Source organism: Leptonotus elevatus, chromosome 1 (genome assembly GCF_054856555.1).
Source record: "Leptonotus elevatus isolate MCC_2025b chromosome 1, RoL_Lele_1.0, whole genome shotgun sequence".
NCBI lineage: Eukaryota > Metazoa > Chordata > Actinopteri > Syngnathiformes > Syngnathidae > Leptonotus > Leptonotus elevatus.
The window spans coordinates 29093176-29657655 of NC_141239.1; the positions used below are offsets into that span (position 1 = coordinate 29093176).

The 564480-nt window shown below is 42.2% G+C and overlaps 40 protein-coding genes, 2 long non-coding RNA genes, 1 other non-coding gene and 3 pseudogenes across 89 annotated transcripts; 19 read left to right on the plus strand and 27 right to left on the minus strand.

Annotated features, from left to right (window-relative positions):
- The first annotated feature begins 40861 nt into the window (after positions 1-40861).
- Positions 40862-61736, plus strand: stx1b (syntaxin 1B). Its single transcript, XM_086089911.1, has 10 exons — positions 40862-41284; positions 48573-48647; positions 48920-49019; positions 52400-52474; positions 52548-52621; positions 52918-53026; positions 53128-53201; positions 53761-53898; positions 53973-54083; positions 56951-61736. The coding sequence occupies exons 1-10, from the start codon at positions 41255-41257 to the stop codon at positions 57029-57031; spliced, it is 867 nt and encodes a 288-aa protein (XP_085946037.1). The 5' UTR covers positions 40862-41254; the 3' UTR covers positions 57032-61736.
- A 2386-nt stretch (positions 61737-64122) lies between these two features.
- On the minus strand, positions 64123-78838 carry LOC147181550 (zinc finger protein 646). Of its 3 annotated transcripts, XM_086089938.1 has the most exons (5): positions 78432-78838; positions 71954-74642; positions 66453-67562; positions 66274-66368; positions 65786-65934 (listed from the first exon to the last, which is right to left on the minus strand). In XM_086089938.1, the coding sequence occupies exons 2-4, from the start codon at positions 74470-74472 to the stop codon at positions 66290-66292; spliced, it is 3708 nt and encodes a 1235-aa protein (XP_085946064.1). In that variant the 5' UTR covers positions 74473-74642; positions 78432-78838; the 3' UTR covers positions 65786-65934; positions 66274-66289. The 3 variants fall into 3 exon arrangements, with proteins under 3 accessions (XP_085946048.1, XP_085946056.1, XP_085946064.1); XM_086089922.1 differs by lacking the exon at positions 66274-66368 and having other exon boundaries at positions 64123-65934; positions 78432-78836; XM_086089930.1 differs by lacking the exons at positions 66274-66368; positions 78432-78838 and adding an exon at positions 77840-78397 and having other exon boundaries at positions 64123-65934.
- thoc6 (THO complex 6) lies at positions 78236-84518 on the plus strand. Its single transcript, XM_086090015.1, has 13 exons — positions 78236-79113; positions 79902-79993; positions 80061-80125; positions 80207-80310; positions 80399-80436; positions 80522-80570; positions 81437-81508; positions 81581-81683; positions 82762-82811; positions 82902-82964; positions 83356-83466; positions 83545-83673; positions 84294-84518. The coding sequence occupies exons 1-13, from the start codon at positions 79099-79101 to the stop codon at positions 84372-84374; spliced, it is 972 nt and encodes a 323-aa protein (XP_085946141.1). The 5' UTR covers positions 78236-79098; the 3' UTR covers positions 84375-84518.
- Positions 84519-84891: 373 nt separating this feature from the next.
- Positions 84892-97208, minus strand: LOC147181552 (mediator of RNA polymerase II transcription subunit 15-like). 5 transcript variants are annotated; one of them, XM_086090000.1, is made up of 18 exons: positions 96411-96986; positions 95567-95654; positions 93982-94033; positions 93885-93908; positions 93687-93812; positions 92391-92596; positions 92189-92311; positions 90971-91129; positions 90804-90851; positions 90645-90731; positions 90475-90572; positions 90262-90389; positions 89975-90038; positions 86900-86966; positions 86702-86820; positions 86285-86451; positions 86111-86209; positions 84892-85965 (listed from the first exon to the last, which is right to left on the minus strand). In XM_086090000.1, the coding sequence occupies exons 1-18, from the start codon at positions 96476-96478 to the stop codon at positions 85829-85831; spliced, it is 1860 nt and encodes a 619-aa protein (XP_085946126.1). In that variant the 5' UTR covers positions 96479-96986; the 3' UTR covers positions 84892-85828. The 5 variants fall into 5 exon arrangements, with proteins under 5 accessions (XP_085946126.1, XP_085946107.1, XP_085946116.1 ...); XM_086089981.1 differs by having other exon boundaries at positions 90475-90581; XM_086089990.1 differs by lacking the exon at positions 96411-96986 and adding an exon at positions 96993-97208 and having other exon boundaries at positions 90475-90581; positions 90645-90851.
- Positions 97209-97750: 542 nt separating this feature from the next.
- med15 (mediator complex subunit 15) lies at positions 97751-112581 on the minus strand. The gene is made up of 18 exons (XM_086089950.1): positions 112367-112581; positions 109516-109603; positions 106872-106923; positions 106774-106797; positions 106543-106701; positions 103117-103274; positions 102767-103051; positions 102079-102168; positions 101911-102006; positions 101729-101847; positions 101517-101644; positions 101327-101461; positions 101176-101239; positions 99376-99442; positions 99124-99281; positions 98279-98445; positions 98105-98203; positions 97751-97959 (listed from the first exon to the last, which is right to left on the minus strand). The coding sequence occupies exons 1-18, from the start codon at positions 112432-112434 to the stop codon at positions 97823-97825; spliced, it is 2094 nt and encodes a 697-aa protein (XP_085946076.1). The 5' UTR covers positions 112435-112581; the 3' UTR covers positions 97751-97822.
- Positions 112582-115736: 3155 nt separating this feature from the next.
- LOC147181554 (properdin-like) lies at positions 115737-126943 on the minus strand. Its single transcript, XM_086090051.1, has 12 exons — positions 126753-126943; positions 123665-123803; positions 123429-123592; positions 123160-123324; positions 121649-121849; positions 121351-121518; positions 121167-121295; positions 117473-117535; positions 117231-117404; positions 116309-116524; positions 116112-116223; positions 115737-115956 (listed from the first exon to the last, which is right to left on the minus strand). Exons 1-12 carry the CDS (start codon positions 126820-126822, stop codon positions 115815-115817), a joined length of 1743 nt encoding a protein of 580 aa, XP_085946177.1. The 5' UTR covers positions 126823-126943; the 3' UTR covers positions 115737-115814.
- Positions 126944-126960: 17 nt separating this feature from the next.
- LOC147181555 (suppressor of cytokine signaling 7-like) lies at positions 126961-133494 on the minus strand. Of its 2 annotated transcripts, XM_086090029.1 has the most exons (10): positions 131926-133494; positions 131815-131855; positions 131466-131564; positions 130200-130337; positions 129613-129755; positions 129362-129530; positions 129165-129293; positions 128538-128673; positions 128343-128454; positions 126961-127378 (listed from the first exon to the last, which is right to left on the minus strand). In XM_086090029.1, exons 1-9 carry the CDS (start codon positions 133224-133226, stop codon positions 128364-128366), a joined length of 2247 nt encoding a protein of 748 aa, XP_085946155.1. In that variant the 5' UTR covers positions 133227-133494; the 3' UTR covers positions 126961-127378; positions 128343-128363. The 2 variants fall into 2 exon arrangements, with proteins under 2 accessions (XP_085946155.1, XP_085946165.1); XM_086090039.1 differs by lacking the exon at positions 131466-131564 and having other exon boundaries at positions 131926-133493.
- Positions 133495-135923: 2429 nt separating this feature from the next.
- sh2b1 (SH2B adaptor protein 1) lies at positions 135924-144640 on the minus strand. 3 transcript variants are annotated; one of them, XM_086092534.1, is made up of 10 exons: positions 144377-144640; positions 141618-143515; positions 141443-141544; positions 141273-141364; positions 140676-140752; positions 140437-140592; positions 139782-139993; positions 138383-138557; positions 138155-138245; positions 137339-137513 (listed from the first exon to the last, which is right to left on the minus strand). In XM_086092534.1, the coding sequence occupies exons 2-10, from the start codon at positions 143271-143273 to the stop codon at positions 137492-137494; spliced, it is 2583 nt and encodes an 860-aa protein (XP_085948660.1). In that variant the 5' UTR covers positions 143274-143515; positions 144377-144640; the 3' UTR covers positions 137339-137491. The 3 variants fall into 3 exon arrangements, with proteins under 3 accessions (XP_085948651.1, XP_085948643.1, XP_085948660.1); XM_086092525.1 differs by lacking the exon at positions 138155-138245 and having other exon boundaries at positions 135924-137513; positions 140676-140749; XM_086092517.1 differs by lacking the exon at positions 138155-138245 and having other exon boundaries at positions 135924-137513.
- A 2190-nt stretch (positions 144641-146830) lies between these two features.
- mfsd11 (major facilitator superfamily domain containing 11) lies at positions 146831-155477 on the plus strand. Its single transcript, XM_086057562.1, has 11 exons — positions 146831-147077; positions 148674-148797; positions 148916-148971; positions 150142-150426; positions 150511-150569; positions 150633-150801; positions 152723-152766; positions 152959-153024; positions 153097-153400; positions 154842-154977; positions 155100-155477. Exons 2-11 carry the CDS (start codon positions 148702-148704, stop codon positions 155262-155264), a joined length of 1380 nt encoding a protein of 459 aa, XP_085913688.1. The 5' UTR covers positions 146831-147077; positions 148674-148701; the 3' UTR covers positions 155265-155477.
- Positions 155478-156671: 1194 nt separating this feature from the next.
- Positions 156672-161404, plus strand: LOC147181558 (uncharacterized). Of its 2 annotated transcripts, XM_086084901.1 has the most exons (10): positions 156672-156887; positions 157087-157167; positions 157240-157375; positions 157457-157542; positions 158744-158908; positions 159219-159329; positions 159712-159780; positions 159887-160002; positions 160952-161023; positions 161113-161404. In XM_086084901.1, the coding sequence occupies exons 1-10, from the start codon at positions 156672-156674 to the stop codon at positions 161318-161320; spliced, it is 1260 nt and encodes a 419-aa protein (XP_085941027.1). In that variant the 3' UTR covers positions 161321-161404. The 2 variants fall into 2 exon arrangements, with proteins under 2 accessions (XP_085941027.1, XP_085941035.1); XM_086084909.1 differs by lacking the exons at positions 160952-161023; positions 161113-161404 and adding an exon at positions 160679-160785.
- Positions 161405-166514: 5110 nt separating this feature from the next.
- On the plus strand, positions 166515-171306 carry LOC147181559 (polyserase-2-like; annotated as a pseudogene). The gene is made up of 10 exons (XR_015096838.1): positions 166515-166577; positions 167496-167516; positions 167687-167852; positions 168126-168388; positions 168783-168931; positions 169315-169642; positions 170155-170344; positions 170421-170674; positions 170781-170878; positions 170959-171306. The product of XR_015096838.1 is annotated as a polyserase-2-like (transcript).
- A 4178-nt stretch (positions 171307-175484) lies between these two features.
- Positions 175485-181712, plus strand: foxj1a (forkhead box J1a). Its single transcript, XM_086090075.1, has 3 exons — positions 175485-175602; positions 178290-178892; positions 179967-181712. Exons 2-3 carry the CDS (start codon positions 178341-178343, stop codon positions 180723-180725), a joined length of 1311 nt encoding a protein of 436 aa, XP_085946201.1. The 5' UTR covers positions 175485-175602; positions 178290-178340; the 3' UTR covers positions 180726-181712.
- Positions 181713-188319: 6607 nt separating this feature from the next.
- On the plus strand, positions 188320-201333 carry amdhd2 (amidohydrolase domain containing 2). 2 transcript variants are annotated; one of them, XM_086077287.1, is made up of 12 exons: positions 188323-188448; positions 188972-189063; positions 190011-190113; positions 190191-190327; positions 190406-190545; positions 190644-190698; positions 190772-191079; positions 193267-193411; positions 193642-193749; positions 199155-199223; positions 199294-199395; positions 200421-201333. In XM_086077287.1, exons 3-12 carry the CDS (start codon positions 190043-190045, stop codon positions 200507-200509), a joined length of 1224 nt encoding a protein of 407 aa, XP_085933413.1. In that variant the 5' UTR covers positions 188323-188448; positions 188972-189063; positions 190011-190042; the 3' UTR covers positions 200510-201333. The 2 variants fall into 2 exon arrangements, with proteins under 2 accessions (XP_085933412.1, XP_085933413.1); XM_086077286.1 differs by lacking the exon at positions 190011-190113 and having other exon boundaries at positions 188320-188448; positions 200421-201332.
- Positions 201334-201376: 43 nt separating this feature from the next.
- On the minus strand, positions 201377-205596 carry LOC147181562 (ceramide synthase-like). 3 transcript variants are annotated; one of them, XM_086079487.1, is made up of 6 exons: positions 205410-205596; positions 204741-204827; positions 204068-204203; positions 203901-203996; positions 203310-203419; positions 201377-202155 (listed from the first exon to the last, which is right to left on the minus strand). In XM_086079487.1, exons 1-6 carry the CDS (start codon positions 205526-205528, stop codon positions 202002-202004), a joined length of 702 nt encoding a protein of 233 aa, XP_085935613.1. In that variant the 5' UTR covers positions 205529-205596; the 3' UTR covers positions 201377-202001. The 3 variants fall into 3 exon arrangements, with proteins under 3 accessions (XP_085935613.1, XP_085935604.1, XP_085935623.1); XM_086079478.1 differs by having other exon boundaries at positions 204068-204290; XM_086079497.1 differs by lacking the exon at positions 201377-202155 and having other exon boundaries at positions 203306-203419; positions 204068-204290.
- An 862-nt stretch (positions 205597-206458) lies between these two features.
- nlk1 (nemo-like kinase, type 1) lies at positions 206459-217666 on the minus strand. Of its 2 annotated transcripts, none has more exons than XM_086090096.1 (12): positions 217036-217666; positions 216096-216514; positions 213695-213824; positions 213566-213621; positions 211588-211694; positions 211438-211523; positions 210843-211052; positions 210670-210771; positions 210478-210564; positions 210217-210415; positions 209981-210074; positions 206459-209061 (listed from the first exon to the last, which is right to left on the minus strand). In XM_086090096.1, the coding sequence occupies exons 2-12, from the start codon at positions 216404-216406 to the stop codon at positions 209013-209015; spliced, it is 1431 nt and encodes a 476-aa protein (XP_085946222.1). In that variant the 5' UTR covers positions 216407-216514; positions 217036-217666; the 3' UTR covers positions 206459-209012. The 2 variants fall into 2 exon arrangements, with proteins under 2 accessions (XP_085946222.1, XP_085946212.1); XM_086090086.1 differs by having other exon boundaries at positions 217285-217665.
- A 110-nt stretch (positions 217667-217776) lies between these two features.
- maza (MYC-associated zinc finger protein a (purine-binding transcription factor)) lies at positions 217777-229267 on the minus strand. Its single transcript, XM_086090108.1, has 7 exons — positions 228131-229267; positions 226842-226992; positions 226295-226659; positions 224185-224465; positions 224001-224064; positions 223762-223933; positions 217777-221201 (listed from the first exon to the last, which is right to left on the minus strand). The coding sequence occupies exons 1-7, from the start codon at positions 228161-228163 to the stop codon at positions 220894-220896; spliced, it is 1374 nt and encodes a 457-aa protein (XP_085946234.1). The 5' UTR covers positions 228164-229267; the 3' UTR covers positions 217777-220893.
- A 1788-nt stretch (positions 229268-231055) lies between these two features.
- cdipt (CDP-diacylglycerol--inositol 3-phosphatidyltransferase (phosphatidylinositol synthase)) lies at positions 231056-237354 on the minus strand. The gene is made up of 6 exons (XM_086090141.1): positions 237182-237354; positions 235763-235897; positions 234570-234723; positions 234403-234484; positions 234120-234201; positions 231056-232029 (listed from the first exon to the last, which is right to left on the minus strand). Exons 1-6 carry the CDS (start codon positions 237222-237224, stop codon positions 231884-231886), a joined length of 642 nt encoding a protein of 213 aa, XP_085946267.1. The 5' UTR covers positions 237225-237354; the 3' UTR covers positions 231056-231883.
- Positions 237355-238519: 1165 nt separating this feature from the next.
- taok2a (TAO kinase 2a) lies at positions 238520-260635 on the minus strand. 2 transcript variants are annotated; one of them, XM_086090127.1, is made up of 20 exons: positions 260181-260635; positions 253841-253981; positions 251910-251981; positions 251727-251828; positions 251265-251310; positions 251069-251165; positions 250273-250386; positions 250091-250182; positions 249636-249729; positions 249475-249556; positions 247598-247768; positions 247155-247364; positions 246664-246792; positions 244726-244962; positions 244488-244616; positions 244209-244412; positions 243794-244033; positions 242549-242761; positions 242251-242433; positions 238520-241379 (listed from the first exon to the last, which is right to left on the minus strand). In XM_086090127.1, the coding sequence occupies exons 2-20, from the start codon at positions 253970-253972 to the stop codon at positions 240483-240485; spliced, it is 3444 nt and encodes a 1147-aa protein (XP_085946253.1). In that variant the 5' UTR covers positions 253973-253981; positions 260181-260635; the 3' UTR covers positions 238520-240482. The 2 variants fall into 2 exon arrangements, with proteins under 2 accessions (XP_085946253.1, XP_085946245.1); XM_086090119.1 differs by having other exon boundaries at positions 242540-242761.
- Positions 260636-278265: 17630 nt separating this feature from the next.
- Positions 278266-281999, plus strand: srsf2b (serine and arginine rich splicing factor 2b). 3 transcript variants are annotated; one of them, XR_015096556.1, is made up of 5 exons: positions 278266-278921; positions 279935-280217; positions 280678-280726; positions 280988-281068; positions 281181-281999. XR_015096556.1 is itself a non-coding variant. In XM_086090153.1 (3 exons), the coding sequence occupies exons 1-2, from the start codon at positions 278509-278511 to the stop codon at positions 280200-280202; spliced, it is 681 nt and encodes a 226-aa protein (XP_085946279.1). In that variant the 5' UTR covers positions 278266-278508; the 3' UTR covers positions 280203-280217; positions 280678-281160. The 3 variants fall into 3 exon arrangements, 1 of the variants encoding a protein (XP_085946279.1); XR_015096555.1 differs by having other exon boundaries at positions 280678-281068; XM_086090153.1 differs by lacking the exon at positions 281181-281999 and having other exon boundaries at positions 280678-281160.
- Positions 282000-283117: 1118 nt separating this feature from the next.
- eif1 (eukaryotic translation initiation factor 1) lies at positions 283118-285235 on the plus strand. The gene is made up of 4 exons (XM_086090172.1): positions 283118-283361; positions 284081-284244; positions 284629-284730; positions 284797-285235. The coding sequence occupies exons 1-4, from the start codon at positions 283331-283333 to the stop codon at positions 284839-284841; spliced, it is 342 nt and encodes a 113-aa protein (XP_085946298.1). The 5' UTR covers positions 283118-283330; the 3' UTR covers positions 284842-285235.
- A 1389-nt stretch (positions 285236-286624) lies between these two features.
- Positions 286625-291416, plus strand: LOC147181569 (uncharacterized). Its single transcript, XM_086090212.1, has 5 exons — positions 286625-287077; positions 287945-287985; positions 288994-289104; positions 289189-289326; positions 291020-291416. Exons 2-5 carry the CDS (start codon positions 287980-287982, stop codon positions 291104-291106), a joined length of 342 nt encoding a protein of 113 aa, XP_085946338.1. The 5' UTR covers positions 286625-287077; positions 287945-287979; the 3' UTR covers positions 291107-291416.
- Positions 291342-302861, minus strand: LOC147181570 (polyserase-2-like). Of its 2 annotated transcripts, none has more exons than XM_086090201.1 (10): positions 302731-302861; positions 300177-300197; positions 299685-299847; positions 298219-298481; positions 297854-298002; positions 297359-297638; positions 295800-295971; positions 294135-294388; positions 293642-293736; positions 291342-293506 (listed from the first exon to the last, which is right to left on the minus strand). In XM_086090201.1, the coding sequence occupies exons 1-10, from the start codon at positions 302780-302782 to the stop codon at positions 293219-293221; spliced, it is 1737 nt and encodes a 578-aa protein (XP_085946327.1). In that variant the 5' UTR covers positions 302783-302861; the 3' UTR covers positions 291342-293218. The 2 variants fall into 2 exon arrangements, with proteins under 2 accessions (XP_085946327.1, XP_085946321.1); XM_086090195.1 differs by having other exon boundaries at positions 295800-295974.
- Positions 294196-299873, plus strand: LOC147181571 (uncharacterized). Its single transcript, XR_015096567.1, has 3 exons — positions 294196-294445; positions 296648-296737; positions 299317-299873. It is a non-coding gene; the product is annotated as an uncharacterized LOC147181571 (long non-coding RNA).
- Positions 302862-305700: 2839 nt separating the features above from the next.
- arl6ip1 (ARL6 interacting reticulophagy regulator 1) lies at positions 305701-308632 on the minus strand. Its single transcript, XM_086087257.1, has 6 exons — positions 308435-308632; positions 307602-307735; positions 307101-307220; positions 306595-306712; positions 306438-306522; positions 305701-306142 (listed from the first exon to the last, which is right to left on the minus strand). Exons 1-6 carry the CDS (start codon positions 308468-308470, stop codon positions 306024-306026), a joined length of 612 nt encoding a protein of 203 aa, XP_085943383.1. The 5' UTR covers positions 308471-308632; the 3' UTR covers positions 305701-306023.
- Positions 308633-309518: 886 nt separating this feature from the next.
- srrm2 (serine/arginine repetitive matrix 2) lies at positions 309519-324390 on the plus strand. The gene is made up of 13 exons (XM_086090241.1): positions 309519-309709; positions 310243-310497; positions 311721-311819; positions 312589-312771; positions 314115-314198; positions 315676-315738; positions 315813-315842; positions 316150-316266; positions 316354-316483; positions 319297-320816; positions 321763-323052; positions 323130-323192; positions 323612-324390. Exons 2-13 carry the CDS (start codon positions 310250-310252, stop codon positions 323727-323729), a joined length of 3945 nt encoding a protein of 1314 aa, XP_085946367.1. The 5' UTR covers positions 309519-309709; positions 310243-310249; the 3' UTR covers positions 323730-324390.
- A 37-nt stretch (positions 324391-324427) lies between these two features.
- Positions 324428-329751, plus strand: LOC147181574 (ras-related protein Rab-35). 6 transcript variants are annotated; one of them, XM_086090305.1, is made up of 8 exons: positions 324428-324682; positions 326181-326396; positions 327298-327438; positions 327515-327565; positions 327763-327886; positions 327955-328079; positions 328195-328319; positions 328563-329751. In XM_086090305.1, the coding sequence occupies exons 3-8, from the start codon at positions 327384-327386 to the stop codon at positions 328710-328712; spliced, it is 630 nt and encodes a 209-aa protein (XP_085946431.1). In that variant the 5' UTR covers positions 324428-324682; positions 326181-326396; positions 327298-327383; the 3' UTR covers positions 328713-329751. The 6 variants fall into 6 exon arrangements, with proteins under 6 accessions (XP_085946431.1, XP_085946430.1, XP_085946435.1 ...); XM_086090304.1 differs by having other exon boundaries at positions 324428-324591; XM_086090309.1 differs by having other exon boundaries at positions 324428-324591; positions 326181-326387.
- anapc2 (anaphase promoting complex subunit 2) lies at positions 329563-337748 on the minus strand. The gene is made up of 14 exons (XM_086090277.1): positions 337496-337748; positions 336812-337061; positions 336319-336652; positions 334995-335127; positions 333455-333653; positions 333271-333390; positions 333063-333180; positions 332799-332980; positions 332564-332705; positions 332428-332503; positions 331905-332132; positions 330934-331066; positions 330443-330693; positions 329563-330308 (listed from the first exon to the last, which is right to left on the minus strand). The coding sequence occupies exons 1-14, from the start codon at positions 337586-337588 to the stop codon at positions 330099-330101; spliced, it is 2469 nt and encodes an 822-aa protein (XP_085946403.1). The 5' UTR covers positions 337589-337748; the 3' UTR covers positions 329563-330098.
- Positions 337749-344741: 6993 nt separating this feature from the next.
- Positions 344742-348727, plus strand: rnf25 (ring finger protein 25). 2 transcript variants are annotated; one of them, XM_086090298.1, is made up of 10 exons: positions 344742-344803; positions 345167-345238; positions 345313-345409; positions 345490-345557; positions 345805-345874; positions 345956-346027; positions 346117-346257; positions 347192-347281; positions 347350-347487; positions 347608-348727. In XM_086090298.1, the coding sequence occupies exons 1-10, from the start codon at positions 344784-344786 to the stop codon at positions 348112-348114; spliced, it is 1275 nt and encodes a 424-aa protein (XP_085946424.1). In that variant the 5' UTR covers positions 344742-344783; the 3' UTR covers positions 348115-348727. The 2 variants fall into 2 exon arrangements, with proteins under 2 accessions (XP_085946424.1, XP_085946416.1); XM_086090290.1 differs by having other exon boundaries at positions 345805-346027.
- On the minus strand, positions 346954-349658 carry LOC147181577 (uncharacterized). The gene is made up of 3 exons (XR_015096607.1): positions 347564-349658; positions 347346-347469; positions 346954-347276 (listed from the first exon to the last, which is right to left on the minus strand). It is a non-coding gene; the product is annotated as an uncharacterized LOC147181577 (long non-coding RNA).
- On the plus strand, positions 349188-357437 carry kat8 (K(lysine) acetyltransferase 8). Its single transcript, XM_086090303.1, has 11 exons — positions 349188-349448; positions 351171-351245; positions 351311-351492; positions 351588-351641; positions 351720-351884; positions 352000-352089; positions 352168-352308; positions 353735-353828; positions 353897-354047; positions 357064-357218; positions 357295-357437. Exons 1-11 carry the CDS (start codon positions 349199-349201, stop codon positions 357357-357359), a joined length of 1422 nt encoding a protein of 473 aa, XP_085946429.1. The 5' UTR covers positions 349188-349198; the 3' UTR covers positions 357360-357437.
- Positions 357438-358218: 781 nt separating this feature from the next.
- LOC147181579 (xylosyltransferase 1-like) lies at positions 358219-384981 on the minus strand. 2 transcript variants are annotated; one of them, XM_086090255.1, is made up of 11 exons: positions 384491-384981; positions 372080-372488; positions 368797-368975; positions 368510-368712; positions 366013-366093; positions 365731-365947; positions 365230-365406; positions 363950-364218; positions 361735-361930; positions 361339-361675; positions 358219-359518 (listed from the first exon to the last, which is right to left on the minus strand). In XM_086090255.1, exons 1-11 carry the CDS (start codon positions 384767-384769, stop codon positions 359190-359192), a joined length of 2676 nt encoding a protein of 891 aa, XP_085946381.1. In that variant the 5' UTR covers positions 384770-384981; the 3' UTR covers positions 358219-359189. The 2 variants fall into 2 exon arrangements, with proteins under 2 accessions (XP_085946381.1, XP_085946390.1); XM_086090264.1 differs by having other exon boundaries at positions 368800-368975; positions 384491-384980.
- Positions 384982-386564: 1583 nt separating this feature from the next.
- LOC147181580 (uncharacterized) lies at positions 386565-390372 on the minus strand. The gene is made up of 4 exons (XM_086082171.1): positions 390257-390372; positions 389110-389388; positions 387598-387830; positions 386565-386641 (listed from the first exon to the last, which is right to left on the minus strand). The coding sequence occupies exons 2-3, from the start codon at positions 389353-389355 to the stop codon at positions 387600-387602; spliced, it is 477 nt and encodes a 158-aa protein (XP_085938297.1). The 5' UTR covers positions 389356-389388; positions 390257-390372; the 3' UTR covers positions 386565-386641; positions 387598-387599.
- Positions 390373-391298: 926 nt separating this feature from the next.
- Positions 391299-400908, minus strand: LOC147181581 (uncharacterized). 2 transcript variants are annotated; one of them, XM_086066774.1, is made up of 6 exons: positions 400608-400908; positions 398708-398832; positions 397192-397293; positions 395440-395658; positions 394965-395369; positions 391299-392916 (listed from the first exon to the last, which is right to left on the minus strand). In XM_086066774.1, exons 1-6 carry the CDS (start codon positions 400768-400770, stop codon positions 391867-391869), a joined length of 2064 nt encoding a protein of 687 aa, XP_085922900.1. In that variant the 5' UTR covers positions 400771-400908; the 3' UTR covers positions 391299-391866. The 2 variants fall into 2 exon arrangements, with proteins under 2 accessions (XP_085922900.1, XP_085922899.1); XM_086066773.1 differs by having other exon boundaries at positions 397192-397296.
- A 1375-nt stretch (positions 400909-402283) lies between these two features.
- On the minus strand, positions 402284-418880 carry LOC147181582 (somatostatin receptor type 5-like). 10 transcript variants are annotated; one of them, XM_086090315.1, is made up of 5 exons: positions 418580-418879; positions 417981-418018; positions 412616-412784; positions 404666-405364; positions 402284-403613 (listed from the first exon to the last, which is right to left on the minus strand). In XM_086090315.1, the coding sequence occupies exons 4-5, from the start codon at positions 405341-405343 to the stop codon at positions 402954-402956; spliced, it is 1338 nt and encodes a 445-aa protein (XP_085946441.1). In that variant the 5' UTR covers positions 405344-405364; positions 412616-412784; positions 417981-418018; positions 418580-418879; the 3' UTR covers positions 402284-402953. The 10 variants fall into 10 exon arrangements, with proteins under 10 accessions (XP_085946441.1, XP_085946438.1, XP_085946440.1 ...); XM_086090312.1 differs by having other exon boundaries at positions 412616-412870; XM_086090314.1 differs by having other exon boundaries at positions 418756-418875.
- A 973-nt stretch (positions 418881-419853) lies between these two features.
- Positions 419854-426003, minus strand: LOC147181583 (growth factor receptor-bound protein 2-like). Its single transcript, XM_086079690.1, has 7 exons — positions 425763-426003; positions 424785-424894; positions 424627-424718; positions 424429-424548; positions 423156-423339; positions 421724-421831; positions 419854-420150 (listed from the first exon to the last, which is right to left on the minus strand). The coding sequence occupies exons 2-7, from the start codon at positions 424860-424862 to the stop codon at positions 419962-419964; spliced, it is 771 nt and encodes a 256-aa protein (XP_085935816.1). The 5' UTR covers positions 424863-424894; positions 425763-426003; the 3' UTR covers positions 419854-419961.
- An 857-nt stretch (positions 426004-426860) lies between these two features.
- LOC147181584 (ras-associating and dilute domain-containing protein-like) lies at positions 426861-449482 on the minus strand. Of its 3 annotated transcripts, none has more exons than XM_086093199.1 (17): positions 449044-449482; positions 445572-445892; positions 444711-444946; positions 443118-443452; positions 441394-441714; positions 439623-439943; positions 439477-439514; positions 439183-439334; positions 439002-439117; positions 435903-436122; positions 434327-434499; positions 433396-433540; positions 432092-432264; positions 430850-431093; positions 427569-427678; positions 427347-427486; positions 426861-427100 (listed from the first exon to the last, which is right to left on the minus strand). In XM_086093199.1, the coding sequence occupies exons 1-17, from the start codon at positions 449163-449165 to the stop codon at positions 426995-426997; spliced, it is 3273 nt and encodes a 1090-aa protein (XP_085949325.1). In that variant the 5' UTR covers positions 449166-449482; the 3' UTR covers positions 426861-426994. The 3 variants fall into 3 exon arrangements, with proteins under 3 accessions (XP_085949325.1, XP_085949317.1, XP_085949333.1); XM_086093191.1 differs by having other exon boundaries at positions 432092-432267; XM_086093207.1 differs by lacking the exon at positions 449044-449482 and adding an exon at positions 448091-448305 and having other exon boundaries at positions 432092-432267.
- A 1548-nt stretch (positions 449483-451030) lies between these two features.
- trnag-ccc (transfer RNA glycine (anticodon CCC)) lies at positions 451031-451101 on the plus strand. Its single transcript has one exon. It is a non-coding gene; the product is annotated as a tRNA-Gly (tRNA).
- Positions 451102-451950: 849 nt separating this feature from the next.
- Positions 451951-457213, minus strand: LOC147181586 (uncharacterized). 3 transcript variants are annotated; one of them, XM_086066605.1, is made up of 8 exons: positions 457124-457213; positions 456859-456997; positions 453268-455012; positions 453066-453159; positions 452861-452949; positions 452490-452625; positions 452309-452407; positions 451951-452221 (listed from the first exon to the last, which is right to left on the minus strand). In XM_086066605.1, the coding sequence occupies exons 3-6, from the start codon at positions 455008-455010 to the stop codon at positions 452587-452589; spliced, it is 1965 nt and encodes a 654-aa protein (XP_085922731.1). In that variant the 5' UTR covers positions 455011-455012; positions 456859-456997; positions 457124-457213; the 3' UTR covers positions 451951-452221; positions 452309-452407; positions 452490-452586. The 3 variants fall into 3 exon arrangements, with proteins under 3 accessions (XP_085922731.1, XP_085922864.1, XP_085921976.1); XM_086066738.1 differs by lacking the exon at positions 456859-456997 and having other exon boundaries at positions 457124-457194; XM_086065850.1 differs by having other exon boundaries at positions 456859-457191.
- An 835-nt stretch (positions 457214-458048) lies between these two features.
- On the minus strand, positions 458049-477432 carry LOC147181587 (uncharacterized). 5 transcript variants are annotated; one of them, XM_086090325.1, is made up of 22 exons: positions 477336-477432; positions 475456-475585; positions 474016-474110; positions 469664-469741; positions 469516-469581; positions 469108-469259; positions 468837-468921; positions 468574-468733; positions 468395-468491; positions 468163-468280; positions 467414-467470; positions 466415-466483; positions 466225-466314; positions 466034-466137; positions 464955-465432; positions 463393-463491; positions 461584-463314; positions 460516-460663; positions 460028-460145; positions 459797-459956; positions 458611-458691; positions 458049-458437 (listed from the first exon to the last, which is right to left on the minus strand). In XM_086090325.1, the coding sequence occupies exons 6-22, from the start codon at positions 469227-469229 to the stop codon at positions 458324-458326; spliced, it is 3831 nt and encodes a 1276-aa protein (XP_085946451.1). In that variant the 5' UTR covers positions 469230-469259; positions 469516-469581; positions 469664-469741; positions 474016-474110; positions 475456-475585; positions 477336-477432; the 3' UTR covers positions 458049-458323. The 5 variants fall into 5 exon arrangements, with proteins under 5 accessions (XP_085946451.1, XP_085946449.1, XP_085946447.1 ...); XM_086090323.1 differs by lacking the exon at positions 477336-477432 and adding an exon at positions 476013-476196; XM_086090321.1 differs by lacking the exons at positions 474016-474110; positions 475456-475585; positions 477336-477432 and adding an exon at positions 471748-472190.
- Positions 477433-480948: 3516 nt separating this feature from the next.
- On the minus strand, positions 480949-483062 carry nog1 (noggin 1). Its single transcript, XM_086082184.1, has one exon. The coding sequence runs from the start codon at positions 483050-483052 to the stop codon at positions 482378-482380; it is 675 nt and encodes a 224-aa protein (XP_085938310.1). The 5' UTR covers positions 483053-483062; the 3' UTR covers positions 480949-482377.
- Positions 483063-514184: 31122 nt separating this feature from the next.
- pctp (phosphatidylcholine transfer protein) lies at positions 514185-519933 on the minus strand. Its single transcript, XM_086079774.1, has 6 exons — positions 519553-519933; positions 517955-518072; positions 515705-515784; positions 515442-515613; positions 514711-514778; positions 514185-514555 (listed from the first exon to the last, which is right to left on the minus strand). The coding sequence occupies exons 1-6, from the start codon at positions 519682-519684 to the stop codon at positions 514481-514483; spliced, it is 645 nt and encodes a 214-aa protein (XP_085935900.1). The 5' UTR covers positions 519685-519933; the 3' UTR covers positions 514185-514480.
- A 1677-nt stretch (positions 519934-521610) lies between these two features.
- On the plus strand, positions 521611-528058 carry tmem100a (transmembrane protein 100a). The gene is made up of 2 exons (XM_086095840.1): positions 521611-521759; positions 524447-528058. The coding sequence occupies exon 2, from the start codon at positions 524481-524483 to the stop codon at positions 524913-524915; it is 435 nt and encodes a 144-aa protein (XP_085951966.1). The 5' UTR covers positions 521611-521759; positions 524447-524480; the 3' UTR covers positions 524916-528058.
- A 3694-nt stretch (positions 528059-531752) lies between these two features.
- LOC147181591 (small nucleolar RNA U3) lies at positions 531753-531850 on the minus strand (annotated as a pseudogene).
- A 2266-nt stretch (positions 531851-534116) lies between these two features.
- LOC147181592 (small integral membrane protein 36 pseudogene) lies at positions 534117-534716 on the plus strand (annotated as a pseudogene).
- An 86-nt stretch (positions 534717-534802) lies between these two features.
- Positions 534803-544242, plus strand: mmd (monocyte to macrophage differentiation-associated). 3 transcript variants are annotated; one of them, XM_086090328.1, is made up of 8 exons: positions 534803-534951; positions 538615-538657; positions 539967-540048; positions 541012-541172; positions 541427-541501; positions 541601-541702; positions 541787-541856; positions 542876-544242. In XM_086090328.1, the coding sequence occupies exons 1-8, from the start codon at positions 534885-534887 to the stop codon at positions 543077-543079; spliced, it is 804 nt and encodes a 267-aa protein (XP_085946454.1). In that variant the 5' UTR covers positions 534803-534884; the 3' UTR covers positions 543080-544242. The 3 variants fall into 3 exon arrangements, with proteins under 3 accessions (XP_085946454.1, XP_085946457.1, XP_085946456.1); XM_086090331.1 differs by having other exon boundaries at positions 534846-534951; positions 540996-541172; XM_086090330.1 differs by having other exon boundaries at positions 534877-534982; positions 540996-541172.
- A 1949-nt stretch (positions 544243-546191) lies between these two features.
- Positions 546192-556520, minus strand: hlfa (HLF transcription factor, PAR bZIP family member a). Its single transcript, XM_086090332.1, has 4 exons — positions 556143-556520; positions 552600-552950; positions 548242-548447; positions 546192-548103 (listed from the first exon to the last, which is right to left on the minus strand). The coding sequence occupies exons 1-4, from the start codon at positions 556249-556251 to the stop codon at positions 547888-547890; spliced, it is 882 nt and encodes a 293-aa protein (XP_085946458.1). The 5' UTR covers positions 556252-556520; the 3' UTR covers positions 546192-547887.
- Positions 556521-564480: the final 7960 nt, after the last annotated feature.

The window sequence follows — 564480 nt, forward strand, 5'->3', positions numbered from 1 at the left end:
TCAAACTAGGGTAAGGGTTTCATATTAGGGTTTAAAACTAGGGCTAAGGTTTAAAATTAGGGTTTCAAACTAGGGCTAGGGTTTCAAATTAGGGTTTGAAACTAGAGATAGGGTTTCAAATTAGGGTTTAAAACTAGGGCTTGGGTTTCAAATTAGGGTTTTAAACTAGGGCTAGGGTTTCAAATTAGGGTTTCAAACTAGGGTTATAGTTTCATATTAGGGTTTTAAACTAGGGCTAGGGTTTCAAATAAGGGTTTAAAACTAGGGCTAGGGTCTCAAATTAGGGTTTAAAACTAGGGCTAGGGTTTCATATTAGGGTTTCAAACTAGGGCTAAGGTTTAAAATTAGGGTTTCAAAATAGGGCTAGGGTTTCAAATTAGGGTTTAAAAAATGGGCTAGAGTTTCATATTAAATTAACAAACTCGGGCTAGGGTTTAAAATTAGGGTTTCAAACTAGGGTAAGGATTCCAAAATTGGGTTTCAAACAAGGGCTAGGGTCTCAAATTAGGGTTTCAAACTAGGGCTAGGGTTTTAAATTAGGCTTTAAAACTTGGGCTAGGTTTCAAATTAGGGTTTTAAACTAGGGCTAGGGTTTCATATTAGGGTTTAAAACTAGGGCTAGGGTTTCAAATTAGGGTTTTAAAATAGGGCTAGGGTTTCATATTAGAGTTTAAAACTAGGGCTAGGGTTTCAAATAAGGGTTTAAAACTAGGGCAAGAGTCTCAAATTAGGGTTTCAAACGAGGGCTAGGGTTTCAAACAAGGGCTAAGGTTTAAAATTAGGGTTTCAAAATAGGGCTAGGTTTTCAAATTAGGGTTTCAAACTAGGGCTAAGGTTTCAAATTAGGGTTTCAAACTCGGACTAGGGTTTCATATTAAGGTAACAAACTAGGGCTAGGGTTTCAAATTAGGGTTTCAAACTAGGGCTAGGGTTTCATATTAGGGTTTTAAACTAGGGCTAGGGTTTCAAATAAGGGTTTTAAACTAGGGCTAGGGTTTCAAATTAGGGTTCCAAACTAGGGTTAGAGTTCCAAATTAGGGTTTAAAACTAGGGCTAGGGTTTCATATCAAGGTAAAAAAAACTAGGGCTAGGGTTTCAAATAAGGGTTTAAAACTTGGGCGAGGGTTTCAAATTAGGGTTTTAAACTAGGTCAAGGGTTTCATATTAGGGTTTAAAACTAGGGCTAGGGTCTCAAATTAAAGTTTCAAACTAGGGCTAAGGTTTAAAATTAGGGTTTCAAACTAGGGCTAGGGTTTCAAATTAGGGTTTGAAACTAGAGATAGGGTTTCAAATTAGGGTTTAAAACTAGGGCTTGGGTTTCAAATTAGGGTTTTAAACTAGGGCTAGGGTTTCAAATTAGGGTTTCAAACTAGGGTTATAGTTTCATATTAGGGTTTTAAACTAGGGCTAGGGTTTCAAATAAGGGTTTAAAACTAGGGCTAGGGTCTCAAATTAGGGTTTAAAACTAGGGCTAGGGTTTCATATTAGGGTTTCAAACTAGGGCTAAGGTTTAAAATTAGGGTTTCAAAATAGGGCTAGGGTTTCAAATTAGGGTTTAAAAAATGGGCTAGAGTTTCATATTAAATTAACAAACTCGGGCTAGGGTTTAAAATTAGGGTTTCAAACTAGGGTAAGGATTCCAAAATTGGGTTTCAAACAAGGGCTAGGGTCTCAAATTAGGGTTTCAAACTAGGGCTAGGGTTTTAAATTAGGCTTTAAAACTTGGGCTAGGTTTCAAATTAGGGTTTTAAACTAGGGCTAGGGTTTCAAATTAGGGTTTTAAAATAGGGCTAGGGTTTCATATTAGAGTTTAAAACTAGGGCTAGGGTTTCAAATAAGGGTTTAAAACTAGGGCAAGAGTCTCAAATTAGGGTTTCAAACGAGGGCTAGGGTTTCAAACAAGGGCTAAGGTTTAAAATTAGGGTTTCAAAATAGGGCTAGGTTTTCAAATTAGGGTTTCAAACTAGGGCTAAGGTTTCAAATTAGGGTTTCAAACTCGGACTAGGGTTTCATATTAAGGTAACAAACTAGGGCTAGGGTTTCAAATTAGGGTTTCAAATTTGGGCTAGGTTTCAAATTAGGGTTTTAAACTAGGGCTAGGGTTTCATATTAGGGTTTAAAACTAGGGCTAGGGTTTCAAATTAGGGTTTTAAAATAGGGCTAGGGTTTCATATTAGAGTTTAAAACTAGGGCTAGGGTTTCAAATAAGGGTTTAAAACTAGGGCAAGAGTCTCAAATTAGGGTTTCAAACGAGGGCTAGGGTTTCAAACAAGGGCTAAGGTTTAAAATTAGGGTTTCAAAATAGGGCTAGGTTTTCAAATTAGGGTTTCAAACTAGGGCTAAGGTTTCAAATTAGGGTTTCAAACTCGGACTAGGGTTTCATATTAAGGTAACAAACTAGGGCTAGGGTTTCAAATTAGGGTTTCAAACTAGGGCTAGGGTTTCATATTAGGGTTTTAAACTAGGGCTAGGGTTTCAAATAAGGGTTTTAAACTAGGGCTAGGGTTTCAAATTAGGGTTCCAAACTAGGGTTAGAGTTCCAAATTAGGGTTTAAAACTAGGGCTAGGGTTTCATATCAAGGTAAAAAAAACTAGGGCTAGGGTTTCAAATAAGGGTTTAAAACTTGGGCGAGGGTTTCAAATTAGGGTTTTAAACTAGGTCAAGGGTTTCATATTAGGGTTTAAAACTAGGGCTAGGGTCTCAAATTAAAGTTTCAAACTAGGGCTAAGGTTTAAAATTAGGGTTTCAAACTAGGGCTAGGGTTTCAAATTAGGGTTTGAAACTAGAGATAGGGTTTCAAATTAGGGTTTAAAACTAGGGCTTGGGTTTCAAATTAGGGTTTTAAACTAGGGCTAGGGTTTCAAATTAGGGTTTCAAACTAGGGTTATAGTTTCATATTAGGGTTTTAAACTAGGGCTAGGGTTTCAAATAAGGGTTTAAAACTAGGGCTAGGGTCTCAAATTAGGGTTTAAAACTAGGGCTAGGGTTTCATATTAGGGTTTCAAACTAGGGCTAAGGTTTAAAATTAGGGTTTCAAAATAGGGCTAGGGTTTCAAATTAGGGTTTAAAAAATGGGCTAGAGTTTCATATTAAATTAACAAACTCGGGCTAGGGTTTAAAATTAGGGTTTCAAACTAGGGTAAGGATTCCAAAATTGGGTTTCAAACAAGGGCTAGGGTCTCAAATTAGGGTTTCAAACTAGGGCTAGGGTTTTAAATTAGGCTTTAAAACTTGGGCTAGGTTTCAAATTAGGGTTTTAAACTAGGGCTAGGGTTTCATATTAGGGTTTAAAACTAGGGCTAGGGTTTCAAATTAGGGTTTTAAAATAGGGCTAGGGTTTCATATTAGAGTTTAAAACTAGGGCTAGGGTTTCAAATAAGGGTTTAAAACTAGGGCAAGAGTCTCAAATTAGGGTTTCAAACGAGGGCTAGGGTTTCAAACAAGGGCTAAGGTTTAAAATTAGGGTTTCAAAATAGGGCTAGGTTTTCAAATTAGGGTTTCAAACTAGGGCTAAGGTTTCAAATTAGGGTTTCAAACTCGGACTAGGGTTTCATATTAAGGTAACAAACTAGGGCTAGGGTTTCAAATTAGGGTTTCAAACTAGGGCTAGGGTTTCATATTAGGGTTTTAAACTAGGGCTAGGGTTTCAAATAAGGGTTTTAAACTAGGGCTAGGGTTTCAAATTAGGGTTCCAAACTAGGGTTAGAGTTCCAAATTAGGGTTTAAAACTAGGGCTAGGGTTTCATATCAAGGTAAAAAAAACTAGGGCTAGGGTTTCAAATAAGGGTTTAAAACTTGGGCGAGGGTTTCAAATTAGGGTTTTAAACTAGGTCAAGGGTTTCATATTAGGGTTTAAAACTAGGGCTAGGGTCTCAAATTAAAGTTTCAAACTAGGGCTAGGGTTTCATATTAGGGTTTCAAACTAGGGCTAAGGTTTAAAATGAGGGTTTTAAACTAGGGCTAGGGTTTCAAATTAGGGTTAGAAACTAGGGATAGGGTTTCAAATTAGGTTTTAAAACTAAGGCTCGGGTTTCAAATATGGGTTTTAAACTAGGGCTAGGGTTTCAAATTAGGGTTTTAAACAAGGGCTAAGGTTTCAAATTTGGGTTTAAAACTAGGGCTAGGGTTTCAAATTAGGGTTTTAATCTAGGGCTAGTGTTTCAAATTAGGGTTTCAAACTAGGGTTAGGGTTTCTTATTAGGGTTTAAAACTAGAGCTAAGGTTTAAAATTAGGGTTTCAAACTCGGGCTACGGTTTCAAATTAGGGTTTCAAACTAGGGTTAGGGTTCCAAATTAGGGTTTCAAACTAGGGCTTGGGTTTCATATTAGGATTTAAAATTAGGGCTAGGGTTTCAAATTAGGGTTTTAAACTAGGGCTAGGGTTTCAAATTAGGGTTTAAAACTAGGGCTAGGGTTTCATATAAGGGTTTCAAACTAGGGCGAGGGTTTCAAGTTAGGGTTTTAAACTAGGGCTAGGGTTTCATATAAGGGTTTAAAACTACGGCTAAGGTTTCAAATTAGGGTTTAAAACTAGGGCTAGGGTCTCAAATTAGGGTTTCAAACTAGGGGTAGGGTTTCATATTAGGGTTTTAAACTAGGAATAGGGTTTCAAATTAGGGTTTAAAACTAGGGCTAGGGTTTCATATTAAAGTAACAAACTAGGGCTAGGGTTTCAAACTAGGGTTAGGGTTCCAAATTAGGGTTTCAAACAAGGGCTAGGGTCTCAAATTAGGGTTTCAAACTAGGGCTAGGGTTTCATATTAGGGTTTAAAACTAGGGTTAATGTTTAAAATTAGGGTTTCAAATTAGGGTTTCAAACTAGGGTTAAGATTCCAAATTAGGGTTTCAAACAAGGGCTAGGGTCTCAAATTATGGTTTTAAACAAGGGCTAGGGTTTCAAATTAGGGTTTTAAACTAAGGCTAGGGTTTCATATTAGGGTTTAAAACTAGGGCTAGGGTTTCAAATAAGGGTTTTAAACTAGGGCTAGGGTTTCAAATTAGGGTTTTAAACTAGGGCTAGGGTTTCAAATTAGGGTTTCAAACTAGGGGTAGGGTTTCAAATTAGGGTTTAAAACTAGGGTTTCAAACTAGGGTTAGGGTTCCAAATTAGGGTTTCAAATTAGGGCTAGGGTTTCATATTAGGGTTTAAAACTAGGGCTAGGGTCTCAAATTAGGGTTTCAAACTAGGGCTAAGGTTTCATATTAGTGTTGTAAATTAGGGATAGGGTTTCAAATTGGGGTTTTAAACGTGGGCTAAGGTTTCAAATAAGGGTTTTAAACTAGGGCTACGGTTTCAAATTAGGGTTTAAAACTAGGGTTAGGGTTTCATATTAAAGTTTCAAACTAGGGCACAATTTTAAAATTAGGGTTTCAAACTAGGGCTAGGTTTACATATTAGGGTTTCAAACTAGGGCTAGGGTTTCAAATTAGGGTTTTAATCTAGGGCTAGTGTTTCAAATTAGGGTTTCAAACTAGGGTTAGGGTTTCTTATTAGGGTTTAAAACTAGAGCTAAGGTTTAAAATTAGGGTTTCAAACTCGGGCTACGGTTTCAAATTAGGGTTTCAAACTAGGGTTAGGGTTCCAAATTAGGGTTTCAAACTAGGGCTTGGGTTTCATATTAGGATTTAAAACTAGGGCTAGGGTTTCAAATTAGGGTTTTAAACTAGGGCTAGGGTTTCAAATTAGGGTTTAAAACTAGGGCTAGGGTTTCATATAAGGGTTTCAAACTAGGGCGAGGGTTTCAAGTTAGGGTTTTAAACTAGGGCTAGGGTTTCATATAAGGGTTTAAAACTACGGCTAAGGTTTCAAATTAGGGTTTAAAACTAGGGCTAGGGTCTCAAATTAGGGTTTCAAACTAGGGCTAGGGTTTCATATTAGGGTTTTAAACTAGGGCTAGGGTTTCAAATTAGGTTTTAAAACTAGGGCTAGGGTTTCATATTAAAGTAACAAACTAGGGCTAGGGTTTCAAATTAGGGTTTTAAACTAGGGCTAGGGTTTCAAATTAGGTTTTAAAACTAGGGCTAGGGTTTCATATTAAAGTAACAAACTAGGGCTAGGGTTTCAAATTAGGGTTTCAAACTAGGGTTAGGGTTCCAAATTAGGGTTTCAAACAAGGGCTAGGGTCTCAAATTAGGGTTTCAAACTAGGGTAAGGGTTTCATATTAAAGTAACAAACTAGGGCTAGGGTTTCATATTAGGGTTTAAAACTAGGGCTAAGGTTTAAAATTAGGGTTTAAAACTAGGGCTAGGGTTTCAAATTAGGGTTTCAAACTAGGGTAAGGGTTTCATATTAGGGTTTAAAACTAGGGCTAAGGTTTAAAATTAGGGTTTCAAACTAGGGCTAGGGTTTCAAATTAGGGTTTGAAACTAGAGATAGGGTTTCAAATTAGGGTTTAAAACTAGGGCTTGGGTTTCAAATTAGGGTTTTAAACTAGGGCTAGGGTTTCGAATTAGGGTTTCAAACTAGGGTTATAGTTTCATATTAGGGTTTTAAACTAGGGCTAGGGTTTCAAATAAGGGTTTAAAACTAGGGCTAGGGTCTCAAATTAGGGTTTAAAACTAGGGCTAGGGTTTCATATTAGGGTTTCAAACTAGGGCTAAGGTTTAAAATTAGGGTTTCAAAATAGGGCTAGGGTTTCAAATTAGGGTTTAAAAAATGGGCTAGAGTTTCATATTAAATTAACAAACTCGGGCTAGGGTTTAAAATTAGGGTTTCAAACTAGGGTAAGGATTCCAAAATTGGGTTTCAAACAAGGGCTAGGGTCTCAAATTAGGGTTTCAAACTAGGGCTAGGGTTTTAAATTAGGCTTTAAAACTTGGGCTAGGTTTCAAATTAGGGTTTTAAACTAGGGCTAGGGTTTCATATTAGGGTTTAAAACTAGGGCTAGGGTTTCAAATTAGGGTTTTAAAATAGGGCTAGGGTTTCATATTAGAGTTTAAAACTAGGGCTAGGGTTTCAAATAAGGGTTTAAAACTAGGGCAAGAGTCTCAAATTAGGGTTTCAAACGAGGGCTAGGGTTTCAAACAAGGGCTAAGGTTTAAAATTAGGGTTTCAAAATAGGGCTAGGTTTTCAAATTAGGGTTTCAAACTAGGGCTAAGGTTTCAAATTAGGGTTTCAAACTCGGACTAGGGTTTCATATTAAGGTAACAAACTAGGGCTAGGGTTTCAAATTAGGGTTTCAAACTAGGGCTAGGGTTTCATATTAGGGTTTTAAACTAGGGCTAGGGTTTCAAATAAGGGTTTTAAACTAGGGCTAGGGTTTCAAATTAGGGTTCCAAACTAGGGTTAGAGTTCCAAATTAGGGTTTAAAACTAGGGCTAGGGTTTCATATCAAGGTAAAAAAAACTAGGGCTAGGGTTTCAAATAAGGGTTTAAAACTTGGGCGAGGGTTTCAAATTAGGGTTTTAAACTAGGTCAAGGGTTTCATATTAGGGTTTAAAACTAGGGCTAGGGTCTCAACTTAAAGTTTCAAACTAGGGCTAGGGTTTCATATTAGGGTTTCAAACTAGGGCTAAGGTTTAAAATGAGGGTTTCAAACTAGGGCTAGGGTTTCAAATTAGGGTTAGAAACTAGGGATAGTGTTTCAAATTAGGTTTTAAAACTAAGGCTCGGGTTTCAAATATGGGTTTTAAACTAGGGCTAGGGTTTCAAATTAGGGTTTTAAACAAGGGCTAAGGTTTCAAATTTGGGTTTAAAACTAGGGCTAGGGTTTCAAATTAGGGTTTTAATCTAGGGCTAGTGTTTCAAATTAGGGTTTCAAACTAGGGTTAGGGTTTCTTATTAGGGTTTAAAACTAGAGCTAAGGTTTAAAATTAGGGTTTCAAACTCGGGCTACGGTTTCAAATTAGGGTTTCAAACTAGGGCTAGGGTTTCATATAAGGGTTTCAAACTAGGGCGAGGGTTTCAAGTTAGGGTTTTAAACTAGGGCTAGGGTTTCATATAAGGGTTTAAAACTACGGCTAAGGTTTCAAATTAGGGTTTAAAACTAGGGCTAGGGTCTCAAATTAGGGTTTCAAACTAGGGGTAGGGTTTCATATTAGGGTTTTAAACTAGGAATAGGGTTTCAAATTAGGGTTTAAAACTAGGGCTAGGGTTTCATATTAAAGTAACAAACTAGGGCTAGGGTTTCAAACTAGGGTTAGGGTTCCAAATTAGGGTTTCAAACAAGGGCTAGGGTCTCAAATTAGGGTTTCAAACTAGGGCTAGGGTTTCATATTAGGGTTTCAAACTAGGGTTAATGTTTAAAAATAGGGTTTCAAATTAGGGTTTCAAACTAGGGTTAAGATTCCAAATTAGGGTTTCAAACAAGGGCTAGGGTCTCAAATTATGGTTTTAAACAAGGGCTAGGGTTTCAAATTAGGGTTTTAAACTAAGGCTAGGGTTTCATATTAGGGTTTAAAACTAGGGCTAGGGTTTCAAATAAGGGTTTTAAACTAGGGCTAGGGTTTCAAATTAGGGTTTTAAACTAGGGCTAGGGTTTCAAATTAGGGTTTCAAACTAGGGGTAGGGTTTCAAATTAGGGTTTAAAACTAGGGTTTCAAACTAGGGTTAGGGTTCCAAATTAGGGTTTCAAATTAGGGCTAGGGTTTCATATTAGGGTTTAAAACTAGGGCTAGGGTCTCAAATTAGGGTTTCAAACTAGGGCTAAGGTTTCATATTAGTGTTGTAAATTAGGGATAGGGTTTCAAATTGGGGTTTTAAACGTGGGCTAAGGTTTCAAATAAGGGTTTTAAACTAGGGCTACGGTTTCAAATTAGGGTTTAAAACTAGGGTTAGGGTTTCATATTAAAGTTTCAAACTAGGGCACAATTTTAAAATTAGGGTTTCAAACTAGGGCTAGGTTTACATATTAGGGTTTCAAACTAGGGTTAGGGTTTCAAATTAAGGTTTTAAACTAGGGCTAGGGTTTCAAATAAGCGTTTCAAACTAGGGCTAGGGTTTCAAACTAGGGTTTTAAACTAGGGCTAGGGTCTCATATTAGGGTTTCAAACTAGGGCTAGAGTTTCAAATTAGGGTTTTAATCTAGGGCTAGGGTTTCAAATTAGGGTTTCAAACTAGGGTTAGGGTTTCTTATTAGTGTTTAAAACTAGAGCTAAGGTTTAAAATTAGGGTTTCAAACTCGGGCTACGGTTTCAATTTAGGGTTTCAAACTAGGGTTAAGGTTCCAAATTAGGGTTTCAAACTAGGGCTTGGGTTTCATATTAGGATTTAAAACTAGGGCTAGGGTTTCAAATTAGGGTTTTAAACTAGGTTTAGGGTTTCAAATTAGGGTTTAAAACTAGGGCTAGGGTTTCATATAAGGGTTTAAAACTAGGGCGAGGGTTTCAAGTTAGGGTTTTAAACTAGGGCTAGGGTTTCATATAAGGGTTTAAAACTACGGCTAAGGTTTCAAATTAGGGTTTAAAACTAGGGCTAGGTTCTCAAATTAGGGTTTCAAACTAGGCCTGGGTTTCAAATTAGGGTTTTAAACTAGGGCTAGGGTTTCAAATTAGGGTTTAAAACTAGGGCTAGGGTTTCATATTAAAGTAACAAACTAGGGCTAGGGTTTCAAACTAGGGTTAGGGTTCCAAATTAGGGTTTCAAACAAGGGCTAGGGTCTCAAATTAGGGTTTCAAACTAGGGCTAGGGTTTCATATTAGGGTTTCAAACTAGGGTTAATGTTTAAAATTAGGGTTTCAAACAAGGGCTAGGGTCTCAAATTAGGGTTTTAAACAAGGGCTAGGGTTTCAAATTAGGGTTTTAAACTAAGGCTAGGGTTTCATATTAGGGTTTAAAACTAGGGCTAGGGTTTCAAATAAGGGTTTTAAACTAGGGCTAGGGTTTCAAATTAGGGTTTTAAACTAGGGCTAAGGTTTCAAATTAGGGTTTCAAACTAGGGCTAGGGTTTCAAATTAGGGTTTAAAACTAGGGTTTCAAACTAGAGTTAGGGTTCCAAATTAGAGTTTCAAATTAGGGCTAGGGTTTCATATTAGGGTTTAAAACTAGGGCTAGGGTCTCAAATTAGGGTTTCAAACTAGGGCTAGGGTTTCATATTAGTGTTGTAAATTAGGGATAGGGTTTCAAATTAGGGTTTAAAACTAGGGCTAGGGTTTCAAATTAGGGTTACAAACTAGGGTTAGGGTTTCATATTAGAGTTTCAAACTAGGGCAAAATTTTAAAATTAGGGTTTCAAACTAGGGCTAGGGTTACAAATTAGGGTTTCAAACTAGGGTTTCAAACTAGGGTTAGGGTTCCAAATTAAGGTTTTAAACTAGGGCTAGGGTTTCAAATAAGCGTTTCAAACTAGGGCTAGGGTTTCAAACTAGGGTTTTAAACTAGGGCTAGGGTCTCATATAAGGGTTTAAAACTAGGGCGAGGGTTTCAAGTTAGGGTTTTAAACTAGGGCTAGGGTTTCATATAAGGGTTTAAAACTACGGCTAAGGTTTCAAATTAGGGTTTAAAACTAGGGCTAGGTTCTCAAATTAGGGTTTCAAACTAGGGCTAGGGTTTCATATTAGGGTTTTAAACTAGGGCTAGGGTTTCAAATTAGGGTTTAAAACTAGGGCTAGGGTTTCATATTAAAGTAACAAACTAGGGCTAGGGTTTCAAACTAGGGTTAGGGTTCCAAATTAGGGTTTCAAACTAGGGTTAATGTTTAAAATTAGGGTTTCAAACGAGGGCTAGGGTCTCAAATTAGGGTTTTAAACAAGGGCTAGGGTTTCAAATTAGGGTTTTAAACTAAGGCTAGGGTTTCATATTAGGGTTTAAAACTAGGGCTAGGGTTTCAAATAAGGGTTTTAAACTAGGGCTAGGGTTTCAAATTAGGGTTTTAAACTAGGGCTAAGGTTTCAAATTAGGGTTTCAAACTAGGGGTAGGGTTTCAAATTAGGGTTTAAAACTAGGGTTTCAAACTAGAGTTAGGGTTCCAAATTAGAGTTTCAAATTAGGGCTAGGGTTTCATATTAGGGTTTAAAACTAGGGCTAGGGTCTCAAATTAGGGTTTCAAACTAGGGCTAGGGTTTCATATTAGTGTTGTAAATTAGGGATAGGGTTTCAAATTAGGGTTTAAAACTAGCGCTAGGGTTTCAAATTAGGGTAACAAACTAGGGTTAGGGTTTCATATTAGAGTTTCAAACTAGGGCAAAATTTTAAAATTAGGGTTTCAAACTAGGGCTAGGGTTACAAATTAGGGTTTCAAACTAGGGTTTCAAACTAGGGTTAGGGTTCCAAATTAAGGTTTTAAACTAGGGCTAGGGTTTCAAATAAGCGTTTCAAACTAGGGCTAGGGTTTCAAACTAGGGTTTTAAACTAGGGCTAGGGTCTCATATTAGGGTTTCAAACTAGAGCTAGGGTTTCAAATTAGGGTTTAAAACTAGGGCTAGGGTTTCAAATTAGGGTTTGAAACTAGGAATAGGGTTTCAAATTAGGGTTTAAAACTAAGGCTCGGGTTTCAAATATGGGTTTTAAACTAGGGCTAGAGTTTCAAATTAGGGTTTTAAACAAGGGATAAGGTTTCAAATTTGGGTTTAAAACTAGGGCTAGGGTTTCAAATTAGGGTTTTAAACTAGGGCTAGGGTTTCAAATTAGGGTTTCAAACTAGGGTTAGGGTTTCATATTAGAGTTTCAAACTAAAGCTAAGGTTTAAAATTAGGGTTTCAAACTTGGGCTACGGTTTCAAATTAGGGTTTCAAACTAGGGTTTCAAACAAGGGTTTCAAACTAGGGTTAGGGTTCCAAATTAGGGTTTCAAACTAGGGCTAGGGTTTCATATTAGGATTTAAAACTAGGGCTAGGGTTTCAAATTATGGTTTTAAACTAGGGCGAGGGTTTCAAATTAGGGTTTTAAATTAGGGCTAGGGTTTCATATAAGGGTTTAAAACTACGGCTAAGGTTTCAAATTAGGGTTTAAAACTAGGGCTAGGGTCTCAAATTAGGGTTTCAAACTAGGGCTAGGGTTTCATATTAGGGTTTTAAACTAGGGCTATGGTTTAAAATTAGGGTTTCAAATTCGGGCTAGCGTTTCAAATTAGGGTTTCAAACTAGGACTAAGGTTTCATATTAAGGTAACAAACTAGGGCTAGGGTTTCAAATTAGGGTTTCAAACAAGGGCACGGGTCTCAAATTAGGGTTTCAAACTAGGGCTTGGGTTTCATATTAGGGTTTTAAACTAGGGCTAGGGTTTCAATTTCGAGTTTCAAACTAGGGCTAGAGTTTCAAATTAAGGTTTAAAAGTAGGGTAAGGGTTTCAAATTTGGGTTTAAAACTAGGGCTAGGGTTTCAAATAAGGGTTTAAAACTTGGGCTAGGGTTTCAAATAAGGGTATTAAACTAGGGCTAGGGTTTCAAATTAGGGTTTTAAACTAGGGCTAGGGTTTCATATTAGGGTTTCAAACTAGGGCTGTGGTTTAAAATTAGGGTTTCAAACTAGGGCTAGGGTCTCAAATTAGGGTTTAAAACTAGGGCTAGGGTTTCAAATTAGGGTTTCAAACTAGGGCTATGGTTTAAAATTAGGGTTTTAAACTTGGGCTAGGGTTTCAAATAAGGGTTTAAAACTTCGGGTTAGGGTTTCAAATTAGGGTTTAAAACTAGGGCTAGGGTCTCAATTTAGGGTTTAAAACTAGGGCAAGTGTTTCATATTAGGGTTTCGTTCTTGGGCTAGGGTTTCAAATTAGGGTTTAAAACTAGGGCTAGGGTTTCAAATTAGGGTTTCAAACTAGGGCTAAGATTTCAAATTAGGGTTTTAAACTACGGGTAGGGTTTCATAGTAGGGTTTAAAACTCGGGCTCGGGTTTCAAATTAGGGTTTAAAACTAGGGCTATGGTCTCAAATTAGGGTTTAAAATTAGGGCAAGGGTTTCATATTAGCGTTTCAAACTAGGGCTATGGTTTAAAATTAGGGTTTCAAACTAGGGCTAGGCTTTCAAATTAGGGTTTCAAACTAGGACTAGGGTTTCATATTAAGGTAACAAACTAGGGCTAGGGTTTCAAATTAGGGATTAAAACGAGGGCTAGGGTTTCATATTAAGGTAACAAACTAGGGCAAGTGTTTCATATTAGGGTTTCGTTCTTGGGCTAAGGTTTCAATTTCGGGTTTCAAACTAGGGCTAGGGTTTCAAATTAGGGTTTCAAATTAGGGTTTCAAATTAGGGCTAAGATTTCAAATTAGGGTTTTAAACTAGGGCTAGGGTTTCAAATTAGGGTTTCGAACTCGGGCTAGGGTTTGATATTAGGGATTAAAAGTAGGGTAAGGGTTTCAAATTTGGGTTTAAAACTAGGGCTAGGGTTTCAAATAAGGGTTTAAAACTTGGGCTAGGGTTTCAAATTAGGGTTTTAAACTAGGGCTAGGGTTTCAAATTAGGTTTTAAAACGAGGGCAAGGGTCTCGAATTAGGATTTAAAACTAGGGCTAGGGTTTCAAATTAGGGTTTTAAACTACTGCTTCGGTTTCATATTAGGGTTTAAAACTCGGGCTAGGGTTTACAATTAGGGTTTAAAACTAGGTCTAGGGTCTCAAATTAGGGTTTAAAACTAGGGCAAGGGTTTCATATTAGGGTTTCAAACTAGGGCTATGGTTTAAAATTAGGGTTTCAAACTAGGGCTAGGGTTTCAAATTAGGATTTCAAACTAGGGCTATGGTTTAAAATTAGGGTTTTGAACTTGGGCTAGGGTTTCAAATTAGGGTTTAAAACTAGGGCTAGGGTTTCAAATTAGGTTTTCAAACTAGGGCTTAGATTTCAAATTAGGGTTTTAAACTACGGGTAGGGTTTCATAGAAGGGTTTAAAACTCGGGCTCGGGTTTCAAATTAGGGTTTTAAACTAGGTCTAGGGTTTCATATTAAGGTAACAAACTAGGGCTAAGGTTTCATATAAGGGTTTAAAACTAGGGCTAAGGTTTCAATTTCGGGTTTCAAACTAGGGCTAGAGTTTCAAATTAGGGTTTCAAATTAGGGCTAAGATTTCAAATTAGGGATTTAAACTAGGGCTAGGGTTTCAAATAAGGTTTCAAACTCGGGCTAGGGTTTCATATTAGGGTTTAAAAGTAGGGTAAGGGTTTCAAATTTGGGTTTAAAACTAGGGCTAGGGTTTCAAATAAGGGTTTAAAACTTGGGCTCGGGTTTCAAATTAGGGTTTTAAACTAGGGCTAGGGTTTCAAATTGGGTTTTAAAACGAGGGCAAGGGTCTCAAATTAGGGTTTAAAACTAGGGCTAGGGTTTCAAATTAGGGTTTCAAACTAGGGCTAAGATTTCAAATTAGGGTTTTAAACTACTGCTAGGGTTTCATATTAGGGTTTAAAACTAGGGCTAAGATTTCAAATTAGGGTTTTAAACTACTGCTAGGGTTTCATATTAGGGTTTAAAACTCGGGCTAGGGTTTCAAATTAGGGTTTAAAACTAGGGCTAGGGTCTCAAATTAGGGTTTAAAACTAGGGCAAGGGTTTCATATTAGGGTTTCAAACTAGGGCTATGGTTTAAAATTAGGGTTTCAAACTAGGGCTATGGTTTAAAATTAGGGTTTCGAACTTGGGCTAGGGTTTCAAATTAGGGTTTCAAACTAGGGTTAAGATTTTAAATTAGGTTTTTAAACTACGGCTAAGTTTTCAAATTAGGGTTTTAAACTACTGCTAGGGTTTTATATTAGGGTTTAAAACTAGGGCTAGGGTTTCAAATTAGGGTTTCAAACTAGGGCCAAATATTTCAAATTAGGGTTTTAAACTACGGGTAGGGTTTCATAGTAGGGTTTAAAACTCGGGCTCGGGTTTCAAATTAGGGTTTAAAACTAGGGCTAGGGTCTCAAATTAGGGTTTAAAACTAGGGCAAGGGTTTCATATTAGCGTTTCAAACTAGGGCTATGGTTTAAAATTAAGGTAACAAACTAGGGCTAGGGATTCAAATTAGGGTTTAAAACTAGGGGTTGGGTTTCAAATTAGGGTTTCAAACTAGGGCTAAGATTTCAAATTAGGGTTTCAAACTACGGCTAGGGTTTCGTATTAGGGTTTAAAACTAGGGCTTGGGTCTAATATTAGGGTTTAAAACTAGGGCAAGGGTTTCATATTAGGGTTTCAAACTAGGAATATGGTTTAAAATTAGGGTTTCAAACTCGGGCTAGGGTTTCAAATTAGGGTTTCAAACTAGGACTAGGGTTTTATATTAGGGTTTTAAACTCGGGCTAGGGTTTCATATTAAGGTCACAAACTAGGGCTAAGATTTCATATAAGGGTTTAAAACTAGGGCTAAGATTTCAAATTAGGGTTTTAAACTAGGGCTAGGGTTTCATATTAAGGTTTAAAACTAGGGCTAGGGTTTCATATTAGGGTTTCAAACTAGGGCTATGGTTTAAAATTAGGGTTTCAAACTAGGGCTAGGGTTTCAAATTAGGTTTTTAAACTAGGGTGAGGGTCTCAAATTAGGGTTTAAAACTAGGGCTTGGGTTTCAAATTAGGGTTTCAAACTAGGGCTAAGATTTCAAATTAGGGTTTTAAACTAGGGCTAGGGTTCCAAATAAGGGTTTCAAACTCTGGCTAGGGTTTCATATTAGGGTTTAAAACTAGGGCTAGGGTTTCAAATTAGGGTTTTAAACTAGGGCTAGGGTTTCAAAAAAACGTTTCAAACTTGGGCTAGGGTTTCAAATTAGGGTTTTAAACTAGGGCTAGGGTTTCAAATAAGGGTTTCAAACTCGGATTAGGTTTTCAAATTAGGGTTTTAAACTAGGGCTAGGTTCTCAAATTAGGGTTTCAAACTAGGGCTAGGTTCTCAAATTAGGGTTTCAAACTATGGCTAGGGTTTCATATTAGGGTTTTAAACTCGGGCTAGGGTTTCAAATTAGGGTTTTAAACTAGGGCTAGGGTCTCAAATTAGGGTTTCAAACTATGGCTAGGGTTTCATATTAGGGTTTTAAACTCGGGCTAGGGTTTCAAATTAGGATTTTAAACTAAGGCTAAGGTTTCAAATTAGGGTTTTAAACTAGGGCTAGGGTTTCATATTAAAGTAACAAACTAGGGCTAGGGTTTCAAATTAGGGTTTTAAACTAAGGCTAAGGTTTCAAATAAGGGTTTTAATTTAGGGTAGGGTTTCATATTAAAGTAACAAACTAGGGTTAGGATTTCAAATTAGGGTTTCAAATTAGGGTTAGGGTTCCAAATGAGGGTTTTAAACAAGGGCTAGGGTTTCAAATTAGGGTTTCAATTTAGGGCTATGGTTTAAAATTAGGGTTTCAAACTTTGGCTAAGGTTTCAAATTAGGTTTTAAAACTAGGGCTAAGATTTCAAATTAGGGTTTTAAACTACTGCTAGGGTTTCATATTAGGGTTTAAAACTCGGGCTAGGGTGTCAAATTAGGGTTTAAAACTAAAGCTAGGGTCTCAAATTAGGGTTTAAAACTAGGGCAAGGGTTTCATATTAGGGTTTCAAACTAGGGCTATGGTTTAAAATTAGGGTTTCAAACGGGCTAGGGTTTCAAATTAGGGTTTCAAACTAGGGCTAAGATTTCAAATTAGGGTTTCAAACTACGGCTAGGGTTTCATATTAGGGTTTAACACTAGGGCTAGGGTCTAAAATTAGGGTTTAAAACTAGGGCAAGGGTTTCATATTAGGGTTTCAAACTAGGGCTATGGTTTAAAATTAGGGTTTCAAACTAGGGCTATGGTTTAAAATTAGGGTTTTAAACTTGGGCTAAGGTTTCAAATTAGGGTTTTTAACTAGGGCTAGGGTTTCAAATTAAAGTAACAAACTAGGGCTAGGGTTTCAAATTAGGGTTTCAAACTAGGGTTAGGGTTCCAAATTAGGGTTTAAAACTAGGGCTAGGGTTTCAAATTAGGGTTTGAAACTAGGGCTAAGGTTTCAAAATAGGGCTAGGGTTTCAAATTAGGGTTTCAAACGAGGGCAAGGGTTTTATATTAGGGTTTAAAACTAGGGCTAGGGTTTCAAATTAGGGTTTCAAACTTGGGCTAGGGTTTAATATTAGGGTTTAAAAGTAGGGTAAGGGTTTCAAATTTAGGTTTAAAACTAGGGCTAGGGTTTCAAACAAGGGTTTAAAACTAGGGCTAGGGTTCCAAATTAGGGTTTAAAATGAGGGCAAGGGTCTCAAATTAGGGTTTCAAACTAGGGCTGTGGTTTAAAATTAGGGTTTCAAACTAGGGCTAGGGTCTCAAATTAGGTTTTAAAACCTAGGGCTAGGGTTTCAAATTAGGGTTTCAAACTAGGGCTATGGTTTAAAATTAGGGTTTCAAACTAGGGCTAGGGTTTCAAATTAGGGTTTCAAACTAGGACTAGGGTTTCATATTAAGGTAACAAACTAGGGCTAGGGTTTCAAATTAGGGTTTAAAACTAGGGCTAGGGTTTCAAATTAGGATTTAAAACTAGGGCTAGGATCTAAAATTAGGGTTTAAAACTAGGGCAAGGGTTTCATATTAGGGTTTCAAACTAGGGCTATGGTTTAAAATTAGAGTTTCAAACACGGGCTAGGGTTTCAAATTAGGGTTTCAAACTAGGACTAGGTTTTCATATTAAGGTAACAAACTAGGGCTAGGGTTTCAAATTAGGGTTTCAAACAAGGGCACGGGTCTCAAATTAGGGTTTCAAACTAGGGCTAGGGTTTCATATTAGGGTTTTAATCTAGGGCTAGGGTTTCAATTTCCGGTTTCAAACTAGGGCTAGGGTTTCAAATTTGGATTTAAAACTAGGGCTAGGGTTTCAAATAAGGGTTTAAAACTAGGGCTAGGGTTTCATATTAGGGTTTCAAACTAGGTCTGTGGTTTAAAATTCGGGTTTTAAACTAGGGCTAGGGTCTCAAATTAGGATTTAAAACTAGGGCTAGGGTTTCAAATTAGGGTTTCAAACTAGGGCTGTGGTTTAAAATTAGGGTTTCAAACTTGGGCTAAGGTTTCAAATTAGGGTTTTAAACTACGGGTAGGGTTTCATAGTAGGGTTTAAAACTAGGGCTAGGGTCTCAAATTAGGGTTTAAAACTAGGGCAAGGGTTTCATATTAGCGTTTCAAACTCGGGCTATGGTTTAAAATTAGGGTTTCAAACAAGGGCTAGGGTTTCAAATTAGGGTTTCAAACTAGGACTAGGGTTTCATATTAAGGTAACAAACTAGGGCTAGGGTCTCAAATTAGGGTTTCAAACTATGGCTAGGGTTTCATATTAGGGTTTTAAACTCGGGCTAGGGTTTCAAATTAGGGTTTTAAACTAAGGCTAAGGTTTCAAATTAGGGTTTTAAACTAGGGCTAGGGTTTCATATTAAAGTAACAAACTAGGGCTAGGGTTTCAAATTAGGGTTTTAAACTAAGGCTAAGGTTTCAAATTAGGGTTTTAAACTAGGGCTAGGGTTTCATATTAAAGTAACAAACTAGGGCAAGGGTTTCAAATTAGGGTTTCAAACTAGGGTTAGGGTTCCAAATAAGGGTTTTAAACTAGGGCTAGGGTTTCAAATTAGGGTTTCAAACTAGGGCTATGGTTTAAAATTAGGGTTTCAAACTTGGGCTAAGGTTTCAAATTAGGGTTTAAAACTAGGGCTAGGGTTTCAAATTAGGGTTTTAAACTAAGGCTAAGGTTTCAAATTAGGGTTTTTAACTAGGGCTAGGGTTTCATATTAAAGTAACAAACTAGGGCTAGGGTTTCAAATTAGGGTTTTAAACTAAGGCTAAGGTTTCAAATTAGGGTTTTAAACTAGGGCTAGGGTTTCATATTAAAGTAACAAACTAGGGCTAGGGTGTCAAATTAGGGTTTAAAACTAGGGCTAGGGTCTCAAATTAGGGTTTAAAACTAGGGCAAGGGTTTCATATTAGGGTTTCAAACTAGGGCTATGGTTTAAAATTAGGGTTTCAAACGGGCTAGGGTTTCAAATTAGGGTTTCAAACTAGGGCTTAGATTTCAAATTAAGGGTTTCAAACTACGGCTAGGGTTTCATATTAGGGTTTAAAACTAGGGCTAGGGTCTAAAATTAGGGTTTAAAACTAGGGCAAGGGTTTCATATTAGGGTTTCAAACTAGGGCTATGGTTTAAAATTAGGGTTTCAAACTAGGGCTATGGTTTAAAATTAAGGTTTCAAACTCGGGCTAGGGTTTCAAATTAGGGTTTTAAACTAGAGCTAGGGTTTCATATTAAGGTAACAAACTAGGGCTAGGGTTTCATATTAGGGTTTTAAACTTGGGCTAAGGTTTCAAATTAGGGTTTTTAACTAGGGCTAGGGTTTCAAATTAAAGTAACAAAGTAGGGCTAGGGTTTCAAATTAGGGTTTCAAACTAGTGTTAGGGTTCCAAATTAGGGTTTAAAACTAGGGCTAGGGTTTCAAATTAGGGTTTGAAACTAGGGCTAGGGTTTCAAATTAGGGTTTCAAACTAAGGCTAGGGTTCCAAATTAGGGTTTCAAACTAGGGCTAAGGTTTCAAAATAGGGCTAGGGTTTCAAATTAGGGTTTCAAACGAGGGCAAGGGTTTTATATTAGGGTTTAAAACTAGGGCTAGGGTTTCAAATTAGGGTTTCAAATTTGGGCTAGGGTTTCATATTAGGGTTTAAAAGTAGGGTAAGGGTTTCAAATTTAGGTTTAAAACTAGGGCTAGGGTTTCAAATAAGGGTTTAAAACTAGGGCTAGGGTTCCAATTTAGGGTTTAAAATGAGGGCAAGGGTCTCAAATTAGGGTTTCAAACTAGGGCTGTGGTTTAAAATTACGGTTTCAAACTAGGGCTATGGTTTAAAATTAGGGTTTCAAACTTGGGCTAGGGTTTCAAATTAGGGTTTAAAACTATGGCTAGGGTTCCAAATTAGGGTTTAAAATGAGGGCAAGGGTCTTAAATTAGGTTTTAAAACCTAGAGCTAGGGTTTCAAATTAGGGTTTCAAACTAGGGCTATGGTTTAAAATTAGGGTTTCAAACTTGGGCTAGGGTTTCAAATTAGGGTTTAAAACTAGGGCTAGGGTTTCAAATTAGAGTTTCAAACTAGGGCTAAGATTTCAAATTAGGGTTTAAAACTACTGCTAGGGTTTCATATCAGGGTTTAAAACTAGGGCTAGTGTTTCAAATTAGGGTTTTATACTAGGGCTATGGTTTAAAATTAAAGTTTCGAACTTGGGCTAGGGTTTCAAATTAGGGTTTAAAACTAGGGCTAGGGTTTCAAATTAGGGTTTCAAACTAGGGCTAAGATTTCAAATTAGGGTTTTAAACTACGGGTAGGGTTTCATAATAGGGTTTAAAACTCGGTCTCGGGTTTCAAATTAGGGTTTAAAACTAGGGCTAGGGTCTCAAATTAGGGTTTAAAACTAGGGCAAGGGTTTCATATTAAGTTTACAAACTAGGGCTAGGGTTTCAAATTAGGGTTTCAAATTAGGGTTTCAAACTAGGGCTATGGTTTAAAATTAGGGTTTCAAACTAGGGCTAGGGTTTTCATACTAGGACTAGGGTTTCATATTAAGGTAACAAACTAGGGCTAGGGTTTCAAATTAGGGTTTAAAACTAGGGCTAGGGTTTCAAATTAGGGTTTTAAAGTAGGGCTAAGATTTCAAATTAGGGTTTTAAACTACGGCTAGGGTTTCATATTAGGGTTTAAAACTCGGGCTACGGTTTCAAATTAGGATTTCAAACACGGGCTAGGGTTTCAAATTAGGGTTTCAAACTAGGGCTAGGGTTTCATATTAGGGTTTTAAACTAGGGCTAGGGTTTCAATTTCCGTTTTCAAACTAGGGCTAGAGTTTCAAATTAGGGTTTCAAATTAGGGCTAAGATTTCAAATTAGGGTTTTAAACTAGGGCTAGGGTTTCAAATTAGGGTTTCAAACTCGGGCTAGGGTTTCAAATTTGGGTTTAAAACTAGGGCTAGGGTTTCAAATAAGGGTTTAAAACTAGGGCTAGGGTTTCAAATAAGGGTTTAAAACTAGGGCTAGGGTTTCATATTAGGGTTTCAAACTAGGGCTGTGGTTTAAAATTAGGGTTTCAAACTAGGGCTAAGATTTCAAATTAGGGTTTCAAACTACGGCTAGGGTTTCACATTAGGGTTTAAAACTAGGTCTAGGGTCTAAAATTAGGGTTTAAAACTAGGGCAAGGGTTTCATATTAGGGTTTCAAACTAGGGCTATGGTTCAAAATTAGGGTTTTAAACTTGGGCTAAGGTTTCAAATTAGGGTTTTTAACTAGGCCTAGGGTTTCAAATTAAAGTAACAAACTAGGGCTAGGATTTCAAATTAGGGTTTCAAACTAGGGTTAGGGTTCCAAATTAGGGTTTAAAACTAGGGCTAGGGTTTCAAATTAGGGTTTGAAACTAGGGCTAGGGTTTCAAATTAGGGTTTAAAACTAAGGCTAGGGTTCCAAATTAGGGTTTCAAACTAGGGCTAAGGTTTCAAACTAGGGCTGTGGTTTAAAATTAGGGTTTCAAACTTGGGCTAGGGTTTCAAATTAGGGTTTAAAACTAGGGCTAGGGTTTCAAATTAGGGTTTCAAACTAGGGCTAGGGTTTCAAATTAGGGTTTCAAACTAGGGCTAAGATTTCAAATTAGGGTTTTAAACTACTGCTGGGGTTTCATATTAGGGTTTAAAACTCGGGCTAGGGTTTCAAATTAGGGTTTTAAACTAGGGCTAGTGTTTCAAATTAGGGTTTCAAACTTGGGCTAGGTTTTCAAATTAGGGTTTAAAACTAGGGCTAGGGTTTCAAATTAGGGTTTCAAACTAGGGCTAAGATTTCAAATTAGGGTTTTAAACTACTGCTGGGGTTTCATATTAGGGTTTAAAACTCGGGCTAGGGTTTCAAATTAGGGTTTTAAACTAGGGCTAGTGTTTCAAATTAGGGTTTTAAATTAGGGCTATGGTTTAAAATTAAAGTTTCGAACTTGGGCTAGGGTTTCAAATTAGGGTTTAAAACTAGGGCTAGGGTTTCAAATTAGGGTTTCAAACTAGGGCTAAGATTTCAAATTAGGGTTTTAAACTACGGGTAGGGTTTCATAGTAGGGTTTAAAACTAGGGCTAGGGTCTCAAATTAGGGTTTAAAACTAGGGCAAGGGTTTCATAATAGCGTTTCAAACTCGGGCTATGGTTTAAAATTAGGGTTTCAAACTAGGGCTAGGGTTTCAAATTAGGGTTTCAAACTAGGACTAGGGTTTCATATTAAGGTAACAAACTAGGGCTAGGGTTTCAAATTAGGGTTTCAAACTAGGACTAGGGTTTCATATTAAGGTAACAAACTAGGGCTAGGGTTTCAAATTAGGGTTTAAAACTAGGGCTAGGGTTTCAAATTAGGGTTTCAAACTAGGGCTAAGATTTAAAATTGGGGTTTAAAACTAGGGCTAGGGTTCCAAATTAGGGTTTAAAATGAGGGCAAGGGTCTCAAAATAGGTTTTAAAACCTAGGGCTAGGGTTTCAAATTAGGGTTTCAAACTAGGGCTATGGTTTAAAATTAGGGTTTCAAACTAGGGCTAGGGTTTCAAATTAGGGTTTAAAACTAGGGCTAGGGTTTCAAATTAGAGTTTCAAACTAGGGCTAAGATTTCAAATTAGGGTTTTAAACTACTGCTAGGGTTTCATATCAGGGTTTGAAACTAGGGCTAGTGTTTCAAATTAGGGTTTTATACTAGGGCTATGGTTTAAAATGAAAGTTTCGAACTTGGGCTAGGGTTTCAAATTAGGGTTTAAAACTAGGGCTAGGGTTTCAAATTAGGGTTTCAAACTAGGGCTAAGATTTCAAATTAGGGTTTTAAACTACGGGTAGGGTTTCATAATAGGGTTTAAAACTCGGTCTCGGGTTTCAAATTAGGGTTTAAAACTAGGGCTAGGGTCTCAAATTAGGGTTTAAAACTAGGGCAAGGGTTTCATATTAAGTTTACAAACTAGGGCTAGGGTTTCAAATTAGGGTTTCAAACTAGGGCTATGGTTTAAAATTAGGGTTTCAAACTAGGGCTAGGGTTTCAAACTAGGACTAGGGTTTCATATTAAGGTAACAAACTAGGGCTAGGGTTTCAAATTAGGGTTTAAAACTAGGGCTAGGGTTTCAAATTAGGGTTTCAAAGTAGGGCTAAGATTTCAAATTAGGGTTTTAAACTACGGCTAGGGTTTCATATTAGGGTTTAAAACTCGGGCTACGGTTTCAAATTAGGATTTCAAACACGGGCTAGGGTTCCAAATTAGGGTTTAAAACTAGGGCTAGGGTTTCAAATTAGGGTTCGAAACTAGGGCTAGGGTTTCAAATTAGGGTTTAAAACTAAGGCTAGGGTTCCAAATTAGGGTTTCAAACTAGGGCTAAGGTTTCAAACTAGGGCTGTGGTTTAAAATTAGGGTTTCAAACTTGGGCTAGGGTTTCAAATTAGGGTTTAAAACTAGGGCTAGGGTTTCAAATTAGGGTTTCAAACTAGGGCTAGGGTTTCAAATTAGGGTTTCAAACTAGGGCTAAGATTTCGAATTAGGGTTTTAAACTACCGCTGGGGTTTCATATTAGGGTTTAAAACTCGGGCTAAGGTTTCAAATAAGGGTTTTAAACTAGGGCTAGTGTTTCAAATTAGGGTTTCAAACTTGGGCTAGGTTTTCAAATTAGGGTTTAAAACTAGGGCTAGGGTTTCAAATTAGGGTTTCAAACTAGGGCTAAGATTTCAAATTAGGGTTTTAAACTACTGCTGGGGTTTCATATTAGGGTTTAAAACTCGGGCTAGGGTTTCAAATTAGGGTTTAAAACTAGGGCTAGGGTTTCAAATTAGGGTTTCAAACTAGGGCTATGGTTTAAAATTAAAGTTTCGAACTTGGGCTAGGGTTTCAAACTAGGGCTAGGGTTTCAAATTAGGGTTTCAAACTAGGACCAGGGTTTCATATTAAGGTAACAAACTAGGGCTAGGGTTTCAAATTAGGGTTTCAAACTAGGACTAGGGTTTCATATTAAGGTAACAAACTAGGGCTAGGGTTTCAAATTAGGGTTTAAAACTAGGGCTAGGGTTTCAAATTAGGGTTTCAAACTAGGGCTAAGATTTCAAATTAGGGTTTAAAACTAGGGCTAGGGTTCCAAATTAGGGTTTAAAATGAGGGCAAGGGTCTCAAATTAGGTTTTAAAACCTAGGGCTAGGGTTTCAAATTAGGGTTTTAAACTAGGGCTAGTGTTTCAAATTAGGGTTTCAAACTTGGGCTAGGTTTTCAAATTAGGGTTTAAAACTAGGGCTAGGGTTTCAAATTAGGGTTTCAAACTAGGGATAAGATTTCAAATTAGGGTTTTAAACTACTGCTGGGGTTTCATATTAGGGTTTAAAACTCGGGCTAGGGTTTCAAATTAGGGTTTTAAACTAGGGCTAGTGTTTCAAATTAGGGTTTTAAACTAGGGCTATGGTTTAAAATTAAAGTTTCGAACTTGGGCTAGGGTTTCAAACTAGGGCTAGGGTTTCAAATTAGGGTTTCAAACTAGGACTAGGTTTTCATATTAAGGTAACAAACTAGGGCTATAGTTTAAAATTAGGGTTTAAAATTAGAGTTTTAAAGGTTTCATATTAGTGTTAAAACTCGGGCTAAGGTTTCAAATTAGGATTTAAAACTAGTGCTAGGATCTAAAATTAGGGTTTAAAACTAGGGCAAGGGTTTCATATTAGGGTTTCAAACTAGGGCTATAGTTTAAAATTAGAGTTTCAAACTCGGGCTAGGGTTTCAAATTAGTGTTTCAAACTAGGACTAGGTTTTCATATTAAGGTAACAAACTAGGGCTATTGTTTCAAATTAGGGTTTCAAACAAGGGCACGGGTCTCAAATTAGGGTTTCAAACTAGGGCTAGGGTTTCATATTAGGGTTTTAAACTAGGGCTAGGGTTTCAATTTCGGGTTTCAAACTAGGGCTAGAGTTTCAAATTAGGGTTTCAAATTAGGGTTAAGATTTCAAATTAGTGTTTCAAACTCGGGCTAGGGTTTCAAATTTGGGTATAAAACTAGGGCTAGGGTTTCAAATACGGGTTTAAAACTTGGGCTAGGGTTTCAAATTAGGGTTTTAAACTAGGGCTAGGGTCTCAAATTAGGATTTAAAACTAGGGCTAGGGTTTCATATTAGGGTTTCAAACTAGGGCTTTGGTTTAAAATTTGGGGTTTCAATTTGGGGCTAGGGTCTCAAATTAGGGTTTAAAACTAGGGCTAGGGTTTCATATTAGGGTTTCAAACTAGGGCTATGGTTTAAAATTAGGGTTTCAAACTTGGGCTAGGGTTTCAAATTAGCGTTTAAAACTAGGGCTAGGGTTTCAAATTAGGGTTTCAAACTAGGGCTAAGATTTCAAATTAGGGTTTTAAACTACTGCTAGGGTTTCATATTAGGGTTTAAAACTCGGGCTAGGGTTTCATATTAGGGTTTCAAACTAGGGCTAGGGTTCCAAATTAGGGTTTCAAACTAGGGTTTCAAACTAGGGCTATGGTTTAAAATTAGGGTTTCGAACTTGGGCTAGGGTTTCAAATTAGGGTTTCAAACTAGGGCTAAGATTTCAAATTAGGGTTTTAAACTACTGCTAGGGTTTCATATTAGGGTTTAAAACTCGGGCTAGGGTTTCATATTAGGGTTTCAAACTAGGGCTAGGGTTTCAAATTAGGGTTTCAAACTAGCGTTTCAAACTAGGGCTATGGTTTAAAATTAGGGTTTCAAACTAGGGCTAGGGTTTCAAATTAGGGTTTCAAAATAGGACTAGGGTTTCATATTAAGGTAACAAACTAGGGCTAGGGTTTCAAATTAGGGTTTAAAACTAGGGCTAGGGTTTCAAATTAGGGTTTAAAACTAGGGCTAAGATTTCAAATTAGGGTTTCAAACTACGGCTAGGGTTTCGTATTAGGGTTTAAAACTATGGCTAGGGTCTAAAATTAGGGTTTAAAACTAGGGCAAGGGTTTCATATTAGGGTTTCAAACTAGGGCTATGGTTTCAAATTAGGGTTTCAAACTAGGACTAGGGTTTTATATTAAGGTAACAAACTAAGGCTAGGGTTTCAAATTAGGGTTTCAAACAAGGGCTAGGGTCTCAAATTAGGGTTTAAAACTAGGGCTAGGGTTTTATATTAGGGTTTTAAACTCGGGCTAGGGTTTCATATTAAGGTCACAAACTAGGGCTAAGGTTTCAATTTCGGGTTTAAAACTAGGGCTAGGGTTTCAAATTAGGGTTTCAAACTAGGGCTATGGTTTAAAATTAGGGTTTAAAACTAGGGCTAGGCTTTCAAATTAGGGTTTTAAACAAGGGCTAGGGTCTCAAATTAGGGTTTCAAACTAAGGCTAGGGTTTCAAATAAGGGTTTTAAACTAGGGCGAGGGTTCCAAATTAGGGTTTCAAACTAGGGCTAAGGTTTCAAAATAGGGCTAGGGTTTCAATTTACGGTTTCAAACGAGGGCAAGGGTTTCATATTAGGGTTTAAAACTAGGGCTAGGGTTTCATATTAAGGTAACAAACTCGGGCTCGGGTTTCAAATTAGGGTTTCAAACTCGGGCTAGGGTTTCAAATTAGGGTTTAAAACTAGGGCTAGGTTTTCAAATAAGGGTTTAAAACTTGGGCTAAGGTTTCAAATTAGGGTTTTAAACTAGGGCTAGGGTTTCATATTAGGGTTTAAAACTAGGGCAAGGGTTTCATATTAGGGTTTCAAACTCGGGCGAGGGTTTCATTTTAGGGTTTAAAAGTAGGGTTAGGGTTTCAAATTAGGGTTTAAAACTAGGGCTAGGGTTTCAAATAAGGGTTTAAAACTTGGGCTAGGGTTTCAAATTAGGGTTTTAAACTAGGGCTAGGATTTCATATTAGGGTTTAAAACTAGGGCTAGGGTTTCAAATAAGGGTTTTCAAACTAGGGCTAGGGTTTCAAATTAGGGTTTTAAACTAGGGCTAGTGTTTCAAATTAGGGTTTCAAACTTGGGCTAGGTTTTCAAATTAGGGTTTAAAACTAGGGCTAGGGTTTCAAATTAGGGTTTCAAACTAGGGCTAAGATTTCAAATTAGGGTTTTAAACTACTGCTGGGGTTTCATATTAGGGTTTAAAACTCGGGCTAGGGTTTCAAATTAGGGTTTTAAACTAGGGCTAGTGTTTCAAATTAGGGTTTTAAACTAGGGCTATGGTTTAAAATTAAAGTTTCGAACTTGGGCTAGGGTTTCAAACTAGGGCTAGGGTTTCAAATTAGGGTTTCAAACTAGGACTAGGTTTTCATATTAAGGTAACAAACTAGGGCTATAGTTTAAAATTAGGGTTTAAAATTAGAGTTTTAAAGGTTTCATATTAGTGTTAAAACTCGGGCTAAGGTTTCAAATTAGGATTTAAAACTAGTGCTAGGATCTAAAATTAGGGTTTAAAACTAGGGCAAGGGTTTCATGTTAGGGTTTCAAACTAGGGCTATAGTTTAAAATTAGAGTTTCAAACTCGGGCTAGGGTTTCAAATTAGTGTTTCAAACTAGGACTAGGTTTTCATATTAAGGTAACAAACTAGGGCTATTGTTTCAAATTAGGGTTTCAAACAAGGGCACGGGTCTCAAATTAGGGTTTTAAACTAGGGCTAGGGTTTCAATTTCGGGTTTCAAACTAGGGCTAGAGTTTCAAATTAGGGTTTCAAATTAGGGTTAAGATTTCAAATTAGTGTTTCAAACTCGGGCTAGGGTTTCAAATTTGGGTATAAAACTAGGGCTAGGGTTTCAAATACGGGTTTAAAACTTGGGCTAGGGTTTCAAATTAGGGTTTAAAACTAGGGCTAGGGTCTCAAATTAGGATTTAAAACTAGGGCTAGGGTTTCATATTAGGGTTTCAAACTAGGGCTTTGGTTTAAAATTTGGGGTTTCAATTTGGGGCTAGGGTCTCAAATTAGGGTTTAAAACTAGGGCTAGGGTTTCATATTAGGTTTTCAAACTAGGGCTATGGTTTAAAATTAGGGTTTCAAACTTGGGCTAGGGTTTCAAATTAGCGTTTAAAACTAGGGCTGGGGTTTCAAATTAGGGTTTCAAACTAGGGCTAAGATTTCAAATTAGGGTTTTAAACTACTGCTAGGGTTTCATATTAGGGTTTAAAACTCGGGCTAGGGTTTCATATTAGGGTTTCAAACTAGGGCTAGGGTTCCAAATTAGGGTTTCAAACTAGGGTTTCAAACTAGGGCTATGGTTTAAAATTAGGGTTTCGAACTTGGGCTAGGGTTTCAAATTAGGGTTTCAAACTAGGGCTAAGATTTCAAATTAGGGTTTTAAACTACTGCTAGGGTTTCATATTAGGGTTTAAAACTCGGGCTAGGGTTTCATATTAGGGTTTCAAACTAGGGCTAGGGTTTCAAATTAGGGTTTCAAACTAGCGTTTCAAACTAGGGCTATGGTTTAAAATTAGGGTTTCAAACTAGGGCTAGGGTTTCAAATTAGGGTTTCAAAATAGGACTAGGGTTTCATATTAAGGTAACAAACTAGGGCTAGGGTTTCAAATTAGGGTTTAAAACTAGGGCTAGGGTTTCAAATTAGGGTTTAAAACTAGGGCTAAGATTTCAAATTAGGGTTTCAAACTACGGCTAGGGTTTCGTATTAGGGTTTAAAACTATGGCTAGGGTCTAAAATTAGGGTTTAAAACTAGGGCAAGGGTTTCATATTAGGGTTTAAAACTCGGGCTGGGGTTTCAAATTAGGGTTTTAAACTAAGGCTAAGGTTTCAAATTAGGGTTTTAAACTAGGGCTAGGGTTTCATATTAAAGTAACAAACTAGGGCTAGGGTTTCAAATTAGGTTTCAAACTAGGGTTAGGGTTCCAAATAAGGGTTTAAAACTAGGGCTAAGGTTTCAAATTAGGGTTTATAACTAGGGCTAGGGTCTCAAATTAGGGTTTCAAACTATGGCTAGGGTTTCATATTAGGGTTTTAAACTCGGGCTAGGGTTTCAAATTAGGGTTTTAAACTAGGGCTAGGGTCTCAAATTAGGGTTTCAAACTATGGCTAGGGTTTCATATTAGGGTTTAAAACTCGGGCTGGGGTTTCAAATTAGGGTTTTAAACTAAGGCTAAGGTTTCAAATTAGGGTTTTAAACTAGGGCTAGGGTTTCATATTAAAGTAACAAACTAGGGCTAGGGTTTCAAATTAGGTTTCAAACTAGGGTTAGGGTTCCAAATAAGGGTTTTAAACTAGGGCTAGGGTCTCAAATTAGGGATTCAAACTAGGGTTAGGCTTCCAAATTAGGGTTTCGAACAAGGGCTAGGGTTTTATTTTAGGGTTTTAAACTAGGGCTAGGGTTTCAATTTAGGGTTTTAAACTAGGGCGAAGATTTCATATTAGGGTTTAAAAGTCGGGTTAGGGTTTCAAATTAGAGTTTAAAACTAGGGCTAGGGTTTCATATTAAAGTAACAAACTAGGGCTAGGGTTTCAAATTAGGTTTTTAAACTAAGTTTAAGGTTTCAAATTAGGGTTTTAAACTAGGGCTAGGGTTTCATATTAAAGTAACAAACTAGGGCTAGGGTTTCAAATTAGGTTTCAAACTAGGGTTAGGTTTCCAAATAAGGGTTTTAAACTAGGGCTAGGGTCTCAAATTAGGGATTCAAACTAGGGTTAGGCTTCCAAATTAGGGTTTCGAACAAGGGCTAGGGTTTTATTTTAGGGTTTTCAACTAGGGCTAGGGTTTCAATTTAGGGTTTTAAACTAGGGCGAGGATTTCATATTAGGGTTTAAAAGTCGGGTTAGGGTTTCAAATTAGAGTTTAAAACTAGGGCTAGGGTTTCATATTAAAGTAACAAACTAGGGCTAGGGTTTCAAATTAGGGTTTCAAACTAGGGTTAGTGTTCCAAAATAATGTTTCAAACAAGGGCTAGGGTCTTAAATTAGGGTTTCAAACTTGGGCTAGGGCTAGGGTTTCAAATTAGGGTTTCAAACTCGGGCGAGGGTTTCATATTAGGATTTAAAACTAGTGTTAGGGTTTCAAATTAGGGTTTTAACTAGGGCTTGGGTTTCATATTAGGGTTTTAAACTAGGGCTAGGGTTTCAAATTAGGGTTTAAAACTAGGGCTAAGGTTTCAAATTAGGGTTTAAAACTAGGGCTAGGGTCTCAAATTAGGGTTTCAAACTATGGCTAGGGTTTCATATTAGGGTTTTAAACTCGGGCTAGGGTTTCAAATTAGGGTTTTAAACTAGGGCTAGGGTCTCAAATTAGGGTTTCAAACTATGGCTAGGGTTTCATATTAGGGTTTAAAACTCGGGCTGGGGTTTCAAATTAGGGTTTTAAACTAAGGCTAAGGTTTCAAATTAGGGTTTTAAACTAGGGCTAGGGTTTCATATTAAAGTAACAAACTAGGGCTAGGGTTTCAAATTAGGTTTCAAACTAGGGTTAGGGTTCCAAATAAGGGTTTTAAACTAGGGCTAGGGTCTCAAATTAGGGATTCAAACTAGGGTTAGGCTTCCAAATTAGGGTTTCGAACAAGGGCTAGGGTTTTATTTTAGGGTTTTAAACTAGGGCTAGGGTTTCAATTTAGGGTTTTAAACTAGGGCGAGGATTTCATATTAGGGTTTAAAAGTCGGGTTAGGGTTTCAAATTAGAGTTTAAAACTAGGGCTAGGGTTTCATATTAAAGTAACAAACTAGGGCTAGGGTTTCAAATTAGGGTTTTAAACTAAGGCTAAGGTTTCAAATTAGGGTTTTAAACTAGGGCTAGGTTTTCATATTAAAGTAACAAACTAGGGCTAGGGTTTCAAATTAGGTTTCAAACTAGGGTTAGGGTTCCAAATAAGGGTTTTAAACTAGGGCTAGGGTCTCAAATTAGGGATTCAAACTAGGGTTAGGCTTCCAAATTAGGGTTTCGAACAAGGGCTAGGGTTTTATTTTAGGGTTTTCAACTAGGGCTAGGGTTTCAATTTAGGGTTTTAAACTAGGGCGAGGATTTCATATTAGGGTTTAAAAGTCGGGTTAGGGTTTCAAATTAGAGTTTAAAACTAGGGCTAGGGTTTCATATTAAAGTAACAAACTAGGGCTAGGGTTTCAAATTAGGGTTTCAAACTAGGGTTAGTGTTCCAAAATAATGTTTCAAACAAGGGCTAGGGTCTTAAATTAGGGTTTCAAACTTGGGCTAGGGCTAGGGTTTCAAATTAGGGTTTCAAACTCGGGCGAGGGTTTCATATTAGGATTTAAAACTAGTGTAAGGGTTTCAAATTAGGGTTTTAACTAGGGCTTGGGTTTCATATTAGGGTTTTAAACTAGGGCTAGGGTTTCAAATTAGGGTTTAAAACTAGGGCTAGGGTCTCAAATTTGGGTTTAAAACTAGGGCTAGGGTTTCAAATTAGGGCTTGGGTTTCAAATTAGGGTTTCAAACTAGGGCAAGGGTTTCAAATTAGGGTTTCATACTAGGGCTAAGGTTACAAATTAGGGTTTCAAACTAGGGCTAGTGTCCCAAATTAGGGTTTCAAACTCGGGCTAGTGTCTCAAATTAGGGTTTCAAACTAGGGCTAGATTTTCATATTAGGGGTTTAAACAAGGGCTAGGGTTTCAAATAAGGGTTTTCAAACTCGGGCTCGGGTTCCAAATTTGGGTTTTAAACTAGAACTAGGGTTTCAAATTAGGGTTTCATACTAGGGCTAAGGTTACAAATTAGGGTTTCAAACTAGGGCTAGTGTCCCAAATTAGGGTTTCAAACTCGGGCTAGTGTCTCAAATTACGGTTTCAAACTAGGGCTAGGGTCTCAAATTAGGGTTTCAAACTATGGCTAGGGTTTCATATTAGGGTTTTAAACTCGGGCTAGGGTTTCAAATTAGGGTTTTAAACTAGGGCTAGGGTCTCAAATTAGGGTTTCAAACTATGGCTAGGGTTTCATATTAGGGTTTAAAACTCGGGCTGGGGTTTCAAATTAGGGTTTTAAACTACGGCTAAGGTTTCAAATTAGGGTTTTAAACTAGGGCTAGGGTTTCATATTAAAGTAACAAACTAGGGCTAGGGTTTCAAATTAGGTTTCAAACTAGGGTTAGGGTTCCAAATAAGGGTTTTAAACTAGGGCTAGGGTCTCAAATTAGGGATTCAAACTAGGGTTAGGCTTCCAAATTATGGTTTCGAACAAGGGCTAGGGTTTTATTTTAGGGTTTTAAACTAGGGCTAGGGTTTCAATTTAGGGTTTTAAACTAGGGCGAGGATTTCATATTAGGGTTTAAAAGTCGGGTTAGGATTTCAAATTAGAGTTTAAAACTAGGGCTAGGGTTTCATATTAAAGTAACAAACTAGGGCTAGGGTTTCAAATTAGGGTTTCAAACTAGGGTTAGTGTTCCAAAATAATGTTTCAAACAAGGGCTAGGGTCTTAAATTAGGGTTTTAAACTAGGGCTAGGGTTTCAAATTAGGGTTTTAAACTAGGGCAAGGGTTTCAAATTAGGGTTTCATACTAGGGCTAAGGTTACAAATTAGGGTTTCAAACTAGGGCTGGTGTCCCAAATTAGGGTTTCAAACTCGGGCTAGTGTCTCAAATTAGGGTTTCAAACTAGGGCTAGAGTTTCATATTAGGGGTTTAAACAAGGGCTAGGGTTTCAAATAAGGGTTTTCAAACTCGGGCTCGGGTTCCAAATTTGGGTTTTAAACTAGAACTAGGGTTTCAAATTAGGGTTTCATACTAGGGCTAAGGTTACAAATTAGGGTTTCAAACTAGGGCTAGTGTCCCAAATTAGGGTTTCAAACTCGGGCTAGTGTCTCAAATTAGGGTTTCAAACTAGGGCTAGGGTCTCAAATTAGGGTTTCAAACTAGGGCTAGGGTCTCAAATATTGTTTCAAACTATGGCTAGGGTTTCATATTAGGGTTTTAAACTCGGGCTAGGGTTTCAAATTAGGGTTTTAAACTAGGGCTAGGGTCTCAAATTAGGGTTTCAAACTATGGCTAGGGTTTCATATTAGGGTTTAAAACTCGGGCTGGGGTTTCAAATTAGGGTTTTAAACTAAGGCTAAGGTTTCAAATTAGGGTTTTAAACTAGGGCTAGGGTTTCATATTAAAGTAACAAACTAGGGCTAGGGTTTCAAATTAGGTTTCAAACTAGGGTTAGGGTTCCAAATAAGGGTTTTAAACTAGGGCTAGGGTCTCAAATTAGGGATTCAAACTAGGGTTAGGCTTCCAAATTATGGTTTCGAACAAGGGCTAGGGTTTTATTTTAGGGTTTTAAACTAGGGCTAGGGTTTCAATTTAGGGTTTTAAACTAGGGCGAGGATTTCATATTAGGGTTTAAAAGTCGGGTTAGGGTTTCAAATTAGAGTTTAAAACTAGGGCTAGGGTTTCATATTAAAGTAACAAACTAGGGCTAGGGTTTCAAATTAGGGTTTCAAACTAGGGTTAGTGTTCCAAAATAATGTTTCAAACAAGGGCTAGGGTCTTAAATTAGGGTTTTAAACTAGGGCTAGGGTTTCAAATTAGGGTTTTAAACTAGGGCAAGGGTTTCAAATTAGGGTTTAATACTAGGGCTAAGGTTACAAATTAGGGTTTCAAACTAGGGCTAGTGTCCCAAATTAGGGTTTCAAACTCGGGCTAGTGTCTCAAATTAGGGTTTCAAACTAGGGCTAGAGTTTCATATTAGGGGTTTAAACAAGGGCTAGGGTTTCAAATAAGGGTTTTCAAACTCGGGCTCGGGTTCCAACTTTGGGTTTTAAACTAGAACTAGGGTTTCAAATTAGGGTTTCATACTAGGGCTAAGGTTACAAATTAGGGTTTCAAACTAGGGCTAGTGTCCCAAATTAGGGTTTCAAACTCGGGCTAGTGTCTCAAATTAGGGTTTCAAACTAGGGCTAGGGTCTCAAATTAGGGTTTCAAACTATGGCTAGGGTTTCATATAAGGGTTTTAAACTCGGGCTAGGGTTTCAAATTAGGGTTTTAAACTAGGGCTAGGGTCTCAAATTAGGGTTTCAAACTATGGCTAGGGTTTCATATTAGGGTTTAAAACTAGGGCTGGGGTTTCAAATTAGGGTTTTAAACTAAGGCTAAGGTTTCAAATTAGGGTTTTAAACTAGGGCTAGGGTTTCATATTAAAGTAACAAACTAGGGCTAGGGTTTCAAATTAGGTTTCAAACTAGGGTTAGGGTTCCAAATAAGGGTTTTAAACTAGGGCTAGGGTCTCAAATTAGGGATTCAAACTAGGGTTAGGCTTCCAAATTATGGTTTCGAACAAGGGCTAGGGTTTTATTTTAGGGTTTTAAACTAGGGCTAGGGTTTCAATTTAGGGTTTTAAACTAGGGCGAGGATTTCATATTAGGGTTTAAAAGTCGGGTTAGGGTTTCAAATTAGAGTTTAAAACTAGGGCTAGGGTTTCATATTAAAGTAACAAACTAGGGCTAGGGTTTCAAATTAGGGTTTCAAACTAGGGTTAGTGTTCCAAAATAATGTTTCAAACAAGGGCTAGGGTCTTAAATTAGGGTTTTAAACTAGGGCTAGGGTTTCAAATTAGGGTTTTAAACTAGGGCAAGGGTTTCAAATTAGGGTTTCATACTAGGGCTAAGGTTACAAATTAGGGTTTCAAACTAGGGCTAGTGTCCCAAATTAGGGTTTCAAACTCGGGCTAGTGTCTCAAATTAGGGTTTCAAACTAGGGCTAGAGTTTCATATTAGGGGTTTAAACAAGGGCTAGGGTTTCAAATAAGGGTTTTCAAACTCGGGCTCGGGTTCCAAATTTGGGTTTTAAACTAGAACTAGGGTTTCATATTAGGGTTTAAAAGTAGGGTTAGGGTTTCAAATTAGAGTTTAAAACTAGGGCTAGGGTTTTATATTAAAGTAACAAACTAGGACTAGGGTTTAAAATTAGGGTTTCAAACTAGGGTTAGAGTTCCAAATTAGTGTTTCAAACAAGGGCTAGTGTCTTAAATTAGGGTTTCAAACTAGGGCTAGGGCTAGGGTTTCAAATTAGGGTTTCAAACTAGGGCTAGGGTTTCATATTAGGATTTAAAACTAGTGGTAGGGTTTCAAATTAGGGTTTAAAACTTGGGCTAGGGTTTCAAATAAGGGTTTTCAAACTCGGGCTCGGGTTCCAAATTTGGGTTTTAAACTAGGGCTAGGGTTTCATATTAGGGTTTAAAAGTAGGGTTAGGGTTTCAAATTAGAGTTTAAAACTAGGGCTAGGGTTTCATATTAAAGTAACAAACTAGGGCTAGGGTTTAAAATTAGGGTTTCAAACTAGGGTTAGGGTTCCAAATTAGTGTTTCAAACAAGGGCTAGGGTCTTAAATTAGGGTTTCAAACTAGGGCTAGGGCTAGGGTTTCAAATTAGGGTTTCAAACTAGGGCTAGGGTTTCATATTAGGATTTAAAACTAGTGCTAGGGTTTCAAATTAGGGTTTAAAACTTGGGCTAGGGTTTCAAATTAGGGTTTTAAACTAGGGCTTGGGTTTCATACTAGGGTTTAAAACTAGGACGAGGGTTTAATATTAAGGTAACAAACTAGAGCTAGGCTTTCAAATTAGGTTTCAAACTAGTGTTAGGGTTCCAAATTAGGGTTTCAAACAAGGGCTAGGGTCTCAAATTAGGGTTTCAAACTAGGACTAGGGTTTCATATTAGGGTTTTAAACTAGGGCTAGGGTTTCAAATTAGGGTTTCAATCTAGGGTTAGAGTTCCAAATTAGGGTCTCAAATAAGGGCTTGGGTTTCAAATTAGAGTTTGAAACTAGGGCTCGGGTTTCATATAAGGTTTTAAAACTAGGGCTAAGATTTCAAATTAGGTTTTCAAACTAGGGTTATGGTTCCAAATTAGGTTTTCAAACTAGGGCTAATGTTTCAAATTAGGGTTTCAAACTAGGGCTAGGGTTTCAAAATTAGGGTTTCAAACTTGGACGAGGGTTTCATATTAGGGTTTAAAACTAGGGCTAGGGTCTCAAATTTGGGTTTTAAACTAGGGCTAGGGTTTAATATTAGGGTTTAAAAGTAGGGTTAGGGTTTCAAATTAGAGTTTTAAACTAGGGCTAGGGTTTCATATTAAAGTAACAAACTCGGGCTAGGGTTTCAAATTTGGGTTTCAAACTAGGGTTAGGGTTCCAAATTAGGGTTTCAAACCAGGGCTAGGGTCTTAAATTAGGGTTTCAAACTAGGGCTAGGGCTAAGGTTTCAAATTAGGGTTTCAAACTAGGGCTAGGGTTTTATATTAGGATTTTAAACTAGTGCTAGGGTTTCAAATTAGGGTTTAAAACTAGGGCTTGAATTTAAATTAGGGTTTAAAACTAGGGCTGGGGTTTCAAATTAGGGTTTAAAACGAGGGCTCGGGTCTCAAATAAGGGTTTCAAACTAGGGCTAGGGTTTCAAACTAGGGCTAAGGTTTAGAATTAGAGTTTCAAACTAGGGTTAGGGTTCCTAATTAGGGTTTCAAAAAAGGGCTAGGGCTAAAGTTTCAAATTAGGGTTTCAAACTAGGGCTAGGGTTTCATATTAGGATTTAAAACTAGTGCTAATATTTCAAATTAGGGTTTAAAACTAGGGCTTGAATTTAAATTAGGGTTTAAAACTAGGGCTGGGGTTTCAAATTAGGGTTTAAAACGAGGGCTCGGGTCTCAAATAAGGGTTTCAAACTAGGGCTAGGGTTTCAAACTAGGGCTAAGGTTTAGAATTAGAGTTTCAAACTAGGGTTAGGGTTCCAAATTAGGGTTTCAAACAAAGGCTAGGGTCTCATATTAGGGTTTCAAACTAGGAGTAGGGTTTCAAATTAGGTTTTCAAACTCGGGCTAGGGTTTCAAATTAGGGTTTTAAACTAGGGCTAGGGTTTCATATTAGGGTTACAAACTAGGGCTAAGATTTCAAATTAGGGTTTTAAACTAGGGCTAGGTTTTCATATTAGGGTTTAAATCTCGGGCTAGGGTTTCAAATTAGGGTTTAAAACTAGGGCTAGGGTCTCAAATTAGGGTTTAAAACTAGGGCTAGGGTTTCATATTAGGGTTTCAAACTAGGGTTATGTTTTAAAATTAGGGTTTTAAACTAGGGCTAGGGTTTCAAATTAGATTTTAAAACTAGGGCTAGGGTCTCAAATAAGGGTTTAAAACTAGGGTTAGGGTTTAAAATTAGGGTTTCAAACTAGGGCTAGGGTTTCAAATTAGGGTTTCAAACAAGGGCTAGGGTCTCAAATTAGGGTTTCAAACTAGGACTAGGGTTTCATATTAATGTAACAAACTAGGGCTAGGGTTTCAAATTAGGGTTTTAAACCAGGGCTAGGGTTTCAAATAAGGGGTTTCAAACTAGGGCTAAGGTTTCAAATTAGGGTTTCAAACTAGGACTAGGGTTTAAAATTAGGGTTTTAAAGTAGGGTTAGGGTTTCAAATTAGAGTTTAAAACTAGGGCTAGGGTTTCATATAAGGTTTTAAAGCTTGGGCTAGGGTTTCAAATTAGGGTTTCAACCTAGGGCTAGGGTTTCATAAAAGGGTTTAAAACTAGGGCTAAGGTTTCAAATTAGGGTTTCAAACTAGGGCTAGTGTCTCAAATTAGGGTTTCAAACTAGGGCTAGAGTTTCATATTAGGGGTTTAAACCAGGGCTAGGGTTTCAAATAAGGGTTTTCAAACTAGGGCTAGGGTTCCAAATTTGGGTTTTAAACTTGGGCTTAAAATTAGGGTTTCATATTAGGATTTAAAAGTAGGGTTAGGGTTTCAAATTAGAGTTTAAAACTAGGGCTAGGGTTTCATATTAAAGTAACAAACTAGGGCTAGGGTTTCAAATTAGGGTTTCAAACTAGGGTTAGGGTTTCAAATTAGGGTTTCAAACCAGGGCTAGGGTCTTAAATTAGGGTTTCAAACGAGGACTAAGGTTTCAAATTAGGATTTAAAACTAGGGCTAGGGTTTCAAAATTAGGGTTTCAAACTTGGACTAGGGTTTCATATTACGGTTTAAAACTAGGGCTAGGGTTTCAAACTAGGGCTGGGGTTCAAAATTAGGGTTTCAAACTAGGGCTGAGATTTCAAATTAGGGTTTTAAATTAGGTCTTGGGTTTCAAATTAGGGTTTCAAACTAGGGCAAGGGTTTCAAATTAGGGTTTCAAACTAGGGCTAGTGTCCCAAATTAGGGTTTCAAACTAGGGCTTGGGTTTCAAATTAAGGTTTTAAACTAGGGCTAGGGTTTCATATTAGGGTTTAAAACTCGGGCTAGGGTTTCAAATTAGGGTTTAAAACTTGGGCTAGGGTCTCAAATTAGGGTTTAAAACTAGGGCTAGGGTTTCATATTATGGTTTCAAACTAGGGCTATGGTTTAAAATTAGGGTTTTAAACTAGGGCTAGGGTTTCAAATTCGATTTTAAAACTAGGGCTAGGGTCTCAAATTAGGGTTTAAAACTAGGGCTAGGGTTTCAAATTAGGGTTTCAAACTAGGGCTATGGTTTAAAATTAGGGTTTCAAACTAGGGCTACGGTTTCAAATTAGGGTTTCAAACAAGGGCTAGGGTCTCAAATTAGGGTTTCAAACTAGGGCTAGGATTTCATATTAGGGTTTTAAACTAGGGATAGGGTTTCAAATTAGGGTTTTAAACCAGGGCTAGGGTTTCAAATAAGGGGTTTCAAACTAGGGCTAGGGTTTCAAATTAGGGTTTCAAACTAGGGCTAGGGTTTAAAATTAGGGTTTTAAACTAGAGCTAGGTTTTCAAATAAGCGTTCCAAACTAGGGCTAGGGTTTCAAATTAGGGTTTCAAACTAGGGTTAGGGTTCCAAATTAGGGTTTCAAACCAGGGTTAGGGTCTTAAATTAGGGTTTCAAACGAGGACTAAGGTTTCAAATTAGGGTTTAAAACTAGGGCTAGGGTTTCAAAATTAGGGTTTCAAACTTGGGCTAGGGTTTTAAATTAGGGTTTTAAACTAGGGCTAGGGTTTTATATTAGGGTTTCAAACGAGGGCTAAGATTTCAAATTAGGGTTTGAAACTAGGGCTAGGGTTTTAAATTAGGGTTTTAAATTAGGGTTTTGAATTAGGGTTTTAAATTAGGGTTTTAAATTAGGGTTTGGGTTTCAAATTAGGGTTTCAAACTAGGGCTAGTGTCCCAAATTAGGGTTTCAAACTAGGGCTAGGGTTTCAAATTAGGGTTTAAAACTAGGACTAGGGTTTCAAATAAGGGGTTTCAAATTAGGGCTAGGGTTTCAAATTAGGGTTTTAAACTAGGGCTAGGGTTTGATATAAGGTTTTAAAGCTAGGGCTAGGGTTTCAAATTAGGGTTTCAAACTAGGGCTAGGGTTTCTAAAAGGGTTTAAAACTAGGGCTAAGGTTTCAAATTAGGGTTTCAAACCAGGGCTAGTGTCTCAAATTAGGGTTTCAAACTCGGGCTTGAGTTTCCTTTTAGGGGTTTAAACCAGGGCTCGGGTTTCAAATAAGGGTTTTCAAACTAGGGCTAGGGTCCAAATTTGGGTTTTAAACTAGGGCTAGGGTTTCTTATTAGGGTTTAAAAGTAGGGTAGGGTTTCAAATTAGAGTTTAAATCTAGGTCTAGGGTTTCATATTAAAGTAACAAACTAGGGCTAGGGTTTAAAATTAGGGTTTCAAACCAGGGTTAGGGTTCCAAATTAGGGTTTCAAACAAGGGCTAGGGTCTCATATTAGGGTTTTAAACTAGGGCTAGGGTCTCAAATTAGGGTTTTAAACTAGGGCTAGGGTTTCAAATTAGGGTTTAAATCTAGGTCTAGGGTTTCATATTAAAGTAACAAACTAGGGCTAGGGTTTAAAATTAGGGTTTCAAACTAGGGTTAGGGTTCCAAATTAGGGTTTCAAACAAGGGCTAGGGTCTCATATTAGGGTTTTAAACTAGGGCTAGGGTTTCAAATTAGGGTTTCAAACTTGGGCTCGTGTCTCAAATTAGGGTTTCAAACTAGGGCTTGAGTTTCATATTAGGGTTTTAAACTAGGGCTAGGGTTTTCAAATAAGGGTTTTCAAACTCGGGCTCGAGTTTCATATTAGGGTTTTAAACTAGGGCTAGGGTTTCAAATAATGGTTTTAAACTAGAGCTAGGTTTTCAAATAAGCGTTCCAAACTAGGGCTAGGGTTTCAAATTAGGGTTTCAAACTAGGGTTAGGGTTCCAAATTAGGGTTTCAAACCAGGGCTAGGGTCTTAAATTAGGGTTTCAAACGAGGACTAAGGTTTCAAATTAGGGTTTAAAACTAGGGCTAGGGTTTCAAAATTAGGGTTTCAAACTTGGGCTAGGGTTTTAAATTAGGGTTTTAAACTAGGGCTAGGGTTTTATATTAGGGTTTTAAACTAGGGCTAGGGTCTCAAATTAGGGTTTCAAACTAGGGTTCGGCTTCCAAATTAGGGTTTCAAACAAGGGCTAGGGTTTTATATTAGGGTTTAAAACTCGGGCTAGGGTTTCAAATTAGGGTGTAAAATTCAGGCTAGGGTTTTATATTAAGGTAACAAACTCGGGTTCGGGTTCAAAATTAGGGTTTTAAACTATTTTTAGCGTTTCAAATTAGGGTTTCAAACTAGGGCTAGGGTTTCAAATTAGGGTTTCAAACTAAGGCTAGGGTTTCATATTAGGGTTTAAAACTAGGGCTAGGGTATTTCAAATTAGGCTTTAAAACTAGGACTAGGGTTTCTTATTAAGACCTTAATTATTTATTTATTTTTACAGTATTGCAGCAGCGCAGCTTCGTAGCTCATAACTTTGATTTAAAACACACCAAACATGACCTGAACCAGAATGCAGTGCTTCATTTTGCTCTGTTAAATGTAGAAGTCAAATATTTCATTGTTCGCGTTCAAACTTTAAATTATCACAATATAATATGAATTTTATCAAGTTAAGTAACATGACACCCCATCCCCTCCTCGCGTGACAGCAACATACTACAATAGACATGTCAATAAATAAACAACTTGACATTTGATTATTTTTTATTTTATTTTAATGTTATACATTATTTCACTTAATTATGCAACTGGAACTAAGTCAAGGCAGCGGAGTATCGGCGTGTGCGGACACACCTGAAAAGTTCCCCTTACCGCCGCGCGGGGGCGGCGTTGCTGTCGGGCCAGGGGGGAGTGTAGGCGCATGCGCAGTGGACACCTCCCCTCCGCATCCCTCGCCCCTCCCCCTCTTTTTCTGCAGCATCAGTACCACTTTCTCTTCTTCCTCTCTCTCTCTCTCTCCTCCTCCTCTCCTCTCCTCGTCGCCCCTCCCCCACTCGCTCGTCCCGCTGCTGCGTTGCGGGCCACACTGTGACCGCACCGAGGAGGAAGAGGAGGACGAGGAGGAAGAGGACCGCCGGGGGGGCAGCTGCGTTCCAAACCACACGAGGGGAGCCGCCAAAAAAGAACAAGCGGAAGAATAAGACGTTTCTCTCTTCCTCTTGCCATCCTCTTCATCAGCGCCTCATTGGTAAGGGGGAATTTTGCGGCGGGAAAACGACGACAGAGACCACCCCCCTTCCTGCCGGACGAGCCGTATAATACTGTTCATCTTCGAGAAGTCCCCGGACCAGCCGCGTACGTGGTCGTCGAGCAGCCATGAAGGATCGTACGGCGGAACTGCGGAGCGTAAGCTGACATTTTCTCCATCTTCCTCATCTTCCTCCTCGTGCGGCCTTCGTGCGTGCGCGCGCGCGTGTACATGCAAAGGGATGAGGACGTGCCGCCGTCACGTGATTGATAGTCCCCCGCGTGTGCGTGAGCGAGGCGCGTCCGCGGCGTTGGTCGGAACGTGACATTTTGCCATTTTTCGCGGGCTTCGACGCAGAGGCCTCAGGCGCGCGCACGAGGCCAAAGAGATGGGCTCCTCGTGCGCGCGCGCGATGACCTGCTGGAGGAGAAGAAAATGCAGACATTTTTTTAACCAGCGCCCCTCCGACAGACCCCTCCTCCCCCTCCCAGACCTCCAAGCCACGTCAGTGGGTCATGGTGGCCTTGGGGGAGGTCTCATTATACCAGCCTCACCCATTTTAGGAGCCGCCACGCGCACGCAAGCTTCCTTCTTTCCACCATTGAACAGCTGATGCTTCCTGCGGGCGGGGGGAGGGGGGTACACTCTGCAGCACCTATAAACTATCCATCCATCCATCCATTCATCCAGCCTTCTATCTATCTATCTATCTATCTATCTATCTATCTATCTATCTATCTATCTATCTATCTATCTATCTATCTATCTATCTATCTATCTATCTATCTATCTATCTATCTATCTATCTACCTATCTATCTATCTATCTATCTGACGCACAGGTGTCAAAATGAAGGCCCAGGGCCGGCATGGAGCCCCCCGCATCATTTTAATGTGGTCCGCTAAAGCAAATCATGTTTGTTGACTTCACGTTTCTTGCGAAATTCTGGACCAAAAATGCAAATCAAGCCACTGAAGAAGGGTCGCCGTTCGTAAAGCGGCTGAGATGTTCAATATCACATGATAAATTGATCACAATAAATGTTATAACATGAAATTGAGCATGTTTTAACAACGATCTAAAACATCTGCGCTTCACTTAAGAGTGCTAAAAAAATGGAGTTAGCCCACTCTAGTACTTAGTTATGGAGTGTTGTTTTTTTAAGGGGCTACTGCTGAAAATAACAGCAAAATTGTTGTCACATTTTAGCTTCAATCAATGTTTAAAAAAATGGTGCGTTTTGTTTTGTGTGTGATGCTTTGCACATTTACGTCCTTATTTTTCAACATAAATAGTAAATACAGATATGAAATGTTACACCCAAATGTTATCCAGTATACTGTATGTAAATGTAAATACATATGTAAATAGGTGATTTTCATATCATTTGATCAATAATGTTAAATACAAATTCCACAAAATTTGCTAAAAAAAATCACTTTATTAAACTAATATGAGGAGTATTTGAATTATTTGTGACCATTTAAACGGTCAGAACTTTTTCAAAGAAATACAGTTGTTCTCATGTTTATGTTCTGATATTGTTACATAATTTCAATGCCAAAATGTTTTTAGCGTTCTGTGTGCCAAATGAAGTCTGATTATTTGCAAGATGTTTTCTGAAGATGGGATGTATAGGATATTTCTCCTATTTCTCAAATGCATCGTAAGAGTTCTTTTTTTGCGTTTTTCCTAAATGGTCCGTTTTTGTCCCTCTGCTATTGGAGGGAGCCTGATGATGTTTTGCAATGCACCAGAGGGCACTGTGAACTGAAGTGTCAGAATGTGGCCGCCATTTTTGCAAACGTTGGCATTATTTCTGAGCTATGTCTGAATTTGTGAGCGTGTCCAAACAATTCTTTGTCTTTACCGTTGTTACGAATGTGGAAAGTGTAATGGGCTCAGAGAGGTTTTGGGATCATTTACACACTTGTAGCCGCAACGTTTGACAAGCAACACATGGAAATTTTACATGTATTTCTTTTGGTATTGCCAATACGTTTGTCTAGAAGAAGTAAAGTCACAACAGCTGTTTGAGAATTGTAGTTTATTACACAACACTTAGTGAACATTTTCATTTATCTTGCACTCAATAAAAACTCCATGTTCCAAAAAACTAATGACAAAACAAAAACAAAGTAATTAAAATTAAGTGGGAAGAAAAAAAGAAAAAGAAATACAAACTAAGTATAATGAAAAATCCCAAACTATTAAAACCATGCTTGACATACGACTTGAATTTGTCCCGTGACCATGCTTGCATCTCAAATCATATTTCCCTATTGAAATGCATCACCACCCCTCGCCCCCAATAAAACAAAAATTGTTTTTTCATAAGAAATGTGTACTCAGCAGGATTGCACTATATGAAAACACCCAGTAACAACATTTAACCTGCAAACACACTGATCTGTATATATGAATGCTTAGCTGATAGGCCAAGACTTTTGATGCCGCGAGGCCGCCATATTGCTCCTCCCAAGAAACGCTTCTCGGCATATGATCCTATACATTTACAGTACTGAAATTGGAGAACATTTGAGACAATACTTAGGCGAATCAGAATGATTTATAATGTTTTGAATTTGTTCAACATAAACAAGAGGACTTCAGATATTTTAAAACTTGCCTTAAATACATGTATAAATTATATGCTTAATGGTGTTTACAGGAGGAAACTTGTATATTTTTTATTAAAGAATTATACCTGTAATTCAACAAAAGATGCCTTTGCCAAATCTAATATTCTAGTCTAATGAACTGAACGCTAAAAGAAAAAGGGTGTGTTCAAAGCAGCACATACCAGCCACTTGTTTAAAAAAAAAGTGACCACCCCACCAAACACCACCTCCCCACCCCTGCCCCCCAGCCCTTATACTAAGAGCCTACAAGCTGTATATGTCTAATCTGTACGTGTACGTATAACTTATACAGTAGTCTGCTCGTGAGATGGGAGGGGTAAAATGGCCGCCCTGTGGCTTCAACGGCTTGCATGGGTGTGTATGGGCTATCTAGTAATATATACAGATCAGTGTGCAAACACCACTGTACTTACATCCTTCTTCTGTGGTGTTTATTGGCATGGTTAGACTGTTAGCAAAGCATCTTACTGGCGCAATTGTGCCACCAACTGGTATTGTCCTTCCATTGCAAGGAATCTAATGTGAATAATTAAAAAAACAAAAAGCGAATGAAACAGCGGATTGGGTAAAAAATATGCATATAGCGGGATAAGATCAATCTGTGAATCAGTAAATTCATGCCTTGCAGTGGGTCAGTCTGTAGTTTTTGTAGTTTGCTGTTCTTGTTTGAGCAAGCTAATGAGATGCTAGCAAGCTAATTAAGCTAATGTTGACATAAGGCTGTGGTACATATGATCACGCAAGAACACAAATTATAATTTGAGATGTACAATACCATTTTTTTCAGACCGCTTCTAGTACAAGTATTCACACTTGTACTAATTGATACCACTAGTACTTTTTTATCCATAAATAATATTGCTACTACTACTACTACTACTACTATCACAACATAACCTTTGACCTTTTGAGGTGAAGCACAAGGCGGGAAATGATATCATATTGCTTAACGTCTCTGATGTTATCATCTTCCTGATTGACTTCAAAGATGATTGACAACAAAATAAAAGAGAAAATCTGAAACTTTTAAAAATATTTTTGTGCGTGTGAATGTGTGTGCATGTCTATGTATGGATTTTTTTTGGTATGTGCATGTGTGTGTACATTCGCATGTCTGAATTGTGTTTGTGTGTGTGTGTGTCTTTTTGCGTGTGCGTGCGCAAATTAGCATATGCGTTTAACGCTAATCAATATGTGTGTATGATGTGTGTGTGTGTGTGTGTGTGTGTGTGTGTGCATATACCTGTGTGTGTGTGGGGGTGTGCACGCGTAGTGTGTGTATGTTTCTAATCCATGTTTGTGCGGACGTGTGTTTTTGTGCATCAATTTCTTTCCTTAACCCGTGTATGCGTGCGTGTATGTGTCTCTAACCCTAACCCGTGTGTGTGCACGTCCACGGGTGTGTGTGTATGTTTAACCCTAGCCCTTTAAGTGAGCGCACGTGTGTGTGTGATAATGTGTGAATGTGCGCCATCCAGTCATGGAGTGAAGGGCAGCCATGGATGGCAGCGAGGTCATTTTCACATGAGGCCGGATTCACCGCTCACTTCCTGTGTGTGTTTGCTGACGTCACGCACACATGTCTCGCTGTGATGTCACACTGATTCCGTCTGTGCATACACACACATACACATACACGTTAGTGTTCTTTGAAGAGAGCGCAACCCTGTGGATGGTGCCTTGGGACAACATAATCATGATCATGGGATCAGAGGTCAAGGGTTAGAGGTCAACACTAATGTTGCATTTCCGCTGTATGTTTTTCAAGATGGCGGCCAAAGGCATAGCTAGCGCTGAGTGGCTACAGTAACCCCACCTGGCTGGTTACACACACACACACACACGCACGCACTCACTAAACACACGTAGGCCCATGTTGTTGTCCATTTGTGCTCAAAGGCCACATTTGATTTTGAAAACAGTCAGCTGAAAAGGGGAAATGTGAATGATGGTATAAAAATGACAATGATTCAATATCATTTTAAAATTGTTTTACAATGGTATCTCAAATTAGCAGTGCCCAAATTCTCAATTTTTCCCAGCTAGTGGTCGAGTTATGAGTTTTTGTGGTTGTATGAGGCAGTACTAGTCAAATCATGATTAATATTGTGTTGGTGGAATAGCAATTCAACAGATTAATTCATCAGTATTCATTAAACCGAAGTGGTGACCATGTTGTGCAACAGCGCCCTCTGTTGGTAATCGAAATTAACATCACAACTTGACTGTCAAGCGTGGAACACCGCATCAAGTTAGCGGACTTGCAATAACAAACTTTTGTGGTGGATGACATGACGTTTTGAACAAAATTTTAGCAAGTTCAGGTTCAAAACACAAAACATGCCATCACTTGTCAGGTTTCCATCCAAATGTTTCGAAATTTGTATGCGAATTTCGTGAAAATGCGCAAAACGGACATGCGACTTATGCCCGTTTCCATCCGCTCATCTTTTGCGAATATGCGCCGCGAGATGACTTTGTAGTGACGGAACTTTGGGACAACGGGGAGTTCCAGGTGGGAATGTTGGTTTTGACGGACTGAACGGAAGTAGTTTGCCTTGTTGGCTTCCCTCCCGCATGTAAATGAAGTGTGTCGTTACGTTGAGAGCTGATGTTAATAAAGCCATCTAAAATTGCATTAATGTTTTTTTTTCTTTAATTGATTATAAAACGAATCATGTTTCGTCATCTCCCCAAACACATCTTACTTTATCATCCACTATTTATTGTGACTACAAACGTGCGTGTGACGTAGTATCGGTTAAAACGTGCGACGTATATCCGCTCTTGTAGTCGCTAATTCGCAAAACCTGTTTCCATCGGCAAAATGCGCATTTTCCTTTTTTCGATACGCTTTAAAAAACACTCCCTCCAAGCGTAAAAACCTTTTTATGAATTTTGGGCCAATTTTTGAATTTCTGGCGTTTCCATTCAGTTTCTCTTTCGCAATTCTTGAAAATTCAAATAAAAATAGGTGAATGAAAACCCACCCACTGACTGGTCCATACCTCTTAAAGGCACACACTCAACACACAAAGAGTTTCATTAGTTTCAACATCAATCCATCCATACACACATCTTCTTTCGCTTGTCCGGGTTTGGATAGCGGTGGAAGCAATGTAAACAGAGAAGTCTAAACTTCCTTCTCCCCAGCCACTTCACCAGCTCTTCTGGGGGAATCCCAAAGTGTTTCCAGGCTAACCGAGAGAAATAGTCTATCCAGCATGCTCTAGGTCGTCAACAGCGGGATGTGCCTTGAACACCTCACCAGGGAGGTATCCTAAGCAGATGCCCGAGCCACTTCATCTCGCTCCTCTTGAAGCAGAGGAAACACACTTATCTGGGATCTTGTTATTTCATTCACGACACAGAACTCGTGACCGTAGGTGTGGGTAGCAACGTAGATTGACCATAATTTCTTTACCATAACAGACCAATGCAGACGCAGCACCGATCCTCCATCTCATGCTCAATTCTTCCATGACAAGACCCGAAGATACTTGATGCTTGGGTGAAATGTATTTGAACAAATGTTAAAATTGCTCAGATTATTTGTTTATTTATAATTTAAAAAACTACTTAATGAGATAGAGGAACACAAATTAATAACGGCCAAAAAAAAGGTCAAATCAATGCAACAAATATCCATCCATCCATTTTCGTGACTGCTTATTCCTCACAAGGGTCGCGGGGGTGCTGGAGCCAATCCCAGCTGGCTTCGGGCAGTAGGCGGGGTCCACCCTGAACCGGGTGCCAGCCAATCCAGGTGCCAGATTAAAGTAAAGGAGAGCCTCTTAAAAAAAAACACATAAAATGTGTTTGGAAAAAGTGTTACAATTACTCATATTTTTTGTTTATTTATAATAATAAAAAATTAACTACTTAATGAGATAGAGGAATACAAATTAATTAACGGCCCAAAAAAAGGTCAAATCATTTCAACAAATATTAAAATTAATAAATTCTTGGTGTGCCGTATTAAAGTATAGAGAGCCCCTGCAGTCCGTACTTCTACCCCCCCCCCCCCCCCCCCAGGTTGTAGGAAGGAAGAAAGTGAAAAGTGGAGAAGCGTTGCTTTGATGAGGAGGAGCAGACATTTTGTAGCAGTGCCCCCTCCCGCCGCCGCCCGCCCCCCTTCTGTAAATGCAGCTGACTCCTTCCGAGCGTTCTGCCTTCCTTCCCCTCCCCCACATCCAACCATTCTTTCCCTCCCCCACTTTCACTCTCTGACCCCTGCTACACGCCCTCTCTCCCTCCCCCACTCGCTTCACATCGTACAGTACACACCAGAACACACTTATTTGCACTGCGCCGTGTGTGCATGCACGTGTGTTTGTGCCGTGTGCGTGTATATCGCGCGTATTAACATGAGGGTATGCACACAGGAAGTTTACACAGTCACCATGGTAACTGTCACTGCCCGCATCTGCTTCCAGATGCTTTTATTGTGAAGGGCATTCTGGACCTTCACATCATGTCTTTGGGTGTGTGTGGGTGCGTGCGTGCGTGTGTGCGTGCGTGCGTGCGTGCGCTTATCAGCTGGGCCAGACTTGCTGCCCATGTTTGTCGCGGGGGCGTGGCTTACAGGATGTCATTTGGTTTCTCTTCTGTGATTTGTCAAAAATTGTTGGACTCAAAATGGGAAGGTGCCACCCTCGATTTCGCTCCGTGCGCCCGATTGCGATGCTGTCAAGTCATGTGACCTCGTCATCTGTGTTGTTGTACAGGTTGTTGTACAGGTTGTGTGTTTGTCTGTCTGCTAATGTTGTGTGCCGTAGTTTGACATTGTGTGTTTGTACTGCAGGCTAAAGACAGTGATGATGATGAGGAGGTGGTGCAGGTGGATCGAGACCACTTCATGGACGAGTTCTTTGAGCAGGTGCAACGCGCAACACAAACACACACACACCAATATACACAACACAATCGCACGTCAACATGCACTGACACACGTAGACACAACACAAAAACAAGACTCAAACACACACACATACAACACTGCCACACACACGCATAGATACACCCACCCACATGCTTACCCTGCCAATATGCCAGTCAGGCGTAAACACCAACATTCTGTTTGTGGAGACGCCATGTGTCATCCCAGTTGGTGTGTTGTGACAGGAAGTGTGTGTACGTTTGCTCATGCAGGTGGAGGAGATACGCGGCTGCATCGAGAAGTTGTCCGAGGACGTGGAGCAGGTGAAGAAGCAGCACAGCGCCATCTTGGCTGCGCCCAACCCTGACGAAAGTAAGCTAATGCTAATCTTCGTTAGCATGACGTCGTGGCGGTCCGTGGGTTTAAGATAGTTTGTGTTAATTAGCGTTAGTGTTACTTCCCGGGTAAACAACACGACCTCCAGAATCGCCGCTCAAATCTCGACTTATTTTCTGAGACGAGAAACAAAATGTCCGCCGTATGGAGCAACGTGATACTGGTCATCTGGAATGCGTTGACCATCCCTCACTCGTTCGCCACTGTATTGTGATTTTGTAGCCCGAGATAGTTTGTCAAAAGTCCACTAAATGGTGAGTAGGGAGTGTTCAGTTGTTTCAGCACTAGCGGCTGCGTAAGTAAGTACGTTTTATTTGTACAGCACTTTTCACAGGCACAAAGCGATTTACAGGGTTAAAAAACACACTCACACACAAGTGGTCAACTTCTGCCACGCAGGGCGCTGCCAGGTCTACTCGGAGCAAATCAGGGTTCAGTATCTTGCTCAAGGTCACCAGGAGTGAAGATCGAACCCACAACCTCATGGATGGGAGACGACCACGCTACCACTGAGCCATGCCGCCCCATTCTCAATATTGTTTTTACATTCTCTTCTTCACGGAAATTCACATGTATAGTGAGGGAACACTGCACTGTATTTCCAAGCACGCATGTGAGGAACCAGTCGGGCAGGTGGAACCAACGGGGTACTGACAGCGCTCTCCGGTCTGGCGCATTAGGTCTTAAACCGATCTTTGTGTTTGTAGCTGTGTAGACTGAGACGCATCCTGTCCAAATCAGATATGAAACTACTTCCCGAATGTGGTTTCAATCAGTCCCACAAAAATGGTCTTTCAGACTACAGAAGAGCCATCCAGCTTCAATCTAGATAGGCTAAAAATACGATTTTGGCTGGCAGTCTCAACAAGGCCATTATATTAAAAAATGACTATTGATGAAGAATTATTCAATTTATTATTTCAGCTTCCCCAATTCCGGTCCTGGAGGGCCGGAGTTCTGCAGGTTTGAGATGTTTCCGCCTACAAATACACCTAATACTAAAGATCAGGATCATTATCAGGCCTGCTGATTATATGAATCAGGTGTGCTAGTGGGCAGAAACACCTAAAACCTGCAGGACTCCGGCCCTCCAGGATCGGAATTGGGGAACCCTGTTTTAGAGTCAGCTATGTCGTTCACTCTTTCTAAATTATACAGTAGAACCTTGGAGTTTGAACGTCTCGGAACTCGTACAAATCGGACTTCAACCAAAAAATCGGAGAGAAAAAAGGCCTCGGAGTTTGACCTCGGTTTCTGAGTTTTTACACCCAAGCAAAGCCGAACGCACCTTGAACAGGTAGCCGAGTGAATTTGAGCAATGCTGAATGCTCACGTTGCGGTCATTGAGACGAAGCGCTGCTCATTTCTAGTTAGAGCGTGAACACTCCCGGAGGTGCTCCATACTCGCGAGTGCATTTTGATTTTTCTACGACAATTTTCTTCGCCATGGGCCCAAAGAAAGACAACAATGCCAGTGGCAGCAAAGAAAAACATACAGTGCTACGAACCCTAGTGGAATTAGGAAGGAGATTATCGCGCCGTTGTAACTACCGTGACTGACTACTTCCGTAAATACTGGCACGAGGACTCCCCTTAGCTGTTCAACAACGTGCCTGACGTTAAGAGCGCATGCAAGGACCCCATAGTAGTCTAACAATATGCCCAATGTAAAATACACCATTAACGCAACGTAGCATTTTGTATCCACTGATGCCAACACACCACAACAAAAAAGGTGAGGTAATTTTTTATTGGGTAAATACTGTATCGGGTGTACATGCAAAAAACATAAATAGAAATTAAAATAGGAATTTTCTGTTTTTGGAGCTTGGGAACGGATTAATTGCATTTACATTATTTTCTATGAGAAAAAATGTTTCGGAAGTTGAACAATTCGGACTTTGAACACTTCACAGGAACGAATTATGTTCAAAGTCCGAGGTACCACTGTATATTTATTAGGCACATTAATTTCTTCCTTTTTTTAAGTCAATAAAGGTTTTTATTTTTATTTTTTACTAGTTTCCGCATTCGCTGCCGTCTTCCTCAGAGAGCGGCATTATCATAAATGATACCTTACATCTCAAGAGCAAGTAAGCGTGTGCTGACTCCATGACGCAAGACGGCCTTACGATGCCGCTTCTTCACACCTTCCAAGTCGCACTCTTTGGTTACGTGCGTAAAGTGTTCGGCACAAGCGTGGGCCAAGTGCCTCTCCAACGTCTCTCCCCGACCCCTTTAAGAGCTGCAGCCTACTTGCCCTCCACTCTCGAGGCAGGGAACAGGTGGCAGCGCAGTACACGTTAATTGGACCTTAAATTATTGGGGGTGTTAAAGGGAATTTGCATTCATTTCGACGGCCCTACAATATATGCATTTTAATATGGTGGACTATATAGTTGACTCCTGAGTCGGCGTTGATGTGCATGTGTTCATGTGGTCAATGATGATTGATTTTTTTTTCTCCCATGATTCCTTGTTTCTCAAACCCTCCCTTGCTTCCTGTCAGCCATGTTTGCGTTTGCATGTTGCATGATGATCTCGGCAGTCGTCTGCGTCCTGTGCATCCAGTCACTTAAGCGCACGTGAGTTTGTCTGTTCAAACTGCGCCCCCTCACTAACATGACCTTTGAACCCCTTCCAAAAACCTTTGAGCAATGCATGATGGTAAAGGTTTGGCTGAGGAGACCTATCATCTTCACACACACACGCACACACCCACGCACACACCGTTGTCTTTGTATCATCGTGGGGACATCTCCTTGACATGATGCATTTCCTAGTCACTTATCCTAACCCCAACCATCAAAAATGATTGCCTATCCCCATTCCTTACCCTAACCTCAACCATAACCCAATTCAAACCTAAACGCTAAAACCAAGTCTTGACCCTCAAAAAGAGGTCTGAACTTATGGGGACCACCAAAATGTCCCTAAAATTTTAAGTCGGTCCCCACCATGATAGTTAAACCTGGAAAAACACGCGTGTATGGGCCCCACAATGTAGCAAAGACAAAGGCACACACACACACACACACACACACACACACACACACACACACACACACACACAAACGTTTGTCTTACAATCTTAGTGGGGACATTACATTGACATAATGCATTTCCTCACCCTAACCTTAACCATCACAACTTATTGCCTAACCCTAACTGGACTTGTGGGCCCACCAAAATGTCCCCACAAGGAAAAGTCGGTCTCCACAATGGTAGTTAAACCGGGAATACGGGAGCCAAAATGTAGCAAAAACAAAAACACACACACACGTTAGAATGTTGCTGTAGCTCCATGGGAGTGCTGACAGGAACTGATCCACAGGATGTTGTCATGTGACCTGCAGAGACCAAACAGGAGTTGGAGGATCTGACGGCCGACATCAAGAAGACCGCCAATAAAGTTCGTTCAAAATTAAAAGGTAAGCTCTGGCCAAGTAGTGAGGCACTTTTTGTGTTTTCACAATAAAAGAACCGCTGCATGTCTCCCTGCAGCGATTGAGCAAAGCATCGAGCAGGAAGAAGGTCTCAACAGATCCTCGGCGGACCTCAGGATCCGCAAGACGCAGGTGAGCCAGTAGTGAGTGGCCAGGGATAGCAAGGCCTTCTCAGGCCATTGAATGATATGGAACTTACTGGACTCTTGCGGTTAGAATACGTTAAGCCTGAGTTGCTGTGGGAAAACCTCAACTGCTTACAAGCGCACATCCTTTTGTAATACAAAAGAACCAAGACGATGTATAACCGAGACATTAAGATGTTGATTAAGTTAAGTACCCCACACCAAATGTAGCAACTGTAGCAAATGCACGGCCACCTCTGAATCACTGTTAAACGTGATGTTGTTTTCGATGTGGTCCCACAGCACTCGACGCTGTCCCGCAAGTTTGTGGAAGTTATGACCGAGTACAACACCACGCAGTCCAAATACAGAGACCGCTGCAAGGACCGCATCCAGAGGCAGCTGGAGATCAGTATGTGGCACACATCACACACAAGGACAAACAACTTATTGTGTTTGTGCTAACCCCTGTCTGTTCTGTGTGTGTGTGCGCGTGTGTGTGTGTGCGTGTAGCCGGAAGAACCACTACCAACGAGGAGCTGGAAGACATGTTGGAGAGTGGCAAGCTGGCCATCTTCACCGATGATGTAAGCACCGCACCTGAGCTAGCCAACATGGCCGCCGGCCAACATGGCCGCTAGCCAACACGGCCAGTCTGGCGGGTGCGCTGACACATCAAGTGAATACGGCCTCTGTCACATGACCTCTGTCTCATGATGCTGCCGCACGAGCTTCTAATTTGAAGGGGAAACTTGGTGTTGTCCCGCCCCCTTCATCTTAGCAGCTCTCGAAGGCCGGGTCAGGTCTGTCAATTACTTGTTACGGCCTGAGGTAAAAGGTCACTGTCACTGACTTGCTGCAGCCCGGGGGTCATTGTAAACTTATCAATGACGTGTTCTGCACCATCCATGACATGTAACCGACCTATCAATGACTTGTTACGGAGCTGTCAAAGACTTGTTAGCACCTGCCGTCAAAGGTAGCCGCGAACTACCTGTTCTGTAATTTTCATAACTTATTACAGACCTGTCAATGACTTGTTACAAAACTGTCACTGACTTGCCACGGACCCGCCAATGACTTGATGTCACAGACGTGCCAGTCACTTGTGAATGAGCTGTTCCCGACCTGTCAATGACTTGCCAGATCAAGATGGATTCCCAGATGACCAAACAGGCCCTGAACGAGATCGAGACCCGGCACACCGAGATCATCAAGTTGGAGAACAGCATCCGAGAGCTTCACGACATGTTTGTGGACATGGCCATGCTGGTGGAGAGTCAGGTACACAGTATGCGCCACATCCTAGTAGTGCCCCTGGGGCAATCAGTAGCTCACCCATGCTGTGCTGGTTTTAGGGCGAGATGATCGACAGAATCGAGTACAATGTGGAGCACTCCGTGGACTACGTGGAGCGAGCAGTGTCTGACACCAAGAAGGCCGTCAAGTACCAGAGCCAAGCCCGCAAGGTAAAGCGCAACTGCAACTAAGACTAGAACCACAACTAAAACCACAATTAGAATCCCAACTGGAACTGCAACCACAGCAAGAACCTTGCTCCCCAACCCTGAATCACAGCCAAAACAATTCCAACCTCAGCAAGAACTAAAACCGGAACTCCAATTTGAACCCTAATCAAAACTACAACTGAAACTAAAACCAAACCAGCAATAACAGCAAGAACCAGAACTAATGTGTAGTAGAAGGTTTTATGCAGGTGCAGAATGGAATATGGACACCCTTTATAATGGACCCCCACTCCCTATAGAACAGGGGTATATAACGCTGGTCCTCGAGAACTGCTCTCTTGCCTATTTTAGATGTCTCCCTCCTCCAACACACCTAATTCACATGTTCATCAATGAACTCTGTAGATGCCTAATAACGATGTGTGTTGGAGGAAGGAAACAGGCAGGACAGTGGCTCTCGAGGGCCGGAGTTCCCTTGCTATAGAATATGGACCACCCACCAAAATATGCAGACAATGAAATAAGTGAACATGCTTGATTATGGTTCAGCCTCCCTTGTAAGGTCTATTCAGGGGTTCTGGAGAGGGGGGTCCGCCGGGAAGTCGAATCTCAGATTCAGGAGGAGCAGTGTATTATAAGATCGCAGGTACAAGTCGCTGAAATGAGCTCCTTCGCAGGGTGTCCGGGCACCTCCATTAGAGATACGCGGAAAAGTTTGGTGACCCGGGAGTGGCTGAGAGTACAGCCGCTGTTTGTTGGAGAGGGGAGAATGCCCCGGGAACGATCATGGAAAGCGGTACAGGATATCTCTGTTGGCTGGTGGTGGAATGCCTCGAACCAGAGGTTTCAAATTCAGGTCCAGAAAGTAAAAACCCTGCCACAGTTTGGCAGGTACTTCTACTCAGCCGGCATGTAAACAAGTTCCCTGGGAGCTAGTTTGATTCGTTTGAAGTGCCTGTTGAGTAGAAGCACATGTAGCGAATGCAGGTTTTTACTTTGTAGACCTGGAATTGACACCTCTGCTCTGGACTGACGTAGCTGGACAAAGTTGATGCAGAGAGGGAAATCTGAGCTTCTCTGCTTAAATCGCTGCTTCGACAACCTGAGTGGAAGCAATTGGATGATAAGGGTTAAGGTTTGGGAAAGGTTCCGGTCAGAGATATTATTGGAACTATGACAGCCATGAACTAATTGATGTTTGAGTTATTTTCCTAACTGTAACATTACATACCATAACAGTACTAACCCAAATCCAATGAAGTTTGTCCGTTGTGTTAAACATAGATAAAAACACTACAAAGACAAGATATTTAATGTTCAAACTATAAACTTTATTGTTTTTAGCAAATAATCGGTTAATTAATACAATCAATTAACTTCGATTTTTTCCCCCAAAAACTGTGACCAGGTCATGTTTACCATTGTGTTACATCACCTTTTCTTTTAACAACATTCAATATACGTTTGGGAACTGAAGACACTAATTGTTGAAGTTTTTTAGGGGGAATTCTTTCCCATTCTTGCGCCGTTGTCGTATTTTACGCTCCATAATGTGCTGGCACACATTTTCAATAGGAGACAGGTCTGGACTGCAGGCAGGTGAGTCTAGTATCCGCAGCCTTTTACTACAAAGCCACATTGTTGAAACACGTGCAGAAGGTGGTTTGGCAATGTCTTGCTGAAATAAGCAGCGGGGTCTATGAAAAAGACGTTACTTGGATGGCAACATACAATATGTTTCTCCAAAACCTGTAAAGTGTATGTACCTATCGGCATTAATAGTGCCTTCACGGATGTGTAAGTTACCCATGCCATTGGCGCTAACACAGACCCATACCTAAGATGTTAGCTTTTCAACTTTGCGTCCATAACAGTCCGGATGGTTCTTTTCCTCTTTGGCCCGGAGGACACGACGTCCACAAGTTCCAAAAACAATTTGAAATGTGGACTCGTCAGACCACAGAACACTTTTCCACTTTTCCATCAGTCCATCTTAAATGAGCTCGGGCCCAGAGAAGCCGGCGGCGTTTCTGGGTGTTGTTTATAAGTGGCTTTTTCTTTGCAAAGTAATGTTTTAAGTTGTAGTTATGGATGTACTCTATTTACTGACATTGGTTTTCTGAAGCGTTCCTGAGCCTGTGTGGTGATATTCGTTGTTGATGCAGTGCTGCCTAAGGGATCAAAGGTCACAGGCATTCAATGTTGGTTTTGGGCCTTGCCGCTTACATGCAGTGATTTCTCCAGATTCTCTCAACCTTTTGATGATATTATGGACCGTAGATGAAGAAATCCCTAAATTCCTTGCAATTGTACGTTGAGGAACATTGTCCTTAAACTGTTCAACTATTTTCTCATGCACTTGTTCACAAAGAGGTGAACCTTGCCCCATCTTTGCTTTTGAATGACTGAGCAATTCAGGGAAGCTCCTTACCACTTACCACCACTTACCTGTGGGGTGTTCCAAACAGGTGTTTGATGAGCATTCCTAACTTGTCTTTTTTGCCACCTGTCCCAGCTTTTTGGGAACGTGTTGCATCCATAAAATTCAATGTTAATGATTATTTGCTTAAAACAAAGTTGATCAGTTTGAACATTACATATCTTGTAGTGAATTCAATCAAATATAAGTTCATGATTTGCAAATTAAGATATTCTGTTTTTATTTACTTCATTGGAATTGGGTTTGTATGTTTCAACGGGTCCGTATTCCACTGTGGAAAATGGGTCCCAAGGTCCATGTTCAATGGGTTCCAGTTACTTGGGATTAGGCCCGGTATCAGTACTCGCCCATACCTAGAGATGACCATGACCCCGTGACCTTGATCCAAGTGTAGTTCCGCGTGTGACGCTTGCGTGTCCTCCCTCAGAAAAAGATCATGATCATCATCTGCTGCGTGATCCTGGGCGTGGTCCTGGCGTCCACCATCGGTGGGACTTTGGGCTTCTGAGTTTCCGGGACGCCCGTCGCCGTGACGACGTTTGTCGCCGTGACGACGGCCATCGCCGCCGTGACGACGCCCGTCGCCGTGACGACCGCCTACGGCAGACGGACGGGAGCCGGAGAAGAAAAAGCCCAAAAACTTGAACCACAAATGCAAGAAGATAACCAATCAGCAAACGGGACACACTTGGGGTGGGCCGAGGTCCCAAATTCCCACCAAAAGCAACACCCTCAAATACACCACGCTGTCCGTGTAAAGCGCGTAAACCAGCTCGCACGCCGCCCATATTTTACTTTGCTTCTTTCTTCTTTGGAGCGTCGCTTTAATTTTTTTTACGGGACGGTGATGGCGACAGCAACGATGGGCATCGCCTGGCGAGGAAAGTCCACAGGTGCCATCCCGCACAATTAGTCCGCTACCCTGCCCCCATGCCTCCGCCGCCCCTTGGCCCCCGACAAACATGCACAATGGCTGTGTTCTGAATCCCTCCCTATTCACTATACAGCGCCCTTTATCATGTTGGCCACTTTGTTGCGCTGTTTAGCAAGCATTTTTGTCGTTTGACATTTATAGATTTTTTTTCTGAACCTATCCTCCGATATTCACTGAAAAACTCACACTCAGGCCAAAAAGAGTAACAGTATTGCCTTGACGCCATTTGCTGGCATCTTGATTACTGAAGTGAGTTGAGGAGCTTTATTTTGATTTTTTTTTTAAATAGTCCTTTGCCGCCATCTTTTGGCATCTATAGGCATTTGCAATACAGTATAAAATTACATTAAATAATTAATGTATAAATTGTGGTGTGAAATTATATTTAATGTAAGTATAGCATAATTTATTTTTTGTTTCTTATTTATTTAGAAAGCTGATGATCTAAAGTATATCATCAGTAGATCATCGGGAATCCTTCCCTACACCCAGATCACTACAAAGGGATTTGTAGTGGACATTTTAGGAACTACTATCTCGGTCCATAATATCCAAATCCTGATATTGTGGAGGAGGGAATGAGTGAAGGATTCCCAACACAGCCAAAGCGTCCCGGGTCCTTCCTGATTCTGAGACCACACCTCATTGGTCACTCATGTCAGTCTACATTCCGCCCACTTTTACTCGATTGATTGGATCATAATCCGGTGGTGTGTGAAAGGAGAAGGGGGGGCCACGGGGGGTCATTTGAAATTGGCAGGTTTCCACGGCAACACACCAAGCAAAGGGTGCGGAGGAGGGAGGGGCCTCAGGTGGGGTGGATTCAGGGGTGGGGTGGTCAATCTATGCAGTTTAGATTACAAGCGTGACCGGCCCCGCCCCCTGACCACAGGCCCGCCCACCTAAGTCTTGCGGCCATGTTTTGTGGCGCTTGGTGCTCCTTTTACATGACTGCCTCCCGTCACTTTCTGTTGACGTCACTTCCTGTTGACATCGCCCGAGCCGTCTTTGTCGCCGCCTTCGAGGCTTGTGCATTTGTGGTCGTCGACAAAATTGCCCACAAGGCTAGGGCCTTAGCTTTGTCTTAGCTTTAGCTTAGCTTCAGCTACTTGACAAAAGATTCCCGACGGTGGAGAGACAGAAAAAAAAACACGATGTTTCGCAGCAGGCAACTGATTTCCTTCTTCAGTTGTTAGAAGATAGTAGAATGAACTAAGATGAACCCACATCAGAGAGTTAAGGTCACTTTGCCCCATAGTGCAACTATCTGAAAACATGTTTACATAGTTAACTTACTTTTAAGGGAAATATCATGTTTGCGGCCTTTATTATGTTTTTTCTTATTTGGTCCTAAACGACGGTAACGTGTTTGAATTCAAAACATACAAGCGTTGCACTATTAGCTTTGTTAGCGCATGTCTAATTGTTGTTGTCCTGTGACGCTAAGGCCTGCTTTCCGCCACTAGCGAGGCTAACAAACAGTGTAACGCCGAAAACGGCACTCGGCGTTCAAGCAATAACGTCAGCTAGCGACTGCTCACTCGTTGCGTCAGCATTAGCATTGCTAGCACTAAGCGCGGCGGCTCAGACGCTAACAGGAAGTGGGAGCCAGCGGCTTTGTTCAGTTACTGCGTGTTGTGTAGTCTTTAGCGCTGTTAGCTGTGTGACGTGTTGTGGCAAACAAAACAAAACAAAGCGTTTGTAGCGTGTGTTTTTTTCATTCCCGAAACCAAAACCGACTTGCGTGTGCACCAAAGTTTTACCGTGTTGTGTTGAAACCAAACCGCGCCTCTTCGTTCGCTCGCTCGCCTCCTGTCGGCCAGTCAAGTTGCTCCTTTTCCACAGCCGTCAGTCAAGTTGGACACACAGGGACGTACGTCTTGGACGGGTTTGTGTGCGCCGCCATCATCGTCCCTCGACAAAACGCAAACATGGCGGCACGAAGGAAGTAGAAGACGTGTCTGAGTGTTTGGAATCGATCACTCACTCATTCCTGACTCCTGAATCACTAGAAAGAGATTAGGACATTTTAGGAACTATCGAGGTCCCCTAAACAAAATTGCGTTCAGTATATAGTGATTTGGGAGTCAGGAATGAATGAATGATCTCGAACGTAGTCGCTGTGTTCAGAACCATTCACTCATTCCTTAGAAATTATCGAGGTCAGTGGTCTCAAACTCAATTTATGCGCAGAAATAGAGTCTGGTGTGTCTGGGGCGCAGGTTTTGAAAAAGACATGACTGGGACTTGGGTGACAGAATATCTTTTCCTTCCACATAGTGTGTCATTTCACTACTATGTTTCGCAGAAAGCTGTCATAATCCTGAGCTATGGTAGCCCATACGTGATTATATAAAAAAAATATATATCCCAAAAAGACCCTGGGCAATAACACGGCAAAAAAGTTAGGGGCCACACTAACATGTCAAGTAGGGGGCCTCAAATATCTCCAAGTTTGAGACCCCTGATCAGGGTCCACGGGATAAAAATCTTCATCTAGTAATCAGGAGTCGGGAATGAGTGAATGATGCATGACGACACAGCGACTGTGTTCGGATTTATTCACTTATTCCATACTCGTGATTCACTACACAGGGATTTTCAATGGATATTTTAGGATGTATCGAGGTCCGCTATATCAAAGTCTCAATAGGGAGTCGTCAGGAATAAGTGAAGATTTCTGTAAACACAGCCGCAATGTTGTTCTTTGTATTTTTGGAAGGATGACAGCGTGGATCAGGACATCCCTGCCCCCTCTAACCCACCCACCCCGACCCTCCATGTTGCCGCTCCTCCAAAGGTGAAAATATAAGAAGTGAAAAATAAAAGAAATAATAATAACATTGAAAAAAAGCATGCAAAGCGTTGTGGAGTTTTGCATGGTGATGTTTTTCGTATCCCGACCTGCCGCCATGTTGCGCACTTTACCGCTCATCGGCTCTGTCTTTGTTAGCACGTTAGCACGTCAGCCGGCTTTTTTTCACATTTCCCGTGGTGCCCCCCCCCCATGCTGGTGGAGCGACAGGAAGCACAACGACGACGGTGACGCTCGCTTTTTCCCCCTCTGACGAAAACAAACGAAAAGGTGTGAGTGATCGCTCCAAAGACCGGCCTGGCGTTAGCCGTTAGCATGCCGACAATTTAGCGCGGCGGCGTCCTCCATGTTTGTAGTCCCGACAATGACGACGACGACGCTCTCTGTCTTCCTGAAAGCATTCCCCAAACTAAAACTCCTCCTGGTCCGGTCGCCGTGATAATGTGATGTTCGCCATCGATCCGACGCTCCGCCCACATCTTTGTGCTCCAACCCCCTCCGAGTCAGTATTCATTTGTATTAGTGGGAGGAGTCACGAGAAGGACTTTGACTTTGTTGTTGTCGTTGTTGTTGTTCTGATCGCATTGGAGACGAGAATGTGTAATTATTGTAAATAACCACAAAAAGATGACCTGCATGTTTATCTAGAAAATTCCAGACAAAGTTGACGGCGTGCCGGAGCGTCCGGTCCTCTTTAGCCGCCAGGCCGCCATCTTGGCGTCCTGGGGGGGCAGGCGGGACGTTGTGTCCTCTTTAGCCGTCTTCTTGGCGTCCCAAAGCGCCCAGCGGCTCCTCGGCCGAAAGTGCTTCCTCCGTTTTGGCGACATTGTCTCTTGAATTCTCGGCGCACATTCCGCCAAAGGACTACCGTCCAGCCCGGGGGCCTCCTGGGACCCCTTCACCCCAGGCCCCTCCCCATACGGGTCCCGCCCCCAGGGCCCCACCCCTTCGGCCCCCCGCAGGCAGGCCGACCTGGACAAAGTGCAATATTATTTTGGCGGCGTCAAGGCTCGGGACTAAAGAGGACAGACAGCAGGACTTCCGCTCCGCTTGCTCAACTTTGATGGGAAATGCAACTTGTGTGTTTCTTTTAGTGTGTGTTTGTGTGTGCGTAGTGTAATGTAAAAGCCATCCGTCCCGCCCTCCAAAACCACTTATGACCCCCGTCCCTCGATTGGCAACAGCTCCCCTGACCAGCCCCCTCCCTCCCTCCCTCGTGCTGCTGTTGGCTGTTTTGTTTTCGTTGGTGTGACGTGCCAGTATAACCCCCCTGAGCCCCCCCAAACAGTCGCTCTCTCGCCCCCCGTCCCCCTCCCCGCCTCTCTCCATGGATCTTTAAGATGACAACTCTATGCAGATGCGTCTTTTCTAAATGTGTCCAACATTTTAAGTTCCAACAAAAAAAAATCAAACCCTGACAGAAATATTGAAACATGAAGAAATAAAGAAGGATTGTTCAGTGTTCATACGCCTACTTCCTGTTTCCGTGTGTGTGTGTGAATGGACAGGCATGCTTATGTATGTGATGGGAATGAAGCGTGCAAATGGACAGACCATGGTTACATGATGAGTGTGAATGGCCGGACGGATGTTTGGATACAAAAAAGATGATTTAAAAAATTGTGCATTCACATGTGCCATCTAAAAATTGTCCAAGTAAATGGATAAACTTTACAAAACTATAGGTTAAATGTATCGCACTTGAAACTGTCCCTATCAAGACATGCTCAAAATGTTGTACAGCTATTTATTTCTACCATATTTAAATTACTGTTCAGAAATTTGTGGCAACACATATCCTACAAATTTGCAGAAGATAATAACAACTCAAAAGAAGACAGCCAGAATCATGTCTAAGACTGGCAAGTATGAGAACAGAACTCCATTATTTAAGAAAAAGAGACTAAAATTTCTGGATGTTGTTGAATTTAAAATATCTCTCTCATGCATAATTTTTTTTCATATGAATGCCAGAGAATATTCAGCAATGCCTTCAAATTAAGATTTGCAAATTATTTTACCAGGCAAGTTAATCAGTTCCAGAAAGTGCATGTGAGAACAACATTAAAGAGGAAGTCAATACCAAAAAGGTTTTCTTTTTTTACAATAATATGTTCTATGCAGCCCCAGTGGTCTAAATATGGTATTTTGTTTAATAGTGCGTTAGAGGAATAAGAGTTAAGCAGCAAAATCCAGCTGCTTTTATTCAACTAATTATTTAATTTATTATTCAACTGCTATTTTTCCACTTGCTGTCGACTGAAGACGACATCAATGTTGCTCAGGTCTCAGGTAACAACCAATCACAGCTCATCTTAAAAAAAACAGGTGAGCTGTGATGACCTGAGCAACATTGATGTCATCTTCAGTCGACAGCAAGTGGCAAAATGGCCGCCCACTGAGATGGATAAAAATGACTGGATTCTGCTTCATAACTCTTATTCCACAAATGTAATATTATTCAGAATGTCATGTTTGGACTAGTGTGGTCACATATAACATATTATTGTCACGAAATGTTTAAGGTTGACTTCCACATGTGGCATTCCCATCAAAGGTACCAAATTGTGGGATGAACTAGCGTCGAAACGTCAGATATTAAATCACACTCACTTTATAAAACTGAAAATAAATTAACAGCGTGTAGAAATTTGTGCCATCTAGTGGTGAACTAATAGAATGTAACGAGTTCAAAGCGTGTGCAGTTTGAAGCATGCGTCCTATGGTGCTTTAGAGAGACCACATTTCGCAAGACTAACCCCAAATACTATGTTTGTCACCTTTGGGTATCCGTAGCATTAAGAAGGCGCAGAAATGTGTCAGCCATCTGTAACGTGAGGCGCGACTAAGATATAATTAATATAATTAGCAATTTCATTAACCTAGGATAATATATAATTAATATAATTAGCAATTTCATTAACCTAGGATAATATACAAAAAATGTACGTTGATTTGATAGAACATAATTTGTTTTTTTGGTATATTATTAATTTATTATTATTATTAATTTGCATTTTTTAAATCTCGCAGTGTATGATGGCTGAAATAACATTTCTTCTTCTTCAAACTACTTTATCACGTCCAAATATTTTAAACCGGTACGCAAAACATATTGAACTTCAATATTTGTTGGTTGATTTGTGGATTATGTTTCATGGTGTGATGTCATTTTAGATTCCATTTAAAACGTTTTACTGACTTACCTTTACTTGTAGAGGAATTCTGCCATCCATACTATTCTGTAAATCTTTTACAGGAAGTGCCAGTGAAGAAAGTCTTCATTGGATCAGTCCCTTTGAATGTTGGGAGTCCTCTTTCCTCACTTTTTGTAGCTGCGCAGTAAGCCTAACTAACTTTGTGCCCTCCGGTAACAACAGTCCGGACCAAAAATGCTTCAGCCAAGAAGATAATTTGTCCTTAATTCATCTTACTCTATTTGTGAAGTCAGCCTTTAGTCTGACAATGTCAAGTAACAACCTGTAGAGCAGCTAGCCAGCTGGCTGGCTGTGGAGAAGAACCTGCGTGCTCTCCTGCGCCCCCTTCAGGTTGGATGCTCTCACGCTTCATTTGCCGAGGCGGTGTCTTAAAATATGGCTTGGAACGGACAGACGGATGTCAGAATGTGTTAATGTGTTAATGTGTTAATGGACAGAGATTTAAAGGATGTGAGTGGATGCTTAGATGTGTGCAAACAGTCAATGTTGACATGCTGTGTGTCAATGTACAAAATGTTTAAATACGTGCATGGATAGATGTCTGAATGTGCCAGAATGGATTAACAGTTTATAATGGACAGACAGAATATTTGATGGTTTGTATGTCGTTTGAATATGGTGAGTGAGCAAACTGTTTGTGGAAGTCTTTTAATGCGTGTAAATGAAGTTTACAGTCGAGTTTGATGTCAAAACACGAAATACAAAATACAAAGTGACATGCGTAGACCGATCATACAAGTGTAAAAAGAAGCACAGTCAATATTAAAACAATAACATTAAGGACGAGTGTTCCAAGGAGGTGAGTCTCTCCACATCTTTCATTTTGTAATTCCACTTGCTGTTCGCCTTCCTCTTTTAATCAGACATCAGACATTTTTCCACAGTTGTCCACAGGACGTCGATCCTAACGCGTGTGCTCGTGACGCGAGTGAATGGACGACGTGCGTTTGACGCGGTTTTTTTTCAGTCTTCAGCAGTTTCAAGTTAACAAATTATCAAAAGACATTAGAAAAGTCACGTGACTTCAAAACTAAACGTACAAAGCCAAACGCGCTCGTTAACATCATGACGCAAACTAGCACCGTAGCGTCCAGTCAATAAATACGGCTAAAGCTACGCTAGAAGATACAAAGGTCCCTTTTAAACGGGGGGCCAGGAAGGTTATGGGTCATCACAGCTCTAAAGACATTTACAAACTAGCGCTGCTGCTACTACACACACGTACACGCGTACACATACGTGCTGTTAACACGCTAACTATTCTACACAATCAGGAGGCGGACCTTCCAGACAGACACGCCCATTGCCCGCTTACACATCGGCCAATCCTGCTTGTGGTTGACAACGATGTTGTCCACTGTCCAATCGCAGAGGCTATAAGTGTTGGGGGCGGGGAATATCCAAAGTCAAAGTCCCACCCCCTCAAAGGCCATGCCCCTACTTGCCTTAACTTAGCTCCGCCCATCTGTCACTCAAGTCTCAATTGGGCGTGTCCAAGAAGTGAGGCGGTCGTGGCCGCGGGTGCGTTAGCGTGCGGTCACACGTCCAGTTTGTCTCTCCCACAAATATGAACCGCACTAAGCCCCGTTCAAATGAAGGTGCCGCTCGACATAGCCCCGAAGTTGGGCGGTAGGCCGGCAGCCCTGCGGGGCGTCGTCGCAGAGTTGCCGGCCCAGTGAACCTTCATGTGGTGCCTGAGGTTGGACTTCGAGGAGAAGCGTTTGTCGCACTGCGAGCACGTAAAGGGTTTTTCTTTTGTGTGCATGCGGCGGTGGCAGATGAGCTGCGTGGACACACGGAAGGACTTCCCACACTCGGGGCACTGGTAGCGTTTGGGCTCGGTGTGGATGCGCCGGTGGTTCTTGAGGGACATCAGGTTGGGGAACTGTTTGTGGCACGAGTTGCAGAAGAAGCTCCCGGTCTTGTGACTGTTCTTGTGGTTTACCAGGGAGCTGGCGTGGCGGTAGGAGCGGCCGCACTGGTCGCACACGTAGGCTTTGGCCGCCGCTTGCCGTCCGCGGGCCCGGGCCGCGCCGTCCATGCCTTGCTCTTGCATCAAGGTGAGGTCCAGGCCCGAGCCCCAGGCCGGCCGGTGGCGGTGGGGCGGGGGCCGCTGTGGCGCCTGGCCGTGGCTGATCTCCATGTGCAGTCGGAAGCTGGCCTGCGTGGGGAAGGCACGGCGGCACGAGGAGCAAGTCAGCTCCCGCTGCTTCTGGTGGACCCGCCGGTGGTTGTAGAGCTGCGAGGCAACCCGGAAGCTCTTGCCGCAGTCGTGGCAGCGGTGGCGCCGCATCTCCGAGTGGATGCGGCGGTGGTTCTTGAGGGCCAGGAGGTTGGAGTAGGTCTTGAGGCACACGGCGCAGTGGTAGACGCCGAGCGTATGTGTGTTCTTGTGGTTGAGGAGGGAGCTGGCGTGTCGGTAAGAGCGTCCGCACTGGTCACACCTGCATACAGACGCAACGTTAGACACTCGGCAGAACTCTCCGGAAGTGCACATCACATCAAACCTACAGTCCTACATCGGTATTAACATTAGTTTTACAGTATATGATCTGCAATCCGGCTTAGCCAGCAAGAGCTCCTAGCGGCCAAAACAGGGGCTGGACAAGGCGGACCGGCCAAACGGCGCAGTCCCCATCCGCGCCCCCTTTCTAATCTTGTCTACAAGTGGGCCGGTCTCAAGCAAGCACGCACACAAGGACGCACACAAGGACACACACACAACAACAGCAGCACAAAGACAAGAGTGGATGCTAACTGAAAGCAAACGGGGGTGACTTAACTGGTCTCTCCACTAATTCAATTTGTCCAAACTTCAGAAAAATCCGAATTCCGGCACGCGAATGGTCCCAAGGAAGCCGGATTGGAGATCATATACCTGGAATAGACATGTGCAGAGCTAAATTCATCTTCACTATTTGGACAAGTTCCAAGAATGACAAACAAAGTGAGGATAACTCACGTGTACCGACACTCGTCGCCCTCTCCCGTGGCTCCGGCCGTCTTCCTCCTGACATCCATGCCTACCTGGTTGTCACCGCAGCGGTGTCGGGCCAGGCCAGACCTCCCCTGGAAACTCTTGCCGCAGGTGGGGCAGCCAAAGGGCGTGGCGCCCTCCTCGTGGACCTTCTGGTGGTTGCGCAGGAAGCGGGCCAGGCGGAAGGCTTTGCCGCACGTGTGACAGATGTGCTTCTTGCGTTGCGTGTGGATGCGCATGTGGTTGCGCAGTGCCATGTAGTTGGTGTAAGGCTTGTCGCAGAAGTTGCAGCGGAAATCGCCCGTCTTGTGCGTGTGCTTGTGGTTGAGCAGAGAGCTGGCGTGCTTGTAGGCGCAGCTGCACAAGTCGCAGGCGTAAGGCCTCTCGTCCGAGTCCAGGTCCACCGAGCTCCTCTCCATGCTGATGTTGGCCGAGCTGCCGGCCGACGACGAGGACGGAAGGTGCTGGGCGGGGCAGTCGTGCGCCGCTAGCTGCTCGGCTGACGAGAAGCCCTCGCAGCAGCCGTCGCACTCGAAGTCCATCTGGGCGCCCGGACCCTGCGGGCCCTTGCACAGGCCCGCCGTGGTGTGCGTGGCCAGCTGCCTCTGGGTACGGAACCCCTTGCCACACTCCTGGCAGTTGTGCTTCTTCTGGGCGAAGTGGAGGCGGAGGTGGTTCTTCATGGCCAGCCTGTTGGGGTACGTGGAGTTGCACACATTGCAGTGGTACTCGCCGATTTTGTGGAGGTTCTTGTGATTGGCCAAGCTGCCCGCGTGCCGGTACGTCTTGCCGCACTCCTCGCAGGCAAAAGGCCTCCGCCCGCTCTCGGCCGGGTCGAACTTCTGAGGCCTGGACGTCCCGGCGGATGAGTAGGGCTTTTTGAAGCCCTGCTGAGCGTATTTGACACCCATGGCGGGGCCCTTTGACGACTCCCCTCGCATGCTCTGCATCTGAGAGGGGCCGGGCTGCTGGTATCGCGAGCCGTTGGGTCCGGTCCGGATCAGACCTTTGGCGCGGTGTTCCTCATGGAGACGCAGGTGGTTAATCAGCTGTTTTTGGATCTTGAAGGCCTTTCCACATTCTTCACACTTGTGCCTGCAGTTGGATGGGACACATGTCAATGTTGTCCTCCTTTCACATGCATATGCATCCATCACAAGCACACCTTTGTTAAGAGTATGAAAACCTAGATTTTTGTTTATTGTATTAGAACAGATTTAAAATGTTGGATTAATCGTGAGTTAACTAGTGAAGTCATGCAATTAATTACTATTAAAAATTGTAATTGCCTGACGCCCTAATTTTTAATAATCTTTTCTTTAAAAAAAAAAAGATTAAAAATTTGAAAGAAAAAAATATATATACATGTTTTTTTTTTATAGATTAAACATTAGGGGCAGCAGGCGATTACAATTTGTAATTGTAAATATTCGCATGACTAGTTAACTCACGATTAATAGCAAATTTTATGTTTTTTTGTTCTAAATGTAAAAAAAAAAATTCTAGGCTTTCATACTCTTGTTGACAAAAATGGATTTTTTTTTTTTTAAACTCATAGAAATATTATATATTATTTTTTTACCTCTATTTCTGTCAATGGCAGTGAATGAGTTAAGATGAATTCATTTCTGTCAATACCGTAAAATCCCGTGAATAACAAACACCCATCCGTCCATGTACAGTACACTGCCCCAAAATCATCCTTAAAATGTTTTTTTTTTCTTGCGGATAATACGGCCCACCGATTTGATGGTATCCTTTATTAACAGAATGATTAATATGAATTCACACGGATTCAAAACTTACCAACAAAGTGTAAATGTTTTTAAATCCAGGTTAAAAACTGTTATTTTCCCATACCTATGATTAAGGTATTTCAAAGTATTTTTAAAGGGTTAGTGTGTGGAAATGTTTTTTTTCAATGTTCATTGCATTAAAAAAACAAACACTTAATTGAATAATATGAACAAATTAAAAAACACGTTCCATCATATCAACGTACCCAGTAATCGCTAATTATACTACACTGGTTGGGCCTCACCTTAGATGGCTGACATGTTTCACTGCCATCTGTCTGCTCCAGATACTCGAAGGAGAAGAACTTTGCAAAGGTAGTAATTGTTGGTAAAAAAAGTGCGGTCTCTCTGAGGCATCGTATTGCGCGTACTTCAAAATGCACGCGCTTCGAACCTGGGTCGTACAAATTGTACACAATGTCCTTTTAAATCATGTTTTCGAAAATCTTGTACTTACACAGTAAGGTCATTTAGTAATCTTAGTAAGCTATTTAATTACTTTCGCTTTTCTCTCTAACTCTGGAAATGTCTTTGAATGTTGTACTTTTAATTACATGACATGAAGCATTATTGAGCTACAAGTTAGTACCCCCAGGTACTACCTTTGCCTGCAAGATGAGTTCTCACGGGATTTGTGAGGTCACAAACCTCCAAGAATCTATCTTGTACAGAACCCACTCATTTTTACCGATCCGAACGACCAAGCAAAATTGGGTTTGGGGTGCGGGATACGCGACTGACAAAAACAAGTGCCGAGGCAGTGGGAAACAAACAAACCCAACATGGACCAATGCTTGGACGCTGCAATTAATTCTGTCCTCACAGAATTACTTAGTTTCCTTGTTGAAGGAGGAAGAGCAAGAGGCGCTTCATGCATTTTTAGCTGGTAAATTGTGCTTTTTTCTTCTTTTTTTACCTACGACAACAACGCCATTTCCTCCCGTGGCCATGATTGGTCAAAACAATAGTTTGGTAGATATGCACAAGTTGCCGCATTGTCCAATCAGCTACCGAATGTCCCGCCTTTCCCAAGCAGATCACACTGGAGAAGTCCCAGAACGATATTGTGGAGAACTCGTTTTAGTGATTCCCATTATGAATCTGGCTCTTGCCAGGTGACCTACATACTACTACTGCCAACTGGTAAACTATGCTTCTGATATAGGATATGCTACTGGTAAATTACTTAACTATGTAAAGTAATTGTTTTATTTCTTATTAAGACCCCTGAATAATAACCCCCGCCCAACCTCAATTTGGGATCTTTTTTTTTTCTTAAATGGGGAGGGGATGAGTGTTATTCATGGGATATTATAGTATATTAGTCTGTTTTTACCCAAATTTATGATTATTTGCAGAGGTGGGCGTGTCAATGAATTTTGAGCGTCCGTCATTTGGCAATCGTCAACAGTCGGGACACCCTTCCGTCATCATCATGAATCCATCAATATTTCAAATCAAACCACATTGTAATCATCAATCCGTCATTCGTCGGTTGCTTAACCAAAATTAATCCGTCAGTGTTTCTGTCATTCAAAGTGGGCATCCGTCAATGTGTCGTCATTCGTTAATCTGTCAGCAAAATGGGATGTCCGTCATTGACGGATTGATGATTACATTGACGGACAACAAAATGGTTTCCCGTCATTGACGGACTTTCTGTCAACATTGACAGAATGCCCACCTTTGTTTATTTGTAAACTCAACTTCAGCATAGCTGTGGGCGGTGGCGGCTGAAACTAATGGCTGACAATGTTTTCAAATGTCATTTCACAAGTGGTGAGTTCCGGCTATTGTCTTTGCGGGGATTCAAAATATGAATTGTCGTTGCTTGATGTGGTGACGTCACAAAGTTAAAGGGATACTTGATTCATTGAGCCATTTTCAGTAGTAAAAAGTTAATATTTTGTCCAGAATTAATTTGATAACTTCATTATTTTTCATGTACAGTGTACTTTTCACGGCCTCGCTGTTTTGCTGATTTTTTTTTTCTCCCTAATGTACCTATTTTATAAAATGTATTAAGATTTGAACATTGAAAATGTAAATGCTCAATGAGAAAAGTGTATTAACTGTGTGGTGATAACAAATTTATAACAAATGTAAAACGTAACGCTAACTTACTTTGCGTATTTTCATTTATTGCGGGTATTTTTTGGAACCTAACCCCAGGGGAAAATGAGGGAACACTGACAATTAATACCCTTAAAAACAAATTTGTCCACTTGCTGTCGACTGAACATGACATCGCGCGTGCTAACGACCAATCAAGGCCCACCTGTTTTCTGGATTTGGTCAGCAAACTGAGCCATTATTGGTCGTTACCTGTTTCTTGAGCATAAGTGATTATCATCTTCAGTCGACAGCAAATGGGAAAATGAGTTATTAAAGGTATCAATTGATCAAGAAAAATAAAGAAGTTATCACATTAATTATAGACAAAATATTATCTTCTTACTGCTTAAAATGGCTCAATGAGTCAAGCCCATCAGACGCACAGACGCTTTCACATACAGTATGGATGAAAAATCAAATTCCGGGATTAAACCAGTGAGACTTAGCTGCCGGCTGGCCTACCGCCAAATGTACATACATTTTGCCTTATACGGCAACATTAAACTGTATTTACAATTTCATATGAATGATGTAACATGCATGAATCAGTGCGATAATGACTGAGCCAGCGCTCATTATTCAGAATGAAATCTCATTCATTTGGCCACCTCTCCGAGTTACCAGCTCATCATCCTCACTCTATATTCACAGTTAACACGTTAATTTTGACAGCCCTAGTTTATATTAGTGCTTAGAGTGCATTATTAGTGCGTTTTGACCCAAATGTATATGTTTTCTTGTTAATTTCGGCATGGTTGACAGGGTTTTTTTTCTTTTGAATTGAATCTTTCAAAAAGTTTATGTACGTTTATAAGTTTTGTATTAAAGCATGAAGTGCAATATTAGTGTGCATTTACCAAATGTATACGTTTAATTGCTAACTGAAGCTGTGTGGTATGATGATTTTCTCCATTACAGTATTTCATGTGTCTATTTAGTTTACACATTTATCTGCTTCTGTTATTCAGTGCATTAATTTATTTTTTGTATATTTTCTGCTGCATGCAGGAGTGTGCTATACTCTTCATTGCAGCTTCAGTGCCATGCTTAACATTTGAACTTTTATTATTTTGCAGTTAAATCTTTATCAAACAGAGACTAATATGAAGGAGCTGTCAGTTTTATGTTGCACTTTTGTTTGACTCCTAATTTTTTGTTTTATTTCGGACTTAAGTTATATTGCAGAGTGAATGTTCTGCCTTTTTGTCAGAACTAAACGAAAGGTATTTCTTTAAAATTAATTGTCATTCGTTTAATAGAACTTTTATGTATCAAAAAATTGGTGGTATCAATTATTTGGTATCAGTATCGGCGAGTACTCAAGAGCTGAATACTATTATTGGTATTGGTCTGAATAAAAGTGGCATCTAACATTTCTACTTATTTGGAGATTTTAGGCTTAGCAAATACCAATACTTAATCTTAATCATGTGTAAAAACAATTAAGATTCTTAAAAGATTGATTTAAGACAATTTCATGCCAATTAAGGCCTTTTTTGAGAGTTGGACTGACCAACCCATGAACTACTGAAATTCCTGGTTGCGATAGGTGGAAAAGTAAAACTGCAGTTGTACCTTTTGAGGTCAAAGTGAGTCCTCTGGTGGTTCTTGAGGGCCAGCAGGTTGTAGTAACGTTTCTGACACACCAGGCAGCGAAACACGCCAGTCTTGTGGGACTTTTTATGGTTGAGGAGGGAGCACGGGTGTCTGTAGCCTCGGCCGCACTGGTCACACTTGTGGGGTTTGTCACTTTGGTCCACCATCGGCCGCCGCCCATTCCCAGCTACGTCACGACTTCCGCCCGCAACTCCGCCGCCAATGCCCTCACCTCCGGACATCTCTTTGGCTCCATTGAGGCCCTGCTTACTCAACGAGCCGGCCCGATTCTTACCGGGACACAGGTGGGTGATGAGGTGATGACGGTCAGCAAAGAACATGCCGCAGTCCACGCAAATGTGGCTGCGCCCGTCCATTTTGTCGCTGCTGTTGGCCGAAGCACCTCCGATGCCCTGTTGTTGGCCGTCTGCTCTCTGGGGACCGTGGACTAGTTGGTGATTTAGAAGGTCTTGCTTCCTGGCGAAGCTTTGGCCACACGTGGAGCAGATCATCCTCCAGTCCTGCTGCAGGCTGGATGGTCCGGGACCGGAGGGATTATTGGCATGACTTCGCAGATGGCTGCGCAGGGCTCGGAGGCTGGCGTAATGGTTCCCGCACACGGAGCACTGGTAGATTTCTCCGTCGTCCTCATCCTTGTCGGCGTTTCCCATCCTCTTACCTCCGGTCTGGGAGTACTGTCGCTGACCACTCCCCTCCTTCAGACTGCTGGAGGGTATGGAGCTGCTACTGGAGTTGTGGTAGTTCATGTTGCCTATAAACCCGTTGGACATGTTACTCTGCTGCTGCGGCGGCGGTTGACCACGGCGAGGGCACATGTGCGACTTGATACCAGACACGTCGGCGTACATCTCGCCGCAGTCTGCGCACACGTGGCGGTCGGCCTGCCGGTGGGCAGAGCCTCCGTCGAAACGGTCGTGGAACTCGAGCGAGTCCAAAGCGCTGCTGTGACCGCCATCCGGTACAAAGTGGGCAGGGTCTGTGAGGTTTCCCGGCAGCGAGATAGGCGTGGTGGCGCCGCTGCTCTCCTGCACATAGCTCTGCTGAGAGTCCAGCGTCAGCGGCTCTGGAGATAACCAGTCGTTGCCGTCGCCCAGAGGCTGGTTGGAGGAGCGCGCCTTGTGGCTTCGCAGGTGGCTGTGTAGCGCTGCTAGGTGAGGGTACTGCTTACAGCAGATGGTGCACTGATAGTGGCCCGTCTGATGACAGCGCTTGTGGTTGACCAGGCTGCCCGCGTGCCGGTAGCTCTTGCCGCACTCACCACACTTGAAGCGACGCTCGCCGTCATCCGGAGAAGCGGCCTGGGCCACACGGCTGCCCGATGAAGATGACACCGAACCCTGTGAACCGGAGCTTAATGTTTCTGAGTTGAGTAAGGAGCTGTCCTGGCCGTGGGAGGCGGGGTGGGGGTCATGGGTCAGGTAGTGTACTTTGAGGGTCTCCAGGTCAGGATGTCCCGCTCCACAGTATGCACACGTATATATGGGATTGTTCACAGGAGGGCCCATTATGGGGTCGTACGGACCCCTTTTGTCACCGGGCAAAGGCGGCAGGGGTAAAGGGTCCCCAAGAGCTGGAGTGTATGCCGGAGATCGAACCGCACTGAGATTGTGAGGCATGATGCCAGGAAAGGTCCGGGACAGTCCAAGGGACGGCGAGGTGGTGTTGTGTAGGAGAATGTGCTCCTGGAAGTCGGCCTTGTTGGGAAGCGCAATCTGGCACAGGTGGCAGAAGCAGGAGTTGGCGTTGTCGCTCTGGGTGGCCTGAGAGCCACCACCTCCACCGCGCTCAGACTGGTGGAGGCCGCTGCCGCTACTGCTGCTCACCATGGACGCTGCGGGGCTCTTGAACTTGGAGTGAGTTCTCTCGTGGCTGTTGAGGGCGGCCAGGTTGCTAAACTGTTTGAAGCACACAGAGCACTTGAAGCTTCCTTGCTGGTGACACTTCTTGTGGTTGACCAAGCTACCGTGGTGCCGGTAGGTTCTGTCGCACTGGTCACACTTGAACGGTCGGTCCCAGGCGTCGTCCGGCTCAGGGGAACTTTTGGCGCCTTCGTGGCCCTGCAGGGCGCTGTTGTTCAAATGAGGACGCCCGAAGCCGTCCGAGAGATCCTGGCCAAGGGTGTAGTCCCTTTCGTGAGGACCTCCTTCCTCGGGCACCTCCTCGCTCTCTTCTTCGGCCTGAGCGCTACTTGGGGACAAGGTGTGTATGCGAAGGTGATTTTTGAGGGCAACCGCGTTGGGCAGGGTGCGGGTGCAAACGGGACACTGGAAAGAACCCACTTCGTGAGACTTCTTATGGTTGGCCAAACTTGCTGCGTGCTTGTAAATTCGTCCACACTGTTCACACTCAAAACGTCCACTTTCTCCTTGCTGGTAATGTGCTTTCATATGTTCTAGAAGACTTGGAGTACTGGGGCAGACCATATCACATTCTTTACAGGGGAAACCCTTGGCACGACTCATATCATGCATTGCCATAGTACTCTGGCGCCAGGTTCAGGTGGGAGTCGCCACGGTGCGACTGTCGGTGACCATTGGGGCACATGGGCGGGGCTTTCGCTTGGGAGGGTCTTTGCTCGTCAGTCGGCCATCTTTTGCCCAATGGCCAATCGGGCCACGCCCCTGTCAGGTGGCCTGTGGAGGCGTTACTACGGAGACAAGAAGGTGGGGAAAGGTTGGTGTTATAATGTGTATTTTTAATCAACTCTGGGAGAAATAATGATAAGCGTTTCACTCGTGCTGTGACATTCTCGCGTCTGAGATGGAAAAAAAGCTTTACCCGTCAATCTCTTCACCTCAAATAAAGTCTGCCTCGTTATCTACACTGTAATTTCAAACAATGTGCCGGCAAATGATCCAATAATCGTTTTGGTGGATTTGATCAGGGCGCATGCAGACTGATTTGGCACTCTGTGGACGTGTGTGGTGGATGTCACTGTATTTCATTCATAAATATGACAAGACCATGGGACAATCCCTCTTAATCATTGCAGACGTCAAATCATTGAATGAACAATTAACATTATCATCTTAATATTTTAATAGCACCCCACTGATTGCACATCACAAGTGGTGGTGGTGGTCACACATGGACTCAGGATCTGAGGGGCAAGGCGACCTAATTGCCCCCGTCACATGCGCAGTCAACTACATCATTTGCAGGGGGGGATCTTACAGTTTACCTGTATAAACGCACATTGTGCACGGCACTCTCATCTTTCAGAACCCAGCGAGTCAATTTACTTCCGCAATGTCAAGCATGCGTGCGCTTCCACAACCCTAATTTTAATAGGAAAGTGGGGATTGCCACTTCAACTGGCAGGAATTTGGCTATGTTCCATCCCACAACAGTACAAACGGACTCTCACACCCAAATCTACCTGTGCGAAGTCTAGGAAAATACCAAAACAAAGAAAACTCCACCCATGCGCACAGGCAAGACTGCGTTTTGTGCTAGACTTGCGCTGACATATGCTGCCATCCAAGAAATGTCGTTTTCAGGGATGTCCTTGCTTATTTCAGCAAGACAATGACAAACTATATTTTGCATGTGTTAAAACAGTGTGGCTTCACAGTAAAAAAATAAAAATAAAAAATGTTAAACAACGGAAACCCCATACTGTTAAGAAACTTAAGTTGTATTTAAAATCAGTGAAGATTGGGAAATAATTCCACCAACAAAACATCAACAATTAGTGCCGTCAGTTCCCTAACGCATACTGAGTGTTGTTAAAAAGAAAGGTGACGTAACAGTGGTAAACATGCCCCAGTCCAGTCCCAGCTTTTTTGGAATGTGTTTCTGGCATCCATTTCAAATTAAGCAAATGCAAATGCAAATGCAAAAAAAAAAAAAACATTCATTAGTTTAAACATTAAATTAGCGTGTCTTTGCAGTGTATTAATTGAATATAGGTAGAAAAGGAATTGCAAATAATTGTATTATGTTATAGATGTTTCACACAAAGTGTCAACTTCATTGGAATTGGGGTTGGTAAGAAAAGACTATGTGCCGAGAATTCCTCCCTATCCATTGTATTGTTCACTATGTAGCAAGTTGGCCATTTTGTTACTGGAATCACTGAACACTAACTCATTACGCCTGTAACACACCATGATTTGTGCTGAATATTGAACATTTAAAAAAATTAACAGCATGGCTGCTGCTACCGAGGGCTTTCGGTTTCCTTCCGCAACATTAAATGCTTCCATTCTGCACCAAGTGGGGGGCTCAGAGGGCAGGGAGCCCCAGCAGCAACCCCGGTGGGTCCCTCATAACTGATCAGTTAAGAGTGCCCCGATCGTGTGTGAGCGTGTCACTCCACCGGATTGATGCACATTACTGCGACGTACGTATGAAGCGTCGATGGTCATGTTGTGCAATTCACATTAGTTCTCACATCTGCTCACTGTTATCAGTGCACGAGTCGCTAATCAGACTTTGGGTATTTCAGCTGGCTTGTGATGTCCCTGGCTCAGCCCAGGACCTTAGCTAGTCAAAGCCACTACTCCCAAATCACTAAGAGACATTGACATTTTAGTAAACTACCTATGGCAGGGGTGGGTAAGCTGGGCCCTCAGGAGTCCTGCAGGTTTTGGAGGTTTCCCTTTTGCAACACAAGCTGATTCCAATCAACAAGATCGTTATCAGGCTTATGCAGAGCTTGCTGATGAGCTGATCATATACCAGCTGTGTTGGAGAAGGGAAACATCCAAAATCTGCAGGCCTTCGGCCCTCGAGGACCGTGTTTTCCCACCACTGACCTCGGGCTACGATTACATTGTAAGGTATGATACTAAATTACAATTTTTGTTAGTCATAGTCTGAAGAATTTGTTTTGGCTTGCCAGGACATTTCTGGGCGGAGACTCAATGTTTTCCGTCCAGCTAAGCCGCAGAAACTAGCTACTATCAGTGGCATATGCAAATTTCACTGTGCGAACGCCCGCTCCTGATTGGTGGACTGTTTCCGTGGATGTGTTCGGAGTTTGAGTCCTGTGTCTTGTCTACATATGCAAACTCTGCTGCGCGAACGGCTACTCCCGATTGGTGGGCTGGTTTCACGCTGGTTCCTGGTAGGCTGCTGTTCTCAGCTTCCTCGAGCATCAGTTTTGAATGTTGTTTACAAACGGCAACGGGAAAATGTCGGACCATATCTTTAAATTTGATATTTTTATATAGTTGTTGTCATTACAAAAAATATGTGTACAGAATGTCCCTGTGAAGTGAGACGCAAAACACGTCAGAAGGCGGTATGCATTGACAGAAATAAACATGACCCCTCAATTAGGTCTCAGTCCTGACACATTTGTGGTAATTCAGAGAATTTTGTGCTTACACAGCCGATAAAAAAAAAGAAAAGAAAAGTGAATCATTTTATGCCATCTTTTCTCCTGTTTTCTACTCCTTCATCTTTTCTGTGCCTGTCACTTCTGTCAAACAATTATGTTGCCTTTTGATGAGGTGTAGATTTGGATGAGCCCGATTGAGCATCAGACTGGTAACCTAACCGATTTATATCCACATACGGAATGGGTGGATTTGGAAAAAGATATATAAATGCAATTCGGAATTGCCCTGCAGTATACACATAGCCCAAGTCCTTCCTATAAAAAAAAATAGTTTTAAAAAATGAGTGAATACTCTGAACAAATGTATGTCTTATATCTCCATTTGTGTTTCTATGGCAACATTTTAAGAAATAAACGCGTTTATTTTGCATGCACGTGTTGTTTACGTGAAAAGTTGCCAAACGCTTTCTTTGACTGACGTGCTGGCGCAATGAAGGGGAAAGATGGAGATGATGATGATGGAGAGGAAAAGCGGGCCGCGGGGGGCCCCGCCTGACCTTGGCCCAACTCCAGCACGCATCTGTCGGACAATGCCGAGCATCTTCCCCGCTGCACGTCTCTCACATTTACGAAGCTCTGTTCGCCGCCCCCCGCCTCCATCATCAGCACAAACGAGTCCGCTGACGGTTCGGTTCCGTCCACACAAAAATGAAAACAGCTCTTGAGCAGCGAGCCGCCACCTTCCACCCCGCACGCCACACACGACCATGGGCCAAAAGAGCCTACTGGCGACCACAGGGGCGGTGAAGAACATACTTGACTTTAATGAAAAACGCCATTGTGCGCGTCAATTACAACAGCCCGAAAACGTTAGCTCACCGGCTAGCTCATTTACACCTGGCCAGTTAGCTCCGCTCGACAGGAAGCAAACAGACACCACGATGCTCACTCTCCAAATGTACACACACGCAAGACGAGAACTTTTATCCGCAATCGATTTATTGTGAGCAGAGCAGCCTCGTCCGGCCGGCATCCGTGTTAGCTCTTCCGCTAGCCGCCGAGCTATCCCCGCAGCTACACAAAGATGTCGACCCTCCGTGCGCGGCCCCCATTGAGGGGGGGAATAGCTGCTTTCCCAGCCAAACTTACCCCTCCGCCGGCCTTCGCGTCCCGCTAAGTCGAGCAAGCTGCGTCGGCGTGCAGATGCAAACGCGAAACGTTGCGCAGTCAGCGACGAACCATGCTTTATTTGTTTGGCATCTGATGCTTTTCTTTCCCACGTTCGACTTTTGCCTCTTGGCCGCCCGCCGCCGCTACGACGACGACGACGACCAGGAGGACGACGACACACTTCCTGCCGCGCACCGCGTCATCATGCGCGCGGCACGACGACGGCGAACTCGAAAAGACGACAAACAAACCATGCCAATTGACCGTTTGTTGTTTATAAGCGACGCAATTTCATTTTCATTTTCCACTGTAGCGGAAGAGGCCGAGCCGACCCGAACGGTGCCGAGCCGGGCCGAGTGGGAAAAAGAGCAGCGCCATGTTGGCTTCGTGACCCGAAGAATGTCTTTGTATTTGTTCTCATTTAAGACTTTTTGCTGTTATTGTTGTTATGTTGCTTAGGTTACAAATTAAAACCAATACCCCCGTTCAACACCACACACTCTTAACTGTACCATCTGCCATCAAGACAAAACGACGAGCATGTTGCACCTCTGACTACATATCCCAGAATGCAACGTAATGTGACGTCATATCAGCGCGTTTCCGTAGCGGATCAAATCGCGCCGTCCGAGCACGCAACTCAACAATGGGGCCCGTCGAGGTAAACTTCATTTCTGCTTTTTCAAAACATCAACGGGCATTTACTTTCATGCTCATATGTCAAGGTTTGTGCATCCGACTGGCTTATGTAACTTCATCAGGGCCGACTGTAGGCTTAAGGTACTGGGCTCCCAGCAAGGCATGCTCTAGTTCACTGTTTGTATACATTTTATATTTATGAAAGAGAAGTATGACACTTTTGGGGAAGGTACTTATTTGTTGGCGTTTATGCTGCAACACACAAAACCTGAAATTGAATTATTAGTGAATTCATTGAACGCTAATAAATACATCCTCTGCTGCTACTCTGTGTTCTACTAAGAGTTAGAATGTTAATGACATGCAGTCAGTCAATGATTTTTTTCCATAGCCGCACCATGGTTGTGATATAACACATGCACAAGGTGGGCCCTTTTCTCATTCCTATTCAAACAGGGACGATATTGCTGTCTCAGACCACCTGAAACGTTTCTGAGCAACAAAACACGTCGGCTGACTCCTACCAAACAGTGAACTAACCTTAAGCACAACAAAAATGAGGAATGACAATTACTGTGTTAGTATTACTAAGTGGTAGAAGTTAAGAAAAGTCTCAGGAAAATGCCATTTCCAGCCAGCCTAGGCTGGCACGCATTTCACAGTTATGCATGCTGGGAGAACAGGCATGTCAAAAAAAATCTATGCAGAAATGGGAGAATATGGCCTGGTGACATAACGTGTAAACACATAACATGTGATATGGTGTTCAAGACTTCATAACATGTTAATGAACATGTGACGTGTCCACAGCTGCTGCACATGTCCGTGTTCTCTCAAAGTTTTTCACCGTGTGGACGCTTCTTGGCGGCGGGAAACAACTATGGGGAGATCGCCATCTTCAGGTGAGCGCAGTGAGGATGATGACGAGGGTGATGAGGATGATGATGATAACGAAGGCTGTTCTTTCAGTTTGTGCGCAGCTCTGAGCCCCGATGCATCGGAGGCAGGTCGGAAGCCCGTGTTAACCTTTCCAGGTGAGCAATGTTGACTCCATCTTGGTTGCGGCAAATGTCTGCCACCTGTCCATCTGACTGACTGCATGCCTTGCGTCTCAGCTCATGACGGTCCCGTGTTCTGTTTGGACTCGTTTGGCGGCCAACTGCTGAGCGCCGGGGACGGGTCGGTCAGCGCCTGGAATTGGGCCGAGCTTATTAAGAAGGTAGCGCGAGCACTGCGAGGCGACGGCAGAATCGCCGCAGAGTTGCAATGTGTGACTCACTGTTGTGCTTTCTTGTTTTTGCCTTCAGAATGTCAAAGCTGTGTGGACAAGGAGACCGGAATACAAGTCAGTATCGGTCCGGTGCACAGCCGGCCAATGGTGAACTTTCAGCAAGTCGTGTGACGCGCCTTTTATCTCTATCTTTATTCAGAACCAGCATGGAGATCCCTGAGATCAACGCCATGGCCGTCAACCCCAGAGTGAGTATGGAAAAGCCGTTTTGAGCATTTATTCCATACCCTTGACATATATTGAGGACCAAAACTGCCCAAATTAAAAATAAATTAATGAATACAAGTAAAAATATAATAATAAAATTAATATACCGGTAAATGGAAATAAAAACAACTATATATAAAACTAAATAAAAAAAATAAAATAAAAAAAGCCCCAGCGACTTCCTTGTTCACTGACCCGCTCACTGGATCATTGAAAGGCAGTTTGCAACAGCGGAGCCCAACCCAAGACATGCTTAAGACCGCCCCCTCATTTGAATAACATTTCAACCTGTCAGAGCATCTGCAGCATGCAATAAATAAATGTGAGAGCAGAGCGTTTTTATTGATTGATTGATATTTAATTATATTTTTGTATTTATTACAACATTTATTTTTATTCATTGAATCTCGTTTTTTTTGTTTGTTTTTTACTTTTATTTATTTAGGGATATATATATATATATATATATATATATATATTGTTGTTTTTATTTCCATTGCCATTTCGTATTAAATTTTTGAATTATATTTTTATATAAATTTTTGCTTTTATTTATTTAGTCATTTATTTTACATTTTGGTAGTTTTGGTCCTCCATAGACATATACTAGTACACTCTTTGTCCTCACTAGTAAGACAATTCAGTGCACCATTGGAACGACTGTCTTACTAGTATTGCTTTTCCACTACTGTAAATCAGTAGTACAACCTTGGCATACTATTAGGAACAAAATGCAGTCACCTTGTTCACAACCACTTATTCCCTACTCACTACAAAGGAATTTGTTGTAGACTCTCTAGGAACCATCTTGGGCCACTAAAAAAAAACGTGTGTGTGTTGGTGTCAGGATAACAGCGTGGTGTTTGGCGGCGGTGACAACAACATTCACGTCCTGGACCTGGAGCACGGCGTCTTCAAGGTGGGTCAGAGCGAGCGCGCGAACATCGCTAGTTGGCGGCCATTGTTAACGTTTGCCCGTCTCCATCCTCAGTCCGTCTTCCGGGGACACTCGGACTACGTCCACTGTCTGAGTGTGAGGGAGCGCGAGGGTGAGGTTCTGTCGGGCAGCGAGGACGGCGCCGTCAGGATGTGGGGTGAGGGCCGGAGGACATTTTAGACACCGAGGACATCTTCGCAAGTGTTTTCCACATTTCAAAATTGCCACATTTCTCACATTAACTCATTCACTCCCAGCCATTTTCACTGAAGCAACCCCCTTCACTCCCAGCTGTTTTGACTGATTTTGCAAGTCCCACAGAATATTGTGTTCTATTGCTATAAAAACATTTTGGAATTTTAGAATAAAGCTAAGTTTCATCATTATTCACAAATCTGTTTAAAACACGAGGGAAAAGAGCTTTGGCATAACTACCATTGCTTTAACCCCAGGATTACACCGCATGCGTGTGCGTTGCGTCTTGACTGCGTGCTCCAGACATGTCAATTTTATGGACAAAACTCACCGGCTGCGCACAGCTGCGGTCCGGCAGAGAGTTGTTTTTTCATAAAACATTAAAAACGTATAAATACGTTCTATTTTATATTTATTTATACGTTAAAAAAAACAAAAACTTTTATGCGAGAGCATACAGAAGGCTTTGAAGCAGCCTCTAAAATGCAGAGAACGGGTGAAGCAATGGTAGTTATTACACAAACGGCCAGCAGGTGGCAGCAGAGTATAAGAGATCAACCAAGGCCATGTTGCAAACAAGCTCATTTACCTACAGTTCTAAACAGATTTGTGAATAATTATGAAATTTAGCTATATTCTAATGCTATTTCTGCAAAACGGAAATAGATAGAAATATTTTTTTTTCCTGATGAAAAAAGAGACTCTAATCTTTCTTTTGGTAGATTCTATGTTTTTATAGCAATAGAACACAATATTTTGTTGGCCTTGCAAAAATTGTCAAAATCCAGTAAAACAGCCGGAGTGAAGTGGGTTGCTTCAGTAAAAATGTCTGGTAGTGAATGAGTTAAAAAATGTATAAATATGTTTTTGGGACCACGGCACGGCAAATGAGTTAAAAATAATTCCAAATTTTTCAAGTTCCAAACATTTCTCCACACTTCTCACAATTCCCTCTCCCCAGTCTTCTAGCATTAGCTTTTAGCATTTAGCATTAGCACAACTGGCATATAGTGATGGTCTAGTCTTGTTGTTGTGTGCAGACAGCAGGACATCTCAGTGCGTTCACTGCGTGGAGGTGCACAAGTACCAAGTAAGACGCCGTCATCACGTGACTGCAGTTAGCTATTACCATGCCTATATATTTTTTTTTTTAGCCCCTCATGTCTTCATGTTTTGTCAGAAATGTGCACGCCCTCAGTTTGGCAAGTGGATCAGCTGTTTGACCACCGACTCGGATTGGATGGTAAGACAACAAAAATGACAGTAGTGAACCTCCTCTGTCTGTGGCAAAGGCAAATAACCGGCAGCCAATTGTGACATTCTGCCAGTCAGATATTGTTTATAATGGCTGAACTTTACACCAAGTAACATCTCAAAAAAATGTTTTACGTCAAGAACACCAGGAGTTGGTGGCAAAGCGTTATTCTGTGTCCTTAATAAAGTTCTAATCTCACTTCAATATTGTTGCTTGACATTTAGATTTCACAAGATGGCGCCAAAGTAATGTCTTCTTGTTCAGACAATGATATAAAAAAAAAAAAGCCAGAATAGGCAAATTTATATATATATGGTAGGGTTCACTGTACTTGCAACAGCATCCTTTGGTCGTGTTCATGATTGTGGTGTCGGTGCAGCTGTGCGGCGGCGGTCCGTCCCTTTCCTTGTGGCACCTTCGCTCTCTGACACCGACGTCAGTCTTCGCTCTGAGCGGCTGCCAGAGACGAGCCAGCTTCTACCAGGACATGGTGAGCAAAAAAGAGCCTCCGCCTAACTCAGTCGCGCTGGCTTCATCTTTCACGCCTGTCCGTCCTATCCCAACGCAGATTCTGGCAGTGGGCCAAGGTTCCACAGTGTCCCACTGCCTGCTGGGAGGGCAGGTCAAGGCTCAGATCCCGTGCACGCCCAACAACATCAACAGCCTGGAGCTCAACACCAACAGCACTGAAAACCAGGTACATGCAATCTTGTGGTGTTTTGTGTCAGAAGCAGGAATGACAAGCGATAAGCTCATCATTAGGTTCCGAGGAATCGTTTGTTTGCTTGCCTGTCGATTTTGCAACAATTTCTTGATTACCATTTTGCTAGTTTGACAGGTTTTAAAAAGTCAAGATTTTAAGTACTGGTAAAACTTTCCGTCATCTCTATTTGTTTTTCTTTTTCGAGGGGACTCAAAAGCAGGCATAGCGCCACTGCAAAAGGATGATTGGCTGCTTGCAGAAATGATAAAACAAGCCACCCATTTGAAGATAATTGGAAAGGCAAGCTGCACCTCCCCAGGCCCTCTTTCTCGGCTGAGCAGAGGGGGGAGGGGTGAGCAGTTGCATACAGGCGGAGTCGATTAATTTGTATTGTCCTAAGAAAATGGTGCCAGCAGGTACTAGTTTGAGCAGCTTACGAGTCTGTTCTAAAATCAGCTCACCTGTGATGGGACACTGAATTACTAAGAATTAAAAATGAAGAATGTTCATTCTTTTTTTTCTTTCAACTTTAACAGTACACATTTCTTAATGAACTAAAATATTCTATATTTTAGTCTTTTTGTCTGTCACGTCATTCATGTTGTGCGTTTCAGGTGTTGACGGTGGCTGGAAGCAGCCAGTTCGTGGATGTGTTCACCAACGTGTCCTACAGAGCCTTCTCACTACACTTTTGATACATGTCAACTTGTTTTTATTTTTATCATGTGAATAAAATGTCATCGTTTGTGTATGGAAGAGGAATGTGATCTTGTGACATGATGAAAAATGGTTTTATTGATCTTAAAGAAAAGAGGTTGCCCATTTTAGCTGGAGATGTGCGGGGGAAGCTTTGTGAACCTTTTGAGGCTTTCTTTCATATTGTGCCGAAAAAGGATCTGGTGCTTCAGTGAAAGCAACATGTGGGACATCTAGTGGACGAAAGAAGTAAATGCAACATGTCATTGAAGTGTGAAACAATCACTCACACTTATCTTTCATTAAGGGTCTCATTTAATTAATAATTAATACCAAGCATGGTGAAATTTAATGATTTATATTGCTTGTAACTGTTGCCTCATTATTACTGAGTAGATCTGGTGCTTTTTTAATATTTTTATTTCAGTGAACGGCGCGTATTTTCAAAGCTGCAAAATTAGAGTGAAGAGACGCATAAAATCTTCTATAAATAATTCCATGGCCTGCGTCAACATACACACGTCAATCATATTTATTTATGAAAAAACTTTTGATAGCACAGACTTTTGTAAATACATGCTCTGTATCTGATTGATTTAGACTTTTATTAACTCATTCACTGCCATTGACAGCTATAGACGTCAAAAGTTCATTTGAACTATTTCTATTAGTTTATCATTTTTCCCACTTTTGTTAAGAGTATGAAAACCTAGAATATTTTTATTGTATTAGAACAGATATAAAATTTGTGATTAACTAGGTGAGGTAACTAGTGAAGGCATGCGATTAATTACGATTAAAAAAAAAATCGCCTAACGCCTTTAATTTTTAATCATCTTTTCTTTAGGAAAAAAAGATGTTAAAAAATTCTTACAAATTTTTTTTTTTTTAATTAGGGGCGTCAGGCAAAAAATTTTTTATCGTAATTAATCGCATGACTTCACTAGTTAACTCACGATTAATCACAATTTTTATAAATGTACATTTTCATACTCTTAACAAAAGTGGGGGGGGGGAATTAAACTAATAGAAATAGTTCAAATGAATTTGTGATGTTTATAGCTGTCAATGGCAGTGAATGAATTAATATTATACATTTAATATATGCAGCTTTGAATAGAGAATCCCAAAAATTTCCCTCTCACTATGATCTCGTGGTGGGGTGAAGCGAACCCACGCCTCCTGTACCTAAGGGAAGTGACGGTACCACTTCACCACCCAGAGGAGGCCAACCAGCATTGAACTTAACGGGACCTTCTGTCAAAGGACCGCATAAATTCCAGCTCGTGATTTCGCGGGCCACCAAAAGCGTTTCGGGTCATCGGTCACGTGTTACTTGCAGAATGATACAAGCTCCGAAGGAGTGTGATTCAGGAAGTTCGACGCTCGCTTTGTGGTACCGGTTTCATTTGAACATCACTAATTTGAGCTGTTGCTAGTTGCATTGGTGACATCACGCGCAGGACAAACACGCCTGGCGGACACTCTGCGCCCACGTGTGCAGAACCTCAGTCAGCGAGTGCTTGTCAGGAAGCTGCAGCAGCTTGGACGCCAGGGTCCTGTGCACCGCCTGCAGGAAGTGGTTGGCACCTGCACACACAAGTCGGCACACAGGCGCATGTTCTTATCGTGGACCGAGATCATTTTGGAGAGTCGGGAATGACGGATGTTTCGGAATCAGTCGCCATTCCCGACTCCCCAATCAGCGGTGCCTTGAGATGCCAGTCTTGCTCACCATACTGGTCGGCGTGGTCGGCCCAGTAAGGACTTTGGTCCGGATAGTCTGCGGGAACGCTGAGCTGCAACGGAGGAACACTCGGAAGGTTTTTGTCCTCTGTGGCAAAAAGGAGGTCAGAGGTGAGCGAGAGTGGGGATGGAGGTAAACACGGCGGGCGTCTTCGTGCCTCACCCAGTTTGCACACGAGGTGCACGGCGCCGTTGTTGCTGCAGTGGGCCGGGTCCAGGTGCACCAGGAACTTGATGTCCAGCCGGGCCACCTCCCCCTGCAGGATGTTGGGGACCGTCTGACGCTCGTCCTCCTCCTGCTTCCTCTTCCACAACGAAACCGACGGGCCGCTGAGGGGGACGCCACAAAAAGTTCCCCATGGGGTTCATGCACCGCCACAACTTGGCCATGGTCATGTTCGATGTTGTGTTCTGTGCGCAGCATGCATCGGTCATGTGACACCTATGCGGCCTTATGAAAGAGTTGACTGGAGGAGTCACAGAAAGCCATACGAGTGGAAATCCTATAGGGAATCTGTATGGTTCAAGTAGAAAAAGCCGCCCTTTTTCAAGTTGTGTCCCGTGCTCATACACAACTTACGTAATGGGCGGTCCGTGAATGGCAGCCATGGCGGGGCCGAAGGTGCGGTGTAGCGAGTGGTTAAAGACGGGAGACCGAAGGTTGGCCATGATGGCGTCCAGTAGTGGCTGACACAAATACTGCACATATACACACACACACGCATGCACAGGCTGAAAATGACATGGGGGTGATGATGTGATAGGGGGCGTGTCTTACCACGGCCATGTCGTTCTTCACCTTCTCTAATGCAATCTCACACTTCTGCATCGTCTTCAGAGGGCACCTGAAGATCAGGAAACTTAAGAACGTTGTCGCCAAGGTAACATTTACCAGCTGTGTGCCACTATGGTGACAAGCACAACGAAGCTGTCAGCTATCATCGTGACTGACATGGACCACCAGGGTATCGGCAAGATGACATCACCTTGATGACTACAGAATCAGGGAATAGCAGGCTGTTGCCATGGTGACAGGGTACTAGATGTCTTCAAGTAGACGGCTGTTGGCTTTGTAACATGGGCCAGTGGACCGTCACCATGGTAACATCCCAACATGTACTAGCTGTTGGGATGGTCATATAGACTTGTGTGTTGTCATGGTAACACCATCGAGCCAACCGTCACCATGGCAGCATGACCTAGGAGGCTGCTGTTACCGGGGTAACAGGAACGAGCTAACAATCACCTTGGCTGTTGCCATGGGGATTATGAGCAAGCTGACTGTCACCATGGCAACATGGACTAGCAAGGTGTCGCCGTAGTAACGTGTGACGTGATGTAGGGCTGGGCAATAATGAGAACAATGATAATCACAATTATTTTTGATATCATATATTAAAATCCCGATTAATAACTACGATTATTCATTGATTTCAAAAGCTAGTATTTATCAACGACCAAAACATGAACTTTTCTAAATATATCTCGAAATAACCAAAAAGTAAATTGGTAACAAATTAAAATAATAATATATTAAAATAATAACCATAAAAAAATATAAGCATTTACAGAAAATGGATGGAAATAAAGCGATAAATAAAAATAAATACCTGCTGTTCCTGCCTTGGTCTCTTTACGGCATGCGATGTATGCATCGAGATACTCAACTCAACTCACATTAAGCTACAAGATTAAAAGAACGTTGTCCCTGAACTTTATTAATATACATACATACTGGTACATAGCATTCAATAATAAATGTGTTTTTTATTTTACGGTAGAGGTCAATCAAGGTAATGATAACGCTTGCTGATTACCTTGCGCCTTCCAATAATCGATTCATTTGAATGATCTGGTGGGTTTCAAAACAGCACGGTTTATGTTTAAAGTAAATAATAATATGATCCATTACTGTGTTCAGAGCCTTTTCCAACACAGAGTTAGCAATTATGAACTGAGACGAACATTAATCTTTAGGAAAACAAAAAGCAGAACAAATGTTTACAATCATTGGAAAAGTATGGTAAAATGTATTTCACTATATATGTACGTTAGTTATAGAACAGTAATGGTTGTAGATATGTGAAGAGATGTATGTATTATATTGTAGGGACGTGGTATAAATATGGTGTGTATTAACTCATTCACTGCCATTGACGGCTATAGACGTCAAAAATTAATTTGAACTATTTCTATTAGTTTAACATTTTTTTCCACTTTTGTTAACAAGAGTATGAAAACCTTGAATGTTTTTATTTTATTAGAACAGATATAAAATGTGTGATTAATCGTGAGGTAACTAGTGAAAGGCATGCGAATAGTTACGATTAAAAATTGCAATCGCCTGACAGCCCTAATTTTTAATAATCTTTTCTTAAAAAAAAAAAAAAAGAGATAAACTTTTTTTTTTCTATTTTCTTTAAAAATAATAATTTTTTAAATTAGGGGCGTCAGGCAAGATTAGACCATAAAAGCCTTTGGCTTCAGTCTACACCTTTTGGTCTTTCTTGTTTTATTTATTTTATAGGTGGATTTCCTGTTTTGACGGCCAAATAAACGAATCAGGAAGAATATACTGTATGCCTTTGATAATTGTTATATTTTATGTGTTATTACAGAGCTTGTGTGTGAATATTTTTGTTATTTGAAGGACTATCACACATTTTCTATTAGCTTACTAATGGGGTTTTTACAGTAACAGTGACTGTGGTGTTTGTAAAAGTATGTCATGTATTTAAATATATAATGTGTACTAGATTTTTTGTTGTGTGTTTACTAGTAATACAGTAAACGCCAACTGGGGTGTCATGAAATTGTTTTAGGGTCATTGGAGGACTTTTGGGCTTCAACATTTTTGAAAAATAAACCCCCCACTTTTCTGATTTTCATCAATAATAGGTAAGAAACTATCAAAGTTTTTTTTTTTTTATCATAACCTTGTTAATGTAGTAACTCTCTAATCACAACAACAGGGTTGCAAGTAACGGGTGCAAATCCGGACGAATGTTAGCCTTCTCTCAGGAGTACAAGCTAGCTGTTGCTGCCAAGATCACAAACTTTCTCATATAAATAAAGGGGGGGGGAGTCTTACTCTGATCATATGCATAACTAGGTTGAATGAGGTTGATTTAGACATGCCATCAATTGTCATAAAAATATGAAAAATAGAAGACAGGAAGGACGTACCTTTGTTCTACCAATTCTTTTGGAAAACTTTGATGATGTCAAATTCAGCGTTTCATTCATTGATTTCTTCCTCTTCTACCATGCTTAAAAAGGTGATTGCAACAGGGTTGCGTGCATGTTGTGGGGCACACGTGCCATCGATAATAATTAATATTTGAAATATTATGTTTACTGTTTTTAAAAACAAATGTTTACACAGTTACAAAAAGCAACAATGAAACAAAAAAAATAATTTTAACTTTTAGTTGAGAATCCATTTGGTCAATAGGCGGGGTGGAAAAAAAGAAAAATTGCATTTCAGAGGGTATTCCAGACTTATTTGGCATTTTCAAGCATTCTTTTCTCATAGTTTTTTTTATTTTTTACATTTGGTCTCAGCATAGTAAATTTACTCTGAAACTGCATGTTTTAATATTTTGTATGTGGATTATTTGAAGTTTGGTGGGTGGGACGTACAATGTCCTCCAATTCTGGAATGACCCTTAAAGCATACTCAAAGTGGGAGGACAGAATAACACGGGTGCATTTTAGGGTGCTTTCAAAATGTAGGAAATTACAAACACACACACGGCCGTTCAGCGCATGAAACATTTTTCTTCGATACCAAAATCAAAGTCCCCATTACATTTCGATGAACTTCCCAGCCCTAACGTGGTGTGAGTTTCACCTGGTGTTGGGGTCCGAGAGGATGTTGAGGAGACTCTTCATCTTGCTGAGGTCCTTCTTTCGCTCTGACGACGACAATAACAAAAGGGCAATGCTCGCACACAGGAAGTGAATTAACACTGAAGCTCCACGCACACCCGGGTTCCGGGTTTTTACTATCATTGTGGAGACCACATTTTGTCCAGTCCTCACAAGTCAAGACCTCGTTTTGAGGGTCAAGATTTGATTTAATATGCAAATATGCGTTATGTCAATGGGATGTCCCCACTAGGATATTTGCGAGCGTACCTGGAGTGCTAAGCGAGCCGGGCGACGGCACCCCATTGTTCTGGGGTGTCTTGGTGGTAGCCGGACTCTGTGGCGGCTGAGGGGACGGGCTGAGCTGGAAACCCCCCAGAGAGGGCGCGGGACCCGAGCTGCGACAGGAAGTGACCAAGAATGACGCCATGAAGAGGAAGTCAGGACGCAAACGGGAAAGGCATCGAGGACGCGTGCTCGTACCTGGCCGAGTTGGGTGGCTGAGGAGAGGGCTGGTGGGGTGGCAGCATGGACTGTGAGGTCTGGATCTGCATGGGCGAGGGCGACGACATCATCGCATGCTGGTGCACCTGCCAGGATAAACCCACTAGTATATTGACAGACCCTAAAAGTTCGCAGGTTAGAGGTCATACCTGTTGAACCATGTTGTGGGGTGGGATGGACGGAGCCAAAGAGGGTCGGGGCATCCGAGCCGGGATCTGCATGTTGGGACGCACCAGCTGGGCGGAAGAGGACACCTGATGGAAGGCAATGGTTCCATGTCCGATTCCCACGGGAAGGCCGCTACTCACCTGTCCTGACCCGGCGGCCATCTGCGTCTGAACGGCCGCCGCCCGGGCCTGCACACGCATATTCAAGTAGGCATGGTGAGGGAGGCTTAGGGACGGGCTCGGGGACAGAGAAAGTGTTTTGGGACACGGCGTGCTGCTTGTGGCTTGGGGACGGGGCGCATTCTGACCTGGAAGGCCTGCTGCATCTTGAGCTGGTGCTGCTGCTGACTCAGCAAGTTGATGGGGACGTGCTGGGCGGGGGTCATCTGTCCAGCCAGAGACTGTGGCACCATGGCGGCCTGCTGCTGCTGCTGCAGGAGTGGCTGCATCGGGCCCGGCCAGGTTTTCTGCAGGTATCAGCAAATCAAATTTATTGCTTTGTAATGCCATTTAAAACAAACTTAATGCCCACGACCTGTTTTATGTTATGTATAAAACTGTATTATTTGAAAGTATTGGTACTCAGTGGCCGATACTAATCAGGAACCAGAAATTACAATAGAAAATTGATGTCAATTTCATGCTATTTTAATGAAAAATTCTGGATTGGTATGCCTGACATGATAACACATTTTTCAAGGAGGTACATTTTCCAGGAAACACAATAAACGACAGTATTGTTCGTTTCTATTTTAATGCTTCTGGGCAGACGTAATGAAAGTGCATCCTTTTTAAGTGCAATTGACTTTCAATTATATATATAAAATACTTTTTTTTTTATTCTGGCGCCCCAGCTGCCAGAAAAGTAGCCTTTTTTTTTTTTTTACGATAAAGTAATTTTCTACGTAGCCCCTAAAGTGACATGGGAGAATTATTTTTGTTGTTAGGACGAGAAACATTTAAAATTTTTTCCTCCCATGTCACTTTAGGGGCTCCATAATTTTCTGTTGTTTAACAGTATTTTTCCCCAGCTGCCGGAAAATGACCAGAGTTGTTTTTGTTTTTTAACGATTTGTTCAATTCACAAAGAAATTGAATATGATGAATATTATGTTATTGACTTGCAGGCAAAAGTGGCAAATCCAGGTTTAGAAAGTAAAAACCCAGCCACAGTTTGTTTTTAGCCCCTGATGCTACCTGGCTAGCTAGCTCCTTAGCGGGTTAACAAGCACCATGGGAGCTAGCTAGGGAGCTAGCTAGCTAGAACTTGGGGATAAAGCCAAACTGTGGCAGGGTTTTTACTTTCTGGACTTGGATTTGCCACCTCTGCTTGCATGTTTAACATATAGCGATTTCAAGCGAGCTGGTACGCTGGTGCCGCTATCAGTTGCGGCACCATGTTTTTCCATCAATTGTATTTAATTTTTCAATGGCTCTGGAAATTATGTTCAATGCCTTTTTTAATGGCATTGAAGGCCTTCATTTTCATAAAATTCATTTAATGACTTTTAATGCTTTTCAACGACCAGCGGAAACCCTGCCGGTTGTGCCTGCTGCTGGACCATGTGCTGAATGGATTGTGCCTGCGCCTGCTGCTGCTGCTGCAGCTGTAACTGCACCATCTGCTGCTCCATCCTGGACTGATGCATCTGCACACAGGAAGTGGTGGTGGCGGCTGAAAGGTGGCTAAGGACGAGCACCTGGATGTGGTTGCGGTTGTGCTAGTACCTGGTTCTGCTGCTGCTGCTGCTGCTGCTGCTGCTGCTGCTGCTGCTGCTGCTGCTGCTGCTGCTGCTGCTGCTGCTGCTGCTGCTGCTGCTGCTGCTGCTGCTGTTGCTGGGCTCTCATCTGCTGCTGAACCTGGAGTTGCTGCTGCTGGAACTGCAAGTTGTGTTGCTGTTGCTGCTGCATGGACAACTGGGCCGGAGTCCCCACTGAGGACCAAGAACAGGAGGAGAGGGAATGAGGGGTGCACGGAAGAAGCGGAGACATGAAATTGGTGTTGTAGTGGGTGCTCTTCAGTGAACTTTCGTTGTATTTTGACTATAGATTGTAACAATTTTGACCCGGGGCTGTGTTACGTTCTCAATGGTTGACTCCTCTGCCGCGTTTATTTAGGCTACGTTATTTAATCTGAATGACACATGGCACTTTTGAGAAGAAATGGGACACGGAAAAATCACATACAGCATAAAATTTAAGACACATATATCAAAATGCAAGACTTTTTAAGGTATTATTTGAATTTTTTTTTAGATTGAAAGCTTTTTAAGACTCTTTAAGACCTTGCAGGTACCCTGCGCATAAATGTCAATACATAGATCCTTCCCTCTTAGTGGAGTCAATTGGAGCCAAACACATGGCTTGCTCTATTGCATCTATGGTCCACGCTAGCTAGGTAGCGTAGCAAGTATGCAGGCTAAAATATGCCATCAAGACCGTCTTGCCACAAGGACTATTCATTCCGGTTTTATAAAACAAGGTGTGCAATAACCGTTCCAGATTCTACCATTGGCCACAATGCAATGCGAGATACTAAAAATGTGTTTAATAAAGCACTACATAAGTCCTCTCCATTTACTATTTAGGTCAAATTTGATTTATTTTCCAGGAAACACATCATATCAAGTTACGATGCCAACCAGAATTCATTTGCTGATGAAGGGACGATAAGCCAATGGTCATTTTAGGACAGAGTCCAGGCCCTAATTCTACTTATGGATAACTACTGGTCACTTATTTTCCCTCTATTTTTGTTTAATGAGCTGTCATTTTTCTGTACTAGGCACCAATGGTACACTTCTATTATGTAAAGACTCCCTGTACTCGCGTGTCCCGTCCTAAACCTTCTTGTCATTTTATTGTTACTTGTTCCGCAATACTTGAGTGGCTCATACTAATGATGTTGCATGTATGTGTGAACAGCCAACTCATTACAACCCAACCCCCCCCCCCCCCCCCCCCCCGGTTACAAAGTACTCTAACCCCTTCATGCAAAGCCCTTGAGCACACACGCACACTCACAGAGTTGCTGGCCAATCTGCATGGGCCCCATGACCCCCACAGGGACACCGGGAGGGCAGGGCCCCATACCCATAGCGCCCGGGCCCCCTTCGACGCCCGTCAGGTTAGTCAGGGCATTGATGGGATCTAGTGGAGACCGCACACAAGCGCGTTACATGCGTCGCCCGCGTGCACCGGCGCGGGCGCACGTGCACTCACTTGGACTTCCCAGGGTCTTCTTGTCTGTTAAAGAGAAACATGGTAGGGTCATGAGTCACGGGGGGACGGGCAAGCGAACGAACCAACGGACACTCACGGATGTCGCGGTAGTGGATAATGAGCCTGGCCACCAGGGACAGGTACTCCTCCTGCAAACACACGCCACACAACTTGGTCATTTTTCCATAAGATACCATCGACCGACCCAGTTATGACCCTGAACGTAATTAGGTGTCATATGGAAAATGGACCCGAGATCCATGTTCAACAGTGGAATGTAAACCCCACGTAGGTTTACATTCAATGCAAATCATTTCACAGACTATGAAAACCATTAGTAACATTAACTCATTCACTGCCATTTAACGTCAAAAATAAATTTTTACTGGGCTGGCAAGTGAATGAGTTAATAAAGTACTTTTTAATACATAACCACAATTTTGTCACTGTTGGGACAGAAACCGTGCATGTCCAAAATCCAAATATGTTCAATATAATATTTTTTCATACATCATTACATTGATCCATCCCCAATTTATGTTATTTTTTACAAATTATTACCTAGGGCTGCATTCATTTGTCAATTATTTTTTCATTTAATTTATGAATCAGATTTAAAAATACAATTTCGATCCCTTTATTTGAAAAGTTTAAAAATATTTTACTTTTATTAACTCATTAACTGCCATTGACGGCTATAGACGTAAAAAAATCATTTTAACTATTGCTATTAGTTTCACTTTTTTTCCCACTTTTGTTAACAAGAGTATGAAAACCTAGGAAAAAAATATTGTACATTTAGAACAGATATAACATTTGTGATTAATCGTGAGTTAACTATTGAAGTCATGCGATTAATTACAATTTAAAAAATGCAATCGTCTGACGCCCCTAATTTTTTAATAATATTTTTTTCTTTTTAATTAGGGGCATCAGGCGATTAACATTTTTAATTGTAATTAATCACATGACTTCACTAGTTAACTCAAGAGTAATCACACATTTTATATCTATTCTAAATGTACAAAAAAAAAATTATAGGTTTTCATACTCTTGTTAACAAAAGTGGGAAAAATGTGAAACTAATAGAAAAAGTTCAAATGAATTTTTGACGTTTATAGCCGTCAATGGCAGTGCATGAGTTAATATTCTAATGTAATTCTTTTAAATGGGCAATGCAGAAAATTCACAAGCATAAATTGATGATTCAGTTCCTGGTTTGGTCCTTGATCCTTGGTCCTGACATTAGGGATGTCACGATAACGGCAGTATGGTGATATCGCGATAGCCACAATATCGTCGTTGTCATGTTGTGGCAGTTCCAGCATCCTCTGGTGGTTAGTTTATTAGTTAGTAAGTTAGTTAGAGTTCTTGTGTCGGAGGCGTAGAGCCAAGCAGGTTCACCAGGGCTTTCTAACGGGGGCGGTCCGGCTTCCCCCCACGTCAATCCTACAGCCTGCAGGTCAACCCGTATGACATCCTTCCAGCGGGTACGGGGCCTGCCTTGCGGTATTGTCCATCCCGCCGAAGCGGGGTCGAACGACAAAAGTGGCCTCCGGCCTCGTAGTTCCTCATTGCTGGTATGACGTAACCATCTCACATTCAGGATGACTCGGAGGGCTTTCAGTGCATATTTTAGGAGGAGGATCCATTTCAGATCTTCCAACATCATCCAGACTCACTCTAGACTTGGCTTTGACGAAAACGTGGTTCTCCATGTCCGTGCTGGACTTGTTGTGTCCGCTTCCCGCCTTTCTCATGGCCTCCTCACTGCAAAGTGCAAACAACACAATTAAAAAGTTTCACATTCATTTACAGTCACACCCCCAGAAAGGCCTAGGTCAAGGGTTCGAGTTTGAGCTTTGAATTGTTTTAATTATTTTTTTCTGCAATGACAACAGCCTATATGCTCTGAGGGTTATGGTTAGGAATGAATATGGTAATGAAATTACTGTAATGTGATGGTTATGATTAGGTTAGACTGCTAGTTTATTTTCAGTGGCAAAACAAAATGATAACTTTGCTTATAGACATAGAAGAGGGTGACGCAGGGCAGGAACCACGCCAAGTGCCTGAGAGCCGTTCACGGCAAAATAGCACTTGCAGGAGAGTTGCCGGTCACGGCAAAATATCCACTGCCAAAATAAAACGGAACAGAGCTGTATTTCAATCCGTGACTTTTAATGCGAGCGCTCGACCACTAGATCACTAGCTGCTACACATTCACTGTCGCAGATTTTGTACTTGTATGCATTTTCCCGAGATTCACGGCAAAACAACACTAGTTGGCGAGTTACCGGTCACGACAAAAATAACAACTGAGTTCAAAATAACATTCATGAACCACGTCGGGTTCCCTTTTGACCTTTTCCGTTTTGTTACTTTACAACTTGTGTCGCCTCTACTTGCTCGTTGTAAAAAAAAGAAGAAGAAAAAAAGCCGGTTCGTTAGTTTTTCGCTGAGCTATCAAGCCAAATCTAAGGCAACCTGAAAAACAGACAACGAGAGCGAGCGATCAAATCTCACATCTGAGCGACGACTTTTTGCCTGAACTGAGGACATCTCCAGTCGTTGTCGGATCCCGTTACCTCCATGGCGACGGCGGATCGGAACAAGTTAAAAACACGTTTGAGTTGCGAACTTGGAAGGGAGTCGGTTGACAAACGTGCGGTGTCTTTATTGACAACACAAGCTTTCAAGTACAGTATTTAACGGCTCGACAAATACTTGTTGTAATGGTGATTTTAATAGCTCCTTCTTCGATCTTTATGAAAATTGGAAAGAATCAATGAAAATTCACCAGAAGGCAGTCAAATATGCTAGAGCAGCATTTTATTCTAATGTAATTTTAGAACATCGGTCTAATCCTAGAATTTCATTCAAAGTTTGAAATTCCATTACTAATCTTCCAGTTTGTCATTTTAACTATTTTACTGCCACACATTATCCAGAAAAATGACCCCGACAGTGCCAGGCGATTTTGAGCATTTTAACTCATCTTAACATCATCAAACAGAATATTGTGTGCTGTGGCTACATAAACATGGAGGGTACCACATGAAAGATCGCGTTCCATTCTTTCGTTTAAAAAAAAAAGTATGTTTCTACCTTATTCCGTTCTTTAGTAATCACAATAATTTGAAAATAGGTCATTTGAGTGACAGAGTGAAAATTGAAAAGATAAGGAGAATACAAGCTTTTTGTAAAAGGATACATTTTCTGCACATCAGTAACTTTGACACGAATATTTATTGTTTAGTGACATTCTGTGAATTTGATCTAATGTTGTAACGCTTTGATCATTCACATCATCCTTGAAAATGTTCTATTTCATCAGATTCGTTATATGCCATTATAATTTCATACGACGGGGAGCCCATTAAAAAGAGATAAAATGCTGCCATCTGCTGGCCATAGTTAGTGGGTGTTTGTGATTTCACAAGCCCATTAAAAAAAAATATATATTACGTTTTTGGCAGCATTTATTTGGATTTTAGTATAAGTCATTAAACGTTTTTGGCGGTTAGTTAATGATCCATCTACTGAATTATGTGATTTGTTTTTATCCTTTTTCTTACCTCTAAAGTTAAGAGACATCAGGCTAGGAATCACCATCACGTTTTGAGTCCGTGTCCGTTTCATTTGTATCAGAGCTGACTTTGTGCAGTTTAGATCCTATTCCCACCAAATTTCTCAAGGAGGCTCTGAATACTCTGGGTCCCGTTATTTTATCCATCATTAACAGCTCATTAATCAAAGGTGTGTAGTCCCTTCTCACTTCACTTTTGATACATTTGAACTTATTTTTGTAATCATGTGAATAAAACGTCATCGTGTGTGTGTAAGAGAAATGTGGTCTTCTGACATGATGTAAAATTGTTTTATTGATCTTAAAGAAAGAGTTTGCCATTTAGCTGTTGCTAGTTGCATTGGTGACATCACGCGCAGGACAAACACGCCTGGCGGACACTCTGCGCCCACGTGTGCAGAACCTCAGTCAGCGAGTGCTTGTCAGGAAGCTGCAGCAGCTTGGACGCCAGGGTCCTGTGCACCGCCTGCAGGAAGTGGTTGGCACCTGCACACACAAGTCGGCACACAGGCGCATGTTCTTATCGTGGACCGAGATCATTTTGGAGAGTCGGGAATGACGGATGTTTCGGAATCAGTCGCCATTCCCGACTCCCCAATCAGCGGTACCTTGAGATGCCAGTCTTGCTCACCATACTGGTCGGCGTGGTCGGCCCAGTAAGGACTTTGGTCCGGATAGTCTGCGGGAACGCTGAGCTGCAACGGAGGAACACTCGGAAGGTTTTTGTCCTCTGTGGCAAAAAGGAGGTCAGAGGTGAGCGAGAGTGGGGATGGAGGTAAACACGGCGGGCGTCTTCGTGCCTCACCCAGTTTGCACACGAGGTGCACGGCGCCGTTGTTGCTGCAGTGGGCCGGGTCCAGGTGCACCAGGAACTTGATGTCCAGCCGGGCCACCTCCCCCTGCAGGATGTTGGGGACCGTCTGACGCTCGTCCTCCTCCTGCTTCCTCTTCCACAACGAAACCGACGGGCCGCTGAGGGGGACGCCACAAAAAGTTCCCCATGGGGTTCATGCACCGCCACAACTTGGATGGAATTTACTGTTTGCATTTACAAGGCAGGGGGGACAACTGCACCCTTTTTTCTGAAAAGGTCCCACTGGAGTGTGGAAAGGTGTGATGAGTCACTTGAGTTTGTCAAGATTTCCAGATGGATGTGGAAATTTATGTCCATTTAAAATCATTTCTCGATCTTCAAAAATTATGTACTGGTAATTATTTATTAATTATTACACCAACAGTCAGGCATAAATAGATGCAGTGTGATGTAAATGAAAAATCTGACTCATAATAATGCTGAAACGGCACTTGTTTTTCTCAAGACATTTCAGATTGTGATCTGTGTTGAGATGATCAAAGCAGACTGCACACAATATGACCAAAAGTGTTAAATGCCTGATTTCCTATCTTTATGTGTGGGGTCTGTCACAGATTAACAATCACTTAACATCTGAAAGATCCTTATGCGTGTACCAGGCCTTAGAGTGTTGCAACAATTAGACTGGTGGATTCACAGAAAGGCATACAAGTGGAAATCTTTTTGATATTTTTATGGCTCTAGTGCATTTTAGGTTCATCCCAAAGCCCAAAATTAGATTTTTTGGGGGAGACGTGTAAAAACAGGCGTCCCTTTTGTGCACACGCACAACTTACGTGATGGGTGGGCCGTGAATGGCGGCCATGGCGGGGGCGAAGGTGCGGTGTAGCGAGTGGTTAAATACGGGAGAGCGAAGGTTGGCCATGACAGCGTCCAGTAGAGGCTGGCACAAATACTGCTGCTTGGTCGTCAGAGGTGGTGGCGGTGGCGTGGGCTAACCCAAAGAACGCACGCACACACACACAAGCATGAAGATGACATTGGGGAGGACCAAGGGGTTATGATGTAAGAGTTGGTAAGTGTCTTACCACGGCCATGTCATTCTTCAACTTCTCCAAAGCAATCTCACACTTCTGCAGCGTCTTCAGGGGACACCTGAAGATTAGCAAAACTTAAGGACTGTCGCCATGGTAACATTTACACGTGGACCACCAGGGTGTCGGCAAGATATGGGGACTAGCAGGCCGTTGCAATGGTGACATGGTACTAGCTGTCCCCATGATAGCATCACCTCAGTAAAGTAGAAGCTTTGTAACATGAGCCAGTTGACTGTCACCATGGTAACGTGCCATACCAGGGTCATATAAACTGACTGTTGTCATGGCAACATTATTTAGCAGGCTGTCGTCAGGGTAATAAGCAGTCGGTGACTCACCATAGTGAGACAAATTAGGAAGCTGTCGCCATGACAACAGACTAGGAGTCTGCTGCCATGGTAACAGACTCGCCGACTGTCTCAATGGTAACATACTAGCAGTTGCCATGGTGATTAGTGAGCTGACTGTCACCATGGCAACATGGACAAGCAGGTGTCGCTGTCGTTGTGTGACGTGGTGTAGGGCTGGGCAATTATCAAGAAATAATCATGATTATTTTTTATCGATACTTCAATCATGATTAAAGTGTCATCTCGGCTCAACTGACTCAACTAATTAGATGCAGAGTTTCTTGACAAATCCAAGTCATTCTCGCAGAGTCAATACATCCATCCATGACTAGCGACAAGCGTTTGCTGACAAACGAGATGAGACAGGAGGAGGTGCTGTCTTGTATGTAAGTATTCTCCCGCTGTATGAAAACCAGAAGCCGGGTCAGGTTATATCCTTTGCGTTTAAATAAAAAATAATAAAGAAATAATCAAGTCTGGATGACAGACTTACATCCATGGGCAAGCGATCTGGCGTCTCACTCAAAAGTTAGTAATGGGTGCGAGTGACGGCTTGTCAACGTGTTGACGTCACTTCCGCCCCAGCTTTCCAACGGTGTCGTCTATCCACGACTTTTCGTTCCGGAAGCAGAGGGCCGACAAATGCCCAGATTTTACCCGCGGTACGCTCCAGCGGCCATGGGATGCTTGGCCGGCGCTTTATTATCCAAACACCGCCTACTTTATCATATCGGACCTCTTTTAACCAAACAACCGCCACACGACAAATGTAGCTCCCACACTAACTATATATCAACTTGCATCTTTCACGATTGTGCAGTCGTGTCACACACCGCCCGCTGGGACCGATCCATTATGTTTGCAAATCCAGCTCTGAACAGTCCTTCGGGAAATGCTGCCGGTACACGTCCTTCAAAAATATATTTCATCCACTGTCTTCTCAAAGACTCGGACGAAAGAAGCAACCACTTGTTCCTGATCGTTGTTTTGCCATTGCTCTCCTCGGAGCCAGCTTCTCGAATTTCTGTGGGCGTGACAAACCTTTACCAGAGGCGTTGCCACTAACCCAAGGAGGCGGGGTCGAGGACACTTCCGTGACTTAGTGACATCAAACGGTCACAGAAGTTTAATCTGCCCATTTGAAGCACACAATTTAGATAGTTGGATTGTAGACAGTCCGGCGATGCATATTATTGATAGAAAACCCCACTAAAGTGCATTTTTATGATATGGGACCTTTAAAGCATGCTCAGGGAGAACAACATAACACTTGCTGTAAGCAACACGGGTGCATTTAGGGTGCTTTCACAATGTAGGAACTTGCAAACACACGCTGTGCCGTTCAGCACATTAAACGTTTTTTTGGCGAATACAATGCCAAAATCGAAGTCTCCATTAAATGTTGATTAACTGCCCAGCCCTAATGTGGTGTGAGTTTCACCTGGTGTTGGGGTCCGTGAGGATGTTGAGGAGACTCTTCATCTTGCTGAGGTCCTTCTTTCGCTCTGACGACGATAACAACAAGTCAATGCTCATGCACAGGAAGCGCATTAACATTTAAGCCCCCCGGCCGCACCCTCATTCCCCCCCACCTTCATTCTTGTCAATCTTGTTGATCATGCGGCGAAGAGGCTCAATGTATTTGGAAAGTTGTTTGAGTTTTTCCATGTACTGCTGGTCCTCCTGGGACGCCGCCCCCGCAGGACTCATGACAGAGTTTGGGTTTCCTGTTGGGAGGGCACATGCTCACATGATTTTCACATTGTGTATGTGTGTGCGTACCTGGAGTGCTAAGCGGGCCAGGCGAGGGCACCCCATAGTTCTGGGGTGTCCTGGCGGTAGACGGACTCTGTGACGGCTGAGGGGACGGGCTGGGCTGGAAACCCCCTGGAGATGGCGTGGGACCCGAGCTGTGACAGGAAGTGACCAAGGGTGAGGCCACAGACACGAAATTGGAACACAGATAGGAAATGAGCAAGGACACGTGCTCGTACCTGGCCGAGTTAGGCTGCGAGGTGGGAGGCTGAGGAGAGGGCTGGGGGGGCGGAGGCATGGACTGGGGGGTCTGGACCTGCACAGGCGAGGGCGACGACATCATTGCATGCTGCTGCACCTGCCAGGACAAACCCACTGGAATATTAACAGGCCCTGAAAGGTCACGGGTTAGAGGTCATACCTGTTGAGTCACGGCGGCAGCGTTGGGGGGTGGGATGGATGGGGTGAGTGGGGGCCGGGGCAGCCGAGCCGGGATCTGCATGCTGGGACGCACCAGCTGGATGGAAGAGGACACTTGATTGAAGGCAATGGTTCCTTGTCTGATTTCCACGCAAGGGCTGCGACTCACCTGTCCTGACGCGGCAGCCATCTGTGCCTGAACGGCCGCCGCCTGCTGCTGCTGCTGCTGCTGCTGCTGCTGCTGCAACGCCGCCCGAGCCTGGACACATTCAATTAGGCATGGTGAGGGGGACTCGGAAATGAAGGCAATGCTTGGGGATGGGTCTCAGGTAGGGGACTTGGGGACAGATGAAGTGTTTGGGGACACGGCGTGCTGCTGTAGCTTGGGGATGGGGCTCAAGTTACAAGGCGACGCTTGGGGATGGGTCTTTAATAGGGCTTGAGGAAAGGTCTCAGTTAGGGGTGGCTTGGGACTGTGCTCAGGTAAAAAGCTCAGAGATTGGGGCTTTAGTACACAGCATGTTGCTGAGGCTTGGGTGGGAGACTTTTGCACGGGTGCGTTACTTGGGCCAAAGTCAGGGTTAGGCTTGGGGTGTCGGTGGCGGTGATGCTTGGGGACGGTGGCCAGTTAGGGAGGATGATATTTGGGACAGAGCTGGGGAAGGGTCTCAGTTATAAAGCTTGGGATAGGTGATGGCATTTGGGGACTGCGCAAAGGTAAGGGGCTTGGACATGGAGCCTGTGGTGATGGGGCTTTGGGTAGGGGTTTGTGGAAACAAGATTTGGGGACACAGCATGCTATTGAGACTTCTGTCGGGGGTTCATGTAAGGGGCTTGGGGACGGGGCGCATTCTGACCTGGAAGGCCTGCTGCATCTTGAGCTGGTGCTGCTGCTGACTCAGTGAGTTGATGGGGACGTGCTGGGCGGGGGTCATCTGTCCAGCCAGAGACTGTGGCACCATGGCGGCCTGCTGCTGCTGCTGCAGGAGTGGCTGCATGGGGCCCGGCTGCGCCTGCTGCTGGACCATGTGCTGAATGGACTGTGCCTGTGCCTGTGCCTGTGCCTGCGCCTGCGCGTGCTGTTGCTGCAGCTGTAACTGGACCATCTGCTGCTGCTGCTGCTGCATCCTGGACTGATGAATCTGCACACAGGAAGTGGCAGCGGCTGAAAGGTGACAAAGAACGGGTAACCTGGTTGTGGTAGTACCTGGTTCTGCTGCTGCTGGTTTTGCTGCTGCTGATTCTGGTGCATCTGCTGCTGCTGCTGGGCTCGCATCTGAACCTGGAACTGCTGTTGCTGTAACTGCTGAAACTGCAAGTTCTGCTGCTGTTGCTGCTGCATGGACAACTGGGTCGGACCGCCCACTAAGGACCAGCAACAGGAGGGGGAATGAGAGGCGTAGTGTCTCAGACCTCTAAGGGCGCACCAATTTTGGGTGAGAGTTAAGGGCGAGAATCTCCTCTGAGTGGCCGTGGTCCAGATATTCCTGTACTTTTTTTTTTTAATTGACTGTAAATGAAATATATCCGTCTGTAAGCATGCGTGTTTGTGTGTACTTTTGAAAATACACGTTTTGCAGTGAGAGAGGTGAGTGGCCTGGCCAGCCCAGAAGCTTACGAGCGGAAAATGCCACAGATAACTAGTTCAGGTGTCAAATCAACTGCAAGTGGCCAAAGAGAAAGCAGCCCTCTCTCTGCATCACTTTTGAAATTGTAATTCATGATTTTATTAGGCAACTGTACTTTATGTTGGGGTCAGCCAGATGTCACTGGCCGGGCTGCAGCTCTTCAGAACGCTGAAAAGCTTTTGTTCAATTTATCCACGAATCCCCGAGATACACAGTGATTATTGACACATTACTGCCCTGGTTGAGCGCAGCCGGACAACCCTGTGCTCTTCCGCTGCAGCCCTTGGCTCGTACGTGGCCAAAGCAGAAGACTAACGGAATGGACCCATCCCGGGACTTTTCCTGAACTTCCAAATGGCTAACACGCTCCTGTAGCGCACTAGCCACTCTTAAGAGACTTGCACGCTGCAAGAACCAAGACAAGGGCAGGCAAAATTCTCTAAGACCCTTTGCATCCTGGTCACCACCTCTTCTAGCTCCTTCCCTCAGGTAGGCACCATTGAAGTATGCAGACAAAAAACAGCAGGCATTTCCAAGAGCTTTTTCCCTATTGCCATTAACTCACTAAATACAGTAGTTGACTGGCAATTCCACAACATCTTTTGGGCTTGATGTTCTTTTGAAAGGTTTGACGATTTTGCAAATCCCTGTGTATTGCAATATTGTTTATTGTAGTTTCAGCTCTCTACAAATTTGTGGAACTGTTGTTGATTAATATTCCAGACCTCAGGACACGTCTAATGCTTGTTCTGCTCAAGAATCTATGCATCATTGCATATTTGTCCAATCATAATTATTGCACTAGCGGTCACTTTAAATCAGGTGTCTCAAACTCAACTTATGTGGGGGCAGGTCTGCTCCACATCAAGAATTCCACCCCAAAAAAAAGTTCAAGAAGCTCCCAGCACTTTGCATTCTTGAGTAATGATGTTTGATTTTTTTGGAGCGCCACAACTTTCTCTGTGCATTTAATACATGTCGCATTGGCCCAATGTTTATAAAACAAACAAACAAACAAAACAAAAAAGCAGTCTGTCTCCTGTTTTTGTTTTAAATATTGGCTGTACTCGTCACGAAACTCTCTCTTCACACCAGGTGTTGAAAAACACATGACTGGGTCTGGGTGACAGAATAGATTTTCTTTCTACTTAGTGTTACTTCAGAATTACATTTCACCGAAATCTGTCATAAGCCTGAACTATGGTAGCCCATGAGTGATAAAATAAACAAACACAAAACACCCAGGCAAAAAAGGCGGGGGCCGCACTAACATTACACTTTTATGGCAGCGAGTTTGAGACCCCTGGTTTAACTTGTGCGACGATTCTCAACATTATCTTCCATTATGTAAAGACTCTCTGTACTTGTGTCCCGTCCTAAATTTTCTTTTCATTTTATTGTTACTTGTTCTGCAAAACTTGAGTGGCTCATACTACCCAAAACAAATTCCTTGCGTTTCTCTACTAGTACTAGTCAAAAAAAAATTTGTTTTAATCTACTGACAGATTCATCTCACTCCAGTTCTTTAGTTGCTCTACAGTAATCTAAATTAAAATGCTTCACTTGAATTTGACGAAGGCTGCGTGTGTTACTGAAATAATGAAACTTGTGATGACAAATAAGTATAAGTAAAATAAGTATTTGACTTTGTTAAAGACCAATAATGTTAGGCAAGAATGTACATAAACAGTCTAAATAACAATATCAATCAAATCTGTCTGACATGATGTGAGGCAATGACAGCCGTCTATTTGAAATAAAACAGTGTTGTACTCCTTTCGGTTCCTGTAGTGGGGTTCTCTTTATGCTTAGACCTCTCCCCCCGGGCATCACATTATAGACACTTAATGTATTTTTAATCATATTTAGTTCTCATTTGTATAAATACTTGAAGGTATTCATACCCTGGTTAGGGGTAATTCAACTTATGAGTCTAAATTGGCTTAATGCCCACAAAATCCAAAATAATGTGGCAATTGTTATATTTTCAGAGGTTGAAATTGACATGAGTAGAAATGTGCATGTAAAATTTGGTGACAATTTAAAGCATTTTGGGGTTTTCCTTTTTTTGTAAATGTGCATGTTCTCATAAGTTTACATGCCCCAAGTTTACTGTATGTCCCACTTTGTCCACTAATAAAATCCGTGTTATTTAATGAAAAACAAATTTTCCGTCACCTGGCCTCTGAGACGACGCGTGAACAAAGCTTTTTTTAAGGGGCCCGTAAACTGCGCCCATGTTTGGACTTCCTGGATCGTGTGTCGTCGTGTCACCTGCAGCGTCTCGTCACCGGTGAGTGTGTGTGTGTGTCTCTCAAAGTATGCGTCAAAGAACAGTAATACACCCTCGATTGCTCTAATGAAACTGAAAAGGCGGTGGAAATGGTCCTGTTGGTATATTTAACTGGAGTAGAAAAAGAACGAAAGTCGAAATGTAATGCGTGCGTGATGCGCGCTCACATCTTATGGACCACGATGACATTGTCCCATATTATTTTTATTTCACCAATCACCACGCTATGCGAATGCTTCTTTTGTTTTTATTTTTATCTTTGTTCTCTACTGCGCTTAAGAAAGACGGACTGGGCCCATCTGTGCCAGCACGAAAGACTGACGAGTAAAGACAATTGATGCCCAATATTTCCAGTACGCTACATTTAAATTTGGCTTGTAAACCTATTGCCAGATCAGATTAACATTTTTACATTCTTTTGTCACAAGATGAGAGTCGTCTTAATGCTGCACATTAACGCCTGTAACGGCCGAGCTCTAGTTGCTACATATTTTGCCAATAATGATGATTCGGATGTTTTTCAGGTCTGAAGCACTGCTGCCATTGTTTGATGTTGCATGTAGGTGTGAATTGACTTGCAACCCAATCTCCCCTCAAAGTAATCTAACCTAACCTTACCTAACCTAACCTAGCATCGTCATGTAAAACCCACTTGAGGTCACGTGACTCCGCATGCGAGCGAGCACGCAGCGCGGCGAGCAAACACACTCACAGGGTTGCGGGTTTCCACCCGACATGGCATGCTGGCCTATCTGCATGGACGCCATGGCCCCCATGCCCCCCACGGGGGCACCGGCGGGGCGGGGCCCCATGCCGATGGCGCCCGGGCCCCCTCCGACGCCCGTCAGGTTAGTCAGGGCATTGATGGGATCTAATGGAGACAACACACAAGCGCGTTACATGCGCCACTCACGTGCACCAGCACGGGCGCACGTGCACTCACCCGGACCTCCCAGGGCCTTTTTGTCTGTCAAAGAGAAACATGGTAGGGTCATGGGTCAAGGGGCGACGGGACGGGCAAGCGAACGAACGGTCACTCACGGATGTCGCGGTAGTGGATAATGAGCCTGGCCACCAGGGACAGGTACTCCTCCTGCAAACACACGCCACACAACTTGGTCACTTCTCGCCAAGATGCCGCCCACCGACCCAAACGTTAACAGTGTCGTATGGAAAATGGACCTGAGATCCATGTTCTACAGTGGAATGTGAACCCCGCGGCTGTTTTGCATACAATGCAATTCATTTTATGGATTTGACTATGAAATCGACTAAACCATTAGTCCTTTTTACTTTTTAATTAATAAACCAAAATTTCGTCACGTTGGGCAAATATGTTCAATGTATGGTAATATTTCACAAATTAAAACCAACCTTATGTTTTATTTTTATATATTACTACAAAGGGCTGCAACTAACAATTATTTTAATAATTGATTCATCTGTCAAACGATTTAATTTCCATCCCTATCAAAAAACAGTGCATTATTTCAAATAGAATGTGCAGGAAAATCACAAACACAATTGATAACGATTCAGTTTCTGGTTTGGTGCATAACATCCATCAGAAACTTCCAAAGAAAAAGTCCTATTTGGATGAAACACAAACCTAATCAAGTCTGCTTTTCTGGAGGACGACAGAAATATGAGAATATTTACTGTTGGCAGACTGACATCAGAGGATTAGTTCTGAAATCAAGGAAAACTATTTGTTGAAATATTGGTAAGTTATGTAGAAAATATATGAACCATTAAGTCTGTTACTTTTTTTCTTTTCTTTTTTTTGTACTTAATTCATACAGTATTCCATAAATGTAATATTAATCAAAATGCCGTGTTTAAACACATGGGGCGCACAGAACTTATTACTGTTAAGAATTGTTTTCGTCTATGCGTGCCCTGTGATTGACTGGCGACCAGTTCAGGGTGTACCCCGACGGTGTGGTGTGGTGGGGCAGATTGGATGGATGGATTCCCCCTTTAAGAGTGAAGGCAATTTGCCATTTTTATTCAGATTGTAGTTAGCAAGGATTTGTTCATTTAAATCTTGTGGTGGGCCTCGAGTTTGACGTGTGTGCTCTAAAACGTTTGAAAAGCGTTTTTGGGAAGATTACGTAAATTTCAATTGCCAATATTCATTTTTGAAACAAGGATTCTGCCCGACAGCGACAATTTAAAGGTGAGCATCCTTTTAACAGTGATAAATAAAGAAATAAAGGGTGCACAATTTGAACTGGTTGTTCCTGTTTAAAGGATCTTTGTGCAGTTTGTCACTTTTTTACTCGTGTGTAGCATCTGTGTCATGCTCGTTCATGGTGCGCGTGCGAGTACGTGCACGATCTTAAAGTGACAGCCACAGTTGACAAATGAAGCCATGACTTCAAATGAGGCAAGAAAAACTCCGCCCCTCCCCTCCCCAAAGATACTGTGGAGTGTGAGGGTCCGCACACTACTATAAAGGGACGGTAAAAGCTGATAGGTGCAGTCAGAGTAAAAAAGTCAGGGCTCTTTGTACTCAGCTGGGCATTGGTGGAGCATGCATGATGTAGAAAAAGTTTTAATATTACCTTTTTAAACTGCACAATGCACCTTTAAGAGTTTACCTACAATAAAGCTGTATCTGTTGCGTTTTGTTGTCTATTCATTCATATTTTAATTAACATTTCACTGCATATTTTAGGAGGAGGATCCATTTTAGGGGTCTATTTCCCAAAGCAGGTTTAGTGAGAACCCTGAGTCAAGAAACCCTGACATGTGGGAAACTCTGCGTCTTCCGTTTCAAAAAGGGAGGTAACTGGTACCAGAGAAAAAGAGTTAACTTTAGCCCGTTTCATAAAAAGAGCTCATTTAAGCTCTCAGTCAGTTACCGTGGTAACATGTTCCATGATCCTAACCTGGTCGTAGCAGGTTTTTCACAATGAACCTCGAGGTTTTATCAGTCCCTGCCTCCTTTCAGCCACATTTCCTCATTCATAAAGTCCGCTGCAGCAAGTTTTTAGCGTTAAGTCCAAGTAAGTCTGAAGGTGCCTTATTATTGCGCAGGGAAGTAAATATTCGTCGCAAGCAGCCGTAGTCATATGCGCTCACGTCACAGCATATATTGTGTTGCGCTCCGTTTTTTTTTCTTATAACCGTTTGAATAATGTTTTTATATTTCATCTTAAGTCAAGTGCGCTTCTCCCCCGCATGATTGCACTTAAATGAAATGAATTGATGAGCTACAATTCAACAGGTTTCCCCTGTAATGATATTGTGATTACAAAGGACGACATTCAAATTTACGCATTGACCCGAGCAGCAACGTTCTCCCACGCCGCCTTCCTCTACGGGGAGCCGCTGCGGTGTTGCACTTTTTTTTCTAAAGATGTGTTCAAATTCGCCATATGATCGCATTAAGATTTCCAGTGAGAGGGGAAGCAGAGGGCGCCGCCACACTCTGCTTCCCCATTGCCATGGTGACTCAACGAATCAGGTCTGCATTGATGTGGTCTTTTTAGTGTAGCGGCAACTCCAGGTCAAACTACTCTGCGTTGATAAAACTACCTCAAAGCAGCTGTCCTGGAACCAAAAACGCAGAGGTTCCTCTCTCAGTGTATGTCAACTCGCTGTTCAGGGTTAGTCTCTGTGTTTGTTAAAAATACTTTGTGAAATGGACTCCAGATGTTCCAGCATCATCCCAACTCACTCTGGACTTGGCTTTGACGTAAACGTGGTTCTCCATGTCCGTGCCGGACTTATTGTGTCCGCTTCCCGCCTTTCTCATGGCCTCCTCGCTGCAAAGTGCAAACACAACACGATTAACATTATTTCACATTTTCACATTAATTCTTTCTATCCGGCATTCCACACAATCTTGTGCTGACAAACTCTCACCCCAGCACACTACACGGTGCATGCCATGACAAAATACATACCCATAAAAACATAGTATTCAACATTGGTAACTTTCAATGGGATCTGGCATCTGCTGATCTAACCATCAGAGGCATAGTAGGCCTGAGAGTGATCTTTTTTTTTTCCGCGAATTTTTTGTTGTGGACTATTTAAATAAAAAATAAAAAAAAGACCCCCCCCCCTCACTTTTATTTTTGGGCTGCGTCACGCAATGTTGCAAAAGATGACGGTTGCTCACAGTCAGCTGTGTCTAAAATTTCACCAAAAGGCTTACATTCAAAACAATACACTTTTAGTACAGTAACCAATCACGCAACTTTTTTTCTCCATTGGACAGTAACCGAAAACAGCATGCTTTGGGAAAAACACCTTTTATCGGTAGTCTTATCTGATCTTGGTTATGACCAAGCAGGACATTTCTGTGGGCCATTGTCAACTAGGTACTTTCTCAACAAATTCTCCATTTCGTGTGGTGAAGGCCATTTAGATGGATCTTCTGAGTAAGATCTTGTCCCAGTCCTCTCCTCCACGCCTCTCTGTTCCTCTCCCTCATCTGCACCTTTTCTGTTCCAGTTCCTCTTCAGCAAAATCTGGATCTGTTTCTCTCCCTCCTCTGCACCTTTCTGCTCCACATTCTCCTCTGTGATGATCGACTTGCCATGTCTGATGTCTGCCTGCACTAATTTTCCCCAAAAGACACACAGTAAAAGGGTTGGTCAGCAGAAATTCAAACCATACTGAGCATCGAGGTGATGTGTCCTCTCCTCACTAGTTTAAAGGTGTATTCAAGGACCTTTTGTCGCTGCGTCTTCCGAGTGGATCATCTTAACGATTAGTTCTGTCAATCAATCTGCCGTAACGACGTTGTGCGTGCTCGTTCCTAGCTGCGCATGCGCACTTTGAGTGTTTGTAGCATGTAGCCGCTGAGATTTGGACTCAACCATTCATCGTTGTAGTTCCACCGATCTCACCACATACTTTGAAAATGGCTGAGAGCCGCAAAAGGACACCTGTCTATGAAGCGAGGCCAGCTACAGAGACTGATGAAGATGATGATGAAGATGAGCCCGCACAATTTTTAAAAAAGTGACAAACTTGACTTTTACTTTGAGAAGATCCTTGAATACACCTTATTCCTACCTGATGTCATCACTGGTCTCTATAGCAGATGCCGACCTCGTGTCTGTCTCCTTAACCCCTTGCTTGTGTCCTTTATATTTATTTTATTTATATTGTTATATGGCCAAACAAGAAATAGCTTTGAATAAATTACACATCTTGCTAATGCAGTTTTTTTAATTCAAATATTTAGAAATTAATCACTTTGTATCAAGTGGCTGTTCCTAAACTTGCACCTATCATTAGACAAACCTGTCACCTTTCCCTCTGCTCTTTCTCTCCATCCTCTCACCTAAATGACATTAACTTTGTGTTAAGGAGGTTTCAAAAATAAAACCGTCAAACCACATACAAAAAAACATAACATTTTAATATTAAATGACATCCTTAATGAAGATCTTTTTTTCTTCTTTTTTTTTTACAAATAAGTTACTGACTGGACATTTAAGAAATTGGAACTTGCGTCCCCTTTCACCGACAGGTCACATTGGTGCTATAAAAATGGCTATACTTCCTTTTTTTTGTTTCCAAACATTCCAAACAGTATCCCATATACTTTGTTTTCTGCCATCTGCGAATTTGTTCTTTTCGAAATTGAATTCTCGCACGATTCACGGCAAAATAACACTAGGTGGCAAGTTGACAGTCATGGCAAAATTACCACATTTGCAGTACAAATTCTGCAACGGTGAACGTGAACCAGCTGGTGCCTTAGTAAGCACTGCCTCAAAAGTGCTAGGTCACAGGTTCAAATACCACTCTGCGCTTTTGTTTTTTTAAACTATGTTTAGCTTTTTTTTTTGTAGCTTGTTGGGAGTTGTAAACAAGGCATTTTCTTTCACGTGTTATTGAAGAATAAGCGAAGTGCGCATCTCGAGCCACACGGGCTGTATTATGGGTGAGTTAATTTTTCCGGCTACCAAACTACTCAAAACAAGCAGAAAGCAACGAAGGAAGTTGTGATTTGGACCATTTCAAGTTCAACCACTGGAAAGTGGAAAGTTTATGTTTTTTATTTAGCCTATTTTAGAAGAGACGAAAGTTTATGTTTTTTTTATTTAGCCTATTTCAGAAGAGACGAAAGTTTATGTTTTTTTTATTTAGCCTATTTTAGAAGAGACGAGAAGGACTAGCATTTCTTCATTGAGGGGGTCAAGGAGCTGGAAGCATGTTGGAAAAGGCAGGCTGCGGTGCATCCCGTGACCCTGCCTCAAAACACCTCTGAGCGTGATGCTCTGCCACATGGAGTGCATGGGGATCACATATCATTATGAAATATCTTTATTTATTTATTTTCACGGTAAAAGTTGCCGGTCAAAGCAAAATATACATTGCCAAATAATAGTAATAAATCAAGTTGAGTTCTCTTTTAACCTTTTCCGTTTTTAACGTTGTAACTTGTGTAACTATTACTTGCTCGTTGTAGAAATCACATGGTTCGTTTGTTTTTCGCTAAAATAATAAGCCAAAGCTAAAGTAAGCTAGGGGGGCACAGAGCGATTGAGCAAGGGATCAAATCTCACATCTGAGCGACGACTTTCTGCCTGAACTGAGGACTTCTCCAGTCGCTGTCGGGTCCCGGAACCTCCATGGCGACAGCGGATCGGAAAAATTAGTTACTAAAACACGCCTGAGACGCGAACTGTTAAAATTGAGGGAGAAAAAGGCAAAGCAAAAACAAGACCAGCAGCTTCTTGACGTCCTCCTTTTTCCCGTCTCTTTTTTTCTTCTATTCTGCGCCACAGTGTTTTGCGCACGTGACTGCCATCTGTTGGACGCGCCTTTCATTGCAACAGTCGTTTCTCAATTTGTGTTTTTGTCATAGACTAACCCTAACCCTTACACAACCTCTGGCAAAATTTTAGAATCACCAGTCTCCGATGACGTTCATTCAGTTGTTTAACTTTGTAAGGGAAGAAAAGCAGATCATACTCATGACACAAAACTAAAGCAGAGAGAAAAAATATGGAACCGCTCAATTCTGAGGAAAATAATTATGGAATCATCCTGAAAAAAATATTTTCCCCAAACTAACACCTGCATCAGATTAGTTCTGTTTGTTAGTCTGCAGTTAAACAGGCGTGATCGCACCTGGTAGTGCTTTTGCCCCAAGTGGATCCACTGAAACAAAGGAGGGGATTATCAAATTGTATAAAGAAGGTAAATCACGCAAAGTTGCAGAAGATGTTGTCTGTTCAAAGTCAGCTGTGTCTAAAATCTGGACAAAGTTAAATGCAAGCATACTGATAAGACGAAGTGTCAAGACAGAAATCTTATGTAAGTAATATGTCTTGAAAACAGGAAATGCACACAGCAAAACAACTGAGGAACAAATGGGACCAAACTGGAATCAACGTCTGTGACCAAAGAAACAGTCTAAAGGAAAATGATTTACTTTCAGAAATGCCAAACGAAAGCCACCACTAAAACAAAAACAGAAAAAAAGAGGTTACAATGGGCAAAGAAATAGCAATGGTGGACTGTGGTGTGTGTGATGCTGGAACTTTAGTTTGGTGCTGCTGTTCCATTGTTCCAATGGGATTTACTCTGTTTGGAATTTCGGACATGTGCATATTAATAATAAAAACGAGCCGTCATTTGAGATCAACCCACTGTCGTTCGCTGAACCAATGAGGTTGATCTTTAGCCCTCCCAAATCCTCCAGAGCCCACCCTCTTCTTCTACGAGTACAAATCACGGAGCTCTACAAGTACGAATCAGTTTTGCACCATCTGTAGCGATAGATTTGGTGCAAAAGTCACGTGACTGGACAGCAGCAGAAAAAACACTTGTGACTCCTAGCGGCGACTTCTTTGACTACAAGTTGTCATTTCTACAGGTACAAATCACAACTTTTACAGATACAAATGTGCTTTTTTTGTACAGGTAAAAAAAATAATTGTAAAGGTACAAATTATGACTTTTACAGGTACAAATTTGTTGTTACAGATACAAAAACATTTTTACAGATACAAAAATTTTTTTTACAGATACATTTTTTTTTACAGGTACACATTTTTTTACAGGTACAAATCACGACTTTTACAGATACAAATTTCTCCTTTTTTCTACAGGTACAATTTTTTTTTACAAGTTACTTTTGCACCATATTTACCTCCATAGTCAAGTGACTGGACAGCAGCAGAAAAAACACTTATGACTCCTACTGGCGACTTCTTTGACTACAAGTTGTCATTTATACAGGTACAAATCACGATAATTACAGATACAAATTTACACTTTTTTCTACAGGTACAATTTTTTTGTACAGGTACAAATCACGACTTTTACAGGTACAATTTTTATTTATTTATTACAGATACAAGTTTTTTATTTTACAGTTACAAATCACGACTTTTACAGATACAAATTTATACTTTTTGCTACAGGTACTTTTTTTTTTTTTACAGGTATAAGTTACTTTTGCACCATATTTACCTCCATACATTGTGATCCACTTTTTTTTCCTCTACAAACTTTTCCTGAGACTGGTGATTCCATTATTTTTGCCAGGGTTTGTATATGAAGGGACTAACATTGCCGCTTACTCGCCGTAGCAATAAGTGAAGCCATCTTACGTTGCCACTCGCTAAGCATGCTCAACTTTAATATATTGAGTTCTCCGCATTGTTTTGACGTAACTTATTTTCTGTCTCTATGGCAAAATTCCACAGTGTGTGGCATACAGTTGCACCTTAAATCCAGTTTCATTGGTCATTTTTTTCTTATCAGGTATACCTCCGAGTGTTACTCAAAGATTCATCTCGTGTTGTCTGAATCATGATCGAAATGAAAGCAAAGCCCATTAGGAAAAAGATGACCCTCACCTCTGTGAGGCAAGATAGCGAGATGATATACTCTAGTCTGAATAGTCGATGCAAAACGTTCTTTGAGAGGCTCTCCTTCCTACAAACAGGGATCCTGGCGTAAAACCGGCATTAATACGTGTTTTCAGGAAAAAGCAAACAAATTGTAATTTTCAGTAAGTGGCAATGTAAGATGGCTGCCCTCTGGCTTTCCGCCACTAGGGCCCAATAGTTAGTCCATTCATATAAATCAGTGGTTCTTGTTCGTTCTTATGTAATCTCGTGAAACGTCATCAGTCCTCGAGGCATACCCAGATGGTGTAGGATGCATTTGGTGGAGTCTTGTTAAGGCTTGGCGAGGAAATTTATCCCAAGATGCATTACATGCTGCTATCATGGAAATACGCCAGAGTCATTGGAGGAGTTAACACTTAACAAGTACACAGCCGCTGCACTTTATAAAAGATGCTCATATTCTTAGGAAGATTATGCCTTAGTTGCAAGGCTCATGCTAGCAGCATGGTGAGCTATTGGTTAGCCCTTCTGCCTCACAGTTCTGAGGTTATAGGTTTGCATCTGGGCTTGAGTGGAGTGAGCGTGTTGTCCTCGTGTTCATGCTCATGTAAGTTGTTTGTTAGATAAACTAATTGAAATGGTAAATGACTATAATCTAAATTAAATCCATGCGCACACAAGTGACGCAGATTGGCTCCAGAGTTCAAAGTGTGTGTTAGTTAGCAAATGTAAACATCATATTGATTACTTATCTTCTTCATGTGCACACACACACTTTTTACTCTTCTTGTGAAGAAGAAAATTGTATTGCTTGCATATCATTTTGTTGTGTTTGCGTGTGTTGGAATATTCCGCAGTGTGGCACCGCGCCACCTCCTTGTTTTTGTTGTGCAAATGCAGCATTTCTTCGTTTTGGCCAACAATGTTTTTGACGCCGTGGACGTGTACGCTTATCATGATGCGTGGTTTTGTTTCATTCTAGTAAAGTAATTCTGTAGACTTCCAGTTCCTTTGTTGCTCTCCAGTTTTTGCTGTCCAGCTACGCCGTCCATGGCCGATCAACCACCGCGCGTTAGTGTGTAGCGGAAGCAGGTATCAAACCCGCAAACCACAATTTTATTGAGAACACATACACACATTATCATCATCGTCATGCTTCTTGTGGGACGCAGGCCGGAACATTGACACAAGGCTGTAACTCCATTTTGGCGAACCCTGGTGGCGTGTCCCCGCAATCCATCACCGGCGTCCCAACAAAGACGGCCGGCTCGGCCAAACGACCGATGGTGGGGCTGACACACACAAACACAGGGATGTGTAGACATGCACAGACAAAAATCCCAGAAACAACCATGCATACAGATTCACATACGTGAACACACACACAATTGTCAAATTTGTGCGGATGGTTGGAGGATAGGTCATGTGACCACACGCATGTTCTTACCGATATTGACTGTAGTCTGGTGAACATTTCCTCATCCGGATGCGCTGATGCTTTTTTCCACACACTATCTTACACAGAGACCATGGCTCCCAGCCCTCCCAGTTGCCCTGGACTGACGCGCGCGTGCACACACACGCAGACAAAAACCAACTGAGCTGCTGTGAGCTGATTTACATATGGTGTGTGTGTTTACCCACCGTAGCAGTTGCTGACGTCGTAACATCCTCTGTACTGGCTAAGGCCGGTGTCGCTTCCTCCGCAGATGACGCCGTCGTGCGCCTGATGCAAACATCTGCGCTCTCGAGTTTGACTTCCACCAATCTGCTTGCAGCGGATGTCGCGGTTCCTGCCACTGTGCGTGAACGGATAAGTGCAACTGCCCCACGCCGACCACTTGGACCACACGCCGTCCACTGAGGGACACGCGCGCACTTGGTTTATTTCAAGACACGGTGGCGCCTTGAGATACCAGTCACCTGACTTGCAAATTTTTCCAGATGCGAGCTGCCAATGGGACGATTTCATACTTTGACGACATGCTTGTGTATTTAAAACAAGCACGTAGCTTTGCCAAAGTCCACTACTTTCATGCTAACAAACAACGCATAACACCGTTGACATGCTAATGATTAGCATCGATGGTTTTACAGTATATAAGCAATGTAAATTTGAAAACAGTGGAGCAAAACATTTAGATGGATAACATTACTCACACATAGTGGTGCTACAATTAATTGATTAATCCACAACTAATCAATTATCCTATTGATCGTCAAATATTTTGCTAATCAATGAATCGTTTAGAGACCCTGACTTTGAAACTGTCCCTTTGGAATTTCAGCCTCTCAACACTAAATATTATACTACATGAGAGAAGATTGAGTCGCTTTGTGGTCCCCCCCCAAATAAGACATTCGCAAGCATTTGTTTTTACTTTAGAAAACAAAATTATCAAGATTTTTACTGACATGCTATACGGACCAAATATCCTGGAATGGATTAATGGCATTTGCATTCATTTCAATAGTGGTAAGGTGATTTGAGATAAGAGCATGGTCAACTGGTATCTCAAGGCACAGGTGGACAGTGAGGACACATGAAGACCTGGCGAGGACGCACCCGGACAGTGTTTCTTGGTATTGCAAAAGCGTGTCCGCCGGTGGTCACCGTCGCACGGCCGGCCACCATGTTTGGGCTTGGGGCTGTCACAGCTCCTGCGCGACAACTCAACTCCGACGCCGCAGGTTACAGGACAAGCCGAGAAGGCTGACCAGGGCCCCCAGGCGCCGTCCACTGCCGACAAACGAACAGACATCAACCCGGTGGACACGGTGCGGTAGGGGCCAGGGTTGCGGTCGTACCGGCGCAATGGGGCAGATTGATGCAAGCCTCCGTGGAGTTGTTGGTGCCGGAGCAATCTTTACCTGTAAAAACAACCGAAGACGCCGTCACATGCGCTGAGCCACATTTACAACCAAATTACAAATTACACTGCTATCTGGATTCACCCCAAATTACAAACCGTTAATTGTTCTGGTTTTTTTTGTTTAAATATGTGTAGTGACCAAATTTGGGGTGAAGTAAAAGGGAAAATGAGCAATTAAGACAGGGGTGTCCAAAGTCCAGCCCAGGGGCCATTTGCAGCCCAATGTATGCTTTTTAGTGGTCTACCCACAGATGTGAAAAAAATATATATATTAGGGGTGTCAGGCGATCAAAATTTTTCGTCGTAATCAATTGCATGACTTCAATAGTTAACTCATGATTAATCACAAATCTGTTCTAAAGGTACAATAAAATGAGTGCTGTCAGAGTTAAAGCGTTTAAAAATGATCGCATTAATCATGTATTAATGCAGATTAACCACACTATTAATTTTGACCATAAAGTATCCTTTAGCTTGACAGCGGATGGTTACGTTAAAGGTAGCACAGGTTGTGTTTGAGCAAAAAACATAACTACATGCATAAAAGTAAAGCATTTAAAAAAAAAAAATCATATCAAACTGGAGTCATTTTTTATTTTATTTTTAATTATGCAAATAATTAACTGATTAGAAAAAGAGGTAGATGAGAATGTGTGCAGTGGATCACATTTTTTTTAAGATGTCCTGATAACATTAAATGTCGAAAAAAATTAACACATAACATGAGCTCTTCAAATTTGGCGGGCAAAAAATGTTGATTAAAAAAAAGCCTTTTTAAATAGGTGATTAATCGAGATTAATCAAAATTCTGAAATCATTTGACAGCTCTAAATAAAATGTACAATATTTTTTTGTTTTCATAACGTTTTCATACTTGACATAAAAATGTTATTAATACTAATTACTAATAGAAATATGGATGCATCTTTTTGTCATTAATACAGTAATTTCATATTAATTAAGTCTTACAATTAAAAATATGTACTGTGAAAAAAATGAGTGTGATATTGATTTGTGTTGAGGTGATTTTTCTGCCACTAGATGGCCTAATTGCATTTGTAAGATGTTGGTGACAGCTCAGTGCATTTTCTTTATATTAAGAGCTATCTAATCTTTAACATGAAGTAAGAAATTCTGCACATTTTTAAAATTGTAAAATACTTGACCTCAGTCTCCACAAAATATATGTATTATTATTAAATGTATTACGTCGTACTTTACGGCTGCTACCTGCAGCACCCACGAAAAAGTAAATATGAAGGAAGATATTGTAGAGTTTAAGAAATAATCAGGCCAAGCAGCTCACTAGCCGCTATCACGCCAAAACTACAACAACAAGCTAAGCTTATGAAAAGTCTCATGTTGCCTTCACGGCCTCTCCGGGCCAGGGGAAACGACAGAACCCGCAAACCACACACAAGGATTGTTACAATGTTGTGGAGCCTCGCGTCCTCGTACCAACGTCAAGTCATTGATGTACTATTCATGCATGCACATAGTGATTTGTGCAACGAGAAAGTGTATTTTACATGTGACATATCGTGCTTGACAACAAAACTAAAGTTAGCGCTTATGCTAATATTATGTCATCATTTAGTTAGCTGTTTACTAGCAGCTCTGGCCTCTCCATTGATTTTGATTGTGGGAATTGCGCACGTTTTCAAGTTTAACCTCCCGGCCAATCCACTTTGGTACTGGCCAAGGTTAACCGGGCAGTCCTCTGAAAAATTACGATTACAGACAAACAGCTGCTGGGTGGCCTGTTGTTCAGGTTGCTGTGTCAAAGCGCCACTTTTTCGGTTACGTTTGCCAGGCGTCCCGCCTGACTTCGAAAATGAGCAGAGCTCCAGCCAGGGAGGCCGGCGCCTCGGCCAAGGTGGCCACCTTCATAGCACCTCTTTGCCAGATACGCTTGTCGGGCGTCGTGCGGGCTGCTTTGAGAAAGTGTGTTTAGTCTGCAGAGGCGGTACGGGGGTAGGTTCTCACTTTTGTACGTAGATAAGTGAGGACCCAGTCCTTTACTTGGGTTGGGACTTGGGAGGGGCTGGTGCTTGGAGAGCAAGAATGAGCAGGAAGACTCATACATGGGCGAATGGAGTCAGTGAGGAAATAGCATTTTAACCCATTAAGTGCCTGGCAAAACATGCCTCCAAAACATATGGGTGACTTTAGAATCACCCCCGATAGCCTGAAGTTTTCCTGCAAATTCAACAATATTGTCCATGCCTCCTAAAAAATTGATGGCTCAGCTTCTGAACCAGGTAGAGTGAGTTAACACAGTGAATGAGTGACTGAGTTAACACAGTGAGCAAGTGAATGACTGAGTTAAGACTGTGAGTGAGTGAGTGAGTGAGTGAGTGAGTGAGTGAGTGAGTGAGTGAGTGAGTGAGTGAGTGAGTGAGTGAGTGAGTGAGTGAGTGAGTGAGTGAATAAGCTAACACAGTGAGTGAGTGAGTTAATAAAGTGAGTGGGCAAATGAGTGAATGTGTTACACAATGAGTGAGTGAGTGAGTGAATGAATAAGCTAACGTAGTGAGTGAGGGAGTGAGTGAAGTTAACACAATGAGTGAGTGAGTTAACACAATTAGTGAGTGAGTGAGTTAGTTAGTTAACACAGTGAGTGAGCGAGCGAGTGAATGTGTTACACAGTGAGTGAGTGAATAAGCTAACAGAGTGAGTGAGCGAGCGAGTGAATGAGTTACAGTGAGTGAGTGAGTGTGTGAGTGAAGACAGCTAGTGAAGTTAATGAGTGAACAGGAAAGTGAGTGAGTGAGTGAGTGAGTGAGTGAGTGAGTGAGTTAACACAGTGAGTGAGTGACTGACTGACTGAGTGAGGGAGGGAGTTAACACAGTGAGTGAGTGAGTGAGTGAGTGAGTGAGTGAATGACTGAGTTTAGACTGTGAGTGAGTGAGTGAGTGAGTAAATAAGCCAACACAGTGAGAGTGAGTTAATACATTGAGTGAGCGAGTGAGCGAGTGAGTGAGTAAATAAGCCAACACAGTGAGAGTGAGTTAATACATTGAGTGAGCGAGTGAGTGAATGCGTTACACAATGAGTGAGTGAGTGAGTGAGTGAATAAGCTAACACAGTGAGTGAGTGAGTTAACACAGCGAGTGAGTGAGTTAATACAGTGAGTGGGCAAATGAGTGAATGCATTACACAATGAGTGAGTGAGTGAGTGAGTGAGTGAGTGAGTGAGTGAGTGAGTGAGTGAGTGAAGTTAACACAATGAGTGAGTGAGTAAACACAATTAGTGAGTGAGTGAGTTAGTTAACACTGAGTGAGCGAGTGAGTGAATGTGTTACACAGTGAGTGAGTGAGTGAATAAGCTAAAACAGTGAGTGAGCAAGCGAGTGAATGAGTTACAGTGAGTGAGTGAGTGAGTGAAGACAGCTAGTGAAGTTAGTGAGTGAACAGGAAAGTGAGTGAGTGAGTGAGTGAGTGAGTAAATAAACTAACAGTGAGTGAGTGAGTTAATACATTGAGTGAGCGAGTGAGGGAATGCGTAACACAATGAGTGAGTGAGTGAGTGAGTGAGTGAATAAGCTAACACAGTGAGTGAGCGAGTGAGTGAACAGGAAAGTGAGTGAGTGAGTGAGTGAGAGACTGTTTTCTTGGTGATATTCACCTGCGGGGAAGAGTGAAGGTGAGGGGCTAGAGCAGGAGCGCTTTCGAGTCCTGACGGGAGCTCCGCTTTCCGGGATGCAGGAAGCCGAACACTCGGTCCAGTGGGACCAACCGGACCAGTTGCCGTCACCTGTCAATCACACTCACGTCAGTGTGTGTACGCATGCGCGTGTGCGTGTGCTTACCGGCGCAAACGATGTCACAAATGCTGGCGAGCACGTTTGATCCCACACAGTGTCGTCCACCATATTTGGGCGCCGGCTGATTGCACTGCCTCTTGGATAATGCAAGTCCCTCCCCACACTGGGCGGAGCAACGGCTCAGCGGTGACCACTCCCCCCAGTTGCCATCCACTAAGAAGCACATCACAAAGGGGGGAGCTTACCTCAGAGAACAAACTCAAATTCAAACCCGGAACCTTGAACCTGCAAGCCCGACATGATCCACTTGTTCACCGTGTGTGAAATTGTGCCGCCAACCTACCTGAACAATTTGGGATGTCGGTGCAGCTCTGTAGCTGAGTGTCGTCGCCAAGGCAAGCATCGCCAGGTGGTGTCGTGTCCTTGGAGGGGACGGGGTGCGAACAGGAGCGATGGCGTTGTTTGGACGGCAGCGGCGCGTCGTCGAGCACGCACTCGTGAGAACACGACGACCATGATGACCATGATGTCCACCCGCCATGCACTGCGCACACACGAACACATATGAACATATGCAGTGATGGGCAAAAGTCTTGATTGGATGTGCTGCTTTAGCAATGTCATCATGATGATATGGCAAGGCTCAACTACTCCCTACTTATTGGTTTCATTATACCCATATTTAGAGAAAACGTGTGGTTTTTTTCTTTATTTTGGGGGGGGGGGGGGGTGACTGCAACTGCTCTCGCATTATAATATATATATTTTTTAAATAACCCCATAAGCGCATGCCAGGTAAATCCATATTGCACAAGCTTTTATAGGTCAAATTTAAAAACAAAACGTGAAAATATGTCAAAAAACTAGAAAAATCGTTTTTTTTGTTTTTTTAAATCAGTGTCTATAATACATTTAGGAACACATAAAGCCATTCTGATTCAAATTTGCTGTTGGCCAGTATAATGAGGTAGATGCCACGGACTTCCGACTTCTACACATTGGCGCCGTTTCCGGCCACTACTGGCCGCGTTCCAACACTCGCGCCCTCACCCCTGCGCCCCCCCCAACCGGCGTCTCAGCTCTCTGAAATGCTTTGGACAACTGAGACAGACACACTACACACTCGCACCCGTCGACGGGAACGTGCAACCCAGGGGCACAAAAGCGCAAGCACAAGTAACGGGACGCGGCCCACCCGTCGCAAACCGGAACCGGAAACTAAGTTGATGTGAGCACCCGGAAATCTGAAGTCCCGCCTCCTTTGTGGCATATACCCCATTGATGGTCATTAAAATTGCCAAGGAAAAAAATAATAATTTTGAAACAAAATTGCGAATAAGTGTCTGATCAGGTAAAAAAAAAAATAGGGGGAAAATACCAAAAATAAGAAGGTTCTGTGAATAACGATGATGATGACGAAGATGCAAAATATATATAGCAAAATAACCAGTGTTAGATTAACACTGCAAGTGTAAAATCTAACACTAGAAAAGTGTTTATATGTGTCCACGCTAATGAGTGTAAATCTGACACTTTTCCAAGTGTTACTTTTTTCACACTTAACCAGTATTACTCCAACACTGTATAGTGTTAAAAATATACACTGGTAAACACTGGATAGTGTTGAAAGTACTCTACACTAGTGTCAGTGTCAAAAATTGGAAAGTTTCTCCTTCACCGGAAATGAGGGTGTGGTCAATTTAACACTCAAGGTAGTGCTAGTCTGGTTGCATCCAACATCCACCTCAACACTCAAGAACTCTGACAGTGTAAATTTTTTATCATAAGAGTGTTAAAATAACACTGCTTACTGCACAATTGATCGAACGCTGGACCGATTTGCTGTGTACTCACCTGGACACTTGCCGGTGGCGTCGCACAGCATCTGCATCTCGGGTTCGCCCGCGCAGGTTGACATGCACTCGGGAGGGGCGGAGCAAACCCTTGCCCGCTTCCTGACACCGACCCCTCCGCATGTCAGGGAGCAAGGCGACCACGGAAGCCACGGGCTCCACCCCTCTGATGCACACAAAATTGGATGAGCTCTTGTCCCGCCTACTAAGTTGGATGGGCCATGTCCGATGTTTATGTATGAACAACTGTGCATGCGTGTGTGCGTTTACCAGCGCAGCATGTGCCGTTGCAATGTTTGGTCTCCAGTGCATGTTGCATGTCGTGGCACTCTGATTCGCCGATGCCGAAGCACTTCCTCCTCCTCTGGGTGACGCCATACCCGCACTGGGTGGTACACGGTGACCATAGCGTCCAGCTTGACCACGCCGGAGGACTGACACACAAGAACAAGCTGCATCATGACATCACTGTGCGTGTGCGTGTGCGTGTGCGTGTGCGTACTGACCCACAGGACTGACAGGTTCCATTTTTTCCGAGGAAAGCATAGTGAGGGTTGAGACAGCAGTCCTCTTCATTAATGTCGCCCAGCGCTTCGTCACAACTGCCTGATGACCGCTCGAAGCGTGCGAAACACATCTCACCCTCTACACAAGCATGCACACACACGCACACACAATCAAAACATACAACCATGCATGTGAGTCATCATTATGAACAATTAAAAACACACAAACTGTAAGAACACTCAGCATTACGCGTTGGAATTAGAGGTTTACCGATTTTTGGCAGAAGAAAATACAGATTACCGATTAATCTTCCGATTATTTATTTTGATGCATAAAATTATCTCCTCAATTCCTTTTCAATGGGTGTCACTTACACACAAACTTTCGCTATTAAGATTATCTGCTTTGAATGACAAGTCCATAGTATGACCTTATCAATGAATTTTAATGAAGTATACAAGGTTATTGTATTAATTTGTGTGTCATTAACATTAGCCTTTTCTTTTATATATTTTTATCTTGTGTTATTTTCACAAGTCTTTGGACTTGTGCCAATGTGGGACCTTGAGGATTGTATTTGGAGCCATGTCATGTGGGAATGTGTGTTGAGACAAAAAAAAAAATCCTCCCTTCGCTTTTAGCATTAGATCTAGACTAGCGATGTTTTAAAAACATATACATTTATATATATATATATATATATATATATATATATATATATTATCAGCAAGACTTCCAGAAAACATTGTGGGTGAACACAATCCACCGTGCCAGCTGCCGTTGCCAGATGAAACTCCACAGTACGTAGAAGAAGCCATTTCTAAAGCAGACCAAGAAGTGCAGACGTTTCTCGGGGCCAAAATGGAGTGTGGCAAAGTGGAAACCTGTTTTGTGGTCAGACCAATCACAATTGGAAGTTCTTTGTGGAAAACTGGAGCACTATATCATATTGACGAAAGACGACAAGGACAAGCCAAGTTGTTATCAGCACTCTGCATCTGTGATGTTATAGTGCGAGTGGCATGGGCAGCTTCCACATCTGGAAAGGCATCGTCAATGCAGAAAGGTATATTCAGATTGGAGAACATCTGCTCCCATCCAGGCTTCATCACTTTCAGAGAAGATCTTGCATTTCTCACCACATGCAGCAGCAATTGCAACACCATGGTTGCCTGTTCTCTATGTTCTATTCTGAATAAAATATAAAAATTTGGCACTTTCACATAATTGCATTTAGTTTTTCATCACAATTTATTTAGTCTTTTTTGGAATTGGGTTTGTATATACATATATGTTTCTACGATCCAGCCTAGAAGTGGAAGGCCTTCTAAAAATATCAGCAAGACCCACAAGACAAATGATAATTCTGGTGAAAGCCAACCCGTGCTCACAAAAAGAGGATCAAAGCTGCCCATCTCAACTTGGCCAGCGAGTACCCGGACAAACCTGAAGCTTTTTGGAAGTCCCTTCTGTGGACATATGAGTCCAAAATGGAACTGTTTGGTCACAACTAAAACAGTCATGTTTGGTGAAAAGTCAACACTGCATACCAGCAAAAGTACTTTCTCCCTAAAGTGAAGCAGGTTGGTGAGAACGTTAAGTTCTGGGCTGGCTTTTCATCCTCAACTCCACATAGTCCAGTTAATCATGAATTCAGAGGAATATTGTGAAATCCTGGAACAAAACCTGAACCCGCCTTTGTGAAGTTACAGCCTGGTAGAAGATGGATTATGCAACATGACAATAATCCAAAGCATTCCAGCAATACAACCAAGGCATGTCTGAAAACAACAAAATTCATGTTCTAAGGAGGTGCAATGTCTGATTAAGTGAGAGATTCACATACTTTTGCACCCATGAAATCTGAATTTTTCTTAAAACAACTTTTGCTCAATAATGAATGACATTATCATTTATTTTTTTTTGGTCAAGTCCGTTATTTTCAACGTCAGCATTGTAGATTTGGGTATGACTAAACATTTCATAAGGTTATTTTAACATTTTACACAAATGGTCTAACGTGACACTCTAAGCTCAGTGGCCACTTCCGTCTGAGAACGTCCTGTTTGAAGTTGAAGCATCACGATGGCAAGGTAGTGTTGATCTATTGTTAGGTGTCGTCTTGGTCTCATGATGTCAAAATGTGAACAGCATGATGAGGACGACCGTTTAAACATCAGCTCTAATTGAACCAGGACATTTATTGGTCAGTTCAAGGATCAAACACCTGTTGTGAATTTTGCCGTTAAAACTCCTTGCTAGAGAACAGCAACTAGAGCAAAAAGTACTGAAACATTTAACAGTTGGACATGTGCATTCTAAAGCTTAGAGAAGGTCGCATTAAGTTAACCTGTGAAGGTTTGAATGCAGTTTAGGCTCGGCCTGAAATTTCACCCAAAAGCTAAATATCTCTAACTTTTTGTTAAATAATGTATATATATATATATTTTTTTTTAACTTGTCTTCATTAGAGTGGTGGCTTATTGAAAGCTCACTTGTGACTCAACTTTTTGGCTTGCAACACTAGGCAAAAAAAAAGAAGAAAAAAAGTGGAGCAAGGGACAGCTCGTAACAAAATTCTGGATTTTATAAAAAGCGAACATGGGTGAGAGTTTGTAACAGAGGTACAAATTGGAGATGGAATATTGTTAGATGTCAATGATTGAATAGACTCTCATGATGTCAGAATTTTGAAGACGTGAGAGTCAATCATTTTTTGGGGTAATTATTCTTACAGCATATTAATCAACATGACCCATTTACAAATTTGCATGTCTGGATTTTTTTGGAAAGCTCCCCCTCAGTTAATTTTTTTACCTAAGCCCACATTCTTTTTCTTTACCTGATGCCGTTGCTTTTTTTTTTAATATATATATATATATTTTTTAATGCAAACCTTATTTGCTGTCTTTTCTGGACCCGACAACCTTTTATTTTATTTGTTTAAAACATTTTCCCCAATGCAAAAGCATCATGGCATACATTTGTTTTTCAAGGGACCATTGTTTTTGAAATTATTTTTAAGGCATGACTCCGAAATTTGAACCCCCTCACTCCTCCAAGAAGGTGCGCGTGTGCAAAACTCACGTGCATGCTCCACGTAGACAAGGGTGATGAAGATAACAAGGACGGCGAGCAGCTTGTTGATGTTTTTCATTGCGTTTCTGAAATTAAACCTGAAAAAGTTTTTGCACTTACTTCATCTTAGCTGCGCTGTTTGCACCCCCGTTACACATTAACCTGACCTTCGACCCTTTGACTGACACGCTCTTTAACACACAAACAGACAGCAGGAGGCCCGCCCACATTTATTGACAGTTCACAATTATGACATCATGGAGGCGTGTCCCAGCACAAGTCACGTGACATCATCAATGTTCGGGCCCCGCCGACTTCCTGGATGTCACTCACCAGGATGGACGTGGCTCGGGATTCGTTTACATGCGAAAGCATCAATGTCCTTCTCTGCATCCTGTAAACAACTTTTTTTCATTTCCAAGGTTCCAGGAGGCTACACAGTTAGCGTCTTTGTCAAAACCTGGCGGCGACAGCAACGGAAGCCGAGGAGTTGTTCTTTCTTTACCTCCCGCTGACCTCAGCAGCCAATCACAGAGCTCAGAGGAAGGTCACCCAAACATGCCCAAATACAGGACGTAGCGAGGGAGCTGATTGGTTGTCCAGCTTCAAGTTCATCCTGCGATGTCCCAAAAAAGCTACAAAAAAATAAAAACAAAAGAAAATTAATAACTTAAAAGGTTTAATTTTACATGATTTTTTTTCTTTTTTAAAGTGCCCTGCTTGTTTGTGTCAAAGCGTTACCTGTTTGCCTTTTTGCGCCCAAACAGTTTTGCTATGCAATAAGCGAGTTTGGCTCCCTCTGTTGTTGTTTTTTTTGTATTGTTGTTGAAAAACTTGTAGATTGAATAATCTCTTTTTAACAAGAAATTTGCACATGCACAAACATCGAAAAGCCCTTTCAGGTTTGCTCTTGATGTAGTTGAATTAAGTCCACATTTGTTTTTTTAACCTGGATGGGCAAAGCTTCCACAAAAAGGTATTTTTCTCCTTCTTGAATCCTCACTTATCTCCTGATAAAAATGTTAAAAATAATAATGGCAGGATAGCATATAGTTTGTGAATGCAGAGGCGCTGCTTATAGTACCTCGTTTGCAATTTAGTCTTTACTCCTTTTTTGCTTTTTTTGTCAGGTGGCTGCACACTCTAATTAAATGATGATGCAACACACAAGCAGGCGGCATTTTTGGTTGGCTTTGGCTGCAGGTGGATCATTCAAGTTTGGCTTAAATTTCAAGAATATGAGGACGACTCAAATAGACATTGACAATTCCATTTGGAAGTAAGCTTCAAACAAGCGTCTTATAATAGTTTTTGTTACATGCAGAAATAAAATTTTGTGTTCCGATTTAAATAAATGCAAAGCACTATATAGTTTTTATACATACAAGTTAAAAAAAAAAGAGGAAAAAAAACAATATATGGAATGCTATTCTCACTTTAGATGTCAAACAGGTTTTGTGACTCCCAGTGGGGGTTTTTTCCCCATCAAAGGTTCTGAGTATTTCAGGCTGCCGACACCTGGTTCAGGCGGAACGTCAACATTGTGGTGTGTATGAGAATGCTAAAAAGAAACAACGGCCTTTGATGGGTTGTACTCACGTTGGTCGGCGTGCCACTTCGCTACGTTTGTGTGTCGCCGGTCTCCTTGGTGGGGCTGACCTCCTCCTCAGGGTCGTAGTAGTAAAACTTGCGCAGGTAGGCGATCAGCGGCCTGCAAACAGGAAGAGACAAGGGCTCAGCAAAAGCTCCGGCGCCGCACAATGACGAACGTGGCGGAGGTGGGCTTAGCCTGACGTGGGCAGCGGCAGCTCCTGGATGTGGTCCACGCGAACCAGCTGGCGGATGCAGAAGCGGCACAGGTGCTGCAGCGACTTGATGCTGCTCAGGCGGGACACGGGATGCAGAAGCTGCACTGGCGTGGGCGGCAGACCTGACAATGAGAAAAGTGCAGCGTGTAGAGGTGGGGTGGGGCACGCCGTGCGTGGACGTCAAGTATTAAGAGAAACCCCGCCTTTGCTAGGATACGTAAGCGCATCTGCCATATTGGATGTGGCAGATTTGCCCGTAAACTTACTTCAGAAAGCCACAACCAATCTGGACTTGTTTTGTTAAGTTCGACCCGTCTAGTTTAAATAAAAATTGTCCAAATTCTCAGAATTTCAGCAGTAAAGCAGACGAAACATCTTTGTGTTGAATACAATAAGACATTTGCATCTAGTTATATTTTTGCTGACTTTCTGATGGTCGTTATGGAAGAAACAAAAGGAGGCAAACTACAATTTTAAAAAAAATCGGATTCATTAATAATCTGAAAAAAAATATCACCAGATTAATCAATTATCAAACTAATTGTTAGTTGCAGTTCTAGTGGTGACGTTCACATATTTATATTTTATTTCGACAGGACGGGCGGCAGCCTACCCGGGACTCGCGAGCGCAGGAAGTAGAGGAACTTCCCGTTCTTGGAGTGCATGATGGCCCGCTCGATGAACTCCACCACCGAATGGCAGCGGTCCTCAAACTTGGGGTGACACCACAGACTGAAGGTCCCTAAGGAGGCACAGGCCAGATGTTACAGGGCAACCGTCATAGCGGCGACAGCCGCGGGCGTGCGTTACCTCGGTAGTGCTCCATGCGTGTGTGGTGCGTGACGCCCTGCGACCTGAAGCTCAGACTGAGGATGTAGCGAGGGTCTGAGCTGTCCCGCACCAGGAAGGAGCCGTCCGCTTTGCCCTTCAGCTTCATCTCGGCATCCTCCCACGTCATGGGACCCCAGTACCAGCCGCACTGCACAGTGAGCACACGCACAGTGAGCTCACGCAAAAATGTCTCACCGCCGGCATCACACGTGATCGCCCGCCCGCCTGACCTTTTCCAGCTCTCGGAGGCTGCTGGCGAAGTTGCCGGCGTCGGGACGTTTGAGTGGGCGGCGGGGCACCGGACGGGATGCCGGCGGGTGCGGGGCATCGAGCCGTAGTGGGACGGGCCTGGGCAGCCCCCGCAGGAACGAGTCTGATGAGAGACGGCAGCATGGTCAGCACCCAAGGCAGCTAGTAACTAGTCTTTTTAGAATCTATTATCATATTGAATATTCCACCCAATAATCAAGTCAACACACCTCCAAATTAAAATAATATTTATTTATTTATTTTTACTTCTAAGGTTGAAATTCGGTTAAAGTGAATGAATTAAAGTATGTATTACTTATCTTTTGTATACCAGCATTATCAGACACCAACAATAGAGCTTCAAGGCAAAAAATTTCAACTTATTTTGGTAGTCATCTTATGAGGTATTTAGATTTTTTTCCCTCCCAAAACCTGTTATTAACCATCTACTTACTACATTACAATTACTTAAGTAAATGTGTGCATACTTTTTGTACTTGTTAGAGTACTTTAATACAACAGGTCCAACAACTAATTGATGATCAAATCAAGTGGGGAACTGACGCACCGTTGAGACTCAGGCTGTGCTGGATGGTGCTCAGGGAGGGGGGCGCACCAATGGGACGGGGGGGCAGGGATTGCATCGACGCCCCGCCGACGCATTCGGACAACGGAATCCGTGGCAGGAGGGGACCACCCAAATCATCTGAGAGAGAGAGAGAGAGAGAGAGAGAGAGAGAGAGAGAGAGAGAGAGAGAGAGAGAGAGAGAGAGAGAGAGAGAGAGAGAGAGAGAGAGAGAGAGAGAGAGAGAGAGAGAGAGAGAGAGAGAGAGAGAGAGAGAGCAAGAGAGAGAGAGAGAGAGATCACAAGATGTCAGGAAGTAACATGGGCTCAACCAATTAATCAGTTGGTCGACTGTATCGGCCAATATCAGCCCTTGTAAAAAAAAATCATCATAATCCGCAAGTTTTACCAATTAAACCTAGATATATTCCTACTTTCTCATGAAATAATAAATGCTGTTCATGATGAGTCAGAATGTCCTTGCACCGTTTGTCCACTAGACAGAGCTCTGACTGTACAGCTTTCGGGTTCATGCGCAAATACAGCCAACATTTACAACAACAGTGGAATATAATGTTCCTTAGTATGATTTTTCTTTGACCGCGCACTGAGACAGAAACAAGTGCAGATGGAGAATGGCATCTGCTTAAATCCGCCGCATTAAAAATACAACGTTTTGGGGATGCATCATTTGACTGTGGAGTGTGACTGTGACGTTTTTTGTAAGCAAACTTTGTTTACCAGATTACATTTTATAGATCAAATGCAACTCTGTCAAAGATTACATGTTTTGATGTGAGAAAGAAAACTCAGCTTTTTATTTTGAAGTCATGACTTCACGGCAAAGAAAAGGATGGAGAAGAAAAGTGATTTAACATTAAAGGGCGTAACTCATGTTTTGACAGTAACGTCACTTCTTATGTTGCTTATATAATACTACTTACATTTGTGGACGAAGTTCATGTTTTTTATTTTTGTACTAGAAAATGACTCTGGGTTGTAAAGTTAAACAAAATCTAAAGCACGTACTCATGTAAAACAGTCAAATGTTCTGCCTGTAATTCATGTTTACTGTTGCAAGCATTAATGGAACAAAAAAGAAGCTGTGTTAAATTCATCAGCCATTTGGAATTTTTTTCCTGCCAAATATAGCCTAAAAAATCCATAATAGTCAGGCACTAGAAGCAACACCAAGAAATAAAACAAAGAAGAAGAGGAAGGGTAGCAGTGGAACAGGTAGCAGAAATTAGCAGGAAGAGGAAATTGTACCGAGCAGACTGAGGCTCCGTCTGGGTGGAGGTGGAGGAGTCGGAGGGTGGAGACAGTTCCTCCGAGAGATCTCCACATCCACCAGAGAGACTGTCTCCCCTTCACACAGAGATAGAGAAGACAGGAAGTGACATCACCGCTATGAAAGTTTAGCACTCAAATAGAAAAGAATGTGGGTTCCAGGTGGCGGAGTGGTACCGTCACTTGCATACAATGCAGGTTGGCGTGGGTTCGCTTCCCCGCCTGGGAGACCATGTTTGTATGTGTGCATGTTTGTGTGAGTGAGTGCAAAAATAAATAAAATTAAATAGAAAAGAATGCTACATATTAGCATGTCAGGTGTGCTCACCAGTGAAGGGCGGCGTGCACGTCAGCGTGGGTGTCTGCAGCCTGACAAACAGGGAGTGATCCGTTAGCACGTCACAACGGCAGCCATCCCACTCAACCTTTGACCACATACCTGCCACCATCCTCCATGTTGCTGCAAGTGGACCCCCATAACCTGGCGGACCCCCATACATCCACCAGACTCCCCCCTGACGAGGTGGACGAGGCGAGGGATGGCCTCTTGTCCAAAAGGCCCCCTGCGCCCCCGCACGAGCTCTTGGTTCGGAACAGTTTACTTAGACGCACCTTCAGGGACCCTCCTTTCCTGGACTTGCCTCTGGGTGTCCTGTCCCCGCCTGGCAGGTCCCCTTCCAGGACCACCAGAGGGGAGGCAGAGCGGCCCCCCGCGGCCAAGCCCAGTTTGGGGGTGGTGGCCCGGCTCTGGGGTTGGGAGCGGGACTGGTGTTGCGGGCGACGCCGCAGTTCAGGGGGCGAGGACGGCGAGCCAGCGGGGGATGACTGAAGACCGCTGGCAGTCGGGAGGGAGCCGGCAGTCCACGTCTGATGGGTGCATACCCCCGCCTCCCCTGCCAGTCTGTGGACCTGCTGCATCAGCCCGCTGAGGGTTCCGCTGGAGAACACAGGCCCAACCCTCCTACAAGGCCCCAACTCCCCAACATCTCCACCTGCATCCAAGCCTTCCAAAACCAGCAGGGCGTCACTGGTCTCGCTCGGATCCTCGCCTGGTGCCATCCCCCCGGTGGCCAAAAGACAGGAGCACTGAGGTGCAGGGGCCGCCACACTTTCATTGCCTTCCCCCACTCCCACCTGTTCAGGTCTCGGGTTCAGAGCCAGGACCAGCTCCTCGTCACCCGTACCACAGCTCTTCCCCAAACTCAGTTGGGGCCACTGCGCCAGCGGGTGGCAGAGGACCGATCCAGAAGGATCAGGTCGGTTCTCCTCAGAAGACGGGACACAGCGAACGTCCCGCTCCTCTGCGCCCCCGGCAGGACCAGAACCCAACTCCGACGAGTCCACCCACCGTGTATCCTTCCCGTCCAAAGGGGGTTGCTCCAAGCCAAAGTCCAACATCCGGTTCCGGAACACCATCAACTGTGCCCTCGAGCCAGGCGCCCCCGAACCAGTATAGTCCAAGTCGTCTTCCTCCTCTGATCTCGGGGGGACCTCCGGCAACAGCAGCCGGCCTTCTAGCTCGCCTTTGCCGGGTAGAGGCGAGCTGTAGTGCGGCGACGCCGAGCCGAGGAGGCCTGGCGGGGACTCGCCGGAGTCCACATCGAAGCCGCCGTGAGCCAGGCCGGCTTTGCCGGATGTGACGAGTTCAGGCTGCCGGTCCAGGTGCTCCAGGTGATCGTACTCGGCCGCCGAGACAAGGAGGCGCATCAACACGAAGTCAGGAGACATTTCGTCGTTCATCGTCACGGGCTAACGTTAGCTTAGCTTATTTGAGTTTAGAGAAGAGCTGCGGGAGCCGAGACGGCTTCGACGGCGCTTGGCGGCCGCCTGGTGGGGCGGCGAGCCCACATGTCCGCCCGACCCGCGACCTCCAACAAGAACAAGCAGACGGAAGAAGACGAGGAAGGGGGAGGACGCGGGCTAGGCTAGCCGTTAGCAGTTAGCCTCCTCCGTCCACCGACACAACATGGAAGGGAGTCAGTGTACGCGTGCGCAGCAGTTGCGTCAATCATCGATCATGTACGCATCAGGGCGCGCGCACACGTTATTTGCGGCGCACTTCGATGGTGGCAAAATGATCCAAAACCTTTTTTTTTTTAATCAATAGCAGATATAGCACAGAAGCCACTTTAATGATTTAACCATCCGTGTGACATTATTTAAAAAAATAAAATCTAACACACAAACAAAAATACACGATTTTACACGGTGAAAACAAACAGTGTATTGTATTGCTGTTGCCTGTGCCGTGGCTAGCATACAAACCAGGCAGATTGTTACAGTATTCAATCATTCATCACATTTTTAAATAAAAAAGAATCCTCACAAATCAAGAAACGATCCAAAGTACAATGCTTTTTAATAAACTGAGAGCTAACTTTCACCGAGAAACGCCGCCATTTTGACTTGTGACGTAAAATCGGAATTGGCCATTGCATCATTGACATAAGAATTAAGCAGATTATAAATCGATTAATTCATACGTTTTTATCCATCTCAGAGAGTCGCCATTTGGGCCAATACCACCCTCTGCTGTTGATTGGATTTAATGTCAACGTGCCCTCAGGTTCGCATTGCCAACATCACGTGATCAACCCCCCTAAAAAAACAAAACAGGTGAGCTCTGACTATATAGGGGTGTACATCTTTCCACAAAAGACGATTTGACACGTTATTTTTTTCAAGGACTGGGATCGATTTGAAAGTGCGACGATTCGATTAGTGGTATTACGAATCGATTTGATATGGTATGGCTCTGTTCGAGAGGGTATGTTGTCGTTTGAATGAACTTGTTACTGTAAATGTTCCATTTTCTATTTTAGGATATAGCTCTCCAATAAAAGACTATTTGATACACATCTCAATATATGTCAAATTGGAATGATTAGATTCAGTTTGATTCGATGTACTTATATCTTTTAAATAAAAATATATTTTTTCTCTTTCCACACGGTTTTTGTCACTACCCTAATATATATATATATATGTGTGTGTGTATATATATAGAGAGAGAGGGGGGGGGTGTTGTTTAGATCTAACTAATCTATAATCGCAGTACCCATAAATCTGTCTTTTCTACTGCATATCTATCTTCTCTACTGAAACAAGACATGCATGTGCACCAAATTGTGCAGGCCTCACTTATGTATTTCCTCCTAGTGTCATTGTTGAAATTTGCTGCAATGATGGCCACACAGGACGCGCACCTTGACAAGCACCACACAAAGGCAGCATGATAGAAAATTAACCAGTACTGACTGTGGGAGGAGCGTCCCCCCATACAACAAAACTGCACCTTTCAGAGTGGCCTTTTATGGGCAGTCTAAGGCACACCTGTGCACTAATCATGGTGTCTAGTCAGCATCTTGATATGGCACACCTGTGAGGTGGGATGGATTATCTCGGCAAAAGAGAAGTGCTCACTATCACAATTTTAGACAGGTTTGTGAACAATATTTGAGAGAAATTGTACGTATGTGGTAAAAGTTTTAGATCTTTGAGTTCATCTAATAAAAAATGGGAGCAAAAACAAAGGTGTTGCGTTTATATTTTTGTTGAGTATTTAAACCAATGTTGGCAGATTTTTAGCATTTTGAAAAGTACGAACTCGTAATTTCGATTTGTGTATTCCATTGGGCTCATCTAGAATAGGAATTTTACTGTGAAAACATTACCTTTATTTTTTTGTCTTCAAAGAAAGTGTGGTTATATAGTGAACCATGCGTGGTTGATGGCAACCTTGCACCCTCTAGTCTCAAATGTGCAAAACCAGCTGTAAAAACTGTGAAGAGGTGGACTGATGAAGCAAAGCTGGCACTACAGGAATTCCTGGACTGTACAGACTGTGGTGTGCTTGAAACTTCAGATGGCAACCTGGATGAATATACCGACACTATAACATCATACATAAGTTTTTGTGAGGACGTGTTTTATGATAAAAGCTACCGTTCATTCAACAATAACGCGCCATGTTTCACAACCAACTCAGCAAAGCCAAATGGTAATGGTGGTAATGGGGTAGATGACACGGACTTCCGACTGCTGGGTTTTACACCCCAGCGCCGTTTCCGGCCACTGCTGGCCGCGTTCCAACACTCGCAACCCGACCCCAGCGCCCCCGAACCGCGCGCTCCAGCTCATCGGCGGGAGGGTGTCTCGGCAGTAAGCACGGCCTGCCACAGGGAGCTACGAAGACAGTTCTACACAACAGTCATTGAATCAGTCCCGAGTTCCTCCATTGCATTCTGGTTTGGTGCTACCACCATAACCTCATTTGTTTTTACATACTTGGCCAATAAAGATGATTCTGATTCTATTGTCCATCTGTTGCTAAACAGAAATGTTTGTTAATGTATCACAAAGTGTTTTCCCTCCTCCTCAGACCACTTGATGTGCAACTATTGTGCTCAAGTGTGAACAAAATCAAGACACAAAGAGTGTTAACATTTCACTATATTTATATTATAATCATTAAATTCATTGTAGTACCTGAAACTAACGAGCAGGGGCGCACAGCCGCCACCGCCCTCGACACGCAGTCCCAGCGACGACAAGGAGAAGAGGAGAAAGGCACAGAGAGTTGTGAGAAAGACCAAAAACACAATGAACAGAAAAATCATGACTGGATATCAAAGAAAATGAGAAGAATCAAAAGAACGAACAAACAAGCAAAAGAAGCACTAAAGTCAGCAGAGATGAGACAGAAAAGGCACGAGTAGTAAAGTTTTTTCTGAATGGATGATGAGGCGGATGAAAGGAGACACACATCTGTCTCCCCCCAAAACGAAAAACACACAGACATTTGAGACAAAATCAGAAATCAATACTATTCTTGCCAGCATGAAAGGACAGCGACAAGACGGACGATTCACTGAGACACTGAGATCGAAAAAACAAAAAACACCACGACCAACCCAAAAGTGCCTGATGATGTGATGACATCATCGGCTGGGCTTAAACGCATCAGTTAAGTATGAGCTCTCACACGCAAAGTCACACACTCATTAACACACAGTGGCGAAGCCAGAACGTGGCTAATGGGTGGGCCTGGACAAATCAGGATGGGCCTGAATCATCTACCATTATTTATTCTAATAACATAAACGGCAACTGTTGGCCGTACTGATAAATAACAGCAGCTGCAACTGCGAGACGAAGGTAGCAATACGAGCAACAACTCTCTAACGTACGGCTCACTCTCTCCAACCTGCTGCGCTACTCTGCAGTACTCCCTCTCTCGCCGCGAGTACCGCGATGTGTTCACAAACACTTGGAAACAAGACAGCAAAATGAAATATGCGCTAACAGCATGGTAAATGGTGAATGAACTGAGCTTATAAAGCGGTTTCTAACACAAGACAACGCAACCTAGTTTGTTACAATATAACATTTTTTCCCCCCATGAATCACACTGGGTGGGCAGTCTGTCAAGCTGGGTGGGCCTGTGTGCATGGCTCCGCCCCTGAGTGTCACACTCACTCATACGTAGCCTCTCAGTCTCACACAAGCCCTAACATTCAGTCACACACAACACATAGCAAGTCAATGGCACACACTGACTCACACACGCGCAGGCTTGTATGAGGTGTTGGTGAAGGTTAGGCGGCGGTCATGTGAGGTACTCGTGTACGCTGAGCCGAAAGTAGCGTGGCGCTCGTTAGTGTCGTAAGCTGCTCTCGGCATGCGTCCGTCTCGTCTTGCTCGTTTAGTGTTACGACTTCCTGTAACAGGAAGCTCCTCCTCAGAAGAAGGAGTACTGGTTGTCCACGGCCCGGGGCGCCCGGGCGGCCTCAAGCTCATCTCCTTCCGCCACCGCTGCCGCCTCTAGTTGGCGCAGTGGAGCGTCCCGGTCGTCCCAGTCCTCCGCCGCGCCACCACTTCCCGCCCCGCTGCTGCCACTTCCTGCCACTGCCGTTGTCACCTCTGGCTCCATCTCTCGTCCTCTCTCCTGGGGCGGGGTCGGGGGCGGCGGGCGTCCCGGTGGCATTGGGGGCGGCTGGGGGGGGCTACGGGGTCTGCTGGTCAAGTCTGCGAAAAAACAAAGACGGCGGGGAATGAGACCAAAAAGTGTGAATGCAGTGGGAGAGCTAGCAAGAGGAAGTGAGGTCGGGAGCGAAGGAGGAGTCATGGAGGCTGTGGTTGTTATGGAAACAGTCAACTCTCACACTGAATGTTTCTACTTCATGTTTGGACCACAAGAAGTACAGATTGCTTCCTATATGGACATCCGTGCCACTTGGTGGCAGTAGCGGGCGTCTACGAGGGCTTCTTAACACGCTGCAGGAAGAGTTTCGCCATTTTTAGTGTCACACAATCCAGCCAATCACGGACAAGGGATGTGGACGCACAAAGCGTTGATGCTAACACGCACGCACACACTTAAGACACACCCTCATGCTTGCATGTGCACATTTTCCTCTCATGCACTCACTCACTCACTCACTCAGTCACACTCACTCTCATGCACGCACGCAAGCACTCATTTTCACACAACACATCCATGCACTCATTCATTCACTCACTCACTCTCACATAACACATGCACTCACTTAATCATTTTCATAACACATGCATTCACTCACTCACTAATTTTCATTAAACACACTCACGCACTCACTTTCATTAAACACATCCATGCACTCACTCATTCACTCACTCGAGTCACTTACACACAGTCAGAGATGGGGGTTGATGGAGAGTCGGGATGGCGCGTGGTGATGACATCACAGACGGTAGGCCGACTGCCCGCCCTGTCCCGGCCTGCAAGGACGAGTGACGGACAAACACAAGATGTCAGAAGTGGGTGGGGCGGAGGGAGGCGGCCATCAGTCCGCCGTGCGGCAAAAGCCCGGGGGCAGGAGAAACGCTGGTCAAGAGCGGGCTGGTCTGGCTCATACCCGGCTGGCGGACGGCAGCGGCGCCCACGAAGCTGATGAGCGTGACATCGGAGGCGCCGCCCGACTCCAGCGGGATGGGGTGCACCCGAAAGTGCTCCAGCATGTCGAAGATGGACTGGAACCAAAGGTGCTGCACACGGCACTGCCCGTCCTCGTTCAGCGACAGACGCAGGTGCTGTCGAAAGGGACAACAAAGGGACCAACATCAATTTGATCAATTCAAATGTGTTTGTGCCTGTGTGTTAGTAAACGTGTGTGGTATGTGAGAGAGACAGAGACAGAGACAGAGACAGAGACAGAGACAGAGAGTGTGTGTGAGTACAGTAAGTAAGTGTTTCCCAAACAGGGTTATGCCTTAGGATATGTGGGCATATTGCAAGGGGTACGTGTAAGCATTTAATAATTCGTTGTCACAGCAAGTAAATTAATAACCACAAAAATGCTGTCTGTCTTTTTTTGTGGGGAAGTCTAAGCAGCAGAATGAGCTGACTCCTTTAACAGGGAAGAAGACCTTTTTGCTCTGCTAATGTGCATTGTCCTAAAAAAAAAATTGTGCCAACAAGACAACACGAGTAGCCCATTGGTCCATTCTAAAAATAGCTCACCAGTGATGGGACACTGTGACGTACCAAGAAGAATTAGAACAGAAGAAGCATGTGAACATTTATCTCTATTTATTTAAACTTATCTTGGTACATGTTTTTTTTTCTCTTCCAAAAATATTCTAGATTTTGTTCAAAAAGCAGTTAGGAATATTAATGAGTGAATGCATAAATGTAATAGATTGTGATCAATGGGGAAAACAATGTCTTTATTCACCCCAAAAAAAAAGAAAAAAAAAAGATCATTTTAGTGCTGTAATATAAATAATATTAAGTGATTTGTTCTTGATTTAAACTCCTATTTAAAGGGGATTCAAAGGAGCTTCAGTTTTTGTGGTAACTGTTATAAGAGCTATATAAAGGCAGATTTATTCTTTATTCTGATTAGTATTTTTTAATGTATATTACTCTGCTCATTTAATTTCAAGGCAACATGTTTGTTTTAACTTTGAGTTAAAAAGAATGCCTAAGAATTAAATGTTAAATTAAGGAAACAAAATAAAATGAGGCTCATTTAATAATCAGTTGTGTTGCATTCTACTTTTGGAGAATCATCAACATGCATCAGTGAGGGGGTACTCGGGGTATGACAAAACTGTTTTGGGGGTACACGAGCAAACAAAAGAGTGAGCGTGAGTGTGTGTGTGTGTGTGTGTGTGTGTGTGTGTGTGGGGGTGTGTGTGTGTGTGTGTGTGTGTGTGTGTGTAACAGTAAAGAGCAGTCGCTTGCTTGGATTTGAAGCTTGGTGTTGCGTCACAAAAATGTAGGTAGGCTATTTTGTGGACGGAGGCACTGACCTTGGCCTTCCCCTGGAAGTTGAAGGTGAGAACGTATTCCCCGCGCCGGGTCTCACTCTGGCGTACCAGAAAGACGCCGTGGCTGGCCGGCCCGCCTGCCAGCACCAACTGGGCCGCTTTGAGGCGCGATAAGGTGCCGTGGAACCACTGACACTCGCTGAGCGGGTGCTCCGGAGCCTCGCCAACCGTTGCCTCAGAGAACAGGAAGGAGCCTGCATGGGAGGACCCACAACATGGTGACTTCAGCACAGCTGAACGCTTCTTGAAGCTTGGAAATACAGTGTTGGGTGCTCCCTGACTTTTTGCTGGTGATACGTTCCAGGGAGTCGTACGTGGTTAAGTGTTTATTTTAGTTTTCTTTACCACGGTGAATTTCCCTAATTGTGTAAAAGAATATACTTTTTGGTTGCAATTTTTTACATGCTACTCCAGGTAAAAAACGTCTAGAACCTTCACTGCTTGTCACACTTAATACATTTAACTTTTAGCCTGCAGAAGGTAGAATAAATAGAGATGCTGATGAAGTTTTTCTTTTTAATTTTAAAATGGCTTACTTTAACCAGAAACCGGGCTACACGTCACATATGAAAATGTGAATCCGCAATATCTGAAGCACAAAGTAGCAAGGGAACACTGTACGCCACATTCGCATCACCTGTTGCATCCGGCGTCTCCGCAAACGGCGTACCCAGGCTAGCCCCGCCCCCTCCGAGAACACGTGGATCGGGTTCGTCCAGAGGGGCTCGTGGCGGCAATTCGGGCGGAAGAGACTCCAGCAGAGGGGAGGATCCCGTCACGCCGCCGTAGCACACTGCGGGGGCATGAGAGAGGAAGCGGCGTCAGGCGAAAGACGAGTGCTGCCATGTTGCGGTGTGTGCATTTGACCATGCTTACCTTGCGAAAGACGGTCCACAATCTCTGACGTGCCGCTGATGTCCAGCGGGCCGCCACCCTCAGGATCTTCCTGCCTGCTGCAGGTGACGCACGTGTTACGAGGCATGCCACGCAAGGTTATTTTAGTTAACTGAAACTAACAAAATAAGTCAAACTAAAATTCAAAAACCAACAAAATAAAATAAAAACAAAAATGCTTAAAAAACAAACAAACTGCATTTTACATTTACAAAGCTAAGTGCGTTACTTTTTTCATTTTACAATGGTATTCATTACATCTTGCACACAAGTAATACACTTTTCTTTTCTTTTTTTAAATCAAAACTAATACTAAAACTAACTAAAACTAAACTAAAACTATTTTGAAATAACTAAAATTAAAAACTAACAGAGCGGACCTGAAAACTAATTAAAAAAAGTAAACTAAAAACTAATTATAATGAAAATTCCAAAACTACAATAACCCTGACGCCACGTCACGCCATGTGTCATATTAGTGCGTCACAGATGCCACATGCCGGATGCCGAACTGTCACATCCCAAGTTATGTGGCACATGCCGCATGCCACACGTTCCTAGCCAGGTGAACTTCCTTACCTGAGACAGATGCCGTTGCGGATGTCACTGAGCCACGCCCTCATCTGGACAGCGTCCCGTGTCTCGATCACGTACTGGACGGCGCCTTCCAGCTGACAAACGAGCACGGATGAGCGCAAAGACGCAGGTGCTATAGAAAACGTCCACCGGCTCGTGTGTCAGCATCTCACCTGCAGCAGAAAGCTGTTCTCCTTGTCGGGAACTTCCAGCGCCGTTGTGCTCCTTACGTCCACAATGGCGCCACATGCCACTGTCCGTCGCGGTTTGGACGCCTGACCGCACCAATAACGGACGCAAACATCATCATTATTTTAAGCGTTACGCTCGTCACCATCATCATCATACCTTGGGTGGAATGAAGAATTCCAAGTAGTACTCATCGCCTCGCTCGCCTTCACGTTCCCTGTCTCGGAGGACCAGGCGACACTTGTGCCAGCGTCCACCCCTCCAGGGCACGTTTCCGGCACCGACCGCGGCCGCCACGGGAGCCGTGGCCACGTGTGCCGCCGCGTTGTTGTCATGGCCGTGATGAGGGAGAGCAAAGGAGAAACCTGGGAAGCCATGACCTCCGCTCAGCTCATCGTTGGATGAACTGACACTCACCCCACCTTCCCGAACTAGCCGTCCCACCTTCCTGGGCGGCGCCACGGCAGCAGCGGCGCTGCTAGGTGGCAGCACAGAGGCGGCGGCGCTCGGGGTGAGGACGGGGGGTGGGGATCGCGTCAGTCTCAGTTTTTCCAGACGGTGGCTCCACTTGTCCTTCTCGCCGCCTTCGCCGTTGCTCCGACGACGGTCCCGAGCAGCGTCGGAAAATGAAAGAGAGGTGGCGCTGCTGGATGATGATGGGGGCAGAGAGGATGAAGAGGAGTGGGGCAGGGATAGGGGCATGGATAGAGACACGGGCATGGAGGAGGTGGGTGTCGGAGGCTGGGTGGTGGCGTTCCGGTTCGGGGCGGCGTCCTGCATGCCCACGGTGTAGCTGTAGCTGGCGGGCAGCGGGCTCGGCACCGAGTCGCTGGACGAACTCCGCCAGTGCAGGATGCCTCGCACGCTCCCACGCACGCTTCGCCCCACGCTGCGCAGCGAGAAGCGCTTCTTCACTTTGTTTTTAGAGACGGATCCAGGGCCGCCTCCTTTGCAGCCGGGCGGGGGCGTGTTCGGCACGTGGGAGGCATCAGGTGAGTCCACTTCGCCGCTCTCCACTTCCCGCTCGTCCAGCTCCGCCTCCTCCCCCACGGACGCAGCCCCCGGCCAGCTGTCTTCCTCTTCCTCAGCGGGTGCGTCCCCATTCCCACTGGCTGTCGCGCCGCCCCTGTCGTCCCGCCTACCGTTGTTACCACCCACGGAGGAGCAGCAGGATGACGACGAAGACGGCGGCAGGACCTGTCCGTGGGCGTAGGGGTCTTGAAATCTGTCACCGCTGCGGCCGTCCAGCAGGAGGCGCGTGGGTGCCTGTTTGGAGGCAGGTCGCCCCATGTTAGCGGTGGAGCAGGGCGGAACAGTTCCCCCGGATACCGACAAGGGGGACACAGCTTCTTCTTCTAGGGAGGTGGCGTCCGACTGGGGAGCCCAGCTCACCAGTTCCTCCCTGCCAGAGGGGCCGCCGGGTGGCGGCACACCCTCCAGTTCGCTCTGGAAGTGGCGGACAAAGCGATCCGTGAAGCGGCGGCAGAAGGCGGCGGCCGAGTCGGACGAATAGTGCGGGTTCTCCAGGAGAAAAGCCCGGAAGTGGCGCGCAAAGTCACCAGCAGCCACGCGAGCATGAAGATCGCAAAATTCAGTCCAGCTGAGGCAGGGCGAGGGCGAGGGCGTGGGCGTGTCAGACAGCGAGGACGGGTGTGCCGGGGGCGGTGGGCTAATCAGAGGTGGGAGGGGCGGTGGCCGGGGCGACAGGGGCAACAGAGAGGGCGATGGTGGGGATGGTGATGGGGAGGGCGACGGGGGTAAGGGAGAGGAGTTTGTGGCCCGAGGGCTGGGAGGAGTTAAAAGCGAGCCGTTCATCCTCCTGCCGACAATGCCAGATCAGATGGGTCCTGACTTGTAAGACCGACAGACGAAGAAAACTCCGTACGTCCGATCGTTTACAGTTGAGTGCCGAGTCTGGCACTCAAGGGCCGTGATGCATAATGGGAGCCCACGATGTGTGGCTACATGATCCCGACAGCGTCCATGGTTCCTCGGAGCGGTCAGGTGGCAGCAGCGGTCAGGCAGCAACAGTGTGGCAACACATGGGAGGCCACATCCTGATGCACAAACATACAAACATGCATGAACAACATCAACTATTAACAACTTTTAAGTACAGTATCATATTTATTATCATCCTACTGTATATTCTGTTGCTTCCAACACTAACTGAATGAATTTCATATACTAGAAATGCTTCGTAACAGAAATATATTGCACCAATTATAACAATAATAAACTGCAATAATCATTATATGGCTTTATTTGATGCATTTATATTTACATTTGCACATTATATAATACTTCACACTATGAGACCTTGATGATTATTTTATGTTAAACATTTCAATTTAGTACTAATTTAATATGAATTAAGTTGGCCAAAAATCGATGTATTTTTTATTTGAAAGTCAATTTCTTAATATTTGTCACAGGAAAACGATATTTATTTCACTGGAATTGTCTTCTTCTTTTTTTATTATCTAACAATGCTGTTGTTATGTAAATAGCATACACACATACCTTAAATATAGAAAGTAAGTTTTGAATGATTTTTACACATAATGTAAATATAAGCAGTACATTTTTTATTTATAGTTTTTTGTTGTTGTTTTTTTAGCCATGCAGCTACGTGTAACATTGAGGTAAATACGCTCTGACTTTAGCTCGCTCACGCTAGCAACGCGGGTGTTGCTCACTCAACGAAACAAAAAATACTAAAAAAAAAAAAAAAAACATCGCTCAAATGCACCATGTGTCCCAATAAACGAGAATACGTTTGTCCGAGAGTCACGTTTTAAGCCATCGCTTAGCATTTCAAAATGTATTGTGGAGCTACGCTAGGCCGTTAGCTCCACGGCTAGCTGCTAGCAGCGGCTATTAATAAACCTGAGATGAGCAGCATCAACCTACGGTACCTGCAAATCACAGCCGCGCTCAGGCGTCTGTCAACGGGGCCAAGCCCGAACGAGACATGACGAGCACGGAGGAGCGGGGCGCATAGCGGCGCGATGGCACCCATGGGGAAAGCTTCTTCTCCTCCTCCTCCTACTCCTCCTCCTCTTTCTTCTTGTTCTTGCTATTCTTGTTGTTGCTCAGATTTCCAGGGACAGCAGCAGCAACTCGCGACAGGCAAGATGCTAGCTAACAGGCTAGCCTGTCTGTCTAGGCTGTTTGCTCGCTTCGACAAACTCTCACGAGACTCGGCGAGATTGGAACGTCACACGCACACATTGCTGGACGATATTTTTTTCACAGTTCACACTTTCAAATACAAAACAATGAATACAAAACTCAACAAAACAAATACAAGTTCACTTCCAAAGGGTTATACAAGAGTTGACAATAAGACAAATGTTTTCATATCGCTCAGATTTGATACTTATAAAGGGTTTCAAATATAACTCAAATTATATTAGAAAAACATTGAAGATGGGGGTGATTTAAAAAGTATTTGTTTATGAAGAAATAATTTGGCTAAACACAAAATTTAATTATAGCACAGTTCTTTGTTCTTGTGTTCAAGAAAAGTTCCAAATGTTACAATGTCTCTTGATATACGTAGGTCGATTTCCAAAATGTCCACGTCTTGCACACGCTTCCAAAACACTTGAGTTTTAGTACATTCAAAAAATATGTGGTCTATTGTCTCTACACCATTCTCACAGAAAGCACATGCATTATCATCTATTTTAAATATTTTTCTTCTTCTTCTTTTTTTTAGCAAATCTTTAGCAGCAAGTGTGTCCCTTTCACTTTTGGTGGAATAGGAAGTTTTAAATAAAGTGGTCTTAGCTTTGTAATAGCAGTTTTGTCATATTTATTTCCTATGTTATTGTTGTTGCTTTTACCAGGGAAAATAGTTTCAGTACGACACTGTCTAATGAATTTGTTTGTACATTTTTTTGTCAGTGAGACAAATCCCTTGAATATTAATGGTACCCAATTGTGTGTTGACACGTTGACTATATTTTTTTGTGAGAAAAACAAATTTCTTAGGCAGTGCTTTCGCCAATCGTCAATCAAATTCAAATCTAGGACAATAGAAACTATATTTGCCATAAAATTGCTCAGAACTCAGCATAGTACCATCTGTGTTTATCAAATGTACAGTAGATTCTATATATTCTTATTCATTCAATCTTTATACAACAATGTCTTGTTTCTACATAGTTTTTACCTGTTGTTCCACATTATATTTGAGTGTGGTGAGTAATTGTATACATAGTACAAGAGTTTCCAATACAATAATACCTGCTTATTGAACTCTGATAATTTAAGTGGTAATTTGTTTATTGTAAAATCACACACGTCATATTTTTAGCCCACCTATTTTGTTAAATATAAAGTTTGTGACACAGTACCAAATAGCGTTAGGGTTGTTAAACCAATTAATTTTGAGTGTTCCATTAAGACAATCAAAATTTATAACCTTCTTCACCATCTTGTATTTCTTTAACCATTTGACCTTTTCTAAGATAGTGAGGCCTGTTCCTCTGAATAAAATTAAAATTTATGGTATTAATTGTTTTAATTACTTTGTTTGAAACAGCTGTGGTACAACTTGGGTATATTATTCTTGATAGACTTTCCATTTTTGTTAAGTAAATACGCCCTAAAATGGAGATATCCCTCTGAAGCCAAATATTTCATTTGGATTTGCACTCTTTAAGTTTGTTTTCAAAGTGCGTAGTAAAATTGCACAACGCTGGACGATGGATGGGCAGACACCACGGACAACAATGCCGCTTATCGCCCAAAGATATCTATTAGTAAATTGAATCGCAGTCATAGTTTGCTTCCTTACCATCTTTGAAAGACTTGAATACGGACTATCAGACGTTATGTGAAGAGGTCTCAAATTATTTATGTTTTTCATGTGAGACTGGATACTGAAGTTGGCTTGTCGAAGTGTAAAATGCCTTGCTGTTCTTTTATTATGCTTTTCGTTGTTTGTAAAACAAACGTTGTCTCCAATCGAGAGTTTGTAAATTGTTTTGTGTAAAAAAAAAGAAAAGAAAAAAAAAGATATACTGTATATGAGTGAAGCCACTAGCGGCCATTTTACTTTGGCACTCTGATAAATGAAAACATGTGAAGCTTTTTCATATGCGTGTGCATTTACTTTTTTTGTTTTACCTAAACAAACATGAATATCGAAACATTTCTAGTTGAACAGTCGCGTGATCATGACAAACATTTTAACCCGGAAGCGGAAACATAGGGCGTGTCTTTACTGCGGTGGGGAGGGGTGGGGGCATCAACAACAAATCTACATATCAAATGGATGAGCTACAGTATGACATTTCCAGTCATCCCTGCTTTTTGTACATCTAGCATTTGATGCTTAGCGTTTAGCTTGTGACGTTGTGGGTCAGCTGACGTCTTCTTAAATCACATGATTTCAGATTTTCGGGTTCGTCTTCTGCTTGTTTAGGATTGTGAGAGGACGACAACTTTGTAGAAAGTCGGCTTCTATCGTCATGGTGGATTTTTTGGGTCCATACAAAGAAGCTCGATGACAAGTGCTAAGATCTAGGTATCAACCTGAGCTTAGCCTAGTTTACCCTGTCTCTTCAAGAGGCAAATAAGAAAGCGACAAGAACTGCCGCCTCCTGCGTAAGTGGACAAACACATATTTAATTTACCTTTATACGTTTAATTAATCAAAATTCACGTTTGCGGCTCATTTTACCACCAATTGTATTAAGTATTTGCAAGGATGGGAAATGTATTTAAGATTACAGTAGAACCTCAAATTACAAATTGAATTTGTTCCGTGAGCCTGTTGTAACATGAAACGTTAATAAATCAAGCCGTCAAGGTAATGTTTCCCATCGAAATGAATACAATGCAATTTTCCATCTATCAAAATCCAGCTCCAAAATTAAGTTATACTTACATTTTTAAGGGACAGTCACAGTATGTAGATTTTTATATTTTAATGTTCTTTCGTTTTAATAAACGAAATGGATATTTTTGCCGTGACCGGCAACCCACCACCTTGCACCATTTTTGCAGTGAATCGCGCGAAAATTAAAATTAAAAATTCTGCGCGAGTGCATGTGAAAACATGTGAAGACTACGTGGCGGTCCTACTACCATTTCTTGACATTTATCTAGTTAAAGTTATCTTAAAAGTAAATAGTAATTAGTACATATGCAACAAACAAATTGTACAATTTGATGTGCACAAAATCAACATACAAAACATAAAATAATAATAATCGTAATAAAAACATCACGAACCAGACAAAATTTGAGTGTTGACATTCTCCATTCTCATTCATAGCAATTGGTGCGCGAATGTGAATGTAACATATTTGGGGGTGGGACGGATGAATGGCTTTTCAATTCATTTCAATGGACAAAATACATTTGATATGTGGGTACATTGAGCTAGGACAGGGATAGGCAAGTTCAGTCCTAGAGAGCCGCAGTCCTGCATGTTTTTGGTGTCTCCTGCCTACAACCCAGGTGTTTCAAATCATCAGCTCATCATTACGTTCTGAGGGAGCCTCTCAGTTGTGTTCGAGGAGAGAGACATAAAAAAAACATGCAGGACTGTGGCTCTCTAGGACCGAACTTGCCTACCCCTGAAGTTAGGGCTGGGCAATAAATCGGATTAATTCGATACATCGTCATTTTAAAAATCGAATCGTTGAAAATTTGCTCAATCGTGACATTGAATTTTGTCTTGTGGATTATTAAAAGCTGTTGTTCTTATGTTCTGTTATATTCAAATGTTTTTGTGAGTTGTCATTTTGCACATGTGGCAGAATGCTGGATGGGTGGTTTACAAGACATGTTTACAATAGCTACCAACTACAAGAACAAACGATGAATGTTACATTTATGTTAAAACTCATTTAGAATTAGTATACATTATTGTTGTCTGAACATTTTTGCACAGGAATTATTTTTGAATAAATGAAATCTTTAAATAAATGTTTGTTGGGTTTATTAGATTAAAATCGATCAAAATCGTAATAGTCCTAAATGACTGCAAAGATTTTATTTTTTGCCCATATCGCCCAGCCCTACCTGAGCTAGGAGCTTGGAATTAAACTCGAAAGTCAATGTATGTTGATAATTGTTAATCCTTTTGACCGATACATTTTGCAGACCAGACGTGTTACTAAGACACCTGAAGACTTTTACATTGTGAAAAAAATATCCCATTGTACCCTGAGCATCCTCTCGCCTCTTCATCAGATGTTGTGACGTCAACACATGCTTCCAAATGGGTCCTGACGGCAAGAAGATGATGAACGTCATCGTCCTGGGCGTGGCCTTCATGTTCATCTTCACCGCCTTCCAGACGTGCGGCAACATCGAGGTAGGCCAGCTGTGCGTCAGCCACATGTCACTCCACACAACATGCTCCACGTCATGCCGTGACACTCTCTGCATCACTCTGGGCGCGCGTGAACGCTGACATGTCTTGGTTTGTGCAGCAAACGGTCATCAAGAGCTTCAACAGCACCACCTTCCACGCCAGCGGATACACGAGGTAAAACCCCACAAATCTATATATACACATATATATGCTGTGGATATTAAAAGTCTATACACACCTGTTTAAATAGCTGTTTTTCCACCAACAAGCTCAGGATCTCTGAGTTCTGGGTAAAGGAAGTTCTTGGTTGTAAAAGTTCCGCAGGGAAACACAAATTATAAATTCCCTCACAGTGTCTTAGAGTTCTCTGTAATTAATTCAATAGAGTTTGATGACGTATGAGTTTGATGAGCTCAGCCAATATACCCCCCCCCCCCCCCCCACCGTCAGCCTTGGTCAGTGCATATGGAGGACCAAAATTCCAAATAAATAAATGACTAAATATAAAAACAAATGACTAAAAGTGAAAAACGGATATAAAAAATATAATTCAAAAATTAAATCCCCAAAAATAAATATAAATGGAAATAAAAAATATTATATATATATATATATACAAATATAATTAAATATAACACTCTGCCCTCACATTTATTTATTTCATGCTGCAGACGCTCTGCTAGGACGAAACGTTATTTATTGATTGATATTTAATTCTATTTATATGTTTATTTTTGTATTTATTTTGACATTTATTTTGACATTTATTTTGACATTTATTTTGACATTTATTTTGACATTTATTTTTAGATACATTTTTATTTTTTGAATCTCGTTTTTTATTTTTGTACTTATTTTTATTTTTATTTATTTATTTATTTGTGCATATGTGTATTTTTTTGTTATTTTTTTTCAATTTATATTTATTTATTTAGTAATTTTTGAAAATTATGTTTTGTATCCGTTTTTATTTTCACTTTTAGTCATTTATTTAGTCATTTATTTAAAATTTTGGCAGTTTTGGTCCTCCATAAGTGCAGCCCGTCCCCTCAAAGTTCCAGCTTGGCTCAAGACCCTGCTGCTAAGATAGTACTCGGATGTCCCCTGGGGAATTTAATTGAAAAACGCGCAAACTGAATACTTTTCAAGGTAAATTGAAAAGTTCTCCAAAAGTTCCGGCGGTGGAAAAGCCCCTAATGTCAGGTTTTTGTGACATAAACAACATGAAGAACAATGACTCATGATTAAAAGCGCAACATCGCAAGGGAAGCACAGTCAGGCTGGAACATAAAATATGTTAAAAATGAAACGGATGCACACTGTGTGTTTCTGTGCGTGGCGCAGCATGGCGGTGATCTACGGCGTGTTCTCGGCGTCCAATCTGCTGGCGCCGTCGGTGGTGGCGGTGGCGGGCGCGCAGCTGTCCATGTTCTTCAGCGGGCTGCTATATAGCGCTTACATCGCCGTCTTCGTGTACCCGTACACGTGGAGCTTCTACACCGCGTCCGTGCTGGTGGGCCTGGGCGCCGCCGTGCTGTGGACGGCGCAGGGCAACGTGCTGGCGCTCAACTCGGACCCGCGCACCATCGGCAGGAACAGCGGCGTCTTCTGGGCACTTCTGCAGTTCAGGTGATGCTCGTGTCGTGTGTGTGTGTGTGTGTGTGAATTTGGACACGCATGTGTTTGGTTAGTAAGATACATGTACGTTTGCAGTTTACTGTTTGGAAACCTGTTCATCTTCTTCGCCTGGCGCGGACACGAGCATATCACGGGTAGGAAGCAGCTGGCCGCGCACGTGTGTACAAGTGTTGAACTCTGCTTGTGTGCATGCGCAGACAAGGACCGGCAGACGGTGTTCATCTCCCTGACGGTCATCAGCCTGGTGGGCTGCTTCCTCTTCTTCCTCATCCGGAAGCCCGACAACGAAGTGGAAGCCGAAGCCGCTCCTGGCGACCAATCAGAGGCCCTGCTGCTGCCCTCCGACTCGGGCGACAGTGCACTCGGGTACCCGTCGACATGAGGAGGAGGCGGAGGATGTTGACAAAGTGCTTTTAATATCTTATGGTTGCCATGGTGACCTGGCCCTGCCTATTGACTCTCTAATGCCCCTCATGTTGTGCAGTCACTATGGTGACGCAGGGTAGCGAATGTAAAGGATCACTCGCAGTTTTTTTTTTCCGTGCCTAATGCCAAAAGTAAAAATTTGGTTTCTTGTGCCTATTTTAGTAGTTTAAAGCCGAAATACACTGCAAACTTTAACCCCTAATCAGTTACATATCATTTCAAACTCATTTTACGTTATTGCCCCGAGAGGGACTGTGTATAGGAATTAGTGCCATCTAGTGGTGAACTAATCAAATGTAGCAATTTTGAAGCATGTGTACTACGGTGCCTCAGAGAGACCAGATTTCACAAGGCTACCACCAATTACTACCAGTTATCATTTGGAGCGAGCAGCCTGGCAAGCAGGAGTAGCGTGAGTGGCGAGCAAGAGTGGCTAACGAGAGCGGCTAGCGGGGAAAGTTAGCAAAAGCTAGCAAGAGCACAGCAGAGGGAGACAACGGCTAGCCTGGCAAGCCACACCCACTTTCTTCAAAAAGAAAGTTGGTCTGGACAGGCGGCCATAGACAGCGATAGAAAGCGATTCGGCTTCGTCTGAAAACAGGACGGCCCAATCAAATTCGTCTATGCGTAACGTCACTCTTCAAGTTTTTCCTGCAACGACATCATTCACTACTGTCTCTTTTCAGCTAGTAGCCATGTTGGATTTTGATTCCGTCCCTGCAAAAAAAAACAAAAAACCGTCACGTCCAGCTCTTCGCTCATTGGTTCATTCCACTGTCTGTTGGCTCAGGTTTGCCCCGCCTCAGAAATGCGGTTGACTAGCGAGTGAGTCTGGATTTCCAGGCTAGACAACGGCGGGAGCGCGAATCGCGGCTCTCAGCGATGACCAGATGCAGACCCCAGCTGTGGAACGTAAGCAGCAGTCGACCCATTTGGTCCGACACTTGCTGTAAACACCACCAGATGCTAACTATGTTCGCAAACTTCTCATCCTTCGGGTATCCGTAGCAGAAAGATAGCGGCGAAAAATGTCAGTCTCCTGTATTAGCGATTACTAGAGCTACGATTATATAAAATTGCTGTGATAGAATTATTATTTTTTACATATTATTGAAATGAACTCATTCACTGCCATTGACGGCTAAAAACGTCAAAAATACATTTGAACTATTTCTATTAGTTTAACATTTTTTACCTCTTTTGTTAACAAGAGTATGAAAAGCTGGATTTTTTTTATTGTACATTTAGAACAGATATCAAATTTGTGATTAATCGTGAGTTAACTAGTAAAGTCATGCGATTAATTACGATTAAAATTTGAATCACCTGACGCCCCAAATTTTAAATATTTTCTTCTTCTTTTTTTTTTATTTTTTTTATTCATTTGCTGCCATTGACGGCTATAGCCGTGGAAAATTAATTTTAACTAATTTCTATTAGCTTAACATTTTTTTCCATTTTTGTTAACGAGTATGAAAACCTATCATTTTTTTTCATTGTACATTTAGAACAGATATACAATTTGCGATTAATCTTGAGTTAACTAGTGAAGTCATACGTTTAATTACAATGAAAAATTTTAATTGCCTGGTGCCCCTAATTTTTATTTTATTTTTTATGAATTTATGGCAGTGAATGAGTTAATAGTGTTTTTTTTGTTGTTGTAATTATTAGTTCACTACTAGATGGCAACAAACAATAGACTGTCCCTTTAAGATCGGCTTACAGAAGATTTGATCATCAAAATGGTACATGGAGAATGAATGGACAAAAATGAGCAAATTGGAGATTTTGTGTTAGTACATAACGTTTTCTCAGCTTCTTGTCTTTTTTTCCCCTTCTGAATTTGTGTCCTTGGCAGCTCGCCTCTCTCGCACGTCTGTTCGCAAGCCCTGGATGCTTTTGGTACGTGCGCACACTTCAGCCAACACAGACAAACATCAAAGCATGTAGCAGTGTGATTGCTTGCCTCCATGGCTGTTCACTTTTTGCATTTTTGTTCAAATGTTCCTTATACCAGCGATTATTATCTATAGCGCAGAATTTTGCCGTGGTTATCTGTGTGTGACAGTGTTGTGATGTCACTCTGCTCCACAGTGCGGGCATGCAAGATGTTTGTGACCAAGGAGATGCTGCTGCTCAGCCTGTCCATCGCGTACACAGGTGACTCGCTACTTCCTGTCACGTGACGCACACGCCCTGAGATCACCCTTGTCACGGCATGTGTGTCAACAGGCGTGGAGCTGACGTTCTACAGCGGCGTGTACGGCACGTGCATCGGCGCCATGACGGGCCTGGGGCCGGACGGCAAGAGCTTGATAGGGCTGTCGGGCATCTGCGTGGGCCTGGGCGAGATCCTGGGCGGGGGCACGTTCGGCGCGCTCAACAAGGGCGGCGGCCGCCTGGGCCGCAATCCCGTCGTGCTGCTGGGGCTGCTCGCGCACTACGTCGCCTTCTACCTCATCTTCATCAACATCGCTGACGACGCTCCGCTGGCGCCTGAGGGGGGAACCGAACTCATCGCATTCATACGGCCCAGGTTGATACCAAATCAAAATGGTGCACTTTGACGGTATTACAATTGCCGCTCTCGGAGGCATTCTTTTGAAATGTTTGGATGAATTAACACGCCTCATAGATTAATAGGGATTATAGATGTAGAAAGAAACTAAAACAAAACATTTGAATGTCTAAATTAATCAACATGTACAACAGTAGTTTATTCTCAGAAAATGAACGTGCTAAATTTCTGCATCAGTACAGACTCTGTGGCATTTACAGTAACACTTAAAAAAACTAAAATTACATTTTTATGCCGATTACATTTCAAATTGGCATGCTGACAAAGTTGCAGTCAGTTTTTTTTCCACAGTTGTCACAATTGAGAGGTGTGTTCAGATTCCAATAGGTCAGTACTACCAATATCGGCAAACAGAAAGCTAACATCGTAAGAATTAAGAGGATATTCTCTTAAAGGGATACTTGACTCCTTGAGCCATTTTCAGCAGTAAAAAAAAAAAAAAGTTAATTTTGTCCAGAATTAATTTGATAACTTCATTATTTTTCATTTACAATGAATACCTTTAAAAACACATTTTTCCACTCGCTGTCGACTGAAGATGATGTCACCTGTGATGAGGAAATCGGTCTGTTTTCTGGGTTTGGTCAGCAAATGGAGCCATGATTGTTCGTTCTTCCTCAGCACAGGTGATGTCTGTCATGTCATCTTCAGTTGACAGCAAGTGGCAACATTAGTAATTCAATTATTAAATTAAATTAATTATGAGAATATTTTTTTTAAAGGTATTGATTGTTCATGAAAAATAATAGTTATTACATTAATTATAGACAAAATATTATCTTTTTACTGTTGAAAATGGTTCAATGAGTCAAGTATCCCTTTAAACTTGTAACCTTGGGCATACCAAACTTTTTTTTTAAGGTTTCAAAGTTTGTAACTATTCCATCTTTGTGTGTGTGTGTGGGGGGGGGGGGGGTTTACATCCATACACGTCATACACCAACAACAAAAAAAGGGAACGGGGGTGTGATATTTATTTAAAAAAAACTAGTAGCTTTTCACTCACAAATTGTAATTAAACTCTCCTTGTAAAATTTTCTTAGAATTTCTGAGTTAAAACACTGTTAGTTTTTTTTTCCCAAGTAAATTTCACTTCCAATTTTTTTACAGTGTATTTTTTTTTAAGAAAATGGAGATCCTATAGCTCAAAAACTTTATGTGATAGAATTTTTTTTATTTGGGATTCTACACCCAAAAATGTTGTTAAAAACAGCTGTCGCACCTCATTCAACAAAAATTTTGTTCGCCATTCTAATAAATATTTGACCCAGTTAGGGTTTGCATGTTGCCATCGACAGCCATTCCACTTTCTCATGTGTTGCCCATAAATTGGATGCCAATATATGATGCCATGAGTTCACCAATAAGTGGCCACTGACTTTGTGCACGTGTGTGTCAGTGTGGGCGTGGCCTTGCTGTGCAGCTTCCTGTTGGGCTTGGGCGACAGCTGCTTCAACACGCAGCTGCTCAGCATCATCGGCTTCACCTTCCGCGACAACAGCGCCCCCGCCTTCGCCGTCTTCAAGTTCATACAGGTGAGAACTGCTCTCTCAGTTCTCATTAGAGGTGGCAAAATTAATTGTTTCATTAAACTTAGCGTTATAAGTGGTGCTTGGGAAAATGTGTCAAGTGTCACCTTGTTGCGTTTCCTCCTCAGTCCATCCTGGCGGCGTTGGCCTTCTTCTACAGCAACTTCCTCCTGCTACACTGGCAGCTCCTCATCATGGTCGTGCTGGGATTCGCCGGCTCGCTCACCTTCTTTGTTGCTGAGTGGCGGGTGCAGGCCGGCGCGGTGGAGGACTCCCGCTATGACACCATCTGATGAGGAGGATGATCCTGCTACACACATTTCCACCGCCACCAAATCTGCACGTTCACTTTATAGACACACCGAGGCATGATGGGAAATGCCGCTGGTTGCTGGATGAAGTTGATTTTATTTTTGTAACAAAAAAGAAACCTTCCGGAATGTTGAAGTTCAAAGAAGAAGGGAAAGCGGAGACAAAGGTTTAAATAAACATTACACGAGCAATAATTTGGAGTGTTTGAGACCTGTTTTGCATTCAAATGCCCGTAGACATTCAATTGCATTATCGCTGCTGCATTTCATCACCGAGCCACCGACATGTAGTCTTCACCCCCTATCAGCATGGCTAGACACACTCTAAAATCAGTTGGGTCAAAAATAACCCAATTATAGATCAAAATTGGACCGATCCACTTTATAGGTCCCAACTTTCTGGGTTGTTTCATACAAAATGACCCCATTTTTGGACCCAAGTAAAGGATGAGTTGTTTTACGCTGAAAGACCCATTTCTTGACTCAAAGTTGGTTCAAATTGACCCAAGTAGAGGATTGGTCCATTTCTGACCCATAATTGGGTTATTTTTGACCCAACTGTTTTTAGAGTGCACTACCCTAAATAATTCTAATTGCTGATAGGTGCCTCAAGATGGCACAAAGCACTACTTTTGTCCAAGTGAAGTTCCTGAAGTCACTTAAAAATTCTAACCCTAAAAGAATTAAGGAGCAATCAATTTGTGAACGCCAAACCACGAAGATGAACATAGATTCCCAGACACAAAACCGTTTTCATAGAAAGCAGCAACTAATGGCATGCTGCAATTTTTAGACTTTGACTAAAGTATAATTCACTCCAGTTTTGATCAAACACATTTCATTGCAATGAAATTCATGTAATTACAATACGATACACTCACGTTATGATAGAAGAAAAGGCTACAGAATGAATCAGTGAAATGTACAAAAATGAAATAACAAAAACTTCTTCTTTTTTTGGCTCAGTCTTTGACTGAAGAACTTTGAGTGTTGATTTTCTTATGCAAGCGATTGATAGATATATTTTGTGGAAAATGTAGGCCTTAAAAAGCTGCAATGACTGCATTTACAGGATTCCTAATAACGTTTTTCTTTTCTTGCATGCTTATTTTATCCAATGTTATTTTTTGGTGCGTGATTTTAGTTCACATTTTAACTTGATACAATGATATAACTTAATTAATATGTTTTTAATGTCTCGCGTTATTGATGGCAGAAACCCGAAAGTCCATTTTCCAAAAACAAAATGGCTTGGAAATTGAAGAGCGTCATTCAAGCAGATCCACGTTCCGATGTGGTTTGCGGTCCTTGGACTGTTGCCTAGCGACGCCGGACGCGAATGCCATCTCCCGGCAACGAACGCGCACACAACGTTGTTGGTATTGAACGATGAGGCGGGAGGACGACAACGACGTGACCTTCTCGGAACTGCTGGATTTGAGTTTCGGCGGCCCCCGCGTGGGCGCATTGGACCTGGGTTACCTGCGTCGGCTGCTGCTGGCGCTGCTCAACCGCTTGGGCATTCGGGACGTCAGCGCCGCCGAGCGGGCTTGCGGGTCGGAGCTTCTGGAACGCGTCCGGGCCTGCGAGGACGGACTGGAAGAGGTTGGACGTCCGCTTCGGCTGAGGGTTCTTGATTCTGGTCAGCTAGACAGTGTGTGTGTGGGGGGGGGGGGGGGGGGGGGGGCGTGCGCGCGCGCGTAAATAACACAGGTCATAATAAAGAAAAGAATGCCATATAGCCTATAGCTCATGAGGAATGTTTAGCTAACAACTTTCTTTAATTGCTTGTGTTCCCCGTCAGGCGCTGCGACTCGCGCAGGACGTCCAGGAGCAGATGTCGGCCATAAAGCTCCGTGCCGAGGAGCTTCACCTCCGCCAGCAGGTCTGTTACCATTTTCCCGAAATCCTGATTGCGGTTTCCTTCGTTAAATACTCTTTTGTCGGCCGTCCTCAGGGTTTCGAGTCCGCCTCGTGGCTGGACGAGTTGAAGGACGCGGGCGTTCGGCTGCGCGTTCGCGTGGACTCACTGGAGGCTGCAAAGGCGGACGGGGAGCAGATGGACGATCTGCGGCGACTCATCGGCGACACGGGTGCGGTTCCCGTGCACGCACAGCTTTCCTCACGCACGAGTTGACCTGAATTCGCTCATGTTCTTATTAATATTCGTTCAGACCGACGCGAGGCGTGCAGACGTCTGGACGAATGCGTGAGGCTCCACGAGGACGCCATCGAGCGACTCACTAAGCAATGTTGTCAGGTGAGCGACGCCAGGTGTGCAGGGTTATTATTTGTTTTGGAACTTTCATTTTAGTTTTGATTTTGTTTTGAGTTTTGTTTTTGAAATTGTGTTAATTTTAATCAATTTTCAGGGTGGTTCTGTAGTTTTTATTAGTTTTAGTTTAAAAATGCTTAGTTTTAGTTTAGTTTTAGTTTAGTTTTAGTTTAGTTTTAGTTTAGTTTTAGTTTAGTTTTAGTTTAGTTTTAGTTTAGTTTTAGTTTTAGTTTAGTTTTAGTTTAGTTTTAGTTTTAGTTTTAGTTAGTTTCAGTATTGGTTTTAGTTTTATATTGTGTACAATATTTTAAAAACACCATTGTAAAATTGGAAAAGTAACACATTTTTTACTTAATGTTATTTCGGCTGAGTTAAATAGAAAAGTCAAGCATATAGGAGTGTTGCAATCACATGATTCCGGCGGCGCAAAAAATTCAACTGGGGGTCAGGAAGTACACCCATTGAAAATGATGGAAAGAGACTATGCAAAAGCGTTGGGTGAGCCTGGACGTAGCTGATACGCTCTAAAAATAGTAAAATATCTCGGATATGATGCTTACACTCTGAGGAAAAGAGATTTTTCTGAACTCGTGTTGGATTTGCCTGGTGTGGAGGCAATCGACATCATGAACGACCTCGTCCTCCAGACATCGTACTACACCGCTAGCCAATTGAAGGCGTATATTTTTTCTTGATTAGACCGGTTGGTACAGCCAAAAACAGCACAAAACTTTGGCATTTTCTCAGCTTTTTCCTATATGGACAAATTACTTCCTGCCCCCCATCTGGGGTTGGGCCGCTTGTCGTGACGTCACATGACACCCACCTATTGGAGCAACATCATCTGAAGGTGTTTTATATCGGATACTGATAGATGACGTCACTTCTGCGTAACACACCTTCAAACGTCCTTATTCCGGTTTCTTTTCAAATACATTAAATTAATTACCAACTAAAATGAAGGACATTTTCATTATAATTATATTAGTTTCAGTTAGTTTTGTAAACATAAAATGTAGTTTCAGTTAGTTTTCGTTTTTTAAAAAGCATTTTAGTTTTTATTTTATTTCGTTAACAATTAATTTTTTTAATTTTAGTTTCAGTTTTTTCGTTATCTTAAATAACCTTAGATGACATCAACGTTTTTAAGTGAGTTTTTCTAAAGTGTCTGTCTGACCTCATGCAGCTGGACGACCTCCAAGCGGCATTGGACCGCATGATGCCATCTTTGACCTCCGAACCCTCTGACCGCAGAGGTCGCAGCCCGGACGACCTGGGCGGGAAGTTGAGTCTCCTGCTGGAGTGCAAGTTGGCAGATGGCGTGCGGCGGCAGTTGGAGGAAGACGCCAAGGTCAACGAAACAAACGCACCCAACGATGGGATGCGTGTTAGGATGTCATTGATTGTGTGTGCGCACGTTTGTGGTTTGGCATTTGTGTGTGAGCTAGCTGCCATGCGTCAAAATTCACTCAGTTAGATTCCGAGATATTACGAGACATTGGAGGAGATGGTTCAGTACGTAGGATACACATGGACGTGTGTGTGCCTGGGTGCAGTGCGTGAACATAAATAGGCTATATATAAATACTGTATATGGGCTATATATAAATATATGAATGTGTGCGTTGTATGCATGCATGCATTTGTGTGCTGGCATGCAGCTGACTGGCGGGCAGACATCCATCTTGAAACTTCAAAGTGAGTGTGACAAACTCCAAGAGGCCATCAGGCGTCTCAGTGATGACAACAAACACAAACACATCCACATCCTGGTAAACAAAACACACACACACACACATACACACACATACACAAACTGTATTAAAACCAAGTATGCACTGTTATAAGAACACTAATCAAATGATCTAAACATGCTGAAACACTTTCACATGCAAGACACACACCGTTATTAACATGCTCCATGCTTCTATGACATCATGACCATTATTATACAAGTATTAACATACTATAGACACTGTTACACTATATTGCTAACATATTGAAGTATTCACACGGTTATAAATATAAGACACTCCTTAACCCCATCGTTAACATACTGCATGTCTATTACGCCATTATTGTTATTACACAATTATTACACTGTTATAAAGCCACCCGGAGTTTTGAGAAGACAGTTTAATGGGATTTCCATAGCAACTGCTGAGGACCTCCGAGGAGCTGCAGGAGCACAAGGTCGACAAACGCTCGCTTCACGCCGAAGTTGTAAGATTCTTGTGTCGGAATGCATCGCATACCTCCGATATACCGATGATGCGTGATGGAGGTGTGTGCGTGTGTGTCTGCGTGTGCATTTGTGTATGTGTCATAGAAGAAGCAGCTCGACGAAGCTCAGCAAAAGAACCTCCAGTGGAGCCGCGAAAAGCTGCGCAGTCCAAAAGATTCTCAGCAAGATGTTGGGGATGCCACCGCTGCTGGGATCAGGAAGTAAGTTGACACGTAGTCCACTAATGAAGAAACCTGTTGTAGTGATTGGGAAGTTCAGGATGAATGAATGATTCACTCATAAATAAAATGTTCAAACTATAATGTGTTTATAGAAGTTCATGATGAATAATAATTAACTAGTAAATAATAACCATGTAGTGTGTGAGCAGTAGTGGAATAGTTTCTAATTAACTGTGTATTAAAAATAATAGTAATGTGTAATAGAGGTGTAATAGAGTAGCTTGTTAATGATCTCTTGTATGTTTATAACCATGTATAATTTGAAAGTGTAGTATGTTTATAACAGTAATAACAGTGCAGTGTGTTACAAATAGTGTAATAGCTTCTAGAATGTTTATAATCATGTAATAACAATAAAAATAGTGTAATAGAGGCATGGATCGCGTTAATGTGTAAAAGAGTATCAGGAATGAGTGAATGATTCCAAATGCAGCCATTACTTTGGGAAATTATTCATTTATTCCCAACTCGCAAATCGCTACAACAGGATTTTTCTGGGTTCACTATGTAAATTAGTTAGCAGGTAATCACTTTGGTTGATTTGGATTGCCCATAAATAACTACTACATAAACATCTGGGGAGCATAAGGGAATGAGTGAATGAATTAGTGTTCATAACATCACTTCCTGTTGTTGCTTGTGTGCATGTGCACAGACAGCTGCTGGAAACACATCATTGTTTGTCATGTGACCGTCACGTTATTAGACATCTTCACACAGCGTGAGTCCTTCTGAGAACACAGACACACTCACACAGGCACAGTGGCCTACCCAGACACATGCACACCTGCTGTCAATCCTCTTGTGTGTGTGTGTGTGTGTGTGTGTGTGTGTGTGTGTGTGTGTGTGTGTGTGTGTGTGTGTGTGTGTGTGTGTGTGTGTGTGTGTGTGTGTGTGTGTGTGTGTGTGTGTGTGTGTGTGTATGCAGTAAAAGTGTGTCAGGGGTGTGGCCTAACAGCAGCACTGGCAGCAGGCCTTTGACGGATTTGACACAATTCAGGTGAGGAACTTCAAGTTCAAATTCAAGTTGAAAGTCGTGCATTGCAATGTGCTGCAGCAGGAGGAGGTCACGTAGAGTGTCGCTTGCAGGTACCCCCCGGTATCCCGCAGCTGCGGCGGAGGGCACACCGTGACCTCGACCCCCCAGCGCCGCCTCAGTGGGTGGAGGCCCCACAGCCAGACAGTGGGGGGCGCCGCTGGGCCGGTAGGACTGCTGCCACACACACACACGCACACGCACTCGCACACACTTTTGTGTCAAGTTTGTTTTACTATCTTTGTGGGGCCATCTCAATGACATGATGCATTTCCTAGCAACTTCCCCTAAGCCCAACCATTAAAAATGATTGCCTACCCCCAACCCTTACCTGAACCTCAACCATAACCCAATTCAAACCTAAACTCTAAAACCAAATCTGGACCCTCAAACACAGGGCTTGAGTTGTGAGGACCGGCCAAAATGTCCTCACTTTCACAAAAATTTCCTCAATCTGTTGTGCAATGAGATAAACATCCATACATATTAGTGAACCAATACGCATGTGTACGCGTTCCATGGGCCTTAGTTTTTGCATACTTGCCGAAAATAAAGTCACTCAGAATTGGAACAATAGTACGGGGAAATACCTGAAATAGTGTTCATTCTTCTTGGAATTCTTGGAAGTCATCAACTTCCTGCTGCAGTGACTCAGCTCGGATGAGTCAAATGTGGTCTAGATTCCTTCCATAGTATCAGCATCGTACACCTCACACAGGACAGCTGATATCGCTTTTGGGTGCCAGATGTTGAAAAGTCAAATGGAGCCCCTCACCCTACCAAATATAAAAAATTTTCATCGCCTGATTGTTTTTGTCTACGGCGGGCGATATTTGAATGACAATGTGTGAAGGTCAACTCATTTGAACAAGTCGAGTGCATGTCGGAGCGTTCACTCATAACATGCACACTTCAAATGCCCTCCAAATGATGGTGCCTGATTCACATTATCTGCATATCGGGAGCGGCAACCCTGACCACACAGAGAGTCAACGTTCAGAGTAATTCCCCATTTGTGACTCCTAATCACTAATCACTCGACGGCCATTTTGAATATTGCGGAGTGGACCATAAAGTTGACAAGCGTGCTGAAACGGTGAATCAGATCCTCCGGTATTGGATCTCTCTAGAGGGATTTTGAGTGGATTTTTTTTTTTTAGGAACTATCTCAATCCACTCTATGAAAACCCTTTTGTTGTTGTCGTTTCAGTGAGTTTGTCGCTGCCCGAATGACCAGTGATGTCGTGACCCCACCACAGTTGCATCATGTAAATAAATCTCCTTCCTCTCCGGTGTTTTTGTTCCTCATGTGAACGTTTACAATGCGAATAAAGTTGAAAGTTTGCCTTCCTGCTGGCTTTTCTTGGGAGTCAAATCCAGTGATGTAGCACTGACAGCCTACCTTTGTTACTACTGTAAGGGTGTCACCAATTTACAATAATACAATACTAAAAGGAGCAAAAAATTAACACAACTGGAAACAAAAACACTGTAATTATATGACACTCTATCTGTAGAAAAATAACACATTAAAGAGACATAACAGTCACAAGTGTTACTAGTAACGACAACAAAGCATGATGGGAAAGGGTTTTGTTTGATTTTGGGTGTTTGTCTAGCATTTTGCTATGTGTTCCTTGTCTCTTCGCTCCTCTCGTTATGCGCAACCACGTCCACTTGTGTGTCAACCAATCAGTGCCCTCAGCCACTTGTGTCTTGCCCAGGTGTGTCTTGTCCTGTGTTTGTTCAGTCTGTGTTGGTGCATTGTTTTTGTTGTTGTGTTTTGTCCCGCCACATCTTCAAGCCACGTCACATCCAGTCACTGTAAGTCACGACGACGTGTCCTGTCATGTCGTGTCGTGTCCCGTCCGTCACACTGACCAGCCCAGTCAAGCCACGCTATCTAGCCACGTCATGACAAGCCCAGTCCAGTTGCATCCTGTCCACGCTCGTCTAGTCTTGGTTGTCTTCTCACCTCTTCTGTGTTTCATTAAAGTTTCACGTATTACACTTGATTCCTGTCCCACTATCCCTCAACCTCTCACGTCACCCATGACACCTGCGATTGCCGTTGTTTTCTTCAAGTTGGTGTCAGTCAGCCAAGTTGTGCACCAGAAGTAATGTGATTTCAAAATAAGAGTACAAATAGGAAGTGCAGTGTTCGTCATCTTGCAAGCACATTCAATTGGGGGCACACATTGGACCATGCTTTATGGACTTCTGACGTGCACGTCCCATATCGTTGACCTCAGCTGGCTCCTTCCCACTGTCACTGCGTAGGTGAGTTTTGATATCACCAGTTTTATTCAACAAGAGACCATCTGACCTCTTAAGTGACTGCAAACTTCCCTCATGTTTTAAATAAGTGTCCTCATCCCATTTTACCTGCCCTGTGTTGTTTTTTAGTCCATTATTTTAACTGCATAACTGCAAGTTTGGACCTGGTTGCACCACCGAGAACTAAAAAGTTATCAACATAAACAATGGATGAAAGCTGAGAAGTAAAGAAACTGAAAAGGGTTTGCATGCCAACAAAACAAAGATTGGGAAAAAAATAAAACCAATGAAAATGATCAAACATTCTGTAACCAACAAGAACTTTACACCCATGTTGTGAGACAGTCAAGAAACAAATACTGAAGAAGAGCAATTTAGAATTCTGTATCAGAAGTACTATTTTTAAGCAGAATTTTAGGGGAAAAATCGTTTTTAATCAACTCAACGACTTTTTAGCCAACTTTAACACTTCCGAATCAGTCAAGTTTGAGGGACAGACTGCTCTGGTTAAGATTTGAAATCATTTTAGGTGTAATCATGACTGCCATAAATTAACGGTGTTAATACCGCTTTTGATACAGTCGATCCCGCCATTCATTTCAAGCAACTAAAAATACCTGGTGCTGTATACAAATGTTTGGATCCTACCCCACTGAGAGACATCTTATGGTAAGTTTAGATACTTGCTCCTTGAAGGTCTCTAAAGTAACATGTGGCGTGCCTCAAGGTTCAATTTTAGGCCCTTTATTGTTCAATTTGCTCCCTCTATACTGATGACACGCAGTTGTACTTCTCTGTGTCTCCTGATGATGCCAGTCCAATGGATTCTCTATCTCTTTTTTAAAACGATATCCTGGACATCAAGTTGTGTATGGCGGAGAACGTTCGTCATCACAACCAGGACAAGAATGAAGTTTTAATTATTTCATTATTTCTTACCTATAGCGTTGTGTTTGGGCCGAGTTAAATGAGAAAGCAGGCGAGGCGAGCCATTAGAGACATAAGACACGCACGCAAAATTGTCGCCCAAGAATGACGTCATCTGAAGGTGCTCTTCTATTGGCTGCTGCTAGATGACATCACTTCTGCGTGACACACTTTCAAACGTCTTTATTCCGGTTAATATCTAAGGTAGAGCAAATCTGCGGTGCTTTTTGTGGCTGTGATAGGAAGGCTTTGGAACATTTGTTTTTTGAATGTGTGTACACCAAGATATTTTGGGAAGCATTTTAGCGCTGGATTTTGGAGGACAATGATTCACTAACACTGGATTTCTAGAATATTAAGTTTGGGATTGTAAAACAAGAAATACAAGTAATAAAAGGAAATGATTAGACTTTTTAAAAAAAAAAATTGTGTTTTAATTTTCTTGTGTCTTGTTTGACAGCACCGTTATGGTTTGTGTGCTCAGTTTGAATTGGATGTCGGAGTTTGAATTAATAAAAAAAGAAAAAAAATCAGTTTAATGTAAAAAAAGATATACTTACAAATCACATTCAAAATCATCCCCAAAGGCTAATGCACTAAATTAATTACCAAAGACTGAAACAAAATTATTTTTTTGCTATAATTATAGTTAGTTTTAGTTAGTTTTGTAAACAGAAAATGTAGTTTCAGTTAGTTTTTGTTTTTTTAAAAAGCACTTTCATTTTTCATTGTCAAGGCAGAGACATTGTACACTACTGGGTAATCAAGATGATGTCACACTATTGTCAAGATAAAATTTTCTTATCGTACTTCTGTTTGTGTTGTAAACTGGTCCGACTGGTTTGGTGGCACTGCTGATAACGCTAATGCTGCTTACACGGCTTTATGGAAAGCCATAATTGTTATTCCCAGAAAGAAAGAAAGAAACAAGGAAATAAATAAAGATGAATTGTTCTACAATGATGAGAAATATTCTGCAGAGCAACCAATTTCAAACACTGACCATATTGGCTGCTTTACAATCCCTCATATTGTCTATAATGTACTCTTGGCAATTATTTTACAAATGTTCCTGTAGCATTATTAGCTTCGACGTATTAACTTAGATTAAGCCTACACACAACATTGGGATCTTCAATCTTTATTTCTTCTTCTTTGAACAATCCGTTCAGGCTTGCGGTTGCCCTAATTCTGCAGCTGTCAATCAATCAGTGGTTGGAAATTGTCAGGTGTGACAGCCAGAACCATGACGAGTGCTGAAACAGTTTTTCCTGTGATGACTTCGACCGGATTCTCAAAAATGACAAGCCGTGGAATTCCCCATTGTTCTTGCATGCACCACATAATCAATTGTCGTATAATGAGATATAATTAGATGATATCATAAGTACACTATATAATAATAACCATTATTATTGTTATTATTATTATTCTTATTCTTATTATTATTGTTATTATTACTTTTATTATCCATCCATTTTCTTAACCGCTCAACCTCACAAGGGTCGTGGGGGTGCTGGAGCCTATCCTTCGGGCAGTAGGTGGGGTACATCCAGAACCGGTTGCCAGCCAATCCAGGATTATTATTTTTATTATTATTATTATTATTATTACTATTATTATTGTTATGGGTGCTTATGCGATGTAGAAATAGATTTGAGATTCCAATATTTATTGTCATTGTCACAAAAACAACAAAATTGTGTTTGTAGGCTCCGGAATCTGGAATAACAATCATATTTGCACAAACAATCAAATAAAACAGTTTAAACATCGTTAAAATGTATAACTCTAAAAGTGAACATTTAGCCAGACATTCAGCCATGTGCACACACACACACACACACACACACACACACACACACACACACACCCTTGTGTGCCTACCTCTATGTGTGTGTTTGTGTGTGTGCGAAACCATGATGCTGATGAGAAGGTGCCGCCCCTGCTCAACATTGATATTGACACGATGTTGTCAAGTTGGGGAATTTGGGCCAAGAATGTTTTTGTGATCACGTTCACAAAAACAATGGTGTTCACATTCTCGTTCAGTGGAGCAGCGTGGTCATCCTGCCAGTAAACAAAGAAGAATTCATTCGTTAGCTTTGGGGGAAAACACAAACGATCTCATCAAAGTTCTGTGGGCGTGGCAAGCAGGCACCTGCGGCAGGTGAAGGGGGTGTGTCCTTGTGTGTCTTGGCATGTCTTGTGCAGGTATATATTGGCGCGTGCAAGGGCTGTCAGGCATCCTTTTGCTTCCTGACCATGGATGTCTCGACGCTGCCATTGTTTTTACTCCTTCTGCTGCTCTCAGGTAATGTCTCTTTTTCTTTTGCTAAGAAAAAAAACTACACTTTTCCATTTTGTCAATAACAAACTGAAATCATTTAGACGGGAATCGTGCCTATTTGTGATTTGTTGCTTTACATATTTGTGGATTTTTGGGGTAGAGAACCCATTCCTCAGTTATTTGCATACTCGCCGTTTTTTCAGAGCTCAGAATCTGCCTGCAGCATCATCAAATCCAGCAGAATCGCATTACACCACCTGCTCCACAACTTAGACCTGCTTTTAGCCGGTCTAATGTTTGAACTACTTTCCGACAACCAAATCGTCAGGTGCTCTGGGGGCACGTGATAAAAAAAATATCCTGGGTCCGTTGGAACGCCCAGAATGGCGTGGCACACTCTGCTAAATTTCCAAACACAAAAGTCAAGATGTGTTGATTGTGTGACATCATCTTGACTTTTTATGAGCTTTATTTTCATTCATATTCTCTTTCTTCTCTTTCTCCACATTAGCATTTAGCTTTAATGTACACAAAGAAGGAAGGAAAATTTTAACAAGGAAAACATTCGGGGCATTCCAATGTAAATGATCTTTTCTTTTTCTTTTTTGCTAGGTTAGAAATGACACAGGTGTCTCCCAAAATTAATAGAATGTTGCACAAGAGGCATCACTGTGGGAAAATATATTTCAGCAGCTTTTATATACATTTGAACTCCTCTTGATGAGTTGGAAAGAGCAGTGAAAGAGAGAAAGAGCATACGTCAGGTTGATTGGAAAGGAAATTAAAATCTGCAGGATGACCATAAATATAGTATAGGGATAAGGAAAAAAAATAGGCAACGGCTTCTTTTTTTAATTTTTTTTACTTGAGTTATCAATGGCACAATTTACCCCACTGAATTCTGACTAATGGCACAACTTGTCCTGTCTTTTTCATCTTCAGAGTATCGAGCACAACAAGATGGTGAGTCGCAGCCTTCCTTCTCTCCTGCCTGCTCCTATAAACAATAATTACACATTTATTTATTCTTCTGATAATTTCTTAAATTGTCTAAATGTAAATGTATGTAATTAAAAAGATGAGTAACTCAAGTGAAGACTGTGATTGACGTTAGCGTGTTTGCGCGTGTTCAGTGTGCGGGCAGGCTCCTCTCAACAGCCGCATCGTCGGGGGGGAGGCGGCCCCCGAGGGTGCGTGGCCCTGGATGGTCAGCCTGCACAGATTGGGGGGACACTTCTGCGGGGGGTCGCTCATCAACAATGAGTGGGTGTTGTCAGCAGCACACTGCTTTTTCGGCAGGTGAGATACACGCATTTACGATGTGATGAAAAAAAAGGAAGAACACTGAGTTTTGAATGAAAGCCATTTGACAACAATTGTTTGGCGAGATCCAATAAATAGGATTTTTTTATGTGCTTTTCATGGGTTTCAATTGGCCCAAAGTACCATTTGATGCTAATAACAAAACAATTATAACAAACAAATTCATCTCAAACACAAAACAACCAATAGCAATAAAACAATACACAACAGGAATAAGAAAAGTCATGGTGTGTACGTGTGTGTGCGCAGCTCCAGCTCTGTGACGGCGTTTTTAGGTCGTCAGAGCCAGCAGGGTTCTAACCCTAATTCGGTGCGCCGCAGCATCCAGCGAATCATCATCCATCCTGCCTACAACGGGAGGTCTAATGACAACGACATGGCCCTGTTGCGGCTTTCCTCGCCCGTGACCTTCAACAACTTCATCCGGCCCGTCTGCCTGGCGGCCACCCCGAGCACCTTCTTTGCCGGAACCGACAGCTGGGTCACCGGCTGGGGAAACATCGGCTCCAATGGTCAGTTGACACTCGGAGTGACTATCGATTTCTTGTTCGTTTTGTAAAAATTATTATTCTGTAAACTGTGAAAACAAATCGTTTGGTGACTTTCTGTCGTTGTCAGCAAAAGCAGAGAATAAGAAGTCTGTGCAATGTAAACACTCACAAACATGGCAGTGAAGCAAAGAAACACTGATGACAGTTTTTCGACTACAAAAATGACTTGACATACAAACATTATAGGGCCACGTTCACAAATAGGTTCACTCTGAGACTCGGTTCCGAAATTGATGGCATTTGGGCTCTCAAAACCCTTCGTGTGGGCATCTGCCAGGTTCCATCCACTGTCCTCCATATGCTCAGCTGTGTTAGTGACGTTTGTTCGTGGTATTGTTTGCGTGTGTGTCTGCAGATCCTCTGCCATCTCCTCAGAACCTGATGGAAGTGCAAGTTCCCGTGGTAGGAAATCGCCAGTGCGGTTGTGACTACATCGTACCGGGAAGAATCACAGAGAACATGATTTGTGCTGGTCTAAGAGAAGGAGGAAAAGACTCCTGCCAGGTGAGGTCAAAACAAGTTCATTTGCAGAGGTGGCAAATCCGAGTCCAGAAAGTAAAAACCCTGCCACAGTTTGGCTTTAGCCCCTAGCTAGCTCCCATGGTGCTCGTTTACCCGCTAGGAAGCTTGCTAGCTAGGTAGCATCATGGGTTAAAGCCAAACTGTGGCAGGGTTTTTACTTTCAGGTGCTAGCTAGATAGCTCCCTAACTAGCTCCCGTGGTGCTTGTTTACCTGCTAGGGAGCTAGCTAGCATTAGGGGCTAAGGCCAAACTGTGTTTTTACTTTCTTAACCTGGATTTGCCACCTCTTTTCATTTGTAAGTATGGGCTAGCTCCAATAATACACAAGGAAATCCCAATTTACAAGAAAACACGGTGTTCCACAGGGTGATTCTGGCGGTCCTATGGTGACCAAACAAGGCTCCGTGTGGGTCCAGAGTGGGGTGGTGAGCTTCGGAATAGGTTGCGCCCTGCCTCAGTTTCCAGGCGTCTACGCAAAGGTATCTCGGTACCAAGACTGGATCAGCAGCAACATAGAGAGCAACAACCTACCGGGCTTCGTCACCTTCAGGTCCGTAGGCACCAACTCAGACCTGGAGGTTAGCTGTCTCGCTGTGCCACCCCTCATTGGTGGCACGGCGCCCACCACCGCCATGCCTACGACTACCATTGCTACCACCACGCCCACACGTGAGTAGTTTGACAAACATTTAAATGTTTAAAAACATTACATAAATTTTTACAATACTTTGTATGTGCACCCATTAGTGTTATATAAGATAACCCCAAAACATCTTTTTGACAATAATATGCAGCCCCACTAGTCTAAATATGGTATTCTGGTTGATATTGTGTTAGTGGAAAATGAGTTAAGCATCTCAGGGGGTGGCCATTTTGCCACTTGCTGTCGACTGTTTTCTGCTGAAGCTGAGCTGTGATTGGTTGTTACCTGAAACCTGAGCAACTGTGATGTCATCAAACTAGTGATGGTGCAAATAACATATTATTGTAAAAAAAAAATGTTTGGGTTGACGTCCTCTTTAAAGTTAGCTGGAAAATAGTTGTTAACGCGTCTTTGGGACTGCTAAATCATGGAAGTGTACTGCTGCCACACCTGAAGTTCAGTATGACGTTGATAAGTTTGACAAAACCAAAACGAAGGAATTCCTTCCGATTCAGGTTATCATGTCTTAGCTGTAGACCAATAAAAAAAATTATCCTGTGACGCTTGCCTTCCTTAGGGGTGTTGTGCGGGCGTGCCCCGTTGAACCCGCGCCTGTCAGGCAACGGGTCGGCGACGGCCGCGCCGGGCATCTGGCCCTGGATGGCGAGTCTGCACCGGAATGGGAGTCACGTATGCGGCGGCACGCTGGTGGCTGAGGACACCGTGCTGAGCGCCGCACAATGCTTTGCGCAGTAAGGCGTCAAGTCAGCTCATGCACACATTTCGTGAGCCTCACGGCCCGTTGCTTATTGGCCTTGTCATGCGCAGGTCCAGCACGCCGTCCGATTGGACGGTGTTCCTGGGTCGCTCCAGGCAGAACGGCACCAACAGCTTTGAGATGGCGGTGAGCGTTATCAACATCACAACCAGCACGCTGTCCGGTCCAAATGTGGCCGTCCTGCGTCTGGCGTCCCGGCCGGCGCTATCCAATTTCATCCAGCCCATCTGCATGGACAGTGGGCAGACCTTCGCCACGGGGTCCACATGCTGGGCCGCCGGATGGAGCGCGGGCCAAGGAGGAGGTACGTGCACTACTCTAAAGAACGCACGTTAACTTCATTGGGTGTCTTCCTGACGTCACCGCTTGGCATTTTCACATCGTCGTCTTGGTTCCGTCTGTCTCCGTAGAGGATCAGGCCTTGCAGGAGTTCCAGACGTCGCTGGTGGACTGTGGTAATGCGTCGTCCGCTGACAGCATTTGTATGGAACCTTTGGCACTGGACCAGGTGACTTTCACCACTTTACCTTTCACATGGGGGCCGGCTTCATCTTGTGACTTCCTGTTTTGTAACTTGCGTCCCTGCAGGAAGATATGGGCGGTCCGTTGATGTGTCAGCTGGGCGAGTCCTGGTACCAGGCGGCGGTGCTGAGGGCCAACAGCAGCGGCAACGCCAGCCAAGAGCTACGACAGAACCAACTTACGGTTTTGTCCAGACTCCGAAGCTTCAACGACTTCCTGATGCAGGTTGTGGGGGACTTTTTGTCCCCCAACACCGATGCCCCCCCCAACACCGATGCACTCCCCTCCAATGACATTGCCGAAGCTGCTGATATTGACGACTCCGCCAGTTCGCCTGCGCCGTCCCTCCTCAGCTACCTCAGTCGGTTCTCGGTACTCGCCGTGGTGCTGCACGCCGTTGTCATGATGTTGTGACACGCCTACTAGAACTGATGAACTTTATTTGGAGGGAGGCACTTGAAACGATGGCTGGTGTGCGCCGACTTAGATGGATTGGTCTATTTTGAAAGCATCCACATCTCGTGTCATAAAAGGGTGTGCAGAATATAACAAATTATATTCATAGGTGTAAAAACCTCAGGACACTTGGAAGGAAGGAAGCAAGCAAGCGGAAGTGCCAAAGACGCACGATTTACTGAGAATTGACGGCGTGTGGAAATCCTGCAATGTGCACTTTTCCCGAGAGGCGTCACGGAAATCAGTGAAAAAGATGAAGCACACTACAAAACAGCTTATGTAACAGAATTAAAAATGTACTTTTTGCTACTTTCATAAATCATTTCATGGTTGTTCTGAGTATTTGCGAATTTAATCTCAATGAGTTATTGTATTTTATTCTAAGCTGTGAAAGCAGTTACCACTAAGTGTCAGACAGGCCACCCGGTCTTCAAATCACGACTACTTTTCTCTGGACTTCAACACATAGTAAGATATCTTGTATAGCATTTACAATATAGCAAACTGGCTTTAACTTGTTTACTTTATTTATTATTTTTATCCATGTCTTTTTATCTTATTTTCCTATTTTTATGTACAGCACTTTGGCTTTGCCTGTTCATTTCTTAAATGTGCTATAAAAATAAAGTGGATTGATTGATTGATTGACAATTCATGTCCTGTAATGTCTTCTGCAGGAGTGAATTGATTCCGAAAACCAGGAAATTGAAGCATTTTCGTCGAACTCTGTCTACACTCGCATTACGCTAGTATTTCGGGGTTGGTAAAATGCTATCTGCTCACCATTTTTGCTTTGTTTTAAATCTCTTCTACACATCCATACCTGAAGAAATAAAGATTAAATAAAAATATATTGCATTCTTCTTACTCAATGCATTTTACGACATCAATCAGGAAAAAAACTAAAGGGGTAAACCTAGCTCGATCTGTGGTCTGCAACCTTTCTTGCGCCGTCGACCGGCTCTACTACCACATTTATAGTAGAGCACAAAAAATAAACCATACTTGCCATTATGCCATGACGTTGTTGTCCCTGTCATGTGCGTTTTTTACAACTAAGTGAATTAATTGTGAGTGTGACTTTCTGCTTCAAATATTAGCAAGTTAGAAAAACTTTCCGCCGTCTTGGACTGTAGGATACCGTTCTCTCCAAACTTGTGTTTGCTAGGTGACTTAACAACAACTGACTTACCACATAAACAATTTCAATCTACACTTGTAGCCCTTACTATCGCAAAAAAAACCCAATTCTTGTTAACTGGAAAAATAAACAAACTCTGAATATCGACCAATGGTCTAACCTCCTCATAAATCACATTTTAATGGAAAAAATATCTGCCTCAAATAAAAACCAAATGTCAAAATTTAAAGAAACATGGTCTACGTATATAGAATTTTTTAACCTAAACCTGGTTACTTAATTCTGCCTGTTAGCGAGAGCCACCGCAGCGTGATAACTTGCATTGATGTTTCTGTATTTGGCAATTTGTAACTAATGGTTGTGTTTATATAGTCAGGAACCCGGCTGCTGCCAGCGGGATCGAGCGGATTCGCCTCCGATGGGCACTAAGGGTTGATATTCGGATTCACGGCATGCCAGTGGGTTAATTCTGTTGGTGCTGTCCCCCCCTGGCTGGGCGTGGGCGGGCCTGCAGTGCCCCGTCCTGCTGCGTTGGGCCGGGGGCGCGGGCCGTGTTGGGGTGGGGGGCGCTCCTGCTCCTGGGTTTGCTCTCCGGCCGGTGGCCCTGGCGGGGCCCGGGGGTCGTTTTTTGGCGCTGCCGCGGCCTGGGGGGCCCTGAGGTGTTGCGCTTGCTCTGCAGGGGTCGACGGCTCCCCTCTTTGGTGGAGATTTTCATGCATGCCAGATCCACCACACCAGCATCTATCGAAACTCAGACACAATCTGCTTCTTCCTCAGGTCATTGAATCGGTGGAGGCTGGTGTCTGTGGATCTCACTCGGCTTCGTCTGTCCTTCATTCCTTTCCTCAGTCTCGCCTTCGGTCTCTTGAGGTCTCCCTGATTTTTTTGGGGGGGGATTTGTTGGAATTTAGATATTTCTGGGGTTGGGGAAGAATTCTGGTGGGTGGCCCGGTGGGTGGTGTCTGGTCGGTGCTGGATTTCACCTTCCTTGGTTTTCTTTGGTCCCCTCGGGTCTCCTGACGGCGGTGTTCGGTTTAGGTGAACGGTATGGGATTTTTCCTAATAGGTTTTTGGTGAGCTAACAAATACACGCACGCACGCACATACACATACTCACCCACATACAAAAAAAAATAAAAAAATAAAATATATATATATATATATATATATATATATATATATATTTTAAAAAAATAATATATATTTTTTTAAAAGAGCAATGATGATGACATTACCGAATGAACAATACTGAGCTCTTTTTAAAAAGAAAAAGAAAAAAAAAGAAAATAAAAAAATATATATATATATTAGCAAGTGCAGCTAACACTAACAGCAAGGAGAACGCCATCTTGAGAGGAAGGCGAAACCAGACACCAAATTTAACAGCATGTAAATACATTTTATTTGTCTGTAGTGAACAAACAATCAAGCAAACGTTGAGTGCCTGGAGGGAGTCACATTACTCACACCTACAGACTGACACGACTGCATCCTTAAATCTTTTACCTTCTTACTACAGTACATAGATTTGGCAAAATAATTCATTTGGGGCCTGAAGGAAATGAATAGTGACTTGGGGCTTTTACGAACTCTCTCGAAAAGGAACGAATGCTCTTAAGGGGAGAAAATAACAGAAAAAAAAATAGACTTAAAATCTAAAAAAAAAAACACTAAAAATAAAAAAAATATGAAAAACAGACATCAGAAATACTGCAATACAAATACTCAATAAAACAGAAAAAAACATATTTGGAAAAATTGTAAGAAATTTCCCTGAAAAACAGGAAAAAAATATGACAAATGACAAAAACACATTATTCAAGAAAACACTCTTTACGTTATCAATTTCATGTTAAAACGTGAACTTTAAAGTGATACTGAACTTTTTATTTCTGTGGCAGCAATACGCGTTCGTATTAAATAATTAGTTGAAATAATGTAAAATTAATGGGGGGGGTTTTGCTTCATCCCTTTCGTCGGCATCTTTTTTTTAAAAAACTAATGCAGTTTTACATACATTCAAAAGTATCGTATTGCAAAGAGTACAATAGGAATCATAACATACAATGTAAGCTACAACGAAACTATTAACATTCAAGCACATTTAAACTCTTTCAAGGGTCACAGCAAAAGTTTCACTGTACGTTAACTTTTCTTATTTTTAACAAGAGATTCTACATAAACATATAATTGTACATAATTAATAATGTACACAAATGAACTAGGAGGTGTAAGGTGTTTTAAAAGCGAATTCTCAAACGAGCAATCAAACAAAAGTTGGGCTGTACTGCCCCCTTTTGTTCAGTAATGACCATTACATCTCAATATCAGCGGACAATGTACGGTATAAAAAATACAGCCAACAATTAAAGCATATTCCCGCTGTAATTGTTTTTATGTTAATTACAACACAGCACAGCATAGATAGCGCGACGTCACACGGAAGAATACGTCGTTTTAAGTTATCGTCAAGGTGGGTGATTTAATTTGACCACCAAAATACCGAATACACGTTTCAAGCAACATTTTCATCTTAAAAAAGAAAGAAAAGAATGTCAGTCTCGTGGAACTATAAAGTGGACTTCTTGTGGTGGAAGTTGAAAGTTACAACGTGTGAAGGAATGTACGTTGGAAAGACAAACAAAAAGGTTCAACTGACTGAATAGGACGCTCACAAAGAAACGGATCATCGATAGATAGATAGATAGATAGATAGATAGATAGATAGATAGATAGATAGATAGATAGATAGATAGATAGATAGATAGATAGATAGATAGATAGATAGATAGATAGATAGATAGATAGATAGATAGATAGATAGATAGATAGATGGATAGAGAGATAGTAAGCGTGCCGCGTTCGTGTGTCTCCACGGTAACGGGCGGCCAATGGGCGTGCAGCAGATTGTTTACAAGGGGGCGCGACCGCCGTTGCTTGGGTTACGTGTTCAGGTATTAAAGTGGGGCTGCGAGCTGCGCGTCGTCTTCGTTTCCTTGCGTGGCTCTTTGGTTGCCCTCGCGCACGCATGCACGTACGCTCACGTACACGCACGTACACGCAGGCAGGAGGCGCGCGCGCAATTCACACGGAGGAGAGACTCTGGACTGTAGGTAAGATCACATTTTTATTCTTTTTTTATATCGTTTCATCATTTTGATTATGTTTTATTGTGTTGGTGACTCGATGTGAAAAAGTGCAAATATTTGTTGTGTTACAGAATTTTCGACACATTTAATAAGTTTAATATATGAATATAATTTAACATGACTTCAAAGTTCCAATTGAATTGAAAACCATGTGCGCGACATTTATTTGTTGTAAGCGAGGCGTCTATACGCGCGCAGGTGTGAAGAGAAACTGACTGTGTTCAAATGAGTCCTCACGCTCTCATTCACACGTTCTCACTCTTCCTCTCTCACTTCTCATGTTCTCACTTCGTCACTCCCTCACTTTATTTCGCTTAACTGACACATTCAGTCTTGCTCACATTTTCTCTCACTTAAATATGTTAGTCGACTCACGCATTCACTCATTCCTAATCAACCTTGTTCCGTTTAAATTACTATTCTCTCACTCAGTTACGTTCTCCTTCACTCAACCACTTTGCTGTTCACTCACTAACTTCACTAGCTGTCTTCACTAACTCACTCACTGACTCACTGTGTTAACTCATTCACTCACTCACTCACTCACTGTTAACTCACTCACTCGCTCTGTTAGCTTATTCACTCACTCACTCATAGCTTTAACACAATCATTCACTCACTCACTGTGTCAACTCAGTCACTTACTCACTTACTCACTTACTCACTTACTCACTTACTCACTTACTCACTTACTCACTTACTCACTCATTCACTCACTCACTCACTCACTCACTCACAGTTTTAACTCAGTCATTCACTCACTCACTGTGTGAACTCACTCACTCATTCACTGTGTTAACTTGGTCATTCACTCACTCACTCACTGTTAACTCACTCACTCACTCATTGTGTTAACTCACTCACTGTGTTTACTCACTCACTCACTCAGTAATTCAGTCATTCAGTCAGTCACTCACTCATTGTGTTAACTCACTCACTGTGTTAACTCACTCACTTACTCACTCACTCACTCAATCAGTAATTCAGTCATTCAGTCAGTCAGTCACTTACTCACTCTCTCACTCATTCACTCACTCACTCACTCATTGTGTTAACTCATTCACTCACTCACTGGTTCCTCACTCACTCACTGTGTTTACTCACTCACTCACTGTGTTAACTCACTCACTCGCTCTGTTAGCTTATTCCCTCACTCACTCACTCACTCATAGCTTTAACACAATCATTCACGCACTCACTTTGTCAACTCAGTCACTTACTCACTTACTCACTCTTTCACTCATTCACTCACTCACTCACTCATTCACTCACTCACTGTGTTAACTCATTAACTCACTTGCTCACTCACTGCGTTAACTCACTCACTGTGTTAGCTTATTCACTCACTCACAGTTTTAACTCAGTCATTCACTCACTCACTGTGTGAACTCACTCACTCATTCACTGTGTTAACTTGGTCATTCACTCACTTACTCACTGTTAACTCACTCACTCATTGTGTTAACTCACTCACTCACTCAGTAATTCAGTCATTCAGTCAGTCACTCACTTATTGTGTTAACTCACTCACTGTGTTAACTCACTCACTTACTCACTCACTCACTCAATCAGTAATTCAGTAATTCAGTCAGTCAGTCAATCAGTCACTCACCCTCTCACTCATTCACTCACTCACTCACTCACCGGTTACTCACTCACTCACTGGTTACTCACTCACTCACTGTGTTTACTCACTCACTCACTCACTGTGTTAACTCACTCACTCACTTGTATTAACTCAGTCAGTCAGTCAGTCACTCACTCACAGTCTTAACTCAGTCATTCACTCGCTCACTGTGTTAACTCACTCACTCACTGTGTTAACTCATTTACTCACTCGTTGTGTTAGTCACTTACTCACTCACTCGTTGTGTTAACTCACTCACTTACGCACTCACTAACTTCACTAGCTGTCTTCACTCACTCACTCTTAACTCAGTCATTCACTTACTCACTGTGTTAACTCAGTCACTCACTCACTTACTCACTCACTCACTGTGTTAGCTTATTCACTCACTCACTCACTCATTCACTCACTAACTAACTCACTCACAGTCTTAACTCAGTCATCACTTACTCACTGTGTGAACACACTCACTCACTCATTCACTGTGTTAACTCATTTACGCCCTTGTTGTGTTAGTCACTAACTCACTTACTGCGTTAACTCACTCATTTACTCCCTCACTTAACTTTACTAGCTGTCTTCACTCAATCACTCTTAACTCAGTCATTCACTCACTCATTGTGTTAACTCAGTCACTCACTCACTTACTTACTCACTCATTCATTCACTCACTCACTCACTCACTCACTGTGTTAACTTATTCACTCACTCACTCACAGTCTTAACTCAGTCATTCACTCACTCACTCATTTACTCACTAGTTGTGTTAACTCACTCATTTACTCACTCACTCACTCACTCACTCACTCACTCGCTCGCTCGCTCACTCACTCACTCACTCATTCACTCACTTACTTACTCATTGTGTTAATTCCCTCCCTCGCTCCCTCCCTCCCTTCCTCCCTCACTCACTCACTCACTCACTCACTCACTCACTCACTCACTCACTCACTCATTCACTCACTCACTGTGTTTGCTCATTCATATGCTAACTCACTCACTTGACCATGTCGTACGTTTGCAGTCGAGTTGAGGCTGGCAAAGGTGAAGACGAGTGGCGATCGTCACGGTGCTGATGAGCATGGAGTCGTGCTACCAGGTGGGTCCTGAGGAGTCCGAGGGGCTGGAGGAAGTTCTGGTGGCGGTGGCGGCCCAAGCGGAGGCGGGCGCAGAGGCAGGCGCGGATGCGGGCGCGACCTGGGCCGGTGCCACTTTGGACGACAGCCTGACCAGCCTGCAGTGGTTGCAGGACTTCTCCATCGCGGGGGGCGGCGTCCCTCCTGGTCGGCCGCCACCCCCCCACCGCTGCCATCCTCTGGGCTGGGAGGCACCCGCCTCCCCGTTGGCGGGCGACCCGGCCTCGGCGGGCCCGCCGCTCACACCCGGAAAACCCACAGCGGCCGCCTACAGCCGCCTGCTGCCGCTGCCCGCCATCGTGGCACGCGGGCATTGCCCGGATGAGGTCGACTACAAGACGGACGCAGGCGTCAAGCCGCCATACTCGTATGCGCACCTCATCTGCATGGCCATGAAGCACAGCAAACACAGCAAGATGACGCTTGCCGGGATTTACAAGTGGATAACTGACAACTTCTGCTACTTCAAACACGCAGAGCCCACCTGGCAGGTATGCAAAATGGCTGACCCATGAAGGCAAACGCGAAGATGGCACACACAAGTTTGTGGTACTAACTTTGTGGGGCCATCCCATTGACATAATGCATTTCCTATGCCCCTTATCCTTTTTTTTTGGGGGTTTTCCGGAGAGCTCAGTTCATTCGGTAATTTTACCGATGTCATCATCATTGCTCTCTTTTTTTTTCTTTTTTTTAAATATATTTTTTTAATAAATTTTTATTTTGTATGTGCATGTGCGTGCGTGTGAGTGTGTATGTATTAGTTCATCTAAAACCTATAAAAAAAAAACATACGTTCACCTAAATCGAACACTTCAGAGTCGTGAGGCCTATGCCCCCTTATCCTAACCCCAACCATCACAAATGATTGCCTAACCACAACCCTTACCCTAACCTCAACCATAACTCAATTTAAACATAAAATCAAGTCTTGACCCTCAAAAAGAGGTAAAGTTGCGGGGCCCTCCAAAATGGCTCCACAAGGACAAGTGGGCCACACTGTAAGATCACATCGATATTGTCCAGCTTGAGTAAGCACAAGCGTGTAGAAGTGACTTTGATGGGTTTGGCTCTTTTCAACAAAAAGTTTAATTTGCCACATAAATGATTGATGAAGCCGTTAGCTTGTTTTTGTAGCGCCACCATGGGGCAAATAATATTTAACAAAGGTCAGTAGCTCCATTTAGACTGGTGAGGGAGGAGGGACATGGTGGGGAAAGGGGGGCAGCTTCGGAGCATGAATACTAATTGGGTGGAGTTCATACTTCCTGCTTTACTGCACTAGCTCACTTAGCATGATGAGGCTATTACAATATTTTGGGAGGATTTTGTTTAATGGACCTAGATTGTTTAGAAAATATGCATTCAAATCTACTTTGGGAAGAAGCGTTCACTCACTTCTGACTCCCCAAAAAGTGAATGAACACTCATTCTCAACTATTAATTTTTATATAGTGGCTTGTATAGTTGAATGGAGAATGAAGAACATCATTAAGTCCATTTGTTTGCCTTTTTTGTAGCTGTGACGCTAAGCTAAGCTAAGGGTCTGCCGTGTGTCATTACAGAACTCGATCCGCCACAACCTGTCGCTCAACAAGTGCTTCATCAAAGTTCCTCGACAGAAGGACGAACCGGGCAAGGGAGGCTTCTGGAAGATTGATCCGCAGTACGCCGAGCGCCTCTTGAGCGGCGCCTACAAGAAGCGTCGCATGCCACCCGTCAGGATCAACCCGGCGCTGCAGAGCCGGCTGGGGATCGCCGTGCCGCCCCCCTCGGGGAGTCCTGCGTGCACCCTGCGCGCCGACGACCAGTCCCAGCGGCTCCTGCGGGAGTTTGAGGAGGCCACGGAGCAGAGCTGGGACCCTCGCCTGGCTGAGGGCACCATGCTGGGGTCCTGGCCCGCGCCACGTGGCGGTGCCAAGAGAAAGTCAGGCCGCAGGAGCGGCGGAGGGAAGACCCCCCGCCGCTCTGGATCCCCGCTGCTCCCCGTGGACGAACAGAAAGAGAGCGGCCCCCTCAAGGGCGACTTCGACTGGGATGCTCTGCTGGACTCTGCGCTCAGCGGCGAGCTCTGCCTGGACGCCGGCGACCCCCTAGGCCCCGTCATCCAAGAGGAAGAGCTGAGCGTGCGGGCCGGAACACCCGCAGGGGATGCGGACGTACTGGCCGAGTCGCAAAAATCCTTCCTGGGCTCGGCCTTCCTGGAGAGCCCCTGGCCGGAGGATGAGGCGGATCCGGAGCGCGGCGACTTCCTTTGTGGTGCCGGCGTCAACTTGGAGCAACTGTTTGACCTTGCCGAACCCTCCGGGGAGTCCCTGCTTTGAGGTCGCCTGGACACCGCGCTTCAAACTTTTGAGACTCACGGGACTTCCTGTTTACATCACATGATTGACAGTTGACATTTCAACATTCCTTTTCCATGCCGCTTCGGTGAGTGAGCTGGAGCTCAACACCATCTCCATCGTTCTATGAATCCATCCATCCATCCGTCCATCCGTCCATCCGTCCATCCATCCATACATCCATACATACATAATACATACATTCAAAAACCATTGCATCCAATAAGCTATCATCCAAAAATCCTTCCATTCGTCAACAGTCCTTTGAACAATCCATCTGTCCATCCATCCAACAATACTTTCATCCATCCAGCCATCCAACAACCCATCCATTGTCCAACCAACAATGGCTGGGTTGTTGGATGCCTAGACGGGTATATCCAAAAATCAATGTATCCCTCCATCTACACCTCCAACATCCCATCTGATTTTGGATTAAAGGCTGGGTACACCCTGGACTGGTCGCCAGCCAATCGCCATTAGCATATTAGCTTCATTAAAGATGAAGAACTTATCCATGTGATTGTGAGTGGGAATCTGCGACAAGTTCTTCATCTTCAATGAAGCTAACATGCTAACGGAAGGAAGCTGAATTACCAGAGCCCAGATTCGTACCCTGAACCTCAAAACGGTGAGGCCGATGCGTTAACTACTTCACATTTGTTCACAAGTCATCAAATTCTTGTCTGACTGTGATCAACTTCAAAGACAGTAAAAATCATACACCAACATACTTGCTTTGGCTCCGCCTCCTCAGGCTGAACAAATATCACGTTATTTGTTAGCATTGCCAAATGATGCATTTGTCTACTTTGTGGACTTTTAAAGACAAGATCAGTCAAAGCGATGACATTAGGTCATTAAAACATTACATGACCCGTGAATAAGAACGCGAGCAGAAAGGACGGAGGAGCAGAAGCCACACGACTGTGTTTGTTCCTGTGACATTATTATGACATCACATCTCGTGATTGGCGCTTTTCTTTTTTATGTTACTTTTTTTCAACAATAAAAATGTATTTTACTCTTTTTGCTTGTTGTCTCGGTCACAAACACATCCCTGTGTGTGTATCCTTGCTGATATGTGAAAAACACTTACCTCCATTTTTTTTTCATTTTTACGTTTTTGGGATGAAACAGAATGCAGACGTCCCAAAAACGGAAAAATTAATGACAAAAATGGAGATAAGTGTTTTTCACACCGCAGCGACGATATATACGTGGTTCAGCACCCGCAGACTTGCATATCTGCAAGCTTACAAATATGAAATATTTGTCCCACCCATAATTTCCACCAATAATTGTGGAAAGGATGTATTGAATGTTTATCAGCATATTTTTTGGAACAATTGTTTGCACTCCCCAATGCATTTCAATTGATGTCAATTAAATGCAGATTTTTACTATTCGTGGGCCAACCCGATCCCCCTGTACACACAAACACACGCATTCCTTCACACTACATATATACAACACATTCACATTACACACATGCACTCACAGTGTATACACAGTGACACACACACACACACACAGCAGCTACTAGTGCTTGTGGTACTGATGGTGGGCCTCGGGGGGGTCTTTGTCTTGCATGTCTTTTGTGTGTTACAAGCGTCCATATATCAGCAGCTGAGACCCCCCTGGATCGGACCCCCCAGATGGGTCATGTGCTCCCTCATCAAGGTTACGGGTGGTGTCATGTGACACGTGATAGACATCCAACACGCTGCATTGGGCATCATTCCATGCTCGGGATTTCACTGGTGGACCTCGATACTTCCTAAAATATCAACTCAAAAACGTGTTATAGTGATCACGGAGTCAGGAATGTGTGAAGGATTTGGAACGCACAACATTCCCTACTCCTCAATCACTATGTTGGGATTTCAGTCTCGCGGAATATATAGTTGACTTTAGGCTGAAATGATTCACTGAAAACCATGATTGGTCGCAACTATGATCATATTTTCAGTGAACATCAAGTGGTAAAATGGCCGCCCCCTGAGATGGATAAAAAATGGGTGGATTTTGCTGCCTAACTCATATTCCATAAACGCAATATTAATCAGAATGCCATGTTTAGTGTTAATTTTTTATCAGACATTTTTAAATTTGGTCTCAGTTTTAGTCCAGTTTCAATTCATATATATATATATATATTGTCAGCTGCTAATGTTGAACATTTTCAATCTAAAACTATTTCACATAAAAAAATTTCCCTGATCTTTTTGATGGAAAAACAACTTCACACACATTTAAAAATCAATAAGTGGCCACTATGGCTCCATGCTACGAGCTAGTAGGTTAGCCAGCATTAGTTAGCATAACTGTAAGAATGTTATAGCTGTTGGATTAATGTCACGTTATAACTATCATTTTTCTTCTCGTCTGTCCCATGTGTTTGTGGATGTGGCACTCGCTAGAGATTTCAGATTTAAAAGGGTGTGTGTCCGTCACATGACAGCGTTACAGGGACAGATTAGCATAGACAAGATTTTACAAAATCGTTTCAGTTTCATCTTGTTTTTGTTAAAAAGCTAAAATGTCAATGGATTTTAGTCCAGTTTATTGAGTGAAATACATTTTTGTCTCGTCTTCATTAGTCGACAAAAATGTATAATGATTTAGTCCCAGTTATTGTTTATTAATGAGGGTTTTAGTCTAGTTTTTTGTCTGGTGAAAAATAAGTGTTGACGAAAAAAACAATTTTTTAGTTTGCGTAAATGAAATTAAAATAGTGTCGGCACATACAACATATTATTGTAATATGGTTTGGGTAAGCCACAGGTGCTTCTACTCAACCGGCAGGTAAACGAGCTCGAGTAGAAGCACCTGTGGCTAAATCCAAACTGTTTCACCATTTTTACTTTCTGGACCTGGATTCCCCAATTGATTGTAAATGTAAAAACATTTTGGAGTTGGCTTTTTCCCTTTAACGTGATTAGTGCCTCCTCGCAAATTATTTTTAATTAATAATGATACCATTTTGACAAATGAAAGGAACATTTCAGAAGTGTGTATCAAACTGGTCACCCTTCGCATTAATCAGTTCCTAAGAAGACGCTGTCAATTTCAAAAAGGTTGGTGACCCTGGACCTAAACGCTACATAGGAATTTTCAGCAGCCATTTTAGGAACTATCTAGGTCCACTACATTTGGGCAAACCTCTACTCACGCCACATTCCAACAACACTCCCAAATAGCTGTCTCACTACATCGTCCACTTGCCAACACAGCCCCCGTCCGCCCACCCCAACGCGTCCGTAGTAACCTGAGTGGCGTAAGACGAGCTCGCCGCTGAAACGCTAACCCTTGACACGCCAACATGGCCGCCAGTCGAGTTTCTAATGTTTATCCTGGCAACCATGTGAACGCGGGTCACGTGAGCGTGGCGGCTGACCAATGGGGGATGAGCACGCCGGCCAGTCATAATAGATGAGGAGTGTGGTGAGTAATCAGATTACCAGCACACAAGCAGACACCGACAAAAAGACGTTTTGTCCCGGGAAGGCCTGTTGCCGCGGCAATGGCTGGTAGCATTGTCACCGGGAGGCGGGGGCCTCGGATTTACGACGCGGCTGCTGTGAAAGTTTGCAAACTGAAGCCTGCAAGCACATGCACTTTAGTCACGCACGCACACACACAAACACATACACGCACCATTTGTTGTGGTGATGATGTCATATGTTGTCATGAAAAATGCGAGGGATGTTGAGGTGGGTCATGTAAATGTGCGCATGCATGTGAAGCCACAGTGTGTGTATATCCCACCAATTCACCTAGCTGCTGAGTGCAAGGAAAGGGGATATTTCAACGGGCTGCTAACACTCTAGCATGCTAACAGGAGTAATATGTGAAGCCCCGCCCCCTTGACAGGTCAATCATTACATCAGCCCGCTGAAGTTATTTCATTACGTATTAAAAGGTCGCCATGTTGCCTCGAGGAAACGTCCTGGTCTGTTTCCTGCTTGCCATCGGCTCGCTCCCATGATTCTGGCACGATAAAAAATGGCCGCCATGTGACATCACAAATCAGCCAGCTGTCAGCCAACTTGCCCTGGCACTGCCTGATAACAACACGCGCGCGCACACGCACACACGCGTAACATTGGGCTCTAGGTTGCGTGTGTTTGTGTAAACCAACAATAGCCCGCACAAGATGGACAACACAACAAGGTCAAAGCCAAATAACACACACCCAAACACGAGTAGAAGATGTCGGACACAATATGGCAGAAACAAGATGACATCATGACCACCATCATCGAAATCATCATATTGAATGCACAAATAACCCACAGGCACATGCATAGTACATACAGACAAACACACACACATTGATACACAGACAAAAACACACACTGACACACACTCACACGCACGCACACACTCACACACACAGACATACAGTAAATAGCTGCACGCAGAAACAAACATTCATATAAAGACACCCACAAAAAAAACACACACACACACTTATTAACCATGAGGAATGCGAAAAGCAGGACATGAGCAGTGGGCGGGGTTGTGGGACTGGGACGGATGGACGTTTCTGGTCAAGTCCTGCCCACCCATGACCAGAACCCTCCAAAGCTTCCAGAATTTTCTGGAAGAATTCCTGAAGGTTGGAAGTTTGAAAGGAACATCAAATCAAATCCAAATAAAATAAATCAACTTTTTTTATATATATAGGTGTGTTTGTTTTGTGAATTGTGACGACGTGTGTTTTTGTGTGTGTTTTATGTGTGTATAAGATCAATGTCCTCCATGCCCCAGCGATGCACAACCTTTGACCTCTGACTCACTCAGGCTGCCAGCAGACAAGGTAACAGAGGTCGTGAAATCTGCCATGTTTGGATGTTTTTCCTCAGAAATACAAACGATATACATTTTATATAATGTAAACTATACAAAATCTATAAATCCATGTATGTATACGTAATGCATACAATGTGTAGACTGTGTATACATCGTGCACAATGTGTACATTATACACATCCTACAACTTATATACATTGTATGCATTTACAGTCGATTGTACTGTATGTGTCCTATACATGCTATGGTATAAATACTATGCATTCATCCATGTTCTTCACAAGCATTCATATACAGATTATATGTGCTATATGTTTTACAGTTCTAGTTACTTTCATGTACTACGGCCTATATGACCTATACGTTCTGTATGTTTTATACTGTATATGCTACACATGCTAATCATTCTGTATGGTCTATATGTAATAGAATTTACTCTGAAAGAGTTAGACATATTTAGTCCATATATTATATACATTATTGATTATATACATGATACTGTATATGTGTTCTAGGCGCGATCCGCTCTATATCTTTTATGTTTGCTGTATGTTTAATCTATATGTCATTCTAATTTTGCTGGTTACTAGATATTCTGTATATATATTCTACGTATTTTCTATCCATTCTATGATACTGTATATATGCTTTGCATGCTACAATATATGTGCTATACATTCCATATGTGCTGTATGCGCTCTTTGTCCTAAATGAGCTATATCTGCTAGAAATACTACAACAAGTACTACTACAACCACTTCTACTACTACTACTACTATATTATGTTTTAAAGATGCATTCTATATGAGCTATGCATTTTCTAGGCGGTGTCATATGTACTATAAGTTGTGACATGTCAAAGTGGCTGACTGACACGTCGTCCGAGCGACGTCTCATGCTAGGCCTCGCCGTGCGTTTTGCAAGTCAACAAGCAGACTACAAAAAAGCACCGTTCATTTAGCGCATGCCTCCCGGCAGCAGATTAGCTGATCGGGTCAACGGGACCCCGAGGGGCCGCCGGAGAGCCGGGCCGAGGTTAAGCGGGCCGTGAATGGCCGACACAAAAGAGGATGCGTCTGACGTCAGCGCCCACAAAGGAGTCAATGAAAAAACCTAAAATATTGCGCTTGTCTAACGTGTCACATTTACACTCACAGTGAGCCCACCTCTTGCCTCTCCCCCTTGCCCCTCCTCATCCCCCGCATGGGTGGCCACCAGCAGTCCGTGGCTTCTTGGGGTCTCCATGGCGATGAGTAGCACTAGTGAAGGTATCCGTCTTACTGGAAACCAACTTTATTGTTGACTTTCAGGAACGCCTGACGGGGGGTGTCTGTGTGTCTTTTGGGGGGTGAGGGGGGTTGTTGGGCTGAAGGGAAGGGGGGGGGGTGCCAGGAGAACATCCTCATCTGTCCTGCTACATCCATGCTACCTACGTCGCTAATGCTAACAAAGTAGATGAGATTCTCGAAAGATGGTAATTTCAGAACTTTGTCTATATCCTTAAGGCCCGTGCACTAGTTTGCTCTTTGTACTCTAATGAGTCTAGAACAAATGTCTTTCTATTGATGCTTGTTCCTTACTCACGTTTGTATGCTACCACCTTTAGTTTCGATATTGAGCTTTTTTGAGCATTTATTCAATATCCACGTTCTAGTTATATGCTCACTAATTAGGCAATTGAACACACTGGAAGAACAATTGTGTATTGCTAGTAATGTTTTTTCCACTACTAGTGCCACTTTTGGTCCACTAGTTAGTACGTTGATATTGAAGTATATCCAGCTTAATGTCTATGTAGTAGGCCGATTTCACTCTTTGTTCACACTAGCAAAGTGCATTAATAGAGTAACTGTGCTTTTATTACTAATGGTTTTTCCACTACTAATAACACTTTTGGCCTACAAGTACGACAAGCTTCATTCAATATTGAAGCTTTGTTCAATATCCTTGATATCCACTTTAAGGTCCATACATAAGCCCACACTTTGCCCTCACTAAGACAATTTTGTGTACTAGTGGTAGAACAACTGAATCTTATTAGTAATGTTTATTCCAGCACGCACGAGTGCAACTTTTGGCCTACATGTACACCATTAAACCTTGCTACTGGACTAGTAGGCATGTGTCATGCACTAGTAGCATCCTGGTTAAAAATATGGACTAAATGGTCAAAAGACTTCCCATAACAGATACCACATCTTACTGACTGTTAACTTCAGTGGTCTTTAGTAGTTCTTCTGTTTTATTCATTTTACCTTTTGTTTATCCACGAAGATATGAATAAAAACGTAAAAATAAAATAAATATGAATGTAAAGGGTAGAGTTTTTTCATGATACGTCAGGAAAACACTTTGCAACTTTTTCAAAATTGCCAAATGCAAACAGTATTTCGTGGAAAAAGTGGATATGTTGATAAATCTCTCAAAAACTCATGGAATATTCTCGTCTCGACATGTTCGAACGTGTTCAAACGTTCTGGCGCCCTCTCCTGCTAAAGTGTGGGAGTACAATTTAAGCCCTCACCCACATTAACACACGCTCACGCTCACACGCACAAACACACGCACACGCACACGTACGTACGCGCGCAAAAAAAAATATTTTAAATGTTAAGAATTTTTTACTTTTGCTTCTACATCCGTAAAATTACTTGTCAACATTCATTTCTAATCCCACAAAGTAAAAAATAATTGTAGTTAATATTGTTTTTGTCAGCTGACTGGTCACGTGACTGCATCCGTTTCCGACTCACGTGACTCACTTCGTGTACACTGCAGAGAAGCAAAGAGCGAGCGCTGTAAAAACTGCTTTTATTTTATTTATTTTATTTCATTTAGTCGGCTTTTGGCTGCCTGGGGACACAAAAGAAGTGCGGAAGTCGATAGGGTAAGGCGTCAAAGGCTTTGGGGAAGGCAGTCGAACCTTTTTGCTCTTATTTATCAGACAAAAGTTGACTTTTTATCATAAAAAGTACGTTGTTTTTTGGTTCGTTTTGTGCTACCGTCGATCTAACGACACTTGAAGAAACAGTCCCACAAATCGATTCTTCGTCTCCTTTTCACGTATTTAAAGGATAACAAGCACTAAAATATCGCCATTGAAGAGGCGCTTTTGTCTTGTGGTTTTTCTGTTGCTTTCGTTAGACTTTGGGGGGGGGGGTGCGCGTGCGTGTGGAATGCAATGCACGAAGAAGAGCACCAGGGTGCAAAGTCTCTGATAAGATCGTTGCTTATGAGTCCTGACAGCAAAGACTCAAACACTCACATTACACGAGTCACAATTTTCAGGGGGTGAAATAACCAGATGTGTTATTTAGTTACAAAAGTCCCAACGATATTTGAAAATGTCTCGGAAAAGTCCAAAGTTGACAGAGATGTGAAAGGAGGACAAGATGATTTTTTCCCCCCAGACTTCCGAGATGCCGTCCAACAAATCGGTGTCGGAGGCGCCCATCACTCAGCTGCTCAACTGCAGGATCCTCAGGGACCACCAGCTGCAGAGGTGACCGGCAAACGCCACTCAACGAAAATCTTTGCATGCAACATCTGTCCCCTAAACTTGGATGTTGAACCCTCCTGGGATTTTTGCGCTACTATTTTTACTCTGAATTTTGGAGGCACAACAATATGTGTGCATTTTCTGCATGGTCAATTGGAAAAATCATTTTATTATTTTTAATTAATTATTACTGAAGCGTATTGCATTCACTTGGGGGAAAAAAGTCCTGTTTTTCTGACTAATTTTTTGGGGGACCTTTGTTTTTTTTCTCTGTTTTTTTTTAGTATTTTTTTCTGTTTAAAAAAAATCCTCTGTTTTTCTGAGTAATTTTCCCCTGTTTTATAAAATAATAATTTTTCTTTTTTTCGGAATATATGTTATTCTGAATTTTAAAAAAAAAAGGGTTTTCCCTCAGAGATTAGAGAAAAAAACACATATATAGTATACACATTAATTCTTTTATTGAGAGCTAGTAAGTAAACATGACCATCTTATTGCATATGGAGATATGCGGGAAAGTGTCCGCTTCCGCTATTAGCGAGTCTGCAACAAGTCACTTGGAGTTCAGAGGTAAAAAAAATAATAATAATCCAAAAACACAACACCAGCTCTATTTTTCGGAATAATAATTTTTTTCCGTTTTTTTTTTTATATTTTTTTCCCGTTTGTCGGAGTAATTTTTCCTCCTGTTTTTCTGAAGAATTTTTTTCAGCCAGTTTTTTTATTCCGAAAAAAAAATACTCCAAAACACAAAACTCCCCCCAAAAATTAGTCAGAAAAACAGCTGGGGTTTTTTCAAGTGAATGCAATACGCTTCCGTAAATTATTATATATATATATATATTTTTTTTTTAATAAAGGGATTAAGGGAATGTTTTTTTTTAGTCAGAGTTGTCAATTAACAAAAAATTATTTTTAAATTAGATTATTTAAGTAATTGTTCTGTTTAGAGTCAACTTGTCACACACGTTTGAGTCAAGAAATGCTCACAGCTGATCACGTGATCCGCCTGAAATATGTCGCCATCATATCATCGCCCAGCCCTGACAAAAGGTTATGTTGAAAGGTTGTAGGGCGTTATCGGCTCACCCCAATGCTTTACATCACCAACTTGGTTTTTTTGTGTACAGGGATGACCTGTGGGTGCGCGAAGGGAAGATCCTGGATCCGGAGAAGCTCTTCTTTGACGAACAGGCCTACGCCGACAAGCAGCTGGACTGCGGCGGCGCCATCGTGGCGCCGGGATTCATCGACGTGCAGATCAACGGTGGCGTCCACGTGTCTCGCCGTTTGTCTTCATATGTGCGCATGTGACTGATGGCGGCGGCGTGTGCTCACTCCGCAGGAGGTTACGGCGTGGACTTCTCTCGGGACTCTGACGACATCGGCGCTGGTATCTCTTTGGTGGCCCGGAAGCTTCTGGAACACGGCGTCACGTCCTTCTGCCCCACGCTGGTCACGTCGCCGCCGCACGTCTACCACAAGGTCCGCCCATCACCTCGCGATAGCGCGTGGTGATGACGCCACCCCCTCACAGCGGTCCTGTCCGTTATAATGACCCCTGACCCCCATATGTCTTTCAGGTCCTGCCTCAAATCAAAGTCCAGGATGGCGGTCATCACGGCGCAGGTGTCCTTGGTGAGTTCATCTTTTATTTTGCCGGCGCCAGGAAGTGTGACCCAAATCTTCTTTTTTTGTTTTTTTTGTGGAGGGGTCCACCTGGAAGGTCCCTTCATCAGCGCCGAGAAGAAGGGCGCGCACCCCGAGCGCTTCCTGCGCACCTTCTTGGACGGCGACGCGGCGATGGCGGACCTGCTGGAGGTCTACGGCGGGCTGGACAACGTCGCCGTGGTGACTCTGGCTCCCGAGCTGGAGGGCAGCCGATTGGTGGTGAGCGAGCTGTGCCGGAGGGGCGTGACCGTCTCGCTGGGACATTCGGTGGCCAATCTGTCGCAAGCCGAGGAGGCCGTCTGCCACGGCGCCTCCTTCATCACGCACCTCTTCAACGCCATGCTGCCCGTACGTCCCCGAAACACTACATGTACATTTTGATATCGTGCACCAAGATCGTTACGAAACTGAAAATCCTAATTTGGGGAATTCTTGCTTCCTAATCACTAGATCGGGATTTATAGTCAGTATACAGGGGTGCCTTGAGATATGAGAACATAAGAATAGTACTTTGCCAATTTTTTACACCCTCAAAAATACTTGGCTCTTCAAGAACCCAAAAATTCAATAATGCATCAGTCCAAAGTTTTAATTAAAAAAATAATAATTCCCTAAAAATATACAATATTTCCAATTTTTGTTGTTAAAATTTTGCATAGGTTAAACAATAACATTGCATTCTAATATAGGAAAATGAAAAACGATCCTTCAACAATGCTTCGGTTCAAATGTATTGGGCAAAAAGTTCAAATATTCATCAAAATAAATGTTTGAAAAGACACATTTCAAAATGATGACATGTAAATGTGTTAAGTTTTAAAGTTAAACACAACGGAAGCGTATTAAACAACTGGACTCGATTCATGCAAAGTTGAAGGCAGTGTTAGCATTTTGCACTGCAGTCTATAAAAGTGTACTTCATCAAAACTAGGGGTGTCAAAATTAATGCATTGGAAAGAAACTTGGAAATCCTGTACTAAGAGAATTCCAGTCGCAACGCAGCAGACACGTCCACGTCAAAATTTTGCAGCAATAAATTTAACAATAATGCACATATTTGTGGAGACTGGGGTCAAATTGGATTTAATTTTTTTTGCATAATTTCACAAGTTACTTCGTGTTAAAGATCAGATAGCTCGTAATATGCAAAGAAAAATGCACTCATCACCAATGCCTTACAAATGCAATTATGCCATCTAGTGGCAGAAAAATGACCTCAACACAAATCAATATCACACTTGTTTTTTTACAGTACAGTACATCTTTTTAATTTTAACTCAATGTCATGAATTATTATGAAATTACTGTAACAATGACTAAAAGATGACGACATATTTCTATTAGTTTAGCATTTCTACAAGAGTATGAAAAGGTAGAAAACATTTTTTATTGTACATTTAGAACAGTTATAAAATTTGTGAGTTAACTATTGAAGTCATGCAATTAATTAAGATTTAAAAAAATCATCGCCTGACAGCTCTAATCAAAACATACATGAATGACATCAGTGAATGGAACGTAAAATTAAACATTCTTTGCGTCAGTTCAGTGGACATTGTGCTGCTTCTTCTGGCCACCTGGGGGCGGTACAATACAGACATGGATACTGAAAATGGAGACATCTCAGCTCCTCAGTAATCTGCACTAATGACAGTCGTTCTTTGCAGAGGATAAAGAATATATCGTTAGCCTAAACGCATAATTGGCAATGTCATTGTCACAATATGAAAAAAAATACTAGTGTGCGTGCAAAGTATTTTTTTTTACTTTGTGTGGATTGTTAGTCATACAGGTTATAGTAACCTGAAAAGGATGAATTGAGGCAACCAGATTGTTGTTTTTTCTAGTTTACAAAGATGATTATAAATGATAAATTACGCAATTTATCTAACAGTATAGGCCTACCTGTGACTATTAGATTGTCTGTCTACATGTGTTGCCGCACCATTTATGTTCACGTCCATTGCTTAAAGGTAATATTAAAGCTTTTTCTACATCATGTATGCTCTACCAATGCCCAGATGAGTACAAAGAGCCCTGACTGTTTTAATCTGACTGCATCTATCAGCTTTTATCTTCCCTTTATAGTAGAGTGTGCGGACCCGGACACATGGTGCAGTTACGCTTTGGGCCAGAGGTGGCAGTCACGGGTAAAAAAAAGTGGCAGCATGGGTGCAAGTTTTGTTAGCCTGTCTATGGCATTTCCCATGATCCGTTAGCATGATGCTAGTCATGGGTCACGTGTTTGAAGTTGAGTTTTAACCTTAAGCCTCGTCACGCCTCTTTTTGGAGAAGTGTCGTTCGCTGGCGGTATCTCAAGCCAAAACAAAAAAGCTCCTACCATGAAAAACTCGGCTCACTCGTACCTCAAGGCACCACTACACTCTACTGTTAATATTTTGGGTGAAACGCAGGTGGATACAGTATGAAGAGGTTTTAAGTGGTGCAAAAGCAACTGCTGGAGAAAAAAAAAAAAGTTTGCGCGCGAGCGTCCAAGCACGTATCTCACCAACTTCCTGCGGCGTTGCGGTCCAGTTCCACCATCGGGACCCGGGCATCGTGGGCCTGCTGACCAGCGAGCACATCCCGGCGGGACGGACCATTTACTACGGGATGATCGCCGACGGGATCCACACGAACCCCGCCGCCCTGCGCATCGCCCACCGCGCTCACCCGGCAGGTCGGCGTGCCTCCCCTACCGACACGCTCGCACTCACAAAGATCCATTTTGATGCTCACACGCGTGTGCACATCACATGACATTGCTCATTTTACATCCAAATTTGATCCTTCCTATCAATCAGTATTGTAGTTATGGATTTGTATGCCATCCTATTCTCCACGTTCCTGAAATGAGCAAAACGAAGACGAAAGTAAATGAGTTGCCGTCGTGTGTGTGTGTGTGTGTAGGTTTGGTGCTGGTGACGGACGCCATCGCCGCCATGGGCCTCTCGCCGGGCCGCCACACGCTGGGCCAGCAGGAAGTCAAGATCTGCGGCCTGCACGTCTACGTGGCCGGTGAGATCCCAAAACAACATCCCCACATGATTTGCTGCTCCTTTTTTTTATTCCATAAATAAGTAGGATATTTATCAAATTCATATCACACATTTGTTTTTTCATTTTATGATAGACGATGTCACACTTTTTATTGTCAAGTTGAATGTTACAAGGTTTAGGGCAATTTTTGTTGTACAAAAAAACTGATATCAAATTAAAATTTTCAGTAATTTTTTTTTTTTTTTTTTTTTTTTTTTATAGAGCTCAGTATTATTGTTCATTCGGAAATGTCATCATCATTGCTCTTTTTTTTTTTTTTTTTTTTTAATATATATATATATATATATATATATATATATTATTTTTTTTTTGTGTGTGTGTGTGTGGGTGAGTATGTGTATGTGCGTGCGTGCGTGCGTGTATTTGTTAGCTCACCAGAAAACCTATTAGAAAAAATCTCATACCGTTCACCTAAACCGAACACCAGGAGACCCGAGGGGACCGAACAAAAAACCAAGGAAGGTGAAATCCAGCACCGACCAGACACCCCCCACCAGAACTCCTCCCCAGCCCAAGAAACATCCAGACCCCAACAAATCCAAAAAACATAAAATCAGGGAGGCCTCAAGAGACCAAAGGAGAGACCGAGAAAAGGAAGGAAGGACAGACGAAGCCGCGTGAGATCCGCAGACACCAGCCTCCACCGATTCAATAACCTGAGGAGGAAACAGATTGTGTCTGAGTTTCGGTAGATGCTGGTGTGGTGGATCTGGCATGCATGAAAATCTCCACCAAAGAGGGGAGCCGTCGACCCCCGCCGGAACAGAGCAAGCGCAACACCTCAGGGCCCCCCAGGCCGCGGCAGCGCCAAAGGACGACCCCCGGGCCCCGCCAGGGCCACCGGCCGGAGAGCAAACCCAGGAGCAGGAGCGCCCCCCGCCCCAACACGGCCCGCGCCCCCGACCCAACGCAGCAGGACGGGGCACTGCAGGCCCGCCAGGCACCCCACCGGCCCACGACCCCCCGCTCCCCATCCACCCCCGCCACCCACCCCAGCACCCCCCCACCCCGCAACCCCCCCCCCCCCACCGCCCCCCCCAACAAAGCCGCCCCCCCCCCGACCAACCGGCAGCCCCCCAGCCCCCGGGGACCACCCGCACCCAGGCACCGGCGCCGAAGAGGGGCCGGACAGCGGAGCGGAGAGGGCAGCCGCGCCCACCCCACCCCCCGCCGTGTGGAAGGACGGAACACCGGGGGCAGAAGGGGGAGATGGGGGCACCGGAGGGCGGCCGACACCCCCGAACCCCAGGCCCAGCGGGGGAAGGCCCCGGTCGTCACCCCAGCGTTCTTTGTGAAAATTAACCCCTGTTACTGAGTCCGCCAGCTCGCGGACTGGCGAACTCTACCCCTAAACCGTGAATGTGACCCCACCCAGTGTATATACAAGTGTGTGTGTGTGGTGCATTAATATTAGGAGCAGGTGAACCGGAGCCGATGGAAATGATATTCCCACGCTCCGATCCACCCGCCACCCAAGCATGTTGCTGGTGCATTAAAAAAAATAGATAGGGCGGGGGGGGGGGGGGGGTGGCGACACGGACAGGGGACCGCAGCACTGCTCTATACTGCGGCCCCCAACCGATGGCACCCCCACAAGCCCCCCCCCCCACCCACAAGTTGTGTGGTGTATTAAAATTGGAGGGGAGTTGTAGGGTGAAGACGGTGTTTCCACCCTACCCCACCCCCCAAAGTGTGTTATGTGCCCTATATGTCTATAAAAGTGTATTGTGCAAACCTAGTGTAGTGAGTTAAGAGGAGTGACCAGCGGGGCCCTCCCCAACCAGGCGGGGGCAGGAGGCGCACCGGCCCACCAAGCCCCCACCCACCCCACCAGGACCCCGTCGGGCATATGGGACCCGTCCGGCGGGGCGATAGGGCTCGCCCCCCGGATACTGGGTCCCGCCCGAGGTGTCAGGACGCCCACCGGAGCGGGGCGGGCACGACACCAAACCCCAGCCACCCCCGCCGGCCCCCATAGCACCGAGACCCGGGCCATGGATGGAGCCCCCGGCCCAGGGGAGGGGAAGGAAGGCGTACCGGGGAAGGGGAAGGGAGGAGGGAAGGGGACGACAAGAAGGGCAGGGGGCAGCGGCAGGGACGCAAGGAGAGGGGGAGAGGAGGAGGAAGGGTGACGAGGGAGAGGGGACAGGGAGGCGGAGGACGGGCGGGGAGAGGCGAGGAGGGAGAGGCAGCAAGGGGGAGGAAGGGGGAGGGGAGAGGGAACCACCGGGCACCCCGGCGGCCCACAGGCCCCGAACCGCGTCGCCGGGCCCAGAGCGACGGACCGCGCCGGAATGGCGCCGCCCCCGACACCAGGGAAAGCCCCGCAACGCAGCACCCCCCAAGAGACCCAGGGAACGGCCAAGACGCAGCCGCCACCCAGCAGCCAACAGAGGGGCAGACCCGCCCACTCCCCGCCAGGGGGGACAGCACCCACAGAATTAACCCACTGGCATGCCGTGAATCCGAATATCAACCCCTGGTGCCCATCGGAGGTGAATCCGCTCGATCCCGCTGGCAGCAGCCGGGTTCCTGACTATAGAAACACAACCATTAGTTACAAATTGCCAAATACAGAAACATCAATGTCAGTTATCACGCTGCGGTGGCTCTCGCTAACAGGCAGAATTAAGTAACCAGGTTTATGTTAAAAAATTCTATATACGTAGACCATGTTTCTTTAAATTTTGACATTTGGTTTTTATTTGAGGCAGATATTTTTTCCATTAAAATATGATTTATGAGGAGGTTAGACCATTGGTCGATATTCAAAGTTTGTTTATTTTTCCAGTTAACAAGAATTGTTTTTTTTGCGATAGTAAGGGCTACAAGTATAGATTGAAATTGTTTATGTGGTAAGTCAATTGTTGTTAAGTCACCTAGCAAACACAAGTTTGGAGAGAACGGTATCCTACAGTCCAAGACAGCGGAAAGTTTTTCTAAGACTTTAGTCCAGAAACACATAACCGGAGTACATAACCATAAAGCATGAAAATAAGTGTCTGTAGTGTTTTGTAAACACTGGAGACAAATGTCGGAGTCTGAGAGTCCCATTTTCTTCATCATATATTGAGTAATGTATGTTCTGTGAATAATTTTATATTGGATAAGTTGTAAATTTGTGTGTTTTGTCATTTTAAAAACATTTTCACAAACTTGAATCCAAAAGACAGATTCCGGAGCTATAGACAAGTCTGTTTCCCATTTTGAGATGGGTAAAGACGTTTTATCAGTATATGAAAGTAACTTATATATTTTTGAGAGTTTTTTTGTTGTTGTCGAAGAAAGCTTGGTAATATCTTTAGCTAAAACAGGCGGTTGGAGCGTACCCTGGAGTGTTGGAATTTGTTTCTTTATCATACTTTTAACTTGCAAATAATGTAAAAAGTTTCCGTTTTTTATTTTATATTTTTGGAGCAAGGATGTATATGATATAAACATATTATCTGAGAAGAGATGGTGGAGATGTGTAATTCCTTTCTGCTCCCACACATTCAAATAAAACGATTGGTTGTTAATTTGAAAGTCGGGGTTATGCCATAGGGGAGAAAGCCCGCTGGGCTCCACTTGGGCTTTTTGTCATTTCTAGTGCCTTCCACCAGGCAGTCAGGGTGGCGGAAATCATTGGATTTTTAAAGCAGTTATGTCGCTTAATCGATGTTGTAATAAAGAGTAAATCTAGGAGTCTGAGGTTATTACAATCCTTCTGTTCTAGTTCCAGCCAACAGTTAGTATCTCTATTGGGTTGTGCCCATAAAATAATATATTGTAGCTGGTTGGCTATATAATAGTGCATAAAATTTGGTGCCTCTAGACCTCCTTTGGATTTATTTTTCTGAAGAGTAGATAGACTAATCTTTGCTTTTTTTTTTTTTCAGTAAAATTTTGTAACGGCTGAGTCCAACAACTGGAACCAGTTAGCCGTAGGTTTAAATGGAATCATTGAGAAAAAATAGTTTATTTTGGGTAAAACTTTCATTTTAATAGTGGCTATTCGTCCTATTAGAGAAATAGGAAGATTATTCCAGCGCTCCAAGTCACTATAAATGCTATCCAGAAGTGGAGTGAAATTTAAATTAACTAAATCAGTTAATTTAGGTGAGATTTTTATGCCTAAGTATTTTAAATTACCTATAGGAAATGAGTAGTATGGGTCCTGGCTTGCAGGGTTCCATGAATTTTCTGTAATAGGTAGAAGTGTTGATTTTGTCCAGTTAATAGAATAGTCTGATAACTGTGAGAATTTAGTTATTAAGTTAAATACTTCCCCTAACGAAATAGCAGGCTTTTCTAAATAAAGTAAAATATCATCGGCATATAGATTAATTTTATGTTCTGTTACCCCAGAGTGAATTCCTTGAATCATTCTTTCCTGGCGTATGGCTAATGCAAGCGGTTCAATAAATATTGCAAATAATAAAGGCGACAGTGGGCATCCCTGTCTTGTGCCTCTCTGTAGAGTAAAACTCTTAGATATAATCCCATTAGTAGTAACAGTAGCTTTAGGAGAATCATATAATACTGACACCCAGTGAATAAATGACTTCCCAAAGCCAAATTTATTTAAAACAGCAAAGAGGAAGGACCAGTTAACTTTATCAAAAGCTTTTTCTGCATCCAATGATATAATAACTGCCTTTTTATCATGCCGCTGTGACATACTAATAAGGTTAAAGAGCCTTCTAATATTATTAGTAGAGTGACGCTCTTTAATAAAGCCTGTTTGGTCGCTATGAATGATTGTCGGGATTACTGTTTCTAATCTAGATGTAAAAGCCTTAGTGATAATTTTAATATCAGTGTTAATTAGTGAAATCGGAAATTTTCAGTTAATTAACTCATTCACTGCCATTGACAGCTATAGACTTTAAAAATATATATTTTAACTATTTCTATTTAACATTTTTTTTTCCATTTTTGTTAACAAGAGTATGAATTGTTTTTGTACATTTAGAACAGATATAAAATTTGTGATTAATCGGGAGTTAACTAGTGAAGTCATGCGATTAATTACCTTTACAAATTTGAATTGCCTGATGCCCCTCATTTTTAATTATCTGTTCTTCTTTAAAAAAAAAACATTCTTTGTTTAATTTTTAATAATCTTTTTAATCGCATGACTTCACTAGTTAACTCACGATTAATCACAAATGTTATATCTGTTCTAAGACAATAAAAAAAAATCTAGGTTTTCATACTCTTGTTAACAAAAGTGGGAAACAATTTGAAACTAGAAATAGTTCAAATGAATTTTTGACATCTATAGCCGTCAATGGCAGTGAATGAGTTAAAGTATTGAATGTCGAATTTGATTATTGGGATTGACGACATTCCAATTGATTTTTTGATTTTTTGTCTTGCAGGCACGCAGACGCTGAGCGGCAGCATCGCCACCATGGACATGTGCGTGAGACACTTCCGACACGCCACAGGTCAGCAAGCACGCGGGAAGGAGGGAAGGATGTAGGAAGGAGGGAAGGTGACAAGTTGTGTGGTGTGCAGGCTGCCGCGTGGAAGAAGCCCTGGAAGCGGCGTCGCTGCATCCGGCGCAACTTTTGGGAATCAGCCAGCACAAAGGAACGCTAGACTTCGGATCGCACGCAGGTCACTTTGATTTTGCATCCGTTTTGATGGCCTCGTTGTTTTATTCTTAGCCGATAGTCAAAAAAAAACAACCAAAAGTGAAATATAAAATCTAAACATACATACATGCACACTACAGTAGTGCATATTGCTAATCTCCACATATATAGCTAAAACAAATACCTATACACATCCATCAATAGACAAATCAATAGATAGTAGGGATGCAACGATAACCAAATATTATCACAATATGAACCTCACGATACGATAATTATCACGATATTGTGGTGGTGTTGGCAATATATATATATTTATATATATATATATCAACCTCTGAGTTTTCTGCTACATCCCTGCCACTGTGCCAATATGGTCGGCGCCCTCCGCCATCTTGAATCACTTTGTAAACAATGCACAGCGAATGTTACTATTGGCTCAGCAGCGTAAAGTATCATAGTCGATGTAGTTCATAATGCTGTGCTTGAATGAAGGAGGGGAAAAGTAGCATTTTTTGATGGAGATGTGGTGCTTTAAATATCGTAGCACGACGACGATATTGTGGCAATTTTAATATTGCGATATCACGATATTGGGGTTATTGTTGCATCCTTAATAGATAGATCAATAAATTGATCACAAGATATGTCATATACTGGATCTATCACCAGGGGTGTGTAGACTTTTTATATCCACTGTGTGTCAAAAGAAAAATGATTCGTAATGGAGCTCAATGTAAACCGATACAGCAACAAATGAGTATACAATTGATATTGGTCATTAGAAAAGATCAATAGAATGATAAATTGATTTTGATCAATAGATTGAGTTAATGTTTTCTTGATTTATTAATTTTCTTTAGATCGATGACTCAATATTGTATAGATTTTTTTTTACACTGATGATATTTTATCAATTTATTTTTTATAGCTGACTTGATGTTACGCGTGTATATTTTTTTATTGATTGATGAGTTGATGTTTGGTGAAAGTTTTTTTTTTTTGATAGATGACTCAAATGTTTTATCTTCTTTCTTTTTTTTGCAGACTTTGTGTTGCTTGATGACGAACTGAACGTGAAGGCAACATTCATTTCCGGACAGGAAGTGTGGAGGAAAACCACCGAAGAACAATGACAAACAACTTTTATATTTTATTTTGGAATTTCTTCCTTTCAAGTCCCATCATCATTTGTTTTTTTGACTCATACTTGTTAATTGTCCATCAAATCCTTCAAGTGTACATCCTGGTCACACCATTTCCTGTCATACCTTTCAAAGTTGAACTCGCCCTCTCGACGCGCAACCCACGGATTTGCATATGAATAGACTGTCAATGCCGCTTACTCGCCGTCGGGAGAAGTGAGACCACCGGAAGTGCCTTGGCAGCCATCTTGTACCAATACGTCTGGAAGAAACACTTCATGCACATTTCATCGCTAAGAATTCAATTTTTAAGTTTCACCTGTCTGCATGATCTGTCCCAGGGAGGCAAGTTGTGTCTGCAGTTTGTCAATGTCAATTTTATTTGTATAGCACATTTCATATGGCAAGCATAAACTCAATGTGCTTCAACATAAAAAGCAAGATGTCAGTACATTCAAAGTAATGCTAAACCCACAAAAAATACAGTAAGCCAACAGCTAATTAACTCATTCACTGCCATTGACGGCCATAGACGTCAAAAATTCATTTGGACTATTTCTATTAGTTTCATTTCCCCCCCACTTTTGTTAACAAGAGTATGAAAACCTAGGAAAAAAATGATTGTACATTTAGAACAGATATAAAATGTGTGATTAATCGGGAGTTAACTAGTGAAGTCATGTGATTAATTAGGAAATACAAAAAAAAAAGATTAGAAATTTTAATAGTAATTAATCACATGGCTTCAATAGTTAACTCGCGATTAATCATAAGTTTTGTATCTATTCTAAATGTACAATAAAAAAATTCTAGGTTTTCATACTCTTGTTAACAAAAGTGTGTGTGTGGGGGGGGGGGGGGGGGGCGCCTGAGATCTTATGATAAAACAGACACGCAAATGCCAAGATTGCTTGCAGGTGCAGAATGAGCGCATCAATTTACCTCCTCGAAAATTGATTGCTGCAAAGCTCAGGGGTGGCCTTACTGTTCCAATTATGTTTTCAATCATGTACAGAACCATGAACGATGACACGAAAGCAAAGCCCATCAGGGAAGAAAATAGCAAATTAATTATATTTGCACAACAATAAGAGTAAATGTTGTGTGCTTGTTTATTGAACATTTAAACAACAGAAAATATTGTTCTAGAAAGTAAAAATAAAAGTTCACCAAAAACCGTTTTAATGTTTTGTATATATTTGATTAATCTGTAACTATAATGTAAATATAACCTCATTATTACTTAATAAACCCTTAATGGTTGATGCGAACAGTTTGTTCTTTTGAGGAGCTCCCCTTCTTACATAGATCCCGGCGTAAATCACGCACTGATAACTATTTTCAATGAAAACTGCATTGAAATAGTAAGAGTGGCAGCGTAAGGTGGCGCAACACCCACAGAGCCGTCGATAGATACCGACAGCTCTGGCAACGCCCAGAGCAGGAACAGGAAGTTCCCTTTTCCCTGATGGGAAGCGCATCTTCATCGCGGCGTGTCACTTCCAGCGAGAACACGACGCGCGCGCCGGCACATGAGCGCGAACCAGTAGATCTGCAGGGGCCACAGAAGCCCCGCCCCCAAGGTGCACTGCCACGGGGCGCCCAGGACCGCCCGGTGAACGGGGATGGACGCGTGTCTGGGAGACAAAATGGGAGGCGCCACATTGTCACATGATGCGTTCAAGATCACTCTTGATTTTTGCAATTTGTATTTTTCTAACATCACGATATAAAAACAAACACTAGTGACATCATTAAATTGAATGTCAAAAATTCAATAGATTTTGTCAGTGAGTGTGTGCGCATTCGTGTCTGTTTCTTTGAGTGTGTCTGTGTGTTCATGTGGTTTGTCCGTCATGCTTAATGACTCAATAAAATGCAGACAACAAAAATCTACCTGAGTGTTGTCTGTTGTCATGTATTGTTGCATCATGTTCAAATATTTGTTGCTAAAACTTTTTTTTTAATCCATGACACCATTCCACACTGTCTATGACGTTTTGCAATGTTCGCTAGCATTAAGTTAAGCAGACTTTTTTTTAAAAGGTTGAACTTGGCTGAACAAACCACTGAAGTCAGGTCGCTTGTAGGGGTGGGAATCTTTGAATGTCTCACGATTCGATTCGATTCCAATTTTTGGGTGTGCGATTCGATTCATAATCGATTTCCGATTAAAAAGATTTATTTTTAATTAAAAATGATTTGATTGACTGATTTTTGCTTCAATTTATAGATGTTCAAGGAATCGTAATGATCTACTCCAGTCTGACTCGCTAATGCTAATTAGCGCGCTACTTGCGGCACTTTTATCACTCAAAAGAACGGCTCCACGCCACAAAAAAAAACTTTTATTGGAATAACTTGATTGTGACTTTTTCCTTCTACTCTCTAATGTGGCTACAGCTTAACAGTGTATCAGACCGCGTGGAACCACACTGCCCCTCAGTGGCCAAATCGGGTACAACATGAACAGCGCTCCCAATAAAGGGACACATAAACAAAGGGAAGACAGTATAAAATTATTTAAATAAAATCGATTTGGGGACATTTAAAATAGATTCTGAATCGTGCTAAATGAGAATCGATTTTTTGGCACACCCCTAGTTGCTTGTACCTCAAGGTGCCACTCTTGTGATTGGCTTAAGAATCTTTCAGTCATTCCTGAGTGCGTGACCATGGGATTTTGAGGAACTATCTAAGCCCGCTATATCAAAACGGCCATGTCGACATTAAGGAGGACACGCCCAGGGGTGATGGCGACACTTGATTGGTTGTGTGTTGATGACATCACCTGCTATAGGCCAGGTACAAATACGGGAAGAGCGCCACGCGGCAACCGAAGAAGACGAAGAGCGTGACTGCGCCGTTCACTTTGAACGCCAGCGTGTCGGCGCACTTCAACTGGAAACGTCACAAGAACAACAAGAGGGAGGCTGTCAATCATTTTCACCACTGACACACACACACACACACACACACACACACACACACACACACACACACACACACACACACACACACACACACACACACACGTTTGTTTTACTATCTTTGTGGGGCCATCTCATTGATATAATGCATTTCCTAGCCCCTCCCGCAACCATCAAAAATTATTGCCTACCCCTATTCCTTACCCTAATCTCAACCATAACCCAATTCAAACCAATTCAAAGTCTTGACCCTCAAAAAGAGGTCTAAACTTGTGGGGCCCAGAAAAATGGCCCCACATGGACGGGTGGGCCCCACAACTCTGTGTAATCCCAGAATGTTGGCCCCACTATGTAACTAAAACAAGACCACACACACACACACACACACACACACACACACACACACACACACACACACACACACACACACACACACACACACACACACTTACCTGTATGAGCCCTTTGGCAAAACACACAAACGGTGTGCTTAGCTCAGCAAGAAACAAAACACCCTGGAAGTAGTCGCCTTTGCCCCGCCTCCACACCTGACACACACACACACGCAGCTGATGAAGTCACAGCAAAGAGGGCGGGACTTGAGCGTTTCCACGGTTACCAGCGAGGCGGGCAAGCAGAAGAGGACCATGAAGACGTGATGCAACACCATCAAACTCTCTCGCCGCAAGAAGCCCATGACGGCCGCCGACAGCGCCCGCGCATCGCCGTCGCCCTCGTGACCCTTGATCCCGCGCCTGTGCCAGTCACACAGGAACATGGCGTATACATCGTAGACAAAGTAGGGTGCGGCAAAAGTGATGTAGGCGTCCGTCAGCCAGTGCCTGAGGAACCACATTTGAGTTTGGAATTACCATAAGGTCCATGCTAATTCATGTTAGCCTGGCTATGGAGTTTTGAATCATATGTTAGCGTTAAGCTAATGTCTGTTGACAAAATAAGTTGACTTGGTTGAACATTTTGTGGTTTAAATAAAGAAATTGTCGTATTTTCTTCTGGTTTTACAGTCAACTTTAACTGGGAATAAACATTTTCAGACAAACTGATTGGTCGCCAGCAATTGTCAGGCCACATGCTGACAATCTACTAGTGCTGTTTTGGTTTTCACATGAAAGTTGATCATCCTGCAAACTCCACTCAGGATTCAGATTCGAAACCGAACCTTTTGACTACGAGGCAGTCATGCCATCCATTATTCCTCTTCTGCAAAACAAACGTTCCCGATTTGTATGTGAGGTCAAAGGTGAACCAACCTCACACTGCTCCATCCTCACCTGTCATCCATGACGTCGTGCCGGCACGCCGAGGCGATGACGCATCCCGCCGCCGCTGCCATGACAGCCTGGACGGACGACACGGCGCTGAGGACAAAAAGAGCGTGTGTGACGTCAGCATCGATGTCTGACGGGCCGGAAAGTAACCAGCGCTGGACCGGCCCTCTGGCACACGGGGCAGTTGCCCGGTGGGCCAGCATCTTTTGGGGTACTATTTAATTCTTTTATTACCGTAATTGTTTCAACCCGAGAGTCCTGTTGTAGTGATTCAGAAGTCTGGAATGATTCAGAACAGTTACTGCGTTAATTTAGGAATCACTTGTTTCCCGTTTGTACACGAGTTGTGAAGGGACTTTCAAATCAGGTAAAGTGGCAAACTCTTAAACTGAAAATGCTTATGTGATAATTGGGGAATTGTGAATTAAATCATTCACTCATTCTTGACTCCCCAATGGGGCATATGCGACCCCTTCCAACTTAAATTCATATTTGCATATCATATACTGTAGTTGATTCTAAAGTAGGGCTGAAACAATGAATTAACTTCTTCTTAAACACTAGCTATATATTCAAAACACATCGTGGGATAAATTGAGGACACTATATTGGATTATCTGTATTTAAGAATGTGAGTACTTTTGCCACCCGTGTGCGTGTGTGCGTTCTGACCGTGCTGCCACGACGGTGGCGTCGGCCTGGCTCCGTCCCATCTGGATCCTCAAAAAACGACTGCACAGTAGGAAAAGTCCGGGGAAGAAAAGCACGCCGGCGAACATGAGGGTCAACATGTCTGCATATTTGTGTGTTTGTATAATGTACACGTGTGTGTGCGTGTATGGGATCAGGTGAGGCCGGCTTAGGATGGCCACCTGTCATGACCACAGGAACGGGGGGGGAGGGGAAGGCAGTCTGACTCGGCCAATCAGAAAGCTTCCTTGTGAGAAATCAGTGCCTCATTTGCACATATTTGCATGAAGCAACTCAAGCCAGCCAATCAGCTTTCAGCTTGATGTGAAGTTTTGGTGTTGTTTCTTGGCTTGAACCTTGAAGCCTGTCCCGTCGAGGGTCAAATGAAGCCACGGTGGCCCTCATTTTCCTCTTGGTAGTACTGTATTGTGGCCCCTGGTGTCCTCTTGTAATACAGTACGAGGAAAATGAGGGCCACCGGACCCCAAAACAAAGAGCTGACAGCAAGCATCAAATGGACATTAGTATTTAGTTACACATAATATACGGCTTTTGGAAATAGCAACATGCCATGTATCAAATTGAAGCTTGGACACTTGCGGAGCTGAATGTGGAAGTAACAAAGAAAAAAGACTTGCATTTCTCAAGTGGAAGGCTACCAAACAAGGCAGGGGTCAAAAGGAAATTTCACAAAACTCGAAAAATACTGATGCTTGTAACAGATGATCAATTGGCGGTTGTTATTGCAATTGTTTCTGTTTATTAGTCTTTTTATTGTTGACAATATGTGAATTAAATTTTGCATTTTATTTTAATTTTGTACCTTATTTGTCTGAACATCGAGAAATGCAAGGTATACAGTAGGCCTACATCTTTGTTACTTCCACATTTATCTTGACGAATTTCCAAGCTTTAATTTGATATATGGCATATTACCATTTAAAAAAAGAAACATATTATTCGTAACTGAAGAACCAGGTTTTTTTTCCCTGTTTTTTGGTTGCGGTAATAAAGAATAAAAGCCGTTGTTCCAGTGTCATTTTTATTGATCATCACTCTCTACGTTAACTTCAAGTATTTGTCAAAACAAGAAAAACAAGTCAGCTAAAACACTTTTTCAAACATGAGCATCATATTGAATCAACACCAGCAAAACCCGGCTAATCGCTAAACAACCATTGAGAGCCGAGGGAGTCGACCGACCGACCGTTCAGCAAAGTCCAAAAAGTTCCACGTTATTCCTCGGTGAGTCGCTTTCCTTTCTGTCAACAAACCAATGCTAACCGGCTAACAATACACAAAATAATGACTTCAAAAGTACGCAGCCACAGACATGATTGGGGGCAAATTAATTAAATTTGGGCCACAAAATGTATACATGTACACAATATGCTAATATGTGACCACGACATGTGGCCACAAATGTAAGTGTAAGAATGTGATGAACAAGAATGTCGCGTCGACAAATGGAGCCTCGTATTGCTAAATGAGGATTTCAAGCATACATTATACATATTTTGTGGCCATGAATTAGCATACTGTGGCCACAAAATGTGTAATTTATAGCCACAAATGACTAAGTGCTGTGCACATTCTACACATTTTGTGGCCACAAATTAAAAAAAAATTCTAGCGCGTTATTTTAATTTGACAGCTACAAATTAGTATTTTTTATTTCAAGCGCAATTTATACATATTTTGTGGCCACAAATTTTCATCAAACGTTTTTATGACGTTTCAACCTTCGAACATGATTCATGTTCAGTTCCTTTTTTTGTTGAGAATTTATTGATTACAGAATCCAATATGTTCTTCGTCCCTTATTTCCTAATCAACTTAATACTTGTAGTAATCTATTTTGTGTATACAAGATGCTGTATTTCATGGCCACAATTTAGCATTTCATGCACGTTATATTTATATTGGCCACAATTATTTTTCTTTTACCCCCGTCATGTCTGGTGCTCGTCAAAGAGGAGCTATTGTCCATCATCTTTTCTAGTTTTTTTTTTTTTTTAACTGGCATGTTTATCACATTTGGAACGGAATCCATTTTGTTACATAGTATTATACATGTGGTTCCTAATGAATGGACTTTTTGGCCGGGCCGGATTGGAGGGGTGGGGGTCGGGGTGGCGGGTGGGGTGACTCCAGTGGTTTGTTTATATCAAAGAGGAAGTGAAAACACTTGTGATAACCTTTAATAATCTTCCCCTTGCGTCAGCGCGGTTCAAAGTTCAAGCGAATCAGTGGGTGCACAATAAAAAAAATGTGTGCACAGGAAAGTCGCACGCCGGCCAATAGGATGTGGTAGGGGGTTAGACTCAAGCAAACAGGAAGTGAGGAGCGACAGGAAAGTGACATGTTGGCACTAGTTGGGTGTGCGTGCGGGCGGGCGGGCATTTGAACTTCCTGAGATCCCAGAAGATTCCTGGCAAAAGTTCCTGCAGTGGCGAAGGGACCGCGGAAGCAGCGACTTCACGAGTGTGTTCGAACGCGCCGCCTCTGCCGCCGAACCATTTGCATCTCTCTTAAAAAAAATAATAATAATAACTTGATGGAAAACTTCCTTCAGCATCTTTCTAAGCTGCTCAAGTCCATGCTGAGAAGCAGACGGAAGATTCCGAAACGATCCGGAAGTTCCTAATGCTTCCGTCCCTGTGGCGACATCACAACAGGAACAAGAGCCAGGCTGGCATTTGCTTGCATGTGGAAAGACGCTTGAGTATTTATTTCACGTCATTGCTAGCTTGCTTAAGTCATTGACCGCCATAGACAAAAATACTCCGTTTTCAACAGAGATGAGATATTTAAAATGTAGTATTATGTGCACATTACTCACAAGTCTTGTGCCCCCAAAAAGAGAATATTGCGCCAAAAACGGCTTCTATATCAAAGCTTAATGTTGTACTAGGCCAAAAGAGGCACTAGTAGTGGAAAGAAAAGTAACAGTACTAGTAAGACATTTGTTTACGTACTAGTAGGTAGACATCAATAACATAAACGCTCAAGCGGCTTTTCATACTGGAAGGGAGTGAGGAGAGAGGAGAAACCAGCGACGACACGCGTTGGGGAAGGAGGAATGGCGCTGAAGTGGCGGGTGTGGGCGGGCAGGGCGTCATGTTCGGGCGCCATCACGGTGGCCCATCCTTACGCAATAACTTAACAACACGCACACAAACTCACACGCTTCTCGTGTGAAACACATATCACAGTTCCTGTCCTAAAAACAAAAGACGAGAGGAATGAAGGTCAAAAGATATCCCATGCTCTGCTGCCGAGTGTGAAGAGGGCGAGGAGTGTGTGGACACCAGGAGTGGGCGCTACACGACACTCTGCTACATGGAGCACGTGGAATGCTAAAGCCAACAAAAATCTACATTTCTACTCACTAAACTTTTTTGTCCTTTTCAGCAGTAGAAGCTTTTTTTCTCTTCTTCTTTTCTTTCTGTCATCAGCACCTGCAGTGCCGCCACAGTGGGCAGAGCCTGTCGCCGCCACTGGCTTTTGTTCACGTGCGGGAAAAGTGGACATCAAGGTTGGTTGAGGCGGCGAGGAGGAGGAGAACGAGGAAGGAAAGGACGCTCATCTCTCCTCCTTGCGGGACACCTTGGATGAGTGCCAGGCTGTGGACCTGAGGACAACAAGACTGCAGGTTAGACAGGTAACTGCTGCTAATTACAGCTAATGATTGCTAATAACATCACTCGCTAATTACCACCAGTAACCCTAACTCCAGCTACAGATGGCGACAAATAATCAGTAATTATTTTTGGATAATCGTTAGAGAGATCTTGTTTACGTTTAAAACTGTCCAAATTATTTTAGTCTTTCAACAGTAAATATTAGTGGTGTTCCGATACCGTTTTTTGGCCCCCGATACAGATTCCGATATCCAGTTTTGCAGTATCGTCCGATGCCGGTACCGTACCGAAACCTGGGTTGTTTTGTTTCCAACATGAAAAAGCTGCCCTGCCATTGGTTCAGAGCATTCAAGGGCCAATAGGATATCTTGGCTCGGCATGCAGTGAACACGTCACACATCAGTGAATGTCATGTATAAGCAAGACACAAGATGCTGCATCCAAAGTCCTAAATTAGCGTTGTAAATAATGGTATCGGCATGTTCCTTGTTAGTACTTGCCAATGCCACTGTTTATATGCAGTATCGGGGCCTCTCCCGATACCGGTATCGGAACAACACTAGTAAATATTATCAGGTTTCTCTAGTCCTCCATGAAAGCAGACTGATTCTCTTTAATAATACATTTGCATTTACTTAAAAAAAAAGAACAGCCCTACATTTTTGCCGATTTTCTGATGGATATTACGGACCAAAGCTGTAACTGAATCTTAATATGTTTTCTGCCCTGTCAATTAAAAATAATGCTTTTGAAGAAACAGATGAAAATTCAATAGTTTTTTAATCGAATGATCGGCAAAATAATCCACAGATTAATCAATGATGAAAATAATTGTTAGTTGCAGCCCTGAGAGCGAGTGCGTGGCTCATTGGTGTGGTGATGATGATGATGCATGGGGGCGGAACTGACCTGATGAAGGTCTTGAAGGCGGCGCTCTGAGGGTTGATGCACAACGGGACTCGCTTGCCTTGCTGGTGCTCCGTGATGAAGCGATGGATCAGCTCTGAGAAGGAGAAGGAACAAAACCTCTCAGAAAATCTTTTTGGACTTTTTCAAAGCAGCTGCCCCAAAAAGCCAAACTTTTTTTTTTTTAACACATTCAATGAAAGATGTGACTCATACGTCACCCACAGGTAATCAATTACCTTTGCCCTGCCACACGGACAGCAGGCTGTTCTCATAGCTGTGGCTGAAGGGCCGGTCGGCGGCCGGCTCGAAGTCTCGGGTGTAGACGCGCCCGCTGGGCACCGAGTAGCAGCATTGGCACATGCACGTGTGGTAGCGCAGGCGGCCCTCGTCCAGGTACGGGTGCGACAGCGCGTCGCCGCCTGAGATGCGCTTGGCCTGCGGGGAGATGGTCGTTCAACGCGGGCCCACGCGCACGCGGCAGACGCTGCTGAACTCACCGGGTCGAAAACCAGCATGCGGCACAGCAGGTGCACCGCCTCGTGGGTGGCGCCGTCCGATAACATGTACAACACCGACAGCGACGGCTGAAAACGCAGATGCGCCAACACACAAGCCCACAACGCACAGTTGTCAGCTACTTGCCGATCAGTAATAACCATGACGCTCGGCAAAAGTGAAAGGCGACGTACGGGTTTGTGCGGCCCACGCAGGATGTGAGCCCGGGCGCCCTCGCAGGCTGACGCCAGGGCGGACAGCGGCGGCGTTCCAAGCAGATCTGTGATCAGGTCCAGCTGAAGAGCCGCAAACAACAAGCGCACGTTAGGCTTTCAAGTGACACACTTTTAAGCTTAATGTCGCTGACCTGCTGGATGGGACTCTGCGCCTGGAAGAGGATGCGGCGGCCCAGCAGCTCGGCAAAGATGCAGCCCACCGACCACACGTCGATGGCAGAGCCGTAATGGCGGCAGCCCATCAGCACCTCGGGCGCGCGATAGTATTGCGTCACCACCTCTTGGGTCATGTGACGTGATGGGTCTGGTTCTTCCACGCGCGCCAGCCCAAAATCGCAAATCTGAACAGAACAAAGGAAAAGGAGTCACGTTTTGAGTAAAAAGTGTCATGGGCATTGGATTGGTCGTACCTTGACTTGGGATGTGGCAAATTTTTCTCTAATGTGGGCTTGTGAAGCCCTTTGAGACCCAATTGTTGATTAAAGGCAATACAAGAACACCACCATTTTTTTCCCAACATAGTTTTAATAATGAAAAGCAACATAAGGTTGATTTTTAACTTTATTCTGGTGCCAGGGAATTATTTTCAAGTAAGACAGTAGTGCATATATTGGCAATTATAAATATTTTTTGAATGTGAAAATAATGTAAATATGGCTGCGCTTTCTCCTTGAATGAGGGCAAGCAAACTGAGCGAGCTCAAGAAATCAAAGTGGACATACAGACCTTGAGCAGGCAGTTGCTGTTGACCAGAAGGTTCCCGGGTTTGATGTCGCGGTGCAGAATCCCGGCAGAGTGGAGATACTTGAGGCCTGTGCACACAAGCCTCGAGTCAGCAAGACCCCTCAACAACAGGGGGCGCTAGTGGGCGCTCACCTCGCAGGATCTGGTAGAGGAAGACCTTGATGTGGTCAGTGGTGAGCGGCTGAGGGGACACGATGACCTTGTGAAGGTCGCTCTGCATCAACTCCGTGATCACGTAGCTGCACTTTCTGTCAAGGGCCACTGCTCGCAAATGGAGTCCATTCATATACATACTTATTTTCCCACACATATTTATCCTGATGTTTATTATGATTTGTTCATTTTGGACACTTTTCCTAATTACTCCTAAGTTAAATAAAATTCAAAGTACTGCAGTTGAAATGCTTAGTAATGAAGTCAAAATGATTGGTAATGATTGGGGGTTAATTTTGGTTTGGAAACATAAACATTCAAGATGAACTTTAAGAAACAAAAAGTTCAAATTGGACATCATCCGAGATTTTAAGCCTTTAAAAGTTTTGGGAGTTTGACCTCTCAACAAATGAAATCAGCCTCCACTTTTGAGTATCACATTCAGCTTAAAATTCATTTTCTGAGGCATCATCAGACAAAGTTTTATTTTATATTTTTGCTGTTGCTCCTTGTGATATTTTCTTGTTTGTATGAGGTCACATTACCTAAGTGGGAAATTTGGCTTAATCATTTTGTGTCACTTAAGATGATTTATTTCATAAATGCATTTGGTCACATAATGAAAATAAAACAGTTTTAATAATTCAACACAGCCCCCCCCAACGCAATACATAAGGAACACAACACTATACATACTTACTGTACAGTATTTACAAGTCACTCCAAAATGCTGAGTGCATTTTGGGGTGGAGAGTGTCGCGATAATTATTCATCTTCAAGTTTCATAGCTCATATTTGATTTTAATTTCATCCCACTTAAAAAGAGCATAAAGTGAACATTTGTGGTGATATTCTGCAACCCAGGCAGACAATTCATTTGTGATGCGTCGAGGAAGAGGCGTGTCATCTTTCATAGACGCCGTCTCATGACATCGACAACATCGAGAAGTGATCAGAACATGGCATTATTTACAATACACTATTACATTAGCCTACATTATTGCATACACGATTGCAATATTTCATTTCACAACTTCATCCCCGACTCGCTGTCACTCTCCTCTGGTGGGAGCAGCTTGCATGAGCTTCACCCTCGTTTTAGTGTGACATGTTTTAGTGCATGAACACATTACATTAAATTCATAGTAGAAATAGACTCATTAAAGAACGACATCTGAACTGAAGATTATTTCTGTTTGCAAACATTTGCCGCGGCGTCCGGACCGATGATGACATTTGCTTCTGCTATAAAGTTGGATACGTTTTTTATGACGTGTGTCTTCTGTTCATTTTCGTGCTTAAGGGTCACACATTATGGTGCATTTAGACTTTTATTGGTTGCTATGTCCACTTTAACAAATCATTTGTGAGGTGGCATTAGAGGCAAGGAACTCCGGGTTATTTTGAGGCAGGTTCCCGAGATGCGCTGCTAGCTAAAGATGCACTTGTTCTAAACATGACTTATTTTCATACACTAGTATGCTACCATTTTAACTTATGTGCTGCTGGGAAATGAATATAGAGACCTCAAGGAGGCTATTTTCGGAGAAATTTCAAAATCGACTTTTTTGTCACTAACCCAAAACTAATGTCGCCGATATGTGGACCATTGTCGGAGCGGGTTACATTTATGCAATACTTCTTATTATACTTCTAATCAAGCTAATAATAATAATTTACAAACACATTTTTTTTTCTACTTTGGGATGATGAAACAGGTACTGGGTCAAATTGAGTCTTTTTAAAATTAAATAAATAGAATAAAAATAGTTGAAAATAGTTGGTGGATTTCACATATTTGCAATGAAACGTTTTAATAATGGAGTTGATGAGGCATAAAAAAAATATTGTTTTCTTATGGATAACAAAACACTTCACCAAGGAAAGCAACCTAACAGAAAGACGATGCTGTCCGCCTACAATGCGATGAATAAACGAGGAGCGTGGACAAGGATACATCTCCTCGAAACAGTCGATCTGCGGTGGCTGCAAAATGTCCAGTGCCGACAGCACCTGAAACGCAACAGCAACGATCAGTCATGTCATCGGGGATGTCACTGTGAAGAAGGAGAGGGCGGGGCGTTACATTGTCATGTTTGAAGAAGCACAGCATGCGCAGCTCCCGGAAGACGCGTTTGCACGACACCAAGTTCTGGAAGACATTGGGCATCTTCTTCAGCGCCACCTTACGGCCGTCTCGAGGGTCCGTCACCGACCTGCCACATGATAACACTCAAAATGGGTCCCACCCAGAATGATGACCTCTTTCTTACAACAAAGAAATCTGATGAACATGTGAATGTATTCATTCATCATGTCTCCACCATGACATGTGTGAGACGAACATGATCGAAGTCTCCACTAGAGCTGGGCGATATGGACATAACCCGAATTATTTTTGGCTTAATATCAGGAAGTGACGAATGCAGATAAACAAGTAAGCGATGGAAAGCCTTGACAATTTTGCTTATTTTGCACATTATCACCCTTCACATTTGGACATTATTATTATGTCTGGCTGGACACAAGATCGAGAAGATAAATTCATCATTACGACAGACTGGCATTGTTTGTAATTACTGTTAAAGGATATGCCGATAGAACAGAGCAGGGGTCAGCAAATGGCAGACCGCGGTCCAGATCCAGAACCAGAGACCCTTTCATCTGGACCTCCAACAATATGCACTGGGGGGGAAATATATTCAGTTTTACCGATAGACGATTTTTTAACAGGCGCGCGCGAGGGCAGCTATGCCTGAGCCGGGGGTCCAAACTTTTGTTTGTTTTTGGGGGTAAAGGCATTCTCACGACAAACGTGATGAAGTATGGCGTTGTCAAAAGTCAGAAAAGTAGACACTGAAAAGTGAATGGACTGAGGCATATGCTTTAATTTGACCGGCATCGAGCACTACAAGCACAAAAATCCTTTTACTGACTCCGGAATGGTCAAGGAATTTTTGGAAGCAATGGCAGACACGCTATTTAAAGAGAAAGGAGAGCAACTTAAGGCCCGTGCACTTGGAGGATGTGCACCCCCAGATGGACGGCGCCATCCAAAGTGCCCAGTGTATTTCGCTAACTGCAGATGAATCAATCAACTGATGTAAGTGACAATCCTCAGCTTTTGGTTTATGTCTGATTCTATCACGAGGAGACCAAAACATTTAAGGAGGACATTTTGGGTATCACAGCTTTGAAAACGCATAGGAGAGGAGAGGACATATATTTGGCCATAAAGGAAATGCTGTAAGAGAAAAGAAATAATGTGAAAATTGTTGTATTCATAACTAGTGATGGGGACCCTTCCTTGAAAGATTTAACAATTTAATATTTGCACAAAAAATAAATAAATGAAATATTTGAATAGACTAAAAATAAGTTGAATTGAATTATTTAAGAAATTGAAGCTTGTATCAAATAATTGACATGTTTACAATTGAATAAAAAAGCAGAAAATGAAATTATTGCGGTTGGGTGTTTTTCATGTCCGGACCCCGGTCAATTGGGCGGATCGGGTTAGTGGACCTCTAGCCAATTTAGTTGGGGACCCCTGGAATAGACGCAACTGGACATATCAGGTAGGATTTACTTTTATATTACATGATACTCTGTAAGGAGCCTGAGGGTGTGCGTAGGAGTACATCGTGAGTGGAAAAGATAGTGGTACGAATTGTTTGCGTTTTTTTCTCTCTCTCGCCCACACCCGTAAAGAGCTTTCTAGTTGCCTCTTTTTTTTATTTTTTTTAAACAAAGATTGTATAGAGGGGTATTACTTCTCATGCATGTGATACTGTTGGTGTCTGTTGCAGTGTGCATTTGCGCCATTTTTCCAGTGTGATGTGCCGACAGTCGGGCCGATGCCAGAGGCGGTAGTCGTCAGTCACATTCGGCTGACGTGGCCGGTGTATAGAGGCTTTAATATTATCATTTGGTCTGATATGTGTTAAGCCAAAAAGCTTAAATGTTAAACATGTTCATATTTATTACCAAAAATCTTCATCCGTGTGGGGAAAGACGACAATTCATTTGATTTGTAGAAGCTGTGGTAAATAAAATAAAAAGTCCTACTTGATCGATGTTATTGTTTGCATAAAAGTGGGTTACCCAGATGCCAAGAAATAACTTCCAAAGCAAGTCTTTTCTTAACGACTTCACCATTTTTCAACACTTCTGCTTCTGGTCCTCTTCAGAAACATTTGGGTAACATCAGCAAATTTCCAGAATTTTCTGTTCTTTGCTTTGGAGAGATCACATCTGATCATGCAAGATTTCTGCCACGTAGAGCTTTGTTTCAAGATTGAAGGTGGGACAGAATATTAAGGTGGGTGGTGCCAAAACTGTTGAATGCTTGATTTTCTATTTTTATGTGTTGGGTCTGTCAAAAAAGATTTGAAAAATCCTTATGAGTTTACTGGGCTTTACACAAAAACACTGTCTGTAAAAACTGACTCAAGTTACTGTGGCTGAAGCCTTGCATCCATCCTTACCAGACCACGCCAAAGGCTCCGTATCCAATGGGCCGATCGGGCTCCATCTCGGCCGGGCTGGGCACCTCGCTGGCTGGGTTGCTGTATGGCTGCGGCACAGCAGCTCCCCCACCGGCGCCACCCCCCAGGGCAGTGGGGTGCCGGGGGGTCCCGGCCGGTGCAGCTGGAGGCCCGCTGACGCACGGGGTGGCGCTGAGGGCAGCCGAGGGGGTCCCGCAAGACGAGTTGACGTAAAAGTACTTGTGAGCCAAGTCGGAGCCAGAGAACAGGTCGCCACAGAGTGTTTGGCGGCCTGCACCGTGGAAGGCCATCCTCAGAGCTGCACTTGCGCCTCCTGCTGGCTGGCTAGACGTGGAGGGGTTGCGGCTGAAAGCTGCACATGACCCTCGACCTCCGCCAAGGCCCCACCGTGGACACAGCTTACGTTACATGAAAAAAAAAAAGGTCAAAGGGGATTTGATAATCACTTTGATCAATGGAAGTGGAGCTAACAATGCTAATCGTTAACGCTAAGCATTGACTAAAAAGTAGATGAAACTAGTATTTTAAATATGTATAAAAATATATGAGTATAGTATAAAATGATAGGGAATAAAGGGAATTAATGCTGTTGCAATTGGATCTAACACTTAGCCGTGTTCCTAAGGAGCTAACAGTTAGGTGAGTTACTATGAGCTAACAAAATAACAAAAGTTAGCAGGTAGCTGTGTTGACAAGGAGCTAACACTTGTGTTACTATGAGGTATCCAAAGAAAAGTACACACTAACAGTTAGCAGTGTTGCTAAGGAACTAACATTTAGCTGCGGTACTATGAGCTTAAAAAAAACATTAAAAAAAACAACAACTATGAACCCTTAGCCGTGTTGCTAATGAGCTAAATTTTTGTTTAGTTGATAATATAAGTTGAATAAAAAAGAAGAAGAAAAACTGTAAGCTTACTGAGTTAAATTGGCCGTATTGTAATGAAGCTAATAGTCAGCAGGGTTACTCTGAGCTATCAAAATTTAACAAAAAACTAAATCAAAACTATGAGTTAGCAGTTAGCCGTCTTTCTATTGAGCTAACTGTTTAGCTGGGTTACTACGAGCTAACAAACAAAAACAAAGCTACGAGCTAGCATTTTAGCCGTGTTTCTAAGCATCTGCTGGAGCTATGCAGCGATGACCCACATCTCTTGGCGACACTGACCTACATACTCGGCAAAAAAAACAAAAAAATGAAAAAAAAAACAAGCCAGTCCGACACAACTTGTAAACTCCACACGCAGACGAAGGACCGCTCAATGCAGACGCGACAACAGACGTCAACAGTCAATAAGGGAGAAAAGTCGAAAAAAATGAAGAGTTATCAGACGATGAAGATGATATCCGAGAGAGCAGCTAGCCCGCGGCTAACTTCTCCTTGCTCGCCAAGCTCGACATCGAAGGAGCGTCCACCGGAGAAAGGGCCTACAATTTTGCGGACCGATTATCCAAAAAGCTCCGTCAAGTGAAGGCAAGAAGTAGAAGCGGCATCTGCTGCCTGACGCAGACGTCTCACCGCCTGCTGCTAGCTAGCTAGCTGCTGGCGACCGACGAGGAGGAGGAGCCTGAGTGGGGGGAGGGGGAGGGATGACCATACTGCTGCTGCTACCGGAGCGCCATGCTAAAGTTAGCTTAGCAACATCAACGACGTGCAAAGTTCACTTTTGTGCATTTAATACACTCAACGATCATCAATATGCACGAGCACGAAAAATAATTACAGTACTTGGATGGAGGTACATCCAGCCATCTGAGATTACCATTTGAATTTGGATGTTCGGGGGGGAAAAAATACACAGAATTTTGGGAATATTGAATTTTCTCGGCAACATTTTTGCATATTTTATACAGATCTTTTAACTTATTTTTTTTCCGAATGTTGAATTATTTTATAAAAAAAATTAAGATGTTGAAATTTGTACACAATTTTTTTTACTGTACTTTTTAGATGAATTTTATATTGTATACAGAAATTTTGCAATGTGATTTTGTTACACTCAACTTTTTTAGATGATTTTCTTTTTAAAGGGGAAGTCAACCCAAAAAGTTCCTTATTTCAATATGTTCTATGCATCCCCACTAGTCTAAACATGGTATTCTGACTGATATTATGTTAGTGGAATGATTTAAGCAGAAAAATGCGGCAGTTTTTTTTTTTTTATCCAGCTCAAGGCACGGCCATTTTGCCACTGTTGACTGTAAATGACATCACAGCTGCTCAGGTAGCTGAGCCATAATGTCATGATGCTGCATTCAAGGAAGGTGAGAAGTTTGACTTTTTGACTTCATACCAGAAAGTCGCCTCTTTCAACTCAGAGATCCGAGTTGCCGGCTTCAATCTAAGGTCATTCAACAATGGCGAACTCCTTAGACAGACACAGACCCTGAATGTCAAAAACTAATTTACATGATTATCTTTTCTTTTTTATACACTAACTCAGTTATTATATTAATGATTTGGACTGACTCCGTTAACCAGAACAACAAACAATCGGAATCAGCCAGCGTTGTTGTTTAGATTTGTCGGAAATAGGACAATCTGAGTGGGACATATCTGACTTCCCACCTTTATCGAATACAGCATGAGCCCTGAACAACTGTGATTTCATCCTCAGTCGACAGCAAGTGGCAAAATGGCTGCCCCCAGAATTGGAGACAAATGGGTGGATTTTGCTGCTTAATTTATATGCCACAAACGCAATATTAATCAGAATGCAGTGTTTAGACTACTGTGGGGCAACATACAACATATTGTAAAGAACATTTTGGCCAAGACTTTCGCTTGAACTGAATGTTTGGAGAGCTCTCAATATAGACTGTAAATTCAGTATCAGAAATTTCAGTTGAAACTATCATGGCACAGATGTTCTTCCATATTGCTGCACCACTGCAGGGAGCTACAAAGTACACGTCAAATTAATCAATGAGCACGTTCAACATTGATATATAAAAAGTGCAAGCACACACGCAAACCACACACACACATACTGACGTCACTGAAGAATCCCAGCAGCATCACACGCACACATGAGAATCCATGGAATGTTTTAGGATAAAAACAGGAATTTACACTAAAGTCTGGAGAATCTTTTGCACTCTCTTCCTGGCCTCAGTCTTCTGCGCTGAATGTTGGCTGCAAATGTCGATGCAACATAATGATGTCATCAAAGGCCCCTCCCACTCAGCCAAGCATGATGAAGCCAAGACGTCTGAGGCTGTATTGGGAATTGCCGTTTATACTGTATTCTACAGTAGTGGCCTGCCCTACATTATGAGTTGGTCACTTTGTGGTGCTCTTGGACATGTGGAGAGGAGAGGTTGCTTAAACAGTGCCTGAAATGTGTCCCACCGTGCATCTTGAATTCCTTGTAGTGATTAGGGAGTCGAATGATTCCAAATGTAGTGACTGCGTTCGGAATCGTTCACTCATGCAATCAATTTCCATTTGTGTTCCCTCAAATATAGAACATAGAATTGATCGATTTTCTTTAACCTATTCTGTTATTAGCTTTGGCGCCATCTAAAGGCATACTGGTGCCAAGGAACTATGTTGAAGTGTGTTGAGCTTCATGGAACATGTGACATGGAATTATGTTGTAGTTGGTTGAGGAGCGCCATCTAAAGGCATACTGGTGCAAAGGAACCATGTTGACCTGAGTTGAGGGGTTTCATGTTGTGAAGTAGCACTTTGACACCATTTGGGCAGATGGGAAAAGTACTGACATTTGACAAACTACAATTACTTGTGTAAAAAGTACTCACTTAAATAATTACTCAAGTAAAAGTAAGACAGTACGTGCTCTGAAATGCACTTGACAAGTAGAAGTAGAAAGTATTTTTACAGGATATCTCCTCAATTTAAAAGCTATTAGCTAATGGAGCAAAAATGGGTAGACATGGTCGGCCAGTTGACTCTCTGACTTGCCCTGGGTCGAGTGGACAGCGTTGAGTATCACGCGCTCATGTTGTTGGTCCACATGATTGAACCTTCTTTCATATTGTTGACTGTCCATCTGCAGCGTTCTTCTCATCCAGTTCAAATGATCCTCTGTTGTGGCGGCGCGCATTAACCTCATATTTACGGGTTGGCCCAATCTAGCCAATTGCACGTGATGTGATAGCGTGTCGTGGAGCCAATCACGAGCTGGAGACATTGACGGCTGCTTTTCCTTCCAGGTCAACTATTTGAATCGTTTTCATGCATTTGAAAACAAAAATAACGACCTTGTTTTGAAAATGTATCGAGTCAAAAGTACAGATACTCATATTAAAATATAAATAAATAAAAATGTTTAAAAAAAATACCCAGGAAAGTAAAAAGTATTGAAAAAATACTTAAGTACAGTAACAAAGTATTTGCACTTTGTTACTTCCCATCTCTGCCTTTTGGTGCCAAGGAACTATGTTGAAGTGAGTTGATTCATGTATGTTGGTGCCTCACTGTTGACTCAACTATCAAAAAATGGTTATACAGCGATCAGTTGAGTTGGGGAACGATGAAATATTAATACCTGCATTCGTAGTCATTCATCATTCCCAACTCCACAATCGCTACAAAGGGATTTTCGGTGGACATTTTAGGAACTATCCAGGTCCTCCATATAAAGATCCCTATATAGTGATTATGGCGAACGGAATGAGTAACAGTAATTCCCGAGACAGCCACAGAGATCTCGCCATCGCGGCACTCGGACACCAAGTTCAAAACAGTTTGTAACAAGGTCGCCATCATGACGTCATCGTGATGTTCTCAAGTGTTCCCAGCATGCGCGTGCTAGCTGTGCGTCTGCGCGCTGATGCTGGAGCAGTCAGTGACCAACAGCCCCACCGCGCTGCCGCCGTCGCCGCCAGGCGGAGCGTCGCTCAGGGGGCCGGTGGGGTCGGGCTCCACCTGGTTGCCGTGCGTGCCCATGTGGCCCTGCAGCTGGGTGGTGGTTTTGCACTGCACGCCGCACAGCTGGCACAGGAGCACCCCGCCGGGTCCCGCGCCGCCAAAGCCGCCGCGGGCGCCGCCGCTCTCCTTCCACTCCTGGCCATGGTGCTTCTGCGCGTGGACTCGCAAGTACGTCAGCGTGGTGAAGCCTGAAAAGCGCAAACGGCACGCTGTCAGAGACCACCCCTTTCTCGCCGTCGCTCAAACACAGGCGCACTTCACTGTGCGTGAGATTTACAACAGTGTACCTTAACTTTTTAGTTCATTCAGTGAGCAAGCTTGAGACTTATGTTTTGTGGAAATTTCAAGGACTTTGTGTAAAATGAGCCAACATTTTCTTAACCCAATAATTTCATGTCATCACTGTTTTCTGCTCCTGTGTATGTCGCCTTTTGATGACTTATACGTCAGACGGGCTCAACCTAAGAATCCATAATTAGGGCTGAACAATTTAGTCCAGACAACGCGATCATGTGGCTGTCAAACCTTGGTTTATTTTGCACCCAGAATCTGTTATATCAACTGTTTCACACATAAACTTCCTCCTCTCCCACCAATTTGAACATTCAGAGGCGTCATGCTACTAGTGACACGTCATGCAAACCAATCAGCTCGGAGGTGCTGCTCACAAACTGGCAGGAATGCTAAATTGCTAAGCTAACTTGCGTTCATGGGCTGCGCTTGGTAAACTTTTAGATCCTCTCCAAGTAACTAATCCTCAACTCTGTGGTGTTAACTGAGCGACATAAAATGATCTTTGTCAGATATACTCTTCACATTGGCATGGCAAAATCCGATACATGTCATTTATGAGCAGGGAAAAAAAAGCTTGTGATTAACTCATTCACTGCCATTGACGGCTATAGACGCCATAAATTCATTTGAACTTTCTATTAGTTTAATATTTTTCCCCCCACTTTTATTAACAAAAGTATGAAAATCTAGATTTTTTGGGGGAGTACATTTAAAACATATATTCAATTTGTGATTAATCATGAGTTAATTAGTGGAGTAATGCGATTACAAATTTTAATCACCTGACACCCCTAATTTTAAATGATCTTTTCTTAAAAAAAAAAAAAGAAGTAATTGTTTTTTGCCAATTTTTAATAATCTTTTTTTTTTCTTTTAAGAAAAGATTATTAAATTTAGGGCGTCAGGCGATTACCATTTTTTATCGTAATTAATCGCATGACTTCACTAGTTAACTCACGATTAATTACAAATTTTATATCTGTTCTAATACAATAAAAACAATTCTAGGTTTTCATACTCTTGTCAACAAAAGTGGGAAAAATGTTAAACAAACAAATAGTTCAAATGAATTTTCGACGTCTATAGCCGTCAATGGCAGTGAATGAGTTAAGCTGCAGTATGAACATAGCATAATAGCATATTTATTCAGTTAGTGCTCTTTCCATTTTAATGTATTGTTGATCATTTATTCTTTCAGAGTTTCTGAAGTTTCATTTTGCATTGGAAACAGTTGATATAAACACAAATGAATAATTTGGATTAATAATAGTGATTACAAGTACAACTATATTGATCAAAATTATCACAAGTATCATTTTGGCCATTATCGTGCAGCCCTTGTTCCACTGTACAGTACATTTGAAAGATTTTCCCCATTGGAATAAATCAAAAATTTGTATGTGAGTGTGTCTTACTCAAGGTTGTTTTTTGTTGATTTAGTTAGTTAGTGACTGCCAATATTTTCCATTTTTCTTTATTTGGTCATTGTGTAAAGATATGAAAACTATGCATGACTGTACGATGTGAATGTACATGTAAACAAAAGGAAATGTATGTTGTTAATAATAATTCTTAAAAGCAAATAAAAATGTAATTTAAAAGAACAACTAACTATAATTTTAGCAAAAATGTCCGTTTTAATATTTGGTAATTAACTTAATACATGAGCATTTGAGGTTTCTTTTTAAATGTGATTTTAAGTATATTTATTTCAATATTCACCGGAATAAGGACGTTTGAAAGTGTGTCACACAGAAGTGACATCATCTAGCAGCAGCCAATAGAAAAGCACCTTCAGATGACTTGACTAGACTTTTGGCTCCAGTGGCTCACCTCGCCTGTTTTTTTTATTTAACTATGCCCAAATGCAAATGCGTCACTTTTTTCATTTTACCATGGTATTTATCAAAGGATCTTTGTGCAGTTTGTCAATTTTTTACTCACAACTGCCACCTCTGGCCTGAAGCGTAACTGCAGCCTCTGTGTCAGGCTCGTTCATGGTGCGCGTGCGAGTACGTGTACGATCTAAACGCGACAGCCACGGTTGACAAACGAAGACATGACTTCAAATAAGGTAAGAAAAACTCCGCCCCTCCCCAAAGAAACTGTTGAGTGTGAGGGTCCGCACACTCTATTATAAAGCGAAGGTAAAAGCTGATTGGTGCAGTCAGAGTAAAACCGTCAAGGCTCTTCGTACTCATCTGGGCATTGGTGGAGCATGCATGATGTAGAAAAAGCTATTCCATTACCTTTTTAAACGGCACAATGCACCTTTAAATATTGCACACAAGTAATACACAATTTTAAAAACTAAAACAAATACTGTAACTAAAACTAAGCATTTTGTCTAAAAGTAATAAAAACTAACAAAAGCGCCCTGAAAACGAATGAAAAAATTCAAAATGAAATAAAAACAACTTCAAATGAAAATTCCAAAACTATAATAAGCCTTACTGCGATTGCAGAGGTGGCAGGAGTGGTGCTGTGATTGGTTATGGACCCTCATGTGGTCCGTGATGTACGCCGCCGACAGGAGCTTCCCGCAGATGTGACATGGCACTTTCTCCTCGTGGCGAATCAGGTGCGCCCGCAGGCGGTCCCGCGTGGCGAACGCCGATGTGCACGTCTGTGGGCGACCACAATGGTGACAAGATGACGAGACCACCGGGTCGAGCGGGGGCGGGGGGCATTACCGTGCATTTGAAAGGTCTCTCAGTGGAGTGCACCTGACGCACGTGACTGTTGAGATGGTCCGGCCTGGAATAAAACAAACACATAAGTAACGTGTGAGTAGTCAAGCGAGCAGTGACCCATTTTAGCCAATCAGAAGCCTGACGTCAAGAGCCGAGATCAGAAGCTGCGCACGTGCTGCCATACCGCGAGAAGGCCTTGGCACAGTGCGGGCACACGTAGGGCTTCTCCACGCCGCCCTGGTGCGAGCGCACGTGGTAGCTCATGCGGTCTTTCCTCTTGAAGCGCTGCTGGCAGATGGGACACGAGTACGGCTTCTCGTCCGAGTGCGACAGCCGGTGGCGGTTCAGGTGGTAGACGTCACGGAAGGCCTTGCCACACGCCTCGCACGCGTGGTTCTTGCGTACCTGGTTGGCGCCGCCGCCACCGGAATTGGGAGGAGGCGCGACGGCGGCTGGGCTGGGATTCTGAAGGGCAGAAGCAGAAAGGATGCACAGGAAGATGCGCGATTATGTACAACGTGACGTACATTACACAGTGAGTGGCCAGCTTGGCGAAAAATTATGCCAAAAGACAAAATGGATACCTCATAAAATGTATTTCACTATGTTTTTCATTGTGAGTGGAATATAATCACAACATATTAAAGGTTTCGTTTATTCATGTTTGCCTCATACATTAGAGTATACATGTATATTTGTATCCAGAGGCGAGCCAAGGCACAAGCCAACTAAGCCACGGTTTATTGCACTCTGACCACTAGTGGGCACCCAAGAGCAAATACAATACCTGGAGTAGCGTTTTTTTTATTTTCAAGCCAAGTCAAGTCAATTTTATTATTATTTTTCCCTGCTAATTTATTTAGAGATCCACATGTAAACTAAGATTTTTTTTAAACATATATTTTTTATTTATTTAGGCAAAATATTCACTAAACGAATTAATGATTTAGATAGATAGATAGATTAATAATTAAATATTCAAAAAATGTCAGTCTAAAATTTTAGGGTTGTCAAAAAAAGAGGGATGCAAGTTGGATGAAAACACTTTCAAAATTGCCTAAATTGTCTCACGATTCGATTAGATTCAGAATCGATTTTCGATTAAGAGTGATTTTTGATTCAAAATGATTTGATGGACAATGATTTTTGCTTCAATCTATAGATGTGCAAGGAATCGTAATGATCTACTCCAGTCTGACTCGCTAATGCTAATTAGCGCGCTACTCGCAGCACTTTTATCACTCAAAAGAACGGCCACACGCTGAAAAAAATAACTTTTATTGGAATAACGTGATCGTGACTTTTTCCTTCTACTCTCTAATGTGGCTACAACTTAACAGTGTATTCGACCGCGTGGAACCACACTGCCCCTCAGTGGCCAAACCGGGTACAACATGAATAGCACTCAAAATAATGGCACACACAGACAAAGGCAAGACAGTATAAAATAATTGAAATAAAATCGATTTGGGGACATTTAAAATAGATTCTGAATCGTACTAAATTAGAATCGCAATTGTTATGAGAATCGATTTTTTGCCACAACCGTACTAAATATGTCAAAAAAGTGACCATAAAACGGCCAAAAACAAAAGAAGAAAGGCAAAAAAATTACCATAAAATGTCTTTGGAATTGCCAAAAAGATTAGAAAATTTATTAAATACAACACAGAAAAGAAAACGTTCAAAAAAGAATTATGAAATGTCCAAAAACAAAATAGGAAATTCCAAAAAGTCAACAAATAAATAAATAAATAAAAAAGGCAGAAAAGAAGATGTTTAAAAGTAACAATAAAATGTCCAAATTCAAAAAGAAGAAATCCCCAAAAATTACCATAAAATGTCCACAAAATTGCCAAAAACGTCAGGAATTTGATTTAAGAAAAGGCAGGAAAGAAAATGTTCAAAAAGTAATTATTAAATGTCTCAAAACAAAAGAAGAAATTCTAAAAAATAACCTTGTCAGAAAAGTCATGGCAAAAAAGTCAGAAAAAAAGTCAAATAATTGCCATAAAATTACCCAAAAGAGGAAGATGAGAGGCAGAAAATTACCATAAGGCAGAAAATCAAAAAATGTATGAAAAATGACAAAAACAAATCCAAAAACCGGAAGACGAAAGGTAGAAGAAAATGACGTACGTATTACTAACACTGCCACACTGTTCCTTTCATCACAATCTTCAAATGTTTTACGGCTCCAGACATATTTTTTGTTATCTATTTGGCTTAAAATTTAACAGGAAAGATTGCTGACCCCTGTACTACACCAACAATGGCCCGCACAAGTTACTCACCTGCTCCACAGCGGCAGCGCCCACCACCACCACCGACGGTACGGTCTGCAGGGTCGGCTGCATCGCCATGGCAACGGTCACCGGGGCAATGGACACCGACAACTGTTGGTCGGGATGTGGGAAGACGTCCGGAGCGTCGGGGTTGGCGGTCTCCGACGGCAGGGCCAGCTGGAGGAGGGAGAGGGGGATGCTCTGTCTGGGGAACGACTTTCCACTCTCATCCTTGTCGCGGGCGACGCGGTCCTTCATCTTGATGCCCGTGTGCACCGATTGGTGGCGCCGCAGGTTGTAGCTGTTCTTGAACTCTTTGTTACATGTGGCGCAGATGTGGGCGGGGCGAGGCGCTTTGGGTGGTGATGCTTTCACTGTGGGTGAAAGGAGGGAGTTACATTACATTCAGCAAGGGGGATATTTACACACAGATCCATACAGATGCTCCCCCCAAAAATTTACAAGTTCCCCCATTATATTGTGGTTGCCTACTAGAAGACTTGTAAAACAAGGAGGCGCTGTACTTTTATTTTTATTTTTTTTTTAAACCCCTCACCGGGAAGCGGCTCCTCGCTGAGAGCGGCCGTGTCCACGGTGGACGGTGGTGCCACCAGGTGCTCGGCCAACGGACTTTGGGCCGGCCCGCTCAGTTCAGGCAGTAGCTCCGCCTGCAAGGGTGCCTCCTGCTGGCCTGGAGTTGCCGGTGTCTGTCGTCAAGTAGACCGCGTTAGAAGTGCAACATTCCACAACTAATTGATTGTTAAACGTAGTTAAGAATTATTTTGAGAATCGATTAATCGTTTGGTAACTTGTTGAATATGAAATTGTCCAAATTCTCAGAATTTCAGATATTTTCATATTTCTGTAGTCCTCCTTGAAAGCAGACTGATTATATATGTTTTTGCAAAATAAGGCAAACATAAAAATTAAAAAAAAGTGTGACTTTTACCTTGGAAAACAACTATAAACAATTTTACCTTCTGACGGATGTTACAAATCAAACCAGGAACTGTAACATCATCAATTTACAGTTTGTGTATATTCTGCACTGTCAATTTGGAATAACGTCCTGTGGTTATTTTCTTTTCAAAAATGATGTAAATCAAAAAATTGTTAACTGATTCATCAAACAAAATCATTGACAGATTGATTATTAAAAGAATTGTTATCTGCAGCCCTTTACAGAGAGATTGCTAGACGGATAGACAGATACAGTATATCGCTAGCAGAGCCCCATGTGTCTTCTTTTTAAATGTTAATTTTTTTTCACTTGGTTTTATTTTTTTTTAACAATACAGAAGAGCCATGTAGTGAGGTAGCTGGTAACCATGGTTTAAAAAACACAAAAATGACCTGAATCAGAAGGAAAGAAATGCCTATGCCTAACTTCCCACGTTTTAACGTTTTCCTACCTTTTTCCCCCTGTGGCAGCAATACACTTTCATACATACAGTATGAGATAATGTATTATTATTAGTAGTACAATACTTTCATAAGCCATGTATAAAGTGATTTAAAAAAATTGGTGTCATTGAAGTAGTAAGCTTGAAACTAACATTTAGTAATATTTGTAATGGCACAGTGTTTGCATTGGCTGATGTCCCTAATGAAGTGACTTACATGTGATACTACTATGACTAATGTGCTGTCACAACTCCATGTAAACATTTATGTATTTAACGCTTTGCACCGTGATGGACATAGTGCGTGCCCCCCACCCATCCTTCCCGCTGACACCTGGATGCAAAAGGAGGCATACCCTGACCCTCATGTGACCCCCTCCCCTTCCCGTCCCGTCTGCACCACCCCCCAAGTGTAAAGTGAAACAAAGCACTTGGCTCTCACCTGAAAGAGGAAATTGCTCCACGAAGTGTCCATGCTGCTCAGCGGCCAGTAGGCAACCGGCGGGCCGCCTGGATGCTCCCTCGGCCGGTGAGCAAACCAACAAACGCTCGCTTGCTGTTCAGTCACTCAAAAAATGACCAATTGTAAAAACAATCGTGCACCGCTGGACGGCATTTGCCTAAATCGAACTCCCTGCTCCTTCTGGACTATTTTGCCGCAAAGCTGATGAATTCAATTTAGATGCGCCAAAGAAAAAAACGCAGGCTGTCATTCCTGCTCCAATTGTACCTTTTTTCTGCAATTTGTTAATGTGTGCTGTCATGAAATGCTGCATGCGAATTAGCGATCAAGTGATAAAGAGTTGGATGAAGATGATCACAAGTGATGGAAACGCTGATAAACATTTATTAGCAATAGCACCAGGAGAGGCCTTTGCGCGAGCTTCAAGCCTCGGCCTCACGTAGCGCTCCTTCCCAGACTAGGACGCTGCCCGTCGGCCGCGGTCCTTGGCTCCGCCTCGGTGTTTAAATGGCCTGGATGACATCTTTCTCTTTTTTTCCCCTTTCCCTCTCGCCCTCCCTCCCTCGCCGTCCTTCTTCCTTTCCTTTTTTTTATTATTATTATTATTTTTTTAAATCTCGTCTTGTCCCGATGCGTCGTATGTGCTTTAAAGGGAAAGTATTGGCTCACGGTTGTCTGTCGTCTCCCGACGAATAAAAGCCGACATTCGACAGAGGCAAACCGACGTCCCCCGCCTCCACCACTCTCCCGCCGCCGTTTTGTGTCGATCGACAACAGACAGACGAACAGCACCGGATGCACCAAACCGCCGCTTCAGCCGATAACATTCTCAGGCAGTCGAATGGTCTTAAACGGTTCCGACGATGCGAGCAAATCGACAACAGCTGGAGCGCCGAAGCTGCGTTCACGCCATAGTCTGTCCGCAAAATCACAAATTTCCCGTTCGGCTGCTTGCATTGCCACAGTTCTGCTCGTCGTTCGGTGGGTCAACATTTAGCAACGAGGATTCCACTTCGGGCCACTACAAACGCGACCTGATGCCCTGTCATGGTGGAAAATGTGCCCCCCAATAAATTAATGCGTTGTTCCGTGACGGCCAATAGAAATGTAATATCCAGCTACTAGTACACTCTTTGTCCTCACTAGTAAGGTAATTAAGCGCACGAGCAGAACTGTCTTACTAGAAGTTTTTTTTTTTTTTTTTTTTTTTTTAAACACACTAGTACAAATAAACCTTGGTGTGCTGCACTTGTAAGGCCCAACTAGTAGTACACTCCTCATCTCAAGAATATCCCTGCATAAAATATGCTCCAACAACTTGCCATTAAGCCATGAGTGTTTCTTCCATTATTCCTCAATTTTCAGGTTGAGGTCCACGGACTGGTGTGCTTTTTCTCCACAAGAAAGACACTGACACAGTTCTTGTAATTTGTCCAACTAGTGAGGATAAAGGGCATACACGTACCATATGCTCAATATCCTTGATATTGAATAAACACTCAAACAGCTTCAATATCAATGCAAATGACAGACATTTGTGAATATTTATTGAAGGGACGCTGAAATAAGTTAAACAAGGTCTCGAAACAATTCATCGATTGTCAGAATAGTGATTAATTTCATAATTGATTAATAGATTAATTGTTGCATCTCTAGTTCATTTCATGTTTGTTTGTTTCTAACTTTTGTTTGTAACTGGACACAAGAGATTATTTGTTTGACATGCAGATGTTTTGCAGGATTCAATTTAAATCATGCGGCTCATCATCATCATCCACACAGGTCAGATTGCAGCTTCCTTATTTTTATTGTTGCAGTTGTAGTCAAACCACCCAGGAGCAAAAAAAAAAAAGAGAGCAGAAATACAAGTCAAGTTGTCTGAATTTACAGCAGTAAAGAAACACGTGTTTGCTAATAATACATTCTACACGTTGCCCATATTTCATCACACATTTGACATGAATCACAGCAGCACAAGTGTAAACAACCCCCTACCCCCCACTCCCACAAATAATACTTGGTGCCACTAAAACCTCCACAACTTAAGTCAGTTTTTCTATACATAATATAACAAAGTGCTCCTTTTTCATATGATTGAGCAATTGCAGAACGTTTGTGTTCAATTTACGTTGAGAAAAGTTGAGTTGCGCTGACTTAAAAAGTTACATTAGGGAAGGTTGAATTCGATGCTAACCCCCCCCCCCCACCCCCCAGCACATTTGAAAGCACCCCAAACAAAAGCAGCCCAAGAGAAATTACCCCCCCCCCCCAAAAGAAAAAGAAACCCCACTTGTACAGTAATGTGTTTTTTTTTTAAATAAGTAGCACTCCATAATAATTTACTTTATAAAAAACATAAAGTAAATTAATGATACCGTTAAAAATAATTTCAAATATTAAAAAGTGTTTGCCAAATTTTTAACTTCAATTCAGTGGACATTGTGATGCTCCTTCCATCTGTAGTGTGTGTGGCTAATAATAATAAAGACACAGACCTACATGGAGATTGTCGAAACTCTTCAGTGAGCGGCTGTAACAATTGTCATTCTTCACACAGGATAAAGAATATATGCCTGTGAGTATTGTAATACTGTCTGCATGTGTTGCACCAGTTTTTGTTCAAATATCCATTGCCTCTAAAACCACTACAAAGATGCTACCTTTGTGAGCCTGTCAGTGGCATTATGTTACAGTTTAATTACTGCTACATGCATGCGCTCCGTTTAATAAGGTGGCGGTAATGCACCAAAAGTACCTGCAAACCGTGATAAGAAAGAAGAAGTCATGCATTACCGCCAGTGGCCTTCTTCATAGCCATAGGTATCTATGCTAAAGAAGGGGGCGCTAATGAACCAAAAATATTTGACAACCATCAAATGGTAGTAAAAGAAGAAGTCCGTAGTCTTGTGTAAATTATAGCGTAGTATGATTTATTTACTATTTAGAGCAGCATAGTGCGCAGTAAACGATCAGGATTCTACTTTTGGCTCAAATGTGGCGCAGAATTTTAGTTAAGGTAAGCCATTTCAAACTACTGCAAAAAGAAAAGCTTTTCCATAGTGCATCTGTCTAAACAGTGTGTGTTTGCATGTGTGTATTTTTTGAGAAAGAGACTTGCAATGCGATCCGCTTGCAAGTTATATAGCAATAGCTTAGAGCAGCTCATGCTTGAGCTGTTTCCTTTCTTTGTAAGCACTGGGCTCCTTCCTTTTGGGGTACTCTGAATAACAGAAGGGCACATTTAAACAAAGCTCACACAAGGTTTTGAACGAGTACATACTCTCCTCAGGCACATTTACCGGAAAAAGCCATATTAAGAGTATTGGTAGATGGTTTTATGAATTGATATTGGGCTATGAAAAGCTATATCGATATTTTAAACCCAGCCCTACCTCTCAAGACAGCTTGTATTGCAGTTTTTAGCCAAGGTGCGATCCATTTGCATACCAAGACGTCCAAGCTATTCATGGGAATGTAATTAAATGCACAAATTACTGAGTTTTCAGCCTCTTTTTCATCTAAAGAATTTTGTGTCCACAATTTTCCCCCCTACAGTGTCATGTGTGAGGTTGGGATAAACGTCAGCAGCCTCCAGGTCCCCACAAAAACACAATAGTCAGAAAACAACTCTGATAAGCAATGTCGATTGTGTCGAAACGATCGAATGACAATCTTGACGAATTTGGTCAAATGAGGTCCGGATCGCAAAAGACGGCGACGTGACGGACACTCTCACTGTGACTTCCTGGTGGCGGCAGCACGCTGGGCGACATCCATGGCGGCCATGTTCTGAGAGGCCGTCATCAGGTGGACCACACTGATGGCCGACTTCAGCGCGCACACCACGCCACTCGCCACTAGGGCGCAGTACACCAGGGCTGAAACACGCACGCAACATGCAGACACCGGTTACTACCACAGGCTTACTTACGTAAGAATGGACAGTCAATGCCACTGGCGGCCATCTTATGTTGCAATTCACTGAGGTCACCTAACTTGAATACATTGTCTTCTCCATGGTGTTTTCCTGTTATTTTCTTCCTCGAAGGCAAAAATTCCACCGTGTATGACATATAGTTGTACCAATAATCTGGAAGAAGGCCTACATGCACATTTAACTGCTAAGAAAAATACTTTTAATTTTCTCTTATAAGGTATATCTCCTCCGGGTTTTACTCAAAGATTTGTCTGCATAATGTCATCAAAAATCAAGTGAAAGTAAAGCCCAGCAGGGAAAAAATTCCTGCAAAATGTAAACCAAAATTGAGATAATATACTCTGAATGATCGATGCAGTGAAGTTTGCTCTTTGCCAAGCTCTCATGACTCCATACAGGGATCCTCGCGTAAAACACGCACTGATAACGGTGTTTTCAGTGAAAAAGTAACAGAAGTTGTCAGTAAAAGTGGCAACATAAGTTGGCTGCCATCTGGCTTCAGCCGCGAGGGTCCTATTGACAGTCCATTCATATATGTCCGTGGTTACTACACACATGCACAAACACTACATATGGTTAAAAGTAGAGGTGTCAGGCGAATAAAATTGGTAATCATAATTAATCACATGACTACAATAGTTGACTCGCAAATTTTATCTGTTTTAAAATGTACAATAAAAATGTTTTTCTCTAAGTTTTCATACACTTGTTAACATATAAGTGGAAAAATGTTAAATTGAAATATGGCTGCAACTTTTAGTCATTGATACAGTAATCTTATAATTCATAAAATTTAGTTAAAATTAAAAAGATTTACTGTACTGTAAAAAAAAAAAACGAGTGAGATATTGATTTGTGTTGGGCTAATTTTTATCCCACTAGATGGCATAATTGCATTTATAAGACATTGGTGACAGCTCTGCATTTTCTTTTCATATTAAGAGCTATCTGATCTTTAACATTAAGTAACTTGTGAAATTCCGCACATTTTTAAAATGGTAAAATCCTACTTGACCCCAGCCTCCACAAATACAGTGGTACCTCGGATTTTGAACATAATTCGTTCCTGCGAAGTGTTCAAAATCCGAATTGTTCAACCTCCGAAACATAGGAAATAATGTAAATGCAATTAATCCGTTCCCAAGCTCCAAAAACAGAAAATTCCAGTTTTAATTTCTATTTATGTTTTTTACATTTACAGTTTAGTACAGTATTTAAACAATAACAAATACTTGATCTTTTTTGTGGTGGTGGATGATAAATGCTATGTTAATGCTTGCTTTAGTTCAGTGCTGAGTTTGTGTATTTTACTTTGGGCATATTGTTAGACTACTCAGCAGTCCTTGCGTGCGTTGTTTAACGTCAGGCACGTTGTTGAACAGCTAAGGGGGGTCCTCGTGCCAGTATTTTCAGAAGTAGTCTTGGTAGTTTCAACGGCGCGATAATCTCCTTCCTAATTCCACTGTGGTTCATAGCACTGTATGGTTTTTTTTTGCTGCCAATGGCACTGTTGCCTTTCTTTGGGCCCATGGCGAAGAAAATTGTCGTGGAAAAAAATCTAAATGCACTCGCGAGTATGAAGCACCTCCGGGAGTATTCACGATCTGACTGGAAATGAGCAGTGCATCGTCTCAACTACCGCAACGTGAGCATCCGGCATTGCTCGGCTTCACTCGGCTACCTGTTTTCAAGGTACGTTCGGCTTAGCTTGCTTTGCTTGGGTGTTCGAACACAGAGGCATTTTTTACTCCGATTTTTTGGTTGAAGTCCGAATTGGACGAGTTCCGAGACGTTCAAACTCCGAGGTTCCACTGTATATGCATTATTATTACTGCTGAATTTTAACGTAGAAGCATCTGCTGCGGTGTGACTGGAATTCCCCGAGTACAGGCTTTGCAAGTAAGGGGTGGTCATTAAATCGTGTGTTAAAATTTGTGGCCTTAAAGGAACTTTAAATTAACGCACTCATTTTGACACCCCTAGTTAAAAAACACACATACAGAGGGTGATGAGAATGCATGTAAAAGTTACCACTTGGTTGCTCCATGTGATGCAAGATGTAGAGCAGGCAGAAGAAGAGCTCGTTGCCCAAACACATCAAGAACAGAACCACCTGCATACACACACACATAACGTATCATCACTTGAATCGTGCACACTGATGCTGGAACTCTTCTTCAGGAAAAAAAACAAAACAAAAGCAAAAGAATGTGAAGTAATGTTAATTTTAAAGAATTATTATTATTATTATTATTATTTTTAAATACGGCTCGTGCTACAGGAACAAAAGTGGTAAGAAAGTTCCAAGTGTGACCTTGTTGGTGTAGTAGACGCGTAGCAGCGGGTTTCCGGAGAGGTCGATGCTCTTGTGACTGGTGGAACCCTTAACCATGGAGCTGCACACACGCACGCATGCACACGCTCAGTTAGCAAGCGCAGCAGGCAGAAAGAGGCGGGGCCAGCCAAAAGGCAGCGCGTGACCTGTGCAGGTGCAGCCAGTGGCTGGCGATGTCCAAGCACATGCTGAGCTGGAAGAGGAACGCGTACGTCGGGTACAGCAGCGCCAGGTTGACCAGCAGGCACATGGTGGCGCAGCGGTCCGTCAGCATGTCCAGCATGGCGCCGAACTGCGTCGCTGCCAACACGACGGACACCACAATGCTGTCATCAACATCATCATCATCATCATCAGTCATAATTTAACATCAGCACATACATCATAATGTTCATCATCAAAGATGGTGGTGATATGATGACTTCACCATCATCGATGTTGTCATCATCATTATTGACATTTTAACATCACCGTCTGTCATCATCGTCGTCTTTTTCATCATCATCATCATCATCATCACCCCTGGTGTCATTAAAATCTTTGGAATCATCATCATCAAGACCATCATCTTCATCAACATTATTAACATCATCGTTAGCATCACCTTCATCATTATTAGGGATGAGCGAGTACTGATACCAGGCCTTATTTCAAGGTATCGGCACTCGCAACGGCACCCTTTTGTGGCCATTTTACAATCAGGACAGGAACTCGAATTTAATGGAAAAAGGTCGATCTTGAAAATGATCTGTCATTGTTTTGGGGTTTTTTTTTGGAGGGGGGGGGGGGGCTTATGTATCTAAAGTAATACTGGTATCAGTATTTTGTATCGCTATCGGTGACTACTCGTACTGGTATCGGTCTGCATGAAACATCCCTAGCCATTATCATCATCATCAATGTGCTCACAACATTGTCATCATTTACATCACCTTGATAGTCATTGTCGTCTGTGTCTTTATCATCAATATTATTTCATCATCCTCATCAACATGGCCAACATTATCCTACAATCGCAGTCGTCTTCATCGTCACGAAGCAAAAAAAAAAATGGAGATTCGTAAACACCATTGTTAAAATGAGTATTTAAAATGTTCAACAATTTAACACCAGAAAAGAAACTGCTAGCGAGGCCCCAGCTCTCTTGCGCTCCTTTCTCATGTCGTCCTGTACAGGTGGAGCAAGGCCAGCTTCATTTGGACGCACCTACCGGTGATCGAATATTTCCAATATGTGGAAAATTGGCTGCTTTTGCCAAGCGTATGAATAGATAAGACACCATGTCAAAACAGTTTCCTGAACAATACGCTCTAATTATTGGATAGTGGGGAATACATACACTGGTTGAGCGCTCGTGCAGCGTGGCCATCAAAGGCGTCCAGTAGACCGCTGAGCATGTAGCAGAAACAGGCAGGAAACGGGCAGCACGGCATCAGGAAGAAGGACACCAGCGCCAGCACAATGCGCGCGTAACCTACAAACAAAAAACACATTTACAAGAATTTAAGGCAAAAAAGATAACCCGTCTGCGGCAACAACTATTAAGGGAGGGAGGTGGGGGACTCGTTCTGATCAAATAAGACACGTCAAGTGTTAAGTGGGGGTAAAAATGCAATCTCAATGTCGAATTATTTACAGATATTTTAAATAAAGGGTTACTTAACTTACTTTTAACAAATTTTGTACAACATAATGCATTTTTCATCAATAAATGACACCTGACTGTAATACAGTAACTTCGAGTTGCAACTAACAATTTATTTTAGTAATTAATCTGTCTATTTTTTTTCCAATTAGTGAATTAGTCATATAACAAAAATATTGCTTCATTTCCATCCTTTCACTCAAATACAGGTAATTATTTCTGACAAACATAACATCCATCAGAAAATGTGCAAAAATGTTCACTCTTCACAAATGTCTATTTTGATTTGCCACAAAGATATTCCGTGTGCTTTCATGGATGACTACAGAAATCAGAGACTAGTTTCTGTTGAAAGGCCGAAATCAGAGGATTTGGACAATTTTAAGTTAAACAAGATATTTAAATGACTAATCGATTATCAAAATTATCCATTTGATTAGCAAATTTTGTTGTTAGCAAACAAATATATAAATAGTCTACTAGTGCATGAAATAGGTATTAAACGCGTAGGGCACAGTTCTCATAAGTACTTTTTTTTTTTTTAATGCAACATTGTTCAAATACAAACAAGCACCGCATTGTGTTACAATCATGTTCTGATACATAGAATAACAAAAAAATTAACGCGAACAAGGGTTATTGTTAAAAGTTGTAAACAATTGAAGTAAAGGTTTGCATCAAGTAGATACAAATAATTTGAAATTAAATCATTGTCTTTTAAGAAGACTTCAAGAGTACGGGCATTTAGTAAATGTTGCCAGATATAAATTCGTGAATTACATCAAACGCTGACATGTCTTAAATAAATTTCACTATCAACAAACGACAAGTAATTCTGCTTTTTTTTCCCTTTTTTAAATTATTTTCATGAACTCCCTTGAAAGTGGCGGATTCTAGTCTTTTTAATGATAAAGTGAGGCCGGGTAAGTATACGAGGCTGAGGCTTGGGTCCAGTGTGAAGGCCTCTTGCGGAGCTTTCGCTAATGAGTGAAGTAAAAAAAAGAAGAAGAAAAGTAACATTTGTATAAATGTGTTGTAATTGTTTGCCATTCAGTAGCAATTGACAGCAGTTAGCTTAGCAAATACCCGCCGGTGATCTCGTCACAAACTCACCGATTAGATTAGGAACGAAGAGGAAAATATTTTCTTGTGCCATCTTTACGTTTGGAGGTCGTCGAGAGGTAAAAGTGGTTATTTTTCCCCTCCTCCGAGATTGTTGCGGAAATATCGTAGAAATGAGCTCACTGAAGACTTCCTCAAATAGAAGCTTTTCACCAAGTTAGCGCTCAAGTCTTCAGACAAGACGACCATTTCCGGTATTTTTGTGTCTCACCACAGTAACTTAACACGGAATCAAATGAAGCACTCGACAAACGACTCTTGTTAACGGATAATGTTTTCACTTGACAAAATTAATAGATGCTCATAAGAAATCAGACTTATTAGCTGACTCATTTCGGGGAGGAATGCAATTTGTTTATTTTTCGATGGTCGTATTTCCGGTTTCACTATGGGAGCTTGATGGGCGGCTGTTGTGACGTCACATCAGCACATCCCCTTTAAACTCCACAGGTCTATTTTTAGCTTCGTCGTCACCAGTTTGAACCGGACAAGAAACGATGTTAACTAGAATTTATTAATTTTTTTAAAGAAAGAAAAAATGTTGACTGTAAATTATTTGCTATCTAAGTTTAAAAATGTTGTTTTAAAATACATCTTTAAAGCTTTAACTCCAGAGTTAAAGCCTTAAAAAGTTATATTTCTTTTTTTTTGTAACTTTTATTGATATAATCAGAACATTAATAGTTGTATTTGGTGTAATTGACCATTCCGAGATGGCTTTTCAGATGTGCCACTTTTTGTTCGAATGTAAATAAATGCTGAGAAATATTTTTCTCCCAGTGATATGATAACATTCTACTATCTTCTGGGAGACACCTGTGGCAAAAAAAAAATGCTGGTTGACAAGTAACTTTCAATAAAAATTTGTCGCTTGTATGAATAATTTTGGGCTTGACTGTAGATAAAATGTACAACATTTTAACGTATTAAGTTTAATTTTATAAGCTGATAAGGTAAATTTAACTTGCGCATTCAAGCTGAATTATGCAATTTCTTCCAGTTGAGTACAAAGTTAATATTGTAGCAGTGAATAAATATGCTGCTCTTGTATAACAGTGAAAAAATAAAAATAAACAGAACTTTACCATTGACCTGAACTGCAAGGAATTGTTTTAATTTTGCTTTGCCCATCGCGAAAGTCAAACTCAACTGTATCAATCACCATGCTCTAACCATGATATTGTACCACATGTTTTACGTGAAACTTTTCTTTGGTAGAAATACACTTTCATAAAAATTAAAAAAAGAAAAAATGCACATATTAAAAAAAGCAAACTTGATTTTGAGTTGGGGGGGGGGGGGCAGAAAAAGGACAAAAACAACACAATGTACTGATGATTGTTTATTTTTCCAAAAGTATTTTGTTTCGTTTCTGTACAACTGTTTCTCCCCTACAATGCTTCATATTTTTTTTCACTTTATGTGTAAACAAAGCCTGATGTTTGGGAAGAAAAGGGAAGCTTCCTGAAACATGTTTGTAATGATGTGACTCTTTCTTCCCAACTTGAAAACTAGAAAAATAATCTTTACATCATCCACCTACGGGAAACGTGAGAACCGCATCGTATTCCGGCTCATTTCCCCCAACGTTGTCTCCCTTAACAGGACCCAAGAAGACAAAAGTGTGCTTCCTGTTTCCTATACTCTTTGTGCCTCTTCAAGCTTCAACTCACCTAATGAAAACATAACAATGACCCCAAAAAACAAGTCAAAAAGTGAAATGTCGCTCCTTTGTCAAGTCAATGCGCGGTTACCGGCGCGTTTGAGAAGAGCCAAACATTCTTTGACCATCAGTGCAAATGAGGTAGACGTGACAACCAAAGATGGCTGTCGCGCTCCTTCGCTATGGCAGGAGGAAGCGGCCTGAATGCTTCTGCACTTCTACACGCACGCGCACACACACGCGACAAAAACAAAATCAAGTTAAGTTGGACATGGCACCAAAGGATTGTGGGAACGCTCCACATACTAATACTGACACGACAACAAGGAATGCTGGGAAATTGACTTAATACGTCGTTCTATCACAGTATCATTGCACTGCGCTTATTCTTCTCCACCGAGTGGTTAACGTTGACAGTCACATTCGAGAAAAAAATCAATCTTAGCTTTAAAAAAAAAAGGCATACAACATAAATATGACAGCAGTAGCATCTATTGGTCTAGTAGGTCACATGACAAAATGATCCTTATGATTACTAAGACGCCTTTGGAGTTAGTACAGCTATGTACATGGCGCGTTTAGGGGCGCCCACGATGTTCACATTGAGATTTGACAGACACTCGCATCGGGAAAGCGCACACTGCAATTTTTGGGGGGAGACCCGACATGGGTGTGGGGGGCTCAAGGGCTTCGCAATGTCATCTACGACTGTACACGAACAACCGAGACAATAACCCTCCATGTTGCCATAGTAACCGCACACCAACTGACCAAACTTTTGTCAACGATGAACATGCCTGAACTGGTCGTGCTGTAATGTAACTAATGTAATGCAAAGTGTTGCAAAGTAACGTGTCGGCGTGATGTGACACCGTATGCGTTTCAACAAAACGTGCAGCAGCGCAACATGTCTATGTACCGCAACTAGATGCATTGTAATGCAACAAGTCGCAACAAAACAGTCATAACGCAACGTGTCATAACGTAATGTGCTGTAGCATGTTCAAACTCGTCTGTAACATGCTGAAACCAAGGTGTTAACGTTACCTGTTTTACGGTAATATGTCCATTGTAGTCTGCTAATTGAACAAACAAGCATATTTTTACTGCCCATTGTTAAAAGTTGCAGTTATAAAAATAACTTTTTAAAATGGGAACAAAAATAAAATAAAATCACAACTGAGTTACACTGGACGGTGCAGACAAAGCTATACCAAGCTAACTACAATTTGGAGCGAATGAGACAGGTTTTTTTCCTTCATTTTTTAAACACAGCAATTAGATATGGCTGCTGTGTTCAGCTAGGCTAAGCTAACTGCGGAGCGAGTGGGCGAGCGCTAAGCTAACTCGTGTCGTAGCTCACCGATGTGGCGGTGAAGGGAAGACTGGCACGTGGAGTGGGTTGTTTACGTCGCTATCTACACAATCTCTGCTCAACAGCATCAAACACGAAAAGGAAGAAGAGCATATTTACAGAGTGGGAGTGGTTTTGAAAAGCACCGCTAGCTGAGAGGAAGCGCCACGCGACGTCCGAGAGCAAAATCTCAAACTTTGTCTTGTGCAACAGAAACTGCAAATGACACATGAAATAATTCAAAATGAAAACTCAACAGTCTATCTGCAAAATCTTCATGAGTAGGACAGGTGCGAGCCGTTGGAAATGTGCGACGTAACCGACGTGCTCCGACTCAGGCCCCCGTCGCTGCCGCCGCCACCCGGTCCCCCTGAGGCCGTCCTGCGCAGAGGCTGGGGGCTGTTCCTGAGGGCCATCAGGCCGGGGCCGCGCACCCCGAGACCGCCGCCACCGTAGCCTCCCTGAGACGATGAGGATGAGGAGGCCGAGGACGGAGGCGAGGAGCAGAGTGAGACTGGCGGAGGCACGGGAGGGGGCGGCAGCAGGGCCAGGGACTGGGAGGAGGCATGAGACGACAAGTGGTGGTGGTGCTCCCCCTGGGAATGATGGGAATAGTGGCCGCCGCCCCCCACCCATTCCCTGGAGCGCTCCCTCTCTTCCCGGTAGAGGTGCGGCGTGCTCTGGTGGTGTTGGTAGTGCTGGGGGAGGTAATGAGGCTGCGGCGGCGGCTGCTGCTGGTGATGGTGGTGGTGCGAGGAGGATGACGATGACGACGTGGAAGACGACGACAACGCCCTGCCGCCCTTTAAGGGCTCACCGTCCCTGCCGAAGCCATGCGATGACACCACCGTTTCGGTCCGGACAAACCCACCGCCGCCGTGGTTCTGACCGCGCCAGGATGGCGTGGCCACAGAGTTCTGCACGCTGTGGCTCCAATGGCTGCCGGAGCGGGGGACGGGACGCGAGGGCCAGCCCCCTGAGCCCGGGGAGGGACTGGGGGCCGGGTAGCCTTGGTTGTAGGCCTCGGCTGGGATGCCGCTCAGCGCCATGTTGCTGAAGCCCAGACGCATGCTCTCCGAGTCGAAGGCCTCGATCTCGTGAGCCTGGCGTTCCAGAAGCGTCCGGATACGCTCGGAGCGCTCGTTCTGCAGGGAGAGCATCTCCTCCTCGATCTGAAAGCCACAAGACGTGATTGTTAGGGGTGGACAAATTTGGAATACTCCAGATAAACACTTCAGTGTTCGTACAATTTTTTTAAAATATATACTAACGCGCAAGCCTGAATTTCAAGTTGTTTACCACAACATGCCAGTACTGAACACTCAATCGTAAGATATGCAGCATTACGAGCAAGATGACGCAGAGAAAATCCCCTAACAAGTGACAGTAATAGTGTCATTATAACAAAGGAGAGCGAAATATATTCCTGTGAGTATTACTGTACACTCTGCATGCGTTTCTGCTCCGTGTCGGTCAAAGTGGTTTCTAATTATATAATTTTGTTAGCTCGTCTGACGTTTTACATTCTTAGCATTATGCTTGCTGACCTGAGACCATGGTTCGGTCAAACATTTTGTGTTTAAACATACAACGTTCTCTTCTGTTTTGTGTGTCAATTTTCCAGTAAACTTTAACTGCAAGTGACAAACAGCTTGAAGCAAGCAGACCTTGCAAGTTATTTGGAGAACCCGCAAGCGAGTCTTCATTTCCTCCAAGTGATGTAATTTCGTGACAGTGAGAGACATCAAATGTATCTTTTAATAAATTTAAGTCTGTTTTAATACATGTACATGTTTATAAAGCATGTTGAAGGCGAAAATATTTTTTTTCCCTTTCCCTATACCACTAGTGGGTCTGGAATGTATCCCCACAAGATAAGGATTTGGCAACATAAGGTTTTTCAGAGAGCACAAAACAAAAAAACCTGAATGTGAATTTGCAGGCAGAGAATTACAAATAGGTGAAAAAAGCTTGTGGCCCGTGCCGAAAATGATTTTGACATCCTTGAGATAAAGGATCTAAAGATGGACGTGTTGGTGGTACCCGTTGCTCTAGCAGTGCGCGGCGTATGGACACCCTCTGCTCCAGCTCCTTGATTTCACGGTCGTGCTGCGTGTCGGTGTGCATCTTGATCTTGCTCTGGTAGGCGTTGAGCAACTCCAATTCCTGTTGCAGTTGCATGCGGAGCACCTGGTACTCTGCCTCCTGGGTCTCATCCAATCGAAGCTGCAGAGGGACAAAAAAAAGGGGGGAAGGGGTTCTTGTCGTCAGAGTTCAGGTGTGCGGTGGTCAACGTGCGGCGTTGTGGAAGGTGCGCGGGGGGGTTCCTTGCCTTACTCACAGCCTGTGTGGACAGCATGTCGTTGATGGAGTGGTCATATTGCTCGGCCAGGATGGCCAGCTTGCGCGTCTGCTCCTCCTTGACGCGCTTGAGCACGGCCTTGTGATCCGACTTGGGCGTGCTCTCCAGGAGGTGGTTGCGTAAGGCTTTGTACTGACGTGTCTGGATCTTGCAGGTCTCCTGGAACTGACGCTTGATCTGCAGCTCTTTGGACTGCAACACGAAACAGTCACAGGGTCAAGACTCTAGTCACGACTTAACTCAAGTCAGACTTAAGTCGGTCATTTTAGTGATTGCTTGGCTAAAACTTACGAAACCACTCCACAAATCTTTGATTTGGAGAGGTTACAATAGTTATGGATTTTTCAATATAGTTTTAATTTCGTTTGACTTTTCTTTTTTTAAAGTGACTGTGTAATAAATGACCACTAGATGTCACAGAATGCAGTCGAAAGTCACTATGGTGGCTCAGAGCGACCACACTTCGCAAGCCTACTACCAATTCTTATTTTGCACGAGCGAACAAGTATCTCAGCAAGCGACTAGGCAGCTGGTGTTAAACCCGGTGAGCGACACTGAAAGACCGAGCGAGTCACATTTAAAAATTAAAGTACCACTGATTCTCACAGCCAGAGCAGCTGACAAGAGTGGCTAGCGGCAGTTAATCGGAGCGATAGGCTGGAGAGGCTAACAGGGGAAGCTAGTAAAAAAAACATTTAAAAAAAAAACTTGTGAGATCAAAGCAGAAGGGGACAAACAAGCGACCGGAGCCCAAATCACAGTACTCAGCGACGACCACCTGCAGGCCCTTGTGGAAGGTAATTGGCGATCGACCCATTGGGTCCGACACCAGCTGCAAGCAGGGCTAACTACTTTTGCAAAGTTGTCCTTTGGGCACCGTAGCAGAAAGATGGCGGTTAAACATGACAGCTTATTGTAAGGCGAGGCTCCAGCATATAATTAGCAAATTAACAGCTACTGAATCCCAAGTGGCTAATGTGTGAATAAATACAAGATGCGACTGAGCAAAATTGTATGACTTGACTTCTGACTTGCTTAACCAGTGAGTTAAGTATTGACTTAACTCAACTTGCTAAAAAATGTTTAAGGAACTCCAGTTGATTTTTGCCACAGTCACATGGGACTTGCTTGAAACTTAAAGGATAAGACTTGAGCGTTACATATACCTTGCACATATGTGACTTATCCCCAGCGAAGCAACTCCCAACTCAAGGTTGGACTCACCTTGAGGCTTTTGGGCTGCTGCCGCACCTCCATGGTGTGTTTCTGACGCAGTTCTTGCTCCCGTCGCTTGTTGTACTCCATCTGGTTGGTCAGCTCCGTCTGGTGCTGTGTTCGGATCAGCTCGGCGCGAGTCCGTTGCACTGAGCCCAGCTGCCTGAACTCCAGCTCCTGAGTGGACTCGTGGTGGCGCAGAAGCATGGCGCAATCCAGATCTTTCTGGGTCTGCTTCTTGTTCAGGTCCTGGTGGGGACAAGGATCAAGTGGATCAAACAAACGGAGAAGGTGGTGGCAGGCTGTGACTTTTGGACGTTTGGTAACTGGGCTTTCAGTGGGTACTGACCAGACTTAATTCAATTTTAGACAGCACCACTATCATGTGGCCATTATATAAATCATCAACATCATAGGGTCGTACCTCTCTGAGAAGATCCTGCTCCAGGTTGTGTCGAGCAAGCAGCATTTTCCTCTTGTACTGCCGACACTGCAACTCGTAGTACTGCCTCTGCCTCCGGAGCAGACTGGCCTCCTCCTCCGCCTGCATCTGCTGCAGACACTCCTTCTGCCGGATCAGCCACTCCTGCTTCTCCCGCTTGGGTGTCGACTGGTTCTCGTTCAGCTCCTGTTGGAGTTTCAAGGGGCAACGTCAGAGGTGAAACCCATGCGGTGGTCTGGTGAGCTGGCTGATTTTTCATGCCTCTTTCAGCTGGTCCTTGCGTTGGCGATACTGACGCTTCTGCAAATCTAGTAAACTGGTCAATTCTTTTTTCTGCTGGCCCAGAATGTGCTGCTGGAACTTCTTCTCTTCTGCCAGAGCAGCTTTGGTCTGCAGGGAAAAACACCAATGTGAGGTTTGGTGGCTAAACGTTTAAGCGAAGGGGGGACCAAAATGGATTAAAGTTGGAGCCATTTTATTTTGAAGCCCTGCCTCTCACCTCCTTTTCCAGGATGGCCTGGTGCTTCTTGACAAGCTTGTCGGCCTCTGAAGAGAAGCTGTTCCTCTGGTTCTCCAGCTCCTTGTCAAGCTTGAGCTGATGCTCGTCCATCTCGGCCTTCAGCTTGTTCTCCAGGCCCATCAGCTGTTTCTGGTGCTGCCGCCGCATGCGCTTGTAGCCCGACATCTGCTCCCTCAGCGCCGAGCCCTGCTCATGTTCCTGGATCTGCCGCGTCACCTGCAGATGGGACGGGACGAGGACACAGCGTGGGCATGAGCACAAGTACAGTGTTCCCCTTTTTTGGTGCAATTTCCCAGCTCCTACTTTTCAGAAGATTTGCAAGTGATCGTTTATGGGTTTTTACAGAATACAGGAAAGTTCCAATTCACCTTGGGATTACACCGCATGAGTGTGCATTGCGGATCCGCTCCGCTCCATCTTGGCTGCGTGCTCCGGACACGTCAATTTGATGGACAAAACTAACCGTCTGTGCACAGGTGTGGTCCGGTGGCTCCGTCAGCAACAATTTCCCACCGTGTCTCAGGTGATTGCGCGCAATAATGTGGCACAACTTGCATTGTAAAAGTTTTTACTGAAGTTATTAATAACTCAGTGGCATCCACTCTCATAGCTTCTGCTGAAGCTTCATGCAGCATTCTTTTTTAGGTCTTATTAAAAGGATGTGCCGTGTCACACATAATTTTGTGGCTTTCCACCGCCTTTATAAATCTCTCCTCGTTCATGTTCACTGGTGTTTAAACCGTGAATAAGCACTTGGCCTGTTGACTCCAAGCCTGGCTCCGCCCATTATGATGTTTTGCTGACATGATTGCGAAATAGGATCTGGCGAGCGTATTATTCTGAAAAGTAACCGGAATTTTTATTTTGAAACTGCGTCTGTTTTCCTGTCCCGCTCGATGTGTTCTGTGCTACTTTGCCATTTGACGGATGCAGACGGATGCGTCGTCCGGCAAAAATAGAAAATAGGTCTATCTGTCCGCCGAGCTCCGGCACGACGGAGCTGGTCCGCAATCGATCCACAGCGCGTACACAGCTGCTGTAATTTGAACAAGATGATAGAATAAAAACGAATTGGCTCCGCCGCCGGAGCGGAGTGGCTCCACAACGCACACGCATGCGATGTAATCTTGCGGTTAGAGTTGCACAGCATACAAGGCAGCGCTGAGTTCTACTGGAAGAGATGCAGCGTGACTAAAATAATAGGTCTTTATTCCCGCACAGTCAGTAGAATCTATTTCTGTGAGTATTGTTGTATGGTCTGTTTGTATCTGTTGCTGATCTGTGAAAGTAGCAGATTTTGGAAGGTTTAGAACTACTCTAACTACTGTTAGTCTGTCTAAGGTGTTTCATATTACGCTATTATTAGGTTAGAAGACATTGGCTAGACAAAATTATAGTTTTAGTTTAACATTTTGGCGTATTGTTGTATGCAAAGTTTGTAGGTGTTGCTGCGCTGTGTGTGTGTTAAAGTATCAGTTGTATAAAGGTTTAAAATTACTGCAAAACCCATCCATCTTTTTTTCCCATGCAAAACACTGGAAAGTATGCATGGTGATTTCTTCACATTATTCAAATTTTTTGACATCCTGTTTTAGTGGGTTTTGTGAGCTGGAAGCTCAAATAATGTAAAAAATAAAAAATAAAAAAATACTTAAAATCACTTGAGTGATTGGGTCCTGAATCTATAATCTATGGACGTTTAACTTTTTGAATAGAGTTAGGGAAATTATTCAACTTTGAGGATATTCTAATTTTTTGACGAGCACCTGTATATATATTTATTATCAATAGTAGTCTCTATATTGCAAAGTTTCCCTTATTGAGGACAGGCCTGGAAAGTATCCCCCATAATAAACGGGGGTTGACTGTAGTGTTGTTTGCTTGCAGGAGGAGGATGATGTCATGAACCTGACGTACCAAGGAGGCAGTTCTGATGGTGGCAAAGTGGTCTTTATTCCGGTAGTAAGCTCGTCGACGACCAGCGGAGGGAGCCTGGGGCTGCTCCAGCTCCGGCTGGTATGGGTCATCGTAGATGTTGTCCTGAGCCTGAACAAAACGACAGGAAAGATTTCATACTACCAGCATGACTCATGCACTGCAAATACCAAGCAGCATGAGCTATCCCAAATCAAGGCAAAATATAATTTTAATATAAAATGTAGTTTTTTGGTCGGCCAAGACAGCAGCACTCTTTGTTAAAGAGTGTGTGACTCTTAAATGAGTTTCAATGTGGTTAAAACCCATGGGAACAGTAAAACAAAGTTTTGTAAAAAAATAAAAATAAAAAATAAAAAAAAGGAAGAAGATTTTTTTTGTATGTTCGATCAGATATTTTCATCTATTACAATTTCAGACCCTACAGGCAGACGTAAAGAGTCCAACACATATGGGGATTGCTGCGTGCTTACGGTAGGTCGGTGTATGATGGAGCTGTTGGAGGTGACCGTGTGCTCTCCCTCCTGCATCATGGCCATCTCGCCACTGCTGTCATCAGAGGCGTCGGCTAGGCTGTTGACGGAGCTGCTCTGGGAGCTGGCCGAGATAGACATGCTGGGCACCGACTGCGAGCTCTCCATACTGTTGACAGTGCCAGTGCGCAACAGGTACTGCTCCACCTCCTGACCCACAAGGACACATACAACACACACAACCAATGCATTAACCGTTTTTCGACAATCACACTTTTCATGATAAGCAACGCCACCCAACACACACACGCACATTTTTTTTTTATTCAAATAGTCCTGTGGGCAATGTGAAATGTTATTTTTATTATATGCCATTTGCAACCTGCCATCCATATCTTAGAAGCCCTGTGTACAGCCCCGCTGTGTGCGCTTCTTCAGCTCACCTCCTCGTCCTCGCCTCCCTCCGACACGGGGCCGTTCAGCTGCGTCTCCTGGAAAAGGATCTTCTTCATCTTGCGGTACTGCAGGTTGTCCAGCTCGCGCACAGCGTCTTTGGTGCGGGCGATCAGGTCCATGACCACCGTTAAGGGACGCTCGCGACACAGGAAGCGATGCTAGACGCACAGCGAGAAGAAGTTCAATCTTGCGTAAAACAAGGACAGATGCGTTGCAGTGCAACTAATGCAAATGATGTTGTACCCCACCAACACTTTAGATTGGCCAATAATCTGTAAAAATAACACACACCACATGTATGTTGTTGACCAATAGTATAGATTTGTGGTAAAAAATTAAACTGGCCATATTTAGACATAGGAGGCTTTGACCCGATGCCAGCGAAGTGCGTACAAGAGTAATTTTGGGTTAAACCATATAATAATTTTAAAAAACAAGCACAGGGGCAGCATCTGTTATTTGAGTGTCACGTTAGTTTGGAATATAACCCTACAAAAAGCTGGGGATTACTTTACTAGGATATAATCTAATTGTTGGGGCAACCCTTAGACCTGTGGTGTGTACTGTGTACTTTGAATGTGCTGTGGTAAATATTAATTATAATTATTTATAACAATTAATTTGCAAACATAAATCCTATCATATTTTACTTAAATGGTTTTCACTGTTTTGAATCTGTAATGGACCATTCGTTAAAACCCCACCCCGCTTATTTGACGCTTCCAGGTCCATCTTCCTTTTGGATGTTTACAATGGAAATGAACGTGCCAGAGAATTCAGTGAGTGTTTTTGCAATACAAGCGCTATCGTCCTGATCGAGGCAAAGGGGTCTACAGTATGCAGTGGAAGGATATAGTCACAATATTCAAATATGTAGAAGAGCGGACTTCACAACTATTAATGCTAAATCAAACAGGTTTTAAGATAAATCTAGGTCAACGGCACCTCTCTGTGTGGAAATTATGATCCAGCAAAAAAATTCCCATTTTTAAATAAATGTCCCTGTAAAATTATTACGCGTTTTTTCCTCTGTAACAGAACGGTTGTTTACTCTGAGGTAACACAAAATGCTACGTGAAAGATGAAAACAATCATTTCAAAGTGCCTGTTACGATGCTATGCTGACCTTGTATAAATCGATGAAATATCACAGAGCTCCCAGTATGAGACCTAATAGGACGTCAAGTTACCCAGCTAATAATAATGATCAAGATAAACCGTGTATTTTTACGAGGCGTCGCATCATAAACAACTCGCTGAAAATGCGGACGTGCTTGCCAAATTAGGTGGTGAATGGCCAATAATAATGATATCCTGATAGTATACAATATTAAATAGTCTTAAGTATAACTTTGATGTCCAATTTTGTGGATAATCTTGCCTCTGGAGTTAAAGTGATTTTGACAATAGAAGCTGCAGGTTTTAGCTCGCTCGATTGCTAGTTAGCTTTAGCCTAGCCCATTATAGTCTTACCTTGGAGCAAACGTAGGAAATGCTCGTTTTGGAGACATTTAGCTGGGGGTGAGGCCGACCACACTGTGTAACCCATTGAAGACATCGCTCCACTTTGTGGATTCCTCACGTATGATTTGCACAATTTATGGGCACATCGCGTCACTATTTTGCTTGTTGGAGGTTTGTTGGTACCTTGTTGGAACTTTGTTTGGTCTAGTTTTATTGAAACTCACAAAAGTTTTGTGGATTGATTTTACAATGAAGGTCAAAGGAGCTTCGAGCCGCATGTCGGAGCTGTGGGTGTTTGGGGGCGTGGTTAGCAAATGGTCAAGTGGGATTAATGATTTTTTTTTAACACACTGTTGCTTTGCCAATTTTGAAATTACTCTGGTGTGATTATTATTCTCACATTGAGCAGCACATTCGAGGTGGGACGGTCCTGGGGAATCTTCTGCAAACATGAGTCCACAAAGTTGCGGAATGAATCGGACCTGGCAGAAAGAGAGAGTTGAGGGATCCGTTCATTAGCGTGGTGGAGGATGTGAGGAGAAGCAAAAAGGTAGGTCTCACCAGTGATTGGACTGCAAGATGGGGCTCTCATTTTGAGCAATGTGGTATAAGGCACTCATGGCATTCATGTTGAACAGGGGGGGCTTCCTCTCCGCTGTGACAACACAATTTCAAATATTTTTAGGCCCACGCAGTCATTAATCATGAAGAAACCAGAGGATACCTATGAAAGCTATTGTTTTAAAAATGACTGTAGGGAAATGTCCTCTTCTGAAATTGAAACAAAAAAAACCTGAACAACTACTCTAAGCATATTAATTTATGTGTGTCAAACAAATTTCTTTTTTTTTTTTAAATAGGGCATGCATCAGTTTGATTCCATATTTTAATGACCTGTTTGAGAACATCCTTTGTAACACAAACAAAAACAGACATCAATACAGAAGCATTAACAAGTTTGCTTGTATAAACTGTGATAAGCATCTTTTTAGCCAAGCTGTAAGTGCATCTCGTACCCAGCTCGATGCAGGTGATGCCCAGTGACCAGACGTCCACTTTGCCATCATACTGCCCCTCGTCCATGGCCAGGATCACCTCTGGAGCCATCCTGCACCGAGGCAGCACCATGTTTGTGTTAAAAAAATAATAATAAAGTGTTGAAGATGACCAGAATGGCTGTCAAAAAGGAAAGACTCACCAGTAGGGCGTCCCCACAAAAGAATTGGCCGGGGCCACGATGGAGGCGGAGCCAAAGTCGCCCAGTTTGACTTGACCGGGCTCCGTCAACAGGATGTTGCCTGCTTTCACATCCCTGTGGGCAGCAACACATGTGTGGCACTGCAGTCACATAAATTGGCTTAATCCTTCCATACTGTTTGTACATGTAGGGCCCAAGGGTATCCTCAAATTATTTATCTATCTCAATTTATGATAGATGGGTAAGGGACTTGAATTTCACCATTTAGCTCGCTGATAGCTGCTTAAACGTCAACCAAACTTCATATTGATTATTCGTTTAATTGAAAAGACAATCACGTAGTAGACAGGACAGAGACTGTTTAGGGACCATTACAAAACAATGTAATTGGGAATGAGTTAGTATAGGTAAACAACACAAGTACAGTTAGTGAGTGTGCCAATATAACGCTGGCGTCGGGCCAAAACCTTGTACCTCCAAAATCATCACTTTCAGGAGACCGCAAAAATTGCATGTTTGTTCAACCATTAATATTGCATTGTAAAAGAGCGGAAGCTATATTCAACACTTTAGATTGGTCAATAATTCGTAAAAATGACACACACACCACACGTGTGGACTGACCAAAAAGTATAGATTTTTGAAAAATATTAAATTTGCCAAATTGTGACTTTTGAGGTTTTGGATCAACGCAGTGATATGTGTTTTCTGCAGTGACTTGGAAATTTTGACATATGTGAATTACTCCCCCGCTCCCCTGGACAGTAATCAATCATCAATATTGCCAAGGCGTCACCTGTGGATCATGTTGTGAGAGTGAAGGTATGCCAGTCCTTGCAGTGCACCGTGGGTAATAGCAGCAATCTCCACCTCCTGCAGAGGCTTTTTGTGAACTGCAAACAACAACAAGCAGGTTGGATGCCAAAAGAAAACAGGGAACAAAACTTGAGCGGTGGCCACCGGGACAGGACGACCTTCAGGGCTAGACTCACCTTCAAGGAGGTCGGAGGCAGAGCCGAGACAGTACTCCATCACCAGCTGCAGACACAGTAGACGTGGTTTGTAAAACAAATCTTGTTAACATTGTGCAGGTTACTTACTCATAAAATCTTAGATGGCTTAGAAACTTCCTATCTTGTCGACTTAGGGTTACCGTATGTTTCGTTCCCGAAATCTACACTCAAAACATGGCGTTCTTTCGGTGGTGCTAAGAGCTAAAAGGAAGTTTGCAGATTCTACTGCATTCTCTATTCGAGCTCCAGTCTTCTACTCTACCTACCAGTCCTACCCGTCGAAATTAGAACGGGTACCGGCATTATTCAAAATAAGGTTTGTTTGGGGATTTTCCTTTATTTCTCCTGATACGAAAGAAGTTGTTTGTCCTGCATTAAAGTACGCCAGAACAATAGGAAAAAAAAACCCTTTAGAGATCAAAATAAGTAATGATGTCATACCCATGCTGTGTGCTCCTTCAGGTAACACCCTTGATACTCAATGGTGTTTGGATGGCGAAGTTTCTGTAGAAACTTGACTTCTTTGATGATGTCCTGCCACTTCTGCACATCAACACAACACAACAAGTTGGTGAAGCGAGCCTTTGTTTTGTAGTACCCGTTACCACAGTCGTGTTCGGTCACCTCGTTTGTCTGCTTGCCGCTATATGACATCTTCTTGATGGCCACCACCTCATTGTTGCGCACGTCTCGGGCCTGAAAGGTAAGTTGGTTCATTGAAACTGCATACCGCCGTGCTATACCATTCTTATAGATAGTATTCACATGACGTCATGTGACCCACATTGTGTGCCGTTCACGGGTGCAAGAAATGTCATTAACAATGAGAATAATGCAAGGATAAATCAAAAAGTTCTCCAACCGACAAAGCATGTTCTGACCATTTTGATTAAGTATTATTGTAAGATTGTTAAGATGCATCTTACCGTAGTATGATTGTGAAATACGTGACTTGCTCTGGATTGAGTGGTCAAAAGTTTTGATTTGGAGATTTCTCCAAATACCCTACTCCTTAAAGGAATACAAGACTTATGAAAAAATAACCAGCTATTCTGGGAAATGGTTAATTTCAACTCTTCCCTGAAAAAATTGTCGATTTATGTTGAATTATGATTTTATAGCACTTTTTATGAATATTCTTGCATCAAGTACAGTATCGGCTATTTTGGATAGTCACGTGATCATCGTGACATGTCGCGTGTGTTAAACACGCATATATGAAATGGCCGCTAATGACAACAAAGACATTCACGAGGAATTATTGCGTCCCACGGCAGACATCAAAGGTGGAATTACGCTCTATAGCAAAGAAGCACTTCTTCAAAAGCAGTACAGCCACGGAGGACTCGCCAAAGATTTGTGTCCAGCCAAAAGTGAAGTTGAAACTGTGGCTCGATAAGGAGGACGTATTCAGCCGGCCCGTTGCAAGGAGAAGTTAGGAAGCGTCTGCAAGTTGTCTGTTACAACATGCTGCGTGCTCAGCACGCTTTAAGCCCACACTAGTAGAGGACACCCCCCACCCCCACACAAAATGACACGAAACCTGACATGCTGAGGGTTTGACTCTGATCACAATTGGCGCAGCGTTTGGGATAGAAGATGGCCTTTTTCTTGCCCATTACGTCAGCAAACTCCCATTCAAGTGAACGAAGGCAACTGTCGTTTACGCACGGGATACGTCATCACAGTCAGGTGACCAGGATAATGTTCTTATTTTGATACTTAATCGGTTTAAAAGAAAATTCAGGGCGTAAGATGCCAGAGATAACTAATCCAATACTGGAAAATTAGTTATTAGTGGTATGTTCTTTTAAGGTCTCTATTTTTCTTTCCCACCAGCCCAAAAGTTGAAATTGTAGTCAAAGTGTACGAAAATAAGTGATGAGTCAACAATTGTTGTTGTTGTTGTAACATGCTAGTGCGTGTAGCTAGCGTGGTCAGGGAACTAGCTAACTTGGTCTCAAAATAACCCGAGATTCTTCACAAATGATTTATATAAATGCACATAGCAACCAATAAAAGACAAAAGTACAGAAGACGCAGGAATATCCATGTTTTGGGATAGCGCCATCCTACCTCAAAGCAGACGTGAATGTCACCATGGAGTCCAGACACCGGCAAATGTTTGTAATCCAATCGATTCCATGAATCAAACAACATTTCAATATGTACCGCTCCAAGGACTGTTGATCTAAACCTTTTGCATGTCTTCTTAACATAAGTAACGTTAGACGTTGGCCCTTATGGGAAAGGTGGTCTTCCTTCAGGCAAAACACTATCGCTTTTGTCCAAATGGCGCCGCCATAATCAATGAAAATTTTAAGTGTTGCTTTAACTAAACAGTATTATGACATTATACCGCAAAGCGGTAATTTTCTTACCAATGAAAAGCAGAGAATTCACGTGTCTGACTGTGTCTTATTTTTTATTTATTTTATTTTTTAGGGATCGGTTCAGGCATGGGTATCAACACTGCTTTGGATACTAAAAAAACATACTCAACCCTAGAGACAATGTGGTAGTTTGACGTTTGAGGTGTTGAGAGGGCAACTCACAAAGTAAACGGCTCCAAAGCTGCCGTGGCCGATCTCCCTGAGGTCGGCGAAAAGCTTCTCCGGGTCATCCTTGCAGAAGAGGTCGGCCACATCCGGGTCCTTCAGATTGCCCGCCCGTGCGCTCGAGGGCATGGCCAGGGCCTGGCGGGGAGCATGAGCGACATCATGAGGAACCGGCTTACAGATGTTGCATCATCATCATCATCATCATCTTGCTGACAAGCATCTTTGGTGTCCAAAAGTGCGCTCTCAGTCTCAGGATGCTCTCCCACATAGCTGGGACGTGAAAGGTGGTGGTGGAGGAAGGCATGAAGAGTAGCGTGGGAGCAACAAAATGGCAGCTGCTAGTAATGGAAACACAACTAAACTAAAGAGTCTGACTACAGTGGAGCCTTGTTTATCATGGGGGACACGATCCACAGTTCCACACAGCCACACCAACCTGGTGAACCCCCCCCCCCCCCAATACAGAGAGGTGACAAACAATTTTCTAACCTCTCATACGCGAGAAACACATTAAAATGTATTAAAACGCAATTTAAATGTATTAAATCACACGTCAATTACCGTATTTAAAAACACTTTTTGGTTTGTCCTCACTCTCTGGCTCGCACAATTGGCCAAATAAAAGGAAACGTGTGCTTGCTCAAAGCGGTTTATCACTCCCAGCTGAAGTTTAGTTTAAAACTGACACGAAAGACAAATAGAATAAATTATCGTATTTTAAACACCTAAATGTTCCCCCAAACCACAAAATAATCAAAGTCTAGTAGCTTAATGCTAACATAGTGAGAAACTCCATAGATAGGTTAACGGGACTTAGCATTGATGTCATGGCAATTGTAAACCATCAAACAATTGCTATTTCAACACACACAGACATACAACAACCCTCCCAGGTATATATTCTCTCTGCACTGTAGAAATAACTACTAATATTGAACTTAGTTGGGGACCTCTGCCTCTTCTTCCTGCTCTTAATTATGCGGCATCTCTTTCAGTAGAGCTCAGTGACTGTCTGGAATGTTGTCTCACAACGTGGTACTACACTGGGAGGCGCACAACTCTAAATTTGGACTTGACTCTTACCTGTAATAAAAACCCACAATTGTAATTTGTTTTTGCCTTAAAGGGGGTGTCAACCCTATTTTTAATTGACAATAATATGTTCTATGCAGCCCCAACTAGTCTAAATATGGTATTCTGGTTAATGTTGCGTTAGTGGAATATAACTTAAGCAGCAAAATGCAGCCGTTTTTATCAATTTTAGGGGGCGGCCACTTGCTGTCGACTGAAGATGACGTCAATGTTGCTCAGGTGTCAGGTAAGAACCAATCACAGCGCAGCTTCAGAAAACAGGTAAACTGTGACTGGTCATTGCCTGAGCAACAGTGATGTCATCTTCAGTTGACAGCAAGTGGCAAAATGGCCGTTCCTTGAGATGGATAAAAATGGATGGATTTTGCTTCATAACTCATACTCCACAAATGTAATATTAATCAGAATGTCATGTTAACACTAGTGAGGTCACATAAAACATATTGTCAATAAATGTCAATGGTTGAATTTAAGTTGCTCTTTGTAACAATTTGCCCAACAATAACCTTTTTATTTGACCATGTATGACTGAAACATCTTCTAATTAGTAGATTAACACATTGGCTGTTCACAATGGGTACTCCTGTAAGCCTCTGGCCAATAGTTTTCAGAATTTCCCGCCCACTGTCTGCGGATGTGATGTCATGTGCGCATTGTGTTCGTGAAGAAGGGTGTGTGCAGTTTAATTTTTCGTCAACAGGTGGCAGTGGTGATTCAAAACTAAATTTTCTGCGTTCAGTAGCTTTATGTATTGATAGCTGTCGGTATTGGTGGCCTTCACGAGTACCCAATACCCTGAAGGGGGCTGATACCGATACCTGGTATCAGTTCTCATCCATCCCTACTTATCCACAATACTATGACCTATATCAGTGATTTCCAAATTGTTTGGTGGCATATTAGCATTGGCCCAAAAAATAATCAAATTTGGCTCTATATAATAGTCGTTCACTTTAGTCAATTTCCCAGCCCTACTATTGTCTGTACAATGAATAAATAATTCCTGATGAGGCCAGTTTGACCCTAGAACAGATTATTTCCTAGGCAAATAGGATCGTTGTCGTCGTCATTATCACGGCTGTTAAGTAGAATGTGAGGAGACTGTGCAGAGCATTTGGATGTCGTTCAAGCATGTTGCCACGCTTATGACTGGAAACATCAGCAGGCAGGCGAGAGTGATTCAGTGAGCGCACAAAAAAAGAAAAAGCCTATGGGCTCACTCGCGCATGCCCCCACCCCCTCCATGCGAGCGCGAATTCTGTCAAAATGCGGTCAACCAATTTCCATTTATACATTTGAGTGGCCTTCAACGAGAAAGAAGGAAGGAAGCCGATGGAACATCCTGACGCAAGTAGGGAAGCAAGTGGCCACAAACCAGAGCACAAACTACAAGAAAAGCATGTTGACAAAAAGCAGGAAGTCAAAGGTGTCTTTTTTCGCCACAAAGACTTTTATGACACGCGCTTAGTCAGCGATGCCTAACAAACGTCGTCACGTGACTCCGCCACACGGTTGTATAATGGAGCTGACGCAGCAGCTGCGTGCTGTTCAGAAGACGCAAAAACAGCCACAAGCCAGACAAAAAGAGATCAATCTTGCGTGCGGCTTGAGTGACACTTGCTGTTTGCCAGTCAGGCAAGGATTTACCAGAAGATTACATAAGTGCATATCCAAAAAATGTGTTTTTGGTCTATGTGGAGCAGTCAGCCATTGAGTGAAACTGGAGCCATTGATAGCACAAATAGACTGGTTGCCTGTAAAAATCCAGGGCACGTGTAGAAAACTCAAGCACTGGTTGCCATCGGTGTCAGGGCTCAAGTAGACATAATGGACTGGTCCTCAGTCATGATCCAGAGCACATATAAAACTATCGGACTGGTCGCCAGTCAGTAGCAGGGCACAGACACACAATGGACTGGTCACCAGTAAGTGTCAGGGACTCAGGGGGCACATTTATACATCATACCAACAAAGAACTGGTCATCAGACAATGTAAGGCAGGGACCACATGAGAAACCCAACATGCTAACCTCAACTTAGTCTATATAGATAGATAGATAAATAGATAGATAGATAGATAGAGAGCACATATTGTCTTGTTTCAATAAATTGCCACGTTAGATATGTGCATTGTTATTAGGGCTGGGACAAAATATCCTTTGGCAATATATCACAATACTTTTTATGGTGATCTGAAGTATCGATCCTTTGTGCGTATTTGTGCTTTTCGATACCTTGTACATAGTATTCGCATGACGTCACAGAGTCCCACCTATCGACCCGGCAGCCATTTGGTGGGTCACAAAATTTTGTGGCAAACAATTGCGGCCAGCGAGACAATGCAAGCAAATGCTGAGAAGCGCTCGTGTTGCTTAGTACAAGTTACTTGTTCATTCATTCCGGATTTTCACAAACCGCTTCACAGTTCACAATGTGCAAAAATAGTGCGAACAAAGATGTGAAACGAAGCTTCTAGATAGTATTCACATGGCGTCATGACTCATTTGCCCCACATCGTGTGCCGTTCACGGGTCCATGGGGTGTCGAATGAGAACAGACTAAGTGTCCGGAATTGCAAAGATAAATCGAAAAGGATTTTCCAATTGACAAAGTCTACCAAAGTGTGTAATGACCATTTTGATTAAGGTAAGTGTCATTGTAAGATGGTTAAAATGTTTTTACCATAATGCGATCATAATATATATGTGAGCTGCTAGCCGTGGCTCGCTCTGGCTAAAAATAGACCTGGTGGTCAAGATGTTCGATTTTGAGATCTCTCCAAATACCCTCAAGGTCTCTTATTTTCCTTTCCCAGGAGCGCCAGCTGCATTACAAGGAGCCAAGGCCAGTAGCAACCAAAGTAGGGCTGAAACGAGTACTCAAGTAAATCGAGTACCTCGAATACAAAAAATCCTCAAGGGTTTTTTCCTGCCTTGAGTACTTGTTTAAGGCTTTAGCGTAGCGAACACAAGTTAGGGCAGAGAATAATTTAAAAAATAAATAAATAAATAAGCCGGCGGCGGCGGTAGAAGAGAGCTGTCGCTGTATGTATTCGAATGTGGAGATGGAACGAGAAAGTGAATAAAAAGAGATCAAATGAAACACCAGACTGCAGTGTGACCTCCTGTCTCCTGTAGTTCATTTTGTTTACCCCGTTTGGACCCCACCCATTTGGCGATGTGTAGCGACCGGGCGCTATCCGCGGAGACGACTAGAACTGCTTGCAGAACTCCGTAAATGGCATCAGTTTAAAGTTGAGACATGCTTACAAGGCACAATTTAAACTGCAATCTATCAGTTACGCGGTTGTACATGGGAATAGAGCAGCCGCGAGATAATTCCACATCAATGAATCCATGGTTCGGAAGATGAGGAAGCAAGAAAACGTTGCAATTAATGACATGCAATATATAAGGACCTGCAAACAATTCAGTTTAAGAGAAGCCTCTTGGAACACATTGATTGCATACATTCTTATCTTGGGGATTTATTACAGAAAGAAACAACATGTGAGCAGCACTTATCCTTATTTTCTTTTAAATCAGAAGTGGAGAAGTGAATCTTTTGATGTTTGGTTTAATTGGGCATAGGCAGCTTTTACTTATATTATTTACTGATTTTCCAAAACAGGTGGATCAAATTGAAAATGCATGCTAATATCATTTTCCTAATAAAAAAATAATAATGAGTTTTTGAGTGAAAAATGGGCTATCCTGGCAGGACGATCCCTTTTTTTTTTTTTTTTTTTTAAGGAACCCCAACAGTAAGTTTGCTCTATATTATTTATTTGGTTGTTACGTACATAACTATGAGAGATTCATTTTTCAAAAATAATTTCCAGTTTAATAAATTTTGTAGAAACTTTATTTGGACGTACACCGCCATTGTCATTTACGTCGTAATGCATTCAGTGCGTACTAGTGACGTAGAACAGCGGCTGGCTCTCTGCCGAGCAATGTGAAACGCGAGGTAAGCATCGTATTCGTAACATTCCTAAAGAAACAACATGTGATCGGGAGAGTCACACTCCCCCACGCCGTGCTCTCGTCATTCACCAGACACATTCAAGAGTTTTGATCGTCCCTTTAGGAACGTATCGGATCGCCACCAAAGTATTGGATCCAGATTGGATCTTTTTTTTCACACCAATACCAGTATGAGTACTCAACTCTTGAGTACTCACTGATACCAAGTAATTGATAGGACTTTTGATACATACAACTTCTATTAAACCAATGACACATACTGTAAAATCCCGTGACTTACACTTTTTTGTGCAAAAATTATGATCCACTTAAGACCAAAGTCACAACTCTTGCTCGCTACTTTGCTTGTATTAACGCCCACACGTGTGCAGAAAAAAAAAAAAAAAGCACAACTTTCGAAATAAAAGCACCTCATATTTTACATTTTACTTTGACGTGTTGGTTGCTGCAGGCGGGCCAGTTGAGGCCCATATGCCTTACTTTGCTGAGGTCTTATGTAAGGTCACACATAGACAAACAACAGACTGGTCACCAGTTAGTGTCAGGACTCAGGACACATGTAGCCAAACGATGGACTGGTCACCTCACCAGTCAATATAAAGGTACATAATATAGACACAATGGACTGAACTCCAGTCAATGTCAAGGAACATTTAGTCAAACAATTGAATGGTTGCCAACTTGCCATCTGATGCCATGACACATATAGACAAACAATGGACAGGTCGCCAGCCAATGTCAGGACACGTGGGGACAAATGCACATTCAGACCTCTGTCCAATTTGTTGGTTTTGACTCTTCACTGAAGCTAACATGCTTTTGGAATGTGACAGAAAAACCGACTACAACGCCACAGAGGAAGTCTAGAACTCAGATTGGAACCCCAAATTGGCAACCACTTGACTTCAACTGACGCCACACTCACTTGAGATGAGCTATGACGTCAGCAGAAGCTAACCCGCAAGTTAGCTTGTGTTAAAACAAGAAATATTAAGCCAGCCTCGACTGGAAGGTAGTCGAGTACAAATGGGCGATTGTTCCCTGGCAGACGGAGCCGCTTTGTCCTATTTAGCATTCCGCTTTGTGCACTTTGTCCAAAAGTGGGTCAGCCGGAATACGTGCTACCGATGAGCGGAGACGCGTGACAAGAGAGCGCTTAAACGCCCCTGCTGTCACCACAGCCCGTTTGCAACCAGTTTGCTTTTCTTAATTCTTTTTTTTTAAGTTTTATTTATTTATTTTAGCTTTTTACTCACCGCGGCTTACTGCAGTTCCGCTGTGGAACAAAAAATTAGCGCTTAGCAGTGGAGCTAACGGGCTTGCGTCCTCATAGCGACAGCGGCGGGACATCCACACGACGTTCGCTCATCTCCTCCCAGCTCACAAGCACAATAACTCCTCAAAAAATAAGAATAAATAACTGAAATATTTTCCAGCGTGGCCAGTGGAAAGTTCCAACTCTCACTAAACGTTAGCTTTGCCTGGCTAGCTTGGAAGCTAACGTTAGCTTAGCTGCTCTGCCGGGTGTGGCTGCTGTTCGCCCAGGAAGCTCCACTTCCGGTCCACAACCTCCAGTTCAGAGGAAAGCTCACGGACGGATTTTTTAAAAGCTCTCTTCAAAACATTCGCTTCATCTTTGTCTCGGCCTTTTTCATCCGCCGTTTTTGTTCAAGATGTCACAGACAGATGGAGGCGGGGCTCGGAGTGCAATCCCGGAAAGCCTTTTCTTTCAACTTCCTGTTAGGCATTCGCTTCCAAAATAAGACTTAATCTAAATAGTCAAACGAGAATTCCAAACAGGCAAGTTTGTAACACTCTTTACAAAAACAATTCCATCCATCCATCCATTTTTCGAACCGCTTATTCCTCAGAAGGGTCGCGGGCATGCTGGAGCCTATCCCAGCTAATATCTGTCATGGTTTTGGTTGGGTCTTGTTTAGTTTCATTTCCATGTTTTGTGTTTTGTTTGAGTTTATTTTACCTTAGTTTCAGGCCCCTTCCACATGAAAGCCAGTTTCAATGTATCCTCACAAGTTTCTTACCGTTTAAGCCGTTCGTCCACACAATGGCACGGTTTCGGAGCTTGAAACCGATCACTTTTGAAACCGGGCTCCAGAGTGGAAAGATTTCTGGACACCATATGCAGGATACTCCTCCAGTGATGATGTAATGGTCGCAGCTCGATAATGAAGCATTGTCGCAGATTGATGACGTAGGCGCCAATTCTCACCCGCCATTGTCACTTCTCCTGTGTTCGTCTTTTTCATGTTGTTTTGATACATGCAAAGCCATGTTTGTTCTGTAGATTGCAATAAAGTTAGAAAAAAAAGTGTTAGTCCTCTTCGCCGATTCCTCTTCTACGCTTTCCGTTAACTCCCAGTGGCTGCGCTACAGAGCCACTCCAGATTTGGCATATACATTACAGCCGTTAAACGTCCCCAGCGTCTTCTTTTGGACACACGCAAGTCTTGAAATGCTTCTGTGTGTATGCGATTGGTTTGAGGAACGAAGCCGGCTTTGCTTCCGTCTGGATGGGGGGCCTCAGTCTCCGGTCTGCCCTTTGACTGTGGCGATTCATTATGGTTTTCTCCCATCATGCTGCCGCATTTCTGCCCTGTAGTTCCCCACGTTTTGTCTGTTTTTTGGATGTTGTTTTGTTTGTCTGCCAGATCCATGTTTACTTCCTTGTTTTTGTTTAGTTAAATCCTTTTTTTTTAACTGCACCTCTGCCTCCTCGCCCTGTTTCCCTGCACCTGGGTCCTCATCCCACTACATCGTAACAGAATGAATTGACCACAAAAGGATCCAGCAGAGAGCATCCAGCACCGACCGGCGCGGCGCCGGCCGGCTTCCAGACGCCATCAGCCTGATGATTTTGATTTTGACACCAGGTTTCTTCACACAACGGTTCCCCAAGTGCTTATGACACCATTTTGCCACCCCACATTTTTGTTGACCCAGAATTTGAGTTAGATACCGATTTAGAGGATGAGTGAGTGCCCCGGTTTTGGTTTGAGTGCGAGTGAAAACTTTTATAGTTTTTTGTTTTCATCTCCCCGTTAAGTCACTTAAAACATGTTTCCGCGTCACCTTGTTCCCCGCCGTCTCAGTCACCCCGGTCGCAGTCACATACACCACCTAGCCTCTTGTCGTTTTCATTTCTTGATTATGTTCCCACACCCCTTCGTCCCTCACCTAGTCTCGTTTTGTCCAGTCACGTTCTCTCAGCCCTGAGCCCTCGGCTTCATTGCCTGAGCCGCTGCCGCGCCAAGTCTTGGATCTCTGTTCCGGCGGCACACGCTTTGCAGCCGCCCTCTGCTCCTGGTCCGGCTGTGCACTCACTACCTGCTGCTATCTCCTGGTCTTCGTCTAGCTGCACACTACCTGCTGCCGTCTTCTGGCCCTCGTCCGGTATGGCGCCCGGGACGCTATGCTGACCAGCCCGCCGGGCACCTTTTGTCTGGCGTCGGGGACACTTTCCAAATTGGCTCTGCCAGGCGCGTCTCGTCTGGCGTCAGGGATGCCCTCCTGACTGACCTTGTTGGGCATCTTTCGCTTGGCGTCCGGGACGCTCTCGTGACTGGCCCTATGGGGCACTCTCTTATTTGGCGTTCTGACGGCCCTTATGCTGACTCTGATGGGTGGGCCGCATTCTGGCCTTTGTGCCCCTTTTTTGTCATTTTTGGACTGTTTTGTTCTCTGGTTTTTGGGACGTCTGGGATCCATCCCTTGAGGGGAGTCCTAAGTCCTAGTTGGGTCTTGTTTAGTTTCATTTCCTTCTGTCATGTTTTGGGTTTTGTTTGAGTTTATTTGACCTTGATTTCAGTCATGATCTGTGTTTTGTTATGTTGTCTTTGTGTGCCTCCCTAGTCTCGTCAAGCATTGTCATGTCCACCTGTGTTTGCCTGCCCTTCCTCATGTGTCAACCAATCAGCACCCTCTGCCACTTGTGTCCTGCCCAGATGTGTCTCGTTGTGTCAATTAGCGTGTGTGTGTATTTAGGCCCCGTCCACACAAAAGCCAGTTTCAATGTATCCACACAAGTTTATTACCGTTTAGGCCGTTCGTCCACACGATGGCGCGGTTTTGGAGCTTGAAACCGATCACTTTGGAAACCGGGCTCCAGAGTGGAAAGATTTCAAAACGCGGCCCGTACGCCTCCGTCTGCACACCATATGAAGGATGCTCCTCCAGTGATAACGTAATGGTCGCAGCTCGATGACGACGCATTGTCGCAGATTGATGACGTATGTGCCAATTCTCGCGTGACTGCGCACGAACCGTCAGTCTGTCAACAACAATGGCGGATAGCTGTGTCGTAGTCGTTTTGCGCAGCCTCCTTAGCTTGCTCATGCTTTTGCAGCAAAATATTTTGCTTCTTTATTCCGAGGTTCAATAAGCTGTGTTGTACTTGAATCAACCCGCCATTGTCACTTTTCCTGTGTTCGTCTTTTTCATGTTGTTTCGATGCATGCAAAGCCATGTTTGTTCTGTAGATTGCAATAAAATTAGAAAAAAAGTGTTTGTCTTCTTCGCTGATTATTCCTCTAAGCTTTCCGTTAACTCCCCGTGGCTGCGCTACAAGGCCACTCCAGACTTGGCATATACATTACAGCCGTTAAACGTCCTCAGCGTCTCCTTTTGGACACACGCAAGTCTTGAAATGCTTCTGTGTGTACGAGATTTGTTTGAGGAACGAAGCCGGCTTTATTTCCGTCTGGATGGGGGCCTTAGTCTCCGGTCTGCCCTTTGTCTTTGTCAATTCATTATGGTTTCCTCCCATCATGCTGCTGCATTTTTGCCCTGTAGTTCCCCCACTTTTTGCCTAGCTTGTTTTTTTGGATGTTTTGTTTGTCTGACAGATCCTTGTTTACCTCCTTGTTTTTGTTTAATTAAATCATTTTTTTTTAACTGCACCTCTGCCTCCTCGCCCTGTTTCCCTGCACCTGGGTCCTCTTTCCACCACATCGTAACAATACCTACAAAATTACAAAATATTTACTTTGAAAATAGGCAAGCAATTGCTTTACACTTACACAGGCAAAAGGCAGATAGGATTCCCAACGAAGCTGCAGTAAGAGTGGTTATTGCCACGTAGAGGGCATGTGCCTAAAAGTATAGTTGGATGTTCTCTGTTAGGGCTGCGGAAAAAAGTCAACCAAGTCAGATAAGTCGACATTAAAAATAGGTCAACTAAAAATGTCTGCCTCAAGCCCCGCCGGAACCATGTCTGCACCCCCGTCCATGTTTCTACAAGGGCCTATTTGCAACCGCACACAGTGAACAGGAAGTTATTGAGGCAGGCAGCTCCACTCGTTTACTCATGACCCCTGTCCCAAGACTCGTACTTCCACCCTTGTGGAACTGTGTCGGGCTTCCCAGTTCTCCGAAGTGCACTGTCACCTCGCTACACCGCACCCCCTTTGTGCCCTTGTTCTACACTTCGGCTGAGCCCGCATCTTTGAGGGCTCAGAAGTGTATTACCTACAATTCATTGCGGAATTGACCAAAATAGCGGAAAAATGGCGGCGTTCAATAGTAATTCCTGTGCCGAAAAAAAATATTTTCAAGTGTAAGTATCAAAGTATTATTTGTTTTATCGTTTGTATATGTTTAATTTTAATCAAAGTTTAACGTTACTTACATATTTTGCCCTAGTGCAGTTGCTGTACTTAGCGACCTTGTGCGCGTGCGCCGCAGGTTGTGCAAGCCAGGACCATGGACTACTTTGGGCTATATGCCACATACTTTCGCCGAAACTGACGTGTACGCTTAGGTAAGTTCTGGTCGTATTTCCTCCCATTAAAATTGGTGTGTTTTCTACTCGATCCCTGCGCGATTTACCTCCCTTTTCTTCAAAGTATGTAAGTCGTATCATTCAAGCAAAGTCCTCCTCGTGACCTCCCAGGAATGGCAAAAGGATTTAAAACTGCACATCTATAGTTATATTCACAATTAAGAAGGTAAAGAAGCACACTTGTACGTACTGTTTACCAGAGGTAGGGGCATCAATGAATTTTGAGCGTCAATCCGCCGAACGGCATTGTAATGTCAGTCCGTCATTGCCTCAGCAAAATGGGGCAACCGTCATTGACGGACTAACAGACCTCTGCTTGCGAGATGAGAGGAGTAAGATGGCTGTGCTATGGCTTCAACGGCTTGTACGGGCTGTAAAGATGGCAAGGAGGCTCTCTTGTCTTTCTAGCACCTCCCTTTATTTCCTGACACAAATTTAACACATGCGCATATATAAACTCTCTCGCGAGACTCTGCGAGGTATTGACATTGAATTACCATGCAGCTATAATGTATGCACAACCACAAATCTAGCATCATTATATGACATCTCCCGCTCTCTTGAGTTATTTTCAATAACATAAAATAAATCTTGTGCTGGACAGCAGACACTGTTTACCACTTACAAAATACAACATAGTTTCTTCTGCTATAGAAATAAGAGTAAACCTAAACTTGCATCAACATACATTTCTTCTGCATATGAATAATGTCAACAACAGTGTCAAAACTTCCATACAAAATTTCCCAACTCTTTATGGTCATTTTTCACACTCAAGTTACCATTCTCCTTTTTTTCTTATTTTTCTTCTTATTTTTTTCTTTTTCTTTTTCTTCTCATGTGGCATGTGTCTCTCTGTCATCACAGGTCAAGCCTATTGACAGATTTGCTCACCCGTCCCGAACGGGTCACCACCTGAGTAGGTGAGGAACTTGAGGACGTAGACTCACTCTGACGTACAGGAACAGTGTCTACTGTGTTGGTGTTGACAAAGTGAATATGTCTGTCACCTTGCATTAATCGGGTGCAAATGGAACTGCTGGGGAACCGGCCCAGGTTGAAGGTGACGGCGATTCCGCCTCAACTCTGCCTTTTGTGGCGTCCGGATGATGAAGGATCTTGGTGTTGTGCTTTCTTGTGAGACCACCGCTGGAAAACACCAAGACTTCTCCTGGTCCAATTTGGAAAACACCTGATCACCAGGCTGTAGGGCAGGCAATGTTCTGGCTCCGTGGCTACGGTTAAAGTAATGAGCTTGCTTTGCCTTCTCCTTCTTGTCGGTTTCCTCCACGGCTGTCCTGCTGGGCTACTTCGGTCTGAGGTTTTTCTCCAGAGTCGGGAGTGTTGTTCTGATTTTCCTCCCCATCAACAACTCAGCTGGACTGTATCCTGTGGTGGAACAGGGAGTAGCTTGAAAGCACATGAGCGCCATGGCAGGATCCTCCTGCTGTAAGATCTTCTTTGCCGTCTGCACGGCCCTCTCTGCATGCCCTGAGCTTTTTGATCATTTGCGTACTTGTAGATGGCAGATGCAGTATTTCAATGAATCCGGTCGGAGATGACGAGGTAGTGGTGTTGTTTAAATTCACAGAGATCCATAGCTACTCTCTTCCGGGGTCGCTCCGGAAGCGGTGTGGATAGGAGTGGCTCCTTCTGTGGAGTTCTTCTCATTTCGTAGCACACTTGACATGATGTCACAAGCTTGCTTATTTCTGACGAAAGTCCAGGCCACCACACAGATGAACCTGCTCTCTGCCTACATTTGATAAGGCCCTTAATGCCCTTCGTGAATTTTCTGAAGTACTCCATCTCTCATCGATCTCGGCACAACAATCCTACATCCTCTCAGAACTAGGCCATTGCACAGTGACAACTCAGATTTGACTTGAACATATGCTTTAGCATCTACTGGCACTTTACTGATGTGCTCAGGCCATCCTTTCTCTTTGAGCGATGTCACACATAGCAGTTCGGTATCAGCGGCTGTTGCTACCCTGATTTCATCCAACTTGCTTGTAGACACCGGGATCCCTTCCACCACACTAGCCACATAGCTGGCCACATTACTGTACGTTTCATTTGCTGTGCTAATGTTCGGCATTAGGCTGCGCGACAGCGTGTCCGCAACAATCAGGGTTTTCCCAGGAGTATATTCGGCGATAGGGTTGAATCTCACGAGTCTCATGAGAAGACGCTGGCAACGTAAGGGTACATTGTCCATGCTCCGGTTATTAAAGAGAGGCGGCTTGTGATCAGTTATCAACTTAAACTGTTCTAACCCATTAAGGTACCTGTCAAACTTCTCGCATGCTCAGACTCCCGCTAACGCTCCCTCTTCTATCTGCGCGTAGCGAGATTCTGCATCACTGAGCCTGCGGGAGCAACATGCTACCGGTTTCCAGTGACCTCCTTGGAGTTGGAGTAGCACATGATGAGTTATTAACATTGTTTTTTTAGTTTTAATTTATATTTTAGCCGTTTTGGATTTAGTTAACTCAGTATGGCTAAATGAATAGCATTTTTATGTGTCTCACACTCCTGAGAAAATAAGGGAGTGTATGGGTCTGGTATCTGTCTCTTCCGAAGGAGACGGGCCGATGTGTGATTGTTTTTCTCTAATCTGATTTATAGCTATGGGAACTTGCTGAACTTGCAGAAGGGAGGAGAGAGAGATTTTCTTGTTTATACTGTGTTGTGGGCTGATGGGAGGAGACTTGTAGTCTCCCACTATTCTGAATAAGTATTGATGTACCACTGAGGGGAGTACAGACAACTGAGAGAACACGGCTTCAGTGTCATCAGCTTTTGTCCTCAGAAGCTTCTGATAATAAATACCTTTGCAAAGGAACTTCTTCAACAGAATCTCACCATTCAGTTAATTGAACACGCAAAGAGTACAATACTTAATATTGTCTACTCTAACAAATGGTGACCGCCGACGCTGAATTATAACGAATGGTCTCCTCCGTTGAACCGAACGGACGTGGAGCTAGATGCGGCGTTCAAGGACGGGCGGAACTTCTAGGCCTAACAAAATTAAGTACGGTAAGTGGAGACTGTTATCCACGTAGAGAGGTTCTGTCTGTTTTTGGGTCCGCTGCAACTGGTTTTTCGTCTCCCAAATTGTCTAAATTTTAAATGAGATCTGTGTGAACAAGTTATAGTTTGATGTCGTTAGAGAGTTGATAATTCCGACGATATTGAACTAAACACGTCGTGGAGTGGTGCATTTTAGAAGTGACGTAATGCAGACTCAAATAGGTGAAGCTTTTTTGTACAGGAAGAAATAGCGGTTAATTTTTTGATTTGTTTTGTTTCTCGTCAACGCTATGAAGAATCCTTAGACCATAATATATATTGAATAAAAGGGTTTGCCGGATGACGTAACAAGTCTTTCTTGTTTACTAAGGATCGCGAAGATTATGGTGAGCGTTTCTGTTTATATTAATGATATAACAGTTTTGACCGGATTGGGGACGAGTATCATATTTGTTCATGGCTCTTATTGAAAAAGTCCTATTTACACGTAATATGTTTTTTGAAAAAACGCCTGTTTGAAATTGAACAGTATTGAGGGGTCCAGGTTGATTACAGTAATAATTGGATTTATCTTACTGTATTTGCAATCGAGAGATTACGTGAAAGATTTTATTTGGAGTTATGGCGCTCCTACTTTTGTAGTTTTGGGGTCAGGATTACCGTATGAATACCTTTTGTTCTACGGTTGAATTCGATGGTACGTGACAATTTATTTTGAAAATGAGCGCCTTGCAGAAATTTTGCAATATATGGAGAACAGTTTAGCTCAGCGGGATTGGGTAACCGCTGTGTATAAACAAGAGGTCACGTAATTCTTATGTCTGTCTGGTGTGTGGCCATATGTGTTAACATATTGAACTATTAATACTAAAAGTGAGACGTCACTGTATTGATAAATATTAATACTACTTGCGTAAAATAGAAACCGAAAGTATAAATAGCCTATAAACAAAATGGAGGCGATTTCGACCCGGATATAGAATTGTTTGTCCTGAATGCGCTTCCGGTTCAGCGAAAAATAAAAGCGTCGATGAACAATGAAAAAACGAACTATGGATCGATTGTATACAAAGCTTTCGCTGGAGAAAATGGTATGTCAGAATTTTGTATTTTCTTTGTTGGTAATGGAAAAAGGCTGAATTTGATGCTAAAATGACTCCAGCATTTTTGGAGCAGTTTACGGGTGGTTTGTTCGAAGTTAACCCGTATACTGAAATCACCGTACGGAACTGCGGTTTAAATGCTATAAGATTTGTAGACAACGAATTGATAGAATAACACCGTTTATTTTTTTATAATGACTGAAGAGTGTGTGCGTATGCATTTGAGTGTGTGAGCTAGCTTCTAAAAAAAGGTGGGGGTTTATAAGTGAGAAGTGTGCATATGGGGATTTTGTTTGTTTTTCTTCAATATTTTAACGAAGTTTGGTGTTGTTTTGTGTGAGATGAGACTGTTGTGATAGTGGCGTTTGTTTTATTAATGGGAATGTGATAAAATAGGTTTTGCGAGTTATAATGTTAAGTTCCCCCCCCCCCCCCGTTTCTAGGTTAGAAAAAAAAAAGGTGGGGGCTGGGCTGTGCGCTGTGAGCATAATGTGTCCTCGTAATGGGACTTTTTCTTTGTCAAAATGGTAAGAGAGGAATGATAAACAATATAAAATAAGTAATAGTATTTGAAAGATATAGTTGAGTTTTTGAAAAAAGAATATTAAATTAGTGTTTTATTTTTATTTTTTATTTTTTATTTATTTATTTTTTTAGTGACTGAGCTAATAAATCTTTACACTTTAATGATTGATGAAGATGGTTAATTTGTTAACTTTCCCTTTTCGGGACAAATGAATAAAGAGTAATGATAAAATAATGGCATTTTGTTTGAGCTATGTTGAGTTGATATAATTATGCCTACATCTGTATAGCTGTGGCTGGAAGTAAGATAGTTGAATAAGGAGTTATAAATGTTTTTGACATAATGATAATGATTTTTGATATTTGTTTTTTTCTGAGTGTGTCATTTCAGAAACTGATGTTTGAGTTCCAAGGCAGATGAGGGTTTGATGGCCTTCACTGATTACAAACTGATGCGCCCCAGCTGCTGATACGTTGTATGGCTAGCAGCTATTTGAAGGGGTATTGAAAAAAAAAAAAAAAATAATGAATAAAGAGGCTGTGTTTTTTTTACGAAACATTTTTGAGAAAGCAGGAAGTGAACTGTCTTGCTATGATCCCATATCCTCAGTCTGGCATTTTTAATGCATTGTATCAACGAGTGTGCATTTTTTTGATCAGGTGAGCTCTCAGAAAGACTGTGTGTCATCGGATCCACATTGCAGACTGCGTCTGAATGGATGTGGCAGAGATCAAAGGTCAAAAGCCGCAGAGCAACAGTCTTCTCGTCCTGTGCCTAAGAAAAACATGATGTTCACCTTCCAAAATGCCCAGTGACTGTGTATACGCCTCATTATAGTGACTTCTCCCCTATGGCTGTTTTGCATCCAGAGGAAATCTAAATGCCTGCTCTGAACATTGCTGCCACAGCAGCCGCCATGCTGGCCAGGATTGAACATTGACAACAGCTGCCGTCCTGCCTTTTGCTGGGGGTCTGGACAAAGAAAGTTGGTGGTCGGAATGGGAATACTTGTTCAAAGATATGCTACATGGTGATATGCAAGGCATTTTTGATGTGTTGAGTGGGGAACTGTGATCTATAGCAAGATATTTCAGGAAATTGAAAACGACATATGTAAATTTGAAATGAGGGATTGAGAAAATTTATTTCAGTCTATAGCCTACTAAATTTTTGCCTATATTTTTGGGAGAATCAGTTTCTGAATTGGTACAATGGGAATTTTATTAATATGTTATGATATGATATATTTTTATTTTCCCCGTGAGGAACTTTTTTTGGACTTCGTCCAGCTGCAGCTATAGTATAAAATAAATAATAGAATAGAATGAGTAGTAATGAGTAAAAGACTAACTAAGAGTTTGATGGCTAAATTAGATTTTTTTTTTTTTACAGCACTGTGATTTATAAATCCCAGAAATATTTTGTGTGCTGTGTTTTTTATGAGCCCCGCTAATATGTGAAAGATTAGCAGTTTGAAGATGATTTTTAGTTTGATTAAATCTAGGAAATGGTAGATATTTGTAAATTTTGTGTGATTTTGTCCTCAGCCCCACTAATCTGTAAAAGAGGTGAGGTTGATTAGCAGTTTAAATAATTTTTGGGACTCTAGGAGAATTAGAGTAATATGGTTACCTCTATTTTTATGGCCCCAAAGTCATCATATATTAGTGTCTTAAATTGTATCTGCTTATGCTCAGTTTTATAGTGTTTTGTAGCTCTTTTGTTTATCTCATAGCCTGATTTAGAGGGTTGAGTTATTTATGACGTTTTTTGAGTTATGAGGTCTCTATTTTGTCCTCCCTTTATCTTGACGTGTTTGAAAAAATCAGTGGATCTTTGTCAAATGAGGGAGTTTATGTTTAAGAATTTAACCAATGTAGACGAGTTAGAAAATTAAAATCAAACTTAAAAACGAAATTAAAAAGGTTGTGGGGTATCGGCCTACACTCCAATTGACAGGATGATTTTGAAAGTGATAATCCACAGTTTGAATATGAAGAAATCTACCAGAGGAAATCGATCGCAAAGTAAGTCTGAAGCAAGCAAGGACAATAATGCATATTCGCCGAATGAAGGTAATTATATTATATTATATCTTTTATCTCAGAATCACATTTGAAAAATGTAATGTTTGGAGCCCAGTGTTTGCAAAAGAGTATAGATAATATGAATATATGTGAGTTTTTCCCAGCATGCCAGGATTCGGCCGATCATGGGATTCTGGGAAGAGAATATATGATATGAAAGGCAAAGTTATGCAAATTTAGAATAAATTTAGTCGTGGTAAAAAAATTACCTATTATTGGACAAAACCTATTTGAAAGATAAATATTTACAAGCTCTGTCTTATATTAATGAATGAGCGAATGTCATTCAACTCAATCAAAGGCTGGGCTCTATTTTAATGTCACAAAAATAGATATTTTCTTGTTCCAACAGTGCAGGACCTACAGATCTTAATCAAATAACATTTACTAATCCCAACTAACAAAACCTATCAGGGTTTTTTCCTCCAAATAAAATTTTATGTGAGTTTATGAGAAACTAAAAATGAAAAGTTTCTGCACTCAGGAGAACGGCCCCAGGGGGTTGGTGAGGAAATCTTGTGCAGTTCTCTGCACAGAGAAAATTCCACATCTGGTCTACAAGGCTTCCGGAGACGTGCCAGGCTCGGCTATCTCATCAACTGATGATCATCAATCTTATCACCTCCGACCTGGAGCCACGTCAGCTGACCCAGTGATCGTTCTGGAGCGGCCGTTTCGACATCATTCGACACCGTTTGAGGACATCAGTCAACGGATCAAGTCAAGTGCCTTTTCTTGGGCAATCATTCCAAGAAGAGTCACATTTTTCGGGCAGAATAATCCCGTGACAAATCGAAGAATTTGGGTAGTCTACCCCAAATTCTTAAAGAAGAGACGAACTATTGCGACACTCTTTTCATTAAAAAAAGACCTTCAAAGAACTTCATCACAAGATGGCTTCAAAGAACACATATTCGTCTGCCGATACATTGCGACACTTTTTAATGAACAACATTTTATGTTAAGCCTCACATATGCTATGCTTATTCCACTAAAAATCTTTTAAATGTATCAAATTGTTTTTTAATATCATATGATTGTTAAACCATCTCCTCTTTTGCTAAAGGGATGTTTTAAGGATAATTATTTTTACCACACAACCATTGAAAAAAAAAATGTTTTAATGTGTTGAGCTCTCAAGAGCTCAAATGAGGGAATGATGAGTTATTAACATTGTTTTTTTAGTTTTAATTTATATTTTAGCCGTTTTGGATTTAGTTAACTCAGTATGGCTAAATGAATAGCATTTTTATGTGTCTCACACTCCTGAGAGAATAAGGGAGTGTATGGGTCTGGTATCTGTCTCTTCCGAAGGAGACGGGCCGATGTGTGATTGTTTTTCTCTAATCTGATTTATAGCTATGGGAACTTGCTGAACTTGCAGAAGGGAGGAGAGAGAGATTTTCTTGTTTATACTGTGTTGTGGGCTGATGGGAGGAGACTTGTAGTCTCCCACTATTCTGAATAAGTATTGATGTACCACTGAGGGGAGTACAGACAACTGAGAGAACACGGCTTCAGTGTCATCAGCTTTTGTCCTCAGAAGCTTCTGATAATAAATACCTTTGCAAAGGAACTTCTTCAACAGAATCTCACCATTCAGTTAATTGAACACGCAAAGAGTACAATACTTAATATTGTCTACTCTAACACACACCACCCAGTCCATAACTACTTGCGTCAGCCGACACAGCAGTTGGCTTGCTCACGTCGTAGTAGGCAAGCACCAGTGCCGTTGTTAGCATGTCTTTAATGTTGTCGAAAGCCATTTGTTGAGCATGACTCCATGTCCATGCAGCATTGTTCTTTAGGAGCTCGTGCATTGGCTGGCCCACCATCGAAGTTTGGAATGTACCTTCCCAGGTAATTCACCATTCCAAATATCCTCTTCAGCTCTTTCATATCAGCTGGTGGCGACAGCTACTGAATAGCCTCCACCTTCTCAGAATCTTAGCTGGCTCTGTTTAATTGAACACTTCTCTTTGCTTAGCTTTAAGCCAGCAGACTCAATGTGTTGCATTACCTTTCCCAAGCGGTCATCATGCTCCCTCCTCTGTGGCCCCGTACACCAGGATGTCATCCATGAAGACCTCAACACCTTCCAGTCCCTGAAGAGTCTCCATCCTTCCTCTGAAAGATCTCTGGTGCACTTGTGATTCCAAACGGGAGTCGTTTGAAATTGAAGCGGCCAAAGGGTGTAATGAATGTAGCGAGCTTCCAGCAGCCTGGCTGCATCCAGAGAGGAAAAGACTGTAGCTTAGCTTAGCAATGATCTTTTCTGCTGTAGGCAAAATGTACCGTTCTCTTTTAACAGCTTCATTCAGCCTTTTGAGGTCGACACAGATGCGGGCTCTGCCTGTACTTTTCTTCAGGACTGGCACCATAGGTGCACACCAGTCAGTGGGCGGGGTAACCCTCTCTATTATGCCATTTTGCTCCATCTTCTGTAGCTCATCTTTCACTCTTTGCATCATGTGGAGAGGAACGTGTCATGCTGTGTGTACAGCATATGGCTGAGCATTGTCTTTTAGTTGTATTTTCACTGGTTCAGTCTTTAAGGTCCCGTGCTCACCATATGCTTGTATGTGGCCTTGGTTGGTCACCATCTCATCCACTCTCTTCACCAAGTTCATCTGCACAGACATTGGTCGGCTGAGGAGGTTATTCACCGCGCGACCACGGATAACATAGACTGCGATTGGGTACGTTTTGCCTTTGTAGCTTACTGTGCTTTTAATCTGCCCTAAGCACTGCAGTTCGCCTCCCGGGCTGTCGAGTGGAATATCAGCAGGCTGTAGTTGTGTTTTTGTGTGATAGGTCTGTTCACGTCTGCCCCCGTGTCAATTCTAAACTCTACTGGTGTACAACCCAGTAACAATTTGACGGCCCATTGCTCAGAAGACCCATTTGCTTTTGTCACTGCCATAAGGAAATATGGCTGCTGTTGTTGCTCTTGTCGTTGCTCAGCCTGCTCTGTGGCCTCACTCACTCTTTCTTATTCCTACACACTCGAGTCCAATGTCCGACTTTGTTGCACGAGTGGATTTCTTAGTGTGGCAATTTTCATTTTTGTCATGCTCTGCTTTCCCGCATTTTCCACATTGTCCTTTATATCCATCTCTTTGCTTACCGTGGCCTTTGGTGCGCTTGCGGTATTTGTTTGTGACTTCACGTACCATCCCCGCTGTTTCTCCCTGCATGCTGATTTGAGACGCCACCTCCCCACTCTGTCTGACTGTCTCAATGGTCAGCGCCAGCGTCAGGTCGTTCGTCAGCCGCAGCTTACGTGAAACTTATTTGTCCAATATTCCCACGACGATCCTGTTGCGGATATTTTCCTCTCGGGTTGCGCCAAAGTCACAATGTTCCAACAGTTCGTACAAGGCTTGGATGAATGTCTTCGCCTTCTCACCCGGCCGTTGCGCCCGCTGGGGAAAACATGCACGGTCCTGTATCACGTTCCTTCGCGGCACAAAATATTCATCGAACTTGCCGAGCACACGTTCAAAGTCATTTCTGTGTCCCTCTTCGTTGAAAGCAAACGACCTGTAGATGTTTTCGGACTCGCTACCCATTGCGTATATCAGGCTGCTAACTTGCACCGCGCCATCTTCTCTGTCGAGTTTTGTAGCGGTCCTAAATCTCACAAAACGCCTTAAATCTGGCCACTCACCAGGCTAATGAAGGGGAAGCTCGTCAGTGGAGTAAACTTTGCCATTGATTCGAGTTTACTTCTGACACCATGTAAAGATGACAAGGAGGCTATCTTGTCTTTCGAGCACCTCCCTTTATTTCCTGACACAAACTTAACACACGCGCATATATAAACTCTCGCGCAAGACTCTGCGAAGTATTGACATTGAATTAACATGCAGCTACAATGTATGCACAAACACAAATCTAGCATCATTATATGACACGTGTTTTGCATGGGCAATCGGCTATTCAGTAATGGGGTAGATGCCACAGACTTCCAATATCCGTAAGTCACACACCTACGCTGTTTCTGGTTACTGTTGCGACATATAGGCCGCGTCCCAATACTAGCACTTCCACCCTTGTGCCCCTCAATTGTGCGTTTTCGATGATGGGTGCGAGTTTTTAGTGTGGGTGTCTCAGTTCTCTGAAATGCTCCGGAGAAGTTAAACATACACACTACACACTCGCACCCATCGACGGAAATGCGCAATTGAAGGGTACAAGGGTGCAAGTGCAAGTATTGGGACGCGGCCTATATATCGCAAACAGTAACCGGAACCAGCATAGGTGTGTGACATACGGAAGTCGGAAGTCCCACCTCCTCCTTGGCTTAAACAACATATATACAGACAGAGGTGACTTACTATTAGGCAAACCTAGGCAGTTGCCTAGGGCCTCACGTTACTAGCGGGCCCCATGAAATTCCTCTTAGAATAATGGCCATGTAATGTAGTTTTTACTTATTTACGCACATTAATTATGTTTTTGATCCAAATCATTTCGCTAAAATGCCAGCAGAAGGCTTCTTGTATTGTATGTCTCTTGGGGGGCCCCCTCAGTTTCCACTAATGGATCAGTCCATCTTACTGCGCATGTGCATGCGCAAAAAAAGAGCGGACAAGCGCAAAGTGACGGTGAGCGAAACTGAGAAGAAAGGAGAACGTAAAAAATGAAACAAAGTTATCCCAGTGGGGCCGAAAAGAATAAGGAGGAAAGCAAAACGTTTATTGCCAAGTTACCAAAAATGACAAATATTTTCACTGCATCTATGGCGATTTACAGCCTGCAGCAGCAACAACAAGATCGACGCCTGATGGGGACGCAAAAGTAGTGAGTAACTGTTCAGCTGGTGACATTTCCCCTGTATTGATAAGTATTTCTTCATCTCATTGAACTTGGGAGGGCCCGTTATCGTTGCAGCATGACACTTGCTATTTTTAGAACAAGCTGGGACATGTACATCACTACCCTGGTTACGTGACATATTTAAGATCATTTGAAATTAATTCATGTGCTGTTAGACAGTTTAAACAATGTTCATATATTTGTAGCATCACTTGTTTCTCCTGTGAGTTGCAGCCAGCCTGTTTTTAGGCTTGTCATGATGCATTTTCCAAACTGGCCCAGAGTGATTTAAATATATATATATATTTTAAGTTTCGTCACCCTGCAAAGGGATATTCTTTCACTTTAAGCATTAAATCATCATTTGGGGGTTATATGGTTTTTGCTGAGCAGTAAGGGTTTGAAATACATAACCAGCAACCAGGGTTATTATAGTTTTGGAATTTTTCACTTTAGTTTGTTTTTATTTCGTTTTGAGTTTTGTTTTTTAAATGTAGTTAGTTTTAATTGGTTTTCAGGGTGGTTCTGTTCGTTTTTATTAGTTTTAGTTATTTCATAAATGCTTAGTTTTAGTTAGTTTCAGTATTAGTTTTAATTTTGGTTTGTTTTTAAGCGTGTATTACTTGTGCGCAATATTTAAAAAACACCATGGGAGCAACGTCATCTGAAGGTGCTTTTCTATTGGCTGCTGCTAGATGACGTCACTTTTGTGTGACCCACTTTGAAATGTCCTTATTCCGGTTTATATCAAAATAAATCATCCCCAAAGGCTCATGCATTAAATTGATTACCAAAGACTAAAACGAAGGACATTTTTGCTATAATTATAGTTAGTTTTAGTTAGTTTTGTAAACATAAAATGTAGTTTCGGTTAGTTTTCGTTTTTTAAAAAGCATTTTCGTTTTTATTTTATTTCGTTAATGTAATTGTTTTGGGAATTTTTGTTTTTTCGTTAGTTTTAGTTAACTAAAATAACCTTGCCAGCAACATAATGTACAGTGCTCAGCGTAAAATAGTACACCCCCTTTAAAAAGTAAAATTTTAAACAATATCTCAATGAATACAAAAACCAATGGGAACGTGTTTTCTTTAAGTAACACCCATTTATAATCAACTGTCTGCTTGACACCTGTGTAATGAATAATGAGACTCACGTGTAGATGCTTGTTATCTAAATTTTAAATCTAAAAAGACGTTCTGTGGGGTGTACACATTTTTGCAAAACCCTTATTTGTGTAGAACTGAAAATGTTGTTCTGTAATTCATATTATTAACCTTAGTTTCATGCTATAAGGCAAACTGATGTTATTTAAATTTAGTCTTGTCATCATTTTGGAAATTGTTTTAGTGTTCATTGACATATTGTTCAAAGTGTTATTTTTCAAAGGAGGTGTACTCATTTATGCTGAGCACTGTACAATAGTGGGGTAGAGAGTGCAATATTTGCCTCAGAGATACAGCGGAGCAGACAAAATCCTCAAATTTCTACATTAGCACTTGAGTAAACCACTGAATAAGACACCTTATACTGTGTTGTGCGTGTTTGTTTCAGAATGAGACGAGGATGTGCTGTGAGAGTTTCAAAATAATGTCATGCAATTTTAAGGGAAATTACTACATTGGGATTTATAGGTCTGCCTTTAAAATTATCTGTCTTTTTTTGGGAGGGAATTTTTATGTTCTAGTGGTATTGGTATCTGGTATCAGTATCTGTGACTGCTCAACAGTTGAGTATCGGTATCTGTCTGAAAAGAAAAAGCGATATTGAACATCCCTATTTGAAATATATGTATCTGTCTTCTCATTTGAAAGGGCCCCATGCTTACCTTTGCCTGGGGCCCCCAATTTCGTAAATCCGCCCCTGTATACAGATCAGTAATTGAGCCCCACAGTTATCCAAGACGCTCCGGAGCACTGGGTGGCAGTATTACTGCATGTGCCTGTCTATGACGCACTACCGGAAGAAGAAGACGAAGGAGAAGAAGAAAGGTTCTCGAGGGCGGTAGAGAGCCATTTTGTATCGAGCGTAGTTTGGCGAAAAAGTGCAAGCTTGAGATCATCACGTTCGAAAAGAAAAACATCCTTCTCCGAGATTCAACGCCGAGTGAGAAGGCCACGAGTGAGCTCGGTGTGATTAGTTTTTCGGGTTGCTGTTTTTTTTTTTTTTTTACTAGGAAAGAGAAAAGCACTCGGCGGGCGGCTGCAGTCATGAGTTACGGAAGGCCTCCGCCTGACGTCGACGGCATGACTTCCCTGAAAGTCGACAACCTGACGTACCGCACCACACCGGAGACCCTGCGGCACGTCTTCGAGAAGTACGGCCGCGTCGGGGACGTGTACATCCCGCGAGACCGCTACTCCAAGGACAGCCGCGGCTTCGCCTTCGTCCGTTTCCACGACAAGCGGGACGCGGAGGACGCCATGGATGCCATGGACGGCGCGCTCCTAGACGGACGCGAGCTGCGGGTTCAGATGGCCCGCTACGGCAGACCCCCGGATTCGCATTACAGTGGCGGGCGTCGTGGAAGCGGCGGCGGCGGCGGCGGTGGTGGTGGCGGCGGCGGCGGAGGAGGAGGAGGGCCACCCCGGAGATACGGAAGCTCCGGTCGCCGAAGCAGAAGGTAAGAAAATAAATGAAGCTAGCTGAGGCGCTTTGTTTGGCAAAGCATGGCGACCAATGAACGGTGATCCCACAGAGCAAGAGGAGTGCTTTGGTCATAATTCATTATACTTTGATTTATTAAATGTTACAAAATCGCCAAGGAAGAAAACAAAATCTTCTTTAGTGCTTGTTGTTTTTCGCAGTGGTTAACTAAAAGAGAGAGAACTAAAAGTGAAGCCCCCCCCCCCCCCCCCGAGATTTTACATAAATCTGTCTGCTTTAGATTATTTGTATTTTTAAGAAATCTATTAAAACACAATTACTTAAAAATGCATATGAGATGCAGCAAGAAATTATACTTAATTTTAATAGTTTTGTAAAATTATTTATTTACTTTGTTTGCAATTTCTTGCAGTCAGTCAAGAGGTGTAAACGAGCTGTTTTGTTTTACGTATTTATTGAAGAAATGAGCAGTTATGGAGTTAAACAAGTTCGATGTAGTGTGTGACAAATCTGCAAACAGAATTACTGGACTGACATTGCCCTTAAACGGCCACCGCTGGCTGCTATCGGGAGCCAGTTAATCTGGAAGACAGTTGAATCATAACACGGCAGTCTACACATCAAGCTAAAATAACCCATTCATGGCCACCATACTGTAATCATGGCTATATAGCTGTTCACACCAGGCCAAGAATTCCGAATGGCACCATAACACGGCATGTTACAGACCAAAACTAGTCATCATAATATAAGTTTTTGTGCATTTCTTGCAGGTGTCAACTTAAAAAATAATGTCCTGTTTTGTGCAGTTGAATTGAACTGAATTTAATTGTTGCACTTTAAAAATGAACCGTCCATGAATCGAATGGCACCCCATGTGTTGTGATATGTATCGACTCATCTTTCATTGGAGAGATGCATACCCCTGAATTTGACCAAAATTGCTTCACCCCTTTGCAACTGTATTTAACAAGACGTTATGTGATTGTGGCTAAAAAAATTATGTTTTGTGTGTGTGTTTTCCTGCAGCCCTCGACCCAGAAGACGCAGCAGGTCCCGCTCTCGCTCCCGAAGCCGCTCCCGAAGCCGCTCCCGTTACAGCCGATCCCGCTCCAGATCCTACTCCAGATCAAAGTCTCGCTCTCCCAGGAACAAAAAGACCCCCGCCAAGTCTCGCTCAAGGTCCCGTTCCAGGTCTGCCAGCCGCTCCGTCTCCCCTCCGAAAAGAGGGTCCGGGTCCAGATCTAAAAGCCCACCACCCAAGTCACCCGTTGAGAATGGAGGAGAATCTCCCTAGTTGTCAGCGACCCAGGTGTGGAAGTTATTTTGCATAGCTACAATGAATGTGAGACTTAACGATGATGAGTGCACCCTTTAATGCAGGGATCATCCGCCATTTATTTTTATTTTTTTAACTTAGAGCTACTTCTTGGATACTGATAATGTAAAGGGCTACCAGTTTCATACACACTCCTGAAATAACTAATTTATTTATTATTTTATTATTATTATTTAGTTCAACTAATGCTTGCAACTTGCAAGCATAATAATGCTTTAAGAGGGTCTTCCGAACGTCTTTGCAACGTTTTGTAGTCTTGAACAAAACCTGACGAAATAACTACGCTCGCTACATGCGCACAACCCATGCAAGTCTGTGCCGCTGTATTTGGTGTTTTAAAGCCAATAACGCTCATTGTTGTGTAACTTAACTTGAGTAGTCCTGACCCGCTGACCTTTTTTTTATTTATTTTTTTTAACCCTCGTTCTTTCAGGTGAAGGGGATGATGTTCCAGGACAAGAAACCACTTGTTCCAGGAGAAGGTTGTCCTCATGGCTTCTACATTGTCTTTTTTTGCTTCTTCTTTTCATTACAATTTTAAACCTTTCGTTTTCAAATGAGTGAGCTGGTTTTGCAAGGGACATTTTACTGTACTGAGGTTTCTAGCAGGTGGGTCTACTTCCTGTCCTTGCTGGACTCTGAAGCGCCCGTTCAATGATTCGATGTGATTTCATGTTTAAAACGAAATGTGTTAGTCAGCTGTTATCTTTTTTTCTTTTTAATAATTTGTCTTTGTGCACTAGGCGCAGTTGTGTAGCAGTTGTTGCTAAGATGTTGCTGTGTGTTGCTGGTGTCCTCAGCGCTGCAGTATTCTTCCCTCAGCGGTACGCTCGCGACGCTCCTCTTGTACAATCAACTCTTTTTGTTAAGTTTTTTTTTCTTTATGTGACATTCATTAAAGATTTTCTCAACATTGTCTTTTTTATGACGTTTTAGGTTTTTTTACTTGCACCGACTGGAGCTGTGCAACTGCAACCTTCTGGAAGCACCGCAGATTCATGTTGGTCACCTTTTAATAAACTGCTACTAAGCTTAAGAGTTTATTGCCACTGTTGGGCGAAATCTGAGAGCCGCCATCTTGCTTGAGTTCCCAATCACCACTTGTTCATGATGGTATACCTTGTATTGCTATCAGGGCTTGACGTTAAGTTCTGTCAACCCACAAAATGTGGGGGAATTTCAGCAGTGGCAGACTGGCGCGTTTTACTGCAACTCTTTCAAACCACTTTGGCTGGTTGCATAATTTTAATTTTCTCAGACAGCATCTTAAAATAAGCTAATTTTAATTTGATGCTGACATCACAACTCCCATGAGCGCTGCCTGTACAACGTTTGCTCATTGGTCCATTTGGGAAGTCTTTTGCTGTGGAGAAGAGAAGAAGTGGAGCTATGTAGCGACATCTGAAGTTATTCAGAGAAAACGAATGCGGAAATGAGATGAAAGAAGAGACAAAGGGCATTTTTCATGAAAGTTGAGGGCAGGGCAAGACTAGCTCATCTACTATGACCCAGGAAAGAAAGTCCTGTATGGTGGTGGTTTCATGTGGTTGGGACAAGCAACTTAAAATTTGAAACAATAGGGTTTATCATGAATGAGGATGGAGGTTGACAGACAGGATAGTGTGATGAAGTTGGCTGAGTTTTGTTCCCAAAACACATTCTTAGGGTAAGGAAGACCTAAAGACTACATGCCAATGTACACGTAAGTATTAGGTTATGCGGTTTAATAAATAAACATTGCATTTGTTGATTAAAGGTTGAGTCTGATTTGGGTTTTTGCGCATTAAAAATAAATACTAATGCACTGATTACAAACTGCAATGAACACAACTCCAGACCTTACCTTTGAATAATAATGCATCCAATTTATATAGTGCTTTTCAGGGCACTCAGATGCATCACAATGGATACTTTATTATGCACTCTCAGATTTACACATTGGTGGTGGTTTAATTTGTGCACAGGGGTCCTTTACATTGAAAAAAAAAGAGTGAAATGTCATTCTTAAATTTAGTTTTAATTATATTCATTGTCCAAATACATTTGCTGAGTGGCTAGTAATGCTGCATTCGGTGAGGGTGGAAAGTTAAGACTTTACCGACCAGAAAAAAATAAGTCACCTGAACGACCATTGAACTGGGAGGTCCGAATTGGGAGAGGAAAAAAAACACCCCGCTACAGCGCACGTACTAAAATCCGTGCTTCAGCTCCCGGCTTCAATGTGACGCCACTCGACACGGCGACCCGGTGGAGAAACTATTTACATGATTATGAACCTATTTAGTTAATCAGAATAAGCACCTTCACGTTACACAACGTGATTTATCCAGACTGCGTGAACTAGCACAACAAACAATTTATCGGAATCAAGTCAACCATTTTTGCTAACATTTGCATCGAACGCATTGAGGTCGACAATCCGAGTGGTGGGGTTATCCTATTTCCCATGTTCCTCGAATGCAGCACATCTGGTTAGGAAAACAAAAGTCAAGCCATGCTAATAATATTAATAATGATAGTATGTGAGAAATTATTTGGTATATGTGCTGTGCTGTACTATCGTTGAAACAAAAGGGGGGAAATAATGTTTTCGACAACAGGAAGTAGCGTGACGAAAGTCCCCACTGTCAACACGGCCAGGTTAATTTACATCTAAATTTCCATTTTTAAATATCTCTCGTACTATATTTGTGTTTCGGGCACCGCGCTATCATTTGCCAACTACACAAAAGTCGCGTAATTTGATAACGTCAGCCTGTGCTTTAAACGACATCCGAGAGGATTTGCTCCTCTGATTCGTCAGATTCCCCGAGACGTCACAGGTATGATGACGTTTTATGGGCGGGGCTATAAAGGCTTGTTTTTCTTGCTGTTCGCTGTCTTCCGACTCCATTTTGAGAGAGCTTGTGTGGCAGCACTGAGCGAAGGAAAAAGAAAAAAGAAGCTAAGCTAAAATAAGCTAATCCTAGCAATTCGTCGTCCTTTCTCTAGGCCCGAACGCTACTAGTACGATCCAAACTAACTCAGCCGACGAAGCAACGCTCGCGAACCAAGTTACTATCCGAAAGGAAAGCAAATCTTATCGTATGTCCGCTATCCAGAACCTCCAAACTTTTGGTGAGTGTTTAGGAGCGACTGGGTGGGGGAAGGGCGTGAGATGTTTTTTTTCTCCTCGCTGCATATGTTCAAATAACGTTGATTATCGTTCATTTATCTGATACGATTAGATTTGGGGCGATCTTGGCGTATGTAATTAAGATTTATAAGTGGCCCAGAGTGGGTGATGTGATCAAATTGAACGCCGATTAGCAGATTAGCTGGCCTGGCTAATGGTCAACTCGGCCGCCATTTGGTCTCCAGGAAGCTAACACCCTGTTAGCTTATTATTCTTGCGGCGTTTTTTTTCTTTTTAAGAAACTTAATATATATATTTGGCATTTTACAGAAAATTTCCCATTATTTGCCTTGTGTCGATTTAGAGTACAAGTAAAGTTGTCAGGAGGATGAAATAATTCTTAGTGAATTATTTTGACGTTTGCACCTTCTATCCGATGTTTTTCAACATTGTTTAAAAAAAATATATATATATATATATATATATATATAAATCCTAGCGTTATCTTTACTTAGTTAATCCTGATGTGGATGTCAAATGTGGCCTAGTATTATTTTTTAGTGGCTCTTCAAAAATGAAAGCGTGATATCTATAGAGTAAACTCTTTTATGCGCAGACATGCGGCTGTTTGACCTTTCGAGTCAGGATTCTTGAGCGAGTTGTGGGATTTCAATGATCCCTTTGTGATAGATGATCTTATTGTTTATATTTATACCCACAGACCCCTTTGCTGATGCAACTAAGGGTGATGACTGCCTCCCAGCTGGGAAAGAAGACTACATCCACATAAGAATCCAACAGCGGAACGGGAGGAAGACCCTCACGACTGTCCAGGGCATTGCTGCCGAGTATGACAAAAAGAAGCTAGTCAAGGCCTTCAAGAAGGTCTGCGCCTGCCTTACTACTTGGCACATATTTGTTGGTTTATAATCGACTTTGTCGTTTAGCCACCAGTACAAGCAAATTATATGCATATTGCATCTAACTCAGTGTTCAAATTAAATGATTGTCAAACTTGATATACCCTGTTTACACAAATACTTGGTGATCATGTGAAAGGCTCGCTTTAGATCCCAAAAAGTAAAACTACCTGGGTCTAGGAGACCTTGAAAAAAAACAATTATACCGGCGTAGTTCAGAGTACAAAAAGGTTTATTTTTTTAAATGTGTTTTTTAATAGGAAATATGTAAAGATTTGGGGGAGTTAGTGGCTGTATGAAATGCAAATGTCACTTTGAGTGTTTTATTGTTTTCTGCTTGCCCCAACAGAAATTTGCTTGCAATGGGACCGTGATCGAGCACCCGGAGTATGGTGAAGTGATCCAACTTCAGGGAGATCAGCGCAAGAACATCTGCCAGTTCCTCGTTGATGTGAGTCGCTGTCCTCCAGTCTCTTTGTTGATAGTTCACAGCTCATCTGGCGTCTTGTCTTTGTAGATCGACTTGGCCAAGGAGGAGCAGCTCAAAGTTCACGGCTTCTAAACGCTACCGGCAGCCCCCTCACCCGGAAGACCATCGCCCCAGCTCCCCGCTCCCCCTCACATGTGCTGCTGTCGCTCTTCCTTCCTCCCCTCTTGCTAGCCCCTCCCCCCAGCTCCTACTCGCTAAAGTGAACAAGCTGTTCAAACATGGGACTGTGTACCACCACTGCCGCCCTCCGCCACCTGGGAGCAGACTCGCTGCGGCGGCGTAGACTCGCCGAGACGCCACACAACATCCGCGATGAATGGTGATGACGTCTATGTGCGCTTCATTCCTTGAGTTATTCCCCCCACATCCATTTTTAGGTCTCCGTGCCACCACGGGGAGGCAATCTTCATGTAACTTTTTTTGTTTTGTACTTTAAGGTGTTTCAATAAAATGATGCGTCTCTGTATGCTGTTGAGTGGTGATGGGTGGGCAGTGAGGTAGTTAAATGGAAATTACCATGAAGGATTTCATAATGAGTGGTTTGCAGTCATTTGCCTTCAGGCCAATGTACTCTGCACATGACCTTTGTTCATAACTATGCTTGTTATGCACTAAGATGTCCTTGAAAACAAATCGTAAGCCGTTGAAATGCCTTGTGGCAACACCTGCGTTTCTTTTACGCCGTTTCCTCGAATGCAAAAATTAAAAGCCACTGTGGGAGGAAGTTGAACAAAATGCCTGAAGTTATTTGAAATGTGTTAATCTTTTTGCCATCAGAATGCGCTTCAAGGTGAAAGATGTGGGTGAATTGGATGTATACATATTTTTATAGAACCATGAAATATCCCATTGAGATTAAAAATACTATTTCAAGTGAGATTAATAAACAATACGGTTACATATTTCCAGGGATAGGACATACCAATATGATCAGTTGATCACAACATGAAAAACAAGTGCATATTGTGCAATTGGTCTTCAAAACTCAGTTTGGATTTAAAATTGTTTTTGGGGGCGGATCTATCAATTCGCAGTCTTTCTGTAGAATATTAATTCGGGAACAGGGTAAAGAAAAGTAACAGAATGTGACAGAAGATAACAATTTTAGCATTTCTCAAGAGTAGTTAAGGTACGAATATGAAGGTGGCAGTAGTCACTGTATTGCCTTACAATTAAATACGGGTACCAATGACCAACAGCAGGCCAACCTACTCGCAGGTGTCACCGAAGGAGTGTCCGCTCTCAGGTAGCCCCACGAGTAGCAACGAACTGAACCCGTTCTAAAAATATCTGGTATATTGTGATTTCCTAAGCACACTGTAGAAGAGACCATTTAAGAATATAAACGTTTGCTGAAAGTTAATGAAATAGTTATGCCTTGATCGTTATTGACAATGACGGTGTGAAATCACATTCTCCATCTATTGAAAATAATTTGACTTAGGATCGTTGTAATTTGGTTTGTGAGGATCTTTTTAATTTCAAAATGTCATGAAATGTCATTTCATTACTATAACAAAGTGCCTGGTTTGTATTCTCGTCACAGGAAAAAGCAATACAATACGCCGTTTGTTTTCACCTTGTAAATGAAGCATTTTCATTGCGGAAATATCAGAAATGCCCGGATGTTCGATTTCCTACTCTATTATATCATTATTTTGTGAGACTTAACATGAGCAGCGTTTGCACAAAATTTTATGTAGTGTTACTTTGAGCAAATGTGTTATTTCAAAAGTGTGTATCAACCTGGTAAACCCTGGCAATCGGTAAACTCTTTACATGATGCAGTTTTCGCGTTCATCTGTTTTGAGCCTTCTCACGAACCGTCGATCCCCATGGCAACACCGTTGCCGCCATTGTTGTTTGTTGATGGCGGCGAAGAATCGATGCACACGAGATACTCCTCCAAATTCTTTCGTTTCTCCTTTCGTCTAGCGCCAAACACCAGAGACACGACTCCATTGTGGCATTCTTCCTTCAGACTTTTTTTTTTTTTTTACTTTAGGCGCGATTGAGTGCTAAAATGGCACCGAAGCAATCAACAACAACAAAAGACTATTACGTTAATACTTAATACATTGGAGTTGTCCTCCGACCGACTTGCGTACAAAGTACGTTAACAATGGATTGCACTCCATTTTGTTGCAATTTGACGAAATAGCGGACAGGCGACTCATGTTTTGTTTTGACAACCACTTTGCGGCAACGACGAAGAAGAAAAGACATTGACGTCAACCCAGAAGAAAAAAAACAACAGTTTGCGCTTCAACCTCAACATAATCTCTTCTTGAATCACCTCTGACACCAGGTGAGCGCGTGAGCTGGCCCCAAAATATTATTTTCTACAAATATTTTAACTTCTCTTTCGTTAAACGTCTATACTCTACGACACAAGCAGAATAATTCAAAGGTATTCCACTAGATGGCACAAAGTACGCAATTAACTTTCGTGTCGAGTTTTTCTTAGATTTTTGTTGGTGTACTACAATTGACTGGTCGCAAGTCAGTGGGTACATATAGACAGACAAACATTTGCACATGTGGACAATTTGTTGGATAGGGACGACGTGCAACTTCCACACTGGAAGGCCACCGCCCAGATTTGAACCCACAACCTCAGAGGCGTGGTGCATATGTGCTAACCACTCAAGCACTGTACTCAGGGCACAAATACTTTCATATATATTTTGTGTGTGTTTGAATAGTGTTTTGTGTCTAGTTTACTAAGAGAACATATTTTCTTCTGAGATTACGTTGCTGAGGGACAGTCGCGCTGAGTGGTAAGTGGTAACCATGACAACCCATGAGCTTCTAGAGCAAAGGTGTTGAAGTCCTGCATGTTTTTGAGATTTCTCTACTCCAACACACCTGATTCAATGATTAGGATTCAGGATCATTATCAGGCTCCTGCAGAGCTTGCTGATGATCTTAAATATGAATCAGCTGTGTTGAACGTGGGAAACCTCTAAAACATGCAGGACTCGGGCCCTCAAGGACCGGACTTTGACACCACTGTTAGAGAATTCTCTTGATATCAAAAGACACACAAGGAACCATGTGAAACGATAAACGTAAGCAGAGAAAGTCAAGATTGATTACGTTTGATTATGGCAATGTTTTTTTGTTTTTCTTCTCTTAGTTTGCTTTTCTTTTCCTTTTTTTTTTTATACTACAGGCAACCTGGACATGTGACCTTCGTGCTGGCTGAGAATGAATGTAAGAAAGAATATTCATTACAATCATGACTTTATTTCTACGGTCCCGTTAAAATAGGTATTTACAAAGTGCTTTGAAAGAACAGGAAAGCATACACGGAATTAGACGTCCAACAATTAATTGATTAATCAACAGCTCATCGATTTTCACATTTATCAAAAACTGTTTTAATAATCGATTAGTCAGTTATGAACCAAACCAGTGACTGAATCATAATTTATATTTGTGCATTGTCTGCACTGTCAATTTGAAATAATGTTTGAATAAAGGAATGGAAATTAAAATGTTTTTTAATTCAGTTAATCAATTATTAAATAAATAATCAATAGAATAATTGACTGTTAAAGTAATTGTTAGTTGCAGCCCTACATGATTTTTTTTCCACACACAATCAAAAACAAAAACTAGAGGTGCAACAATTACTCAACATTTTTGCAGATTTTCTGATGGATTTACGGATCATACCAGTAACCGAGGCATAATCAATTTAAGACAAATAACAAATAACATTAGCTATTAAATAAACATTATTTAATAGCTAAACGTTATTGTGAGTTATCATTTTGCACAAGTGGCAGAATGCTGGTTTTCAAGACGTGTTTACAAGTTACAATAGTTACTAACTTCTTAATTGTGGCATTTAAGCAAATTATGCACAAGCTATAAATGTTAAGTTTAGGTTAAAATTGATTTAAAATCAGTTTAAAGTACATTATTGTCGTTTGAACATTTTGCAGAGTGCACAATAAATGAAACCTTTAAATAGTTTGTTGGATTTATTACTTTGATTTGAATTGAATCGAAATATTGTATTTTTCGGGCCATATTGGCCAGCCCCTACTTGCAGCCCTAATAAAAACACAAACAAGCAAATATAACAGCGTCTCATAGCAGGAGGGCTGTTGTAAGTTGCGTAAAAAAAGACGACATCCCATCAAAGTGAGACTGGATGAGCCGATGTCACGAACGCACGCCGCCTCTCTAACGTCTTTCCGTCTTCCCGCTCAGGATGTTCCTGTTATGGGTTTGGCTGTCCCCCTGCCAGCCATCATCATGGCGGGCGTCACGCTCTACATGCTCGTCCTGGCCCTCGTCCTCTGGATACGATTCTGCTTCAAGGTCTGTGGCGGCCACCCACAAACAAACAAACAAACAAACAAACAAGCTAAGAAACCAACCGAGACGTTGTGGCCTGTGTTGAAGGAGCGCTGTCAGATGGCGTGCGATTCGTGCTGCCCGAGCTTCTCCGTGTGGGATTGCTGCTTCCGACTGGCACAGTCGTGCGACTGTCGGCCGCCTACGCTACGCTCGTGTCTGATGGACGTTGGCTCGGCGCCATCGGTGAGAGGCCGCACAAAACGCGACATGTTGTGCACACGTGCAGGAGCGTTCAAAAGATGGCGGCGGCAGGGGGTGGTGGCGTTCACAGAAACAGCAACCCGATTGTGGATTCACGGGCATGTGGAAGTGGCATCCGGCTGGGATGGAGGGGCATCAGCATGGGAAAACAACCATCAGCCACACCTGCACAGGTTTTTAAGCTAGTGTTCGGGTTTCAAAATAGAGTCACAATTTATGACAGCGTTTATGGGTTCGGATGATGGATGCGACCATCTAATCAGAATGTGGGATCTCAGCTTTCAAAGTAGAGGTAGCGTTTCAAATTAATAGGGTTTTAAACTAGGGTTTAGAATAGGGTTTTAAGATGGTTAGGTTTTCAAATTAAAATCTATACCGTATTTTCTAGACTACAAATCACACTTGTTTTTCATATGTTGGCTATTCCTGCGATTTATACCCCGGAGCGACTTATACACTGGGGGTATATAATAGGGGTGGGAATCTTTGAATGTCTCACGATTAAAAATGTTTCAGTCTGCGATTCGATTCAGAATCGATTTTCGGTTGGGAAAGATTTTTGATTCAAAATGATTTGATGGACAATGATTTTTGCTTCAATCTATAGATGTGCAAGGAATTGTAATGATCTACTCCAGTCTGACTCGCTAATGCTAATTAGCGCGCTACTCGCGGCACTTTCATCACTCAAAAGAATGGCTCCATACTGGATAAAAAAACTTTCTATTGGAATAACGTGATCGTGACTTTTTCCTTGATTTTTTGGAACGCCCCTAGTATATAATTTCACAGACACCCACAAGAGGGCATTCTCGACTTACACACTGATATCTCCTACTCCTTAACAATTAAATATAACAGTAAAAGATAATCATATTCTGCAGACTACAAGCTACAAGTAGTTAACCTTCACTGTTAAAAAACACATACACATAAGTGGGGGAACGGGTTAAAAAGCACAAATAAGCATCCGGAAAGGGGTATAAAAAAGAAGAAGAAAAAAGAAGAAGAAATCTAGGTTTAAAAAATTCTTGCAAATTGGTGAATCTACGAATGTAGAACCACAAATATGCGTTGGTCCACTGTCTTAAGACTTCATCTTTGAAAACTACAATGTTATTCTCATAAAATGTCCTCATTTTGTCCTGACGAAACACATCTTTGTTCTTAAATTTTTGTCTTAAAAAAATGCTTTATCACAACATTGCAACCTTTTTTTCCCTCTAAATATCATGATTTTTTTTATCGCAACATTTAGACATTTTTCCTGAAATATAGGCAACTTTTGAGTTCCTAGTTATTAGTGATGGGCGAGGACCGATACCCGGTATTGGTGTCGATACCAGACATATTTTACCAGTATCGGCCGCCCTCTTTTTGCCATCTTATGATGAGGAACTAGAAATAAAAAATGAGAGGAATAGAAAATTGCCATTGTTTTCCTTTTTTTTGGGGGGGGGGTACTATATTGGAATATATATGTCTTTCTTCAAAATTATCTGTCATTTTTTGGGGGGGGGGTTATACAGTAGTGGTATCGATATTTGGTATCGGTGACTACTGAAGAGTTGAGTATCAGTATTGGTCTGAAAAATAGTGGTACCAAACATCCCTACTAGTTTACACACACACACAAGCATGCATTTGACGGTGGCTGCGGTTTTTGTGTCTGCAGTGTTCCAAGTGGGACTGCGCGTGCACGTGTCAGCCGCCCGAGTGCGAGTCGTGCAACTGTCTGTGCTTCGAGATCCGCATCAAGTAGTCGTGCATCACACCCCAACATAAAAAAAAAAAAACCATCAGCTAATTTGGACTCAATATGATGTGTGGAAGAGCATTTGCAAGTCAGCACTGCAGCGGACAATTTAGATGAAATGGACTGAATGGAACACAAAGTGCCATCTTTGTCTTGATTTGCGTAAGAGTCCTTAAAGGCCTCACGATGGTGCCATTGAGTTTATTTTGTATTTTTTTACCCTTTGAACACATTTGACTGATTTCAAATCACACAAAAACAAAGATTTTATTTTTTTTTACGCTTCACAAACATTAAAACCTAAAATGTTGAAAAATGTGACTTCTTTTCTTATTTGCATAGCCCGAAATCACAAAACAGTCTGAAAGGGCTTCACAGTTGACAACAAGCAACATCCCCTGTAAAGTGCATGACAGTTGATCACAGGCATTAACTGGCCGAGCTGTACAGTTCGCAATTGTTCGTGCATGAATGTTCATATAGGATGGTATTTACTTTAAATTTGTGTTTTCACAAAATCCCCTCAAAATTCAGGAAGAATCAGTTATTTTCACTAGTGTTGTTCCGGTATTGGCAGAGGCTCCGATACTTCATAAAAACAGTGGTATCCGCATCGGCAAGTATTAACAAGTAACATGCCGATACTATTATTTCCGACGCTAATATAGGACTTTGGATGCAGCATCTTGTGTTTTACAATATTCACTGATGTGTGACGTGTTCACTGCATGCCAAGCTAGGATATTCTATTGGCCCTTGAATGCTCTAAACCAATGGCAGGGCAGCTTTTTCATGTTGAAAAAACAACAACAACCCAGGTATCGGAACGGTATCGGGCGATACTGCAAAACTGGGTATCGGAATCGGTATCGGGGGGCTAAAAAATGGTATCGGAACAACACTAATTTTCACATTAGGCTTCGTTCACTAACAAATGCGTAGGAATGTTTGTCCTCTGCGCGCAAATTAGCCATAGATTAGGGATAGACCGATAATCGGCCTGGCAAATTATCGGCGCCGGCCGATATTGGCCATTTTGAGAATATCAGTATCGGCCTTTTCTAAAAATCTGACTGCCCATAAAAGGTAAATCTAAAACCATTTTAATTTCAGGAAACTTTAAATTTCCATTTAAATTGATAAGAGATGCTGCTGACCCTGGGAACCTTTTGTTCAACAATAAAACAAAGAAATGCGAGAGTTTAAGATTTCAGGTATTTTTAAATTTTGGAAAAAAATATTTACTGTAGAAAACTATAGAGAGTTATGGTATTTAGTTGGTTAAGTTTCCATTTAACCTTTTAAGTCGTATAGATAACATTCGGAGCTCCCTGAACATTTTGTTAGAAATTTATAAGGATGTCTTATTGTGTAAGAAAACAAAAAAACTACATTTTGAGTTTTGACGCCAATATTTTGTTCCCCCTTTTTACTGAAAATTAATATCGGCTCCAAATATCGGTTATTGGCCTCTTTGACAACTAATAATCGGCATTGGCCCTGAAAAAAATATCGGTCTATCTCTAGCATAGATGCAAATTCACCGTTGGATTCACGACATGTACGCAGCCGTCCATTTTGTTCGCACAACGGTGCATATGTTGATGATTCAGAATTTCTCTTAAATAAGAGCGCATGCCCGCGGCATCCTAATTTGCATAACCCCACCCCCATTTTCCCACCCAAAAAGGGCATCTGATTCTCAATGTAAGTTATTACTCTTAAAATGATGAGTTATGCTTGAAAGTTGACATACCCTTGGTGTATGTCAACTTATGAGCACAACTGTAAATTTACAAAAGCTAAATGTTGCTTAGTGAATAATGCTACGACTCGTCACCAAACTTCACATGCACATCTCCACTCATGTCAACATTGAACATTGACCTGGCTTTCACTCACTAGCATGAGCTCAAAGATGTCACTGTGCTGGTCTTCGGGGGAAATTTGTTCGTCCTTTAGGCAAAACACTACCACTTTTGTCCATATGGTGCCGCCATAATCAACAAAAACTGAAAGTACTTAACGTTTAAAAGCTTGGTTGGTATTAGGAGAAATAATCCAAGAAAAAAACAATCACATCGACGTTGTGACCCTTGGCAGCCACTTCTGTTTCATTCAATGGCGCAGCAGCAGCATCAGGATGACGTGCATGGCCATGCCCACCACCAGGAGCTGGCTGAGGAAGGCCGACGGCGCTGAATTGGATTCGGAGTCGGAGTCGGACTCGGTGGCCGACAAGAAGTCCCCCAGAATCTGCCCGAGGAATTCGTTGAAGAGACTGAGTTTGAGGAAGACCATCGTTTGACCCTCTTCCTCTCTAGGGTTGCTGCTGCCAGTCCCCAGCACCGCCACCTGGAACCAGGTGTTGCCCAGCCGGCACATCAACGGTCCGCCGTTGTCCTCCTGCGTGGACACAAGTCATAAGACAGGAAGTCACAGTCTTGCCCATTCTGTATTATACTTTACAAATCTGTCAAAAAGTGTTGAAAAGACAGTCTAGAGGTGCAAAGTCAAATGGCCAGAAGAGTTGTAGGTCACCTGGTCTAGTGTCAGATTTTGGGCACAAATGTTAGTGGACGACGCATTCCCACAATCCACCAGTGATGTCTGGACCTCCTGCAAGGCCTGCTCCTCTACAATGTGAAACAGGAAGAAGATGGTGAGTAAATGTGAGGGGGTGACGTCATGACCAACTCACATGAACATACACAGCAAAGTGTTAAATTAACACTGAGAGTGTTCAATCTTATCTAACACTACAAGTGTTTTTATTTAAATGAGGGTGTGGTCAATTGAACAATTTTAACACTCAAGGTAGTGTTATTCAGGTTACACCCAACATCCACCCCAACACTCGAGGACATTTACTCTGTGTTAAAATAACACATATTTGATAGAACACTGGAAATTTAACACTGGCTGATTTTCTGTATACACAAATCCCTACTTAAAAGACGGTTAAGAGGCTTTAACAAGGGTATGGTACTTTTTGGGGGTAAACATCAAAGATAATTTGCAGTAGTGCACATACCTCCTCCTCGGCCTGCACTCCATCCGGCGGCCCAGCAGGTGGAGCCAGTGGGGAAGGTCTGCCCACTCTCAACGCAGATGGTCTGGATGAAGTCGTTCAACGGCGCTCGGGATGCCAGTTTCAGGACGGCCACATTTTGACCTGATTGTGTGCTGGATGTGATATCGATCACGCTCATCGCCGTCTCAAAACTGTTGGTGCCATTCTGCCTGACGCGACCCAGGAAGACGGTCCACTCGGACGGCGTGCTGGACCTGCACAGCACAAGCCCGCCTTAAGCATACGACACGGATGCATTTGAACTGTCACAGGTGGGAGTTGAAACTCCTTCTGAAAACGTTTCCAGCAGAGTGCGAGAGAGAGAGAGAGAGAGAGAGAGAGAGAGAGAGAGAGAGAGAGAGAGAGAGAGAGAGAGAGAGAGAGAGAGAGAGAGAGAGAGAGAGAGAGAGAGAGAGAGAGAGAGGGGGCGCGCGTGCGCGCGTGCGCGTGGGACCGTTGCTACAAGTCGGGGAGGTGGGAACGAACGAACTGACTAGGCGCGTCCTCTACAAGCGGGCAGTTTGAAAAAGCTTCACGGACGGGAGGTGGAAATGGCGACCGGTATTTACTGTAACTTACTCGGAGCGAAAGTTTGAGCTAAGAGTCCAGCGGCATGCTGCGCGCTGTAGCTTCTTGCTAACTAGCCCGCTAGCCTACAACCATGATGTGAGTTACACCTTCCAAACAAATCTTCCTCCCACCAATTCACTATTTAAACATCATGCACAACATATACACGGCTAAACTTGTGACTGGGATGAAAGTTATTTTTTGCACTTGATGTCACGTATCGTCATCCTCATTGGATGTCTGTCTGTCTGTCTGTCTGTCTGTCTGTCTGTCTCACTGTGAGGGGTTGCTTTCAGTGACAGGTCAAAAACAGCATATGGCCTTCAATCAATCAATAGCTTACATGCTTTTTAATTACACAAGGATTTTTGCTATTTGTAGGCCGCCCGGGTCCCTGTCACCGACAAATAGCAGGGGCACATTGTATAGAATATATATTTTGGTGATATTTATTTTGTCTTCACTAGCATATTCAATATTGGAGTAATCTAAAAGTAATCCAGTTACATTACTAATATTATGGTACTTGGATTACGTTACTAACTACATTTTTTAGCAGATAATTTGTAACTGTAACGGATTACATTTTAAAAGTAACCCTCCCAACCCTGGGTATATGTATCTCTCTTAAGAGTAATTGTACAGTTACACAACAGATCTTGATGACCTCTGCTGTGGATTCACCTTAGTTCAGTCAACCATCAGTAATTTCTTCTCCCATACATACTACCGGGCGCTGAGCTAAACCTATTTTCATCGCAAGGGCTCATCTGTGGTGTATTTTATCTGGTTCCTCCCCAGGAAGCTGTTCTTTCTGGGTGTTCTTACCAGTGGCATAGAGCCACTTAGCTCCTAGCATTAGCATCATTGGGACACACTATTCCCTCCACGCCACTGCAAAGATGACAACATAATATTTTTAAGTCTTGATGAACCTAATAAAAAATGAAAGCATCTTCAGCGGCCCTAATGCACATTAGAAAGACAAGAAGAATGGCCCGATGATGCAAGCGCCTCATTGGAACGTTTGTCAATGTGCTGACTTGTTGCCCTTACCGCATGACGCATTCTGCGCTGGTGAGCACGCTGTCCTCGGCCACCAACGTGCCGCCGCATACGTGACGTCCGTTCTGGTGCAGACTGGCCATCCAGGGCCACATGCCGGCCCTCGCCGACGCTGTGCCAGAACCTGACAGACGGTCGTTCAGAGGCGCGCGCCCGCAAAATGCTGCTAAAAGCAAACATCACAGGGCATCTTTTTCAATACCTGGTTTTTGCAAACTTCGAGTTAAGAGCACTGCTAATGTATTTCTAAGCATTAGACAATTTACAGTCTTCAAGCACAACTAAATTGTGTTTTGTAACATGTTATTGAAAAAATCATTTTACATTACAATTTGATCTCCAACTAAGCTAATGTACTTACATTTTCATAACTAAAGATTTAATTTAAAGGTACAGTGTGTAATAGTTGACCACTAGATGTCGCCAAATAACACATTACAGCTGAAGCGCATGCATTTTGAAGCATGCGAACTACGGTGACTCAGAGAGACCAAACTTTGCAAGCCGACCACCAATATTAACATTTGGCGTGAGTGAGGGAGCATCTGGACGAGCGACAGTGACTTGGCAGCTGGCGGAAAATTCCAGCATGCGACGCCGAAAGACCGAGCCAGCTGGAATTAGCCGGAGCAGCTAACAAAAGCGACTAGTGGGAGTTAGCCGAGCCATACATAGTCTGGATGGAGCGGCTAGTCAGGTCATCTTTACAGTCTTTTTGTTTTTCTTCTTTAAGACAAAAGATTGACTAATTTCGGCATCGACTGCAGCCGAATGACAAAAAGACTAAAGATTTGAAGACAAGATAAATCTTTTTAACCAGGTCATCTTTATTTATATAGCAGTGGAAGAAGCTATTGAGAGCAAAGCAGAGGGGAACAAGCAGCGGGAGCCCGAATTACGGGACTCAGTGACGACCACCTGCAGGCAAGGTAAGCGGCGGTCGATCCTTTGCGTCAGACGCTAGCTGTAAAACGGGCTAACTACGTTTGCGAAGTTGTCCTTTGGGCATCCGTAACAGTAAAATGGCGGCGTCTTGTAAGGTGACACCGATTACTAGACCTATGATTATTATTATTTTTAATTACATTGATGTGATAGGATATTTTTTCCATACTATTGAAAACAATAGTGGGCTTTTGCAATAAATGAATAATTAGTTCACCACTAGACGGCGCTAATTTATTACACACTATGCCTTTAAAGCTGTAGACAATGGGCACAAATCCACTACTTCCTGAACTCGATACCACTCCTTCATTTCCTGTCTTTCATGATTGGACACACTAATTAATCCAAGTGTGTCCGGCCATTGTCGTCATGGTTACTGAAGTCAGGCACACCTGGATTAATCAGTTTGTCCAATCATGGAAGACAGGAAATTAAGGAGTGGTGCTGAGTGCAGGAAGTTGTGGATTTGTGCAAAGAGCCCATTTAGGTTTAGATATCGAACCAGATTTTTTGTTTTCACTTTTGCACAAACTTAATATTTTGTAAGCATTACATTTGTTGTGGTGTAAAAGTTTAAAGCGGTGGTGTGCGGCACTACTCACGCTCTGAAGTAGCAGTACTGGCGGTTGGCACGCTCATAGTGCTCTGTACTGTGCCGGCGCAGCTAACCTGCAGGTCTGGGTCAGTGCCCTCGGATGCAAAGGTGACAAACCCTGGCAGGGTGGTGTCTCTAATATTGTTGCTGATCCACTCCTGGTACCGGGACACCCGAGTGTAGATACCCGGCCTATTTGGCCTGGCGCAACCATCTCCGAAGCTCACCACGCCGCTCAGGACCCACTGGGACCCTTGCCGGCTCACCATTGGTCCGCCAGAATCACCCTGTAGAGCACCATTTCACAAAGTTAGAGCAACACATCACAGCACGGATGGGGATATAAAGTGTAAGGTTTGGATTTATGCTGTAAAATACATTCATCTTAAAACAGCATGTCAGTATTAGGGATGGGAATTGAAAACCAGTCATTTGATTCCTACTAATCGTGGGTTTGCTTGTTGAAATGAACTGTCACCAAAAAACATGAACATCAAGTCACCTGACAGGAGTCCTTTCCTCCCTCTCTCAGACCGGCACAAATCATGTTGTCTGTGATTGTAAAAGTTGAATCTAGGTCACAATTGCATTGGTGGTTTCCCACCACGGGAACCTCAACCTCCATCAGGTTCTGGGGGCTTGGTAGAGGAACTGCACGCACACAAAGTTATACGTAACATTACATATAATTATTGTGAATATCACGATCGAGAAGGACGATTAATGTGCCAAATGGATTGTCGAGGTTTCGAGCTGACATTGTTATTAGTTGGGGGGAAAAAAACTTTTCATTAATCGTGATTTCAATATTAATCTATAGAATTATTATTATTTTTTTTCATAACGGCTCAGCCCAAGCTGACTGACCTCCCTCGCCGATCCTTCCCCATCCGGTGACCCAGCTTTCGGTTCCGGAGAAGAAGGTGCTATCCTGGGCGGCCAGGCAGACGGGCACGATGAAGTCGGTGAAGGTTACGGGCGAGGAAAGCTTCAACAGGGCCACGTCATTGTCGTAGGTCTCTGGGAGGTAGTTGGGATGGTTGATGATCGTAGTGATCTCGCGGCGTTCCTCGTTAGGATTTGCACCCTCCTGGCTCTGACGACCCAAATACGCCGTCACGGTCCTGAATCTACACGCACACACACACGCACAAACACACACACCATGAGAGTTATTATTGGCCTGCAAAAAAATCAACCAACTCTTCCATTCACAGTCATTTTTTGCTTATTTCTTGACCAAAATCAGACTCGTTCCACCTATCTTGAGTCATTTTTTATTCCTTATAAAAATAAGCATGTGCATGCAAACTCATATTGGTATCCTGATATAGTTTAGCCAACAAATGTTAGCGTTTGAGCTATTCCATTTCTAAATCTTACCCGAGCATAGGGCAGAATGTAAAATGTCGATCACGCTGTCTCAGCGCTATCTCTACTCTACTTGCAATCTCGCTATTAGCATATGAACTGTTAGCATGTTAGCATTGTACCATTACCAGCGGGAAACAGTGCAGCGAATCAGAAGGTTGCGATGTCATCATCTCTCTATGCTGCTCATGGCCACAAGGTGTCGTACACTGTTATGCTGCGATGCTGTTGTGGTTTTGGCTGGGTTTTAACGTGTAGTGTGTAGAACAGAAAAAGCGTAATCTTTTTTTTTTTTCCCCAAGGAAAATGAATGCATAATGTTGCATGAAGAAAGTTGTATTTTTTTTAAAATCACGTACCAACATATTTTCTTCCCAACTGATATTTTGACTTGAGTCCAGTGCTTATCAATTATAAATGTGCTATGATATCAATGTACTTTTTAAATATATATATATATATATATATATATATATATATATATATATATATATATATATATATATATATATATATATATATATATATATATATATAAAATCCTAGGTCTAGTAATTGTTAGTAATATATGACAGATCATGCCTCACTTTACAGGAAGCTGACATGTTTCGCCGCCATCTTTCTGCTACAGAGACCCGAAGGAGGCAAACTTTGCAAAAGTAGGAGTTGATGGTAGGCTTGCGTTTCAAACTTTGTTGTTTGGTTGTTACATTTGATGAGTTCACCACTAGATGGCAAACGTTTCTACACGCTGTTGCCTTAAATGAATCTGTATAATACTGCAGAATGATTTTAGTTCATTTTATTATGCAAAAAAAAAACGGTCATATTTATGGGATTTTATCATAGGTCTTTATTCCTGATTCAGTGTGGCATTGGAGCAGTTTTGTTAATTGGCATTATGATTATGAGGGGACCCCAGAAGTTGTAGAATCCCTGCGTGGGTGTGAGATTTTAACTACCTGGTAAAGCAATGTGCGGCCGACAGCAGCCACTGGCTGTTGATGAGCGACGCCGCACAGAAGTGATTCCCGAAGGAGTGCAGGCTGACCTGCCAGGGCCAGTCACCCGGTAAAGCCGCCGCACCTCCCACGATGCGGGTGTTGGCCTTGGTCTTCCCGCACACTGAAAACACACACACGCACGCACGATGTGAGAAGTGGGCACACACAGGCCCACTTAAGATTTTTTTTTAAGGTGATTGATGAAATGGAAAAAAAGTCAAGGTTTGAGAGCCACTGCTTTATTCCAATAATAATTTAACTCATATATACAGTATGTAAATGTTGTATTTTACTCATCTGTTTTTTTTTTTTTGGGGGGGGGGGCTAAATGTGTAAGTGGTGTGTACTGTATAAAGTGTACTTTTCCCACTCGTGTGCTGCCACATTGTTATACTCAAGTGAAAATAACATACCAAAAAGGGATTGGACACAAGGAAGGCAGTGACTCACCATCTTGTTGCGCTCCACATTCTGAATGAAAGATGAAAAAGACAAAAAGTTCCAGATGTCATTCCAACATTTCATAAGCAGCACATGCCGATTATTCATTCATCTGATATGATCAAATATCAATGTTGAGCATCCTGTGTTGACAACAATATACCATGTGTTTAAAAAGTAGCCTTTATATTCCAATGGCCGTCACACATTCTATTCAACGAAAAAGATGGATCGCAAGTGCGACTTGACTCAAAGTCAACCAAAAGCTAAATTCGACTTAACAAACTTAAAAGTTTGAGTTGAGTAGAAAGTCAAAAACGTTTTTCTACGAATCAGCAAGTTAATATGAAGTCATGTGCGCTGTTGTGGACGGCGCATTCCTCCGATAGCTTGGCTCCGACTAAACGCAACAAAGATGTGAAACGCTTGTCACAAACGCTACTTATGCAAACATTTAGCACGTGTCACCTGTCAACCACTGTGCCAGACCGGACACATGAGACTACATTCCACACTTACAAGTTTTCCCCAAAATATTAAGTTAAATATAGAAGTTTGAATTTCCCTGCTATGAGTTCATTAAAGTTGTCTTGTTTTTCTTTTCTTATGGCCCAAGCAGATTAAAGTGCACGATTGTACTACAGAATACTCCTCTGACAGTTTGTCGAAGCCATACGAGGAATGTAATACAACAGTCATTAGCAAATCTTACACGACTGTTATACTCATCACAATCTTTCAGCCTAATTAGTTTTAAACCTCGTGTCAGAAAAATTGTGTTCACTTTTGAACTTGTGATAAATGTTCCTTTGAAGTTTAGCTTTGGAACAAATTGCGCATTGTTGATTGTTGGACCTGAAACACGCATTTGAAAGCCATGCTAAGAATGTTAACAATCAGGAAGAAGGACGATATATTTACCGTAAACATAATCAAGCTGAGAGGAAGTAAAAATGTCTTCGGCGAAGTTGTCAAAATCCTTTATCATGATCTCAGCTTCTCCGTTGTTGTCTAACTGGTTTTGATGGCGCTGTTTTTGCATCTTTCCGCTTGTCAGATGCTTGACAATGACAACAAGTCTTTGTCTCGTGGGCTTGTTCGTCCGAAATTATGTAGAGAAACGGGACGCTCTGAAAAAGTCCCTATGAAACGATGATGGAGTATTTGATTAATCATTTCAACCCTGTCGTAGTGATCAAGGAATTAGTGAATGATTCTGAATGCATTGAATCATTTACAAATTCCTGACTCCTGAATCACTGCAACAGATTCTAGGAATGAAAAAAAGAATCAAAAACTCTCTAATGGGATTTTTATATAGGGTATGTCTTTCTTGAAAGTTGCTTTTTTTGGTGCTAAATTTCCTCAGTAGCGACCCCTGGAAAGTTAGAAAAAATCCCGTCGATCATGATAGGATAAAAATGTCTCAAGGACCTATGTCTGACTTTGAACAGGACGTTGGTCATTTTGGTTTCGAAGCTGCCCTTTTTGCCAAAATTCCTTTATTAGCGGCCCCTCGTAAGTTAAAAAATAAATAAATAATCCGACCCTGATGCTAGTTTAAGCACTTAGCTTAGTAGATGGGTGTCAAGAACCCATGTCCAAATTTGAACAAAAAGTCAGCCATTTTGGCCAAATTGCCATCAGTACAGCCCACAAAAGAAAAAAACACTCCCAAAAAAACAGTCACTGACACCAGTTTTACCGATCCACACGAAATTGGGTGGACATGGCTATTATAGGATGCATGGACCTATGTCCGAATTTGATCAGTAAGTCGGCCATTTTGGTTAGAAGAGGACCATTTTGCAAAAATCCTTCAGTAGCGCTCCTCGGAAAGTTAAAAACAAGGTGAACGGTATGGGATTTTTTCTAATAGGTTTTTGGTGAGCTAACGAATACACACACACTCTTACGCACGCACGCACGCACGCACATACACGTACTCACCCACATAAAAAAAAAGAAGGGGCAATGATGATGACATTACCGAATGAACAATACTGAGCTCTTTTAGAAAAAAAAAAGGAAAGTTAAAAACAAAAAAGTCAGCCCCTGATACCAGTTTGATTGATCAACATGAGATTTTGTGGACATGTCTACCATGACAGGACATGCAAAAGTCTCAAGAACTCAAACATGTGACTTTAAACATGATGTTAGACATTTTGGTTAGAAGCGGCCCATTTTGGTCAAATCCCTTTTTTAATAAGTGGAATCCTCGACAAATGGGTGACACTAAATTACAAAGATTATTTGGGCAAAATGTAAGTCAGCCTTGTGCAAGTTTGGCAAGCTAAATCCAGCAAGGCGGCAAACTGGATTCAAACCCCCAAACACAGAACTGTGAGGCAAATGTGCTAACCACAAGTGCAACGTGCCACCGTCTTCGCACATAAATGTTCCAAATCTATTTATCTGGAAATCTTCAAAAGGAAAAGGTGTTAATTAATTAATTTGAAAAATAACAAACTTCCTAGAAGGACAAAATAGAAAGTACTGTTTTAAAGTGATTGCATAGAAACCCGTTTCTGACCCAAAAATTTTTTGACAAATGTCTTACCTGTGAATAGCAGCAGTAGCACCAATGTGCTTGTCAACATCAGCTTGTCCATGACCACAAAGTGCGAAGATGCCTTAGCCCAAACGCAACCACCAATAAGTACATGTGTTGGACACGCCCCCTTCACCTCACGTTACTTCGCACTGGCCACACCCACAAACTGACGTAGACATACAGTCCATATATGGATAGAAAACTTGTTGAGAATGCAGAGTTTGTTGAACTTTCCTATTGTATTCACCTTGCAAGTTTGGCAATGGAAAAACAAACTTGAAGAATTACATTGCTGGTCCTCCCTCTGCGTGAAGCAGTCACTTTTTGAAAGCTGACTTGGTGTTCAGCAGCAGGAAACAATTTTCACACGAACTTCCCCTTTGTCAATCACTGACAAAAAAATCTGCCCTGGCGGTTGGACTCTGATGTGGATTGGTTCCATTTGCTGTCTATAGATAAAATATTTAAATAGCACTGCATCAGCCCCAAAAGCCGTTAGTCCACAGGGCATCTGCCCTGTATGCCAGATGGTCAGTCCAGCCCTGATCATATCATCAAGTTTTCCTGGAAACTTAAGGCTACCACTTTTTTATACTAGTCACACACAAAAATATATAATGAGGATAACTGGTGGATGCAGCAACAAAACCAGGGATGGCTGGGCACGAGGGTGCCCCCGCACTGACAGTGGTCACCACATTACTTTCCCTAAAATCAATGTTATTAAAATATTCATAATAAAACAGAAATATTTTGAAATATATTGTATCTAATTTTAAATGATCAGGTTAAATCGTCCTGAATTGACTGGCAACCACTTTAGGGTGTACCCCGCCTGCTGCCCGTAGCCAGTTGGGATAGGCTCCAGCACCCCCGTGACCCATGTGAGGAATCGGTTCAGAAAACAAATGGGTGGATGGAGGTTAAATCGTAAATACTTAATGATGACAAGTTGCTTCGGGCATCTCGCCAGTCTAAATTTGTGACGCATTCCCAGCCTGAGGCCGCACATTCTTTACCCATTCACTACTGTTAAAAAGTTTGACATGCATTGTAGCTCCACTGCCACAAGAGGACCAAGGTGCATTCCAGCATCGCGAGCTGTTCGACCTCACACCCAAATGTCGCTGCTCGGTCTCTACGCGCTCAGCACGTCAGCGTTTGCACATTCAGTTCAATTCGTTCAGTGACAAGTCCACTTCCGGTCAAAGTTCAATCGCTGCCTGCTATAATGATTGTTTCAAGTTTAATCATCATATAGCTTTGCTGTTAGGTTTTTTTTGTGTGTGTAACTTAATCCTTCTCCTGCCACAATTAAGTTCATTACAGAACATTGTAAATATGACTTAAAGCAACACTTAGGAACTTTCAGTTTATGTTGATTATAGCAGTGCTGTATGGACAAAAGCGGTAATGTTATGCCTGAAGGAAGACCACATTTCCCATGAGGGCAAGCGCATTGCGTTGTTTTTTTAGCTCATGCCAGCGAGTGAATGAATGCCAGGCCTATGTTGATCCTTAACTGTCCTTTTATGTGGGTAGACTCCCTTTATCTTTTTTGTCTGCTCAGACTTAACTTTTCTGTTGTTTTGCAGCTTCTGCAAGGAAAGCAGTAATCGTGCGTCGACATTCAAATTGACTTCCATCTTTATAATGAATGGGTAAAGGGGGAAGTGATTTATGCCATAAAGCACGAGTCAGCAAATTTGTTCTTTTTTGTGTGGCAGTGTTCCTACCATCCTCCTCAAAGTTGCTTAGTGCCAGTAAAAATGATACAGACCGCCTCAGGCCATGGCAAAGGTACCATTTGACTAGTTTTAAGTCCATGTTTCATTAGAAGTGTTATGGAACCATTTGTTTAAGGTTGAAAAGTTCCTTAGTGCTTTTTTAATGTGACAGTTCATTGAACAATATTAAGGTGTGTATTCAGATGACATTCAAGCCACCTTTTGTTTACAGGCGGATGTTTGAAATCAGTCATACCATCTTTCTTTTTTTTTTACACAAAGAAAGTGTTAATAGATTGACAAATATGTTTATCAATTAGAATAACTTCTTTTGTGCAAATGTGACTGCAATCAGACTTAATTGGGAACAAAAAGTGATTCATTCTTTGAGTTGACGAACAAGCTGTTGATTTCATTTTGTCACGAATTCCTATCATATTTCACTGATGATTATCTTAACAGTGCTTGCATAATCAAAGGTCATTGAATTTAAATTTGTATTTGACACACACACACACAAGCTCCCCTTCATGAGCGGTTACCCTATGGTGGCGCAGGGGTTTGTGTGACCCCCACAGGTCTGAGGGACCGGAGGACCAATATCACATATCATGAGGGTCTGCTGGGGACTTGGGAACATCAAGCAGAGTCCCCCGTCAGAATGAGTTTCAACTCCCAACTATGACAGAACTTCATCCACATCCTGGGGAGGCGGTGCATGGTCACTGAGGCAAAATTTTGAGCGTGGGAGTAGTAGTGAAGCCATGGAGAAAGACTTCCGGATGGCTTCAAAGACATTCTGGTCCACCATCCGATGTCTCAGTAGGGGAAAGCAGTGCACCATCAACACTGGGGTGCTGCTACTGACCTTAACTTGGCACATTGTCAATCGCTGGAAACAATACTTTAAAGACTATGAGGAAGCAGAGTCTGGGGTCTCTGGAGGCAGGCTTTCCCATCTTTGGGCTTGATGTCACCGAGGCGGTTAAAAAGCTCCTCAGTGGCAGGGGGCATCGGGTGGATGATAGGATGCCTCCTGGTGAGGTGTTCCGGCACACCGGGACAAGGCCCTGGGGATGACCGAAGGACACGCCGGAGAGACAGTCTCCCTTGTTGGCCTGGGAACACCTTGGGATTCCCCTGGAATAGCTGGCCGAAGTGGCTGGAGAGGGAAGTCTGGGCTCCCCGGCTAAAAAATTGCTGACTCCAAATAAGGGAAAGAAAATGAATTGAAAATGGAGCAGCACAATAATTGTTTAAAGTCAACTTTATTCACATTGTAAAGATTCAAATGAGTCACGACAGAACACAAACACACCAGAGCGGGAGGGGCTTATTTACATGACAGCAGAGGAGTGGGCGGGGCCAGAGTTCAGCTCGCAGCAGGTTTTCTTTTTTGTATTACTTGCGCTTTTACTGCTTGCTATCCAGTTGACTTGAAAGATGATGAAGATGAGCAGCTACATGATCACACAAATGACGAAGATGACAAGAAGTGTGCCATCGCACTGCCAGTTAACAAGTCAGTAGTTTGCGTGTGTGTATGTGTGTGTGTTTTTATGCATTGCGAGTCTACTCGTTTTTCTTCTCCTTGTTCTTGATCAGCTTATTGATTTCTCTCTTGGCCATGGCGGCGTACTTGGACAGGACGCCATGCTGGTTGAGACCCGGCAGCAAAAGCAACAAGCTCACTGAAACAACAAAAAAATCATAGAGTGAATGATAATACAGTGGGGCAAAAAACGATTTAGTCTGCCATGCTTTGTACAAGTTCACCCACTTAAACGATGACAGAGGTCTGTAATTTGTAATCATAAGTGTACTTTAACTGTGAGAGAATGTTAAAAATAATAGAAATCACTGTAGGATTTTGAAAGATTAAATATGATTTTAATTTGTGAATTATGTCATTGTCATCATATCACAGGGGAACATGCACAGTCAAAGGCTGACAATACTTTTTGTGTCTATTGTGCGCTTACTAACCAATTAGGTAGGTGAGCAAGAGGTTGTGCACCTGCTGTCCAATCCAGGCCACCACCAGCAGGCTGCTAATCACCGACGCGAAGTACTGAGAAATGACATCGGACCACACGGTCACACGGGCTCATTTGGGCCAGGCGGCATTTTCATTTATTTTTACCATTTTTGGCTTCTCTTCCTTGAGTGTGCACAAACGGCGACACCAGCCAAGCAGGCGGCGCTGTGTCTTCACCATGTTGCCGCAGATCTCGTGGAAGCGCTGCTGCTGCTCTGTGGTCCTGACGTACACACAGGTACTTTTGAGGACATCCATAGACATAATGCATTTCCTAGCCCCTCCCACTAACGCCAACCATCAAAAATGATTGCCTACCCCCATTCCTTACCCTAACCTCAACCATAACCCAATTCAAACCTAAACTCTAAAACCAAGTCTTGACCCTCAAACAGAGGTCTTGAGTTGTGACGACCGGCCAAAATGTCCTCACTTCACAAAAATGTCCTCAATCTATTGGTTAAAGACGTATTTTGGTCCTCACAATGTAGTATGTACAAGTACACACACACACTACAGGAAGTACCAGCTCACACAGAAGTGGACGTGGACTACCAAGAAAATAATGTTAATAAAAGGCACACAGGAAGTAGACGCTGCAACGTTCTCACCACTTGTTGGAGCCAAAGACTCTGGGTGCCAGCGTGGGTACCAGATAGTCAGCCAGGCACAGCAGCATGACACCACTCGACACGCCCGTCAGCACCGACGGGTCCAAGTAGTAAATCAGCCTGAGAGGGACAAGACGTTGACGTAACATGGTTGCCAACGGGACTCGCAAGCAATGGCAACATTCAGAATCATTGCAGAGTTGCTACAAAGGGATTTGTATGGAGTAGACCAAGATAGTTCCTAAAAAAACATTTTCTTGTAGTGTAGTGTCTCGGAGACTGTCACACAGTCTGTCTCACTCATTTTCTTTGCTCTGTCTTGTAGTAAAAGAGGAGCGTGACGTGTAAAATACCCTGAGATAAGATGTGTTGTGATTTTGCGCTATAGAAAAACTATTCAATTGAATTTTGAATGGCAACCTCCACTCACTACACATCCCAGGGGCACTCAAAATGGCTGCCTCACCATACTATCTCGCGATTTAGGCATGGCAGACTCACAGGAATAGCGTGGTGGTGACGGCCAGTAGCGCTCCAGGAAACCACGGCTTTTCCCAGCGCAGCACACGGTCGCCCACCAGGATCACCTCGCCCCATGCCTGAAGCTGCTCCTCCAACTGCGCCGTTTCCTGCGCCTGCGCCGCAACACATGACATGACATCACAACATATCCTTTTCCTGTTGCTGGTTCCTTCTTATGGAATGACCTTATGGCTGCTGCTAATAGGCACTCGTCTTTTAAAACTGATTTTTATTCTTTTGGCTTTTGACTCAGTATTGCTTTAGTGTCTTATGGTGTCTGTTATTTGTGTTTTAATGTATTGCTTCCACTTCTACACTATCAGCTTTCATAATGACATATAATTAATAAATATATAAAAACAAAGACTATCTAGGTCAAAAATAGATCAACTTTACATTTTTAATATTTAAGTTGCATAATTTGTTTTTAAAGTTGTGTCAAAACTTCTGCCACTAAATGCTAGGCTTAAAAAAAGTATAGTTTGGAACCTTGTCCTACATTCATTGATTACTTTCAACGTGAGAGCAGTCATGAGGGAGAAACCGCAAGTCACACGGATAACTTCAGGCAAGGCTGGACCGCTAGCTGCTTAGCATGGTAGCAGAGGACGTAGTCAAGTCACCGTCGAGTAGCAGCAGCAACTTGACAAAAAAAAATCAGAAGCTTTACATTAACGACCGCCATGAAACAGAAGGTAGTGTGCGTGCAACCGGCAGCTAACAGCCGAGGCCCTTCAAGAAGCATCAAAAGCCGCGGATTAGCACAAGCTAACCTTCGATAGCGACGACACCAACGTCATCTTCATACTAACCAGCATGTTGGCGCTCTTGTTGTCTCCTTCGACCATGGTTGCTCAAGTAGAAACTTGTTTGAAATGTCTGTGTTTTAAATCTGTAAAAACAAGAGAAGATCTTTGAACAGAGAGCCACAGAGACAGTTTGCTCAGCGTCCCTACGGTTGAATTGAGAAGACTTGACAGGCTGATTTGATCCGGAGCGCCTGCGTCGAACGAGGCGTTGGGCATCATGGGAGATGGAGTTTGTTTTACTTTGGCTTCAATACACTTCATTGATCCGATGTCAGTACCAGATGTGATCAGGCTGCCGGATCGTATCGGGGTCGCCTATAAACGAACGGTACGCTTCAGGATTGGCCGGAAATAATCCAGTTGACGTCAAACATTGGAAATAAATGATTAAAGATGTAATTTTGTAACAACAAAATGTACCGACTGAAATGATGAAAACGTAAATAAACCTAAAAATATAAACGCAAGATATATTGAATAAATAATAGAATAGATTGAATAAATGATAAATACACACATTCTTAAAGTATCTTGCTTTCATATTCTTAGGTTTATTCATGTTTTTACAATTTTAGTCTATACATTTTCTTATTTTAATGACATCTTTATTAATTTATTTCCAATGTTTTACCGAATTTTCTTTCATATAACTTTATTGAACAATTGTAAACGGACAATTTCCAGCAAATCATGTAGTGTGACGTCATCTGTAGACGCCCCGATACAATCTGGCAGCCCGATCACATCTGCTACCGACACAGGCACGGTTATTTACTCAAGTTAACAGTAACAGTAGCACAATATAAGTATTACAGAATTATGGAAGCGTGTACCCGCCGGTTAAAAAAAAAATAGGAGAAGTAAAAATAAAAAAAATTAATGTGCCCGCGACCCCAATGAGGATGAACGATTTAGATAATGAATAGACATGATATGACTTATTTAATGATATAAATAAAAGCGTTTATTATGTTAAATTAATTGCTTGTTTACTGTATTAACATTTGGAACCCCAACGAACGGAGGCCGTTCATGGGACAGTGAACGCACCAGGTTTTTCCAGCGCGTCTTTGTGACGTAATGTCAAGTGGTTTTTACTTCGTCCCTCCTTCGTTTGCGTGTGGCTTAGCTAAGAGCTAACAGTCTTCACTCGTTCTTCTTCTTTGTCATACTTTCTTCAGACAACCGGCGATTAAACGAACTGCAAATAAAGACCAGACGAAGGTTATTTCCTGTTCCCATCGGCGACGTGTCTCTCCCGGAGCGGAGAAAAGTGTGGTACGTAACAGGCGCCTTAGCTCACCTGCCAGCTAGTTGCTAAATGCTTGTTAGCTTGGCCTGTACAGTTGTCCAGGCCCGTGGCGACGTTCGCCACTACAGTTTCTGTTCTAAATATATGCTACGGGTAGTTAATGAACACATTTTCACCCTTTCTAACCAAATTGTACAAAACGACGTCTACGAATGCCTATGCGCACGTGCTTCAATCGTTTTCTTAAACTACTTAATTAAGGAAATAATCGATTGATAAAACGAGATGTTAATAAGGGCCCAAGAGTCACAATTGTATCCGTAGCACACGTCAAACTGAATCTTGAGTGATTCAGTAAAAAACTTGTCTTCTACATGCATGATTTAACAACACACTTGCTTTTCTGTCTTTCAAATGTTAACGCAGTAAAAACATGTTGACTAATGTACAAATAAGCCTTTCCAGAAAATTTTCATTATGGCAACTGTAGAGGTGCAACAATTACTCGACTAATCGAGTACTAATTTATTGAGGATTGCAACGCCTTTTTCCTCCTCAGAGCCGCCATGTATAATGGCATCGGCCTGACCACTCCCCGGGGTAGTGGCACCAATGGCTACGTCCAGCGCAACCTGTCCACGCTGCGAGCCAAGCGGCCCCGCGATGACCGTGGTGGCGAGCGCGATGAGAAAGACCGCGAGCGGCTGGAGAGTCAACTCAACCGGCAGCCCAATGCCGAAATCCTGGAGCACCAGAGGAAACGGCAGCTGGAACTGGAGTGCGCCAAGTTCCAGGACATGATGGAGGAGCAGGGGTAAGGTGGCAAACTGATCATGACGTCTATGATAGTCTACGCCGCTTTTTATTAGTACTGCTTTGTGTAATGACTTTTTAAAATCTTGCTAGTCTCCCTCCATTAATATAAAAGAGGTACAAATAACGATAGGAGTAACACTCTATTTATTGCAAATAGAGATAAATATGATGAGCAAAGATTGGACTATTGAAGTATTGCAGGCTGCAGAGATATTGCACAGTGTCAACATTCAAGTGAGCAGGATTACAGAAGAAAAATATTAGTGTGGTTGACAGATGGCGATGTCATTCGTTCAGGAGTCTGATGGAAACTCATACGACGTTGAAATATTGAACTTATTTGGGCAATGTTTTTTGAAATGGCCACACAAATGCCCACTTTACCCACAATCGCAAATTTTCAGTGAAGAAACATTCCGTTGAATTCTGAGACTTACCTAATTTTACACATCCTTCATATTCCTCGGTTATTCAAACAATTCCAATTTAAAGTATTAATCTTATTCATGAAATGCAGGTAAGTATTTTTCACATTCCACCAATTACCTTTTTTTCAACATTACACATTTTCTAAGACAAAATGCCCATATTAATTAAACTTTTTATGGAGTCACATTATCATTCCGTGTTTATAGACCAATTGTTGTTTTTTCCACAGTCCATTTTCCATCTGTTTTGCTCTTTGAGGACATTTGTGGAACCATTATTCACATTCCCTAAATTCCCACCTTTTGCGCTATTCTATATTTTCTTAGGCAAAATTATTGTTTCAAAACCCAATTCTTCCACAATTCTCAACCGATTTCAAACCCTTCCAATTTTAAATTTTCAGCTCATTGTGGAGATTTGCTTTCCTTTCTAAGGTTGCTATTTTCAACTATGAACAATTGTTGTTAGAAATAGTAAAAAAGCACAGGACAAAGTCAAAATCATCATCCATTGCCCTGGATTTTGCCATTCCTATGATATCAGCACTATATTATAAATCAGTATTTTGATATATTTTTTTCCATTTCTCACATTCTGCTTTTAATTAATTTTGACGACCTTTTAATCTTCTGCATTCACATGCAATTTCTGCAGCTGTTGAACGTTTTAGTTATTATGTCGTTGATTTTACCCTGAAGTGATGTGATCAACAAAACAAAGTTTGTTCCAGGAGCATCCGTGCTGCTTTTTATTTATTTATCTTTTTACACCGCTGTCTGCTTGTCACCTCAGATACTCGGCAGAGGAGATCGAGGAGAAGGTGAACAGCTTCCGAATGATGCTGCAGGAAAAACATCAGCCGCCTCTTCCCGCCGCTGGTGACAAAGCCAGGTAAGACAACAACTAATGATTTTCCTGGCTCAAATTGTGGAATATGTGTTGCTATTCTTATCATTCGCACGTGACGCACCCAATGCTGGATCAAACAAACACTTTGTTCATGAATATTGACATATTTTGGGTGATTCAACAATTTAACAATGTGCTCACATTATTTTTGATCAGTCTTCATCCACAAATCAATCAAAGTCCTCATCTTCTGTATCCGAATTGAACAGTTGAGCAATTTCTCCATTAAATTTGCCAGGTTCCCCCTTGTCATTATCGGAGTCAGTCTCGCTGCCGTGCAGCTGTTCAGCAATGATGCTGGCTTTCGCAAAAGCTCGAACAACAGTGCACGCTAACACGTTTGCCCAGGCGTCCACAATTCATTCACATACAGTGGCGTACTCGCCCGATGCTGCCTCCCAGTTTGGTGAAAGTGTGTTCGCCTTCTCTCATCCAGCGCACAAACGCTGCTCTGAACTTAAATTTGAATGCCCAGTTTACGTCAATGTCCAGCGGTTGGAGACTTGGAGTTCCTTAGTTAATCCTCCCGGAATGATGACAAACTCCGAGTTTGTTTTCTTGCTTCCTCCACCAATGTGGAATTCTCTATAGTTGATAGGTGCAAAGTTATTCGGAACCTGCATTATGTGGAATCAAAAATGTCAAATTCTGCATTACTGATGTCTCTGACCTAGATTATTTAACAAAAGTACTTTATTTGTTGTGTGAATTATTCGGATTTTATTGACCTGAGTGTTTTTGGTCCGCTCAGTATAACAGAAACGCACGCCCTGGCGGCGGCCAACCAGCAGAAGAACGATCGGCTCCGAGCCGCCTTCGGCATCTCCAGCGACTATGTGGACGGCTCGTCCTTCCATGCCGACCGCAAGGAGAAGGAGAAGGAGAAGCGCGAGCAGGAGCGTTTGGAACGGGAAAAGCAGCAGCAGAAATACACGTGAGTACACAGTTTTAAATTTTTTCAGGAGTAGCATGAAGCTAGATTACTTCCTGTCTCAGGACGAACAGGAGGTAATTACCCGAGTGAATGGTGGTTTATTTACCGTAGAAGAAAATATCGACCATTATGACAATTAGGGGTGCAACGAAATGAACATTTTGGGCCGAAACGATAAAATAAAATAATAATAATAAAAAACCAATATTTAATATCACTCAGATTCCCCGTTAGCTACAGTCATTCCACTCCATTTTCAACACATATTACTACCGTAATGATCGAGAAATAAATGAGATGAATGAATGAGAATAACCACAAGCATACAGTAAGCACACAGTGCAGTGTCATGTCATTGCGTTTGTTATTCTATGATAAATAAAGTTGTCGTTAGCTCACAGACACAGTGCTTTTCTGCACATTGTTGGACGTGATAATTTGGAGATGAAGCTTTACTTTTGTCAACTTTTTCGAGTGTCGTCACCCGTCAACCTCAATTGATTTGGGTCGCTGCTGATAACGCAGCTCTCGTCTCGGTCATGTGAAATAAATTCATTTATCATGTAAAGGAACCGGGCGCCGTGTTTCTTATTCAACGGGGGCTTTATTTGCATTTAAGCAGCAAACAATCTGCTACGACACTTCAGTTGCAGAATAAGAAGTTCGATCGCTGTAAGCTAGCGCGTAGCTGCTACACGCACACACTTGCCTTGTGTTGTCTTCTGCGTCCTCTTCTCTCGCTGGCGAACACACCATACGGAGATCACGATACTGCTTTCCGCTAAAACCTTGTGCCGTATTCCTCGCTGCTGATTTGAGATAGCATCGACCGGGTTAGCCTCAAGACGCTAGCTTTCAGCTACTGCTCATGAATTAACGCTTACCCCGGCGTTTAATTCATACATACGCTTGCTTGCAGCTGTTTTTTTTTGCTTGCGTTACCACAACATCCTATTTCGGCAATATTTTCCGGCCCAAATTTTATTTCAGCCAAAAATTTCGGTGGCCGAATATTCGGTGCATCACTAACGACAATGGTGGTCCCTATTCATGCAAGTTGTCCAGAACTAATCCCTCCAAACATTACTCCGGCTGCTCATTCTTAATAAAAAAAAAAATTCATTCTTTTCTTTTCTCCCCCAAAAATTTATGCTCCTCAAAATGCCTCTCAACACCCCCTAGCACAATTGCATGCTAGTGTCAAGTTCTTTTTCCTCTGTCATACCTTGTTGATTTTGGTTTAATTTCAACTTGTCTCTATCATTCTGTACTCATGCCATTGTGTGCAAAAATTTACAATAATTTAGAAAATCAGATCTGTATAAGTGTGTGGTCGTCCGCAGGCTGGTTGAGGATTCGGATGAGTCGGATTCCCCACCAAAGAAACGCAGTCGCAAGAAGAAAAAGAAGAACAAGAAGAGAGCCGGGTAAGCTAAGCTCAAATAGAATAAACATGTTTGCGGAGATGAGCAAAAAGAACAGAAAACCGTAACGTGGACTCCGGGTCACTACTTTTGTTGCAGAGCACGGAGCACCGATTCCCAACCATAGTGCTAAGGGAAATTAAACAATTTCACTTAATTAGGCCGACATTAATTTACTACAAACAACAATGTTCCTCTCACTAGGAAGTGACAGAAAGAACAATTAAATACTCATGGGCGGCATGAATTATTTATTTCCCCACACTCTTTATCAACGTTTACCATACACTCGTGAACTTTTCCCTTAATCTTAAAATATGGAATACCACCAACACCATGCATCGGCGTTGTGCCGATATCAGCCTTTTTTCAAGGTATCGGGTACATATGAAGGCTGCTAGTGTTATCACTATCGGATATTTTTAGAATCGATTAATCTATCGATTAATCAACTAAAAGGGTTCATTAAAATGTTGTATTAAAGTGTATTACAAAAGCATTTTCCCCTGATTACTGTTTATCAACCAGTGATTGGTGGTAATTTTGTACGCTTTTATTCGTATAATGATGAAAAAAAAGAGGATATTGTTGTTGTACTATGTTACCGGTTCAGTCATTGTTTTCCAAAGTAAAAACAGATGTTTCCAAATGTTTTATTTTTATTAAACAAAGAAGATAATTAGTCTTCTTGCATGAATGACTACAGATATCAGTGAACAATTACTGTTGATATGCTGAAATCAGAGGACTTGGACAATTTTAAATAAATAAATGGCTCCAAACGATTACTCGATTATTAAAATAGTTGTCAATTAATTTGATAATGGATTACTTGTCGATTAATCGATTAATTTTGACAGCTCTAAAGGCTAGGCTGCCGAAACCAGACACTGATACTTAAAGGGTAGATGAACAGGAAGCCAGACTCTTGCTCCACCCTTCACTCAAATTATAAATTGACGCTCAAAGGGGGTGTTGCCTGGAGGACCGTTGGGTTGGGCGTTGTGTGGCGATGATTGACAGCAGCAGTGAAAACTACAATCTAAATGTCTATACTATGAAAGGCAATGCGAAATAAACTAACCAAATGCTATGCTAATAAAATAACTAACCTGAACCGGTGGATTGCAGAGCGACTACCATCACACTTCACAGGTGACATAACAACTGACTTCTCGTGTAATGAGGACAAACAGCCAAATTGTGTTTATATAAGATGGTGCCAAACACACAGTTTTTTACCCTAAATTCAAGCTTTCAACAAACATGCACTAAAATGCCTGTGCTCACAATTGTGTCTTTGTGTGAATTGAAGTTTTATGTCATAATAGTGGTAGTGGTACTTGGCCTAAAGCCCATTGGAGGCTATCTATAAATATTTTTAGGCTCTAAAACGCCATTTCTGTGTCAGTAAGCAGATGAAACCTCATGAGTTGAAAATGCCATTTCAATAAGTTGTCGCCGCCGTATCATCTTGCAGCTCACAGAGTCCCTCTCCACCTCCTCGCCGAGAGAAAAAATCAAAGAAAAAGAAGAAGAAACGGTATTTGACTTTGGTTCACTGTTTCATGTCCAACTTGACCGGCCGCAGCTGTTGACTTCTAATTTATTTTTCAGCGAGTCCTCAGTGGAGGAGGAAGACGACAGGTAGGACTTGACTCTTGAAGTATTTGCATTCTGTACTCCAGTTTAAGTACAAATACTGTATTTGTGTACAAGTAGTAGTACTGTTTCAACTCCTTTACCCAAGTAAAGTTACAAAAGTACAGATAAAGAGTACAAAGGAGAGTACAAAAAAGTTTTTAAATGTTGGAATTTGTTGGGAAATTTTGGAAAAACAAATGCAGTAAAAGTATTTGTACTTGGTTACTTCCCACCAGTGTTGCCTGGTGGAGCAGCAGCAACAGGTGAAATGAAACCAAACGACAGTACAGTATATTTGTTCTCTTCTCAGTTCCTCGGACGAGAAGCAGAAGAAGGCGTCAAAGAACAAAAAGAAGCGCGCCAGTAAAAGTCCCGCAAAGACACAGACAGCGCCACAACGGAGCGTCTCGTCCAATTCATCCCGCAGGTGTGACATTTGACCTTTAATTTGTTAGATTTTATTCGTTGTCCATTTTATTAACTTATCCTTTTTTTTTTTCTGGGATATTAACAGTCGCTCGCCTGCACCTTTGCGATCGCGTCAGAGCAAGGTACAAGAAGTCGACAATGGACGAAGGCCGAGATCTCCGGACAGGAGACGAGGCCGTGACGAGCAAAGCCCACGACGTCGAGGAGGTGATGAGGTAAGGTGCACTCTAACTTGAGTATTTGTGATCTCTGGTTCACGAGTGCACCAACGTACGAGGTTGGGAGGTTTACATACAGCCAGCTAAAGAAAAGCTACCCCAAAAAAAAAAATCTGGCGAAAGTGCTCCAACTCTGTCAGATGGGGCCGGTGTGCGTCTGCTGCTGCTGTTGTACTTAAGGCGGAAGCCCGTGTGTGACGTGCGTCACGTTAAATCCTGTCCTGTGATTAAATGGATCTCCAAGATTCTGTAGCAGAGGTGGGCAATCTTGGTCCTGGAGGTTTTGGAGGTTTCTCACTTCCAACACAAGCTGATTCCAATCAACAGGATCGTTATCAGGCTTATGCAGAGCTTGCTGATGAGCTGATCATATATCAGCTGTGTTGGAGAAGAGCAACATGGAAAACCTGCAGGACTCTTGATGCCCACCTCTGCTTTATAGCCTCGTTTCCACCGACGGGATCTATCCTACTCTACCCTACCCTACTCTGCTCTGCTCTACTTGGCTCTACACCAAAAAGCAGTGCGTCTCCACTGCCACGGCCACCACCCAGCAGCCCCTCCTCATCTTGCCAATGACGTCATGCTAAAGCGACAGCAGCTAGCATGCACGGCACACACACACAGACGAAAAAATTATGGAGAGCGTGGATGTTTTTTTGTACCTGGTGCTTGGTTTGTGGCTATTTCAGCCAGAAGACATCAAATGAATACAGTGTTCCCTCGTTTTTCGCCAGTGTTGCGTTGCGTTCCAAAAACTACCCGCGATAATGGAAATCCGCGTTAATTTTATTTTATATGTATTTTGTCATTTATTATACATGTTTTTTTATTTTGGTATGATTTTTAATTTATTATGAATGCTTTTCATTCATCATATACTGTATGTTCTTTTTTCATTTACAGTAATTTTTTCCATTAAATTTATTTTATTTTATTATACAGCACAGTATATTTTTTTGTTTTTTTGTTCGTACTGTATTTTTTTCATTTATTATATATGTTTTAAGTAACACCTCATCACACACTTTATACATGCACTTTTCTTGATAGGCTCACCTCTGTACCTCTTATTTAAATACAGTAGGCCTTTGTAGATTTTAAAATAATAATAAAACCAGATTTTAATTAAATTAATAAGAATAGTAATTTAAAAAAACACAACAAAATAGCTGTTAGAAATGACACTCTTAATTTTAATGAAATCCATTTTGACCGGGAGGCTGAGGAGCGCATTGCTGCCTGGTGGCCCGCGCCTGCCCGTGTCGGTCTATTCGTCTGGCGGTCTCGGCACGACAAGCTGGTCGGCAGTCGATCCGCGACACGTAAACCCATTTTGACCGGGACCGCATCGCCGCGGTGCCCCCAAAACTCCACTCGAGCGCTCGTGGCCGACGCGGGCCTGCGTGAACCGTGGGGCGTATGGCTGACGGCGCGCTGAGCTTTCTGACTCCGCGTGCATACACTGTAAAAAAACAAACGAGGGAACGCTGTATTGCAGAAAGCAGAAGACTGCATTCAATAATGTTTAAAAGGCTTGCAGCTCATCAAAAGTCCAAGCATTAATCTGTTTCGAGGCCATTGTTGTCCTCTCTTCATCATTAACTCATTCACTCTCAGCCATTTTCACTGAAGCAATTCCCCTTTGCTCACGGCTGTTTTACTGGATTTTGATTGATTTTGCAAGGCCCACAGAATATTGTGTTCTATTCCTATAAAAATATGGAACCGACCAAAAGAAAGATTAGTCCCTTGTTTCATCGGGGGGGGGGGGGGGGGGGTACATTTCTCTCTGTTTCTGTTTTGCAGCAATTAGCATTAGAATATAGCTAAGTTTCATCATTATTCACAAATCTTTATAGAACTGTGGGTAAATAAAAAAATTAAAAAATCAACATTGATCTGTTTTGCTCTGCTGCTACCCTGCTGGCCATTTTTGTAATAATTACTATTTCCTCAACCGTTCTCTGCAGTTGAGAGGCTTCATTAAAGCCTTCTGTATGCTCTAGCATAAAAAAAGTATAAATACGTCTTTGGGACACTTAAAACATTAAAAATTGAACGTATTTATACGTTTTTGGGGGCAAATGAATTAATGGCAGCTGTTTTCCCGGGGTGGTGGTTTGCGCAGTTGCACATTGATGACAACATGTCTCGAACCAGTCATTGGCCTGATTGATAAATAAATGCTGCTTTATCACTGCCGCGGTGCCACGAAAGGGAGGTTTGCATCGTATTAAGTATTTTGGCGCCTGAGGTTTCAGGTTCTGTTGTTAACACGGGTTAGCTATGACACTCCAGTGGGAGAAGTGCGAGACGAGGCAGTTTTTGATAGAAAAACAGCGCACCAAATAAAGCAATTCCTAAACGACTCGTCGCCCATTAATATGAATTGTCGACGATTTCGATCGTCAACGTTGTTGTGCCTAGTCGACTAATCTTGGCAGCCCTATTAGTATTAATGCAAATAAAACAAATTTGAAGTTGTTTAGCAGTCAGCTATCATTTCACTGCTTTTTACCGTTTTAAGTTTTTGCCATGGTATCATTTCACTACCGGTATTGAGGTATTTAATGCAGGTTATAGTATCAAAGTCAACATTTTGACAACATTACTGCATCATCTGTACTTCAAATAACTGTAACCAAGGTGGGGAACGGACACTGTGAGGCCTAGCAGGTGGTTATTAGTCAATTTACAGGTACGATGATAAGGAAGGTAAAACCCGTCCCCTCCCACCCCCAACTAGTAAACTCTCAATAGTCACTACACATGCCCACTGACTTCCTGTTCTGTCTGTCTGCCACTAGAAAGAGAAAGAGAGGACAGTGGCCTCCCTTCCCAGGAGGAGACGAGACTCCTCTTCCCCGTCCTCGCCTCCAAAGGCCGACAGAAAGAAAGAGATTGAGAGGAGCAAAGAGCGACCCAGCGAAAGACGGCGTTCACGCAGTAAAGAGATGGACAAAAGAAAGAGGGACAATGAGGAGGACACCCGGAGGAGCTCCAGGAGCAAAGAAACGGGCAAACAGAGAGGTAGAAGATCAAAAAGTCCAGAAAGTGACAAAGGACGGGGAAGGCGTTCAGGGAGCAGAGAACAGCGAGACAAAGCAAAGCCGTGTCCTCCTCAGAAGGTGAGACGTGACTCCTCTTCTCCTTCACCTCCCAAAATGGAAGCCAGGACTGGTCGAAGCAGAAAAGCCGAACGAGAGGAAGAGCGGAACGCCGGGAAGCGGGACACAAGAACCCGACACGACTCTTCTTCGCCTTCAGCTCCCAGAGCGGACGCCAGGACTGCTCGCAACAGAGGAGCCGAACGAGAGGAAGACAAGAACACAGGGAAGCGGGACACAAGGACCAGACATGACTCCTCTTCTCCTTCACCTCCCAGAGTGGACTCCAGGATCGCTCGTAGCAGAGGTATGGAACCGGCGGAGAGGAACGCCGGCAAGCGGGACACAAGAACCAGACATGAATCCCCTTCACCTTCACCTCCCAAAATGGACGCCAAGACTGGTCGCGGCAGAAGAGCGCAACCAGAGGAGGAGAAGAATGCCGCGAAGCGAGACACAAGGACCAGGCACGACTCCTCGCCCCCGTTGCCATCTCCTGAGAGGAGGAACAGAGGAGACATGATTCAGACATCCAAGAGTAAGGAGGCCGCAAAGAGAGCGGACGTCACTTCTCGTCGTCCTTCTTCTCGTTCTCCACCCTTCAACGGACGCCAAGACAAAAGCCGAGAAGATGGAGGGAGGAAGTTAGACGAGGCAAAGCGAATTCAGCAGAAACCTGACACCAGGACCAGAAGTCCTCCAAAGCAGCAGGCGCAGGAACAAAAAGAGTGCAGCAATGACAGTGACTCGTCCTCGTCCTCCTCGTCTTCGTCTTCGTCCTCCTCTTCATCCTCATCGTCAGAAGACGAAGACCAACCCCAGATGAGAGAAAAGACAAACTTGTCTTCCATCGGAGCAGCTGTTCAAAGGTTCGTCACCAACGGACGCGCTGACAGCTCACAAGAAGCCCGAAGACCCCCCGAGCGGATGGAAGACAACAAGGAGCGACCCACTCAAAGAGCCCTTGCGGACCCCCCTTCAGGCAAAAACCAGCAGGACCGCCATAGTCCGCGGGAGAAGCCGACCAGGAGGTCCCGCTCTCCACCGGCCCACCGTGCCACCCCACCCAAGCAGTACCAGGACCCTTTGCCCCGCACCAGGAGAAGCAGTCCTCCTCCAGCCCGCCTCAGGGACCAGGAGTGGGACCGGGATCGAGGATGGGAAAGGAACGCCAGACGTAGCAGGTCCAGGAGCCCCAGGAGACGGAGCCCGCTAATCAGGTAAGAAGTTAAACACAAGCTGGTGGATATTTGGAATCATTCATATATTACTACTCCCCAAATAGGGATTTGTACAGTGGACCGAGAGAGTCCAGCCACTAAAAATCACTTTGTAGTGAACAGGGAGTAACTGCATTTGAATCTTTGACGAATATCAGCCTCGGCCATTTTGAAGAATCATATGGCCGATAATGGATCCATTTAAAACATGTTAGCTTCAGGGAACTGATTATTTAAAATTTCAGAGATGCTGCTGATCCTGGGAACTCTCTGCACCTTCTGTTCTTGTTTGTTTGAAATTAACTAAGATAAGTACAAAAATTATACTTAATTTTGGAATACAGTACTAGAGCTATTTACTTGTTTATGTTTTTATTTAACTTTTGAAACCATGCTACTGCCCCTTGGAGATCCCGGAACTTTTTGTTAGGTTTGTTACGTGCCACCAATCGGGGAGGAGCACCAACACACGCACACAATCCACCACTCAACAAAAAAGAAAAACAGATTTTTAAAACAAAGATGTCCATTGAATAAGATTTTTTTTCAACGCCACTATTTTATGAGCCCTAAAAGTTGTTCAATAAATATACGCTTTAAAAAAAAATCGGTTCATCAGGAAATTTAACTCATGGTTAAGTTAAAATCAGGAGGAAGTTGAAATAATTGGGAAGTTGAATTAAACAGGAAATAGAAATTATTATGGCATTGAATTTGTCTGGAAATTGAAATCGTTAGGACATTTTCCACAATAGAAAAGTTTACCGCAAGAGAAGTTGCAAACATCGGGAAGTTGACGACAATAAGTTTTGCTTATCCAGAAACAAAGTTTAAATCAGTTGAAATCATTAGCGAGTGTTGATTGAAGGCCATATCTTGCACCCCTGCAGAAAACCACAATGTCATTCTTGATGATTGCATGACCAAATGTCCGTTTGTCCCCTAGGGGCCGCCACCCACCTTCGCCGCTCCACAGAAGACGGAACAGTCGCTCGCCATCTCCGCCGCGAAGGAGACGGAGCAGTCGCTCGCCAATCAGGAGGCGGATGAGTCGCTCGCCGTCACCGTTGCGGAAGAGGCCATCCAGTCGGTCTCCTTTGCCTCTGCTGAGGAGGAGGACCAGTCGCTCGCCAGTCAGGAGGCTGACCAGTCGCTCGCCAGTCAGGAGGCTGGCCAGTCGCTCGCCAGTCAGGAGGCTGGCCAGTCGCTCGCCAGCCAGGAGGCTGGCCAGTCGCTCGCCAGCCAGGAGGCAGACCAGTCGCTCGCCAGCCAGGAGGCAGACCAGTCGCTCGCCAGCCAGGAGGCAGACCAGTCGCTCGCCAGCCAGGAGGCAGACCAGTCGCTCGCCAGCCAGGAGGCAGACCAGTCGCTCGCCAGCCAGGAGGCAGACCAGTCGCTCGCCAGCCAGGAGGCAGACCAGTCGCTCGCCAGCCAGGAGGCAGACCAGTCGCTCGCCAGCCAGGAGGCTGACCAGTCGCTCGCCCATGAGGAAGCGAACCAGTTGCTCACCACAGACCAGTCTGTTGCCCGTGAGAAAGCGGATCAGTCGCTCACCATCGCCATCAGCGAGGAGGCGTCTCAGTCGCTCGCCATTACCCCCAAGAGGGCGAGGGCCGACCAGTCGTTCGCCAAAAAAGACCAGTCACTCTGCGTCCTCAGAAGGTGCCAGGAAGCAAGAGGGCGAAGCAGACAAGCCTCGAGGCAGGCAGGAGCAACGAGCGCCACCGGAGAAAAACGCTCGCAAGTCCAGCGGGTCCTCGTCTTCGTCTTCTTCCTCCAGCTCCTCGTCTTCCTCCTCCTCCTCCTCATCATCGTCTTCACCTTCGCTGCCGCCAAACAAGAAAGACGCAAATCCTCCGGAGCAGGAGAAGAAAAACCAGCATGAAGATGAAAGGCGTGAGCACAGGATGCCAAAAAGCAGGTCCGACTCGTCGCTATCTCGCGTGGTTGCCGTTGCAGCGCCGGCCACGCGAGGCTCCGACGGCCTATCGGAGCACAATGGGTCATCGAGAGCCATGAGCAGGAAGTCTCCTCCGCCCGTGGCCCGTCCGCCGCCCCGGCAGGAAGTGGCCACCGAACACGGCGTCAACGGCAAGGAATTGAACAAGAAAGCAAGCCAAAGTAGTAGCTCTTCATCTTCTTCATCCTCATCCTCCTCCTCTTCTTCTTCCTCCTCCTCCTCCTCGTCATCCTCCTCTTCAGACAGTTCCGACTCGGAGGCACAGCCAGGAAAAGAGTACGTATTAAACCGGAAGTGTGTTCACACTTGATCTGGATGCCTCATTGATGTCTTTTTTTTTTTTTTTGTAACAGGAAAGCTAAAGCTCAGCGTTCCCAATCCTCATCCTCAGACACTGAAAAAGACAAGGACAAGAGGTGAGAAGTAGTTAAAATCAGTGCAAAGTTAAAATCGTCACGTTTACATAAAAGTAAAGCCAAGGGAGGTAAAAATCTTCAGATAAAAAAGTTGTAATCTAGAATTTTAAAGCATTAAAGCATTTGTAAGTTGAAATCATCAATAACTTAAAATCATAAAGTTAAAATTGTCTGGAAATGTAATTCTTTAGGAACTCCAAGACATGAAAATCATTGGCAAATTCAAAGCAGGAAGTTGAAATCATCGGGATGTTAAAATTTCAAAGTTAAAGCTAAAGAAGTTTAAATCATGGAGAACTCAAAATATAAATGTAAAGGGGAGGTTAAAATCTTCAGGTGTTAAAATTATCCGAAAAAATATTAACCAGGTTAAGTAAAAGTTGTGATGTTGACGTTTGTCTTGTTTGTTTTTCCGACAGTGGCGTTCGCCCTCGCAGGGTTCCGGCCGACTCCTTGCGAGATTCTCGCTCGCTGAGCTATTCTCCTCCCCGACACATGCGAGGAGCTCCCACCAAGTCAAGGGGTCGACCTCGTTGATCCCCTCTGCTGACCCGCCTTGTGAACTTTGACCTTAAACAAGCTCCTCCTCCTGACAGCAGGAAGTGAAGCAACCGGAGCAGAGACACACCTGCTGACAACACTTCCTCTTGTGACAGCTCACCACCAGTGTGGATGCGTCATGTGGTTGTCATGTGACTTCTGGTGTTCTGTGTCCTCGCTCAATTTCCTATGTGTCGCACCATGTGGTTTTGTTTTGCTATGGTTGATGATAATAAAGTAAATTGTACATTTTATTGCTGTGCTCTTGATTGTTAACACATTTTTGGTGGTTCTTGAGGATTTGAAAATTAATCAACTTCTTTAGTTCCTTTTTTTGCGCTGATGGACATCAGCGTGAAATGAGCGCATCAGTCCAATGATAAAACTAAATGTGTAGTTTTTTTAGATAATAGAACAGAAATGTTGGTTAATCACTGAGCCAAATTTTACTGTTAAGAGAACAAACCAGTCACTTTCATTTCCTCAAAACTGATCTCACAAATTGTCAAATAGATGAAACAGTTTTTTTTGTGGCGGGTGTAAAGCAATAAACAATTGTACTTGTATATAAATACCAAGTAGATAAAAGCCCTTTGGTTCTAGTATTGTTAGCGAGTGTTACGGCATATAAATGTAAATAAAATGTTTCAACTCCTGACGTTGCTCTCGTGCCTCTTCCGCTGACGGTGTTTTATCCCAGGTGCCATGAAGGCATCGTGAGATGCTGGGAGAGCTGCGGCTCATCAGGTGTGGTCGACGCTCACGCACATTCTGAATATCCTCGTGTGTGTTCTGTTCGTCATTTGGAGATACCGACGAGCTAAACAACAATCCAGCGAGTAGCCGACGGTCAACCACAGTGAGTTTGACGCCATTTGGACGACTTGACGCGAGTGTGCGGGCAAGTTTACTTGTCAGGCCTGCGTACATCAAACGAACTTCATTTCAACGTAAGACAATTCACATGATGTACTTTGTTGATCTAAGTCAACCATCTATAGCCTAACAACTTCACAGTCGCGTTGTTACTCGCGTCATTGCGTCAAACGGAGTACTTTGGCTTTCCGTTTTTACCGTTGATGACTCAGTGAGATTGCAGCAACAGCGGGCGCTAAAACTCTTCGTGACATTTTTCAATTGTGACCCAGAACGAGCGAAAATGCACAAAAATGTGCAGAATTGAACGTCTTCCCATAAGCCGTCATTTAGCGTACAAACGAGCTACAACGAGATGATTTGTTTCGTTTTAGGATTCGTTTTTTTCATGGGTCAAGTTTGGCTCCAAGCCGGAAGGTGTGTTGGAGTCGTGACGTCACTTCACTATAACGTTTTTTTTTGTCTGTAGTCGTTATTTGTGTGCTCGCAGGCTTTCCCACGTTAGCGTCATTAAAACAGGTTAAACTTTTTTTTAAATTGTTGTTTTTACTATAAAACTCCAAATACTTCGTTTTGATGTTATCTGTTTTAGCACGTGACCAATAGTAATCGCGATTTTGCATTGCCGTTCCCTTAAAAGTAGGAAAGTTCAGGTCTTGTGCTTTTTTTGTAATCGGCTTTGAAACGTTACATTTAAAATATTTGATCTTAAAACATAATTTACTTTGTCTCGGTGATGTATACATGGACAGCGTGTCATGAGACGAAAACTTTATTGTTGTCATGTTATAAGTTAAATTCAGTGATGAACACAAATTAAATGAGCATGAATGTCACATACGTTTCTTGTGTGCGTGTGGCAGTCTGAGTTTAAAATAAACTTGTTTTCTGCCATTTTGGTCGCGTGTTTTCTTGAGCAATGCTAGCATTGTTAGCTCTGTCTTCAACGACTTGAATGTCTGTGAGTACAATTGATTGGAGTCGTTTTCATGTTGCTGAATATAACGTCTTCTCTATGCCATTGGGGTGGGTGGCGTCCCAGCCAGCTCCTTCTCCGAGTGGAAAGTGGACATTTCTGATTTCCGCTCATAACTCGAACGCAATGTGAAGTTCCTGTTTTTCAGCGAATTTTACTTATATATTTATTACTATCTATACGTCAAGAAATTCACCACTGACATAATGTTCATTAAAAAGCTTTTAACTTCACCTCGGTACACAACTTGAATGAATTACTTCATTTGCCCGACCACGAGTATTCTTACGTTTATACGTACAATATATTCGTTACATATATCAACATATTAGTTGAGATAAGCGATTTGGGGATGTTTTGATAAAGCCGAATTGAAGAATGGGGGAAAATAATGACGGGTGATGTGGAAAAAGATCATATGAGGTGTTATTGTACAGAAGAAAATCAAAAACTCTTTAAAGGGCCTGTTTTACAAATGGAACGTGGTTTGACTGCTGTAGGCTGGCTCACAATGAAACTGATAGTCAATCTACTTGAACAAGTTCTCGTTTGCTTTTAGCTCCTTCTAATCACATGACCTCTTCTTCTCTGTTTAGTTAAGTTGGGAGCGAGGATTTTTGAAGTGGAAGTGTACTGAAAAAAGAGGAACCTCATTTCCCTGATGCTTTTGAATACTTCAGTGATGGAACGTCTGAGGAGCAGGAACGTCTTGTAGTTGGCCCGCCGTGTTCTTGTTGACCATTTTCATGCACGACCCTTTTGGTCTTCGAAACTGAAAGCCAGCGTGATGCCGGACACAGTAAGTAAGTAAAGTAAGTACATTTTGTTTGTATATGGGAACACTTTTCACAGCGGGGACTCACAAGTGTTTCACACAGTCTTGAGAACACGTTTGTAGACCAAGGACACAATCGCAACATTTGACATCTGCACACCAAGCGACACTAAAACTGAACTGCGGGGCCGCGTTCAGCTACTAGTTTTCAATGTTGCAGAAGTAACACTCAATAAAAAAAGGCACATGAGCAAGTTTTCACGTTATTAAATGTTCACTTTCCCCATCTACATAATCTATTAGTTATTTTTCATCTATTTTTCATCATCATCATCTTTCTCTTTGTGTTTTTTATTCTTTGCCATCTTCTGTGTTGTGTACATTGTCGTCGTCTTTGTCATGCTTGTCATCTTCATCTACTTTATCGTCTTCGTTGTCTGTTTTGCCATTTTGTCTACTTTGTATTAGTTGTCTATTTCATTGTATTCGACAGCTAATCAATGATCAAATTAATATAATTATTTCTTGATAAACAATGAATCGTTTGGATAACTTTTTTAATTTAGAGTTGTCCAAATGATTGAATTTTGGCTTGTCAACAGTAAATGTTATCCGATTTCTGTCCACGAAAGTGGACTGATTATCTTTGTGTTGAATCAAAATAAAACATTTGCTCTTACTTTGGACAAGGATGCTAACATTTTTTGCTTATTTTCAGATGCGTTTCAGACCAAACCAGTCATTAATGCCAATTTGGAATGATGACATGTTTTAAATAAAGGGCATGGAATTAAAACCATGTTTTAAAAATCGGATTAATAGACAGAGATGAAGCCATTATTAAAATAATTGTCAGTTGCGGTCAGGTTGTCTACTTTGTTGTCTTTTGTCTTCTTTGTGTTGATCATCTTCTCCTGCATCTTGTTGCCGTTGTGAAGGAGAGGTGCCCAAAGGCCAGTGCTGATCGTAAGCGCGAGTGTGGCGGCGGCGGTCGTGTCCGAAGTCTGACACCGAGGGGTCGGGAATGGCGGGAAAGGACTACAATCACCTTTTCAAGCTGCTCATCATCGGCGACTCCAGTGCGTCTCGTCTCCTTCCTGTCATCGTTTGTCGATGGTCTCACTTGACGTTCCTCGCCGTGTTTTCTTCTCACAGATGTCGGGAAAAGCAGCCTGCTGCTCCGTTTTGCTGACAATTCCTTCTCTGGTGAGTTTGAAGAAGCACTTGTTCATCCACAAACACGAGTAAAGTGCAACAAAAAAAAAAGGCGTGGTCTGGGGCTGCTTATTTACTTCAGGAAATGGACTGCTTACTTTTTCACCGCACGGTCCGTGTGCGCGTGTGTAACTAACGCTGAGACAAATGCCTAAAGATATCATTGAAATAAGTGGCTGCACCGACAGGAAGTTACATCACCACCATCGGCGTGGACTTCAAGATCAGGACAATGGACGTGGACGGGGAGCGCGTCAAACTGCAAATTTGGGACACAGCCGGACAGGAGAGATTTCGGACCATCACCTCTACGTAAATACATTAAACATCGCACGCGCACATGCCCGTATTCACAAACTCAACTGTGTATGTGCGTGCAGGTATTACCGGAACACGCACGGGGTCATCATCGTGTACGACGTGACCAACCCCGAGTCGTTTGTGAACGTCAAGCGCTGGCTCAACGAAATCTCTCAGAACTGCGACAGCGTCTGCAAGGTTCTCGGTCAGTCGAACCCGTCGCCATTCTCGTCTGGGTGGCAATAGTATCAAGTACTCCCGAGACACTATGGTGGATATAGTTGACCTAAAAATCGTCTTTTTTTTTTTTGTCACCTCAGTGGGAAACAAGAACGACGACCCTTCCAGGAAGCAGGTGGACACCCAGGACGCGCTGCGCTTCGGGGAGTCCATGGGGGTGCGCGTGTTCGAGACCAGCGCCAAAGAGAACATCAACGTGGAAGAGGTCCGTTAGCGCTTCCTGTTAGCGTATGACTGCCATGCGAGGAAAAAGAAAAATCGAAGTCAAATATGATGTTGTAACATGAATTGGAAGTCAAACTTGGCAAGTTTGAATGTTGATATGTTGTCACATTATCGCGCGATGGTTAACTTTTCTCATTTTGTGTTGCGGCGTGGCAACGATGCGCATCCGTAAGCACGGGTAACTCGTATGTGACACGCGTGTTGTCGTTCTCCTGATCCGCAGATGTTCATGGCCTTCACTCACATGGTCCTGTGGGCCAAGAAGCAAAGCCAGAACCGGGCCGAGCGGGAACGCGAGCGTGAGAGGGACACGGTCAACATCAACGCGCATCGGGAACGCGACCGCCGGAAGCGAGCCAAGAAATGCTGCTGAGAGGAGAACCACAAGTTTGTTTGTTTGTTTGTTGTTTCGTTATATTGTTCATCATCTCCAATCCGCACTGACAACGTTGTTTGTGACTACTGTACTAGCGTATTATCACACGTGAAAACTGGACTAGCAATAATACACAGTAGTGCTGGGGCCACACTCACAAAATCTACAACTACTGCATTATGATTTTTTGAGAATCAATTTGTAGATTTTTTTTTCCCAAAATACTACAAGAAAAGGGTATATTTGATTAATAAAAATTTTATTTTTTTCGTATTACATATTTTTGCATCCAGAGAAATGTATCCAGGTGCTCTGGCAAACTCCACTCAAGAAGGCCAGAGCCCCGGTTTTGAACCCTCAACCTCAAAACTGTTAGGGGTTCATATGCTAACCACTTGTCCACCCTACCACCAAAAATGCAAATTTAACTTTAAAAAAGGCTCCACTTTTGATTTTTTTTACATGACCTGGTTAATTGATGGTCTACACGGACGTCCAAGAAAACACATATTTTTTTAGGCTAGCACATTGCTATTGTTTATTGATGTTGCGAGAGTTGGTTAAAAATGACTTGCAATTACACTATTAGGCTAATTGAAAAATGTAAAACTTTTTATCTGCACGATACTACTTTTTGTACTATTACAACTTGAGTCCACTAGTGTGAGGTCCCCTGGTCAGTGTGGCCCTAGTACTTTTTTTTTTTTTTTTTTAACTTGAACCAAAGCCTTTGTCCATCTTGTTGACAATGAAAATCCTCTCCGGTTCAGTGGAGAATCAAATCAACCTGAGGGTGGCGCCAACATGTTTGTGTTGTTGGACTCATAAAAGGACAAAGAAGAGGAACAACGGTAGAACAAAGAAAGTTTTTATTTGGACATATTTGTGTGCCATAAACTAACTCTGGATACACTAACACAAACATGTGACCAGTGGCTTAAACTCGTGTATTTAAAAAAATATATAAAAAAATGTAAGTCTGTTGTCTACCAACTGTACGAATAAAGTCTTAATTCCAAAATGGTCTAGTTGGCAACGGTTGTACCTAATGATTTGTCCTTCCTTCTTGATTGGCGGTTGGCAAGCGGCTGCAAGGAAAGCCATGTCAATTGATGGCCACCAGATGTTGTGACGTTTGATACTGCCATCTTGTGGTGGGCGTCTAATGTGCACTGCTGTCAAATTTTTGCTCAGAAGACAAAAAAAAATGGGCCAAGGGGCACCTCGTATCTGGACAAACTTGTAAGTCAAGGCACTTGTACAACATGTGTTGAACGCTTGTCACGGTCACGAGGGCCACCAATCAAAATGAGCCGAGACACTCCCAAGTTGTATGAATCCCGAGTTGCTCGGTCGCGCCACGGACGTAGCGGCCCTTTTTGTTCAGGCGGTCTTGGGCAGCCTGTAGGCACCGGCGGAAAGGACGAGCTGATGATCGCGAACCTTGCGCTGCAGGAAGGCCTCCAGCTCGCCCACGTCCATCTCGGTCACCGCGGGCCCCGTGACCACGAACAGCCGCAGCATGGAGTGGATGCGCTCCAGCGTCATGCTGTCCAAGTTGGTCAGCATGGCCTGGACGTACGCCCAGAACAGCTGCCGCGCGCGCACACAAATTACAATCAAAACTACTTTCCAAGATCATTCAGCCCTTAATTGACACCCTTCTGACATGAGCCCAAAAGCGAACCAAACGCCACCTCTTGGCCCTGTTTGATGGCGTGTGTTACCTGCATCTTCTCCTCCCTCTGCTGCCTCTGCGTGGTGGTGTTGGAGTCGCGTTCGTCGTCGCTGTCGATCATCATGGCGGCGGTGCCGCGCTCCATCTTGTCCTTGCAGGAGGACGCTGTCTCCAGCACCGAGTAGCGGCCGCCGCTTTCCTCGCGCAGGACGCCGTGCTGCTGCCACAGCGCCAACTTCCTGTGCACCGCCTCCTTGGGCACGCTCAGCTTGGCGCTCAGCTCTTCCAACGTCCAACTGCCTGAAATGAACAACCGCACACGTTAGCAAAGTGGCTTTGGACGTTCATCCACTGGCACTCATTTTCATAACTTTGCTCCCACAGCAATTATCTTAGAGCAAAAAGAACCAGCCGGAGTACTATCAAGTCAAAAGCCAAAAGGTAAGCAGAGCTGCAGGTGGTGTATCCGCTCCTAAAACATGCCATTATCAAAAGAAAATTAGCAAAAAGAAGAAGGTAAGATTTTATAAGAAGCGTGACTTTTGTCCTGGAAGTGGAGGATGATGGCGGCGTGCAGCGGCGACACGGTGATATTGCTGATGGTTCGGTCCTCCAGCTCCACATCCAGCGTGACCGAACCCAAGTGAGGCTTCCAGCTCAGAGTCCGCATGGCCTGACGCAAGCACAGGAACAAACGTACAGTGAAAAGAAATCACCAGGACAACAAACGACTCCTGTTTGAACTTGAACAATTACTTGATTTAAAATATAACAAAATTTATTATTAGTTTAGTTCCAATTCTGGATAAGTGGTAGGAAATAGATGGATTTAATAACTAATTTGTTATTATCAAATGTTAAATGCCTTATTACGTCAAAATATTTGTATTCATATATTTATATTGATTTTACTATATAAAATAAATATATATATATTTTAAATAGTGTTTAGTATATACAATAAATGTATTGTTTAATCAAAAGTATATCCACATATATTTTAAAGAAATCATTATTGCCCATTTTAACCAATTATATAATAAAAAATAGTTTAATAATGCATTCAAATTAGGAGCAGGTGAGAAAGAGCAGAGGGAAATGATATCCCCCCCACTCTGATCCATTTGCTTCCCAGAAATGTGTTGGTGAGTGTATACGTTGCATTAAAAATAAAAAGGGGGCGTGGTGGCGCGGCGGGAGTACAGATGGGGGACCGCAGCACTGCTTAATACTGCGGTCTGCCCCACCTCGACTTGCACCTCCTAGTTGTGGGGTGCATTCAAATTGCAGGGCGAAGACGGTGTCTTTCATCAATTTGATCAAAAATAAGTACATTACTGGGGGGAAAAATGCATGCAAAAATTGTACTAAAAAAAATCTGCAAAAAGTGAACCGCGTTACAGCGAGGGAATACTGCATTCCACAAGTTGTGATGACGTAACCACTAGATAGGCCACGGGAACCAGGCCCCGCGTTAGCACACGCTAACGGCTAACGCGGTTGTGCTTTACCTTGAGCTTCTCGTACCGCCGCGTGTAGGTGTCGGTGGCCTGTTGCACAAGGGCAGGCAACTCCATCTTTTCCTCCTTCAGCTGCGGCCAAAACTCCGACGACAGGACGATGGCCGACAGCCACGGGGATGGCCGAGGCTCCTCCCCTTCCTGCCGAGGCTCCTCCCCTTGCTCCTTCTCCTCCTCCTCGCAGATGTTGCTGTTGATGCGGCGAGAGTCGGCCATGTCCTGCGCCCGACACACAGCGGCGCGTGACGCCAAATTGAGGACACTTCCGACGCGCTTCTATGGTCACGTTCGCATCTTCAGGACTCTTCTGTGGTTACGTTCAACTTCTATGGGTTTGTTTACATTTCTGTGGTTTCATTTACGTCCATGGTTACAATCACACTTAAACATTTACACTTCTGTAGTGACCTGCGGGGTTACATCCGCACAATTTTAAGAGCGCTTATTCACCACTGAATTTTGAGATGTTCTATCTTTGAGCTTCTATAACCCGATCCGCATTGCCGTTTCCTACCTTGAGCATGACCTCACAGTAGTGCATGTGCGACTCCCCAAAGCGAAGTTTCAGCAGCTCCACATTCCTGATTTCCCTGCAAAACGCACCAGAGAATGTGACACGGCGCTTCCGCCGACGTGGCGGCGGCGCGTACCTGGCGGTGTTGTAGTTGAGCTGATGCAGCAGCCTGTCCGCCAGCACGGTGCGGTACTCGTTGATGAAGATGTCCTTGCTGCCGTAAATGCTCACCAGCAGGCTGATGATGTCTGACGAGCGCCGCTTGGAACCCGACTTATCTGACGCACATATGAGGCAATTAAGAATTGATGTTGTAAGAGAAATTGTGACCGTTTATAATTGTGCAGCCCTAGCGTGATGCGTTCACTGACCGGCCACGGCGTCGGTGGGGTCGGGGGTCCAGCCATCCGGGTCGCCGCCCTCCTCGTCGCTGTCCTGCATCTCCAGCGTGACGGGGTCGCCTCGGGAAAGCTCCGACGCCAGGTCGGTGCAGCCCGTCACCGCGTCGCCCGTCAGACCGTCCACGATCTGACGCACCGTGTCCTCGCGCGTCCTGAAAGCACGACCACGTGCTCACTCGTATCCCAACTTTGACCGACTTTGATTGACAGCCATCCCAGCTGCGACCGACGGACCTGAGATACTTCCTGATGGGCTGGCAGGCGACCTGCAGAACCACCATGGACGGGTCCAGTTCTCGGAGGGTCTTGATGGCAGAGATGTAAACGGTGAGGATGTCTGACGTGTGGACGCCTGACGACACGACGACAACCTCAATTACGTACTGTCTCTTTAAGACATTAAAGGAACAGTACGTCAAAAAGCGGGACTGTCAGAGCTCACCCGGGTGCAGCAGGCGATTCTCAAAAGTGGACTTGAGTGACGTGAGGAGCTGCTGGCGCTGATTGGTTCGTTCCAAGCAGAACTTGAGGTCTTCTATTGCAGCTTTGGATTCTGGGAAGTCTAAACAAGAAACACGAATCAGTTTCACGAGCGAGCACGCGTGGCATCGCGCTTGCCGGCTCACCTCTGATGATGCTGAACAGCTCCTCTATCCTCATGTTGACGTAGATCCTGCAGAAGAACTGATGCATGTGACATCGCCACTGCTTCAGCACCGAGCTCGCCGAGGCCGGGGAGCCCGGGTCGGCGGCGCGGCGAGGTCCGTCTTGGACTTCCTGGCTGGAGAACACCTGACCCAGCCAGCCCACCACCAGCTCCAACCACTGCGGGACACCAGAGGGTGAGGACGGTTTTATTTCTCGACTGGAATCCAAACGTTTACTGCCACTGACAAATATATTCGGCAAGAACGGAGGCGTGGACGAGGGTCTCGCCCAGCTTGTCTGTGAAATTCAATTAACTCATTCACTGCCATTGACGGCTTTAGACGTCAAAAATTCATTTGAACTATTTCTATTAGTTTAACATTTTTTCCACTTTTGTTAAGAGTATGAAAACCTAGATTTTTTTTATTGTACATTTAGAACAGATATAAAATGTGTGATTAATTGTGAGTTAACTAGTGAAGTCATGCGATTAATTATTATTACAAATATGAATCGCCTGATGCCCAAAATTATTAATAATGTTTTCTCTTTCCTTTTTTTATTCATTCACTGCCATTGACGGCTATAAATGTCAAAAATTCATTACTATTTCTATTAGTTTAAAAAAAATCCACTTTTGTTAACAAGAGTATGAAAACCTAAAATAAAAATATTGTACATTTAGAACAGATATAAAATGTATGATTAATTGTGAGTTAACTAGAGAAGTCATGCGATTAAAAATGTTAATCGCCTGTCGCCCCTAATTTTTAATAATCTTTTTTTTTTTTCGCAGTGAATCAGTTAAGAACCTAAAAGGTTAGGAAAACATTTTTTTATGGGTGAAAGAAGAATGTACTTGCTTCATGCTTACAAAATTTTCCTATCGCCACACGGAATCTTTGAATGTCTCACGATCCGATTCCGATTTTTGGGCCTGCATTTCGATTCAGAATCGATTTTCGATTAAGAACGATTTTCGATTAGGAACGATTTGATTGACAATGATTTTTGCTTCAATCTGTAGATGTGCAAGGAATTGTAATGATCTACTCCAGTCTGACTCGCTAATGCTAATTAGCGCGCTACTCGCAGCACTTTTATCACTCAAAAGAACGCCTCCACACTGCAAAAAAACAACTTTTATTGGAATAACTTGATCGTGACTTTTTCCTTCTACTCTCGAATGTGGCTACAACTTAACAGTGTATCAGACCGCGTAGAACCACACTGCCCCTAAGTGGCCAAACCGGGTACAACATGAACAGCACTCTAAATAAAGGCACACACAGACAAAGGCAAGACAGTATAAAACAATTTAAATAAAATCGATTTTGGGACATTAAAAATCGATTCTGAATCGTACTAAATGAGAATCGCGATTCTTATGAGAATCGATTTTTTGGGCACACCCGTATTACACATTATTGCGCAGGTGTGGAAAGATCAGGCCAAATGCTGAAACACATCAGGCAGTATGGTGAAGTCTGGCAGGTGGAGGAGCCAAAACGAGCGCACCTCTTGGAAGTCGTCCAGGAAGGATCTCTCGTACTCCCCGCGGCAGTGCTGCTCCAGCCACTGCTCGATCAGGCGGTGCAGGATGGACGTGACGGCGTCGCAGCTCACCCACTCCAGAAGCTCCACCCTGGACCTGGAAAACAACGCAAGGTTGGAACTCGGGTCGCAACTAAACATCGTTTCAATAATCCACTTCCATCATTATTATTATGTTTTTTTTTAATAATCGAAAAAAACACAGAGAATCTGCTTTTATCTGAGAATTTCTACACACTTTTTGTTTTATTTGGACAAATGTGCGAGCAAGCCTTCTGTTCCCATTTTCTCAAAGTGATGTTATCAGAAGTTTCTTGAGAGTGAGAAGAGCGAGAAGACGCGTTAACTCATTTAGGGTGCCGTGACATACACATTTTGTTCCACAAACATGACCTCAAAACATTTGTATCACAAAATTTCTCTCCCCATTGAAATGAATAGAAATGTGATTAACGCATTTGCTCCCAAAAACGTATAAAAACGTTCTATTTTAAATATTGCCATGGTCCCAAATATATATTCATATGTTTTTTTATGGGGGTCTGCTAGAGCATACAGAAGGCTTTGATGCATCCTCTGAACTGAAGAGAACGCTTAAAGCAATGGTAGTTGTTACAAAAACAGCGAGCAGGTGGCAGCAGAGTATAAGAGATCCACCGAGGCCATGTTGCAAACAAGTTCTTTTCTTTTTTCGTGTTTTAAACAGATTTGTGAATAATGATGAAATTTAGCTATATTCTAATGCTAATTTCTGTAAAACGGAAACAAATAGAAATATACTTTTTTCCTGATGAAAGAAGAGATTAATGTTTCTTTTGGTAGGTTCCATGCAAAATCATTGCAAAATCAGTCAAAATCCAGTAAAACAGCCAGGAGCGAAAGGGGTTGCTTCAGGGAAAATGGCTGGGAGTGAATAAGTTAATCTGTTCCAGCCACCTTAAACAAAAAAAATTTTGCTTTTTTTTTTAACCGTAAGTAAATCACAACTTTTGTGGTGTTAACAGCTCATTAGCACCGCCAACAGGTATTGTCCTTCCACTGCAAGGAAACCAATGTGAATTGATGATGGCTCAATGTTGTGATGTGTGCCGTCACCATCTTGTGATGGGGTCAGACGCGCACTCATATCTCAGAATTGTGCTTGTATCTCGACACAAAAAAAGGCAGCCAAGCAGCATCTTCTCTCACAAACAACTTCAAAGCACTCATATCCCAAGGCACCGCTTTAAATACATGTTTTTCATTATGTGGGAAGACGCAAGCTCTAATTTGTTGTGTTTGCACTCACAGGATGTGGCCGAGCTCCTGCAGGTGTTTGAGAGCCCCCTGACACCAGCACTCGTCAATAGGGACCCCGCATCCGCCGCAGGCGGCCCCCTCCGGGCCCTCGGAAGCTCGGGCTCGGCCCTGCCCGTCCCCGTCCTCGTGGCCCTTCCGCTTCATGTAGACGGAGAAGGTCCTGCTGTAGAAGTCTAGCACTCGCTCTTGGAGAAGTTGCGAGGGCGGGAAGAGGAGGAGGCCCCTGATGATAGTGAACGCGCGCTCCTGAAGGCCCCGAGGCATCGGGCCGCTACGACCTTCCAGGCTCTCATCCTGCCACGCCCCCAAACGCTCCAAGCCCACTACAAGAAGGAGAAGATGATGATAATGTGAAATATATGTGGGAGACTTGGACACCACTGATCCAGACAGTAAAAGATTTTTGCCCCCGAAAAATTGGCAAAAAAAAGCCCATTTGCTCTATAGTGATTTATGGAGTAGCCGCAGTGTGCTCAACTTACCCAAAAACGGCTGCAGTCGTTCTAGCAGCGTCCGGAAAGCGGTGAGGAGAACCCAGACCCGACCCCTCTCGTCCACTTCGTTCTCCACCTGCTTGAGTCCGCACCAGAACTCAGGAACCACCGAGGAGGACAAACGCATCTGCAGCATCTCCAGCAGCCAACTGGCCAGAAGCTGAGCATCGCCCTGACCGCACAACACCTCCACACTCGCAGACAACTTGTGGTCCTCCAGACCGCAGCCTGGAGACATCTGAAGCGCACAGGAAGCCTTTTGTAGTAACACATGAGTTGTAAATATTTGCTGTTCGACCAAGTCCTTATGATCACATGAATGAAGTCGAAGAATAGCAGATCAGTGCTGGTCTCGATCGGTCTTGACAGAAAATGACGAGTGCGGCCAGTCCAGGAACATATACCTTCAAAATGTGGTCTCGAGTGTTACTAACTAGTGCAGATTTTTTCCAACAAAATAGAATCACCGGAAGGACAAATATCTCCAACCTTCTCCTACTCGGATGTAGCTAACATCATCAGTAGACAAGAACATCTTTACACAGACACGCCGAAATTGAGTTTCTTAAGGCTGAACGAAAAGACAAATGTCTTTTTTTTTTGTCAAAAGTAAAACGTCGCCTCGAGGATGCAAAGATGAAACGTGTTGTTTTTCAAATGAATCAGCCTCACCAAAGCTGCTGTGACAGTCTCCCAAGCTTCAGCAGCTCCCAGCTGAGCTTCACATCCAGAACTTTCGGCGGATTCCATCACAACTTCGTCCATTTTTACACCAAACGGCAGCAACTCTGCTGCAAATATGAACTGGGTTAAATATTTCTACTTTGGACGGCGCTGAGCTAAGCTAAGAGGTTGATATTGTTTTTTAGGTGCACGCGCCATTGCTCCGTTTGACGAGTTCCGTGTTTTTCCGCCTCAGCTTCTTCTTTGTCTGCTTGTAGTTTTGGTTTTGTGGCGATGGCGACTCGGTGCTTCCCCCAACAGTCACGAAGACGACATAACAACAACTATATCGACTGTATATTTGAAACATGTTCTAACATTAGAACGTGTCGTAGAACTTTGTTCAAATTGATTTAAACATCGTAAACCCTCGTGAAAGCATATGAGAACTTGATTGAAGCTGTTTAAAAAAATGTTTTTACCTTACTGAGGCATATTGTTGAAACTGCAGTGAAGCGTGTTGCAGTTTCAGCACTGTAGGACTTGAAAGCATATTAAAGCAGTGTGATGCATGCAACAATAATCAGCAGCTTTATTATTAGATTATTGGTTAGGGTGACCATATAGTATGTATTCCCATTTCCAAAAAAAGAGGACACTTGGAATTGTGGTAGGCCTACCGGTCGTAGTTGCACGGTGTACTTCACCTCCTACTAGTCATGCAATGCCAACCGGACATTTTCATGAATTTATAAAACCGCCCGAACAGGACGTAAGAAAATGGCATTGCCTCTCAAATGTCCTCCCAAAAGACGACGTTTGGTCACCTGATTAATGGTGCCCATGGTTGGACTGGCCATCTGGCAGTGGGGCCGATGCAGTTCTTTTTAATGATTATTTTCCTCCCTTTTATCTCAAGAGACTGCCCCACAATTTATCCAATCCAATTCACTTTATTTCTATAGCACATTTTACAAACAAACGTTTCCAAAGTGCTGCTCATTGAAATTGCCCCGTTGGTGCCTTGTGCAGTAGGTTATAAACTTAATGTTTACTAGAACATTGTAAAACCCAGTAGAAGCTAATGAGGACTTTGTAGAACATTAATAAAACATAGATTACTGTTATAGGTTGTTAAACCATATTGGAACTTTCTGTCACATTCTTAACATGCATTTAGAACCAAGAACATTGTTGAAGCTTACTGCCTTGCTGAAGCATTTTATGACCTTGTAGAACATATAAATCAGGGGTGCTCAAGTTCGGTCCTCGAGAGCCCCTATCCAGCCTGTTTTTTTCATGTTTCCCTCCTGCAGCACAGCTGAATCTAATGATCAGCTCATCAGCAAGCTTTGCAGAAGCCTGATAACGATCCTGATGATGAATCGGGTGTGTTAGTGGAGAGAAACATGGAAAACAGGCTGGATAGGGGCTCTCGAGGACCGAACTTGAGCACCCCTGATATAAATCGTAGGACATTTTAGAACCTTGTTAAAGCATGTTGCAACCTTCTGTAACATTCTTATCATTTATTTGAAAGTTAAAGCATATTAGAACAAATGTAGAACCTTGTTTAAGATGATTAGAACATTTTAAAGCACATTGGAACTAATTCAGATTTGTAGAGCCAATGTTGACACAGTTTGGAACCATGTAACCCTTTGTTGAAGCTTATTAGGACTTTGAAGATCTGCTTCCAAACACAAGTTCTGCTTTAGCATGCTTGTTTTTCTGACCCCGTGGCTGTTAGGAATTCTGCTGCAAAGATAACAATGTGTGAGTTCCTTGTCCAGCTCTCGTTGAATTGTGGATTAAAACAATAATTAAGTGTGAACATCCCTGGCCTGATGACTTTAGTCCAAGACAAATATCCAATCTTGGAAATATCATCCCCTCGTCTGTGAAATGAACTGCTCTTGGCTTAAAAGTACCCTATTACATGTGCTGCACACTTTAGTCCTTCTGTATGGAATGGTGCACAACTGGACATCAGATAAAAAGTTAAATATCAGTATCCGTTATAACGTAATAAATTGCCACCCATTTGTTTATAGAAGAGCAGTTGATGAGTTATTAACATTGTTTTTTAGTTTTAATTTATATTTTAGCCGTTTTGGATTTAGTTATAGCAGTATGGCTCAATGAATAGAATTGTATTTTTATCTGTGTTACTTTCATGAGAGAAAGGGCAACGGGTTTATTCCATTTGCTATCTAAAAGGGAGTTTTAGTCTGGGGCCGGTCTCTGCCGGTCGGAAGAAGGGAGTCACAGGCTTATTATTATTGTTTTTCTCTAATCTGATTTATACCCATGGGAACAGATTCTCTTGTATTCACTGAGTTGTAACCAAATGTACTGTGGGCTGATGGGTGGAGACTTTTCGGATTCACCGACTTTTCAATAAATAAATGATGTGCCGGAGAGCCTGACACACAACCTGATGGAACACGGCTTCAGTGTCGTCAGCCTTTTGTCATCAGAAGCTTCTGATAATTATTTACCTTTGCAAAGGGACTTCTTCACCAGAATCTCACCATTCAGTTAATTGAACACGCAAAGAGTACAATACTTAATATTGTCTACTCTAACAAATGGTGTCCCCGACGCTGAATTATAACGAATGGTCTCCTCCGCTGTATTCTAACGGATGGTGGTATTTTGACGTGGAGCAAGATGCGGCGTTCACGGACGGGCGGAACTTCTAGGCCTAAATAAATAAAGTACGGTAAGTGGAGACTTTTATCCACGTAGGGAGGTTCTGTCTGTTTGGGTCCGCTGCAACTGGTTTTTCGTCTTCCAAATTGTCTAAATTTTAAATGAGATCTGTGTGAACAAGTTATAGTTTGATGTCGTTAGAGAGTTGGGATAATTCCGACGATATTGAACTAAACACGTCGTGGGGTGGTGCATTTAGAAGTGACGTGAATGCAGACTCAAAGAGATGAAGCTTTTTTTGTACAGGAAGAAATAGCGGTTAATTTTTTGATTTGTTTTGTTTCTAGTCACGCTATGAAGAATCCTTAGACCATAATATATATTGAATAAAAGGGTTACCGGATGACGTAAAAAGTCTTTCTTTTTACTAGGGATCGCGATGATTATGGTATGCGCTCTGTTTTTTAAACAGTTTTGGCCGATGGGAGGACAACTATCATAATTGTTTATGGCTCTTGGTGAGAAAGTCCTCGTACACGTAATATGTTTTTTGAAAAAGCGCCTGTTTGAAATTTAACAGTATTGAGGGGTCCAGGTTGATTACAGCGATGATTGGATTTTGTGTCACTGTATTTGCAATCGAGAGATTACGTGAAATTTTATTTTATTTTTTGGCGTTCCTACGATTGTAGTTTTGGGGTCAGGATTACCGTATGAATTCCTTTTGTTCTACGGTTGAATTCGATAGCGCGTGACAATTTAGTTTGAAAATGAGCGCCTTGCAAAAATTTTGCAATATATGGAGAACAGTTTAGCTCAGCGGGATTGGATAACCGCTGTGTATAAACGAGAGGTCACGTGATTCTTATGTGTGTCTGTTGTGTGGCCATATGTGTTAACCTATTGAACTATTATATTAAAAGTGAGACGTCACTGTATTGAAACCGAAAGTAAAAATAGCCTATAAACAAAATGGAGGCGATTTCGACCCGGATACAGAATGGTTTGTCCTGAATGCGCTTCCGGTTCAGCGGAAAAATAAAAACGTCGATATAAAATGAACAAACAAACTATGGATCGATTGTATGAAAAGCTTTCGCTGGACAAAATGGTACGTCAGACTTTTGTATTTTCTTTGTTGGTAATGATGTAGTGGCTGAATTTGATGCTAAAATGACTCCAGCATTTGTGGAGCAGTTTACGGGTGGTTTGTTCGGAGTTAACCCGTTTACTGAAATCACCGTACAAAACTGCGGTTTAAATGCCATAAGATTTGTAGACAACGAATTGATAGAAACCGTTTATTATTTTATAATGACTAAAGAGTGTGTGCGTATGCATTTGAGTGTGTGTGACCTAGCTTCTAAAAGGTGGGGGCTATTATTGTTTGATTGTGAGTGAGAAATGTGATTTTGTTTGTTTTTCTTCAATATTTTTAACTAAGTTTGGTGTTGTTTTTGTGTGAGATGAGACTGTTGTGATAGTGGCGTTTGTTTTATTAATGGGAATGTGATAAAATAGGTTTTGCGATGTATAATGTTAAGATTCCCCCCCCCCCCCCGTTTCTAGGTTAGAAGAAAAGGAGGGGGCTGTGCGTTAGAGCATAATGTGTCCTCGTAATGGGACTTTTTCTTTGTCAAAATGGTAAGAGAGGAATGATGAACAATAAAAAATAAATAATAGTATTTGAAAAATATTGTTGAGTTTTTGTAGAAGAATATTAAATTAGTGTTTTTTTTGTTTTTTTTTTTGTTTTTTTAGTGACTGAGCCAATAGTCTTTACACTTTAATGATTGATGAAGATGGTTAATTATTATTAATTTTTTTTCACAGCACTGTGATTTATGAATCCCAGAAATATTTTGTGTGCTGTGTTTTTTATGAGCCCCGCTAATATGTAAAAGATTAGCAGTTTGAAGATAATTTTTAGTTTGATTAAATCAAGGAAATGGTAGATATTTGTAAATTTTGTGTAATTTTATCCTCAGCCCCACTAATCTGTAAAAGAGGTGAGGTTGATTAGCAGTTTAAATAATTTTTAGTTTGCTTAACTCTAGGAGAATTAGATTAATATGGTTACCTCTATTTTTATGGTCCCAAAGTCATCATATATTAGTGTCTTAAATTGTATCTGCTTGTGCTCATTTTTATAGTGTTTTGTGCTCTTTTGTTTACCTCATAGCCTGATTTAGAGGGTTGTGTTATTTACGACGTCTTTTGAGTTATGAGGTCTCTATTTTATCCTCCCTTTATCTTGACGTGTTTAAAAAAAAATCAGTGGATCTTTGTCAAAATGAGGGAGTTTATGTTTAAGAAATTAACCAATGTAGACGAATTAGAAAATTAAATACAAAATTAAAAGGTTGTGGGTTAGAAAATTAAAAACAAACTTAAAAACAAAATTAAAAAGGTTGTGGGGTATCGGCCTACACTCCAATTGACAGGATGAGTTTGAATGGGATAATTTACAGTTTGAGTTTGAAGAAATCTACAGGGAACAAAACAAGAGCGGAAGAAAGGTAAGCTTGCAGCGGGAAAGAGGACAATAATGCATATTTGCCGAATGAAGGTAATTATATTATATTATATCTTTTATCTCAGAATCACATTTGAAAAATGTAATGTTTGGAGCCCAGTGTTTGCAAAAGAGTATAGATAATATGAATATATGTGAGTTTTTTCCAGCATGCCATGATTCGGCCGGTCATGGGATTCTGGGAAGAGAATATATGATTCCTTTCAAAATGGTGAAAGGCAAAGTTATGCAAATTTAGAACAAAACCTATTTGAAAAATAAATATTTATAAGCTCTGTCTTATATTAATGAATGAGCGAATGCCATTCAACTCAATCAAAGGCTGGGCTCTATTTTAATGTCACAAAAATAGATCTTTTCCTGTTCCAACAGCACAGGACCTACGGATCTTAACCAAATAACATTTACTAATCCCAACTAACAAAACTATCAGGGTTTTTCCTCCAAAATAAAATTTATGTGGGTTTATGAGAAGACTAAAAACATATTCCACTCTCAGGTTGATAACGGAAAGGAGAGACGAAATTCCACAACTGGTCTACAAGGCTGCCGGCTATCTCATCAACTGATGATCATCAATCTTATCACCTCCGACCTGGGAGCCACGTCAGCTGACCCAGTGTTCGGTTCTGGAGCGGCCGTTTCGACATCATTCGACATCGTTTTGACATCATTCAACGGATCAAGTCAAGTGCCTTTTCTTGGGCAATCATTCCACGAAGAGTCACATTTTCGGGCAGAATAATCCCGGTGACAAATCGAAGAATTTGGGTAGTCTACCCCAGATTCTTAAAGCAGAGAAAAACTATTGCGTCACTTTTTTCATTCAACAAAGAACTTCATCACGAGATGGCTTCAAAGAACACATATTCGTCTGCCGATACATTGCGACACTTTTTAATGAACAACATTTTATGTTAAGCCTCACATATGCTATGCTTATTCCACTAAAAATCTTTTAAATGTATCAAATTGTTTTTTAATGTCATATGATTGCTAAACTACCTCCTCTTCTGCTAAAAGGATGTTTTAAGGATAATTATTTTTACCACACAACCATTGAAAAAAAATGTTTTAATGTGTTGAGCTCTCAAGAGCTCAAATGAGGGAATGATGAGTTATTAACATTGTTTTTTAGTTTTAATTTATATTTTAGTCGTTTTGGATTTAGTTATAGCAGTATGGCTCAATGAATAGAATTGTATTTTTATCTGTGTTACTTTCATGAGAGAAAGGGCAACGGGGTTATTCCATTTGCTATCTAAAAGGGAGTTTTAGTCTGGGGCCGGTCTCTGCCGGTCGGAAGAAGGGAGTCACAGGCTTATTATTGTTTTTCTCTAATCTGATTTATACCCATGGGAACAGATTCTCTTGTATTCACTGAGTTGTAACCAAATGTACTGTGGGCTGATGGGTGGAGACTTTTCGGATTCACCGACTTTTCAATAAATAAATGATGTGCCGGAGAGCCTGACACACAACCTGATGGAACACGGCTTCAGTGTCGTCAGCCTTTTGTCATCAGAAGCTTCTGATAATTATTTACCTTTGCAAAGGGACTTCTTCACCAGAATCTCACCATTCAGTTAATTGAACACGCAAAGAGTACAATACTTAATATTGTCTACTCTAACACAGTGTATGTAGGTAGTTTGTAACTCTGATTTACAAAAACAAAAAGGATTCACCCAGTCACCTCACGTTTAAACCACCATGTTAAAACGGGAAACTTCGCAATGATTAAAAAATTGAAAAGCATATTAGGACCTTGAAGGTCCTTGTTAATATATTGTAGAACTTAAAAAAATATATATATATTAGAACCTTGTTTGGTGTATATTTGTATGTTATCTGTGTCTGGACCTTGAAACTGTCAATAATGGGGAATCATTTTTACGTCTGATGATGCAGTGTTATACAATCTCGACTCAGCAATTATTGTTGGAATATCCAAAATATTAATTATGTAGCGAAAATTTGAAGAAAATGGCCCTCGTAGAAGACCGTGGCCGACAGGATGGGGGCGCTCACTCTACAAAGACTTGACGTCGTCTGTCGTGAAGTGGTCGTTGAAGAAGAAGTAGCGGCATCCTGAGGCAAACAATCATGGCTGCGACGGAAAGCGAGTGAGTTTGTGCTCAACTTGTTTCGAGGAAAAAACCTTAAAACTTGATGTCATTCAGCCACAGTCTGGTGTTTAAACTTTGGATACATTTTGCGTGTTTGGCGCTGTCAAACGAGCGGCGGCGATCGCGAATCACGCAACCTTTCAGCTAACGGGCTAAAGCTAGCAGCGAAAACATGACATTTCAACCTGAACAACATGAAGTCTTTTATTGTTTGCGTAACTGTTTTGCAAGTAACTGGAAACTCTTTAAACACTTGCTGTATGTGTGAATGTACTCCGACACCAGCGGTTTTTTTCCTTTACAAACCATTCTTCTTGTCGTGTGACGATGGCTCTTGCTTGTTTTCTCGTTCTTGTTCAGGGTTCTGTGTGAGATTGAGGTGCTGCAGTCCATCTACTTGGATGACCTGAGCGTCACCAGGACGCAGGACAGGTGACCAACATCATGACGATAAAGCTCAAGTCAAATACTCATTTTTATCGAGCTCAATGTTTTGTTATGTTCAGGTGCTGGGAGGTGAGTCTGGTTCTGTACCCGTCTACAGCCGAAGACTCTGGATCTCAGTTTGTGCGACTTGGCTTGACGCTGACCCTCGATGACCAGGTGACGCACACGTCATCATCACATTTTCATATGCATGGATAATACAGACTTACATGTGTACTTTGTGCATGTGTGTTCAGTATCCGTGCTCGTCTCCTGACATCTCCATACACAACCCTCGTGGACTCTCTGACGACAAGCTCAGCAGGTAGCACACACTGGTTAATTTTGTTACTGCCTCGGAAAACCTTCTATATTATTAAATTATGTTAGTAACAACCAAATAAATTATATGGAACAAACCTATCATTACAGTCGGGGTTCCTTTTAAAATGTGCTTGAGGTTTCTCAAAAACCTTGTTAGAACCCTGTTAAAGCTTATTAGAAACCTGTAAGTTTCTTGTTAGTTATAACATGATGATGATGATGATGATGATGATGTTGTTGTGTTCTAGCCTTCAGGAGAGTCTTGAGCTTGAAGCCGAGTTATGCGTGGGTTCACCCATCTTGTATCAGCTGATAGAGGTCACCGCCGTCACTCTTTACGTCAAACAGGAGGTTGAACTTTTTCAAACCTTTTTTCTTATTTTTCATTTCTCCCTCCAGAAAGCCAAAGAAATCCTGACTGAAAGCAACATTCCCCATGGGAACTGTGTTATCTGCTTGTATGGATTCAAGGTCACCTTCAACAGCTTCCCTTTTTGTCCAGTGGACATGTCATGTCTTTTACTGCTGAGCTTTAATACACTTTTTGCTCGATTGTCTAGGAGGGGGAGTCGTTCAGCAAAACGCGCTGTTATCACTACTTCCACTCTCACTGCCTGGGTCGATATGCTCGCCACTCGGAGGAGGAGATATGCCTCCGCCAGCAGGAGATGGCTGACGACAAGACGGCCACGCAACATCAGGTTGGACCTCTACATCAATGACATCACGCTTTTTACCAGCGGCGTCAAACTTATTTTGGTTTCGGGGCCACATAAACCCAAATTGGATGTTAAATGGACCAAAGAAATTTGCTTATGAATTGTTTGCTGTTCTGAATGAGCTGAATATTTTAAAGTTAGCCTGGTTTGATTGGTGGGAAACTTGAGGTAAATATGTAAAACAAGTATTAAAGATGAAGTCAGTCCAAACGGTTTCTTGACAATATGTTCTATGCAGCACCACAGCACAGAATTCTGATTAATATTGCGTCTGTGAAATATAACTTAAGCATCAAAATCCACCTGTTTTCATCCATGTCTGGGGGCGGCCATTTTGCCACTTGCTGTCAACTGAAAATGACAACATAATTGTTCAGCCAATCACGGCTCAGCTGTTTTCTGAGTTTGCTCATGTGATGTTCGCAAGCTGAGCCATGATTGGTTGTTACCTGAGCAAGTATGATGTCATTTTCAGTCGACAGCAAGTGACAAAATGGCCGATAAAACAGGTGGATTTTTGATTCTTTATTCATATTCCACAAATGCAATATTAATCAGAACGCTGTGTTATTGAAAATAAAAAATTCTGTGGTAATTGGAGGGAAAAATAATAGTGTTGTTCCGATACGTTTTTTTGGCCCCCCGATACCGATTCCGATACCCAGAATAAGAAATCGGTCAATTTTGGACTTTTATTCAGGAAATTTTGTGAATGGGAACGAGCTGAACATTTTGAAGTTGGAACAATTGGTGAAAAACTGTGATAACTGGAAGTAAATATAGAAAATATCTTAATTTTGAAAACCATTTGGTTGCAATATTTTCCACTTTTCTAACCCATCTAAGAGACAATTTTATAGAAGAGATTTTGTGAAAACAAATCGGAGATCCTATTTTAATGTCCCGTGTCCCCCAGGAGCTGACGGTGGTTTGTCCCGTGTGCCGCGAGCCTCTGACCTACGACCTGGACCAGCTGATGGCCAGCGCCGCGCCACAGCTGCCTGAGGTGAGAACAGGAAGTGAGCGCCACGCTAGAGAGAAAGTGAGCAATAAAGTGTGTTCATGCTCACCCAGCTGGACGGCCCTGCCATACGCTCCAACTTCCGGCAGAAGTGGCGAGAACTCAAGAAGGTTCTGGACAGGCAGCGTTGTCGAGGAGGCGTCATCGATCCCGAGGAGGAGTCCAATCGCTTCCTTATACACATCAATGAGGTGATGGCGTCATGTGACCCACGGCTCATGTTTGTTATGCGTTGTAAAAGCACTTTTACTTAGAAGTTTGTCGAACCTTGTAGAATCTTGTCGTCAGCAGATGTTTGTTTTCCTCCACAGGCTCCTCCCCCTTCGCCGGATGGCGGCGGCGGCGACGTTGTGGACACTGCGCAACCCGCCACATGTGAGCTTGCTCCGCCAGCGCATCACATTACACCGACGCCAACAAATTGCACAGGCACGCACGGGCAGCCTCAGGCCCACAAGCGCCACAGCCACGGTAGAGGTCCCAGGAGAGGAAGCGGGCCCCGAACGCATCACATCAGAGGATTCACCCCCATCTCGGAACACCTGGACTCGCTCCGACTGTCGTCGGACCCCGCCGAGGGGCGGCCCGTCGCCACGCGTGCGGACATGCATGCTCACTTGACTCTTCGCCAAACAGGAAGTCACGCTTCTTCTTCTGACAAGCACATGGCAGGGGTGCGCGCTCAAAGGGCCCGCAGAAGGGGCCCTCAGCACTTGGCCCACGGAGGGCCCCCTCAACACCACCGCTGGGACGCTCGGGCACCGAGGGGGGTGGCGCCCCGCCAGCAGAGGGTGGGGGGGCCAGAGGAGGAGCTCTGACACACACACACACACACACACACACACACTGGTGGGGTGGTGACAAAATGAAATGATTAATTAAAGGTATTTAACTAAAAGATACACCGGTCAGTTTTTTCCATCCACAAAATGTTTCTTTTTTTTTGGTATCTTCGCTAGCTGTATTTCTAATTGTTTTATTTACCGTATTGTATAATCTCAATCAGAACATCTGCTTCCCAATTCTGAGACTGCAAGTTCAAATCCGGGTTCCAAATTATTGTGAGTATGAATAGTTTTGTGCCCTATAATTGGCTGGCGACGAATTTCAGGGTGTTCCCCGCTTCTCGCCAATGTCAGCTGGGAAAGGTGCCGGCACACCTGTGACGCTAGTGAGGATAAGCGGTACAGATAGTGGATGGACAATCTAGATCAGTGGTGGGTAAAGTTTGGCCTACGGACCACATACGACTCACTCTGTTCTTTTATTTGGTCCACCGAGTCCTTACTTGTGTTCACATTTTTGCGTTCGTTTACATTTTTTCCCCTCTAACATTGTGTAGTTAAAATGTTTTTTTTTAATTAATTGGAAATTTTAGTTAATTGGAAATAGTTCAAAAACATACTACAATAAACATGCTTTTTCATGAGATCTTTGGTTACATAATCAATGAAATTGTCAATATTAAAATGAAAGGCATTATTTAATAAATAATGTCCGTTGTGGGTAGTCTGTGGAAGGAAGGCCTTCTCTTTTAAATTTATTCCATGAAATTGTTGCCACCGCTCCATTGTTTCTCTGACTGCACTGGTCCCACTGGTATGTAGATGATTTTATTTTTTTTTTGTCCAATCGCATTTCACTGTCAGTGTCATTTGTAATTCCTCACATTCTATGACATCAGGATTTTTCGGTGGTTATTGTAATATGTTTTCTTCCCATTTTGTGGTTCGTTTGTGTATGGTACTTAAATTTTTATGGTCTGTGATAACTGCGCGCCCTGTGCGTGACGTCAAACGAAAGCGACGCGTCGGCCATGTTACTTTGTTGTTGATCGCGCCTGTTCTCAAGCTGAAGGCGGTCGGTCCGCGAGTACAACCGAACCGGCACGGAGGAACGACCATGGACGCAGATATTGACTCGTGCCCCGCGGTGAGTGAGCGCGGTGACGCGGACGCCAGCCTCCTGGCGGTGTGCTCGTCGAACGGCAGCGGCGGAGAGGATGACGAGGCCGAAATGGAGGCGGGAGACTGCGGCGGCACCGGAGGCCGACACACCCCGGAGAGGAGCGTCTTCCTCGGCGGCAGAGAGCAAGAAGTGTCGGTGGAGATCGGAGAAACGTATTTGTGCCAACGAGCCGACAAAACATGGCGTAAGTTAGCATGTTAGCGTGCCTCGGCTAACATGCTTAAAATGGCTTCTCATCGTCGTTTAAATGATCGTGATTCACATCGCTGGCAATATTGGTGATTAATGTAATAGTTAATTTGTAGTAAACAGTTAAAACTAAACAATTAGATCAAACAGACGTCACAAGCACAGCAATACCCGATTGTAATGATGTCACTATCACTACGGGGCGTGTTTGTGTGTAGCCTAGCTAGGCATAATAATCGATTGTGTGAAATTGATTGTTTGGAGTTTGAGGCAAAGTGGAGTGCACTTATTGCACTGCTTGATTGTATCTAGCAGGGGCGCTGTTGAGTAGAAAGCTTGCAATGAGCACTACATTTTCCTGTTTTTGCATGTTTCAATTCAATTTGTACTTTTCTTCACTTTTTTACTTTATCCATGTACTACTTTTTTTAACCTACCCCATAAACTTTATTTTCAATTTATCCTTTGTACTTACCTACTTTTTGTTTTACTACCTTATGTATTTCTAACTTTACTATAGTATGACCTTTTCACTTTTTAGTCATTTTACTTTTCTTTGTTTGAGCTTTACTTTTTTACTTGACTATTTTAGTGTTTACATTGAAACTTTTGAAACTTTTCTATTTTTTTTACACTACCTTTTTTTTTTTACTTCACAGCTCTTAACTTTAAATCATATCTTTTTAAGTTAATTTTTCGGGTGTTATTTTTTCAGTTTTCTGTTTGTATTTCTGCATTCCTTGTTTTTGTGTTTTTCCACTTTTTTGTTTTGAACTACTTTTTCACTGCTTTTTTTTTTTCAAATCTCATTACCAAAACTATTTTTTTTATTTGACTTCTTTTTTGTGTGTGGTTCATTTAAGGAAAGATAGTTGAATGCTTGTTTGATGACATCATCACTGTGTTCACGTGTCACTTATCGGTGGCCGATAATTACCGGCAAGCATCGACCAATTTGACATCATACAGAGAAATCCACAGATAATAATCGACATGCCACGTTGGTCCCTCTGTTGTGGCTCAAGTTGTGCCCAATTCCTCAACCCCTCCCCTCTCCTTTGGTAGTGTCGTATATTTGTGATGTCATTATGCGCGCGACCTCGTGTTCAAATAAGATTCATCAATGGCAGTCGCCAGTGTGGGCTTTTTTGTTTTTTTAAACAAAACTATTTTACACGTATTAACATACGTTTTATTCTGTATTGTGGACACCTGTACTTTCTTTAAGAATGGGCTTTTCACTTGTACAAGAAGCAATATTGAAATGATCTTGACTGATAAGCCTGCTGGGAACAGACTGCTTGCTTTCCTGTCTAGTTGACCCTCTCTTCTCCTCCCAAAACCTAACCATGCTGCACAAAAATCTTCCCATGATATTTTAATGCACACACCCTCACATATCACTTCTTGCAGACTGCTTTGTAAGACTTGTGTCTATTTGAAGTTTCAAATTAGGGCTGGGCAATAAATCAAATGAATACGATACATCGTCATTAAAAAAATTAAATTGTTGAAAATTTGCTAAATTGTGAAATCGAGTTTTGTCTTCTGGTTTTATTAAAAGCTGTTGTTCTTATATTCTGTTACATTCAAATGAATGAACGACATCGGCGCTTTCTAAATTATTGGTGGTATCGTTTGAAAATAGCATTATGGTGCATCCCTAGTCACTTGTGTGGAAATGTCGGCATATTTTGAACATTTTCTATGTTTTCAGACGCAGCAGAAGTGATTCAGTCTCGACTAAACGAGCAGGAAGGAAGAGAAGAGTTCTACGTGCACTATGTCGGCTGTAAGCGCACACATGCACACGTCGAGTAAATAAGCATGGGAGTCATGTTTTGTGCGTGTGGTCAGTCAACAGGCGTCTGGACGAGTGGGTGGGCAAAGCTCGGCTGGCGCTCACCAAGACGGTGAAGGACGCGGTGAGGAAGAGCGTGGAGGTGGGCGGCGGCGTGGGCGACATTGGCGAGCAGCCCGAGCGCAAGATCACGCGCAACCAGAAACGCAAACATGATGAGATCAACCACGTGCAGAAGGTGATGACTGAACGTGATCCAGTTTCACTTCTTTGGGACAAAAATGGTGACGGCGGTGGGAACCGGCGGTGTAACGCCAACGTGTTCATTTGCAGACGTACGCAGAGATGGACCCAACCACGGCGGCTCTTGAGAAGGAACATGAGGCGGTAGGAAGCGTCTTTCGCTTCATCTTGGTCGCCATGGTCTTCATCTTCCTCATCCTCACGCCGACGTGTCCTCTGCAGATCACCAAGGTGAAATATGTGGACAAGATCCAGATCGGGAACTTTGAGATCGACGCGTGGTACTTCTCGCCGTTCCCTGAAGATTATGGCAAGCAGCCCAAACTTTGGATCTGCGAGTACTGCCTCAAGTACATGAAGTACGAGATCACCTTCAGGCACCACCTGGTCAGTAGTCAACAATCACGACCACGCTAAGCAAAACAAGTCCAATAAGGTGGAAAGTGGGACAAGTCAGTGCTTGTGAAATTCAAACATAATAAATGTCAACGTGCATTTGTAGTCCAACTGCCAGTGGAAGCAGCCTCCAGGCAAGGAGATCTATCGGAGGAGCAACATCTCCGTGTACGAGGTGGACGGACGCGACCACAAGGTAAGCGGCGGGCAGACAGGAAGCGCGCGGCAGGGCTGGGAAGGGTGACGTCAACGGCTCATGTGGCGTGTCTTTCAGATCTACTGTCAGAACTTGTGTCTGCTGGCCAAACTGTTCCTGGACCACAAAACGCTTTACTTCGACGTGGAGCCGTTCATCTTCTACATCCTCACAGAGGTCAACAAGCACGGGGCGCACATCGTGGGATACTTCTCCAAAGTAAGCCCCACGCAGACGGATTAGCAATTTGTGTTGTCAACATTGCACAAATTGCAACTGTGTAAGGTACTCCGATACCAGTATTGAAACGGAAATGATACCACAGCTAAAACACAGAAACTGAAGTAAAAGCGCTCGAATCACAACTGACAAAAACAACTTGAAATTCTTTGCATTTGTAATCATTCAAAATGATGAAATATGTACAAGAAAATACATTTTGAACATAACATTTGACTGAAATGCAGTGGATTAACAAAGTTAAATACAACTGAATTGTTTTAAAAAATTAACAGTAAAAAAAAATCGCTTGGAATATGTTTGCCTTGTGCTTTACTATTCATTTTAACTTAATTTCAGTACTCTTTAAAAAACTTTATTTTCCATTTGAACAGCTAAAACCACTTTTTTTGTGTGCACTTTTTACTAGTAATGGGCAAATACCGATACCAGGTATCAGTACCTGCCGATACAGACCTTATTTTAACTCTTTTACTGCGACACGTTATCCAAAAAACAACCCAGACTTTGAGCATTTTAACTCTTATTGTGAATATTGTGTGCTGTGGCTACACAAACATGGTGGCTACCACATGAAATATCGCGTTCCAATCTTTCAATAGTAAAAGTACATTTCTATCTTATTCCGTTCTTTAGTAATCACCATTTGATAATAGGCAATTTGAGTGACATTGAGCAAAAATTGAAAAGATAAGGAGAAAATAAGCTTTTTTTGCGAAAAGATACATTTTCTGCACAACAGTGACTTTGACACGAATATTTTTTGTTTAGTGACACTCTGTGAATTAGATTTAATGTGACAAAGGCTTTGACCTTTCACGTCATCCTTGAAAACGTACTATTTCATGAGATCCGCCATGTTTTCTTGTAATTTGACACCCTGGGAACCCATTGAAAAGAGATACAATGCTGCCATCTGCTGGCCATAGTTAGTGGGTGTTTTAGGATTTTACAATCCCAACAACAAGGCAGCGTTGCATAGACATTGAACTGCCGATTGAGAGAAAAAACATAGTAAACGTCAACTAACGTTTTTGGCGGCATTCATTTTGATATTAGTTTACGTCATTCAACGTTTTTGGCGGTAAAGGGTATTGGCACTCGCGACAGTGTCCAATACCAGTATCAGTTGCTCTGATCAGGCTGTTTTACAATCAGGATGTAGAAATTAGAAATTAGAAGACTATAAAATTTGCCTTTAACTTCATCAATTTTTATTAATTTTTTGGGATATATAGGTCAATTTATTTGTCATTGTTTTGGGGGAATTTTGTGTATTAGTGGTATTGGTATTTGCTATCGGTATCATCAGTGATTCAGGAGTTGGGAATGTGTGAATTATTCCGAACACAGTTATGTGGAAATTTTAGGTCCACGAAATAGTGAATGTTTTTCCTGTTTCCAGGAGAAAGAATCTCCGGACGGGAACAACGTGGCCTGCATCCTCACTCTGCCGCCGTACCAACGTCGCGGCTACGGGAAGTTCCTCATCGCTTTCAGTAAGTTGCCGCTTGTTTTCCATCGCAACAACGAGGCACTCGATTTGAAAGCCCAAGTGTATGTTCAGGTTACGAGCTGTCCAAGCTGGAGAGCGCGGTGGGCTCGCCGGAGAAGCCGTTGTCTGACCTCGGCAAGCTGAGCTACCGGAGTTACTGGTCCTGGGTTCTTCTGGAGATTCTCAGAGACTTCAGGGGGACGCTTTCCATCAAAGACCTTAGGTACACACACACATACAGTGGGTATAAAAAGTCTACACACCCCTGTTCAAATGCCAGGTTTTTATGAGACCAAGATAAGTCATTTTGCAAACTTTTCTTTCCACCAATAATGTGACCAACAACCTGTACAGCTCAATTGAAATTACTTTTAGATGTTACATTAGGTTGTAGAATAATTTTTGTTGTTGTTGTTGCCATAATTGGTTTTAGTATTGTTTTGGTCAAATAGAACTGCAAAACAGGATTTTGGCCATTGCTTGCGTTAGTTTTGCCAATTGAACAGGGGTGTGTAGACTTTTTATATCAACTGTATAAACAGATTTCTTTCTCTTTAAAAAAAAAATCTTTAGTGTATTTATTTTTTTTTTGCTTGGAAATCCTAACAAAGATGATAACTACAGTACTAATCTTTTTTTTGTTGTTGACGTTGTTGAGTACCAGAAGTGGTACTCGATTACCAATCTTTAAATTACTAATTTTTCTTAGAATTTTTGACTCAATTAAACTTTTATTTATAGGAAAATAAAAACTAAATAAAATAACTGGTGACCTGGAACAAGAATGATCAAATAGTAAAAACATAAAAAGTCTGGAAATGTAAAATAAAATAAAATTTAATGATAATAAAGTAAAATAACTTTTTTTAAATCAAAACAAATGTAAGACTTTAAAAATTGAATACATAAAAATGAGGCTCATTGGAAGCACAATATTTTTTTTATTTAAAAAAAATGTAAAAAGTTCAGATAAATTACTTTTTTTCCCTAAGTAATTAAATAATTGGAATCAATATAAATAGTAAAGTAACAAAAAAGTACTCTTTAAAATGTAAAAAAAAAAGAAGAAGAAGAAGAAGAAAAAGTCACACAAAAAAGATCCCCGGCAGTAGTAATCCCCAATTATTATTATTTTGCTTTTAACTCTTTTCCTGCTGTCAACGTTAACTGAAATCCCAACTAGTACAGCCATCAACGTTAATTGCCATTTAATTAACGTCAACTACGTTTTTTGTTTTGTTTTTCGCAATGGGCAGCTCTGGTTTCTTGAATGAGCTGAAAAAACAAATAACACCCGCTATCTATGACCAGCAGATGGCAGCATTATCTCTTTTCAATGGGATCAGATGGATCAAAGCAATTGAAATGACTTGACATGGCGGATCTTAGGAAATCGTTTTCGAGGATGTTGCGAATGATCAAAGCGTTTGTCACATTAAATCTAATTCACAGAGTGTCACTAAACAAAAAATATTAGTGTTAAAAGTCACTGTTGTGCAGAAAATGTATCTTTACACAAAAAGCTTATTTTCTCCTTTTCCCATTATAGCTTGGTGTCACTTAAATGAGCTATTTTCAAATGGTGATTACGAAAGAACGGAATAAGGTGGAATCAAACCTTCTTTTTTTTTTTTTTTACTCATTCACTGCCATTGACGGCTATAGATGTCATGAATTAATTTTAACTATTTCTATTAGTTTAACATTTTTTTCCACTTTTGTTAACACGAGTATGAAAACCTAGAATTTTTTTGGTACATTTAGAACAGATATAAAATTTGTGATTAATTGTGAAGTCATGTGATTAATTACGCAAAAAAAAAAAAATCACATGACACTTCTAATTTGTAATAATCTTATATTTAAAAAAAAATAAAAATTAAATAATTGTAATTTTTTTTCTAAACAAAAGATTATTAAAAATTAGGGGCGTCAGGCGATTACCATTTTTAATCGTAATTAATCGCATGACTTCACTCACCATTAATCACAAATTTTATATCTGTTCTAATACAATTTAAAAAATCTAGGTTTTCATATTCTTGTTAACAAAAGTGGGAAAAATGTTAAACTAATAGAAATAGTTTAAATGAATTTTTGACGTCTATAGCCGTCAATGGCAGTGAATGAGTTAATTGAGAGAATAGAATCCAATCTTTCATATGGTATCCATGTTTATGTAGTCATAGCGCATAATATTCTGTTTGCCTTGAAAGATGAGTGAAAATGCTCGAAATCGTCTGGCACTCTAAGGGTTGTCTTTTTGGATAACATTTGGCAGTAAAAGAATGAAAAACTCATTAACTGCCATTGATGAGTATATAAGGCAATGACATCTTGTCGGGGGAGGCTCTGATGCTGCTCCAATATAAATTTCAAGCTTGGGAAACTAATTGATTTGCAGCGATTCACCACTTTAGATTTGGAAGGCTACTGGGAGAAGCAGATGCATTTTGTAAACCGACCTACTGATTATAAAACAGAACAGAAAAAGGCTGAATCAAACAGTTTTTTGTTCATGGTGAAAAGAGATACTTTCATTTGGTAGACTCAGTTTATATAAAATAATTAACTCATTCACTGCCATTGACGGCTATAGACGTCAAAAATTCATTTGAACTATTTCTATTAGTTTCACATTTCCCCCCCACTTTTGTTAACATGAGTATGAAAATCTAAAAAAATATATTGTATATTTAGAACATAAAATTTGTGATTAATCTTGAGTTAACTAGTAAAGTCATGTAATTAATTACAATTTAAAATTTTAATTACCTGATACCCCTAATTAAAAAAAGATTATTAAAAATTAGGGGTGTCAGACGATTAAATGTTTTCATTGTAATTAATCGCATGACTTCATTAGTTAACTCACGATTAATTATTATTTTTTTATATCTGTTCTAAATGTACAATCTTTTTTTTTTTTTTTTAGGTTTTCACACTTTGGTTAACAAAAGTGGGAAAAAATGTGAAACTAATTGCAATAGTTCAAATGAAGTTTTGACGTCTATAGCCGTAAATGGCAGTGAATGAGTTAAACACAATATCTGCGGAGCTTGAAAAAGTAGAAATGCTCTAAAATGAATGAGGATTGAAAACAATAAAGAGAAAATAAGGGGGGGGGGCAGTCAAACGTAAGAAAAATTAAGGAAAAAAGACAGAAGTGTAGTAATCCTGAAAAGAAAGTCCAAATAAAAAAAATGTTGTCGACATTTCTGCCGTGTGCGCTTGTGTAGCCAGATGACGAGCATCACGCAGAGCGACATCATCAGCACGCTGCAGTCGCTCAACATGGTCAAATACTGGAAAGGCCAGCACGTCATCTGCGTCACGCCCAAGCTGGTCGAGGAGCACCTCAAGAGCGCGCAGTACAAGAAGCCGCCCATCACTGGTGAGTGGCGTCGCGGCCCGCCGTCACGCGGCGCGTCATACGTGCACCCAAGTAACGGCGTGTAACTCTCGTGCAGTGGACACGGTGTGCCTCAAGTGGGCGCCTCCCAAAAACAAACAGGCCAAGCTGTCCAAGAAGTGACAAGAAGCCGCCATCTTTGTAAATATGTGCTATAATGTGTCTTGCTACTTTCTTAAAATAAAGCCAAAGGAAACGCCACGTGTGGACTCATGTCACCAACTTACTTCATTTTTTAAAATTTGAATTAAAGGGAAGGTCAAAGAACTATGACATTATCCAAACAAATATTTATTTATTTTTTATCCTTCTTAACTTCACATAACTTTAAATGAACTGTGGACACGTATAGCAAATAATGGCGTGAATGTAAATCCCAACTGCATAATTCTTGCGGAGGTTTGGCTTGAAAACACAAAGACGAGACGATGAGGAGGAGATGATGTTTTTTTTTTCTTGGTTGGTTGATTTATTTTGTTCCCAAAATTGTTTGAAGGCATCCATGTGACATTTTCCACGTGGAACACAAAAGGCACCGTCACACGTGTTGACAAAGAGCAGCAACCACAAATCTTTTCAGTTCATGACAAATATGCAACATACTTAAATAAACATCCATTTATATTAATTTCTCCTCTTAAATAAGAAAGTCAAAATGTGAGGCAGCTTGAAATCTCACAGTGTTCAGTTTGCGTTCGCCACATTCAACTTTTGGGTTTTCTTTTCAAATTGTATTTTTCGAGCCACCCGTCTCATGAGCGACTCTTCGAGGCACGTCTCAACTGGTGCGCCTCTGTTGCCATGGTAACAACAAATAAATACTTTGTCAATACATTCCAACAGAAACGAATACAAAATCAATAAATATTTGCTGTCTGTCTCGTGTCGACCTGGGCACCAACTGATCCTTGGGGGCCTAACACGAGAACGTGCCCCCACCTCACCCCACCCCACCCAATCCCTCCCATGCACAAAAACACACACACACATGTCACGCGTATGCAACAGTGCAGTTGTCATCACCTCCTGTGAAACAAAAGCAGGAAGTGAGTCAAAGTGCTGTTTTGCTCTTGGACAGGGAAATCATTTGTGCTTTGATTTTTAAACTTAAAAAGTTCAGATTTAATAATGAAATCTTTTATCGTTCGCATTTTTTTCCTATTGTCTTTAATTATAATGAATCAACCATTTAATGAACGCCACATTGTTGTATATAAAAGTTTATTTTGTCTGTTTTATGCTTATTTACAATCCATCAGTTCACCAATTAAGAGATAAATTAATTAAAATGTTAATTAGCAATTGCTAATATGCCATTTGTGGCAAGGAAAACTTTTGAGCTTGGCTTTTAAAATTATGTAGTAAAAGAGTTAAAATGTAAAATTGCAATGATAAAGTCATACAAAATTGTCATTTTTATTTTGAATTTAATAACTGTTTATTTTGCCTTTTTTATTGCTATTTACAATCATTCAGTGAACCAATTTTATCAACTTAAATGAAAAAAAAAAGTATTAAAATAACACTATTACATAAAAATCAACCAATTATTTAAAGAGATACAGGAATAAGAAATAAATTAGTGAATAAATATATTTAACTTAATTTTAGGAATGAATTATTATAGATATATAATATAATAATACATTATATTATCACAATTAAGCAAATATTGAATGTGATACAAGAATAATTAAAAATGTATAATAAATGAAATTTTTTATATTTATTAAAATTATTTAATGTGATAAATAAATAAATTTAACCAATTTTAGGGGAAGGGAAAAAATTATTGAAATGAAAAACATCGGAGTCTTGTCCCCCTTCTCCCAAAACTCCACCCCCTGTCCTTGTTGGAGCACAGCACAGACTTTCAAAATAAAAGTCATGAAAATGAGACAAACTCCTGCATGTGGCCAAGAAGTCACAAGAAAAAGGTGGATGGTCCTCAGGCTACCTGATGCGTCCGTCGGGCCGCGCGGGTCCCACTTGGGATTTGGGATCGGGGCTGTCCGAGCTCCAGGCGGTGCGGCGGCAGCGCGGCAATACGTGACAGGCGGCGGGATCGGGGCCGGCGGCACACACGCCCGCCGCCGACCAGAAGCTGGCCAGCAGGCGGTCCAGCCAGCGGCTCAGCGGCGCCCCCGTCAGGCCAGCGTTAGCCTCCGCCTCCTCCACCGCGCCCAAGCTGAGCGGCAGGCGCAGTACCGGGTTCAGCCCGTGGAAGCTCTGCTCCATGTACGACCTCCCCGCCGGACCGCCGTGCGCGCGACGCGCCTCCTCTGTCGACAAAGACAAATCCGTCAAGACCATCGCATGCACCCGCAAAACTGAATGTGCCGTGGAGGGGAAAAAAATGTATCCAGAAACCCTTTCAAACCCTAATCTGACTTTGTCACCCGACTTTGAAACCACAACCTGACAGAAACACAAACTGTAGTTTGAAACTCTATTGTGAAACCGTAACCCGACTATGAAAGACTTCTTTGAATCTTAAAAATAGTTTGAAAACCGATAGGGATAGACCGATTATAAAATGGGATGATTATTGGTGCAGATCGGGGTTATTACAGTTTGGGAATTTTTCATTTTAGTTAGTTTTTATTTCGTTTTGAGTTTTGTTTTTTTAAATGCTTAGTTTTAGTTTAGTTTCAGTATTATTATTATTTTCTTTTTTTTAAAGTGTGTATTACTTGTGCGCAATATTTAAAAAACACTGAAGGTGCTTTTCTATTGGCTGCTGCTAGATGACGTCACTTTTGCGTGACCCACTTTCAAACGTCCTTATTCAGGTTAATATCAAAATAAATCATCCCCAAAGGCTCATGCATTAAATTGATTACCAAAGACTAAAACGAAGGACACTGTTAGTTTTAGTTAGTTTTGTAAACATAAAATGTAGTTTCAGTTAGTTTTCGTAAAAAAAAAAAAAAGCATTTTCGTTTTGTTAACGAAATTGTTTTTTGAATTTAGTTTTAGTTTTTTTGTTAGTTTTAGTTAACTAAAATAACCTTGGAGCAGATCTTCAGCATTTTGATGAATACGGGCATCTGTCTTTTTTAAACATCTGACAGCCGTTAATAGATCAAATTAAAACTGCGTTAGCTTCAGGGAACTATTTATTTAAATTTTCAGTTAACTTTCTAAGAGATGCTGTCGACCCTGTAATCTTTCTGCATTTTCTCTTTTTGTTTGAAATTATCACTAAGATAAGTGACAATTTAACATTTCAGATATTTTTTAATTTTGATGAAAAAATGTCTATTGTCAAAGAAAAAAAAACGTAAACATTTTGCAAATCGGAAGAATTTGAGTTTTTTTTTTTTATTGGATGGCAATATTTACCTTTTAGTGAAAGTGAATATCAGCTATAAATACCAGTTACCAACCTCCTTGACTACGTCCACTAATAATTGGTATCGGCCCTGAAAAAAACATCGGTCTATCTCTATATCCTATCCCTTCTTTGAAACCCTAACCCTAGTTTCGAAACCCTACTTTAAAACTTGAAACACAAATTTTCAAATGTATCTATTTTCAAAGTTTTAAAGATGTGCTAGAAGCAGTCAACGTTAAACGTACATTTTCTATTTAGTTGTATAAAAAAAATAAAGGTTGAAAGTAAACACAAATAAACAAAAGGATGGCTCCTGCAATGGAAAGGCGCCAAAAGAAGAATGAGTGAGTGGACGCAGCGCTTGTCACATGGAGGGCTGCCAGGGCGATAGAATCAAACGCACACTTGCGGTCACCTTGACGCCGGCCAAAAATAAAATGCTGACAACCGCCGGACCCGTCAGCACGTCTACATCTGAAAACGGAAGCGCATCTAATGACGCAATGTGAGGTTGTCAGCAAGAAACCTTCAAAATGGATTGCTCTCAACTTGCTCAATAAATTCATCCATAACTGGATAAAAAAAAAAAAATCCCCCTTTATAAGCTTTTGACTTTATTATCTAAAGATGGTCACTCTTACAAGCTATAGGTCACATTAATGGTGTAAAAAAAAAAAGATTTATCTTGGTCTGTTCTTTCATATCTCAAAAGTCTGGCATTTGACCAGGGGTGTGTAGACTTATGCGCTGTCGTTGCATTCTGACCTTGTGTGATGGGCCGGCCCCCGCGGAACTGCAACGGGGCGATGACGAATTGCGTCTGTCCCAGCGGACTCCAGTGGTTGAGGACCCTGAGGGTCCAGATGCCGGGGCGCAGCGGCGCGGCCAGCGGGGGGCGGTAGTGAGTGACGTCGGCGGCGGCGTCCACGTGGATGTCGTAGGTGGCGGCGATCACGTTGGTGGGGTCGATCCACACCACCGTCGCCGTCAGGTTGGCCGAACCGCGGCTCCAGCGCTGCGCCGCCGATACCTCGTCCTCGGGCCCCAGCGGGCCGCCGCGCCGGCGGAACATGCGCTCCTTAGGGTCCCAGTTCGCCCCCACCTGGACGGAACAAGCGTGTCAGCACACGTGGACGCAATAACAATCTTGGAGTCTGAGACCTGTATATGCTGCAGCCTGTTGGTGGGGTGGGGGGGGCTGGCCAAGCTGAAGTGGTCCCGGGGGGTCACCCAAGTCTCCAGAGTCTCCGACTGGGCGGAGGCTCGGTTCACCGCCGTGTGGCGCACCAGGTAGCCCTGGAACTGGTCCGAGACGAAGTACATGTGCACGGACGTGGGGTGGCTGATCGCCTCATACCTGAAAAACACACGCACACACTTGTAGTAATTGAGCAAATAAGCAAACATTTTTACAGCTCTGAAACGGACAAGTCTTTAGTTAGGCGCGCACACACAAACATGCTTGAGGTGATGGACTGAAATAAATATGCAATGATTTTTACACTTCTGAAACAGACAAGTCTTTATTCACAACACACACACACACACATGCAGGAGTCCCAGGTCCAACCCAAACACTAACAAGAACTTCCTTGTAGCGTGTGAGGGCGTCCAACCCAAACACACACACACACACACACACACACACACTCACTCACAGAAACTGAAGGCCGATTGTGCGCCGATAAGAGCTAACGTTAGCAAACGTTGGCGACTGTTGATCTCTGCTGGTGAGTTCACCGTCATGGGACATTTGAGCGTTCGTTGATGCCAAGTTGCCAACATAGTCAAAATGTACAGGAACACACGCAAACGCGCATTGTTAGACTTTCAATTGACGTGGAATGTTCAACAACACAGCTGAAACTAAAGGAACATAGTTAGGAATATATAAAGCGAGACTATACAAATAAATATGAATCAAACACAACTTTGGGTTGTGCTTGTGTTGTGTTTACAAATAGAAATGTGATGAAAAATGACCTGAAATCATTATATTTCACATCATTTTTTTCTGAGGTGGTTACTCAATTTCAGGATATTTGTGGTTCACTATTAGCATTCTTTAACTTATACTCTCTTATACACTGAAAACTCACCTATTCGCAGTTCTCGGCATTTCATTGTGTGTGTTGTTTTCATGCCACAAGAGGGCACCAAATCCCAGCTCATAGGAAGACACTTGGTGTAAATGTTGCTGCTGCATTTTCTTACACAATTAAATCATCTGCAAGGCATTTATTTTGAAGGGTAATGTAAAATAAAATTGAAGTTATGGGTTCCGTCTGTTAAAAAAATCACAGAATTAAATGTTCAAAGTGTGCTTAATGTTGCAGAGGCTTTTGAATCCAGTATGTTAAATATAGTTCAATTGTATTGAACTTTTAAATACAACACTTTTTTTAAAACTGTTCTCAAACATTTATTTAGGTACAATTTGTAATTAATTTTCAAGTACATTTTTAAATTGAATCATTATTAACTCATTCACTTCCATTGACGGCAATTGATGTCGAAAATTTAGTTTCAAAATTGTTCTACTTTTGTTAACAAGAGTATGAAAACCTAGATTTTTTTAATTGTACATTTATAACAGATATAAAATGTGTGATTCATCGTAAGTTAACTATTGAAGTCATGCGATTAATTACAATAACAAAAATTAATCGCCTGACGTGATTTAAAAGATTACTAAAAATTAGGGGCCTCAGGCGATTAAAATGTGTAAATCGTAATTAATCGCATGAATTCACTAGTTAACTCACGATTAATCACAAATTTTATATCTGTTCTAAATGTACAATCATTTTTTTCCTAGGTTTTCATACTCTTGTTAACAAAAGTGGGGGGGGGAAATTAACTAATAGAAATAGTTCAAATGAATTTTTGACGTCTAAAGCCGTCAATGGCAGAGAATGAGTTAATTGGATTTTATTTATTATGCTACATTAAAGTGCACTGTTAACTGCATTATGTTAGAGTGGCTTTCGATATGAAAAATAAGTTTTAGGAATAAAAGTGATGCCTTTGATGAACGACCACATGATGTCGGCACTTAAGGGGATTTTCAGAAATATTTTTTTTGAGGTGGGCCTTGCTGTAAAAAGTTTGACAACTACTAATTATAAGTATTCATATAGACAATTAGAATTTTTTTTAGTTAGGGTGTCAACTGGTTTGCGGTTTTTCACTCTTCATTACAGTCTAGGATTACGGAGTAATCCACGTCATGTTCTACGGAATGACATCACGGAATTTAATACACCGACTGTTTAGAATCCCTCAGGGGGGAATTCAACGTACACTCTGCTGAACATCACGCGATGGAAATTTCACTTCACAGCGGGCGGGTCCGGTTTGTCGCATGTTTTGGTACCTGCAGCTGCTGTCGGCGGGGCGTCCCCGCAGCGAGGCGGCGGCGCGCTCCAAGCCGAAGCGAGAGAAGGCGTGGTAGTGGCTGAGCGCGGCGTCCGCCAGGCCGTCGGCACCGTCCGTCTCCCGCTCGTAGGCGTTCTCCCAGTACGCGCTCAGGCCCGGCTGGCCTGGCGCCGGCGCCCCGAACAGGTGCGCGTCCAGCTGGTTGATGACTTCCTGGCTGATGCTGGCTTCGAACTTCCTTGCGAAGAAGGTGGGACGCGACGTTTGCTGTCCACAACAACCACAACAAAGAGGAGCTAGTAAGTGTGCAAGTCGGTGGGAAGTTGTGTTAACTAGGGGTGGGCGAGTACCGAAACAAACAAAACTTGCCAAGTCATTTAGTTGTGAAGTGAAGTCGTTCAGGAGTGTTAGCTAAGCATGTCCTAAAACCAGCGATTTGCAGTAAATCTGACTGGAATCACTTCACGTAATAATAATAAAACTCGGTGGCGCCCCCTTTGGCAGGGAGTGGCGGCACAGGCCGTGACTGTCGGCGGACTTGTGATAATGATGGGTTAGAAGCCAGGAGGCGTCTAAAAATACAGCAGCCGCTTCCTGGATCAGCTGCCAGCTCCCAGAGGCTCGCAGCTCAGACGCACCGCTAATTTGTCAAAGTTATTCCCGGCGTGGCTGGAAAAGTGGACGGCACAACACACGGGAGACTTTGCTAGCTTCTTTTTTTCAGGCCCAGAAATATCCGCCAATGACAAACACTTCCTGCCGGGATACATCTGGCGCTCTCTAATCTTTACGTTCTAATAACAACATTGTGCCGTCTGAAGATAATCATTAAAATGGCCACTTCAAAAGCAAAATGGAGGGCTTCCTGCGTCTTTTCTGGAATGGCTTCATGAGACTTTTTTTGTGGGTCTACTCATGATTGACAGATCTACCACATTTTAGGTTGCTATGCAACACTGCATTTAACAAAGAAATCAAACAGAAACAACCCCTCGAACTCATCAAATTGACCATAAACGGCCATGTCAAAGCAAAATGGCTGACTCCCTGTGTCTTCTTGCTTTTCGAGACTTTGGTCCTACTCATAGGACCAAGACATGTCTACCAAATTTTATGTCAAGTCAAACTGACTTGGGGGGCAACATTTGCATAACATTCTAGGAGGAAGGCACTAACAGGCAAGTTTTGGGGATTTCACTCAAAAGCTGTAACAAATGTCAAAATGTCATCAGCATGAACACGTCTTCCAAATTTTGGAGCATTTTTAGCGGTCGTTACCAGGAAGCGCGGCATGTCGGCAGGCTTGAAGTCGTTGGGCGAGCACCCGCACCAATCCACGATGTGTTTGTACTGACATTTGCAGCCCAGCTTGCGGTTCCAGTTGGTCAGCCTTAGGTTGTTGTCCACCATGCTGCCACAGAGGGCGCTGTTCTCCAGCACCGTGTGGAAGAACGACTGCAGGGGGCAGCGGAGAGCGGATTAGGCAACATCGGTAGTTATGTGGCCACGTGTGACTGAGACAGTCCTCTAATTGAATATTAGCCTGTCACTGTGATAGGTCAGTGCGTCTGCCATATTGGATGTGGCAAATCTGCCTGTAAACTAATGCAAGCCAATAAGACGGACTAAAGGAAGTGACAACCAAAAAAGTTCTCAAGGTTAATGCCTCTCGTTCATTCATAGCTTTCACAACCCGAAAACAACAAATATCAATTTCAATCTGATGATTTGAAATATTGAAGGTACAGCATATATAATTGGGCTACTTCCCAGCATTACCTCGGCAGGAAGCAACGTGAAGGTGTAGAATCGCTTCAAGCCAGAGACCAGCTCATCAGTGGACCGCACCACGTAGTCGACGAAGGCCCGGTTGAGCAAGAACCAATCGGAGCCGCCGTCCACCGCGATGCCTTCCGGGATCTTACGGTCTCCGAGCCGCCACATGTGCGTGTCGCACTCCAGGAAGAGGCGGTCCAGGCCCTGCTTGCGAATGAAACTGACAGCACAGCCAATAAGATGACGGCCACCTTAGGGGGGCGGGGTTTGTGGATTGTCGCTCACCGGGCGTTGTCGCGGCCGTGAGACTTAATGAAGTTGTGGTGGCGATGTTTGGACAAGAACGCCACTAGCTGATCGTTGGTCCTGTCAGGACAAAGCGGAGGTTAGACGCCAGCCAATCAGAACGCACAACACACTAGGGCTGACCATGATCACATTTCTCACCAAAAAACAATTTCCTAGAGGTGCAATAATGAACTCATTTGCTCCCAAAAAACGTATGAATACATTCTATTTTAAAGGTTTTAAGTGTCCCAAAGACATATTTATACGTTTTTTATGTTTTTCTATGCTAGAGCATACAGAAGATTTTGATGCAGCCTCTCAACTGCAGAGAACACTTGAAGAAATGGTCGCTATTACAAAAACGGCCAGCAGGTGGCAGCAGAGCAAAAGAGATCAATCAGGGCCATGTTGAAAAAAGCTCTTTCCCCACCGTTTTAAACAGATTTGTGAATAATGATGAAATTATAAAAAAATACCCTAATCTTTCTTTTGGTAGCTTCCATGTTTTTATAGCAAGAGAACACAATATTCTGTGCAGCCTGGAGTGAAGGGGGTTGCTTCAGTGAAAATGGCTGCGAGTGAATGAGTTAAACAATTCATTGAAAACTAATCGATTATCAAATGAATTAACAATTATTTTTGATTAATGATTAAGCTTGTAGAGACATCGTTGAACTTAAAATGATCCAAATCCTTGTAATCAGTTTGTTTGTGCAATTTCTGCCCTATCAATTTGAAATAATGTCCCGCTTGTCAATAAATAGATGGAAAATAAACACTATTAGCAATAAATTGTTAAGTTTAAGCTAATACACCCCCCCCCCCCACCCCTACTGATAGAAAAAGCAAATGTCAATGACATTATACAAAGCAAGTTTTGTGCTTTATTTTTTTTCCCTTTCTGGGATTTGCTTTATTTCTTCTCAGAGTAAGTTATAAAATGTATTCTTTCGTAATCACAAATGAGGGAAAGAAACATTTTTTCTTTTGCCTGTGCCAATGTTGAAAATCTGTGATCTGCGATTGCCTTCCAGCAGGCTCTTTTCTTCACATACAGAAAATAATGTGAAAACTATTCAGGTCATGTTGTTTGTTTCTTCACGGGGGGAAAAAATGTCACTGGTCAGGTCACATTTCATTTCACTTCAATTCACAAGCGCTTGAGGGCTTGGAAAAGTTGCAAAATAGAGTGAGAAAATGGCTGAATAACAACACTGGCTGCTTTAAAAAAAAAAAAACGGTTGCTAGTGTAAGATGTAGATGCACTTTCAACTACAAAAAATATATATTTGAAAAAAGAGTCATGACCAATTAACACACACGCACGCACGCACGCACATCCTATTTTTGCATTGACTCACTGAGTCAATGCACTGGCTGACGTCGCAGCTATTGATGGTGCTGTGACATCAATTGGAGCTGCGAGCACGTGTGAGTGAGTCGCTGCTTTGCGGGTTGATGACAGCAAACGTCCGATAAGTTTAGGAACGGGATCATGTTTTCAATAACAGTAGCATGGTGGAATGGTTGCCCGGCGACCAGTCTGCATTTTGTCCAGCCCTGTGCTGGTTTTCGAAAGCGCTTGGCGTCTATCGACATGCAAATGACGTGACCGATCCGATGACCTGCACCCCCCCCCCCTCCCCTTCCCCATCCCATTACCGCTAAGAGCGACTGAGCGGTCAATATGAACACTCTGAGTATGTCCTCCTCGTGCATGGAAATATATGGCTTATTTGCACATCATTTGATCAAGAACAGCAAAGACGTACCCCACTGAATTTACTCAAATTGGACTGATATGAATATTTGCATTATTGGAAGCTATTATTAAAAAGCTCATAATTATTATTTTTTACACTTTTTATTGCTAAAACGTGTTTAGCGTTATGGGTCCCAAATGAAGTTTGATGATGGGAAGATGCTCGTTCCTTTTTTCTCCTCTTGCTTCACATGCCTTTTCCATGAAAAGTAACCAAAATGCATATTCAGAGTTCCTTTTTTGTATTATTTTACAAATTGTCACAGATGCTACTCTTAGCATTAGACTGAGCCGCGTGATGTTGTTGCAATGCACCAGAGGGATCTGTGAGCGGAAGAGATCAAGTTTGACAAAAATTGTTGTTCACATGGCACTGAAATGAAATGAGTGTATTTATATCTTGATAGTGAGCCAAAAAATAAAAATGACCAAAAGTAATGTGTTAATTGCCAGTGCAATAAAAATGGAACTTTGACGTCTTTAGCCGTCAATGGCAGTGAAAGAGTTAACAAATAATTAAATGTAAAAAAAGTTAAGTAAGGAACGCATAACTTAGTATGGTGGCCGGAATACATTAATTGCATTTTCATTCATCTCCATGGGAACCATTACTTTGATTTATGAACAATTCCGATTATAAACAGGTTACACCAATTAAGTTCACAACTTGAAGTATATGCAAACGACTTATATAGATTACGTTGACATCTTGGCACGTGCGAGGAAGCTCACCTGACGGGGTAGTCGGCGGCGCTGAGGTTGACGAAGAAGTCCCAGGACCAATCGCGCATGTCAAGGAGGTCCTCCATGGCGCGCAGGTACATGCTCAGCAGGCTGGCCCCGCCCCAAATGGTGGCCATCCTCCACGGCGTCACGCGCACGTTGGCGTACTGGCGGGCCAGCAGCGCCACCTCGCGCTGCAGGAAGTCGGACCTCTGAGGGGGACACGCCGGTCAGCTCAGTGTGTACGTGCGGTGATGTCATTGCGCGTGATGATGTCACCGTGTGTGCGTGCGCACCACCTGGTCCACGTGGATGTAGTAGAAGTGCGCCGTGTGGTAGATGGCCTTGAAGAGGCGCTGGAACTGGCGCGAGGCGCGTCCGTGCACCACCAGCACGAAGGCCAGACGCACCGGCGACGCGGGGGGCGAGTCGGACGCGTCGTCCTCGTCCCATTGGACATTCGCGCTCACTTTACCTGCCAAGGGGAGGAGTTAGCCAGTCATCGGTGAGTTTACAGCAGTGGTGTCAAACATACGGCCCGCGGGCCGGATTAGGCCAGCAACGGGGTTTAATTCGGCCTGCGAGATGATTTTATAAAGTAGGGGAATTTTTTTTTTATGTCGGACCAATTAATCAGCCGGCCACAATCAAAACATAAAAATTTGTAATTTCACAAGCAGTCATTATTTTACACACAACTTAAAGTTACAGTTTGTTAGAAAAAAAAATAAGAAAAATTATAGACCAATATAAACGTGTTAAATACGACACAATATCAATAACTGGTAACACAAATACATATGACAAGGATTAACGTGCTTATAACTTGATTAACTGCGTCACACAATGCATTCTGGGAACAATAATTATGCAAAACGGGTAGATTTAACACGTCCGGAACTCATACAGGCAAAGTGTTGTCGCGCTTTGTATTCGTGTTATTTTCTGGAACAATATGATTACAGTTGAGCTCCGCAATTTAGGGCTGGCCCACAAATTGCCAAAATCTGTGTATAATTGACGGCAATTGTTTTTAAGTTATATACCATTATTTTATCGATCTGGCCCACTTGGTCATATATTTTCCTTGATGCGGCCGCCGAGCTAATTTGAGTTTGACACGTAATGCTTCCTGAATTTCGATGATATATTATGAGAGTCAGATCATATTTGTTATTAAATATATGTGTTTTCCACTAAATTAGGTTTATTAAAATATGTCTATTAATTGTACTAATGGTATTTATTTTCTTGTATTCATTGATCGATGAATAAGTGATGTATTTACATAGAATGTATCCAATAATAAAATATATACTAGAAAATTAAACCATTTTCAAATTAAGCCTTTCAAAAAAGATTCCATTAGTTGATTTACTATAATTAAATTGACTGTAGATCCACTGAAACATGGAAATGTATAATTTTATTATTCTTATATATATATTGTATATATGTGTGTTTGAGTGTGTGTGTATATATATTTAACTTTTTCTCCTTAAAATGTGTATATTAAAACGTATTCATTTATTGTTATTAAAAAAAATACATATAATACATTTGTTTTTAAATCATACACATTAAAAATATTTCATTACATTATTGGTTATTTTAAAATGACTTTATTAAAAATATAACAAAGTATAAGAATTAAAAGCTTTTATTATTATATTATAATGATTTGTTATCGTTTAAATTCACATTTTAACTTATCAATTAAATTGCATTAATTAATTATTATTAATTTTCTATTAAATTATTACATTAATGAATATCTTAATGCTATTGTAAGGAATTACATAAATATTATACATGTACATTTGTTCAACATTTCTACATTACATCATCGTTAAATGAATTGATTACCTTGATTAAAAATAATGGAATAAAAATGTGTGCGTATATTATGATCAAAATTAACTATTTAACATATCTTACAAATTTTACTGTTTAACTGCAAACATTGTAGATACAATAAATAAATTACTGCATCGATGTTTGTTCCATTAATTCATAAATTTGTTGTTGTTTTCAAAGGTATATTTTCAATATGCATGCACTTTTTTTTTTATAATAATAAAGCATTAGATTTATATAGCGCTTTTTTGGACACTCAAAGACACTTCACACTACGTCGGAGTTTGAACATAATTAATTCCTGTGAAGTGTTCAAAGTCTGAATTGTTCAACCTCTGAAACATTTTTTCTCAAAGGAAATAATGTAAATGAAATTGTCCATTCCCAAGCTCAGAAAAATGAAAATTCCTATTTTAATTTCTCTTTATGTTTTTTTACATGTACACCCGGTACAGTATTTAAACAATAAAAAATACCTCACCTCTTTTGTTGTGGTGCGTTGGCATCAATGGATAAAAAATATGTTACGTTGCATTAATGGTGTATTTTACATTGGGCATATTGTTAAGACTACTATTGGGTCCTTGCGTGCGCTCTTAACGTCAGGCACGTTGTTGAACAGCTAAGGGGGAGGTCCTCGTGCCAGTATTTACGGAAGTAGTCAGTCACGGTAGTTACAACGGTGCGATAGATCCGAGGAATTTTAAGTGGCCCTGCGCCAACAATCCCCGATCTTCAAGTTCTTTGGGTTGGGAATTATAATTTTAAGGAAACCAAAATTCCAAACAAGGTGAAGTTGTCAGGAGACCCGAAGAAGGATCAAAGAAAAGAAAGAAAAGTGAAATCCAGCACTGACCTACTACCCACCGGGTTACTGTTACTGAGTTCGCCAATTGTAAATAATCAAATTATAATAATATTAGTAAAATAATTTGCCAATAACATTTGTATTCATTTAATCAAACAATTTGTTAATTTAATCCAGTTAGATTAAAAACAAATTTTATCCTAAACAAATTTTGTCTAGTCTTTTTTTTCTTTCACATCACGTATGAATGAGTTGTCCCATGGGTCCTTAGAAAAAAAAAATCCTATGCAGCCCCCCCAAACCCCCCCCCCCCCATGTGGCTCCTATGTATGCTCATCTGTGTCGTTCCCATCATCACGTGTTGCCTGACTGGCGTGGGCTGCCAGGGCGTGCACGGTGCTTGAGGTATCGCCACCACTAAGTACAGGCCGGCTGACGGTGGGGAGGGCGTGGCCCCTGCCGCCACCACCGCCTGTCCATCAACATCACGTCAAAGCCGAGCCTCCCGCCCTGCCTGCAGCCCGGGGGTGGGATGGGGGTCAGTGGTGGTGGAGGGGTGGGGGTTAGTTGGTTTTGGCTTCGGGTGGGGCCCGTGACGAAAAAAAAAGCTCGGTCGGTCGACATGGAAGTCATTAGTCAGCACATCCCAGAATAAGCGTGTGCGTGATGCGGGTGTAATTACGGCGGAGGATGTCACACGTGCGCACGTTTTATGCTTGGACAAAGGACACGCCCCCATGCACGCCGGGCCACGGCCACACGAACATGCGAACAGCAGCCAAGACAAACGTCGGCTTCTCGTGGACATTCGTAAACTCCGGTCCCGCCAGTCATCCTTGCATGGGGACAAAGTAACTATAGAAAACCTAACTCGAACCCTGACCCCCACCCTCGTGTGTGCGTGCTCATCTCACCCTGCAGGGGGCAGTACGTGGGCAGTTTTGCCGGCATGAGGAGGTCGTTCTTGTGACGGCAGTAGACGTCGGCTATCTGCTGACGACACTCGCGACTTTTGGCCCGCGACAGCGCCGAGATGACTTCCTTGCCGCTCATCTCGCACTCGGACGCCGGTGACGGAGGGGTCGTCGTCGTCCGCGGGCGCTCCGCCGCGCGGGCATGGTTGCGCTCTCCCCATCCTCGCTCGGCCGCTCTTCCCGGGACGTTTTGCGCTTTGGCGGCCGGCGCCCCCTGCCGGCGTGGCGACCGCTCGCCAGGGCGCCCGCCGTCCACCTCGTCCAAGTCTTTGGGGACCGAGTTCTCGTTGTTGTTGCTGTCAGAGGATGGCCGTTGCTTCTCTTTGGGGCGGTGCGAGCGGTAAACGTCCTGCAGGGGGGGACAGAGAGCACTTTTAGTACGATGCGCAGGTGCGTCTTTTCCAACTAACATTTGATGAGATTCAACTTTTAATATGCGCCCATCCGTCTGTTTTCAACGCCGCTTGTCCTCATTGGAGGGGCGGGATAGCTGCTGAACTTTGGGCCAAGGGCAGGGGACGCCCTGGACTGGTCGCCACCATTTGTTCTGGTTTGCTGGTATTTGGCCAAAAGTTCCTGTGTCATCTTGGTCAGTCTACACTTGAAGGTGTTATTTTTACAAATTACTAAAGTGTTGAAAATGACTAGCGTTCTTTGATGATGAAACGTTAATGGTTGAACAAATCTGAAGTTTTTGGGGTCTCATGAGGTATGAAGATTGCACTCGAGGTCAACGATTTCTCTCTTTATTTCAGTCATACTCATTGCGCGGCTCGTGAGCCACATGCAGCTCTCGTCTAGCTTTAATTGGCGACTTGAGTGGCAAGTTCTAGGCATGTGCCGATAACCGTTCTACCGATTTGAACTAGTGGCCTCTTTGAAGTGAATTGCCTTCATTTAACTTTTTTTCTCATTCTTGAGTGAGCTTGTGCACGGACGAGGAGGAGGTAAGAAGAAGGGAGGGTTGGGGCGGACCCTAGCAGTTTGCATTGTCCTAAAAAAATTAATAAAAATTATGTATTTTAACTTAACTCATTCACTGCCATTGACGGCTATAGACGTTTTAAAAAAAATCATTTGAACTATTTCTATTAGTATAACATTTTTTCCACTTTTGTTAACAAAAGTATGAAAACCTAAAAAAAAAAAAAAATTATACATTTAGAACAGATATAAAATGTGTGATTAATCATGAGTTAACTAGAGAACTCATGCAATTAATTACAATTAAAAAGTTTAATCGCCTGACGTGATTAAAAATAAATAAATAAGAAAAGATGATTAAAAATTTGGGGCGTCAGGCAAAGTTAACTCACAATTAATCAAAAAATGTCTACCTGTTCTAAATGTACAATAAAAAAAATCTAGGTTTTCATACTCTTGTTAACAAAAGTGGGGAAAAAAAGTGAAACTAATAGAAATAGTTCAAATGAATCTTTGACGTCTATAGCCGTCAATGGCAGTGAATGAGTTAAAGGGATAGCAACGTGAAAAAACAACTTCCTGGAGCTTTTTTCCATGTAAGAGTGCTTATTCCTCACCAAAAACATTACCGAAGTGGTGTTTTCCTCCATCCGCCCCTCAATGAGAAATTCTAGGTCATTCTGCTCTCCAAGCACCAGCCCCTCCCAACCTGAGAAATCTATGACATCATTTTGTGCGGCCACACCCCCGCACAGCCTCTGCGGACTAAACGCGTGCCCACTTTTTCTGACATTTCCATGCTTCCAGGATAGTGTCAAAAGTAGCTTTTATCTGTAAACGTTCTGTCCAAATGAATTCAAAGCAATCAATTATCCTTCACATTTGCAAGGCCCTGTAAGCTGCAGGTCTTCGGTTCGTGTTCCACTCAGGGTTGTTGTTTTTTCCCCCCCTTCTTTTCTTTCTGTCTTCCCTCTTCTCCCCTCCTCCTCCACTACGATTTAGGAGTGGAGCCATTTTGTTTCAAATGTTTATTGAAGAATTGAACATCCATCCAATTTCCGCATGTAAAGAAAACGCGGTTGTACGACAACGGCTGGCCGGTCTCGCGTGGCCACACAGCGCTCCTTGGCAGCAGGCAGCTCGGACGAAAGGGGCGGGGCAACCGCACGGGGAGAGGCGGGGTTTTACTGAACTGGGAGTTTTACTTCCGCATTCGAAAAATAGCCAGCAAAATACCTAATATTTCATTTTAAAAAATACATTGCCATGGTGTCAAAGGTAAGATTTAATCATTGTATGCGTATAGTTAACTGTGGAAGGGCTTAAAATTTAACATGGTACATGTTTGTTAATGTAGCAAATATTCTATATTTTGTTTAAAAATAAATCAGTTGTGTTCAATGCAAAAATCGCTGTTTTTATCTACCCAAATATTTCAAAAAAGTACATTTTTGATCTTTAGTTTTATTACCGCAATACAGTGACACAGCCATATTTTGCTCACTCAGAATGTAATATCGGCGCATGCCCTAGTGGCAACTTAGAACCATATGAAAACAGTCCATTTTTTAAAAATATATTTTGCTACATAAATATATGACAAACATTAAGATGCAAATACCCACATTAAAAGTCTCCTTTCATCTCAATTAATGTTTTCAAAAAGCGGGCAACTGTCAAACATGGCAACACGGCGTGCTCGCGTCCGTCGGTGTTCCAGCTCATTGTTGGGTTTGGAGATTTGATATATTGTCGCTAAAGTGGCTCCCCCGTTGACTTTGCTCTGCTAATGTGGCTCTTGTAAAAAAAAATAGTAAGTATCACTGGTTTATTTGGTACGCAAAACATTTTTAAAGGAGTCAATGTGACCTTCCGTATGCTTAAGCATAAAATAGACAATCATATATGTAATATTTCTTTCTGTGTCTACTGGAAAACCAAGAAATATTGTCGTGTAGTATTTTTAAGAAATTTCATATATATTTATTCATTTATTTCATATCCGCAACCACATCCTTCCTATCCTCATACACATGAATGACAAAACTATGTTGAAGATATTCGTAACTGACGAGTCACAATGTCGTCACACATATCTTGAATACAAATTCAAACGACAGTAGCCCAAATGTCATTGCAAGCAGTCCGGAAGATGTTTTTGGCCTTTCAAACGTTACGAAGGCTTAGCGCCAAACGGGATGTGCCGCCACTACGCATTTCACTTCCTGCACGATAATAATAGATGACCTTTAACCCCGTTGTGCACGTGTGACCGAGGTGGATTCAATGATGACCAACTTTCCTTTTGCCACAATATGTGTGTGTGTGTGTGTGTGTGTGTGTGTGTGTGTGTGTGTGTGTGTGTGTGTGTGTGTGTGTGCGCGCGCGCGCGCTAAACCACATGCCTTTGGTGTCTATTTCCATCCTCCACATCGTCCTATATCCGTCTTTAGTGCGAGTCCGTGTGTTTAAGTGAACGTGTGTGACACACGCGCGCAAGCACACGCACGAGGGCGTGTCCACCGCGTGTATGGCCACCTGCTCCGCACGCACAATTAAGTCAAGTGTAACGTCAGCTTGGAGGAATGGCCGGCAGGCGGGCGGGCGGATTGGACACAGCGAAGCAAAGACGGACACATTTGTGAATGGCAGCAGGGTGGCCGAGTGGGTAGACCGTCTGCCTTGCTGTCAAGGGATTGCGGGTTCAAATTTGTCACCTGGAAGCCAGTCGGTTGTTTGCTGTGATAGACTTTATTTCTTGTGAAATTAAAGTAAGCAGGTAGCGTTAAATTTGATGTTGAATATGTTTCCAAGCTGCCATCAGGTCAACGTCATTCAGTTTGCACGATGGCGCCGCTGGTCTGAGGCCAACACACACAAACACACACACAGAGCAGCTTAAGTGAGAACAGTCAGCACATTGACGTCGAGCTGTTTGGATTTTAAAAAAAAAAGAAGAAAGTTTACAGCCACGTACGGATCCCACTACCATCTCACAAGCATATCGAGCAGGGGTGGACAAACCTTTGTGTTTAAGGGCCACAATTCATTTTAGCAGATGGCGCCGTTGCATCATTTTGGATTTGAGACCAGCGTAGATTTGGAGGAGAAGACAAAGATTTGACGGTGAAACTCAGCTCAACACACTGGTTACTAGAGTGAAATGCCAACATTTAAGAAGTTGGGCAAGTTTAGGCAGCTGAGACTCGAGCAGAGTACATGCGGTATGGTATAAACAGGATATGTGTCACAATAGGTCATCGATGGTGCGAAAAGATGACACTGTTGATGGAGTGTATAGCAAACAGCATGTAAAAAAACCCATTGATGTTTAACTGGAGTCTAGGACTATGATTATTTTGTCATCAAAAGCCTTTTCTCACTGATGTATTTGTGTTGTTCTAGTTTGGAGTGTCACAAAAGCATCCCTTCAACATTAGTTGGTTTCACCCCCCTTCCCCCCCAAAAAATAATTCTGACCAAAAAGTGGAGAAAACGCCACATTCGTCTAGTAATAATATTAAAAAATATTAGTGTCAAAGTTTGTTGTCCTTGACATGCTTTTTTTTTTCACTTTTGGATCAGAAAGCGGTGTTTTTCAATCAATCAAACTTTATTTACATAGCACCTTTCATGCATTAAAACTAGAGCTGTCAATTTTTAAATCAGATTAATCACATCTTAGAATTTTGATTAATCACGATTAATCGCTTAATTTAAAAAAAGCCTTTTTTATCACACAAAAAATTCCCACCAAATTTGAAGAGCACTGGTTATGTGTACATTCTTTTGACATTTAACTCATTTACTGTCATAAATTAATAAAAAAAAAAAGATTATTAAAAATTAGGGGCAAGAGGCGATTACATTTTTTTATTGTAATTAATCGCATGACTTCACTAGTTAACTCACAATTAATCACAAATTTTACATTTGTTCTAAATATGCAATAAAAAAATTCTAGGTTTTCATAGTCTTGTTAACAAGAGTGGGAAAAAATGTTAAACTAATAGAAATAGTTCAAATGAATTTTTGACGTTTATAGCCGTCAATGGCAATGAATGAGTTAATGTTATGAGGACGTCTTCAACATTTTTTGACCCACTGCACACGCTCATCCTCCTCTTTTTCTAATCAATTAATTACTTGCATAATTTAAAATGGAAAAATAATGATCCTGATATTTTGACATGAACAAATATTCTAAATGTGATACGCAAACATTTATTAAATGCTTTACTTAAATGCATGTAATTATGTTTATTGCTAAAACACAATCTGTGCTACCTTAGGACCTCAGGAGCAGCGAGGTCTGATACGGTAAAAGCAGGTCCGATAAATAAGATGGCCCACGACCATTAAGACTATTAAAAACTAATACAAGCACCTTAAAATCAATCCTGAAGCACACCGGGAGCGATTTTCAAAATGGTGTAATGTGCTCCCGCCCGTTTTTGGTGAAACCACTTCATGTTTTACTGCTCACGACTAAAGAATGGAAAAAGCAAACACGTGATGAAGGAAGGGAGTATTAGAGAGAGAGAAAGAGAGAGAGAATATATAAAAAAATCATAAAATGCACCAAAACCATCATCTTAGAAGTCTGTTTTCAAAATGGCTGCCAGTCAATGAGTTAATAATAAAAGTCAAGCAAATGTTTAAATTTGTTATTTATTCAATCATTTATACTCAACCAATCCTTTCACAAAATAAAGACAATGTACCGTGTATTTGTAAAATTACTTTTTTTCAATGGCATTATTTCCAATAATTCAATTATTGTGGTAAATGGAAAAAAATGTCCTGCAGTACATGTTAATTAACCATTTTAAGGGGGGAAAAAAGACAAATTAATGCGATAAATATTTAAGGATTGTAATTCTGGATTGTAATCCTGCTCATTTGAACATTTACACCTCCGTACATAATATACACATTTTTCTTTTTGCATTAACTAGACTCTTACTACTGCCTAATTCAAATACAAACGCCCTTTAAAAAAAAGTCATTGTATTTTTGGAAGTGTGTCCCAGCGCTGATATAAATCTCCGTGCTGAACATTTGTATCCTGCAGCAGATGATTGACAGCGTCCGGTAAGAAGCTTTGGATCGTCGCCTTCTGATGGCATCGAAAGGCTCGAATCTGATTCTCATGGATCAATCATCGCACAATCTTTTTGTCTTTCCAACCTCCACAACTCCATATGAGGGAAAATATTGAATTTTAAGTGTCTTATTTCTGTACAAAATGTTCTCTCCTAAAGTGATGTAAACGTCTCCCGAAGTCAGCACGCCGACATGAAAAGCAGAAAGCGGCATTATGAAAAGTTGCTGTGCGGAGAATAGTGCGATAGATTATAATCTCGCCGTAATCCTGGCTCATCCGGCTGGTGGGAAAGCTTCTTCTTCTTCTTCATCCTCGTTTTAGGCGTCCATTTAGCTTTCGGGTCACAGATGGTCGGCATCTGGCCGTCTTTTATTGTCTACACCAGGACTGTGCAAACATATAATTAATAAATAAAACATATTGATGTGATGTTTTAAAACGCACAGATGGGCCAGATCATTACTACAATACAACAGGTAGAGAAAAATGATTCAAATATATGTACAGTTTTTCTTTGGATCATAAAATTTGCATATTTCATTCTTCCATTCTCAATTTGAATGAATAGTTATTGGTACCTATTTAAATGTGTCACATTTTATTATTACAGTTCACAAACAAACCAGTTATTCATATCAACTTTACTTTATTGAACAAGCACTTTAACTGCAGTTGTATTGAAGTGCTTTGTATAAAATAATCCTTAAAAAACAATAAATACGTTAATTTTACGAATAAAAGTAAAATGATTCAATAAATACATTTCTCCCAAAAAACAAATAGCATTTTCTAATATAGAACAGCTCACATCACATTGGCATATGCCATATTTATATATTATTATCATTATTTTTGATTTAATAAGAAACATGAATAAAAAACGACATGAACTACATTTTAATGACCAAATTTTAGGAAAGTTTGGCAAAATGAATGCAAAAATATGACATCATTGAATCATGTGAAAAGTGGGTCGGATGTGGCACTTTGACTGCTCATTTTATACACATTTAAAATGCTAATTTATTCATTTCAGGATTGTGTTCAAAAAAAGGAAGCACTTTTCTTTTTTTGCAGTATCTGTAATGATGATTAACAGAATATTTTTGTGGAAGTTAATGCATTGTATTTTTTTTTTCAAAGCAAATCCCAGAAGAAGAAAAGTGGAAAGCAGCCTGCTCTTTGCTTGCAAAGCGAAAGCACATTTTTACAAGTTGTGCTGCGTTCGGCTCCTGCTGCGATTTCTTGAAGGCAACATGTTGACACAGCAGTCAAAGACGTTCTAATTGGTCCACGGGAAAGCGCAAACACATGTTCTTTATTTTTGTTGAGCTGACAAGAACAGGAGTTGCTTTTGAAAAAAAAAAAAAGTCATTTTAAAAGTCATACACAACTTGTCCAGACGACGTCAGGGCCAATTTGAAAACAAGAAATGTTGTTGATCTGAGACAGGTTTGCCCAATCCTGGTCCTCAAGGGCCCAAACCCAGCAAGTGTTAGAGGTTTCCATCCTCCAACGCACCTGATTCTGAAGATGCGGATCGTTATCAGGCTTCTGCAGATGATTGTATATGAGAATCAGGTGTGGTGGAGTACGGAAACATCTATAAACTTGCAGGACTCTGGCCCTGGAGGACCAGGATTGGGGAAGCCTGACCTGAGAAGAACACTACTAGTTTCACAAGTTGTTATTGCAAAAGTCATCCACGTGTATTGTGAACTCGTCTCAGCAGTGTCAGTGCGGCGTCCGCTCGACTGTTGCCGTGGCAACGCAACACATAAATGTGCCCGGTGACAGGTCGGTAGGTGAGCGAGCGGACGGCAGGGGTCCCGAGATCGCAAACCAAAGGCCAGAGAAGAATGATTGTTCCGCGTCGTAGGTGAGCGCCATGCTTGGCCGGGGGCACCGTCACCGTGGCGATCGGCAAGTGACCTTTCATCATGTCACAGTCACCTTTCAGTGACCTTTTACTTGTCCCAAAAGCGTTAGTCAACTTGGAATGATGACTCAGTCTTTCTAGCGCCACCTTCAAGAAGGAGGACATTTTGTGCGCATTTGTTGAGTACACCCTGGATTGGTCACCGGCAAAGTGTTAGGTACATACGGCTAAACAACTGACTGGTCGCCAGCTGATGTCATAGCACAAATAGACAAACTAAACACTAGTCGCCAGTCAACATCAGGGCACAGAGACAAACAAAAACTCCCACAACATGGACACTGCGTTGGTGTTGAATGAAGCTAACAAGCTAGCATGCTAACAGGAGGGTAAAAAAACACTTGAGGCAAGACTGGAACCTAGAACCGCCCACCTGTGAGGCAGACGCACTAACCACATTATACAAATTATACATTCCACAGGCCTCCATGGAGTCGTAACCACACCTGACATTTACGACCATTTGACGACAAATCGGTGTTAAATGAATCTCCTGCCTGAGCGGCTTGCAAAGCATCATGGGAGAATGCCGACCATTTTGTTGAATTCACCGCTACCGTGTGTCACCCTGACATCCTTTTCACCTCCTCTCCTCAAACGTCAGCCGGCGACCGCGTCTCTCCCTCCACGCTTTTACAAGTCACATCACACACACGCACACAAAGGGAAGATGAGAAGGAACGGGCCGAAGCGTAATGAAAGGATGTAAAAAGAGATGGCGGCGCCGCCCTCGCCTTGAATCCCCACAAAGCAAAACAAGAACTAACGACGCGAAACCGCAAGACTTCACTCTTCACCTGAGACTCCCAACCACGGAGGGAAATCCTCCAAGTTCCCTTCAACGCGTCAGCTTTAATGTAACACACAATGTAAAACCCCACTGACAAGCTAACAAAAATTAGCATTGAAGTTGCTGTTGTCATCTGTCTTCAAATGAGGAATATTCAAACGCAAATGCTGTAGGAACAAATACAGACAAATGCTAGCACAATATCCACAGGCATCTTCTTGCTCTTCTATGACAAACGAGTTATATCGATGACAATCAATTGTGAATGTCTTCTTCTACATGCTGCACAACACTGCCCCTAAGAGGCCAAGGCACAAACAGCAGATAAAACGGGAATTTTTTAGGACAATATATTCTTCCAGAAACGTTCACAATAACTAATAGTATTGTTTATATATTTGTTTAATTTTTTAAATCCCGCTGATTAGTGATGTTAAAGCAAACGCAATTAAAATACATCCTTGTTAAAGCTACTGAACGTAGAATATTCCATTTCGAATCGCTACTGCCACCTGCTGACGAAAAATGAAACTGCACATACCGTTCTTCACATACACACCGCGCACATTACGTCACATCCGCAGACAGGGCGCGGGAAATTCTAACCCGATTCCAGTCTGAAAACTATTGGCCAGAGGCTTGCAGGAGTACCCATTGTGAACAGCTAAGGTGCTAATCTACTAATTAGAAAGCATTTCACTCATAAACGGTCAAATAAAAAGCTTACTGTAAAGTTATTTTGGGGGAAAAAAGTTCCATGTTGCAGCTTTAAGTGCAATTATCTTTCAATTTTCAAGGTTATTGAATGTTAAAATTGAAATGTTGAACAATAAAATATCAATCCATTCTCTGAACTGCTTATCCTCCTGACAGGTGAAAGGTGTGCTGGAGCTTATCTCAGCTGTCATTGGGCGAGAACTGGTCACCCGCTAACAGGGTTGTAAGGGTTACTTTTAAAATGTAATCCATTACAGTTACAAGTTACCTGCTAAAATTTTAGTTAGTAACATAATCCAAGTACCATCATATTAAAGTAATGTAACTGATTACTTTTGGATTACTCCAATATTGAGTATGCTCATGAAGACAAAATAAATATCACCACAATATATATTCTATACAATGTGCCCCTGCTATTTGCGGGTGATAGGGACCCGGGCAGCCTTGTGTAATTAAAAAGCATGTAGGCTATTGATTTATTGATTGATTTATTGATTGGTTGATTGATTGAAGGCCATATGGTGTTTTCGAACTGTCACTGAAAGCAACCACACCTCATAGATAGATAGATAGATAGATAGATAACGCGTAGCATGCCGCTGGACTATCAGCTCAAACTTTCGCTCCGAGTAAGTTCCAGTGAATACCGGTCGCCATTTCCTCCTCCCGTCCGTGAAGCTTTTTCAAACTTCCCGCGTGTGGAGGACGCGACTAGTCAGTTCATTCGTTCCCACCTCCCCGACATGTAGCAACGGTCCCACTCGCGCGGGCGATAACGCTCTCTCTCTCGCTCTCTCCTTCTCTCGCCCAAAATTCCTCTTTCACACTCTCTCTCATCGTAGGAATTGTAACCCCTCAAAGTAATCCCCATTTTTAATAAATATACCTGTAATCTGATTACATGTTTTTTCTGTAACTGTAAGGGAATACAGTTACATTTCTTTTGTAATCTGATTACGTAACGGCAGTACATGTATTCCGTTACACCCCAAGCCTGTCAATCATACAACCATACATGTTTTTGAAATGTGAGAGGAAAACTGAATACTGGAAGAAAACCTACACAGGCACGGGGGAGAACATGCAAACAGGAAGGCCGGTGCCCAGATTCAAACCATGAGCTCAGAACTGTAAGGCGGATATGCCAACCAGTCAGTTGGTCAGTACCAATACCTTAGGTAAAAAAAAATTGAAATAAAAATGACTCATAGCACTTCAACAAATATTAACACAGTTCATACACTGCATACTTTCAGTAGTAGCAGAGTAAAATGAGATGTGTTATCGCCTTCACAAATGTCCTCTTTCATCTGGTTGTGCATGGCTGGAATGGCCGTTTGGGAAGCCCACATTTTTTGGGGCAATTTGTACTGGCTAGCTAATCTGCAGTCAGGTTAAAAATGGAAGGATCATTACAGGAAGCATATTCACAGCTTTATTATTGTTGACCGTGTTTTTTTTTACACACATTTTAGTCATCAGAATAATGTTTTTTTATTGTATGTGCCAGCACTGACAGGCAGAAAAATCGAATGTACCTCTTTTAGATGGCAAAATGTACAATTAGTCTGTGTATCCAACTGCTGCCATTCATCCAAAATAATATGTCTTGGCTCGCTAACAAGTCCAACCTCCCCGACTGTATCTATTTTATTGATCAAGCCACAAGTTGATACAGAAATTATCGTTACAGGCCTACAAATGAATGCGTTCATTTTGATAAGGAAAAATAGCATTCCAGAATATTCTACTCTTTAAATAAAACAAAATTAAAAGAACAAAACTTTTTTTCCCCTTTTTTAAAAAAAATAACTTTGCATCAACTAAATGAATCCTTGGCCAGGCGTGGGCACTCGAATGCAGATAGCTCTACTGTTTACTGAGGCGTTATTATGAATTCAACCCTTTCCTCTTTGCAGCAGTCAATCATATTGCAGCGAAGCCATGTCCTGCCGAGAACTTGAGTGGGATCTATAATAACACCTCAACTCTTCTCTGATCTCATCAATGCAGCATTGATATCAGTCATGTGTTTCATTGCCACTTTTGGGACATTTTAGTTTCTTGGTATGTCTTGAAATTTTTGCCTAGTGAAATATAAAATCAAGACATACAGTATTGCTGTAATTACAGGGTGTTCATAAAGTCCCTGTACACTTACATTTTTTATTACCATGTATTATTATAGAGTACAAACGGCACATATGGCTTCTATAATAAAAACATTGTCTATGTGCGCAGTAACTGTCCCAAAACACTTTATAACAATAAATTTGATATCAAGTTTCCAAACACCTCGCTTGGTAAATGTGATTTTTATTTTTTTTAATAAATTACTTATTTTACCATAGGTTGTACAAATTTAGTCATTTGGAAGTCTTGAGTTACGGTTTGCATTTCCGTGTATTATTAATGAACTTTTGACATCAGACCAGCTAACTCAACATGAAGCCAAGTTCAAGTTCATTGAAATGACTTGGATGTCAAGGTTAAAAAAAAATTCAACCATCTCAGTCTACTCACCAAACTCGTTTAGCAAACTTTTTGACTTCAGTGTTTTTCAGTAGCTTTACTATAGATTGTGAGAATGACCATATTTCCAGAAAATTGGTGACGACGTCAGTCAATCGGCGTTCATTTGAAAGTCTGACAACCCCGTTTGCGGCTGTCATGGAGTGTTAGTGGACGTTTTCCAACAGACGAATGGGCTCCCCGACAAGCTAATGCCACGTTAAATTGCCTTTTTTCTGACTGGACTTCCGCCCGCTCGTTGCAGCTGCAAAAGCCCGACATCCGCCGCTCGCACATCACTGACACGCGTCCAAACACACTCATCAGACATCCACACACACGGACAAAGAGTGGACTTACGGCTCGTAGCTTGTGTCTCCCGGCGGCGTTTGCGAGCTCCGGCGGCGGCGGCTCGCTCCTCCTCTGCAGCCCGCTCCGAGGCGGCTGCCCGTCAGCTTTGTCGGGGCCGACTGCTCGCTTCTCACTGCCGCCTCGCTCCCCGCCGGGCGAGCCGTCCAGGCTGCTGAAGTTCCACAAAAGCAGAGTCTGGATGAGCAGCACGGCCAGCGCGGCGGCCGCCACCGCCGACCGTGAGCGGAGGCGGTGGGCCAGACTGCGGGGACAAGCGTGAGCCTTCATGGCCGCCTCGACGCCGCTTCAGAGCCGCTGCTGGAAGCGGCTGGCGGCGGGGGCCGACTGGGGGAGGACCGGGGAAGAGGGGAGGGATTTTGGCACAACGGGGGAAAGAGGAGAGTGCGGCAGGCGGATGCCCACGCGTGGCCGCCAGAATCAAGCGCTCTCACCTCATCAACTGTGCTTTAATCGTTTGTTCGTCCTTCTTCAGAACGGACAGATGAGACAGCAAAAAAAGAAAAAGAAAAAAGCCCAAAAGAGACAGTCTAAAACCTTAATTAAGGTAAAGCTTTACATTACGTCAGAAAACGTAATCATCAACACATTTTATGTAGAGATCTCTATTTTTGTCTACTTCAAATTCTGAAAATATCATATCCCCAGTATTTTGTTATGGGTGTCCTCAATGGGACACCTCCATGAAGAGAAGGCTAGAGGTGCAGGTAGGATGACCCAGAGATCATTTAGAGGTCCAGAATCAAGCCACTGAAGGTGGTTGAAAACAAGCAGGCCAAGATCCTGTGCTGATAGCCAACCAGCCTGACATAGTGGTGGTGGATAAATATTAAAAGACAGCAGTCAGTCATGATAGATGTAATTCATCATAATGATATTAACATCCACAAAACGGAACACAAGAAGCTGGAGAAATACTTCGGACTTGAAGGAAGAACTAGAGAAGATGTGGAGGGTAAAGGGCAAGAGTGGTGCCAGACTGCCAGTAGTGATCACGCTGTGGACTGACCAATAGTATCGATTTGTGAAGAAAAAATATGGAATTTACTATCAAATTGTGACATAGGAGATTTTAGCGATACAAATATTCTGCTAAATTATTAGTAGGATTACAGTCATGGCTACTTTTTGCACAAATGAATATAAATGCTTCAGAGAATAAACTAATTACAAAATTATTCAAACATTTAGTAAGCACTGTCATTCCAACAATGCGCAATATATATATATATTTTTTAAATATAGTCTATATAAAGGCAGCAGACGCCAAACTTTACAGAACCACTGGCTGTTTTTACGAGAATATGTATTTTGAAAGACCGACATAAAAACAAACACGTTATAACAAATGGTTAAAAATATCACTTACCAATATCTTATCTTGTGTTCCACAGCACAGCATGTAACGATGCCTCATAAATGTCTGGCTCCAAAGAATGAAGCGCTTCTCTTTCACTGTTGCTATTTCACTTGGGCTTTTGTTCTTTGAAGAAGATGTTGTGTCCTCCAACTTGTACTTATATGACGAATAAAGTTCTCGTCAACGTCTAGTTGTTGTTAGCACATTTTTGCCTTTAATAATCCGGTGACAGAGTTTCACTTTGTGTCCCTGCCCTCGTTCCTTGCCACCATTTCATGGCCACTTGTGGCGAAACAGACTTGTCGACGCTAGCGACATGTTGCTAACCCACAACATCCTGTTTTGGCCAGAAAGCAACAATGCACCTTTGGGCCAATTTTGGTGACCAAAATGTTTCCGTTGTTGGCATTGGTACAACACGGCAGCATACCAGCCCCGGACCAGCGCTAATGTCTGACGCTAATCTGGTTAGCATGCCTGCTGGACGCCTCCCTGGTGAGGCGTTCCGGGCATGTCCCACCAGCAGGAGGCCCCGGGGACCACCCAGGACATGCTGGAGAGACGTCTGCTGCCCAGGAATGCCTCCGGATCCCTACCGGAAGAACTGGATGAAGTGTCTGGGGAGAGGCAAGTCTGGGTTTCCCTGTTTAGGTCGCTGTTCTCGCAAGAAAATGGATGGATGTTCGATGTCGTCAACTCCAAGACGGATTGGTGGTGATAGCCTAAAATTTGAAAAGGCGAAAAAGCTCCAGCTTCTGCCCTTCAAAAATTCCCCATCTAAGCTAAAAAAAACAGATTCAGGTAGCAATGTTAGCAAAGCTGTACTTTGGGTTTGCTTAAGACATTGAATCACACTACTTTTACTAGTCACTTTTTTTTGGTATCAGTCCTACTTCTGCTTAACTCATTCACTGCCATTGACGACTATAGACGTACAAAATTAATGTGAACTATTTCCATTTAACATTTTTTTCATTTCATTTCATTTTTTATTAAAATCTAGAAAATAATAATAATTGTACATTTATAACAGATATAAAATTTGTCATTAATCGTGAGTCAACTATTGAAGTCATGCAATTAATTACGATTACATTTTTAAATCGTAATTAATCGCATGCCTTCACTAGTTAACTCACGATTTATCATAAATGTTTTATCTGTTCTAAATTTACAATTAAAAAAATTCTAGGTTTTCATACTCCTGTTAGCAATAGTGGAAAAAAAATGTTAAACTAATAGAAATAGTCCAAATGAATTTTTGACGTCTATAGCCGTCAATGGCAGTGAATGAGTTAAAATTGAAGTCAACCGTAAATATTTCTTGACAATAATATCTTAAATGTGACCTCACTAGTCTAAACATAACATTCTGATTAATATTACATTTGTGGAATATGAGTTATGAAACAAAATCCATCACAGGGGGCGGCCATTTTGCCACTTGCTGTCGACTGAAGATGACATCACAGTTGCTCAGGAAATCACAGCTCAACTGTTATTTTTAAGCTGAGCTGTGTTTGTTTAGTGTGATATCATTTTCACTCGACTGCGAGTAACAAAATGGCCGCCATCTGGTATTGATAAAAACTGCTGGATTTTGCTGCTTAACTCATATTCCCCTCACGCAATATTAACCAGAATATCGTCTTTAGACAAGTGGGGCTGCATAGAACATATTATTGTCAAGATTTTTTGGGGGGGTTAACGACAGATGAGCACTGTGATTGCTGGCAACCTTTAAGCGTAGACACGCGGCGTGGGCGCGATGGTGTCGAGGATGGCGATCCGCCGGGGGTCCCACACGCAGTCTTCCTCCAGCCCGCTGGGCACCATCCCGCAGTGCGGGGGCACCCAGGCGGTGTCGAAGACGGGGCCGAAGCGCACGTCGTGCCACGTCTTCTGCCGCGGGTGACCCTGGTAGTTGATGGCGATCACGAGGCCCACGTCCACCGCCACCTTCAGCACCACCTTACAACCATTCATCAAGCACCAAAAACCAACACAAAGAACAAAATAGGGGGAAATGAACAACAAATCCGAGTAGGATTTCGTGAATAAGAGGGGATAGATTGGTCCCTCCCCCTCAAAAGAACAGGTGAATCCGAGATAATCCGGGGTCCACTACACAGTATTTCATTGTTCTGGCCTGACATCAAAAATGCAATTGAACTTTGAATAAGCATGTTTTTCAGCTCAATCCTGTGAATATGAATTTATTTGCATTTAGAACAACAATTTGTGATTAATCGCGAGTTAACTAGTGAATTCATGCGATTAATTACGATTAAAAACTTTGATTGCCTGATGCCCTGAAATTTTAATAATCTTTTCTTTTTCTTTTTGTATTCATTTACTGCCATTGATGCCTATAAACGTCAAAAATTAATTTTAACTATTTTTTCCCCACTTTTATTAACAAGAGTATGAAAACCTAGAATTTTTTTTATTGTACATTTAGGACAGCTCGTGAGTTAACTAGTGAAATAATGCAATTAATAAAAAAAAAATTAGCGCTTCTTGCCTTTAATTTTTTAATAATCTTTAAAAAAAAATTAATTTATGGCAGTAAATGAGTTAATGATAGTGAACTTTATTTCTGGTGGGACATCAATACGCTTTTGTATGACGCAGCAAAAAAAAAAAACAGCAATATGAAATTTGATATGTACGATTTAAAAATCTGTGAAAACGCAAAAAGTGAACAATGTTATATCTAAGAACAACTGTACTTTTAAAATGAGTCTTTTAACTCATTCACTTGCAGCCATTTTCACTGAAGCAACCCCCTTCGCTCCTGGGTGTTTCACTGGATTTTGACCGATTTTGGAAGGCCCCCAAAATATTGTGTTCTATTGCTATAAAAACATTGAACCTACAAAATTTGAGTCTCTTCTTTCATCAGGAAAAAAGTATATGTCTATCCGTTTCCGTTTTGTAGCAAATAGCATTAGAATACAGCTAAGTTTCATCATTATTCACAAAACAGTGGGGGAAACAGCTTGTTGCAACATGGCCCTGGTTGATCTCTTATACACTGCTGCCACCTGCTGGCCGTTTTTTGTAACAACTATCTTTGCTTTAATCGTTCTCTTCAGTTCAGAGGCTGCATCAAAACCTTCTGTATGCTCTAGCATAAAAAAAAACATAAACGTATAAATATGTTTTTGGGACCATGGCAATATTTATAATAGAACGCGTTTATACGTTTTTGGGAGCAAATGAGTTAATGATTTCAAAAGGCTAAAACCTTGTCAGCGTCGGGATGGTGGAGCGGGTAGCGCTTGGCCTTCTGCAGGTCGCGGCTGAGGTAGACGCCACAGCCCAGCATACCGTCCGTCGACTGGCGGAATCCCGACAACCCGATGAGGTTGGCGCTCTGCCGGGTGGTGCCGTGGTACATGACGTAGCGCCGTCCGTCCTCGGGCACCGCGCCCCCCAGGGGCTTCACCCCCTGAGGAAGTTCAAAGTCATCTTCGGCCCAATCGTATTGCATCCTCCTCCTCTTCCTCGCTTGATCGCGGCATCACTGCATGAAACGCAAAACTACACGTGATGTGACCTTTATTTGACCTAACCTAGCATAAAGTGCTGCATGCTATCATGCTACTGCTAAATAACCACAGGGATTCCTAAGCACTCATGTGTAATAGCAAATTATCCAATTTCACTTAATTGGTTCAAAAACAATATACTGTAACCAGAGGTGGGTAGAGTAGCCACAAATTGTACTCAAGTGTACTGTTCCTTCAGAGTACCGGTAATATGATTCAATTAGTTACAGTTACTAAATGATTACTCGATTAAGTAAATAAGAAGGGATGTTGCTCTCACTTTTTCCTCAGACTACTAATTCTTGAGTAGTCGCCGATACGATACCAAGGATTAATACCACTAGTACTTTTGATACATAACAATACCCCCCCCCAAAAAAAAAACAACAACAACAAAACAAAAACAATGCCAGATAATTTTGAAGCCATAAGACCGATATATCCGAAGACATCATTTTTGTATTAGCCGCGGTCGCAAGTGCCGATACTTTAAATAAGGCTGGGTATCAGCCCGATACTGATACCTGGTATCAGTACTTTCTCATCCATATAAGTAGCCCCCCCCCCAAAAAAAAACTAGTCTGAGCTACTTAGTACCTTAGAAGTAACTTAACATTTAGTTCTTGTAAAAACAAAACAAATCAAATCAAATCATATATAATTCCGTCTTGTTTAGTGTCCTTTTCATATGATTTCATGTTTATTCTAATGTATTTTTTATTCTAGATAACAAACTCAGGTTTTGTTGCACCACAGTTGTATTCACAGTCCACACCATATGAACTCTTTCATAAAAATCATAAAGTATCTAATACATTCTACTGTACTGTAATTCATACGTACCGGTAATTCAAATTAGAGAGGGACTTTTCTATTTATCAATTTATCTTCTAGTCTATCCATCAGAACTCACAAATCTGAAAAGACACAAAAATAAATGTGAGAAATTTACCATAGTAAGCAGCTGATAAACAATGCAGAAGTTTGTATGTTTATTTTTTTTTTTGTGCTGTTGCTATTATTGCTTATTACGAGTTCGGTTTCTACGTTCTTTACGCGCGTCCACGTGCTCGTCGACGTGTGCGTGCGTGCGCTTACAGACACAAGAAGGAAAGCCCCCGAAATTAGTCTGGACCACAAACGCGACACAACTACTCAACGAGTGTCGGATAAAAGACGTTCATTTAAGTGAAGTTGGGCCTCGCCAAACCATGAATATCGAATTAAAATAGTTGTAAACAGACGACTTCAACTTGAAAAGATTACGTGAAAATCGGTCAAATGTGTTCAGACGGGTCCGATATTGACTGCTGTGGCACAAATAAGCGACTATCCAAATTAATTCATTAACATCAATCGTGAATAACGTAGCTTTAGCATAACATTTAAGCTAACAATCACTAACATTTTGACAGCATTTAAAGGAGAAATTAGAAATAATGTCGGTGTACTGACCTGGATACTTTGACTAAAGCTCTGTAATGACTCAGCTATTACTTTCAAACTTTTTAAAATAAAAAAACACTTATAGCTTTGTAATTGATTGGGACCAAAAAAGAAGAGTCTATTGACAATTCCGAACATTTGTGATATTTCCGCAATGCAACACACCTTACACAGTGAAAACAAACTGTGTACGCCTGCGACGAGCATACAAACCGAGCAGATTGTTGTAGTAGTCAAAGGAAATTTCATCACAGTTCGAAATAAATAAAATAATCCTCCTATATCAAATGACAACGATCTTAAGGCCAATGCTTTTCAATGAGAGAAGAGTGTTATTTCACAGAGCTGAATGACATTTTGACTTGAATTGCTGGATTCGTCACATTGTTTGTCAGTTCGCATTTTAAAATAAAACCCGAGAGCCAAACACAACACAAACTCTGAGTAAAAGTTTATTCAAAGTGGTTGACTAATTGTAGTACAACATTCACACAAATTCTCTTTGGTAACTGCTGTTTTTCTTTTTTCCAAGGTGTAGTGATTTTAAATGTCAACAAGGAGATGCAGCTTGTTGTCTGTTGGACTAACTTGAATTTGCTCGACAATAAGAGTTCAGTACAGCGCAGCACTCCGGACCGAGTTCTGCCATCAATACAAACAAATCCGCTCCACTAAAAAAGGTTAAAAACAAAACAAAACTATATATATATAAAATAAAAAAAATAAAAAGAGGCAGATTGTTGTTTCTGTTGGAAAAGTTAAATACTAAAAGTCAATGTATTGTAAAACAGTCAAAAATGGTGATTGAAAGTTACATATTCTAAGAGTTCAGGGACCTTATTTACAAATGGCCTTATTTTAGTCACAATGTATCTTTATTCCTATCAACCAATAATCGGTTGTGGGAATTCTATCCTGCCAAATATGGGAATCATCCTGAAAATAATCTAAATTGGTCGTGCCCCCCAATAAACCCAGACACTATGTCAAAATGCGGGAGGTCGTCGTCAACATTCGGACCCGTGGCACTTCATGTGCAGTCGAAGGTTGGCCTTGCGGAAGAAGGTCTTCCCGCACAACTCGCACCCGTGCGCCTTGTCGCCCGTGTGCACGTCGTTGTGCTTGCTGAGAGACGAGCGGTCGCTGAAGCGCCGGTCGCACACGCCGCAGGCGTACGGCTTCTCGCCCGTGTGCGTGCGCATGTGGCGCGTCATGTTGTGCTGACAGTTGAAGGCCTTCCCGCACACGCTACATCGGAAGGGCTTCTCGCCAGTGTGCACGCGCATGTGCGTCTCCAGGTCGCGGCGGCCGTCGAAGCACTTGCCGCACACCTCGCACACTTTGCCGTTACTGTGCGTGGCCAGGTGGGCCTTCATCTGGTCCCAGGCGTCGGCGTGAGCGCCGCACACGCCGCAGTCCGTCTGGTGGCCGGCCGAGTGGTTGACCAGCGCTATCAGCGAGTGGAACATGCGACCGCACACCACGCAGATGACGCGGCTCCTCTTGTTGGGTGCGCGCCGGCCGGCCGGCGCTTCCTTCTCCTGGTGCGTGAGCAGGTGGCGCATCCTGGCCGAGTCGTCGTTGAAGAGCTTCCCGCAATGGTCGCAGGGGAACGGCCGCTCGCCCGTGTGCGTGCGCATGTGCCGCCGCATGTTGTGCTCCCAGTTGAAGGCTCTGCCGCACTGGCTGCACACGAAGGGCTTCTCGCCCGTGTGCACGCGCACGTGCATGTCCAGGTCGCGGGCGCCGTCGAAACGCTTGCCGCAGACGTGGCACGCTTTGCCGCTGTCGTGCGTCCGCAGGTGCGCCGCCAGGTCGTCGGTGCGGGCGCCGCACACGCCGCAGTCGGCGTAGTCATCTGTGGCGTGGTTGACCGCGGCGTGGTTGACCAGAGCAATGACGGAGCGGAAGCCTTTGCCGCACACCACGCACACCACGTGACCCTTAGACTCCTTGACGCTCGCTTGCTCATCGTTTGCCTCTCCGTCCGTCACCATGTCGTGGACCAGCAGGTGGCGCTTCCTGGTGGAGTGGTCGCTGAATTGCTGGCCGCATATCTGTGAAAAGACGCAATTAAGGATGAATTCATTTGCTGATTAATGATTAATTTTTCACCCTATCCCTTTAATTAAATACAGGAAAATTTACTAAAACATGTATGGTTAAACAACAATCAACATTTTTGCCCAAAAATAAAAACAGAGGTGTTGTTTTGATAATGAGCCTACTTTCATGAAGGACTACAGAAATCTGAGATAATTTACTGTTGGGGGCTGAAATCTGAGGATTTGGACAATATTCTGGTAAAGGTGTCCTAACATGAGCTTTGCAGCGACAACATCATCTCTAATACTGTATCAATATTTTTTCTTGTGAAATTCTGCCTAATTGTACAAATTAGGGGTGTGCCAAAAAATAAATTCTCATTTAGTATTATTCAGAATCGATTTTAAATGTCCCCAAATCGATCTTATTTCAATTATTTTATACTATTTTGCCCTTGTTAGTGTGTGCCTTTATTGGAAGCACTGTTCATGTTGTACACGATTTGGCCACTTAGGGGCAGTGTGGTTCCGCTCGTTCTGATACACTGTTAAGTTGTAGCCACATAGAAGCAAAAAGTCATGATCAAATTATTCCAATAAAAGTTGTTGTTTTTTTGCAGTATAGGATGTTAAGATGCTTCTCTGTATACATTCCTAAAGCGTTTTGTATGAATAGTCGTTCTTTTCAGTGATAAAAGTGCCACGAGTAGCACGCTAATTAGCATTAGCGAGTCAGACTGCAGTAGATCATGACAATTCTTTGCATATCTATAAATTGAAGCAGAAATCACTCAACCAAATAATTTTGAATCTAAAATCGTTCTGAATCGATAATTGATTCTGAATCGAATCGTAGACCCAAAAATCGGAATTGAATCGTGAGACAGTCAAAGATTCCCAGCCCTGGTACAAATACAGGCTCCACAAGATGGTCTACTGTGAGCCCAGTTTCAAACGGACGGATTTTGGTAGGCGCGGCCAAGGCTCGCCTGATTCCAAGCGCTTTGGTTTACAAAATGAGTTGGGCGTGGCCAAGGCTCTCCTGCCCCACCTGCTTCAGTCTAGATTCAGATTCAGTTTATTGTCATTACAACTAGTGCAACGAAACGTAGCGTAAGCGTAGCTATAGTCTAATCATGTGAGGATTTGTTGGTGGTTAATGGGACACCGTTTAGAAAATGAAAAGGCAGGATGGAGATGAAATCATTCGTCATCATTCACCGCAGCCAGAGCGACAACACTTCCTGATCCCCTATCAGCTGACTAATACTATCCAATCACATGCTAGCATACCATAGGTAAATGCAAGTGAATGACAGCAGCAGATTCGACACATCAACTTAGATACTTGTAAAAAAAACAAAAAAAAAAAACTAAAAAAACTGTATGAATGTGTAAATAATAATTCTGGAAACATAAATGTACAAGTAAATATACATTTTAACAAATTAACTTAAACGCTTGATCGTCCGAGTGTGGGGCTTCGCAAAGCGAGGCGTCTTTGTCGCTGGCCAGTGGCCGTACACGACGCTTCAAAGAGCGAATGCTTAACATCATATGGTTAATCTATGCTAAAGCAGTGACTATCTCCTTATTTGGAAACCCGACCCAAAAGTATTGGCACAAACAGTCGAGTAGTACGCGACGTGTATTTCTCATAAATGTTTGAGTTTTTTTGTCCATAAAGTCGCTAATTTGCGAGAAAAAAACGTATAAAGTGGCAAATTGTAGAGTTTTTTTCTCTCTGAATATTGCCCCCACTCTCTAAAAAAATTTATATTTATACGTGGCCATAATACGGCGTCGTATTTAAGCAAGCTCTCTAAACAATTTATCAATAAACAAAAAAAAAAGAAAGAAAAAAGTTGATTACTGTGGTAATCAATTGGCGCTCAATTCATCAATTGTTGCACCTCACACTTTGCTTTTTTCCTAGTGCACTGGTAGAACAACTAGTTCACACTAGTAAAACGTTTGTGCTATACTAAGTTGTAACACGATTTGGACAATTTTTAAATGAACGTTTCCTCAACAATGAAGGACTAACTGTTGATACGTACGTGGCAGGCGTAGGGTTTCTCTCCCGTGTGCCGGCGCATGTGCCGGGTCAGGTTGTGCTGACAGTTGAAAGCCTTTCGGCACTCGCCGCACTCGAACGGCTTCTCGCCCGTGTGCACGCGCGCGTGCATCTCCAGCGCGTTGGCCGTGCCGAAGCATTTGCCGCACACGTCGCACACGTGGCCCTTCATGTGAGTCTTGACGTGACGTTCGAAGCTTTCGTCCGAGTCGAAGCGCTCGCCGCAGACGCCGCACATGTCCTTGGGGTGCGCCTCGCTGTGATTGGCCAGCGAGATGACGGCGTGGAAACTCTTCCCGCAAACTTTGCAGCTGAAGGACAGCTTGGCCTTCCGCAACGTTTTCTTTTTCTGTTTGTCGCCATCGCTGGGCTGCCACTCATCGCTGTCCTTCACAAGTCAAAAAAATACAATAAATAATAATAATAATAAAAAGTCAAAACTCCCCCCCCCCCCTTACCTGGTCTGGTGAGTTTGGTGAAGATGGTTTCTGTGCTTGGGGGACCCAGTCATCATCTCCGATGTCATCATCATCGCCATCACAAATCCCTTCCTCTTCGCGCGCCGCCTCACCGTCATCATCGTCATCGTCGTCGTCGTCGTCATCATCATCGTCGTCGCACAGCACGGCCGCCGGCTTCTCCCCTAAGCCGCTCAGCCCATCGTCTCCTTTCACGCTCTGGAATCAACATCCTGTTGCTTGACCATTTGGTCCACATCCACAACATGAACTCAACTGTCTGTATACTTGTACACGGATTCTAGAAGTGTGGTACGAGTAACACTCGTGCTCCCTCTAGTGGTACACGAAAGGGTCACTAAGCACAGTTCATTTGCATTTTATCTTGAAGAAGTAAGTCTTTAGTATAAAACTTTTAACTTGTGTTTTTTTTTTTTTTTTAACTTTAATGTATAATACATTTTGAATGAATCATTCTTTTTCTTCTATTCTTTTGAAATGTTCCTATATTTAGGCATAGTGCTGATTTATAATCTGCATAATGTTACAGTGGCAAACATAATTATAAAATGTTTTTCGTCGTAATATTGTAACTTTATTCTTGTAAAATTATCTTTTTTGTCATAATGAAACTTATTTTCCTATTATTTTTTTTTTAGCTTTTTCTTGTAATATTACAACTTTATCGTTTTGGATTTTAAATGTTTTAGATCTCATAAAATTTTACTTTATTCCTGTCAATTTCTTAAACTTTAGCTTAGAATATATATATTTTTTACAGTATTCTAATGAGTTAGAAATGTTTGCCATGTAATATTATTACAACTTCATAGTTTTCTTTCTCTTAGCACTGATTTTCTTTTTATATTTCTTGCAGTATTTCCACTTAATTCTCAGATAATATCCTGTAAACTTGAGGATTATTTTCCCAATAGAACCACTACTTTACTCACATGATTCTTTGTTTTTGTAAAACTTGGGATTTTATTCATATACAGTACAGGCCAAAAGTTTGGACGCACATTCTCATGCAATGCATTTTCTTTATTTTCATGACTATTTACATTGGAGATTCTCACTGAAGGCATCAAAACTATAAAAGAACACGTGGAGTTATGTACTTTAAAAAAAAAGGTGAGATAAATTAAGACATGTTTTATATTCTAGTTTCTCTTTGCTCTGATGATTATTTTTTTTGGGCACACTCTTGTCATTCCCTCAAGAGGAGTCACCTGCAATAGTTTCCCAACAGTATAGTAATGAAGGAGATCCCAGAGGTGCGAATGCCAAGAGTGTGAAAAGCAGTAATCAGAGCAAAGGGGTGGCTATTTTGAAGAAACTGCAATCTAAAACAGGTTTTCAGTTATTTCACCTTTTGTCTTTGTGAAGTACATTAACTCCACATGTGTTGATTTTTACTTTTGATGCCTTCATTGAGAATCTACAATGTAAACAATCATGAGAATAAAGGCATTGAATGAGATATATATAGTAGAATGGCCAACCATGTCAAATGACATTTCTGTAAAGAAATAGAACGACTAGTAGGAATTCTCGCTGTTACAGCTTACAAGTACTAGTACTAGAACTAGTGGACCTTTTGCTATGAGTCTACTAGTTGGGGATGGTAGTTTTAGAAGTGCAGTGCAGTCGTAAGGTTTAATTATGTACGGTCATTCAACTAGTGCACTGAACTTTTTTTACTAGTGGGGGCAAAGAGTGTACTAATACTTGGACCTTTTCCATACAAACCTGGCAGGCATCGTTAGGTTTCTCTCTGGCGTGCGTGCGCATGTGCCTCGTGAAGTTGCGTTGACATTTGAAGGCTGTTCCGCACTCTCCGCAGGTGAACGGCTTCTCGCCCATGCACGACAAGAGGAAGAAGAAATATGATGTCATCATTTATACGGTGCTCAACGTTGCTTTACTTAGCATAAAAACACAGTGGAAGTAAAGACACAGCGCTTTCTTTTTCGACCAAAGGAGGGCTTTTTCGCCAGATCGTGGTATATTGGTGCCATGGAATTATAATGAGCTGAGCTGAATGTCTTTAATAATAATAATAATAATAATAGAGCTTTTAAAAGAGCTCAAAATTACTCCAAATAGAATAAAAAAACAAACAAAACTTTTGCTAAAAAAGTCACTACATTTCTGGGCGCTTGCGCAGAATAACTACATGTTATCAGTAAGGCAAAACTGTGCGTTAGTTGTCAACCGCACGCTACTAGTACCACTAGTAAAGTGCTAGATGCTATCACGCAGAATTTCATAACATCACTATTAGTAGGGATGCACCAAAATGAAATTTTTTGGCCGAAAAAAAATATGCCTATTTATTTTACTATCATTGCATTTTATTATAATTAACTAAAATTATAATATTATAAAATATTTATTTAGCACTGGCATTTTAACAAAGCACAATATAAATTGAAATATGTCCAGACCACAGATATGTTGGCTAATGATACATTTTCTGGCGGTGTGATTGCCCTTTATAGTCCATGTACAGTGGTTCGCACGGGCGGTGCGGATGACGCATTTGTATTTGGAGCGGGACACGGCGCGGCGCACCTCAAATCCGCACAGTCACGTATTCACCAACCTGACCAACGTTTAAAAATAAATAAATAAATTTCTTCGCACCAGGGAACAGACTGCAAAGTCACACACAGCATAGCTGTATAGTCACCCGGAGATCGTGGTAAGTGTTTACTACTTGTTTCAAACTGTTGATAGCAATAGTGCTAGCATTAGCTAAAGTATTTAGCACGGCCACTGAACGCCAGTGAAAAAGTGGAAGAAAAAAAAAAGGCGGCGCAGGAGAAAGAGTGGCTCACCTGTAGTATCTGTTTAATCGACCCGTTGAAATGTTGTACAGTTGTTTACCAAGGGACGCCGCTTTCCTTCTCCGGTGCGCGCAGAGGCGGGCACTCACCCCCGCGTTTGGTGTTTAATTCAAACAGATGCTTGCTTGCAGCGTCTTTTTGGCTCACCACAACTTCCTATTTCGGCTTTCATTTTATTTTGGCCCGAATGCAAAAAATACCTATTTTTGGCGGCCGAAAATTCGGTGCATCCCTAACTATTAGTACTAGAAACCCAACTGGAGCACAGTTAGCCCTCACTAGTAACATGTAGTCATTGTACAAGTGTGTTGCTTTGTTTTCTAGTGAGGACAAAAGGCATACTAGTACATGACATATTCAACTGCGTGCACCAGTAGGTTCTGAAGAAATATTTGGCTGGGCTGGCCTGGGCTTACCCGCTCGCTGGCGGTGGGATCCTGCTCGAGCGGCGCTTTCCAGTCGCGATCACATGGCTCGCCCTCAGCCTCGTCCTGCAGTTGCAGAAGTTCAGGCTGGATGGACACCGACGGCTGCGCTGCATCTTCACCGCAACACACAGGAACACTCATTTTGTTATATTGTCAAGCATATTTATACCTCTCAATTGGCACTCATTACAGAAATGTGACTATATGTTTAGAACGTCTACATTTTGTTAATTTTAGCTCCAGTTTTGGGTAATTTTGAGTGCCCTACATTTTCGCTACCTGGACATTCGGACACCCCTACAAAATGGCGCGACCCCTTAATAGGGAGTAGGGTGGACATTCGGACACAGCCCCTGTTTCATAGTGATGGAGAAACCGAAGCTTTCTAAAGCAGTGAATCAATATGAAGCAACGTGTCGAAATGGTTCAGTGTTATGAAGCATTTGCCACGAATCAGTGTGGTGACATCTGCTGGACAAAAATATATTTCATTTACAATCAGCAAAAGGGCAAAATGTCAATAAGAAATAAGACATTCTTGTGTCCGTTTTAAATGAAAAAGTGAAATGCTGGTGCAACAGAAAATTGACGATGGTATTTGAATAAAATGCTTGTGACACTGGGACGGGGATTTTGGTGTTCCCCCCCCAAAAAAAAATCTGCAGCATTTGGTTCTAGTCGGTTCCTAAGACCTCTCCAGCTTTGGAGAAGATACTTTCGGTGATTTGATTTATATTATAATTCAGTTTATATAGTGTGTGAATGAATGCCTACACTATGTGCAATTGCAAATTAATCTATTGTGTAATAATCTCACTTCACCTCCACTGTATAAAAAAAATAATAATAATAAAGGAGGGGGCTGATATTTACTTGAAAAGAAACTTACTAAACTTTTTTATTATATTATAAATTTTACAAGGAGAGTTTTGGGTACATTTTCCCAGTTTATTAGAGGATTAAAAAAGTTACTAAACTGTTGAGGAGCGAACTCGTGACCTTCTGCTTGGTAGGCAGACACTATCATGTGTGCCATATTAGTCTTGTTGTTTATTATAGGCTAATGTATTTCTGGTGTGACTAAATGGAGCAAAAAATGTCTTGAAGCTACGAGGATTCCACCTGACACCAGCAACACAGCTGGAGTGGCGTGGCTCAGCTCCTAGCGGGGCTGCCGCCCAACCTGAAGGTTGTGGATTCGTGCCTCAACCCTAGTAGTTTTTTTTTTTAATTGAAAAACAAACAAACTGATAAGATGTACTCGGAACACTACTTGGAAAATTTACATAATTTTGGAGTGAAAACACTTACCTAGTCCCCCCCGTCCCCAAGTAAATATTACTCATTGTTTTTTTAATGCACTCTTCCTCATTGTTAGTGACTTCAAAAGCTCTCCTCTCAATCTTGCCCCCAAGAAGCATTGTGAGTTTGACTCGGAATCAAATTCTCGGAATCAAATTGACAGACTCGACCCCACCTAACGCTTCGCCCCCGCGGTCACGTGATTTTCCACCGAATGAAGCACGGCATCGGAACAACGTATCGAGACACTTATTGCCGCGAGCGCTCGACCCCTGCCGAGCTTCTGCTTCGAGCGTGACGTCACTAGATGTTCTACCAGATCCAGCGAGGCATTGGGACGACCGATTGTGATACTTCTGGCGCGAGCGCTCGACAACTGCTTCGAGCCATCACTACTGTTCCATCACATCGCTATATTGCGTCTACCTGGCCTCGCTATGTACACGACTCTCTAGCGTCCTCTTTCGTCCGGGAAGCAGCAGTGCAAACTAAAGGTGTTCCAATGAAGTCGGGGGGAGTCGTTTAAAAGACATTTCCAAGAGTTTGATGGCTCGGAGTTTGAAACTACGTCAGAAGCGAAACGAACCTTTGTGTTGTTTGAGCATTTGATGGCGCTCGAGTTCCAGCCTGGAGCGCAGCAGCTCGTCCTCCAGGCCGACGATGGTGCCTTTGAACGCCTGAAAGATCTCCTCGGCAGCTGCGCGCAGACGCTCGTTGACGGTCGCTTGGAGCCGCTGGAAGCTCGACATGACGCCGGGGGACACTCGGACGGTGGGCCCCGCTGAAAAAGATTATGAAAAGGGCTGCTTTCGAGGCTGACAAGACGCCCAAATATTGATTGTTAACAGGAAGTCACTTCCGGTATGCTTTTTCGTCTGCTGCAGAGCAACGTGCTGCTTACTGAGTGTTACGGTGCTTCCCCTGCAGGGCATCAGTGGAACTACACGCCCATGTTTGCAGTTATAACAAACGTTCTAGATTACTTTTGGCGCCGCACAGACTGATTTACTAGTACTGTATATTAAGTGGTGAAGCAAAATGTATTCATTCATCTATGGTATTAAATAATTAATAATTGTTGAGTTACTGTAAATAATTAATGTAAAAATTATTTAAAACTATGTTACGTACAACTTTTAAATTTTATTCGCGCTATTCATTTTATCATTAATTTCACAATGTTTTACCTTAATCTGAGTGCTCATGGGGAAACGATTGTGGTAGCGACTTCTGCTTTCGGCCATAATTTTGCTACTTAAAGTGGATTTCATGTCACGGAACTGTTTATTTGAATGTCTTTTTCCCCACTTGTCTAAATTATTCGAAGCCCCTGTTGCATTTGAAAATGACTTGCACAACATGGCAACTTGTTGTGCCTTTTCTGTTTGTACGAACAACGAACGAGGGATGACAAATTCTATGAGAGAGAGAGAGGCACGCCCGCGCTAGTGGGATCGTTGCTACATGTCAGGGAGGTACCAGTCGTGTCCTTCACGGGAAGAGGAAATGGCGACCGGTATTCACTGGAACTTACTCGTCTTGCTGAAGGAGCGAAAGTTTGAGCTGAGAGACCAGCGGCATGCTACGCGCTGTAGCTTTTTGCTAGCTAGCCCGCTAGCCTACTACCATAATGTGAGTTACACCTTCCAAACAAATCTTCCTCCCACCAATTCACTATTTAAACATCATACACAACATATACACGGCTAAACTTGTGACTGAGATGAGTTATTTTTGCAGTTGATGTCGCGCATCGTCATCCTCATTGGATGACTGTATCTATCTAGCTATCTGTCTGTCTAAACTGTGAGTTATGGCATTCAATTGATCAATCAATCAATCAATCAATTGCCTACATGGTTTTTAATTACACAAGGATTTTTGCTATTTGTAGGCTGCCCGGCGTCCCTATCACCCGCAAGTAGGAGAGGCACATTGTATAGAATATATATTGTGGTGATATTAATTTTAATTTTATCTTCATGAGCATACTCTGTATTGGAGTAATCCAAAGTAATCAAGTTACATTACTTTAATATTATGGTACTTGGATTACCTTACTAACTACATTTTTTAGCAGGTAACTTGTAACTGTAACGGAATACATTTTAAAAGTAACATCTCCCAACCTTGCTACCTACCTACCTTCTTGACTTGTCTGCAGCCATCTGTCCATCTATCAGCCGGCCTCTCTGTATCAACAAACATTCCAAAACACAGCTAAGTGCATCCAGTGCAGCTGGGATGAATTAGCAGAAGCAATTTCAGTTTCTGGGAAGGTTCCAGAAGTTTAATCAACACTTCAGTTCATGAGTGGCAATTGATGAGACTGCAGCATAATCAAGAGGTTCCATCACAATACCCAACACGTGCGCACACACACTAAACAGTAATAATTAATTAGTGCGTGAGAGTGCATATTGTCACAAAGTGACTCACAGCCACAAAACGGATGAGTCACAGTGAGGCCCACCATCACGACTAACACCTGAAGGTTTTGAAACACATTTACGACACCACTTGGAGGGCACACAAAAGGGCAAAATCTTTTACAAATACTTTTCATGTGTCCTTAAATGTAAACATGATGTTTAAAGCCACGTTTGTCAAGCAGCAATGGGAAGTAACCAAATACAAGTAGCCTATGGTACTGTACTTATATAGAATTTTCAGGTACCTGAACCTTTGGGGCAAAAAGTAGGGCTACACTATGAACAAGTCGCCAGCCAGTCCTAAGGTACAAACAGACAAACAATTGAACGGTCATGTTTCATGTAGACAAACAATCTACACAGCACAAGTACCACTGATTGTCAATCTCAGGACCCTTTCAGACAAAATATGGACTAGTTGCCAGCCAATGTCAGCTCACATATAGATTAGATTAACTGGACAAGTCGCCAGGTAATGGCAGCGCCACACTGTCTTCATACTACAAGTCGATCATTTCCAAAGAGGTGCTGTGCTCCACTTTGTCATCAGGCTTCATTTTTGCGCTCCCGTTCGCTTCGTTTCCAAGCAAAGGTGTCGCTAGAGACGTCTCGCAGGTCTCAAGGTCCCTATTGCCGGGGTCCGGCGTTTGATCCTGGGGATTCTGCTCCTCGGCCTCATGGTGTGCCAGCAAAGGCTCCAGAGTCTGCGCCGGGCATCCGTTTTGCCCGATTCTCAAGACTTGCGTCATTTCCGAGACATCGTCGTCCTCGCGGAATCCCCGCCTGAGGCTCTCCCGGGGCACCAGTGCCCGGTTACTGCTCTCCTGTGCTGACTGGACCTGGACGACATGGTGGTCCTCCACCTTGCGGTTGGCGCGGCAGAGGGCTTTGCGGAAGCCCCTCTTGAAGTTGTCCGACATGAAGCCGTAGACAACGGGGTTGGCGCAGCTGTTGGCGTAGCCCAGCACCACTACGAAGTAGTACAGGCCCTGGTACTCGGGTGGCAGCGCCACCAGCAGATTGAGGATGTTAAGCGCGTAGAAGGGCAACCAGCACAAGACGAAGACGGCCACCACGATCACCACCATGCGTGTCACCTTGCGCTCCGACTTGCGACGCTTAGCCGAGGCTGCGTGGACCTTCTTGGCCGAACTGCGTACCTTCAAATAAGAATGATAGTACAGACAAACCCCCAATTAAAAAAAAAAGTTCTATGCAGCCCCAATAGTCTAAATATGTTATTCGGTTTAATATTTCGTTAAGCAGCAAAATCCAGTTTTTATCCATCTCAGGAGGCCGCCATTTTGCCTCTTGCTGCAGACTGAAGACTACATCAATGTTGCAAGGTAACAACCAATCACAGCACAGCTTCAGAATACAGGTGATCTCTGATTGGTTGTTGCCTTATGATGATATCGAGGATGGTTGGAAGTCGGATGGATCTGAGTTGGTTTTTCCCAGTTCTACCTGAAAGCGTTCGAGGCGAAAGTAAACAACCAAAATGGCGGCTCGTGATAAATAGTTTTTTATTTTGGTCCTCAAAACTCATTTTGACCTCCACAAAACTTGCCTTCGTGCACTTTTGCTTGATTGATTGTTTTTATCTTATTTCATAAGCATTCCATACGGTTCAGTAGTTCATCGTATAGTTTTATACTCGAGTAAATTGTGTTTTACCATTTACGGTATGTATCCATAGTGGTCGTCAGTGTAGAATGACGTCACAATGAAGTTGGTCGGTGAAGACTGGGTTCTTCCCCCCCCCTAATTTGCAAGTGGGATTTCCGAGTTCAAGGGGACGTTTCTGTACACATTTCCTGGTTTAAAGTCGGAAAAGTCAGACTTCCGACCATCCTCGAATGCAGCATTAGCCCTGGTTAACTCTGATGTCATCTTCAGTCGACAGCAAGTGGCAAAATGGCCGCCCCCTGAGATGGATAAAAATGGCTAACTCAAATTCTACAAATGTAATATTACCACAATGTCATGTTTAGACTAGTGAGGTCACATATAACATCTTATTGTCAAGAAATGTTTATGGTAGACTTCCATTTTAACCACAGCGATTAATAGATGAGATCCGCGGACACTTTTTTAATCGCCAGCAGCTCATTTTGTATTTAATGAGGTTAGCCGCTAACGTTGCCTGCTCACGGATAGATTCTGACCACGACTCATGCAAATAAAGCCCTCGAAGTATTGTAGACATAACCTTGAAGACGATGAGCAGGTAGCAGAGGCAAATGATGAGCAGCGGGCACAGGAAGCCCACCGTGGACGTGTAGATGATGAACGCCGCCCTCCACACCTTGGCGGGGGCCGGCCACAGGATGTTGCAGGTGCCGCCCGTCTTCTGGATGTTGGCGAACACCACCACGGGCAGGACCACCAGGAAGGACAGCGCCCACACGGTGCCGTTGACCGCTTTGGCAATGCGGGGGCGCCGCCAGCGGGCCGAGCGAACGGGGTGGCCCACCGCCAAGTAGCGGTCCACGCTCATGACGGTCAGGCAGAAGATGCTGGTGAACTGGTTGATGGAGTCCACCGTCATCACCAGGCGGCACATGAACGAGCCGAACGGCCACGCCTGCAGGGAGTTCTGCACGGCCAGGAAGGGAAGGCCCAACATGAAGAGCTCGTCGGCGATGGCCAGGTTAAGGATGTACATGTTGGTCACAGACGCCATCTTGGAGTGATGTAGCACGATGTGGATGACCAGCGTGTTTCCACCCAGGCCGATCACGCATACAATTACGTAGATGAGTGGGATCAAGACGCCCCCCACGCCGGGGTCTGACCCGTCATCAGGCGCCGTTGCGTTGGTGACGTTAAGTAGGAGGAAAGGAAGATCCTGGAACGAGGCGCTGGCGTTCTCCACCGCCGCCTCCATGTCTGGAAAACGGCAGGTTGGCTGTAATAAAAAACATCCCCAACTCAGATCATTAGAATTTGGACAGAATGCACAGAATTGTGTACAGCAAGGCGAATGGCAAAACATAATTTACATGATTATGCGTATCTATTTATTTATTATAACATTAATTTAGTTATTCAGAAAAAGCAACTTTACACCCTAAAAACAGATTGGTCAAATTTACCACAAAAAAAAGGTTACATTTGACCAATCTAGCTGGTAGTTATGTGTCTGACAGATCCTTTGGTTAAAACAACCACTCTAAAATGGTAGGTGTTTTCAACTAATAAATATTGGTGATTGGGCCAACTGATACAAATTGGTCATTCTGACTAAGATATTGGTTCATCTGTGCTAGAGGTTGACAAAAGTAGGCTACCACTGATTGTCACACCGGGCAAAACTCATTCTCCGCATTTGACCTCTTCCTTGAGGTAACGGTGAGCAACAACAGGGGCCACGCTCGGGAATCATTTGGTGATCAAACCCCCCAATTCCAACCCATAATGGTGAGTGTCAAGCAGGGAGACAAATGGGTCCCATTTTTATAGTCTTTGGAATGACCCGGCCAGGGATTGAACCCACAACCTCCCAGTCTCAGGGTACACTGTAACACATTTCTGTAAAATCTACAGTAAAAAAATTACAGCATTTTCTTTTTTCTTGCAGTATTTAACTGTATACTGCAACGCATTATGGGTAAAAACAATGTACAGTAATTTGCTATATTATTAGCGGTAAAATACTGTAAATTCTATAGCAACTATGTTTTGGCATATGTGGATTACAGGTAAGTACTGTAAAGATTGTTGGATTTTGGCGTGTATTTCTATAAAACATAGGTGTCAAACTCCTTTCCTGCAGTCCTGCAGGTTTTGGAGGTTTCCCTCTTCCAATACAAGCTGATTCCAATCAGCAGGATCGTTATCATTCTAATGCAGAGCTTGCTGATGAGCTGATCATATATCAGCTGTGTTGGAGAACGGAAACATCCAAAACCTGCAGGACGCCGGCCCTTGAGGACCGAGTTTGCCCACCACTGATCTAGATACACATTTCCTTTTTTAAACACTATATTATTTATAATATATTGTAATCACTTATAATAATTTAGAATACAATAAATTGATACAATAAATATATTTTCAAGTGATTCATCTCGACTTAGTTTCTATTGTAACCAATTGTATTGGTTGTTTGGGAAACCAAATAAATTGGTATGCCCGCAACAACCCATAATGGTCAATGTCTGACCAATCTATTGGTTAATCAAGCCAATATGAGCTTAACCTACTAGATGGGTAGTTTTTTATTTTATTTAAACCAATCCATTTTTAGTGTACATAACCTGTCGTGGTTTCGACTGACTGTGTTAACCAGAAGAACCAATTTATCGGAATCAGCCATTTTTGTTGTTTACATTTGCCTGGAACGCTTTAAAGTCGGAACTGAGAGAATCCAAGTGGGATATGTCTGACTTCCCACCTTCCTCAAATGCAGCATGAGGTAACTTAGTCCATGTAATCGCGGCTTGGATGTTTTCTGAAGCTGGGCCGTGATTGGTTGTACCCTGAGCCCTGACCAACTGTGATGTCATTTTCAGTCAACAGAAAGTGGCAAAATAGGTGGATTTTGCTGCTTAACTCATACTCATATTCCACAAATGCATTATTAATCAGAATGCTGTGTTTAGACTAGTGGGGGCTGCATATAACATGGTAAAGAAATTGTTTGGGTCAACTAACCCCCTTTAATAAAAATGAATGAAATAATCAAAATTAAATTTAAAAAAATTGTAGATAAAATTAGCGTTTTTCAAAAAACTAACTGAAATGTTTTTAAGCTAATTAAAAGCAACAACTTAAAAATGTCATTAGTTTTCATCTTTTGTCAATTATTTTCAAGCATTACCTTTTATTACTGCAAGGCTGTATGGAAGAAGGAAGGCTGAACAGTCAGTCATCGTATTATTCCACAATATCTATTGTGACCGACCAAATGTCATGAACAGGGTTTTTGTTGATTTTTGGTTTTGGTCAGTTTAAGTTTTGTTTGTTTCCTTGTGTCCTTTGTCTCTCGTTAGGTTATGTGTCATCCAATCAGCTCGCTCAGCCACAGGTGTCTTATCAGTGTGGTGATCTCTCGTGTTTCTTTGTTACTTTTGATTTTTATTAGGACTTTTTATTTTGAGTTAGGCTCTCACCCCAGTACCCTTGCTATATGTTTTGTTTTTGGTAATAAATTGTTTTGTTCAGTCTTCCCTACACTCCTGCCTGATTTTCCTTGCACGTGGGTCCTCATTCGCCACCAAATCATCACACCAAATACTCAATATATAATAAAACAAAAACAAACAAACACTACACTAAAATGAAAGTTATCTTTTTGTATAATATAGGAAACATGCTCAAAAACCATGTGTATTTCAAAAACAAAAGTCAAAAGGATAATAATTTTTTTATATATATATATATATATATATATATATATATATACATACATACATACATACATACATAAAATCGGTTCACACGTCACACTCTTTTTAAATCGTGCATATCTAATTTTATATTGCATAACTTTCACTATATCACCGGATTTTGTGGTGATCATTTTTCGACATGTATTGTTACTGCATACTCACATAGCAATAAGCCAGGCAGAAAAAAAGATAGATTAAAAATGTTGAATACATTTGATCATTATTGTCATTCTGTGTGTGTGCATGTGTAACAAAAAACGCTATGTTGTTTTTTAATATCTTCAAGTGTCTACATTGGTTTAGCGTTTTCGCTCATCAGGATTGGTGGCCGTGGAAACGGGCCAGCGGGGCCTCGGCTATCAAAGTCATCAATCATTAATAAATGTCGGCGCCTTCTCGCCAAAGGCAAAACACAAAGAAAATAAAGCAAAGACGAAAACACAAAGTGAAGTAGTCCGCTGATTACTTTCAAGTCATTAAAAACTTCCAAAGAATGAACAAATAATATTTATATCCTCATGAATTAGCGGACTTTCTGAAAACAAGGACACCACCAATGACATTTTTGGTTAATTCATCTAACGAAACATACTTCATGTGTTTTTTGGTCACCTGTCAAAGGAAGGACTACAAATGCATACAAACATTTACAAAGTATATTTGTCAAAGTGCTGTTGTTCATTAAAGGCTCTTTCGCTTTCTCTCTGTGACGTGTATGCACTCACAGCCGATAACAAGGCACTCTAATTCAGCCATATCAGAGGACTATCTGAAGAGAAGACACATTATGAGGATGTTGACATAGCTAGCTAGCTAACTGCATGTCACAAATACTACTATTACAACTACTGATGCCAACAAAGGTGCTGAAATTATATTAAAAAGTGGGGAGCCACTCATGCCAGGTGTCACTGGGTGCAGTTTTAGACACACCCTAAATATCAGGATAACTGTAATTTACCAAGATATTACCAAGCTTTCTCCGACAACAAAAAAACTCTCAAAAATATATAAGTTACTTTCATATACTGATAAAACGTCTTTACCCATCTCGAAATGGGACTTGTCTATAGCTCCGGAATCTGACTTTTGGATTCAAGTTTGTGAAAAAGTTTTTAAAATGACAAAACACACAAATTTACAACTTATCCAATATAAAATTATTCATAGAACATACATTACTCAATATATGATGAAGAAAATGGGACTCTCAGACGCCGACATTTGTCTCCAGTGTTTACAAAACACTACAGACTCTTATTTTCATGCTTTATGGTTATGTACTCCGGTTATGTGTTTCTGGACTAAAGTCTTAGAAAAACTTTCCGCTGTCTTGGACTGTAGGATACCGTTCTCTCCAAACTTGTGTTTGCTAGGTGACTTAACAACAACTGACTTACCACATAAACAATTTCAATCTACACTTGTAGCCCTTACTATCGCAAAAAAAACCCAATTCTTGTTAACTGGAAAAATAAACAAACTCTGAATATCGACCAATGGTCTAACCTCCTCATAAATCACATTTTAATTGAAAAAATATCTGCCTCAAATAAAAACCAAATATCAAAATTTAAAGAAACATGGTCTACGTATATAGAATTTTTTAACATAAACCTGGTTACTTAATTCTGCCTGTTAGCGAGAGCCACCGCAGCGTGATAACTGACATTGATGTTTCTGTATTTGGCAATTTGTAACTAATGGTTGTGTTTTTATAGTCAGGAACCCGGCTGCTGCCAGCGGGATCGAGCGGATTCGCCTCAAATGGGCACTAAGGGTTAATATTCGGATTCACTGCATGCCAGTGGGTTAATTCTATAGGTGCGGTCCCCCCCTGGCTGGACGTGGGCGGGTCTGCCCCTCTGTTGGCTGCTGGGTGGCCGTTCCCTGGGTCTCTTGGGGGGTTCTGCGTTGCGGGGCTCTCCCTGGTGTCCGGGGCGGCGCCGCTCCGGCGCGGTCCGTCGCTCTGGGCCCGGCGGGGTGCCCCGTGGTTCCCTCTCCCCTCCCCCTTCCTCCCCCTTGCTGCCTCTCCCCGCCCGTCCTCCGCCTCCCTGTCCCTTCTCCCTCGTCACCCTTCCTCCTCCTCTCCCCCTCTCTCTGCGGCCCTGCCCTTGCCCCTTGCCCTTCTTATCATCTCCTTCCCCCCTCCCCTGTCCGCCTTCCTTCCCCTCCCCTGGGCCGGGGGCTCCATCCGTGGCCCGGGTCTCGGCGCTCCGGGGGCCGGGAGGGTGGTTGGGTTTGTTGCTGTGCCCCAGTATCCGGGGGGCGAGCCCTATCGCCCCGCCGAGCTGGTCCCATATGCCCGCCGGGGTCCTGGTGGGGTGGGTGGGGGTTTGGTGGGCGGGTGGCCTCCTGCCCCCGCCCGATTGGGGGGGGCCCCGCTGGTCGCTCCTCTTAACTCACTGCACTAGTTTTGCACAATACACTTTTATAGACATATAGTGTACATACCACACTTTTGGGTGGTGGGGTAGGGTGGAAACACCGTCTTCGCCCTACAACTCCCCTCCAATTTTAATGCACCACACAACTGTGTGTGTGTGTGTGTGGGGGGGGGGGGGGGTCGGGGATGGGTGCCATCGGTTGGGGCAGACAGCAGTATAGAGCAGTGCTGCGGTCCCCTGCCCGTGTCCCCGCCGCGCCGCCTCCCCTATTTATTTTTTTAATGCACCACATACACTCACTGACATGCCTGGGAGGCGGGTGGATCGGAGCGTGGGGATATCATTTCCCTCCCTCCGGTTCACCTGCTCCCAATTTTAATGCACCACACACACACACTTGTATATACACTGGGTGGGGTCACATTCAAGGTTTAGGGGTAGAGTTCGCCAGTCGGCTTTCACTAAGAACGCTGGAGTGACGACCGGGGCCTTTCCCCGCTGGGCCTGGGGTTCGGGGGTGCCAGCCGTCCTCCGGTGCCCCCATCTCCCTTTCTGCCCCCGGTGTTCCGTCCCTCCACGCGGTGGGGGGTGGGGTGGGCGCGGGTGCCCTCTCCGCTCCGCTGTCTCTTCGGCACCGATGCCTGGGTGCGGGGGGGTCCCCGGGGGCTGGGGGGCTGCCGGTTGGTGGGGGTGGGGCGGCTTTGTTGGGGGGGAGGGGGTGCGTCTGGGGGCTTGGGGGCGGCTGGCGGGCTGGGGGGAGCGGGGGCTGTGGACCGGTGGGGTGCCTGGCGGGCCTGCAGTGCCCCGTCCTGCTGCGTTGGGTTGGGGGGCGCGGGCCGTGTTGGGGTGGGGGGCCGCGCCTGCTTCTGGGTTTGCTCTCCGGCCGGTGGCCCTGGCGGGGCCCGGGGGTCGTCCTTTGGCGCTGCCACGGCCTCGGGGGCCCTGAGGTGTTGCGCTTGCTCTGTCCTGGCATGGGTCGACGGCTCCCCTCTTTGGTGGAGATTTTCATGCATGCCAGATCCACCACACCAGCATCTATCGAAACTCAGACACAATCTGCTTCTTCCTCAGGTCATTGAATCGGTGGAGGCTGGTGTCTGTGGATCTCACTCTGCTTCATCTGTCCTTCCTTCCTTTCCTCAGTCTCTCCTTTGGTCTCTTGAGGTCTCCCTGATTTGTTGGAATTTAGATGTTTCTGGGAATGGTGGAGGGACTCTGGTTGGTGGCCCGGTGGGTGGTGTCTGGTCGGTGCTGGATTTCACTTTCCTTTCTTTGGTCCTTCCTCGGGTCTCCTGACGGCGGTGTTCGGTTTAGGTGAACGGTATGGGATTTTTTAATAGGTTTTTAGTGAACTAACAAATACACACACACTCACATATAAAAAAAAAAGAAGAAAAAAAGGGTAATTGTGGGAGAAAAAACTGTTTATCGCTACATCTCCACAATTAATTAGCATACAGTAACCTGCAGACTTTTTCTGATTTTATTTACAGGGTATGACATCAGTGACATCAGGTCATGTGACTTCAGACAAATACTTTCAGAAGTGTTTTAAGTCAGTGTCAACCCTTTTTAATTGATTTGATTACAAAATTTTTTTTTATACATACCCTATATTGCGGAATGTCCAACAATTGAGAAGGGGGCACCGGACTGTGATAAATTGGGGTTCACTGGTGGTGAATTTTTTTTCAAGGTGAGGCGTAAATAGGTCTTTATTGGATTTGGATGAATGCTAACATGTGCTAAATGCCAATTGCGCAAACCTTGCGAGACAAAATGTCAGCAGGTTGTTCGGCGTCCATCCTAAAGTTCACCGCGACTTGAAAGCTTGGGGGGTACCTGCGCGCGCGCACACACACGCACACGCAAACACGTGCACACGCAAACACGTGCGTACCACTCACACAATACAACCTGCATCAAATTTCTGACTGATGACGATGATGTTCGCATGTTGTAAAAGTTTATCCTCGTCATCACTGATAATGTAATCATCAATATATAGATATTGATCATATTGTGAGACTTTATGTGTGTATATATATATACATATACACACCCACACAGTATGTACAAGATTTTGTATTGTATATTGATCTACTAATCTATTTAGTCCATTCTAATGTATATATTACATAATTCATACAAACATATTGACACCCCCATTGTTCATGATTTTTTCCATACACCTCTAATTTTCCACTTAATTTTTAAACGACTTCATGAGCAATTTTGCACCTATTTATTATATACATCTATGCATATTCAACAGTTTCATACACTGTACATATTGATATATTATAAATCATGACTGTTAATAACATACGTCACACTTTGCATGAACTTGGTGGCCTAAGCAGAAAAATTTCATCTTACCTTTACACTTTTCTTCGTCTTGTGTTCACGACGGCAGCTCCAAACGTGAACAGTCTCCGGATTCGGTCAGCTTAAGTCCTCATTGCATTGTGAATGGAACCATCAGCATCACTGTCGTCATCAGCAGCAGCAGAAACGGAGCACTTCTCTACTTGTAACTAGGAGACAGCTAGTCAAGTGGGAGGTGTTAGGATCCCATTCTATGTGCGTGTGCGTGCACGCGTGTCACAAGAGAGTTGCAGTTGAGTGGACCTTCTGGCCAGAAGAAATGTGATAGTATTAGACTTTTAAACGTATCATCAGCATCAAGTTGGATAAATAATCAAGTACAATGTATTTTTTATTTTATTTTAACTCACGACATAAAATTAACAGCCGTCAAAGTTTTCCATTTTTATTCACAGCGCTTGCACACATTTTTCCACACACAACACTCCATAATGACGCGAAAAAAAATATTATTTGCACAGGGGTGTGTAGACTTTTTTAATTTTTTTATAAATAAGCACGTATATATTGTAGGAGTGATATTTTTTTGTTTCCATTTTTTTTTTTGGTTATGTAGTGTATTTAGGGAGACATGCATGATGAGTACAATAATTGATTGATACACTCACGCGGGTGGGATTAGGGGTGGGCGAATACCGATACTTGCCGTATTTTAAGGTATCGGTACTAACGACGGTGGCCAATACCAGAATCGGTCGCCCTTTTGTGGCCATTTTTTTTTTAAAGGAAAAATGCTTTATTGGGATGTATAGGTCTTTCTTTAACTCTTTGACTGCCATAAACGTTATAAAACGTTTAGCATAAACCTAGGGAAGGGCGCCGAGGACGTTAAAAGACGTCCCCTATGTTTTTTTGTTTTTTTTTCAAAAACGGGTGCAGGAAAGCCTTGGGCAGCTGTGCTGAAAGTATCAGGCAGATATGATTAGTCAAAGACTCGTTTTGGCCCCTAGAGGGCAGCGATGACTCTCTTTGCACAAGGTTGGATGGGCCGCCCACCGTGGGCGTCAGTAGAAGACGTGAGGCGGAGCTAGAGTGTTGAGGAGACATGGCTGAATAAGCCCACAATGGCTGCCCAAGCAACCGGTTGCAAGCAGCTCACGCTTGAGCATTTTTTTCAAAGACGGAAAGCATCAATCAATACTAAAAAGCGCATTGATGTCAACGATGATGATGACTCCGAGCTCTACGCCAAAGTTGGAAGCTTTGGCGCGACTGTTACTATCACGTAGTAAGCCTCACCGGCTAAGCGCGGCTAGCGCGGCTAGCGCTGCTAAGGCCGGAAAACGCGCACAATAGCCGGCCGGGTACTTCTGCACAAGCGGACATTCGATCGGGCGATGGAGAGTTGGCATCGACCAATGCAGATTGATGATGATGATGATGATGACTCCGAGTTTGACGCCAAAGTTGGAAGCCTGGACGTGTTTACGATCACGTAGTAAGTCTCACCGGCTAAGCGCGGCTAGCGCTGCTAAGGCCGGAAAACGCGCACAATAGCCGGCCGGGTACTTCTGCACAAGCGGACATTCGATCGGACGATGGAGAGTAGTCGAAAAGCATCGACCAATGCACATTGATGATGATGATGATGGTCACTCCCGAGGTTGACGCCGGAGTTGGAAGCATTGACGCGGCCGTTATTCTCTCGTCATAAAGCCTCACCGGCTAGCGCTGCTAACGCCGGAAAACGCGGAGCTGCACAAGCGGACATTCGATCGGACAATGAAGAGTACCCCGAGTCCAATGCATATTCATCGGAGGAGCGGGTACAGTCTGATCACGGAGAAGACACTGTTTCTGGACTACGATGCCACCATGAATGGAGTGGATAAAATGGATCAGAACATCTCCTACCACCCGGTATAGCAACTGAAGGACACGGGGAAGCGAGACGTAACGAAACCGTAGCATGATCCTGATATTAGACTTGATGACACACTGCAGTATATACTTGCTATTCCCCGGAAAAAAACGGCCTGCAAGAAAGTGGCGCACGCGAAGAGGCAATCTGTTGTGCAAATGCTGTTGCGTCTCTTTGCACGCAGGAGAGTGTTACAAAAAGAAAAACTGTCGTTGAAACATCCACATATTTGTAAATAGCACCACAGTTGCACACATTTGTAAATAGTTTGCCAAATTGTTGTCAAATTGTTACACTGTTGAATGTAAATAAACGTATTTTGCTATCAAAAAACACTTTTTCATTCTTGGTGGTAGTGTTTTATAGAAGTAAAGCACTATTTAGGTGTTTGTGGCATCATTCATGGACAAAAAGAAGTGTAAAATTCACTAGAATGCATGAAATAATATCGTTTCACTAAAAGCTTGATTTCTCCATATTTTGGTCCAAAACAGGCGAAATTGGGTCAAACTAACCATTTTCTATTGTTGATTACTAAAGAACGGAATAAGGTAGAAACAAACTTTTTTTTTCTGATGAAAGATGAAAGTCCAATCTTTCATTTGGTAGTACGTGTGTTTCCATAGTCCAAACAGAACATTTTCTGTGGACCTTGAAAGATCAGTCAAAATGCTTAAATCGGCTGGCACTGGCGGCATCCCTTTTCTGAAAACGTCTGGCAGTCAAAGAGTTAAAATTATCTGTCATTTTTGTGGGGAATTTTATGTATTAGTGGTATCGGTATTTGGTATCGGTGACTACTCAAGAGTTGAGTATCGGAGTATTGGTCTGAAAAAAAAGTGTTATCAAACATCCCTAGTTGTGATGATGTCATCATGCACGTGGAGGCCAAAGAGACAAAAGATGATTTTCAGTCTTTGCCAGGAGTCCAACATGATGGACACTGTTCTTGAGATTGTTACTTTTGCCATACTTCAGTTGGACTATATTGAATGTAAACATCAGAAATCGACGATGACCAATCAGAAGTCATTTTTCGACTACAAACCGGACAATAAATGGTGACCTTCACGTGATTCAGCAGCTGTTGATCATCCTACCCCTTAAATTTGCATGATTTTTTACATTTCCTACTTCCACACTCAACATGAGCTCTTATGAAACAAAACAATCTATGTAATTGAGTATTTTCCAAATAAACTTTACATTTGAAATGGCAAGGAGAAATTTTCGTATGGAAATTGCAAAACCTTTTATTAAGCAAAGTTGGAAAAGAGTCCGGTACATTTCTGAGGTCCATATTTTGTGTTTGAGACTCTGTTCAAGAGCAGTTTTGCATCAGAAGTAAGAAGCTTTGTTATGTGAGATGAAGACGACAAAGCGCTCTGAAAAAGCAAAGAGTCAGTGATATAAGGAATGCAAATGAAGAGTAACTCGAAATTCTGTTGTAATGTGAAGTACTTTGAGAAGTGTTAGCGCAAGATGGTGGTGAGGCGCTGACACCTGTACAACGTTCAAAACGTATTCAACGAAATGTGAAAGACCCTGCAAAATGAATGTAAAGATTCTACACGTTTGAAGATATTGGCTGAAAACGTGTCACAGTCAGCTTTTGTGGCTAGTGGCTGTTTTTGCAAAAACTAAAATCTTATTTGCACACGCAACAACATGGCTAATACATTGGCTGGAAATTGGACACAGGTGGCTAACATGATTGCAAATTTTTTTGGAGGATTTACAAAGCACGCAAAGCGAGCTATTGCCGCGGCGGTCAAGTGATTTGCCTCTCGGGGCTCGTCAAGCACCTTTTGTTTCGAATTGCTGACATGATGAAAGCCACGCTCGATAGCGCCAAGCATTAGCAGACACGTAGCCGATCCATAGCTCGTTAGCAAAGTGCTTCGTTACTAGCTCTTAGTGTTTCTGAAAGAGGTCGTTGCTAATAGCAACAAAGACAAGCAATCAAAGCATCTGTTTGCTTTTATGGTGGGGATCATCTCAATTTGAACCTTTTCATTTAATTTATGTGGGGTGTTCCTGATTTTGGTTGATAACCTCAAAAGAAAGAACAAACAACAATCAGTAAACAAGTCACGTTACACCAAAACACAACCAAACATTTGACTCATTAATTTAAACAAATGAAACAGTGTTGTAATTATTGTTTTTAGTCAGTCTTAATTTAAATATTTTCTATGCGCAGAATGAAAATAAAAAAAGTACTGATTTCAAAGAAACTACGGTTGTTATTCGTGCTGTTTTTCGCTTCTCCACAGACAAAAATCAGGACTACTGTCCTTGAATGTTCGGCTGTATTACAACAAGCCGGCACTGGTGGATTGCGATGAAATCACCTTGAGGAGCGAGCTGACAGATTTGAAGAAGACAAGATAAAGTAGGAAACAACGCGAGGTCTTCAGTCTTCTCGGGAGCAGAACATGCGGCAGACTCCATTCTCAAGATGGCTACTTTACAACTTTTGCAATACCTTAGTTACATTTAATGTAATAGTTGTATTTAAGAAATCAAGTATAGTGAATCAGAAATCTGACTATAGGCGCTAGAGACATTTTTAGATTACATGGACGTGTGTGCTTTAGACCCCCCCCCCCTTTTTTTTTGCGGACATAGGAAAAAAGAAAAAGTTGTTTTCAATAGTACGAAGGAGGGGGACATTTTGATTGAAATCAAAAATGTATTTCTTGTGAAAAATAATTGGAGTTTTTTCTTAAGGCCTTGCTGCCCTGTCGTATGTGCGGTACATTAAAAAATAAATCTTTAGACGTCAGCTGTCCTTCCATAGCGTATTTTGTGCTTAACATGTTGAACCCACAATGTGCCGTTTGTTACTCGTGTGCAAGTGAGGGCGTCTTGTCTGGCAAGGTCAACTGATAATGGTGGCTTGGTAACCATGGCAACAGAACCACACAATGAATGACGAGACCTTGGGAGGTTTCAATTGTATAGAGAAAATAACATTCGTGTACTTCTTTTGCAAAAAGATGAAGTCATCATCAACACATAATTTTAAATGTTAATTTCTACATACTCAGCCATCAATGTGTCTCAAGACATCTTAAGTTATGTCTTAAGACATATTTTTGAGACGTCTTGAGATGTCTTCTAAAGTCAAGACATGTCTATAAGATGTGTCTATAGGCATGTATTGAAATGTCTTAATGAATCAAGATGGTCTCTAATAGCAACAAAATAAATATTTTAGACAAAAAATACATTAGAAAATAATATACAATATTATCAACTGCAAAAATATAAAATTTTACACAAAATAGCTTAAGATACACAGTACAAAATAATACACATATATTGCATATACGAAACAACAATCACGTGCTGTCAACATCAGTTCAGACGATTGGTTTGTTTTTTCTAAATATTGCTCACACTCTCCACACTTCACTGTAAGATAAAAACAATCACTTACAACAGTTGCGTGTATTGGCTTTTATCAAAAATATATGAACAAATACTTACTCTTATACTCATTCTTTAACCTTCACTCTAACTTCAACCTATAAAATATTTGTGTGCAGCAAAACACAAGAAAAAATGAATTAATCACTTTGTCAACAACAATTCAGAATACTGGCTTTTGTCATAACTGCATATTCATACTTCACTGTGACTTTAAAATAACATGTATAACACAACACCCAAAAAATAATCACATCAGTTCAGCCAACTGGCACAAGTTGGAGTCATCCAAGTTGACCAGATGTATGCAATGTAAGCAGCACTGCTATTTTGTGAGCACCAAAAAGTTGGACAATTGCCCTGAGTGCTCAACAGTACTACACAACATCTGACTGAACCTGCTCCCTCACACACGCGCACAAGCACAACGTGAGATAAAACAACACCCGAAACATACACTTGTTTGAGGATAACTCAAAGTAACACGACAGAAATGCTCCACTTTATATTGCAATGGCTATCGTTGTTAGCTAGCTATTAGCCACAGGCGGTGGGTGGGAGACAAACTGTTCGATTCCCTCGCTGCTGCTTCGGTACGTAACCCCCAAAATTGAAATTTGTTCGTTTGTAGCCCACGGTAAAGCGATACAAATACTCACTTTTACACTGAACCAGCATGCTGTACCTAGTTAGCGAACAGCCACGGTGGTGCTTTGACAAACTTTTTTCAACACACGACACTGCCGCAACAATGATGGCAGCTGTACATTGCAGTTTGTTATCCCGCAGTATTTGAAACAGATACACAGCACGAATAAATAGTTATTTTACTCACCTTTCCATTCGCCGTATAGTTGCCGTCTGGATTGTCGAACAGCATGAAAAATAAAATAAAACCGCTGCCTCCTTGACGCGTCTGATGATCATCAGATGTCACCCGACGTCCACCTGTGGAAGCGCTCCCCTCGCGCGCGCGCGCGTGCGTGTCGAAATTGAATTTAAAATGTAATTTAATTGAATAGTTTGACGTTTTAAATGTGCTTGATTGTGTTTTCTTTTGTTCTCAAATCTCTATGGTATTACATAGATTAATTTATTCAAATCTATATTTTAAGTTGAATGACATTTTATTGAATACATTATGTCATATTGTTGTAATCATTATTAATGTATTGTTATTGTATATTTAAAATGGATAATTCTTTGTGGGATATTAATTTAGTTCAATCATTTATTCATTAAGCACTTTAAAAAAAATAACTTTAGCTTGACGAGTCATCCATACCATGTCTCGAGACACCTTAAGATGTGCATGTCTTAAGTCAAATGAAATATGTCTTAAGCTGTTTTAAGACATTCCATGTCTTCAAGACACAAACATCTCTTTGGGGGCAATCCCATGTGCTGCTCTGTCAAGGAATGATGTCTTCAAATGTTTGTCTTACGACGTCTTGATGTTCCAAAATGCCTTGAGATGTCTTGATTTTGCTTATTAAGACATCTTAAGACCCCTTAAAACACGTTGATGGCTGAGTATGTACATTTGTATTTGCGTGCTTTTTAAAAATATGATATTTCGTAGTATTGACAGGAAGAGGAATAATTTCATCATAAACCAACACCATCTTCACGTCAAATCTGAAGATGGTGAAGGTGAAAGTCACCTGACCACACGCTGCAGCTGCGAGGAGTCAAACAAACCACTTCCTGTTTGATCACAAAGTGGAGCAGCGGTGGCGCATTGCTTCGGCTCTTCACCGCCTCAATCTCTTCCAAAAAACAAACAAACAAAAAAACACAGCTGCTGCTTCATTTTCATCTTTTGGTCATGATTGAGATCTTTTCATTTTTAGAGAAACACTTCATGACATTGCAACAAACTTATCAAGACAACCAAAGTTGGATAAGAATAAATGTACAAAATAAAACCACATCAGAATAAAATGTACCTTTATTTGAAACATTTCTGCTGTACCTATTAAATTGAGCTTGACTTGGGTCATCTTCCCCTTCACGTGATTCTTCTTCTACTTCATCTGCGTCATAGTGGTTTGGTGTAGTTTGCTGGAAAGAGTCCTTTCCTGCCACCACATTGTCCCGTCCACCATGCAGGGTCGGAGGCGTCGGTGATGTTGATGACGTCGCCGGCGCAGAAACTCAACTCGTCATCTTCTTCGGCCTTGAAGTTGTACAAAGCCAAAACCTGTTGTGGCGGCAGGGCCCTTTGCTGCTAAACACACACACACACATTTGTTTTACTATCTTTGTGGAGCCATCTCATTGACATAATGCATTTCCTAGCCCCCTCCCCCTAACCCCAACCATCAAAAATGATTGCCTACCCCCATTCCTTACCCTAACCTCAACCATAACCCAATTCAAACCTAAACTCTAAAACCAAGTCTTGACCCTCAAGTCTAAACTTGTGGGGGCCAGCAAAATGGCCCCACATAGACGGTGGGTCCCACAACTCTGTGAAATCCCAAAATGTTGGCCCCACTATGTAACAAAAACTAGACCACACACACACACTTATATACACGCACACACACCCACACCCACACCCACGCACAAACACCCACACACACACACACACACACACACACACAGCATTTTGGAGGACCAAAAGTGCCAATTTAAAAATAAAAGATAAAAAATAATAATAATAAAAAGGATATAAAAAACATTATTTATAAATTCTAAAGCTATTTATTTATTTATATATTTTTTATTTCCATATATATTAATTCTTTGTATATAATTTTTGAATTATATTTTCACTTTTTCTTTCATTTGTATACAGTGGTACCTCGGGGTTTGAACATAATTCGTTCCTGCGAAGTGTTCAAAGGCCGAATTGTTCAACCTCCGAAACATTTTTCCCCATAGGAAATAATGTAAATGCAATTATTCCGTTCCCAAGCTCCAAAAACAGAAAATTCCCATTTCAATTTCTAATTATGTAAAAAAACATGTACACTATGTACAGTATTTAAACAATAAAAATATACTTTTTTACTTTTTTGCTGTGGTGTGATGGCATCAGTGGATGATAAATGCTATGTTAATGCTTGCTTTAGTTCAGTGCTGAGTTTGTGTATTTTACATTGGGCATATTGTTAGACTGCTCAGCGATCCTTGCGTGCGTTGTTTAACGTCAGGCACGTTGTTGAACAGCTAAGTGGGGTCCTCGTGCCACTATTTACAGAAGTAGTCGCGGTAGTTTACAACGGAGTGATAATCTCTCGGGCTTCTTCTACCTGATTGGACAACGCTCTCAATGTGCTCCTCCAGCCCACGCCCAAGACACAACCTTTGACTTTTTTATTTTTTACATTTTTAACATTTGTAAGTCTCAAAAATGATCTTCAAGTTTGACATTAAAAGCAAAATGTCGTTCTTGAGGATACCAAAAAATGACCTTCACATCTTAATTGGAATTGTGACCTTCATATCCGGAAATTGAGGTCCAAATATTTGACTCTAGATTCCCAATTTTGAACTTCAAGTCACAATTTTGATCTTCAGGTTACAAAAAGTGTCCTTTAGATCCCAATTTTCACCTTCAACACTAGCTTTATGCTAACATATAATGTGAAATGCCATAGACAGGCTAGCAGAAATGATCATCACTGTTGCTAATTATTATTTTAGTAATTCTAAGCTTCCAAACAAACGCTGGAAGCTGAAATATTTGTATATGTGAAATGTTCAAAGGTGACGACAAATTCTTTATTGCAAAAATTTATAATAACAATGTTGTATCATTAAAGAAACAGTATGTGACAATATCGTGCGGTTACCATGTGGCCATGTTGAGGCTGATCGGTGACTCGTCGTCCGGCGGCGGCCATGTTGGCCACCATGATGTGGGCCATGCTTTGCTGTTCGGGTAAATTTCCTCCCTTTATCTGCAGGGAGAGAGACGTTACAATTGTTTATTCCAGTAGTAACTATACAACACCACTAGAGCATTAAAGTTTTTCTAGCAGAAAGCTGTTGCTTGTGTCCATTTTTTTGTGTGCTTTGTATTGCAAAGCCAAATTTGAGAAAGTTCCAGAGTGAAGTAGAAAAGACAACCTAATGCCCTGTCATGTGGGCAAGGAGAGCCTCAGTTGCTGACCCTCAAACACACATACATAAAGGAAACATTTCCAAGAAGCTGCTGTAGACCACAACTCACGCTCACAAGTAGGCCAATCCGACTGCAGCTCCTGACGTCACTGACTTGGCCACACCCCTTAAAGGCTATTTTTCTTTCTTAAAATCATGTAACAGAAAAGTTTTTTTTTTTTAGGTGCTGGAATTGCATTTAATTTCAATGGGGGAATATATATTTGATGTAAAAAAGGTACCGCTGTACTTTTTCTTGATTTTTTTGTGGTTAGCAAAAATCACCACAGACAGTTTACTCATTGAGATTCCAACCCGGAACCTTCTCGCTGCAAGGCGCACTGCACTAACCAAATGCCTCACCGTGTGATGTGATTTCTCTGAAGGTTGACAGCTTGCTCACTTCCTGTTCAGTTCAGAGCAAACGAAAATTTGCAACGCTAACCTGATACCCTGAATACAACTAATGTTGGATAGTTCGCCGGTGTGGCCGCTTTAGAGCGCCTCGTTGTAAGCCGTGAGTGCACGGACGTCACGCAGAGAAGGGTACGAGAGCAAATTTCGAGACTGACATGATAGCCAGCATGTGGTGAAACCCTGATACCCTGAATACAACTAATGTTGGATAGTTCGCCGGTGTGGCCGCTTTAGAGTGCCTCATTGTCGACCATGAGTGTGCGCATGTCAGTGAGTAGGCAACAGAGCCAGGTTTAAAATTTAATAAAATGTAAAAAGGACTTGACAATGGGTGTGTACAGGGGCTTTGCCCTGGTCTGGCCGTTTTAGAGTGCCTCGTTGTCGGCCATGTTGTTCGTCATGGAAAGAAAGTGAGAAATGTGAGGTCATTTAAAAAAAGTTTTTTTCAAAAGCTACTTTCTAAATGCCAGCCAGCATGTGGAATATGGCTTCACAGTGGTGTGTCTATTTTAGAGCGCCTCGTTTCAGCCACCAGAAGCAGATATTTGTGTGGCTCAAACATAGAGCGATATGTAGCCATATGAAAGATGTGTGCAATTTGATTGGCTGTTGACCATTGAGCAAATTTGTTAACAACATTTTTCTCTGAGATTAGAATTTTCAAAACAAGTCTATTTTAACTTTACAGGGACTTGAAGTATTTACCGATTGCGCTCCGGGTGTGGTTCTGATGGTGTTTTCGTTGAGGAAGATGTTGGTGGTCTTTGAGATGGAGGTGGTCTTGTAGAAGTCCACCAGTTTGTTGAGGGACGTGAACCTCTCGGCCCACAGGAAGTAGTGACCTCGCTCGTCGCGGATGACCTTGAAGTGCTGCACGTCGCACTCGTGCCTGAGGTCCAAAATTAAGCGACAAACACAACTCAAAGTCGACAGGACCCACGTGCTAAAACCTGCGTTAGCTTGACCATGCTTTTGTCAGCACACTTAGCATTCGCTAACAATTTGCAGCAGCTAAACTTTCACTTTTCAAACAAACGAAAGTAGAACTGGCACATGTTAAGAGTCTTTACAGTCTTGCCTTGAGATATAAGTCACCTGTTTTATAAGTTTTTCAAGGTAAAAGCCTTTTTCTGCCATTTCTTTGCTTTGACATGCAAGCACAAATTTGGTGCCGTATGTGGTGGCAGTGAACTCACTTGACAAAAAGCATCAGTTTGGCGGAGAACAAAACTTAACATAAAACAAAGAGACTTTATTTAACTCAACTTTAGGAAAGTCAATTTAGCTTGATGCTAGCAAACAATGCAAAACACCACTGACATGCTAACTACTAGCTTCGATAGTTGCTAATAAGCCAATTAGCATTTTTCATGTTTCCCACAAAAAACAAGAATTGACTCCCCTCGCCAAAATAAAATACAACAAAAATATGTAAATATATTTTTTTAATTGTTGAAAATAATCTGTGACTTGTCTAATCAACTTGTGCAGCATAACACAATTTACAAGCACATTTTTGTTATTTTCTGTGAAGAACGACTACTAGGGGGAGGAGTGAGCGTGAATTTGTAGGTTTGTAATATACTGTACTGCCCCCAGGTGGCCAAGGTACGTACACCAGAAGGAGCAGCACAGTTCACTGAACTGACGTAAAATTGTGGGAGAAAAAAACGGTTACATTCTTTACATTGAATTTAGTTGTGTCATACCTGTAAGTTTCATAAAGTACAATATTATGGAGTTCTATTTTTCCCCTCATTTTTTCTCTCATTAAAAACGTATTTAGGCGGGGGCGGGGGAAGGGGTTTGTGGGTGGTCGGAGTCTGTAATGGATTAATGGAAATTAATGTAATCAGTTTTGGAATTAGGCTGTAATGTGACAAAATAGAGAAAAAAGTCAAGCTTTTTGTTATTTCTAATAAATATGCCAAAATCTTAGAAAAAATATGCTATGTTTGTGTTGGAGTTGGTGACTGACTTGACAGAGATGGAGAAGTTTCCGGGTGAACTTTGACATCCTCGGATCACGAAGTCTCCGACGGGTTTGGCGATGAGGAGTTGCTCAGCAGCGCCGCGAGTGGCGTTCTCCTGGAACCATCTGCAAACATTTGCGCGTCAACACACAAGAAAAGGAAGACCGGAGGACGGCATCACATCACACGTGGGCGGGGTTTACCCGGGCGTGGTCACGTCAATGTAGTTTTTGGGGACGAAGCCTTCGTGCCCGTCCATCTCGGCTTTGTACCACTCGCCGTGCATACTTAAAATCTGATGGGAGACGTAAAGACAATTTTGAGGTGAAAAGTTGACTCGGGAACGAGCTTGGTTTCTAACCTTGACCACGTCGTCCTTCTTAAAGCTCAACTCGCCAGCCGCCGTCGCTGTGAAGTCGTACTTTCCTCTTGCCTCCATGTTGGCAACCACCACAACCAAAACAACAGCACCTAGATAGATAGACAAATGGATAGATGGATAACTAAACGGATGGACGGCCGGAGGACGGATGATAAAGATAGACACATGAGAAACACAAAGCAACCATTAAAATAAGAATATTATAATACATGCATTATAATACTGAAAAGTCTTAAGGGCGCAAGAGATGGAAGGTGCGACTTTGCTACTAACTAGCAATCAAGTAAAAAAAAAAAAAAAAGAATAAAATATCAAATGTTCTTGTGTGCCAAATGTCTCACACATTTATGGCACGTGTGATTGACAGGAACACACGACTGTGCTGATGTTTCACTTTCTCTTTTCTTTCACATTGTCAAATCTTGCTTGTAGATGTGTGTTTTAATGACAAGAATATTATCACTAATTTCATAACACACAAGTAGCGAGCAATCAAATAAAACACATCAAGCATTCGTTGACTGTTCAAGTGTCACGTGATGGCGAAGCGCGCCTCCTACAGCTACAACTGAAGCAACAATTTATGGAAAATTCCACCAATGGCGGGAAGAAGTTAAACGTTGAAAAATATCAATGATCTAATAATTTCTAACTTTTTTGAAAGCAGATCAAATCATATACATTATATGTTCATTAATAATAAGAGGTCCAGTTAAATGGATGGATTATTAATAATAATAAAAAAATCCACGTAGGATGTGAATAACCATCAACAAGTGAAAATTACTTAACAATAACTGACTCAACGGCTGACTAAAAAATTGTAGAAGAGCAAAAGTGAAAGTCATCTTTAAATAGGATCATAAATATTAAAAGCAACAACATTTACGCATGTGTTCTTGTTTTTACTCAATTACACTTTGCACTTTTTATGACGTAAATAATTTGAACATTTACCTTGGAGGCTTCGGTTAAACTTGCGTGAAGTTTATTCCGTGGAAAATAAAACCAAGAAGCAAACCGTTATTTTCATTTTCCTTCCGCGTCACGTGCAGCAGCGAAACCACAAAGAGCGCTCACAAAATAAAACACTTCAACTTCAAATATTGTCATGAACAAAAAAACGGCATAATATTAGGAATCGATGATGGTGTGTGCATCTCAACGCACTTTTGCTTGTATATGAACACACGCACGTCAATATACACCTGTTGGACCATTTAGTCACCTCCTGTTTTCAAAATAAAATACGTTCTGTAGCGTTTCTGTTGACAGCGTGTCTTTGACGCTTAAACATTATCAAGAGAGCCTGGCAATTTTAGGAATATTTAGACAGTTTTCTTCTGAAAGTGGTCAATTTAAACGTTTGAATTTTTGCTGACTAAATAACTGGATAGTTTATTTAATAAACAAAAGAAATACATTTAAAGTCCAGGCATTCATTGAGGCGGTTTTTGTATGTGTGTACTATAGGTATATTTTTTTCATTTTGCTTGTTGTTAAATGGGCTTAAAAAAAAAATATATATATTATTTAATTATTGCTAATTATTTTAGAAACAGACAAAAAATAAAATAAAAATCAACATGACTTCCCCCCCCCAAATGGGCCCAAATTTGAAGCCGGATCCTTTGAACTGTGAGACATGCTTGCTTTCAAGTTACAGCAGGTTGCTACAAGCAAAATGTTATTCATGAAAATCTTGCAATGTCATTCATCGATTGTGACTGCATAGAGGTAAAGTTGCTAATGTCAACAACAAAAATTGTGTTTTGATTTCAAAAGTGCCTATATGCATGCTGTACTGTGCGCGGACGCCAGGTGGCGGCCAAACACTTTGTAGGTTTTTGGGGGATTTGTGCAGGAAGTCATCAGGGCAACTTCCTGCATGCGCACTTGTGGTCACAGCCATTTTCGAAAATACAACTAAAAAAAACGTGTTGCAGACACACCCTGCTGCCTTCCCAACACACTGTGCCTGCGCGCGCACACACACACACACACACACACACACACATTGTGTATATGTTGAAGAATTGCATAAATACGAGAAAATAGTGGCATTTGTTTTATATATAAATACAAATGAGTAAGTAAAAACATTGAAAAGATAAAAAAAAAAGGTTTTGGAATGAGGGAGAGACTTCCGGACAGGAAGCAGGAAACAGGAATGAGTCTTGACTTCCTGTTCAACATTTGGTCGTCTGTGAGCTCTTGTTGGCGTTTTTGTTGGTGTCCATGTTGGCCACCAGCAATCGCAGCGAGTCTCCTGAAGAGCGAATTACTTCACGCCCACTGGGAAATAAAAAACATTTTTAATAAAGTTGACACTCGCAAATTCATGATAACAAACATATTTAAAAAACACATTTCAGTCTTTGGCTTGCCACTAGAGGGAGCCAGTGTATCACACTTGCTATATGCAACTGGTGGTGGAGGGAGCAAATCAGATTTTCATGGGAAAAAAATATATTTTATTTTAGGTCCATATAATTCCCGCTCTCACATTCCAGATGTTTCCTTGCACACACTTTTACTTACACGCTGTAGTCCAATCCGACCAGACTGACGCCGTTGACAGCGAGGATTCGATCTCCCGTCTTCAGGCGACGGCACAGAGCAGCGGGCGAGTCGGGAACGAGCGACTTGACATAAACTCCGCTCATCCTCAGCGCCGTCTTCTGCACACGCAAAACAAAGAGAAATAGCGTGAGGAGATTGTCGGTAAGACTGAAGCGATCGTTAGCCTGAAGGAAGTGGTACCGTGCCGTCCACCAACGCCAAGCCGAGTCCGTGAGGGCCGCGGTGGATCTCCACCGTGAACACATCATCGTGTTCGTCGTCGTCGTCTTCTTCTACACCACGCCCCCCATCTGCATATAAACACGTCAGAAACAACTTACAAAAAATAAGTAATTAAGGTAACAATATGACGCTGCTAATGCTAAGTGTTAAATTTCATGCAAGAGCTTGATTTTTAGTTAGGAGCCAACGCTTGGTTGATTTTTTTTTTGCTTTTAAGTTGCGAGCCAAAATTACTAGTCACTAGTGCTTTCTTGTTATTTTTAAGACAAATAAATGATATTTTTGTGTGAACCCTTAAAATTGGCCTACTGGCTTCCCCTTATTGTTTTTGAAAACGCAGCCTCAAAAAAACAATTTGAAATAGCAACAGGAAATGTGTTTGACGTGTCTATCATGAGAAGACCCACAAAAATATCTTCAGAAGTCCTGTCAAAAATGACTTTGGAAATTGACCATTTTGGTTTGAAGCAGCCATTTTAAACATGCCCAAACCTTTTTCAAAATTCAGTTCCTGAAGATAGATGGACTTAGCGACTTGAAATTTGGCAACCATGTCATGTCATGAGTAGACCCACAAAAAAAAGTCTGTGGAAGCAATGTCTGAAAAGTCACAGGAAGTCTGTCATTTTAAGGTCCAACCACCCCACACCTTTTTGAAAACTCAACCCCCAAATACAGTTTGACATAACAACATGAGATTTGGTTGGTATGTCTGTCAGGAGCAGACCCACAAAAAGACTCAAGAAGTCCCGGACAAATGATATAAGAAGGCTGAAATTTGGATTTTCAATGGGCTATTTTAGGCTCATTTTGTTCTATTTCTATGTTCCTTCAGACAAAATTGTCATAAATTGAAGTTGTCACAGATTTTCGTCTGATTGCTAACAAATTTGACGTACACAAACTGTGTGAATCTACAAAAAAACCCACTTGTGTTTTGGTCAATGTGTGCAGGAGGATCACCACGGCAACGTTTGATGACTAGCAATACAATACAAAACTAATATATAATTTTAAAATTCACCCTCTGAAGAAAGTTTGACTTAGCAATTTGAATTATGGTACATAGGTCGGATCATGAGAGGACCCACAAAAAAAGTCTCAAGAAGCCATATCTGAAAAGTCACAGGAAGTCTGCCATTTTGGTTGAAAGTGGTCAATTTGGTCGTTTGCAGGGATCATTTGATTTTTTTTCTCTCCCAAATTCATTCCCAAATCCAATTTCTCTTTAGCAACGTGGCTTTTGGTAGACATGTCTATCATAAGGAGACCCACAAAAAAAGTCTCACGAAGCCATGTAGCAACTGTTTCAGGGTTATTTGGAATAAAATGGAATATCTTCAAGGTAAACATTTACGAGCGATTGCTATCATTTCAAGCTCTTAGACCTTGTCAAGAATTTGTCTTTTTGTCATTGTGTCTGAGTGGCGCTTTGAGGCAAATTTGATGCCAGACCAGTAAACAAAATTCCACATTGTTTGAATGTGACCAAACATCTTATGTGTGACGAAGTTTTGAAAGCATGCATAGGCACTTTTGAAGCAAAGCGTTAAAGCCAACAGTGGTATTCCCACTGCACCCCCTGCATAGCTTTTCCCAGCATGCTGAATACGCACGCACGCACACACACACAGAGTGAGTGTAGGTGGCGCGAACAAAGGCGCACGCGTCCGATTAAGATTCCATGCAGCAAGCGGACTGTAAATTGTCCTGACGGGTGGCCGCCGCTGTCGCCGTCGTTCTTTTCTGTCCTGACCTCAGCGCCTCGCTGTAATTCTTGGCTGCGATTAAAGGATTAGCAAACTTTCCAAATAACGTTTAGCCAGCCCGCAAAGCATGATGGGAGCACACCGGCACATTCAACAACAAACGCGGGTTTTCATTTCTCGATCATGAATCGATTAAAAGTCATTAAAGTGTTGAGCTAGTACAAGTACAGAATAATGTGAGTTGGGGGATTCAAAAGAGTAAAAAATAATAAATAAAATTAATTATATACTTTAATGAGGTTATTTCTTTTATGACATACAGTAATAGAGAATAACAAACTTCAAAAGATAATTACAGAGTAAGAAATGAGCCAATGAGAGTTAAGACATCTGCTTTAGATCAAGTCAATCCTCAAGCTTAAAGCAGCACGGCGGGGGGGCTTGTGAGGGAGGGGCTGAATATGTGTGTGTGTGTGTGTGTGTGTGTGTTAGGTGGGTGAGGTCACATTAGCAGGATGAACCTTTTAAGTAAGTACTAATGTGATTTAAAATTCAGTCGTGCACATTTTCCTTGGACTACTACAACTTTTTTCCTCCCAAAAACACAACTTTCATCTCGCACTAACTACCCCTTTGTTTTTTTTCATGAAAAATATTTCCTAAAATAAAACAAAAACAAAAAATATATAATCTTGAACCAAAACTTTTTATTTTATCATAAAAATATCTGTTCTTCATTTTTTCTCAATTTTCTTATTTATTTTTGACTTTTATATAATATATTAAAAAAAAAAAAACTTCTTAATGTACAGTAATAAAAATAATAATCAATGAATAGTTAACTGTGCAAAACTATTATTATTGTTATTATTATTAACTGTACATATCTCTCAGCTAGCACAATATTATTAATTTGCTACCACGCTACATCCTGCTGCGCACATCAACATTAAAATAGCCCAACAGAATGACAACATTTGACGCGGAGAATTTGCGTAGTGCAGTTGTTGTTGTATTTAGTGAAGGCGGAGTCGTGCACTTCACCAGAACATTCCGAGTAAAAGAGGAAACATTCTTCCTGTGCCCACTCACACTCCTGACCTCGTAAAAGTTGACCAGAGGAAAACATTCAAGTTGATGGCACGAAAAACAAAAAGGCAGCTCATAAAAAAAAAAAAAAGCGTAACAGAGTAAAAAGTAAAAGTGAGATTGCTGTGATTGAGAGTAAGTGAGAACGATTGAGAGTGTGAGTCAGTGTGAGTGAGTGAGCAAGAGAATAAGAGTGTGAGTGAGTGACCGAGGTTGTGCGAGATGTGTTTAAGAGAGAACGTGTGTGTAAATGTGAAAAAGTGAGAGAGTGAGTTTGAGAGAGTGAAAGTGTAACAGTATGTCAGTGTCAGCAATATGCAAGTTGTCTGAAAAATGTGAAAGTGGATCAGACTATGAGTGTGTGTAAAATCATGTGAGTGTCTGTCAGAATGTGTGAGAGCATGTGCCTGTGAGTGTAACACATTTGCTGGCGCTTGTTACCGCTGTTGTGTTGAAGCGGGGCGTCCATCTGGTTTCCCTGCGGGGTGCTGGGAGGCGTGAGGAGGCAGGACGGGTCCAGGGGAGCGCTCTGGTTGGAGACTTCCCGCTCGCCGTCAAGTTCCACCCGCTTTGGCTTTCGGGTCGCCATGTCCTCGCTGGCGCTTGGGTCACCGGCAGGGTCTGGGGGCTCAGTCTCACGGGAGGAGGTTGCAGACAACGCTGACGTGTGCTCGTCAGGCGCCAGCTGAGGACGTCATCGGTCAGAAGGATGGGAAAGACGTGTGAGCACTCATGCCATGGCTTAAGGAATGACCTCGTCGTAGTAGGACAATTACATGCGGAAACACTGTGCCCTACCAGTATTAACTCATTCACTGCCATAAATTTATTTAAAAAAAGATTATTAAAAATTCGGGGCGTCAGGCGATTACATTTTTTAACCGTAATTAATCGCATGGCTTCACTAGTTAACTCACGATTAATCACAAATTTTACATCTGTTCTAAATGTACAATAAAAAATATATATATTCTGGATTTTCATACTCCTGTTAACAAAAGTGGAACATTTTTTAAACTAATAGAAATAATTAACTCATTCACTGCCATTGACGCCTATAAACGTCAAAAATTCATTTTAACTGTTTCTATTAGTTTAACATTTTCCACTTTTGTTAACAAGAATATGAAAACCTAGACATAAAAAAAAAGAGAAAAAAAAAGATTATCAAAAATTAAGGGTGTCAGGCGATTAAATTGTTTTAATTGTAATTAATCGCATGACTTCAATAGTTAACTCACGATTAATCAAAAATGTTATATCTGTTCTAAATAATTTTCTTCTAGGTTTTTATACTCTTGTTAACAAAAGTGGATTTTTTAAAAACTAATAGAAATAGTTCAAATGATTAGCCATCAATGGCAGTGAATGAGTTAAAATAAATTGTTGACGTTTATAGCCGTCAATGGCAGTGAATGAGTTAATTATTTCTATTAGTTTAAAAAATGAATGAGTTAATAGTTCAGTGCTAGAATTTTACAATGTCACTCGTGCTGCCAGTAGCTCACAGTTGTTAACTAGTTTTCCTTACTAGTAGTAGCAACAAGTATTTTGCCCAACTAGTATACCAAAGTTGTTGTACTAGTGAGGACATGTACTATGTTTCAGTTTGATATGAAAGATACGGAAAGAGATTTCCAAGCAGTAGATGAAGTCAACTTGCTGACTGTGTTGACGTGTTACCTCCTCCACTTCCTCTTCTCGGCGCAGACCTTCCCTGGGGGAGGTCTGGCCGATGGCCTGCTGCAGGCGGGCCAGCTGCTCCAGGAGGGCGGGGTCCTGGTGGGCTTCTTCCAAAAAGAAACTCCTGCTGGGCAGAATGAGCGGCGGGTGCTGGTCAAAGCTCTCCAAAATGTCTGCTGCGCACACACAACACACACAAATCATCATGATGAGTATAGGTAGCAAAATAACTCACACTCTAAGTAAAAGTACTAATTCAACTCCTGTACTGATCAAGAAAAATAAGTACACTCTTAAATGTATGGTCCAACATTTAAAACTGACGCTCGGGGAAGCCGAGGACAGAAGCCAACCAGGAACGAGTGTGAAAGCAGTCCACCAATCAGGAGCGGGGGTTCGCACAGCAATATTTGCATATGCCACTGATAGTCAGTTACCGCCGCGGCTTGACTGGAGTCTCCGCCTAGAAACATCCCGGACAGGCCAGAACAAATCCGTCGGAATATACCTTTTTTAATGAATTTGATCATCAAATCATTCGACTTTCAAATCAATCAAAAACGACGTGCTCCCACAGCTAACGTGAAGTGAAAAAAAAAATACACCTCACGCTGTTCGTGTTTCTTCAGATTAGATGGAGAATGTTTGAAGGACAGAATCTGGTAACTTTCAGGCTGACACAAAACAACACACTCGCCACTACTGATTTCTGTCATTACTGTACGTCTTATTTACGTTGTGTCGCCATCCACAGTGGTTTAAAAAAGTAACAAACCCTTTTGACAAAATGAGGAGAAAGTACAGTGTTTTTAAATAGGAGTAAAAGTATAACGTCAAGAAAAATAAATACTCAAGTATAGATACCTGAAAAAAGTACCAAGGTTTTCGTACTTTTCTACATCTCCTAATGTGGAGTCATCTTGTCCATACTGAAAATTTTTCTTACTTAAAAATATTTCTAAAAAGAGGCCAATTGATTTGTCAAATAAAGAAAAGCACGGATGGAGTGCGCGTGGATTTTGTGTCCTGATGAGTCACCACTTTGTTGTTTGTTACATGAGCAATAAAGTTTCTCAAATTGAAACACGTCAAAATAAATCCTCTTTGTAACCTGTTGTGATCTATTTCTATTGCTGTGTTGTTGCTGAGTCGTGTTCATGTTGGAACTTTTTTTTTGCGATGTGCGTCATCGGATATTTAACACAAGACGCATAGTTGTTAGCACGCACGCGTACGATGACACCAGCAACACAACTGCTAATGGCTGACTGCGTGTGCGCGTGTGCACGTGTGCGTGAACCGACCCGTCCTGCAGGCGTCGTCAGTGTATCCCGGTCCAGGAGTCCAGCCTGCGGGTCGGTTCTTGCCGGTGCTGTACTGGGTCAGCATGTGCTGTAGCTGCGCCGCGTTCAAGGCGGTAAACTCGGACCTCAGGGAAGACCACGACGCCTGCGGGCACAAGAAAGTAAACAGCTTCTGAAAGCACGTTGGGGGCGCGTGTGTTCGAAAGTCACAGGCTTCACTTTACAGCTGCTTCAGCAAGTTGTTGACGGACAAACAGAATGAAATCTGCACATGTGTTTATGAACTTTGAGCTTGAAAGGCCGCGAGATGGTGAGCTCATCATCGTGGTCCACTGAAGGAAACCTCAGAAGACCACTTTTAGAAACCTCAGCGACACACACACATGCAGACACGCACACACTGCTGTTGGAACATGTGCCCATTGATTATGCGCGACTGCGGCGGGGCCGTGTCCCAGAATAACTGCGCTGCTGTGCACCACATCCACTTGCTGCACTAGAAGGGGTGGAGGAGGGGTTTGGGAGGGGTCAATAAAAAACTCATCCTGACTCATGGTAGCAACTTTGAGTCAAACAAGACACCGGTTATGTTTCTTATTATAACTGTATTATCATAATTGTTTGCTTATTTCTTGTAGTTTTTGTTTTATATTTCTGCTGTGACAGCTGCAGTTATAAAAATAAAGTACAAATGTGTTGACCATTTAACGTGTTGATTTCATGTTTATTGCACGTGTGTTCGTGTGTAATTTTTTTTTAATGTGTTGTGTAGGGTTGTCAGACAGGAAGTAGAATGAATTTGGTCAATAAAGGTGTTTGTATTATGAGAGTCTCCTTGGGAAAAAAAGTCACCACCACTATCAGGGCTCCGTGCCTGGACGCAAAACTATTGCTCGTGTGATGGAAGGGTCAAATGGGGATGAGGTCTGACCTGCAGCAGCGTTTCTTTGGGCGTGGCCAGCAGGTTGATGGCGGCCGAGAGTTTCTGGAAGAAGTCGGCGGCCACATCGGCCAAACTGATGCTCTGCAGCCAGTCCATCAGCAGGTCCAGGTTGGCCCGCATCTGGACCCCTCGCGACCACTGGTAGAAGCCCACCTCCGAGCCTTGAAGACAAACAGCAGCTCAGTCGGGGCACAAGTACGTTGAGATCGCCGTTTCACATTTATTGAGCCTTGGCACATACCTAACATTCGAACAACCTCACCATGCACTGTCAAACCAAAACGTCACAAAAAGTTTATACACCAGTGCCTTGCCTTATGAGTAGGAGCGACCGTTTCGTCAGCCGGCCAATTTCATTCGCTCTTCTGAAATTAGCAAAAATCAGCCCAAAAAAAAAAAAAATTGGCAAAGAATTAGAACATTTTTAAATAAAGAACTAAAGAACAGCAATTCATATGTTTATTGTTTTAAGTGTTAAGATGACAGAATTTATTTTATTTTATTCATTATGTATTCTTTAAATTAATCGGACGATTAATTGGTTATCTGAATTTTATTCTGTCAAATATTGTTATCTGCCTCGGCCTAAAAATAAATCTATCAGTTGGGCCCTACTTATTTTGTAACCCTAACTTACATGATTTTCAAGTTACGAGCCATCACTTGATTTGTGTTACAAGTGAGCTTCAGATACAGTTACAGATGCAATTGTATGTCTGCCAACTAGTGCTGATATATACAGTTTTGCCATATGGTGATGCCCTCTTATGTGGGCAAGGACCGCCAAAGTAGCGATTCACTTTTAGCCGTTTGTTAAAGAGAGCAAACGATAAAACACCCAAAAACACCCAAATACAAAACAAGAAGCAGAAGTGACTCCGGCTCTCCAAGTCCTGATGGCCCTTATTAGGCCAAGCCCCTTAAAGGCACCCATCCAACACATGAATACGACAGTATGTAAAACGATGTTATTTCTTTACATAGTCTTTCATCATGTTTTTACATAATACAGAGGAGCTCCTGCATATTTGTGGTTTGACATTCTTGAATTCACCTACCACCATCATTGTCCCTCGTCATCATTCTAATTTACCGTCAGAACCGGTCGCCAATTCCCATAGTAAATAAAAAATAAATAAATAAACTTTTTTTTGTGCACTACAACAGATAAGTGACATTGAAACTAATTTCAATATGGAGAATTGATTTGAAATGTGAGTAAATTGAGTTGAGATCGAAATGGACCAGATTATACTCTTATATCAAGGTACCACTATCTACTAAAATCTAAATGTACTCACGATTCACTAATCGGTGCTTGTTTGGTTCAACGCTTTGCTATTATTCTGTTGTATGAATAGCAACAAGTCCAGTTTACATTCTGCCAACGAGTGGAAGAGAACTATACGTCACTGGAATAGATAGTTGAACAAACATACATTCATTTGTAGCAAACAAATGAGAATTCCTTGACCAATTATGTGAAAGTGGACAACTGATGATCTTTCACTTCAAATGGGTGTTGTAAGCATTGGTTAGCATAGTTAGCTTAGCATGCAGCTACCTCTCTCCATGAGCGCGTTGAAGAGCGAGGCGTTGATGAAGAAGAAGAGGTACGCGCACAGCTGCAGACAGATGTCAGCATGCACCTGGAAGGAGGTGAAGAGCTGCAGCGCTTCCTTCAGGACTTCCAGGACGCCGCTCAGGCCGTCCGGCACGCGCAGATGCCCGCTCTCCGAGAACGGGTTTCCGTCCAATATGACCGGCAACGCGGAGTACATACTCTGTAGAACACAAAAAAAGAGATGTTTTTAGTAGCTACGCCTAGGCCTGGTTCATATGGTCTTAAACGTCCCTGAGAAGTGACAATAAAAATGACACAACAGAGAATGGTGCTGTTGATGACACATTTGAATGGCTAAAAAAACAGAGGGGCAACCACGAGGCACTCTAAAGTGATTGCACCGGCGCAAAGCCCTGGTCCACACACTAGCTTTTTTTCTCCACTCACTCTTCCACCTTCTCGTCGACACTTTGACATTTCTAGCAACTGTTTTCAAACATATAATGCATTTTGAAGAAAAATATTGTTTTATAGGGCCCAGCCAGATTAATCGGACAATATTAGTCTGAAAATTGGCAGATTTTTTCCGTTAAAAAAATTTTTAAAAAATATTTGCATACTAAAACGTAAGAACACTAGCCCCTCCCAAAAAAAATAACTGTCAATTTTTGCAAAATGTATCCTCTATGTTGTAAAGTTAGACAAATACTAAAGGTATTGTAAAACATTCAAATATTCACTGGCAATTCATATATTTATCATTGTAAGTAATAAAGCACCAAAAAAACAAGTTCTATTACTCATGATGTATTTTTAAAATGACTGTAATTGGCTAATTAATTGGTTAAAAAAAACTCCAGATTGGTTGGAAATGTAACGAATGATTACATTATCGATATTGACCGTGCATCTTGGAAACCAGCTCCTTGTTCGTGGAAGCACAAGCAGCGTATATGAGTAGTGGTGTGCGCTTTGGAAAAAAAGCATCCTGAGCAATGACAACCACCCAACCCCACCTCGAGACTCCCTTGGTGCTTCCTGTGGACTTATGAGGAAACGGGGCAGGAGAAGGATAAAACGAGCGGGAACATTGACCACTGCACTGATTCATCATGTTGCTCTCATCTTCATTCTTCTCATTGTTCCACACACGTTTGACATCACCTCCGCAGAAAAAGACCGCTGACTCACAAACAGCCGCTTGGTTGCCATGAAGACCAGCGCAGAATGTGTAAAGACGTGCTTACGCATCACTAACTTGACTTTTTTTTTGGGGTCTTTCTAACAAATTTGTGATCACGTTCTTGAGAAGTCGACATTGTCGATGTTCTCAGCATTCCGACACTTTTTACAGGAAATTAAACGCTCCTCCCTCCCTTCCTTACATACACACACGCTTGCTTCCTCTCTGGAAAAACTACAATGTGTGGGGGTGTGTGGGGGTGGGGGTGTGTGTGTGTGTGTGTGTGCTGTGAGATGTTCTAACACTGTGTGTACGGACAAAAGCATGAGGTCAGACAGTGACTCGAATCAGCCAGTTGAACTTATTAGTGACAGAGATATGAGGAGCAGTACTGGCCAAAAATTACATTTATTTACTTCTTCTCCCTCCTGGTACACACACACACAAAAAAAGAAAATCTCAAAAAACTCACACACACACAATAAAAAAAACAACAACTCACACCCAATGCCAACAAAAACATTTATCCACTTTTTTTCCTTTGCGTGTGAGAGTTTTTGGTGAATAAGAGGACTCCTTTGACTGTGAGAGTTTTTTCGGTGTGAATTAGAGCAGTGGTGTTTTGTGTACACCCGAACCTTTTCGTCATACCAGGAGTACCCAGTCACTCATGAGTGTTGATGGTTTGATTCTCCAAAATGTAACAACTAATTACCCCCCAAAATTTGTTTACCCTGTCCCCTTCATTTTTAGCATTCAATTCTCTTCTTTTCAACTCAAATTTACCATTAAAAATAAATATGTTACCTTGAAAATAAACACACGTAAAATATGTTAAAAATGACAAAACCTGACTTTTAACACTTCTCCCCCAAGGGAAATAAGTTGTAACGCGTGCACACATACCACTTTAATTGACAGGCTAATCAAATGCCTGAGAATATTTCATTATCTTTTTGGAAATAAACAATTCAAAACAATGCTTCCTGCAATTGTTGGGAAACACTAAATTAAGAGTTTTTGGAGTGTGTGTGTGTTTTTTTTCTTTTTCTTCTTCTGAAGAGCTCAGTTCATTCGGTAATTTTACCGATTTGACATGTCATCTGTGTGTGTTTTTCTTTGATGTAGGTGACTTTTTTTGGGTGAGTATGATGGTTCTTTTGGTGTAGTTTTTGGGGGAGTTTCTGGCATGAGCGTGAGTTTTTTTTGGTTTTATTTTATAGGTTTTTCTGTGTGAGTGCGTTTTAAATTATGAAAATGAGAGTTTTGTGTTGTGACATCTTTTGGGTGAGTGTTCCAAGGTTATTTTTGGTATATATGTGCGTTTTAGTAGTGTTTTTGTGTACGTTTTTGTTTTGAGAGGTTTCTGTGAACAGGTACATGAGTTTTATTTTTGGTCTGCTTGAGTATTTTGTTAATTTATGTGAGAAGTCCGCTTGTGTGTGAGTTTTTTGTGCGCATAAGGAATTATGGTTTCATTAGTTTTTTTTTTGGGTGAGTGCGGAGAATTTGTTTTGGTTCATGTGAAAGAATTCTTAGTTTGTATCGAGTTTTTGTGTGAAAGTGAGCGGCTTTTTTTGTGTGTGTGTGTGAGAGGATAGTTGGCGCATGGGAAAGGGTTTTTAGTGCGTGTTCCGCTATCTGCCAGGCCTTTCCCTACTGAGGGCTGCAGATAAGGTGAGCTGATCTTTCTATTGTGTGTGCCGCTTGTTTACACAGTACACTTTACGAAACACACTTTGTGTGTGTGTGTGTGTGTGTGTGTGTGTGTGTGTGTGTGTGTGTGTGTGTGTGACAGAGAGAAAGGGGAAGAGAAAGAGTGAGAATGTGACTGCCAGAGTAAACATGTGTGAGAGTGTGAGAGTAAGATGTGTGTGTTAGTGTACTGTATGATAGTGTGTGAGACTGCGAGTGACCTTAGTGAGATAGTAGACGGACTGTTGGAAGGTGAACATGATGACCTCCTCCAGAACCGTCATGGCCTCCTCGCAGGCGGCGCGAGTGGACGCCAGCTCTTCCTCGTCCATCAGACCTGTCGCCATGGCACTTGCGTGAGTGACGGGCGGACGGACGGACATTTGCGGCGCCGCGGCTCACCTGGCTGGTGGCAGTCCTTTCCGGCGGCCATCAGCTGAGGGACGCGGTACTGGATGAAGTGCAGAAGCTCGATGGTGTTGGCCATCCAGGCAGCCAGGGGACGCAGACCTGAGATAAGTTCTTGCATCTGCGGTGGAAGGCTGCCTTCAGGCCTGTTAATCGGGACATAAAAGCTTCCGTCACGAGAAAATCAATTAATGTACTTTGGTAACTTTTGTGTTTTTGTCGTAAGAAATAAGTGAAGAAACGTTTAACAGAAAGGTTTTAATTTCAGTTCAGATTGAGTTAACTCACTTGTCTGACTGCATCGACGCAAGCTCCTTGGTCTTGTCCTATCAGACAAAAAAAAAAGAAAAAGGAACAAGACAAGAAGTTGAGTTGCATCTAAAGAAAGTGTCGTTTAGTGTTAATTTTACAGTTGTGTCAAACTGAAGTTGTACCCAGACAGCTTTCTGTACGCGTGACGCAATGTTTAGCAGGAGGCGTCGGAAGTGGTCGAGGTCCCGCGCGGCGGCCGAGCGGCGGATGCACATGCTGAGCAGGAAGGCGGCCGTCAGCTTGGGTCCGGCGTCAGCGGGCTCCGACATGTCCACGATCTCCTGTAGGACCTCGTCCTCCCGCTCCGCATCGTAGCTTAGCGTCACGCCGCCGTCTTCCGCCAAATCGTCCGTGGCCACGGCGGGAGGCCAGCCGCACGATTTACAGGTGGGCAGCGGCTCGGCGGCCCAGTTGGGACAGAGTCGGCTCATCCAAGGAGGCGTCTGTGGAAAGGTTGTTAGAGAAAAAACTAAACAAAACTGAAAAAATATATATATATTTTGTTGACAAAATTAAATAATAAGAGTTTAAGAAAAACTACTAAATGCAATGGCAAATGCTGCTAAGTTAATTAAAAAGTGAACTATTATTGTAGTGAAAATATGACCTTTCCTTTGTTGATAAAAAAACAAAACTAGCAAAATAGTGACAGCATTCATTTAAAGAGCAATTTGTTATTGTCCACAATTACGGGCAAAACATGCAAATTTTGATAACCGATATGATCAGCTGATTAATTTAAAAATATATACATACAATGGATGCCTGGATACTCGCAGATTAGCTTTTTTTTTGTGTGCCCAAACCCAAAAAGTCCTTTTTGGATGAGTGTGAGAGGTTTTTAGTTTGGTGTGAGTGGATTTTTTTTGGAGGGGGGAAATGGTTTATTCCCGTTGTCACATTTCGGTTTTGTATGGGTTAGGGTTTTGTTTATTTTGTTGTGTTTGTTGTGTCTTTCTGTCATTGGTGTTCGTCTTGTGTTCCTGTATGTTTCCCCTGTCTCGTTATGTCTGATTACGTCCACCTGTGTGCCTGTTCCCTTCCCACTGTGTTTGACCAATCGGTGCCCTCTTCCTATTGTGTTCCCCAGGTGTGGCTCATTAGTGTTGGTGTATTTAGTCTGTTGTGTTTGTCCTGTCAGTGTGGGATCATTGGCTACGTCAGGTGTCGAAGTCCTGTGTGGGAGTCTGTGTGTCCTGTCGCGGCAAGCTAAGCCTCGTCACAGTTAAGTCGTCTTTGTTTCAGTCTACTTGTCTACGTATTAAGTCTAGTCGTCCTCTTCACAGTCTAGTCGTCCTCGTCACAGTTATGTTCTCCACGTTCCTGCTAAGTTCTCCACGTCCAGCCAAGCTTCCCAAGTTCTGCCAAGTCAGTCCAGTCACGGCTACCAGCCTCCTCTCACCCGTCCCCACTTGTTCCAATAAATTTTCTCCTTTTGTTCACAATTGCTGTCTTCCTGATGTGTCTCCTCGCCTCGATGGGTCCACTCTCTCCTACGCGTACCATTTCATGACACCCGTTTTTTCAAAACATTTGGGGGGTAAAAAACGGAAACAAAAAAACATCCCCAATGCATTTACAATAGGTGTCAATAATATGCAGATTTTTGCTAATTATGTTGGCCCCTGGTCCCTATCGCCCCACCCCTCACACACTATGAGCAGGGGGTCCACTATAATGAATAAAATAACTTGATCATTAAATTTTTAAGTGATAAATTTCACATTTTAAGGTGGTAAGCTAACACCTTAAAATGTGCAATGCATCACATTTTACCGTGAAATGAATCATGTCACAATGTGAAACCGAAATAGTTTTTCCTGGTGTGGCAGAAATACTAAAGCTAGCTGATTTTGAAAACCAAAAAGTCCAAAACAAACAAACTTTGAGAACCTTGTTGTGCAGTGTTCCCGCCGCCGTGCCGGTGGGGTCCTTGAACATGAACAGGTAGTGCTCCCCCAAGCCCACCAGGTCGCCAGGGTGAAGCTCCACCTCCTCCTTCAGGGGGGCCCCGTTCTTGGTGACGAGGGCGCCGTGAAGCGGCTTGAGCACGGTGGCCGCATCCAGACGGCGCACGCGGCAGTGGCGGGGGAGGACGTCGGGGGCGAAGAGCAGGATGTCCACCTTCAGACGCTCCTCGTCCTCGCCGGCGCGGTGCTCGCCACAGCGACCCAACACTGTGCTGCTCCCGCTGAGCAGGTAGATGACAAAATCCTGTAAACAATATACATTTCAGCACATTTGAGGACGGGTTGTCATTAAGATTTGTTCTTGCTCTACATTAAAAAGTGGTTATTTGTGTAAGATATTTCATATCAGGCAGTAGTGGGAAAAAAGTGACTATATCGTAGTATTGGTGGTAGTTTTAGTGGTAATAAGCCATAACTACTACATTTATGTTTTCTGCTCAGATCGAGGAGGGAAAATTGACTGTGCGAACAGGACACAGGACAAGATAATCACTCAGAATCATCTTTGAAGACATCCCATAATCAGGCCTTTGCTGACGTTTCGAAGGGAGCAGAAATACTCGGGACGGGTCAAAATGCGCGTACACGTGTGAAGTGTTTCGGGGGATGAGGCGACGTGAAGTCTCCTGAAAGACTTTGAGCGGCTCAGCCAGTCAAAGCGTCATCAGACCCATCGTGAGCGTCAGGTGACGCACGTGAGACAGCCTCGCGTCGGCGATGTCATCGTCAAGTGGACTGCTCAGGTCACATGACCTGACCCCAGTCGAACTTCATTTTAGGGCTTGCATGAAAGTTAAAGGTTAAGACTTGAGATTTGAGACTACTCCTGTCTGCCTCACATAAAAAGAAAAGTGCTCAAGCTTTCTGGAGGCGGGGCGTGATCTGATTGGATGGCCGCTCCCCCCCACTCTCATACCCTCTCAGAATAACCCACCTGCTTGTAATCAGATTTATCTGTGTGTGTGTGTGTCTGCATGTGCTCCTCTGGCGCTGACAGACGCTTAGCTTGTGCCAACACACGCACACTTATACCTAATAATTAATCAGCAATCAAAAACACTACCTTGATGTCTCCAGACCCTTGCCAAGGCTTGATGCACTAATTTATCAAATATAGAACATTATATAAACATATAGCATATATAAAAATTATTATTGTAAATCTCAAAAAGTAATACATGAATGGAAAATAATATGTAATAATTTCAATGATCTGAGTGAATCTGTTTATTTTGTAAATTATTAATGTACTGTATTGCTTAATTGATTACACTACTAATTTATTATATTATTAATATATTGTTATTATTTTTTTAAGTATTACATTCTGGCCAAAAGTAAATAAAAAATAAGTCTGATTGTGTATGAACACACAAAAGGATCCAGTCTGGATTAAAGGTGCATACACAAATATAATTTATTAATTAGTAGAGTAGTGTGTAAAATTAATTTAATTCACTTAGTTTAAAATTAATTATTACACATTTTTTATTTTGTTAATTGGACTTTTCATCATATATATTATTAATTTATTTCTTTTTTTAAATTTTGGCCCCCCAAAAAGAATGCAATCTGACCACAAATGGGATATAAACTGGATTAAATGTGCATAGACATACAAGTAGCACGTAGCATGTAGCGCGTCACCTGTCTGTGGTTGTATCCATGCAGGAGGAGGAAGTAGGGGAAGTCAAAGGGCGGGTGTATGGAATACTGCGTGGCGTTGTCGTCGCTGCTTTCCGTCTCCTCCTTCTCCATGCCCAGCAGCCTCATGGCATCCTTGTCCTCATCCACATCCTCACACTTGTCCTGGTTCTGAACCCGGGCGCGGCGCACAAGGCGGGCCTCTTTGCCCATGGCGCTCAGGTCCATCTCGCTCAGGCTCCTCCAGAACTCCGGCCCGTCTGCTTCCGTGCTGTCTACAAACAGTGAGGTGGCCCTGGAGCGGTTCCGCTGGAGCTTGCGAGCTTGAGCGTTGATGCCTGGACACAACAGACGGCAGCATCAAGACCAAGATGGAGATGAGAGATGAAGGCAACATATAGCCCGCTCAGTTCTCTTATCGTATCGTTACTATTTTATGCACATTCGAGGCATCAGGAGCAACTGGGAGTTCTCATCGAACCTACAACCTTCCAGTTGGGAGACCACTCTACCACCTGAGCCATGCTGCCCACACACAATGTTACTGGCTGAGAATGAGATGAGATGAAAGATTGAGAATATCCAAAGACATGCTAAAAGGGACACATGGCAGTTAATTTGATGATTTGTGGGACTTGAAGCCTGAACTTCCTGTGCGAGCAGGAAGCGTAGTGATAGCGGCGCCTTGATAAAAGTTATCACTCCAACCTAGAGTGGCGCTCAGTGGCTTTGGATGCCTCAGCGTCGTAAACAAAGATAAGGACAGCTTTGCTCTCCCATGGCCGCCTTCCATGAGCAGCGCAGATAAGAAGAAGGACAAAGGACAAACCGTTTAAGGGCTGACTGTGCATCTCCCCTAAATCCTTCCAAAAGCCGATGACACCACTGAAGGAAAAGTGAGAGGCAAAGACACGTAGACAAACATGCCTCATCTTGTGGTTTGGCCCGTTGCAGCGATAAGTCAGTGCGGCAGCCATTTTCTTTAACTCATTCACTGCCATTGACGGCTATAGACGTCAAAAATTCATTTGAACTATTTCTATTAGTTTCACATTTTTCCCCACTTTTATTAACAAGAGTATAAAAACCTAGAATTTTTTAATTATACATTTAGAACAGATTTAAAATTTGTGATTAATCGTGAGTTAACTAGTGAAGTCATACGATTAATTATGATTAAAAATGTTAATTGCCTGACGCCCCTAATTTTTAATAATCTTTTCTTTTAAAAAAAATAGTTTATTTTATTTTTATAAAAATTACTTTAAAAAAAGAAAAAAAAAAGAAGAAAAGATGATTAAGAATTAGGAGCGTCAGGCGATTACATTAATCGCATTACTTCACTAGTTAACTCATGATTAATCACAAATTTTATATCTGTTCTAAATGTACAATAATTGTTTTTCTACGTTTTCATACTCTTGTTAAGAAAAGTGGAAAACATTTTAACTAATAGAAATAGTTTAAATGAATTTTTGACGTCTATAGCCGTCAATGGCAGTGAATGAGTTGAATTGAAATCTGGATTAAATGTCCCGACGGCCTTGCACTGCACCGTCACCAATGGAATGCGTGGTCGCCTCTGGTGCCTGGTACCTGCTGTGACGGTATCCCGCTCTTTCAGGCTCTGCTCCTCCACACGGACCTTCAGCTGGATCTCGAAGCGCCGTGAGAATCCTTCTTTGGGTTTCCACAGCGACTGCAGCACCAGCGGCTTCTCGTGGTCGCCCACCACGCGGAAACATTCCCGCCGCCACTGGCCGCCCACGCCGGTCTGGCCGATCACGTCGCACAGCACGTAGGCGCTGGCGTCCTCTTTCTCCAGACTGTACCTGAACAGGGACAACCACGGTCAACACCCGATGAGGCCTTCAAGAATTTGTTCACAAAAATGTGATTTAATTGCCATTGAAATCGATTGTTTCCTCTTCGATTATAGAAAAGACAAATGACATTATTCAACTTTTGCTTGTGTTTTCCCCCAAAATGTGGCATAATTTTTTCATGTTGTTTGACATGTTTCTTTTTATAAGAAACTTGCAAATATGCTGTTTTTGATAAAAACAACTTCTGTTGCTGATTAATAGAGAAAAAAGCTAAAAACTTTTTTGGGGGAAAGGGAGAGTCTACCCTTTCTTTTTACTAGGTTATCTGTTTATATAGTCACACAGGAAACATTTCTTGAAAAATCACTCAAAATACTCTAAAATGGCTGCTAGTCAATATGCAAAGCAGGTGTACGGAACCCTGGTCCTCGAGAGCCACTGTCCTGCCTGTCTTCCATGTCTCCCTCCACCAACATAGGAACAGGATCGTTATTAGGCTTCTACAGAGCTTGCTGATGAGCTGATAATATGAGTCAGCTGTGTTGGAGGAGGGAGACATGGAAAACAGGCGGGACAGCGGCTCTCGAGGACCAGGATAAGATCTTCTTCTATGCTCAATTGTGATTCTGACCTGTCCAATGCTTCTTTTAGGAGCTCCTTGGCGCTGGACTGCGTGGTGGCCAGGACACTCTTATAATTGGCACCCTGGCAAATGTCACTGCCGAAGATCTTGAGGATGCCGGGCACCGACAGCTGGCAGGACAGCTCGGCCGGGTCGTCCTGTGCCGAAGCGGAGCCACCCTCGCTGCCGCTACGGCGGAGATTGGGGCTGTGGTTGAACACGCCGGATAGACGCTTGTTGTTGTTGTTGTGGCGCCGGATTTTGGACTTGGCCGGCTGCCGGACGCCCGAGCTCTCGGTCGAGCGGATGGTGCCGGCCGAACTGTTGGACCTGGAGCGCACAAGATAACATGTTTAACATGTAAACAATAAACATACTCATCAATCATATAGAGCGAATCCCAATTTAGAAGATGCAAGAAAGCACTATATTTGTTATATGAAGCTCCTCAACTTACTTCAACATAGTTCTTTGGCACTGAGATGCCACAAGAGGTCGGAAAAGCACTTTTCCATTTAAATGTAGCTTCGCAACTCACATCAACATAGTTCCTTAGCAGCTGAATGTCACAAGATGGCAGCAAAGCACTATTGTGTCCAAATGAAGCTAACAAAATCATATTATCACAGTTTCTTGATATCTAGAAGCCCTAAAATGGCGGATGAGCACTGTTTCTGTCAAAGTGAAGCTATTCCGCTTGCTTCAACATAGGTCGTTGGCAACAATATGCTACAAGATGGTGATATCGTACTATTTATGTCTATAAGGATAGACCGATTATCAGCTGGACCAATTATCAATGCTGATATTCAGCATTTTGACGAATATCGGCATCGGCCTTTTTGAAGAATCATACGGCCGATAATATATCAATTTAAAAATGTGTCAACTTCAGGAAACTATTTATTTCAATTTTCAGTTAATGTTACAAGAGATGCTGCTGACCCTGTGTACTCTCTGCACCTTCTGTTTTTGTTTGGAAATGTAACTAAGATGAGTAAAATTTTAATACTGAAAGTAGGGCTGGGCGATATATGACCAAAAAATAAAATCTCGATTTTTGCAGTCATTCAGGACGATGGCGATTTTAATCTAATAAACCCAACAAACATTTATTTAAAATTTTTCATTTATTCAAAAATAATTCCTGTGCAAAAATGTTCAGACAACAATAATGTATACTAATTCTAAATTAGTTTTAACATAAATTTAACATTTAAAGTTTGTTCTTAAATGCCACAATTAAGTAGTTGGTAGCTATTGTAAACATGTCTTGTAAACCACCCATCCAGCATTCTGCCACATGTGCAAAATGACAACTCACAAAAACATTTGAATGTAACAGAACATAAGAACAACAGCTTTTAATAATCCAGAAGACAAAATTCGATTTCATGATTTAGCAAATTTTCAACGATTAGATTTTTAGAATGACGACGTATCGAATTAATTCAATTTATTGCCCAGCCCTAACTGAAAGATATTTTGGAAAACTTTATTTACTGTAGAAAACAATAGCGAGCTATTTACTTTTTTAAAGTTTTTATTTAACTTTCAAAGACATGCTACTGCCCTTGGGAGATCCCTGAACTTTTTGTTAAATTCTTAAAACAAAGATGTCTATTGACTAAGGTAAAAAATTATTTAACGCCAATATTTTACGAATCCAAAAAGTTGCTAAATAAACATATGCTTAAAAATTCAACAAATTTAAGAGCTGGAGGTTGTATTTTTCAAAATTTTGATGCCAATATTTTCCTTTTTAGTGAAAATTAATATTTGCTCCAAATATCAGTTATCCCCGTCCTTGACTACTAATAATTGGTAACGGTATCTGCCCTGAAATAACCATCTTATCTTATCTCTAGTCTAAAGGAAGCTCTTCCGCTCACTTCTGTTCTGTATAGTTCAAATTCATCAAGATGTCACAAGATGGTGGCAACATATTTTTTATTGCTTTGATCTAAGCACACAAACAGCAAATGGAGAGCAAAAGAGGATAAAGTATGTGTATCCTGTTGATCAGGGCTGGGAGGGTTACTTTTAAAATGTAATCCGTTACAGTTACAAGTAACCTGCTAAAAAATGTAGTTAGTAACATAATCCAAGTACCATAATATTAAAGTCATGTAACTTGATTACTTTAGGATTACTCCAATACCGAGTATGCTCATGATAACTGAAATAAAAATAAATATCACCACAATATATATTCTATACAATGGGCCCCTGCTATTTGCGGGGGTGATAGGGACCCGGGCAGCCTACAAATAGCAAAAATCCTTGTGTAATTAAAAAGCATGTAGGCTATTGATTGATGTCCATATGCTGTTTTCAAACTGTCACTGAAAGCATGCGTAGACAGACAGACAGACAGACAGATAGTCATCCAATGAGGAAGACGATCTGTGACATCAATTGCAAAATTAATTTTTATCCTAGTCACAAGTTTAGCCGTGTATATGTTGTGTATGATGTTTAAAGAGTGAATTGGTGGGAGGAAGATTTGTTTGGAAGGTGTAACTCACATTATAGTTGTAGGCTAGCGGGCTAGCTAGCAAGAAGCTACAGCGCGTAGCATGCCGCTGGACTCTCAGCTCAAACTTTCGCTCCTTCAGCAAGACGAGTAAATTCCAGTGAATACCGGTCGCCATTTCCTCCTCCCGTCTTTTTCAAACTGCCCGCGTGTGAAGGACACTACGAGTCAGTTTGTTTGTCCCCTCCTCCCCGACATGTAGCAACGATCAGACTTGCTCAGGCGTGCACGCGCGCTCTCGCTCTGTCGCTCTTGCTCTCTCCCTCTCATCGTAGAAATTGTAATCCCTCGAAGTAATCCCCATTATAAATAAACGTACCTTTAATTTGATTACATGTTTGTCCTGTAACTGTAAGGGAATAGTTAATTTTTGGGGGTAATCTGATTACGTAACGGCGGTACATGTATTCCGTTACTCCCCAAGCCTGCTGTTGATACACATACTTGTATCACAACAGAAAATTGGGACACTATTACTGTGCAAGTACAGCAAATATTTTGTACTTTGTCTAGCTATCTAATCATTCTGTCAGATATGAGACTGACTCCAATACGAAACAAACAGAATTAAATCTTCATCTCAGATGAAAGGACAGGATGGACATACTATATAAGCTTGAACGTTGGCTCAAGCGAGCCAGTCAGTGTGCGGAGTGACTGGGCTTGAGTTGTGGAAGCTCTTGAATGAATGGGCATACTTTATTGCTTGAGGGAATGAAGCAACTGAAGAGCCTCACTAGCGACTGTCATCCTTTGACTACATACAAGGTTGTAGTTAGAAAATACAGTACAGCGTAAACTAGTATAATATAAAAGTAAATTGCACTGGAAAGAGTATGTGTCATATAAGTCAGGGTACACAAAGAAGAGCCCATGCACGTTAGCATGGTCTAGTAAAATGTAGTTTAACATGAGAGCTGCCTAGTTCCAATTGGTTGATCTTACTGTGTTGATCCATTGCTGGCTTTCCGGCCAAGTTGGGCGAGTCTCTTCTTGGGAGAGCGGATCAACAAGCCCACCACGGCGGCCTGTTTATTAACGTGGCTGCTTCTCTCCTCGCTAATCATCTTCTTCTTTGATCAGCACATCAATAGCATTGTCGTCACCATCCTCACCATCATCACGTCCACATTGGAGGAAAAGGTCCAAAACCACCCTTGCAACTTTTCTTCCACTTGGCGTCCATGAGAGCGGCTAGTAGCTTGTTTAGTTAGTCAGTTAGTTAACATAATTCTAAAACTTGACAAGCTTCTATCGGAGCCAAAGTAGGTCCAAAGCCCAGAGATGTTTGTGGGAGAATAGCACGAGGAGTAGAAGAGCGTCCGTTCGTGGGGTATGTCTGCGTGAAGTTTGTGAACCTGCCTCCACCGACTGGAGCCCTCTCCTCTGTGACGTCACAGCAGCATCACGAGCACGCGCCCGCAAGCACGGAGGCGGGAAGAAAGTGACGCGCGCGCACACATAGTGGTCAACTCGTAAAAATACAGTATATGACTTAGTTAAAAATCAGTTAATGACTCAAACCGCTATTTCTACTGAATTAAATCCAATTTTCAGAAGATTAATCACGTAAACATGTGTTTAGACTAAATGTGCGACTGAATGTTATTATTATTTACACCGTTGTTGTGATTGTACAGAATAGTGTGGTCAACAAACAAGCGTGGACGTGACTCTATTTGTCTCACAGTGACATCTAGTGGTCAACTCTTGTAAATGCGAAACGTGACGTGCAGTACGGGTCAGTTATACTCAGAAAAAAATAAAATAAACAATTGACTTGTCCGTACAGTACCTCAATATACAAAATAATACGAATGTAGCGGTTGACTGTTAATCCCCTTTTTAATTTGATAGACAAAATGTAGTCGGATGCCTAAGGTTTAGGTTCCAAACGTTTTACGTGCTGACTGTACTTACCTTCAGCTTTCTAATGGTAACTTTGGAGAAACGTACAACAAACGTATACGAAGGAGTCACTGAATATCCAATTTTTAGAAGATTAATCACGTAAACATGTGTTTAGACTGAATGTGCGACTGAATGTTAATTTTTTACACCGTTGTTGTGATTGTACAGAATAGTGTGGTCAACAAACAAGCGTGGACGTGACTCTATTTGTCTCACAGTAACATCTAGTGGTCAACTCTTGTAAATGCGAAACGTGACGTGCGGTACGGGTCAGTTATACTCATAAATAAATAAATAAACAATGGGCTTGTTCACTATACAAAAGAATGCGAATGTAGCGATTGACTGTTAATCCCCTTTTTAATTTGATAGACAAAATGTAGTCGGATGCCTAAGGCTTAAGTTTCAAACGTTTTACGTGCTGACTGTGTACTTACCTTCAGCTTTCTAATGGTAACTTTGGAGAAACGTACAACAAACGTATACGAAGCAGCCACTGAATATCCAAATTTCAGAAGATTAATCACGTAAACATGTGTTTAGGCTGAATGTGCGACTGAATGTTATTTTTTAGACCGTTGTTGTGATTGTACAGCATAGTGTGGTCAACAAACAAGCGTGGACGTGACTCTATTTGTCTCACAGTGACATCTATTGGTCAACTCTTGTAAAGGAGAAACGTGACGTGCAGTACCGGTCAGTTATACTCATAAATAAAATAAAATAAACAATTGACTTGTCCGTACAGTACCTCAATATACAAAAGAATACGAATGTAGCGATTGACTGTTAATCCCCTTTTTAATTTGATAGACAAAATGTAGTCGGATGCCTAAGGCTTAGGTTTCAAACGTTTTACGTGCTGACTGTGTACTTACCTTCAGCTTTCTAATGGTAACTTTGGAGAAACGTACAACAAACGTATACGCAGGAGTCACTGAATGAAAACAATCATTCCACGCCATGTAGACGTCTGTGTTTTACAACTATATTTAATCAATATTTGCCTCTTAACCGCAACGCGCCGCTGGTGTAGTGGTATCATGCAAGATTCCCATTCTTGCGACCCGGGTTCGATTCCCGGGCGGCGCACTTTTTGTTGTTGCTTCCATTTAATTTGTATTTGTTACCTCCGGCAAGTTTTATTTTTGTTGATTTTATTCTTATGATTGTTTATTAATTGTTTGTGTATCTTGTTAATATACATACTACAATAACTAAGTTTTAGGAGATTGTTAAAAAAAAAAGATTGTTGCTTTCTGCATGCATGCAGAGCGCGGGTGTGCACACTTCTTTGTATCGGTGGACGAGGCATTAAAACTATGATTTTAAGTTTTAAAATCTGAACACTTCTGGGATAATCTAAATGATTGTCCGGATCAAAATCGTCTCTTGATGTCCAACCCCGGTGACCAGTCTATTGCTTGTCTGTATGTGCCGTAACATTGACTGGAGACCAATCTGTCTTAGTACGCTGAAGGGTGGCCAGTTCGTTGACTCGTGACCTGACAATGACCAGTCCATCCCCGAGCTCAATAAGGCCAAATGCTAGAGAATGACTGGATGCATGGAAATTTTGCTTCCACGGTCTACAATTTATTTCCTTTAATCTGGACATTCTACAACCGTTTTTAATATGAGCAATTTTAACTAAGAATAAAAAAAAAGAAAATACACAAAATTAAAACGACAAATTCCTTTTCATCATTTGTTAACTGAAATGTTATGTCACAAGTCATTTACAATGTACACTTGTTAATCCACTTTTGGTACTTTTTGGTGCTTTTCCTCCACAATGAACTGAAATAATATCACAATAACTTTCATATGGAATTGGCCGTTCATTCTTCCCGCCTCATTGAGAACAATCAGTTTCTGAAATAATGCAAATTTAAGCAGTATGATACATGGGCATCATAATTAGTGAACGGCACGCTAACACAGAGTTTCATGTCATTTATTGGTGTGCATGATCATGAAATGCAGCAAAAACTAGTGAAACGCTCGCACTTTAAAAATAAACATGGAAAAGAGGTCTTGATTCAAAAGTGATGCACTGCATTTGATCTTCTAACGAGTGTAAACATCAGATGTGACATCATCATGTAGGCATTTTAATGACCGTATAGACTGTGTGTGATGACAAAAATGAACTTGAACTGATGAACGCTTAATAATAATGAAACCTTTGTGATGCTTGTCAACGTGTCACCTGAAACACAAACACACACAAAATAAACACAAATACAAAATTTTTTGACTAATGTCACAAAGACATAAACCGGAGGTGAAATTGTACCGTAAAGTTTGATTGGGCTTGACGTACACACGTGCGGGCTGGTTTTGATGATGTCACAAGAGAGTAGGCGTGGTCATAAAAGGCCCCGCCTCCTGAGGACTTTTACAAAAGACCAAAAATAAATAAACAAACTTGAGGCCTTTAAACTGGTTTTAGTTAGTTAAGTACTCTGATGACTTACGTGTGATTACTCTGGAGCACCGTGGTTGAGTCATGTGACTCCGTGTGTCAATCGCGTGTCAGTGACGGGTCAGTAATTTGAGCGGTCGCCTTGTCTGTCACCTGACGTGACGCCGCGCTGCTCGCCAACTTTTCCTCTGACACGTCACATAAAACTCATGTGAGCACACACACACACACACACACACACACACACACACACACACACACACACACACACACACACACACACACACACAAGCTCACACAAATACAGACAAAAACAATCACACGCACACACAAATAAACCCACGTGGAAACACAAACACACATACATGCACATAAACACAAAAATACAAATTAACACAAACACACACAAACAATTAAACGCACCTGTGTGTTTCCTTCATGTTGTTGTTGACATGTGGTCATGTGATGTTGTAAACAACGCAGTGACAAGTTGTCCTCGTTTAGCACACAACCTGCACGCACGCACGCACACACACACCTATTAAACACAAGTTCATATATAAAACACATGCATTTATGAAACACATACAGACAGACAGACACACACACACACACACACAGATAGTACCTGAGGATAGGGCACACGCGTAGTGAAAATATTGCGTGCATCCTTTGCGTGAGCATCCCATAATAGCACCAGACTGATGACACCAACAGCACATCTGACACAGGAAGTAGAAGTACTCATTAGGAGAACGTGATGTCATCATAAGGAGACAAATAGAGGAACAAGAAGTAATGATCTTCCAAGGAATTTGCATTCGACCAACCGTGTCGCGCGCCAGCTGCTCCGCCTCCTCCAGGCCGTACATATTCCCTCGGACCAGGAAGACTCTACTGCTCCACACGCTGCAGTCCGAGTGGACCCAGCGCTCGGCAAGATGGCGCGCGGCGGCGTCATCGGTACCTGAGTCCGGCAACTTGGCGAGCGAGCTCGGTACGGGAAGGTACGGTCCGTGAAGGTCGCCCAGCCCGTCGGCGTTGGCCTCGTGACCGCACAGGCAGCACAGCGGAGGGGCGTCGCCGGCACCGTTAAGTCGACTCAGACGGAAACAGGAAGTCTTGGGGATGAGCCCTGAAAAAGAGCGGGCGGTGCTTTGCTGTTTTTGGTGCGAGACGTTTAGCTGGTCCTGGTGGTTGACCACTGTGACGGCATTCTGCCGTGAGCTGGCACACTGCCGAACTCGCACAAACGGGCACAAATTGTCCAATGTTTTCTTCTTCTTCTTCGTTGGTTCTTGCGTGGAGGTGCACTTCAATTTGATTTGAGGCTCTGGTGGTGAGAAAAGAGATGACGGCGGACACCACGCTCTACGTTTGCGTCGCTTCACAGTTTTTTTAGCCACCGCCGACAACTTTCGTTTTGTTGAACTTCTTCGAGCGTCGGCAGATTTGTTGGTGGCGCGGCGCCAGTCAGAATTTTCTGATTTGTTAGCGGAATGACGTCGGCCAGCATTATCAGAATCGTTTGTGGCCTGGCATTGTTGCGCATCATCCGATTCACTGGCATGCCGCTGGAGAGAGTCGTCTGATTTGTTCACGACATGACACTGAGAATGATCAGTTTCTCGAGGTTTGTCGGCAGTTTTGCTGATGACGCGGCTCTGGCAAGAGCTGTCGGATTCGCTGCCGGTGTGGCATTGGCGAGTATCCTCGTCACTCTCCAGCGCGTACCCCATGGCGCCGTCAGAGTCGCAGCTTTCATAGTAAACGCCCACCGCATCTTTCTTTGCGCTTCTCGCGAGACGGCGCCGTGCCGGCCAGGTTGGCGGGGGTGCCTGCGTTGAGTGTGGCTTGATTCTGAGACTGCACTTGCGTTCAACAGGCACAGATTTGTCCTGAATTGTATTAAACGTCAGCCTCTTCCGGGCAGTTTGGGTGACGGGGACTTCTACCACATCACTGTCGTCACTCAACATGTCAGCGTGGAAGTTCGCGGCGCTGGCATAGTCGGAGCTAAGGTCCGCCAGGAGGACGACAGGTCTTGAGTGATGCGGCGGGATGTCCACCGAGCTTTCCGATTCCTCCACGACTTCCTCTTCTTCTTCCGATGACGAGGTGTCGTTACTCTGCGAGCTCGGTGTCGGCTGGCAGCATTCTGGCGAGGACGGCGCCGGCGACAGTGGCTCCACGCCATCCGCCACAAAGGAGGCGCAGACCAGCGGCTCCTTGGCGGCCGCCAGCAGCACGATAACGTCTGAGCCGCTGTCGCTGTCATCCTCGCAGCTGGCGTCTGCCTGGTAGAACGTGGGACACCACAGGTCGCCGTCGCCATACACGCCCGGCGGGAGCGCAGCGCTCAAGTAGCTTGGCTCCACGCCGCTGTCACCGTCGTAGCTTGCGGTTCCGTACGAGGTGTCCACGTGCGAGCCGACTGGACGTCTGTGGTACCACTCGGGCTTGGCGGGGTGGTCCGGGGGAGGGGCATGGTGGTTTCGGGTCCGGCCCGGCGTAGAGAAGCTCTTGGAGAGGTCGACCGCCATGATGGACGGCTCAGACGGGATCGCCTCCATTACTGAAACACAAATTTGGTTGCATTGTGATACAGTGGCCACTCGTGAAGACGGGCGTCACCAGAAGTTTTCCAACAGGGTGGCCAGTAGTGATGGCAAAATCCAAACTGTTCTGAGGTCTGTATCAGAAGGACAATGCCATTCCATTACGCCCCTAATTGTTTAGAAACATTATTCTTTTTGCAAAGTCTTTCGTCTCTGAGTGTATTGCACTGAGTGTATAATGAATTGAGATTAACATGAGACGGTGTTAAAAACCTTATTTGCGTTTCTATACATATTTGGGGGGTAATATTCACTTTTTCACTCCCATGATAGTATTTCTTTCCCTTATGGCGTCCATTACAATTATATACGGTTTGTTAATTGGGTAAATTAGGTGATGACGGCTATCCAATAGCTACTTTCCTTAATAGGGATTCGGCAACTACTGTTTTAATATATTTTACAATTGGCCACAAGATGACGCTGTGGGAAGGAGTTTCAAACATTCATCAAAGGTTGTTTCTTTTTCTGAATCAAGTCTTATTAATGATTTGATCATTTCAATATGCCATTTGCCACCCCTATTTGCCCGAGCAAAACAACATCGCACGTAAGAATGGCAATACATGCACCGACATTCATATACAAGCATGTCACACCTGCTGTAGCTGTGAAGTATAGGCCTACCATCTACAGTCAGGGTTTCATGAACTAAAATGCAAAATATCCAGAAACTTGCTCAACGCATTCATAACACAAGCATCATGTCTAAGTAAAAAGCAATGTTTTGCAATTATCTGCAGCTGGGCTTTTGTGTCTACTTTTATTCATGCACTGATTTGCTAGCGAACAGCCAATCGGTGTGACCAATTGTCAATGACGGCTGACAGCATTGTGCATACTGCGACTGATGGCACATTCTTTCAAATCAAATCTAACAATCACAATACAAAATCTCATTATAATTCACAATTTTAAACGTTGCCTTTTAGTTTATTATAAATGAGTTGGGCAAGATTTATATATATATATGTACCTTTAATTTTATGAAACCATGACTGTGGATGGCATGATAAACAATGAGTTCTCAGCTATGTAGTTTGCTTGCTAAGGTGTAAAAGTAAGGGTTTTGATTGACAATGATTGTTACAAAGACAAACTCGTAAAGCGTGTTGATCTCGGTTAATTGTTATTGTAAATGTATAACAAGGTAACATACATTTAGAAAAATTCCCCTAAGAGTTGGGTAGCACGAGAGTGACCGGGCCACCACATAGCTCCGCCCTAGCATGTAGAGGAACCAATAACTGCTTTAATATACTATGTAGTATTCTTTTATCAAAACAGCAAGTTAGTAGCACGGTGCTGCAGTGGTTATCATCTCTGCCTCACTATTCTAGGGATTGGGGTTTGAATCCCGACTCCACCTTTCTTATTTGGAGTTTGCATGCTCAAGTCATATTTTCATTTCTTTAAGTGCCCTGACATTGGCTGGTGACCAGTCTATGGTTCCTTTCACTGAAAACACCTTGGACAAACAAACTCAAGATCATCACTCCTAGTGAGGATTAGAAGTCTAGAAAATGGATGGACCAATGGCCATATAATGATGATGTCATATAATGACTATCATTTCTGATTTGATGATTGAGCACCTTCAAATTGAATTTGTGTCTGTATCCTTTTTCTTAACGACTTTTCTTTTCATATAATATGTTGCTTGATACTGTCTGTTATTTTCGGTCCAAGCTGTACAAAACAAAACAGCAATGTAACGCTGCAGGCACACGCAAGCCTCATTTATAATAATGAAATAATATTTAATGAATGAATAAATGTTGAGGTGGACTTTGGCGGCGTTACCAGCGGCGGCTGTTCGGATGGTCTTGGCGAGTCCGGGGCGAGGCTCTTCCCTGCACACGAAGCTCTTCCGCCGGCTTCAGCAGGCCCAGCAGCTAGCCCACACCACGCTAGCTGCTTAGCATGCTAACTAGCCGGACAGCTAGACATTAACAGGCACACGTCGCCAACGTTTTTGTCGGCGCGACAAGCCACATACGAGACATAAAGTAGTCAAGTACACAGGAAGTATTAATGAAATATTAATAATAGAGCGTTGTAATGTTACTTGGTATATGAAGATGTTGTTGTTGTTGTTGTTGTGACGACAGCTGCCATCCCCTAATGCTTAGCCAAGCGACATTGAAACACATAAAACAAACCCGGAAGACGGAATGTTGTTTTCAAAGTAAGAGTTAGAGGGGTGTGTGTGTGTGTGGGGGGGGGGGGGGGGGGGGGGGTTAACTACAAACTAACATCTTAGCATGAAAGGTAGCTTAAGAGTTAGAGGGGTGTGGGGGGGTTTAACTACAAACTAACATCTTAGCATGAAAGGTAGCTTTATGGTGACAACTCTTATTTGTTTACTTTCTGGTTATTTTATGAAATATAATTTTGTGTTCATCCATTTTCTGTACAGTACTACTTATTCAGCGTCTCATGTAATTTCCCCTAATTTTGTTGTGGCTTCAATTTTTATTTTTACAATGACACCTGGGCCTTAGTTCATGTTGTAGATAAATACTTTGAAACATTTGACAATTTATGCTGTATTTAATCTTAGGGCTCCCACAGCAGTAAATGAAATAGAATATTATTTTCATACTTAGAAAAATGATTAATTTTCTTATAAAACAAGTTAATTTAAATACACATCAAATATGCACATATATTGTAAGCAATAGAGAGTCTCTCAAACACAAAATACCAGATATTGTTCTCAAAAGTTTGTTTTGAAACAAACTAGCATGGAAGCACAGAAGGCAGCTTTATACAATTCTAATAATGTAACTTTTTGGTCATGGTTATTTGATTACTTCTATTTTTTGATCTGTCCCACCCAACCATTTACTTTATTACTTACTTATTCCAATTTTATAAAATGGGACCTTGTTTTGAAATAACCAAGTTGCCCGTTTTTTTTTTTTTACCAAGTCCTTCAACTTTACAGTCATCTCAGGATGCTTTTTATCTTGTTGACTCAACAAAACAAGTTCACTTTTTTTGTCTTTATTGTGAGTGAAACACAACAAAATAATAAACACATGACTCAAATAAATAACATATATGAATATGTTCAAGTCATTTTTCAAACAGAAATGACAGAATAATAAACAACAAATATTTACAACACCACGGACAAAATGTACATAACACAACAAACTTTCAAAGGTTGCCTGAGAAGGATTTTTAAATACAGAAATAATTTATGTGCAACATGAGGGACAAGGGGTGGGGCTTCAACAGACTAATGCTAAATCCTGTGCTGTCATTCTTCACTCCAGTAAACTCTGACTTGCTGTGCGGCCAACAGTTTGTCCTGCAAGGCGGCGACTTGGCGCCTCACGCTCTGGAGCTCGCTCTCCTTCACGCGCAGCAGCAGCTGAAAGCACACCATTATTCCACACACCCAAAACACTACAATGGAATTTAAATATCATGGATTTAGATAGTTCCCTAAATATCCCTACAGTACGCATTGTGAGATAAACCTACTCACTATATAAGCCACTATATACTATAGTTGATAAGGGGAGTACCATTAAGTCCACTCACCTCCATTTTATAAACGTTGGCATCCTGATTTACAGGAGGTACTTCCTGTTTAGTCAGTCGACTGACTTCAGCTGTCAGCTCCTAAAAGACAACGACACAAAATTGACAACAACAACAAACAAGTTATTCCTACAATAGAAACAGAACAGAGCCCTGCCCTGAATAGGAAAGTCCGGGAATAATTGAAAACATTGTAACTGCGTACAGAATAAAGCAGTAAACAGAGGATCATAAAGCATCAACACCATGCATCTTGCAAAGGGCTGTGTAATTAATTGAATTTGAGACATGTTCACTATTTTGTCTGACATGATTAAATAAATCTGATTGTTAGCAATATTTACATTTCAAATGTGGGCTCTGCAAAATATGTAATCAAGCACTTTCTTAACAAGTATTGCTCCAACCACCAGGGGGCCTTGCTAAGTCTTCATTAGGATGCCTAAATAACAAGCACAAAACGGTTCGGAAAATGGATACTAACATTTATTCTGCTAGATGTTAGTGAATCTTCCATTCTTTACATTGTAAATTATTTTTAGGATCATTTAAAAAAAAAATACTCCTTTAATTTTTTCACTAAAAAATGTCAACATATTTTTTGTTGCTAAGTATTGCAGTAAAAATATAGACGTTTCCCCAAAATGATGTGTACTTGTGATTAATAATTGTGTTTTTCATTTTGGCCAAATTCATGCAGTCCCAGTAATATGTACACAATCATGAGCACATAAACAAATGTTTTCAGTAGTTAAAATTTTCAACAGAAACAAACGACCTTTACATGAGGCTCATCAATAGTTTTAGTTAACATACAAGCCGACTGGCATGACATCACACATGGGCATGAGATGACGCCAAAGCACTACTTAAATTGCTTTGGCCTGAGCGTAATAAGCCAACTGAGAAGAATAACGGGGATAGTTTTGGATAAGAGGTGCGATAGGAGGATCAGGATGACCGCTACAACCAAGGCGATCACAGGACAGGCTAAACAGAAGTCATCGTTGTTTTTGTGCTACATGAAACACACAAAGATGCCGCCAAAAGTTCAGTCTTGCCAAGGAACTATACTGAAGTGACTCATCTTGACTGAGAGACAAGTGTTCACTCTCCGGCGATTCTGTTGTGGAATGTTCCCGGAATCACTCCAAGAAGCCACCTTACGTGTCTGACGTGTTCTGACCTGATTTTGGTCCATCAGGTCCTGATTCTCTTGCAGCCGCTGGCTCAGCGTTTTCCTCTGGTCATCCAGTTCCTGAGTCATGTGACCAACCTCCACACACTTGAGCGTGAACCGATAGGAAAGATCCTCCAGTTCCCGCTGACAGGACGCCAGCTCCTCACTGCATGTATATGAAAACGCATGTTGATGCGCTACATGCTAATGTGCTAACAGGCTGTGGGAGGCGTGTACCTGTGTAGTTTGTAGACTTCCTCCATGAGTGCGTTTCCTGTCACATTGAGTGTTTGACATCTCCTCTGCACTTCCTTTTCCAGCTCCAGGCGATGAGCACGCTCGATGGCCTCGATGGCTGACCCCGATGCACAAGAAATTAAACATAAAGAAGTTGATCACTCATCATTGACAAATCATATTGACCAGTAGGGGGTGGGTGATATGGCCTTGAAATACAATTTCCAATTTTGATTTCCTGTTTTAACCTCTCTTAACCTCGGTCCTATTTATTGCTTGAAGAGAAATTCAAACTTTTAACAAGAATTACACCTCTGAGTGGAACTATGTCACAAAAGCAAAACAAAAACAATTTTCATTAATACTAGCATGACATTTTTTGTAGTAATGTGTTGGGCATTGTGTGCGGTGAGGTGGTGCCCTAAGACCCTGCTATTGACCAGCTGCCACCGGTTGTCACCGAGTCCCACACATACAGTGCATCTCACCGGTTGCCGTGGCGACAGACTCCTCGTTCAACATCCTGTCTCTCTCGGCCAGGAGGCAGTCAACTTCATGGCGGTGTCGCCGCTGCAACTCCTCCGACGCCTTCACATGACAAGCCTCCATGGCAGCCAGGCCACGCTCGCACTCCGCCTGATGCCCCGCCCCCACAAAAAAGATAAAGTTATAAATGTTTTCATAAACATGTTCTCAGTGAAAATAATGTACGTGTTTTTGTAAACATTGCAGAATTGAGTCTTGAACGTACGTGTTTACATAAAACATCAAAAATAATCTTCAACGATCCAAGTTTACTATTCTTTAAATGAACCTAACGTAAATGTCTCATAAACAAAAATTATTTTGAGGCAACCAACTTTGAAATATGAACTTATTTACTCCCAAACACGTATACATTTCAATTTTCAATATTGCCATGGTCCCCAAAACGTATGTATACGTTTTTTTAATGTTTTTTTTTAATGCTAAAGCATACATAAAGCTTTGATGTAGCCTCTGACCTGAAGAGGACACTTATAGCAATGGTAGTTATTACAAAAAAACAGCCACCAGGTGGCAGCAGAGTATAAGAGATCAACCAGGGCCATGTTGCAAAAAAGCTCTTTCCCTCAATATTTTCAACAGACTTGTGAATGGTGATGAAACTTATATATATTCTAATGCTAATTGCTGCAAGACGGAAACAGATATATACTTTTTTTTCCTGTTGAAAGAAGAGACTCTTTCTTTTGGTAGGTTCCATGTTTTTATAGCAATAGAACACAATATTCTGTGGACCTTGCAAAATTAGTCAAAATCCAATAAAACAGCCGGGAGTGAAGGGGGTTGCTTCGGTGAAAAGGGCTGGGAGTGAATGAGTTAAAGGCAATTATATCTATAATGAATATAACATAGAATTTAGAATCTTCGGTGACCCTAGCATCATTTTTTTGTATCGTCATCATCTAAAGTACACGCCGTTGTAAAAATCAAAGCTAAAACATCTAGAACATTTCTGCCTTGACACGTTTTCATGATGGTACAGCTTTCTTAAGGCGTTCAGAGCCCCCTACCTTCAAGTTCTGCATCTCCTCGTCATGTTGTATCTGAGCTGAGCTGAGTTGTTGCCTCGTAATTGACAGCTGCTCCTCCAAATCCGTCAGGCGACCTGTCAACTGAGCCACTTGACCCGCCTCCCGGCATCCTGTCACTTCCTTGCCTTCCTCTTGCGTTTCCTGTTGCGTCTGGCTGCCGGCGTCGACGCTAGTGGCTCGTTTCTCTGTATGGGAAAGTCGCCTTCGCAATTCTGTGTTTTCTTCCAGCAGACGGTCGCACTTGCTGGTTATGTGACAGCAGAACGCCGCCTCGGTGGAGAAAATGAATGTGGCGCGCAAACGCTCGGCCGTCATCCCGACTTTGTCCCGCACGCTGGAGGACCCTGAGTTTATCCAGGACGAGAAGATCTGTATGATCATCGCTAAAAATTCCACACCGCTGTCGTCCAGCGCGCTCGGTTGCTCGGTATCATCCGACATTCTGCCCCTTTCCAATGCAGTGACACGTTGGGCGTTCCCAAGAACATCCTGGATGTTCTCCTTGAGTTTTCTGTCTAAAATGGCGGGGCTCTCTTCTTCCGCGAGAAGTTTCCGACTCATCAACATTTGATTTTCTGGACTCATCTGTCGTGCCGCGTCACCAAGAAGCTCTTCATGTTGTTCTTGTGAATGGGAAGCGTTGGCGTTGATGCCATCCAACAGCGCACTCCACAGTTCCTCCAGTTTCAGCTGGCAGGAAGTCACCGGATGCCCTGCTTCCCCTTCGCTACCAATCTTGCTTTTTCCAGCCTCCAATCTATCAACAACCTCCAAGAACCTGTCCAGAACCTTCCACCTGAGCATGCTCCACTCCAGCATTTGCTGCGTTCTTCCGTCCGCAGGAGGCCTCGGGAAGTCGTCCTCATTTTGTCCATGAAGCCTCCCGGCTTCCTTCAGGGCTTGGTTCTCCGCCTGGAGCTGCTTGCAGCTGAGCTCCGATTGATTGAGCTTCCTCTCCAGCTCCGTCAGCTTGGCCTCGGTGGCTTGGAAGCATCGCAGCAAGAAACCCTCGGTGTTCCCCGGGCCTGTAACCACGTCATTCACGCTAGCCTCCTCTTCTACCTCTTGCCGCCGGAGGAGAACCTCGGCGTCCCCCAGCCTGTCCTCCAGGGATGTGATAAAGGTCTGCGCCTCCAAAAGCTGTTGGTCCTTCTCCAGAAGCTCCTGCTCTAAGTCCTCCATTTTTTTGGGAAGCGGTTCGGCACACCTGAGATTGAGCTCTTCCTTGAGACGTTGGATCTCGCGGTCTGCCTCACTCAGCTGGTTGAGCATCTCCTGATTGCGCTGGTTGAGAGCTTCCTTCTGACAGCCCAGGATCTCCACTTCCTGGGACAGCTTCCTGACATCAGACTGGTCGCCACCCGCCTCGACCAGGGCGTCCAACGTGGAGGACCGGCAGTCGCCTTCTGAGTCCGGACACGGTGGGCCATCCGTCCTGGGAAGCTCACGCTGGTCACATGTGAAATCCTCCAAGTCTAGAGGTTCATGTTGAGCTTCACCGTCGGTCTGTAGGTCTGAGCTGTCCGACCCTGTGGAAACCAAGGTCTCGCACCAGATGGGAAGTAAATGCTCATCCATTTCATGCATCCACATTGTGGGCATGTTGTCGACGAGACACGGATGCTCTGGAATTCTGCTTCCTGTGATTCCAACCACCGGACTTTCACTCAGGGAGTGAACATCATCCCCGGATCTTTGCAAACATTCCGACTTTAGGAAAGACAAGAGAGAACATTTAAGTTGATGTAGTTATAATGTTTAATTGATAAGATTAGTGTAAATGTCTACCGTTGCAGTCGCCTGATAAGAAGTCCACATACTCAGATGAGATTCAAGCTCCAGTCTGCCATCCTCGGACAATTCCAGCTGACACTTTAGATCCTCAAACTTCCAACACACAAACAACTAAGTCTCAAATTGCTCATTAGTGATGCTAATTAAACAACAGCCTCACCTTTACTTCTCTGTACTTAGAAACTAATGTACATGACTGAGTTAATTTAGTAAGTTAGTGAGTTATAGTAGTTAGTAGGCGAGTTAGCGGGTGCGTGAATTATTTGGCTGATAAGTGACTTAGTGAGTTTTGAGTTCCCTATTACATTTGTTACTTTGTTAGTGAGTGAGATAGCAAATTAGTGATTGCAGAGCAGGTTAGCATGATTAGTGAGTTTCTGAGTTAACTAGGTAGTTACTTTAGTTAGTGAATGAGTTAGTGAATAAGCCAACAAGTCAGTGAATTTATAAGTTGTCAGTTAGCAGTAAGTGATTTAGTCAGTTTGTGAGTTAATATGCAAGTTAATGAGTTTAATTGTTAGTGAATTAGCTGGTTAGTGAATTAAATAGCACATTAATCAGTGTTAGTTAGTGAGAGAGTAGTTTTATGAGTTATTGAGTTACTGAGCATTGAGTCATTGAGTTGGTGTCTGAATGAATGCATGCCCGAGTCAGTGAGTTTCTGGCTTTGTTAGTGAATGAGTTAGTTGGTAAATGAGTTAGTGGTTGCTTTCATTAGAGTTTGTTGGTAAGTTAATTAGCGTGTTAGGCAAAGTTAATTATTGAGTGACTGAAAGAGTAAGTTTGAGTGTGTTATATTGGCAATTTTGTGGGTTCATGAGTCAGAAATCAAGTACATGAATTAGTTAGTAGTGTTAGCAAGCGAGTGAATTAGTTATAGGGTGAGTGTCAGCTAGTGAGTTTGTTACTTTGTTAGTGAGTTGTTGAGTGAGTTAGCATGTTAGTGACTTTCTCAGGTAATAACTGAGTTGCTTACTTTGATTGAGAGTGAGTTATTTAGTGAATAAGTGAGTAAGTAAATGAATTAGTTAGCTGAGTATTAGCAGTGACTCAGACAATTAATGGGTTTGTGAGTTAATAAGTGAGTTGGAGAATGAGTTAGTCGGTGGGTGAGTTTGTTACGGTGTGCATGAGTTAGTTGGTGACTGATGTAATTAGTGAGTTAATTGGTCAATTGGTCAATTAATTACCATGTTTGCCAGTGTTTTTTTTAAATTAAATTATTGAACAAGTAAGTTTGCGAGTTAGTGAGTTACCAAGTGAATTAGGTTGCTGAGTTAGCGAGTTAATGAGTGAGCGAGCGAGTTAGTAAGTGGGTGAGTGAGTTGTCGGCTGAGTTAATCACAATGAGTTTCTGAGTTAAAAACAGAATTAGTTAGTACTTTGTGGGTGAGTTAGTCGGGAAAGGAGCAAGTTAGTCAGTTAGTTAGTCAGTGTATACAATTTTTATTGCCATAATGAATGAATTAGTGAATGTATAAGTATGTTGGTTTGTGAGTTGAGCAGAAGAATGTTAGGGAGTCAGCATTTGTACACCTCACCATCAGGACACATACACATAATGGACTGACCGCCTTCTTGTAGTCGTGCAGGGAGTCAGCGTTGTTGTTATTGTCGTTGATGTTGAGAATCTTGGCATTCCTCAAAGAGTTCTTCCTCTCCACCTGCTTCCAGCAAGCCTCCATTTCGTCCTTCAGACTGGCAGCCGCTGCCGCGTCGCCCATCACTTCTCGGCCGGGAGACAAACCCAGGAGGCTCTCGTAGCGCCTCCTCCTGGCCTCCCTCCTCCTTTTCTTCTCCAGCTCGCCATTTAGTGTTGGCGGCAGCGGGGTCGGGGACTGATCGACGTCTGCCGCCGATCTGCAGGGAGGCCGAAAGTCGGTCCAGTCGAAAGTCTTGTAGCGGCCTTCCCGCCTTCGTTCCAGAACGCTCCGGGGCTTGGAACGCCGATCCAGCCCCGACCAATCTGGAGCCACATCAGGTTTGACCAAAGATTCCGGCTTAGGGCTGAGGACCACCATTGGGCCTGATAAACTGGATGTCATACACAAATGTAACAAATGATGCATGTTGAGTTAATGCTTTATGTATAAAGTTTATGTACTTGAAAAATGAAAAGGAGATCAAGCAAAATTAGTGCGGACTTTGGAAACTTTGGAGTGAGTGCGGGTGGTGGCATGCATGGTAAGCACAGAGCCAATATAGTGTAGGCTCTTGCCAATGAGTGAAATTAGTTAGTAAGTTGATCTGTTTAATTAAATTACATTTATAGACAAGGAAGTTAACATATTTAAGTTTATAGAGAACAGGTAACAAGGTATATTCACATGGTAAAGCCAATTGTTGATCACAACATAGTCGATATGTGAACTTTATGTATCTAAGTAAGTTAGGTTTATATGCAAGTATGCTGGTCAATATATTAAGTTGACATGTCAAAAAGTTGCCCATGTAAGTTGTAACATATGAGTTAACTGTAAATAACTTAAAGAGTTTGTAAGTTTAACGATGATAAGCTGATGTGTACAAGTTTATACGTTCACAACTTGACCTTTGCAAGGTGGTATGTTCCCAAGTAAATATACACCAGTAGTATGTTCATAATCTAATGTATGTAAGTTGTAAATAAAGTTACCTGGTGACATCAGGAGCAGTGTGCACGTTTTTCATCAGAGCTTGGATCCAATTCCTCCGTATTCCGGCCGTCATGGCCGACAGTGTGCAGATGCTACTTGGAGTCTGAAAGATGTTGAAAGAAGCTTCAAAGTTCATGTTGGTAAAGAAAAACAAACAAATCTAATTTCAATGCCAACTGTTTAGTCTTACGTGGATCTGGAGGCCGTAGTTCTTGTGGACCTGCTGCTCAGACACTTTGAAGCACTCGCTCAAGTCCACTTCGCCTTCCTGCTCTGACGCCTGGCGGCAGAAAAGAAATCACCACACAGATATTACGGCAAAGAAAGAGAAACAAAATGAAAACCCAAAGAATAACACAGATAACAGCTTGTTGACGAACCTCCTCGGCCACAGCATCCTTGTAAAACTTGAGGCAGTCAGCAAACAAGACAAACCAGTACTTTCTCCACTAAAGGGAGACAGACACAGGTGGGCTTTAAAGATGTATTTTTTTTATAAATTGTTGAGTATAATGTGATGAAAGTTGAGTCCATCCGTCCATTCAAGGTCTACTAATGGATACTTCAAAGCGTGAGTGTGTAGAATTTAGTGCCATCTAGTGGTCAACGAATAGAATGCAATGACCTAAGTTCGACGTGTGCATTTTCAAGCGCGCGCACTACGGTGCCTCAAGTTCTTCTGCTTCGGGTATCCGTAGCAGAATGATGGTGCGGCACGATGTGGCCGTGTCATAGTACGGCACCACCTATGTAATATAATTAGTGATTAAGAGACCTACGATTATATTTAAAAAAAATTACATTGATGTGATAGAACAGATTATTTGTATATTATTGAAAAAAGTGTGTTTTTTAAATTAATCAACTTTGAATAAAAACAAACAAGTTATCCCTTTAAAAATCAAATGTGGCCCTTGAACACAAACGTTTGTCTGTATTGTAACAATTAATCGTAACTGATTATCAAATTAGTCAAGAACTAGTTTCCTAATCAATTGATCGTTTCGAGTTTGTTTGAGTTTCAAACTGTTCAAATCCTCAGAATTTCAGCATCTCAACAGTAAATATTCACAGATTTTTGTATGTCTCCATGAAAGCAGACTTATCTTTGTACTGAATCAAAATAAGACATTTGCAAACATCTGCGTTTACCTTACAATTATTTAAATTTTCTGGCAGTTGTTACAATTGTTGACACCTGGAACCAAATCATCGTGAAGTTGTAAATTTTCCGTACTGTCAATTTGAAATAATTCTCTGCTTTTGAATAACGGAATGGAAATAAAAACATGTTTTTTCATCAATTTATTGTCTAATCGGAAAATTTATCAACATGTTCAACAAGCATTCAAATAATCATTTGTGATGTTGACATTTACCTGAGCATCGTCATCCAGCTTCACCAGCCAGCCTTTTTTGAAGTTTAACAAATCCGGCTGCAAAAAGACACATTTTATGAAATGAATCACAAAATAAGTTCAAGTCAAGTGGAACAGGGATATTTGCGTGGGGTGCTCAGTGATGAGGATTAGCCCAGCGCTGCGTACTGGGGGGGAGGGGGTGGGGGGCTAGGGGGGGGGGGGTTGGATTTGCCACTGCCTCACTGGGCCACTGCACAAGCCGCTAAAGGCTTTCAGGAGATCATAATCCAAAAGCTGCTTGTGGATCGGGTCCAGAAAGACCGTACGTCCGTGACAACACGCACTCAAGTCTCATTAAAATCAGCATCCAGCTGGAATCAGATGGTGCGTTGCCGCAAATCTGTATAGATGTCAAGCGCCGCCATCTGTACACCACCAGTTTGCACAAGGGTGCTATGGAGCCAATTGGATGCGGTGTTTAGTCACATGACCTCTACTCCATTACAGAACTCTTATAACAGCATTCATGTTGACACTTAAATAGTGAATGCCATTCAAATTTTGTGTGTATTTGGAAAAAATGTGAATGAGTGATGTAGGGAATTAATGAGTGAGCGAGTGTAAGTGACTTGTGGGGAATTATTAGTGAGTTATTTTCCAAATGAATTAGTAAGCAAACGACTACACGGTGTCTCATCATATTGACTCCATACAGGAAGAGGATGGGAGACACAAAGACGATATTCCCGACATAAGCAAGTGTTTACTTCTCGCTCGGAGGGCCGAGCTTCACTCTTGTCCAACCCGGAGGAGAGCATCCCCACTTCCAGTTCTACCCCGGGCGTCCCGCCACTCATCAAGTGTTTCCCTACTGCAAAGTCAGAGCTGCAAAACGCCAAGAACACAAACACTGATCACATTTCATTGACAGATTGACTAAGTTTTGGGAGTGGTAAGTTGATTGGTAGTCAACTTAGTTGGCTAATGTCCATGTCTCACGTTTGGATCAACGTTGTCTCCAGCTCAGTCAGATCACCGCATGGATGCAAACTTCCACATGTCAAGTGTGCGTCACCAACAACACACACTTCACAGTCTGTGTAGAAGAACCACAGAAGAAGAAGAAGACAGGAAGTGAGAAGAGAGGACGTGATTAGACAGGAAGTGATTGACTACACCTGCTGCGAGGGCATGTTGAGGGCTTGTGAGATCAATTCCTGTGACAGTCCAGACGGGGATCTTCACAACTTGTTGGTCTTCCTGCCATTGGTCGCTGCCTGCCACCACTGGCGCTTGAAAGGTGGAGCCCGGGGCTGCCATCTTGGCGGGAGAAGGTGCCTGTGGGAGAAGAAGAAGACTGCTTGAGTTTTGAGGAACTTCTCTTCCAGGAAATCGCAGTGCTGACGTTGACTTGACAATGTTGGTGGTTTTCATTTCGTACCTGCACGCAGGCAACGTCCACTTTGCGTTTCTTCTTGAGATTGTTAGCGTTGGCCAGCACAAAGACAGCCAGCTGATCACTCCACCTGGAAGTAGACACCAATAGTGACGGTGGAATGTGAGAAGATGGGAAGCTTAAGGACAGGAAATGAGAGCGCAGGAAAGATGGTAGGAAGTGAAAATGCAGGAAGTGACAACGCTGAAATGAAGAAGAGAGGACGTGACAGGCCATGAAGTGTGCCACTCCCCCATGTCCGTCCTCCCGTCCGTACCCGCTGATGGTGTCCTTGTTGTCGGCGCGTACGTAGACTTGCTGCTGTGCGGTGACGATACACAAGGCGTTCTTTTGGCCGGTGCGCGCCTCCGCGTCCAACACGGCCGTGCACGCGTTCATGTTCAGCGTGCCCTGAGGCAAAGTGCTCAGCTGGAGGCCAGATAACAAACAACAGCGTGACCGTCTTTTTAATTTGGGATTTGGTGATCATTTTGTCTGTTTTGTGTCCGAAAGTTTAAACAAAGTGGAAAAAACATTCATGTATGATGACTTAACAGCTGAATTTATATTTGAGGGGTACGAAGGTTAAGGCGAAGGGGGAGGAGGATGGGGGATGTGCATTATCGTTGGGACTAATCCTAAATCCTCTGTGTAACATCTGGATCAACATGGCCGCCCGCCTCACCAGCTCATCCAACGCGAAGGTTATGACACCGTCTTCATACAGCACAAAGAAACGACGCTGCCATTTCTGTTTGGGAGCGAGGCGACTAAAGTCAGATCAGCATCATCTTCACCCGCTTCAACACGACATTAAGATGGCGCCACCTTACCCGTGATCTGAGCGTTGCCTTGTCAAAGTCCGTCCCCTCGGGCGCCAAACAAAGCCAGCCGGCGTACACCGCCTTGGCCTACCGAGCACAGGAAGAGGTTACAGTCAACAGGAGGCCACATACACACAAACAAACATACTCACATTCACTGCTGTGGTCAATGTAGAGTCTTCAATGACTCTAACATGCTAAAATGCTTTTGGAATGTGGGAGGAAGGCTGAGCCAAGATTGGAACCTCGGACCTCTTGACTACCATGGATGGATGGAAATCCCCCCTCAATATTTCGATTTAATATGAGGTTAATTTTTCAAGGTCCACTTCCCAAGTTTGTTTTTGAACAAATATAAGCAATACATCTGTACTACAATAAACAATATAAGATTTTTATACATACATTTTTTGGTCACATAAACAAATGAACCATGAATTATTTGAATAGGAAATCTTGTTAATTTACAAAACACTAAGAATTGATTTGTTCTGAAAATAGGGTACGAAACAAGTCGAGGCCAACAATCTTAAAGGGGGAATCAACTAAAAATGTTTTTATTTACAATAATAGTATAGTATATGCTTCCCCACTAGTTTAAACATATATGATTAATCAAAAGAAAATGAGGATTATGAATAGCAGAAAAAAACACCTGCCTTGAACCATCTCAGGGGGCGGCCATTTTGCCTTGTACTGCCTCTTGTTGTCGACTGAAAATGACATCACAGTGCCTAAGGGCTCAAATCACCTGTTTTGTGAGTTTTGTCATGTGGCGCTTGCAAGCGGAACCCTTAGGCACTGCGTGGCACTGTCAGTCATCAGCAAGTGGCAGTATAAGGCAAAATGGCCGCCCCCTGAGATGACTAAAAATGGCTGGATTTTTCTGCTTAATTCATATTCTATAAACACAATATTAATCAAAATACTGCGTTTAGCCATGTGGGGGCGCATTGAACTTATTGTAAAGACAATTTTGACTTGACTTCTTCTTCAAGCACTCACTACGACAGCTTGGCAAAATTCTGAGCCAATTACAACAATAATGAAATCAAATTTGAGGCTTTATCACTTCAAAATTAAATTGTCACGGTTCATGAAACAATGATATTGAAACATATGGACTGCACTTCTTAAGCACTTATCTGGACACTGTATAAATAAATGAATGCATACACGATACGAGTACCTGAAAAAAATAAAGCTAAAAACCAACCAAAACGAAGCAGTTTTTGTTCCAAATTGCAGCCGTTGTGATTTAGAAATTCTATCCTACTACACTGCAATGTAGATTTGAATCCAATTAAGTCTTCAGCCCTACTCCAAATTCATAATTACGGTAAATATCTGTATGAAAAACACTTCCAGCCCAAAGTTACATAACCAATGAAAAACACAAACTAGCGTGTCTTCCTGTAGCGCACATGACATATTCTTACTCCATTAGTAACTTAGAAGTGTTGTGTGTCAACAACAGTAAACAACACTTGGTAATTCTTTACTACATGTCCACCATTCATCCAAAATGGCTTCACACCATAATTTGGGCTACTACTTCCCACCATTTGAGAATTACTGCATAATGCTAATTACTAAGTAGTGCATTATAGACTAAACTAAATTTTGCAGTACTACACTAGACTCTAAAGGTTTTACATAGAACCCCAATGTGATTCTTTGTCTTGGACATAGGCGTAGGGGAACCGCATTTGAGTACCATTTATTTATCAGCATTCTTTTTGGTTCTGCACCACCTATTATTCAATGGTTACATTATATAGCCTCAAATTAGAACCAAATAATTATTGGATATGAAACTTCAAAGAACCAGCAACGAACCCCAGTAGAGTACAAAAATGGTGAGTGATGGAACCAGGCGGTGCGGTATGTCGAACCTCTGAAGCACCTTTTCATTTTAGAGCCTACACGAAAAGGATGTCGCGTGACAAGTGGACTTTAAATGACAAAAAGAAGCATAAGCAGCAGTAGTTCGTTTGAAGCTTGAAATAATTACGACCTGTAATAAAATAATAACAACGCTAGTAGTAGCAAGTGGAAGGATATTCAAATGCAATGTTTTGGTTTGTCCTTACGTGCTCCATCCGTGGGTGCGCGGGCACGTGCAGCTCGCGAGACTTGAAGCAGTTCTGACATTTGCTTTTGTTGAAAAAGTTGGCCTGAAACTTCTCGCACGGGCCGGCCGACATCTTGTGCTCCAAAACGGCTTGAAATTGCTGCTGCCCTCTTTTCCTTCTTGTCGCTGTTTTGCTCTCTGTTCGTTTCTGGTGTCCTCGCTCGTATGTCACTCGCACGTTACATGACGGCCGACGGCACGAGCATAACGTCTCGCTCATGACGTCACCGCACGTACAAGAATAAAACAAAACAAAACCTCTTTGTGTGGAATCCAATGATCGCTTGAAACACAATATGAAAACACATTATCGTTAATTGTAAATATAGGGGGAAATCTGTGCATCGTTTGGCGAAAATATCAAGTTTTGAGATACGTAATGATTTAATTTACCCTTTTAAAGCATATGCCCGTATGTCTTTTTCCGAATTTTTTTATTCATCACTGGTGAATCATCATTACGGGTAAATCAGAAGGCGGAACACTACGATAAAAGTTCATTTTTACTCTTGCACTTACATTTCAGAGTCTTTGCTTTTTTATTTTTACGTAACTACACAAGTATTTGTACTCAACTATAGAATTAATACTTTTTTCACACCAGATCTAATACTTTTGCCACCTGTGGTAAGATGTGGACGTGATAATGATAATAAAAGTACACAGAAAAATTTGTGTTTGTGTATGTGCCACTAGATGGTGGTGTTGCACTTTAAGGCAAACTTACTCGAAGAGCTGATTTGTATTTTTTTTAAACAAAAAATTATAAAAATACGAGTTGGATCAAGTTAGTCTTTTTTTTCTTTCTTTCTTTGTTTTAAGAAAAAAAGGTGTGCAGTATATATATATAATTTTTTTTTAAAGACTATTGTTTTTTTTCTTTTAGAGAATAAATGTGCTTTTTCCAGATCAAAAGTCGTAATAGAATAGTGTTTTTTTAACTCACTAGTTAAACTATGTTTTTCTTAAAATCACAGTATTATAAGTTTTTGTTCCTTAAAAAAAATTATGACAAACTTTCTGCTGCGCAGAAGCACTTTCTCTCTCTCTCGCTCTCTCTCTCACTCTCTCTCTCGCTCTCTCTCGCTCTCTCTCTCTCGCTCTCTCTCTCGCTCTCTCTCTCTATTTTCCCTTGTTCGCAACATTACAACGTGTTAATTGTGGACCCCAAAAGTTTGAGAAGCCCTGCCAAACAACCCCCCACCCCCCCAAAAAAAAACGCAGTTAAAAAATTATGACATCGCTCGAATGTCAGATGCAGCAATACTGAAAGTTAATATATAATAATAATAATATTGTTATTATTATTGTTGTTGTTGTTATTATTATTATTATTATTATTATTATTATTATTATTTTTTTTTTTTTTTCGGCGTTGTTGGAAGTTTTTCCCCTTCTGCCAAAAGTTGACAAGATCTTGCTTCTTTTAATGCACAGATTAGGACACTCAAATTTACTGTATTCTTTGATTGTATTTGTGTTAATACGGACAATCTGCTCAATACTCATATGTATCTATGCATGTAGCTAGTTGTGAGGATGGCTGTACTATAATAGTAATAATGATGGGGACGGTTGGCAGGGCCTGCAGGCTGTACTGCAATCCATCATATATACATAGAACTGTAAATAACTCAAATAATTTACAAGATATTCTAATAAAGCTATGCCTATATACTTTTCAGATTCATACCTTTATAGCATCAGATTTAGTTTGTTTTCCTAGTGTCAACTTTTGTTGGTCATATTCTTACCATTGTTGGTACGTATTGTCTATTACCAGTGTTGGTATGCGCTATCTTAACCAATACATTTATTGTTTCCTTTGTTCCTAATGTTAGTAGAAAATGTACTGATGTAATGCAATTAACAATTTTTAATTGCATTGCATCAGTAAATATTCACACAATATTCGTGTGTGAATATTTTTGTATTTTTGGTATATTGTGTTAATGATAATTGCTTAATTAATTTTGAAACAAAAAGTTTCAAGTTATTTTTTGACGGAAGTGGTGAATGCTTTTATGTTTTACATTGAATGTGTAAAAAGGGGTGGGATTAAATAAATTATCTTCTTCTCACTCCCTTTCAGGCATCTTGTTTCAACATTTAATATGTGCTTTTCTTTACGTCTTTGTTATTGATGTCAATTGGGATATGTTGTCTGAAATAAACACAAGAAAGAAAGAAAGAAAGAAAAAAGAAAGAAAGAAAGAAAGAAACTTACTCTATTTGTGTGTGAGGGTTCTAACTTCCCTCATCGAGGTGACTAGCCAAGCTTCATTACCTAATCTTCAGATCCTAAAATGTTTCATCATGTTCCTAAAAACAGAATTAAACATGGTTAAAAGTGATATATTAAATTGCATGTACAGTTGATACTGTCAAAAGTTTTATATAGATTGTATCAGATCATTTCTATTTACCATGAGGAAGAAACATTTCCATTTAGAAAATATATGGAAGGTTGAGCCATGTTAAAAAAATGAACTGACTTAATGGTAAAAATTAAATATTGACTTAAATTATTATTATTTTTTTTACATTTGCAACAATTTTTTTTGGATTGTATTTCACCTTTGCACTGCATTCAACTTTACTCTTCTGTCTTTCAATTTGTATTAAAAGGAACCAAACATAATTTGCATTGTCTGTGCTTTGACTTTTAAATTAGCATGTTTGGACTGTCATGGGACCATAGAGGACACTGGAGGACTCCAGGGACAAGAGTCGGGACGGTGGAGTCTCTCTCATGCTTCCATTTCAAAGGAAAGTTTAGAAACCCGATCAGGCCTCGCTGGATTCTAAATCAACAAAGTTGCGTTGATATTGAGGAGCTTGTCCCCTCTGGGACAACAAGGCGGGTCGTCCGTCTTATCTCGCTCCACATCCGTCATTGCGTCGGAGTCTTCAAGTCTAACGGGTCCAAAAACTCGGATGGGTGTTTTGTATCTTTAACATCAGAAGTGCACTTTTTGTCCTCGCTAGTAAGACCATTCCGGAAGCTAGTAGAGCAACCGTGTCTTATTTATGTTTTTTTCCGCTTGTGATGAAGCTGGTGAAGGCCATGTAAACAACAGGCACTAAAGAATATTTCTAAACATCAGAACATATTACTCCACTCCTAAAAGCTTTACATTGGCTCCTAGTCAACTGTAGAATAGATTTTAAAATTCTGCCACTGGTTGCTGAATTGCTTCTGTCCTGAATGCATTAAAGAAATGCAAATGGTATATAAACCCAGTAGAGTGCTGAAATCTGCAAACTCGGGTCAATTAGTGGAGCCAGAGTTCAAAGCAAACATGGTGAAGCAGCATTTAGCTGTTATGCTGCATGCAAATGGAATAAGCTGCCAACAGAACCATGCTTTTAAATCCAAGTTAAAAACTATGCTCTTCTCAAAATGATTAAGGTCTTACAAAGTATTTTAAAGTCACGTTTTTATAAATCCTGTTCTTGCACTGGACGTTCTGTTAGCAAATTTAGTAAGCTACTTATATTTTTTAACTTTGCTGTTTAATATATTTAACTTTATATTTAAAATGTTTTAGTGTATTATGTGAAGCACATTGAGTTTCTTTGTGTATGAAATGCGCAATATATATAAGACTACACAACACACTACCTGTATTTTGTCACTTTACGTGGTTTCATGTGTGAAAAATACCTTTTGTTTGGAGTCTTGAAGTATTCAAGAACTGCGTGCAGGCCTACGATCTGATTGATGGCGTAAAGGTTGGATCAAACACGCTGGGCGAGAATTCCTCGGATGCCCCCCCTCTGCGATAGGCCCGAAACTGAAATAGGTTTGCAGGTCCGTGTTAGTACGGTGCTAACGTGGTCTGCAGCCCGCGAGTCAACTTGGGGAAGGTGTGAGACTAAATCATCAAAAAAAAAAAAGGATCTGGAAGACATTTGCAGATGTAAAAAGACGGTGGAGGAGTAGGCGTTAAAGTGTATGAGGGCTGTGAGATTGGAAAAACGACAGACAGACAGACAGACGCTGGTGATGCTAAGCAGAAGCTCGCATGCCAGCATTTGTAATTTCCAAGACACTGAACCGCTGTTTATTGCGGGGATTATGCTCCAGGTGAAAATCTGCAATATGGAGAGGCCACATGAAAAGCCTTTCACATGCTTTAAACACATTTAAGTACTTTTAAACAAAACACAGGCTTAAAGTGCTGTCATTTAAGTAAAATACAAATTTAACGTAATTTTTACCTGTGATAATTCTTGCTGGTGTAGGCTCCCCAAATAAGATGCTTGCTACAAGCTGTTTTTCATGCCCATTTGAAGTTTACTAAAGGATTGACACGTTCAAGTTAAACATTGTCCATTTGTAGAACAAAATGCTCAACCAAATCACATAATGACTCAAGTCTGTTCTTTTAATTCTCCCATGTTCTCTTCTTCATATTTTTGACAAAACACAACTGCATTAATGTTTTGCCTTTTCTTGTTCATCTGTTTTAAAACACGCCTGATGGTGCACCGGCGCCACCAACTGATCTTGTCCTTCCACTGCAAGGAAAACACTTGACACTTTTTCTTCATAGGTTTGGCACCCCAGATAGCAAAAGATGTTAAATCAACATTGAATTAGGGTTAAGAAGGTTGATTTTTGGTTACGGTTGAAGATCGATTGGTCAATCAACATTGATTCAACAACATTATGTCAACATTGAAGTTTGTGTTTAAAAGATGACGTTGCATCTACATTGTATTTTGGTTGAATTAAAACGTTTGAAAGGTCAATGTTTAATCAACGTTTGCTTTTCTCCTTTTTCTCCTTCAGCGGAGAAAGGGATTAGGAGTATTCTGTGGACAGGCCTGCTATAATTATTGCACAATCATACGTATAAATATTGCATAATTGCAATTTTACATGATTGCAATTACTTTTGTTTCAAGCAGGACAATTTCTTGTTATTTGAGGGACGCTGAATCCAATGAACTTGAGAGTCCTTAAAAATCAATAGAATACTCTTTTCTTTGAGCAAAAGTATTTCTGATTATTTGAAGGACACTGAATCCATTAAACTTGGTCCCGTCTCTACGACACTTCTAAGTTGTGATCTTTCCGAAAGAGACATCATTTTCAATCGCTGTCTGTCTCTTTCTCTCTCTCTCTCTCTCTCTGTATATATATATATATATATAAAATTTATTTTATTTCATTTTATTTATTTGTTATTTTTTTATTTACTGTGTAGCCACTAGGTGTGTTTCCATTACCCTCAGTTTTGCGCAAGTTGGTAATGGAAACATGTGATTTTCGAAAAAAAAAACTCTCAAACATCGCAAAAAAGTTTTTACGCTCTGATGAGGTGTTTTTTGAGACGTGTCGAAACAGAAGTATTTCGCATAAGTGTAATGGAATTTTTGCGCATTCCCTGTAGTCATGTGACCCCCATGTGACCCCTCCGCCCAGCACGAAATACGGGGCCACTCGATTTTCGTGTCGGAGCTGCCTCCGGAGGGAATAACAAGTCTTTTTAAGCACAAAGCGATTTATTTTTGCGAAAAACTGTAATGGGAACGCACCTACTATCGTCACCTTCCTCCTCTTGGCCATCGTCCTCATTCTCTTGACCATCCATACGCTGCTCTCTGTTTGGCCAAAGGTTTTCATCCACGTCGCAGCATGTCACTGATCCCCTGTGATATGCTGGACTAATTTTGACAATTGAACAGATGATTTTGTATATTATAAGTTAACTTACATACTGAAATCCTGCTGACATGTTTTGGAGAGGATAGCCATTAGACTGGAAAACAATTAATCCAGCTCGATCAGCAAGATCTATTCATTTGGAAAATGTGGGCAGAAACTGTAGGCTAAATGTACACAACAGATCCACTGAGGCAATTGAGACATGTACTAAGACATTGGCAATTTGATGAAAGCAAAAATAATTTTTTCCCCTAAAAACTACACTCAACAGTATTAACATTGTAAAAGTTTTTGTTCTCCACAAATTGCGAACATAGAAAATGCGAGCACAAATCCAGCTGGACCTCATAACTTGGCCTTCTTTCTTCTTCTGTCTTAAAGCCTACTCAAAGGTGCATCAGCGCCACCAACTGGCATTGTCCTTCTACTGCATGGAAACTAATGTAAATTGATGATGGTCGAATGTTGCAACGTTTGCTTCCGCCATCAAGTGATGGGCTCTGAAGTGCAACACACATTTTTTTGGTTTGCATCTGAAAAAAACGTACAAGTCAAGGCACTTAATTTGGGCCAGAAAAAGCCAAGCTGTTGATTTTCTAACACGCGACTGGTCTTAACGTGTCTCCTGCTGTTTTGACAGATGCCAGGGACGAGCCACAGACGTCTGGAGACGCTTCCTCCTGGACAGTCTCCCTAGTTTTTGTGTCGCCCGGACGGCGTCCACCTCGCAACCTGGCCGTCACGTGTGACTGGTGTCCAGGAGGCGTAAAAAGTTGCCACGCTTCTTGATCTCTCCCAAACGACGGGCAGGCACAAGCTTGGCAAAGACAACTGACATCAAAGCGGCCCGTGACCTCGCATACCAGCCACGTTCTGATTAATGAGCTCTTGGTACATCAAACGGTAGGATCACCCGCCATCGAAACCCACCGCCCGATTACCCGCACCCCCTTCGCGAAACCGCTATAATTTACGGCATGTCCAAAAATCCGCCGTGGTTGTTTGAACGAAGATGATGTTTGAAAGCAGTCCAATTAGGCGGCGTGTGGGAGAGCGCCGCAAGCTGGCGCAGCGTCAGACTGCAAGCTCTGATGGGACGTGTCTGTAGATTATTATTTTTTCTTCACAAAATCAAAAAAAATTCAAAAAGCAAACATTCATGTTTTTCAAAACAGTAATGTATTTTATTGATCTGAATTTAAAAAGGGGGGGGGGGGGCTGATATCACCGGTACGACTGGCAACACTATGATATGAATTTGTTGACTCAAGGAAAATTAATACTGTGATGCCTTGAGATATGAGTTCAATTCATTCATTGACCATACTCATAACTCAAAATGCTCATATCTCAAGTCATCATTGGCCATTTAAATGAATGGAAATGTCACAAATCTGTTCTGTCTCCCTCCACAAAAAAAGCACTAATGTGTTGTTAAGGAGAAAAAATAAGCATTTTATTATGTTGTGTTGTTTTATACAAAACATCATAGTACTAACATAAAAAAAATAATATAAAGAATCAGCCTGAATTGAACATGATGCTGCTCCTTCTGATGTGTGCACCTTGGCCACACGGGGACAATAAAATACAGACATATGGGTATACTGTACATGGAGATGACATATTCTCAATAAGCCGCAGTAATATTAGCCATTCTTTGCAGAGGACAAAGAATATATCACTGTGAGTATTGTCATATTGTCCGTCTACACTCTACATGTATATCTCAATATCTGCTGCTTTTTGCTTTATAACTGTGTGACCCTGATGCTATTCATCAGCCTACATGTCTTGCGCTTTGCAGTTTGTTAGCATAAAGCTAAACAGACTTAACGGCAAAGCTATGTGGTTGTTTGAAATACATAAAGTGTTATTCAATTTGTCTTGTGTTAAGGTTTTGAGTTGACTAACTTGTGGAAATACAAAGCTTGAAGCCTCTTTTTGAAGAATTGGTCACAATTTGCCAAACTGAAGTCATTTGGGTTCACTGCCACGGTGTAGCGCTCAGGTTTTTGCTCACAAGTCAAAGCACACACAGAAATCGCCAAGCAGTGGCTCATATCTCAAAAACATGGGTAAGAAGAAGATGAAAAGTAGCTTAGTAATAGTAGTTATTTTTTTTAAATGTGTGCAAAGATGCCATGTCTATCTTTTATTTTAATTTCCTTTAGTCTGCCTGCAATGTTTTGCATCATCCTTAGCATTAAGCTATCTGACCTTTCTTTGAATGCATTATTTATGGCCTTTATTTTTGGAAAATAAAAACTGGGCGTTAGTCTTTGAAGCTATAAAACGCCATTTAATATTGTCAAGCTTCTTCCTCTGTCCCAAAGCTTTTGATCAGGAAAAGCGGCAACGTTATGCCGGCTGCTAAAAGCCATGCATTATTATAAGAACTTTCTTGTATAGTGATACGGCCGAGCCAAAAGCAGATTGACGTCTAATAAGGCGAGATGTTTTCTTGATCAAAGTGAGCTACTCCTTGTTAACTTTGGCACCACCTTCAACACTCGCACACAGATGAGAAAACCAGAAAGCCCCATTAACGCCAGCAAAACTCGTCTGAAGAGCCTCCGTCACAAAGTGATGTGATGTTTGTGCTCAAATTGACACAATTTGTACAAGAGTGTTGGGGCAGTTTCACTCAAATGCGACCTACTTTCGCGCAGAGTTGCTGCAGAATTGATGCAAAAATGTTGATTACGGTAAATTCTCACTCAGGGTGAGAACGTTAGAATTCAATCAACATTTTCCATTCATGCAGAACCCAGCAAAGTGGAGCATTAGGTGCTTTCACACAGTTACAGTGATATATCAATGCATCAGTAAACCAGGATTGTTCAGACTTTGCCTTTCACACAAAACTCAGTGAAGTAAGTAGGACATTGCTGTGTCTGTGTGCACTTTCACACAGCCCTTAAAAGTCTGCCAGCTTAAAGGTAACAAATAACTTGTGCTGCTTCAATCACATGACTTGCCTACATACTGTAAAATTCCATTAAAACTATTGCTTAAAAATCACTCAGCATTTATTTATAATTTGCAATTCTCGCCACCTTTCTGGTCAACAATGTTATTGAATGTTTCATCCTCAAATGACTCCTGATGTGTTCTGTCAGCTCGCATCGCAAAGATTATCAAGCAGACGAAGCGTCAAATGATTCGCTGGCATGTCGTAAATGTGGTAACCATGGCAACTTGCCCTTGCCTATCCTAATAAGAAGATGCGAGTTACTGATTACACCGTTGATGGTGCAAAGAAGAAGGCGAGCAAGAGCATTTGGAATCGTGTCAGAGTTGTTTTATTGCAAGAATATAACGAATAAATAGCACCAAAAAAAAGTCCTTAATTTACAAGATGGATGCTCACCACCCACAATGCACCTCTGACAAATACACAGCATTTCCAGGCTAGCATCCAGCAACAAAGTTCGCTCAAGTTACAAATAATACTAAGTGACACAACATATGCATTCGACATCAGGGATGACCAAACTCTTTCCACATACTGGAAAATTGCGGGGGAAGGGGGGGGGGTCACCTTGTGCTAGCAAACAAACAATTCTGTGTACGGCAAGTATGCATATGAATTTTTTTTTTTTTTATCACAGCTTGGTGACATCTTTGACTTGTGACGTTGAACAAATTATGTGGTATCTTCATCTTACTTTTTAAAATGAAAAAAATGGTGTTATATCTTGCCACCTTCAAATCTATTTTAAATCTTTAAAAAATCATGTGACAATCTTTGTTTTTGTTTTTTTTAACTTAAGTGTGATAACTTCTAACTTTAAACCTTTGTTTTATTGTTAATTTTAGAAAATGGGTCTGCTGACTTTTTTCTTTTGATGTTTCATTGATATACATACTTGGTGGGCCACTAAATGACCCTCAGGCCACAGTTTGCACAACCATGTTCTATATTCTGTATAGTGGACAACAATAACACTATAGAAGATTGATTCAGGGGGATTGCATCATCATCATCATCATCATCATCATCATCATCATCAATAATAATATTATATGATCATTTTAATGTTTAAGACTTCTCATGGAATGTTCACTTTCTCCTATTTAGAATAACTGACATTTTGAAGCTGAAAACTAATCCCAACATTAAAAAAAGGCTCAGTCTGGAAAAGTTGCTGAAACTGAACGTTCAGATAGTTTGAAACATTTGAAATCTGGTATTTCAAGGGAACCCTTTAACAACCAACTCCCAACACAGAATTTTTTAATGTTATATTTCCTTTGGGCAGTTAGGACCAAATTCAATAGTTAGATACTTGATGGTTTAAAAAATAGAGAGAGAAATACACAGCTTTAAGTTTTTAGTACATTAGATTTATGTGTGTGTTTTTAAAATTATTTAGTATCATTGTTGTTTTTCAATTTATGCACTGGAAAAAAGTTTTGAATTTACTTAATTCGAACATATCCGTTTTACAATATATTACAATGGTAAACTGATGTAGGCCTATAAGCTACCTAATATTTCAATTTCGAAGAGATGAGGTGGAAATTAGTTTTTTTTTTTGATTATGTGCAACTTCATGTTCAGATTTTTTATTCAATATTAAACAACTTGGGGCACCCCCCCTTTTCAAGATTTATTTCCTAATAATCAATCACTGATTTGTATTTATTTATTCGTGGTTGGGTCCCAAACCTATCCCCAACAAGTGGAGATAATATAGGGTACAACAGCAAACCTTTATTGGAGGTGAACAGCACGTGCTGAAAATATTTAATCAGTCCTTAAAAAATAAAAAACTTCCAAACGGTCGAGCTAGTGCACGAACATCCGTGGTCCTGTGTGACTTGCTGTCTTCTGATCGGTCGAGCTGTTCAAAATCTCTATTCGAACCCAGCGCACGTGTTTTTTTTGTGTGCTTGGCGATGGAGTTCATGTGGCGCACGCGCACTTGCAGTCCGTGATGACCGGGTAGCGCACCGGGATCCAGGCGCACTTGAGCCCCGCCTTCCTTTGCGCGCACCTCCACCTGAGCACGGTGAGGTGCGCGGTCGCGGCGGGTTTGCACATCATCCCCTCCGGGAGCGAGCACGAGCGCTTAGCCGGGCAGCTGCCTGCTCGCACGTAGCGCGGCCAGAAGCGCGCGCCCAGGTCGTTCCAGGAGTGCAGGACCGGGCAGAAAGTGTAAGCCCACAGCCACTGCTGCAAGCGCCGCTTCAGCTTCTTGCCGGCCTTGTGGCGCCTCCCCAGCAACTGCGCGTCCAAGTCCAGCGCGCGGATCTCCTTGGGCAGCACCCCGCCGAGCATCTGCCGCGTCTCGTCGTCCTCCGACAGATCGGCCGACTTGGCCTCCTCCGATATCGACGGCAGTGACACCGCCAAAAAGCGGCCGTCAAAGTCCCCCAGGATCCCGCGCAGCTCCGTCTCGTTGAGGTCTCGCTCCCGGGGGTCCAGCGCGGGGTCCGGGTCCTCCCGCAGGTCCACGAGCGGTAGGCTGTCGCTAGGGACGGGTCGCAGGAGGAAGTAGTGTTGGCAGCCGGCCCGCTCCGCCAGCAGCCCGACGGACACGAGCAGCACCGTGCACACGGCCGCCAGGTTGCCGTCCATGTCGACGCCCGCTGATGCGTAATTACGCGTTAGAGGCGTCCATGCTGAGTGAGTGGACGCCTCCTCGCGGACCCGTCACGGTTCTCGGTCCGACCCGGTGGTGGTCGGCTCGTTTTATGCTGGGAGGCGCGCGTGATGTCACCGGCCGATCAAGCGGTCAATGCGCGCTTGTTGTCTGCAGGCGGAGAAGGAGGAGGAGGAGGAGGCGGACATCCCCACACCTCCTCCTCGGGGGGGGGCGGGGTCGACGCCCCCCTGTCGCGTTTCCAGACTTCCCTAAATCAGCGCGCTGGGAACGAGCAGCGCATCAGTCTCGCATTGGTCAGGCCTGTTAAAATGCGTAAATCCTTCTTGTGGCGCCGGAGAGCTTCTGTGCAACATGTGCTGGATTCTTTGGCTCGTTGTTGACACTTCTCGAACTCTTAAGAGAGTAAACGGTGCAGACGCACGCATCAAAAAGAGAAAAATATCTCACTGTAGCTATTACAACGTGCGCACCAAGTGCTATTTTGTGGCCACGAGCACGAAATTGAATAATAGCTTGTATAACGCAAAGCATATCAGCTCATTTTTCCCTTTTAAAATTAATTTAAATGCAAGTCTTCTGTTCCAGCCTCCCTCAAAACACCTCATCCATCCATCCATTCATCCATCATCTACCGCTTATCCGGGGTCGGGTCTCCGGGGCAGCAGCTTTAGCAGGGAAGCCCAGATTTCCCTCTCCCCCGCCACTTCAACCAACTCCTCCAATGAGATCCCTAGGCGTTCCCAGGCCAGGGGACCCCCCCCCCCCCAATTTTTTTTTTTTTGTGTTGTTGTTGTTGTTTTTAAATAAGTAAACATTAAGGGTTTTATCCCCACATATTTAAGATTTTTTGGGAATAATTATTTTATCTTCTTCCATAGAATTGAATGTGCATCAATTTAGTGGACCTACTAAGGTTCAGCGCCCGCGGATACCCACAGATTTCCCCACGTTTTTGGTGGTGAACGCAGATTGAATGTCTAGCAGTGTTTTCAGAAGTATTTGTTGGGTTTATTTTTATTCCAATTCATTTCAATGGCCGTCAATTATATGTGTATTTTTGCCAGCCCTTACCCACCCTTGCTGCGGTCCACTGTAATAGCATTTTGTTAGATTAGGCCTCTTAATGATTGATTTGAGCTAGGCTGATGTGTCGCTGTGACCTGTCCTGGCTTAGCCTCTTCCTGTCCATCTGCACTCTGGCGCACTTACAGAAACCAGTTAAGACCTTCGGGTCTTCGGTGGGCGGCCAAGACAGTATAAGGGTAGAAACCACTTTCAACAGATTAGACCTTCTTCCACATATTAAGAAAAAAGGGGCTCCACAGCTGTGTACTAGATCTTTCTGACATCCAGTTAATGGTTCAAATGAGATATGCAGTCTTCTGGTTGCACAATATCGCGAGCATTAAAGATAAAAGGACCGGGCAGGGGTTCATTCGGAACCTGAATCGAATTCATTTCAATGGGGAAAACAGATTTAATATAAGAGTGAATTGAGCTACAAGCTTGCTCAATTAAACTGCTAAGTATCATCGTATTTATTTCCAGCTGGCGTGCATACAATATGGCCGCCTGTTGGCTCTCAAGTAAACATCGGCGAGCGAGCGAGGGAGCGAGCGGTGGCCGTGGAAAGTGTCAGCAGCGAGCATGAAGCTGTCTAAACTCGAGGATCGTTCTCGTAATGATTCGGTTCTTGGCGGCGCGGTGCAGATAAATGCCCGTTTGTTTGCTTTGTCAATGAGCTAATTCACGCTTGGTTTGGTTGACAGCCAAACGATGGCCAAAAGTCTGGAAAACATCAGCATGGCATGAGCACCAGCGACACTGCGCAGCAAAGGAAAAAAATGAAGGAAACTTGTGAGAATAAATGGTCATTTTTTTTAAGATTGTTTTTATTTTTATTTGAGAAAAACAACAAATAAAAACTCCAATAATATTATTATTATTATTATTATTTTTAAATCTTAACATTGTTTGTGATGTTGCTACTTAGAGAGCTAAGTATTTTTGTAGGTGCTACTGAGAGTCATTGCTTTACTATTTAGATTCTCTGACCAGAAATAAAAAAAACATCAGATTCTGTGTATTATTTGTTTTGTCAAAAAACATAGCAATTTTGAGGAGTACAGTTGTAAATGCCAGTTGCTCAACCAGTTTAAAATGTTTACCATCACATTTATTATGACATTAGGAGGCGGTGCCGCAACCTCAGAATATTTTTTTTACTAATCACGCTATAGTCTACATATATAATGGCAGATGGTAAACCTTGCATTTAAACACTAAACAGGATTGGACCTAAGATTGAAAGTAGGAATTTTTTAAAAGGTATTTATTTTTTTATTTTAGCACACTGAGATCAGGTAGTGAGATATTATTGAATCCAATCCGAAGGGAAATGAAAAAAATTCAATTGACCCAATTTAGCCTAAAGATATTTTGGATAACCATGTCAAAGGCTGTTGATATATATATATATATTTTTTTAAGCGTAAATCACACCCTCTCTCGTTGCTATTTCTGTTGAATGGTGGGTCCTAAAGAAAGTTCCATGAGTTGTTGGAAGTTGAGATGACTAATTAGTTGGTGTGCCACTAATGTTTCAGTTTCACCTTGGACACGACAGGAATGAAGCTTATTGGTCTATTATTTCAAACTGACAGAGAGCGATGTTACACTATGGTCGCCCATTTGTTGACAGTAAGGGTGTGAAAACAGACATCAAAAAGTGTAAAGAATGTGGGAGGGGTCAAATTAAATATTTATGCATAGAATCTCCAGAAGGCAGATTGTTTACAACAAAGATTAAACAGGATTGGACCTTTTTATTTTATTTTTTTAATACTTTGCATTTTAACAAACTGAGACTGGGTCATGAGATTTGATTTGAACTTGATTTTGAAAAAAAGAAGTCATTTGACCAAAATTAGACTGGAGGATCATGACGCACTGTCTAACTTTTCAAAGATCTAAAAGGAGTGCAAGTTAACATTTTTCCAAGGTGTCTTTATTGTATAACATGAACTTTCACACATTGTGTCTTGGTGTTGGACACTTCAGCGGGGGTTCACTGTCGTTGTCTCCCCTGCCGTTTTTCATCCTCCAGATGCAAACACCAGAAGCCAACAACACAAAATGAAAAGTCAATGTCTCCCCGCTAACTCGGCAAGCAGGCAAGAAGACAAAAGCGACGTGGTGCGAGCGGGCGCTCTTATCTGCCCGCCTGCCGACTTTCACACCCGCCGCTAATTGCGGCCTCAAGCTGAACACACGCAGGCCGGCCCGCCGCTGTTGACTCTGGCACTTGCCGAGGTTTGTCATTTGCTAGTTTGTTTAGCACTTTGCTTGTTTTACCCTCCTCCTCCTCCTCCTCCATTACACAAGCGCGTCATCACTCCTGCCTCTGCAATGCCAACTCACATCACCACCACCAATTTAAGTAATTTAGCAAAGTTATGACACTTCAAATTAATCTACAGCCCCATTTATCATGGGGATACCTTCCAGACGCCATATACAGGGCCCTTTTTTTGTTGTTGCGTAGTTTTACCGCTACCACATGCTTCAAACACATTGAACCTTATTCAAATACACTTTTTGAAGTATTCCTTAGTGCATGCTCTTGCTATTCAGAAATTGGAGACTATCGCATAAAATCACTTTAAGAAGCGTTAAGACACTCTCATTGACACAGTTTTCCAATAAGAGTGCTTGATTGCTTGCTTCAAGCTGTTTGTCACTGCCGACTGAAATTTACTGTAAAACTGACATGAGAAACAAGACAAATCAACATACCATTTTGTCTAACTCAGTGGTTACAAATGGTGTTTAGCAGCTTAAAAAGGTGAACACCCATTTTTTGAAATGAAGGCTTTTAACTCATTATTGGCTATAGACGTCAAAAATTCATTTGAACTATTTCTATTAGTTTCACATTTTTTTCACTTTTGTTGACGAGAGTATGAAAACCTAGATTTTAACTCATTCACTGCCATTGACGGCTATAGACGTAAAAAATTCATTTGAACTATTTCTATTCGTTTTTCCCCCCACTTTTGTTAACAAGAGTATGAAAACCTAGAAATTTTGTTTTATTGTACATTTAGAACAGATATCAAATTTGTGATTAATCATGAGTTAACTATTGAAGTCATGCAATTAATTACAATTAAAAAAAATTATCGTCTGACACCCCTCATTTTTAATAATAATTTCTTTCGTTTTTTAATTAGGGGCATCAGGCAGGCGATTACAATGTTTAATTGTAATTAATCAAATTACTTCACTAGTCAACTCAAGATTAATCACGTATTTTATATCTGTTCTAAATGTACAATACATTAGTTTTCTAGGTTTTCATACTCTTGTTAACAAAAGTGGAAAAAAGTGCGAAACTAATAGAAATAGTGCAAATTTATTTTTGACGTCTATAGCCGTCAATGGCAGTGAATGAGTTAATGACACGTAGCAAATGTTGATTTAATGCTAAAATATAATGCAATTAGCATTGATGTTTGTGTAACTCTACAACTTCATATAACTGCTACTTCAACGCGCACACAGAGCAGCAACACGTAAGAACAGAGCATACAACAACACACGGCGTTGGCACAACTACTACCGCAATATAGGGGACCTTCTCTGACTCTTCTTCTTTTTAGTTAAATTTCTACACTGGAGACGCAGAAATAAAAGAAAAAATGTTTTGACTAACACAGAAGTGCTCGAACATCTGGAGTGTTCATGAAGTAAATGTTCTATTAGGAATCTGAAAGGTTAGGAGACACTGCCGTACAGTGGTCCCTCAATGTTTGCAGGGGTATATGGTTCCAAAACCCAGCAAGTTGTGCAAACGTAGTACTCACAGTTGAACTTGCGCATTCAAAACTTTACACAAGCGCAAATTAGGTTCATGTGTAAAAGGTTAGAATGCATTTTAGGTTCATCCACTGACTGCCTCCCAAGTGTGATGTTTCAACAAATCACACCACATTCATGCACTTTGACCAACTTACAGTAAAACAGTGATACCCCCCCCACCCCCCTCTGCTCTATTACAGTTTATATTATTGAAGAAAGCCTGCACAAGCCCCCTGTGTCCCTTAGTTCACGTTGGCCCTAAAACTAGTTTTTAAAAGTCGCCGTTTAGAGAAATGAACAAAAAAGGTCACCAAAACAAGCTGAGAGCTGCTTTTTGGCTACTGATTAGTGCGTAAGACTACCAATTTGATGCACACTCTGGGATTTTTTTTTTTTAAATTGCGTTTAATCGTTTTATTAGGAATTGGTGGTGGTGGGGGTCAGCTAAGTTGACCAAAAACATAGGTTGACACAAACATTTCTGCCTTGAAATAAGGGACAGAGTAATTGATGCGATAATCCATTCTAAGCCTTATGTGGAAACACGGATCATGTTAATGATTTCTCACAATAATACAGAAATAGATAAATACCAATATTTGTAAAAAAACAAAACTCTTCCACCGTTTGGTGTCAGTGTCAGGTTTTATGTTGCGGTGGAGCCAAATGCAGGGAGACAAAGCAGGAAAATGCTCAAATTCAAATAATTCAAAAAAAATAGGTAGATGGAAACCCACCTATGGACAACGAACCAACAAGGACTGACAGAAAGCAGGGAACTAAATACACACAAACTGACGAGACAACGAGAGACACCTGGACAAGACACACGTGGCTGAGGGAGCTGATTGGCTGATTGGATGAACCAGGATGACCAGCACAGGTGGACATGATAAAACTTGACAAGACATTGACAAAAGGAGACACAAGGAAAGAAAACATGACAACTAAAATGCAACCAAAACCAAACCAACCAAAACACAGATCATGAGACAGTTTACATTTTCAAATGATTATTTACACAACACTCCTAGAAAATCACAATGCCCCATCACTGGTGAGCTATTTTTTAGACAGGCCAGCAGGCTATCATGTGGTTTTGGGGTCTACCTGGTGGCTGCAGGCACCACGTTGGTGACCCCTGCTTTACACTCATTACTTGCCATGTCAGGTTTTTTTTCACAATCTTACAGATTTTTAAATCGTACATTTTTATATTGTGGATTTTTCTTTATGTATCGTGTGATTTTGTGGTAAACGTTTTTCCACACGGACTAATGCTACTGTAAAAACCAAGTATATAATAAAATATAAATTCATTATTGATTGTGCTTGTGATACCCAGTCATTTAGAGGGCAGACTGGCAAGGGTAAACAACAACCTTTTTCGCTGACTCCCACGTCACTCACCAGGCCAAGCCCCGCCTTTCAAGGTCAGATATACAATCTTTTAAGAAGTGAAAAATCCTTATATGTACTAGGCCTAAGGTGAAGGTTGCAATGAGACACTTTTCCTAAGCATTTGTAGAATTCCAACAACTTTTCCTCCAAGTAATTTTGAGTTAGGACAGGAAAGTTCCTGACCTGAGCAAAAAAACAAATTCTAAAGAGGCCCTTGGACGCAAAGCCTTCATGACCCGAACAGCGGCCAGTGTGGTCCTGTGCTCATAGTCCACGCATGACTCCAGCTAGCAGCGTGTCTTTATTTGAGCGCTATCAACAACAACACGGACGCCATTGATGGATGGCTCGGCTCTCCATCAACCTGCCGGAATCCTAAATGGAGCCTGACGAGCAACGCGGTGAGACAGCGGGTGTCCCCGTTTGCAACAGCGTCCGACCCACATTAACTCAAGACACGTCAACGCGCGGCCGCTTGGTGCTGCTTATCCGCCCCACAGACGCCCGCTTCTACCACCCTCCATCCACCCCGCTAACGTTCCGCGTAGACTCGGCTCCCAATTGGCACTTCATAAATCAAGAATCTCTGCCGCGGGATAATAGTGGCCTGATTGTTCGTCTGCAGTGGTGGGAAGGAACAAATTACAAATATATCGCTACTATCCAGGCGCCTTGATTCAAGCTCTACAGGCTACCATGACCTGGATGACTGAAAATCTATACAGACATTGTTTTTGTACATAAGTAGATTTTTCAGGTATCTGTACTTGACTTGAGTATTTATTTTTCTCATGTCCTTTGGCTTGCACCACCTACATTACAAAATATATATCTGTATTTTCTAGTAGTTATTTTTTTATTTAAGCTCCACGGATGACGACATGACGCAAAAAAAGACGTAAACAGAGAAAGATATTGATTGATTGATTGATTGAGATTTTCATCATTTGTTCTTTGAGAGGCTCCCATTACTCCTTACAGGGATACTAGCGGAAATTCATTCATTCATTCATTTTATTCATATTGACAATGACTGAATACCCCCCCCTCCTCTTCGTGAGCCATCACCTTATCGTGATGGAGCGGTTTGCGTGTCCCAATGATCCAAGGAGCTATGTTGTCTGGGGCTTTATGCCCCTGGCAGGATAACCCATGGCAAGCAGGTCCAAGGTGAGGGACCAGACAAAGCGTGACCCCTATGATGATTAATACAAATGGATTCTGTTTTCCCTTGTCCCTTGTCCCCCCCCACGGAGCCAGGCCTGGAAGTGGGGCTCGAAGGAGAGTGTCAGGTGGCCGGGCACAGCCTGAAAAGGCAATGTGGGTCACCCTTCCCATGGGCTCACCACCTGTGAGAGGGGCCAAGGGGGTGGGGTGCACTGTAAACTTGTGCCTTAGCGGTCCGATCCCCGGCTACAGAAGCTAGCTCTTGGGACATGGAATGTTACATCTCTGGCAGGGAAGGAGCCCAAGCTGGTGTAATCGAGAAGTTCTGACTAGATATAGTCGGATTCGCCTCCACACACAGCTTGGGTTCTGGTACCAATCCTCTCAAGAGGTGTTGGACTCTCTGCAACACTGGAGTTGTCCACGGTGAGAGGCGTAGAGCAGGGGTGGATGTATTTATTCGGCCCCGGCTTGGCGCCTGTATGCTGGGGTTTATTCCAGTGCGCGAGACGGTAGCCTCCCGCCGCTTTCAGGTGGAGGGACGGGTCCTCACTGTTGTTTGTGCCTACGCACACAGCTTTGGTAGGTGGTGCTGGAGAGCGCTCCCCCTGGGGACTCCCTTGTCCTGCTGGGGGACTTCAATGATCACGCCGGCAATGACAGTGAGACCTGGAGGGGCGTGATTGGGAGGAACGGTCCCCCGATCAGAACCCTGTTCTGTTATTGGATTTCTATGCTTGTCACGGATTGTCCATAACGAACACCATGTTCAAACATAAGGGTGTCCATATGTGCATTTGGCACCAGGACACCCTGGGCCGCAGTTTAATGCTCGACTTTGACTGGTGTCACATGTTTTGGACACCCGGGTGAAGATCACTACCTGGTGGTGTGTTGGCTCCTTTGAGGGTTAGCTGGGAACGACTGGCAGAATCTCCTGTCAGAAAGAGTTTCAGCACCCACCACCGGCAAAGCTTCGCCCTTGTCCCGGGGAGGCAGGGCACATTGAGTGGACCAACTGGACCATGTTCTGCGCTTCCATTGTTGAGGCAACCGATCGGACTCTCGCCAGAGCGGTTCACAGCCGAGTGTGAAGTCCTTGGGATGAAGATCAGCACCTCCAAATCCAAGACCATGGTCCTCAGTTGGAAAAGGGTGGCGTGCCCTCTACGGGTCAGGGATGAGATCCTGCTCCAAGTGGAGGAGTTCAAGTATCTTGGGGTCTTGTAGGATGGAGTGGGAGATCGATGGGCGGATCGGTGCAGCATCTGCTGTGATGTGGATTCTGTATCGGTCTGTTGTGGTAAAGAAGGAGCTGAGCCGAAAGGCGGAGCTACTGATTTACCGGTCGATCTACGTTCCTATCCTCACCTAAGGTCACGAACTGTGGGTCGTGACCGAAAGAACAAGATCCCGGATACAAGCGGCCGGAATGAGTTTTTTTACGCAGGGTGTCCGGGCTCTCCCTTAGAGATAGGGTGAGAAGCTTGGTCATATGGGAGGGACTCAGAGTCGAGCTGCTGTTCCTCCACGTTGAGAGGAGCCAGCTGAGGTGGCTCGGGCATCTTGTTCGGATGCATCCTGCACGCCTCACTGGAGAGGTGTTCCAGGAATGTCCCTCCAGCGGGAGGCCCCAGGCACGACCCAGGACACGCTGGAGAAACTATGTCTCTCAGCTGGCCTGGGTACGCTTTGGGATCCCGCATGAAGAGGTGGACGAAGGGACTGGGGAGAAGGAAGTCTTTAGAAGGCTTCCCTGCTGCCCTCGCGACCCGACCCTCGATAAGCTGTGGTTAATGGATGGATGAATGGATGGATGCATTTTCACTGTGTCTATTTTTGAATCACCTTAACCAGGTAGCATGCTAAATATGACAACACATTCGGAGAAATAAATATTCCACATCTTCGGCCTCATGTGGGAGACTTGTTTGATGCTGTCTGCTCCTGAAATGATTTGTGGCAAACACGTTGTGTCTTGTTGCAGCCTAGGAACTGCCATTTTCTGGAGTTTAAAACTTCCTTGTTTTATCTAAAATAACACGTAGAGTGAAAGTAAGGTGTCTTTTTTCAGTTGGTATCATTAGCGAATGTAGCTTTTTGTGTCAGTTCACAACCCAAGCCCTAAACCTAAACATCAAACCCAAACCCAAATTATGTCCTTTTAACCATATCCCTAGCCATGATCACAAACAGGTACTGTATATAACTGAGAGTAAAAAACAACAACTTTTGTTCTTAACTACAAAAGGGTTTTTGCTTGCATTTAAATGCTGGGTTTGAATCCGCTCTCATACTTTTACCATGAGTCTTGTTGGGGAAGAACAAAAAAAACAAAATAAAAAACACACCAGATTCTGGCATTTAATAAATCTCCATTTAATTAAAAAAAAAAAAAACACATATTGATTTTTTTTCAATATAGCCAATGTCTCACTTCACAACCATAACCGTAAACCCCAAACCCGAAGCTTGACCATATCCTTCGAACTCTAACTCTACCCAAGTCATATTTGACAGTAAAAAAAAAAAAGGATTACTCAGTCAGTAGTTTTTTGTTTTTTTTTACTGCAAGGACAGAAATTGCTTCAGTAGGCCTACTTTTACTTTTACTAGCGTCTTTTTTTTAACCCAAGAATCTGTATTGGAGTACAGAGCGTGAATGCGTTCGCCACCGCTGTCCATCGGCTGGTGTCCACGCTGAAATTCCAGTCGCCTCCGTCGGGCCTGGTCTGCGTGGTCACATTGTCAACTCCCGTTGGCAGCTGAACGCCTTCCAAAAATAAGAGCACTAATTGGCCCGTGTTTATTTCTGCATGGGGAGAACCGCTTAAATGTTTTTAGCAGCTTGTTTGTGGCTCTCGCTGGGAGGTACCGCTCAGTCCACGGCATGGAAAAGAGCCGGCGTTTGCCCTACCCCCATGCCCCACCCCTCCAACCTCCAACCTTTCTTTAATAAATAAGCTCTTTTATGCTAATACAGTCTGGTTGTGTGCGAGGCCGGCTGACATCATGTGTGTTGACTCATGAGCAGATGAGTGATGCACGCGGACGACTCGCCGGCTAAAAAGTGCAGTAAAGCCGCTGTCTGTCGGGGCAAGCTCGCACACAGCAGACCTCTGTCACCTGCTGCCACCGCCGGCCGGGCGGGAGGGAGGGTGGCGGGCGGCGAGCGCGTAGGGCGGCCAGCCAAGACTGGTGGCTGGCTGCGGCGGCAACGGCCCGGCTCCACCTTGACGGCTCGTCACGGTGATTTACTCCACGCTGACGAGTCTCGTGCTACGGCGGCGGCTAACTGCCACAGCAGCGTCGCGCTTTGCCACAAATGGGGAGATCCCAATCATAGGCTATGACTTTGACTAGGATCAGACTTAAGTCGCCACGTTTAGGACTTGGCAAATACTCCACTTGACTTAGACCACGAGACAATGGAGCTGTTTTTGGGCCCGATTTGGTCCCTTTCCCTGCCAAAGACGTCAAACACCTGACTATCTTGGGTCTTCTTAAAATTGTGCTATAAGATGAGACTTCTGTCAAGTAGTTTCTTGGTCTGAACACAGAATGCTGATTAACATTGCTTTTGTGGCTTAAGCAGGAAAATCGAGCCGTTTTTATCCATCTCAGAAGGTGGCCATTTTGCTTTGTAGTTCCTCTTGCTGTTGACTGAAAAAGATGTCACAGCTCCGAAGAGCTTATGAACATCACATGACCTAACCCAGAAAACAGGTGATTCCGGCCATTAACAGTCATTACCATGCTTAGACGAGTGGGGGCGCATCACTGATCTGTATATATTACTGGATAGCTGATAGGGCAAGACTTTTGAAGCCGCGAGGCGGTCATATTACCCCTCCCAAGAAACGTTTCTATTCTCTGCATACGATCCTATACATTTACAGTATCGAAGTTTTGAGACAGTACTTAGTAGAAACAGCATGATTTATGATGTTTTAAATTTGTTAAACATAAACAACGGTGGCTGACTGGTTAGCACGTCTGCCTCCCAGTGCAGAGCACGTGAGATCGAGTCCAGGCTTCGGCCTTCCTGGGTGGAGTTTGCATGTTCTCCCCGTGCTTGCGTGGGTTTTCTCCGGGTGCTCCGGTTTCCTCCCACATTCCAAAGACATGCATGGCAAGCTAATTGAACACTTCAAATTGTCCTTAGGTGTGCACAAACAGGCACGGATGCGCCTGTTTGTGCAAACTACATTGACTATAAAGTGCAATCGCACCGCCAGAAAATGCTCAACCCTCGTTTGGTGTTTAATGTAGCATTAGCCAACATGTCTGCGGTGTGGGCACATTTCAATTTATATTGTGCTTGGTTAAAATGCCAGTGCTAAATAAATATTTTATAATAATATTATAATTGTAATTAATTATAATAAATACAATGAATGTAAAAATTGGCATAATATTTTTCCGTGTTTTGGCTTTCGGCCAAGTATTTTTCATTTTTGGTTTTGGCCAAAAATTTTCATTTCGGTGCATCCCTACTTCAGACATTTTACAACTTGCCTTAAATACATGTATATATTTTGCTTAATGATGTTTACAGGATGTTTTTTTAATTCAAGAATTAAAACTAGAGTAATCCCCAAATTTGGCTAGCGCGGCTTAAAGTCAGGTGCGTCTTATATTCAAGAAATTACTGTAATATATACAGATCAGTGGGGCGCATACAACATTGTAATGAACATAAAGAATATTTTTGACTTGATTTTCTCTTTAAACATCACATGTTCACTATTCACGAGCAAAAATCTTCACCTGTGTTTGTTATTACAAAAAACTAACATTTTATTTGGGAAGCTGGAATGGATTAATGGCATTTTCATTCATTTCAGTGGGGAAAGATGATTTGAGTGCTTTGAGTAGACTGAATTCAACTTGTAAGTCAAGGCTTCACCTCAATATCAACTTGATTTGACTGAAATTCATTTAGGGGATGCCACTTGATTTCCATCATTTTTGCCCCGGTCGCAGCTTCAGACTTGAGTCTTACTTGCGACAGACTGACTCGCCACATCTGCTGTTTACGCATCCCAACAAGTCCGCGGTCTCATTTTGACACGAAACCAGCGCGTGTGACTTGGAGGGCCAGCGGAGCTTTCATTAGCGCGCTGCTTGGTCGCCGCCAAGATCCATGTATCATTTCCTGAGAAATGAAAGAAAAAGTCCAGGACATGTTTACTATTTTGACGTTGGTTAACGAGCCGCCATTTGATTGACGCCTCAGCACGGTAGTCTGGCGTCTCGCGCGGGATGACGACGTGTTTGTGGCTTTGCATCAGATTCCTGCCGCTAGCCCACAAACGCCACTGTTGGCCTTTTCTCAAATGCATCGTTGACACCTGATGAAAACCCGGTGCGTCCATTTTTGGGTGATTTCGACTTTTTAACATAATCGTAATTCGTTTTGAAATGGCTTTTTATTGTTTTAATAAAGCACCATTAGGTAATGTTTTGATCAGATTATTGGGAATAATTTTTCACAGAATGATGCAAGCGGATGGCCTAATGTGTCATTAAACTATGAATTTCATCAAACAGACATGGTCGGCAGTTTAGAACTTGATTGGAATAATTCCAATTTTGACATTTTGCAGGACTGAGATTTCAAATTTTATGGCTGCAATAAAATGTATGCCAATGGCAAGGATGATTTTGTTGATTTTAAGAAAAAAAAAATCCTTATTTTTTTTTTTTGTAAGAGTTCAGTATTGTTCATTCGGTGATGTCATCATCATTGCTCTTTTTTTGTTTTTTTTGTTAGTTTTTTTGTTTTTTGTATGTGGGTGAGTATGTGAATGTGTATGTGCGTGCGAGTGTGTGTGTATTCGTTAGTTCACCAAAAACCTATTAAAAAAAATCACCTAAACCGAACAAAAAATTGTTTTCCTGCCAAACATATAATTTGGATTTATTCCACAACTCATCAGTTGATTGGAACTCAATCAGCCCCATCTGAGTTGCTTGAGAAAAACGAAATTAACTAGGATGAGAATGAAAAAGATTGTTGAAATAGTGGTCTAAATCAAATCTATCAATATTTCAAAAGTATATTAAAATTTAAATAGTTTTTGTACAGTTTATAACAATTTTGTTCAGCCGACAATTTATTTTGGATGTAATTCAACAGTAGACCACTAGATGGTGGGATTTTTTTAATTATTATTTTTTACCTTTGTCTATGTTTGAAAGAAGAAGAACAAAAGCAGGTAGTACAGGGAATCCTCGAGTTACGTCGTACGCAACCTACGTCGTTTCGACTTTACTGTGCCTCTTCCGTCGCACCTTCTTTTTCGTTAATTACGCCATTTTAAAGTTATTTAAAGTTGTGTTGTTATTACCTCCAGCAACGGACGTCGATCAGCAGGTCGACTCGCCATCAGGCGCGTCACATTTATGTGTTTAAGTTTGAATTAGCTCCGCTCTGCAGTCCGTCAGCAATTATTAAAATGTTCGTGCGGAAACACGAAATATTGGTTCCAGCTCTTCCGGGTTGCACAAATATGTTTTTTAAAATTACAGTACAAAGTATTTTGATGTAAATATCGACTCTAACGGGCAAATCTGACTTAAGTCGAAATTCGGGTTACATCGCCAGCGTAGGAACGGAACTCCACCGTATCTCCCTGTATTTCAGATCAGTACCGTTTTTGGTGAAGATTATTGAATGTGAAAGCTCTTTGGGTCCTGCTTTTTTACGGCCTCCAGAAAGCGAAGGCTGTATGTTCATTTTATAAATGACATCCTTGGACAGGATTATTCATGTATATTGTCAGATGATAAGTTTGTTAGTTTGGGAAAAAATTCAATTAACTGTAAACACATATAGAGGGAAGAGTACACTGTAGCACTGTACAATATATTTGTCTCTGATCTCCCCCGCTATGAAGGGTGGTTTACTAGGGGTGGGAATCTTTGAATGTCTCACTATTCGATTCCGATTTTTGGGTCTGCGATTCGATTCTGAATCGATGAAGAACTATTTCTGCTTCAAAATGATTTGATTTAAAATGATTTTTGCTTCAATCTATAGATGTGCAAGGAATTGTAATGATCTACTCCAGTCTGACTCGCTAATGCTAATTAGTGCGCCACTCGCAGCGCTTTTATCACTCAAAAGAACGGCTCCACACTGCAAAAAAAAACAAACTTTTATTGAAATAACTTGATAATGACTTTTTCCTTCTACTCTCTAATGTGGCTACAACTTAACAGTGTATTAGACTGCATGGAACCACACTGCCACTCAGTGGCCAAACCGGGTACAACATGAACAGCGATCCAAATAAAGGCACACAGACAAAGGCAAGACAGTATATAATAATTTAAATAAAATCGATTATGAATCGTACTAAATGAGAAATGCGATTCTTATGAGAATCGATTTTTGGGCACACCCCTATGATTTACTGTGTATAGATGCAGCAGTCGCGAATGAGAGAAAGATTCCGAATGCATTTTAGTGGACATTTTAGGAACTGTCTAGCGTCCACTAAATCCCCACATAGCGAGTAGGGAACGAATGAATGATTGTGAGCCCAGCCAGAGAGAAAGCGGACGGTGGAGCAGCCAAGTCAGACAGTAAAGTGAATCCAGATGTGGCGTTATTATTCATATCTATGGCTGATGAATGGGAAGGTAAAATTACAGGCGGGCGCCAGCGGGGGAGGCCCCGCGTGCCACCCAAGCGCTTCCCCGACCGCCTCACTTTTGCACTCAACACAAGGAGGCGCTGTATGCACTTGTGAAAAACTGAAGTGATGGGTTCAAATCACATCCACGAGGGTCAGGATGGGTCAAACAGCAAAAAAAATGCAACTGGTTTCAAATTGAAAGGGGGGTTTTGAGCATGAGTAGGGTTTCAAATGAGGATGAAGGTTCTATTTTGAAACATTTGGGTTGATGGGTTTCTAATTATTGTTAGGGTTCCAAGACAGGGTTAAAAGTTTCAAGACAGGGTTAGAATTTCATGTTAAAGTTTCAAGCCTGGGTTTGTAAGTTTATGACCGAAATTCAAGTTAGGGTTTCAAGCCAAGGTTATGGCTGCAAATTAGAGTTTCAAATTGAGGCTGTAGTTTTAAATTAGAGTTCAAATCGGATTTTTCGAGTTAGGGTTAGGGTTTTAAGTTAGGGTTAAGGTTTCAATTCTGAGTTTCAAATTAGGGTTAGGGTTTTGAGTCAAGGTCACAGTTACAAATAAGGGTTTAGGTTTTTAAGGTTTCAAGCCAACGTTAGGTTGTCAAACAAGAGATAGTGTTTCAAATGAGTGTTTTGAAATGCTTGGGGGCTAAGACTTTTTTTGTGTGTGCTGCCACTTTTGTTCAAATGTCCTTTCCACATTGCTGGACTACAAAATGCCTCTTGAGGGGTCCGACTTAGGTTCGGATGTTGCTTTCCGTGCTGCATCTTGAATGATTCCAATAAAAAAACGACTTGAGTGAATACGCGTTGAAAACAAACAAGACGAGAGGAGCCAATCAGCACTTAACGACCCTTCGCGCCTTCTTCCATTCGCACCTCATCACATTTCCTCACTCTCTATCAGCTCCAAAAACAACAATGTGTAGTAGTACCCTTTCCCACTCCACATTTTACATGAGCAATATTTGCTCTTCGCCACTGAGAACTGAGTGGGTAGACTTCATTTTTGAATCTCGAGTGGCAAAGAAGCGTCTTCCCGCATTAGAGTGGAGTGTCACCGGGTGGCCAAACTTTGTACTGCTGTTAGTTGAACGTGTTCCCGTGTAAACGTCTCCTGGGCTTTAACGATGGGCGAATGCAGCGTGTTTATGCTAATTAGCGGTAGCGATGCACTAACAGAAGCATTTTGAAACACACATGAGATGAGTTGAAATCACTGCCAACATATACTACTCGTACCTCCGATTTTTTTGCTCTCAAGTCAAAGCAAAACATCAACCCAACAACAGCTTGTATCTTGAAAAAAAAAAGTCTTGAATTTCTTCAGTCGTATCTGAAAGTTTAAAATAGTTGAAAAACATTGACGTAGTCCCATGAGAGTTGCCTCCCCACCCAAATAGAACAGCCAGCGGCGTCACTGTGGCCGTCTGCCTTCCTTTCCTTCTCGCCTTCACGTGACAAGACGGGCACACGCAGACTAATTACACGTAATGAGCGGAGCAGAAGAACGGTCGCTCGCACAACACGCTCCTTTCTGTCGCCGGAATAAACAAGACTGTCAAGTGTCGTGCACAACGCTTACAGCAAACACTATTAGCGCCAAGCAGAAAATACATCAATTACAACATAGGAATGACATCTTAACTTTTCAAAATTGCAGGTGAACATTTGAGCGAAAATAATTGTCCCGGTGTTTTTGAACATGTTCTTCATTCTATAAATTTTTGCTCCATAAGATTTCCCAAAATGATTGTGAAAATTTGACAATTAACTCTTTGACTGCCAGACGTTTTCAGAAAAGGGATGCCGTCAGTGCCAGCCGATTTAAGCATTTTGACTGATCTTTCAAGGTCCACAGAAAATGTTCTGTTTGGACTATGGAAACACACGTACTACCAAATGAAAGATTGGACTTTCATCTGTTCATGTGTCTACAAATAAGCCCAATGAAATATAAACCATGCAAGATGTCTGCTTATATCTCCAAAATGTGCGTTTTATTTTTAGTTGCTGCCAAAACTCAAATGTTTTTTGTTGTTGTTTTTCTATCCCCAAAACACATTTTATTTGCTTCATGTATTAAAAAACAAAAAATCACTACCTCACTTCCTGTTTAAATGGTAAATGGTCTGAACATCATATGGTGCTCAAAGCGTCTCACAATGCGTCCCATTCTGACATCACTGGTTGGCTTAACTGTGTACGCTGTTGTTGGTGTGGTAAAAAAGAGAAATATTATGACAGGGACTTGATTGTGGTGCCTTTTAAGCCACACATTCCATTTGTCTGTTGTCTATTGTGTGGCATTTCCATACTTGAAATATTTGAGTTGCCGTCTCAAGTGCTGTGCAAGTAATTAAGGCGCTTGATTTTCTGACCTCGCTTGTCCACAGTGGAAAACGGCGCATGCGAGCGCTCTGATTTATCTCTGGCGGCGCAGCAGAGTGGAATTACAACGTTGTTTTCTAATCAGCGTAACGGATCGGCGTGGCTGCGAGGTGAAGAGCGGCGAGCTTGAATTTCCTCCCGATCCCCGCGCTCTTGACAAATGACTGGCGGCCTAGAGAAGAGACGTTTCAAAATGGCCGATTGGCCATGACGGCTCCCCGGGGAGACCTTTCCAGGCGGCGTGTCCGGCAAACGGCACATTTGTTGCGTAACCTGACCGGCTTTTATGCGAGAGACGACGTTCGCGTGGAGACGCATTCTTCCCCCGGGCGCCGTAGACGCTCGCCCGTCCGTCGTTGTTGTTCTACTTCGTCTTCCTTTTGTCAAAGATTGGATCCACACCAGCTGGGACGTTGGCGTTGATTTAGCGACACGCTGACAGTCTTTTGTTAGGTTTCTTCTGGACGGACTGGACTGGACAAAGCTTCAAACGTAGCGTGCTGTTAACGGGCTGCATTAGGTCAGTTGCATTTGTTTACATTTGGGGGAGTTTTTAACGTATAATGGGGTTCAACAGACGGCAAGGCAGAATCCACAGCGCAAACTTTTATGAACAACTCTCCCGGTTTGCTCGGTCAAACGCTCAGGCAAGTTGGGTCAACATCGGCAGAATCAGAATTTAGGTCTGCAGCACTAGAGAAACTTTCTACGGCCCCACTTGGTGAGTGTGACTGCTACTCATGGGATTTTATTTTGAAGGTCTGAGTTATGAGAGGATGTGTTATACTGACCGAACCTTGCTCTGCAAGATGAATTCTCGTGGTATTTGTGAGTTCACAAACTCCGGAGAATGCATCTTGTACCGAGCCCGCTGATTTCCACCGCTCCGAACCAATCACAGAGCGACATTGGGTTTGGGGCGTGATATGCATTTGTGACGAAAACAGGAAGCCAGCGCCAACACCGGGGTAAACAAACAAACCTAACATGGACAAATGGACGTTGCAATTAATTCTGTTCTTGTAGAATTACTAACCGTTTCCTTGTTGAATGTTGAACAGCGAGCGGCGCTTCGTGCATTATTAGCTGGAAAAGATGATTGTGCTTTTTTTCCCCTCCTTCGACAAGAATGAAGATAACATTATCATCTGTGGCTGTGATTGGTCAAAACAAACGCCTCCTCCAATCAGCTCGAAGTATTGTACAGAATGTCCCGCCTTTCCTGAGCAAATCACCGTGGAGCGGTCCCAGATTGATATTGTGGAGAACTCCCTTGAGTGAATCACAATATCAATCTGGCTCTTGCCAGGTTAGAGCAGACCGAGAGAGTTGTTAATGAGCATCATTCCAGGGAATGAATGGCCGAGTCAAGGGTTTGTTTTTTTGTATACAAACCGGGCGGATGTTGAATTGTATGAGAGCCACCATCCAGCCGGTTTTCCGTGTTTCTCTCCACTAACACACCTGATTCATGATCAGGATCGTTATCAGGCTTCTGCAAAGCTTGCTGATGAGCTGATCATTAGATTCAGCTGCGTTGAAGGAGTTTGACATGGAAAACAGGCTGGATGGGGGCTCTTGAGGACCAAACTTGGCCACCCCTGTGTAAGAGAGATTTGAAAGATTTGAGGAGGGATTTGAAAAGAAGAAGAAGAGAATGGGATTTTTTTGACAGATTTTTTATTGTATTTTTGGGGGGAAGTCTGACTTGGCAGCTGGTCTGGCTGCTTTAGAGTACCTCATTGTCAGCTATAAGTGCACTCTTGTCACGGAGAGAAAAAGAAGAGCAAAGAAGTACATAAAATAAAATAAAAAACATTCATTTTCAATAACTTGTTTCTTCTGCCAACAAGTTTTTCAAGTGTCTGTTTTATTTTTTTTGTTTTGAGACCACTGTTCTTGACATTTGAAAGGAAACTAACAACTCATCAACCAGGACCACAAATGGACTTTTCAGAGTAATCTGATCTGATTTTCTTGCTGGCATTCTCGTGCACAAAAATGCGTGGATGATGCAATCAAGCCAGTTTGTTTCCCATCAATTTGTCGTGTGGAGATGTGTTTAAATTGAAATTAGAGCGTGACGTAAACAAAGAAACAATGACGCATCCCACTGCAGCACGGGCCGCCGCTGGTTTGTTTGTCTACGGATATTTCTCACGCAGAGCGTAACCTAAGGACGCCCGAGCGAGGCCTCGACTAATCGAGCGTATTAATGTTTATCAAAGTAGTATTGCGTCCGCAAAATTTTGATTGTTGTCTTCAATTATGTCATTTTTTTGTTCAAACCCAATTCCCAAAAAGTTGGGACACTATACAAATTGTGAATAAAAACAGAATGCAATTATGTGGAAGTGCCAAATTTCAATATTTTGTTAAAAATAGAACATAGAGAACAGGTCAAAAGTTTAAACTGAGAAAATGTATAATTTTAAGGGAAAAAGATGTTAATTGTAAATTTCATGGCGCCAACAAATCCCCCAAAAAATTGGAACAGGTAGAGAGGCTGGAAAGGTCAATTGCACTTACACAATTACACAAAAAACAGCTGGAAGACCAATTACCACTAATGAGGTCCATTGGCAACTTGATTGGAGTATAAAAAGAGCTTCTCGGAGTGGCAGTGTCTCTCAGAAGCGAAGACGGGGAGAGAATCACCAATTCCTCCAATGTTGCGCAGAAAAATAGTGCCGAAATATCAGAAAGGTGTTTACCAGCGAAAAATGGCAAAAAGGTTGAAGTCATCATCATCGACAGTGCATAACGTCATCCAAAGATTCAGAGAATCTGGAACAATCTCTGTGTGTAAGGGTCAAGGCCCAAAAATCATACTGGATGCCCTCAAACGGAACTGCACCGCAAACACGAATGCTTACTGGAAGGGAAATCACAGAAAGGGCTCAGCAAGACTTCCAGAAAACATTGTGGGTGAACACAATCCGCCGTTGCCAGATGAAACTCCACAGTACAAAGAAGAAGCCATTTCTAAAGCAGACCAAGAAGCAGGCATTTCAAATGAATAAATGATACATTTTCTCAGTTTAAACTTTTGACCTGTCCTCTATGTTCTATTCTGAATAAAATATAAAAATTTGGCACTTCCACATCTTTACATTCAGTTTTTATTCACAATTTGTATTGTGTCCCAACTTTTTGGGGAATTGGGTTTGTATGTTTAATGTGCACAAGCATTCTCTTGTCCTGCTAAATACTGCGTCCTAGCACGTCATCAGTGAAATATGGCGGTGGCATACATGTACACGTCTTTTGCGCGGCGTCCGGTCATCCCATTCTGATACGCTGGCCAGAATCACTTTAATGCCCAAGATTTGCTATCTACACGGAGACCCCCCCTTCCCCTTCCCCTTCCCTCCCTCCCACTATCATGCCAATGATGTGTACTCAACTAAACTAACACAATAAAAGCAATCATGTGGTCTTGTAAACAGCTCGAAGTCTGTTGAGCTCTCACTGTGCTGAATAACCCCCCCCCCCCCCTCCATGGCATGGCAGGGGGGCGAAGTGGAAAAGTGAAGGAAGACTCGCTGGGGTGTGAACTGTAACACTAACGCCCCCAACTCCTCACCCCCAAAACACACCACCACTTTGATCACTGGCCCTTGGTGACAGTGCGCCATTCCACGCCAAATTGCCATGTCACTACACGCGCACACACACACACACACACACACTAGAAGAAACTACAGTGTGCCCCCGCCTCCCACACCACACCAGCCCCCAAACCCCCACCCCTGTTTATCACGGGCGACATGCCACCCAATATCAGTGAAAATGTGCATTGTAGAGAACGCATATAACAAACATTGTTTAGTAATTTGGCCTTTTTATTTTAGTTTCACCCTTATTTCTTTTATATATGAAATATTAGTCGAGTGCAAGATGTAAAAAAAAAAAAAAAAAGTCACACACTATTGAGTAATAAAGTAAGCTACAATTCTCAAACAAGAGTTTGACCTTCCTTCTTCTGTATGGACGTATAACAATACCGAAATAAATACCGGTAGACTTTAGATAAACCCTGAAAGATCAAATACGAAATCAATAGACAAAAATGAAAACAAAGGACATTTTCGCTTTCAGTTCATTTATAAACACAAGATGTAGTTTCAGTTAGTTTTAGTTTTTTGGAAGCGTTTTTTAGGAAGCGTTTTTTATTTGTTATATTGTTTTAGTTATTTCCTTAGTTTCCATTCACAATATTACACTTGGCGTGATAACAAGATGGAATATTCCATTGCATGAGAAGGCGGGGGGGGGGGGGGGCATCGATAGAAAGAATGTGTTTGTATTTTTAAGGAGTGTGAAGAAGTAAGACAAAAGCAAGGATTAACGGAAGGACTCTAAATTGAAGAAAATTGAGTCAATTAGTTTTTGTGAGATGTTTGCGGGTCCTTGGAAATGTTGGGGCGCCAGGAAATCACCTGTGTTTGAGTGAGGTTTGAGTCTGACCTGACTGACTCACACAAAACAAAAAACTTTTGGATGATTGGCGCTTGCACATACGTACCTAATGAATGTTCTGCTGCTCTGCCTGCTTACTCACAATACGATATTATCGCAATTTCTCCAACAGCGATATAACAATAATGTGAAAATCAAAACATAGTGTACGCAAGCGTACACATGTGGATGTGAGGTCAACAACTAATAAAACAGTTCTCAGTTTTCACATTCTGTGATGGAAATAAACGGTCAATTTTAAGATCAATGAATGTGAGGAGTTTAAGCAGGAAGTTGCTTGGTATGGTCCCCTCGTGTCCCCTTGAAACGCCATCGGACCCTGAATCAGTCACAAGGTGCCATCAGTGCAGCCGAGATGGGGCCAGCGCGTGTGGGAAGGGAAGTGCGGGAGGGGGGGTGTCACCGGGAGGGTCGGCAATGAATGATGCGCCGCCGGTGTCCTCAGACGAGGTCTGGCGTCTCCGAGGGTTTTAGGAGCCACAAGAAGATGGCGGCTGAGTCAGACTAAGCAAAGCGCCCTTCTCAGTCTTATTTTTGCTCTTTTAAAGTTTGAAAGGTTTCAAATGTGCCAAATATTTACATCAAAGTCACGGTTTCTTTTCACACATAGCATGTTTTCTCCACTGTTTGTAAAAAAAAAAAAAAAACTACTGCTTGTTGCTAGAGAACAGAAACAAACTTTTTTCCCCCTTTCTTTGCTGTTCATATTGTGACAAAATATTTTCCAAATGCTGTAAAACACAGTCAATGAGGTAACGCAAATGTCAACATTACAGAAGAAGAAACTAAATGAAATACAACATTCTTGCAACAACGTGATGTCTATTTTGAAAGACCTTGTAACAAGAAATTAAACATTCAAAGCACATTTTGGTTTGTCAGCGACAGAAAACATGCAACCCAATGAAGATGATCCATACAGGGTATGAACAAAATGTGTCAATTCTCAGCCGATTGAGGGCAACCACGGAACCCTATTCCCCAAATTCTCCCACGGTTGCACATTTCCCATGAAAATAAATCCCAGGCCAACAAATCTGGCATCAGGTAAAGCACTTAAAGGGCTCAGATGATAGGCGACCCCAAATAATCCGGGTCGTATATCTCTCAGGGAGAGTGTCGTCATGTTGTCGCTTGAAAAGATAACAGCCAGAAGGAACCCCGAGGGAAGCACAAGGGGGCAACCAGGGAGCAACAAGAGGCTACTTCATTTTCTGTCCTCCGTATGAAATTTCTAATTGCGTGACCTGGCCACTGGGGGCAGTATAATAGAGTCATACGGTCAAATGAAAAAGAGTTTCACTCAACTAAAGTAAGTGAGTCAGGCATTTGCAGTGATATTTGCCATTCTTCACAGAGGACAAAGAATATATGCCTATGGGTATTACCACATTATCTATCTGCATGTATTGTTGCAGTGTTTGTGTGCAAATATCCATTGGCTAAAACATTACAACACTGCTGTACAGATGCAATTCGGTAGCTTTTCTATGGCATTTCCAATTACAGTATGTGTTAGCATTAAGCTAGCGGACCTAATGGCAAAGTTAGATACGTAATGTGAAATGGCTTGAAGCCTCTACATTATTATATATATTTTTTGCCCTATGGGCTCTTTGCACAAATCCACTACTTCCTGAACTTGATACCACTCCTTAATTTCCTGTCTTTCATGATTGGACAAATTGATTAATCCAGGTGTGTCTGGCCATTGTCGTTGTGGTTACTGAGTGGATTTGTGCAAAGAGCTCATTGCTGCTTGTTGTTAAATCCAGCGTTCGCATCACAAATTTTGAAAAAAAAAAATACATCACTTGTATCTTTAGGCACTAAAATTTTAAAAACAATTTGTTAATATTTGAGGCCATTAGAGGAAGCGGGGGGATTAAGCTCCATGACACAGCAGGAATGATGTCATCAAGACTTCTCTTCTATTTTTATTTTATTGTATTTTTTCCAAATGTCAGCCATAACGGAGTGTCACTCAAACCAACGCAACCCATATTGGCAGAACATGACAAATTCATATACAAGTTTAAATTTTTCTAAGCTTTAGCTTAGTTTTTTTTTCTTGACCAATTAGCATCGCAGCTAACACAGCTAATGTTTTTTTTCTTCTTCTTCTTCTTTAAGTACAGTCCATTCACTCACACACGAACATGGTCTCCCGGGTGTGGAAGCGAACCCTCGCGATGGTACTGCTCCGCCACCCAGAACCCAACACAGCTAATGTGTACTCTTGAGCAGAACAAATCCAACATTAGCACTGATTTGCAGCATTTTGACTGTAATTCTAATTTAACATTAAATTAGTACATAAATAATAAATACAATTTAAGTTTACTTAATTGTAAAGGATTTATTTGCCAATATTTTTTAAACATGTTTTTCAATTACATTTTTTTCTTTCTAACAAACAAGTAAATAAATAAATGGTCTGTTTTTAACAAATGTTGGTGCCAAATTTTGGAATGACCCAACCCAAAGAAATAATGTGGTCCGTATTTTCTGTAATTTCTCTGCGAGAAAAAAAAAAATAATTTGCGTTCCCTCGCAAAAATGTTTGCGTTCCCTCGCAAAGATTACGCAAAAGTTTTTGGGCGAGAAGACGCCTTTTTTTTTTAAACAAGTTGATGTCCTTCCGGGTCATCATCCGTGTGACCAAAAGCGACGAGGATGGAGCGTGTGTGTGTCAAGCAGTGGGAAAGCTTTGTCGAAATAGAAGTATTTTGCAAAAGTATTCAAGTTTCCATCCAATTGTTTCAAATTTTTTAAGTGAATTTTGTGAAAACTGACATGCGACTTATGCCCGTTTCCATCTGTTCTTCTTTTGCGGATATTGAGAGGAGACTCCGCCCCTGTAGGTGGCGGTACCATAGAGATGTGATCCACCAGTAATTTCAAAGAAGAAGAGTATGAGTTTGCTTTTGTAATTGTTGATAAGCCGTCGCGTTTCTTTGCTGTTTTCCATCTAAAATAGCATAAATATTCGCTTCTTTAATTAATTCCAAAAAGATTTCAGATTCGTCGTCCCCCACAAACATACCTTACTTTATCGTCTGACATTGCTTTGGGACTACAAACGTACGTGTGACGTAACATCCGGTCAAAACGTGCGACGTGTGTCCGGTCTTGCCAGCGGTTATTCGCAAAATCTGTTTCCATAGCCTTTATTCCATACGCTTCAAAATCCACCCCCTCTAAGCGTAACTTTTTTGCAAATTTTGGGCCCTTTTTCGAATTTCTAGCGTTTCTATTCAGTTTTATTTTCGTATTTCTGGAAAATTCTAATAAAAATGGGTGGATGGAAACCCAACTAGTGTATGGGGTAGATGCCACAGACTTCCAACTTCCGGGTTTTACACATCAGCGCCGTTTCCGGCCACTGCTGGCCGCGTTCCAACACTCGCACCCCCACCCCTGCACCCCCCCAACCGCGCACACTCCCGCTCATCAACGAGTTATAAGCGCGTAACACCTGTTACCAACACCAATTGCCCGAACCCGCCCGATGAGGGGAGAGAGATGTTTTTAAAGTAATCCTAACTCATTCAAGTTAACAACTCTGGGCGCCCGTCTTCCATAAACATCATGAGCACCTCCTACAGAGCTACGAGATCTCGCGAGACGGGACATTACGAGAATTGCAACTCAGAAGCAAAACACTCTTCAATGGAAACACATACAAGTCGAAATTGTACATAATCGAAATAGTACAACATTTATTTTTGTGAAAAACTGTAATGGAAACGCAACTAAAGACATTAATATTAACACTTGTTTCCCTCATTCCACTCAAAAAAGACAGTGATGGGCATAAGCCTTCAGTCTGACCACCTGCAACGGTTCCTAGCTTCTTTTTTTTTTGGGGGGGGGGGGGCTTCAGCTAACTACCTACCAAGTAGCATGACTGAACAGCAAAAAAAGCAGACTAGTAATGGAAATAATCATATCAAACATTATTTATATAGCACCTTTCATACAATAAAATGCAACTAAAGGTGCTGAACAATTAAAACATCCATAGTACAATAAAAAGATAACCCACCCCTCCCCCTAACATTATCATGATCATACCCACAAACACAAACACGCACACACGCAAACCACAACATGGCGGGGCACAGAAAAACCCTGTGAGGAAAGGCACCCGGGAGGAGCTCATCCACACTGAGAGGGACGACTGCCAACCACCACAGGGAGCAATGTCATCCCAGAGACCCTCGGCCCTAAAAACTTAGTAACAACCAAATACTGTATTTTTGTTGTTTAAATATTATTTTTAAACTAGATGATATATATATATATATATATATATATATATATATATGTATATATACACAGTATACTCTAAAATGTTGGGGGTGCTATTGTTCAGGGATGCACGATAATGTTATTTTCAACTGATACAGATAAACCAATAATTTAGAAAGTGCCGATGTCGATAACCGATAAGTAAGCTGATAATTGTTTGCAAAATTAACTTGAATACAAATATATTTTCGAGTCCTACTATAAATCTAATGTGGAAACATTGTGTAAAGCACAGTGAAGCTGAATTTTCTTGATATCTCTGCTTCAAAGACAACCAGTAACTCGGTTTGCCACAACAAAACAGTCATGTTTTAAAAATTCAACAAAAAACTGCAAGGGTGTTGTGGAAATGTCAGTAGTTACGCGAGATGAATAAAACAATTTGTCTTTTGGCTTTCTTTATATTTGAAACTTCAAATTTACACAAGTCTTACAGAGCAGTCTACAAGAAGTGAACTGTGAGAGTGTGCGCAGTAAATTATCATGGGAAGATTTTTATGCAGCATGGTTAGGTTTTGGGAGGAGAAGGGAGGGTCAGCTAGACAGGAAAGCAAGCAGTCTGTTCCCAGCAGGTTTATCAGTCAAGGTCATTTCAATATTGCTTCATGTACAAGTGAAAAGCCCATTGTTAAAGAAAATACAGGTGTCCACAATACAGAATAAAACTTATGTTAATACGTGTTAAATAAATATTATTATTATAGGAGAGGGGAGGGGTGGAGGAGTTGGGCACAACTTGAGCCACAACCACAACAGATGGACCAACGTGGCATGTCTATTATTATCGGAGGATTTCTTTATTATCTGGTTTATCTGTATGATGTCAAATTGGTCGATAATTGACGATAATTATCAGCTACCATTATTATCGTGCATCCCTACTATTGTTCACTTTGGGAGTGCTTCAGCATTTGACAAAAATGGACTAAATACGCGTCTGGATTTTTTTTTCAAACCAATCATTTATAGTTAAAATTTTGTCTTCTAGTCTTGAAACTTCTTTCTACACTTGACAATTGTGCATGAAGTTTATGGCGCAGTAATTGGCCGACAAAAAAAGTTGACAGACGACGAAGCAGAAGTGCGCGCTGGCTATCTGCCGTGGTCATCTCTCGCAGAAATGAGCAAAAAGTCAGCAAAGCGCTTGAAAAATAAGCTCGCCAGCAGAGACGTTATTTTGTTACGTCTGGCAGACAGAGAGGCACCTGGGAAATCTGAGCCCACGTCCAGCGTGTTGTGTTGGGGGGGGGTAAGGATGAGTGCGGGGGAGGGGGTCAGTCAGCTTTGTGTCACTTTCTGGTTTTACAGCTAAAAATGTGAAAATTGTGGGGACATTTTGTGTGAATGCTGGGGAATTGATTTGGAATTATTGAAATGTAGGCAAGACTTTAAATAAATTATCTCATTTTAATGTGTAGCATGCGCAATTGTGAGAAAAGTATGCATTTTTGGAATGTGACAAAATGGTACGTAACCAGTGGCGGTTGGTCAATAGAGGGCCCACGTTACTTTCCTTGAACACCCACAAAATTCAAAGCGTTGAGAATAAAATGATAACAATTCCAAATATATGTACAGCGTATACTGCATATTTGATGTGTATATTGATGAGGGAAGTGATTTTGTTCATCTTTGTCTGATTTTGTGATGCAATTCCACTGTGGGGTGCACTAAACTTCTCGGAATGTTAAAAAAAAGGCCGAAACGAACGCAGGGGTATCAAAATCATATTAGCTCGGGGGAAAATATATTACTAAGTGGGCCAGGCCGGTAAAATCATGGTATAAAACTTCAAAACAATCGGCGTCAGTTAAACACAGATTTTCGCTATTTGCAGGCCAGCGCTAAATAGAGAGGCTCAACTGTAAATATATTGTTCCCAAAAACACTTCGCCTGTATGAATTCCGGGCGTACCTGTTTTGCATATATGTATATTGTTCTCAGAATGCATTTTGTGGCGCAGTTATTAAAGTTATGGGTCGTTAATCCATGTCATATGTGTTTGTGTTACCAGTAGCTGAATGTGTGTCATATTCAGCATGTTTATGTTTGACTGATGTTGGTCTATGTTTTTATTTTTTTTCAAGACACTATAACTTTAGGCTGTCTGTAAAATAATGACATCCAGACAGGGTTATTATAGTTTCGGAATCTTTCATTTTAGTTCGATTTTATTTCGTTTTTGAGTTGTTTTTTTAATTTAGTTAGTTTTAATTAGTTTTTAGGGTGGTTCTGTTAGTTTTTATTAGTTTTAGTTATTTCAGAAATGTTTAGTTTTGGTTTAGTTTGAGTTAGTTTCAGTATTAGTTTTAGTTTTTTTTGGTGTGTATTACTTGTACGTAATATTTAAAAAAACACCATGGGAGCAACGTTATCTGAAGGTGCTTTTCTTTTATTTCTTCTTTTTTTTTATGAGAGAGCTCAGTATTGTTCATTCGGTAATCTTACACATTCGACATGTCATCATCATTGCTCTCTCTCTTTTTGTTCTTTTTTTTGTATGTGCGTGAGTATGTGCATGTGCAGGTGCGTGTGTGTGAGTGTGTGCTCATTAATTCACCTAAAACCTATTAAAAATCCCATACCGTTCACCTAAACTGAATACTTCAGAATCCAGCTAGAGTCGTGAGGTTGTCAGGAGACCCGAGGAAGCATCAAAGAAAAGAAAGAAAAGTGAAATCCAGCACCGACCAGACATCACCTACTATACACCGGGTTACCAACCAGAATCTTTCACCAACCCCAGAAACATATAAATTCCAAGGTGCTTTTCTATTGGCTGCTGCTAGATGACGTCACTTTTGTGTGACACACTTTCAAATGTCCTTATTCCGGTTCATATCAAAATAAAATATTCCCCAAATGCTCATGCATTAAATTGATTACCAAAGACTGAAACGAAGGACATTTTTGCTGTAATTATAGTTAGTTTTATAAACATAAAATGTAGTTTCAGTTAGTTTTCGTTTTTTAAAAAGCATTTTTGTGTTTAATTTATTTCGTTAATGTAATTGTTTTTTTAATTTTGTTTTTTCGTTAGTTTTAGTTAACTAAAATAACCTTGCATCCAGGTCAATTCAAGTTGCATCGCTTATCTGAGGATTGCTTGTGAAATTGCAAATTTATATGTTTTGATTTTGTCCGTTTGATTCATTGATTTGACGATTACTCTTTTTTTTACTTTACAAGATCGCGTCATCTCCGGTGCTGGTTTAAACCCCTTTGTGTGCCTGATCCGGCCCGTGGGCCGTACGTTTGTCACCCTTGGCCTAGCGTGTCCGAAATTTTGTAAATGGAATGTCGATTTTTTTTTTTTTATTGGGATTGAGAAATGTGGAAGGAGAAGCCCATCAAAAATGTGAGGAGGTTAATAATAATAATAATAATAGAGAATTTTGGTGTTGAATGCTGCGTTCTTCAGCTTTGACACAATTCAGCGAGTGCGTGACCAATCAGAAGGCTGGCCAAGAAATAAATTGGTCTTGCACTCGCCGTCCAGCTGACATTCCAAAATATGAAAACATGCAGAGCATCAACTGTTCGGGTTTTTGTTTCCGCTCGCTACTGTCGCATCTCGACGCGTGCTATTACATATATAAACATACTCGTTTATAAAGGCCGCCAAAAGTCACAGTATACCAGAAAAGGGAAAAATAAAATTTCGAACAAACAACAAAAATATATATCGCGTGGTGCATTTCCAGCACCACGCCAACTGTGTGTGTCGGAATGTTCGCATATGATTCCTTTTATTTCACAGTACTTACTTCTGCAACAATTGCATGTGCCGTATCTTGCACCAATTTGCATACTGACTATTTGTTATTTTTCTTCTCACATCGTTCCTTGCAATTAATTCAATTACAGCGACGTCATTGCTGCTTCTAATCTGTGGCAATAATAACCATCATGCTTTACCATCAGTGCAGGGACTACAGATGGAAACATTTCTTTTTGTCTAACTGGCAATGTTTATTCACTCACGTGTCTTGTCCCTGTTATAAAGCAACACATCTCCGATTCTTCCTTGCCCACACCAAAGGTCAGAGGTCCTTCGGTGCCCTCCGCCTTAAAGTTCGACTACTTCTAGTGATTAATCTTGTTACAGCCTCCTTTGGTAAACTCTCAACATTTGACCCTGACCTATGACCCCCAAATGGTACAGTAAAGGACCCTAATCCTGACCTGTTTCAGTATTTTATTCTTTGTTGTATTTTTTGTCATGTTTTTTTTTTTACTTTTCTGACTGCCATGTTATGATACAGTATAAAAAAGTGTGCAAGAAACATTAACACCCAAACGTCACACCCCAGTTACATACTATACATAATTTTTTTTATCTCCCGTTTTCTTCAACAGCATGATTGAGCAATGCAAGTCCACACCTTAGACATTAGCGCCATCTAGAGATAATGACTCCACACTGCACTTACACATACATTTGCTTATTCTCTCTCTCTCTCTCTCTCTCTCTCTCTCTCTCTCTCTCTCTCTCTCTCTCTCTCTCTCTCTCTCTCTCTCTCTCTCTCTCTCTCTCTCTCTCTCTCTCTCTCTCTCTCTCTCTCTCTCTCTCTCTCTCTCTCTCTCTCTCTCTCTCTCTCTCTCATCCAAATAACTCGTCAACTTCTAAAATAAATATTCACCTTTAACTTGAAATGACAGTCATTTTTGTGTTGTTGTGTTGACTTTGTTTGGATTAGATTTAGTTTGATGTCCTGTCTAGTTTTTGTCTCCATCTGTTCCTCGTCTCAGCCAATCAGCTCTAAGCACAGTAGTTTGCCCCATCCTGGTTGACATCATTATGATATTCGTAAAATATCTCATTAAACACGCAGCTGCATGATAATAAATATTTGTTTACTTGCCATTGAATTTTTGACAATCAGCAGGGAGGTTCACAACAGGATCATTTGTGCACACAACAAACGTTCACATCTGCCCATTAAAAAACTTAAATAATTTACATTGCATACGTCATTTTGATCGTAAACATGACAAGTTCAGATTGCACATAAAGGAGTGGAGTGTGTGTGTAAATAAAAGACAGCAGGAAAATACAAAGGCGACCAATCATGCCCAAGACGGCCCACATCCCTGCCACTCACATTGATGACTAAAATGCCATCAAGTGTCCTCATTTTTTCTGACAGTAGAGCGGATAGTTGGCGCACGCCTTCTTCATGTCAGTGAGGAAGCCGGGAACGCCGCTCTGGTGACCAGCAAAACAAAACAAGACAACAAAAGTGAGATGACATCACACTGAAACACATCTGCGGGCGATAAAGTTCACAAACACACCTTGGCCCTAGACAGCACTAACTTCAAATTGAATGTATGGAAATTGGTAACATGTGCTTCCTTTACCTTGGCTGCCCAGTTGACCAGCCAGGTGGGAATCATCCCGCCAGGATTGTCAAAGTAATTCATGAACACTGAAAAGTGGAACAGGACACATTGATTGAACACATCAGTCATTATTAACTCATTCGCTGCCATTAACGGCTACAGACGTCAAAAATTCATTTGAACAATTTCTATTAGTTTAAAAATGTTTGCCCACTTTTGTTAACAAGAGTATGAAAACCTAGAACAAATATTTTATTGTACATTTAGAACAGATATAAAATTTGTGATTAATTGTGAGTTAACTTGTGAAGTAATGCGATGATTACAAATATTAATTTTAATAATCTTTTCTTTTTTTAAAGAAAGAAAAGATTATTTAAAAAAAATTAAAGATCTTTTTTTTAATTACAAAGAAAATATTATAAAAAATTAGGGGCGTCCGACGATTAAATTTGTTTGTAATTAATCGCATGACTTCACTAGTTAATTCACGATTAATCACAAATTTTATATCTGTTCTAAATGTACAATATTTTTTTCTAGGTTTTCATACTCTGGTTAACAAAAGTGGAAAAAAAATTCAACTAATAGAAATAGTTTAAATGAAGTTTTGACGTCTTTAGCCGTCAGTGGCAGTGAATAAGTTAAGTTTCAACATTCTACATTTTGACAATTGCATGAATCCCTCCACTTTTTCAACTCTTGGTCATTCATGTGCATTTCCTCCACAAATTGCGTCATCTGTTTACCTCTGGTTCCGGCGTTGCCGTCAGCCTCCATGGCGACCGTCTGCTTGTACTCATTGACCCTCAGCACGCCGTTCTTCTCCGGGTACGGCGTCTCGGGCGAGCTTCTGGCCAGGATGACCCAGATCTTCCTGCCGTCCACGTCCAGCACGCGGCGCTCCCTGACGTACAGATACTAAATGCAACGCGGCCGGCGCGTTAAGGAAGACGCCGCAAGGACCAGAGGACGCGACGAGGCACGATGGCGGTTTTGAGGGGAAGGATACGTCTCTGTTGGACAAAGGGAAGGGGTACTTGACCTCCCAGTAGATGGCCGGCTGGCCGGCAATCTCCTTCTCCACCAGTTCTAACAAGCACAAAGGGGCGGGGAAATTCTGCTCAACGCCAAAGTCAACGACAGATGCTCGCGCTCTGCGCACACTCGCAAAAGGAGAGCGCAATTTGGGATCGACTACACGCACTTGATCAATTAACTGCTTATTTTATCATATGTTTTGGGGTAACTAATGATGAATCATTTTTAACTAATTCACTGCCATTGACGGTTATAGATGCCAAAAATTCACTTGAACTATTTCTATTAGTTTCATATGTTTTTCCACTTTTGTCAACAAGAGTATGAAAGCCTAGAATTGTTTTTATTTTACATTTAGAAGAATTTGTGATTAATCGTGAGTTAACTCGTAAAGTCATGCAATTAATTAAGATTTTAATCGCCCGACACTCCTAATTTTTTTTACTAATTGTAATTAATCACATGACTTCAATAGTTAACTCACGATTAATCATACATTTTATATCTGTTCCAAATGTACAATAAAAAAACATTCTAGGTTTTCATACTCTTGTTAACAAAAGTGGGGAAAAAATTAAACTAATAGAAATAGTTCAAATGAATTTTTGACGTCTATAGCCGTCAATGGCAGTGAATGAGTTAAACATAATTTTATGACAATTAGCTAACAATTAATCATTTCATTGGTATTCATTTAATATTACATTTTGGGGAAATTAGGGACCAATTAATGGATTTATTGTTTAGTTTGTATGGATTAGGTAAAATTAACAAATGATTAAAGATACAGTGTGTATTATTTAGTGCCATCTAGGAGTGAACTAACAAAATGCAACATGTTTTAAGCACGTACATTACGTTGACTACCAATTATTATTTGGCATGAGCAAGCGAGCATTCCGGCGAATGACCGAACAAGAACGGCTAGCGGGAGATGCTAGTGAAAGCTAATGAACGCAAAACAGAGAGAGACAAACGGTGGCAGCCCGAATCACGGGAATCAGTGTGACCGCCTGAAGGCCCCAGCTGCGGAAGGTTAGCGGCAGTCAACACATTTGGTCCCATACTAGCTTCAAACAACACCAGAGGCTAACTACATTCGTGAAATTCGACTTTGGGTATCCGTTGCAGAAAGATGGTGGAAAAACTTGTCAGCCTCCTGTAAGGTGTGGACGACCGATGTAATATAATTAGTTAATTATTAGACCTACGATTATGTAAAAAAAAAAAAAATGTTGGTTGTTGTGATAGAACATTTATTGGCATATTATTGAACTCAATAGTGAGTTTTTTAATTGAATGAATTATTAGTTCACCACTGGATGGTGCTAAATTTTACACACTGTCTCCCTTTCATTTTTTTTTTAACTAACATATTTCGTGGGGAAAGTTAACTAACAATAGTAAATTGTAATTTTTTTAATAGTATGGTTTTGAAAAATACTTTATTTTAATTGCCATTTTATAAATTTGACATTTTATTGATTCATAAATGGACTAACTTTTCAGGAAAATTAGAAAACGATGAATCAATTAATTGTGTTTTTAATATAACATTTTGGGTAAAATTAATGATTGATAAATACTTTTTATATGCTTTAGTGAAAATTTATTAATTAAATGCTATAATATTATATTTTAAGGAAAATTAAAAACTAATTAAATAATTGGTTGTCATTTTATAATATTAAGAGTTTGGGAAATTTATGATAGATTATTTGCTAGTTTTTTAATATGCTTTAGGTGAAATTAATGATAGATTAATATGTTTTTTGAATATGTTTTTGAAATAATTAAGGGTTAACAAATTGTTATTTTATCAGTATTATATTTTAGGGAAAAAAATGACAATTTTATTAATGAATTAGTTGACATGTTTAATATTAAGTGTTTGGGAAAATAAGTGATTGATGAATTATTTTTAACATTTAATTTTAGGGACAATGAAGATGATTATTGAAATGAACATTCTGATTCTTATAAAATAAATATGACTTCATTGACCTGTCAGTGTCTTAATTGCAGCAGTTTGTAAGGGAGGCGGAGCAACAAACGGGCATCTACATCTCCACGAGGCTACGTGAGCAAAGACACTCGCTACGTCTTACCTGCTCAGTTCTGCAGACGGGCATGAAGACAGAGAGAATGCCAACAGTTGAGTATGCAACCACGCGCATGTTTTTAGGCGGAAGTGGGGACGAGAGACTTGGTGTGGCGTTACCTTTGACGTAGGAATCCCAGTGCTTGCGGTAGGCCAGGTCCATGTAGACGTCAGCGCAAAGCTCCGCCTTGCAGTCGCTCAGCGAGCCAAACACTTTGTACTCATAAAGTCCCGTTTCCTGAAAACAAACGGGACCGTTTTGGCTTGTAATCAAGTCCTTCGTGTAAAGCGACTCCTTGCAAAACAGCACATTTTTAAGTAATGGTTTTGGATGTGTTTTTTTTTAAACAGTATACAGTTACAGTTTTTTGTACAGAGTTGTTACTATTTTTTATATACATTGTGGGCTAAAACTATATTCAAAAACATTTTGATGTGGTCTTTTCAGCTATTGTGGCTGGTCTGGTACTTAGCCCCACCGTACTGCCTTTAACTCATTCACTGCCATTGACGACTAAAGACGTCAAAAATTCATGTGAACTATTTCTATTAGTTAGTCATTTTCTATAAAAAAAAACTATAATTTTTTATTGTACATTTATAAGATATATAAAATTATCATGCGATTAATTACGATTAAACACCCCTTATTTTTAATATATATATCTTTTAATTAGACCAGTCAGGCAATTTTTTAAAAATTGTAATTAGTTACATGACTTCACTAGTTAACTAACAATTAATCACAAATTTTATATCTGTTCTAAATTTACAATATTTTTTTTCTAGGTTTTCATACTCTTGTTAGCAAAAGTAGAAAAAAATGTTAAACTAATAGAGATAGTTTAAATGACGTTTTGGCGTCTATAGCCGTCAATGGCAGTGAATGAGTTAATCCCAAAGTGCATGACAGGGATTAAGACCAGAGATTATTTTGTGATCCAGCGTGACGTTGAGGCTGCAGGAAACTGTAAACATGAATGAACTTTAACCACCACAGTGTTGCACTTGATGAGGTTTAATAGCAATTTTGTGCAGAAATAAGCGACGTCAAGCATCATCATCGTCAAGTGCTGTAACTCTGTTCATTTATCTGCCAGCAACTGATGCTGTAGCGACAGGTAGAAAAATAAAGTGCTCCACCACTAGATGGCAGAAAGTCCCTATTTATTGTGTATTCACTTTTTGGTAAATGTACTCTTTAGTACACAATGAGGTTTTTTCTCTCCTGTTTTTATAGTAAATGCATCATTTTGCTTAAAAAAATGAATACATTTTCAAGTGCACTCACAAACTGATTTCTGGAGATGCATTTCATGAAATGATGTGTGCAATAATTTAGTTTTCCTTAATGTGTGTGTGTTTTTGTTTTGTTTTCATGTATATTTTACTATGCGTGGGGTGGAGGCAATTCGGGAGATAATATTCACCTGCTTTCTTTAAGTATAACCAAACCTAATTGGAAATAATTGGAATTTAAAATTGCCCCCCGCCCCCCTCCCGCAACAAACATGATATAACACCTTGCTCAATCAAACTGATTGCTCACCTTAATTAATAAAAGCCATCTCTTAAAATCGGCATATGAGTGACACTTTAACACTGTGGCTTTTAATTCATTCCGGTTGGGACACCGTGAGTGTTTATGGTGCGGGCGCGTCGGGAACCGGTAGTGCAAAGACAAATGGCGGTTTCATTTCAGCTGGCAAATGAGGAACCTGCTCAAGAAGTCTGTAAATGCTGACGCCCATGGTCTCGGTGAAAAGCTGCCATCCTCCGTCCAGCTGCGGCTCGTCCAGCTCCTTCCAGGCGGCTCGAAAGTCGTCATCTGTGAAGCTCAACGACGACATGACCACGACTGACAAGCAGCGCTTCTTATGATGCCAGCTTCCGCTCACAATCCACCAAAATAAAGGCAAAGGCTTTTTCCTATTAGCTCTGCTTCTTTCCTTCTCCGGAATCCATCGAGGTGATTTATAAAGCAAGGGCGGGGCTACCACGGGCCAGACTCCTGTCACCCACTCGAGGGGAGAATTTTGATGAACGCGATACTGTGCTTCTGATCATTCTTACCGCATTACACCAGTGATGGGTCAAATTGTGTTGAGACTTCAAAGTGTGTGTTGAGCAATCCAGGATGGAATTTCTGAAGCGCGGAAATGACGTCATTAATGATTAATGAACAGATTAGATTTGTTTCTGCTTGTATTATGAGTTGTTATGGTATATGTTATTGTATATTGTATATGTTGTTATGTGTGTGCATCTGAGTTCATGAAACCATGACTGTGGAAGGTATAATATACAATGACTTCTCGGCCTTGGGCGCTTGTGTACCAAAGATAAATGTTACCATCTCTGATTTATGAAGTTTGTAATCTTAGAAATTCCGTTTGTTTTCGCATTGTAGTAACATAACGTGGCTAACATTTTACATTCGATTAAAATAAACATATAAGTGATGGAAAAGGTACTTGACTTTGAACATGATTGACGGTAACAAAAAGCATGTTAAGTAAATTTCACATGAGTTTTAGTTCTTCAACTTTTACCACTAGGCTATGGCAGAAGTCCAAGTACAGCGTGTGAGTGCACGAAAAACGGATATTACATTTGGACTTCAAAATAAAAGCATTGCAAGGGTGTGAGTCCAGTAAGATGCATCAAATGCCCCAGAAATTGAATTTTATTTGGTAAGTTTTTTCTACTCCAATGTTATGATTACTTGTAAAAAATTATGTGCGGCACATCTATGATGAGTTTACTTGTATAAAGCTTTTAGGAAAATGATTTATGTAATTTATCTGACTTCCCGTAGAAATAAGTTGCCAACATCTTTTTTGGCTCATGATATATATTTTTCTCCAAATGAAGTAGAGAGAAAAAAATCTCTTCATTACATTAAGGGTCATTCCAGAATTGGAGGACATGTGGGCTTCAAAATTCTTGAAAAAGAAACCTTCAATTTTCTAATTTTCTGCTTCAAATTCATCAACCATAGGCAATAAACTACCAAAGGCTTGATTAGCTTAGCTTACAAAGCAATGGTACCATTTTTATTTTATCTTTCCATCTTTGAAAAATTATGTTTAATAAATGAAATGTTCCCGCAGTTACAAGAGACAGCAACGAAACAATTAATACAACAACAACAAAACTACAAAAAAAGAAAAGATAAAAAAGACTAAGAAAAAATAAAAATAAAAAAGTGTTTATTTGAGATTCAATTTTGTCTTGGAACAAGAGAAAAATAATATTCTAGGAGGTACTCCAGAAATATTTGGTATTTTTAAAACAAATTTCAAGCATTCTTTTCTCTTAGGTTTTTGTCTCAGGACAGTAAATTTACTCAGAAACTGCACATTTCAATAATAAAACTTGTAATAATAATAATAATAATAATAAAATGTCTTTATATTTCAAAAAAATAAGTGCTACATGCAGTTGAGGGTGAAAAACAAATTAGCAGCATTTAAAAACAAGCATTAAAAACAAAGTACGATAAAATATAGCAGAGGTTTTTTAGTATATTCATTTCGCATTTATTTTAGTATTTTGTTTGAGGATTTTTTTTAAATTTTATTTTATGGGTGGGACGTAAAACATCCTCCAACTCTGGAATGACCCTAAAAAAACTAACGTACTTTGTGTTTTCCTGCACTGACGATGCTCTTCTTTTGTAATGCCGGACCGGACACAGTATACATGTGTGTTGTGTGTCAAAATTGACACATGCGCTGTGTTGTCAATGGAAGAGCATCGTGACGTCAGTGTGAGCTCAGAGCGGCCAGCGTGCTCATGAATGAGACGCGAAGCCACAACGTGCACTTTGATCACAAGAACTCACGTCTTCTCGTCATTCACGGCGCAGATTTGAAGGCTGCAGAGGAACACTTGGACTCCAGACATGGATTTCGACTTCCAGGTCAGACATATCGAAGCTTTTTGCTACACTATTTGCTCCAATGAACTAACAGCTCCAACATGGACTTATTGTTTGAATGCTTCAATTGTTCCTTGTTCTGGAGGTGGGGATGTAGCCTACTCATCACGAGTAAAAAATTAATAAATAAAAACAACAAAAACCATCTCACGAGTTAGTCGTTTTTGTTTTTTTGACAAATTGATGCATATGAGCAAAGAAGGGAAAAGTTTAATCCGGACAATGAGCAGAGAACATTATCAAGAGTACTGCAGTATTAGAATAGAATAAAACAGAACAGTGGTTCTCAAACTTTTTCAGTGATGAAGGGCCTACCCCCTGTGAGTTTTTTTTTTCAGCCAAGTACCCCCTAACCAGTGAAAAACATTTTTGGTTGGAAAAACAAAACAAAACAAAACAGTGTGGTGGCATCGTTGTCTGATTTATTAAACTTTTGAACTTCATTTGTACATGTGGTCTCTCTTGAACTATTTGGAAATCAAAAGACTATTTAAAAAAAGAAAATGCACATAAAAATTATGATCACTATTAAGTGTCCTCCTTTGGGATCACAGTAAAGATCTGTTCTAAAAAAGAAATCATTAATTTAAAATCAAAATTTAAAATAATTGAGAGATGATCCTACATATGGCATATGACAGTTTGGGTCAAACCATTTTTGGTTTGAGGGGACTGAGTTTTTAGGACAAATTGAACAGCCCCACTGAATATACATTTTATTTTACTAACTTAGATTTTCCTGAAGTATCTACATAATGTAATAATTATTTGTAAAGGATTTTTTGCATTGATGCTGCTTTTATAATTTATTTTAAAATCTAGCGTAATCTAGATTGCCTTCAAGTACCCCCATTTGAGAACCACTGGATTAGAATAGAATAGAATAGAATAGAACTTTATTGTCACTGTCACATAGGAACAATGAAGATTTGTGTTACACATCACATTTGCAATCTGAGGTAGCGGAAAAAAACATGAATTCAGCTATTCGCTAATTTTTTTCCCAATTTTGTTGTTTATATTATATATATATATCAATTGTTTTCAAATAGAGCCAACCAATCCCTTATTATTCAAGATTATTAAGATTTCCGCTACTTGCAAGGCGGCCCACTGCTTATCGCCTGCTCGGGAGCCACTGTAATCCATCAAGTAACTTTTTAAAGGAGTAATCAGTAGTTTGATTACTTTTTTAAGTTAACTGTTGCAACACTGACCCTAACATAACAACTCATCAGTTGGCCCTGGAACTAATCAAGCAGCGGAAATAAGTGCACCACGGGGGAAATGTTGTGAAACTAATTGGATAATGAATCCCAGCCAGCTGCAGAATTTCACCAGTCGCATTTTGCAATATGAAGAGAAAACCAAAAACGAAACATCTGCGGACGCTGCAGTTGAACTTTGGTGTGCCGGCCTCTCACTCCAGCTCGCTCGTAGCCGAGGCCGTAATGTCATCTCCCGCGCTCTCCGGGGAATGTCTCAGCTCGTGCTGGCCTCGCGGCTCCTGCGTCATTCGGCCTGAGTCGGGAGGCGGCCCGGAATGCGACCGGGGGTTACGTGGGTTCGCCGCGCCGCCGTAGCACAACCTCCGTTGGCGTAACAGCCGCCGCCTCGCAGGGAATTCTGACAACAAACATCTGTGGGAGCCCGCTCATTGTTTATGACATGCTTCCGGAACGTTTCCAGGCCCAGTTCATCAACATTCCCGGGGAGTGCGGTGTTCTGTAAGCTCGGACGGTGTTTGACCACAGAAGAAAAATGATCTCCTCTCCTAGTTCTTGTCAGCACTCGTGGATTACATTTTTATGAACACGTCCATAAGCGATCTGATGGTGGTTGATCACAGTCAAAATGATTTAAAACTCTACTCGAGCCAATGCGAACCCAGGAAAAAAAAAAAAGATGACTTCTCTTAGTTCTAGTCAGCGCTCATGCAGCAGAATTTAGGAGAGTTTTAGAGGCTTGTACAAGCAACAATCAAGGTTTGAGGATTTGTTTTTATTTGGCCTATATTATAGAGTCAGTGCCACTTTGGATCTCTTCTCCTACTTCTAGTCAGCACTTATGCTACAGAATTTAAGAGAGCCGAAAGAGACAACAAGCTATACATCAAGGCAAAAATGTTGTTTTTATTTGGTAGACTGTGTAAAAGAGTCATGACACTTTTGATTTATTCTCTTAGTTCTAGTCCACACTTGGGCCTCAGGATTTTGGAGTTTATAGAGCAAAATTGTCCAGTTTTGATCATTTGCTTTTAATTTGGACACATTGTAAAGAGTCCATGTGTTTAGATCAGGAGCGAGTATTTGTCAACTGTGGGCTTGTGAAGCCCTTTCAGACTTTTGGGGGGGATTAGGGCCTATCCAAATAAACTTGACTTCACGTTCGTACGCAACATGAAATAACAGCACCACTTTTTCTTTTTTTTTAGCTGTTCCCCAAGTTCTTGTCCACACTTATGCATCAGAATTCTGGGTGTGTTGTTGGAGACTTGTATAGAAGCAGTAAACAAGGCAAAAATGTCCTATTTTGAAAATGTGTTCTTACTTGGCACTTTTGATCTCTTCTCCTAATTCTAGTCAGCACTCGCCCATCTTAAAATCTCACAAAATGACTTGAAATTTAGGTAAATGCGTAATTAACGAATGTCACATTGGTCTTCACAGGCAGGTGGACCCGACTGAGGACAAGGCATCGCCTATGAACCACCTGAGCCCGCCGGACTGTGCCATGCCTGAAGACGGTGCTCGGGACGCCATGAAAACCCCAGCGAGCTCGGAGAAACCTTGTGTGGGCGAAGGCCCCGCCGTCGTCTCCACGACGGTCAGCATCCCCCTTGTCAACGAGGTCCAGCTGGCGGCGGCGACGGGCGGCGCCGAGCTGTCTTGCTACCGCTGCACGGTGCCGTTCGGCGTGGTGGTCCTGATCGCCGGCGTGGTGGTGACGGCGGTGGCGTACAGTTTCAACTCGCACGGATCCACCATCTCCTACTTGGGCCTGGTGCTGCTTTCGGCCGGACTGGCGCTGCTGGCCTCCAGCGCCGTCTGCTGGAGGGTCCGGCTGGAGCGAAAGAAGGAGCGGCGACGCGAGAGCCAGACTGTGCTGGTGACCAATCAGAAGAGACTTTTCACGTGAGCGCCACCTGGCGGGAGAAAGGGGAACTGGAAGAACCAGAGGTTGGGGATTGCGGTCACATGACTTGACTCAAATCGGACTTCAGTTGACAATTTTAGGACTTACTTGGTTAATATTTTTTGAAAGGCCCAACTAGATTTGACTTCCACTTAAACTATAGTGAACCCCTGCCGATTTGCATGAAGAGGCAAAGAGGGTCCCCAACAAAGCAAAATATGTACTCTTAACATTCAATCTGTTGTAGTTGGTTAACATTTAAAAAAAGACCAAGACTGGTTTTGGGACCATTAAAACAAATGAGAGCGTAAATGTGCTAGTTTGGCAAACAGATACGAGCGTGAAGTGGCAAATGGGTGAATATAGTGGTACCTTGAGATAAGAGTTCACATTAAGGGATATGTTGTGACTGAGCAAGCTTGTACTAACTTCATTTGTGACTTGCCGAACCCAAGAATCGCTTAACTCCTCTTACTTGATTATCCCCCCCCCCCCATCGTGGGACTTCTTTGAAACTTGAAGATCAACATTTGCAATTGACTCCTGACTTGTGACCTCCTCCCACCTCTGGCAAAAAAACAAAACAAAAATATATTGTTTGTAAAAGGGCTGGCGGACGTGCATCTTGCTGGCCAGAGAACAAAACTCAAGCATACGATGGGCAACATTGAGGACACGTTTGTCCAAGTCCAGGATGACTTTGTTGAAAATTGTTGGGATGTCACGTTGCAGCGTGCGCTGAAGGTACCGGATGCTACGAGCGCTCCGAACTTTGCTTTTAATTCTCATTCGTGTCTTATAATGGACCCTGAAAGTGTGTGAAACGATTCACGACTGATGCAATTGTTGAGCTGAACAGTGAAATGTCAACGATGAATCAAAGTTCAAATGTTCCTGTTCCGGATGTGCTTTGAAGCGATGTTCATCCTCTGCAGGTTGTGCATTCAATTAAGGTGGGCTTCATTTGACATATTGTCATAATAAACCATCATATGTTAATCGACATTACGCAACATAATCCCAATGACTCGAAAGGATTTTACGATCATAAAGAGCCTTTTTTTTTTAAGAGGAAATAAATATATGCTCATTTTAATAAAGTGAAATACATATAGAAAATAATTCTCTTTTTTTTACATATTTGAGTTTATTGGTTGTTTGGTGAGCACAATAGTAGAAAATGACTGAAAGAGAGATAACAACATTGATACACAAGTCCTAAAAGCGCAAGAGAAGAGATCAGTTTTCGCCTTGTGCTTATGTCTCTACCATATCAAGTCCTCCATATTGTGCTCAAGCATCATAAGAGCTCATATTTAAGAGCTAAAACTATGGGAAGAGATTTTTTTTTCTCTCCTCTGCTAGCTGTGCTGCAATTTAAAGTCCTCAATGTGGTCAAGCGCCATCAAATCTCATATGATGAACGAGTGCCGAACTGAATTAGGGCAACAGGTCTTTAAAAATATTTTTTTTTTAGCTCCTTTACAATATGTGCTGTATTTTTACAGTGTCAATTTGATTAAGCACAGTCAGATTTTGCATTTGCGAACCTTAATGCATAAGCGTTGACTAGAACTAGGAAAAGAGGATTGTTTTTTCTCCCATATTAGCTTCTTGGTCATTTAAAATTCCGCTAAAAATATGTTACCCATTACCACATTTTATTTTTTTATTTTTTTTTATCATTTGTACTTTGGGCGACACCATTCTTGAGTATGATGCTAATTGATTGATGCCTCCATCAATAATCGGCTCAAATTATGCGTGGAGGAAAAAGTAAGTCCAAACCTCCAGAGTGAGCAGGTTGGAAATAGACGGACCGTGGAAGTTTATTTATAGGCAGCCTTTGCGTTGCTATGCATCCGCGTGATACTCGACACTACAACTCAACGCCTGGCCTGCGTCAAAGGCGACGCGACAACACGCACACACACACACACTGCAGGCATGTGTGGCCGTCATCCCCCGAAATCTCTCATACACACACACACACACGAGTTAATAAGCCTCATCTGGAAGTCAAGACAAAAATTCTTAGTCAAATATTTCAATATAATCATATGGTCGCTATTCTGTGACAAACACTTCTGTCCATTTTATTGATTTATTTTTTTTACATTTTTGGGACGTCTGCATTCAGATTCATTCTATAAATGTAAAAATTTAAATAAATACAAAATACAAAAATGGACCTAAGTATTTTTTGTAGGACAGTAATAATATGTTCTATTCACATCAACGAGTCCAATAATGGCATTCTGATCAATATTGCATTTTGTTGAACACAAATTCATCAGCAAAATCCACTCGTTTTTATTCATCTCACGGTGCGGCCATTTTGCCACATTCTGTCGACTGAAATTGACATCACAGTTGCTCAGGGTTCAAGTAACGACCAATCACGGCTCACTCGTTTACTGAGTTTGGTCATATGACATTCGTAAGCTGAGCCATGACTTCCCCTTTAACCTTTGTTGGATTACATCATCAGGTCAGAGAGAGACGCAAAGCTGCTTCCTTTTGAACATATCAAAAGGACAGCACTGCTTCAAATGAATTCCACTCCCCCTTTTCCTGACTGGCGTCGTCACAGTACCTTTTAAAAATAATTCACAGATTCTAGCTATGTACTACTTGTTGTTTTTGTGAGGGATCCCCTGAAGATATTTTTCATTGATTTTGGAACTGCCCATCTCTGAATGTGGTACAGAACAGATAATGATTGAATGAATACTTAAAACATTATTTCAGAACCACATTTTTCTTTTTGAAAATTAACTCGAACAATACATTAGGACCATAAGACCAGGGATGGACAAACCCAGTCCTCGGGGGCCGCAGTCCTGCAAGTTTTGGATGTTTCCCTTCTCCAACACAGCTGATTCATATGATCAGCTCATCAGGATGCTCCGCATAAGCCTGATAACAATCCTGTTCATTGGAATCAGGTAGGGTAACCTCTCAAATCGAGGACCGGAATTGCCCACCCCTGCATTAGACACTCAACAAATGCAAAATACATTAAAACCTTGCATTTATGTGCTCTTTATGTATTTTTGTAATATTATAATCTGTCTTGTCAGTGATGCACCCCTTGGCAATTGTATTTGGAGGTTCTATTTTTTAAATAAATATTCAAAATAATAGCCTGTCTATGACTTTTCACATTTTTTAGTATAGTCTTTCTATGACGTATCCCCTTTCAGTAAGCAGGGTTCAATTTCTCATTGTCCAATCAAATTGCTTCGCTGTCATTATCCAGCTGACAGCCAGGATTTGCGCGAACGGCATCTGAGGACGACGACGATCTGCCGTGACTTGTCAACGGAGGCGGCGACGGTTCTGCAGGATGTTTGAAGGAAGCCGACCTCCTTGACGCCGACGGCAGCCTTCACAGGAGACGCCCACTGGAAGGAAGTCACGTCAGTGGCCGGCGAGAAGGTGAGCCAAACGCTCACTCTGTGTGTGTGTGTGTGTGTGTGTGTGTGTGTGTGTGTGTGTGTGTGTGTGTGTGTGTGTGTGTGTGTGTGTGTGTGTGTGTGTCACACTCAGCCACTTCCTGTCCCCACACCAGGGAGGACCTAGAATCCAGTCCCATTAAGTGACAAATGGCTAATGCACAAAAATGCTTCCTTTCATCAAATAATCTAAAGATTAAAAAAAAATGTTATGTACTTAAAAAAAAAAAAAAAAGCACATATTAGGACTATAAGAGAAGAGATTTATCTCTTGGACGAGCTCAATTGCTTCGAACTCCAAATCCTTCTTATTGACTGAACTCCATCCTATTTCGTTTTCAGGAGCTCATAGAATCCTGGCGCACGAGTGATGACTAGAACCAGGAAAATAGCTTGTCCTCCTCCTGGAGAAGTGATCATTTTTATCCCAAGCTAGCTATATTGCTTAGAACTTTATATCATTCTCGTTTTCAGGAGCTCATAGAATCTTGATGCACGAGTGGTGACTAGAACTCTGAAGAGAGACTTTTTCTCTCTCCTGGACTAGCTCCTCTGCTTTGGCGCAATTAAAACACAAACTTCTTCTTTGTGAATTTGCAGTTTTACAAGCCCGACTCACTTCTGTGCAATTTTCATTCTTCTTCACTGTGGTCAAGGAAGATCCTTGATGCTCAAGTGCTAACGAGAACTAGGAGAAGAGATTTTTTTTTTTCTTTATGGACTATCTTTTCAGTTGTGTAAAACGGTCCTCTTTGATGTTCTGCCAGGAGTTGCAAGTGTTGGCGGCGCTGGGTCCCTCGGGTGGTCCCGGCCCTTTTGGCTGGCCCTCATTTGGACGCATCAGCCACACAAAGTTCTTCCTGACCTCACAGACACGCTCGCTTCAATTCGAGTCCAACGGCTTATTTAATAGTCATAGCAATAAAAAATTGTCTGTTTCAGTTATCATCTCAGCTCCAGAAAAGACAGTTGTCCATTTCCGACTGAGGACTTCATCCCAGCAACTTCATGGAGATATATAATAGACAATTGTCATAGTGGAGCAACATCAAAAACACAATTCACATGGATATCGTAGACCCAATTTTGTGTGTTTCACGTAATCATAGCGACGGTTCTTGGATCATGTTGTGTGCAAATGCGCTTCCTCACATCTGAACATCGTTTGCGCAAAACAGACCCAAACCGTTTCCTCTTCTTCTCCGTCTTCATCCTCTTTTGTCTTCTTTTTGGCGTCCCCGCCACGGTTGGGGAATGATGAGATCCATGTGTGGGACCACATGTTGAGCGTGCCGCCCGAATGACGCACAACGTGTTTGCAGTGGTTAGCGTGATGAAACGTAAAACGCTCCCCAGGCTTTGTAGTCAACGTCATGAAAAAAAAAAAAAACCTGTATCACACTTTGTCTTTGATTTTAAATGTCAAACAGCAAGACTAGAACTCAGAAGCCAAAAAACAAACAATGGAACTGAACTGGGTTTGGGGTTCGGGTTAGAAATTTAGGATTACATTTAGAGGGTTAGAAGTTAGGATTCGAGCAATATTAGGGTTAGGTTCAAGACTTTGGTTTTATGATTAGGTTCTGGGTCTATTACGATTAGGGTTACAGTTCAGGTTTAGGGTTAGGGTTAAGATTGGTTGGTTTGGGGTTAGGATTAGAAAACCTCAATGTTTAGGAGGAGAACAATTCGAACGTTTGAAAGTGACATTGCCCACTAGTGGCCTAAATTGCATATGACATTATTTTCAAATTCTGGGCAACATCATCATCTGAACTTTAAAAACTGCTAACACATCTTTACATAAAAAAGTTGGCCGGTGAGATGTGACCCTAGCCTGTGAGCCAACAAAATAAACTGGGAGGTGCGCGGGGGAGTTAAGAGGGCGCGGGGGTGCGAGTGAGGGCGCAAACAAACTGAGCGGACCTCCCGTGAGTCTTCTTACGACATTTGGCATTGCGTAACAAGTTCACTCTTCACCTCCATACGCAAAACAAGTCACATTTATCTTTTTATTCATTTCAGTACGCAACCCCCCAGCACTCTTTGATGGGGGGGGGGGGGGTCACGGCAGGGGGCGGTCGTTGATGAGCTCGGCTCGGGATTCTTTGGCATCCGTCTACTGCAAACATTCCTGCACGGGCGGTCGCGATGACGTGCAACGCACAATGGCCAAGCGTCACTTTTACGACTCCCCGCTGGTCCGCGGTCACCGGCAATCAGTGAACGCCTTACTCAAAGACACACACACACACACACAAATACACACACACACACACACTGAACACATTAGGTTAGCATCTTTGTGAGCCGACAATTAATTCAATGTAGTGCTGGCAGCGTCTTTAGTAACAGGCAGACAATTGTGTCTTTGATGTTGCTATGATTAAGCAACAGACAAATGTGCTTTAATGCCCCTTTGATAAAGCAGAAAAACACGCAATTGTCTTTGATATCTGTGTGATTAAGTAAAATATATACAGATGTTTTTGATACCCCAAATGGTTTAGCTCCAAACACACAATCGTGCCCTTAACATTTATATGATTAAGTAGCAAACCGAGAGGTGTGTCTTTGATATACAGCCAAATCACAAGATATTTTTGCTATATTGTCAAAGAAATTGGTGAATTGTTTAAAAAAAACGGTCAAAAGCAGACAAAACTAATTAAGTGAAACCTTGACTTACAAGCGGTCCAAATTTTTCCAGTACGAGTGAGTGGCTGTTTGGTCAATTTTTTGGGAGTTACAAGCGAGCTTTAGCTGTAGCTCATGTGCAGTCACTGATGCACATTCAACCTTTTACTTTATGTCACATTCACGGGAGCCCTCAAGCTTCATCAATGGCATTGTGTCCCCATTAGCAGGCTTTGACTATTGCTCTACTGGAGGGAGCCCCCGAGGGAGCCCCCCACCCTCAACCAAGTGAGTTTGGAGGCTTTGCGGAGGTTTTGTTTTTGTGGCTTAAGAAGTGACAAATACGCGCGTGTGATGTTACACAAGCAGCGCACAGCTGACGTCATGGAACGTCTCAGTGTTGACGCAGCAGGAAGATGGACTTGGGCCCACCCTGCCCCAATGGCTGCCTGCCCGCCCGGCCGACGCGACACAACAACAATGCACGCCCACTTGCATACTGTACTTGGAACTCCTGCTCAATTCAGGTGATGATCACCAAGATGAAAACGCAGTCAGGATTTCCTTTTCATTAACATTGTTAGGGTTTTGTTTCCCCCCACTCGTGATATGTATGATTGCCCTCCAGGGTCAAGGAGGAATATTGCTGTCTGTTTGAAAAGGCTGTTTGTCAAATAAATGGAAATAAAGTCACTATTTTGAGTTTGTGTCAGCTAAAAATAAACATATTTAAGGTTTGTTGGGTACTCTGTGTTGTTGACAAATTGTTATCTAGCTTCAATAACACTACAACAAATAATAATAATAAAATACTATAGAAATGATCCCTGAAAGTATAGTCTTTCTTTCTTTTCTTTGATCCTTCCTCGGGTCTCCTGACAAACGCACCAATCTAGTTGGATTCTGAAGTATTCGGTTTAGGTGAACGGTATGGGATTTTTAATAGGTTTCAGGTGAATTAATGAGCATAAACTCACACACACGCACATAGGCACACACACACACACGCACATACTCACGCACATACTCACACACATACAAAAAAGAAAAAAAAGAAAAAGAGAGCAATGATGATGACATGTCGAATCGGTAAGATTACCGAATGAACAATAATGAGCTCTCTCTCAGGAAAAAATTAAAATTAAAATTAAAATTAAAATTAAAATTAAAATTAAAATTAAAATTAAAATTAAAATTAAAATTAAAATTAAAATTAAAATTAAAATTAAAATTAAAATTAAAATTAAAATTAAAATTAAAATTAAAAAATTAAAATTAAAATCAAAATCACTCAGAGCACAATACATTCAAGTTGAAAGAAAATTCCACTAGATGGTGTGAAAATGTATTAATATAGACTAAAGTCTAGAAATACTGTCTTTTTTTTAACACAAAAAGCAGGAAAAGAAGAAGAACTAGCCCATTAATGCTAGGTGAAATCCAGAAAAGACTCATAATTTTTTCTTGAAAAATAATTACAATAAGTCGAAAAGGTTGTCTTTATTTAATTTTTAATAAAAATAACTTTATTCTTAAATGTCATTGTTCAAAATGCACTTCCAATTCAGTGGCAAAAATGTTTGTCATTTTTATGATAAGCAGGGTTGTTAGTATATCTGCAAATGTAACCATTAAAGTAACTAAGTTACTAACATAAATGTGTCACTTTTAAAATAAATTAATCAGTAAAGTAATGAAGTTAAAAGAAAGTGATCAATAAAGTAACTAAGATACTTCTTCAAGATAACTGTGGCGGTTCGTAATGGAGGCCGCTATTCCTAGAACTCTCATTGTGTTTCGAAGGAACAACAAAGCTGCTGCATCCACATCCTCTTCCACGCGGGTGGTGCTCGCATCGCTTGGCACCAGCCGCCACATGGTCAAACACTTGCGCAACCAAACCAACAACAACCACCAGGCACCAGCGATGGGAAGTAAAGTCATCCTCCAACAGATTTGTCTGCCTGAGGAGGACCAGGAGGAGTCAAATTAGGAGACGGATGAAGAGGAAGAGATATTGAGGAGGAGGAGGAGGAGGAGCAAGAAGAGGAAGATGGGGTGGGAGAAGAGCAGGAAGAAGAGAAGGAGAAAGAAGAGGAGGCAGAGGAGGTCATCGTTCCTGCACTGTCTCATCAAGTATGGACGTGCATAAATTATGGCTGCTGGCTACTAGATGCTGCCCCCTGCGGTTCAGTGGCCGCAATAACGCGCAATTGAACTTCATTCAACAAGACCTTCAAAATGAATGGGAAAGATTTTCAGGTGACTTCCTGCCACGTGACTATACCTGCAAGTAAAACTTGTTGTTCGTGTTCCTAGTGCATTATATTACTATGTTGGCACTACGAAACACATTTCGTGGCTTGTACACAAGCGGATTACGATTGTTTGAAGGCTTCATCCAAAAACAAGAGTGACAGGCGCCTTTAATCCCTTCAAGTAATGCGGGCCCAAAAATACACGATTTGACATAAATTAATCAGGCTTTAACAGAAAAAAATGCTTATGGAAAGAAGTACACATGAGTATTTAACTGTTTCACTAGTACTAATAGTACCCAGATGTCTGAAAACTACTGTAGTGCAGTTTTGCCCTAAAAGTTAGCGTGCAGAAATATCATGCAGCGGTGGGCAAAACATTACTAAAAACAGAGTCGTTCTATTAAACTGCTAGTTTGCTGGTGAACTACTTGAGCCTCAAGATGGATCTCAATGAATAGATTTAGTATTCTTAGTAAGGTTTAGTCGGCCAAAAGTGTGCTATGAGAGCTACTAGCGACATAAAATTCATCTAGCGCTTCATTTGTATTAGCAGTTGTGCCCAGATGTCAACAAGAGTCATTTTTCCTCACTAGTACGCTTCTACTCATAAGCTAAAGTAGTCCCGCTAGTGTGTCGAAAGTGGATAAATTGTTACTAGTAGTTATTCTACTAGTGAGTACAAACGTGTACTAGTACAAGAACTTTAAGATGGATGTGAAGGATATGGACTACAGTAAATGCTCAAACGGCTTTCCTTACTTGCTAGCATGCTAACCTGAGCTCCTTTTCAGCACCCTGACCCGGCATTTCGCCAGATGGCCGCGGCCGCCAATCCCCGCTCACAATCAAGATTAAGATTACGCCACGCACACGCTCACTTCCACACACTCACACACATGCAGACCCGAGGATGATATAAGCGAGAATCTGTCACGGAGTTACGGCTTAATTTATTAAAGCAAGCCAACAATCGGGGCTTGGGAGGAGTGGCATCCATCGAACTCTTTGTGCGGCTAAGTTAGGCAGAAGATGGAGGCGGCAGGACGGGCGGACAGCTCCGGCGGCACGGCGGCGGCCGGCGCCATCTTGCGCGGTTGAGCTTCCCAACGGGCGCGTGGCGGGCAAAGCAGCATGCAGCGGGCGTCATGGGCTTTCTGGAAAACTATCAGGAGATCGACCCGGTCACCCTCAATTTGTGCATCCTGATCGCCAGCTACGTCATCCTGCTCCTCGTCTTCCTCATCTCCTGCATCATGTACGACTGCCGCGGCAAGGATCCCACCAAGGAGTACGCGCCTGACCCGCAGCCCACCCAATCGCCTATCCGCCTGGTGGTCATGCAGAGCTCCCCAGCGCCGGTGGCACGCTGGGACGCCGCCAACATGATGGCCACCTACCACGAGCCCTCGCACACAGACTTCCGGGAGAAGAAGAGCACCATGGTTTAAGCCGCCGCGGCGCTCTCGGCCCCCATAACTTTCCTTTCTTCACTTTCCCTTTTTTCGCTTTACGTTGGAACTCGCCGAGGTCGAGAGACATGTGTCGGTCTGGTTAAGCGTGCGTGCACGTGAAATCCCGCTCAAGGATCCTCGAGCCAAAGCCGCCAGTCCGCTCCCATGTCAGATGTCACAACTGATAAAGCGCACGCTTGTTTTGACGCACTCTCTCAGCCTCGGGATTATGGTGAGCGAAAACAGTCGGAGAAATGTTCCAGGTGGGCAATAAAAGCCGCTGAAGATAGACTTTAATCAGGAAGGACGTAACCTTTTCCTTGAGCGCTGCACTCGTCTGGCCTTTGACCTTTGAAATCTTAGCAGCGGGAATGCGTGCAAACTACCTTTTACAGGTTTCCGCTGTTACACCACGACTTGGATCTAGAAGGGTCATAAATCAGTCAATTTTGGATTTTGAAAGTGGTGTTGTCATAAATCAATCGGGGGTCACACTGTCTTGTCTGGGTTATTTTGGCATCCATTTTACTCCACTATTTTGATCTAGGAGGGTCATCAATTAATCCGTTTTGGAAATACATTATTCACTGTGCTTTTATAACATTCAGGCATCCATTTCCACTCACTATTTTGATTTCTAAAGGCCATAAATCAATCTGTTTTGGCTTTGGAAGTGTGCGTGTCATAAATCACTCAAGGGTCAAAAACGCTTGGCAGGCTTGTGCCCATTGATATGGGTCCGAAAGACAAAAAACACTTCTATGCCTTACTTTATCCCTCCTTTGATCTTGAAGAGTCAAAAATCAATCCATTGTCAACAAGTGTTATTTTCTGCACTTACTAAATTCCACGTGTCAATTGTTAATCCAATACTTTGATTTCTGAGGCTTACAGGTGTCCATTTGTAGTCCAGTCCTTTGATTGTCCAGTCCGTTGATTGTTGAGATTCATAAAGAACATGTGTTGTAAATGGATCAGGGGTCATACATCTTCAATTTATATGTCAACTTTATTCTATGTGCTTTGATGGTTTATGTGTGTCTATTTTCGTCCACTCTTTTGATCTTTGAGGGTCGTTAAAAAATCGGTTTTGGCTTTAGAAATGCACGAATTTTAAATCACTCAAGGGTCATAAATGTATTTGTTGCATGCGTGGGAATATAACATTTATTTTTACAACAGGGAATTGCAAATGCACATTAATGACCTGATTTTTATGGCTTTATGGGTGTCAGTCAATTCAGATTCAGATTTTTTTGTGCTATACTCTATTCATTAGTTGGACGGACAGACGGACGGACTGATAGATAGATAGATAGATAGATAGATAGATAGATAGATAGATAGATAGATAGATAGATAGATAGATAGATAGATAGATAGATAGATAGATAGATAGATAGATAGATAGATAGATAGATAGATAGATAGATAGATAGATAGATAGATAGAACATTATATTATTTATGATCGTTCCACTCCTATTGTTTTGACAGTTTTGCTTCTATTTTGACACGTGGGTGTGGAAGGTGGCATGAAACCTTTTTTCTTTTTTTTTTTACATAAGAGTCATCGTCTGTTCTCTGCCGATGTCATTGTTGTCTTTAGCTGTGGATCTTCCCAGTCCATGTCTACTTCCTGATTGGATGCCATTCACGGATTATGCTCCAACATTCGGTTAAGTCTGGTCGGAGCGCTTACGTAATTCTGAGAGGGCTTCTTAAAGTTGGGAGCTCTCCAAAAACAAGAGCGAATACTCCAATCTTGTTGCTGTCGTCAATTGGTTTTCCATTCAAACAAACAAACAAACAAAAACAAAAAACTACCTCAAATGTCAAAATCATATCAATCATATAATGTAAAAATCAACATTATAATTTCGAGGAAACAAAGACTCTTTTCCTTGCACATTTCTCCAAATTATGTTTGTCACTCCCAGTTGAAGTTTATTGTACAACTGACACAGACGTAAAACAAAAGAAAATTAAACATTGTATATCTAAACACCAAAATGTTCAACCCAATCCATACACTAGCGAAAGATAGCCAGCTTAATCCTAACATTCAATGAGAAATGCCATTGACAGGCTAACTCAAATTAGCATTACTGTGACGGAAATTCTTCACCTTCAAGTAACGTCAAGTTGAACACGCATGGAGCAGTAACAGATACAAAGAGAGCATGCAACAATCCTGACCGGCTTTGCTTTACGAATTTGAGCCACTTCTCAATATGCTTACGTCCTTGTGATCTCACGGGACGTGATCATCAGTCGCGGCCCGAGAGTTGTTCCAATTGAAAGTACGCATAAAGCAAGACTGCACGGAATAGGCTTAAACCACGGTCCTGGATGCATCGGTACAGGGCCTTTCCGATTTACAAAGAAACTTGCTTAGGAGGAACGTTCTCAAGTACAATCTTAGGAAGGTCGTACTTGGTGAGTTCACGAAACAATATTCTGCATTCTTCATATTGAGAAGCCGCCTTCATTGGCTCTTCCACTTCTTCTTCCTGTTAATTACTCTGCATCTCTTCGAGTACAATTCAGTGCTGCCCAACATGTTGTGACACAAAATGGCGCTACACTAAAGACGTGCAACTCAAATTTGGGATTTGCTTATATACTGAACAAACATGATTGCTAAAAAAATCACAATACAGTGGTAATGCAAAAAACTAAAAATAGTCGCAATAAAGCGGGTACCACTGAAGTTTACTTTATGGTATTTTTTATTGTTTTTATACAGTGGTTTGCCTAATTTTACAATGCATGACAATTATAGCGTGGCTTCAAACGTGTCCAATAACAATTTTAATGCGTCCGCTTTGGGCTTAATTTTTTTATTTGTCAGTTGAGAAGGATGAGTTGGCGAGCGAGAGGTTTTCATTGGCCAAAAGCAAAGGATTGCGCTTACATAAACACTCTTATTTCACTCGTCAAGCGTGCTTGCGTAATAACTGTTACGCTGCCATCTGGAGAACCATGTCACTTAGTGACAACTTAGTAACAAGTGCCATTCATAATAACGCACATTTTTGAACATTTCGATATGCTAATACATTACCATTCGAGACATTAATATTAAGCAATCGCTGAGTAACACTGCATATAAACAGGAAAATGTTTGGGTTTATATAGGCATACACAACTGTTAAAAATGTAGAAAACAAAGTAAAATATGTCATGTGTTTTAATTTGAGTATGTATGAATGACTAGTTTTTAAATTCCTTGTTCGAATGTGTTGGGGGGGTTTGCAATTGGAATTTCAATATAAAACTTGTTTATTAATCTGTCTGTCTGTCTGTCTGTCTGTCTGTCTGTCTATCTATCTATCTATCTATCTATCTATCTATCTATCTATCTATCTATCTATCTATCTATCTATCTATCTATCTATCTATCTATCTATCTACCTATCTATCTATCTATCATTTAGGATTAGGATTTGCATTGTTTGATGCGTCAGTAAGGCAGAACCTTCTTCTACCCAATTGGTTGAAATCTCAGTGTTATAGATGTTTATTGGCTCGACTTGCTGTCAATCACGAAACCTGGTTGCATTCCGCATGCGCAGTGCGGCGCAAAGCAGGCGGGCGTGGTCCATTTGAGTGGCCTGGCCGGGCACTTTTCACTTCCTCGCCGACTTCTTTTGCACATCTGGCCGCTTCTCATGGATATTTCTACCTCAGAGGCTTGTCGGCCAGTGAAGACTTGATTCAAAATGTTAAGGAGGAAAAGACTAAAATGGTGCCTTTGACCTTTTGCGAGAGTTAGCGGCTAGGTCGCGTGTAGACGGCAAGCTAATGCTAAAGTGTTGTGGACAGGACAGCTGCATCATTGTTTCATACCTGATTTTTTAACATTTAAATATTTTTCGTTTTGTGCTGCTAAGGACTACAAGACGCTGACATGAAGAAGGTGAACAGCTTCTACAGGTGAGTAACGATAAATGAACGTTTAGCAGTTTGTCTAGTTTGCTTTCATTCAAATTAAATGTTACGCTACTCGCGTGACGTCATTAAACGGTGAATGAATGATTACGTGAAGGTAATAGAAAGTGATTGGGGACATCATTAACGTTTTATCGATTGGCAAGAAACTGTTGAACGGGGTCGAGGACTTTCATTTAAAGTAGTGCTTTGTCACCATCTTGTGGCACTTAAAAGTCCAAATAAATGTTTTTAGGAGGGGCACGTTTATTACTTTTGGATTTGAGTAACATTGATGTACATTTCTGTTGGGCCACTAATAGGATTTCCCTTTTTATATGATGACTTTTGCCATTTTGTGATTTGCTTGAATATTTTGGTGCATGAATATACGTTGTTAAATACTCTCTTGTTTTATGTGTCAGTTCTACGGTGAACTCATTTTGGCCTTTTCCAGGGGTCCTTCAAGATCTGTAAAGAATTCAGCCCCTGAAGCCAGTTGGACTTAACTCATTTAAACTTGGTAGACATGTCATGAGTAGATCCACACACAAAAAAAGTCAAGAAACTGTGTTTGAAAAGACACAGGAAGTCTGCTATTTTGATTTGAAGCAGAAATTTCAGGCTCAACAAAGCCGTTTCCAGTAGTCTGTTGAATTCTTCGAAAATGAAGACCCCAAAGTCAGTTTGACCTTACGTGGAATTTAGGAAACATGTTGACCCTCCAAAAAGTTTCAAGCAACCATGCCAAAAAAAAAACACACTCACAGAAAGTGGCCATTTTGGGGTTAACCTAGTCTTTTCCTTGGGTCCTTCAAATTCTTATGCCCCCAAAAGGTAGTTTGGCATAGCATCATGAAGTTTGGTAGGCATTTCTGCCGTGAGTTAGACCCACAAAATAGTAGAAGCCATGATCGAAAAGTTAGCCGTTTTGATTTGAAGTTTAGATGTTATTACTTTGCATGGGTTTAGCAGGTTCGTCGGTGTAATATGCATGGTGAAAGTCCACACACACGCACACACACACTGCGTAAGCTCGTACATTGTATAGAAACGTCACTGAGATGATGTGTGTCAAAGTTCATGGCTGCCTGCCTCCTTTATTTTAGCTTTAGGTTAAATCAAGTATAGAAACATTGGTCAGTTCATTAGGTACACATACACTGTAGTGTAAACCATGTAATTACTTTACTAATAATGATGACTTCATATGATTAATTCATGACTATTAGTAGACATGTATGGTTTTGCATCATACAAAGTTACTGACTAGTTTTGCTGTTTTTATTTTTATTGGATGTTTTTTGCTTTTCAGATACATGAACAGACGGCCTTCCGCTAACTGTCGCTACCAGCCCACCTGCTACGAGCATGCGGCTAACTGCTACACGCACGCAGTGAGTCGCCAACTGTCTGCCAACGTTCTACACCAGCAGCTTGTTTCTTTATTGGCCGACATCGTACACAAAAAAAGTTGTGAAAATACATTTTGAATTACATATGTATTTTTAATCATTTAAACTTGACCATGACCACAATTTGAAACCTTGCCTTAAAACCCTAACCCAACTTTGAAACCTTATTCCTTCTTTGAAAACCTAACCCTACTTTGAAACCCTAACTCTAATTTGACACCCTACTTTTAAATCCTTTCCCTACCTTGCTAACATTAGTTTGAAACCCTAACCCTAATTTGACACCCAATTTTGTAACCCTTAATCCTGCTTGGAAACTAACCCTAGTTTGAAACCCTACTTGGAAACCAAAACCCTCATTTGAAGCCCTTCTTTAAAACCGTAACCCTAATTTGAAACCTTACTTTGCAACCCTAATCATTTCAAACCCTTGCGCTAATTTTAAACCCTACATCGGAACCCTACCTTGAAACTCAAACCCTTATTTGACTTTGAAACACTAAGCCTAATTTGAAACCCTACATCGAAGGAAATCCAAACATACTTCAACCCTAACCTTTATTTGATACTCTTCTTTGAAACCTTAACCCAACTTTTGAACCCTACATTGAAACCCCACTTGACTTTGAAACACTAGACCTACATCGGAACCCTACCTTGAAACTCAAACCCTTATTTGAAACCCTACTGTGAATTTCAAATATTTGGTTGAAAGCCTAATCCTACTTTGAAGCACTACATTGGAACCCTAACCCTGGTTCGAAACTCCACTTCTAGATGTCCAGACCCAATTGAACCCACCAGTGTTCAGTTGTGTCTGGTGGAACGTTTATGTTGGTGTCCTTTTTTTTTTTTTTTTCAATGTGACATTTGAGCAGGGGTGTGTGGACTTCTTCTATGCACCTTACATGGCCGCAGCTTATGTCTAGTATGTGGCGTGTGCAGTTCCTGATCGCGCCGGCGCTGGCGGGGACGGCGTTCCTGCACCGGCTGTCGGCCGACGACTGGCAGCGCGTGACGGCGTGGGTGTACGGCCTGGGTCTCAGCGCCCTATTCCTCGTCTCCACCGTCTTCCACGTGGTCACCTGGAAGAGGAGTCACATGAGGTGAGGCTGACGCACTCCAAAAGTCAGGGGTAGGGTTTGAAAGTAGGGTTTTCAGCAAGGGTGATGGATTCAAACTGGGCTTCGGGTCGGCTTAGGATTTGAAAATAGGGTTTCAAGCCACAAAGTGTCCAATTGGGGTTTTTAGATGATTATTATTTTTAGCTGTGCAATGCCAATAAAGCGTAAGTAGGGTTTGTAGCCAAGGATGGGGTTTCAAGCATGAGTTGCACTTTGAATGTTTGTGTGTTTTTCAGGGAGGTGGAGCACTGCTTCCACATGTGCGACCGGGTCGTCATCTACGTCTTCATTGCCGCCTCCTACACGCCCTGGTGAACGCATGCACGCACACGTACAGCACTAGTAGTCGAGTACTAGTACGCTTCCTCCCCCCCTCGCGGTCTTGCTCCTCTTACCGTGCTTTTGCTCAGGTTGAACCTGCGCGATCTGGGCCCGGTGGCGTGCCACATGCGTTGGTTGGTGTGGCTGATGGCGGCCGGCGGGACCTTCTACGTCTTCAACTACCACGAAAAGTCAGACGACGAGACGCCGCGTCCCTAACGCTCATCGGCGGCCGCTCGCAAGTGACCCGCATTTCCTTTCTGGTTTGCCGGCAGGTACAAGCTGCTGGAGCTGGTCTCCTACCTGACCATGGGCTTCCTCCCGGCCTCCGTCGTCGCCTCCATGGTCAGTACGCTTTTCCAGCCGAGGCTGGGCTTTCTCATGAGGGTTTCAAACCTTTATGAGGCGAGGCTAGCCCGCTTCAAATGATGTCCGTCAGTAGCAGTGAAATGAAGTTGAGCTCTCAAATTACGGTGCTAAACCAACGTCAGGCTTTCAAATTAGAGGTTAGGGTTTCAAAGCAAGGTATGGGGTTTTAAACTAGGGTTTTAGGGTCACACAGAAGTTTCTAGCCTGCTCTTGGGTTTCCATTTAGGTCTCCAAGCCTAACGGTTACGGTTTCAAATTTGGGTTCAAACAAGGTATATGGTTTGAAATAAGGGTTTTAGCTAAGGTTAGGGTTTCAAATTACATTTTTGAGCCTGTGTTAGAGGTCCAAGCAAAGAGTTTCAAGCAAGGGTACACTTTTTAAATTCTATCTTCAAATGTCAAATTCTGTGACAGCGTTTCAAGCCAGTGTTAGGATTTCAAGCTTAAATTAGCATTTCAAATTTGGGTTCAACTCAAGCTTTAGGGTTTCAAGCCTCTATTGGGGTTTTAAACAAAGGGAATGGTTTCAAATCATCCTTTTAAATTTGGGTTTCAAGTCAGTGATAAGGTTTCAAGCCTGGTTTGGGCTGAAAGACGGGATCGTGTTTCAAACAAGTGTTAGAGTTTGAACTCAGGATTAGGGTTGCAAAGCGTGGTTTCTATCCTGTGGTATAGTTTTTGGGTGGGTGGGTTGGGTTTTCAAGTCAGGGTTAGGGTGGCAAAGTGTGATTTCAAACCTGCAGTAATCTTTTAGTTTCTTTAGGCTGGGTTATGTTTTCAAGTCAGGATTAGGGTTTTGAGCCAAGTTTGGGTTTTCAATTACTATTGCTTCAAGGCAATAGGATAGGATTTCAAGGCAGGGTTTAGTTTTGACACTAGTGGTCAGTCTTTAGTGAGCTTTCACTGCCCCCTTGTGGCAGCTGTCAGCACATCATTATCATCATCATCATGGTGTGTGCGTAAGCTGATGATTGTTCACTGCACGTTTGTTGTAGAGCACGACTGAGGGCTTGGAGGAGCTAGCGTGCGGCGGCGCCCTCTACTGCGCTGGCGTCCTCTTCTTTAAGAGTGACGGCGTCATTCCCTTCGCGCACGCCATCTGGCACGTCTTCGTGGCGCTGGCGGCCGCCGTGCACTACTACGCCATCTGGAAGTACCTGTACCGCCCTGCGCACGACCTTGTGCTCGGATCATCCTGAGCGCCCGGCGCTGACCACTCAACTGCCTCCCACACCGCCCCAAAACAAAAATGTTTACCACTTTCTTACATGAGACGATTGTTTTCAACACCAAATGGCGCTTTGACGCTCACTTTTCTACATACTGAAAGTCATTCCGCGGCCTGGCGACCAATCGAGTGTTGAGGAAAAACACATTATGTGGAGTTTGCATGGTCGGCACGTCTGTTAGCAGGTTGCGCTAACCTCTCCGGGCAGGAAACAGAGTTTTCCCCATCTGCATATCTGGATATTTCAAAATGCCCATTCTGCAGGCAGGCGACCAATCAGGAGCTGAGAAAAGCTACATTCATTTATGGGAGTTGGGTTGCTTATCAGACATTAACACACATTGTGTAGCCGTTTGTTTGTCTGGATCTTTCAAAATGGCCGTTTCTGCGGCCTGCCGACCAATCGCATGCTAACAAAATTATACTGATGGACATTCTAACCTTTGGGAGTAAAAAATAAATAAATTCTGAGCCGTTGTTGTTCAATATGGACATTCCAGGGCCCAGCGACCAAACAAGCGCTGAGAAAAACGTGTTTGATTTGTTAGCATGTTGCGCTAATTTGTTGCCTGGTCGAAAAACCAAACAAAAGACTGAAAATTGTGAACTTTTTCTTTTGTTGTTTTGAAAGTTTGCCGCTCTCTGCTGGTGGTTTTGTGCATTTCAAGAGACTTTTCAGTTTGTCCAAAGCTGCTTGGGCATTTCTTCCATATTCTACTAGTGCACGCAATTGTCCATCTAATAGTATACTCTGGCCTCATGAATAAGACAATTCAGCACACCAGCTGTTCTTTCTGTTACTATAAACGTACTTTAAAAAATTAAATCAAATCTTGTATTCTGCAAATTAGTAAAAACAAGTTTAGCGTACTAGTAGGACAAGTAGATTACTGGTGAGGCAAAACTTAACTGTTTGACAACCGTGTGCTTCTAGAGAAGTGCACTAGTAGCATATGGAACAAGTGTCTTGATATGTTATTTTTTTGACGAGGCCGTGATTGTCATGTGGACGCCACTTCCTACTTGGATGGACGTCATTTCCTTTTTGTGTTTTGTACGTTCCTGGCCTTCCCGTTGCCGTCTTTGTGGTGCTACTATTTTTCTCTTCCTGTCAATAAAAATCATATCAACAACCATGCTTGCCGAGCATCCTCTTAATTTGCAGGCACTTAAAGGTTGGGAAAAAGTTGATCAATATCCCATAATAAGGTGGTTTAAAATAAAAAAAAAAGGTCATGCTTTCAAGTCTTAATGTGACGAGTGAGAGTGAGACTTTTAAAATACATTCCATTCCAACTGGAAGTAAAGTAGGAAAGCTGGGCAACATATCTTAATTTCAAAGTAATGAAATGAAACAATGTTTTTGGAGACCGAAACATACGATAAGCAAGGAATTAAAAAAATAATAATTTGTTCAACTATTTTCATGGCTTTCAATTGGCCAAAAGGCACAATATGATGTCAAGAAGTAAACATGAAATGGAAATGATGAAAATAGAATAGAAATATAATCTCCCCCATAAAAGCAATAAACAAATGCGCAGCATCTATCTCACAGGATTCGAGCTCAAATCAAAGTATTTATTTGCATCTGTAAAAGCTTCACTGTCGAGTTGTCGGGCAGAAAATGAGTCTGCCCAGCTGTTGCCCTGGAAACACTGCTCGATGTCTGGTCTGTCTCCATGACAACAATGTGGATAGTGTTACATGGCCGAGTAGTTGAGAAGCAACTGTAGAGCATGGAACAAAAATAAAATAAATGAGACAATTCACGTTGCCTCGGCGGGGAAGTCACTTGGCTGCCCGCCGCCTTTGATCACATCACAGAGGTTACTTTTTTTGTCACCATGACGACCGGCCATGATGTAGCAACAACAAAACTGCATGTCTTCATTTCACTGTTTTCAATTTGTCAATCTGACACGAAAATGCAATTCCCAAAAAATGTAATCCATACCGCATTAAAAATAATTATGTATATAAGATGGAATACAATATGCAATAAACATTTTTATGTATATTAATTTCACTCCCAGCCATTTTCCCTAAAGCAACCCCCTTCACTCCAGGTGTTTTACTGGATTTTGACTGATTTTCAAAGGCCCACAGAATATTGTATTCTATTGCTATAAAAACATGGAACCTACCAAAAGAAATATTAGAGTATTTTCTTTCATCAGGAAAATAAAGTATATTTGTATCTGTTTCCGTCTTGCAGCAATTAGCATTAGAATATAGCTAAATTTCATCATTATTCACAAATCTGTATAGAATTATGGGTAAATCAGCTTTTTTTCAACATAGCCCTGGTTGATCTATTTTGCTCTGCTGGCCGTTTGTGTAATAACTACCATTTCTTTAACCGTTCTTTGCAGTTGAGAGGCTGCAAAAAAGCCTTCTGTATGCTCTAGCATATAAAATCATATAAATACGTCTTTGGGACCCTTAAAACATTTAAAATAGAACATATGTATACGTTTTTTGGGAGCAAATGAGTTAAGATTAGATGTTGTAGTGCACAGTTAACCCCACAACTTTGTGGATTGTCCTTTTGCCATAATTTTTCAGGAAACTGATCCTGTTATGTGCAGAAGTCACCCATCCGTGACCCCACACACGCATTTATGCATGCATTTTTTCTAATTAAATAATTTTGATAATCAATTGTTTCATGTTAACTAAAAATGGTCCAAAATCTTCAGAACTTCACTCTCAGCATAAGTGTTTATTTTTCAGTTAATCAATTAAGAAACAAATAACAAATAGCAACAGATTAATTATTGAATTGATCGTTACTTGCAGCCCTAAAACGAGTGAAAATATTTGTTACATTTGTGTATACAGTACTAGTAGAGGGGCAACAATTAATTGCTCCCACAATCGATGAAACTCCCGTTCCAAGCCCGCCATCATCATCACACATGTAATTTTGTAGAGTTTGAGATGAAATAGTGCATCTTTCATCCAATGTGGTACTGTCGGAGGAGATGCAGCTTTTCCTCCTCTTGGGCCGACGACTCACCTGTTGCAACACTATAGAAAGTCACCAGGGGGCGTCATATCAAAACAAGCCATACAGCAAGTGGTTTGTATCATTTTAATCTTTAATAATATTCTGGATCTGTTGTGCCTTTAAAATACATATTCAATAAATGTAATAGGAAAAATACTGTACAAAACAACAACGTATAGATTTATAGGTTTTATATATAAACATCTCTTGTAACCAATATATCATCTCTGTAAGCGATTGGTTTGGTCTGCCAGAAACAAACTAGACGCCCATCCGCCAAACCCGAGAAAAAAACAAACAAAAAAAAGCTTTCCTCCTTTTACATTCGTGCCACCATCTTGATGGCCAAACGGGCGGCGGCGGTGGCTACGCAGACACCAAAGGCGGGGGGGGGGGGGGGGCTCTACCACGTGGGGCCAAAGGTCAGGGGTCTGGGGTACATGCTACGCTCAACACAAGAGGAAAAAATTAACATTGCCCAAAAAAAAAAGTCAAAGAAAGGAAATGAAATCATGTTGGAAAAAACACCAAGCGGCAATTGAAAAGAGGGCAGAAAAAAAAAGAAAGATTGCAAAAGACGCTTTTTTTTTTTTTAGTGCACAGTGCAATGAAGACGAGGAGGAAAAGGAAGGATGTTGTTGGCCAATCAAAATAGAGACCAGCTGGCAGTTAAAACATCAAAAGTAGAAGAAGGTAAAAAAAGTTGTCAATGGGACTCGTCCTCATTGTGATGGCTTTTATGCTGCGGGGGGAGGCGCGTAGAAAAGATGGGAGGAAAAAATCAAGCCCCTTTCACAGTTTTTATTATATATATATTTTTTTATTTTGCTCTTGAGTGTGACAAGTCGAAATACGAACAAGTCATGATATTGTCATCCCCCCCAGTAGGCGCTTTTAAACCGTCCCCCATCGGTCAGAACAAATAGAGAAGACATTTCGGCTTTATGTGGACTACGAATGCTAATGATGCTAATGCTAAACCCGAGGCGTGTGTGTGTTTTTTTTAAGTTGCCCAGCTTGTGGGCAACGAGAGTTACATATTTATTCTGCTTATGACCTCCCCCCAAAAAAAGCTTCAATATTTACGATGTTTGTTAATTCCAATGGAGAGTTTACAACTTGGCATATTTCTTAGTTCCCCAGTGTAAGTTTTAATGTAAATTAATGGACTATTTTCCAGAAATTTGCCACAAATTTACTAAGAAATTTCCAGACATTTCCAGAAATCTACCAGGATTTTTCAGAAATTTACTTGAGATTTTCCATGGATCTCCATTAAATTACTGCCATTACAAGTTAATTTCCACTAAATTACCAATTGGGAATATTCCCAAAATTTCCAATTTTAATATCTCATGCAAACTGAGCAAATGTTTACAGAAATTTACAGGAATATCTTCCAGAAATTCATTCGAAATTTTATCAGCAATTGTCACAGAAAATGTCCTTAAATTTACTGGAAATTTTCCAAAAATCAAAAAATGTCGAAAAATCTGTTCAAATTTTTTATTTTTTTTTACTGAAACGTTCAGAATAATTTCCAGAAATGTAGGAGGAAATTTGTGAAAATTCCGATGCTAATTGTGTGAGGACTTTTCCAATAGGGAATGCTTTGTGGTGCTGCACATGAACATTAACCACTGTGCACTCCACAGACAGCGTGAAAGGGGCTTGATAGCGCATGTGGGTGATAGTGGGGAGGGTGATGACGACATAGTCCTTAAAGGGCCGTGTGGCGTGGGTGGGGGGGACTGAGGGTGGCGGGATCACAGGGGCCCGTGCCTGGCCTGGTACTTGGCCACGACGTTCTTGCAGCGGCCGAGCTCCTTGCGCAGGTCGGCCACCTCCAGGCGCAGGGCGGCGTTCTCCTTCTCCAGGAAGCCGGCCCGGGTGGCGATCTGGTTCTCCTTCAGCCGCCGCGCGTCCCGCGACCGCTTGGCCGCCACGTTGTTCTTTCTGCGCCGCGCCCAGTACTTGTCGTCCTGCACGCGCCGGCAAAACACGACGATGACAGAGTCAGAAACATTTCAAAAATATTTTATTCATGTTGTAATCGTGAAGCATTGTGTGTTAAAAATGGTTTGGAATAAATGAGCATGAAAGCGTCACGTTGCGCTGACCTTGAGGTCCTCGGGTATGAAGACCTTGCGGGCCTTCTTGATCATGGGCTGCGGCTTGAGCTCCTCGGGCGAGAACTTGTGCTTGCGCGGGTCGAAGACGGCCTGGCCCGGCACGCTGGACAGCGCCAGGTCGGCCGGGTCGGGCTCGTAGCTCAGCGCCACCTGGATGGACTCGGGGTCGATGGGGCTGGGCGTGTCGCGGGATGCTGCGGGACGAAAGAGCGGGAGATGACTGCGGCGTCTCCATGGCAGTTGGGAGTTTGTTTTCAGGAAGTTGTCCCGCTTAAGCTAAAAGCAGCTTCTGCTTTTCTTTCTGCTGGCCTTTCGAGGCAACGCGCGTGTGCGCGAGTACTGACCGGCCGGCCACCAATGCCGAAAGCTTCTTAGTTGTGCTAAAAACAGCTGCCGTCAGTCAAGTCACCTCAGCAACCATCTTGACGTCCCTATTAGCACAGAGGCTAACAGGCTCAACATATCTGTTAGCGTAGCCAGTTAGCGCTGCTGAAAGCAAGCTAGCTGGCAAGACGTGGCTAATGATAAGCTTGTTTATACGCGCGGCCGAACTTTGACCTCAACGTAGGCTGCTGACCGACGTGAAGGGGTCAAAGTGCGTGAGCTGAGCTAATCTCAGTTTAGCCTTCGAGTGACTAAGCTTTTAGACGTCTTACTTCACAACAACAGCTAAACAACATGCTAATCTGCACCCCGCTTTTATTTTGAGATACGGAGTTTGTGCGTTTTTGTCGATAGTCTCGAGTTGTCCTGCCTGTTGCATTAGTGGACAAACGCCAGTCCTGCCTGGTGAGTCCAATGACGATTGGTCACGGCAACACAACTTGCTAATGCTGATTCCACCACCTCAATTGTCATGACGATACTAAATCGCCAACCAGCTGCGTGCACACTTCATTTGCGCTCTCCATTTAGAATGAATGAGTCATGACGGCGATATTTCATCTCGGTGGAAAATGCAGAATGTTTGTAGTCTGTATATATATTGTGCATATTTGACATGACGCTGGCTGGCGGGCGGGCGGGCGGGCGGGCGCCTGGATGTCTTGCTGGTTTGAACCTTGAAATAAATTTGTCATCTTTAGGTGAAAGCGTCTGTGCATTTGATGGGCTGTACTTTGCGACGTCGCCACATCATGCAACGGGAATTCACATTTTGAATCCTGGAGAGAAAAAAAAACACAGTGGCCGATACTTCCCACTGGTGAAATGTTATGGCAGAACTGTTGTAATTGATGAATGCTTTAACAATAAAAGTCTTAAAAGAAAGTATGTTGCCTGTAAAAGAAAGTGTGTCAGTTGAATTTAATTGAATTTTCGCTTGACTGACTGTGTGGGAGCATTTCCGCGGACACTAGTGATGTGACATTCGCGAACGAATCAGTCTTTTGAACGGCTCTTCAACGTGAGAGCTGTTCAACCCCCTAATCGCCCACCCCCCTCCCCCGAGCCACCATTCACTTTTGGAGGGAACGTCATCTTCGCATATTAGCGTCAATCAAACAATTAACTTGTAAGTGGGTCGTTTAGTTACGAAACGAGAAAAAAAAAAGAGGACAGGCAACTGCTTTAGCACCTTGGAGAGACGGAGCAAAAAAGAGGCAGTTTTTTTTTTTATGATTTGAAAAATAAAATCACTTCATGTTCATGCAGTTACTCAGTACTTGAGTGATTTTTTTCATGACTACTTTTTACTTTTACTTGAGTAATATTATTTTGAAGTGACGCTACTCTTACTTGAGTACAATTCTTTGCTCCTCTGCCCACCTATGTTTCTCAGCACCCCAACAATCATTTCTTTCGTTTTCATTCAGTTTACAACTGATCTTGTCGTTCCAATACATTTGGAGGGGACAGCATGTGCTAACGCTAATGCACACAAGCCCTCATGTTCAACACACGCGCACCCTCATATGTGAAATACACAAACACACGCTGGTATGTTCAACACTATATGTTGTTGTTCTTCGTCTTCTCGTGGAACCCGATGACGAAGCAGGATCAAGAGTGCACGTGACACACACGCACGCACGTCCAAATCCATGTGAGCTGGGACAAGCTGTGCTGGGCGAGCGGGCGGGAGCGAGTGCGAGAGGCGCTTGAAAGGAAGTGCGAGAGGCGCTTGAAAGGAAGCGCGAGCGCGTGAGAGGACGAGGCGGGGCCACAGCCAGCCGCACATGCTGTCTGCATGTGTGTGTCACATGGGCCCGCACGCATCGGCGGGGCGGTGTGGCGCGCGCACGCGAGCACACGCACACACACACACAGATGCAGGGCCTGCCAAACACCCGGCGTTACTTGACACCTGGTGTGAAAAGACAACACGCCGCTCCGGCCACTTCCCGTCACGCACCTGCACGCCGCCTGCCGACAAATTTGGGAGCGAGCTGGCGTGAAACCTGGACTGGTCGCCAGTCTTCACAAGGCCTCTCGACCTTTCACATTTAAAGTCTTCAAGCACAACAAATGACAAACTTCAATTATAGTTTTTTTTTTTATAAGTTGTACTTGTTGCCTAGCAACCAGCTGTACCCACAAGGCATTGCATTTTGATGGCACGTGTTGGTCATGTTGTCGCTATTGCAGGATTATTATTATTATTTTTTTAATCATCAGAGATTTGGAGCATTTTGGACAAAACAAGCTCTTTAAGTAACTTAAAGGTCTCAGTTGCCGTGGCAACACCAGCAGTGACTCATATGCTTCCTCTCAATTAAATGTCATTCTGTGTGTGTAGCACGGTTACAATAGTTTCGGATTTTCATTATCGTTAGTTTTGATTTTGTTAATTTTCAAATTCTGCAGTTTTTATTTCTTCCAAAATACTTCATTTTAGTTTAGTTTTTATTATTATTATTATTAGTATTCTTTGAGTGCAGAAAAGGTCCCTAAGGATTGCGTCAATTAAGTAAACTACAATTCTGTTTTTCTTTTCTTTTTCTGCGCAGACCGCAGCGAGCGATGCCTAAATAAATACATTTAAAACCAACCCCAAACATGTATGATACTAATTGCCAAAGATGAAAACAAAGAACATTTTTGCTGAAATTACATATCAGTTCGTTTTAGATCGTTTCAGAAAATGAGACGCTATTTCAGTTAGTTCAAACGCATTTTTAGTTCTTATTTCGTTGACGAAAATTTTTTTTTGTAGCTTTGTAGTATTTTATTTCATTAGTTTTTTTATCTATAATAATAACCTTTCTATGTAAATGCAATAAAGTTTAAGTTTTGAGCGGATATGTATTTATTTGTGTATTGTTTATAGGGATGGGCGAGTAGTACCATTACCATGTTTTAGTATCGGGCCAATAACTGGCCTTATTTCAAGATATTGGTACTCGCGACGGCGGCCAATACAATCCGGAACGGGAAATTAAAAGATTAGAAAATTGCCATTCATTTCATGCAATTTTAAATGCGTTATTGGAATAATTATCTGTCATTGTTTTTTGGGAGGAATTTTATGAATCCAAAGTACTAGTGGTATTGGTACTTAGTATCATATCGATGACTCAATAATTGAGTACCCATACTGGTATCAGTCTGGAACAGAATATATATATATATATATATATATATATATATATATACATACATTTCTGTAGTTGTTTTCAGAAGCGCGGTGGAGGTGTACTCAGCATTTTATGCTTGCTAGCTACTCGCAACGACATGTGGCAACGACCAATCAGACTGCTTGGGACTACGGTTCGCTTCCCAAGTCCAGAAGCTGTCAATCAATCACACACACGCAGGCACACACACCACACTTGTCTTTGTATCATTGTGGGGACATTTCATTGACATGATGCATTTCCTAGCCCCTCCCCCTAACACCAACTATCAAAAATGACTACCTACCCCCATTTCTTACCCTAACCTCATCCAAAACACAATTCAAACCTAAACTCTAAAACCAAGTCTTGACCCTCAAAAAGAGGTCTCAACTTGTGGGGACCACAGAAATGTCCCCACAATTTCAAGTCGGTCCCCACAATGGTAGTTAAACCTGGAAAAGCACCCGTGTATGGGCCCCACAATGTAGCAAAGACAATAGACACTGCCATGTTAATCCCATGCACATATGCCCACTGAATCTCAAACACACTCGCACACGATTTCTCTCACACACTACGCAGGAACAGACGCGCAGCATGAATAAAGCATCCGTCTATCTTCGTTTAAAACACAACACACTCACTCTTGCCCACACTAAACAGGAGTTATTATCTAGTGTGCCAAACTTGATAATCACGTTTCCATCAAATGTGCAACGTGTGCCAGCCGCCAATCACGGCTAAGCGGGAAGTCCGTGCGCACGCATGCGTGTTGTTGCCGTTTCTTACCTGTAGCGTTGGGGCCACGCAAGCACGTCTGTTGCTGCGGAGGCATGCCGCCTTGCATCAGGGTGTCGGCGCGGCTGCTCAGGTCCATCACCGAGGGGGCCGGGGCCTGGGGGGACTGCAGAGCCTGGGGGGGCGGCGCCACTTGCGGCTGCTCGCTCTGTGCCGTGTTGGCGGGAATGCCGTTCTCGGACAGGAACTCCTCCAGGTCCATGTACTCCAGCTGGAAGTTGTCACCGTCGTAGGGCAGCGTCTTGTCCCAAAGCGTCGGCCCCAGGAAGGCCGACTGCGGCGGGTTGGCCGCACCGCTCTCATCCTCGAGCTTTTTCTCCTTGTCCTTCTCCTTGCCGAAACCTGCAGGACAGGAAAACAGTCAGCAGGTGGCGCTAGGCTTCAGTCACAGCTGGAATCCATCAGTTTACCACCACCGACAAGTATATAGTCGTCAAATAGTTTTTTTTCAATTGGTAGGCATGGTTGGTTTCAGCCAGCTTCTTTGTCAAATTTAATTTTCTGTAATGACAAATAGACACCAGCAGATGGCGTCTAATGGTACCCTTATTTTGTAATTGAGTTGTCATAGTTTGTTACTGCAAAACTCGAGTAACTCACAGTAGACTACCATAGACAAATCCATTGTGTGTGACTTTTTACATACTTGACCAATAAAAGATGATTCTGAGGCCGAGAAATGCCAACACATTCACACTCGGATACATTTCGGCAAATCACACTCGATCAGAGTATGTTTAAGTATTAAGTACGTGTCGGGTCCCATGCCTCAAATTGAACAGTCCACCATTTTAGTTTGAAGCAGATACTTTGTGCAAAGAAACTTAATCACACCCCCTGGAAAGGTGGCACAAACTAGCCCAATCTGGTGTCAAACCAGACATGAGTTCAATATTTGAAGACATCTTGCAATATGAACTAGATCGTTCCACTTTGCATTAATTGTACACATACTGTAGCAGAATTAAACACAAATCATTACTTAACACATACCTACGGTTGTTGTTGTAGAGATTTTATTCAAATTTCCTTTGATTCCTCATCAATGCTGCCCTTTGCATTTGTTTTTGCTTTGTTGGTTGTTTCTACAGTACGAATGTTGCTGTGACAATTGAATTTCCCCCCACACAATATATGGATCTATCTATACACAAGGAAACATTTTTTAACGCGATTGTAAACGACAGTACTTTTCCAAAGAAAAGAGAACAATGTTGTTTACTGTGTGGCTTGTAGGACCTTTGAACAGCAGCTTTAAGGATTAGATGTGTGTCTTTTTTTTTTTTTTAAAGCATAATGAAAGCCTTCATTTTGGCAAATCACATTTAAGGCTTGTTCCCCCCCAAGCTTTGCTAATTGTGTACTTAACAATTCTCAGTCCATTGTCTTAAGGTGTGTGAGTGAATCCTGCGTGCCTGTTAGGAGTGGGACAGATCAGAACGGTGCGGACAGGTTCAACGGGTTTATTATTAGGATTGTCACGTAAGTTCCAGCAAGTATCTGTGCGAGGACACGGAATTCATTGTTGCTTTATGACAAAAAAGGAAACGTTATGGTGTAATAATAGTGAAAGCGTAAACTCCTAATTACAGCAGAATATGTATCACCTCTATTACGAGACCATTAAAAACACTTTTTTTTTAAACATACTTTCGCCAATCCTACACCTGCTTAGAACTGGAGAGTTCTCCAAATAAGAAGCAAAGCGTGCTTTTGCCAAGTTGTTTCGATGTTACTCCCACTTCAATGCAATAGGTCAGGTATGGAACAATCAATGAATTAAAAAACAATAACAAAGCATTCTTGTTCAGTGATTCTTTAACCTTGTGCAAAACGGCTACGGTTTGGGATGCCTTAGATTTGACATGTTCTATATGCGCTTTTTAAATATTTGATTAAACAAAATAACTTACTTTCCATCATTTTATAAAAAAAAAACCAGGACATTATTTCCAATTGACTGTGCAGAAAATGCACCAATCGATGACGATTCAGACACTGGTTTGGTCCATAACTTCCATCAGAAAATCAGTGGAAATGCTGCTGATTGCTTTCCACAGTAAAAGCAGATGTTTGCAAATGTCTTATTTGGACTCAAGACAAAAATAATCAATCAGCTTTCATGGAGGATGACAGAAATCGGAGCGTGTGAGAGGCTGAAATTCTTAAGTGATCTGAAGTTCAACAAGGTATTTAAACAATTTGAATAGTTGTAGATTAATTCAATGATCAATTAAATGTTGCACCTCTACAAGGAAGTATTATTGGAGGTTAGTTGGAGGGGGGGGGGGGGGGGGGGGTATCTGCCTCTTTAGATCCTAATTATGCTAAATCTTTTCTAGTGGAGCTCAGTTCTACCTGGCTGGCATGTTGTGGCACAACACGGTACTGCGGTGACAGTGCGTCACTTAAAATTTGGACTTGTCTGCATAAAGTAAAAACATATTAAAAAAAAAAACTATCGCTTGAAAATCCACAACATGGGGGGTGGGGGGATTTAATGAGGGTTGACTGGAATCTGATAACAACAACTTTTCTTTTCAACTTTTTTTTGTCTTAATTAAACAAAATGAAAACGTCACTAAGTGTAAAATGTGTTGCGGGGGGGATAAATCCAAACTTCATGTGGTGCCTTCTAAGTGGGTCACAGTGCAAGTAGACATTATTGCCGTGTTGTGTTAACCAATCACGACATCATTGGACATTATTGCAGACATTATCTTTAACACGTATGATATTAGCATTTTAGCTTCTCATGAGAACGACATGGAACAAATTGTCCATTTCTGTTTGGTGTGCCTAGTTGCCCCAAAACGACTTATTCAGAAACAAGACAACATGAGTGGAATCATTATCACATTAACGCAAAACATCGCCATGAAATTAGTTTTGAACCACGGCATTGCTTTTGAATTTTTCATGAAATGATTTACAATCTGATATTTGTATGGAAACATTCAAAGATTTGAGCTCTGTATCAAACATTTAACATCTGAGGAGCAGCTCCTTATCTATTTGTTGCCATTATTATTCCCCTGTCGTTATGACATTCACAAGCACTTAAATTAATGACATAAGATGATAATCATAATTCAAACAGAAGGAATGGGGGGGGGGGGGGTCAAGACTTGGCCTTTACTTCTAGGTATCGGTCAAAAATTGCGTAGAAAAATTAAACACATAGGAGTCATTGCATTAATGTTTTTCTCTTAATAATAGTTTAATCTTTGTTTCCCCCCGGGGGGATTAGGGTGTGGCGCCCCCTACTGGTGACACGAGGAATCCACGTAATCACCATTAAGACGGAGGCTATTTAAGGTTATAAACGCGACTTACCCCCAAAAATAAAATATCCTTTTCGTCAAGATAATTGGCACAAATTGTCTCATTTTTAGGTGGCGCAACGGCCGAGTCACGTACCATCTGCTTGTTTTGCTCGTATCTGCACCAATTAAATCGAATTCGTGCTTCATTTTCCTCCACGGAAGCTATAAAGCAAAACGTCAAAGGTCCCAAAGGGCTTTATTTGGATACCTTCGTCGTGGTGGAAGGGCATCTTGAGCGGGTTCTCCAGCAGCGACTTGAGCACGCCGTGCGTCGGCGGCAGGAAAGTTGCGTTGACGGGCACAGGTCTGCTTGCCATTTTCTCCAGATGGCGTCGAAATCCCGCTGCTGGTGATGGTGCGGCCCGGGGGGGGACGACTCGCAGACCGTTGAAAGGAGCTCCGACGGCGGTGTGGCGTCGAGGCTGGCAAGCAGGCAGGCTGGCAGGCGGCGGACTGGAGGCGGAGGGCGGAGGCAGTTCGGCTTTGACGGACAGAAGGAGGGAGGGAAGAGGGAGGGGGAAGGAGGGAGGAAGCTAAGCTAGGCTCGGCTGCTCTGCTCTGCTCTCCTCTCCCGCCCACCCTGCTCCGCTCAGCACAGCACAACACAGCACACAACGTCCATGTGCAAAAACTGCTGACGTCACAGCAGCGGAGGGCGGGACCAGTGAGGCGACGCCTTCGGGCGACGTGGGAAAACATGGAAATATCGGCCTCAGTATCAAATTGGCTCAAGCGAATTTACACAAACGTATATAATCGAACATTTTCTGCGTTTATCATCATTTATCTGTTGCAAATTATGGAGCCCCGGACATGAATTGGGAAAACCTTTTTAGCTCTTTGACCGCCATAAACGTTATAAAACGTTTAGTAAAAACCTACGGAAGGGCGCCGAGGACGTTAAAAGACGTTCACTATGTTTTTTTTTGTTTTTTTTGGAAACGGGTGGAGGAAAGCCTTGGGCAGCTGTGCTAAAAGTATCAAGCAGATCTGGTTAATATAATGACTCGTTTTGGCCCCTAGATGGCAGCGATGACTCTCTTTGCACAAGGTTGGATGGGCCGCCCACCGTGGGCGTCAGTAGAAGACGTGAGGTGGAGCTAGAGTGTTGAGGGGACAATGGCTGATGAAGCCACAATGGCGACCGGTTGCAAGCAGCTCACGCTTGAGCATTTTTTTCAAAGACGGAAAGCATCGATCAATACTAAAAAGCGCATTGATGTCGACGATGATGATGACTCCGAGCTTGACGCCAAAGTTGGAAGCCTTCACGCGACCGTTATGATCACGTAGTAAGCCTCACCGGCTAAGCGCGGCTAGCGCTGCTAACGCCGGAAAACGCGCACAATAACCGACCGGGTACTTCTACACAATCGGACATTCGATCGGGCGATGGAGAGTTGTCGAAAAGCATCGACCAATGCACATTGATGATGATGATGATGGTGAATCCCGAGGTTGACGCCACAGTTGGACGCCACAGTTGGACGCGGCCTTTATTCTCACGTCATAAAGCATCACCGGCTAGCTCTGCTAACGCCGGAGCTGCACATGCGGACATTTTGTCGGACAATGAAGAGTACCCCGAGTCCAATGCATATTCATCGGAGGAGCGGGTACAGTCTGATCACGGAGAAAACACTGGTTCTGGACTACGATGCCACCATGAATGGAGTGGATAAGATGGATCAGAACATCTCTTACCACCCGGTATAGCAACTGAAGGACATGAGGAAGCCAGACGTAACACCACCGTAACGTAACCGTAGCATGATCCTGATATTAGACTTGATGGCAACACACACTGCAGTATATACTTGCTATTCCCCGGAAAAAACGGCCTGCAAGAAAGTGGAGCACGCGAAGAGGCAATCTGTTGTGCAAATGCTGTTGCGTCTCCTTGTACGCAGGGGAGTGTTACACAAAAAGAAAAACTGTCGTTGAAACATCCACATATTTGTAAATAGCACCACAGTTGCACACATTTGTAAATAGTTTGCCAAATTGTTGTCAAATTGTTACACTGTTGAATGTAAATAAACGTATTTTGCTATCAAAAAAACACTTTTTCATTCTTGGTGGTAGTGTTTTATAGAAGTAAAGCACTATTTAGGTGTTTGTGGCATCATTCATGGACAAAAAGAAGTGTAAAATTCACTAGAGTGCATGAAATAATATCGTTTCACTAAAAGCTTGATTTCTCCGTATTTGGGTCCAAAACAAGCGAAATCGGATGAAACTAACCATTTTCTATTGTTGATTACTAAAGAACGGAATAAGGTAGAAACAAACTTGTTTTTTCTGATGAAAGATGAAAGTCCAATCTTTCATTTGGTAGTATGTGTGTTTCCATAGTCCAAACAGAACATTCTCGGCTGGCACTGACGGCATCCCTTTTCTGAAAACTTCTGGTAGTCAAAGAGTTAAATTGTGGCCACAATAGTGGTAGGAGGGTGCAAACACTACAGTATAGATTAAGAACTGACCTACATTTACAACTGGTTCTATATTTGCTCCGTGAAATTGTATACAAAAAAAATCCATACGTTTCGTAGATCACCAAATGACCACTGATGATGTGCAATGCTGCTCATCGCTCCTTCAGTGGATGGGTCAAATGCACAGAATGAATTTCACCCCACTTAGACAATCAGTGGTCCTTTAACTTTATAAAATGCGAGAAATATTATTTGGTTACACATAAATTAATTAACTGGTGTCAAAGTGAATATGTTAGTTCAGTTAAAAAATAAATAAATTTGTTTCAATAACTAAAATGTTAAGAAAATAATTTGGATCAAGGCAAAAAAATTAAGGTTGGTTCAAGTGAAGAATTATTGTTTACCTCAATATGAAATGATCAGTCACTCAACTTAGTTTCTGGGAAGACAAATATTTTAGATGTGATATCTGGACATGTTTTTGTTTGTTTGTTTATAATTAAAATAAATAAACTAGATTACAATGAATTGCTATATTCTTTCCAAAGTAAATACAGTAAGTCACTGTAATTTGTATACAGTAAATACAGTAAAAATTTATATACAGTAAATACTTGTAAAAAAAAAAATACAGTAATATACTGGAATAGATTTTCACAGTAATGAAATGAAATTTGCATTTTTATCCAGATTTAAACCTTCTAACCTTGATGTTGATGATGATGTTGATGGTGATTATGTTACAGTAATGCCATAAAGAAACGTGTGAAAATGCACAGCAGGGAACCACATAACATGTAGGCGACCTATTTTCAGGCGGTGGAGGTGAAGGCTCACAATCGTGTGTGTCAAATCTGCTGAGTCATACTCTGCAAATCGTTTTGTTGGCGTACAATCATAACGCCATCGCACGGTTTGTGTGTGCGTGTGCCTTTGTGTTTGCTACATTGTGGGGCCCATGCACGCGAGTTTTTCCAGGTTTAACTACCATTGTGGGGACCGACTTGAAATTGTGGGGACAGACCTTTTTTTGAGGGTCAAGACTTGGTTTTAGAGTTTAGGTTTGAATTGGGTTATGGTTGAGGGTAGGGTAAGGAATGGGGGTAGGCAATCATTTTTGATGGTTGGGGTTAAGGGAAGGGGCTAGGAAAGGCATTATGTCAATGAGATGGCCCCACAAAGATAGTAAAACAAACTTGTGTGTGTACTGACAGTTTGATTTGCACTTTTGAAATAAATTTGTTCAAATTACTTTTAATACTGTGTGTTACTGTTAATAATTAATGATACTCATTTAATTGTCAAAGCTCAAACTAAAAACTGACAAACTTGGGCAGAAGACAATTTTATAATAGTAAGCCTGAAGCTAAGATACTAACTGTTAGCCTGAAGCTAGGATTTTAACAGATAGCCTGGAGCTAATATGCTAACATTTAGCCTGAAGCTAGGTGTTTTGAGTAAGTCAGTCAAACAAAGAAACCCTCTTTTATGATCACTACGAGCTATGAAGATAGCATCTAGTATGACGATATTGCTGCATTTGAGGAAAGTGGGAAGTCGGACTTTTCCGACTTCATACCAGGAAGCAGGGGAAGCACGGGAACGCCGCTTTGAACTCAGAGATCCGAGTTGTGAAGTTGGACAAAAAATATCAGACCCCAACTTCATCAATCGGCTTCAAGCTGATGTCATCCAACAATGGCGACCCCCATGGAGCAAAGATGGAAAAGTCCTGAAAGTAAAAACCCTCCCGTAGTTTGGCAGTAGCCAAAGCCCACAGGTGCTTCTACTCAGCTCGTTTAGCTGCCAGTTGAGTAGAAGCACCCGTGACTCTGCCATGGAGAGACAGACTGTAAATGGCGATACAAATGACACATTTTTAGATTTGTATTTATTTTTTATCTATTGTTACTTCAGTTATTTGACATAGGTTCACGTAACACAATGTGATTTTGAACGACTACGTTAACCAGGACAACAAACAATTTGTCAGAATCAGTCATCTTTGTTTTTTGCATTTGCCTTCAACGCTTTGATGTCAGAACTGGGACAATCCGAGTGGGATCAATCCCACGTCCCACCTTCCTCAAATGCAGCAAAAGATGCTGCCATTTAAACCGAAGCTAGAATGCTAGTCGGAAGCAAAGATGCTAGCCTGTATGGAGGTGAGTTTATTGCGAGCTCACCCAACATGAAGGCTTGTGTGGCAGCATCTTGGTCACTTGGGAGGTTCACACAGCTCAGTACCTTGAGGCTTCTTATAATGAGACACATGAGGAAAACAAAGACAGCATTTGTTTGCGACCGGTCATCCATTGAGGAGCTTCAAATGTGTCACGTCTCCTCGGGGGGGGGTCTCTCGTTCTCGTGAGCTGACAAGTCAACAGCATTCACACGCACATGGACGGACAGACACACACAACAGTAAGATAGACAAACAGACAATACTTTTGAAAGCCTAATCTAAAAGACTAACCATGGTTTGAAACCCCACTTTTAAACCCTAAGATTGGTTTGAAACCCTTATCTGAAACCTAAACTTGAAATCTTCAACCTGTCTGGCTTGAAACCCTAATCATAGCATGAAACCATACTTTTATACCCTAAACCTGGCTTGAGACCCTAAACATTTGCTTGAAACCATAACCCAAGCTTTACTTTGAAACCATAGTCATGTCTTGAAACCATAATTTGTAAACCCAACATTTTCTTGACACTCCATCGCAGGCTAACTTTTGTTCTTATTTTCACATTAACTTCAAACTGACAACATGCAAATGTCATGCCATATCTAATCCCGCTAATTTTGTGCTAGCTTCCAGCTAACTGCATTCTAGCTGCTATATGCTACCCTCAAACAATTCTTTAATATCATAGCATGATGCTAGCAAATTAAAGCAATCCATTCCAAATAACGCTGTATATAAAATGAAATTAGACTGTAGTATTTAAGTTATTTTTATTACCTGCAAGTAATCCTTTCAGTTTAACCTGAGAGTTTTTGCTCCACGTACACCATTTTTGAACATTGGAACAAGGTTTTTGTTTTTTTGTTTTTTAGCTGTCTCAAAACAAACATTTAAAATTGTGATAATTGGATGTATTTCCCATTGCATGTATCCTCATGCTAACTTGATGCTAACTTCAGATGGGATAAGAGCCACTTCGGCTAATCCGTCCAGAGTAATCCTTGGGCCAAAAAGTCATCAGAAGCACCGCTGTTACATAACACGCAACAATTTCAGCCACTTATATTTTGCCCTGCTGCGACCAGTCCCGAGTGGCGAAACCACAACAGGCGGTGCCTTTCAGCTCGGACCTCATGATCAACTCTTCGAGATCCAATCTCATCAAAAAAGCGCCCTGAAAGCTTCAGACCGTCAAATTGCTTGGATTTGAAATTCACAAGGAAATACATGGCCTGAAGGAGAGGTCACCCACTGACAAATTTGTGCACTTCCTGTTTGTCTGATAGCTTTGTTTTCCTATTGCTCACGTCTAACGCCACAATTTCAAACCCCACTCTTCTTTCAAAGCCTAATCTGCATTTGAAACACCTACTTTAAAACAATAACCCTATCTTGAAACCCTGACCCTTGCTTGAAATCTCAATTTGAAACCCTGATCCTGTCTTGAAACCCTAACCTGAAAGCCTCGCCCTGCTTTGAAACCTTAATAACAATGGCGCCTAACCCTGACTTGAAACCCCAATTTTAAACCCTAATCCTGTTTTGAAACCTTAATCTGAAAGTCTCGACCTTCCTGCTTTGAAACCCTAATATTAAATACTAACCCTGACTTGAAACCCAAATTGCAAACTTTTGAAAGCCTAACCCTGGCTTGCTTCCGAACCCTGCCGCCATGTTGACAGCTTCCATGAGGTCACATGTCCAGTGAGGTGGCTCCTAGTGTGATTTCCAGCCTCACGCATGAGCGGCTATGAACGGTCTCCCGACTAGCTATGCTTTCACTGCGGGAGGTCGCATCTTGAGATCCGAGAAACGAGCAACGCATCAGCGCACGCCTGACACCCTGACACTCACCGCACTCCATTTTTACCTCATGTGCCGCTCTGGAAACACATTGCAACACGTCTTAAGGTGTATGTGACTGTCACGGTGTGGTCACGGAGCGGCGTGGCGTGTGAAGTGGAGGACCCAAAATGCAGGGAGGCAGGAGAACCACAGCAGGAGTGCAAAACTGGCGTGCTTTATTTTACAGAAAACACTAACCAGGGTACTGGTTAATGCTAACTAAACAACAAACTGAAAAGATACAAAATCAAAATGACAGACAGAACTCCGGGGGTGACCGTGACAAGCTGCACAGATCCCACGCCGACTGATCACCACCCGGGAATTAAATACACTCACACTAATTGGGTAACTAGCCACACCTGGGGCCAGGCATAAGTGGCTGAGGGCCCGGATTGGTCAACCCGGAAGGGCTGGAACCCACTCAGGACCAATCGGGACCCTCAACCAAAACCAGATCTTCCCAGACATGACAGTGACAGGACACACAGACGTTTACAAGGGGGTTTTATGTGAATGGACGGACAAATGTTTACATGGAGTTAGTTGTATGATCATGGGTAGATGGTTGTTGACATTATCAACCCATATAACAAAAGACAAACGATTTTATCTCCACCAAAATTGTGAAGCTAACGTTGAGTGAACGTCTGCTAGCTTCATGCTAACATGTAATGCAAAACACCATAGATGGGCTAAGGGAAATTAGCATCAACGTGCAGGTGATTACAACCCTGCTTGAACACAATTGCCAGGCTACATACAGCACACGGGTTGTGTCGTACGCACGGCGGCGAGGGCCGAGGATGGACCGTGAAGCGACAAACTGGCAAAACAAGAACGTGAGAGCAGCTGGCTCTCCGACATCCCGTCGGGCTGCCGCTCTCCCGCCGTCTGTGTGCTGCTTGGCTATTCCATTGGCAGCCTGCAAGCATGCGTGTGTGCGTGTGCACGGTGAGGGCGGCGCCCCGGCACACGCACACGCGGCGTCCCATGCTGTGATATTCCCGGAGGTGCTCCATACTCGCGAGTGCATTTAGATTTTTCCACGACAATTTTCTAGGCCATGGACCCAAAGAAAGAAAAACAGTGCCAGTGGCAGCAACAAAAAAAAACATACAGTGCTACGAACCACAGTGGAATTAGGAAGGAGATTATCGCGCCTTTGTATTTACCGTGACTACTTCTGTAAATACTGGCACAAGGACCCCCCCCCCCCCCCTTAGCCGTTCAACAATGTGCCTGACGTTAAACAACGCACGCAAGGAACGCTTAGTAGTCTAACAATAAAAATACACAAACTCAGCACTGAACTAAAGCTAGCATTAACATAGCATTTATCATCCACTGATGCCATCACACCACAACAAAAAAGATCAAGTATTTTTTATTGTTTAAATACTGTACTCTACTGTAAATGTAAAAAATCATAAATAGAAATTAAAATAAGAATTTTCTGTTTTTGGAGCTTGGAACGGATTAATTGCAATTACATTATTTCCTATGGGAAAAAATGTTTCGGAGGTTGAACAATTTGGACTTTGAACAACGAATTATGTTTAAACTCCGAGGTACCACTGTACGTAAAATTGTCCAAATACTCAGAATTTCAGCCTCTAAATATCCAATTATCAATCCATTATTTTTGTGTTGACATTTGCTTTTACTTGGGAAAATAATGATCAACAGTTTTGCCTATTTACTGATAACCTCGCAACTCGCCAGCCAGACTGATAATTGTGATTCAGGGAGGGGGTTTGCACGGACATCTTTACCAGATAAAAATGCACCAATGCAAATTCAACAAGGAAACGGTGAGTAATTCTGCGAAAACATAATTAATTGCCGCATCCATTTGTCTGTTAGCTTTGTTTGTTCCCCTCCGCCATCGGTACTTATTGGGTTCATCCTGCCTAAACAACGCCTGATTGGTGCAACCTAAAAAAGGTCGGCTGCAAACGTATTAGCGGGAGCAGTACAAGATGTTTTCTCCGGAGTTTGTGAACTCACAAATACCGCGAGAATTCATCTTGCCGACAAAGTAAATTTTCCGACATATTATGGACCAAAC

Bases quoted from the DNA above. Each gene is read 5' to 3' on its own strand.
- srrm2 (XM_086090241.1), top strand. From the start codon at position 310,250: ATGTATAATGGCATCGGCCTGACCACTCCCCGGGGTAGTGGCACCAAT. The intron at 310,498-311,720 runs GTAAGGTGGCAA...TTGTCACCTCAG, and splicing joins GACATGATGGAGGAGCAGGG to ATACTCGGCAGAGGAGATCG. The intron at 312,772-314,114 runs GTGAGTACACAG...GGTCGTCCGCAG, and splicing joins AAGCAGCAGCAGAAATACAC to GCTGGTTGAGGATTCGGATG.
- mmd (XM_086090328.1), top strand. From the start codon at position 534,885: ATGTCAGATGTCACAACTGATAAAGCGCACGCTTGTTTTGACGCACTC. The intron at 534,952-538,614 runs GTGAGCGAAAAC...TGTGCTGCTAAG, and splicing joins CTCTCAGCCTCGGGATTATG to GACTACAAGACGCTGACATG. The intron at 540,049-541,011 runs GTGAGTCGCCAA...TGGCGTGTGCAG, and splicing joins CTAACTGCTACACGCACGCA to TTCCTGATCGCGCCGGCGCT.
- LOC147181555 (XM_086090029.1), bottom strand. From the start codon at position 133,226: ATGAACGACGAAATGTCTCCTGACTTCGTGTTGATGCGCCTCCTTGTC. The intron at 130,338-131,465 runs GTACAATTTCCT...TCTCTCTCTCAG, and splicing joins ACGGAGCCTCAGTCTGCTCG to ATGATTTGGGTGGTCCCCTC. The intron at 128,455-128,537 runs GTCAGGCTAAGC...TCCTGTTTGCAG, and splicing joins CAGGAGCTGCCGCTGCCCAC to GCCGCTGATCGCCTACCTGC.
- nlk1 (XM_086090096.1), bottom strand. From the start codon at position 216,406: ATGGCCTTCCACGGTGCAGGCCGCCAAACACTCTGTGGCGACCTGTTC. The intron at 211,695-213,565 runs GTATCCTTGTCC...CAGAAAGTGCAG, and splicing joins ATCGACTGTTTCGAGGAGAT to CTACGTGATCACGGAGTTGA. The intron at 210,416-210,477 runs GTGAGTTCAGCA...ATCTCCCCGCAG, and splicing joins GCATGCTGGTTTTCGACCCG to GCCAAGCGCATCTCAGGCGG.
- med15 (XM_086089950.1), bottom strand. From the start codon at position 112,434: ATGGAGGTTCCGGGACCCGACAGCGACTGGAGAAGTCCTCAGTTCAGG. The intron at 106,924-109,515 runs GTGAGTTGGGAT...GTGTGTTTGCAG, and splicing joins ACGTCAAAGCCAAGTCCAGA to GAGGAGTACCTGTCCCTGGT. The intron at 101,240-101,326 runs GTGGGGGGGAAT...TATCGTCGTCAG, and splicing joins CAAGATTGACAAGAATGAAG to AGCGAAAGAAGGACCTCAGC.
- srsf2b (XM_086090153.1), top strand. From the start codon at position 278,509: ATGAGTTACGGAAGGCCTCCGCCTGACGTCGACGGCATGACTTCCCTG. The intron at 278,922-279,934 runs GTAAGAAAATAA...GTTTTCCTGCAG, and splicing joins TCCGGTCGCCGAAGCAGAAG to CCCTCGACCCAGAAGACGCA.
- LOC147181586 (XM_086066605.1), bottom strand. From the start codon at position 455,010: ATGGAGGCGATCCCGTCTGAGCCGTCCATCATGGCGGTCGACCTCTCC. The intron at 452,950-453,065 runs GTACTATCTGTG...GCGTGCGTGCAG, and splicing joins CGCGTGTGCCCTATCCTCAG to GTTGTGTGCTAAACGAGGAC. The intron at 452,626-452,860 runs GTGCGTTTAATT...GTGACGTGTCAG, and splicing joins AACATGAAGGAAACACACAG to AGGAAAAGTTGGCGAGCAGC.
- sh2b1 (XM_086092517.1), bottom strand. From the start codon at position 143,273: ATGAACGGCTCGCTTTTAACTCCTCCCAGCCCTCGGGCCACAAACTCC. The intron at 139,994-140,436 runs GTGATGCGAATG...CCTCCCATGCAG, and splicing joins GGAGACGCCGGATGCAACAG to GCTCCTTCCTGTTCTCTGAG. The intron at 138,558-139,781 runs GTCAGTGCCTCC...CCCTTTCGACAG, and splicing joins ACTTCCAGGGGAAGGCCAAG to CACCTGCGTCTGTCGCTGAA.
- pctp (XM_086079774.1), bottom strand. From the start codon at position 519,684: ATGTCGTCGTTGAGCTTCACAGATGACGACTTTCGAGCCGCCTGGAAG. The intron at 518,073-519,552 runs GTTCCTCATTTG...GTTTGTTTTCAG, and splicing joins TTTACAGACTTCTTGAGCAG to GAAACGGGACTTTATGAGTA. The intron at 515,614-515,704 runs GTATCCTTCCCC...CGTTGCATTTAG, and splicing joins TCCCTTTGTCCAACAGAGAC to TATCTGTACGTCAGGGAGCG.
- rnf25 (XM_086090290.1), top strand. From the start codon at position 344,784: ATGGCTGCGACGGAAAGCGA. The intron at 346,258-347,191 runs GTTGGACCTCTA...CGTGTCCCCCAG, and splicing joins AGACGGCCACGCAACATCAG to GAGCTGACGGTGGTTTGTCC. The intron at 347,488-347,607 runs GTGATGGCGTCA...TTTCCTCCACAG, and splicing joins TCCTTATACACATCAATGAG to GCTCCTCCCCCTTCGCCGGA.
- kat8 (XM_086090303.1), top strand. From the start codon at position 349,199: ATGGACGCAGATATTGACTCGTGCCCCGCGGTGAGTGAGCGCGGTGAC. The intron at 349,449-351,170 runs GTAAGTTAGCAT...CTATGTTTTCAG, and splicing joins ACGAGCCGACAAAACATGGC to ACGCAGCAGAAGTGATTCAG. The intron at 351,493-351,587 runs GTGATGACTGAA...GTTCATTTGCAG, and splicing joins AGATCAACCACGTGCAGAAG to ACGTACGCAGAGATGGACCC.
- LOC147181570 (XM_086090195.1), bottom strand. From the start codon at position 302,782: ATGGACAAGCTGATGTTGACAAGCACATTGGTGCTACTGCTGCTATTC. The intron at 298,003-298,218 runs GTCAGTCAGCTT...GTGTGCGTGCAG, and splicing joins GGGAAGGATCGGCGAGGGAG to TTCCTCTACCAAGCCCCCAG. The intron at 295,975-297,358 runs GTGAGTAGTGCC...GTTTGCTTTTAG, and splicing joins CAGTACTGCTACTTCAGAGC to CAGCATTTTGCGGGCGCGCG.
- LOC147181569 (XM_086090212.1), top strand. The intron at 289,105-289,188 runs GTCTGTGGCGGC...CCTGTGTTGAAG, and splicing joins GGATACGATTCTGCTTCAAG to GAGCGCTGTCAGATGGCGTG. The intron at 289,327-291,019 runs GTGAGAGGCCGC...TTGTGTCTGCAG, and splicing joins ACGTTGGCTCGGCGCCATCG to TGTTCCAAGTGGGACTGCGC.
- eif1 (XM_086090172.1), top strand. From the start codon at position 283,331: ATGTCCGCTATCCAGAACCTCCAAACTTTTG. The intron at 283,362-284,080 runs GTGAGTGTTTAG...TTATACCCACAG, and splicing joins CCAGAACCTCCAAACTTTTG to ACCCCTTTGCTGATGCAACT. The intron at 284,245-284,628 runs GTCTGCGCCTGC...TTGCCCCAACAG, and splicing joins TAGTCAAGGCCTTCAAGAAG to AAATTTGCTTGCAATGGGAC.
- LOC147181552 (XM_086089963.1), bottom strand. From the start codon at position 96,478: ATGGAGGTAACGGGATCCGACAACGACTGGAGATGTCCTCAGTTCAGG. The intron at 91,130-92,188 runs GTCGTTGAAAAG...TGATACCTGCAG, and splicing joins AACCGGCAGGGTTTCCGCTG to AAAACCTGGCCGGGCCCGAT. The intron at 86,452-86,701 runs GTAAGTTGTGTA...CGTCCCCCTCAG, and splicing joins ATTCACGGACCGCCCATTAC to CGGCCCGTCGGTTTCGTTGT.
- LOC147181579 (XM_086090255.1), bottom strand. From the start codon at position 384,769: ATGAAGGCTCACGCTTGTCCCCGCAGTCTGGCCCACCGCCTCCGCTCA. The intron at 372,489-384,490 runs GTAAGTCCACTC...CCCCCCCTGCAG, and splicing joins GGAGACACAAGCTACGAGCC to GACGTTTACCGCTCGCACCG. The intron at 361,931-363,949 runs GTACCAAAACAT...TGTGTTTTTCAG, and splicing joins CCCGCCGACAGCAGCTGCAG to GTATGAGGCGATCAGCCACC.
- LOC147181582 (XM_086090311.1), bottom strand. From the start codon at position 418,800: ATGCTGTTCGACAATCCAGACGGCAACTATACGGCGAATGGAAAG. The intron at 405,365-418,755 runs GTGAGTAAAATA...TTTTTATTACAG, and splicing joins ACTATACGGCGAATGGAAAG to CCAACCTGCCGTTTTCCAGA. The intron at 403,614-404,665 runs GTTATGTCTACA...TCTTATTTGAAG, and splicing joins ACCTGCTCATCGTCTTCAAG to GTACGCAGTTCGGCCAAGAA.
- LOC147181580 (XM_086082171.1), bottom strand. From the start codon at position 389,355: ATGCAATACGATTGGGCCGAAGATGACTTTGAACTTCCTCAGGGGGTG. The intron at 387,831-389,109 runs GTTTTAGCCTTT...AATGGTTGTAAG, and splicing joins ACCATCCCGACGCTGACAAG to GTGGTGCTGAAGGTGGCGGT.
- LOC147181583 (XM_086079690.1), bottom strand. From the start codon at position 424,862: ATGGAGGCAAGAGGAAAGTACGACTTCACAGCGACGGCGGCTGGCGAG. The intron at 424,549-424,626 runs GTAAACCCCGCC...AAATGTTTGCAG, and splicing joins ATTGACGTGACCACGCCCGG to ATGGTTCCAGGAGAACGCCA. The intron at 420,151-421,723 runs GTAACCGCACGA...GTGTGTGTTTAG, and splicing joins AGCCTCAACATGGCCACATG to CAGCAAAGGGCCCTGCCGCC.
- LOC147181574 (XM_086090305.1), top strand. From the start codon at position 327,384: ATGGCGGGAAAGGACTACAATCACCTTTTCAAGCTGCTCATCATCGGC. The intron at 327,566-327,762 runs GTGAGTTTGAAG...CTGCACCGACAG, and splicing joins TGCTGACAATTCCTTCTCTG to GAAGTTACATCACCACCATC. The intron at 328,320-328,562 runs GTCCGTTAGCGC...CCTGATCCGCAG, and splicing joins AGAACATCAACGTGGAAGAG to ATGTTCATGGCCTTCACTCA.
- cdipt (XM_086090141.1), bottom strand. From the start codon at position 237,224: ATGGCACAAGAAAATATTTTCCTCTTCGTTCCTAATCTAATCG. The intron at 235,898-237,181 runs GTGAGTTTGTGA...TTTTGTTTGTAG, and splicing joins CTTCGTTCCTAATCTAATCG to GTTACGCGCGCATTGTGCTG. The intron at 234,485-234,569 runs GTCACGCGCTGC...GCGTGTGTGCAG, and splicing joins CACTGGCTGCACCTGCACAG to CTCCATGGTTAAGGGTTCCA.
- amdhd2 (XM_086077286.1), top strand. From the start codon at position 188,981: ATGCCGTCCAACAAATCGGTGTCGGAGGCGCCCATCACTCAGCTGCTC. The intron at 190,546-190,643 runs GTCCGCCCATCA...TATGTCTTTCAG, and splicing joins CGCCGCACGTCTACCACAAG to GTCCTGCCTCAAATCAAAGT. The intron at 190,699-190,771 runs GTGAGTTCATCT...TTTTTTGTGGAG, and splicing joins TCACGGCGCAGGTGTCCTTG to GGGTCCACCTGGAAGGTCCC.
- maza (XM_086090108.1), bottom strand. From the start codon at position 228,163: ATGGACACTTCGTGGAGCAATTTCCTCTTTCAG. The intron at 226,660-226,841 runs GTGAGGGGTTTA...TTTCACCCACAG, and splicing joins CAGCGAGGAGCCGCTTCCCG to TGAAAGCATCACCACCCAAA. The intron at 223,934-224,000 runs GTAATGCCCCCC...GGTCGCCCACAG, and splicing joins AGAGACCTTTCAAATGCACG to ACGTGCACATCGGCGTTCGC.
- thoc6 (XM_086090015.1), top strand. The intron at 80,571-81,436 runs GTGAGTATGGAA...TGTTGGTGTCAG, and splicing joins CCATGGCCGTCAACCCCAGA to GATAACAGCGTGGTGTTTGG. The intron at 81,509-81,580 runs GTGGGTCAGAGC...CTCCATCCTCAG, and splicing joins TGGAGCACGGCGTCTTCAAG to TCCGTCTTCCGGGGACACTC.
- anapc2 (XM_086090277.1), bottom strand. From the start codon at position 337,588: ATGGACGAAGTTGTGATGGAATCCGCCGAAAGTTCTGGATGTGAAGCT. The intron at 336,653-336,811 runs GTAAGTTGAGCA...TCCTTCTTGTAG, and splicing joins ACGACTGCAGCCGTTTTTGG to TGGGCTTGGAGCGTTTGGGG. The intron at 332,706-332,798 runs GTCAGTGAACGC...TATGTGCGTCAG, and splicing joins CCCCACCGACGCCGTGGCCG to ATAAGTCGGGTTCCAAGCGG.
- taok2a (XM_086090119.1), bottom strand. From the start codon at position 253,972: ATGCCCTCGAGCGCACGGGCGGGCAATCTGAAGGACCCGGATGTGGCC. The intron at 246,793-247,154 runs GTAAGCACGCAG...CGTTTTGTTCAG, and splicing joins CCATCATACACCGACCTACC to GCTCAGGACAACATCTACGA. The intron at 241,380-242,250 runs GTACCACCAACA...TGTGGCTTTCAG, and splicing joins GCGCACTGCTAGAGCAACGG to ATCGAGGAGGAGATGCTCTC.
- LOC147181562 (XM_086079478.1), bottom strand. From the start codon at position 205,528: ATGTTGACCCTCATGTTCGCCGGCGTGCTTTTCTTCCCCGGACTTTTC. The intron at 204,828-205,409 runs GTCAGAACGCAC...TTTTGTCCTCAG, and splicing joins GCCACCGTCGTGGCAGCACG to CGCCGTGTCGTCCGTCCAGG. The intron at 203,420-203,900 runs GTAAGTGTGTGT...TGACGTTTCCAG, and splicing joins TTGCCAAAGGGCTCATACAG to TTGAAGTGCGCCGACACGCT.
- tmem100a (XM_086095840.1), top strand. From the start codon at position 524,481: ATGAACCACCTGAGCCCGCCGGACTGTGCCATGCCTGAAGACGGTGCT.
- LOC147181584 (XM_086093191.1), bottom strand. From the start codon at position 449,165: ATGATTAGCGAGGAGAGAAGCAGCCACGTTAATAAACAGGCCGCCGTG. The intron at 439,118-439,182 runs GTGAGCCGCGGC...CCATGGCGACAG, and splicing joins AAAGGACTGCCACCAGCCAG to GTCTGATGGACGAGGAAGAG. The intron at 427,487-427,568 runs GTACCACTTCCT...TTGCGTGTGCAG, and splicing joins TGGCGTTGGTGGACGGCACG to AAGACGGCGCTGAGGATGAG.
- hlfa (XM_086090332.1), bottom strand. From the start codon at position 556,251: ATGGCAAGCAGACCTGTGCCCGTCAACGCAACTTTCCTGCCGCCGACG. The intron at 552,951-556,142 runs GTATCCAAATAA...CCTGTCCTGCAG, and splicing joins GCCCTTCCACCACGACGAAG to GTTTCGGCAAGGAGAAGGAC. The intron at 548,104-548,241 runs GTCAGCGCAACG...CGGCGCGTGCAG, and splicing joins TCATACCCGAGGACCTCAAG to GACGACAAGTACTGGGCGCG.
- foxj1a (XM_086090075.1), top strand. From the start codon at position 178,341: ATGAGCATGGAGTCGTGCTACCAGGTGGGTCCTGAGGAGTCCGAGGGG. The intron at 178,893-179,966 runs GTATGCAAAATG...GTGTCATTACAG, and splicing joins ACGCAGAGCCCACCTGGCAG to AACTCGATCCGCCACAACCT.
- LOC147181558 (XM_086084901.1), top strand. From the start codon at position 156,672: ATGAGGCGGGAGGACGACAACGACGTGACCTTCTCGGAACTGCTGGAT. The intron at 159,781-159,886 runs GTAAGATTCTTG...TATGTGTCATAG, and splicing joins GCTCGCTTCACGCCGAAGTT to AAGAAGCAGCTCGACGAAGC. The intron at 160,003-160,951 runs GTAAGTTGACAC...GTGTGTATGCAG, and splicing joins ACCGCTGCTGGGATCAGGAA to TAAAAGTGTGTCAGGGGTGT.
- mfsd11 (XM_086057562.1), top strand. From the start codon at position 148,702: ATGGGTCCTGACGGCAAGAAGATGATGAACGTCATCGTCCTGGGCGTG. The intron at 148,972-150,141 runs GTAAAACCCCAC...TGCGTGGCGCAG, and splicing joins CACGCCAGCGGATACACGAG to CATGGCGGTGATCTACGGCG. The intron at 150,570-150,632 runs GTAGGAAGCAGC...GTGCATGCGCAG, and splicing joins CGGACACGAGCATATCACGG to ACAAGGACCGGCAGACGGTG.
- LOC147181587 (XM_086090321.1), bottom strand. From the start codon at position 472,008: ATGAGCGAGACGTTATGCTCGTGCCGTCGGCCGTCATGTAACGTGCGA. The intron at 468,492-468,573 runs GTGTAGTCAATC...TCTTCTACACAG, and splicing joins TCAACATGCCCTCGCAGCAG to ACTGTGAAGTGTGTGTTGTT. The intron at 468,281-468,394 runs GTGAGACATGGA...GGCGTTTTGCAG, and splicing joins GAGACAACGTTGATCCAAAC to CTCTGACTTTGCAGTAGGGA.
- nog1 (XM_086082184.1), bottom strand. From the start codon at position 483,052: ATGGACGGCAACCTGGCGGCCGTGTGCACGGTGCTGCTCGTGTCCGTC.
- LOC147181550 (XM_086089922.1), bottom strand. From the start codon at position 74,472: ATGGCAATGCATGATATGAGTCGTGCCAAGGGTTTCCCCTGTAAAGAA. The intron at 67,563-71,953 runs GTACAACTGCAG...ATCCAACTGCAG, and splicing joins ACTCACTTTGACCTCAAAAG to GCACAAGTGTGAAGAATGTG. The intron at 65,935-66,452 runs GTGAGTTATCCT...GTCTGTATGCAG, and splicing joins GGCGACGAGTGTCGGTACAC to GTGTGACCAGTGCGGACGCT.
- arl6ip1 (XM_086087257.1), bottom strand. From the start codon at position 308,470: ATGGTCGAAGGAGACAACAAGAGCGCCAACATGCTG. The intron at 306,523-306,594 runs GTAAAAATAAAT...GTCATTTCTCAG, and splicing joins AGGAAGAGAAGCCAAAAATG to TACTTCGCGTCGGTGATTAG. The intron at 306,143-306,437 runs GTTAGTAAGCGC...TTGTTGTTTCAG, and splicing joins CTTGCTCACCTACCTAATTG to TGAGCTTGTTGCTTTTGCTG.
- stx1b (XM_086089911.1), top strand. From the start codon at position 41,255: ATGAAGGATCGTACGGCGGAACTGCGGAGC. The intron at 53,899-53,972 runs GTACACAGTATG...TGCTGGTTTTAG, and splicing joins CCATGCTGGTGGAGAGTCAG to GGCGAGATGATCGACAGAAT. The intron at 54,084-56,950 runs GTAAAGCGCAAC...GTCCTCCCTCAG, and splicing joins ACCAGAGCCAAGCCCGCAAG to AAAAAGATCATGATCATCAT.
- LOC147181581 (XM_086066773.1), bottom strand. From the start codon at position 400,770: ATGTCGAGCTTCCAGCGGCTCCAAGCGACCGTCAACGAGCGTCTGCGC. The intron at 398,833-400,607 runs GTTCGTTTCGCT...GTTGCGGTGAAG, and splicing joins AATGCTCAAACAACACAAAG to ATGCAGCGCAGCCGTCGGTG. The intron at 395,659-397,191 runs GTTTGTATGGAA...TGTTGATTCCAG, and splicing joins AACCTAACGATGCCTGCCAG to AGCGTGAAAGGAGACGATGG.
- LOC147181554 (XM_086090051.1), bottom strand. From the start codon at position 126,822: ATGAAAAACATCAACAAGCTGCTCGCCGTCCTTGTTATCTTCATCACC. The intron at 117,536-121,166 runs GTGAATATCACC...TTGTTTTTACAG, and splicing joins ACCTTCACTCTTCCCCGCAG to GTAAAGATTGCTCCGGCACC. The intron at 117,405-117,472 runs GTACGACCGCAA...GTTTGTCGGCAG, and splicing joins CAATCTGCCCCATTGCGCCG to TGGACGGCGCCTGGGGGCCC.